Source organism: Eleginops maclovinus, chromosome 2 (assembly GCF_036324505.1).
Source record: "Eleginops maclovinus isolate JMC-PN-2008 ecotype Puerto Natales chromosome 2, JC_Emac_rtc_rv5, whole genome shotgun sequence".
NCBI lineage: Eukaryota > Metazoa > Chordata > Actinopteri > Perciformes > Eleginopidae > Eleginops > Eleginops maclovinus.
In genome coordinates, this window is record NC_086350.1 from 18,985,582 (window position 1) to 19,562,297 (window position 576,716).

A 576,716-nucleotide genomic window follows, 5' to 3' on the forward strand; every position below is an offset into this window, starting at 1 on the left:
GTAAACAGACCACAGAATATTTGTCAGTGCTATAGCAACCCTGTCTCCTTGAGTTACTGTTATGCATCGTGATGTATGTTCACTGGCTATTTTCAGTGCAAGTGCAGCTTTTTTTATGCAGGTTGCTTTCATTTGGCACTGCGGGCAAATCCAGTCTTATTTTTTATTTTTTTACCATGAAATCTACATGAAGTTTTGTTGTTGTAATTCTATCAACAATTGTGTCATTTGAAAAACAGTGCATTATGCAATTTATGAAGATGTTGGTACTTTGAATGTTCCATCTGACACACTGGAAGAAGTCTTCATTTGGACAGAACCGGTTTTCTAAAAGCATATGTGATTATGTTATAGTTAGCCTAAGTAAAAGTGGATAGAATTGGACAATCCCAGTGTTCTACTATTTCACTACTAAGTAGACGAAGAAGTGAGGTGTGACTCTTTGAAGAGAAAACTATAGAAATTGCACATATTATTTTATAAATATCAAACAGCATTCAGTTTGAATTTGTACGTTAGCTTAGTAGCACATGTTTCTCCTAGCTGCTTCACCCATTGGTCTGGAAAAACATCAAAAGGAAAGATTCTGAAGGGGTAAAATTGAAATAGCCCTTTCAGATATTAGCATGAAGCCTATAGACAAGCTTTCTCTCTTAACCAAGCTAGATATATCAAGCTAATATTAATCCCATTTAATGAAAAACCATAGCTGTTTCTTATGGTCATGTTTTGTTTCCCCCCCCACCAAACTGTGTTTATGTCGACAATCAGTCGATTAAGATTTGTGGGGGAATATCTTTGCACAAAGCGGCTGCTGATTTCAATAAGCAACTCAGCTGTGATTTATAGACTTAATCCCCCACAGACAGTGTGTGCAGCCAGCTCTAATGAAATACATTGGTTTGGATGTGATCTGAGGAGTCAAGATAGCTGCGCCATGTGGTAAAGAACATATGGATCATTGAGCTCCTCTCCAACATTCCTGAACAATCTGGACAGGACATTGAACGTTTTATCACCACCAAGGACTTAGCAGTTGCCCTACGGATGCATCCAGCTGCCTGTTCCCAGCGGGAGAAGCATCCTCTGGAAAAACAGGAAAAGACCTCTTGCACATTGCTACTGTGAGGTCACATTTTGTAACTTTATCTTAATTTTAGCTGGAGAGTCTTTCTCATAAAGTCTGCAGAGGATTATGCAATCTAATTTAAACTTTGGTGTTTTTTTTCTGCCAGAAAACACAACATTGTGACTGCACTGAATCTTATTGCCACTCTTTCATAACTCTGATGACAACTAATTCCTGCATTCCGGCAGAAAAAGGTCAGCATCACTTTTGTTTTCCGACTCGTGACTCACTTTGTCCATGAGCAAAAGGGGTCATTTGGAGCAGTAAAACAGTTTGAAGCTCACATGTTGTGAGATCATATGAGAATATGTCATCAGTTCCACTTGGAACCATTGGAGCCTGAATGGACCGACTTCAGTTAATAGACTGTATAAAAGTGGATGTCGTCACTGTGACGTCAACAGTTGCTTTGTGGACTAAAGTTTAAGCCTAGAGGTTGGCATTTTGCCTGTCGCCATTTTGGTATTTTGCAACATGAAGTCACACAAGCTTAATAAGGCATTTTTAGGCAATAACAAGGTAACAGTTACCATTCATGATGTTAAAACAAACCGTTTTGGGGTCGGAGTTCTTAAATACAACAACGCACAAAACCAGACAACACTAGTAATGTGCTGTCCAACACAAGGTTAACACACCCTTGAGCATATCCTTTTATATCATCTTTTTCACTATAAATGGGAGCGTGATTTTACTTAATAGTAAATCAGTTGAAAAGTATGACAATTTTCTTATAGACTTTTATATAATTGAACTTCTTTTTGCATTCTCTTTGGTAATTGTAAGCCCCATGATGATGGCATCAAGGCTTTAGGGCATCTCTTCATTGGCTTCACTTTTCAGACCCGGAGGTCGACACTTGCTTTAGTTTCACAGCATACTGCAGAGCTTAAGTGATTAGCTACCATTAGAACATGTTATAGGAGAGGAGAAGAGTGGAGAGGAGGGGAGATGAGAGAGGATTATGATGGCAGTTATGCCATGAGGCATTGCATTTCAGACAACATTCATCATGCTATCAGCTTCCTCAATGTTAGGACTCAGTGTGGGAGCATGTGGCATGCTGGCCAAACCGTACACTGTGGCCATGAGCTGTAAAAGCTTACCTCCCTTTTTCTATTTTTGGACCAACAAATGCCTCCCCCTCTTAGTGAAACAGGATATGTATTTTTATGTAAGGTTATCTGGGGCATGAGGAACATCCAGAACTGCAGGCAGGGCTTTGTGCCAGCTTTCTTTACATCCCAGGTGTCTAAGATACAAAAACAGTACAGGTGAATAGAGTTACAAAAAATATTAATAGATCACCCTGAAACCACTGAAATATGTGGTCATTTGCATACATTTCCAAAACAGAAATCTAAACATTGGATAGTCGGGTTCAAAATTCTTGTTTCATTTTGTTTATATATTAGAGTCAGATGTATTTACAGAATACATTTGGGATATTTGTATCACTACAAACATGTTTAAATAGTGAGTAGTAGTAAAACTTGTGTGTTAGAAGTTGTCTGAAATGTTATGTTTTAATATAGTAATGAGGCAGTATCTAAGAAGACTAACTTTTGTGACTTTATGAGAAATCTGCAGATGCAAATAAGCAGAAAAGTGTAGATAGCCCAAAATTGACCAATGCAACTTCAAATCTTTTAAATCCCTGTGTAAACCATCTTATTATTCCCCATTCAACACATGTGGTGAGGCTTCAATATTAATCTATCAAAACCATTATGCTTTGGCAAGATTGCCCATTTATTTTTTCTGCAGACTCCAGCAGGTGTCACTCTAACCTGTGATCTCCAATACAGACGTAGGAGCTGCAATCTCTCTCCAAATCTGACTGAGACTGTCTGAGGCCGCAAGGGGAGGGGTCAGTCAATCAGTCATTCAGTCATTGCTCTGCCTTCAACATGGCTGAGTTCACTCGAGGTTCAACCCTGCCCAGCAGAGCAGTGTGAAACCCAGTCTGCCTGCCACACTCTGGAACACACTCTGCTGAACCCACGGCACCAGGGGAAGGAAATGTTTTCTACTTGCTGTTAAAACACATGTCCTACCGCTTTCTGTTTGTGTGCTAAACTGCTTGAGCTCACAGTCAAGGCATTCAAAGATAGCGATCATTAACAATTCTGGGTGGCTTTTCCTTTAGATGGGGAGGGCATTCATCTTGGGGAAATAGAAGAGGAGAGACATGTTTAACGAGGGGGTCTTTTTTGATTTCCCAGGACATGTACGACTTATGCTTTTCAGCATGCCAGACATTAAAGAAATGGCCGTGCATAGGCCTACAGCACTTGAGCAACCACATATATGGCTGTGTTTCAAGGACACAACCTTAAGTTTATTTTGCTGAGGAGTGAAGTTGAAAGTGTGGGCGTAATTCTGAGATTGTCTCTGGACTTCAACTTTCCTTGAACCCTGTCATTTTTAGTGTTGGGGGCACAGCTGCAATGAACGCTTGTATCCACATCTTCAGTGTTCTATAGCATGTAAATCTTCATGTATATTGATAGCAGGTTACATAACATCCTCAGCAGCTGCTGCCTCACAAACACACAGGAATTTACATGTTCTGTACGCGGTTTCTCTTTTTCAATCTGTGCATGCATATGTGTGCCTGTGCATGCATTTTATGTGCCTATGTGGAATGGAAGACATTATGAAACTTCTTAATGAAAAGGAGACCTTTAGCAGTGGTGTAAGCTGCTTCAAAAGCATTCACACTAAAGGAAAGTGCTACGCCTTAAGTGGTTAATGTTTATCCCACAATAGAGGAGGTGAAACCTGGTGTGTCTCTTTAAGGTACACCATACATGGCAGGCCCTCTGCTTGTTGTAGCACAAAAAAGAGCTGCATTCAGTCTTTCCCTTTTTTCACTTGTGTGATCGATTGTGCCAGGCCGGTTACATGCTAATTCTGCCTGATATGTTTAGAAACCTATTTAACTTTGTAAAGACTTTATTTCAGATGCAGTGGTGTTGGCTTAGGTCAGTCTATACTGATTACCCCTCTGACTTAAAACCCTGTATTTTCCTTGAAACCCCCCGCCAGCACGCAGATTCAATTTCATTTTCGGTGGTCAAAACCAGATAGGTAAAAAAATGGTTAAACCCACACACATAATGTGCAGTGGAAGAGAAGCCAATGAGCCGAGCAGATGCCGATATGTGTTGTCTTCACTTTATGTTTCCCTTTGTTAAATGCGGTGGACAGAGGCTCTGATTTTGCTCTTCCATTAAGTCGATGGCTTGTATGAAACAGATTAGGGGAATAGTAGGATATGAGATACGTATGGTGTTACCTACAGTTGTAGGATATTCACCTCAAAAGCTTTGTTTTTAATGTTAAAATATGACTTAATAAATATTTATTTGACCTGAAAACAAACTAACTCTTTAAAATCATCAAACTGGCATAAGTACATAAATAACAACCAAAAGAGGTGTGGTTCTTCTTTTAGTTATCTCTTCAAAAAAAAAAAAAAGTCCAGAGGCTGAGATATCCTGATTTTAGAACGATCCTATGATTACCATAATGAAACATAAAATCTTACCTTAGGCCTTACCAGACTAGTTAATACCTTAACCTTTCAAATTCAGTCTCTCAGGTCCTATACTGACTCAACTGAATTTGGTGACCCTGATGATTCACAAAGCTCCAGAACCATAGAAAACACAAAAGGACTGTATACTCTGTCTGGGACTGCCAATAATATACGTAAACTCACCTTTATTAGTTAAATATACCCCTTTAAGTTTACCACACTAGTTTTTTACAATGTATCTGACAACTTTGCATTTTATCAGTGGACATTTACCCTCTAGCCACAGTCAGATGTTGTATAAGTTGTGACTTACAGTGGAATGTCTGTTAATACTTGTACTCTTTCCTCCTGTAGCCAAAAGAGTATCTGTTCATTTCCACTGTGATGCTTGTGTTTCGTCATTGAGTTGGAATTCCACTTGTGTCCAATACATCATTCATGTCGTCATGAAGTCACATCTGGTCATGAAGCTGCACCGTTTTGACAAGCTAACAATATTCTATCTGTTTTTGTCTGGCTTGACCTGCTTCAGCAAGGTGATTTAAACATCATCTGACCAGCAGTGCCCATTAAAATCTAACTCAGACCATGGAAAGAGTAGTAACCACCTTTAGCTGGTCTTTTTCTAAGCCATCTCAAGGTCGACCTTATTTATTTGGCGGTTTAAAGTGCCAGAAAGAGGAAGGAGAGTTTGATTGACGTGGACGGCCCACTGGCCCTGACATGGAATTACATTTAGAAATCAATTACAGGCTATATAATGGAGGAAACACCCCTGAGTGGCGCACAAGCAGCATTTGATTAAGGCAGAAGCAGAGAAAAATATTACTGTTAAAACACTGCTGCATACATGGGAATTATAATACATGTAACTGCAGATTGATGGCATCTGGATAGAAAAAACAAGAAAATCAGGGTGTAAATAAAATAAATAAGAAAAAACTAAAAGATCCTAATATTTGTCAACATGTTGAAGGATGGCTCTATAATGAATACATGATGACAGCTATTATGTTTGAAATGTATTAGTAATAACTAGGGATCATACCTCTTACTTGAGATGAACACATTTCTTCTACAGATTTTCTTTTGGACTACAACAATGCTTTGTCTCATGCAGATTAGTTGCTTGGTTTCCAAGGCAACTTGTCTATTATCTGTCACTACATATTGGCCTGAAAGAGCCCTTACCCTTTTCTTCACTGTGACCCCAGGAGGCCGTTTCCCTCCCACCCTCAGGAACACTGTGTCAATGATAAACCACCCAGGAACATCCACAGTGAGCAGCAGAACCAGTAATACACAAGCAGGCACGAGACAGGACGTTGCAACAGAGAAAAGATATTGCGAGAAACATACTGCTGAGAGATCAAAAATAATAAAACTAAAAGAGAAGCTATTCAGTGTGTTCTGTATTTTATAAGGCATGACAAACAGCTTGATGGTTGAAAACAGAAATGTATGCATGGGTGCGTGTGAAGCATACTGGGTAATCATTTACAGCTTTGGGTTGTAATTCATGCGGCTTGTTTGTTGTTAAAAAAGTAGCGTAGCTCAATCAAAAAGGTAGTCAATGCCAGAATCACTTTCAGAAGAATCCAAATTCAGTTTACTCTGCTGAGATGCCTGGTAAACCACCAATTCTCGCAGGCAGGAAAAACAGCACGCTCGTACAGACCAACAAAAACCACAAAACACTCATTTTGCACAAAAGAAAACACAGCTTTAAAGCAGGAGATTTGTCATTCATTTGACAACTCAGAATGCCTTCTTGTCTTGCAGTCGTAGTTCCTCTTTGTAAGCTTTATTTCCTCATCTATCAGGTCTTTTATACAGTATGCTGTAATGTATATTCTGGTATGTACTGAGTTCATCTTGAAGGTTGATGTGTTATTGAGAGGAAATTGATTAAATGAATAAAGTTTTGTGCCATAAGCTTATGAAATCAAATACAAAACAACTATCCAAACAACTGCGAACATGGATATATAAAAGGCTGACACAGATGGTGGTGGAAAGCAACTTAATCTACAATTTTGAGGTATTAGTTCTATTCTTTTTAATATTATTCAAATGTATACCTTCTACTCCACTACATCTCAAATGTTGAACTCTTTACTTCTAAAACAAATCTATGAGTATATAATATACAGTGCATTGCTATATAGTAAATTTAACCACCCAACAGTTTACAAAAAATAATAAAATCAACTTCCTTTCAGCCAACCACAACATTAAAAGCCTACATGCATCTTATATGTTGCTGTATCAATGATAATAATCTTATATTAAAGTGACCACATAGCCCATTTGGATGCTTGCTATGTTCTTTTGTAATTTAGTTACATTCACTTTTAAAGGGTCGCTATTAAACTAATTTTCAGGTTAATATTTGTATTTTGTGTCTCTACTGTGACATGTTCACATGCTTTGATGTTCAAAAAGCTCTTTATTTTTCTCATACTGCCTGTGTTGCAGCTCCTCTTTTCACCCTGTGTCTGAAACCAGAACCCAGTCTGCTCTGATTGGTTAGCTGGTCGGCTCTGCTGTGATTGGTCAACCGATAAAAGATGTCCTGCCTCTTTTATTACCTAATGTAATTATCTCTTAAAGTCTTTAGTTACTCATGCTAGTCAATTTTTGATGTCCCATATGAAAACAGATTGGTTGTGCCATGAACCAAACAGGGATGTTTTCTATCCAGGCCTCTTTTTTACCCTCTCAAACTAGATGGGAAAAAGTGATTTTCCCATGGAAATGTCAATTTAAGAGTCAATGATGTCATCCATGCCCGCTCAAGAAGAAACACCCCTGATTCTAACATGTATGAGGTAATAATTGGACCTGCGGGACTAAGTAGTGGAGTATCCTGCAGTAATAGTTAAGGATCTGAATCAGCACAGAGGCGATTTCAGCACTATACAAGAGGTCATAAGGTCAATAACAACTGAGCATGTTTTCCACCGACACAGGAGGGGGCAGAAGGAAAACACAAGATGTTTGCTTTCGTCGACTTCCCTTTAAGTGAGCTTTCAAAGGAGTACACATGCACCCTAAATGAGCATAATGAGAGATGGGAAGGTATTTATTTATAAAGGACCACCTACGTAACCCACTTTTGGATAAAAGATGGACCTAAACAATTACGAGGCAGAGGAGATAATGAAAGAGTGGTATAAGTAGTATAAGACGCACAAGTATAGGCAACTGCTGTGTGATAGTCATTCTTAAATATTTATTTTCATTTCATGCTTGAAAAGTTCAGGCATTTTCTTTTGTGTACCCTTGACGCAACCACACTCGAACCACACTTTACTCCTGTTTAAACTTAGAACGTGTGTGTCCTCTAACTCTGCAGGCTGTACTCCGTCCTGTGTCAACACAATCAGGAGCATCTACATCTAGTAGAAGTCAGTGGTGAGTAAATACACTCTGTAATTACAGTGGTTCAATACTATCTGCTGTGTATGTTTAATAAATTACAGTTTATAGTCACCCAGAGAATAAGGTATCACATAACAGAGACTGTAAACAAACAGGTGAACTGGGATGACATGTAAACCAAAAACATTCAGATACAGGTTCAGGTGTACACTCATTATGTTAGCCCTCTGGATTTGATATTTGATGCCGTAAAAAAAGTGTATATCCAGCCATATGTTCAATTGCTCAAAACTGTTATAATGTAAGTATAAAGTCAAATTTGCAACTATTTTTTGGTAACTGGCAAAACCATCAAGTCCAAACAAGTGGCGTAGGAAAGAGACATGTCTCAAAGTATGATGTGTACACTATGACTAAAGAACCAGTTAGTACTGGTGGTGGACCTATAGGCCCGGGGCCCTATTGTAATTGAACATCCTGTACTGTCGGGAGCATCATAACTGTGTTTTTATTCCTAAATATTATAGACCAGAATTACAGGATTGCAGTTTATGTGACCAAATGTTATCACTTCAATAATTTTAGACCTTTGCATGAAAATGTCATAATTAGCATATGAACTCTAGCATTATGGACAAAATGTGTTTTTTTGTGGTGACCTTTGACCACCAACATCTAATCAGTGTATCCTTTAGTCTAAGTGGATGTTGCGCGAGCATGAAGAAATTCCCTCTTTGCAAAATTCATTTACCAGAATGGACAGACTGACAGCACGTTTTCATAAGATGAATGAAAATGTGCAAATATAAGTACATTCTATTTACCTATAATTATTGGAAAATCTTAAAATATCCTTATCATTCTCTGTCTAGCTTTTCCTTTAAACCAGTTATCACTTAATTATTATTATTTCACCTTTTTCAATATTAAGTAGGATATATCCACATGCATCAACATGTGTGTTATTGTCACACTGGGATTTGTAGTCCTGGTCTGTGACTCACATTTGTCCTACACGATGAACTTGGGGGTAGGGAGATCCATTAATCCATCGTAATTACCCTTGCCCATCTGCCTGTATATCTGTCTGTCTGTTCAACATGTCATCATCTGTTGGTCTGTCACGCACAATGTTAAACACCCCTGACTGGGTGTAATGAAACTTCAGGCCATGATTGCTTTGTGCGGACGTTTTGAAAATGACACTGATTGTCCTAAATTGGATGTAAGCAATGGATTAATAAACGGTTGCATCTTGTTGACATAATCATAGATTTATTCCTCAAGTGAAACATTTTTGTTGAGATACAGGCAATTCATTTCATCATAGTAAATAAATTTGAATAAGAATGAAGGGTAAATAACCAAAAAAATCCTAGTTCTTTAAAACAACGGATGCTCAGATTATTTAGGGATACATGAGAATAGGGGAAGGAGACGCTTCATTTGCCTGTTTTATAATTGGACTTAAAAGCCAAAGGGAGGCACAATAGCTACAACATTTATTTGGTCATTTCTGTACACACATTAAATCAAACGTTTCTGATCAGATTAGCAGGAATCAGGAGAATAGTTTGTATCATTTCTCTATTTCAGGGTTTTCAAACTGGCTGTTTGTCCTGGGGGGGTCCCTTACATACTCCCTTGAACAAGAGACTGGCACCTGCATTTGCCCTGATGAAGAACCAGCAATTTAGAAGCAGAAGCATTTTTTCTTATCATCGCAATCCCCACTAAGGCGCTGCACAACTTGTTTGTTGGTTTATCCTTAGGCCTCAATGAAGCTACGAAAAATGTTTGGCAAATTTAACATGCTAAATTCATGAAAAAAAACAAAAACTTAGATGGAAATAAAGACAGATTTACACTTTAAGTAATAATTTAGGATCCAAACATATTGTTATGTATCAATACTGTATATTCAGAGTATTGTAAGTATTTAGTGGGCTGCTACTTTTTTCCAATATTATGTCTCATTCATTTTCCGCATTCTTTCAGTATTGAGCGTTTCACCACAGCATATACACAGCAAGACTCTTTAGGAACATAGTAGCTTTTGTTAAGTAAGTCACATGAATAAACAATGCACTGCTGATGGGAGACTTGCATTACTTGGGTGTTTTAATGCCAAACAAATACAAGTCTGCAGACCCTGTGGGCCTCTTAGACCTCCGTTTATGTCCTTTCCTGCATTTACATCACCACTTAGAAGTGCAGTGGTCAGCTGTGTGTATATATATATACTGTATATATGGTGCATGTGCAGGCTGTGTGTCACATACTTAAACCAAAGGAGTAATTGCATAACTCATTGCAAAGCTGCATGGCTTACAACATGCAGTATGTGCTGAAGATAGAGCATTACTGATTGTTTTTTCACAGAGAGAACATGTGACTTTGTGATAAAACATGTGATTATTTTATCCTACAAGGGTGACATCAGATCACTTCCATATAGCTTTCAAATTTGTTTTCAGCTTAGTGCACTTTAGTAGGCTATAGGATGAAATAGCTCTGCTGCTCTAATGCACTGCTATATTAACAGCCGCCCACATGTCTAAATCGACATGTTTAATTTAGAGGTTTGGTGCACATATTTGCTGTAAGTGCATTTTAGGGTCGCTGGTAAATGACAGATTATTCACAATTGTGTGAGCCTATGTAATCCGTTTCCGCTCCAGTTCATTCTGTGCAGACCTCATGTCGTCATACTGTAGCAGCCTACTGTGGGAGCGCTTCAGCCTCGCAGACATGAGCAAACAGCCGAAGAATCATCCAACAACGATGCACTTTGCACGGCTGGGAATAATGCCGACAGCTGTTAAATGTCCAAATAATAATTACAGCACGGAACATTAAGTAGCGTGATTATGCGATCCTGCTTTTTGATTTGAATGTTTTATCTAAATTGTTAAGATTATATGCTTTAATGTTAAAAGCTTTGTTTTGTATTTTATGCGTACATTATATTTTAATAAAGTGTAATTTTATTTATATTATTCTATAAATTGTTATGAATACATTTGTATTTTTTATATAAATTGCAGTAGTTATAGTTACAGTATTATTTGTATTGTTTTCATTCTGTGTACAAGTCCAACTAAAAAAATTAACAAAAATAAAACAAACTAACACACATTCCACATCCACAAAACAATAAAATACAATTAAGGAAAAACACAATTTTACTACTTAAGTAGTTTAGTTAGTAGAAGTTAGTAGTAGTTAAGTAATTTATAAATTTTGCAACAATACCACATTATAAATCCATTTATTTTGTATCTTTTTTTTTCATGTTGTGTATTATTGTTTTGTATATTTTGTTTTATTTAAATATATACGTTTTGCTTTCTGTTAATCACTCTGAACTGCCTCTATATTAAAACCTGTTAAAGTCAATCTTCTAAAGCTCCCTTTATTCGTAATGTTCTTCCTTTATTAAAGGCTACACATCGTAGCTCATTATTCCTATTTTTGTGATGCCATCTCTCTGTAAATAATGATTTTGATAATGATGGTTATCCTATTTGTTTTGTAGTCCAGACTGATGCGTCTGCTCGTTGCCTGTATCGACTCGCTCGACACTCGACTGCCTGACTGTACACCAAACTCGCTGCGCTCTGACCACTGCAACTTTTGCAGAGACTCCTCACTCCACAGACATGTCGCACAATAGCTGAAGTAAACCTGTCATCGTCTGCGGCTCATCATCTGAGCCTCCACAAACACAACGCAGCTGGCTCTCCATTGCACAGCCTGTCCTCTGTCGCTCCCCTCGCGTCGGACCGTACCTTTTGGAAACGCCTGGATATGAATTATGAGCATTTTCCTCACTAATGAACTGGGCCAGTAATGCAGGAGACCGCGGCGACTCTCTCATCACTGTTTCAAGATGGCAGATTTTCATTGAGTTTTGATCTGAAATCTCGCTTTATTTTTCTGCCATGAATAACAGAAATCCTTGCACCGATGGCCCCTGTATACGAAGGTAAGATGCTTTTGAAAATGTGCTGTTTTCCCCCCTGTGCGGAGCTCTGTCACTGAGCCTACTGTATCAATTGTGATACAATTGCGGCTGATACAGAGAGAGAGAGATGCAATGCACCCTGTCCCCTTTCAGTCAAAATGTTAAACCTCTATTTACATTATATTATCCAAACCTTCCCTAGGCTGTCATGTTCCCTGCTGGTCGGTGCATTACTGCTGATAATCTTAGTTAAAGAATATGAGTAAATACTCAGATTGAGCTGCCAGACCCGAGCTGTGTCCGTTAAAATAGCGTTGATAAAGCAGTAAAAGCTCCTAAATAAGGTAAAAAAAACAATCATGTTTGTAACATAAAGCTGTGTACATGTTGTAAATGTTGTTTTGTCCCTAATGTTTGTTCCTGTTTATATTATAGCTCTGCTTAAAGAAGGAATGAAAGAAGGTCGATCGTTGCGAGTCTCGCCTATGTCATTCCCTTATTTCCGATTAATCCACACCATTCCCACACAGCAGAGGACTCCGATACGGATCCGCTTTCAAGTCATCACATCCGCGTTACTGTCACATTCGTTTTGGTTCCGCTTGGCGGATCAGCGTCGCCACCGCGCGCCGCCGCACATTCTACTGTCAAAACGCGGATCATGACCGGATCCAAATCTGATTCACAAACACGGACGCGCCTCTACCAAAGTCCTTCTGCCTCTACTGTCAAAATGCGGCTCCGCGACACACCCGTATCGGATACGCAGACGCGGACGCGCCATCATTCCAACGGACGCACGGCCAGCACAGCATAATTTTGAGCTCGCAAAGTAAGTATTGATTTTTACATTTATTATATTGTTACATAAAAGTAGATCGTCCCTATATAATTTTCATTATATGGATATTGTCAAACTTGCTTATGACTTGGAATACAATTATAGGAAAACGGTGTAAGTTATGTAAAACAGATTTCCAGATTTCCCTGAATGGGTAGAACAGAACTGTTCGCAATGGTGCGGGTGAATTGCCACTATCATATGGCTAGATAGACTAGTCTGTATTACACAGATGGCCGATAAGTTATAGGGGCTAGATAGTTGTTACACAAATAATTCAAAGCTAGTGTTATAATACCGTTATACATCGGTGCTATACAAGAAGTGACCACCGTCTATCTTGTAGCCGCCTGTGTTTAGCAAGAATGCTAGCTAGCCATGAGCTAGCTAAACCCGCGAACCACTTTGAGTGATGAAATGCTATTACACATATCAGTTAGTAATACATTCTATGTTATCATACTTCAAATCCTGTATCCTGATATCTTATAACATAAAATCCGTGAACAATCATGTGATTGACCGTGACTGCTAAGACTTGCTTGTTGTCATGACCTGAGCTCCATGCTATTACTTTTTGGTGATTATTTTTTCTTTCTGCCTATATGTAGTATGCCTTTCAACCTCATCTCCTTCACCGCCACGAACGACATCGCTGTGGTGCCAGACAGCTGGTGTGACGATGGGGAGGTGTCCTGGCCAAGTTTCAAAAGCTCTGACCGAATTAAAAGAGCTGTGGCTAACTGTGAGGAGCCAGAGCCAAACTGGCTCCAATACGATATGCGGGTCATCAAAAGCTGTGGTAAAATCCATGTTCCTAAAAGATTTCATGTGATTTCTGAAACATTTTATACTGCTGTTATTGACGTTCACAATAATGAATTGCAGTATGTAAGTTTCAGGTCAATGGAGGGCTGTTTAATGCTCTTAGGATTACACTCAAGTGTTCTACTATGCATCTCTGTAGGAAAATACATTTTTTTACAATGAGCTTTTCCTGACATTTCAGAGGGGTGCTCTGTTGCATATTACTGTATATCAATCCTCTGTACAGCTGTATAATGTAAATATTTCCTTCTAGCCCACTATAAGGATGCTGAGGCGATGCTCGGGTCCTATGGGGAAGGCTGCAACACTTCCGAGCTGCAGACGGATGCAGAGCTGGAGACATGTCTGCCATCTAAGCGTCCTAGGAGGGCAGTGTAAGTGAGATTTGCCTTGTTCAAAAGTTCAAGGTTTCCTGCACAGCTTCTATGTGCAGGTAACAGCAGGAATAATATTGTCAAGAGACCAGGTATACTAATATAACAGTAATTATATGCTTACTTAACAGCCATCGTTTTGGAGATGACACCTCCAGCGATGAGGACATGGGGGCACCTGAAGGTAATGTAAACTCTCCAGGTGAAGACTGATGTCTGGCATAATATTGAACAATTATCCAAAGCGACAAACTTTTTTATACAAAGCAACTTACAGTACACAATCAGCAACATATAAAATGTGTGAAAACATATAGAGGTAATATTACAATGTTAGTGCTGATGAATATAGTTTTGTTATGAAGGAGGATATATCCTGGTCAATCTATACTAAATGAACAGAATACACCTGCGTTATGCAAGATTTCATGCAATTACATTTTCAAATATTAACATGTCAAATTTCTCTCCATTGCCATGGTGCAGGTGTGTCCCAGCTTCAAAGCTCCCCTATCATCCGAGGAACTGCTTCGAAGCAGAGGATGACTCATGGTAAGAACTGATTTCTGAATTATTAAATATGGAAGCACATTTGTTTTATCAGCCACGGTTAGCACAAGAAACACCATTTTAATGGCACTGTATTCTCTTCTTTTACACTGCCATTTTCACCAACGCTCAGGAACAGCACCAGCACCCGCACTCTCACCACCTCCTGAAGCGCCAAGATCCAGCGTAGCAAGGCATGGAGGAATAAACCATGATGCCCCCTGCTCTGGTGAGCAATACCTGATACATTAAAGGGTTACTAGGTCACTCAGGAATTGCAAACTGCAGGCCTATGAGCCAAATCTGGCCCAAGGTGTGTTTCAAATGTGTATTACAGTTGGTCCACATAGTAAGCAGTTTTACTGCATTACGTGGCCTCTTAGTGTAGATGTGCCTGCCAGTGGGCCTGTTCACACTTTGCTGGAAATGCTCAACTACATCATAACAACATTACTATGACATTGCAGGGTGCCTTAAGTAATAGAGTAAGACTTGGTCAATACAATTTTGTGGACAGTCAGGTTTTAGCACCCTACGCAAGGGGTTAAACAGTATGGGTATTCCATTATTTTAATGGTATGAGTATAGTAAATTCTCATTTCCTTTAGAATATATAACGCAAGAAAACGTCAGGCATTGGTCTTTATGGTGCAGGGGACATGTCCATAGCTTTTTTAATTTTCTTAAATAGGATCACTAATCACTAAACCATTTCCAAATATTAACATGTCAAATTTCTCTCCATTGCCATGGTGCAGGTGTGTCCCAGCTTCAAAGCTCCCCTATCATCCGAGGAACTGCTTCGAAGCAGAGGATGACTCATGGTAGGAACTGATTTCTGAATTATTAAATATGGAAGCACATTTGTTTTATCAGCCACGGTTAGCACAAGAACACCATTTTAATGGCACTGTATTCTCTTCTTTTACACTGCCATTTTCACCAACGCTCAGGAACAGCACCAGCACCCGCACTCTCACCACCTCCTGAAGCGCCAAGATCCAGCGTAGCAAGGCATGGAGGAATGAACCATGATGCCCCCTGCTCTGGTGAGCAATACCTGATACATTAAAGGGTTACTAGGTCACTCAGAAATTGCAAACTCAGGCCTATGAGCCAAATCTGGCCCATGGTGTGTTTTTTGGCTTGCAAGATTGATTTAATTATGTACTGCAGATGGCCCACATACACAATGAATGCAATAATAATAGTAATGACTTAAACAGTAAAACATGATATGGTATTATATACACTGCATTGAAATTACACCAATATTCCATTCAGTGTTTCGAAGAAGAGAATACAGTGCCATAACAGAAATGTTACATGTTTTTCAATAGCGTTTGAGGTCCAGAAATTGACGCTGCTCCAGAAAATCGTTCACCAGAACGAGCAGATTCTGGCTAAATTGGATTTCCTGGCAAGCCGCCAAAATTGCCCCACGCCAGAGATGACAGGACCTGAGATTTCCAACGTTCAATTTCCCCTGGAGGACCTACAGGCAGTAGATGCCTTTGAAGATCTACTTAAAGACCAGGCCAATGCCTCCACTCGACAGCAAATTGTGAGTTTTTTTTTTTTTTTGCATGGAGCCAATAAGTTCCTATAGATCGTCCATAAGAAAATGTGAATCGTAAGTGTCTACTCTATGCCTTTTAGATATCTTCTTTATCGATAATCGGAGGCCAGGACCTGAAGAGGATAACCTGGAACATCCTTGGTCGAATATTCGGGGTTGCTGTGGCCCACCAGATAAACTGGAAGGGGGTGAATTCAAAGAGGGCTTTCAGCCGGATGGCCATTAGGCCTCTTCTTTTCTGTAAGTAGTTGTTCAAACACAGCCACAAAGTACCTATCCACAATTCACAGCTTTTCTAATTAGTTTGTTTTCCATGCATTTATATCAGGGTTCCCACCCGTCCTGGAATATCAGTAGAGGTCCTGGAAATTCAATAGAGGTTTTTCCAGTCATGGAAAGTCATGGAATTTGAGCATTTTGCATGTGCAGTCAGGGTATATCATTGAATTTGAGCAGTATTGTGCTTTTGTTTTGTCTAGAATGCTGCCCACAACATTATAGAATACTGTAGCGCTGAGCGGTAGCCACTTCAAAAGGATGAAGGAGGCAGCAGACAAAATGAATCGTCTTCGTTTATTTCCTGCCATCTCACAGTCTGAAATGTGGGGGAAAAGGAGGTGTCCCCCAAGAAAATAATAAACACTGCTAATCACTAAACTAAATAAAGTTACACTCTAAAATTCAGCACGGCTTTCCCCTATTCAATCTGCTCAGCTCTGACTAAAAATAAATAACGTCTTGGAACCCTTATCGATAACCCCACCCTTTATCAATAACCGTCCTATCTAGTGGTGGATAGTCTGGCTTCAGAAGTATCAATCCAGCACCTGGCCTACTAGGCACCTGGCTTGTTCCAGCCATTTACTGGACACTGAACACTGTCCTCTACTGACCAAGATATTTAAAAATGTAAACATAGGCCTACTTTTTTCAAGGTCAAAGTTGGAGATTTCAAATTAATTTTCCATTGGGAGACATAGGAGATAGGTGAATAGGATAACATTTTAAACTGTGATCAACTATTCTATTTCTATTCTAACTGTGATTCTTTAACCTTGAAAAAAAACACAGGCCCTACTTTATATCAATCGGAATATTTGTAATATATCATGCATAGGTATTTAATAGTCAGTATGAACCTTTACTATTAGGCCTACATTTTTCTCTGTTTAGCCGTTTTTGCATTAGATTGATTGGACTATTTTCCCCTTGCGAACACGCATAAAAAGCGCTCGTTCTATATGAAGAGAACGTGTTCTATCGCAACAAGGTTTATTTATATTGACTATCCGGTTAAAATGACTGCTTGTTAACTAGGATAGTACTCATAGTTCTACTATCGAGTGGTCTCTGCATATTACTCTACACTGCTCGGAGACTTTCTAGGCTTGGATATATTTGTTATAGCCTATTGTTGTCGAACCCCACCTAGTCAGCCGTAAATATTTTGTTTGCTTGGGTTTTCCAGTGTCGCATCGTCATATAGGCCAATGTGCGATTGAAATGTTCCGTCACAAACATGAATTCTGTCTGATTACAGGTGCCGTGAGGAAAAACCCAATTGCCTGCAAGTCTGCAATGGACGAAGACATCAGCAAGCACGCCATACGTTGGTTTAATTTAGCTGGGGATCGGGCCACCAGGAAGGCGAAAGAGATCAACAAACATTAAATACAATACATTAAATACAACAGTTATCATTTGTCGGGTTATTTTTTTGTAGGCTATTAGCCTAAAATGTGGCTTTTGCAGTTCAAGACAAGTGTGTTTTCTGCCAAATTAGAATGTAATACAAAGCCTGTTTGAAACAAATGCTTAACTGGTTTAGTTTATTAGGATTACCCTTAATAAGAAAGTAAGTTCATTAACACGGATCCAAAACGGTCCCGGCCCGGAACATTTATGAGTCCGGAATGGGTCCGTAGCTGATACAAAATAGTGGGTCCGTGACGGATGCAGTACGCGGACACGAAATGAGTCCGTCTCGGATGTCGCGGGTCCGAACCGTGCCCGTTACGGAGGTGAGCTTTTGAGCGCGGATCCGTTACGGGTGATATACGGGTCCTTTTTGGGTCCGCGCAACGCCTCCGCGGCGGATGATACGCGGCGTGCAAGTGGACGCCGATACGGATCAGTTTGGCGGATCCGTTCCGGAGGACGACCTCCGGAGGATGAACTCCGGGGCGGATCCACCGCGGAGTATTTTTGCTGTGTGGGTTATTAACACCGACTGACTTTTAGATCGTTCATTGCATCTGTGATTTAAGATGTTTTTTTAATTGTTATTCCGGGAAACATGAGGCAAGCTTAAATCCAAGCGTGTATTCGATATCGCTGCAGCATTGTAGCTGTGACTAATCCAATTGAAAAAATGCTACCCTGCATGCTTCCCTAAATTGTTTGTTGTCATACAGGTTTTGTGTTTCTTCTATTTTAAGAGAGTGTAACACAAACAAACAATTTGTTTACTTTGCAATGCCGTTGCAAGGTTGGTTATACATGTTAAAAAATTGCCACTATAATCCGTGCATGATCTTCGGCACAGTGGATAGGATAAATGCTACTTCCCATTTGACACTAATATAATTAATTGTGGGATCAAAACTGACTATTAGTATATAACATTGCGTTATGTTGCTTTAATTCCGCTGTAGTAATGTTTCATTCAGAAATATACCTCCTGAAACCCGTAGTGATGCTTAACTGACGTACAATAAGACAGGTCCTCTGTAACAATATTTATAAAGATAGCAGAGGTTTACGTGCTGATCACAAGCTAATGCAAACTGAGGACTAATACAAAACAAATGATGACCCCTTATGTTTCTAATATTTATTTTAGAGCAACCCAATGTTTGATATTTTCTCGTCTACTCTGTAGTCCCTCTGCTGGTGTAAAAGGGAAGCCCTTTTCTTCTATTAAAACTACTACTGAGAATTAAGAACTATTGAAAAGTGATACTACTCATTTTAAAGTGGCATACACATATCCCACACAGAAGTATGCTCTAATATGAAAGTTGAGGTTATTAAATGTGCTGCTGTAGAGGATACATTATTTTGAGGTTACTACAGACTCCTCACTGAAGTCATGTCATGTCACGATAGGAACATTTTGGTGATTTTTCATCAGGGGTGTTGAAGCCTACAGGCATAGCTTGAGACGACAGGCATTTCAACATGAAAAGGAAAGTTGAAATGAGACTCCTATGCAAAAAGGTAATTAGTGTAAATTACATTCCCCGGCTTTCCCCCCTCGCCACGCAGAGGAGGAGAAGGGAAGAGAAAGAGGCGGCAGGGGGAATTAATTACCTTGCCTGTCCTCCTCAGTGTTGGAGAGGCCTGTTATGTAGAGCAGTCATGGAAATGACCAAAGTCTCCTATGGAAAATGGGTTCGGGGGGGCCCTGCATAAAGTAGAATTAGACGGGCTATTATGGTGATTACTCACCCTGGGCTACAGGGCAACTAATAACTTAAATCTATATGATGAACTGCTTCCTTTGATGGTTAACAGTTGAGATTGTTGAGGAAAAACACTTTACAGTAGACATATGTTTGCTTAACTTGATTTCACATTAGTAGGAATTATTTGTCTTAACAAGGTCGAGACTTTCAGGAATGTTTAGAAGCTGATAGTCACGGTTGTGTCCATGTTCGGTTTTTTTTTCTCTTTTTTTTTGGTGTTTGCCTTTGGTCCTCTCGGCCCAGACAGAAGGCCATCAGGAGGGCCTGCTGGCAAGCAGTGCGCGTTGTGATCACCCTGGGAGCCCGCTCTCATAACCCAAACTGACACCTTGATGGATGTCGGATGAACGGAGCAGGTCCAGCAGCCCCCAGCTGTGGAAAAGCTAATATTCACACACCGCCAAACCCTGCCTGTCCGCCCGCCTGCTCTCTTCCCTGGCTAGATATTGGTTGTGCAGTCTGCGTGCATGTGTGCATTTGTCTCTCTCTGCGTCCCCACACACGTGCTTTCTACCCATTTGTAGGGCAGGCCTGCAAGAGGATTAGACAGCTGCAGAGCTGGGCAACAGGCAGGGAGGTAACTTAATTTGCCTCTCGCAGGTCAACCGGTATATTCCAGAGAGGATTCATTCATTCACAGCTGGAAAAATGGACAGAGTATGACTCAGTGGCTGATGATGATGATAGTGTTGACAGACACTGCAGCATCACAGGCAGATTAATGTTTTATCTATCCACACAGCCATTATGTGTTAATGCAACTTTGAATTACCATGGTTTCCAGGTATGGGTAGTGTGCCCTGCCCATGTTTGAGAGGAAGTTCCTCCTCTGAGGACAGACTACTTTCTCGGAAACTGCCCTCTCTGTCTCCCTCCCGCTTCCCTCTCATGCTTGTTTGGACCCGCTTGATTGATATCTTCCTCACAGGCCACGACCCAGGCTTGGACTCCAAGGTTGCAGCTTTTTTAAACTTTGATTAGAATTGCAGGAAGAACCCTGGGGGCCTTTGGGGGGCCGCGCCCCATGGCAGAGTCAGGGGAACCGAGGAGGGTCTTTCTTTCTTAACGTTATGACAAGCAGGGTGGTGTGTTTAGCTCTTCACTGTCCACAACGGAGAGAGGGAAAGCCTGCAGAGGGAGGATAGTTAAACAGTTTGAGGGATGATAGTTAAACAGCTCACAGGAAAGAGCAGTCATCACTCAAATCCTTGTACCATTGTGAATGTATATCTCTTGTTTTTCACCGTCACTCAGCAGCCGTTTTGATCTGTTTGTTGACCCTATACATCACCTCATGACTTGTTGTTTTGAAGGTGGTTCCTCCGCAGGATTATGAAAATGGATAAGCTGTCTTTACAAGTATTGCTTTTGCATTATTCAAAGCTTCCTATCTGGAAAGGAAAGCGAAATCCAGTGTTCGGGGATACTTTGTGCTATTGATTTGTTGAAGCATTTAGTAGAAGAAGCTGAGGCTTTGGGGTGAGATAGAATGCAAGTTTTGTGCAAGATGAGGTGTGTGTGTGTAGCTCTCAGAAGAAGACGATGGGATATGTGAGCTCTCTGATGTGCTGAAATAGTTCACAGGTGGGATCTGAGGGTGTGGAAACAGATGAGGGGTGGGAAGGGGGGACGTCAGACTGAACTGAAATGACAGGTTAGTAGAGGCCAGTCTGACACAGGAGGCCCAGCCTTGAATATTAGCAGGATACTTCCCAGCTATTCCAACAGGCTCAACTTTTCATATTCTACTTTCAGCAAATTTCTCTGGAGTGAAACTGCCTCCAGTACTCCAGCACATCATTCTCTGACTTCTTTTTTCTTCTTTATTTTAGCTTGAAGGAAATTCAATTGAGATGCGAGGGGACTTTGCAATTCTCCTTTTCTCTTCATTCAGGAAGCCTCCTGTTTTAGTGCTTCTGCCATATGGTTCAGACCTCTCTCGGAAACGACTCTGAAAGCTGGGCTCTGAAGTCCTTGAAGCGGGATACCACATCAGTTGCTGACATTAGTTGTTTTTTATCGGAGGGTAAGGGGGAGGCTAGCTGAGATGGAGCCTCTACTCTGTAGACTGCTTACACAAGGCATTTCCGTGTTGGTTGTCATGCATGTGTGAAGGCCTTTTTTCCCCCTGCACTGTTGTTTCACACTGTGTTTGGTGTCAGCTTGTGTGGAACAGCTGCCTCTGGCTCTGACTAGCTGTATAACGACTCCAGGCTCTGTTAAGGGGAAACCAGTGTAGCAGGCGTCTTGTTGCTTTACTTTCTGGCCTGTAATATAAAGGTTTTTTTTTATGATTTGCAAATATTTAGGCCTGCAACTAACAATAACTTTTATTGCTTATATAATTAATCATTGGGTTCCTTTCAAGATCAATCTATACTAATCATAATCAATTTGTTTTATAAAATGTCAGAAAAATGTGCATCCCAATTTCTCAAAGTCCAAGGATGTCCTTAGAAGTATATTAAGGACATATTTTTTCAGTCCAAAACCAATAGAATACAATAAACAATAGAATACAAAACATAGCAAAGCTGGAAGACCTCATATTTGAGGGAAACAATACAGCATGTTCTACAATTTTCTCATTAAAAAGGCAAAACAATAATTCAAAATGCAGCTCTACATGTAAACCCATCATAGTGCCCTTGAGTCTGGAATGAACACCGTTAAAACCAGCAACCCCTGTGTTTTAGTCTTTGACTGTTAAATGTGTAATTTGTTCCCTAAATGGATTAGTAGCAATTTGGAAACAATTTTCCTTCTCTCAGCAGGTTGCCACATTAACTTAAAAAAATGTCCACCTTGTATTTTAAGGATCATCGTGGGAGAAATAAATGAGTGTCCCGCTTACATCTAGATAACCTCCTCTTGCTAAAAGTAGAGTAATAACGGCTCTACAGTGAGGATGAGAGCAGCATCTGTTGAAAAAGTGCTGAGAATCTCTGCTCCTTATGACACATCCAATGCTTTGATCTGCTATGAGAGCCACGGTTCAGACAAAGGTTCACATTTTACTGCTTTTCAACACAGCACAGGGTGAATGAGGCCTTTTGTTAACTGCGGCCTGCTAAGCAATTATTACACAGGGACTCCTTAAGCATAAAGGGCACTTTACATGCTCAAGGTTTCAAATAATTTTCTTATATACAGTATATTCAAGTGGATTATAATGCACTGCAGAATGAGCACAATCTGCATTTTATTCGCATGCCATAGATCGCATGCTCACTTTGCAATCATCACTCGCCAATGACCCATCCAATTCCCACCCCCGCGTTCCCAGCCCCACCCCCACATCTATCTCTTATCTGCCCTTCCATCCCGCTCTGTTTGTTGATAAGCCGAGAGGCCATTGGCCAGTGCACATGGTGCCCATGTGACACTTCGGCAACAGCCTGATGGCCAGATTGGAAGCCCCCATGTTTGTGTGTGTGTGGGAGAGGCCTACTGTAGCATTTTTGTTCTCCTTAATCATGACCCCCACCCAAAAAGCCCTCAGACTTTGCTTCCCGCCTCAGTCCCCCCTAGCTTGTTTTATTGCCATCACTAACCCCCCACACTTAACCACCAGCTTGTTTGTTGCATACGTTGTCCCTGTTCTTAATCCTATTGTTCCTGATAATCCAATCCCGCCCCCCCCCCCCCCCCGACATCGCACCCACTGGAAGAGAGCTGAAGCTGCTGGCTAACTTGGCCTTTCAACTTCACAAGTCCCATCGCACATGCACATGGTGAAGCTGGTCAAAGAAAGTTAAACAAAGCTCTGAATGTGGCGCAAAGATGACAAATGATGTAAGGTGCTACAGCTGGATGGTTAGGAAAACTCTGGCGCTGAAAACTACTTCATTTAAACAAAAGTCCCAAACCGTGTCCCTCCATATTACATGAGCGAGGAATGAAAAATGTTTTAGCAGGTTTTAATCAAGCCTCTCGTAACCCCCACACTTTCTTTTCTTCCGAGTGACGGAGACAGGGTGGGAGGGTGAGGATAGAGATTGAACAGATAATGAAATGAGCAGCTATGGATTGAGTTGAGCAGGAAGATTGGGGCACTGAGGTTGGCGTTATTAGGGTACATGCACTCATATTCATTAACAAAGACACAGCTATGGGCTCTGCCATGACTAGCCAATGTGGACTAAGTGCCACTGCCAGCCCCATCACCACTCCTGGCTCCGGACCCTCTCAGTCATGGAAGGGAAGCGGAGCGATGGGTGGCTGCTGGCGGCCCCTTCACAGATGGCTGCAGGTACAGCGCTACGCTTGGCTGGTAACCAAAGGACTCCAAAGCTCAGACGAACGCTGAAGTCCATTTCTGTCCAGATCCAGAAGGCAAAAGGCACCGAACAGAAAAAGGAGACGGCCATAAAGTAGGACCGGGGTAGTCAAAAGAGTCAACAGGCATGGAAATTAGGAGTTTTAGCCCCTTTCCTTGTGTTCTTTCTCACATAGTTATCCTATGTCATGTATATTTTTTTCTCTCTACATGCTGTGTTATTCCCATTTTTCTATTACTGAGAAATCCGTTTTAATGGCTAATCCCAGTTAGTTAGAAAAGAAACTAAAAAGTGACGGTCACTTCCCGCTCAGGTGATGTTGTTTTTTTTGGTTCCACCTGGGGTTTTGTTAAGGAAAACCGTATTCACTGTGATAAGTCCATTTCAATACAAAGTTGACCAACAAGTAACACATCTAAAGGAACGGGAAGTAGTAGTGACTACATGTGCTGATGGAAATCTCTCAGAGGTTTTAAAAATTAAAGTCATGAAATGTGGAGAAATGGTCATTGCTATTTAATATTAACATTTCGTGAGAAAAATTATTTCTTCATTACTTGCTGAATTTTGATTAGCTTTAAAGGGATAATGTAGAAAGAAATAGTGTGAGAGAGAGATGTTAAAAAATCATTGATTCAATTAAAACATTTTGTGGATCCTCTAATACTGCTTCAGTACTGACATGAGGAAGCACAGAATATGCCTAACTAAGAAATAACTCCTCACTGCAAGAAATATTGTTACATTCAATCGCAATACAAGTGAGTGATTATGTTTGTTAAATGGCAGTTCACAATTTTTTATTTAATAAAGGTTTTTGGAAATGGTTATGCTTTTGCATTCCTGTTGTTTATTCAACAAGTTTCAAAAAAGCTTTTTTTCCCAGCAGTTTTACTGTATTAGCTTTAGAGTACAAGCTTGCACTCCTTGGAAGCTTTGAAGAACTTTAATGCTCACAAAACAGAAACAATGGGGACATTTATTACTGAAAATGTTACTCATACACTCACTGTGTAAGTATGGCTTAGTTTAAGTATGCTAAACATAATTCATGAAGAGCAATACCTGATTATATTTCTGGGCCCAACTGTTTTGCAGTATACAAAAAGACTGCACACCTTTTAGAGCCACGCCTCACTTCAAAGCTTCAGTTACCATCATGACCAGCCAGCAGGGCTGCCTGTACTGACCCCCCTTTCAGCCTGAGAGACAGAGAGTGAGGGAGAATGGATGAGAGACAGGGATTAACAGACATTTAAAAAGTAAGGCCGAGAAAAATGGAGGAAGGGTGTCAGTGCAGCTTGGGTGGAGGGATGAATACCCCCTGGTCAGGGCTCATGGGCCTCAGGGGCACTGTCAGAGGTCAGGGGGGTTTGGCAGCTTGGTTAGGAGGTATGGGGGTCAGTGGTCTAAGAGGGATTTCCATGGTTGTGGCGGTATTGGGGGTCTTAGATCTCACCCCTCGTCTCCTTCTTACATCTGGGATCAGCACCGTCAGGATAGGCGCCCCGTCTCCTCCGCTCCCCTGACAGGGCCCAGCAGCTGCCAACACACACTCAAATATGCTCCCACCCCTCCATCACTTTAAGAGAGGCTGGCCCAGAGAAAGGCCAAACGTTGACCTTTAGCCATGTGAACCTGTTCTCTTTCATTCACTGAACCAAAGCAGTCCTGGCCAGGCACATTTTCTTTATTTGTGAGGAGTTCTGGATTCATAAGCATTCAACTCCAAAATATTTGGACATGTTCATGTTGCTGAGATGGATGACACTTACCGCTAAGTTAAGTCCCATCCATTTCAGTAACATGAACCTCTTTCAGTTCCCCTCAACGTTTCAATATCCTGGACAAAAAATACCCCAGCTAGGCTAACTCACTAATAGCATTCCCATCTTTTTTCACAGTAAAGCATCTTACTGTATGGTGAATCATTATTTACTAGCTTCCCACAGGTCATCTTTTCCATCTGTTGAAATTCCTCTCAGCTACTACTCAGACGGGTTCAGAACACAGGAACACCCAAACTGGCAAGTTATTACAGTAAATGGATCTTGTTTCATGTAATTTACTAAAGAAGTTGTTATTGTAAAACTTAACAAACCGACAACTGTTCTTGTCCTTGTGAAGGTGTTTTGCCATCTTATTCAAATGTGTGCTCCTCACATACTCTGTGTGTGGGTGTTAAACCGATGGTCAGAATAGCCAGTTCCTGCCTGGCTTTGGCTGCTATTTGCAACTACGAGGACACTGTAAATATAATCGGCTAAAGCCATGATTTTCAGACGCAGAGGCTATGTTGGCTAGCCATGTTTATTACCTCAGCTCTGTGGCCAAAAACACTGAAGACAGCCCTGTTTACGTCCCACTGTCAGATGGATTAAGGGCACATATGCTTTGCTAAATTGGTATGTGAGCATGTGTTTGTGTGTGCTGCTATAATCTTTTGAAAGCTGTTTGAATATATAGCATAGTGGGCCTCCTTACGCTGTCAAGGATAGAAAGCCACAGAAGGAGGGTTAAAAAGAACAACGATGAAAAAAGATTAGGAGATTAAAAACTGTTTATCAAGCATGTATATGGATGAGTCACCTGCAGTATGAAGCCAGGGTTGCATGTTGAGGCATTTAAAGAGAGAGAAAAAAAGCCTCAGTAGTCTAAATTAGTCTGATCTATGGCCTTAATAGGCACAAAGCAGCAGCTTCACACAGTCTGCTGAAATACCACACACTCTTGTCAGCTCGGGAGGCATGTGTACCATCTCCTGTTAGTATTTGATAGCATTGGGAGGTGGAGTATAGCTGGGAAGGCAGGGGAGCAGGAGGCCAACTGCTTATGGGGGTTATAAATGTGAAGAGAAGTTGCCTGTTCCTTCCTCAGTCTGTCTTATTTGGGGCAGTAAAACGTGGGCTTTCTTTCATAGGCATCAGCAGTAATAACTATCAATTGTACTGACGCGACTCCTGATACAACGGCTTGAGGATATCTTCCCAAAAAAGTAGTTCCTTGTTTTCAACTAACAGAGCTGACATTAACAGCCAGACATAGGTAGTTTCTCATGACCAGATGTGGATCAAACAAACAAGTATGACTGTGTTTTGGAAATACAGGAAGCAGCGCCGCTGGCTGAGTGTGATTGGTCCCCAGGTGCCTGGTCAGGTTGGACTGGTTACTCTGTTGTCAGGGTTCATCGCAGGGTTTCCAAGGGGTGGAGCGTCAGATAAATCCCTCTGTGTGTGAGTTGGGGTAGTCACTTGTGTGTTGTTATCACAGAAATAAGCTGGCTTTGATAGTTGAGTAAATCAGAAAAAAAAACCAGTTGGAGTCCCAGAAATGCAAGGATGCATGTCAGTGGGTACACGCCTGTACTGACACCTGCACCACACACACACACACACACACACACACACACACACACACACACACACACACACACACACACACACACACACACACACACACACACATTCTGCTCACATGCAGAGAGAGTCATTTGTGTAATATTGGGTGCATCCAACAAGCATGAAGGGCATTATTGCAGCTGTCTCTGTGGGATATCAAAGCAGAAGCAGACTTTGAACCCAAAGTTCAAGAACACACCCAAAACAAATTCTTAGTAGTCTGTTCCATGGGACAGGGCAGGGTTGCAGGGTGGGGGTGATGATGCAGTGTAGTAATACCAACAACCCCCATCTTCCTCTGGAACTTTCTACATCATTGCCTTCAGTTTTTACTCTGCAGCGGTTGGATTGTATTTTAATTTGCACTTCAAATCAATAGTTTACATACTGCAAACAGTGCTACAAAATTATAGTAAAGAGTAACGACTAACAACTAATCGAATTCTTCGGCTTTGATAATCATAGTTGGGTTAATACAAATTTTAACCTCACCTAGTGAATACCTGTTCGGAATACATTAGGCAGCCCATGCATAAATAATAAGGATCACCCGGTTATTTTTTTTCTGCAGTCACTTTTGTCTGGGAATATAATAGGGCTGAACGATTTTGGAAAATAATCTAATTGCGATTTTTTTCCTCAATATTGCAATTGCGATTTCATATGCGATTATTTCAAGGTCCTCTTCTTATGTATTTTTCAACAAACACAAGCAATAAATCAATCGTGATTACAATCGTGAACCTCGTGAGGTAGCAACAGTAGCGAGGCACGTTCTGCACAATACCTGACGTTGCGCAGCATCTTCCTTTTTAAAGCCAAAATAATTCCACACAACTGACGTGCCGCCCCTCTTTGGTACCAAACTTCCAGCCGTACACTCTTCTGACGAGCCTGAGGCCATTGTGCAACAGGTTCAAGCGCAGCGTTGACTTCTTTCCCTGCCTGCTCCGCTCCGCTCGGCTCGCTCGCAAGTCACGTGACCAGTCAAATCGCAGCCTTTGCGGTTGGAAAATCTCGTTTTGTCATATCGCGATATTATCGCAAATGCAATTAATCGTTCAGCCCTAGAATATAATAATATTTGTGTGTCCAGGAAGAGGTTAGACCATTTAGAAGTAAAATCAAGGCCTCTGTCTCTAAAGGTTTTTCCTTTACAAACCTAATTCTCCTCCTGTAGCCAACAGAAGCCCGGTTCCTTGTGTTTGTGTATGCATGCATGTGTGTCCCCTAGTGAACATCGGCCTCTTGTATTTTATTTTGTGTTTGCATATCACTGACTTTGGTCCTTCACTTACTGAATTGCCATCCTTTGAAAAATTTCAGGTTGCTTCACGTTGCAAGGGCAGCAAAACAAGGCTGCCGGTCACTGTAGATTACAGCGCAACACAGCTGACATGCTACAAAATCCATACCGCTCTGGCCCCTTCTCAAATCAATTTGCCGTTGTACAATTTTTCCTTCCCACATTATACTCATCAGTGTGTCCTCCCCCATTGTTGTCTGTGTTGGGTTAGTGTTTCTTGCCTGCACTTCTCATATGTTAATCTCATTATTGAACATTGTGTCCAGCTGTCATTGTTGATCCTAATGACATAAGAGGAAGTGCGGTGTAGTGGGGCGTTTCTAGCTGTGTGTACATGATAAGCATTCTGGAGAACTGCTGCTTATCAGGTGTGTGTTCCTGCGTGGCCCAGCACTGTGTTTGCAAGTGTAGTCAACACAGCACGGTGCAATGCATACAGTGGATGTCAATGGTAGTGCAGTGAAGCCGTGAGTTAACAGGTGCCATCGGTTTGTGGTTGCTCACATTTTCCTCTCATTGTTTGCTGCCACACAGGAGGCCTCGCCACACAGAACAAACTGTTTTTCTGTTCTACATTCAACGTTTTACTTCTGCTGCACAAGGGCCTTTTTCACAAGGCCTTCTTTCTTTCTCTCTTTCTTTCTTTTTCTTTCTTTCTTTCTCTCGCGCAGTGGGGAGGAAGTTGGTTGCTGTGCTTTGTACACTTGCTACACTCGTGATTTGATTAATAAGACATCTAGCTGAAGCAGAGCCTCTCGGCCACCCCAGTTCTCCTCCCCCCTTGCGCTCCTCTTCATCTCCCGCGCCTCTCCTCCACCCTGTGTCTTGGTTCAGTGCCTGGTTAGGCTGACCTGGCAGTATAAACAAGGCAAACAATTTTTTTTCTCACACCAGCCATTTTACAACCACACTAACAGCATTAATGGCACCCTCCTTATCTAGTGTCAGTTACCCAGAGGGGCCAGGTTTTGCAGCTTTACTTGAGGTTAGAAGTTTTGTTTTTCTTTACTTTAACTAGACAAGTTATTATTGCTTGGTTTATGAAAGAAAATGTATAACCGCTTGTTAGTATTAATTGGTTGGGTATTATCTGTACTTGCTTGTGTATCTATGCATGTGCATTTGCACTAGTGCTGACCCATCATGTTATCTTGCAGCTAACACAACATGTTGTATCTTTGGCTGTTTGCTTCCAGGAAAGGGAGAGTTGAGGGAGTGTCACATTTACAGCCGGCATGTTGCTGATTTACGAGCTGAGAAGTCCTGTCGCGTCTGTCAAACAACATTTACATTTTCCTCTTACACTGTCAATATGCTCGATGGATATTTGCCCTCTTTTGTGCATTTGCAAGAGAGCAACTACAGACATGGTGAGCCAATTCCAAATGGTCAAATACTGTGGGCAGTTGAGCATAAAGGCTGATGGAGCAGCAGCCTGCATGGCAGTATCTCCCCATGAGCTTGTCTGATGCATTATTCTATAAATAAGCAGAGATGAGAGAGCTAAAAAGGCAGACAGGGTGGTCAATAGTGGATGGGGGAAAGAGAGACAGAGAGATGTAGAGAGAGAGACCGTGCCGTGTCAAGCTCAAGCTCCCCTCCTAAGGGCAGAACTCCAGGATAGACTTCTCTGTGTGGCCAATATGTTCCTCTTCAGTGGTGCGTTCAATGTTTTGTTTTACCCCAAATTCAATGTCCCTGCTACAGGTTTTTAACAGTGGTTTTGTTGGATATTATGCACATGCCTATGTACATGTAAATGAGTATGGGTGATAAAAATGAAACAAACTTGTATGAACGTAGCAAATGCAAATGCTTCTATACTGAAACTGATAACTGAGTGATAGGAATTGGATTGCCACGAGTATCCTTGCCAAAATAGATTGTGATGAACGTATTGTATCACCAAAATATGCTTCAAAATCTTAACATGGCAAACAATTTAAAATACAATAATTATATATCATGAGGTCACCTTACTTAGATCAAAAACTAACAAAATGGCACCATTGAGAGTCTTTCCTTTTTGTTCCATGATAATTTATGTTTTTTTCTACTACCATGACAGAGATATTCATTACTATAACAATAAACATTATTTACAGTATTCTCCATGATATGAGTGCTTTTTAATAGTCTCATCCCTGGGAAAGTTTGGACTGACTGTCAGAGACTATCATTCCAAATAAAGGAATGTCTTTTGGAACAATAATGTTCCTCCAGAGGTTATCCTTGGATAATCTACAGTATAAGATGGGGAACTTGAGCTCTTCTGCTTATATTTTATTAAAAGACATTAAGTATTTTACTCTTCAGTGCGTCTCTGTCAGGAGTTTCAAAAAGGAATGGAGGTTGACATAGTAGTGCTCTGACATGTACATGCAAACTGTGGCAAAGGGTGTTATAATGCTTTGTCTAGACAGTCAGAAGTCATTTCATTAGCCTGTGATTCAACCCCCTCCCCACCCTTCAGTCCTGCAGACACTGGGATGTCCAGTAAAGAGACAGGGTCATCAGAGCGTCTCAGTCGCTGTCGGTAGCCATTAGGCCTCAGGAAAAAGTCCAAACATATCTAGACCGTGGAACATCGACCACACAGACTTAACTGATGTCTCTTAAAAGTATCCCAGATAATGGTTGAGGTATCTATTTAAACTTATACCCTTGACTTTTTTACAGCTGCACAAAAGGTAAATTGACAAAGAAAGGATCGACAACTACTTTGATGAGCAAATCGAGGTTTTTTTTTAATGTAGAATGGAAGAGAAACATTCATATTTCCTTTTTTTCCCCGTTTTATATAATTCGTTACGAAATAACCCTAAAGGTTTTGGACTGAAAAAAAATCACCATGGTTTTTTAAAACTTGGGTGTAAATTCTTCTGTATTTGCTGACATTTTATAGACCAAAGGATTAATCGAAAATAAATCAACAGGTTAACAGATAATGAATATAATTAATAGTTGCCCTGGATTTTAATACATTTCTTTTTATCTCAGCCTTAAATCATTTTAAATTATGATTTGTATAAAGCCCATAGCTTTGAGGAGAGGCATGGATGAGATGAACGATAAGCAGGTTTTATGTTAAATGAATATTTGTAATTACAAAGGACTACTTGGCAGGTTTTGGTGGCGTCTAAAGGCATCCTCATCAATACTCTCTGTCATGCTGTCAGTATAAATGGCGGGTTTAATAAAAGAGAGTAAACAGAAGCAGGTCACAGGCGAGAATGTGAGGGCCACTCGCGGCCCCGCTTCCCTTCCCTCCCTTTCAGTACATCTCTTGCCCTCACATGGCATGCAAAACGTCCCTGATCCTCCCAAAAAGAAGATTAACAAAGCCCTGACAGAGAAATAATCTCTCTGAAAACATTGACTCCTACCATTTCAACATGCTGCCTCTTAACAGTGGAAAATGCCTCTCTGGTATGCTTAATTGCAGTATGTGGGACACACAGTGTTCCTTTAGGTATGCTAAATGGAAAGCCTTGGCTACTAAAGGCATTCCAACATTGTAAATGCACAACAATGGACCTTAACAGTTTTGCGCTTGGCATTGGCTTCAGAAATTCAAATAAACTTCAAGAGGACATTTCCATGGGAAGGTCTGTGTTGTTTTTGACAACAGTATAGAGGGTTTGGCAGATTCTAGATCATAAATGTGTTCGAAATTTAGTGTGTATGAAGAATGATTAATGGAGACTGGAGCTGCTTTCCCAATGAAGTATAATTGGTCACATTGTTGCCTTTGTATGTTGTCATGAGATAACATTCCAGGCGTTTGACCTCTTACTTTTGGTCCATTTCATTACTTATCTGTGTTCCGCACAGGGCTTTAAACTGAGGTGCTGTTTGTACACATTTCAGTTTTGTGGCAAAAACCAGCTGTGCAGAATTTCAAGAATGTCCTCTTCATTTCTAAATATATAATAAATAAATGTGTGGCCTTCAGTTCATTGCACCATGTAGTCGATGTCAAGTGAACTCTTTGAACACAGTGTTAAAACTGACGGAGAGTCAATGAGTGACTAAGATCAGGGTTGAAGAGGAATTCATGTGAAGCTAATGCAAAGAGCAGCTAGCCTCGATCTGGCCTTGTAAAACCCAGAGCTATCCATAATAATGCTGGCAAATATGTAATGCTGGAATTTTCCATAAGAGGAACAAGCCAGCTCTGTGTCTGTTCATCCATCTCTGTGTCCATCAGTCTGTGATTATCCTGTCAGACTCTCACTCACACACTGCTGACGCTGCTCTGTGACGCCATCCCATCATTCAAATTATTTTTAGCGTAAAGTCCAGGCACAGGAATTGGTAATCCAAGGAGTGACATCTGGCCTCCAGGGCTTATGTGATTAGCAGAGAGCCTTGCCCCTAATAGCCTAGCGGACGATCTTCATTACCTCCCCGGACTACACAACTGGTCATGAATTGGCGTGGGCACTCAACACAAAACATTTCTTTTAATTAATTGTTCAGTTATCATAGTTGAGGCTTAAATATATTTGTCAGTAAGCATGAAGGATCTATGCTACATTAGCTTATGTACAACACTACCAAGCTAACAGTGAGCTCTCTTATGTGCACTGCAGCTTCAATCCTGCTGCATTAGGGTTAAGACCTAATGACCGCGCCAAGTAAGACCAAGTTAGGCTACAGAACGACTAAAAAAAAAAATCTTAAAAAAGGAAGAGGAAAAGAGGTTAAGAGAGATTAAATTGAACAAATGAGGCAAAGTAAAATGGAGGGCTGCCAACTTCCTACTGAATTAATCATCATCACTACTCAACGGGCTAATAATGACAAATTGACCATGCATGTCCCCTCCTCTTGCTTTCTGCCCGCAGTAGAGAGCCTACAATTTTGGAAGTCCTCCCATCTTGGAGGGGAATGCTCCTCTAATTATTTTTGAGCAGAACCAAACTTTCCAGTTTTCATGATGTCTATTAAACACACAAAAGCAGCAAACAAAGTTAAAAGGCTGTGTGCTTGCATGTATTTCATTAGCGTTTGTGTGCGACTGAAGCGTTCTTTGATTCCTGCATCAGTTGATCAACAGCGAGCTCTAATTGCATCGGCATAGGCTAAGCCAGGTGGAAGCTCTTAGTTTGTTAGCATTGAACTCATTTTGGGTTTACTGGAAACAGTTTAAACATAGCATTGCTAGAAGTCTCTTATAATCTTCCTTATGCTGTAATAATCATTTCAATGATACATACAAGCCTGTTTGCAAAGCAAGAGATAAAGAAAGGGACTATTTTTGGGCAGTTGTTTGCTTGGAGAAGCGTTTGCTTATTCTGAGGCAGCTTGTTCCCATGAGTTCAGGGCACAGCATTGCTACAGTTTTGCTTTTGTTTTGTTGTCTTCTGGATCCGTAGCTGAGAGGGAGTTCTGTGCCCCTCTCCTGTTCTCATAGTTCCTTTTAACCACATTTCTTACTCCACCTTTTCTAAAGTGACTAATTGTGTAGTAATAAATGCAACGGCTGGGTTGTGTAGTGGGAAAGGAAATTGCAATCATTCCTTTGGACTATTTTGTGGGACTGTTTTTGTGAAAGGTTTTGTGTTGCTCTGCCCTCTCTGGAGTGTCCCATGAAAGGGTATTCTTTTAGTATTCCCTCAGCCTGTTTACTCTCCTGCAGATGGGAACAGTCGAGAAATAGCATTTCATCAGCATGAACCAATGGTTTGTATAAGCACATCTAAACCAGCTTATCTTTCTGCTAAGCATTCTAGCTTTTATTAATGTTATACAACAACATAACAAAAAAAATGTCAGCGTATTTAGAAAAATCAATTTTAAAGTTTTGATGTCGCACTATCTGATAAGAAAAATGCTTCATAAAACATAAAATAGGGTAATGCCCAAGCAATGAATGCTTGGGGATCTTTTGGAGGTTATTTAATGCTTATTACTTTACTGTGATGTTAAAGAGCTCAAAAGGCTGACACATCAGCGTTTATGCTTGGTGTTTTAATGACCTGCTCTGACCCAAGCTGTCTTTATTTAAAGCTACTGGCTACCACTCGTGTTTCAGACACTCTCAATTTCTTAACCTCTCACTTTCATCCCCCCCTGTCCTCTCTACTCCCCCCCTCTGCCCCCCTGTTTTTACAGGTATGGCCTCGCAAGTGCAAGTGTTCTCCCCTCACACTCTCCAATCAAGTGCCTTCTTTAGCGTGAAGAAACTGAAGGTGGAGCAGAGTTGTAACTGGGATATGACAGGGTACGGCACACACAGCAAAGTCTACAGCCACAACAGCAGCAAGAACTTGTCGACCGCCAGTGGCCCCCTCAGCATCAACAGCTCCCTGCAGGTCGCCAGCTCCACCCTGCCCTACGAGCAGGCACTCATCTTCCCAGCCAGCGCGGGCCACATTGTGGTCGCTTCAGCCAGCAGCACTTCGGGGGCCTTGGGGTCTCTGTTGGGCAGCGGGGGTGGAGGCAGCAGCAGCAGCAGCAGTGGTGGTGGAGGTGGCGGGGGCGGCGGTGGCGTTGGTGGTGGGGTTGGTGTTCACAACCTGACACGCCGCAGCACGGTCAGTCTTCTTGACACCTACCAGCGATGCGGGCTTAAACGCAAAAGTGAGGAGCTTGACAACAACAGCAGTGTGCAGATCATTGAAGAGCACGGCCCATCGATGATCCAGAACGGAGCAGCAAGTGGAGCCACGGTGGCCACGGTGGCCACCGCCACCTCCACCGCAACGTCCAAGAATAGCGGCTCCAACAGCGAGGGGGACTACCAGCTGGTGCAGCATGAGGTTCTGTGCTCCATGACCAACACCTACGAAGTGCTGGAGTTCTTGGGGCGAGGAACCTTTGGACAGGTGGTAAAGTGCTGGAAGAGGGGCACCAACGAGATTGTCGCAATCAAGATCTTGAAAAATCACCCGTCGTATGCACGGCAGGGTCAGATCGAAGTTAGCATCCTGGCGCGTCTCAGCACAGAGAGTGCGGATGACTACAACTTTGTGAGGGCCTACGAGTGCTTCCAGCACAAGAACCACACGTGCCTGGTATTCGAGATGCTGGAGCAGAACCTGTACGACTTCCTCAAGCAGAACAAGTTCAGCCCTCTGCCGCTCAAATACATCAGACCCGTGCTACAGCAGGTGGCCACAGCACTAATGAAACTAAAGAGTCTGGGGCTGATCCACGCTGACCTGAAGCCAGAGAACATCATGCTCGTGGACCCGTCTCGACAGCCCTATCGGGTCAAAGTCATTGACTTTGGCTCCGCCAGCCATGTGTCAAAAGCAGTCTGCTCCACTTATCTACAGTCCAGATACTACAGGTAAGAGCTGCTTTGACATTTTAATTATTTTTGTTATTAAATGGATTTGAAAGACTTAAATTAGGCATTTACATAACCTTGCAGATGTAAAGAGGAAACGGCATTAAGAAAAAAAGACATGTCCTGTTGTTTGTTCCTGTTCCTGTCTGTTCTGTTTGGATGATTATTGTGCTTTCTGCATCTTGTTTGATTTATCCCAGCTTTAAGAGGAATGTTTTCCTAGCTGAGATGATTATTTGGCCAAACACCCATGTGATATTCTGCCAACCTTATGAGCTGCTGCTGAAGTTCTCTCTCGTTTCTCTCTGATTCTGCCTTTCCTGTTGGCCTGTTACTCTTGTTGTAAACTCCCCTTCCAGTGTGGGATAGCATAGTAAAACTCAGAGGCTTGCTGAGTAAACAGCTGCTTATTGCGTTTAATGTGATAAAACATGTTGTAATGTTACTTTAAAAACATTTTAAAGGCTTTAGTTCTTCAGAAACGTTGTGAAACTGGTCAAGACAAGACAGAGCGTAAGAAAAATTTGAACAATTAAATGTTTTAGCCTCTATGAGAGGTTCATGGGAAGAAAGTATTTTTCCCTTTTTTTGGAAGGTGTTTGAAAAGATTTCAGAGAAACTCCCTCATTGAAGAAGGGCACCAATCGTGGGGTGGCAGCGTGCCCACAGGCATCTATTCACCCCTCTGCTCCCCAGGCCCCCGTACCCTCAGCCCCCCATCACCAATGAGGGCTCCCATTTCCCCAGGGATAGAGATGAGGGGTCAGCCTGAGTTCTCCGGTAATATGTGCTTGTAATCCACACCAGCGGGCCCTGCATTAGAACCAGATGAGTCTTCCCGTGAAGGCCCTTTTCTTTCTTCTTCACAGTACTTCTTAAACAGTCTTTTTTTTGCCCATAGCAAACAGTGTGTTTAGGTTTCAGTGGACGCAGCATCAGGGGAACTGCAAGGAATCAAACAGTGTCCATGTCCGTACAGAGAGGTGCTTTGTTTGGGGCTCAGGCCCGGAGCTGGCAGAAGGGAAGAACAGGTGTGTGTGAGCTGTGGTACCACACACGTAAACACACATGCCAGGTGTTGGCTCTGCAACTGCGCACAGTAGATTCTCCTGAGAGAAGTTTGTGGTCTCAATTCAGTGGATTCAGAGTTTGTTATCTTTGTGGCCAGACTTTTATCACATCTGACAGGTGTATTACTTTATATGAGTTATAGTGTTTACTGAACTGGACTTTATAAACACTTCTCCCTGAGTGTCTCTTAAATCCACAGTATATTAGGATCCCTGTATGGGAATTTGATCGTCAACAGGGCACTGCTGTTATATCAGTTTAAGTAGCTCATCCTGAAGTAAACACCTCTAGTAGCCTGTTGTTGCTCCTGGGCTTTGGGTCAACAAGCAGGCCATAAAATGTTCCTGTTTGTTTTCTTGGGATGTGACGAGTGGAAGAGAGAGGAGAGATCATCCCTTAATTTCCTCTTGGCAGCAGAAGTGGGGAAAGAAGGCTGAGATTGTCCAGAAAATTACCCAGAAGCCACCAAAACTAGCAACTTGGTTACCCTAGTTTGAGGCAATAGGAGTGGTGTTTATGTGTCACATGGTATGTTATGTGTGTTTGCCTTACCAGGTCTCATTGTGAGGAATGAGGCAAGTCTTACATTTTAAAGAGTTAGCTCATAGGAGATGAGCACCACTGTGTCCCAGCATTGCATGCCGTTTGGGCAGCAAACAAACTTCAACTGCGGGTAAAGTTCATGGTGAGTTCAAAAGCTTAGAGGAGAACATCAAACCATCTTTGAAGATTTCAGAGGGGATGATTGCGTGATAGTTTCTCTTTCTGTTGTGCAGTCGTTACCTATACAGGGTAGAGATTACATACAGGTGGGATTTGCCAGCTCCAACTTGCCGGCTCTGTGTTACTCTATATCCTTTACAAAAGCAAAAAACATCCCCCTGTCGTCTTCTTTGATATACTGTTTTTTGTTGATGAGTAGGAAATAAGATAAGATATAAGGAGGAATCCTCAGAGAAATCTGTCCCAGTTTTTTCAAAATAGATGAGAATGAAAAGTCATTTCAAACGCATTTCACACATTATACAAACAAAGCCATTAACACTTTTGTTTGTCTCACACATGGCTGTTTGGGTTTTATATGCTGAAGAAAGGGTTGCATGTGCTGTAAGAGCCTTGTAAATGACTTATGGATTTTCCACAAGGTTGACTCATGCAAATAACGCTCGCGTTCAAGGTAAACAAGTGATATGCTATTTGCAAGAACAGCTCTCAGGGTGCTTAGAGTTTCAACTTTGTTCGCTTCAGTGATTAGTGAATACAGGCTCATGTATCTGAGCTCATCTATCATTGTCAAATAGGCCTGTCTGTAGCGGTTATACACTCAGCGCCACTGTATTCAATACAGTCTACTACGGTTAAAATATATTATAAGACTAAACTCTGTCTTCTTAGTTATTGTGTAGCATTTACGTCCTTATCTCATTCAATTGTGACCTTAACCCGGTCGGCCTGCATGTATCCTCCTTTCCTCTCCTATTACCCTTCCTCCCTCTAGCCTTTAGCTTCTGACGTAACAGGTAAGCCAGCTAGTCAAGCTTACCCTTTGCCAGATAAAGGGATTATTGTCTTGTCCCAATTTGGCGTGTTTGTCCTATTTATCTCATCATTGAAAGACAATGAGATGGGGGGAATGCAGCAATACTTTTTTTTTACTTTGTCTTGATTTTCCTGAGGCAATACAGCTGGCATCCGGCCTTGTGGTGGATGCTGGTGGAGAAAGGGAGGTGTAATGTGCATACAGAGGGAAGGATGATAAAAAGAAGATCATTTCTCCCCCCCTGAGTAATAGTTTGTTTGATTGTCCAAAGGCCTTGTCATTTAGGTATTTTGATTGTGGTGTTGCCAAATGGTACTCGGTTTTTATGCCCTTAAGGATATCCAATAGAGGTCTGCATGGATCTGAAGCAGGTTCATCACTGCTTTTTTTTAGGCGCAACTACCAACTGGGATTCCCCAATGTAAAACCCAAGCCAGTACACTCAATGAAAAAATTGAAACTTTTTTTTAGACAAACACTCAGCTTACACTTAAGGGTTCAGTAGTCCTCAACTTAACATGTAGAAATGTTGGGGTTTTACATCTGGTTTCTGTAACTTTAGAAAACCGTAAATCAGCCAGTCACACCCACTTCGCACAGCAACTGACGAAGGTAACAATTAATGCAGTGCTTCGTTCTCAAGCTCTCTTTTCATTCTTACTTTTTGTGCACACGAATAAGTGCAGAACTATGCACAGCTTTCTGGAGTGACTGTCTGAGAGCCTTTATCCCAGTATTTAAAAAAATGTAAATTGTTTGCGTATAGCTCGTCTCTTTGTTCCCCTCCTTTGAGCGTTCAAACGGCTGTAAACTGCTCTAGCCCCTATTTCCATGGTTCTTTTCTTGCCTTTCCTTTCTGTGTACATCAGGAAGGCTTTCCGGCCATGGCTTTTTAAAGAGGCTTGCTTAATTGCCACAAGACAGAGAGAAAAAGAAAAAGACAGAGCAATTTCCTCTGGTAATTAAACATCTTAATATTAACAACCCAGAAGCCTGAAGCTGTATTGCACATATTGCACACATGTCAACGCTTGCCAGCTTGTACCTGCACACATCACAGACTTCTGCTTGAGAAACCTTTATGTTACATGCAGTTGTAGAGCATGAAAATATATCCTATTAGACATTGTGGGTGAGAGGAAAATGAGTGTCTGAGAGGGAGGAAAAGGGCTTGTTGATGTCACCAATGATCTGAAGTGGCCAGTACTCGCCGTGCAAAAGGCCTCTGGCGGAACAGATCTTAATGCATCTGGATGGAAACTTCACAAAAGGCTCCCATTATGGAACTCTCTGCACTTTCTACTTTTAGTACCTTTTTACACATGTTAGCACCAAAGATGGGTGCAGCCAACAATACAGTAGGATTTCTAGCACTGCCGGCCTGTATGTCGAAAGCCTTGATAACTGATGAAATATGTATCTGCCTCCATCAGGGGTAGTGTAGTCACAGCTCGGGCTGAGTGTAAGACGAACCCCCCACCCCCGCCCCCCGCCCCAACTGTCTATCTCTCTCTCTATCTGTTGTTAGCGTTTCACATGCATACAGACGGGGCAGGCGTTCCAGCACATTTACCCTGCCTCCGTGCAAAACATCAAGGGGTGTTTTAATGAATGAGGTTGCTATTAGTTACTGTTCTGTGAAGCGTGTGTTAAAGAGTGAGTTTGTGCGTGCTACAGAGGAAAGGAAAGGTGGGTAAACGGCAGGATCAGGTTGCCACAGAGGAAAGATGGATTAGAACAGGACAGAAAGGCAGATTCACTTTGTGGCAGCGGCGGTGTTAATTGTGCAGGTGTTGTTTATGTGAAGATCCTCGAAAAAGTATCAAGAAAGGAAAGAGATTGGGAAGTAGGGTGAAGGTGGGTGGTGGTGAAGAAGGCCGTTGTTTTGCATTCCTAACCAGCACCTGGAACAGCGCTCTTTCTGCGCCAAGCCCTGACAGATTATTACTAATGCAGATGAGAATTCATTAGGTTCTACCTGACTGGGTGTGTGCTGTGACACAATGAGACTTTTTTTCGCTGGCTTTCTGGTTGCTTTCATTATTTATTTTCCAGCTTGTGACCACTCTTGTTGTTGACAGTAGATGCTATTATCAGGAACGGGTGTAGAGCGAGCCCCCTAAAATGATAATTACCGCTCCCTATATTCGCTACTGTGCTTTTTATGACAGTCATAACACCTTAGTATGCATGACAGGATCGTAATAACCTGTTTCTCATTTATAATTCGCCTCTAGGCAGCTTTTGCATGTGTCTCCGCAGAGCAGGAGACATGTTGCAGCTAAGCTAATTAACTACAGGTAGTCGAGCATATGCATCGTAACATATACAGGAGTCAACCGCTCTAAGTCATTTGGGCAAATAATGAGTGAGAATTATTTAACTCTTAAGGAAAATGTGAACTTGGCCACCTATCTGACGGATACACGTATCTATACACTCTGACAGGCTGCTCCTGGTGTGTGTGTGACACGTGAGTGCGTGTGTTTGTGCACCACTGATAGTGTTGGACTGTGTGCTGTACGATGAGACGGAGCTCTCTGAGTTACCCCACATACTTGTCTTTGTTCTCCCTTGCTGTCCAATTTCCATACATTTCCCAGGATATTAAGCTGACAGAAATTAAGCTGCCTTGATAAAACGCAGCGAGACGCCCACTTAAACTCACTGAGGCTGCAATCTGTCTGCTCTATATTGATTGGCTTATTTAAAACATAGGATTTTTCCCTCACCTAAGCTTTTGGGGTCGTTAGCAAATGTTGGCAGCACACAAGCAGAAACTTGTTCAGCCTTACAGGTGTTTGCTGCATAAGACCGCAGGCTAGCGGGGAAAATAATAAAGCGCAAGGTCATTAAAATGTCCAGACTGAACTGTAAGGGTTACGACCAAGAAACAATAGAGTTTTTTAGAGATCATTAACTGGACAGGTAAAGTTTGTCTCAGCAGTGGTCGCATATTAATTTTCCCGCTTGCCACAGATTGGTCTTTCTTTTCTGAGAGTCAAGCACATGTGGGTCGGCAGGGTGATGGCTGCCATCAGCGTCTGACTGGCACAGGTGCCCCCGGGTCTAAATAAATCATGAGGCCTCCTGCTGATCTCCCCCTTTCCACCATTCCTGTATGCCCGCCATCCCTCCGCAGGGAGCTCCAGAAAGGGGGGCAGCCCCCACCTCTGCGCACTGCCTCGGCTCTTTCCCGGCCACCTTCGCTTTCTCTTCTTTCTCACCTTCCCTTCAGCCCCCCTCACCTCTTCCATCCACTTGCATGAATATTTAAAAGCTAGCGCCAGGATGGAAAATATGCAGCAAGGGCAATGGAGCCTTGGGAAAGAGGAAAAAGAGAAATGTTCATTTCGGGACTCTTTTTAAGAGTATCGATGAGTAGCCTATTCCAATTACAGAGGTGGAGATTTATAAAGACAGATAGAAACTGAAATAACCAATGGACTGAGAGACAGACAGGACGGGAGAGACGCTGATCTAAGCTATGGCTGTCCTGCTGGGGCGAGGACCGGTGGGGATTGGGGAGGCCAGGCAGGGCCCTGCATTTGGCTCCATGCTGGCTGTGTGTGTGTGTGTTCGGACAGACGGCCACTTTAACAGAGGATGCCTGGTGTGCAGAGGCCCATGCAGGCTCCCATGAAGTTTTCAACAGAACAAAACAGATGCATTTGTTTTCTCAATTGGAGGAATTTGCTAATGTGCATATTCAAGGGTAAATACTTTGGCTAATTTGTGGCAGGCAAGTGGGCAGAGCTCTGCGCCGCTCATCCATCCAGCTGGGGCCCCCGTGTAGAGAGAGAAAGAGGCTTTGATGACCCCCCCTCCTCTCATCTCTCTCCTCATTTAGTATCATCCCTGGCTCAACACACTAACTTAATTTTCCCCTCACTGACATTTTAAACGGTTTTATCCGTGTGCTTTTATGTTCCTCACTGTTTTTGAAAAATGTGTTCATTGTGTTAGATAGAAGATGTTCGACAGCCCGGTTAAACATAGCTCATATTCATGGTGACAGTTGTCGCTCTATAAAATTGTTGCTATTTTTCATTGCAGATGGCAGAATTAAACAAGGCTCTGTTGTTTCTGTCTTACCACACAGGTTATTTTCAGCACTGCTCATAATGTTGTAAAGAGTCACCGCCATGTGACTTTTAGATCCCAATTATTAACGCCTCACTTTGTTCGCATTTATGGTAGTCAATTTCAGATAGGATCATGAATATTTTATTAAAGATATTTCACTTTATTTAAGAGGGGAATGTGACAAAAAAGGGAACCGAATGAAACTGAAGTGAATCAAAATAGCATCTCAAGTTTAAATGTATAATACAATCCTATTTAACAGATTTTTCTGCCCATTTAAGAAGTGTTTGGGTCAACAGAAAGAGTAGAGAAGTTAATGACACATAAAGGATCTGATGTGGCTATCCGTCATCATTGCGCAGTTGTCTGGGGGGAAGTCTTTCGTAGCATTCTTGTTCAAATGTCTTAAGGAAAAAGCTGTTTCCACAGATCCCACGTCAGCATTGTCATTCTATTATTGACCTTGTGTCTCACTGAACTCCTCACATATGAAAGTCTCCAGGGTTTTCTGAGAATGAGGCAGAGGAGCTTTTCACAGAAATTGCTTTTTTTTGGGATATAAAGGCCACTCAAGATTCTATTCAAGCAGCATGCTAGTCATAAAACAGTTCTGAAGCAAATCCTATTTCACCCAAGCTTGATAAATAATTTAAAATGACTAATAGCGCCTTGTGACAGAGAATGTATCGCTGTGGTATATCAGATTGCGGCGGTTTGGGCCTGAGGCGTAATTTGTTTGGAAAAATAATTACTCCTGTATTGGATCCTGGTTAAATATTTAAAGGGTTAGCATTAGGAATGGGGCAGGATCCAAGGGTGGTTTTAATCTACTTCTGTGCAAACCCGTTGCTGTAGACATCACTGCTGCAGACAAGCTGCCACAACGGGAGGAAAAACTGCTATATTTGTTTTAATATTCAAACCGCAACATTTCTAAATTTCACGGAGAAAGAGCAAGGCAAACTAATGAACTTCTCCTGTGTGCTTTACCACCGAGCTTTGAAGACTAATCCCAGTGTTTTATGAGCGTGGAGCGTCGGATTGTCTGTTGGGTTCAGCTGGTTATTGAGTGCACAAGCTGGGAGGCACCAAAGAGCATTAAGACGCTATATATCAGCCCACAGAGTAAACCAAAAAAAAAAAACAAGCTCCAGTGAGATTGCAGATAACAAAAGAAGAAAAAAGCTATAACGAAAAAAAAAAAGAGAAAAGGAAACAAAAGAACAATGGGCAAATTAATCACTCTAAATGTGAACAGTAGCTGCTCAACCGCGCCAGGCAATTTGAGGTGTGTGTGACTGTCTGATTAAACAAGAAGGTTATGTCCTGTCCTGCTACACACAACCTGTTCACATCCTCCCGCAAGATTGAGTCATTCACAGCATGTAAGATTTTTGTGCGCAGTAAACACAAGCACCAGGTTTTGCCCCGACCGTCTATCACTGAGCTGAGAGAACACGGCTTGTTATCAGCAAGATCTGGACATCGCTCACATCACCCCTTTAAACACAGCAGGGACGTCAGGGAGGCAGCATCACTGCCACACAGTCTTTCATATCATCCCAAATCTATATATCATCAAACAAGATGGTTTCTTTTCAAACAAGGACAGTATTGTTATCTGAAGGTGGAGCGTCTGCTCATCAGCTCAAGCTCACACCAATGCTTTTAAACAGGAGAACTGATGCAGGAAATAATGTTGATCTTATTAAAAGTTGTTATGGATCAGCAACATACAATTATTAATGTGAGGGCTGGGCAATAAATAGATATTGCATGGGTACTTTGTATAGGACTACATAACACTTCAATTTTGGATAGTTTAATATGGCATATGTCTTTTCCCGGTAATCCTGCTCTATAATACAGTGATGTAGTTTTTATTTTTTGCGCTTCTACTGTGACATTTCAATTTTCTTTATTTGTCTCATACTGCCTGTGCTGCAGCACCTCTTTTCACCCTCTGTCTGAAACCAGAGCCAAGTCTGCTCTGCTGGCCGGCTCTGTTGTGATTGGTCAACTGCTTAGAAATGTCCTTCTCCTTAGCCTATATTACGTATAATATGTTGGATCGCTTGCCAATAGAAGCGTGAATGGTACGTAGTGATCTAACTATGTCGTTGAAGTAATCAAAGGACTACGTTCAAGGTGTTTCAGGCAGGGTTGGGGTGTGTGTGTGTGGGGGGGGGGGTAGTGTGTGTAAAAGATAAAGCACCAACAGTCATCGCAATATTGTCACAATACTGTCATCGAGGTATCTAGTAAACAATATTGTGATATTTGATATATATCGTATCACAAAGCCATACTACATGTCTCGTGTTTCCCAGCCTGCAACAATGTTGTCTTTGTACCCAGCAGATATGAGTTATATGCCCCCCCCCCCCTGTGACTCTTTTCATGATAGCATTTACATATTCACACTAACTTTATGCACACTAGGTTTATCATGAACATACAGATCATCTTTGATGCAGGATTACACACCGGTTATTCACCATCACTACACTTTGACACTAATCAGAAGGCTCACATTGAAAGTGCATACAGTATGTTCCCTGTATGTATTCCATTGAAGTCTTGAATACCGTAAGCAGAAATCAAGGCTCAGTACAGACAAATCCATTTACACGCAGTGCCTGGATCCTGCTCAATCTGCTTTCAGCGTTTGAATAAACTGCAGCATAGTACTCTTTTTTTTTTTCTCTTAGCAGGAGATGCATTTAATGTCTATGACTCTTAAGTAAAACGTCCTTGCGCCTTTTAAAAGTGTGTACAAATCTACTCTTTGTGTTTGTGTCTGTATAAAAAAACAACTTTAACGTGCATCATTTCACGTGTGTTTTTTAAAAACAGTCTTTCTGTTGCGGCCGTCGCCATAGCAACCCAGGCTCTTGTTCCAAAATTGCCCATGTGCTTCTGAAGGTGCAACACCTGAATTAGACCGGGGCTGTTTTTGATGTGCCTGCCTGCCCCAACCAACAGCTGTGTACTTTAGTGACAGGCAGGGCCCTTGAGCCACACTCTCATCTCGCTGCTATTGTTTGCCCAGGTGGGCCAGGACGCCCGTCTTCCCCCGTATCCCCCCTCCCCTTTCTCTCCCCAGCTCTCCTTCGTGTTCTTTCACTATCTCATCCCCTCTCTCGCTCTCGAACTCTTCCTCTTTCTCCCTCGCTTCTCTCTGTCTTTGTTCCGCAGGGACCTGTGGTCCAACTGAAGCTCTCGGTTACACAAAGAAAACCAAATTGGCTTTTATCTGCAGCCTGTTACCAGCTGTGTGCATTGTGCATTTGTGCTCCCGCTCAGCGCAGAAAAAAAGTATAGATTTTACCCATGACAATGTTATTATTATTGGCTTTGAGTCGTAGCTCTCCTTACAGAAAGACTTTCTTCTCTCATAACTCCAGAGAAGATATCATTTCTTGTAAAAAAAAGTCTTTGCTGTGACTTTGCCGTTAGCAGTGCTGTTAAATATGCTCTCTGGTTGTGAAACAGGTTTTAAATGAACAGAAAGGAGGATGTTTGGATGCCCCCAGAAGCCCATCCTCCCCTTATATCCTAGTCAATGTTTCAGCCAAGTAGGGATTCGAAATTATTTGACAAAAATATTTGGCTTTGAGACTAGATATCATCTTAGATTTTGAATATGCCGTAATATGGTTGTCTTTTCCTGGTTTTAGAAGCTGCTTTCTTTGTATGAAATGAACACGAAGCCCCAGGTCTTTTGATGACCATGGTACCAATATGGCTAATGTCATTCAGGTTTTCAAGTGTGTTCATTCACCATTCCTCCTGCGTGTGTGTTTCAAAGTCAGGAGTAGAGATGGCTCTTTCAGCAGACCAAGAGTTTCTGGTTTTGAACGCAGCTCGCTCTGCTCAGGGCGCCCAGAAGTACAGCTGAGAAAACAGCGGGGAACTTTCATTAGTGATCCCTGCCCCTTGTCCCCCTTTCCCCTTATCACTCCTTTTTTTTACATATTTCCGTGCGTCGTTGTCATTCCTCTCCCTCTCCTTCCCTTTCCCCCCCGATATCCTCCTGTGTCTGTCCATCCCTCTCTTCCTCTCTCCATTTCCTTTATCCTGACCTCTGTTCCTCACGCAAATCTGCCTGGCATTTCAATCATCGCATCCAGAGGACATATAGGATCATAGAGGCTCATCCCTCTGAGCTGGCCATAAGGGCAGAGAGCTTTAAATGTATATGTGCCTGTAATGTAAGACTGACCCTATCTATTATTTTTAATTATTGATTACTCTGCCAATTTCACTAGATTAAGTTTTGGTTTTTCAGAAAATATTTAAAAAACACAAGTTTCTCAAAGTCCAAGGTATTTTTTTTTATTCAGTTCAGTTTAATATTATAGATAAAGGGAAAACCTATATAAAATGTTCAAATTTCAGTGGCTGAAAACAGCATTTTCTGATATTTTTGCATAAAAATGTACTACTTTCAAATTAGCGGGCAAATCTTTTCTGTCGATAGACTTATTGATTTTCTTCTTACAGTAAGTGGATTTCTGAGCTTGAGCTTTGCACAAGACTTTTTTTTAGAGCATTCAAAGGTGAGATATTTTGAATATACAGTACAGAAAAAGAAACAATCTAACCTTCCTATAGTCATGTTCAGTATATGTGCGTGTTATGTGGCACAGAGGAATTGCGGAAAGAGTGTAAATATGGGTTCTGCTCTTTCCTCTTAGCACTGTAAACAGGTGTTTAAGGGAAAAGGACGTCAGGTACTTCGCTTAAGTCCATGAGTGCTAACAGGTGTCCTACAGTGGAATATCTGTACCCACAAGCATCACAGACACCCTTGCTGTGACAGAGTTTACTCTGTCGCTCTTGAATCAGTTGAAGGCGAGCGTTGCCGCAGGAGCAGAGAGTTTAACAGACTCTTTGAACTCTTCGCTGTGCTGTCTTTCAGTGCGCACTGCAGCTCAAATCAATCATAACTACAGCGTCTGTTCTACAGAGATGACAGCATCAATTAAAAAAAGGCCTCTTGTTTGTTTATTTGTCCCATTTTCTTTTTTGTTTGCCTTTTCTTAATGGTAGCAGGGGAGGGGGGAAAGGAGAATGGATGACTAAGTGCAGTTAATCATAATAGAGAGGAGAGTGTCGGTGCAGTGGCTAGGCTTAGTGTGATACCACCCGCTACCTGTCACATTTCTGTCCCCACTTTGTTAAATAAAAATAACGTCTCCTTCTCAGGCTCTACCAAGTCTTGATTTATGAAAACAAGGCATTTTGTTGGGCTAATTGCATAAAGCTCGCTGCTGAAGCGTCTGAGGTCATAACGGCATTTTTAGATATACTGCAGACAGCTGAAGCAGGGCAGACTCCAGACCAGAGCAAATCATCGCTCCTGAATGTTGAGCCTACAACAGATGATGACCCGAAGTATGCTCTCACCACATGAGCCCAGTTTTTGAAAGGTTTATTATAAACACCGAATATAGGAGGATTTATAGTAACGCAACTGTTCTGGTAGAGACACCCTCCAAGTATGCTCCGACGCTCCTCCCGCCTCCTTTCCTTTTGTTAACCCAGGAATGAGGAGTGCTATTTGCATTACAAGGTTCCTGTGGAGTAGAATGAAACACAGACAGAGCTGTGAGCAAAACGAACGCTCTCAGGGTGGCCCAGCGCTAATTGCAACTGGGGTGCATTTACTGATTATAGTTAAGTGGTCCAGAATGGTCCCCTGCTCTCTGTTACATTGACCCGCTCCCTCCCCTGGTGGATGTGGTCAATAGCAGGCCTGGTGAGATGCCTTTCCTCTGAGGGAAGAAAACAGGGTCCAATCATGCCTGTCTCCTCGTTTCATCCTGAAGTGGAAGGAAAGTTGGAGGAAGGGACGGAGGGATTTCAAATCAGAGTTTGTAACAAGGTGAACAAGGAAGGGGGGACAGCAGGAAGCAGTTTGTCATATAAATATATTTCGTTCTTGAGCCTGCGTGTCTTTTTTTGTGTGCCTCTCATGACTATTCATGTTAGTAAAAACTTGCAAGTGTGGTCAAATGGAAATTAATGGAATGCAAAGTAGCATGTTAATGTTAAAGGGTGTGTGTGTGCGGGGGGGGGGGGGGGGGGGGATTTAATCCTTGCTAAATATCCTGGAAGGTTCCATGCATGGTTAGGACGAGGTCAATATTCCCTGTATTCCCTGTTGCCTGTGCCGTAACAGGAGGCCCCGCAGAGGGAGAGCAGGCCGGGGGTGATATAACCACCACTGGATCACACAGGCTTTGATCTCCCCTCTGGGTTCCTTAGCGTCTCCGTGATAGACTTTAGGCCTACTGATGAGGAGGTGGAGATCTCACACCCCCTCTAGTGCCGGCTCGCCAGCTGATCTCTTTTTCTTTTTTCATCACACAGAGTTTGATATACTTTCCAGGAAGTACTTGTGGATTTGCAATTGTCAAAAGTTCACTCCCTCTTTTTTTCCATGGATATGAACACAAAGAGGAACATTCTGGTAAAGCTATACAGTCACTCCGTCTCGCTTAAGGAGTTATTTCCTTCTAAATGTTTTTTTCTCATTTTTTTTTTGTGTTACAGCAGGTCCAGTGATTTACATAACCCTAACACAGTGATGTAATTTCTTCTCCCCTTGAATGCTGGTGTCAGAAACACTGTACTGTGTCCCTCTAGCCATTTAGTCTGCCCTTGTGTCATAATATTTCTCATGCCTGGCCTGCTCCAATTTATGTAATTAACTGATGTCACTGCTCTGGATTGCTTGCAAACAAAGTATCACTGCAGTCCCGATTTCCCGAAGTATTAAATCCTGAAGGGGCCTGTGGTCTATTAATGCTGTTTTTCACATAGCTTACAGTTATATGAGAAGGGATATTAAAAGGCAGAAAATAACAAGCCCCATTACATAAACATGGAGAAGTAATTGAGGAAGAAAAAAAAGTTTATTTTATTGTAAGAACTAGCGAAATGACTACATGCCAATTAAAGTGTTTTATGAGTTTGGCTTGCTGACGTAGAGGGATTTGTGTTTGCGTGTCTGTGTGGGAGGGTTAGCGTTGTGTGACTAATACAACACACAACATGAGCTTTTAGAGCACAAATACTAACAAGAGCACATAACAGCCAGGCTCTGCTTCACAAGAAAACCACCTATGACAGCTGGATGTGACTTCTTTTTTCGTGTACATGGCTTGCTGTTTGCACTCCTGTATGCACATCTGTGTGTACAAGCACAAACAAACATCCAACTGTGCTGGGTGATTAGATTTCCAGGGCATGGTCAGTGGCTCGTATGAGCTCATCTATACAGTCTGCGAGGGAAGGCAGACGTTCAGATCTGACCTACAAACAGTCAGACAGACAGATGCTACACAGGCAGATAGACACACAGACATACAGAGAGACAGGCTGGCAGTCTAGCAGATTGGTAAGACCCAGAGCTACAGACAGATAGAAGGCAGGGTCTGGCTGCGGGGAGAGAAGGGCCCTCTGAGTGAACATTTAGGTTAGACAGACTGGGTGAATGTGTCAGGCTCTGCTGTTGCCCTCAGACATAGATCAAACATAGAACCAGCCATCCAGGACGCATCGCAGCGCTCAAGGCCCAGTGTCGGCCTCCTCACTGGGGCAGGGACTCTGCCTCCCTCCCCTCGAGGGAAGGAGATCCAAGGACGTCTCCTGAAGTTTCCATGGTTGCATATCTCGGCCCGATCCAGCCTTGTTTGTTTCAACATGCTCTGCTGCACCGGCCCACATTAATGAAGTGCTCGCAGACTTAACCCTAGGCTGGCCGGCCAAAACTAGCACACACATTTGCACGGCACAGACGCGCCGTTTGTTCTCATTTCATCGCTGCCGTGACATTTAGGCTAGCATGTGATGGGAAATGAGCTCGGGTTTGTGTTTCCTGTATCCCATGCACCGTGTCTGATGATAATGAGGGGGTGGGGGGGGGTTTGGGGCCAGAGGAGAGGGGTGGGGTCAATATGCTAATAGTGGGTGTACATTTTGATGCCTCACTAGCAGCATGGAGTGCTATGGAGAGACAGGCTATCATTCTCAACCTCCTTTACCCTCATTATCCCCCCGCTTCTCTCTCCATCTCTGTCCTCCCCCATCCCCTGCTTTCTGCTCTCATCTCTCTCCATGCCCTTCACTATCTTCTTTCCTCCATTTCCCCACCACCCCGGCTCCATCTCCCTCCTGGTACTCCTCCCCACCCCAAACACTTCTATCCCAGAATATGAGATGCATTTGTTTTCCTCCGCCAGGCTACGAGAGTGGGACGCGTGGTGTGCAAAGTGCTGATGTGTTGGTTTCTGGGTAATTATAACATCCCTCGGTCTCCTAGAAAACTCTAAACTAATGTTTAATTTGCCTCTCCGCTCAAAGGAAGCCCTCCTTTGTTATTGCCGTGGCAATTAGCTGCAGCCAAGGCCCAGGCATTTCCTGTGATTGTTGTGATTTGCATAGAGAGCGAATCAGAGAGAGTATCAAGACCCTATATCTCTTCTTCTCTCGCTGCCATTACACCCGCCCTCTCCTCCTTTCCTACCTCTTTCACCTCCTTGTTTCCCCCTTTGATAGACTGAATCTTCATCAGTGGCCTAGCAACCGAAACTTCAACCCCTGTGTGTGATACCGCCGTACATTGTGGCAGATTGACAAGTGGGGAAATGACTAACTTGAGGGCACAACACAATGGATTATATATTTTTCTTCCAAGACAGAATTGTCAGAGGATCACGCGTGTCGTCCCTAATGGTCATTGTCTATTTTCGGTCGGCAGCTTCTCATTAACCGCCAGTTCGTGAACCTAGCTGCTGGCCCTCCACCGAGGACGCTGCTAATGGAAGTTGTTAATTGAAGGTATAGACATACTACGTTGAAATAAAGATGTCACGCCGGCTACTGGACACACACATGTATGCAGTGTTTTGAATGTGGCGCAGCAGCATGTGAAGTTAATGAGATCATCAGTCAAAAAAGTAACCAGCTAGATGTTGGTGTTTTGGATCCTGAGGGTCAACCGTTAACTAGCATTGCTGCATCACTGTGGCTATTGTGTGTTCTCTGCTCTTGTCGGATAAGAAATATATACCCACGGACTGTTTAATCTCAGGGTGAATGTTTTTATTACAGCATTGTAACCATGTGTCACCGTTTGAAATAACTCCCAATTTGCGTACTTTATTTTATTAACAGTCTTTTCATATTTGTTATCACTGAGTACTTTTGACTCTGTGGCTTTTAATGTGTCAAACCTCACCCTAATGAACTCCAGCACAGTCCACCTTTGCATATTTTCTACAATTTAGCTTCATTGGAATACCTGAATGAATTTGCATCGCCTTATCAGCACTGACTGTCTCTGTGTCTATGCTAACTATAATAGTACCACTGTGCGATATGATATCCACATTTGCTCCGCTGCTTCTCTCTCACACTCTCATCTGAATGCTCAAACTGGTATGTTCCCATTTGTGGGTTTTAGTGCTGAGAGCTGTAGCTTCAGGGATCCTGTTTGGTAGGGAGGGGGGGGGGGGTATATAAAGAGGTAGAAAGGAAAAGAGAAAAATGGGGTAGGCAGAGAGCTATAGGTGAGATAGGCGAGTAAGCTGTAGTGGCTAATCCATGAGACGGCACTCTGCGCTCGTCTACTCTGGACTGGTGTGGCATGGTTGGCGATTGTGGCACATCCAGGGCCCCAGCAGTCAGACACAGCCTCCTGATCTATATTTCAAAGCCAAGAGTAGAGACAAATTCAGTAATGAGCTCCCATCTTCCTTTTGGTGGAGGAAGACTCTCTTTGTGGAACTAATTGAAAGTGGCATGTGTAGCGCAGGGGAGCTCTTTGGGGGCCGCACTGCGTTTCAAGGGATGCGGAGAGATAAGCCTGCTTGCCGCTCTGGCTTTTGTGTCACAGGTCTGAAATGAACAGATCTCTTTGAGGGGAGTGGTGCACTTTATAATTGTTTGGAGGGAGGGGGGTGTGTTCTTTTTTGTTGTTTTTGTATACATCACACCTGTGTCCATGGCTGAATCACCCCCACACACGCATTCCCCATCTCTTCTTCTTTCCCTCCCCTTGATATATCTAGTTTTCTGTGTCAGCTAATCAGAGATGCACTGTGTGTGTGTGTGTGTGTGCGTGTGTGCGTGTGTGTGTGTGTGTGTGTGTGTGTGTGTGTGTGTGTGTGTGTGTGTGTGTGTGTGTGTGTATGTGTGTGTGTGTGTGCACGTGCACGTTTGCACAGACACGTGTCTGTTATTTGGGCTCTGTGAGCGCAGTGGAGGAGCGGCTCTGATGGGAGATGGGCTTTCTCTATTACAGATATGGAAATGGCCCGAGACGTATGCAGTTAGACTGATTTACTGCGTGGCATTTACTGAAATGATGAAACAGAGCCCGGCCCTTAACTATTTACAGACACACACACACACACACACACACACACACACACACACACACACACACACACACACACACACACACACACACACACACACACACACACACACACACACACACACACACACACACACACATCCATGAACATTGATACATGCATATTTGCACACCCACATTCCGAGACATGTAAATGTACTGTGCTATGATTATCAGGTGTGTGGATTCAGCGTTTTTTTCGTCCAATTGGCCTGGTGCATAGGATTTCTTTCCTCCTCTTGGAGTTGGTGAGAACCTCATGGTCAGGACACATGTCAGGCTTTTTCATGATTCTTCTTTTTCACATTCCTTTCTTTAAAGCCGTTGGAAGTGTTCTTCTTTTTGACCCGTACAACTTGAGCTTCAAGTTGCTGTGGAAACCTTTGGAGTATGACAGTATTTACTGATATGTGATCAGACCTGAATGTCAACACGTTTAATTGACAGTTTGGTTAATGATAGCACCCAACCACTGCTGAGCAGGTCTCAAAAAAGAGGAGGAACTGATAGAGAGAGAAGTCTCCTTTCTCACTAGGTTCCCGTTTCTGTGAGGCGTCGAATCTTGTCTCGTACCCTTATTTATTGCATTACGAGGTCAGTTTCACATATCGAGTGCTGTTCGTGGGCAACAAGATAGCCTCACAGTCAAAGATGAAGCTATTAGATTATGTAGTCTGTTTGCTGACATGTCTTTTTACCCCGTTAACATGACACACCTTAAAAAGAAGCCTCTGCTACAAGAGATTGAAACGATATTCAATCCCAGCAGGATTCCAAATACCTCGTTAATATTCCGGCTGCTCATTGCCAACCTCTGTTTTTGTGGCCTCAGACACTTTTGTCTCACCTCATCATGTAAACTTGGAATGAGCCGATGGGAATACGAGCAGGAAAATTTGAAACACTGATGTATGGTTGAAAGAGTGATCCATCTTTCTGTTTTAGGGTGAGTAAGATTCTGAGCAAAGGGGGGACAAGGGTGATCGTGATGGTGAAAGTCGAGCCAGGGAGGCAGGGAACATCCCAGCTCGGTGCCCAGCTGTGAAGCGGCCCCTAGGGCTTTTGTAGGCTGTGGAATGTGGCTGATGTGAGTCTGGGATTGGTCTGGAGATACTAAAGGCCCGAGGCATGCAGCTGTGAGCAGTAATGTTTGGGAGAAGGGCGTGTGCACATCCATACCTACGTGTTAAAGACGAAACACAGAGACAATTTATGGGTGCATTTATGTGCTGTTGACTCTACACAAGCTTATGGGCATGTTTGTATTCATAAGTGCGATGTTGTTTGCAACCCATTATTGGCCACAGCTGAGGCCCCCGTCTCAGGGAGAGGAACGACATTCACACTCATTTCCTGTTTGAAGGTTCAGGGCACGCTCTTTCGTCCTCGCTCAGCAGAGACGTCTGGAATGTGAGACAGAACCAGATTACAACAAGCTACCTCTCTAAAGGATTGGTCGGTTTGCCAGTCAGCTGAGTGCAGCTTTGTTCAGAGAGGGCCCGTCAGGCGGAGATGACAGCTAGCTTTTGTTCTGGAGATTTCCTGTCCTATCCTGGGCAATGGGTCGGGTAAAGTGCAGCGAGGAGAAGTAGCACCACTCCCTTGCTCCCCACTCTCTCCTCCCTTTTTTCCCGCCACTTGAATCCCCACCAGTCATATTTCCCACCCACCGACCAATTATAGTGCCCTCTGTGTCTGGGAGAAGTGATCTGATTGGCTGTGTCGGGGGTGTCTGAGGGGTCAGAGCTGTGTTCATTTCACACTGTGTCCTTTTGGACTCCCTCCAGCAGCACCCTTGGAGCGTTTGCACAGACAGCGGCAGAAGTAAAGTGGAGCGAGGGAAGGAAAAAGAGAAAAGAGGGAGACACTTAAACGAGAAAGAGATAATTCCTCTGTACACAGCCTTCAGTGCGATATGATTTCTTGCTCGAGAAATCGTAAATGTGTCATGTTCAGCACTGGTTAAAATTCACATAGACTCCAGCAGGCACCTTCAATGCTGCTACTCCATAGTCTTTGCTCACACCGAGAAACTGTCTTTTGCCAACGACTCGACAACAAAAAGAAATGTTCAGAGCCAGAATGCCTTTGTTGAGTGTGTGCTTGTATGTGTGTGTTTGTGTGTGTTTGTGTTCAGTGATAGGGGACAGTCTTCCCTCTGGGCAAGGTAAGCTAAGACAGGAAAACACCTGGTTAAGGAAGACAACCATCAGTTACAGAGCCGTCACAGGAGATGCATATCCGCATTGAATGTGTGCACGCAAACCACAATGAAAGCATATCTGTCATCCTTTCCACACTGGTATGTCTTGTAAAGGATAAATGTCTCTGTGTCTATGAAAGAGCCGAACAATCTTGTCTGTCATTAGTCCTCCAAGATCAACAGTCTCCAATCTCAGGTGGTGCTATCACTTCTCATTACACTTTATTGTTTGGCTCGTAAACATGACCTTTCCCCACGTCTGTATTCTTGTTTATAGGTTTTTAACTTGAGGGAAAAATAGAAGCAGAAGGCTGTCATGTTTAAGGGAAATTTGACTTTCCTAGCCTCTAGAAAAACACAAGGTGCTCTCCATTCATCATGTCTCACGTGTGGGATTTGTATTAACCGGCAACTATATGGTAACTACCTTTCAGTCACAAGGTAGGTAATCTAGAGTTTTCCCTTCTTCATCATCTTTTTTTTACCACCAACAAGACCATCATTTATAAAAACAATAACCAATACATTAGCAATTGAGACAAGAAAATGTTTACTTAGATAATAAATCAAGTGAGAAATAGGGTCATTTCCTCATAGATTTCTATACAATCTGACTTTGTTTTTCAACACCAGAAGAGTGGCCCCCTGGTGGCCATTAGACAGAATGCATATTTAGAGCTCTTAATAATTTAGTTCACTTTTCAGGCACTGAGGTTGTCCCTTGATTGTATTAGTCATGTTTTTATCTTGGAATATTATAAACTAAACAATTAATGATTTAACTTTAACAAATAATCAACACATTGGTATTCTAAATCAGTAGCCAGCTTCACCCAGGAGCAGCAAGAAACCGGATTTAACATTTATATCCACTGGCTTATTAACCCTCACCCTCTTCTTTACCATCGCACATTGATTTCCCCCTCTCAGTGGGTCCACCACATTGATTTTTACAAGGCAAAACCTAATTAAGACAATACATTTATGTCACTACCTTCCTTAATCAGACACCCTTCTGTGCCTACATGATGGTTATGGCAATGTGATAGCCTGAATAGAATCTGAGAAAATTACTTTCTGGATGGAATCAAAGCGGTGTGCTTTCTGCTTGAGTGAGGCCACGGCAGCAGAAATAACAATGTCACTTTGTCCATAACAATTGAATCTTCAAGTATGGCTACATGAAAAGGATAATGCCGTATTGATTGTCGCTGTACAGTAATTGTTTTCTCTCAATAAACAATGTATGGCATATTAAATGTACAGTAGAGCTTACCTTCGTTGTTTGTCATGGTGGACTGTATAGGGGATGGGAGAAAATTATGACTTTATATGACAGAGGGAAGGAAAAACAATACAGGGGTACTGTAATTGAGAGGTGATTAGGTGTGACTGAAATTACAAATGACTGCAGGCCACTGTTGCTTGGCTAAATTAATTACCTGTCATTGTGACTGATTGTTTTTGAAGACAAATCTTATTGTTATTGTCTGCTTTCGGTTCACACTGCAAATAACATTCACCTGTGTCTGAATCATATGTGGCTCACATAGAGAGGTATTTTCAGCCGTGTATTGCCTTTTTCTCAAAGAAAGTAAAGTATATTAAATAAACATAGGAAACCTCATATGACTCTTTATAAATCAATGCTTATCTATAAATAAAAGTAGAAACCTTAAGTTAGTAGAAGTTTCTGCGGTTCTGAAGCACAAACACAAAGAGGAACACGCCTTTATGCCCTCCTTGTTTGTCTTTGTCCTATAAAGCAGACTGTCTCCTGATGAGGCTATGAGGGAATGGCCTATTCGTCCAAATTCCTGCCTGAAGCTTTAATAATCCTGCTGTTATTTCTCTACGTGACGACATTTCTAATTCTTGTCAGGGAAGAATGCAGCGTGACAAACGGCGTTAAGAGTGTCTGAAGGCACAGCGGGCAGGCGGCATGCTTGGGCAGAGAGAGGGACACAAGTCCGAGGGGGGATCAGTAGAGGCTTCACCTCTGTGAAAGGACGCCCCGGAGGGTGTTTAGTGATCTTTGTATTTTCTTTATTTCATCGCTGTCAACAAAAGCATGTGAGGGTCGCTCATTATGATCTCACCACATCTGGGTGACAATCTGGATCCACCTCTGTCGGTCTGTCCTATCTGTCCTATCAACACTATAATTAACCATGAGGCTGCTGCTCTCCAGGGAATCACTGGGCAGTAATGTACATATAGACAGACAGAAGCAAGAAGAGAAACATGCATATAGAAAAGAGTACGGCATGCAGTAGTACTCTCCCAAAATAACATTTTAGACGAGGATGGGGATCTGCTCTATAGCACCTATGTGAGGTTTAGTTACTGCTCTCCACGGCCCTGTAGCTTGCTGTGAGGCAGCGCAGCCTTGGGCACCGAGAATTCATGTCACACACAGCAGAATTTGATTAGGCAGGAGATGGTATTACTGCCCGCCTGGGTGGGAGGAAGGAAGATGGTAGTCAAACAAGGGACAGTGATAGAAAGAGGGATGGGGGGATGGGTGGAGGTAGAGAAATGTAGCACATGTACCATGTACTGGGGTGGGGGCGAGGCAGAATTGTGCCCTGCAAATGTCTCCCCCATGTGCTCTTTCTGTTGCCCCAGAAATCAGGAACTAGTCAACCACAGCAGCATTTATGATTGAAACTGTGTATATGCATGTGTGTTCTGTGTGCATGTGTGTATCGAATGGCAGGGAGATGTATGTCATTACAACTGTATAGGACGGAGCCCCCATGGCTCCTAGCTATGTGTTCTTGGGTGCCCCATTTCAAATGGATTTTCGGCGTCTGTTGTTTTACCACATATCCAGTACGTACGGCTCCACCAGCCCGCCACATTGATTGTGCCCCCTCCCTGTCTCACCCCTATCACTTGATCTCTGTCTCAGTCACCGTAAATCAACAGAAGGGGACGTATCAATGCAGGGCCTTGCGATTTCTTGCCCTGGACTTTATTGGACTGAAGCAAACCGCTGGAGTACACTAGACAATAAAACGACAATAATGCCCATCAAACAGACAGCAGGAAATACAGACAAACTGCGAGAGACGGGGACAGACAGACAGTCAGTCAGGCAGGAAGATGAGATTGTGATTGGTTTGGCCAGCCGTATACATAACTGTCATGCTGGGCTTTTAGACTGGGAGGCTGCGGTGGAATATTACCATAGATATTCAGTCTGTTTTGCAGTTTAGGACTGGGCTCGGGGCCGCCATGCTGTGGGCTGCACTGTGCTGGACGGATTGGAGCCGAGCGAAAAAAGGTTTAAGTCTATCTCACAGAATCCCTCGCAGACTCTAATCTGCTGAAGTGATCAAGGCTTTTGGTTTAAGCATCCCTCTGCCACCACAGACACAATCTCATCTGCCTGACTGACCGCCTGCATTTGTCGCCAGCTATGATGCTCTCCTGTCTGTTTTGGTGAACGTCTCAGACGCGGTGGCGGGCTTGCCAGCTGGTTAAGCTGGTTGACTGAGCGTCTGCATGTTAGAAAGTGTTATCGTCTGTCTGCATTTGTGCCTTTAGTGTGGCTTCAGCTCTCTGTGTGACCCAAATATTTCCTCTGGGCTTGTTTACAGTGGGGAGAAGGAAAGAAGGTGCAATCGCATCATTCTGAAGGATCAGCACCAGAAATGTAAACACTTTCCAAGAATCATGTCCTTTGTTTCTTTTGTTATACAGTCTTGCAAGTGTGATGTTTTAAGTGTTATTTAGATATTCCACTTAAGTCAGATTTGTATGGAGCAGAGTTGCATGTGCCTGAGGGTTGGGTCAGTGACTGGTGGACTGGCCTAATACTGTCTGTCTTCCACCCTAATAGGGCTTGAGAGATTTGAGGCTCCCTCTTTGCGTCCCCGACATCTTTTCCCCGGGCTGCCTGCACAGAGAGCATCACTGTATGACAGATACCCATCAATTACCCATTGCAAATCCTTACCGGCACTCGCTTCAACAAGAGAGGCAGAAGGGATGGAAGATGTGTGTGTGTTGGTGTTGATCGAGAGGGCATCCATCTTCCATTGTTGTGCCTATGCCATCCCCTCCGTCTTTTCCTGCCTCATCTCCTTTTTCCCACTTCCTCCACCTCCACCCATTTACAGAGGTCTGTCAGTTTGACCCTCGCACAAGGCGATGGGGGGGGGGTTGGGGGTAAAGAGGGTGCAGGAGGGTGGCTGGCTGCAGGTGGAAAATGAGATGTATTACTTATAGGATCAGCCGCATGCAGGAGAATAATAATAACCACAGGAAAGAGGTAATTACCGTGCAGGAACGATGAAGCGCCGCACAGATGTCTATAGGAACAATTGAGCTGTGCTGTAGCTGGGCTCATTGTTTGGATTTTGTAGTTGTTAGCTTTGCTAATGGAAGCTTTATGCGAGCAGAGTGAGACGAAAGAAAGAGGGCAGGTGGAGAAGGGTCCTATAGTCCGTCTTTTAGAGAAATTCCCATGGATGCGAATGAATAGCAAGGCCAATAAAAAGTGTGTTTGATGTAACCTAACAGTAAATCTGATATGTTATCTAACGCTGCTATGAACACAGCCCCATTTGAAAAGCAGCTTATGTGTAACGACATAGGGCAATGCCAGGTGAGAGAATGGGGCATATCCCATGTGCTAATATTGACCGTGCCACGCTTCGATGACAGGGCGCCATGTGCCATGTGTGAAGCGGTGATAGGAGAGGCCCTTTGCTCACTGACAAGGGAGGAACTAAATGTGATATGGTGAGACTGGGAGAGGGATTAAGGACATCATTAAGTGCACAAATTCTATCTTTGTCAGATCTCAGTTACAGTTTTATTCCCTCTAAGGCTCCTGAGCTGAACTGTACTTCAGGTTGTGTTGAATCAGCACAAGCACACAAGTAGCTGTCCTCCACATTTGACATGATGCATTTGAGTTGCTGCAACCATCCTGTTGAGGATGAGTTGCTAATAATTAAAGTCTGCAAGTATCCCAGTGATTTTCTGCACTATTCCAACAGTCCCAGTGACCAATTATTTCTTCCTCTTCTTAAAAGATTCTCCCTCCATATGCTTTCACGTGCCTTGTTTTAATGCATTGCTGGAACCACAGGGAATGCTAATACTTTAATAGGTAAACCAGTGACAGCCCCGTCAGCGCTTTCACTTTGCCTTTTTTCGAGAACGGTTGAAAAAAAAGAGAGGGAGGCCTGTTTTCACGACCATGAACTCCAGGAATGTTGCCCCTAAGGGAGTGAGAGAACATTTCTCAAGGACTCTGTGAAAAAGTGTACCTTGCCCAGATATCTCCAGATAACCGCCCTGAACCACCTGGAACACCAAGTCTCTACATTTAAATGCAATATACAGCTTACGTAAATATGCATTTACATTAAAAATGCCTGGCTTGTGCGCTGTGCGTCAATTTCTGATATAACGAGAGCGGGTGGAGCTGTTGGAAAGGTATACTGTAGATGTATGTGTGTGTGAGTATGTTTTGGGCTGGGGCGGGCTCCTGAGAGCCACAGGTGCACGGTAGGGGATGTAGCTATGCACATTGATTTCACAGTCAGCGACCACCATGCAATATGTCTAGAAAAGTGTTTCTCTATGATGCCTCTTCAAAGAGACTGTGGAGGAACTTTTTAGGGCATGAATATGTAGATGACTTTCCTCGGGGAGGACAGGAGTCATGCACCAGCACCAGCCAGGGCCTTTTACATTAGGCAAGGGCAAAGCATGGTATGGAGAGAGGGGAAGAGGCAAAGAAAAGGGAGGATAAGAATGGAAGATGGAAGGAGATGGAGGGGAGAAAAAGTTAATGGTGGGCTGTTTTTCTCATGAAGTGCTTTTTCCTTTTAGCACTGGACAGTTATCTCTCCTCCAACCAACAGGCTGTCATATGGATTTTACTTACCTCCAGTATACACTCTGGTGATTTGTTTAGAGGCCTGCCTGCTTATTGAATAAAACATAGTTGCATATGGCTAATGATGAACTCTTTGAAACAGAGAAAGTGAGTCATTGCTATAGACTGGCGTGTGTGTGTGTATGTGTGTGTGTGTGTGTGTGTGTGTGTGTGTGTGTGTGTGTGTGTGTGTGTGTGTGTGTGTGTGTGTGTGTGTGTGTGTGTGTGTGTGTGTGTGTGTGTGTGTGTGTGTGTTGTGTATTTATATCTGTGTAAATGCTGCAGGGTTCCAGGGATCCATCAGTCTCCCTTCTGGAGCCAAGCTAAGGGAAGGTCAGCCTGATGGATACATCCTGACATGCACACAGCCTGTGTGTTGTGTGTGTGTGTGTGTGTGTGTGTGTGTGTGTGTGTGTGTGTGTGTGTGTGTGTGTGTGTGTGTGTGTGTGTGTGTGTGGGCTGGCAGAACAGCCAAGCGCAAGCACGGTTCAACAGAGCAAAGGGTGGACAGGCGAGCGGGGGGGGAGCGCTAGCCTGGACTCGGCGCCCCAGTTTGAAGGGTATGAAGGAGGTTTTACTGGCAGTGGGGGTGGATGGCGACGCTGGGTGAGGTGTTGGGGTTGGCCGTGCTGGCAGCGGGGGTGGGTGAAGGGGCTGAGGTGTTGGGGTGGGCTAGGGTGGCAGAAGAAAGCCTCCATTCATGAGTCGTGCCATCTCTGGCTCCCAAGGGGACTGGGGCTCATCAATGACCAGGCCAGCTGGGAGGATGTCAGCATGCAGACTCTCTCTCCCCATCTTACACTCCCTCTTTCTTTTGTCAAGGGCCAGTGCTGTCAGAGCCACTAGCCTGAACACTGAGGCCTCTCATGCAGTTGGGTCCCCATTGAGCCTCTGGCTAGCCGGTGGTTTGCACACCGTCTGTACTGTATTTGACATCGTTGGTCAGCAGCGAGAAGCTCACCACCACCCTCCGAGAGGCACTCATGTGGTAGCCATGCCAACTGGAGATGAGCTAGGTGGGGGGGTGCAGCTTAAAGGGTAATAAATTGGCAGTGTGAGCTGAATGCAGCACTCTCAGATGGTGTATCCATGCTCCTCAAATTGTAGATATTACCAGGTGGCAGAAAATTAGTTTAGAAGTGTGGATTGCTCATGATTTTTCCTCCAGCACCACCATGTGGTTCATATTTGTTCGTAACAATGGCTATTTGATTACCTGACACTGCCGGATAGTTTGTTACACCGAGCCATCTGAGAAGCTGCCATTGGAAACTTTTGGTTAAAGGGCAAGGACTTTCAAAAAATGGTTGGCAGGTGATTGGAAGAACCACTTGAACTATTGCCTAAACCATTCAGGGAAAAAGTGTAAAAAACACATTTTCCATCATTTTCAGTGCCACTTGCTCTTTACCCTGTGATATCAAAGGAATCTACCTGTGTGCTGTGTAAACAATCAGTTGGCATGAATTTGGTATGGACAATCATGTATTGAAAGTTAAAAGAACCTGTGCCAAAGCTACTGGCAAGATTCTTAGGCATGTTCAAAACACAATTTCCTATTGGCTTAGAGTAAGACTATATTTTTCTGGTCTCCTTTTTTGTTTTGAAATGCTTTATAAACACCCCAGAAATCTGTTAACCAAAAATCCAACCACTAAACACCTGACTGCTCAATTACAGTTCTTTACGTTTAATAGAAATGAACTGTTGCATCCAGTTTAGCAAAACAAATTTAGATGGTCCGATCTGCATAAATTGCCAATCTCATATCATCTGCTACTTTAGAAAGGAAAGGGGGCAGGAAAGGAGCGAGGTCTGTGAGCTGCACAGATGTGTGTGCTGTTTATCACTGCCAGTGAAAGGTCTGCATCAGCAGCAGCTGTGAGGTGCTTTGCATGCGATGGCAGCGGTGTGTTGGTAGGGTGAGATTTGCATTTGTGGTTTCATATCATGAGCACCACCTCTCTCTTCCTTCCTCCCTTATTTTGCTTTCTGCTTTTCACTCTTTCTCTGACTTTCGCTGAACTGGAGGAGCTTTCTGTGAAAGGCAAAGGAGCCATGAGAACTGCCTAAGTAGAGCACTGGAGCATAACCCAGGAAGGTTCTGGCTGAAACGGATCCAAGCATAACATCAACACTAGCAAATCTCTCCATCACACTCAAGGGCAAAGTGGCACAGAGCTATACACACATGAATAGAAATATGGCACAAAACTGAAGGCCGTGCACTAATTTGTCTCTAATGAAAGCACATTTTGTTGAAGTTGGCTGTTATGAAAGCCACCTTTCTTTGACATGAGGCACAGTTATTCATTTTCTTGGCTGTTGGTGAATTTGAATTACATACCATGATGGGGACTGGTTCTTTGAAGTGATTTAGTTCAGTGTCTTGGTAAAAGGAAAGAAAAAAGTGAAGGTCTTGGGGTCCCCATGTGTTGATTGGAGTGACAGTGATCTGGAGGACCATCTGATGAAAGGGTTTCCTGTGGCTTTCATCTCCACATTGTGTTTTGATGGGAAGAATTTCCTTGCAGCTCACTCAAAAATAAAAAACCTCATATTGTCGCTACACCCTTCGCTTTTTGCAACTTGCAATGCCTCATATATAATGTGCATTTCTCAAAGTCAAATGATATTTTTTGAGAACTCACACTCACAAATAAGGGGATATACTGTATATGTTAAGTGTTTTGTGTCGGAATGAATGCTATTTAGCTGACAAATGACCCACAGAACTGCTGTGCTGCCACACAATATTGGTTTCATTATACTTTAAAGGATTGCAGAGGTAGAAAACACAATATCTGTTACAGGGTGATTGAGTGCTGCCTGTTTCTATTATCAACTTAAGCACAGAGAGCGTGATATGCAAAGATTTGAAAGTACAAACACGGATATTTGAATATATAAATCCAACACAAACCTCTGTCTGTTGTTCAGTGGATATAATAGAGATTTTGTCATTATGATTTTTTCTTTTGTTGTGTGATTTTTACTTTGCTATGTAGTGATGTCACTTTGTTACATAAGTAAACAAACGACTACAACGAAGCATTTAAGGCAGGAGGGGAATGTGTGGGAGTGAAATCTCCCTCTGGAGGGATCTTTGGGATTTTAGCCTTTGAAGACCATTTACGTGCCAACATACCTATATAACAAAATACAGGAGGGGGAAAACCCAGAAAGCATAATAGGGCCTCTTTAAATGGACTTTTGGCTAAAAAGCACGCTGTATTACAGTAAGTTTATGTGTGTTAATTAACATGTGTGTTTGGATACCATAGACGGTAAAGTTAGACACACAAAGTTAAAAGGGATATAAAACCTTCCTGGAAGACAATTTCAACGTGAAATATTCCCAGTGTGCTTGCCTCACTGTGTCACTCACATGTGACATCTGCAGTGAAACTCCAGCCATTCTAACAGGCTGTTAGAGGGGGATCACGCTGACCTCAGTCTTGGTGTCCATCTCTTGTCTTTCCTACCTTCATCAGACCTCACTGTTCCCGCTGTTATCGCCTCCTAGCAGACTCCTTTATCCCTCTTTGGCAGGCTCTTGATAGACGTCTCGGCTCATTGTGTGTGAAGGTGTCTTTGTATCGGTGTGTAATGGTGCCCTACGATACTGTTGCTAGAGTGTTGTCTTGGTGTCTGTTCCCCTGCTGCCCTCGAGACCCCAATAACTACCCTCTGTGACAGGAGCTCTTCACTGAGCTCTGGAACTATCTTCCACTCGTTACGTTTTTTTTTTTTTTTCAAACAGTACGTCATGGTCCAGCTTTTTCTACTTTTCAATTTGAGACACATCTCAGTATACAGTGAATGTGCCCTCTTTTGCCTTTTTTCTTGTCAAGGAGCAGTGAATAGAGGGCAGGGAGCTACAGTTGGAAATTAGCTTTTAAGTATGCGAAGTATGTTCATTCATTCTCCTCCAAGCCCTCAGAGCACTCACCCATGGCCCCCCCTACAGGCATATAAAGTCCTATAGCGTCCCCTCATGCTGTTTTCCACATTCTCTGTTTCCCTGGTACCTACAGTTCCAGCAGGATCGAGGCCAGGCCCCCTCGTTTCTCTCTCTGTGGCCGAAACCCTGCCAGAGCCCGTCCAGGCTTAAGGGGGAGCGCTAGCCTTGTTACCATGGTCACGCCAATCATAGTGAACTCGGCCATGAATAAGAAACTTTCCCAAGATCAGCCTCAAGATCCTGTGTGTCATGCTCTAGGCGTATTATTAACAGAATGAGAAGGATTTCCGTTGCAGTGGTTAAATCTAGATTAAAGTTATATATAGAGGGCTGTTACCAGTTCTTTGCAGCTAGGTGACAACATTTCATAGATAGGTCATGTGTTGGACCAAATGAAGGCCAACCACATTGCGACAACAGCCAGAAAACCTCTTGGAAGTGCTCTGCATCGTTGGAGAGCAGAGTCACTGTGTTTTCCGTTATTTTCAGCCCCAGCTGAGATGTGAGTTCACAAGAAGCGTATTAGTCTTCATGACAGTATATAAAACAAGTTGAATGAGTGTCGGCAATTGTCTTGGACTGCAGTGCTGCTCAAATAACTGAAGCAATATTTTATCTTCTTTTTCTCAAATTATAGATATTTATGTCCTTTTCCATTAAAATGGTCTCTTCATGTCCCACTGTCCTGTATGTGTGTGCTTGACTGGAAAAAAGCCTGGGAATTAGTCAAAGATGTTATTAACTCAAAGGCAGTCTACTAAAAGCCAGGATGGAGCTCATTGCATGCTCTACCGAATATTTATGTTGGTTTTATTTTCATGGCTTAATTGCTCCCACATTTCTTTGTGGCCGTGGATCGTGAAACTCGATAAACATCCCCCTCTGCCTCTACACAGTCCCCTTGCTACCAGAGATGGGACTCACTGATTGGTGCTCCTGTGTGCTTATCAATCACTTATCTGCAGTGTGACACCTTGAAAACTGCCTGAACAAGTGATGTGAAAATGGAAGACCCCACAAGGCTACACTGAGTGATCAATGTTAAGATAACACAACAGCCTTCAGACATTGGAGATGAATGGATTGAGTGATTGTCTGTCTTGGAGTAAAACTAGAAAAAATGTTTGTGTAAAGAACAATGTGTACTTTTTATGTGTATGCTGTCTAAATAAATCCTTATGGGTTCAGGAATGTTGCTTAAAACTTGTGGACGGTTTCCAGCTCATTCCTACATATGAGATTATTTGGGCTTTTGATCTAATAGGAAGTATGAAAAAGAGCTCCAGGCCTTTGGAAGATTTTATGGCGGTTATAAAAGTATGTCTTTTTTGTATGTCTTTGTCAGTCACATCTGACCCACTAAACACAGATTATAACATACATTTTTTGAGGAATAAGTCTTTGTGCATAGAAGAAGTCTCCCATTTTTTAAATCAACTGGTAAAATGTGAGCAAAAAGAAGTGTTTCATTTTTGTTCAGTGTGTATTTTTTATATACAAAAGTGTCAAACTAATGTAGTGGAGTAAAACGTACAAAATTCCCCTCTAAAATGTAGAGGATAAGAAAGAACACATCAGAAAAAAACTACAAATACGTTGTGCAGAAGCTGAGTAAATGTACTTATTTACATTCCACCACCACATACATTTATGTCCAATATTTAACCATTCTCTGTTTTTTCTCTATCTTCAGGGCTCCAGAGATCATCCTGGGCCTGCCGTTCTGTGAGGCCATAGACATGTGGTCCCTGGGCTGTGTGATAGCCGAGCTCTTCCTGGGATGGCCCCTCTACCCCGGAGCTTCAGAGTACGATCAGGTAACATATGATTGCTGCTTGTTCCTCCAAACCGCTTCCTTCATGGTCACTTGTGTTCATGTGTGTGCACTTGTGTGTGTTTTCTCCTCGCAAGTGTGCGCTCACAAGTGTGTTTGGGAGGGTGGGATGCTTCTCTGAATCCCCCTGACAGGCCCTGATGATTCTTGCGCAGCCTCCCTGTTTATCTGAACAGATGCCACAGAGCCACTTGTCCAATTAGCGCAGCCCCTGTGCTCCAGAGCAAGACATCGCTGCGTTCCCCCTTCTCTATCAGTCAGATGAGGCTCAGTGGGAAAACCTTGAGCAAGTTGTGCTCCATCACTGAACAAGCTCGCCTGATTTTTTCCCAAAAACTACACAAAGTGTCTCATTTACAAGTCTCAAATCAATCTTAAACTCTTCAGCTGAGGTCATGTTTGGGTGCTGTGCATATTGCAGCCGGATAAGTCTGGAGTAGTTAATGTCAGCCTAGATTTTCAATCTGCCAGGAGAACATCCATCCTAAAGTTTTAGCCCGTTTTGTCATTGGGAAGAATAACCATGCTCCTTAATTTAATGCTCCTAATGGTTCAATCATGCATATGAGGGGAAAAGTCCCAAATTAAATTGACTTTGCTTCTGTTTTGCAGATCCGATACATCTCACAGACACAGGGTCTGCCTGCAGAGTATCTGTTGAGTGCGGGGACAAAGACCACCAGGTTTTTCAACAGAGACCCCGACTCCACCTATCCTCTCTGGAGACTTAAGGTACGGCTGGAATGATAAACACAAACATATTATTAAAGTCCAGGTAGCCTCAGCATTATACTTTAAAGAGACAGTGATTTTTTTCTAGCAATATTTGTCACTTATATGCTCCCAAAACATTACTATGTGAGGCAAAGTCAGAGTGTAATGAAGGAAAAATGGATCTGTGGGAGAGGATTTGGCAAATGGAAGCCCAGCCGGATGAATCCAGCTCCCAGGGTGTCTGCTTTGACTCTACCCAATATTCCTCCATGTAGGCCACTCGATAAACAGGTCCACTTTTTAACCATTTTTTACCCTCATTAACTTTAGTTTAACTTTTGTTACTCACTAAGATTTGGATTGAATGACACAAAAATACTAATCCAGCTTTGTTGAGTGCTGTTATATATCGTGTCTTGGAGAAAAGAGACGAGTGCCTTTGTTTTTTTTATGAATCTCTATGACATACCCAACTGACAACACTGATGATGATAGGCCCTTGAAATGCAGACATATACATACATAGAGTACATCGTTTACATGCCCTCGAGTCAGTTTCATATAGGCTTTTAGAAGTTGTCAGGTAAATGTTGTGAAAGCTTTGCATGCAAATGTAAAGCGACAGCTCACACCTAATCAGAAATACATTTTTTTGAACTGTCCCTTTAAGAATGTTTCTAGTAACAAGTATGAGCTTATGGATAAATAGTTCTTTTTTAAACACATTGTTCTTTAATAAGGGGGTTTCTGAGCTCCTGAAGATATGAGCTGACAGCAGGATTGACACAGGGGACAGATTATTAGCTCATACTTGACACCACTGCTGTAACGTCTCTCTCTTTGGTATGTGGAAAATTAAACATGAAGCCATCCTGACCACTCTTTTCCACTCTGAAGAGTGATTGCTCAGCTTTTATTCGACCTTGCCATGTGTTTCCACGTAACAGCAGCTGCATGTCTTTGCTGACTGTAATTAAAAAATATCATGTGTTCAGTCAGGAGGTTTCTATAGTCAACACAGATTAGTTTTGTGTACATTTAAAAATCCTTTGAAAAAGAGTGATCGCATGTGTTTATACTGGTCTGTGCACTTTCACACAGTTTACGTTAACGCGTGTCTAGGTGTTTGAAACACGCGTGTGGAGTGAAGTTTATATGTTGTATATTGTCTCAGTGATTTAGTGTGTGGCTCTGCATGCCGTCCCCCCTGGCTGCTAGATGAGTGTTTGTGTGCTACCCCAGGGTTGCTCAGAGGGCAAGCGCAGTCCTGCTGCATATCACCAACAAGAGGCTGTAATGAGCCAAATGTAAATAGTGCGTTTCCAGAGGGGAAGTGTGATGGGATTTGAGAGGAACATCTGCTTCTTGTCTCCCGCAGACTCAAGAGGACCACGAGGGTGAAACGGGGATCAAGTCCAAGGAGGCTCGCAAGTACATCTTCAACTGCTTGGATGACATGGCGCAGGTATGCTGATTCAGTACCACAAAGCATTTTCTTCCCCCCCTTATTTTACAATATTTGCTTCGTCTTTTGATTCAATCTAATACACCTGTCTGGCATTTCAAACTTCCACTGTTGGGTCTTCTCAGGGCTGGTTTGATCCATCACATCCCGAGAATTATCCATGAAATATTTGAAACCCTTTAAACTATTTATCCTGCCAAGGCCTGATCTCCAGATGCGTCGTAGCTCAGCTCCTATATGGAACTTTACAGGGTGAAATGAAAGCAGCTGTTCACTGAAGCTCCTCCTCAACTCTGCCTCTGGCTTCTTTTCATTTTGCTCGACTGCTGTCTAATAAGGTACAGGCAGACATTTGAGCTGAACATGTGGTGAGGGTGGTTAACGTTGATGTAAGGTTTGCTTTCTTTTACATGCTGGAGTGAGTGTTGTGTCTAGGTGTTCACTTTGTGTGTCAATAGTACATGTAGATGGCAACAGAAACTAAATGATTCAACCCCACCCTTTCTTAACACACAAACACACGTGCACATATCCCCATTTTCAGCTCCTTAGATTAGCTCAGTGGGACCAGCACCATATTGTGTCTTCATGACTCAGCTGTTTAGCTCCTCTCTCCCTGCAGCCCTGCATGTCACCTTTGGGAATCTGTTTGTTTAGAAGTGAGGTTTTTTAATTGCCAAAGGCCCCCTTACTCTTGTATAGTGTTATTTATGTGAAAGAACAACACAATAGAAATGTGAGAGAAAGATATTAGTATTAAAAATTATTATTATCTATCTCAACACAGAATATCCATAAAACAATGCTCTGCCATTAATTCACTACAAGTAACACTGCCTGAAAAAATATATATAATGGGTAAAACAAGAAAAAAGGGCTAATTTAAAATGTATTTAAGATTATAAACATGTCAAAAGAAATGTTTTAGGCTTAGTGCATACACAGGCTAAATTTAACACAGATTATCATCAAAGTATTTTAAATAATATACAATATGAAGGATAAGAATGTGATTTCTTTAGTATTTTAGACTCAACAATTCATAAAAAATGTTCTACAATGAAGCCTTTTATGAATTTTTGTGAAATATTTTCTTAGAGACCACCCCTGACCCCACTGTGAGATCCACTGAGAGTGCCCTATGTAGCCCACTTTTATATGGGAAACATTTCACAGAACACGGCTACTTATAATGGTGTTTTCCTCTATGAATCTGTTTGAATTCATCCCTCCACAACAGTGGGAAAGTTCACATGTAGCCATGACATTTTGATAGGACATGCCTGACAGGGGAGATGATAGCGGGTCTTGTTTGGTCCACCCTCACTTGGCCAAGTACTGGTCCTGCTGGCAGATATCGAGGCGGTGATGGAAAATTACAATTTTTTTTTTCCTAAGGCCTTTCGAAATCTGTGACAGTACTCTCTAGTCATCGCGCACCTCGATCATACCTCTGATAATGACGCGCCAAGAGATAAGAGCTATGCAGGTGAATAACTTCTTTTGGAATATGGTCATATGCAACCAGGCCTGTCCATGTGGATACACAGCGGAGAGAGTGACTTAAGTGATGGAGACAATTATGGTTGTCCAGTAGCGCCCAGGGCCGTTGTCAGGCCTGTCTGGAATAACATGCTGTCGGCTGGGACAAGATAGCATCGCTGCCTGAGCTTGTTGCGTTTACAGTTAGCACACACACACAGGCAGCACAGACTTTAATGAAACCAACCTGCACCGGTATAATATCCCCTGGGTCAACTCTGTCTCCTACGCTTCAAGCACCTAGTCCCATCTTCCTCCCGCTGCTGCAGCCAGACTCGGCTCCATAGGAAAGCACATAGCAGAGCTGCAAAAGCCTAATGTTGGAGAAAACTGCCTATTTTGCCCTATCTCACCATCCGACCGTATAAACAAGTCAGCATTGTGGACATCTGTCTCCGCGTGTATAATGGATGATGTAGCTGAAGGCCCTGAAAGACACAGAGGCTGAGTGCCAGGAAGAGATAATGAACCTCCTCTCAGTCGTGGGAAATGTGGGGAGGCTTTAGTCACAAGTACATCTAATTTGAGAAAATCAGAGACCAACTTAGTGCAAATGCAGGACCCCGCTGCAGGCCTGGTGTAGTCGGAAGGAAGGCCCGCTTGGAAAATAGATCCACTTTGATCTGCAATCCTTCAATATCTCTGTTGATAGGAGTGAAGGAGCAGCAGGAGGAGCAGCGCCTTATCTTTCTTTTATTGCATGCACTTAAAAATGTACTTTCCCTCTCTTCTACTTCTCTTTCCAGTGAAAAATCAAGTTTATTGCACACGTCATAATGTTGTGCAGGAGACAGGCCTGCATCCTACATGCCTAGCCCCTCATCTCCCGAGGCGTAGCCCGATCTGTCTCACTGCTCGACATCTGCCATGCCTGCCCTTACTCCAGAGTGGCATGTCAGCCCTCCCCACGGCACAGATGTGGCTCCATAAACAGCCGTTGACATGCGAGGCACGCAAGGCTGACCATGTTAGTCGGAGCCTCTTGTCTTAGTGACCGTTTTAATTTCCAGCCAAGATTAGAAAATGTCAAATGTTGCTGTTATTGAGAGAAAATGAAGCACGGAAATGCCTTTCCTATCTAGGATATTCACATATCTTAATTAAATGGATGATAGGAAAATTATTTTCCCCTCTTTGGGCTACTTCTTATTCAGCCCGGTTATTGTGGCATGCCTCCCAAATGCTATGCATGTGCCAACCAAACTGTGTACATTTCCCAAAGTCATCTCTTCCACTAGCAGAGGACAATGTGATTATTTCTCACCTCCCTCTGCACATTATTCCTTTATCACAGCCAGCGGAGGTGGCAAGCAGAGAGGAATGGCTACTGAGCCTGAATAACCTGCATAGAGAGAGAGAATTGAATCAGATTTGCGATGTTGACTGGCAGCACATCTGATAGCCCCTGGAGCAGGCCTACAGATAAGCGCTGCGTCTTTATTAAAAACAGGCATGCTCCCGCTGCATGGCAGTCACAATAAACAAGGCTGCCTTTCTGTTGCAACTGTCCCTGTCTCTGCCCTTGCACTGCCTGACAATCTGCTTGTTTGCTCAAACTCACACTAGCTATATCACGACCCTGTCCCACTCCCTTCATTTTTTACCCCACATAAAAGTAAAACCTGATCAAACAAAAAATCAACATTTTTGTAGCTTTTCATAAGAGAAATCTGCTGCGTTGCCCAGTATTTATCCACAGCCTTAGCCGCAATGTCTAATACAGATATGGTCCGAGGCAGCTTCCCAGAACCTCTTCAACATATATTGAGGTTGTCTCATGTCAGCTTTCTCTGAGGCTCTCTCAAAATGGTCCTTTGTGAACTTAACCAAGGGCAGCATTTATTGCGTTCATGTTTTTTGTTTGTTTTCGCATCTCAGGAATAGATAAAAATCTCAGCGAAGGCGCCAGGAGATATTTCAAGTGGCACTATAAATACCAGTGCAAATGTTTATAATGTCACTAAGGTGCAAGGTTATCACTGGGCCCTGTGACACTCACACTGGCACCCTAACTGATGAAGTATTAATAGGCCTCTGTATGGGAATGAACTGTGGGGGAATTTTTTCTCTGCATGAAAACATTAGAGACCTTGAATGGGTCATTATGCTAAGATGCTTGTTTCTGTTTTCAGGTGAACATGACGTCGGACCTTGAGGGGAGCGACATGCTGGCAGAGAAGGCCGACAGGAGGGAGTTCATCGACTTGTTAACCAAGATGCTGACCATCGACGCAGACAAGAGGATCACTCCTATTGAAACGCTCAACCACCCCTTTGTCACTATGTCGCACCTCCTGGATTTCCCACACAGCACACAGTATGTGCCCGTTGTTGTTTGTTTATTAATCATTTGAACAGTGAATTATGACACTGTCGCAGTACTCATTCTGTCTGCCTCCCTGTCTGTCCGTGTAGTGTGAAGTCGTGCTTCCAAAACATGGAGATCTGTAAGCGCCGCGTCAACATGTACGACACAGTCAACCAGAGCAAGACGCCCTTTATCACCCACGTTGCCCCCAGCACCTCCACCAACCTCACCATGACCTTCAACAACCAGCTGAACACTGTGCACAGCCAGGTAACGCCTCCTTCATCAGTATGCTGATCGAGAACTTTTATGCTGCGAGATGCTAATTAATTTAACTGTGGTTTACGGCGTTTCCTTTGGAAAAAAAAGACACGAGAAGTGGAATATTTATCGTGTATATGTATCACAATGGATAATTAAAGCGGAAAGCAACAATAGGAAAGATGTGTCTTGCTTACACGCCCAGTCAAATGCTGTCTTAACCAAATAATCGTATATTAAATGCCCAACTGTCAGTAGTTTACCAGCTCAGAGGCCCATGAGCGCCTGTTTGTGTCTTTTTCTTCACTGCACGTTTTTCATGTCTGTCTGCACGTTTCCATTCTTACTAGCCTCCCTTTCTGCCTTGGTGCATGGATATCTGTCGGCCTGCATTTCTGTCTGTGCCCCAGGTCCTTTGGGATTGTCACAAAGTGCTGATTACACACATGACAAGCCCCACTTCCTGCTTGCCTTGCGTTCTGGGGCTTTCAGGCCTTAAGAATCCCTTCTCCAGGCTTCCTCTCTTTTTCCCCTCCTCTCACTCCTGTCCTCCTCTGCCTTCTCCTCTTTCCTCCCGTTTCCTCGGGTTGAGCCTGTGGTGCTTTACCGTTTCTTTCCCGTATGGTCTTGTGAATCGAAACTGCTGACTGCTGGCTTACGCCGGAATCACCGAGCGTCGTGTTGCAAGGTTTTCCAGATTGTGCTTAGTTACAAATCCTGTTCTCTCCCCCCCCACCCCTCTTTTTCAGTAAACAGAGTTCTTTATCACCAACTATATCGAGCCGGCTCACACTGTGTAGCATGCGACAAAAACCCCTATCTTGCTGTGATTTAAATGGATTAACATTCCCTCGGCTTGTCTTTTTCTGCGCCCGGCTCTCAGGGCATATAGACAGACTTAAGTTAGTGATTTATTCAGCGCGATTCATTTGCAAGGCTGGAATGCATCTGTGCAGTGTGTTTTGCTGCTTCCGTGCTTGTTTATGATGAATGCCACAGTGGCATATTGATTATGTTCCCTCCCCTGGTGTTCATCGAACACGCTAAAGAGAGCAAATGAAAAATGAAAGCGCTGTCTCTTTGTCCCCCACCCCCCTGCCCCTGTGTACGCTTAATGAAAGGGCTAAAATTAGACAGCATCTTGTAGAGCAAATACTACTTATGAGCGGAGCAAACGGTGTCTCTCTTAAAAGCATTTGTTTGTATCCAGGATGTTCCCAGGCTGTCTAAGTATGTCTTATTACTGGTCAAGACATGCAGCAGTTACCTTACATAATTAGAGAGTGACAGTTGAGGGGGAATATAACTTCAGTCAGGCGTATTGATTTGGAGGCTTGATAGTGAAGCTGTGGCATGAAATGTCAAGTTTCGCTGCAGCTCATTATCTTGGTTCATTATGAATCCGTAGCATTTAAATGGTCTTATAATATGATCTCTTTATGACTCTACACACTGTTTATGCTGCTGTGTGGTTGGTTGAATTGTGCGCGTTTGAGTAATACTCAGTACAGTGTCATCATTACAGTCTAAATAAGAAGTTTGTTTGCCAGTAAACACTGATAAATGATACAAGACGATCAGAATCTCAGTCTAAATGTGCTCCGTTGGCATTTCGCTCATTGACGGTTGATTATTCTAAGCATTGATTGCATCTCTCCTCACATTCTCACCCTCCCTCTAATCAATCAAATCAACAGTCTGCATATTTTAAGACGCTTTCAAATCAGTAGTCCAATTTCCTTATTCCTCCATCAGCTCCCATTAATGATGGATGCCCCTTCACCCATCTTACCTCGATCCGAGGCTTGTTCTGCATCTTTTTATGTGTGTTGTTTAATTTTCTTTTGTATAATATTATTTTAACTGAATGACTGTGGGTTTGAATAATGGTTGTCATCAAATAATATTGCATCCCCACTCGTACATATATTATATACAAAGCAAAAACCCACCCACCCACATACCTTTATTTGTGAATTATTTTCTGAGAATACTGTTATCTTTCTGTTTTTGTTTATGCCTGCTGTCCAACGCCCCCCTCGGCGAACCTCCACTTCCCTGTTATTTCCCATCAGTACCTCCACTCTCATGACTTTTATTTTGATCCCATCATTCCTTTAGGCCTCCAACCTGGTTCCCTCCTCCAACAACAATGCCACCCTTTCCTTTGCAAGTCCTGATGTCTCCATACTAAACTACCAATCTGCACTCTACCAGCCCTCCGCTGCCTCAATGGCAGCCGTGGCCCAGAGGAGCATGCCCCTGCAGCCGGGGGCTCCTCAGCTCTGCACCGCCCGGCCTGACCCCTTCCAGCAGGCGCTCATCGTCTGCCCACCTGGCTTCCAAGGTAAGGCGATCTGGCGTGTCATTACGCATTAGTGTGAAGAGATAGAGAGGGATTAATGGTCATCTGTGCAAAAAAATAAGACACCAGCAATGTGCGTTGCAGTAGAACAGACCACGATAAGAGATGGAACCCACCTATTCAGCATTTTTTTATAATAATGTACCATATTTACATTGCTGGAGTCTTTTGAAATTCTCCGTGCACAGACAGTTCTCCTTTCTTTCCTTTTTTGTCGTTTTGTTTTGCATCTTTAGCCCACAGGTAGTCAATCGCAGCATACAAACAATGATTCAATGATAAGTTGATGAGGCAATTAATCATTTGAAAGGAAATGTAATATCTTTGTGCAAGGCTTACCAACCACGCTTTTGTCTCCTCTGTGTTTGCACTGGGAGGGCGGGAAAGCTCCGAGGCATTATTCAGTTTGTTTATTCATTCTTTTTGTGGAATGGGTTTTTAAAAAATCCATTATTAGAACTGTTGTTATACTATTGCTATGACTACTGTTTTTTTGTTTTTCCCAAGTACTGTTGCTATATCCGAACACAGTTTTCAGATACAGTGATGTTCTTTATCAGTGCTGCACTTAATTGTTGACATCCTCTGTACATGTGCTTTATTTGCGCACAGGGCTACAGGCGTCCCCTTCCAAGCACACCAGTTACTCTGTGCGGATGGAGAATGCTGTTCCCATAGTGACGCAGGCCCCTGGTGCCCAGCCTCTGCAGATCCAACCTGGCCTGCTAACACAGGTAGGAAAAGTATCACAGTGGAGGAATTAATAGAGTTTTTTAGGCTCTGAACAATAACAGTGCCTGTCCGATTTGGAGCTGACCACATTCAAACAAAGCTCCCTGCATCCTTGTTTTTGTTTTTTTCATAAGCCTCCCTAAGAATAGTTATATCGATGGAGGCTAGAAATCACTCAGTGTTTGTGACCCTGCCCTTGCTGGCAGCTGAGTTTTTTTCCTGAGCTCATTCAGGCCAAACTCTCCTGTGCATCGCTCCCTGCCTCTCTCTCTCTCTCCCTCCCTCTCTCTCTCTCTCTCTCTGCTGTCCTGCTCTCCTGGAGGCTGAGGCTGCCACGGTCTGATGCACACAAAGGCAGGAGCGTTTCACACAGAGAAGGCCTTCACTGGAGCCTGCACATTAGGGCCCGAGCTTTAGCTGCTAATGTACAGTTGTTGGAAGTAACAGAGAGTGACTGTGCATCACTCTCCCTGCACACACACACACACACACACACACACACACACTGAAGACCACTTCCATCACCACAGCACCTCTCTCCCTATGGAAATTTCCATGAAGGCTTTAAATATCCCTGTGAATCTAGGGAGTTTCAAGCGCTCCCTTATCTCCAGTTAATCATGCAGTATGCAGGCAGACAGGCAGCAAAGATCTGTGTGTGTGTGTGTGTGTGTGTGTGTGTGTGTGTGTGTGTGTGTGTGTGTGTGTGTGTGTGTGTGTGTGTGTGTGTGTGTGTGTGTGTGTGTGTGTGTGTGTGTGTGTGTGTGTGTGTGTGTGTGTGTGTGTGTGTGTGTGTGTGTGTGTGTGTGTGTGTGTGTGTGTTGTACGCCTGTGTTTCTATGGTGGGTTAATCTGTCAGATACCAAATGGTGATTAGCTCCAGGGCTGCTTCCAAGTCAGGCGCTCCAAATTACAGGCCTCAGAGGATTCTGGGAGGTCAGGATGACACTCTGCATGACCAGAGAATTAACAACACCACCAGATCCATGGGTGTTATGGATCCATCAGATCACACGTTGCTGCTATACTCTGCAGGATTTCACCTCAGTACAAAGGCAGGCAATAGTTAACAAAAGCAGATGGTTTATATGGGCCAACGAGCAGCACACCTAATAACAGCATGTGTGGTTTTTTTCCGTTCACTGTGGGAGGTCTGGAACATCGTCTTGGGTTTATTCTCCTCACCGGCTGCTGCCCATACACCCTTAGTTCATCTCGGACCCATGCATGGTTAGCCCCTGAGCTCCCTGTATGTGCAGAGAGGGAGCAGAGTGAAGCATGGAGGCAGGGACACCAGCAGGACCTTTATCTGAGCAGGAATGCAGAAAATGTGGAAACAATTGGGGAGTGAGAGCTTGGGCTTTCAAAAAGGGTTTTCACCCGGACTGAGGTGACAAAGGGTTTTCACCCGGGACTGTAGGTCGAGGTGGGGGGTGGTGGGCTGGCTGATAGTGATGGTGTACTCTGAGAAGAAAGAAAACGGCCTCTTAACTGGGTTACCATTTCAGGGCAGACAGGCTGGTTACACAACGCAGACGCCCAGCGAGAGAGGCATGTAGAGTGCCGGGAATGGAGATAGAGCGGGCGGGAGGAGGAGACGCGGGAGATGGATGGATGTATTACAGTCTCTTAATGGCATGTTGATAAAAGGCCTTGGATGTGGTCTTAGATGTAAAGAACATCTCCAGCTCCAGAATGTTCCATTAGAGATGTCAGTCATCAGCCCAAAGACAAGGCAGGGCTGCTGGCCTGCAGATGCCCCCTGAAGCATTTTAACCACAGGATGGTTGTTTTGGGCTCTGCAACCTGCCTCACGCAGACACAAAAACAATGCAACTTCCACAAGCCGGCAGCCAGAATACAGAACAGAGCAGCTACCTTGTGTCTGAATATAATAAAAAAAGACAGCACAAAGCAAATATGTGAATACAAAGATGAAGGTTAAGATAAAGTAAAAAGATAGAGGTAGAAATAAAGCTGCCGTAGCATATGCACAGATTTTCCCTCCCTCATTTAAACGTGTGTGCCGCAGTACATACTGATGCCGTTGTTAATAGATGTGCAAATGGTATTAAAGGAACAATTCATTAGCCCTGACATTAAAGTGCTAATCAATAGAACTGCATTAAACTATTAGGGTTACACACACATTGACGCACCAACATGCTTGGGCATGCATGCACACACACTCGTGTTGGCACATCTCTGGCCATATTATGCCTCTCCCGTTCTGCATCAGAAATACAAAGTAGCTTTTTTCACAGCAGCTTGAATGGGCCCAGGAATTTAATTAGAACAAAGACTGATTTGACTCAAGTCAAACACATAATCAGGCTAACACACACACATACACTCACTCATATGCATGCAGACAATGAAAGGAGCTGCTGTACATCTTTATTAAGTCCTGGTCTTATCTCTTTTGTCAATGGATGTCTCCTTGAAGCCCGCTGAGTTCATTTTGTATGCCGAGTAGCCGGTTAGGACCAGCTGTTATGCACTTTGTTAAAAGATACTGTAATGTAACACAACACCGTCAAACTAATCTGCAAAGACTTCCCTTTGTTCATCCATTTTTAATGCTTAACTTTGCATTGCAATGACAGACTTCGTAAAATAAATTCATATTTTGGATGCTTTGTTTTATAGCAGTTCACTGTTTTTTATTCTCTCTCTGACTTTAATTCTCATTTTCTTCTCCCCCCTCTTTATTTATGTCCTCCTCCTTCAGCAGGCCTGGCCCAGCGGCACCCAGCAGATCCTCCTGCCTCCAGCCTGGCAGCAGCTCACCCACACCTCAGTCCAGCATGCCACTGTCATCCCCGACTCCATGGGCAGCACACAGCCTCTCGCCAACTGGAGGTAAACAACACTGCTCTCTTTTTACTTCTTTCTTTCTTTCTTTCTTTCTTTCTTTCTTTCTTTCTTTCTTTCTTTCTTTCTTTCTTTCTTTCTTTCTTTCTTTCAACTGCTCCCAGCCAGCCTCTATTGATGTCTGAATATTGTGGCCTACAGTTTCCAAATCCACCTTTCCTCTTGAACTGGATAAATAAATCTAATAGGTTGACATGTATCACTCTAAAGCTTCAAAATGAAAGCACTTTGCCAAATCAAGTTTATACACATAACATCAGGGGCAAGTCTGTAGGTCAGTTCAGATAAATGGATTTCAAAGGCCAGCAGTGGTTTTATGGCTTTTATAGGCAAGATGTGCTATAGGAAGATGGTACTGCGTAAGACTGATTGACCGAGGAGCCTGTAACTCCCTGACAGCTCGTCCTTTATCTTCTATGAATCACATTCCATTTCGCGTATACTGGCGATTTCATAAGAGCAGATTTACCTCAGGGAGATGGGATATATGTACACGTAGAGACATCATGTCTAGGAGAGCCTGTCACTGCGATGACTCGATAAATGGATGGATAGATGGCGACCTGCCGGGAGATAAGGTGGCTGCAGGTATATAATGTGTATGCGGAGGACAGCTGGGGCCATGTATGCACAGATTCATTCGGGAGCTGTCCATCTGTGACCAGACACCCACCTCCCCGTTTCCAACTCCCTCCTCCCTGTCCAGTGGCTGCTCTGTTGTCCTCAGAGAGACGATCGGGAAAGTGTCGCACTTCCTCTGCAGAGCTATCGCTCCACAGCTGCTGGTGTCAGCTCCTCTGCCCTCCCTCCCTCCCTCTCTCTCCCTCACTCTCTCTCCCTCACTTTTTCCCTCTCCTCCTTTGAGTCCCTCTTAGAAGAGTTAGATGCTGCCACCTGCTGGCTACTCTGGGAAATACTTCCCCTGGGTTCTTTTCTACCTCACCAATGTTGGGTTTGGCTATCCTTTATAGATTGATGTGTTTTGCAGCATCTCACCCAGTGTTGCTTCACTTGCAGGTCCTACTCTTGTGGTAACATTAAACTGTTTTATGTTACAGGAATTCCCATCCTCACGGCAGCCATTATAATCCCATCATGCAGCAGCCAGCATTGTTGGCTGGCCACGTCACGCTCCCATCCAACCAGACGCTAAATGTAGGAGTGGCACACGTTATGAGGCAGCCCTCAACCAATAACAACTCCTCTTCCAAAAAGAACAAACAGCACCAGATGTCTGCCAGGTACTCTTATATTCTGATGACTTAAAGTAAATCAACATTCTCAGGTTAGATTATGAGACAATGGGCCTCTGGGCACAGATAAACAGAAGGCCCCTCCACCTTTAGTACTGCACATAAGAGCAGGACACACACATTTGATAGCTGTTTAGTCTCTTATTGTGGTCATTTTGTGTCCTTGTCATTATTAATTTTTTTCTTTGCAGTTATTTTTAGTGTCTTTATCATTGCTCTGTCTATTGTCATTGTAGTCTTTTTGTAGTTATTTTGAAACTCTGTTGTTGCATTTTGTCTCTTTGAAGTGATTCTCTTTATCTTTGAAGGGGCATTGGGTGTTTTTGTAGAATTTTTAGTGTCTTTATAGTTGCTTTGAACTAATTTGTAGTTATTTTGAGTCTCTTTGTAGTTGCATGGGGTCTTTCCTGTTTTTTGTGTTGTCCCTTTTATCCCTTTTCAAGGCTATTGTTCATTCCAGCCTTTTTGCATCTGTTTTAAGTTGTTTGGGTCATTTTGCCGTTATGTTATGTTTCTTTATGGCTTCCTGGTTGTTTTTTGTCTCTTCAAGAAGCATTTTGTAGGTGAAGGCCCCTGACAGTTTGGGCCCTGTACCCTGTAGGCCCAGCTATTTATCTCTCCATTAACATACAACACATCACAATCTGTGACATCTTCTGATTTTTGACACTTATCCTCTTTTCTGTCTTTTTTCAGAAACATGTCAGCCTATGAGGTGTCGTCCTCTCAGGCAGTGCTGTCCCCGCAGCGCTCCAAGCGGGTGAAGGAGAATACGCCTCCACGTTGCGCTGTGCTACAGAACGGCTCGGCCTCCAACTGCCCGCCCCCGCAGGGCTGTGGGTGGGGGTCTAACGAAGCAGAACAGGCTTCCAGCACCACCCGCGACCATCAGCACCAGCACCATGTCCCCAGACAGACCATCATCATCCCTGACACGCCCAGCCCTGCAGTCAGCATCATCACCATCAGCAGCGACACCGATGAGGAAGATGACCACAAACAAAAGAAAAGGTCAGTTTTGGGTTTCTGCTGATTGGAAAATACTAAATGTATACCATTGGGAATACCAATGCTGGTTACTGTGAATTACCATTGAGCAGGTTTGCCAGCCAAGAAATAAAAAAACGTGACTTGGTAAAATATATCTGCTTTGACTTAGCAGGATGCAAACATGCTTTCACAATTAGCAGTGAAACTGAGAAGCCAACTGTCCTCTTTTTTTGTATGGTTTCTGTGGTTATATAGTGTATATGGTTTCTAAGGCTGTGTATGATATAAGACATTTTCAATGACACATCTCTGGGTTCTAGTATCAGACCACTGTGCGCCTATAAAAGTAATTTAATCTGAAGTCATAAAATGCTAACAGGGCCATCCAAGGCCAGTTGTAATTTCTGAGGCAGTGGTAATTTGCGACCGATGGTCAAATCAATTTTATGACCATCCAGTCATCTGACAACAGGAAAGAAAAGATGTGCAAAAGACAACTCCTTTATGCCGTATTACGCTGCAAGGAAAAACACAAAATAAGAACCAAGAGTGGGGAAGTACAAGAAAACCAGCTAGCAATGGGGAGATAAAAAGTATGTTTTGACAGAAATTGTGTCGTTCTGGGTATGTACTTGGCTGTAGCGCGCAGTATGCAGAGGGGATGTAAAATCTGATCCTGACATATGATACCATATTATTGATATCCCTTGAGTTCATCTGATTCCCTGACAGTAATTTATTTTTCTTTTTTTTAAAAAGATTTTTTTGGGCAACCAGTGCCTTTAATACAGTGACAGTACAGGTCAGAAATGGGGACACAGAGGGGAAGACGCGCGGCAAAGGGACTCAGGCCGGATTCAAACCTGGATCCACCGCATGGGGATCCAACCCCAGTATATGGTGGCCTGCTCTACTCACTGAGCTATACGACGGCCCCCTTAAATGAATTTCTTAATAACTTTCGCCTTCTCTTTCCTCCAGTTCATCTACAAAGCAGCGAAAGAATGTCATCAGTTGCGTGACGGTCCACGATTCGCCCGACTCTGACTGTTCCAGCAACAGCCCTTACACTGTGGAGTCCAGACACCCCAACAACAACAGCTACGACACAAAGACAACCATCCTGGACAACTACAATAACGGGAACCCCCGCACCATCATCATTCCTCCCCTCAAAACCCAGAACAGTGAGGTCCCCATTGAGTGTGAGCGCCTAATGCCAGGTAAAGGACTGTGACAGGTTCTTTACCTAATTAAATTTGCTTAATACATTAAACTATTACATTGTTACTTCTTTCCAAATAACCATATCCTCTCCCTTGCAGATGCAATGAACCATCAGAATACAGCTTATAAATTCAAATCCTCCAGTGGAGTGCTGTCTGGCAATCATCACCTACCAGGGGGCATACCTGGGGGCGTGGCCTATCGGCAGCAACGCTCAGGGCCACACCCCCTCCAGCAGCAGCCTCTCAATCTCAGTCAGGTATGGTGACACATGTCATATCACTGTCTGTGTTTTGATATGTGTGTACAAAACTTTAAATATTTTAGAAGAATAACATTTATTGTTCATATATGTAGCTTATTTTGTGATTTCACGTTCTATTAGATGAAAAGAACAATACCAACCTTATGTCTGTACGGGAGGCTAACATAAACTGAAAGATAGCTTAGATTAGCATTAAGATTGGAAACCTGTGCAAGAAGCTAGCCTGTCCCTGTCCATGGATAACGAAAAAAGAGATGAGATTGATAATTGATCCTCACCAGAAAGCAAATGTGCACATTTTTCAAAATGTCAAAATATACCTTAAGGTTCCTAAGTCATTTGTGACCTCATCCAATAGCTTTTGAAGGGAAAGTTCGAATGTTATGATATGGGGTTGTCTTTTACTCCTAACAGGGGGTGTACTTCATACAACCCATCTTTAAAACATCCCAACTATTCCTTTAAGCAATCACATTTGGACTATGAGAAAAAAATAATTTCAGGAGCAATAAAACTGACATTCGTCCTTTCTATGACCCCACTTACAGGCGCAGCAGCATATGGTAGCCGAACGAAACGGCCATCGGCGCCAGCAGGCCTACATCACCCCCACCATCACCACCCAGGGCCCGTACTCCTTCCATCACAATAGCCCCTCTCACACAGCCAATGTCCACCCGCACCTGGCTGCCACCCACCTACCCAGCCAGCCCCACCTCTACACCTACACGACCCCCGCCGCTCTGGGCTCCACCGGCACTGTGGCCCACCTGGTGGCGTCGCAGGGCTCGGCGCGCCACGCAGTCCAGCACGGAAGCTACCCGCCCAGCATCGTCCACCAGGTCCCGGTCAGCATGGGCCACCGTGTGCTGCCCTCGCCCACCCTGCACCACAGCCAGTACCAGGCCCAGTTCACCCACCAGGCTTACATCAGCGCTTCGCCCGCCTCTGCTGTCTACACTGGATACCCGCTGAGCCCCACCAAGGTCAACCAGTACCCTTACCTCTAGAGAACACACTGATCGACACTGGAGAGCCTGACCCAGCGCTGCTGCTGCCCCCTCCGAAACCCACCCGCCCTGAGCCCCGTCAAAATCCTCTCCTCGACCTCAGACATAAAACAGAGATAGAGGAACATGCAATCCTCATGAAACTGTCACGTATAACTTGAAGATATAATGACAGAGAGAAAAAGAAACAAAAGATTCACAGCCTCTCTAGAAGGGAAAGATGGGGTTGACTTTCAGAGGGGTACATTTCAAGTTATTTTCTTTCATTCATTCATTTTTTTTCCCCCTGAAAGGGCCAGTTTTCGCATTCATTTGTCAATTCTTGATTTTTTACTTTACTAGTAAAGTAATGTCTCTTTAGTTTTACAGGGAAGTTAGAATCCGGCCTTTTGGGACTGTGGAGACTTTCTGTTTTTTTCTTTTTGTTAACCCCCTCTCAAATTCGGGAAGTGACTGTTGAACAGGGGTTATTGACTGGAAGTTCGGAATCCCAAGAATATTTGGGAGAAGGTGAAATACGGAAACCTGCTGCTCTTTAAAGAAAAAAATATTGATGGCCTTGAACTGTCTTAATATTTCCAAATCATTCATGGTGTGGGGAGAAAAGAGAGGCATCCACCTTCTCCACCTGAGGAGGCTTCTGGAAATATAACCAACAGAAGACAACAAACTTTTTAGTGTATTTATAGATATTTCTTTCCTTTATGTTTCACCTTTATGACGATACTCCAGTTTTTTGCTAGGTGTCTTAGCTGGGCCCCGTTCTTAGAATGTAGCAGTCTGCACCAGTTGATTATCTTTTCCAGATACCAATAGATTTATTTGTTCCTCTTTTTTCAATGTGATTGCACAAAGTGGTTATAATAACATAGGCATGTACAACGTGATTGTCTGTGTGTGCTACTGTCAGCCATGCGTGTGTATCCACCTCCTTAAAACTCTCTTTAGTCTTTAGGTCTTTGACCATTGTTCCCTCGTAGTGCCTTACAGATATAACGACACAGTTTACTTGGCTTGGATCCTGAAAGCCACAAGAGACTCTAGCTATACTTAAAACGACATGTTTCCCTGGTTTCACATGCTAGTCGGGGCAGTTGTAGCTCTCTTCCAGGTGTAGGCTCAGCCCTTGCTGTTTCTCCTCCTAAAATGACAGCATACTGTTAGATGATGAAGATTAACGCCAGATATCACGCTGAGCTTTTTTATTATGTGTGCATGAGATAACTTGCCTGGGGTACTTACCAAAGTCATATAGAAATTCTTGTTACATTGTGCTCTGGATATTAGTGTAAATATGAAAATGTACAGTATAGCTGTAGCTGTGAACCTCTATCACCCAAAATGTGGCTTTAGTTTGGAATATATTTGTTTTGTTTTAATTCAAGGGAATTCATGCAGCGTGAGTTATTAGCTCAGTTTTCAAGAACAGGGAATAAGTTACAGTACAATGTTTGAGACACAGTAGAGGTGGCTTTTTAAAGGATAAAAGCTAGTCAGAGAGAAGGGCCTGACAGGAAGTGATTGTTGCCATGAGGGTGGGTTCTGTGAGGCTGTATGGATAGCCAGGTCTGCAGAGAAGAGGCAGAGTATCGAGGGTTGTTCGAGAGAGATACTGTGTAGGCATGAGTGAGAGGGCTGTTTGAAAGCATAGGGTCAGTTTAGGTAGGGACTGTGGAGGACAGGGCGAAACTCTCTATCTTAAATGGGACTATAATGGTAGCAAGTTGGCACTGAGCAGGTTGATAGTAACACTGAGTCCGGGTAGTCGGTAGGAGCCCAAATGGAGGGCACTACCTTACCTGAATGCACACTTTCTGACGTGAATCCTTCAAAGATAATTGGAAGTTATTTGTTGCGCTTGAGGTTTGGGTAGCATCTAAAAGAACAGCAGGAACAGAACAGAAGGGAAATGCCACAGCATACACCTGGAAGGGCACTTTGTGGACAATTTTGTTGCCACTGTCCATTTGTCTTCGAACCAGGTACACCGCAGACATCACCACGCCAGCCGAAACGGGATACCGGATCACTTAGAGAACCAATAGGGCTTTCGCTTTGTGTGTTCGCTGCTTCATCAAATTGTTTTCCCCATGTAGCCAATGATACAAATATCTCCTGTGTTCATTTGTCCTCGTATAGGCACATCAGTATCGCTGGTGGGTTAGTGAAATCCTTCCCCTCCCCTTCTTCCATGGTATGCCATAGTACTTGCATTTGAAGTGATTTTTTTGTTGTTGTTTTTAACTTAACATTATCTTGAATTTTTTTTTGACATGGCTGTAGTACATGTTGTGTTTATTTTTTAGAGATTGTTGCAATAATTCTTGTGAATGTTTTATCAAGAGTGTGTGTGTTTTTATTATATGTTATTTCTATTTTGTAACCTGGGGGTTGATGTACAGTGAAATGTAGTATTACGTCGAGGTGGGTGCACCTGTGTTAAAGTGTTGCAACACTGCTGGTGATAGTAAGTGTGGAGTTGATTATAATCCAATGGGGCCCTTAAAGATTGCTTAAGGGTACCACAACAAGGTTTGAAATACTTAAATCTCTTTTAAAAAAAATCTTTTTGCGGGCCCCAGAGTGTCATCCTGGTACTTTTTACCCCCACACTCCCCTTCACTTCCGAGTTGTCAAAGATGTGATTTAAGTAAGTTGCTGGTTACATCATTCTTTTCTCTTCTATTAATGTCTTTTTATTTTGATTTGATCTACTTTATTTCCTCAAGCTTATAGGGGTTTAAGCACACACGCATAAGGGAGATGATTTTCCATTGAAATATTTTCTGTTATTATGAAACAGACTACTGAAACATTCCACGTTTGAGGGAATTTGGCGTTACTCATGCTACACTGCTGTGTCCTGTGCCCTCTCCTGTCAGCAGGGGGATAGCATTGTCATTCTAGGACTTGTTTTTTATTTTTCGCTCCTCCCACCAAAGAATTCTACAGATCGATCGTGTACAGCACAGTAGAGTACAAGCAATCCTCCACAGCGTTGCTAGAGCAGACAGGCAATAACTCCTGATCTCATTTTATTTACAAGTGATTTTGATGACATGTTGTTTTACCCCCAACAAATGCATGTGTGCATATGAATACACAAGGAGGATTTAACATCTTAATACAGCACAGTGAATTTCTTTACAATCTACGTTCATTTATCCTCGCACTTGGCCCTGTCAATAATTATCTAACCTAAATCCAAAATGTAAAGCCAGTTTTTGTTCTTCTGCATTGTTAATGTTGTAGCTTTATTGGTGTTGTATGAAAATGAATTTGTATTCTAAAAGGTTTGTTTTTAAATTAGCGTGCCATGGAATAGAATGACCTGTAAAAAAAAAAAAAGAATTAATCAAAAATGTACCAACTATACCTTTAAAACCATGGTCACCCGCACAAAATGAATGTAATAAGTGACCTGCGGCATCTGAAATGGCTTTAGATCTTTGTCAGTGGGTGGCCATTCATTTCGTTTCTACACCGTTTGTGGCCATGCATGATGCAATAATTATACATCCAGCAAAATTCCATGTGAGAGAAATAATGTAAAATTACCACTATCCTGATGATTGGGGGGATATCAAATGATCGCTATTTTCTCAAATGAAACCCAATTTAGAGGAGCTCTATATGCGCGACGTTGTGGAAAAATGACTTGATGTGTATGATATGTTTGTCTATTACTCTGTTTCACATAACCAATGTTTTGTGTTTTATAAAAAAGGGGAATCAGAAATGTGAGCATTAACGTAGATCGAGTGACCTTACAATTACCAAAATGTGCTTAAGTATAGTGTGAAAAACGTTTTTTTTGTGTTGTTGAGGTGAACATAGCCTTCCCAGCTAGCGACTTTACTATTAGAGTACTGCCTTCCAAATAACCAATAATACCTCCAAAGGTGACAATACAATTAGAAATAAGGCAGTGTCTCACTCTGGATGAAGTCTGGCATTCTCCAACAAATTACACTCAAACTTCCAGCTTTGCTCACGGTATTACTGTGAAACATTCCTGAGAGCATGATGGCGCAGAGTGCTACAATAGTCTTCACACAAACTCTTCTAAGGTGACAAGAGGTGAACACACAACACTCTCGATCTAAACCGTTGGCATAGTTGCAGCTGCCTCCCAAAGTACAAAAGGGTGAGGATCAGGTGGATTAACCATGATCTGATTTTCTTTCTGTCACAAGAAAATTCATAATCTAGCCACACAAGCATTCTTAAAGACCTTTCGGATGAGAGTGTATATTGTTTTCCTCTTATTTCTGGAGATCTGCTCCTTTTGCTGGCTATTCCTTTGGGGGAATTCAGGGTGAGGTGGTCAGAGTTTGATGCCATCACTGATAGAGGGAGTCAGGCAAATTTAAGAACCAAAACTGATTAAAAAGCGATTGTTTTCCAACTCATTATTCTAGTTTGTGTAAAGCCCCACTTTAAATCCACAAAATACTGCCCTATAAGATCTTTGGTATTTCTTTTAATAACTGAAAAATGTAACTTTTCACATCTGACTTTAAGAGCGATTTCTAGCTGAAGACAGTTATTTTGTGGTGTTAATAAATGGGATCTAGAAGCAGTAGACCAAAGCTACATTCAAAGCCAGATTTGCCTGTTTACACTACAAAACTATTATTCTGAAGCTAGCCTGTCTTGTCAAAGTCACAATCCCCTTTGTTACATTCTTAAAACTCTAAATTAGATTAGCTCAATTTTTCATATACTGATTATTTACATTTTCTAAAGACCTAAGAGTGCATCAAACCCTGACCCCCTTTTGTGTCCATTGCTGTATGGTTTCTCAATTATGTAAAATCTCATTATTTGTCGATAAAGCTAACGTGTGCTGCAGTATTTCCTAGTATACTTCTCTATTAATTGTCTTTGCTTATTTACTTTTGTTTATCGGGGTGTGATGTCTCATTATTTCAATCTGTTGATGTAGCGTTCTATGTATACCCTGTTCCTTAGCCTAATATTATTAAGTATGTTATGAGAATGGATATTTTACTGGCTTTATAGAATGTTTAAATAAATATAACAATGACAATAAGAAGAAGGATTAATTAAACCTCCTAACAAGTTCAGTACTTGCTACTAAGCGCTTGTGTTACCATTATGATGTTGTGTGCTTCTCTTAATCATTTTCGTTGTAGAAAAATGGAGTGAATTTATATTAGGCTTCGAAAAAACTAATGATAGCATTGTACATTTTACAGGAGGATTTTAACAGACAAACCGCTTCGTCAAATAGAAGAATATAGTTATTTTAATTGTCCTCTTTACTAACTGTAGGGTGAGAAGGGGCTCGCCTTGTGGTGAACTATGTTATAGCTTGTTATTCACTGTTACTTTTGATCATTTTTTCGGTCTCCGAGGTGAATCGAGTTATTAATGAGAATTTGTATGCTCACATATGCATATTGTATATGTGTAGAAATGTAATCACACTTTGTCTTGGATTTACATTAAACTGTTAAGTCACGGCACCAGTCTCCTGTTTTCTACTGTGATGTGTATATGTGTGTGTGTCAGTGCTTGAGGTTTGTTGTGAGGTCCTGAACGTGACAACTCTTTTAATACATCAGAAAAACACATACAATTATATAATAATAATCATAATAATAAGCAAGCATAATATACAATATAACTCCAAAATGTAAAACAATTAATTGGAAAATCATTCTAAACATTTTGAAATAAAATTTGGTTAAAGAGGATGATCATGTTCACTTGTTGAGAAAAATAGTAGTGTCAAACTTAAAAGTAGCCCAAATTATACAGATATAAGGTCATTGTGAGTGCTGTATCATATAGTACATGATAGGATTTTGAATACCTGTATATTATTGTGAGAATAATTACAAAAGGTTTGCTTTAGCTTGTCATACTGTGTGTTTTGTTTGTAAAAACCTGAATCTGGAAAGTAATTGTAACCACAGCTATCAAAATGATTGTAGTGGGGTAAAAAAGACAGTGTGTTATCTTCCTCTGGAATACATAGGAGTAGGAAAAAGGAGCATTAATTTTATATTTCTCAAGTATAAGTACCTCAAACTTAACCTAAATACAGTGGTTGGATAACTTTGGCTACAATCACCAGGTCATATTTTGAAATTTGATATTTAGGAAGAATTTTCTTTGATACTGATTTCAGCTAAATGTTCCCAAAGGGGGGTAGTATGATGTCATAGAAAGCCAAACTGATCAGAACAAAATGTTCATAGATTCCACCACTAGGTGGCGGTGTGCATCAACATGTTGACGTCTATAAAGGGCACTGACGTGATAAGGTTATGCTGATTATCTCCCTTTTCTTTCCACCAAAAGAAACCATTTCTAAACCAGAGGATGTATCCTTCACACATATTACGTGGTGAGAACTGTTTTGAACTTGGGAATTCAACTTTCTCTTCTGAAATCATGCATAACAATAGAAACAAAGTGTGCATTTTATTTGTTTCTGGAGAGATAGCATTGTAAACACTGCGCTTAAAAAGGCTAATCAATTGGAAATCAGCATGCACATCAGTGCAACAACCAGTAGGCTACACCAAAAATGTATAATTGAAGAAACATAATGTGAGATTATTGATCTAGTCATGCTTTCTTTTTTTGCATGAGTTGGTTAACTTTAATCAGCCAATAATAAAAAGGCTGGCTAGATACATCCATTCATGGCTATACCTCGTTAAGTGCATCATCGCATGAGGCAACGTTGCCGTGGAAGCTGCCGACGCCAGTACACAAGACCTACCTAATTTTTAAACCCCACTTTGACAGAAATGAGCTGCAGCCAATGACAGCAAGGTTTGATAAATTATAAGCTAATCAGATCAGCCAGGGGGCGGGACTAACCCGATCCTCAGGACGAGAGAAGGTAACTGTTACTAAAAGAGTGTCAGATATGAGCCACCAGCCCGTGCAGAGTATGTCTACACTGAAATAACTTCAAACGCAGGCAGGTGGTTTCATGAAGGTTAACGACGGTGCCTTTCACAGCATTTTGTTTCCTGCAGGAATATTTCTCGGAACCCAGACAAAGGAACTGATAGAGTTGGAGCTCCTTTTTGTTGGTAAGTCTGAATGCGCAGCTATGAGCAGGCTGACAGGAATGGCTGAGGGAAAAGAGGAAAAAAAATCGTGTTATCTTTGCACTCAAAGCTAGCTTTTGGGAATATGGCCAAACTATGTTAGCTAAGCTGGTTGGAGCATCATGCTGTGACAGTCAAAGGAAAGATGTATCATGCTTTGTCTAGCCTTACGGAAAGCCACATGACCGTAAACTTGCGAGTAACGGGACGGGATGTAGGACAAGAGACTGTACTGTGTCATGATGAGACCGGCTGAAGCTAGCCATACAGCGGGGATGAAGTCTGTGTGCAGCCGCTTTATTCACACTGTTAAACGCCTATGTAGAGTTAGCTAGGTCGTTTAGTTCATCTTGAAAAAGATTATAGTTAATCATTTGTGGTTGTTTGACCAATGCTATATATGTTACCTGATTATGTATGACCTGTTTAGCCATGTGCATGAAATGTGTCAGGTTAACTTATAAAAAAGCCTTTTTTTTTCTTCTAAATCTAAAATATGTATTTATGTTTTGTATATCTTTTTTGAAAACCATGACAAAAATAGGTTTGAGTCCTAATTAATCGTACCCTTTAACGTTATTATTTATAAAAGACCACGTGCATACATTTATCACAGATTGGTAATTAACTCAACTAAATATAATAATGCCTGATTTCCTTTGAAAAATGCATTATTAATTTCTAGAATAATTATTGTATTCCAACTAATACATCGGCCCTTTTAATGACATGTGTGTTGTTTAAGTTTAGCAGCAGTTTCTTCCACCTAAAGGCTGATTAAAGGAGTTATTATTAAGTATTAACAGAAAATGCTGCTGCTTTGTTTTGAGTGTCACACTGTTGCTCCTTTGTTTTCAACAGCCATTCTTCCTTGCAGCACATGTTATGGAAAGAGGAGCCTTGAACTGAAGGAGACCAAACCAGGCATCTGGATTTAACCCAAACCTTGACTATCTTTTTTTGGAGTGAATCTTTCTCTTCTCATCTTGTTGAAATGCCTTGACCGAGCTCCTGCTGTACCATGGCAGGTTCAGTCTCCTCTGTGGGTCTGGTGCTGATGCTCAAGGCTCTCATGCATGCCCATGGCCAGTGTGCAGTGCTGCTGGGGGTGATGGTGTTGGTAACAGTAATCGCAGCTGACTCACCTGTGGCAGGTAAGAGAACACCTTTCGCTGACTCGCACAACACCATCCACTAATTTGTACCTTGTGTGTCTTGTTCGACAATGAGTTAGCTTGGAAGCATTGACGGGTAGTAATAGTCACCAGGTTCAGTTCAAGTTTCACTGGTAAGGTGATGAATGTATATGAACAAATACCTATTGAATAATAGTGATTTGGTATTTGTGCAACAATTAGGGCCTCATAAAGCACCGCACCAAATATGTCTACGGTATACAACTAAATCTCACTGAAAAGCGTAATGTATTGCACTAGAAAGTAATATATTTGTTAAATGGGGCCCTATTATGCTTTTTGGGGTTTTCTCTTTTCCTGTGGTGTGTTTTCGTGCACGTTAATGGCCTGTAGAGGCTTAAATTCCCCTGCCTTAAATGCCTTTATTGGACTCATTTGTTTACTTCAGTAACATAGGACATCACTTTGCAACACTTGTTCTTCTATTGGCTAGCGCTCCAACACATTGTATGTGATAGGCTAAGGGGTGGGGCATCTGTAAACGGTTGACCAACCACAAAAGAGCCGGCCAGCTAACCATTCATCGCAAACTGGGCTCTGGTTTCAGACAGAGGGTGAAAAGTGGTGCTGCAGCACAGGCAGTATGAGAAAAATAAATCATGTTGATCATTAAAGCATGGAGACATAACTACACAAATACAACTGTGAACTGGGAATTAGCTAATAAGGCCCCTTTAACCTGTGTGTTTGTAGTCGATTGTTTTAATGGCATCACGATCTTCAATCAGAAGTTTAAAGCCATCTATTGATTCTTAAACCAGCATGCAGGGGGTCAACAGCATCACCTAAACAAATTAACTTTCCTATATATTTTTTTACTCAACCTTTATTTACTTAGGGTAGGTTTCCTTAGCGTGAATGCTTATTTTCAGCAACATTGGACATAGCCACATCTAGGAGAAGCTTCGTACAACCGCAGTCTTGTTTGTCTGCCACTGAGGAGCTTCACTGGAGCAGTTGGGTTTATAATGTGCTTTGTACAAGGCCAACCTTACCAGCGACCTTCCAGTAATAAGTTCACCATCTTAACCTTTACAAACTCTTTAACTTAAAGTAGGTCTACCTCTAAGAAGAAATGCCCTGTAGCCCTGAACATGCAGCCGTTGGTTTTGCTATTGGTTTAGTAGTGCACTGAAACAGCAATGTCCATGTTTGGGAGTTCACTTCAGCATAAACTGACTTTATTTTCATTCACTAAAGTCAGGGCTACAGCGTGACCTTGAAGATTTGATGAGATTCTCACGTTTGATTCTGGATTTTCACAACATGTTAAGTGGCTCTGTCCCTGCAGTACACAAATTGTAACTGAGTTAAACCCCTTTTCAGTAATTAGGGAAGAGAAAGGGTCTAAATCTATCCACTTGGTGGGTGTTTTCCCCAGGCTGACTTTTATAGATAGTGACATGATCCCAGCAACACCCCTCCCCCGACACATTGCCCAGTGAAAAGAAAACGTTTTAAGAGAAGCCAAAAAACTCAGGATATTGTGTTGTAATAGGATTATACAGTGAAAGCCTTGTGCAGGAAACCAGGAATTACTCAATATTAAAACTCTCCGTCCATTAACAACTTTCTGAATTGAATGACCATTAATGTGGTTTACCAAATGTCTTCAGTTTATGCATTAATGAGACAACCCAAGACATGGTTCGCTCTGTGCACTTTTTAAAGTATTTCCATGTTTGGTCTTGACAGTATGTGTTGGAGGCGCTTGTAAAAAACAAAACTTGCACTAAATATTTTTCTTTTTCATATCCCCAACAGGAGATGTAGGATTTCCCTGGTTTCTTTTCATTTGGTTAGCTTCTAAGAAATTGCCTGGTGTCACATACTATATACTCTGTAAATGATTTTCTTTTTCACTTATCAAGTTTCCCAATTAATAGAATGGTTAGTTAAAACACATTTTGCTGCCCTTACTGATTTGCATTTACGTAGGAGTACTCGACAGGGATAAATCAAAGTTGTTTCATCATCTCTTATGGAAAGTATATCTTCTGGCAAAGCAGAGGCGTGTTTTATTTATATTTCTATGTGGTTTTGATGATCGCTGTGAGCGGGTTGCAACACTTTGAGGAGCTTGTCATAGACAGTTTCTCTGTGGCCGACTGCAAACCAAGAGCCAACATTTATCAGCCATGGATTGAACAGTTTTAAGAGAGCTGCATGCTGTTCTCAATTAGCCTGTTTTAAGCTCTTTAAATTATTGCTGCTTACTGGGAACATGATGGGATAGGTCCTAAAAAACATAATACTTTATATTATGAGTTCGATGTTTGTAAAATTTCACCTGTTTCCAGTTAAGGCTATTAATGTGGGAAACAATAGTATGAATTTCTACAGTATATTTAAATATACAAAGACAAAATGAAGAAAAACAGCATAAAGGGAGCAGGATTCTTCACAAGCACTGTTATCGCCCATTTGTGCAGCTTTTTAAACATCCTTTAAATGTACAAATGTGTACTCATGCTAAGCTCACTTTCGAAAGAAACGAAAAGGACAATGAATTTGAATGGTATTCAATATCTCACAAAGTTAAGTGAAACCATGACAATAATTTCTGTTGAATCAGTTTTATATATACAGAGCTAAGTTAATTAGGCTGTGTCTAAACACTGTGTCATTTGGGACGTGATTGCCCCTTTAAAATCTAGCTTAAACTGATACCCATACATCAAAGCTAAAGATCTTATAAGAACATATAAAACCCTTAACATTTTTGGAAATGTCTTCCCCTAAAAATGCCTTAGAAGTAGCGTTTGTTATATCGTATGACAGGAGGTGCTCATTATCTTCACCAATTGCTCCGTGGCTCACTTTAATTCATGCACTGGATGGCAGATCACTGAGAATCCGTGCTTATATTCAGCAGCGAAAGCACGAGTCACACAGCTTTCCTCGCACAGATTCAGAAAAGCGCACGTTATAGTTTCTAGGTCAAATGGAGCGTGGTGACCTACGTATAATTGTTCCTCCAGATCCGACATCATACAGTTATTTCCCTCTTTCTTATTTCTTACTTCCCAGCTTCTCTGCTCAACTTTCAGTTCAAGAAATAGTTCCACACGCTAGATCTTACATCCAAGATCTTTACAAAGGTTTAGGATGTAATCATAAACTTTATATGTGAAAACATAAATGTGATTTTGCTCCATTTGCACTGCAGTGGCTGGCAAGTGGAACCCAGCTCACTGCAGGCCAGCAGAGTCCTGGCTGATCACCAGTGCAGTCAGTCGCCGTGTGAAATGTGATCTGTGTGGGATGACAATATGGCCATTCATTATGCATGAGGGCTGGGAGCCAGTTGCAGATCAATGGGAAGAACCTATCAAAAGTCAAACAGTGGCTCTCACCAGGCCCGCAGCTTGACCAGAAACCCAGGGCCGACCTCTTCCCTTTACCCGCTGACTTCTCCGAGGTTAACCTGGCAGTGTGGAAGCTGCTCCGCTGGTCAAGGATTGGTTAAATATAGCAAGTAGACATTGTAAAACCAGCTTTTTTTTAAGGTTACTAGTTTTGTATTAAATCGTTATGCCTTCTTCAGAAGGTGGCACAGACATACAGATACAAGTTATATAAATGTAAATAAGGAAAAAGAAAACCTTGCAATTGCATTGTGGGCAATGAGTCCTCTCCTGATCCTCTTTCCATATATCAAAGTGTGCATATATCTGCAATCTGCCTTTACAAGAAGGTCATAACCAAATCAGCAACTCTTTTCAAAGCTTCTAATGCGTCTCCATTGTTTACAGATGAGGTTGACAGTTCTGAGATTAATACAGGCTTTTTATTTTTATTGATTTTTTACATTTTCTAGAATGCAAACAGAAAAGCAAACAAAGCACAGACAAGCATAAAGCAATCAAAAAAGAACAGCTCAATGAGTCACTTTGTTACTGTTTGTATAGTTAAAGGGAAGGAGTCCTGCCAGATCAGTTTGTGTCAATATAAATGTAAGCGTTAGTTCCTCTTGTGTGAACATACAGTGAGCATTGGGAGGGCAATTCAATTAAAAGTCCACAACGGAAGTACAATGTCCAGTTTGTTGGTATCCTCAATGTTTGTTGGAGGGGGCTGTTGTTCTCCATAAACATACACAAGGGTTATGAACCTTTGTTCTTAAATGCACAGACAGATACTGTACATTTTTACTTAGACACATACACACATGCGCATACATATACATCCTCATCTTCGTACACATGTGAAGGATTCATTGTATCAAACTGAGTCGTCCATTTCCTCCAAATACTTGTAGATTTGTGGTTGAGGGAGAAAGTTAATTTTCCATGTTATATATTTCTTTTACGAGTCCGAACCATTCCCCTGTAATTGGGAGTTCTTTGGTTAGCCACCTTCTCATTATGGCTTTCTTACTGGCTGCCAACAATACATTAATCAAATACTTATCACCAAAATGAATTGTAGACATGATGTTCCCAAGATCTATTATACAGATACCTGTTGATTTAATAAAAAAAATCAGCTTTTATGGCATTCTTCCTCATGATAACCAGTTTCCATAATCCTCATTTTAGATTAGCTACAAGTTATTTTATCGTCAGTTGTTCAAAGGATGGCTGCAGAGTCATTTGCCTAATTTTTTCCAGTTGTCCCTTTTTAGCGGCAGCATACTGGTAGCTTGTGATGTGAAGGTACCATGGGGGGGGGGGAGCGGGAATGCACATCTGTTAGTGATTTTGTGTACCCTTTTTTTTTTGAGGCAATTTTCCACTGCAGTTCCAGCATCATACAAGTGTCCAAACATAGCATGGATATTGTGTCGAGCAACAATCCTATTTTAATTAACGCCTGGTCATTCAGATTGGTTTGTTTTTCCAGATAATATTTGCATTTTTGAATCACGATCTTTGCGCATAATTATGATTAGTAGAAACAGAATGATAAGATGCTCGTCAATTTGGTTTAGTAGCTATAATATTTCTTTACATTATGGGATGCAATATGTTCTCTGGTTCAATAGACAGTCGCATTAGCTAATACGATACTTAATTTATTTAGGACTTGGGGGGAAATAACCCAAAACAAGTTGTAAAACATTATTTAAACAATTAAAGAGAAAGAAATCGTACTACTGAGAACTCAGATATTGCTCAGACTGTGATCATAACCCCTCTGTAAACTTTATTAATTACAATTTACATTTCCGGACTGTGCTTAGAGTTTCTAACTAATGGCCTGTCAGTGTTTGGAGCAACATTTGAGGCCATATTGTACTGCACCCAAACTCAAAAGTGCTCCAATGAACTGCAGCTGATTTATATATTTGTCAGAGCAGATGGTGCGATTCTGCCCGGCCTCTTTTTTTTGCTACTTCGGCCTGAAAAATCTTTTTGTTTTACAACATCACAGCAAAAACCTGACAGTCAGTATGTCGCTTAACTCTGCTCAGATATTCCGCTGTTTTTCTGCTCACATATCACACAGAATAAACCTGCCCAGCAGACAGTGTTTGTTCTCCCAGGACACGAGGCCTTAGAGTGGCCTGTGCTGAGAGGAAAAGTAGAGGAGGGTGCCGAGTGACACGGTCCTCTGGGCCTCTCTGGTTACAAGTCTTTGCCTTCCTGTCTTTCCAAGAAATCATGACTGCAGAAAGTGAAGGAGTGTACCCAAACTGTGCGTGTGTTTGTGTGCATTTTCTGGAGAACTGGCATTGCATCACAATCTTTTAAATTGGTTGTGAATGTTGGCTTAAAGTGATTTTGCTTTCATAAACTTAAGTCCTTAAATCTGTTAATCTGTTATACAGTAGCTCGACAAAAAATAAACCCAGAAGACTCGCTGAAAATGTTTCATAAAGTACATTTTCCTTGTTGCTAAATGTACCTTAAACTCTTCTTCTCTCCCTCTTTCCCCCTTATATCCTGCTCCCCCTCTTTTTTGCGCTACCCTTATTCTCTTATCTAAAAAATTAGACCCTCAGGAAAACAAAACAAGGGTCACATGAATATTTGATGAAGTGCAGACATGACCTCAGTCAGGTCTCCATTCTCAGGCCCAGTTTTAGCCGATTCACCTCGAAATTAATTCACGGTAAAACGTCATGTGCCCGAATTTAGGATTTGGATTAGCATTTAAACTTGGTTTCTATTTATAAGATCTGTTTTTTATCTGTCTCTGTTTTGATGTAGGCTACATTCTACCATTCCGGAAGCAACCGGTTCAAGTTTATAATAAACTCGCGCCTTTATGAAGTTTTTTTTTTTCTGTGGGGGGGCTCCTTGATCTTTGGCTCGGAGTTTGGTTTAATTGAACTGCACTGATAAAAAGCAATGGAATCTTTCCCATCTTAAAAGCTTCCCCGATAAACCAAATGTCAACAGAGCCATATCTTGATTGTTCGACTGCACTCAGCGTACGCAGCTCCTGCCAACTGAAAAGAGCCAGTCACGCAAGGGGCTCAGCGGAAAACAGAACCATGTGTGGGGTTGTAGTTAGCTAGCATTAATACCAAAAAATACGCTTTCTTCTCTTTTCCAAATTACACAACCATTAAATCACTTTTTTTTCCTCAGCAATAAGCAGTCTGGAAAACATAGGAAATGATATCATTAGAGGGCTCTGTAATTTGTGTCTCAGGTTTTTCGCCATACATGGATGTGTGTGTGCATTACTACTGTGTGGTGGGTGCACACGTCTGTGTTTCACAGCTGCTTGGCTCATACTTATTGTTTGCCTGCTATGGAAACCGTATTCCCAAATCAAAGGTAGGCTGGTTCTTGTAAAACCCCCAAATATCAGTGTTTAACAACTCAATATGACCTCATGTTGTGGTTTGTTTCTCTGTTTATGTGCAATTTGTTTGTGCTAAGATCTATACAGCTCACCTTTTTGTCTCGTCTATTCACCAAGCAAATAATGTTTGGGCTTCAATCATTAAGGGACACAAAACATTAAAGTCCCTTTCTGTCCCTCAGCTTTCACATAATGTGGTAAAGGACACTGATTCAGAATAGGCCACTGCCTTGTTTTCTACTTCTATTTCACTGAGGGCAGGGTCTGGTCGAGTAGAAAATGAAGATATTATTCTTTCATTTGATTCCAGACATCAGAAAAGTGCCGGTTGCAGACAAGCATTTTGAGGTAACTCTTTTTCAGCCTTAGATCAGTGGTCTTGAAAGAGCAGCACAGACAAAATCACATTGTGTCTAACTTGGAGGATTTATATATGTTTGTGTTCATTTTTACTGGCTTTGTTTGAGACGCTTTTATCTTAACCTTTTTCTTTATCTTTTTAAAACAAAGCTTTTTGTTCCCCCTCATAGCATTGCGAAGCACCTTGAGATGACTTGAGGTGTTTTTAAAGTGCTGTAGAAATATAATATATTATTCAGCATTCTTTGTTTTTATTCAGTTTTGGTTTTCAATATGTTTAAAGTTTACTTTGAGATTTGACATAAAGCACAGGACCATTTTTTTTAAACTTAGTGAAAAATATTTGGGAACAAAAATCATAACTTTTCAAAACATAAAGATCCATACATTGATACGTTGTCATTTTTGTAGCTCCAAATTGATATGTTCTGGACAATGACTAAAAATACAAAGAAGAAGGATGCGCACTGCGAACAAAGCATCTCAATATTTTGACTTGTATCTAAACATATTGTTACTCATTTGAGGAAGCTAAACAAGAAACATACGGTTTGCATTCTGCAAAGGTTAAATTCAACAAAAACAGCAAGAGAAACAAAAATGTGCCACTGATAGATCACAAGAAATCTATTATATTACCAATCTTTAATTCTTCGTCTTACACTTAAAGCTTAGTTAGGTTACTCTGGGGTAGCCTGAAATGGTAAACTGGATTTTAAAATTAATCCAGTAGAAAAAATAAATCCAATGTTGACAGCTCCTTTCTTATTAAAGCAGATAGAAGTAGAAGCTTGAAAAGTTTCGATATCTAGTTGGCAAAACCGACAGTCTGGTTCTCCTGGCCTCCCTTTGAAAAAATAAACATGGCTGGTGATAACGTGTAATACACATACAGCTGTCAAGATAGCAGCTTGTAGGATACTTTTTTCCAGAGCATTTCATTTCTTTGATTGTTATTCGGATGTTTGGATTGGATTTCACAGAATATAACTCAACAGATTTCTTGAATACATCACCCACCTTAGCTTTAATGTGCTACAAGCGATTTGTTCACACACACTGGGCCTCCGTAAGAGATTTCCTCAACACTCAACACATATTAAGGTTAGTGGAGAAATGTGAAGATCTATAATATGATCTCTTAAGAGTTTTCCAATATCCATCCCGGGTAAATAGGTTAGTGCTATTTCAGATGCGTGAACTTGTGTCTGCCTTCAGGCGCGGTGTCTCCTCCGTCTCCCACTCAGTTCTGTCTCTTTCTTTTTCTTATCGTGGTCATTCTGTAAAAGAACATCAGATGAGCCAGCAGCAGTAATAATCCCTCTCTTGTCAGGATCCTTTTTACATGATTGCTGGCAGCGATCCAAGTCTACGATTACAAGATTTATAAACGGCGGCAGAATAAACCGACCAAGCTACAAGAAAGGCATTTTCTTGTGTCACCATCTGCTCAAACATACACAGTTTGGTTTTTACTGAATCAGCTGATATGGATAGAAATGTATCAATAAATTGCAAAAAGATACTCTACAGCAACTTGTAGAGAACAGCAAATACCACTGCTTTCACATACATGCCAGTCACTGCCTATTCTCCAAGATTTAATTACACAATAACAAAACTAGCTGTTTATAAACACCACATGGTAGAAAGACCAGGAGTAAATATACTACAACCTTGTAGTATTCGCTAACTTGTTAATTTGGACAAATGCAAATTTAGTTCAGAGCGTGTACAAGGCAGCTATTCATTAGAGTTTAGTCGAGGCTCAAAGACACATCAAGGCCTGATGAATGGAAGAGGAATCTCATTAGCCTGGGACTTTTCATGTAATGAATAAATGAAAATCTCACCGCATTCATTTTTCAGTATTAAGATGGAGTATTGTAACATGAAGAGGGATAATATTTTCGGTTGAAGCCTCTTGTTGGAATCTTTAAAAACTAGAAATATAGTCAATTCCTCACTTTTCATGATTCCTATAGCAGCCTGACCCCGTTTCTGTAATGACTGTTTTGGGCGGTGAAATGAGGATCTTTTCAGCAAATGATTCACATATTCCAGAAACAGAAAAAGTTGCTCGACTGGAAGAGCAAGAAAGCGAGAAGAAAGAACAAAGTTGGACTCTGTCAGGCACTCTACATCGATGCTCTCTTAACCTGGGGTCTCACAGCTCAGTCTCACGGACAGGCCCAACAATGAGCGGCCGTCCAAGTGTGACACACTCGTGTTTCGAGGGACAGGTGGCAGCGCTGCTTAGTCATAAAGGCCTTCCTCAATTTCTACTTGTAACGTCAGCTCGGTCTCACTTGCTCTGTGCCTGTCTGTCACTGTCATCATCGAGGATTAGCTCTCAGGTATTGAGACCATGCCTGCTTAATTATTCAGAATAAACACACATACTATTACATAATACTATATATTTAACCTCAGGAAGCTGAAATTAAACTAGCGCAAGGATTCTAAACATCGTGCTTCTTTATCCTTAGCATCATATTCATCCTCAGCATCATCAGAATTGTCATTTTCAGAACAGTTAGCGGTGCTATCAGTAATCACCTTTCAATCATAGTATTTGTCTCCGTTAGCTACAGGTTTTGCCACCCATTCATGCATGTTTAATTGTCCTAAATGTGACAATAAATGAATTTGTTTGTCGCTGTACGGATGTGCTGAGATTAGGTGACATTTTGGGGTCATATCCCACAGTATGATCTCGAACATCAGCATGTTTTTCACACAAACATGGTCTCCTGCAAAGCTAGTCTGTATGGTATGTGCTCTTGTTTTATCTCTGCAGCACTTCAAATCCATGTTCAGTTTTGGAAATGGAAGTCAAATGCTGACTTTAGTAGTGTAATGTTTATGTTTTGGTGAAAATAAAGAACCAGCACATTCAAATAGCCCACACACTGTTCGGTCTATACTGCACTTGGACTGACAGCTGGGATTATGATTGCAGTTCATAAAGTATTTTTTTACATTCCACAATTAGCTGTGTAAAACTTGACAGAGCAAGACAAACATGCACTGCTCTTGTGATTATCCTTCCTCACATAACTGAGCCATTAGGCCTTAACTAAATAGAACAGGCAACTAGATCCTCTTATTTATGATTAAGAACATGATTTGGTCTGCTCAGAGTGAGCTAAGAGTGTGTGTGTGCATCTATCCAGCTATGCAGGGGTTCAAACACTTGGCACAGCAGACAAAGAGCTGTGTGGCTGCTTGGAAACGTGCAGCACACACTAGACTTCAGGGGGAAAAAGTCTTGCCTTTTTCCTTTCCAACTCTTTTCCAAAGGGCTCTGTTATATTACCATGCCGACTCAATTAAGGTACTAGTGTAGGTTATAATTAAGTTGGGAGTTTACTACTGGGCCAAGCCAGAGGCCGTCTTGCTGTACAAAGCCAAGCAGTAAATTGAAGATGACTCTCAAGAAATTCTTTTTTTTATGTTGATGCTTTTTATAAGAGATCTGTTCTGTGCTCCCGGCGTTAAAAATAGTCTTCTCCCTCAGCTGATTCTGCAACTATTGTCAAGATTGTATGACTCTGCAGAGCCTCTGTGCGCTACAAAGAGCAGCTGCTGAGTCACTACATCGAGGCTGTTGGTAGCACGCTTAAGGCAACGGCATAATAAAGTCTAGCTCTGTTTAACACAAATTCAAAACATGCAGTCTGGGCTGAGCTTATTAAAAGTGGTTTTCGTTGTCTATTCATGCTTGTAAGCACTCTGTGCACACATTATGCTTCTTTTTGATTACCTATAACCCCAATAACATTAAGATAGTATCTACTTTGTTATACGGTAAAGGTTCCTTTCAGTATAATGTTTTGTTATTCATTTATTTAACTGGGATGGTGCACATCAACATTTCTGTAAATGTGCTAGAGTTAGCAAAGAGGCTACTTTTCATCTGTAGTCCCTGGAGAGATTTTTTTCGTCACCCTAAAGACAAATTTCATTTTAAACAAATAAATAACAGTCAATAAAAACATGCAACATACAGTACTGGAAATTTTATTAAAAACAAAACAGAAAAACAATCACATAAAACGAATCAAAAAGGAAATCCTAAAACTTTCAACACATTTAAGCATATAAAAGATGCTAACTCATTCAGCTTCATGGAACTGTTAAGAAGTCTATTACTATGAATTATTTAATAACTATTCTGTTTCTTCACCTCGTGTTGCCTTCCTTGACTATCTTGCAGAGATATCGAGCCACTTCCCAAATTAAATCATGCATGATACAGCATGTTACGCAACGTGGAGAGGAAACCATTTGGCACTCAAATTAAGTCCGAAATGTATTGCGATTGCCATTCCTACGTTTTGGCAGGACTAATGTCCCCCTTAAGGATTTTAATGTTGTGCGTAAGAGGTAGAGTTTCCTCCTGACGAGCTGAAAACTGCCCCATCCATCACTCCAAGGTCAGGTACTGTAAAAAAAGGATAGGAGACGATCTCCCTGAAGTACAGTGCTAAAAAGCTCAGGTCATCGAGGTACGGAGCCAGAACAACCACTCGTTCGTTTTGCAGCATATGGTCAGTGCATGGCAACCATGTCAGCATGAATTATTATAATTATTGGCAAATTATTCATTAGTTCGACTAGTAAATAGAGGCCTTGATCATTGTTTAACAAGCACAAAGTAAAGCAGTAAGTGTCCTTTACACATTGCAGCCTGATGCTGTCATATACAGTAAGATGAGCCGGTTATATAATTTATGTGTTCTGGTAATCCGACCTTACTACTTCATATGTAAATCTCAAATTCACTTGTTTCAATAGTTGTTGTTGTTTATAAACCATCCGTCAATATAGTATTGATAATTTTTCTATTAATCTAGGCTAAGGTTGTATACAGCTCCGGAAAAAGTTAAGAGACCACTCGAAATGTTTCTTAAATCTTTATGTCTACATGTATGGCAGCCATTCCAGTATCTGTTGAATTCCAACACCGTGAAATACTGTCAGTAGTTTATAGAATACAATAATAATCATTTAAAAAAGTCATTTAACTGAATGACATACCTATATATAATAAAACAAGAGAACATGATAATGCTGAAGCTGTATATAACTTTCTAAACCTACCACAAGTTCTGCCTACAGATTTGATGCAGTGTCTATTTATAGTTTTAGTATGACTGTGACCTCTGCTGCAGAGGTGAACAGTTACTCAGTTGATCAGGAAGTGCAAATCCTATGAGAAGTCGTTTTGAGCAAATCCAATTGATTGTGTTATTTCCTCACAAATCAATAATTATTTTTGACTTTCAAGGAACCATTTTTTTTCTAACTAAAGCTCTCCTATTGATGTAATGGCATTATTGTTTGTGTCTTGTTATGTATAGAACATCACGCACAGTAGATTGATTGCCTGTATGCTATGCAAAGTCATGTATGCCATCCTATCTCAGTTTAACTATTTGACACCATTACAATATAAAAGCTGCTATTCTTAGTAATTTACACCCAAAAGATATATTGAAATTAGATATTCAAACTGACTTTCAGTAATACTCAAGTTGTGGCCCCTACATTGTTAATTCAACTAAATCATATTTAGTGTGTGAATGATAACATTTCAGAGAATCAGCTCAATTGTGTTCAGTCTTGCCCTTATCTTGAAATATACTTAGTTTGTAGGTTATTTTCTTTCATTCAATACTTAACTAAAGCATTATATTTGTTCCTCTGCAGATGAGTCTCTCTTGGACTCCACACAACACCCTATGGGATTTCTTGGACATGTTCCAAGTTCAACAGGGTTCCACCCATCACCCTTACCAGCCCCACATCACACTGCCTTAGAGAGCCCAGACTCACCTGGTACCCTGCCATCCATTCCTGAACCAAAGCATGGTGTGAGGACTGGTGGCATCACACATTTTCAGTGGGGACGGGTTGCTCCTGAGAAATCCTTCACGGCAAGTGACCTCATTGCAGAAGAACCACACCCTCTTTCCACTCCCTCATTAAAACCCTTGTTGGGGTCTCAATTTGAATCACCAGCTAAACTCTCTACGGACTGGAAGCTGGCCAGCACAAAGTCTGTCAAACAATCCTCCTCTCTCGCTCAGCCTCAGACAAATATATCCACGGCGTCATTAAGCCCCTCTGCTTTCACAAGGTCAACACCACCTCAGCTGGGTCTTAATTCTAAGCAGAAAGAAACCTTCAGCAAGCAGCAGGATGCTCCATCAGAGCAAACACTGGAAATCATGACCTCATTTCCTGCTCAGTCTCTCAAGCCCCCTAAACCGGCCTTCCCTGACTTTGTGGCAGATGATATTAAAGTACTGGATGTTAACCAGCTGAGCCCCAACAGTTCCCCCTTAGAGGAGAGCGGACCGACACCTGACATTAACATGCTACCCAACCCAGATGAGGTTCTGGCCCCTGGTTACAACGTGCCTTTCATCGCCCCCTACCCTACGTCACCTTCATCTGAACCCACTGAGATCTCCCCGGAGGACTTCTACCCCACCAACACCATGGACTTCGACTGGGGATCTGGGGACTACTTGGAGACGATGTCATACCTAAACGCAGACGGGGAGGACTACTCCCTGGTCACCAAGGTGCCCTCTGACTCGTATGATCTGGAAGACTACACAGAGAGCTATGACACATCGTTCCCTTCGAGAGTCGGCATATCTCCTTCGTCCATGAATCCTCTTCACGTCTCGCCTTCTCCCAGCTTCACGACGGCGTACCATACGGTTGTCCCATTTAAATCCATACATCCTTCTTCTTTGTCCTCTACAATTCAGTACACACTGGACCCCACCCCTCCCGCTAACATCGATATACCCGACGCATCGGACGTAGACTGGGGCGATGCTTTTACAATTCAACCGACAGACGTCCTGTTGCCGGACATGAACAGCTTGGAGTATTACACCACTCAGTTGACCAAGGACAACAGTTCAGACACGGGAGCTGAACACAGAGGGAACGTTACTGTGGTTTCCATCAGCGCTACAGAACTCACACCCACAAGCAGCATCACCAATGATACCAAATTAACTGAGGATGATTCTTCTGGGGATCTGTCAGGATTCGAGCCTCAAAATGAGTCAACCCCAGGAGCAACCACAGAGCCTCAGTTGGTCAATGCCTCTGAGCCTTTTCTAGATCCTTCCATAACCCCAAGCCACTACTTGGATCCCTCTTCTTCTGTCTGGGGTTCCGAGTACACCACCGTTTGGTCTCCAACTGTTGACCTCACAGAGTCGATGTTACCCAGTGCAACGCCCTTGCTGCCGGATGATGTAATGTCTCCCTCCTCTCTGACTGATGTTCATTGGTTTATTACAGAGCCGTTCCCATCAAGCACCATTACCACCAGTTTTGGCCTAACTGCAACTACACCCTTCCCCCCTGTTCCCACTGACCCTGCTGCCAACACTACAGCGGGTACAACAGAATTACCTCCCCAAGACTCTCCTTTTACAACCAAACACACTCTCAACATCACGTTAGAGTCAACTGAACCCACATCCAATGTCACTTCGCTCTCTCCAGTTGTGTTGGGGGATCAGGGGGTAACTGAAAACGGAGTTGACACCGCAGCCACAATGACCTTGATCCCAACTAGCAGTGAAGCTAATACAGTCTCTGCTGCACCCTCAACCCCAACTGCCACCATTACTTCCCATCAAGCCACGACTGGAGCTCCTGCAACTACAGAGGCCTCAACCAGTGTCAACGTCCTCTCCGTCACCACAGGGGCCACAACACCAACATCTCGACAGTACCTCTGCAACCTCGAGAGGCCTGCTTATTTAGTTAAAATTGGTACGTTGGACTTTTAATTATGCTTTCTGTTATATTACAAAATGTTCTTCATGTTATCCAAATGCATGATGAGTCCAAATTGCGACTGAAATCTGTTATTTGGATTTGAAATGTACATTTACATTTTAATGGGATTCTACCATGCTTTCTTCTAAAGGTTTCCCTTTCGGGGCCACAGTTGGATATGCCAAATCTCAAGTGAGAGACATATTGAAAGGGGAATTCAACAAGTCTGTCGAGCTGCAGGTAAATCCATCCTTCAAGAAAAAAGAAGAAACGAAAATTGAATGTAATACCATGCAATATGTTAGACTTTGTTTGTCAATGTAATAAGACATGAAACAGCATCATAAGATCGTATTAGAACATAAAATGCTTCTGGATTGACTGTGAAGTAAAAGACCCTAACGTGTGTAAGTATATGTGTGTGTACATTACAGCGGTGCAGTTGAACCACTAACGCCAGACCACTTCCTGAGTATTTTATCAGTGGTTCTTTGGTAAACAAACCACAACAGTAGTCGCATTAAGATCCACAAGCACACGCTGACTGCTCAAAACATCAGCTGCTTATGTAACACATGTTAACTCTGAAGGAATGACTGTGTAATTTGTCTATGTCGTTTGTTCCTGCTTTGTCTGTGAAGGTTGTGGACCCCCCACCAAAGTTTCTGTTCCGGGTGGTGTCTGGTCCAGTTGTGTACACAGCCATATCTGTCGTCAACGCTCTGCGGAGGTCTGGGCGCCGCTTCCTGTCTGTGTCTCCCAACTGGGCAACCCCAGACAGTAAATACCAAGTCCACACAGGTAGACGACCTTTCAACGAGCTGTCTTCATCAAAAACCCTTTGTTTTTAAGCTTGATCTAAACTCTCCTTTGCCCAACTCTGTGCAGTGCTGCAGTTTGTTCCCGCTCACATAGATGTGCGCTACTGCAACTTCAGTGAAAGCATTGAGAAAGGTTTGACCATGGCCTTTGCTGAAGTGCGTCGCCGCTCAAAGGAGTCAACCAATTTCACAGTGCATGTGAGTGAATATGCACCTCCATTAACCAGTGACAATTATTTATTTATATTTATTTATTTATATGTATATCTATTCATTAAAGAAGATGTCACCACTCTAGCACAAACACATATTGAATAGTAATAAAAGCAGGTTTAAAAAGATTTAAAGCATACTCCTATTCGGTCCCAGCACTTTGTGCTGGTGCATGTCTTGGCCAGGTCACTCTTAAAGAAAGACAAAGCTAGTATATTACAATCTGAATTGCTTCTTTTGGTTGGACTAAATCTGATTAATGCACAACATATCCATCCATACCAACATGGTAAGAATAGTGGCCCAATTACCATTCCCCCCATTGTATTTGCTGGTCCTCTATTGGTTCTTATCCCGATAACATGCCTATAGCGCCATGTGGAATCGTTCCAGCACAAAAGAAAGGCTTTTCCATTCTCAGACACCCCACATAGGACACTCACTTTTTCCAGCTGTATCCACAACCTCAGTTTTTGGTCGCTACGCAGATGTAATGACCACAGGCTAGGGTTCAGGCACCTTCCAAACTCAGCTCTTTCTCTACTTTGGATTTTCCACACCAGTGATTCCCCATCTTAGTATCACTCGTGAACAAAACCCCTGGATACTTCACTTGGATACTCATACTTCATGCTCTAGTTGTTGAGTATTAAAGACGCTTACTGTTTGCTAATATAGAGCTTATTTGGTTAGCTGCTTTCAGTAGAGTTCTGTAATCCTATTCCACTGAGGCCTGTGTTAACGTCTTTTATTTGGAATAAATGTAAGGATTAAATCGAGCTTTATTTGCAGGAGCATGGAAATGTTTAATAAAAATCTAGCAAACTGAACCCCTAAGACGCACTGCTCAATTTTCTGTTCAACTTTCAAATCATGGTAGCCAATAATTCCTAGATTGGGAACTTCATTGAAACTTTTTTAAGAGACGAATAAACTTCCAAGAGACTTCCTCGAGCAGAATGGAACATGTTTTGTTCTTTCCGTTCAGTAAATGTTCGTCTGCTGAACAGTACATCTCTGTCTCATTGTGTTTCAGATCATAAACATCACCATGGCAGCTCCGAAATATCAGGAACAAAGGCTAATGAGGCAGCCGGTGGACATAACGTTCACTGTGCGCGTCTCCAGTGGTTACCTGATGGGGTCAGAGGTCAGCAATGCCCTGATGAAGCTCACAATGGTGGAATTCAGCTATTACATGGGCTTTCCTGTACTGCAGATTGCTGAGCGTGAGTACCACAGTGCTGTCTTTCAATATTCAAGCTCCTCCCTGACTGTAATAAATCTTACGTCTTTTTTTTCTAACAGCTTTCCATTACCCAGAGTTGAACACCAGCCACCTGCTTCGCTCCTCCTGGGTCAGAACAGGTATCACAGTTTCACTTCCTGCTCTAATTAAAGTTACCTCAGCTACTTTAATTTAAAGACCCCTTGTGCTGCCACTCTGAATGATCTCTGTACATAGTGCTCATGGGTGTTCTGGACCAGAAAGTGAGCGAGAGGACCTTCCAAGCCAACATGGAGCGCCGGGTGGCGATGCTCCTCGGAGAGGCAACCGGATTAATCACACGCGTTAAGAGAGCCACCCTTACAGGCAACAGCAGTGTCCAGGTACGCTTACATTTATTCAATACTGTACTCAATGGTTATATTCACTGCTGCTTTGAATTTAAAGATGATATAAAGCTAAATATATCAAGCATCATCAGAAAGGTAATTACTATTTAGCCATTTAATGTCACTTTTTTTTTTGTAAAGGCAACCAGGGGAAATTATTTCAGTTGAATAAAATATAACAAAATTAAATGTTAGTGACATTAAAGAGGCTTTTCACTTTCTTGGAGGTTTTTTGTGCATGGAAATAGTCTTCAAAGGCTAAAATCCCTAAGTTCCCTTCCATTGGAATCCTTTATTTTTTTCCATAATATAGTGGCATCACTACGTAACACTTGCGCTTCTATTTAAAAAGCGCTTGCAGTTACATTGTATGGGATGGGACACCTCTAGATGGTTGGCCAACCACAACAGAGCCGGCCAGCTCATCAATCAGAGCAGACTGGGCTCTGGTTTTGGACAGAGGGTGAAAGAGATGCTTCACCACAGACAGGACGAGAACAATAAATACCTTTTTTGAACATTAAAGCATGAGACCATGTCAAAGTTGAAGACAAGTTCACTATTTTAAAATATTGTCTGAACTATAAAATCTCAAATCAAAGGAAACTAAGTGAAACATAAGTACATAAGTCCACTCTCACAGGCAGGCTCAACACTAAACCCTAAAGGATTGTTGAGACAGTCATGGTAGTGTCTTTTCTTTGGAAACAATACAATAGAAATTCCTGGTTTATTTCTCTGCTCATTACACAACACTTTTGAAACTCTCTTGCAGGAAGTTTGTTAATGGATTACTCGCTAAACCTTCAAAAAGCTCCCTTCCTTGTGCCATTTATATCATCCTTATTCCCTGATGCAAGCGCTCTCTGACCAGCCTCCCCAAGAACTGAGGGCTCATTATGTGAGCGCTGCAGCGTTTGAAACCGCAGAGAGCCCTCCTGCTTTACTAATCAGTCACTAGCTTTTGTGGGTTTCGTTCCGCACCTGCTCGCCTCCTCTCTGAGGGGGACAGGATAGGGCTCTGTCTCCATAGCAACAGCATCCCATTCATCCCAGAGGCGAACCACTCAAAAGACCACAACCTCTCGAGCCCCTTGTTCCTTTCTCCTCTTCCTCATTTCTCCGGTCCTGTTACTTGAGCTGCTAAGAGCAGATCAATTATTTATTGTTTTCTCTTTCTCCGTCTGCCGTCGTGATGATTGAGAGTTGTTGTTGTCAGGGTAGATATTATGGGGGGGGATACAAAGTCAAATATTTAGAAATAAGAGGAGCCCGGAAAGCCACACTGAGATAGAGGAGACTAAGTCTCAAAACAAACAAAATAAACATGTGCACTACAGATCTATGTCGCTGCATGATTATTTTGGGTGTCTCTTCATATGAGGACACTTGTCTCAATTGGCATTGTGTGGTTGTATGTGTTTTCTACTTAGCAGACCTTAACATTAAAACTAGCATTAAAATTAGCATTAAACCTATTGTTTTATCGGTACCGCGCACCAGCTGTACATTTTTCCCGTCAGTATAACTACAAAGGAAACCGCATACAAAACGGATTTCAATTATTCCAAAAATGAAAACTGTACTCACCCAAAACTGACAGGAATGTGGCCTTGCAAACTGGCACTTTGTTGGGGTGCTCATCACACAGCAGGCTGTATTTTACGGTGACATTCCTCTCCTTCTGTCGGTTTTCGTCGTTCTGACGGTGTCGTTTTGCCTCAGATACTGACATCAGGTGAAGAAGTGCCCCGTCCTGTTCCACTTTATTAGGTTTGTCATGAAACTTCTCAAAATTCATGACAAGGTCATCGGGTGTCAATCTATCTGCTTGGCAAAAGCATTTAGCTGAGGTGTGTGTACATCCAATGGTGGGAATTCGTCCTCCACCAGAGTAGCGCATTTTCTTAGTTCGTTGGCGTTCATGACTGTCTATGTTTAAACGCCGTCGTCTTCCACCAGGTGTGGGCTTAACGGCTACTTCGGAACCATCAAAAGTGTTAACCACATTCAAAACATCCATTTGTCCAATGTATTTGTTTTACACCAACAAGATTTACCTCAAGCCTCAGTGCGCCGCCATGATACTTGACAGGGACGCTCACTGAACTCTACTGTTGCTATGGTTTCTCTCTGCTCACCGAACACTCTGATTGGCCGAGAGGATATGTCGCACTGTGACTCGAAACTAGTGTAGCGCCTATCGCGTTTTGAAATGAAATGACACCTTTCGGTACAGTTTAAACAGGGATATGTAGCGATTTGGTTAGAAACATTTATGTAGCAGTGAGTAGGCTCGGTATACAGCAGAATGACGTGACAAAGTCGTTTTTTTTAAATTTGGCGTTTATCGCGTTTTGGAAAAGAGCTCTTCACTTGTTTTGGGAGGCATGGATGTTGAGGGTGGTCTTTTAACAGGGGGGCTGTCAGAGTGATGAGGGTCAACTGTAGCTGAGTAGCTGCCTCACTCTTCCTGCCCTCTCTGTCTCCTTCATCGTTGTCTCCACAAAACAACTGATCTGTTTATGAAAAAGAGAGGATTTCTGATACTTTTTGAAACTTTAAAAAAACTGTATTAGTTATTTTCTCACAGTCCCCTTTACATCCAGTAACACTCCAATTTAGATGAACGATTTCTTTGACAAGGGGTCACAACATGTATAGGGTCTCAAATCCCCAACATTCAACCTGAGAATATGAAAAGCAAAATGTATAGAAATCAAATCAATAATTAACACTGAGAACATAATAGCAGGTATAACAAAAAATAAAAATATAGCAGAAAGATGGGTTATATATAAGGTCATCCTACATATTACAAAAATACAGTCCAATATACTCAGGAACACTATCCAAAGAGAGGATTTCTATTGGCAGTGAAACTTTATGGTGTCTTTGTGCTAATATTAGATTGCTAATTCTAAGCTTTGGCATCCTTTTAAAATCATATATTTCCCAGTGACAAATATGAATATGTGTCAGAGTTTGTTTTCTTTCCATCCTTTTTTACATTTCAAAGACACTCATCTTTTAAGTGTCTGTTGCATATAATGAGAGTTTTGGTGGACTGACCATGTGAAGAATCCTTTGTCTCACTCTCTTGCACGCACACACACACACACACACACACACACACACACACACACACACACACACACACACACACACACACACACACACACACACACTCACTCACAGACACATATCTCAAACAGATGCTCCAGAAAGAATCTGACAGTATCAGTGTGCTGTTGTCACCTGTGAGAATACCTTATGAGTCTGCAGGGGCAGATAAAGAGAGGAGCTTGGATCGGGGGTGTGCTATAACACACACATCCACGCTGCCATCTTTCCACTCTAATAACCATGCATGGGCGGGATTAGCCCCTGGATGAGAGAGCCTGCCCGACCGTTTTTTGTGTAGCAGCCCAGGCATGACCCCGGCTTTACTCTTTCCAGTAAAGCAGACAGGAGACATTGCTGCGCCTCAGGGCACCCAGAGGGAGACTGCACACACACACACACACACACACACACACACACACACACACACACACACACACACACACACACACACATACACATACCGATTAGACAACACGTCTGAATATTTTAACATGAATACTAGAACGGGGATAATTAAGAGAACAAAGGCTGAGAATCATGCTTTAATATAATTATTTATGTTTGTTTATCAGGGCATGCAGATGTTTTTTGTATAAGCAAATAAGAAAAACACATCATGCAAAAGGGTACAAACAAATACATATGATATAATTAATACATATGACTTATTTTGTCTGTACCTGAAGCCAAGAAGTAAATATAAATGGGAACTGCTTATTCAAAGTAATTGTGTTTTTCAATGGGAGACTTTATTTTGTTTAATATAAGCTAAATTATTACAATAAACCACATCAGAGAACTGTCTTGTCTAGTTTATTATAGGTTTCAACACAGGTAAGGTGGCCAAAAAGTGAATTGTGGTTTCTGCCGCCGCAGAAACCCCCAAAGTATTAACTTTAAAGTGTGCCCTCGCAAATGAGCCACCACACTCTTCATTAAAAATATATATTTTTTATTGCAATAAGGACACTTGGGGCCTTGATTAGATATTCCATTATTACTGATGAGGGTGCAGCGCCTCATCTTTCATGGACCCTAGGTTCCTTTCTGGAAGCTCTTGTCCAGTTGCTCGCTTGCAGCGTCAATTAATTGTTAATGCTGCTGAGGGAAAATATTTACAGTTCATTAAACAAATGAGAATTTTAAAATTAAAACAAGTTGCACACGTAATGTTAATACTGATAGATCTGGACTGAAGCTCAACTAGTCTGCACCTTGTTGTGAATGAATTTAAAAACTTAGAAACAAAGAATAGATGATCAACAGACACATAAAGACCTAAAGTAATAAGATGTATTATTTATATTATTATTATTATTATTATTATTATTTATACATCTGGATATGTTTTCGTTTGGAAAAAGACATAAGATCCCATAATGTCTGCCAACCGTTTTAAAGAGTGGTGGAGTCACTAGTAGTCAGTAACCCTGATAATTGCTCTGTTTAATTGTCTGTTATACAGTATAGCGCCCAGGCATCCTTTACCACTCACATGGCGAGGATTTTCTCCCACAAGAATCCGCAATATACAATGGACTTAAAGAAACTGGGAAAAGTGAATCACTATCATCACTCACAGAAATATTTACACTCCAATATCTTAATACAAACAAATCAGGAGCTGGATAAAAGTATTTAGAGATGGATTGAAGATTCAAGGGCTACAGTATAGTTTTTCGCAATAAAATCCCAAGATCCTCCAACAATGCAGCATACTATACTTAAGACAGAAAGAAGAAAAAAAATCAAAAATGAATTATCATATGGTAATCAGCAGAAGAGGTAAGTAACTGTACTTAAGTACAGTTTTGAGATACTTGTACTTTACTTGAGTATTTCAATGATATGCTACTTTGTACTTCTATTCCACTATAATAGAGTTAAATGATGTACTTTTACTCCAGGACATTTATTTAATACCTTCAGTTACTTTTACAGATTTGGATTAATGATGAGGAATATAATCAACCCTTAAATCAGACTTTAGTTAAACCCGAGTAAATTTAAAAGCTACCCTGCAGTAAAGTCATTAAAACTAGCTGCACTTTTACCAGCTTTATAACACTTTAATGATTAATAATTATAATCCAAACATATCATATATATTATTCTGAAATGGGCTAATCTGCAGAATGACTACTTTTACTGTCGCTACTTTAAGTATAATTTGATGCTAATACTTTTATACTTTTACTTGAGGAACATTTTGAATGCAGGACTTTTACTGTAACAGAGTATTCCTACACTCTGGTACTTTTACTTTTACCCAAGTAGAAGATCTAAGTACTTCTTCCACGTCTGATAAACAGTATATAAAATAGATAACTGTACAGTATAATAAATACTGTATAATTGGCCTTACATCTTGTTTGGTGTTAGACGTTTAAAAAAAACAGATATTTGAATCTGTAATAGATTTAAAGGGATATGTACATCTTACAAGAAAAAAAAGGTAATTACACAAATGATACTACTGTTTTTCTGCCCTTTTCCTTTCCCAGGTTGTTAGTGCAAGCCGGCTGGTGGGTGTGGACCATCCCTTGGAGATAGTGTATTTTGTGGAGGGTCCCAGTGGTCAGAGGGTGCCTGCAGATCAAACAGCGGCACTACTGAACAGCCTGGACGTTCAAAGGGCCGCCATCGTCTTGGGATATCGCGTCCAGGGCATTTTGGCACAGCGTGAGTATTTCTTGCGTAGTAGATAAAGGCAGCAGGGCGTGGTAGTGATTAACAAGATGCCCCTTGACATGGACAAAGTAAATTCACGTCTGCAAGCATCTTACTGACACTTTCCTCTATGCTGGTATGGAGTTAAATAGTGTTTGTCTAAAATTGTTTTTGCTCTTTTTTTATTATTTTCAAGGTCTTAAGAGGAGTTTAAACAAAGAGATGCACATGACGGGACATATTTTTCACAAGCTTCTTATAAGTTATAATACATGCTGCTGGCTCCATGTGTTCCTCTGTGTGTTTATACTACCTTTTGAGCTAATTACCTCCCCCTGTAGACGCTGTACCAAAAGCCTTTCTTTCCTCATTAAGAATCTAAACAAGGGATGAAGGGCTAATGAGAGCCCCTCAAGGGAGTCCTGTGCCTGCGCCGACTCTGTTCTTCTCTCCCAGGGGATGAAATGAGTGTTAATTAAAACTAATGAAGGTTAAGATTAATGCAGCACACCATACTGCATGTTTAGCTTATATTGTTTAGCTTAGCATTACCTAGGTCGTTTGTCTACAGGCTTAAAGGCAACAAAAGGTTATGCCTAAAAAAATATTGAACCAATTAAAATGACTCAATACGTTGTATATTTTGGTCTGAACGCTGAACTTAAAACCTCTCCGTCACTTCCTCCCTCTTTCCATCTGTAGCCGTGGAGAAAATGGCGTCCTCCCCCTCCGACGCTGAGAACACCAACACGTGGATCGTCATTGGTGTGGTGATTCCCCTCCTCGTGGTCATCGTCATCATTTCCATCCTCTACTGGAAACTGTGTCGCACAGACAAGCTGGAGTTCCAGCCAGACGCCATGACCTCCATCCAGCAGAGGCAGAAGGTAGAGTCCCATCAGAGTCCGACCTCAGGCCTGACTTCATCCTGTCAATGCCTCGAAACGTTTATTAGATCTACAGGTCGTTCAGGAAATATGAAATCTGACAGTAATTGGCACTGTAGTCATGGATAACATCATCAGGGTTGCACTTTAAACTGCTGATGACTGTATTTAAAGTCTTGCGTAAGGTTATGTTATGCCAACGGACAAAACAGTCTCCCAAACATTACTGTATTAAAAGGAGTTTCAAGGCAGCAGACGAAAAAAAGCCAAGAAGAGGGAACCATTTTGAAATTCCCATGAACTGCTTATTAATGAGGTGTATCTGTCATTGCCATTAATGTGCTGTAGGACTGCGCACAATCTGGACCTCATCATTTCTACTTGTTGATAGGATTACTAAAATATGAATGAGAAGGAGACTTATTAGAGGACATTTGAAGTCATGATGCTCGTGCATGTAATGGGTCTTGGCTGCTCTTTTGTTTTATTTCAAACGTTCTCGATGCTTTCTCACATACTGATTTTGCTCAAAGCACCAACAACCCTGCCCTTCAGTTCCCCTTAGTCCTGATTTATTGTGAGTTTGTGACAACAGAAAACTGAACTTGAGATAGAATTGAAACCATTTGGCTGAGCAGGCGCTGTTTCCTGTCTTAGTATTTCCTCTCTCGTACTTTAAAAAACACGTCTCTTATGCAGTGAAGTTATCTAACACAAGAGAAACTCCTATTCTTTGAGCTCCCTCATACTGAACCAAATGTTTCTATACAATAATCAAATGACGACCTATATCCTTTTTGCTAAGAGTTAACTTTATGAGAAACAGGGTGAAGTTTAGAACAGAATGGAATGCCTTTATTTGTTATTTTTTACAAAATTTCCCAAGCAGACCTTACAGCACTACATTTAACTCTCCACAGATTCATGTAGGCTCAAACACAACACATCACACACACACACACACACACACACACACACACACACACACACACACACACACACACACACACACAGTAATCAAAAGAAATACAGTTTATTTAATAAGTTAAAGAAGTAGCATATGAATTAATAAATACATATTTAAAGGTCCCATAGAATGTAAAACTGTATTTACCTTGGCATAGTTGAATAAGGAGAGTTCGGTACATTGAACTGACATACCGTGAACATCAAACACCATTGTTTCCTCCTTCACGTGCAAATCATGAATATGCATATCACAGCAGTAAAACGGGTGAATTACAACAATCCCTGTGTGTGACGTAACACACGGTAGTCCAGCCCCAACATTTGCATAATCCAGCTGCTGGAAACACTAACGCTAAAACGTACCCCTCCAGTAACGTTGCTCTCCAATCTCCGACCAGCTGACGTTTCTTCAAATTCATCGTTTCCTCCTCGTTAAAGGCTCAAACATGTAAGGTTGGATGCCAATAGCCTGCATGGTTCATCTCTCACAGTTTCACGAACTTCACCTGCTTCTGTGGGCTCTGAGGCAGCCATGGGTTGCTCCTTGTAAACCAGCCAATCAGAGCAGAGCTCGTCATAATTATTTATGAGCCCCAAATAAGGCAATTCAGCTTGTTTCATTCTAGGACCAAATCATAGGGTTATAAATGGGCCTGTAAAACCACATCTGGACGTTTTTTGGATCAACCTAAGTTATATACCTTCTTTGTAGACATCAGAGAACAATTCAAAATACCAGATAGATGCATTCTATGGCACCTTTAGATAAATAATTGTGAAAATTAATAGAAAAACATAATAAAGCCCTTACTTCTGTTTTAAATATATGATTGCATCTATACAGTTAGTGCAGATTCCCTTTTAAAATATGCATAACTGGTTTTGTGAAACAATATTATATTTAATATACTAAAAAAGCAACCCCCGAACATCTAAAAAAGGGTTATTATGTGACACTGAAATACGCTCTGTTGTTTAAATTCTGTTATAATTTATAATTTGAATTCCAAGGAATAGCAATGCTCAAAGTTTTAAAAGCCCAGATTTCATGCAGAGATATTTTTCTATGTAATACAAACGTTTTTTGCAAATTCCTCATGCATGATGCATTTTAAAAGTGATTTTTTTGATGGAAACATTTTTATCAAGGAGGTAAAATGCATAAGTGTGTGACATCTCTGCTGTGATGCACTGACCTCCAACAATACCAGAGGGCCTGTGCTCTGCCTCATGCTGCAGTAACAGGAAACCATCCTGAGTAGCAAACACCTGCATAGCTTTTTCTCAGCTGAAAAACATTTATGGCATATGTTAAGTTATAACCACCCTACTTTTGAGGTTTTTGTGTGTTACTTTGACTTCCTGACTCCTTCCTGGTTCATCGTTCTGTCTGTGTCTGGCTCTCATTTCCCTCCACTTAATGTTGGGCTGAGCTTTGAACTCCTCTCTCTACATTAATGAGATGAATCTAATGTGCAGATCTAACTATCATTTAACACAATCATCTTTCACTGAACACTGCTCCCCTTCCCTCAGTCTACTGCCTCATTCGGAGAATCAAAGACCCCGCTTCACCACACTCTCCCTCCGAATAAAAAGGATATAGAGCTTAGTGAGGAGGAGGAGGAGGAGGAGTGGGAGTATGAGGAGGAAGAAGAGGAGTATGAAGAAGAAGAGGAGGAGGAGGATGATAAAAGAGGGAAGGTACATAGCAGTGTCTGGTGCTTTAGAGATGTAGAAGAGACCTAGTTCATGTGTTTGCTGTCTGAGCAGCAGTAGTTCAAATGTTGTGCAGTTATATAATGAACGCTAGCTTTTAGTTTACAAAGTCTTTAGATATGTTTAAAATATAGACAAGCATCATCACTGGAAATATTTATGCTATCCACCATTGCTTCTGCTTAGACTCCAGTAGCTCTTCCTAGACACAAACTGACTATGAGCAGTAAGGAAGAAAAAGAAGAAGAACAAGAAGAAGAAGAAGAAGAAGAAGAAGAAGAAGAAGAAGAGTGGGAGGAAGAAGAAGATGAAGAAGAGGAAGAGGACAACGAGGGGGAGGAAGAAGAAGAAGAGGAAGATGATGAAAAAAAGCTGCAATTTAAAACGAAACCAGCTGATCAAAGAAGACAAGACAGCAAAGCAGTGCTCATGAAAACAGCCGAGACAAAGAATAAAGAGGACAAAGGGAAAGTGTTAACTCAAGGGAGGAGAGCCGAGGACGAGGTATATTGTTCAGCAGCGATAGATGCTAGTGCTTGTGTGTGTTGATAGACAATAGCATCCTGCTCTACCCGGTTATGATGTCGAGAGACAGAATATCCAGTTTTACCCTGTGGGTTCAGAACTGGTGTGTTTATAGAATGTAGATCCTGACAGATCACTGTGTTGTGGAGTAGTAATACTAGACATAATATTGCATCTATATACTGTTTGTTTGTTCCATAATTTACCATGAGACCCGACCAAGCTGAGTACTGATTAGTGAATGTGTGTTTTGCTGTTATTCTGCCAGAGTGGTAATTATAATTTGAAGAGGCCCTTTTGTCTTGTTGGGTGTTCCCTCTCATGTAGGTTCAAGGGTTTGTATTGTCATATCATATGCACAGCAGCTACAGTGTAGTTATGGTAATGAAAATCTTACGTCTTAGGTCCCTCCAACAATGCAACGTAATTTATAAACAGGACATACGACAAAATAGTAGTGTGTTATAAAGGAGCTTGAAACGACTCGATTGGACTACTTTGTTTACATTCATAACATAGTGAAATCACTGGATAGTGCTCTAACAGGTTGTACGTGATAGGCTTAGGGGCATTTCTCAGCGTTTAACTAATCACAACAGAGCCGGCAAGGAAACCAATCAGAGCAGACTGGGCTCTGGTTTCAGGCAGAGGGTGAAAAGGCAGTATGAGAGAAATAAAGACCTTTGTGAAAATACAAGAATGTAAACATGTGACAGTAGAAACTGAAAATTAGCATAACAGCTTCTCTCTAACAGCTCCTCCTGCAGTGTTTCCAGTGCTTTACTTGAGATTGGCCTTGTTTATATGCCCTAGAGAGCACAAACATATACACATTCACACACTCTCTGTCTCTCTGCCAGGATTAGCAGTTTCATAATGGCAGGCATCAACCCTAGATTAGCAGTTCTATACCAACAAGTCTCTACTAAGCCAGACATTTTGCATCGATAAACTCAGCGAGTTTTAGTCTAACTAAGAGCATTAACGGGAACACTTCACGTCACTCTTCTCTTCTCCTGTATCCACATCTCAGTGTCACAAACTGCAAGCAGACATACCGGGATCTGACATCCTCTGTTTACTCTGTGGCTGTTGGAGAGTCCCGAGAGCTTTCCACTCTGATAGTCTCACTGATTCCATCGTCAGCCTTAATCCCCCCACCACCACCTCCATGGAGAGGAAGCAGCTCAGTGTTTCTCATTCCCTGTTTCTCAGTTGGTTTTTTTCACTATCATTAGTGTCTTGTCCTTTCTGAGTAATCAAGTCTAATTGTGTACTCAAAACTTCATCTGAACCTGTATTTGCTTCATATTTGCTACAATATTGGCTTATTTGTAAATTAATATACACTAAAATACAGAGACTTCAGTTTTTGAATTCTGCCACAAGACGATGGACACAACGTTACTGAATATGTTCCTGTCTACTAGTAAATCTAAGTATTTGACACACCCTTTCTGACGTCTGTAGCTTCTGTCTGTACGGCTTCCACCCTTTATATTTCCATTCCCTAATATTTCCTCTCCCTCTCTCTCTCCTCAGCTGCAGGCTCCCAGTGTGAAAGGCTTCGACTTTGCTAAGCTGCACCTCGGCCAACAGAGTAAAGATGATGTCATGGTGATCCAGGAGGCGGTCCAGCCAGGGCCTGGCCCCGGACCCCTCCCCTTATCCCTTAAAGATGGCCTCAGTCTGTCTGAAAATGGGGAGATCCCCACACCTTTATCCAAAGCCTCCACCAAGGCGTCACGCAGCAGCAGAAGGCGAGATAGGTCAGTAGTTTCGAGGGACTCAAAAATGTTCAGAGTGGGTCAAAATAAATATGTTGAAATGAGAACATTAGATAACAAAACAAGGGCCAAAAATAGTCCATAAATCGGCATAACCTGCCTTTTATTGTGTGCTGCTTTTCTCTTGTTTTAATCATAGAAATGTGTTTTGGGTTTAACTCTCCACCCTATAAATATATTTATTTTGACATTTAACAGCTTATTTTCTTACCCCATCACTCTGGTTTTCTACCTTCCTCAGTCGGGACAGTCAGTCAAGCAGACAAAAAGCTTTTGACAGATCCTCGGATCAATTATTAAAGCACCAGACATTGAGGGACCTTCATTTATTCCTGCAGACTGTCTCTATCCTTTTCGATATATTTAATAAAGATACGTTTTTTTGTGTTGTCTGTATTTTTTTCCGGCTTATTTTTAAATATTTTCAACTGATTTACACATAGATACCGCGATTTTACGTTTTTTAAATTTAAGTTATAACACGGATTGCATCGCTTACACTATATGACACCAACTGAGTAGCACGGAAGGAATTGTTTAATGAAATTTACTAAATTAAGTTGCTATTATAGTCCATGAGAGCAGTGTGTTTTATAGTGGAATTTAATAATGGTTGCTCCTCTTCTCTTGATAGCCAACCGGGAGGAATTTAATAATTCTGTCAGTGAAAATACTCTCTAGCATGCGGCACTACAAACTTAAAACCAGATTAGCATTTCCTACGAGTCTCTTCTTCCTGTATCTTTCTGAAAGAGCACTATTTCCAATTACGCATGTGTATTTCAGCATGTTAGTGTGTTCCCGGGCTTGTATTATTCATGTTTCTATGTGTGTTTGTAGGATCTCGCCGTCTGACGGGGATTCGGTGGTAAGTGACCATTCTAGCGAGCGTGAATCACCAGAGGAGAACCTGAGAGCCCACGCCACGCCCAGCGACAGCAAGCAGACGCGTAAGGTCCCCATCAATGTTTTAAATGGCAAGTAGTAGCCGTAGCAACTCTCACATCACTCCTTCAAACACAGAGAGCACACACAAGGGGGAAGGGATGGGACTGGTGCAGACAAAACGAGAACAACTCAAGCTGGCCTGATTTGATTGACATGCGGGGCAAATAGAGGGCAGGGGAGACTCTCTAAAGAGATGAAGAAAAAAAAAACACAGAGGAACACTGAGGAGAAAGTGCAGAGACAAGCCAAGCAATGACATCAAAATTACAGAGGGGAACAGTGGGGGTAAGAGAAACACTTGGTGGGAACTCTATTTGGTGGTCAAAAGAAGTCCAAAGGGAGGCGGGAGAAAGGGATAGGCGGGGATAAAAACCAGCTGAAGTTACTGCTTGTGACAGCTTGTTGATAGATTCAAGCCCGCGATGCCAGGCAGGGACTACGTGCTGGAGCCGCAGGCAGTCAGGCACACAGACTGCAGCCTGACTCACACACAGAGGAATGGTCTCTGTTTTGTTATTGATAAATCTCCGCCCGGCGCTGTAAACGGTCTGCCACAGTGTTTATAAGGAGACTGCGCGTGAGACACACTCAGTGTTATGTAATGTCTCTTCCTGTCAGAGGATCCTTGTGTCTTCTGATCATCCGAAGCAGCTCTTTCCCTTCCTTTCTGATTAATGAACTTCACAAGACCAGAAGCTTTTATTAGCCACAGAAATTCATCCTCTTGGATGACTCATTTGCCCATCCCTCTTTAAACGATCTCCTCTTTATTCTCTTCATGTCTAAAAGCTGAAACTCATGGTGGGCAGACCTCAATTCATAAGGCTTCTTTTTATTGCTATTGCTACAAACCACTTCTATCTCAGCTGCTTTTATTTGATCTCCTTCTCCTCAATAAAACTCTTTTTTTCCCCTCTCTGTTGCGGTTTGCAGGCAAGAATAGAATTGGTAAGAGTTTGTCCTCTCTGTCCGTGTCTCTGTAGACCTCAGGCTTGACCTCCAGCAGCTGTGTCTGTGCTGTGTGTTTGTTTCTGTGCTAGATCCGTGCCCTTACCATCCATCACTGTCTGCTCAGCTGTCAGTCACAGTGTAGAGCTCCACTTCACAAACAAAGGCAAAGTCCTTGTTTGGAATGAGTTGTAGCTTTCCGAAATACAGATCAGTCTTCATTTCATTTCAACACCAGAAACATTTAACTCCACACTCCAATATATTCATTTCAATTAGATTCAAAGGTTTCATTCCAATCCTCTCGCAGTAGTTGTCTGTGGTTAGTCCCCTGGCTGAGGGCCACATTCGGACTGAACGTGTTTCCAGAGTTTTGACCTTTTACTTTCTTGCTTCCTTCCTCAGGTCCTCCTCCTATGAATGGCACAAATGAGCAGCTGTCCTCGGCCGCCATCTTCGAACATGTTGATCGGATGTCTCGCGCCGCAGATGCAAGCAGGAGACTCCCCAACAAAATCCAGCTCATCGCCATGCAGCCCATGCCCGTCCCCCCGCTGCACAGCCCCCCCATCAATGGCAAACTGTCCGACCCGAACCAAATCAACAAGGAGGTTTGCGCATCCTTTTTGGCATAAAATTATCTTGATGAAAAAATCCCAAAGTACAAACATTAACATTACTATCGATGGTGCTGGAGACACAAACAAATCAGTGCAACCATATTGGGGAAACAATACAAAAATCAATTAACCCCTGAAAAGTATGCACCACTATCATGTGCTCCTTCCTTTTTATTACATAGGCCTACAAATGCATAAGATACGTACAGATGCTGTAAATTTAGCGTGTAGGCTCAGCCAGAAGCACATTATTTAAATACAAGGAAAAGCAATAATTGCAACAAAACAAAATAAAACATTGCGTGCTGGCTTAGCTAAAAAAAAAATGTTTTAAAAAATCTTAATAAGAAATGTTTCCACACAAATCATAATGTTTTGCTAATTATTTGGCGGCCCATTTGCAATGCCTCCCCACAGGTTGGGAACCGCTTCTTTAGAGTATATAATTCCCTAATTTACTGGTTAAAATGGACTTAATATTATTCATCCTCTGATGCTGCTGTAGTTCTTGAGATTCTGTGTAATGTATGCATGAACAATTGTATAACTGCTTGTTAAAGTCGTAACTCATCCACTATCAGTCTTCTTTTTAAGAATTCAGTCTAAAGAGGTAACTGTGTCCTCAGATCCAGGTGGCACTGAGGCACAAGTCCGAGATTGAGCACCATCGTAACAAGATCCGTCTGCGTGCCAAGAGGAAGGGCCACTACGACTTCCCTACCATGGATGAATCCACCAATGGCCTCGGAGATGCGAAGGACCAGGATCGCATCTATCAGAAAGCACAGACACAGATCGATAAGATCCTGGACCCGGATGCCCATATGCCTTCAATCTTCATGGAGTCAAAGAAAAGGTTTGGGTCATTAATTTGCTTCTATGGTTTCACATCTGGCCTGGCTTTCATTAAATGGAATACATATTTTATAAATTTGTCCATTTATTTGTCAGTGGTCGAGGGAGGCGCTCGCCCAAACAGAGGATGAAGGACCAGCTGATCGGCGGCATGATGGAGGCGGACAAAGACCACCTCATCTCTGAAGACAACGATGCTGTTTACAGGAAGTGTCCTGGAGTCAACAATGTGGCCTACGTAGTGAGTAGAACAGGAGGACATCAGATAATAGAGATAAAATAAATTGTAATGGGAAATAAGTTGGACTAAAATGACACAGCTGGTGGTTTTGGCTATTCTAGATTGACTGCAATATTCCAGTATAGCCTGAGGAGCAAGAAAGGAGAATTGAAGGACTAAATTAAAAACTAGCTGAAAAATGTTTTGAATTATCGTAAAATAAAAATATGAAGGATAAAAATGACTTAAATGTGACGTTAGAATTCTGTCTAAAAATGTATTACTTAGACAAAATACAAAATAGCTGCCAAAATTGACACTGGAATCATGGTATGTGTACAATCCACCCTATACCCTCTAACTCTCCGTCAATGTGTTTATTGAAGTCGGACCCTGACCAAGGCGCAGGCTCCCCTCACAGCAGCCCCTCCCCCACCGATGACGTCTTCCTCGGCCCTGCCTGCTCTCCGCTCGGCCATGCCCCTCCCCCGCCCCCCTACATGCCTCCACAGCCCTCCATCGAGGAGGCGCGGCAGCAGATGCACTCCCTGCTGGACGACGCCTTTGCCCTGGTGTCGCCCACCTCTCAGGGCAGCACTGCAGGCATCACTCTCCCCGGAGTCAACAGCAACCCACCCCTCTCCAGCCCTCCAGGCAGGGGCCCTAGACCATGGGGTCCGTCATACCAAGCTCTTGGCCCCTTCCCTGGTGTAAGTTGGCCTTCCTGAGTCTTACATCTACAGGATACTACTATTAACCATCGAGTCAGCATCAAATTATTCCTGTAGCACTGAACCAGATGATGTGTAAGCACTAAAGACTTAGCTTCTTTTAGCTAAATCAAGTATTTATGAACAGTTTTGTCACTTCTAGGAACAGACTTGGAGAAATAACCTCCCTGTTTAAACTTCTTATATAAAAATAGTAATAAGAGACACATTAAAAATCCTCTGTATTCACTCTCCTTCCTTTCCCAAGGTTTGCCCAGCTCAGCATGAAGCCTATAGCTTCAACTTTAATCGTGTCCTCTTAGCAAACTAATCAGTTAAGTATTCCTCCCATCTGTCACCGCCATGAAGCTGCGACCTTACAACCCCCGTCAGCTTTCTACAACTCCTAAGTCTCTTCAGGAATATACCATGCATACGCTCGCTCTGCATTAGCCCCCGCCGCTGTAGGCTGATTTCAAAGAGCGTACAGTCGCATAAAGCACCCTGAAGGCTGCTGGAATAATACGCTCAGTGTTTTTACTTGTTTTTGTACTTTAACTGTCGTAATTATTGAAGATAGCAGATCAGCTCAACACAAAGACGGGTTCATGCAGCGCTGCGGTTTGTTAGCACACTAAGCCTGGAGTCCATAATGCTGAACGAGAGCCACACACCGTTAATAGTGTTTAATGTTACGGGTGGAGCTGCCGAGACACAGCGTAGAACATCTATAGCATTTCCCCTGCTTTGAAATGTAAGCTAAGGAGTAGCTTTAAACTGAGCTTAAATTAAAATAGGATGTCAGTGCACTCAGGCATTAAATACTGAAGGTAAAAAGTTATTAGGTTCCATTTAAAGATGGTAGAGTATTATATTAGCGTTACATAAGGGTTTATGTCCACTACATCACTGAAATTAGAGCAGAAATACGTTTGCAAAAACAGAAGTTGTCGAATGTAATGAGGTACATTTATTTAATACAATTGTGAGGTACATCTACTTTTCATTTTATGCTAATTTATACTTCTAATCTGAATTTGGAAAGCCAATATTGTACTTTTAACTCATTCACTTATCTGACAGCTCTAGTTCCTTTACAGATTCAGATCACAAGCTAATACAAAATATAAATACACCGATGAAGTACAGTAAACACTGGCCTATCATTAAAGATAACATAACGCAGTATTATATAAAGTCATTAAAAATAGCTGTGATAGAGACATTAACGCACCAATAGTCATAGTCTTGTTATTTAATAAATATTACTTTTAGTATTTTATGTATATTTTGATGTCAATACTTTTGTACTTTTACTTCACTTACTTTACGAATAGAGGACTTTTACCTATAACAGAGTGCTATTTTTAATCAAGTTTAAAGTCTTAGTACTTCTCCCACCACTGAAAAAGAAGTGAAGTGTTTAATGAAGTTTAATGGTTATATAGCAAAACATTTTCCTAAACAGCAATACCTTATCAATCACTATGGTTGTTAAGCGCCTCATTTGAATTATTAAAATCTACTGTAATGCATTTTACAGCTTCAGACATACTGTACATTAATCACTGCTCTGCCTCTTATAGTCCACCGGTGTTCATCCCCAGGTGACAGATATAGTGAGAGACTTAACAGTGAGCAGTGGAGCCGTAAAAAGCCATTTGCTGGTTCTGCTTTTGCAGGTTCACTGCTTTAATATGCTATAAAAGGTCAGCTGAAGAAAAAAAGAAGGATTTGCAACAAAAGCATGCTTAGTAACGACAATGTTTACTACAGTGTGTGGAAAGAGTCACCGCTGTCCAAATAAACTGTAAGAAGTCACAGCACTGCTCTGCATTTATAAGATGAGACGACAAGCTCTCTATGCAGTAACTGCAATATTGGATCAGCTTTATCTGGATACAGAATGCATCCTTTGCTATTTTATGAGTTGATTGTATTTGAGCGCCACAAATGCATCACATTTTTCAGTTTTTGCCATTACTATTGTTCCTCCCTTTCTCCTAAGCACTGTGTTTCCTCCCTTGTTTTTCCCAGAGGTTCACTGATCTGTCCCCTCCTCCCGTCCAAGGCCTGATATCCAGGTTAGTAGAGTGGTGGATGGAAATTGAGTATTCATGTATATATTAATAAATAATATGCTTATTTGACGTTAAGTTCCTCTTACAGCAGAGGGATTCCTTATTGATCAGAACAGACTGATTTGAAGCACTTTAGCAGTGGCAATGTTTCCCTCTCAGCAGAACCGACTGAGTTGGGCCTCATGAATAGTGAAAGAGGAGTCATCTTTACTTTATAGGATTAATGGATCAGGAACAAGCAGTGGTCTCTGAACTGACTCTTAAAGGGCCGAGGCCCCATGTGGTCAAACAAATTATCACCACCGGAAATGTGAGCACAGTGGAGCTGAAGGGTCGTCAGCTGTCATCCGCTGGTGGTTATAAATTGTGGAACAGTTAAGACTCTATCAGAGTCAAAGTTCAGTTTATTGCCAGTTAGGTATTTAAATACAGGGATTCTGCTTTGTATATACTTACATAAACACGTAAAGGGGAAATAAGTCAAAAGCAAATATAGAAATGTTTGTCAAAAATTATTGTGAAATCAGAAAAAATGTGTAGAAGAAATGTGAATATGCAGTACAAACTATAACATAACTATATCAAACACCTGCATTTCCCTATATGGATTAATAAAGGTTTATCTTATCTTATATAACATATTACTGTCAAATATTTACAATACATTTGAACTAAAAGTGGAAGAGCTTTGCAGGTTTAAAGTTTTCTAAGGAGATAGATGAGCTAAGTGCAATGTTAAGTGATATTTTGTAATAGATACGCTCAAAAACTTGTTATCATGATGAGTGTCGAGCCTGTTAGCATGGTCACAGATATGCATTGTTAACTATCAGATAGGCCTGTCCTCTCTCTTTGGGACACATTTTTTGTGCAATAACAACTTGTGTAAGAAGGCTTACAAATAACTGTTCCTTCCTCTGGACAGGCTTTATTCATTAGGCAGTATGTGCTCACATGTTGAGCATTGTTTTTGATTGGTTATCAAATAAATACATTTCTCAGAGTCTGACATGACATGGCTGGTTCCATGTTGTCGGACAAAAAACATCTTTTAGGCCTGGAAATGTGATAATATTTCCCTTCTCAAATAAGAAAATGCACTGACATTACCGTACGTAACGCAAAGCTTGTTTACCGGCGATGATATATGCTGTAAAATTTGAAATGATTGAAGTCAAACACTTCACAAGGAAGCATTGAGCTTTATCGCGCAGTTTAAAACATGTGCTGCAAATATTCATTATCTATAATAGATTGCATTATTTTAAAGATTACTGAAATATTTACTGCAAACAGTAAACAACAGACATGTAACTGAAGTGAAGTTTCCGCATTGCCTTTACTTTTGTTGAGTTAGACACAGCCATTCCTTATCGTGAAGTATGATGTATGAAATGTGTATCATGACTGCAGCTGAGCAGGATTCCAATAAATCTGTCACAACATATTTTTCATTAAATCAGAAAAATACGTTCCTTGTGTTTCAGGCAGGGCCTTGGCTCCAGCTACCTGCCACCAGGAGAGACAGCAGGGCAGGGTGAGCCACTCCCGCCCAACAGCCTGTACTCCAGCAGGGGCCTCTACACCGACGAGCTGCCCTCATCTGCCAGACCCCGACCAGTGGGGGGAACCACAGGTACAGGTGGAAACAGACGCATACAAACTGCTTTAAACCTATTTGCATGCCTGCAAAAACAACTGTAATCAGATGTAAACAAAGCCCCAGGTGTACATCTGCCTCATCCTCAAAGAAGGAATCACCGCTTTAATGCTGAGAAATGTATAAAGTGTTTTATTTCATCACTTCTGGATGTGGGCCAAGCATACCTCCAGCCCATAAACCTGTCAAACAGCCTTGTCTCTGTCTTAAATTATTAAAGGAGCAGGCGTGATGCTGCTGCCATCATGTGACTTGCACGAATAGAAATGGATTCTGGCGTTGAGCATAGAGAGTGCAGCAGAGTGCTCTCAGACTGTAGTGATTGAATCAAAGTAAATGAAAGGGGCTGCTGAGGATGGGGTGTCGGGTTCTGCTGCTCTGACATTGTGTGTGTCTGTGTGTAGGAGCCCAGCTCCATCATCTCACACAGGTGGGATTGTCCAGTCGGATGAACGGTTACCCAGCGGGGGTCAGACCCACTCCCGGGCAGAATGGAGGCCTCGCCTGGAACCACTACCATGGCGACAATTTCTCCAGGGCAGAGCCTGAGAAAGATTCAGTGAGTACATCACAGATTTACTTCTGTTAATACCAAAGTCTTGTCTTCCATCCATATCATACTGAAATAAAATGTATGTTTCATGTCAACAAGTCTCAGAAAAAGCTGAAAAATCAACAATGAACTGTTCCTAAGAACTATTGTTGTCTATGTACACAATGTCTGTGTGTGGCTTATTCCTCTGAGCCGTAAACATCATGTTTGTTTAGAGATATTACAAACACAGCGAGCCACACTGTTTCACTGTGGGACACGTTTTAAAATAACATGAATATAGCTAGTGAAGTCTATTTGGAGTCAATCCCACATGCATTGCTAATACATCACAAAATGTGTATCACTCCATTAAAGAAAGTAGTCCCGAACAAATCCTCAATTTCATCAGTTTCAAGCAGTGTTTTCTCTAAACTGTAAAGCCCATTAGTTTAAGCAAATAATGAAGCGTTTATGAACATTTTAATAAACATTTTTGACCATATAAAAAAAAAAAAAAGAAGTGGAACAAAGTTTGAAGTTTCTGTTTTTTTAAAGTCTACTCTTCTAGTTCTCTCTTCTTTAACACGCTCTAGTTCTGTCTTTTGATATCTTCTTCTTCTTCTTCTTCTTCTTCTTCTTCTTCTTCTTCTTCTTCTTCTTCTTCTTCTTCTTCTTCTTCTTCTTCTTACATTTCCCTTCCTCTTCCTTCCTCTCTTTTTCTTCTCTCCATCCTTCCTTCTCACCTTCAGTTCCTGGACTGTCCTGACTACACGTCCTGCTCTATCTTCCAGACGCCCAGAAGTGTTATCAGGGAGCCTTCGGCGCCCCCGGTCCACCTAGACACCTCTGGGATGGGCTACCTGTCAGCGTCGCCGCCCCTGGATACATCTCCTCCTAACCACTCCTCCGCCTCCCTGATCAAGGCCATCAGGGAGGAGCTGCTGCGTCTCTCGCAGAAGCAGGCAGCCGTACCCAGCTACCACAGCTGAAGCCTCCAGTCTGTAGCTCACCCAGTCACGCCACTGACCCCCCCCCCTCCCTCCTCACCCGCCTGCTCCGCCTAATCTGACAATACTTCCCATGGAAGTTCCTGAGGGTGTACAGCAGAGAGATACTCCTGCTAAACTGAAGTAGGGATTTCTCACTGAATGACAGGATTGTTGTTGCAGCTCCTAAAGAAATAAGACTTCAGTCAAATCACAGACAGTGTTAGGAAGAGAACAATATGCTGGCGTCAAATGAAATGACGTGTGTTTCCTGCTCTTCGTTGTGGATCAGGGATCATGGCGAGTCCTGGCCACCATGAATCCACATCCTGGACTTTTTCTGACGTATTCTGTGTCACCGTTTCCTTCTCATGCTGCCTTCACTATACAGGACAACCCTTAAGACAGTTCCTCACCTCTTTCCTTTATACCCCTTTTCTATCATCGAGTATTCTGACGACTCCTGACTATGTGACAGTATGTTGGATAGTTCATGTTATAATAATCACGCATAACAATTACAGTGTGGAACAATTGTAATATAGTTAAAAGTGAATGCAATATCTGCAGGAAGTGAGTGTTAAACAAGCTTATTGGATGGATTTTAAGCAGATTATTGTCTGTGAAAATTGCCTCGGAGATAAGTTTTCCTGCTGGATTTAGGAACCTTTAATACAATCCACTGTATTATGTTTTTTTTTAATCATGCATACTCGGTTAGTCTCCCTTTTTCTGACAAATTCAGTATTTTCTTAGTCCTTGGTTGTTTTAACCGTGTAGTTTATTAATTAATTACGAGGCTGTTTAGCAGAGGAAGAGGAAAGGCACAATTTGAGTTATTTGTGTCACAGAAATGAATGAATCACTGAGCTACAGGCCAACTGTAGTTATATTCAACATCGCTTTGTTCAGCTTTGGTGACCCATAGTGGCAAACCCATGCCCGAAGACACAGTGTCATTTGAAGGATTTTTTTATTACATTTCTTAACCTACCATACAGGTATTTTGTTGTTTACCAAATGGAGGTCTTTAACCTCTTTATCACCATCGTGTACTACTTCCTGTTTTCTGCCACAATGAGCCGTTCTATGCCTTGACACTGTGATATAGTTCAATCTACTGTATGACCTACAGTAGGGTCAAAGATCACAGCCGGTTCAGACAGTACGGGCGCTGATAGAGACTAATTAACACTATGTCATTTTTTACATACGTACTACAGTAGCACGATAGCGGTAGAGCTAGTCTGAGTTGGTATTTTTAACTTACAGTACATAGCTAGTTTGTTGTGAACAGCTCTCAATCATGTTGCTTGCTTTTATTTATACTTAACAGCTGCACAAACATGGGAAGAAATGGCCTTGAGCTACAGGCACACGTTACACATCATGAATAAAGACTTTCAGTATACTGACTGTTAGGGTGTAATAATGTTTTTGGTTGTAGTTCGATGCACTGTATGCAGACTACTTGGTACAGCTCAGGTCGTTCAAAATGAGATTTGCTTGCGGACAAATCAGCGACGAGACAGTTTGAAGAGTCACGTGGGAGAACTGTTAATGAGGGACAAGTGTTGTGTTTCAACATGAACCTGTAGTCACTATTTAATGAACCACATCTCTGTTTCATGCAGTATTTGCTTTGCCTTTTTGTTTTGGAAGCAGACAAGAAAGTGTACTGTATTTGTTGTCATGTATTGTTTACTTCAACCAGTCCTGTTTATGTGCTTTTCAAATGTATCTTTGTTTTGTTTTTTACCTTGCCTCATGTCATTTTGCTCTACTCAAATGTCTCTTAGTCATCATACTGGTTGGAAATAATTATCTTTTCTTTTTTTTACCGAACCCTCCCCTGACATTTTGTGATGTTTAGGGCCTGAAGTGATATTTTATTTAAATAAAATGATGGAAAATGATGGATTTTAAAAGCAACTTTAGCTATTTTTGCTTAGAAGTGTTTTGTGGTTGAATACAATTCTTCTGGCGTGACTTGAAATAACCTACAACTGGTTCTTCCAAATGTATTTTTTGTTTGAAAGGTGATGTGCTTTTTGGACATCAAGTACATCATGCATTTTCCCACATACTTTGCCAAGGTCTTGTTGTTATTATTTTAAAACATGAAGGCTTTTGATCCAGATACATATGATCCAGGTAATGCTTTATTTGCATGAATGGAGTTTCCTCTGGGAGATAGACTGTTTTTCATTTCACCTGCTATGTTTTTTTTACACCAACCTCACACTGTATGCCTCCACCTTCTCGTTCGGTACTGTAACAACAGCTCATTCATATGTTCATCTTCAGTTCTCTTTTTATAATTATTATTTTTGTGGGTGTTGTTGTTTTCCATCTATTTCTGCATTGTATATATTGTGAGTGGTATCTGTTGGCTGGCCCAACTTCATGTCTGATTGATGTTGCATGTTTAATTATTGTATTGTTTTGGTTTGATTTGCCGCATGCTGTTCCAACATTTATTGAAATACAAAAGAAACTTGTCACCTGACATGTCCTCTGATTTTAAGTTCATAACCACAAGTCGATTTGATGTTGATTTCTATTTTTTATTAATTTGTTCTTACAAATTATCACCATTACATTAGTAGACCTACCAGTGGCTCCAGAATATTTTATAATTAAAATATGGATTTGATTCCTTATAGTTAAAAGACATCATGCAAACACATCATTACATGTCCTTCATTCTGTATCAAAGCACTTTTACAGATGTTGTACTTACCACCAACACCCAGCAGGTGTCAGTACAACACAACACAAGCAAATGCACTTTCATCACAACAAAGCCTGCTCCTTCGAAAGCAGATGATGTAATGTTCCCGTCTCCCGAGCATCTCTGTAAGTATCTGAAAATATATTATTATATGAACTCTTTCTCACTATTACAGGAACTGTGATCATTTCACACAATTATGTTTAAAGTAGTATTTGGGGTGAATGATGCATCTGGGTATAATGGTGTGTTTTTTTTTTAGGAGAAATAGTCAGAAAATGCAAAAATAGGAACAGTTGGATCGCAGTAACATTGATAATAAATGTAAATAAGCATGTTCACTAGTAAAATGTGCACTGTTACTCAGAGGTGAAACGTAACTTAATTACTGTACTTAAGTACAATGTTATGCTACTTTGTACTTCTACTCCACTACAATTCAGAGGTAAATCGTGTACTTTTACTCCACTACATTAATTAAATACCTTTAGTTACTTCACAGATTTGGATTAATGATGTGAAATATAATCAACCCATAAATCAGACTCCAGTTCCACTTGGAGTAAATTCAGTAGCTACCCTACAGTATACAAAGTCATTCAAACTAGCTGCACATTCACCAGCTTTCATAACACTTTAATGATCAATAATTATAAAACATACCATATATATTATTCTGAAATGGACCAATGTGCAAAATGAGTACTTTTACTTTTGTTACTTAAAGTATAATTTGATGCTAATATTTTTACCTTAGTAACATTTTGAATGCAGGACTTTTACTGTTACAGAGTTATTCCTACACTCTGGTACTTCTGCTTTTACTCAAGTACAAGATCTGAGTACTTTTCCCACCTGCTGTTATTGAACAAAAGGCAGCACTTCCTGCAAACTAAGACACTTTGTTGTCAATCAATGTGATTAGAAGTCCTGTTGTGAGTTTATGCTTCCCCTACTGCTGAAGGACTACTTCCTGTTTCTCTATATTGAGTACTATCTCATCCCATCAGACACTTCTCAGCTCTAATCCCATCACAGGATCCAAAGCCACTGAATGAAGCAGCTAAATGGTCAGCAAAGCTCCTACACTCACTCGGCAGGGGGTGGCCTGCACAACAAACAGCAATGACAGCGCACTGCTTTTCACTTCCTGATTGTGTTTATATTGCTTTAAGTCAGAGAGCTTAATCTGGTGTGTGTTTAAACGGCGAGAATGGTCAGTCTTAAACTAGTTAACTCTGTTTTTTTGTGAGAATCTTTGGGTGCTAAAGATGCAATTTACCTTGTTTTGACATGTTCTACTCTATGGCAGATGAGTCTAATTCCATAATGAGCATCTTTGATACCAGGCTTTATCATTCATAATAGAGATTCTGCTACTTTAATCAACATATCATTGATTTATCACGCTCTGCATATCATAAATGTTTCTTAAATTTGACGGTATGTTTCTGTGCTTCTAAATGCATTCCTGCTGTAAGCTCAGTCTCTTTTCCTCATTCTGTCTTTTCCTTGTCTCCTGCAGGGCTTAAGAGTGTGCCATCCTGCCTGTCTTCCTGCCCCTGGCCCTCCTTGTGGGGTCTAACATCCCCTCCCACACACACACACACACACACACACACACATACACACACACACAGTAACCCTGTCTGTGTGTTGTCCCGGCCCAGCCCACCGTAGCACAACAAGAGCACACCCAGGAGTTAATCTGGATCATGAAGGTAATTACTGCCCGGGTGTTCAGCCTCAGAAGGATGCAAGGGGTGGAGGGGGGGGGGCACTTGTCCACTGAGGGAGGAGTCAAGAAGGCAGTTCTAACCACTGACCTTGGAGGAAACTCTGAGGGAGGGAGGGAGGGAGAAGAGAAACAGAGTGGGAGGTAGAGCAGATCCAGGCATTAGCATACTGACAGAGTTCCAGCACTGCAGATCTCTCCCTCTCTTTCCCTCTCTCTCTCTCTCTCTCTCTCTCTCTCTCTCTCTCTCTCTCTCTCTCTCTGTCTTCAGCCACTCTTGTTTTTTAGTCTGCCGCTGAGAGACAGGAAGAAAAAGGGGGAGCAGGGAGGAGGACAAGTGTGAAACAAAATCTTTTGACAGATGAGAAAGGAGTGATATCTGCCTGTTCACTGATCCGAGCGCAGAATTCAGAAGTGAGTAGACTGCTATCCGATTTCTGTGTGTGTGTGTGTGTGTGTGTGTGTGTGTGTGTGTGTGTGTGTGTGTGTGTGTGTGTGTGTGTGTGTGTGTGTGTGTCACATATCAGGGTTTTATCGATGCAAAAGGAAGAGTTTCTCAACCGGATCAGGCAGGGTTATCTTTCCACACTGTTTGTTATTGTAACCAAGGTAAATCCATGAGCTTGATGCAGTCTAGTTGCAGGTGTGTGTGTGTGTGTGTGTGTGTGTGTGTGTGTGTGTGTGTGTGTGTGTGTGTGTGTGTGTGTGTGTGTGTGTGTGTGTGTGTGTGTGTGTGTGTGTGTGTGTGTGTACACTTGGCAACCACAGCACATGTTGTACCTTCAGCTGACTGTCAGAAAAAAACATTCCTGTGGGTTTGTGATGAATGAATGTGCAAGTATTCCAGCGACATGCGTCGGCGATTACAGCTGTAAAACTTTGGTTGCAGTGGCAGGATGTGGTCCTCCTTGTTTACCAGCATGGCTTTTTTATTATGCAACGATGTGCATGTCGCACCATTGCACAGCATCAGAGTTGCTGCTTGTGAATCAATGTTAGCAGGATTGGTTGGCTCAAAGGAACACTGCAGCAGCTGAGCATCCTCTGCTGCATCCAGCTATGTGCCAACTGGCACCGTCTCAGGGGAATGGAGGGGTGGCAGTTTAAACAACACATTTCTCAACTCATTTCTGCTGTTTCTATCATCCTTTCCTTTTTTATGACCACTTGTCCACTGGTGATGACATCACTGCATCTCATTTTACTGACCCCCCCCACACTCCATCTCCTCTCTCCGATTACCACCTCCTTTGCTCCCTCTCTCAGTGCAGTACACTGTAATTGGGTCATTTTCTAATTTCTCCATCTGATGTTTGGCGTCAAGGAACATAGCGAGAGGGGGGATGCAGGGTTGTGAGAGCTCGATTTCCGAGTAACAAAAGGTTGTTAGGTACATTTGGCCCACATGTGTATGCCATACGCAAACACATCTGACGTAACAGAGAGGACGAGTGGACCCCCAGCGCCGTCTGTTTTCATAACAGATGAGCAGCTGCAGGAGGCAGCAGTGAAGGTTGGAGAAGGCTAAAGAAAGAATATGATGGGGTGTTTTTTTTTTGCCAGTGGCTCGTGCTGCCCTACTTGCTGCTGCATGACACAGAACTATGTTTTCCCTTAGGTGAGAAGAACCAAAAATGGCTGCTTTCATTGCCAAATTGAGGTTATATTTTGAAAGTATATATTTTGTTTTAAAAGTAAGGACATTTATTTTAGAAGGAGTTTTTATAGATTTATCCAAAATCAAGTCATTTTAAAATTGAGGTTATTTTTGACTAGTTCTAAAGGTTAGGGGTTTTATTTTTTGCCCAGATATTTTTGTGTTTTTAAATAGCAGAGTTGTGAAAAGTTTTGAAAATACTTTTCTAAGATGAATCAAGCTAGCTTGCTTACACAACTCTCTCTCTCCTGTCGCCAGCGGTGATCTCTGTCCTCAAGGTTGCAGTGCGGTTTATCTCCCTCTCCACCAGGCTCTACTGTATCTGAAGACACAGTGTGATATTGTGCTGCATTGACTGAGAAGGAGGCAGCTCTCATGTGATGTGCAAGGGGAGGTGAATAGCTGTCATTCATAAGAGGCTGCCCGTTTGCTTGGCAGCTGACCGCCGCTCTGACTTCAGACACTTATCCTGGCAGTCAGCTGCTGCCGGCCTCCTGCCACAGCTGTCCCCCTAGTCACAGGGTCGGGAACATCAAACATGTTTTATGTGCTGCGATAAGAGGTGTGGAGGATTAGGGTTGAATCTAATTGAAGGAATAACATATCTAAGTATAAATGATAACCAATGAGCTCGTTCATGTTGTTTTGGTCCTTTATCAAACATTTCTAGAAATGTTGTTGGTGTCTGATAGAGACATGCTATCAGAAGAAAGCAGAGATATATGACAAAATCTTCGCCTAGTGTGAGCCTGTGGGGAAATAAAGCGTTTGGTCATGTGCATGTTTTCTTGTATTTCACATTCTACTAGAACCATCGGCCTATTCTTTTGTGTTCTTTTAAATAATTGTGTGCTCACGGACCCCTCATGGTTGCGGTGATTCTACATTTAGTTTTACTACTTACTCCTCAGCCCTTTTTAACAGCCAGTAGGGGCCACATGTTTTTAAAAACTGCTTTAGTAGCAATAGGCATTGCCAGGAATAAGCTAGGACATTTACGTTCTGCATTTGACCCATCGTAGTGTTATGAGCAGTGGGCTGCCATATGTACGGCGCCCGGGGAGCAGCGTAGGGAATGGTGCCTTGCTCAGGGACACCTCGTAGCACTTGGTCTTTCGGGGACTTGAACCGGTGACCTTTGTGTTCCCAAGTCCCTACAGACACCGCCCCAGTAGTAGCTCAACAACGGACATACAATAGAAAAGTAACGTCTCATTTTTAACTTGAGCATCTGCATGTTAAGTCCAAAGCCAGTATGGTGTGATCCAGGGAAGATAGGCATGAAACAAGATAAATAAATCTCTGTTGTAGTTTATTTTGACTGTAAGGGATCCAGGAGGGACACTTTAGTGAGATTCAGTCCGTAGACACCTCTGCATTTTTCATTTAGTAGAATTGACTAATAAAAAAGTTGTAAAAAATGGTAATGATTTGTACAAAAGGCTCAATTTAAGCCAAAGACTGCCCTTTATGTAGCTCAGTGGCAGGTATTTCGTGAAACTCTATAAAGCTGCCCGGTATGCCCCCGCTGATCCTCTGACAGCGCTAATCCCTGTTGGCAGACACTGGATCTCTCTGCGCTGCTGTCCTCACACTGCAGCCTCTGGATGTTTTCAGAGCAGTCAGCAACAGCAGACTGCAGCACAGGCAGGAACAGGCAGGCAGGTGCTGCTGAGAGAGCGTGCATGTGAGAGGAGACTTCTGCAGGAGGAAGTGAAACTATTTCCCCAAGGGGATTTTAACTGCTGTTAACCAGAACTGTCCCACTTTTAATTGATTGCTTTTGAAGCAACAGCAGTTCAGATATAGTTTTTCAAACCAATATCATGGAGTGGATGAAGAATGAATGGAAAGGCATCATAAAATGTGACCTTGCACCTCCTACATATTTTCAAGAGCTGCAGATCTGGTGTTTTTCTGTTTTTGCGAGCAGTCCGCTCCATAATCAGCAGATAATCCTGTTAAGCTATTATTTCTCTAATGGCTTTGTTTTGGTCAGCAGATGGACCCTGCAGGGGTGTATTGTGTCCGGTCTGATTGTTCAACTGTAGGTCAGTGTTGATCACACAACTAACCGGCACAATATTGTTATCCCCACCATTGGAGTTGTGATTCGATTGCAGCAAGATTAAGGAGAACAAACTGGCCCAATTTTCATGCACATTGTTGGAAGGGTCCATCATGGGCAACGGAAGAATCTATTACCTTTTGCAGGGTCTTACATCCCATTGCAGGATAGGGAATTTAATTTTGGCGGAGGTCTGCCCTGTCCCTTGTGGAAGCAGATTTTTTAGTATTGTATTCATAATGTATCATTACTGTGACGCCTGTAAGCCCCAATGTGGACAGGCTGTGATTAAACATTGCTCTATAAATAATCTCAGAACTTTTGTCTGTATCTATCGACATCTATGGTACAACCACGGCATCCAAACCTTTTGAGCAACACTTGGAGTCCACTCTAAACCAAAGTTAGAAACATCTTATTGAAATCGTTATTCTTCATTTCATCATGGAACCCACTAGCCGTCATAAACAACTGCTCCAGCCACAATTGGAATACAACGTTGAGCATTTTAACCTCATCTGAAGCAGATTTTAGCTGACCTCATCAGCAGACATCAGCAAAAATGCAGAAACATGTAATGAAGGACTATTTATGACAATAGAAACATAGCTTTGTTTTCTGTGCCTATATGCACTGTCTGCAGACCATATTCAACACTTCTTCGGCTCATTTGTAATTTGTTTCTTCTGGATTTTCCTCTGGTTTTCTCCTGTTTTTTGTGTATAAACATCACTGTGTGGGGTTGATTTTGCATGTGAAGACATTTTGCAAAAGAACATTGTCGGCGGCCAAAACTGTAGTCAGGAAGATCATTTATCAGGTTAATGGATTTAAGAACCACAAAACCTTATCGCTAACCCTCTATAAATAGCTCTCCCAAGGCTTATAAAAAAGAATTGAACAGATTCAACGGGAAATAAATGCATTGATTAAATACATCAAGTTAATTTCTTTGCTTGTAGTTAACCAAGTACAGATTTACTCACTGTAACAGTTGAAATGTTCATGAGCTCAGTCAGTCATTGTTGTATTCAAGCCCTCCCCCCACTAAGTTAGTCGGATGTTTATTTGACACTACTGTACATTGAGTTAGGAGTTCCACTTTCGTGCTTAAGCTTGGATGAAGGTTGTTAGTCTTTAGGGAATTGACACGAGATATGGACATGAGGAATGAGAACAAGACCTTTACATGAAAATAAGGGGAACTGTATATACTGGAGACATTTAAGGTTTTTGTTTTGTTTTACAGGACTTGACAGTTTTTTATGTCTCAAAAGTAACAGCTTGCCATTAAAATAAAATGGTGGCTGGATATTTAATTATGAGCTGTAGTGAGAGGACTACACTGGAAACATATGGGCACCATATGGGATTATGCTTCTGACTTCTGTATCAGATTAACTTTAAAATTCATGTGCAGCTCCCACAGTTGCAATGTTGATATGACAAATATTTGTTGATCAATGACACACGCAACCAGAAACCATTAGCCATGACTATTCAATGCCCTCATGTGAGAGTAATTGTCAGTAAACAAAAACATTTTTAAAAAAAACATGCTAAGCCGGTTAGAGTTTTTCTCTCAGAGGCTGTTGCGTTTCTAATAAACAGAGACACATCTGTTGACGTTTAGATCACAGTCTGTTGGGGATAAACAGTGCCAATATCTCCTACTTGTCAGAAGTCTTGTCTGTTGCCTGCATGTCTTTTGTATACTTAACTCTAACCATCTTCAGATGCGGGTGACCAATGGCACGAAAAAGGTCACTGCTATATGGCTTGAGGAATGTGATAGGTTTGGGCACACTAAACTTTTATTTAGTAAAGAAAACATTGACAAAGTAATAGATCATTTCATCTGACCTCCACGCTAACTCTATCACATGAAGTAGTTTTGGAGTGTAAATTGGGAACAATCAGCCCAAAGCTATTGTCACCCTAAATCAGAAAGACGAGTGGTTACATTTCCCAAGGTAACCAAAACTGCTCAGGTCAAAAGCCACTTAAAGCCTCCACACCTGGCTGCCAGACTTTGGCAAGACTCCAAGACTCTCCTTAGTTTAGCAAAAGCCAAACCTTAGCCAAAACCCCAATCAGTTTTCTTCTGTAATACTTACCTGAAACCTAAACTTACACTAACCCCAATCAATTGTGGATTTGACCCTTAACCATAACCCTACCAAAAAAGGGCAGCACTACAGGAAATACATGGAGAAGCATAAAGACTTCAACTCGTAGAACACAGAAGCTTACGTTGGTTTATATTCATTTTAGTTAAACATAATTGAGTTCTGTATTGAACACAGACTCTGTGACTTGTATTTAGGAAGTACATTTGATTGCCAATGTTGAAATTGTTCATGGAATTGAATCAGTGTGAGATGAATACCACTAAAATAGACTATAATTAGTTATTGACACTATATGTGGCTCATTGCAACAAATTAACCGAGAATTTTCAACCAGCACAGCAGTTTCAAGGAGCATTTTAATGTCATTCAGCTCATGTTTTGGTTTTACAGCCATTGACCGTTTTAGTTGCAGAAAGCATCATTTTCCTTTTTGAGTAATTATTATGTTATTTTTGGTAACAATTCATTCTGATGTTACCTGCCAAGCATCAACAAGACTGATCATTTCAACTCTGGTGAACAAAGTGTAGCATTTAGCAGCTAATGACCTGTATATATATCTCAGGAGATGGAAACCAAAAACAGAGGGTCAAGAAGAAATACTTTTCTGCTTGAATCCTCCAGAAACACAACTCCAAATAATTTCTATTTGCTTAGTGTCTTCTGTATGTGTCAAGAGGAACTGGCTTGCAAGTATGTTAACCATACGAACATAATGAAACCATATTATATCAGTGTTGTGTTTATAAGCTATAAACACAACACTGGTAAAATATGTCCCCAATGGCCAAACATTTCTCCAAAACTATTCTGGTTTATTTACCTACAGCTATTTGTGTGTTGCATCATTATGAACTTTATGAGTACAGGTGATTATGTCTGAAGTCGGTAAGCAGGGAGTAAAAATCAGAGGCTTACAGGGCAGAGAGGCAGAAAAGAGGATATGGCAGCCCTGAACTCTGAGAAGGGCGACAAGGAGCGGGTTACACGCCTCAACACATACACAGACCGGGGGTGTTGGCATGAGGTCAGACATGGGTCAGAAGTTCATAAATAGATGCTACACACATTTGGAAATATGATTCTTGTTCATACAACAGAGAGTAAAGCGAGTCCCAACTGGACTTGAGTTTTCACTGCAGCTGTCCCTGGTTTTTTTCACAATCCCACCAGGATCAACTTTCAGACAGGCGGTGTCTGTCACAGAAGGCCAGAGTCACCAAGTTATGAAACAAGCTCAGAGAGCTGTGAACGTAATGATGTATCCACACATTTACGGATTGTGAATGTTAGAAATGATTATCCCTAAAGTTGCCTTCAATTGCAATAAGTGAGCTGTGTTGGAAATTTGATACAACAATTTGAGATGGGAGTTTTCTTCTTGTTTTTCGGAAATACTAAACTATTATATCATACTTTTGCATTTTGATTTCAGTTAAATCACTTCCTTTACCCCTCACATAAAGAAAGCAATTCAACCAAAGATTTGATCGAAACAAATAATGGTCGGCTGTCCTTATATGCAAAGTCCAGTAAATCTTAAATTTTTCAAAAGCAACCAAAGTGTTTCAAGAAAGAAGACATTTTAGATCATTTTCTATTGAAATATTTTTCTCTAAGTGTCTTCTATCTAAGTAATGACTCTATTTGCCCTTTCGGCTTACTTTTGTTAGCTTTTCTGGCACAGGAGTTGTATTTTCTCATCTTAAACTGGCATTCTTCATCACAACAGCACTAAACAAACTCTCATGTAACCTAGTAACCATCCAAAATGACACAACTGACTTGTGGAATCGTGCAAAAGCTTGGCAGGGGACACAGCTTTTGTGAAAATGACTATAGTGATAGAGGAGTCCCAATTGAAAACTGGATTAAAGAAAGCCTGTCTGACAGGGTGGGGATTCCAGCTGGGCATTCATGCAAGTTCAACACGAGGGACAAGCAGAGGGCTGAGCTTGAGCAGGAGAACAGCAGGGATATGGTAAAAAAAATCATTTTTATCCCATTTTCATAATCCAGATCTCTGTAGTTCCTTGAACCGTTTGAGCTCAGGCCAAACTGCCACATGGATTGTGGGAATCTTCTTTTCCCCAGATGTATTCTGTGTAAAGTCCTATTGAATGTGGTTTGATGCCCTGGGTGTGGTTGGGTTCAGTTTTATTCTTGGCTTCAGTGGATTTTTCCTAAGGAAGGGGACAATGGGTTCAGTTCAGGCTACAGCACTTAGCTGTATGAACGACTACAACCTGCTTCTGCCTGTCCTATAATTGGCCTTTAAAGGGATAGTTCTGATAATTGGGTGGTATGGGGTACTTATCCAAAGTCAGTTTATTACCTTCAGAAAAATATCTTTAACATTTTATGTTTAGCCTATATTTAAAACATTGAACTGCTTTACCTTACTCTCAGACTGCTCTTTCTGACTTGGGAGTGAACTGTTGCAAAGCCACCAGACTACATTGATGGTAATTTAACCTGCAGAACACAGAATTTGCCAGTCTCCCATTACCTATCAGTTATTATTGTGTGTTATAATATGGCTGTGTCCATCTATCCCACCATTGTCTGTTTCTCCAAACTGGGGGCATACCATCCACATTCTACAGTAAGCTCTAAAATTCAAAATGAGTAAGTAAAAAAACAAAACAACTATCCCTCTAAGTTACAACATGGTGTCAAGATACCTCACTGAGGCTCTTAGGCTACTGCTTGTGTAAAAAACCACCACATGGAGACGAGCTGCTGACAGGGCCTCTGTCAGAGAGTGCAAGGTTACCACAGTAAACCCTTAACTCACACCACAGTAGGGCTGACTACAGGATTTGGGTAAACCCAATGTGCTGCTCTACACCCTCACTAGCAGTCTGAGACTATTGTTACTCTTTTGGCAACCATCATTTTGTTATACATTCAAACTAATGCTAGTGCAACTTCTGTTTGTATAACTACAACTAAAAGGAATGCTGTTGCTTATTTGTAATTTAGATTTCTCCCTGGATTGAAATTCTCTGTGAATACCTCACTTTTTATGTTCAGGTGTAATTCAATAATTTTGGTGGTTCTTTGGAAGGGGATTGGAGGGAGAATAAAATGAACACACAAGGTCACAGATCAGAGCTAATGTCAGGTCTAGAGCTGCAAGCCAAATGTGATTCACACACAGTTATAAGCAGATCTTCAGGGGCTTACAAAAGCTTAGCTTTTAGTTGACCAGAAGTTTACAGCCAAGGGTACTGGCGAGGCTTTTTGTTCATACAAAGCCAAAATGCAATGCTACTTAGGCGAGCTTGTAAATTCATTGGCATCTGAACATAATGGAATAAATAAAACCACAATCATACTTAACTGAGCTCCTTACCACAGAGTTAGCAAACTTGCTAAAGCAGTCTAAAGGTAGCTGATAAAATAGCTACAGCTAGCCATAGCTAAAGCTAATATGAAGTGCATTTCAAAATTGTCCTTAGCTTTGGTTTGTAATTAAATGTTCTTCATTTAGGACCTTAACATAATGACGTGGTGGTAAAACTATGATGTTGAGAACAACTTCCAGCTAAGCTACTGCTAAAGCTAACATAATTTGCATAGAAACACTTTTGACTATTTCAAAAACTTAATTTAAACGCTAAAATGAAACAACCTCCAAAGACCATTTCAAGATGACTCATAACTGTAATTATGACTCACTCATTATTTGCACTTAAGATGAATCACCTTTCTTTCTCTGTAATTTGTACATGGTCTGAAGATGTTTTCTTATTCCTTGAACTCTTGGTTGAAACACAGATTTACAGGAGGATGCTTCAATATAACTTGAAGACTATTGAAAGTTGATGGCAGTACCAAATGTTTGCGCTCATGTGAAGATTATGAATATTATTGTTTTACTGAGAGTGAAAAGAAAAATATTGTTAAATGCATATTTATTATGTCTGTGGGCCTTTTCCCACCAGCAACATTGTTTTATAGCTTTACTGAGATTTATTAATGTATCCAGGCACATTGAAGGAATCAAGATGTGCCAGAGGCGCCACAGATCAAAGTATTATTTCATACCTTCGTGCCTCATGAGGAGCCAAGTCTGTAGAGCCTCATCAGGCCAAGATGAATAGCGGACATGACATACACCATACAAGGCCGCTTCAGTGAGGTCATGCCTCAACTCTGGGATTATCAGATAGCTGGACTCTGACGTGATTCTCTCCTCTCTTTTGTAATTGAAAAGCTGCATTCTCTCCCAGTCTGTTTTTCATTTCACGACCAGATACAATTGGCTGCCATGGTGTGTGCATTTTGGGTATGTAACACTTTGGGTGCAAAAATCTTTGTTTTAAGTTTATAGGATCTCTTAACTCCCAACAAAGCTTTTAATAGTGTAATCTTGCTTATTAATGTTTCCAGCCATAGATTAGGGAATGGCATTTATCTTAATTTGGAACATGTGTTTTTTTTTTTTATAATGGAGAATGTGATGCTGGTATTTAAGCCCTTCAAAGGCCTCAAGCTGTCAATTTCACACACATTGTTCTCCATGAACTAATTTAAATTGAGAGCATTCCTCTTTCATTCTTGAATGACCCTATGGAAACTAGGATGTAAAGTATTTTTTGAAGGGGCATTTCTCCCTTAAATACCTACAGTATTTTCTTCTTCCTCCCTGACGTGCTATTTATTAAAAGAGTGTTGAACATATCGGCTGTGGAGATTTTTGCCTTGTCTAGTAAATAATGGAAATGTCCATTTGCATCAAGAGTTTTCATAACTCAAATTCTGACCTAATCTATTTAAAGGTTTAATCTATGGCTGACCAGCCTCAAATCAACCTTATTTCATTGGTGACATATCTTGCCTTCAGTGGTGAGTTAAATGCTTGTATCATTTAGCCTCAGATAATCCCCTTCAGATTTCATTGGTAGTATTAGTTGTAGGTGTTGAGAGGAAGGACTTTTTAAATGTCAGGAAAGCTTAGAGACTAAGACTTTGTTCATTTGATCCCTATGTATGGTTGCGATAGAGGCTACCAAGTGCACAAAACACAAGTGTTGGGAGTGGGATGAATGAATGGCTCTGCACATCTTTTCAAGGAGTGACAAAGCAAGGCAAACAACAGAACAAAAGCAATTTTGTTCTTTCATAAGATAAGGAATTCAATTATTCTGCTGGCCTTTGATAAGAATTCTGTTTGAAAAAACCACCGCTCAATGTCATGTTTATTCAACACATGTTTATGTAGATAATGCTTCACAGAGTTTTCCTGATTGCCACGTTTCTTTTGCATGATTGTATGCAGGTAGTGTCGGATCTAACGGATGCTTAGTATGTGAGGAGTTTCTGCATGTGTGGCTATTCCTCAAAGTCAATGCAGTTTAGCAGAATGCACAATAAATACGTTGCTGTGTGTGTGTTTTTGTAGAAAGGTGGGGACAGGCCTCAGAGATGAGCTCCCAGCTCTCCCAGTCTTTGTGCCCCAGTCGCTCACTACAAGCTCTCTTTGTGCCAGCATAGAGATCACATGTCATAATATTTGAACAGCTGCACACGATAGTTGTGTGTTTGCTCTTTTCGCCAACACAGAGGGCAAAGCTCTGGTTTGATAAGATGGAGTGTGAGAATTTAGAGAGCAATGCAGTAAAAAAAGAGAACAAGACAACATGGTTTGGGACTGATGGCTGTATTCTCTACAAAATAAGTTTAATTGTCTAGAAGGTCATTGTAATATCATCATAATCCGTATACTGTACGATCAAATATGAAATGAATGTGCTAACAATATTAAACCATAAGAAAGGGTTATATCTTAGAATGTGCCCCAGAATAAACTCTAATTGAAGCAAGATTAATTTGTTGCTATGAGACACCAGTAAAAGATTGTGTTAGAAAGCCTGTTAGTCATTGACAGCTCCTTTCATGCTGTCACTTCTCACTTACCCCATTAACCTAAAGATGTCAATATTAGATCTGGGAACATGATATCTGCACTTCTACTTAATTTTCGCAATGTGAAGGGTGTATAGCAAATGCTTTACTAGTAAACGTACTAATAACAAACTGTGGAAATACTTCACAACAACGAAAATAAAGCATTTTTAGAAAATATACCTAAAATATCAAGTAAATTTGATGTTTGATGTTTTTGGATTATTCTTACTTCTGCAATAATGTGCTGGGTAATCTTTACTGCTGTAAATTCTTACGGTGGTTTTATTTTAGCAAAGTTATGTACTGTTGGGTATTTTAAACCACATAGCAAGGCATTTTCAGCTGATCCAAAAAGTAAACAAGACGTAGGAGATTTCGCGAAGCCCATTTAGGAACACTTGATCTTTGAGTTTATCAAAAATATTCAAATTCTAATCACCAAATATATGTTTTTCATTGAAAAGGGAAGTGAAAAAGATGTTTAATATGAAAAGTAAATTAAGCTGTCCGCTCAAATTACAATATTTTCCATGTAGATGGTGTCGAGTATGAAGTTGCATATACATAAAAATAGTCAACTTGTGTACAAGTACCATAAATCAATTCTTGATTAAATCTTACTTTCCAACACTGGTTGGGTGTACAGTGCATCAGTAAAAACACTTCAATGTGGCAAAGACAGCATCAGTGTGGTGGAAGTCACATAATATTCTGTGCAAGTATATACATATATAAGTATTAGTATATTATCCACCCATAGGCAGAAATACATTTCCAGTTTTTGACTTCACGTGTATTTTATCTTTTAAATAACTTGAACCCTTCAGCCATTTCCCTCTTGTCCTGTTGTGTTATTAACTCCCAGATTGTGACTCAGAGCCTGAGGGCTGACAGCAGGAGACTGCTTTGTAGACATGCAACACAGAGGGATCTGAGAAAGAAAATCATCATCACAGGAACTAGCGCTGGCATAATCCCAGTGCATCTGAACGATTTACGAAGCAATGGGCTTGTTTTTAATGTAGGTCACGGATAAAAAGAACCGTCTATCTTCTGTCTATCTCTTGAAAGCTTGTGATAGTCAATTTCCTGCAACAACAATGATCATTGATAATAGTGGTCAACAAGTATGGGAATGTGTCTGTGTGTTTTAGTGCCTCCAGCACACTGAAGTGTTGGTTGCATATGTGTGTGTTTGTCTACGGTCTCAACCTAAAGACAAAGGGGTGCTTGGTTACTGTCCTTGGGCTGTGTTTGCGCTCAGACTCATTGTATAAGCTGCAGAACGTGACCCATCATGGCCACTTTGTATCAAGTTCAAAACTCGACTGAAACCATGACCTCAGCCTGTTGTGGAGTTACTGAGTCAACATCTGCTCAGATGACTTGCAATTAAAATACAAAATGGGGGCTGAAAAGCCAAAAAACTTAATGTTGGATAAACAGTACAGGCTGGGTCTGTTTTCACATTATAACTCAAGGTCATGGTGGGGGTCAAGAACGTTTCAGCTTTGATGCATAATGAGAAAAGAGCACTTCAGCGCAGCTTATGTTGTCATATGTGACAAGCTCAAGTTTTTTGATTACGGGTAGAGACAATCCTCCTGCAGGCCTCTGTCTGTGCTGTATATGTGAAGTGATTTGTTCTGAACCTTGAGGTCATTGTGTAAACCTCAGCTGAGCTCTGCATTGTCTCCGGCTGTAATGAGAACCCTTTGCTCAGGACTGTGTTTACTGACTACTGATTACAGTTAGTCTGCACAGGCTGGTAAGTACACAGCAGCTTCAGAGTTGCTGTGGGAAGAGAGGGGAGGGAAGGAGAGCAGAGGGGAAAGGAAAGAGACAGAAAGAGAGGAAACATTGGCAGTGCATGGCTGTACAATTAAAATGCTGGTCTTGTCACAAGGACACTCTGTTAGGAATCAGTATTTGTTATGATAAGAAGACTGATTAACTACACTTTGTTTGCTATGCTCTGCAGGTAACACTGACGGCATTTGACTTTGTGACGTTCAGAATTCACATTACTGGGGGAATAGGGAAATGTTGCAAAAGCAAAATTGAGACCAATTCTCCAGTCTCTATGGATGTCAGTTTTAGATCCATGGCAAAGGTCAAATGTGTCCTGTGGCAGACTAGATAAGGCCTGCTTTTAGCCTAGCCAATTGACAAAAATGTATTTGTAAGCGATCAAATGTGAGTAAACAATGAAACGTGAGCATAAAGTCATTAAAAAGCTCAAAAAATGTTTTTACTAAAGGGTTCGGTATTATACAAGATTAGAGAGACGAACAGATATACACATCCACAACTGAACACATTTACTTCATGAAAGAGTTGGAGATTGAACCAGTGTTGGTCAATATAGCAACTACGCAATACTAGAGTAACATTATTCAGTACACATTGATTGTTTTGACCAAAATGGACCCATTATTGTGTTGGTGCTATTGACACACACTGGTTCAATTTTCAGTGATGACACTACGTCAAATGGAAAATACATCATATTTGCTAGGTTTGCACATATCATCAGAGAACACAGCTAGCATAAATTATGAAAACGTTTATGTATTTATCCAGTATATTGGATTTTCAGAGGTGTCATTAGATAGCTGCTTTTTCTCCGGGCTTGACTGCCTGTGAGAATCTGATCTTTAAAGATTTTTCACCGAACACTGACTTTATTTCAAGACAGAATACTCTTAATATTTGATGTGTTTATATTCAAGCAGGAGAGAGTCTTATAGTTTTAGCCGGACAAATTCAGAAAATATAATTTATGTAATATGATGGTTTCCCTTAAGGAGGGCATGTGAGTTGAGTTCGGAATCGGCTGAGTGTTGCTATTACATAACTGGATCCGTGGCGTGTCTGGGACAAACCTTTTATCATAACTAATGAAGTTTTGTAATGAGGTTAACATGCAGCATATGCTTCATGTACCTGGCTTCTCTGTTGCACTGCGTTTTGATGTTCTCACAGCCATCATTTGACTTTATTGCTCTGCAGATGAAGGAAATTAACTGAACCATCAAGAAAATCCATGCCTGGGTAGTACAACCTATTGGTACAATGTAATTTAACTTATTAAACCGTCTAATTCCTCGGATTTAGATGCAATTACCCATTTCCATGCTCTGTTGTGTCTGGTATGTTTTTACTTTGCCAGCGTATTAACATCAGTAGGGCAGGCTTGATAGGTGATCCTATTAAATAAAGATTAAGTTATATTAAGATTATGGTCTGTAAAAGGGGAAAACATGATGAGTGAAATAAGAATCCAACATACTTTACCAGCCATTAGGGTGAATTGAACAGCATGTCATTTTTAATAAGGGCCTAAATTCATTAACTGCTTCTTCCTGTGCATGTGGGAAGACATTACGCACTATAGGGTGCAGGGCTTTATGCCCCGTTGACTCAGAAAATGTGTTTGCGGTCTGTGCTTATTTAGGTGTATATCTTAACACAAAACTGAACTGGAAAATTGAGATGTGTTTTTTTTTCGAAACAGACACTGTAAGGTCAAACTTAATTTGTATGTTTTACAGAATAAGTTTTCTCACAAAGCTGTGTTGTTCTTCCAACTAAAAATGAAACACACTTGGCAATATCTCAGCTACCAGCTAAGCTTTGAAATCTCTTATTGGCCAGGACAGGAAGAAAGTCTTGTTGTCATGGTAACTGATCATGTTTGAAGCCTTGTTTGTGCCAGCCCAAGGGTAAGTGCAGTGATCTGAGGCAGACTGCCAGTCATGAACTGGATAGTTTGATGCTGTAGTCATGAAAAGTGGCTTAAAGGTCGCAGACACAAACCAAACTACTGACAGGCATGCTTCGCTTTAATTGATTAAATGTGGAAATGGATGTAATATGTTACACATTGAGTGGTATTTAATTGCTGTTTGGTATTCTTCTACTGCCTACTGAGAGAAATCCTCAGAGCCAAGACCACTCAAGGCTGTCCTGCTCTTACCGTGCTCACTGTGAGACGGAGATTTGCTAAGTGAATTAGTGTCTGTACATCCTGTTTGTCTTCCAGCTGGACTATGGAAAGACTCATTCTTCTGATGAGTACTCTGTCATGACTGTCAACATGTCTGTGTTCTCTGGGAGTGAAATGCAGTTTTTAGGCGAGTCCTGCTGCTAAAATTCTTCCTATTCAAACTGAATTAAATCATCTATTATACAATATATTCATATATATTGGTGGTATAATTGATTGGTCAGTTAAAAAAATAAACCATTTTATTTACCCCATACTGGTATATTGCTATGGCAGTAGTGGAAGAAGAACTCAGATCATTAACTTAAGTGAAATAACTACTGAGAAGTAAGGTAAAAGTCCTGAAATAAAAAAATGTATACTGAAGTAGAAGTTCAGAAGAATAATCAGCTAAATCAACATATATTTAATATGAAAAGTACGAGGTATAAGGTACACATTTACCCTCTGAAATGAAGTGGAGTACACATATAAACCAGCATGGATGGAAGAAAGAAAAGAACCCTGACATTGTACTTAAGTACAGTATTAAATGTTCCTAAAAATGATACTACTGTGCTATGCAGGCTTTTACCTACAAATTAAATCCCTCCAATGGTTAAGATATTTTAGTCTTGAGCAAAGTGGCTTTCTTGCTGCTTAGTCATTATTGTAGGAAACAGGATTAGTGGATGATGCAAGGTGATCATCTCCCACTGTGTATACTGGCACACACTCAAACACACACAAGCAGACAGTAGCCCCAACTGAAGTTAAAAAATGCTCACAAATGTATAAATAATATAACTGTGACATTTAAAAAAAGGAGCTTCCCAGAATCACATCAGTATTTTAGGTAACGTGAATCCAGCCAGTGTAACCTTAACATTTAATTTTTCTCTGGAGCGATGAGCGCTAACATGACGTAAATCAGCTCCAGTCGGCGGCCCCCTTTGCATGATGGGTAGGTAGGTGGTAGATGAGAAGAAAGAGAGATGGGTGGTGATCAGGGGTCCAACATTGGAGACAAAAGCTACAGAGTCAAAATAAAAGGCAGATGAGAGAAAAAAGAGCAGACAATGAGGCCAGGTTTCAGGAGGTCTGGCTGAGCCTGTGGTTAGTCTGAGCCAGTCTAAATTTAACGGTGTGTGTTTAGGAGACCTCAAACCAGGGCCGTGTGAGGACTGAAGCAGCAGTGGTGAGGGTGCGTCCACACTGTTCCCATTTCTCACACTGGTCTCTGTTAAATGTGTCTGTGAACTGCTGGCATGGTAAGCTATAAATTCAACCTTCCCTCGAAGAAGAAAGGGTCAAAAGTGAAGGCTGTGACCCTATGTCCCCGACCCCTTCGTGATCCTTGGCACCACAGACGCTACTGACCTAAGTATGGCTGTGACTGTAATGACTGTGGGTGTTTAAGGGTTAAAGGTAAACTGCTAGAGATGTCTGAATTGGATTGGCTTTGAGTGGTTCCCATGCTGAGCAATGAAAGGGTCCAAATAAAATATTCCTTCTTCTTTTAACACAGTAGCCTACACCATTTCCTATTTAGAGTGAAGATGCTGTTTTCTTTGGAGACAGAAATATCCATGCAGACCATTTTTTTGCATTTTGCATATCTGTGAATTTTGTTCTTCTTACACACAAATACCATATGGGTGAATTACATGGACTTACACCTCCCTATTTATCATCATTAAATACTGCCCGCATATCTAGCAGGCTCCCACGACCCCAAAATGCCAGTCTCCTTTACATCCCCAGAATTTTCAAATCATCAGTAGGTGGCTGAGCCTTTTACTGAGCACCTGTCCTTTGGAATCGTCTTCCCATTCCGATCCAAGAAGCTACTTCCATTCTTCGCATCTGTCTTCCATGTCACCTAGTTTCCATCTTCATCAGCATCACTTCTGTCTGGTTTTGAATACACATGCTTTTATCACATGGCACTAAATGTAGCACTAAATCAGGACGAATATTTGCTATTATTTACAGAATCTTATATTTTTACCAATTCACAAAATATCTTTACTTAAATATAAGCTCAATGTTAGATTGTTGTTATGTTTATATGCTTTAAAAACAATGACGTAACATCTAATGAGACCTTTTTTTAGGATAAATTATATTCACAGTATCAGATGCCCTAAAACTGCCCTGCATTAACTCTGTTCCTTGATCTCTCCTCCTCCTACCACTGCTCACTGATCCGTAACATGTCCCTGATGGTGGGCCATAAACATGATCACAACCCCTATTATCATCACTGCTCATATCATCCCCTACACCATAATGCTTGCACTGAGGAAGCAGAGAGAATATGTACATGAGACTTGATGGGATATTGGGGAAAAGCCAGTGACATCCTGAATGGGATAATAACTGACACACTATTCACTATATCTTGACCTCATTAACTTATGTCAGAGGACTTGCTTTAACACGCTTGAATTTACAGCCTGTTATAAGTCAACACAGCATGCACAAGCATATAAACCCTATTCTGTTCCACCAATCCCTACTGAAGAATTAACTGCATGGAAAATGCATTTCTAAAACTGTATAAGATCATATATATTTTTGTTGTTGTTGTTTGTGTTTCAGTGTAATACAACCTAGGATGGGTTTACATAATTGGCCGTGATGAATCTGTAATTTCATTTGTATTACTTTTTTTGTTTTGCAAATATTGGTCCCTTTGTTATAAACTGAGCAAAAAACAAAGCAGCCTGTTCTATCTATAGCAAAATATATTGCAAATGGAAAGGGCATAAGAATTTGGAAATGCAAAGTGTGACCTTAGATCATTCTTACATTTTATTCCACATTTGTTTTTTTAACATTGACATACACCTTTCTGTGTGTTTACCGGGTGTAGAGGAACAGATGGCTTGGAGGCAGCGTTGCATGTTTTATTAATGAAGTTCTTTGCCCAGTTATAGCATTAGAGGAGAAATGGCTGCATAATACATAGCTCTGGTTTTCTTTGGAGTGTGTTGTTTGAGCTTAATTTCTGATTGATTCGGACAGCTTGTGTAAGAGTGAATGCTGGATATTTTTCAGACAGCAAAACAGTTGGATCCAAGGTGGAAAGAGGCGTTTAATCCTACTTTAACATTAAAATAAAATCAAACATATTTTACTTGGGAGGGAGGGATACTTTTGGTGGGTATTTTCCATTTAAATCCCATATAATATTTACTTTTATCTTATTAAAAAAACATTTGGGATGAAAAGAAGACACAGGCCAGAGGAAGTGTCTTTCTTAAATGGTGCTTGGTAATGAGTGTAACTTTGACACGCTAAAGGCTCGCTGGTTTCTGGATTTCTGTCCATGACAAACTGAGAAAAGTGTCCAATGGTCAGTATATATTTTTCTCCATTTGGAAATAAAGCTTTATTTGCATTGTAAAACAAAGAAAGAAGGAAAAAAGAAACAACCCCAGACGGCCCCCAACACTGAGCAGTGAGTCTGTCTACTTGGGATTAGTGAGACATATTTCTGAGTTGCTCAATACCTTGCAAAGGCAATACATTACCTCAGCTCAGAAAAAAACAACATCCAATCCTCTCTGAACAGATCGTTCCTCATCTTTGGCAGAACATGGCCAATCCCAGGCCATTATATAACAGTCTGGACAACAAGCCTGTACCATGATTACTCATGTCAACGTTGGGAATGAGTGTGAAATTGAAAGAAGCCCACTCTCTCCTAAATGGGATGTAAAACACTCTCTTTCTGAAATCTTTTACTGTATAACCTCGATGAACATGCAAAGGTTTGGTTTACTCTTTCACTCAAGAGCTAAACATTGCTGAAAGTTTTCCCTCAGATTTAAAGTCTTTAAAACGCTTGTAAAAAGTATGACAGCGACGGCTTGTCATTATTCAATTATGGCACAGGCTGTTCTGCACATTCCCTTCTTAGTTTCTGTGTTTCTCACTTTTGATGATACAAAAAATATCTATTGTATTTAGTAACAGTTGCTCTATTTCAAAATAGACAACGATAGAATAATACATAATAATAATAATAGAGAAATACAATTAAATAAATATAATAGGTAAAATTATGTATAAAAACGAGAGAAGTTAAGGTAAAGATGTGCGCATTGCATTGCAATATAGCAAGAATAAATATGTAAACTATATTACAATATAAACAATGCTGAATCAACAATTAACAATTATATATATTATTTTCAATATTATTGAGGAAAACCTGATGATTGCTCGAAATGAACCCTGTATACAGTAGTCATGCAGAAGTGATGTTATGTTTGCACAGTGGAATGAATGCCTGGATTGTGTTGCCAAGTATAGTCTGTATTTCACACTTTATGACATTTCTTTAAGTGTTATCAGCGGGAACAGTCTGCCTCTGTATTGAATATTTCCGTTATGAAGGGTCCGTTGTTTTTTGTGTAAAAGTTGCCTTTGCATGCTGTATGAATGTTAGCAGCAGTTATGCATCCCTCTGGTTTCTGCAGTGCTATAAATAACTCCCTGCAGCCCTTGTTTGAGAGGTTGAAGTGCGTTGGGCCAGCAGGTCAAGCTGCCACATATAAGTGCTCTCGTATGTCTTGCAACACTTGTGTGTTATTTCTGCTTTCCGGCCCCTGGCAGTTTGGGGGACATAGCAGCAATCGCAGGATAGCCAACAGTGTGGGCACAGCTAAGCAATAGCCAAACACAGATCAGCCAGTCTTATAATTCAGTCAAGGGGGATCATCCTTGACCATGTAATATCTGCACTTCAGCTCCACCCGCCTCGAGACGCCCATTGTGTCTGAGGATCCCTCACATTAGTTAACCGGTGGGTGTATGACATCACCCCTTCCCATCCCTCCCGCCCTCACTTTCTTCCTTTTAATGCGTCACACCAATCAGCACCCAGGGAGACGCGGTCACGTGAGAATCCCCCCCGGTCTTGGTTGCCATGACAACGAGCACTGGTCCAGGCAGCATCTTGCTGTGGTGAGAAGCAAGGGGGGAGAAGGCAGGAGGAGAGGCGGGGAAAGGGAGGGAGGAAAATAGAGAAAGAGAACAAACCCCAGCCAAAGGAATACCTTGTGCCTGTCTTCCCTGTGTACCGTAAGTACTCTGCCTTTGTTTTCCTCAGCTTTATTATAGGTGAATGAATGGAGATCTGATGCAGTCTATTGACATCTGTCATTGACAATGTGATATGGCACATGCCTTTGAAGATTTCTGGGTTGACATAATGTGTAATTCCTTTGTTATGATGGGAATATGTGCAGCATGCCTCACCTTAGGTAGACAGCCCTTTGTCTGCATGCTGGAGCCACCGATCCTCAATGAATGGCTGATGTCAAACCTCTGTTGGGGGACAGAGGTGTGGTGGGAACTAAGGTGCTCAGTGCAATTAGAGGCGGTTTCGTAATGTGGCGAAACTCTCTATGATGTATTGTGCGCCAGCAGCGAGCCATCCTGTTCCTGATCCCAGTTAGTGTTTTTCAAACCCTTCCAAGTCTGTCTCCCATTGCCTCTCTCTTTTTCACACATGCAGACCTTATTTGACATCCTGCATTCCCCTTGCGGTTTGTTTAATTAGTAAATCCGTGCAAATCCAACTAAGACAGCTTGTTCTGATTGAAGAACTCATACTGTATGTGGAACGTACTTTTAGTGGTGGACAGTAAGGCCTTTTTGGCTGCAAGTCTCACAGTCAAAGTGATTTTGTTTTTAATCAGCAAGGGTTTGAATCACATAAGAGGTATCGCAGAAAGAGATGTGACTCAATACAAGTTTTTTCAGTTACATAAGAAAGAGTGACTTCTTATTATGCCCATAACATTAACTGTGGATTTATTTTCCATCTTTTAATTGATTTTATCTAATTTATTTAATGATAAGCTTGGGGCATCTTTGTTTTGAGTTCCACAAAATTACAGCTATTATGCACCTAAGGTATGCAAAACTACACAGCACAGTTCATATGCTACACAAGGAAGTGAGAAGATTTATGTGTTTTATTCCCCTAAAAGAATGCATGAAATAACCTTCATAATAAGCAAGTCTGGAGCTACACATGATTATTTCATTCACAAGACAGCCATACCTGCGAACTAGACAGATTACGGAAGACGCTCAAGACACAAGAGGGGCAAGATAAGATAAAATATGGTCAAAAAGAGATGCTAAACAACTGCAAAAATATGCAAAAGAAAACCAAAAAGAGACGCAACAAGGCCACAAAGAGAGGCTAAACTTCTACATAGAAATAGAATGTCAAAAAAGAGACAAAAAGACCAGGTCTTGTTTTAGGAAACATTGGGGCCCTTAACATGTCTGGGCCAGGGACTGTCCCATAATCCATGTTTCACTGCTAAACCATTCCTTTATGTCAAATGAAAGTTTGAACAACATCTTTGTGAAGGAGTTCATCTGCCATGTGTCTCCGTGGGCTCTCAAAAAGGAGCCACACTTGCCTATCTGTCCAGTGACAGGGGGCGACAGGGAGGTGTCTGCCTTGCTGGATGCTCGAGAGGGAGCGACCTTCTCTGTAATGTGCAGAGAGCTGATAGAAGCAGAGGGGTTCCTCCTTCGGCTTAGAAGATGATGAATGTTGTCATAAGTTATCATATTTTGAGATTTCTTTTTGTTTTGTTCGCCTGTGATCTAGTTGCTGGATGAGGAACATTGGAATCAGCAGTGACTTTGATAGTTGAGAGGGTTTTACGAAGGGCCTGCATGCCATTGACCTTTCATTTTAATCAGCCAAGACACTTAGGATAATCATTACAGCTTTTAATACATTCTTTGGGTATGCAGTCTCGGTTGCTCTGATGTGTACAATATGTTTCTGTAACATGAGTATAATCTTGGATTGTGTCGTGATCAGGACAGAACAAAACAGTGTATGAGTGATGCATATTTCTGTCTGTGGGAAGCCGCCAGAGACCCACTAAACTGCTTTTTCATGTGATATCTTGGCATTTGAAAGCAATTGTTTGAAACTTGTAATTTTCTAAACTTGTAATCTTAAGTGGTTTTCCACCAAACCAAACTTAAGCAATTCTAAAACCCACTGCCCTATCCATTTCTATTCTTTTTTGGAAAAACAAGCAAAAGGGGCGGTTTTGGAATTTAATGGGAATGCTGTTTTTCAAGATTCCATACAGTGAAAAAGACACATGCAGACAGACACACAAACTCAATTGTAGCTGAGAAATGACATCCATGACTTTTAGTCACGCAAACAATTAACTGACTCTTCTTTTCTTTTTTTTTCTTTTAATGCTGCCTATACTTATTTTACATTGGCCATGAAAAATCGATGGATGCCCCAAACAACGTGCTCATTGAATTACTCTGATAACTCAATAAACAAACCAGCCACTATGTAGTCAGTCCATGCATTGGTTTTTAATATAAATCCTAGAAAGACTACAGATATTTTTTTCACAGAATATGAGTGTTAAAATATACTTGACTGTAATCACTGATTGTCTCTGTGCAATCATTATTTTAATAATCACTCATCATTAAGCACTCTTAAGGATAATCGGTTGTTGACAATTATCTGTCTTACCGTCTCGTGTCAGGTTAAGTCAGTATTTATTTAGGGTGCACAACAACACACATGATATCAAAGAATAATTAACAGTAAATGAGAATTGTTGTAAAAACTCTGCAATTCAGCTACATGTAAATACCCGACCGCCTTCTCCTGTTGTGTAAACCAGTTCTAATGTTTCTGACACCATGTGAAGGCAGCAGCACTGCTGCGTCAACGTTGGAAGAGACCAATCGGATTAAACCGAGTTAAAACATGCAGGCTGAGTCCAACCTCTAGTGGGGGTTGCATTACCTAACTATTCACATATATCCATATTTATGCACACATTGCAAAGTGTTGTCCCAAAAAACCCACCTATAGTGGGGGTAGTATCGTTTTACAACGATTGTCGGTTAAATGAATAAGCTAGCAATGTTTTCTCAACATGTTGTTAGATGTATACTTGTTTGCTCCCCCCTCCTTGCCGTTGTTATGGTATCGACCGATCCCCCTGTGTCAGTTTCAAGTTGCGCCTTCTCCTCTGCTGTGTGGCTCCTTGCTCTGTCCTTAACGAACGTTAGTCACTTAAATAATAGACAACAACAGTTGATTCAACGAGGGGAATCGGGATATATACATGGACATGGATTTATTCACGCCACATTATACGAGTGGATTATAAACACACAGGATTCAGAGGTAAGAAGAAATGTTCCCCCTGAATCGCTTTACAAACACGATGCATTTTGAAACGTTACCCATGGACCCGTAGACTGCACCTCTGCACGTTTGGGAATGTCACGGTCTGCTTGTTTTAATAGAGCAACTAACGATTTAACTACGCAGTACTGTAATATATCTGACATTTGTATCTACATCGTAACATGCACATCACTGTAATGGTGCATCAGTGGCCAGCCCCGTTTTTAATTCAGTTTAGCCATCAAGCTGTTGTGTATGTTGGAAGGGATAGCCTGTGGAATGTGGTGAATGGTGGCAATATTTACTCCCAATCACTCATTGAAATATCATAATCTTGGAAACAATTTTTAAAAGCCTTTAACCTCTGGAAGTTTTTCCTTATTCTATTGACAAATTAAATGGGCACAATACGGATATGCCTCATTCAAACAGCTTGACATCTATGTCATAGCTGCAAAACACTGTTTGTTATATGAACTTGTGTTAACTCTTAGGAGGGAATAACATTGGTTGTTACTTAATATTTGTATGCATCCTTATTCATCACTTCTAATTAGCACAGCCATATTTCATAATTGTATGCAACAACTTACCTACTTCCAATGTTTTGTTAGAATCCACTGATGTTTAACTCTATTAAAGGCAGTGTAAAAGTTTCTGGTTGAAGGCAAACAGTGTGACCTTGACATTTTCTTCTTTCAGTCTTCTCTTTCTGGTGTGTTCAATGAAGTGGACAAATTGTTTGAGTTTTTTAATTGAGAAGCATGTTTCATACAATTCTCAAACTAAATAATGCATTATACTCAAGGCAAAGAAGTACACCATCTGTGTTGATACTTTTGGTATGTAAGGGGATGTTGTTTTGATGCACCTGACTTATTCCCAGAGGTCTTTTGTCTGGTACTGTAGATGTTTGGCACCATATTATGAGTCAAAGGTCACGCTGTGTCTGTTTTTAGTCTTGTTGAGTGACTGCCTTCAACAACAGTAACAATACCATATTATTCAAGCTGACCCAGATTCAACCATACATCATAGCAACAAGACTCGGAGTGTGGCTTAGTGTAGCAGTAAGATCCTGACCTGACAGGGCAAAGACTCTTATCCTTGTCTCAGTAGAGTGATGGGGCATTGTTGTATTGATCATTTATATTGACCTTTGTTGCTTTGCATGTACCTCCTTATTTAGTCAGAAACTGCTTCAATGACTTTGGACATCCTCTCTGAGGTCACAGGGTGTTTCTGTGAGGCAGACGTTGATTGGGATGTGCGGCATGTGTTATCATATCTCACAGTGTCTCTGTTAAGAGATCAGGATGCGGTGGGAAGAAGGAGGATGTTTGCATGGTGGCTGACTCTGCACAAGACAGAACTTGTGGGCTGCTTGTTTACTTGGATGTAAGCACAGATTTGTGTCAGTCTGCATTGAATCCTATTATTGTTAACAAAATATGTTTGCATATTTGGAGTTTGGAAGATAGTATTACATTTAAATATGACAATCATTGCATGACAATACTGGATTCACAGCACTCCTACTGTATGTCAATGTGATGACGTATGAGAGGTATTTAATGTAATGGCCAAAAACAGCTATTCCCATCACACTTGGAATTGAATGTTCATTATATGTACTTTATCAAAAATATATATTGATCTTGTGATGCACAATTTAGATCTGTCCAATTATTTGCTCCAATTTTGATTTTTCCATTTTTTAATCAGACATGGATGCATTGCAATTTGTCAGGTCTTATTCCCTATTAGTCTATGTACAGTTAACCTTATGTACGTTTCATCCTGTTTGGAGACAGAACAACATTTAGTGCCCTTGTGACAAAACAGACTAATGCACCATCCTAATTACCATGGAACCATTTACAAATATGAATGAAACTTTATCTCATCGATGCCTTTCACTGCTTCCAAAGGAAGTTAGCATGGTTTTATAGAGGGAAAAGTGAAGCTGAGTCACTCTGACCCCTCGCTAACTTCCCTCTCAGACGGAGAAGTGAATTTCCCTGACCCCCCAGGACCCTACAAAGTACCGCAGACTTAGAAGCACATTGCTAGATGAAAGGAAGGAAGGAAGGAAGGAAGGAAGGAAGGAAGGAAGTAAGTAAGTAAGTAAGTAAGTCCTCATCAGAAGGCAGCTCCTGCTGTGTCATGAGTGGCTGGATGTACCCCAACTGTCAAGTTTAGCCTAGCAGTCTGTTGCTGGGGTTGACTCATCAAAAGCCTGCTTATGTCTAACCGACATGCATATTGCAGTCTGCTTCAGTAAGTCCTTATAAGGAGTCTGTAACTAGATGCTAATGGCATGTTTTTAACTGTTTGAGTAGTGGGATCTGCAGCAAGCACTTCATGTAAGAACATCACAGTGTTGGAAGACAAGCACCATTTTTTCCTCTTCAACTGTGTCCTATTATTCAATGATGTCATGTGAAGATTAGTGTATTCCTGAAAGATGAGTCGGACGGACATTGTAAAACCTAACACCCTGGTAGAAGCCATTAAGATACCATCAAGATTAGGGAATGGGACATTTTCAGATGTATTTTATTCTGAAAACAGTAACCTACAAAAGTTTAGTAGTCCTGTAAAAGAGAAGGTAAATTAATTGATTTGACCTTCCTCACTACCAGTACCTTTTTTAACTTGGTATTATGCAGATCCGATTTGGAGGACTAACGGTAAAGCCGAGGTTGATGTTGTATGTATGACTTACAAATATGGTCCAAGTCCATGTGCTTTTGTGATTTCTTTTAGCTCGGATTAAAGACTTAGTTGTTGGCTGTTTCTTGTACCTTGCAGGTCAGACAAAGGCCAGAGTGGCAAATGCATTCCTGAGGCAAATGAGATTGTTTAAATTTTTCCGGTCAGCTGACCCTTGAACACTACAACAGATTTGTGCGATCTTTCGTGTAAAGTATGATGGGACTAAAGATATTCAAGAGGTCTGCTACGATGTTGTTTTTAAGTTCTAACAGTTTTTCTAGTGAAGCTGTAATAAAACCATGTACTAGAATAACACAGCTCATTGGTGACTCATGAATTGCAATCTGTACCTGATGATCTGTCATGTCGCAAATTATATCCACCTAAGTTCCAGTGAACTCCAAATGATTGCAGGTTAAGTGTCTTATTAAATAGAACTTGCCCGTAATGTGAACAACTTTACACTACCTGACCAGTTACCTGTAGCTACCTGATACTTGGGAATTATCTTAACAACTAGCTTACATAAATAAAACACATTTGAACTCTTTTGCTTTGGTGTGACGGTTTACCCTGGCAGCTCCTCCCCTGCCCCCGATCGTCTGCACTTTAGCTTGTTGTCAACATTCAATTTTTAAGAACGTTTGTTTTTTATTATACTTAAAGTCCAATGTGTAAGATTTCCTGACATAGGGGTATAATACAGCCAGTAACATAATCAATCGTGTTAATTGTCTTATGTAACTTCACTGAGTTTTATGCTGGGTTGAGGACCTTCTGCTTTGCTGCTTGTTGTCCTCTGTCCTTCCCTTTTCTGTCAATTTTTGTTTCTGTCCATTAGCCTAAATGGCAAGTCCACTAAAAGAAAATACTGGATAATGGTGTCAGTATGCCTCTGATTGCTTTGCTAGTTTTTCAGAAGTTGGTAGACACCATTAACCAACACCTCACACGTTAAAGTCTGAGCAATGGGATCCTTAGGAAAAGTTTACCCTTTCTGTGTACACTATAGACGACATGGAGCACTAAAGCCCACAGGTGTTACTAAGCATCAGGCAGGTGTAGCCAGAGAACTCTTATTCTGACACCGCTTTATATTCCGAGATCTACAAAACAGCTTGTCCCTTTCAGCTACCATGCTCCAGGAAAGCATCTAACGGCTGCTCAGCCTAAAGCCATGACCGTACCTCTCATGTTGGGCCCTTTCACTCCGGTAAACCGTACATCCCTCTAGAGACCACATCATATTTCACATTCACTCTCCATTTGTGTCTGGAGGAGCACCCAAGCCATGTTATCTGCTTATCTGGACAAGAGATGAATTCTTCTTTGGCAGGCCTGATGGAGAAACAAGCACACTAAATGTTCTTTCCCAGAAGAGAGTAAACAAACCTACACAGCGCTTGTCTCTTCTGGTCTTTTTTTGTTTTGGATCTGTGTGTGGATGCTAGCATCGAGCATAGCTAGCCCTTTGACTGTAACAACCTTTGAATCTGAGTCTTATCAGTTAATTTGAGAGCTTGTGTTGTGCCCCCATAAGGCTATACCTGCTTAGCTTACACCTGCTTTATACAGCAGCTGTCTGAACTGCATCCCTAAATAATGAGAAGGGATGACAAGAGTTTGGGTAACATCGTATTTGAAGGTTGTACTTAAAGTTAATATAGCCTTAATTTAATCAATTTGCCTTATGTTTGTATCTCTCTTGGTTGTAGAACAGCTAAAAGGATTTCCTGCGGGCATTTGTTGGGCTAAAATTTGTTAGTGTGACTTCCCATATTGGAATTCATTCATTTCGGCTCTGTTTCTATCTACTCCACCTTTTATCTAATGCATCCCTCATTCTGTTTATTTAATAGAACATAACTCATGGCCAAACACATTTCAACTTTTGTTTGACTTTCATCTGTGATGCAAATTTGACGACCGCCTGCCTCTTGTAATATGTGATCTGGGAGGAATGTGTTTCAATGCTTTCTTCTGTAAAGCTATAGTGGCCCCATCATGCTTCTTGGCTGTGTGGGTGTTCTGTTACCTTCCTACTGGATCAGCCTTCTGCACAGTTTGCACATGAAGGCTGACTTTCCTCTGGTCCTGTGTGTACTGAACTATTTAGTGGAACAGGCACGAGAAAGATGAAATGATTGACTACTGTGAAGGTGGGAAGAATGCCGTTCTTGCGCTACTTTCACAATACTGTCTGTTTGATGTGCATATGGGTGCAATCCAGATTATATCTGAACACTGTGTTTCTGGGGAAATTTACAACTCTTGATAGGGTTGACCTGCAGATGGTAAAATACATTTTTGGGTAATTTTCTACAGTTATCTCAGCTGAAGGTACTGTGTGATTTATTTGTTTTGCCCTCTAAAAGACATTCTTTACTTTTTAATATTTGTTTCATTAAAAGTAATTGTAGCAGCAATTTAAAAGTGCACTCACTTCCTTAACCTCATAACAACGGCGACAGCTGATATTTGTATACTAGCTTTCTACACTCCTCAGTTTACACTCAACCAAGGTATTAGGTATCCTTCACTGTAGTAATGGATTCAGTTAGAATATAACCTAGTTCTCAACTGCAACTGGAGCCTTTAGGATTGCCAGCCCCCTGCAGCTGCTTTACTGCACTCTGACAGGCTGTCTCAAGTCCAATTCTGAGGATTGTTGAGTCCTGAAGAAATGGTAAATTCATTGTGGATGCAGAGAGCACTGCCAGTAGCTAAATTCAGCTTATTCCTTCATTTTATCAATCCACACATCCTGCAGCTTGTTTACCATTTGAACCGCTCTCTGCCACGCCCACGCACTGAGATTAGAGAAAGCAAGTGTGGATATGACAGGATTATTGCTGCTGTCTGTGTCACTGTTTCATGTCCCCTTAAGGCATTGCATGGTGGCCTTTGGGTTTTGTGATCAGTTGCACAATGACAAATGATTCAGTGATGTTGGTAAATCTGGACAGAATTAATGTCAATCTGTTGTATAATGAAGGACCGATGCCACATGGTATACTACGCCTTTTGTTGTGACATTAGTTTTTTTCGAATGTGGTCTTCCATTGCTTTTTTTTTATTACTGATTTAACATCACAGCATTTTCTACTGTTTCTATCTAAGCTGCATATTGCCAATGGGTCTAGCACGTTGTGTGTGTGGGTATAAACCACACCTGTAGATACAATTGAAAATTAAAAAGGAAATGTATGCTGCGCTTGCTGACATCCGCTGCTTTTCTTATCATGTTATTTCTCCTCTGACAAATGTCCTCAATATTTCAAATGTTGTCCTTCCAACAAATGTCAGAGAACAAATCTCCCTACAGCGATTTTAAGTATCATAACACAGTTCCACCCTCTCAGTTCAGTCAACCCTGGCAAGAAAAGCACACATAGTCAGCAGTGGGAGTATCCGTCCATTTGTCGTTCTTTCTTTGCTAATTTCCAGTCTGCCTGGTTGTAAGATTCAGCCGCTAACCATTCTGGAAATCTGTCAGTTTGCTCAGCCTCTTCGATGTTCAACTATTAGCTTTGTAATGAATACTGGGAAGAGAGGAGAGATCTGGAGTTGTACTGAAGTTTCCCATGGCCTGTCTGAATTAGAAACATACCATGTGTTAGCCTTGGTGTATTGAATGTGTGATCTAGTTATGAGGCCTTTCGAAGGTTAGTTATTCTGTCTCGGCCCAACTGTTTATATTCCTGTCCATCATCATTCACGCCTGAACACACAGAGAAACAAAGGTATTTAGTTGAAATGTATTTTTTTGTAAGGAAAAATAGATCCACTCATATTGATGTCTTGGTTGTTTGTAGATATAAGCCTCATACCCTCCCAGGATTTGGTTGGAATTTCCGTTTTCATTTAATTCCTGCTTAATTTCTTTAACAGTTCCTGTATCCATTCTGAGGCATCCTCTCCTTCTCCTCTGAATGCCTCCATTCCACCACGGTCATGACTAAGCCTTGGATACTAGTCTGTGTTGACTGTGTTTGCCTAACAGTCTCACATTACACTTCCTAGTTTACAGGGAAGCATGGATCTGGGTGTATGAATACCCGGATACATGCCCTCATCCCGCTCTTCACTGTGAAATATGCGAAGCAACAACAGAGATACCCAAATGTTAAAATCCATGGAGGTTATTTTCTTTACAAGCAGTGCTATGGGAAGCTATGCTTTATAGTGCTTTTGCATTCTTCCCTCTGTCCTCACCCTCTATTGTGGTTCACAGTGTTTATGGCTGCATATCTGTGGTGCCTGCTTAACTCTTGTTATGAAAGGCACGAAGGTGGGAGAAGTGGCATTTGAGTTGGGATTTGAGCGGTTTCCTAAATCAAATAGCTGCGGCAAGTGCTGGCAGGCAACTCTAATCGGCCATGTTTGACACCCAGAGCACGCAGTCTAGGCACAAGCTCAGACTCCTCCAAAGCCGGCTGTAAATGTTTCCATGATTATTCTCAGGCAAAGATTTGGTGTTAATTTTCGCAGTTTGGAACCATTCTATTAGAAATATCCTGTCATAGTTGGATTGGGTCTAATATGCTGCCGAAATGGAATCGGGGTTAGATTCTGTTATTTTGACTAAATTCTGTGGGTAGAATTAGAGATTGCCCTGGCAGCGGAGCATTCTGGGACCAGTATTAATTTGAGGTACTTCATCTGACCTACAATTACTTTATCCTTGGTTTGATTGTAAGTGCAGCTGGTTATTGCTTCTTAGATAGATCTTTTCAGTTTAGCTTTAGAGAGAAGAAAGGCAGTAAAACTGCTTTTACTACAATTAAAGTAATGCACAATAAAACATACTATCCAGATTTAATATGTATATTTTCACAGATACCTTGACAGTTCTCCGTTTGAAGGTTGGTACACTCGGTTGATTAAACAGCTTCAACTGAAAGCTACTACAATGGAACTTTCAGAACTTCCTTCAAGGTTTTTGAAAAATGATGCGTGTGCTCTCCCTGTGTTTTTGATCTGCTCAAAAGTTAAATAGGTTCCTCCTTGGCACTGGCTACATCCTCCACAACTTTTTGTGAAAATTGGGCTTGTAGTTTTTCCGTAATCCTTCAGACAAACAGACAAAAGAAAATAATTCACCTTGGTAACCTTACCACAGATAGGTAATAAAAAGTGATCCTTCGGAGAGGAAGCAGACATTGGATTGACAGGAAAGAGAGAATATGATGCGTGGTACCAGTGCTGAGGCCAGCACAAACGGGAGGATGCTGGGTGCACATGTTGTCCTTTTAAGTCTGGGTTCACTGAACCCCAGGAGGACATCACAGACGTGATGAATTTGACCGAGAACATGATGTTTTTCCAGTGTGCTGGGTATGAACGTGTCAGGCTGTTTAAGAGACGTTAATGTGGAATTCATATGTTTATCTGCTCGGGGGCTGATCTGTTTGCTGGAGTTGGTGAATATCGGCAAAGGCTGTGGGATCTAAAAATGAATAGCTTTGTGCTGTCGGAAGCAGAAGTGATTCAAAAGCCAGATGGTTTGGAGACAGCCTCTGCCAGAAGCACGTTGAGTTTCAGTCAACAAATGTTTGTGTGCTCCAAGTCTTAGTCTGCTGATGTGAACAGCTACACAACTGTCTACTCTTGTGTAGGCTCTGTGTGGAAAGCAGAACTGAACTAAGTGGTTTACAAAGGGGCATAATGAAAATATCTGGACAATATCAAAGAGTGTAACACAGCTACTCATCTACCTTGTTGACTTCAGCTTCATGCGTAGTATATTTTGCAGTGATTCTTATCATAATTATGTACGTTTTTGATCTTCTGCTTTAAACAAACACACTGTGTACACTGATGTTTATAGATCTGAACCTGGTTAATGCTCTGACTCGGCATGCAGCATTTGACCTGAGGTGCTGAATTCCCCTATTTTGTTTACAACATTGATGACTGACCAAGCATCACTCTTAAAATACAATATCATACTTACTTATAAGTTGTTTGAAAATGACCCAATTTTGAGGCTTGTTTTCCTGCTTCTTGCTCTCACCTTAGTTGTTATACAGCTGTGCACAGGGGCTGACACACTTTCTGAAACTCCTTTGATGTGCAAAATGTAGTTGGCATTACTGTACGCCTACCTAAATCAGATCGGGACTTTTGAAAACTGTATATGGTTCCGACTTCATGACCCTCACAATTGTGTTGATGGATTTAGTTCCTGCTGCTGGATGCATCCCCCTATTTTGGAAAAGCATCTATGGTAGTAAACCGCGACAGGCAACAGCTATCTTTTTGATACCCTTTAAATTCTGCCATTTATACACATATATTTGTAATTTACAGTTTAAAAAATCCAAATCAAGTACATTTGTTGTATGTTTGTCTAGCTAGCATTAGCAGGTTAACCATATATGATATTGTTATTTTACCCTAATTTATTGCCAAGATAGGATGTATCATGTTGGATTTTTTAATTCCATGTGAAGCTGCTTGAGTAGAAGATTCACAAGTTTGACTATCTATTAGTTTTTTGGGGTAAATATATTCTTTCCCCCGACACAAAAATATATGTAATATTGACAACATTTCAAACAACCCAATAGACGTGATAAAAGGTATTCACTTCAAAATTGGAGCTATTCAATAATCAGACACCTAGTAAAGAACACACACTTACATTTCCAGTATGACATGTGAACAGCCTGCTGGCAGCCCCTGAATAGACCTCTCCTGCTGCTGCATTTCTCTATAATTAGCATTGTAGTCCTACTGTAATGCAGGCATCTCCAGTGACTTCTGTGTTGCTCTTGTTACGTCTTATGTCTGCTGTCCTATTTACAGAAAACCCCAAATTATTGTAGAGTTTCTGTGATTCAGTATAAAAACGTCATATTTATCCAGACTTTAAAATCCATTATAGTCTGTTATTTATTACTGCTGGTAGTGACAGCGTTCACATTGCAACAGCAGTACTGTCCAACGTGTAGCCTAGTGGCCTAATCTCTGAAGCTATTTTCAGATTAGAGGATGATGTAATACAACGAGTAAAAGCTAAAGGCATGCTGTTTGTTTTTGTCTGTGTGTGTGTTTGTGTCTGTGTGTGCATAGGAAGGAGAAATGACGTGTGCACCTAAGGCTTTGCATGCATGTGTGTAAATTCTTGAGTGAGTTTTGTGAATGTGTGAAATCCTGCAGCTCATCCAGTTGTCAGAAGGTTTTGGTTGCCTGCTAAGCCAAAGCTGCTTTGATTGGTTCTTCTTCATTTTATTATCCACTTTAAGTGATTGTGTTTAAATGTTACGATTAAAGGAAACACAGACACTTCCCTTCCCTCAGTTGATGCTATTAATATCATGTTGCTAGTGATGTGAATGTGATAATCCATCACCATTCTACGCCAAACAGAAAACACATGATGCAACATTTACTGTTGACTGAGCATATGGGTCTTTGCAGGAGGCTATTATTATTGAAATTATAGGTCAGGGTTATTGTTGGCATTGAGTTGGTAGAGCTGCCTGAGCTGCATCTTTTGACATAACCCACAGCATGCCAGTCAGTAGTTGCTTATTCCTTCAAAGTGTGTTAGATGTTTACTGCCAGCTTTCTCTGATGTGTGTCATAAAGGTTAGAGTATCATCTCCCCTGCTTGGCTTTTGATGCATTGCCATAAACGTTGTGCCCTTACAGTAAAGCAAACCGCAGAGGGAAATAATTTAGCCCCCCATAGGGAGAGTAGCTAGTTAATTTCACCATGAAGTGAATTATTTCCCCCCTGAGACCATCCTCCGAAGTTCCTGTTCTGTTTGATGCATTTTGTTCTTTTTTTTTACCTCGGCTTCATGAAGCTTTAGACGAGGAGTTTGAGAATAACTGCTTTCTTTATCTCTGCCTGATGAAACGTTCCCTAAGCTGATTCATTGTGATCTATATTCTTGCCTTCATTCATAAAATTAATAAACCTTATCTAGGTCAAAAAGAAGGGGGAAGAAAAGAACAATCTGATGATTTAACTTGCTATGGTTAAAGATGCTTCTGGTGTGCTTTTTGGAGTTGTCAAGATTGCAATTTACAGTGAGAATCTGATTGATACAGTGGCCTATTTTTGAATACAAAATTACCTTGAAACTGTCATTCATCTCTGCTTATTTGCAGTGTACTGCTATCACACACCCCCCTCCAGCACACTAAAGAAACTGCAAGGTTGACTGAATCTCAGTTCTGCTGCAGAATATTGTATCCTTGTGAAGATAAACAGGAAAGGCCTTCAGATGCCTGATAACTGGTTGAATGACATTTATGTATTTGCCCTGCCTATTTTCACACAGTCATTATTATTGAATAGCAAATAAGGGCCATCGATTTAGTCATTTGTAATGTAACTGTTTTGATGGCACCAAATCAATATTATGCTTGTTTGATCAGTGATGATGATGTCTGATTTGGACTCAAACACCAGTGGGACCACCGATAGAAAGTATAGGCTATGCTATAATGATTCTATGAACAGTACAGCCCTCAACTGCTGAAGGTGCAGATGGACCTTTTTATAGGTTGTTTTATGGAGGAAATGATGTAGCAAGTTATGAAAATGCTTGTGTTGGAAGAGGCCCTTTCCGTCTGTGTGCTGGCACTGCATCCGTCAGCCCTGATCCTGGCTGGCTGAAGGCAGAGCCAAACCCACAGACTGGTGTTTCCACTGCAGTGAGTAGTTGGCAGTGTGTGAATAAGAGGCCAGCTGACCTCTGTACCTGCCTCCCTTTCATCATGTGTTGACGATGGGACTGGGACTACATTGCTCTTTATGAACTAGCTCAACTTCCTGGACAGTTGGGTACAAGGCTCAAGCTTTCTCAGAAAAAATGATTGCTGACAGTGGAAAAATGTATGGTTGTTCATCTGGAGTCCTGGCTTCACCCTGATTGGTGACCTAAATCAGTCTTTGGCATTTATCTAATAGTATTTTTGCTTATACCCAGGGTGCGATTTGTAGGGGGGGATGGTGAGGATTTCCCCCCCTCTGTTTTTTTGTCAAATCGCACCCTGCTTATACCCCTACAATATACTTTAGATCAATAGATTTTTTTTTTCATATTTTTTATATCTGAGTATGAGGTTGATATTCCCAATGCCTTATCTTTTTCAGCTATCATTCTGCCTTTGCATTACCAGCTCAGTGGCTCTAAACGCTAATTGTTCCAGTGACGTCGTTGCCTAGCAGCTGTATTCTCATGACTAGACCACCAAGCCTACCGAATGAACAACTTCCAATGTGGTATTCATGAGCTTGCATGATCCATTTGAAGGTAGAACCAGTGTGTTCCCTAACATGTTTAACGATTCATTAAATGTTTTGTTTATTTCGTAATTTTCTTAAATTGAATTATTGTTGAATGGCAGAAGGCGCACATCCTTTTAGCTCAACCATTGTGAACCTCCAACAAACAAAGCAAGTTTCTGCACCCTTACCATTGGGCACTATTGCAAACCAGATTCACTGCTCGGCTGGTAATGTATCATTTAGCAATTAGATGTTTTCTTTCTCCAATCGATGTCTTTCATCCTCTGTTTTTAAGTCTTGCATATAAGCTCTGACCTTTTTAAAAGGCTGCTCTTGCTGCTAAATACAGGCACCGATTTACACAAAGGGCCCATCAAGACATTCCAGGAAGGACAGCTGAACTACAGCTGCCAGACAACATGAAATATCTCGCCCCCCTTAGGGTGAAAACTCAGAACACATAAAGTTGCTTTAATTCATAGCAGGTAAACAGACAAAAGTCAACTCTCACGCAGTACCTAGGCAACCAGTGGGCCTGCACAGTGCATAAAACTATCTGGCTTCTAAAGACAGGAGTCGGATTGTGTTTTGTTTCATAGTATTTTGGGATGAAATGGCTATTTCCTGTGTCTAGTCTGTCTGGATTGATCTGTGCCACAGACATGTACACTTGTTCTCAGAGTGTTTCCTGTTTTTCTTTTGAGGGCTCAGTGTCCTTTCTATGTCTGGCAGCATCATTCCTAGGCAGATAAGAGGTTGTTTTGGGTCATGCCACTAGCAGAGGAATGACTCGCGGCATGACCTTAAATTACCTGCTCTTTATCCTCAACTGCTGCTTTGATGTTTGTCCGACCAGCCGTCATACGTTTTCCTGACTAGTAAGAGAAGATCGGGGTCTATTTTATTATGAAGGCACCAAAAGAGACAAGCAGATATATGGCAATCACTACTTCAATAAGTCTGATTTCTGTTGTGTTGGATAGTGTTGATATCACTTAAACATGTGTTGTAGTCTTGTGAGTTAGCTCATTTGAATGATCTTCTTTGATTAACTTAGTTGTATTTCTCTCTCTTTAGTGGACAGAATGAAGATGCCTGAGGCTCGGAGGTAGAGCCCTCCACCAGAGAGAGCTTGTTCCAGGGCTGGGGCTGGACCCAGAGACCCCTGTCTGGGGGTTGCAGGTCCCTTACAGCCCTGTGTGAGTCTGGACTATGGGGGATGGAGGAGCCGGTGCAACTGGAGGAGATGGGGTGAACAAGTCCCATGTCCTCTTTGACAAGTTTGTCCAGGGGACCACGTTCAAGGGCACGCTCAAGGCCTTCCAGGAGCTGTGTGACCATCTGGAAGTCAAGCCTGGCGAGTACAGAATCTTCTATCACAAGCTCAAGTCCAAACTCAACTACTGGAAGGCCAAGGCACTCTGGGCAAAGTTAGATAAGCGGGCTTTTCAAAAAGAGTACAAGAAAGGCCGTGTCTGTGCCAACTCTAAGGTAAGCCCAGATCATCACAAACTGCATGCCTTATTTGAAAGTGACTTTGCTTCTTGGTGGTTTCATTTCAGTGAGAACTAAAATGTTGTGCTTGTTGTTGAGGAATCATGTAACATGACGCTAATGGTTGCTCATTGTTGCTATTTCAAAGGTGTTTGATTGTGTTTTTTCAATTCTGTTGAGGAGAGAGTTGACATCAGGTGATTTGTCACTTTCTCCGGTTTAAAGTGTATCTGACCGCCAATCAGCGGCTGTATTTCTTTTTGTGAAAAGGTTGAATTGAAAGACTAGCACATCTTTGAACTGTGGTCTAAAAAATAAAGTTTATTTAAGTCAACCAACTACCGGTAATACAATTTCCTTTAAGGATGAATACAGTTTGTAACTTACATAAGCTTATCACATGCTATCTTAGTTTAGCTAGGCTTATGCTATCTTCGCTCATGTTAGCTAATTAGCTAGTATGTTGTTATGTTGTGTTAAGTAGTCTAGTTTTTGCCTACATAAGTCAAGCTTATTCGTTAAGCTATTTTTTATCATATTTTATCACAGTTGGAAGGGTGGGCCCTCGACCATTTTCCAATTCACACTGAAAATACAGTAATTTGCAATGGAGTTTCTTTCTTAAATTAAAGTAAGGTACATGTAAAGCATCAGCATAGGCTAATAGAGCTAGCTTATTTTGTTAATAGCATGTTAATAACTAAAGCAAAATGTTACTATCGTAGATTCTTATTCTCTTTGTGCGTTGCAAAACAGGTAATGCTTTTTTGTTTTTCAGCATGTTGTGAAAGATTGACAGTGGATCTACTGTCCTGACTTGGTTTTCCATGTCAATGGTTGATATCTTTCTCAGAGCTTGTCTATAACATGCGCTTCTCTCTGTATGTAGTGTATAATCATCGGTGCCGGGCCATGCGGCTTACGTACAGCCATCGAGCTCGCCTTCCTGGGGGCCAAAGTGGTGCTGCTAGAGAAGAGAGATGCCTTCTCTCGGAACAATGTGTTGCACCTCTGGCCCTTTACCATCCAGGACCTCAGGGGCCTCGGGGCCAAAAAGTTCTATGGAAAGTTCTGTGCTGGTGCTATTGATCATATCAGTGAGTGTTGTGTTGCTATCCTTTTCTAACACTACCTATATATGATTAATTTGCTTGAAGAAAAATAATTGATGTATTTGGAAGATGCATTTTTGGATTTGTACATCAATTGTTTCTTTCCTTCTCTGTACTGTATAATAGGTATTCGTCAGCTTCAGTTGATTCTGCTCAAAGTTGCTCTGCTGCTGGGCATTGAGATCCATGTCAACGTGGAATTCAAGGGTCTTATTGAGCCCCCAGAAGATCAAGAGACTGAAAGTAAGTGAGTCCTTAGATGAGAGACAAGAACAAGAAAAATGAATGGAAACAGAGCATGTGTTTCATCAGGGAGCTATCTGTCAGAGACTTTAAGCTGGCTCTGTTGATGCATTTCTGCCTGATTACACATCTCGTGTGTTTTCTCAGGGATAGGCTGGAGGGCCGAGGTCCACCCCAGGACACACCCTGTCAACGAGCTCGAGTTTGATGTCATCATTGGAGCAGATGGAAGGAGAAACACGCTACCAGGCAAGTCTGCATGTACTGACTAAACCAGGCAAAGCACAAACAGCACTGTTTGTTGTTTCTAAGCTGACTTGGTTGTCAGTCAGAACGATTATGATCTCACTTGTGTACAGCTGGGGTCCGGTGCATGACCTCACTCCGATCCTCACGTATGAATGAACATTTGTGCACATTTGTGTATGCGTGTGTTTGTTTGTGTCTGGCTGCTACTTCCAAAGAGAATTTCTGACAGCTCTCCCTACAGAGGATAATAGGAATTGTTGAATTGGCTGTCTGTTTCCTCTATGAGTGATGGGGCCTCATGCACAGCACACTGGCAACAGGAACCCCTGTGGAGTAGGGTACCATGATCCCTCTCCGTACTACTGACTGCTGCATCAATGAAGGGAAGCTGCAGGCTCCCTCTGGGATAACCATGAACTGCAATCACATGGCTTGAAAAACAACTAAAAGATAGAAATCTTTCCCACTTCGTTTTTATGCTACTTTAGTTCCTTTTGGTTTGCGCCTGGCCGACGCGCTCACACATCACACAGAGATATTGCTCGTTTTTACTGGTACATTTATTTCCATTTCATCCATCGCATTTCTTTTTCTTCACTTTTCTTCTTCAAACATAAATGAAAGTGTCTTACGAGACGGCGATGAAGACAATAACCCTAAATAAAATACAAACTTAAACTCACACTTGGCTCAAAAAAACGTATGGCTTCACAAGCAAAAATGAAATCAGTGGCAATCAACTGTTTTGCCTAAACACATGCGCAGATCATAATTATTGATGTTAATTAACACCCATTCCACGCTGTAATCAAAATTCTATATTTTACACACAATTAAACGATTAAATAATACAATAATAAATCCATAATTTTGGCTCCTTTACCAACAAAAACAGTTTTTGTTGTCGTGACACAGAACATCTGCTTGCATTTACAGTGTGCATTTACAGTGTGCATTTGCAGCGCTTAATTTGTCCTAAAAGCAAACATAATCACAGTGGTCGGGCACTCATTTGTTGTTTAATATTTGTCTGATTCCTTACCTCTTGAATCCATTTCCTCCAGGGTTTCGGCGTAAGGAGTTCCGGGGCAAGCTTGCCATTGCCATCACTGCAAATTTCATCAACCGACACACCACAGCGGAGGCAAAGGTTGAGGAGATAAGCGGGGTGGCCTTTATCTTCAACCAGAAGTTCTTTCAAGACCTCAGAGAATCCACAGGTTTGTCACTTCGAGAAAATGTCAAGATACAAAAAAGGGGGACTTGGTGTGCAAAGGCCTTACAGCAGGGGTGACCAATCTGTTTTCACCGAGGGCCACATACAGAAAAACATACTATATGCTGGGCCACTTATAGAGGTGAATATTATCTCAAAAGTTAAGTTATAAGTTAGCAAAACAAATCAAATGTAGGTGAATTATGTGCGATACTTGAAAACGCGTTCAGAAAAAAACAGCCTACATCTTCTTTAGGGTTTCATTTATTGTGTTGGCAGCTCATTCCTTAAAACAGAAGCCTCAGATTGCTGATAATAAGAGTAAATATGAAGGTTCAATTTCAAACTTGTTATAGGAATAAGTTATTGTTTTTTTTTTATCAACTAAGAGTTGTTAGAAAATGTTTAAAATTCTAAATAACTGAATTTATTTGAAAATTGAGGTCATTAACATATTTTAAAATATATATTTGAGAAGTACAATATAAGACAAGCAAAAGTTTAATTTGTGGGCCATATTCTATTATACTTTTAGAATTTGCTGAGGGCTGTTTCAAAATGGCCTTCGGGCCGCATCTGGCCCCCGGGCTGTAGTTTGGACACCCCTGCCTTACAGCAAGCAGTGAGCAATCATTTTTTAAATGATGCAACCCAAAACCCATCCAGTGTTGCCAACTCTTTTCCATTGAAAGAAACAGCACTAGCTTTAAAAGCCCTAAATCTTAACAAAATCTTCAAATGCCACTCGCCCAAAATTACCCTTATTCACTTAAACATATCATAATATGGCAAAACAACAAACAGGGCTTTTGTTAATACTCATAGCTATCATTCAGCATTTTTTTTGGAGGACTTTGGTAATGATGGTATGTGCAGGTATGCACACACATATGAGGTTGCGAACGATATGATTATATATTTTAACAATTATACGAAAAATGCTTCTGGAATGCATTTCCCACCCCTGCTTTAAAATGTGAAATCATAGAAATGGATACAGCAATACCAAAAAAGTGGGAGCTGCTGGAAACACTGGAGAAGCAGAAAAAAAAGGCAAACGGAGGACATAATCTGTCCTTGGACCACCTTTCTGAATTTGTCAGTTTATCCAATTAAAATGCTTAACATTAGGTTTGATGCCAAGCCTGCCAGGGTTTATTGCTGACATGACAATGTCTCCGGGGGCTTTGTGCTCCGAGTCGTCTAATTGCTCCTCTAATGACGACACGACAGTCAGCTATGGCAATAAGGAAAGCAATTGTTCTGGTGTAACAATAAATCTTTCTCTTGGTCTTTTTAGGTGTTGACCTGGAAAACATTGTCTACTACAAGGATGACACGCACTACTTTGTGATGACTGCCAAAAAACTGAGCCTGCTGGAGAAAGGAGTCATTCTGCATGTGAGTTATCAAAGCCAAGCTCTGTGTGTGTCTGTGTCTGATGGCGTGTGTCTGTATGTCTTAGTGACAATAATTGGATCTCATTATATCCCCAGCAGTATACATAACGGCTATATGCCCGTGAAGGCTGTCTAAATCAGATGTCTGTCCCTCTATTGCCTTTTTGTCCTCACTCTCTTTCATTTTTCCAATCTTTTATTCTCTTTCTGCTTCTGCCCAGTATAGGCTTAATGGTCCAACCAAGCCAAAACAGTTTAGGAAACAAATCAAGCACACGTACTAAGTGTTCCTGTCCTCACTATACACAGTAGTTTCCTTTCTCTGGCCATTTTCCACAGGAAACAGGAAATAACTTTTACATCTCTGCCTTTGTGTACAACATGCGAAGGTGTGCTTTGTTTGGGTTGTTTCTCTTTAAGACTCTTACATTGACATTTTTGCAAACCACATCATCTGTCCTCGGATACTTTTAGATGAACATGCAAGTCTGTGTGCATTTTCATGGTAAGCTGATGACATTCATGATGTTTAGGTATACTCTGTAGTCTGAAGCCTGAGGGGATTTGCAGGACGCAGGCATGTGTTAATGAAAAGCAATAATTTACTGGGGAAGCAGCTTCTGGAAAGTCCCCTTTTAATACTAAGTAAAAGGCAGATCCTTTATATAGCAATGCAATTGACTCATTCCTGCCCCTGGGAGAGGGATAGAGGAAGGGTGGAGGGGGGCGACTGAGGGGCAGTGTTACCACACAGTTCAAGGATTTCAACTGCAAATCAGAAATCCACCCTCAATCATTTCTTCCACTACCCTGCCCTTCCTCTCACCCACCATCACCACAGTCTGCCTGGCATTGGACAAACCAGCGAGCTAGAAGGTGGAAGAATGTGCCTCTCACCGCCCTCTGTGAAAACATGTCACTTAGAAAGCATGCCTTGATTTGATGTTACATGTTGGAGAGACTTGTGAACTGCACGGTTCATTCCATTTCAAGTGCTCTTTTTAGCGCAGTGTGTTAAAGGGGCTGTCAAGTTTAAATGAATCTTTAGTTTACACAATGTCAGTACTGCTAAATGTCCTTTATCCCTGTCACAACAAATATGACACTGCCCTTTTAAATGTCGTTTAATTGTCAGTTTGTAGTTCCCGTTCCACATACCTTACTTGGTCTGAAAACTTCAAATCTTTGAGCTTTAATTTAATATTGTGTTAGATGTGTCAGATATTTAATAAAACTCTACAGACCTAGCCATACTTTGAATGAACTACAATCACTCTTTGTGGCTATATAGAAAAGTGCAATAACACACAATACCAGACTTGGCATTGTCACAAGACTTTGTATGTAGCTGCCAACAAAGTATTTGTATATGCTTATTAGTAAGTCATTATTAGTTTGAAGACTCTTGCTACTTCCTCAAACTGCTGATTGTGTAAGTTGTAACTCATCACAGTTCTCGTGACATCTCGGTTTTATTAGTTTTCATCTAGCTTCTAAACTCATCTGGTTCTCTTGCAGGATTATGCAGACACAGAGATGCTACTGTCCAGAGCCAACGTGGATCAGGCTGCCCTGCTGTCTTACGCCCGTGAGGCCGCCGATTTCTCAACCAACCACCAGTTGCCCACACTGGACTTTGCCATCAATCACTACGGCCAGCCCGACGTAGCCATGTTTGACTTTACCTGCATGTACGCTTCAGAGAACGCCGCCATGGTCCGCCAACGCAACGGCCACAAGCTGCTGACGGGGCTCGTGGGCGACAGCCTGTTGGAGGTTAGAAAGACCGCAGAGAACCTGGGATTCTTATGCTGTTCTTTAAAGGTCCCATAGTTAGACGTTAATGTCTAGGTGCTATATCACAAGTATCACAACACTAAATCAAAACAGAAATGCACGTACCCTGTTTCCAGGAAATTGTTTTTTAAGAAGTTGTCAGGACTTCTAGAAAAGTTGTGATGTCACGACTATATTAAATATAAGTAGAAAGTGCCGTTACAGTCGTTATTCCTGCTGCAATGGCGGTGCATAGACACCAAGAGCGCAATATGGAAGACCTGGAAGCACTGACAAATCAGAGCCGACCTGGCTCTTTCAAGAGGTGAGACTTAGAGAGACAGTAGCTAAAACTGAGCATATCAGACAGTGGGGAAATACAGTTTATTCACAAGGAAAGTATGTGAAAAATGACATGTTTTTTAAACATTAAAGCATGTAGACATGTTCTATTAGGAATCCTAAATACAAGTATGAAGCTAAAATCTAGCATAATAGGTCCCCTTTCAATCTTTAAATCTTGCTTCCCAGGCAGAGCTCTACCTCTTTTTGTTATTATCATAGCCGTACTTCTTCTGTGGCCATATTTGGTTGTTGAATGTGGTGTTGATGTTTCTCCAGCCCTTCTGGCCCATGGGCACTGGCATCGCCCGAGGATTCCTGGCAGCCATGGACTCAGGCTGGATGGTGAAGAGCTGGGCTCAGGGAAAAACTCCTCTTGAAGTTCTAGCTGAGAGGTAAGGGTGTTGAAACAATGAAACACAGACGATATTCTTGTACTTTACACATGCATACACAGCCACACACGCATAATATCGCTCCTCAAACACACCCATTTATCTCTAAGTGCTTTACTAGGAAATGTGCTTGTACTGTATGTGATATAAAGCACCAGGCCCACTGCTGCTAGTACTAATGGGATAAGAGGCTCTCGTAAGAACTGAATGGAATGTGACTCCTCTGTTCTGCAGTGTGCCTTTTTGACAACAATGTTACAATGTGTTTCTACACCCTTTGTTTCTCTCTGTATTTCCTGAAAATCACACTACACTTATTCTATTGTTTTTCTTTTTTGCTTTAGGGAGAGCATATACCGTCTCCTGCCCCAAACCACGACAGAAAACATCAGTAAGAACTTCAGTCATTACAGCGTGGATCCAACCACACGTTACCCCAACATTAGCCTTAACTTCCTCAAGCCAAGCCAGGTTAGTGCCAACACATTTCAGCTGCCATATTTAAAGGCAATACAAAAAACACATGTTTTCTCCATGGCATTCAATATATTGGAAACTCAGATATGTAATATAATGGATTTTTTTTGCAGGTGAGGCACCTCTGCGACACAGGGGAGGCAAGAGAAATGCACATTGAAATGGAGAATGTGATCAACTCGTCGACACCAAAGTTGGCCAGGAATGGTTCGTATCTTTTACATGCTTAAAAAAAAAGACTGTAAAATGCTTTAGTAGTTCATAATTGTTTAATGTGCTGACTGATCAGTGTAGGATTTTGCTGCAATCACTGTTGCTGAAATGTAACAATGAACTATTTCCACTCTAGACAATTGTCTGCTTGACAAGCAGCTGCAAGGTAACACAAAGTCCAAAATGCATGGTGTTGCTTTTCAGGGATTCCTAATAACTTTAACAGTTTGAAAGTCTACCGGCTGAGTATTCATGAATTAATCATGTTAAAATGAGTTGAGGAATGATGGAACTTGTGGATGGACTGATGCAGCCGCTGAGATTTTCTGTGTGTACTAACTGGGTCCTTGACATTTCCATTTAACCTCCTTTTTGATTCTAAAGGTTTTATTTATTGTTCATTTAAGCAGATTTTTTATTATTTTCTGTAAGTTTTGCATCCTATCCTAACCTCTCATTTGCATCCCTCTATTTCTCATGGTTGATAAAACTTCCTCATTGGCTGGTTTAAACTGGTACTAACATGGATGATGACGCCATGGATGACAACACTTTATGATCCTTTGCTCAGCCTTGCCTGACCAAGGCCATGAGATTGGCCAGCAATAAATATGCAGTGCTGCCTAGAAACAGTTTATATTTCTTTCCACGTTCAACCTGCTGCTTTATCATTTAGCCTTACAATTTTTCTTTCTGCCAAACCAGAATCCATAGCTAGATCCAGTAAGCTGCTGAACTGGTGCCAGAGACAAACGGAGGGATACAGGAATGTTAATGTAACGGACCTTACGATGTCTTGGAAGAGCGGTTTGGCTCTGTGCGCCCTCATTGACAGATACAGACCGGACCTCATGTGAGTATCTGAAAGAAATATGTACAAAACATGGACAATCTGAACTTATTCTCTGTCATATCTGTTTGCAAGACAACAAGCAAACAGACTTTTGTCTGGATCACTCATGGCTATGCTATCATTATAGCAGCTCAATGAATACTCACACTAAAGTCTTCATAATAAGGCATAAATATGGCTGTCAAATTATTGTTCTTACAGATATATTCACATCCATTGTAAATATATAAACTCACTGGCATTTAAGGTGTTTATAATTGATGACAGGAGCCCACACAATAACTGTTCCCCCTATTTCTGATCCAGCAACATCAGGATGTTAGGATTATCTGAAACGCTGATAGGCTTTTGCAGCAAAGTGTGACGAATTTCTTTCTCATATTTGCTTTATTAGGTGCGATTTTGCCTCGCATGACTTCATATGAAACTCAGCATTCGCAAACCACACCATAAAGAGCACAGGTTGATACAGATGGCAAATTAGTTTTGCAACAAAACATCTGGAAGCCTCTGCCAAGAATATACCTCAATGGAAAGAATCAAAGGGTTAAAACTGCTGGAGTGCCTGGAATGACCGCCCTGCTCTGTTTAAGTGTGTTTATTGGTTACAAATAATGTTTATTGTATGTTTGGGACCTTGGTTTTGAGTTGTGCATCACTGTAAATGAGGTGACAGCTAAGAGTCATTATGGCCTCTTGGGTCACTTAAGACCTCATGTCCCGACTTTCCCTCCCACACACAGAAACACTAACAACACACACAACAAACAACACAGTCTCCATCCGCATTGCCTAATGTAGTTTATTACCCTGTAGAGGTTATGTGGCTATTAACATTAGAAGCTATTAGTGTCTGTGTCCTGCTTGACCTTTACCAAGTAGTACAGCAGTTGTGCTCTGCTGCCTTTGATAGGCCAGAGGATGGGAGGAGGAGAGGAGGTGGGGGGGTGATGATGTGTGGAGCTACCTTGGGGAAAATGCATTCACGTGTACACATGTAGAAGATGGACGGTAAAGAGGGATTTAGTGGAGTTATTTCTGTGCCTGCTGTGAGGTTTTAATGCTTTTAAATGGACTCTACTCTATGTGCAGTGCAGATGTATTGATGACTCAGCTTAATGGTATTTTGAACTGCAGTATAATGACATTTACAGTAATGCTTTCCACAACATGGACAGTATCCTGTTGTCAGAAATGCTTCCTGATTAGTTTGTAATGCGGGCTCAGTGTCAGTTAATTTAAATTTAAAGCTGCTTTGGAGGAAAATATGGATTTGCTGCCTCATCCCTAGCTTTGCTGCTTCATCACTAACTGAGACACACATTTGATACTTTCGTTTATTGCTTTGGTGTGCAAGATGATCATGAATCGTAAGCTATTTTAAAGAAATTGTAAGCAAACTTTCATTTCCAACTAAAAAAACAACAATCAAGATCTTTCGGATATATTAAAAAAATAAAAAGCTGCAATTATATTTATTTGTATTTATAATGTATCAAATGTGTGCAATGTATAATGGGGAGCTCACAGTGGCTTACCACAGGATTTCTGCAATTTTTCTCAACTCTATGGAGCTCAAAAGTCAGCTCAGTGTTGTTGTATTCCAAATAGCTGCTTTGTTTGAGTCTCACGCGCATAGCATTGTTTCTTTCCATCCACACCAGGCAGATGTTTACAGAAACAACCAACCATAACCTCTCAGGCATAGTTAGCGATAAGCAGAGTGGAGCATTTAGCAGCCAAAAATCCAGATAGATCTCTCAGGAGGTGCTATCCGCAATGCAGGGCTCAATGATGAGGGAATATTGCACTTACATAGTCAAATAAATAATTAATGATAATTTGCCTTTATGTTTGTTGGATTTGTAAATATGGTGTTAACACATTTGTCCTGACACAATGGTAATGTTCTGCTAACAGCTTGTTGCTGCTTCCCTCAATGGGAGAAAAGAATCACACTATAGTTTGCCAAAAGTAAACATTAATTGCTCTTTTTTCACGTTATAAAAATATTCTAAGACATTATATATTGTCCAAATATATTCAGCTTTTCAAGCACAATATAAGTATTGTAGGTCAGGTTTTAGTATGGCAGTCAATGGAGAATTCTAAAGCAAATATCTAGAGCTGCAGTTAAAAAATCTTGAGTCATTTTACAATTCATTAATTGTTGATTTATGTTTTGTCAAGACAGGACTGTTTTAAGTCTCTCAAATATGGAGATGCCCTTGTTTTATCTATTTCATATCATATTTAACTATATATATTTTGGATTTGGATGGACAAGATCAGATATTCACCATTTTGGACTTAAAATGGGATGGACTTTTTTTTCAATTAGAAAAAGTGCGAGTTACAGCCATGAAAATATCACATATTTCCATTCTCTGTTATCTCTTGCACAGAACTAAAACTAAATATAAATGTAATGTTCTTGAGATGGCACCACAAATCCTATTCCGCTGTGATTAATGAAGCTTGTTTGTGTTACATTTACAGAGATTTAACACTTATTTAAAAACTAATACTTATTGGTTTATGACTAGCTTTTCTTAATGCATGTATGCATGATTGCGTTCGCTTTCCCATACCTTCTAATTTTCAATTTTTGTCTCTTCTTCCTATCCTCAGTGACTTTGATTCCCTGGACGAGCGGGACCAGGAAAAGAACAACCAGTTGGGTTTCGACGTGGCGGAGAGGGAATTCGGCATCTCGCCCTGCATGACTGGCAAAGAGATGTCCTCTGTGGTGGAGCCAGACAAACTCTCCATGGTCATGTATCTCAGCCAGTTCTATGAGATGTTTAAGGACACAGTGCCACCCGGAGGTGAGAGCAGGCAATACAGTGCAGTGACTGCTTCTGTATTCTGGGTCTGGGACGTGTCTGTTATTACATATGTTTCATCTTCTGACAGGCTTTGAACATGTAATTACACATAGTACTGACAGGATTTGAAGCTCTTAATGTTTTTTCGTTGTGGATTTCTGTTCAGATAACCACAACTTGAGTCCTGAGGAGAAGGCTTCACTGATATCCAGCACCAAGTCCCCCATCTCCTTCCTTAGCAAACTTGGTCAGAGCATAGCCATATCCAGAAAACGAAATCCCAAGGTCAGTTTCTGAGAACAACCTTCATCCAAATGATGTTCCCATGCAACTTAACTGCAATCTAAATTATGTTTTGAGATAAATGTATTTATTCCCAGATTACATTCACAGTTTTGAAAAAACAGTACATTTAAGAACAAGCAAGCAAGCAACAAAACCCCTTAAAATATGTCAAAATGTTGCTTACATTTTTATCTTTATGACATTATTTCAATAATTGATGAAAAAAATGTTGAGTTTCACACTGCATACAAACTAGGGTCCTGGGACCTCCACACCTGCAATCGAAGAGAATATACATTTCTCTTAGGCCATTTTTGATAATGCGGTTATGTTGTATGTGATTAATGAAGACATGCCTGTAAGCAACCCTTGATTTGACCTTTAAAAATCAAAAACTCATCATTTTATTGTTGTAGTATGGAGTAAAAAATAACTCATGACGTGTCATCAACAGGACAAAAAGGAGAAGGATGTGGATGTTTTGGGGAAGAGAAGGAAAACCAGCCAGTCTGAAGACGTAAGTGCTTCTGACAACAACGCATCTCAGAGATTGTGATTTTTGTTGGAGCAGACCATCTGACCAAAAACATTATAGTTAATCCCACTAGACGGTCAGCAAAAAGCTTTTCTACTTTCTCACAGGAGGAAGTATCCAGGTCCGGTCGCGACGACAGGCCATCAGTCCCAGCTGTCTTGACGGAGAGAAAAATGGACTCCTGCGCTACAGGGAACCACAACAAAGTCAAAGTCATGGCCACCCAGCTGCTTGCCAAGTTTGAGGAGAACGCACCACAGCCTTCAGGACTCAAACGACAGGTATGGGCGAAATCACGTGGCTCATTTTGTGATGTTACAGCTGGCAACAACAAATATGCACTCACACTTTTCTATATCATTGTGGGTGTTTTTCCCCTACAATGACATTTTTCATGAACATGTAGACTTCTCGCTGTGTGACAGGGCCTCTGGTCTCATGATTCAAGAGCTGTAGGCCACTGTATTAATGAGAGGAGCTCCAGAATGGTCAGGCTTGGTATTGTTCCTGGGTCATGTAGGCGGCCTCGAAATGCTGACTGGGCCGGGATAGCTCGGGTGAATCGGTTTACAGAGCTTTGGTTGGCTTGCCACTGAGAGTGGGAGGGAGGAGTGGGCTAAAGGGAACACTAGAGAGTATTGTTGATGGAGAGAAAGAAACTCTCCACTGTTGAGAAAATGTCTTGTTAATGTATGTATTGAAATAGCTTGGATTTGATGTTTTGTTTTAAATATAAAAGCTTTTTTGTGTATTGCTTTGGTTAGAGGAAGTTAAATTCATCAATGAAATACCTATGATTACATTTGTACCAAACTTAAACTCCGTAAAGGTCATCTACTTCAACAAAATGCCAGAGTTTGGTGGCATCGTAGAGTAGATGCCACATTAAACATCTACATTTAGACAGCTTGTAGGGAATGTGTTGCCACTATATAGGCAAATAAAAGATCTTATCAGTTTACTTGATTAAAATTAAGGATTTCTTTAGGTGGGAAATCTGGAAAGACTCTAAGAGACAACTCCAAATACATATGACATTCCTTGTCATTTTTAACATTTTAATGCAAAATGTTTCATATACCTTTTTCAAAGTATCAAATATTGAAGCTCAGTGGGTAAGACTTCACATATTTGTAAAGGCTGAATACTGGAGCAGTTGCTGTTTATTCACAAATCTGTGTATTTCCTCTTTTTCATCTATTTTGATGTACATTCTGCATGGTATTTACTGTGTACAGTGTTATAAATACCCCCTTACTCTCTCAGCATGATCTTCTCATGACTCTGTCATTTCCTCATTGGTTGTGAACACTTTTTTCTCTCCAACTTCTGTGACTCCATCTGCCCATGATTCACATCCTTCTTTCTGTTTTTCTCTCTCCTGGTTTCCTCCTCCCGTCATGGACCCTTTCATGATGCCTTGCATGGTTATTCTGGGCCTCTCACTGGTCCCACTCGCTGTCACTCATCATTATCTGACCTCAAAGGGGGACTCTCTGCCCAATCTGGACCAACTTCTGCCCCCTAGCCCACCCCAATCCCCCGTGAATGAGCCAGTGCGCCTGGCGCCTGTCCCAGCATGGAGAAAGGTAGAGTAGAAACGCCCCCTCTCGATACCATAGAGACTAACCACTAGACTGACCTTCTAACCATATGTCCCTGTGGTGTGTCATAGTGGGACAAGCTGCTTTGTGCTGGCCTGTTAGTCCGAGCTTCCCTTTCTCCGTAGATAGTGTGCAGATTTGAGATTTGTAGGGATAACCTCTGTAGCTCTTTTACGTGTGGTTTAGTGTTTTTAACCATTCAATAGCTGTATATGTGTGTTTTTGTGCGTGAGAGATACACAAAAGTGAGCAAAGTTTGTGAGCTTCATGGTTTTATCGTTGCTTCTCATGTCCTGGTTCAGAAACGCACTCAGCAGCAGGAGCAGCTGAGCATTCGCTACAAAGAAATGATCAAGGGTCCGCCCAACAGAGGGGAGCAGGTACGGTTAGCTTAGCTTAGCTACCCTGGTAGTCCTCCAACTCCTTCCACATCCCATTAGGTCTAAGTAAATCCCCTTTTAAATGAAAAAGGATTGGCCTTCCTATCCAGAAGCAAATGGAAGTAGATAGAATTAAGTTTGTTTTTTTGTTACACACCAACCCAACTGGTTGGTATAAATGTTGTTTACTGAGAAATACGATCCACTGTATATCCACTCCTCCACCCTCAGTAGAAGGCCGTAGCCAGCAGGCCTGTCTGGTTGTCATCCTGCTTTACTGCTCTCTCATGCGATTACTCAGAGTCAGCACAGTAGACTGCCAGCACCACTTTTCTCCTGCTGATGCTGAGAAAGTTGTATTTTTTGGTCTCGTCACTAGATTATGCATTCACCTCACAGACAGTGATTTGAAGCTTCAAACTCTCCTCTTTAAAGGGATTTTAATTCACTGCTGTTCTTAAATATCTTCTCATTGCATGGTAATTCTCTAGCTGCAGAGTAAATTAGCTCTGAGTCAATTGTAAAGACTGGAATAATCTTCTTAATCCTTAAACACTTAAACACTAGACTATAAACTTTAAATTATTCACCTGTGCTGTGAATAATTCCCCCTTGTCGAAAGTTCTTACTGACATCCATTGGACTATGTTTATTCTGCTAAGTACAATGTGTGGGTGGTCTGTTTTAATTTATGTGTGTCCAGCATTATTAAAGCTACCTTGGGTGTAAGTGAACCTAAGTGGGACCCCTTACTAATTCTATTAACCAAATGGATTGCTAAATTTGTGCTGACGCAAATATCTTATCATGTAATTTTACCTCTGAGTTTTACAAGCTTTTAAAAGCAATACGATTTATGAGCCTACTGTGACCTAGAACAATAAGAAGTGTGAAGCATATTTAGTTTTGGCGGTATCACTCTCATCCTCATTCTCATCATGTTCTGCTGAATCTGCTGTTCCTGTCCCTCATTTCTCAAGGCCAGAAGTGGTGCAGACCAAGTGTCCAGCTCGGGCTCTCGGAGCTGCCCAAAGAAAACCATTCTGCTTCCTTCTTCCTCCTCCACTTCTTCGCTCTCTCTTCACTCAGAGGTGACAAACAGCCTGCTGTGTCTGTCTGTCTATTTCTGCCTCAAATCCACTGCAAAACCATTTACCATAACCCCAAATCCCCTGATTTGATCTCTAGTGTTTAGCATTAATAAAACTAAAAGCTGCGTTTCCTCAAATGCACTTCCTAGAGAGGTTTCAGTCTTATTATCTCCCCTGTGAGTAGGTGGTGGTGTCAGCGGAGCTGCTTGTTTTCATGCCGAAGGGCATGTTGTTTGGATGTGGAAGCTAGTAAATAATTGTCGACTCAGGGGACCTTGGGTAGTTTTAACTTATTGTCAGACACTGTCAATAATTCCGCACAGCAAGCTTTTCTCAACTTTAAGTAAATCTCTGTTTAAGCCCGATGAAAACCCAAGTGTTGATACAGTATCTGCTCATTTCTGCCTTCAAGCATTTGCGTAAAAGCCCGGAAGAAGAGACGCTCGAATACTACGAGATGCCTCTGAATTATGGGGTAGAGTAAACGAGTGATTGCATGGATTTGTGTTCAGCTTTTTTTAAATTTCTTTTATTTATTGATTCCAAATCAAGGTTTTCTTTTTTTAACAAAATGTGTTTTAAAAATATCAGACCCTTAGCTACACCCCAAATCACTATCAAGTCTCACTAGAGCTATCTTGACAGGAAGGGAAGCTGCCGCACCTGACTGAGCCAAAGCCCATTCACATACCTGGTATACAGGAGAGGGCTGACCGCCTAATCTCCAGGTTTAAGGGCAAATCTGACAGGCCTCCAAAGGTGAACACTGTGCATGGCTTTCAAAGTGCCATCATGTTTTTTGGGAACCTTTCTGTATGTAAAGGGTGTACGTGTGCACATCTTCCTAAGTCTAATTCCATCAACCATTCCTTTTTCCCCCGGGAGCCTAAGAAAAAGCCGTCCCGTTTCTTTATAGAGCAGTGGCACTTGTCCGGCGGCCTGACTGACAGTCCTGGTTCACCACTTTCCTCCCCTGAATCTTCCAGAAAGGTTAGGTTTTGGTGATGTGGACTCACTAACAAACATCAGTATGGAGGGTTTTTTCTTTCGAGAAAAATACCTAACCCAAACTCCTTTAATTTTCTTCAGTCCATGTTTATACTTTTTCTTATTTAGATTTTTTGCTAGGAATTGCTGCTAGGTATCTTCACTAACTGCAGGGCATTGCTTTCATCGTTTATGCACACAGCTTACATTTCTGCTTCAATTAAAGAGCGACTGCTGGAAATATGAAAACAATGGCTTACAAACCATCAGTGACTTTCCTCTCAATAACAAGCTGTTTTGTAAAGGAGGTTGTTTTTGAAAACTACTAAAAAGGCAAAGAATAACTGAAGTGTTCCTCACTATAATCCCTTTTTTGATTGAACTATCTGTTTTTCTGCAGGAGCAAGCAAGGCCTCTGCAAACAGATGATGAAATGCCCTTATATGTGCTTAGTATTCAGGAGAGGGCTGAGCGACTTGCCTCTCAGTTTGAGGGCAAGCCAGCCCAACCAAAGGTGACAATTTACCACAGAAAGCTGAGTATTAATATTTATATGTTACATATTTTGGGAGGCCTGCCCTGCTGGTCAACTTAACCTTTTAAGAGTAGACACTATAATTATCTATGTTTTCCAAATAGGTTGTCACAGTTTAGCAGGTCAGTTCAAATCAGTAGTCTAAACTAGTGAATACTATAGTGTAGCATTCAAATAAGAACTTATGAAAGCAAAAAAACTCAAATTAGAGTGAAAATAAATGTGTTTATTAGGGATAACATTGATCGTAAACAAAAAGAGTATCTGTTTATGTAGTAAATAGACACTGGGAGACTTGCGGGACTAACCTTGACCACAGAAACATCTACAAACCTTTTCCTGAAAGATATGGCTGTTCAACTTTTAACAGCTGAAGGTTTATTATTGATGTTTCTTTGCTAGGGGCCTACACCTACTCAGCAATTCATGCTCACACGTTAGCGTAGAACACTAGGGAATGACTTGACGGCTAACGGAAAATACAAAACTCATTTTAATTTTTCAGTCAAGTTCAAGTGAGGTTGTTTTTTCTATTTTCACAGCCAGATAAATATTGTTATCGAAACAAGATGAAAAGTTAAGGAGTAATGTAAGAAAATGGAAGTTACAAAGGATAGAAAACAGCTAAACTCATCATTGTGTTAGCATAAAGGAATAAAGCATACCAACAAGCTGCTCTCCAAACTCATTTTGATTAATAAAGCATATTGACATTTTTGTTTCAGAAACCATGATAAACATTAGTTCATATAATATATATAATTGTTCAATAAAAATAAAAACTCAAAATTAAACACTTTCCTCTCTGCCTCCTTTTTGTGGAGCCTAAGAAAAAGCCCTCCCGTTTTGTAATGGAACAATGGCACCTGGCTCGATCACAGTCTCCCCCTGGTTCTCCCCCCTCCACCTCTGACACTCTGAGAGAGGTAGTGGTTTCACGCCTGCGAGGAATGGTGTGTGGCAACGCTAACGGCACTGCACCTGTTTTTCATGAATATGTATTATGTCACCTAGTTACAAAAGTTGCTTAACACAACGTAAGCTCATCTGAGACTTACTGCGAATAGCTTGCTGCTTGTTGTGGTATTAAGGAACTCATTTGCAACTTGATAATTGTTTTCTGTGGTTGTTGTGATAAGTATGCAGTGACTAATCAGTCCTTTTAATGACTGTGTCTATCTGGACAGATATCAAAATATATTTATCTGACGAGTGTTTGAACTTAATTATAATTTCCTCTGCTAGTTATTTTGCCACGGGACTCCCTATTAGTTGTTTTAGATTAAAAGAGCAGCTTGGCAGCAAAAACTTCTCATCGTGTTTAATTCCCATGTAGACAAGAACAGTTCCAAATGTGGCGGGGTACACATTTTTGCAATGCAGTAGGACTGCAAAGCTAGTCAAATCTTATCCTCTAACAGTTTGCAGGGCTTAGTTTTGCCTCATAGTACATGCTGACCTCAATTCTTCCCCTGTATAGGATGAAATGTCTTTTGTTGAGTTTTAATGGATGTAAACCTAATCCTTATGTTGATTAATTTAGGATTTAAACAAATAATGGATAAAAACAAACCACTTTGAATGGTCTTTTGCAGCATTTTCTTTTATTTGTATTTATTGTTCGATGAATTATGCAACAGTACAGCGTGAGGGCCTCTCTGTGTGTGCATGTGAATAAAACATGCATGACTGCTTTTTTGTGGGTGTGTGAGAGCGTATGCTGTAATAGTGTTAATGATCAGTGATGGTCCACTTCTGTTGTAAAAATACTGGGATTTTGGATCTTTTTCTGATATATTAAATCCAATAATGGTCTTTGTCTGGAAACTAAATCTACAGTGAAACTGTTTATAGCTATTTGAGCTATATCTGGTTTTGCAGTTAGGTGGAGCTACTGTCACATCTAAGCTCCTGATCAAGCATGGAAGCATTGCCTTGTCATGTCTAAAATGTCCTTTCACACCCAATGCTTGTGAACACTTTCTGTGATTAAGATCCCTCATCCCACTTCCTCCATTTGTTTTTCATATTATGTGTTTTTCTATTCATCTATCATTTTCTAATGTTTTTCCACCTGTGTGTCTTTTTTCCTCCCTTAATGATGTTGATAGCGCTATGTAAGGATGTACACAGGCGGAGTTAGCTCATTGGCTGATCAGATAGCCAATCAGCTTCAGTCTCAGGAAGATCCTAAGCTTCTACCTGAAAAAAAGGATTTGGTAAGCACGCTGCAAGGGGTGTAGAAGGCATGTGGCTGCACAGATGAAAGCCTTGTTGCCAGAGAGTGTTGTTCATATGTTAGTTTTCCTGTCACAATGTAACTCCATCTCCCTTTAGCTGTGTGTTTGCTCTACAATTAAAGTACTTTTCGGGATACTGTTGTGTTTGTACATTTGCACAATGATCAGAGATCCCCATTCCTACTGACATATAACCGTTGACTTGCACTGTTGTGTGTTGTTGTCCTTCGGGTAGGATGTAGCACTTTAACCAGCATATATCGACAGTGGCCTGGTGTGTGATGTCGCCTAAATCTTTGATGTATTTAAGCCTCCTCTCCTCCTCTCCTCCTCTCCTCCTCTCCTCTTCTCCTCTTCTCTCCTCTCCTCAAAAACCTAATCAATCTTCAACCTATCCTTCCACAGGGCTCTTTGAGAAAAGAATTCCCCGTCAACATCGGTGGCAGCGATGTGTGCTTCTTCTGTAGAAAGCGTGTGTACGTGATGGAGAGGCTGAGTGCAGAGGGGAAGTTCTTCCATCGGAGCTGCTTCAAGTGCGAATACTGCAACACAACACTACGACTGTCTTCCTACGCATTTGATGTGGAGGATGGTAAGACTCAATCCTACACATTGCAAGACCAGAAATAAAACTAAATCTCAATCCAACCCGAACTATCTTATGATACAACAGATTCCACATTGCTTTTAACTTGCAAGTCTTATCTTTAGAGACATGTAACTTATCTTACATTACCTTACATTGACCCCACAGCCGTGCAGTCTCATAATTACATATTTTTCCTCTCTGTGAGGTGTCTGTTATGCTCACAGTCAGCAGATTGTTTGTTGCGAGACAGTAACTGTTTTTCAGAGTAAACCGTGGGACTAAAACCCACGCACGTCAGAGCTCAGACAGTAAGGAAGATCTTTTTATTCAAACAAACAAACAGTCTATTTCTGCAGAAGAAACACATCCGATGGACTCTTTGAGGTGAAAAATAGAGAATATGCTGCTTATTTATATGTATTTATTTAATGAATTTATTTGTTTTTGTGCTGTCTGTCTCCTGTTATCCTGCAGGGAAATTTTACTGCAAGCCCCACTTCTGTTACCGTCTGTCTGGCTATGCTCAGAGAAAGAGGCCTGCCCCCCCGCCTACTCCAATCACTGCTAAGGTACCTGTTTCTGTGTACTGGTTACAATACTGGTGGGAATCAGGAATGGCATGATAATGAATACATGAATTGTTTATGTTCAAAATGCACTGCCTGGTAGGGGAACATGTGTATGGCAGGGAAGTGTTAGAAAGGGAAAAGCTGTTGTGATTGACTTTCTTCTGCATAACCTTTTATTAAACATCATTGTTGCTTACTTTTTTATGACAATAACAGACCATATTTAATTGTTTAAATTAAGTATGTCTTTCTCCTGGCTGATAGTCATTATCACTATTAAGTTATTGTCTATTCCTCCACTGCATCATTCTCCTATTGTTTAACACATTTTAAGTTAGGTCTAAAAAGATAAATGACCAATTGTTATTTTTATAAAGATAGTCATTTCAGACACAGAAATGCTCATTTATGACCGAAAATAATATATAAAAAAAGAGATATAAATTCAATAAACAACAAAATAGTGCAGGGTGTGAAGGATTTATTTTGTGTCGAGCCCAGTGACCTGTGATTAGGCTTTGCACATGCAACAAGTAAGGGATGTCGTTTAATGGCGACTCTCGAATAAACAAGGACCACTTATTTCCCAAATAAGGATTTTTCTGCCCTAACATCTCTCCCTCCCTTTTTAAAAGGGCTGAGCTTAGGGAAGAGGAAAAGACTCAAGTGAGAGAAGAGAGGATGCAAAAAAAGGAAATAGGATGAAGTACTAATGAGATGGCTAAAGTAAACTAGGAGCCAAAAGATCATGCATATTAGATAAAAAAAGAAGACTACACAATAACCCAACCCACCCAACTAACTTCTTATAGTTGCATTAGATTGCCCTCTGTGTGATCTCTGAGTAGGGGGCATATCTGTGGTTAACGTCATCTGTCTTTGCAGGAGAACCAGGCGCCCCAAACTCCTACAGCGACTGTGGATGCCCCAGGGAGGGCGATGGCAGCAGCATCCCCCTCGGCCGATCTCCAGCCCTCAGGTACCCCCCTTCCTTTTCTTGCTGCGGTGGCTGCGCCTTACCGTCTGGTCAAGGGCGTGGGAGTCTCGCTGTGTAACCTCCGCCGCACGCTCTCCTGGACCTGCCACCAGGTGGCACGCAACCCCCTAGACTCTCCCTTCCTGTGTACCTACTGCATCTACCTCTTCTGCTGTTTCTCCATCAATGTTCTGCTCAACCTCCTCTAGCATGACTCTCCTCTTTCTCCCTTTTCCTTTGCCAACTAATGTCAGTGGGACTGTGTAGATTTAGCTGACTATATTGAATCACTGACGGAGTGTTCGTGTAAATCTTGTGATTCTTCGTCTCCGATTGATTTTCCTGAAGATGCAGCATTCTTTCTGTCTCCGTTAGCTACCATTTTATGACTTGCGATTGGTCGAGGCAGTAAAGCAGCCTCTCTGGCAGCATAATCTCAGAAGTGAATGGTGCAGCTTCAATTTATTTATTTTTACTTGGCTTGATAATTAAAATAAGAGTTGTGGTCAGCTCTCAAGGCAGCAATACATGTAACGAAATTGATAGCCCTCTTCCTGTTCTGATTTTATCATTGCAGTACGAGCTTTACTACTCAACATTAGTTGTACAATTTAAATGTGGCATATAGCAATTAGGGCTGGGTGAGATATATCAATACTGTATTGTTATTGTGATATAAGACTACATATTGTCTTACATTTTTGGTATTGTAATATCTGATAGAGTTGCCTTATCAGGTTTTAAAGGTTGCATTACTCTAAGGTGATGTTATAGCTGTCTGATTATTGTCTTGCCACAATGATCCACATAACTAATGATCATATATCAAAACCAGGTCTTGTGTAAATATTTTGTTAGAGTAGTCAACCCAAATAGTCAAATATTTACCTCATATCACCCAACCCTAATAACAATTACATTCGTACAGTGTAAGGTTATTACATCACCCTGATTTTTGCCTGCCTGTGTTTTAATGAAAAGTCAAGCTTAATTCTGTTGTGATTGTAACTTCAAGTGGCCTGTGACTGCTTTCTTTTACCTCCTCCTCTGTGATGTGTTCCTCTTAGAGCCTGCTTTGTGATGTGTTCCTTTCTCTCTGTAAGCTGTTTTGCACCTACAGTATCCCTCTTACTGAAACTCAGCATACTGTGATGAAGTGCCTGTATCAGTGCTTTGTGAGCTTTACCTTTCCCAATCCTATCAGAGCACCTTAAAACTGAGAGCTCTACTAGTGCTTGGATTAGTGTCTGTGATTGGCTTTCTTTTTGATTTTCACTTCCCTCTCCTCCTGCATCCCTAACCCTCTCACCCCATCTCCCCGACAGATTGCTGCTTAGACACACTTGTGTTTGCTTAATATAGTGCATCTTTGCTACATTAATTGCATCTTATTGTTAATTATATTCAAAAAGACCAGAGAGAACTAAACAGAACATGCTGGTAAGATAAAAAATTATAATAAATGGAACCTAAGGAACTGAGTGTAGGCCTGCTGCATTGTGCAGCAAGTATAGTATTATAATATGAAACACATAATTCTCATTATTTAACTAATTCTCATTATTTAAGATAAACGGTATTGTGTCGCTTTAATATCAGGTTGGTTTGATGGAAAAGGTGAACCATAACATTGAAACTAATCAGGGAGTTTACAAAGTATTTCGAAGATTTATTAGCACATTGCCTTGTTTTGAGGACAAAAAGGGAAAAAATACAGCTTTTTCTCCATTTTCCTCCTCTTCAAAGAATAACATGCTAGAGTATGACACATTAATTGTCACACCTATTATTTTTTAATTGGGATTTACCTAAGGCCTGATTGAAATGTCATCCTTATTGGAGAGCAATTTCATCTCTTTTTAAGAAAGTAAGAAGCGTAGTGAAAGTCTGAATACTTATTTGGATCCATTCCATTCATAATAATAAGTAATCAAGTGTATTTGAAAGACACATTTTGAAGAAGAAAAACAACAGTTTTGAAATTTGCTTCTCAGGATGGGAAAAAGGCAAGGCACCACCAGGTACTTATAACTGTAGAACTATTTTATAGTGTTAAACCTTGCTTGTGTTTGTTGATAATATTTTCTGTAGGATTATAATTAATGCAATAAATTCAGTTATAGACCTTAAATTGGTGTGTCCTTGTCAGTTTGTCCTGAAAGTACAAAGTTGCTTCGGCATAGAGGCGGTAAATTGGGAGTGGGAATGCACTAGTTTCTTTTTGGATGAGGGTGGTTTTATTGCTGTTTGGCTCATAAGATCACACACAAACATAGTCATAATGTTTTACATAGTATTCACAAAGTGTTAAACAGAGGATTTGTTTTGGTCCCAGTTGAAGTTAAACACCCTTCTTATCAGCCCTGCATGGCTCCTCACTGCAGAGGGTTACGTTCTGCTCCTCTCTTCTCTATTATTGCACCTGTCTGACTCTTGGTTGCATTTTTTGTGCTCTTCTTCCCTCTGTCCTCTCACCTTTCAACCTGCTGCCCACCTCAATGTCACCATTTCACCTGCCATTTCCACCATCGACATCCCCAGCACCGGAGGTCAACGGCCTGCAGGAGCCCAGCCTAGCGAAACGTCTACGGGGAACTCCAGAGCGCATCGAGCTGGAGAACTACCGGCTCTCCCTGCAGAGGGAGGAGGAGCTGGAGGAGGTGCCTGAAGAGACACTGGCAGAACACAACCTCAGCAGCGTGCTGGACAAGGGCACAGACGCTGACGACTTGGGCTCCAGGTAAGAGCATGACAGTAAAGACATATGCACTTATAACGGTGCTGTTGTTAAATGTCTTACTCCTGCCAGGATGAATGTTACTGCAAAGTAACAAAACCAAGTCTCATTACTCCTGTGTGCATTTCTACCGTTTGAGTGAAATCTAACATTCACATGATAATAAAACTAATTGAAAATTAAAAAACTAAAAAGATTCTCTCACTTTTAGTCCTGATCCATTTCTATAAATTGATTACGGAAAATTAGCTTATCAGATTTTGGCCACTTTGTGATGTCAAGATGTTTTTTTGGGTTGTGCAACCATTAGCCAACCACCTATAACCAACCACCTTATCACCCTAACCTTTAGAGCACCATTGTGTTTTATTAAACCAAACACTCTGAGAACACAGGACTGAGACAGTGGGGTGTATGGCATGCTACAATGCATGATCTGTTTGTTATTCTGATCCAAACACTTCAGAGACATGTTTTGTATATATCTGAGACCTATAATATACTGTTGAAAAAGAGTATAATAGGGGACCTTTAAGTATGGTGATAATATTGTAAATATAATGTAAATCATTATAATCTTAGATCCATTTTCTCATCAGATATGTTTAGGACTCTATTTAATTTGATTAGTTAATTTCACTTTTGGCTGTCTGAGATGTTAAAGACTACTGATTTCAGAAATGTAACTCATTAGGATTTGAATGAAAAAACTAAAATTCTATTAATAATGAAACATTTTTGGGGAAACTAAACATTCTTACAGTATTACAGAAAATGGAAAGCTGCACATTACGAAATAAGATGTCTCTTTCTGCCTCCCACCTGTTCTAACACATCACTGTGACTCCTCTTTTTTCCAACAGTAGCTCAGAGTCAGACATGGAGGAGGAGGATGAGCAGGAGGAGCAGGATGCGGAGGAGGGGGAGCAGCAGCCTCTCAGCCCCTCAGACCTCGGCGGTGTTCCCTGGAAGGAGGCGGTGGAGCTCCACGCAAAACTGAGGGGCGAAGAGGGAGACGACGTGGGCGAGGTCCTCGATGATGCTGTCAGCAGAGACGGGGAGATAGATGAAGACGAGGAAGACGAAGAAGAGGAGGAGGATGATGAAGATGAAGATGAGGAGGAGTCGAGCGATGGTAAATTTTTCAGCAGGGTTCCTGTAAATACTTAGTTTCCTTTGGTTTATTTTAACATCTTGTCCAGAGTCCATTTGTCTTGTGCAGAACTCCAACTATTTCGAAAATCTGTTTTTTGTGAAGTGTCATCATCTCAAAGTGTGTTATCTTCATCCTCTCTGCTTCCTTCCTCCCATTCCCTTCCCTCCCTTTCATTACACCCCCCTGTGTCTACTGTGTGCTTGCTTTTGTGTGTTTTTGTGTGTATATCTGTTGGGTCTCTGTCTCCCCCTGCTGGCAGAGGGTGATTACTGCCCCTGGGATAGAGAGCTCCAGTCTGGCCTTTGGCTGGAGAAGCACCTCACAGAGGAAGACGATGTTGGTACATTTAAAGGTAGCAGCAGAACTGCCTGTGGATGCGTTTGAAGTTACTTTGAGCGTGATTTTTAATCCTGGCTGGTTTGGGTTTCATTTTCAAGGATTTCTTCTACAAGTGTGTGGCTTTTTCTGTTGTGTTTGTTTTTGATCTGTGTTGTTGTTTGTGTTTTTGGAAGATTTTGTGTTCAAGTATGCTTTTTTTTAACCCTTTGAACCCCACAAACCGCCGGCAGGCTTAAAAAGCATGTTTTAAAATTGTTAAATTGTTTATCATAAACAGAAAGAGTAATAACTCAAATATGAACATATATCGAAAGTAAGGGTTACTTTCAACCACTCCAAATCTGAGCTTAAAATTTTTGTATTTCATCAAAATAATTGTAGTCTGCTCTGATTGGTTAACTGGTCGGCTCTGTTGTGAGTAGAAGTGATGTCACTATGTCAGGGAAGTAAAGAAGGACTACAATTGAGGTGTTTCAGACAGGCTGGGGGGAATGTGTTGTAGAAATCTCCATCTGGAGAGAACTTTAGGATATATGCTTTGCAGACCATTTACATGCACTAAAACCTAACACATGACAGGAAAGGGAATACCCCAAAAAACATGAAAGGGCCTCTTTAAATTCTTTGAACCCTTGAATGCTTTGGCATTGATCAACAGTCAGGTAACAACAATGTTCTAAAGAGGACAGGATAAGAGAGAGGATACGAAACTATTATTACCATCAATGACATTTTTAGGCATGATTTTTTCCATAGACGTGAAAGCCTTATAAAGTGCATTAAAAATAAGCCCACATTGAGTGAAATGTGACAGGATGCAACAGGATGCCCTAAAACTGCAAGGGGTTCAAAGGGTTAAGGACTTACTGTGAGTTGTATCCCAATTCTAACCTGCCATTAACCTGCCGTGTTTGTGTACGGCTATAATAAACTAATCTGATAAATGCCAGAGATTTTTGTGATTTCCCCCCAGGCGCTGCAGCTATGTTTGGTATTCAGCGGCAGAATCGTTGTGTTTAAAAATGGTTTCTTTCTTTAACTTCATATCTTTGCAGCTCACTTTTTGCACTTTTTGCAGTGTGTGCATGCAGCTTTCCTCTACCTGGCCTCTCTGATGATTTCATTTTATTATTTTTTTTAAATGCCAGTGTATTCTAATTTTTCTCTGCCTTCTCTCTTTCCTTTTTGTTCTCTCTCTTCCCTCCTCTTTTCTCCTTCCACTGTTACCTTTCCTGCACATATGCTTTCATCTCTCTCGATCCGTCTCTGATCTATTGGTGCACACACACTTCACATCAACACCAAAAACACAACTCCGACTCGCTATTATAGCCAGGAATATACAGATCCAACAAGTCCTGCAGCCTGTGGATCCCACGGCCATACCGGGCCTAGTGAGAACACACCTGGACTCTGAGGGAGACCAGGAGGCACAGCTGACCTCCGCCTCCCAACTTTCCCACCCCTCTGAGCTCACGCAACCCTCCTCCACAGGTAACCCTCCCCCTCAGAGGAGCACGGGAAGGCTCACAGGGATAAGGATCAGGGTGTCTCATCTCACGAGCGTGGCTGCTGCTGTCCTGTATGTTTGTACCTCCCAACTAACCCACCTTTTTGTTTTAATCATCTTTGATTTTGTCTCAGTTTTGTCTTGGAATGTCTAATTTTTGTTTTAATTTTTTTTTTGAAGTGTGTCATTCAGAGTCACTGTGGTGAACATAACGTCCCCTGTCAATTTTTGTTCTTTTGTGTTCTGCTTTATTCCTTCTCATGTGTCTAATTACTTTACTTGTTATTTCCCCGCCATCTATCCTTCGTTGTTCCCTATCGTCTGGTTTGAACGTAGCCCCCGCCCACACATCCGCCCGACGTGAGGCAGTGAGAGTCTGGTTGGAGTCCTTGTCTGGAGGTAGCACAGACTAATATTAAAAAAAACAAACAGGGGGATCATTGGAATCCTGTCTTAGACTCGTTCTCTATCTCTATCGGCTGGCCTTTTCCTGGAGCATGCAGAAACACACTCGGAGTCCAGCACACTCACAAGCATGCACGCTGCAGGGCTGTTGCTCCCAGGAGTTCAGCTTTCTTGGTGTCAAACTTCTCTTCACTTCACTTCCCAACCTCTCAAACCTACCCTTCCAACTTCTTTGACTCACAATACCATATTGTACTGCATTGTAATGTATTCCAGAGACAGACGAGCCATCAAGATGCGAAATCACTTAACACCACATTGGTTCTTGCACTCAGTGACGTATTTAACCGGGAATCCGCCATTGTTATAACCCATTCATGCACTTTCAAAAATCTGATATTAAGACTTCTAAGGTATTTGTGACAAATTTTATGGACTTCAGCAAAATAAACGAGAGTCCTATGTATTTGTATTCATAGGCAGGACTTGACTTTTGAGTTAAAAGCTTAGTAAAGTCCGGCTAGATTTAAATATTCTCTCAGTATCTGCCTGTGTTCCCACATGGATAAAGGTCAATCCATTGCATTCGGCAGAAAAGATGGTTAATGTTGTATTATTATTCAAAAAATGAAGGAATTAACTGTGTGCAACACCTCTTCCTTTTGGTTTCTCCCACCAGATTTGTTTAAATGATGGACTACTGTTCTTCACTTAACCAATGTCATTAACATTTTGGTTGTGCTTATTGCTTGGTTTAAGTGTCCTCCATTTGCTCATTTAAAAAATGGATCTGCATGTGTCTATTCACTAATGCTACTCTGTGGCTAACCTTTGTTCATATTTATCGACTGACTTATTTCATTTGTATGCCTAACTTATGTAAGATTTTCTTGCTGGAGAGCTTTTTCCATTAAAGCTTTCCACTGAGAAAAAAAAAAAAAAGGATTCTGGTTTTGAATCTTTTTCATCCTTTTTCAAAATGTATTTTCTTTCTTCTTCACTGCTGCACTCTTCTTTTAAAAGTGGTTTTGATATATTTTTTTCATTAACTCATCTTTGAACTCTGATGCTCTTTTATTTTATCCTTTAACATTCAGCCTGAGGCGAGTATTTTAAAAGAAAGTTCAGTTCATGTTAGGAAGTTGAAAAATGTTCTGTCTTGGTTGCCTTAAGAGAGAGGTTTTCAAACAGTTTGCTCACTTGGCTTCACGCTTGTCATACCAGAGTGCTGTGAGGATGAAGATCTGGAGGCAGAAGCAGACAGTCCAGATATGGAGCCGGGGACAGAGATGGATCAGGGTGAGCTATCAAAATAATACAAATATGGAGCCATCAATTATTTCAATTCTTTTTGGGGAGAACTCTGCTTTGCTACAATACCCAATAAAAAAAATGACATATGAAGCTATGAAACAACTTAAAGTGTCATATTATTTTTCTTGAATTCAAGATGACATCCCTTCAGATGCAGAAGCGGAGGCTCGCTTGCATCAGTCTGAGCACGCTGAAGTGTTTCCTGAGGAAGACAAGAGATCAGAAAGTCCGAGAATGCCCTCCACTTTCGGTACCCAAATAATTCATCTGAATTGATCCCTCAGTAATGTTTTAACATGAATAAAAACAATTACTATTTATTTATCTATTTTATTTATGCATTCAGAAGCTTCCAGTGCCAGCCCCACACAGAGAAAAGATGTCATTCTTTCTCCGCTCAAACCATCTCCAGAGCTTGAATCAAAGGTGAGATCATTTTACATGTATTCAAAAAGGGCGGGCTATATGGCTATTATAATATTTTCATGTTTGTAGGCTCTGCAAGGATATCTGACACATAGCTTGATATTTTCATAGTTCCCTAACTAAAATAACAGTTTTTTTAAACCAGTGTGATACTCTTAGGTTGATCATTGAAAACATATTCTCTAATATTAATTATTATTCACGAAGTCAATACAAACAAAATGTTTGCAGGCGTTCATTTTCTTCAAATTCAAGTCTTTTTTTTTTAATTGGTTTAATTTTTGAAATCTTTATTTATTTATTTATTTGTCGTTGACTGACTAAAAAGAATGTGAAATTGTCTATAATGTTTACCAGATAGTTGCTTTTACTTTGAAGGAACTTCTAATTTCCTTTTACCAAAATACTAAGTATAAACCCAGACCTCAAAACAACACGAGGTCTGATTTGAATGTTTTTTTTGGGGGAGGCTGTCATCTTCCATTTCTGACCTTAATGCTTATAAACTTGATTTGGAGTTCCACTTCTTGTGCCATCTAGGCTCTTTCCCTTTGTGTGCTTTCAGTTTAGACTAAATCCTGATCTTGTCTGTTTCCTTTCCAGTTAAGTCTTTTGAAGTCTCCTGGCAGCCGCTTTTTCCCCGAACCTTTCATATCTGAAGAAAGGGAACCTGAAAGGACGACACCATCTTTCTCTCCCACTGCAAAGAGCCCCCTGTGCCCTTCAACTGCTCCAGTCCAGGATCCTTCCTCTGTCCCTTCCCCAACTGCTGCTGCTTCCCCTGTCGGTGTCCCGGCCTCATCCCCCCTAGTTTCACTCATCAAATCACCCATCAGCTCTCCGGTCAAGCCAACCATGGAGTCCCCCATCACAACCTCTGTTAAGTCACCTGTTGTGTCCGCAATCTGCTCTCAGCCCACCCCCCTTCCAGAGACTTGCACACCTAAATCTCCTGTCTACCCTCACCGCTCAATTTGCCCTCTTACGGGAAACCCCCTCTCCCCAATCTGCGCTCAGCCTTTGCCCTGCCAGGAGCCCTCGTCACCCCTCATATCAGACTCTCCCGTCAGATCCCAGCCCATCCCTGGAGTCACTTCAACACCCATGAACAAAACAGACAAGGTCATGCCTGATCCCTCAAAGTGCGTAGACTCCTCCACAGAGGAAACGCCATCCAAAAAAACAGACATCATTGAGGAATTTTGGCAAAAGAGTGCTGAGATCAGGAAGAGCCTTGGTTTGACTCCTTTGGACCGCAGTAGTAAAATTTTTGAGAAAAGTGTTGTGATATCTCCAGCACTTGACTCCACCCCTGTCAAGACTCTCGATTTGCCCGAGGAACAGAAGCCTGCCTTTACCGGCCGCGCTGTCATTCGGAGGCTGAACATCACTCTGGAGGGCCAAGTCATTACCCCCTATTTCCCCTGCAGAGCCCAAGAGTAATGGCTCGATAAGAGGGACCTGAGCAGCAGTTCAGGCTTAGGCTTGAATGGGAGCATGGCCATGAGCCAGACAGCAAACAGTGACAGCTACAACACATCCGACTCCACCATGCTCACCCCGCCCTCGAGCCCGCCACCACCTGTGCCTAGTAATCAGTCTCCAGCCATACTCAGGCTGCAGAAGCACCAGGTGTCTTGGTGCAATGGGACGGATAAACATCCATCAGAGCATGCCAAAGAGCCGCCCAAAATCAAGAGTCCCATTCCCGCGCCGAGGACACAGTTAAGCCCCGTGCCCGTTCCCAAACCAGCACCCAGGAAAGTAATCTCGCCTCAGGCTGATCTAGAAATACCTCCGGTGGTCGTCATGAGGGAGAAGAAGAAGAAGCCACGGCCGCAGGAGGTGAGGAAGTCGTTTGTGGAGACGGTGGAGGAGATTCCGTTTGCCGACGACGTGGAGGAGTCCTATGATGAGCGGACACCGGACACAAGCATGAACAGGTACTACACCCCACCCACCAGCAAGCAAACAGAGACAGGCCTCCCCTGCATCTTGCTCTAGCAATGGAAAACGGTAAACCGAACATCCCTGGAAATGAAGCCTTTAAGTCACAGAGGGCAACTCAATTCTCCCCAGAGGCCAAGGAGATCGCCGAAGAGAGAATGAAAGCCAGAGAAAAGTCGGTGAAGAGCCAGGCACTAAAAGAAGCCATGACCAAGCAGCTAAACAAGATGAAAGAATCTGACATAGACAAGGGGGCGGCACCTAAAGTGGCCTGGGGCGTAACCTCTGAGGGTAAGGGTAAAAAGTCAGCCGGATCTCCGAAGACATCAGCCGTGAAAGCTCTGGAGTCAAAGAAGGCAGAGACTTTACCCGAGCGTTTCTTCAGCAGCAACAAGAGTCTGGACAGCTCGGTGGCCTCGTCAGACGGCTCAAGCTCGAGCAAGAGCAAGAAGAGAAGTTCCCTCTTCTCGCCGCGCAAAAACAAGAAGGAGAAAAAGGCTAAGAACGACAGCAGCAGACTCTCCGGCACAGACGAGACACCGCCCAAACACAAGTCGCTGTGGAAGGCCGTCTTCTCAGGGTACAAGAAGGACAAAAAGAAGAAGGATGACAAATCGTGTCCGAGCACACCGTCCTCAAGTTCCACCACTCAGGACTCTGGGAAGAAGAAAACCTCACCTACTGGGAGATCATCAGGTAAAAAAGCTAATTGTGTGTCATTGGTATTTATTTGTTTCATTGGAAAGGAAGTTTACTGTTTTGAATCAACTATATCTTATTAACCAATATTTATGTTAGCGTTTTTTAAAATTTAGTATGCACTTTTTAATCTTCTTATTTTTATTTTTTTATTTTCATTTAATTGTATTAAATGTTCATATTATTATTATTATTATTATTATTATTATTATTATTATTATTATTATAATTATTATTATTATATTATTATTATTATTATTATTATTATTATTATTATTATAATTATTATTATTATATTATTATTATTATTATTATTATTATTATTATTATTATTATTATATTATTAGTATTATTACTATTTTCTTATCTATTTATTTTCACTATGCTCTGAAACTTTTGAATAATATTAAATATAATTATAATTTCTTTATTAAAAAAAATAAATTCTATTTAATTATAATTAAATATAATTATAATTATATTTAATAAAAGGTCATCCAGTGCAGTTTTTTAATGTGGATAGTTTTTTCTAACATTTCTAGAAATTAAATAAATCTGACCCTGCTCTATTTGTTGCAGATTTGAAATCCCGCAGAAACTTGAGCTTCTCTGAAGACTCTGACCTTTCCTGCGATGATGTTTTGGAGCGGTCCTCGCAGAAATCAAAGGCAGATGTGAGTAACAATAGGAGAAATAAAACATGTTGCTTCTTTACCATGAGGAATTTAGATTGCATTAGCTTTTAAAAGCCAGCATGAGCTCATTTTAGCTTAGACATTTCATTCTGCAAAACATATGCTGACAATCAGGGGAAGCCAACTGCTCAGAACCGGACCAGGCAGCAGACTCCGGGAGCGTTTTGAATGACGTGACTCACCACCTCATATCATATCATGCTTCATTTTCTTCTTGAATTTTTGTGGAAAATTTGGGCCAAATCAAACATGGCTCCCTCATTTTTATTAGGAGGTAAATACCAAAAGCTTTCAAGCAGGTGCTGTTTTCATCCAGTACGGTGTAAAGCACAACAACACAAGCATATTTCTTCCATCTTTGTATGCCTGTTTAGTTTTTCAAGACCCGAGGGAACAAAACCACATTTGGGGACAGGACGTTCGCAGGCTAGATGTGAAATTCCTTACACAATTTTTCTATTTTAAAAACCCACTTTCCTTTTAAATAATTTCTCCCACTGCCAGCCGCACATGGACATCTTTGACCTAGTATCAGGCATGCAAAAGGATGCGGTTAAGGAGGAAAAACTGGAGAAGGAGAGAAGGAGGGAGTTAAAGGAAAGGAAGAGGTTGAAAGAGAGGCAGAAAGAAAAAGAGCGGGAAAAAGAGGTTGATCGGGAAAAGGAGAAAGACGACAAGGAGGTATTGCGCAGAGAGGGGGGTTAAATTACTTTGAATTTCACCTGAACATGATTTTGTAACATAAAACAAATAGAATTCTAGTTCACAAAGATTGGATCAAACTTTTAGACTGACCTCTAATTAATATGTTATACTTTATTTATACTTCTTTTATAGTATTGGAATAAATAGTGCTTACATTTTTGTCCTCAAATGACCTCAAGGCCATTTTTCAAGAGCTTCAGCACAACAATATTACATGCTTAACCTTATGATGATATCCATTAGCTAAATAAGTACAATCTTTAGTAGGCTGGATACATAAAGTATGCAGGTGGCATAATAGGACGATGCAGCAACTCTGCACACAATGCCCACATTTGTATCGTTGAGTTATTTTGATTTGAATCCATTTGCATTTATTTATGTCGGGCTGAAATTCAAAGTGTTTGTCTCCACTGCTGCTATGTCTGTGTTTGTGTTTTCAGTTGGTTTAGATAGATACAGTCGGGTTCAGGACCAGAGGCATGAATTCATTACCCCTAGTAAACATATTTTTTAAAGTCAAACGCGATCAAATTTAGTTTTCTTCACTTTGAAGACATATGAAGAATTGACATTTTAGTTATTCTTCAGTGATATTGATTTGAATTGGGAATGAATGCAGCTCCAGTCACAGGAGGTTAAAGCTGTATCATGCCTCCCGGGCCGTGCGTAATTCGATAAAAGCTCATAGGAATAGGAAAGTGGACTAGTCTCTTGTGACTGCTGTGGTGTTTATAGTTTTCCAGATCTGTGAGTTTAATAGATACAGTATATTCCTGTAGAGATTATTATTGAAAGAAACGAACTGTTTTACTGCTATATGGTAAGTTCCCCCCCAGTCTTAGAATCTGTTTTCCTAGGCTAGGATTTGTTTGTATTATTTCTGATTAACAACGATGTATACAAAGTCGCTGCACCTTGCCATTTGTGTGTTGGTGTGGGGTATTAACATTGCCTGTTTTTGATTGTACCAGCTAAATTAATTCTTGTTTTATTTTTTAATTTAACATAATCATTAACCCATTCAATCATATCATCTGTATCATGTTTGTTTCCTCCCCTTTTTTTTGCTTTGTCTTCCCAAAGTCTTTATATGTCCCTCACGCACTGGCGTTCAAGAGATCGTACGCCACAAAGGTAGTATTACATATGTTCCCATTGATAACTTTAACTACAGCCACCCCCACCCGCTCAGCGCATGCGCCAGTTTCCTGTCATAACACTTCATGTGCACCCGGCCTAAAACTAACTGTCCTTTCTGGAAGCATGAGACAGTCGGAGCGCAGCGCCCACTCACTCACTGCTGGATGTCTACTCTGTTCAAACATGACTTTTCCTGGTCACAATGATCATTGACCTCTTGCATCTATAATATCAGGGGCTCTTCCTCTCTGACTGGTATGACATTAACCTGCCTAGCTGTCACTGTGGCCTATGTTTTTACTCCAGTGTGGTTACTGGAATAACTTTTGACGTTTTCCTTCAGTGCTATTCTCTCTTTCTCCTGATTCCTGCCAGCTTTTTATGTCCTTACAAGTCAGACATTAGGGGAACTGCCCCTCACCCTACTGCATTGTAAATTACACAGCCCATGTAATGGGTGTAATCCAACAAAAACCTCAAACCTTCTCCAATATGTGTACATTTAAAAAAAAAAAACACGGATATTCTAAGAGATTAAATTGGTACATTTTCAAGAAAATAAATATAATAGATATTTTCTTTGAAAGTCTTAACATGAAATGATAACAATCGTCATGCTTTGATTTTCTTTTTTGCTACTTCTGACTTTTATATCACAGAATTTCATCTCATTTATGACTTTATAATCTCAGACAATTTGAAGGCTATTTTCTCTAGTTTAATCTTAAAATTCAATTTTAGTTTTTAAAGAATATTACCGTCCTCCCTTGGCTCAACATTTATTTATTTATTTGCCAATATTACACTGCCATATCGATTATATCTGCCTTATTGTGATCTAACTGATTTTACGTTACCATGTTTTGAAATTGCAACCCATAGAAAAGCCTTTTTAAGGTGTGTGCTGTGTAGATACTGCGTAGTGAAGGTAAATATCCCAAGATAGATTACATTGTGTCAATGTTGTCCCTCACCTTCTGCAAGATCTAAACTGAATTTCCCCCCCTCCTCTTATGTTCAGTTTTTCTGAAGGGCCAGGGCCCCATGGAGTCAACTCCACACATTAGCAGCATGTGAGTGACACTTATCTGACCCATGTGTTTGTTGTTACACCAGAAAACCTACACAGAGGAAGAGCTGAATGCCAAGCTGACCCGAAAGGTCCAGAAAGCTGCACGACGGCAAGCCAAGCAGGAAGAACTGAAGAGGCTGCACAGAGCTCAGGTAACTGACCTTTGGACCTCCTGTGACCTTTGCTCCATCACCACTGTAAGGTGGTCTTCTGTGGTTTTGAGTGAAAAGTCTTTGAAATGGTTAACATTCAGGCCCTCCTCAGGATGACAAGTTTGGTGACCTCCCTGACTGAAATCATTAACTACAAAATGTCAGTTTGTCCAAAACTTTAGTTTTATGACAAAATGCTGGTGATCTCCATCAGCATTAAATGTACTTATTGTTCTATTGTAGCCATCAGACTAGTTCACTAAACTAAGACGGTAAACATTCTACCTCTTTGTTATCATTTTAAATTCAAACTGTTAGCATGCTAATATAGCCTTTATTTTCAAGCTTATATTGTACTGCTACTGTATATGGCTGTGGCTTCGTTTGGTGTTTGTGTGCTGAATAGCTCTTTTAAACCGTAAGATAAAACCATTATTCATGTCATGCATGACTAACAATTTAAAAATAAAGTTTGTATGTGTATGTCTGTAGGGTAAGTGACGGACCTGATAAGGCTACATGAGTAGTGCTGTCACCATAGCTCAGTGTTGTTCTTTACAAACCATATGGTCACTCTAATGTGACTCAACCCTCTTGGACTGAATCCAAATCTGTCCTTTCCTCTGTGATTGATGTTGTAACTCGGCAGTCAGACTTCCAGTCCACTGACTCAGCAATAAGCCACAGCTACAGTCTCTACTCCCGGAGCTGCTGTTAGGTTGCCTACATTTTTCTTTCTTTTAGTTGCTATTTGGAGAACCAAAACCACACTCCTCTTGCTCAATGCCTGTGTTAACGTTCGGCACTGGCAGAGGAAGATAGAGTCTGAGGGAGAAATCCTTTTAGCTGTTTCTGTTTTTTGTTTTTTTTACATCTCTCATTTTACCCCTTACTTACCATATTTGTGCCATCATTTGCCAAAGATAATTTAAAGGGCCCCTATCATTCTAATTTTCATCGTAATATTTCTATTTTGTTCCTCAATTGTGACATGTGTCCATGCTTTAATGTTCAAAAAGTTCTTTGTTTTTCCTTAGCCTATCATGTTCAAAGTGTTGGAGCACTACCCAAAAGAAGCGCCAGTGTTATATAGTGATGTCATTATTATCATGTCACAGATGCAAACAAAAAAGTCCAATTAAGGCGTTTCAGACAGGGGTGCAGTGTGTGGCAGAGAGTGGCGTGTACTTTGGGATTTTAGCCTTTGCAGACCATTTACTTGCAAAAAAAACCTAAACAACACACTACAGGACAGGGAACTCATCCAAAAGTATAATAGGCCCCATTTTAAAGACATGCAAAATACATTTACACTACTTGAATTGTTATTGTTTTTACATGGGTCACTCAGTAATTGACCACCACCATATCTTGCAGTTAAAAGCCAATAGTACCTGCTGCCAGAATGAATGAGAATTACTGCGATAAATAAGCATAACTTAAGTATCTTGCATTGTTCACAAAGGTGAAACCTAATTTGTTTGTCTAATGCGTGTTTCGGATGTGCTACAGATTTGAATTTTTTCTCCCCTTATCTATGCTACTCCATTTCATCAAATGAAACAAAAATGTGGCTTTTTTTTTCATAATACCGCTTACTGACAAAAAACAAACCGAGAGCAGAGCTGAAAACATAAACTCCTTGCTAGAGCTGAATAAAGATATTCATTAACACGTTCTCCCCCCATTTTTAAGACTTGCCACTGATCCAGGGATTAAAATTGGGTACTCCGCACCGGGAAGTGATTTTAAATCAAATGCTGGTGTTAAAAGGCCCGACACTTTGGCTTCCCCAAGCTGCATCCCCTCACAACTGCTAATGGGAAGTAAGGCTGTGGTGTGTGGGCCAAAGAGGGGAGAACTATAAAATATTAATTGTTTTTGGTGAAATTCATTACAGAAAATTCACCTATCGGAACAAGCTTCTCTACCCGTAGACATCAATAGAGTTCTCATTAGCAGTGCTCCCGCTGTGCCTTGAGAAATTAGTTTTTTAACGAGAGTAAACTATTGCATTAGGGGTAAACTCTGCAGCCACCTCCCTGAGAAACGTGAGGCATAAATCAGCTGTAATTAGTGGTAGATGTTATTATTTTGTGTGAGATAACTCAAGTTGTCAGTAATGCGCTGTGCTGACTCCCTTACTCTCTTTGCCATTTAGATCATCCAGAGACAGTTGGAGCAGGTGGAGGAGAAGCAGAGGCAGCTGGAGGAGAGGGGAGTAGCTGTGGAGAAAGCTTTGAGAGGAGAAGCAGGTAACACTTTGTCTCTCATATCTTCAAACTTTTTTTTCCTGGCCATCCCACCTAGACTTTCTGCTACCATTCAGTGAACTACAGGGTGTAGCAACATAAAACATTGAACCCTTTTATTATTAAACATTTTGAAATTGATTTACTGCATGGTTGACGATTAAATCTCATTTATGTGCCAGTGCCGGCTCTGCAAAACCATGTTTTATATTTATATAATATGAGTTCAGTAGGTTCTAATGCTCTGAAGGGAAAAATTATAATATCCATCCAATATCCATATCAGAGAAACGGCCTTACATCTGAAAAGCTGTCCCTCTGCCATCATTTAGACTGCGCTGAAATCACACTCAGCATTCCTAAGTCAGTCATTCAGTCGTACTGAAGTCTATTCCTGCTAGATGTGTGCCAGAAATAATTATTTGTTTCTCCAAAGTAATAATCCCAAAATTGTTGTTGGCAAGGGACTATCACAGACCATATATTTCCAAGATGCAGGCATGCGGGCAACACAGTTTGCTATTTGCTGATACTTTTATAAGGATGTGAAGCATGAGTAGAGCTCAGCAGCAATAACACATTATTTATGTGATGAGATTTGTATGCGAGTAAGGTACTGAAGTTGTTCTTTATAGAGCTGACAGAGTACCTAACACAAATTGACCTAATGATATAATGGTGACAGAGGCTTCTTTATGCAAATGCATGCATTAAACATCTCTTTTGAATTCGGCCACCAAGCGAATATCTATTTATTTTTCCCATCAGCTGTGTCTCCAGCCAAATGTCTGAGTATGTTTTAACTTGTTTACTACTCTACTCTCTTAAAGGATTGTATAAAGGTACTTATACATTACCCAAACAGCACAAAAGAAGATCAGGTATTAGATTTACTCTAGTTTACTTTTATTTATTTATTTTTTGACACTGTTATGTAGGCTCCATCGTCTGTGGTGACACACTGCAACATTTCTCCATCTCTGAACATGTCGATCATTGTCCATCATTAAACATGTCCGCCATCGTCAGTCCGAGCTGCATGCGATCAGGAGAATGTGTGTCCCGACATAGATTTGTGTGTTTTCTCATTCTGGATGTGGTTTTGTCTCCGTCACTTGCCTCTCAATGAGGAGAGTCTCTGTACTCTGATCAAGACTCAGATCACGCAATCAGAAGGAAAGAAATCATATTTTAAATTGGTTTACAGGACATCTTTATTGAAATACGTTCTGCAAATGTGGCTGAGTAACTTGATACAGATGTTTGTTAGGATCTATTATATATTTTTTATTGTGATGAGTAACAGCTATCCAGCGTTGTTTGCTGTGTCTGCTGTACTCAAAAGATCTCAATTAATTATCAGCTCTGCCTTCTGTCCAAAATGATTAAGTAATAAATCTGGTGCACATGGGTTGAATAGAACATAACTTAAGAAAATAAAAGCTTTTTTGCCGTCCAATTAAATCTGCACAGCGTGAAAAAAGGAATGTCCTTGACACACAATACATCCCGAGAGGCTTTGTGTGACATTCAGCAGACTGAGACATCAAACAGCAAATCTATGTTGCATCCTCTTATTATTTTGGGAAATGCGATTGTAATATTGCTCAACCTGACTGCACTGTGTTGAGTACGGATGGACTCTCTTTGTTCTGAGTGTGGCTGCAGTGTGTGTACGTGTGTTTGCAAGAACATGCATGACTTTTTGAGAACTGTGTGTGTTTGTGTGCCCAGTTTGGGGCCGTGTAAAATAACTGCTATCTCTAATATATCCCTGTCATTGTAGACTATTGGGGAGATTCTAATTACAGTGAAATCCTGGACTTGCATCTGGGCGGTATGTATTTCAAATCTGTCGCTTTAAACTAACCTAATGGCTAACCCTATCTGTCCTACCCACCCTTTTTTTTTACTACTTGAGCTTTGTACCCCCTCATATCTACCTTGATTGGCTGCCTGCCTGACTGAATGGCTGGCGGGCTCTTCACCTTATTGCAATACTTTCTGCTTCTATAACTCCCCCCTCTTCCCCCCCTTCCCACTCTGTCCGCCCCCCTCACTGGGTTTTCTAGTTCAGACACTCTTTACATCAAACAGAGATCATACACTTGGCCTCATGCGGTCCTCTTAAGATCATCTTTGATCTCCGTAAACTCATGAATGATGAATGAGTAAATGAATAAGTAACATTTATTTGTCACTCCTCTGCACGCAGACTTTACAATACAAAACTGCAGTGAGAGAAAAACTGTGACATATTGCAGAGGGAGAGAATTAATATTCCTGCATTTAGATAACCTGAGGTCCACTCCAGCAGAGACAATTAAATAAAGACAAATATATGCGTTGGCAGTGTGGATTTTATACTGCATACAGAACAGGTCCTTTAAATATTGCCTTCCTTTGCATGTTCATTAAACATCATTTGTTAACCAAAATTGGTTGCATCGTGTAGCTTGGATTCTAATTCATAGTTTTAAACTGGTGGTATTAACTGCCAGAGTAACTCCCATAAAAAATACCAACAGTATTAATAAGAAATGTTTAATTTGATTAAGATATTTCTAATAATTTCTATTCAATTTTTTCAAGAAAATCATGAGAAAAGCATTTACCCAGGACTGAATTATATCTAACTCGGAGTACATTTGTATTGATCCTAATAGTAACTACCTGTCTGAGCACATTTAAGCCTGTTTATTCCTCAGGGCTATAGAGCTCCATCATTTTCTAGAGGTTACTAAAAATCAAATGAAAGGGCCACACTGTTGCACAAGGTGAACACTGACCTAATTATTAGATTAGATTAGATTCAACTTTATTGTCATTGCACAAGTAATAAGATACGATAATACAGTTAGCATCTAACCATAAATGCAAAATAAGCAGTAAAGTGCAGAGTCATGTCTGTATTAATATACATAATAACATCTGACAGATAAAAACAAACTGAATTATTTACACCATGAAGAGTTTAGTGCTATAAACATTATAAACAACAGTAAAGCAATCAAATACACTATAGAGCAGGTATACATAAAGACGGTAATTGGTTTTAAACCAATCACACACACTCTGAAAATAGTCCCTTACAAATACTGTGCTGACTATTTTTGTACTTCTCCCTAAAAACCACAGTGCCCAGCCGTGAACCAAAGATAAAAAATCACATGAACAAACCCCCCCCAACACACAAAACCACTCACCCTGGTAATCTGTCCTTGCTTATTGTATAACCTTCTATAGACTGTCTCATAACAAACTGCTGGCATGGCTCTTTTGCCCCCCTCCCCCCGCTCTGTGCTGCTGAACCTGGCTACCTTCTGACCTTCTCATACCTGCTCAGTTGCATAACTCCCTGAGTGTGTAGTGTGTGCTGTAACCCGTAGACGCTACTGTCAATCTAAACCATGATTGGCCAGCAGTAACAGTGTCCACTGTGTCTGGGCAAGACTTCTCGTGGTATCTGTTATCTTGTAGATTGTGGCCTTGTTTGAACATGATCTAAAATGCATCTTTTTTTTTCTCTTTGCATTTCCCACATATTTGAGCAAGGCCTGTGTGCTTTTTTGTCAGTTTTGTCCTATTGGTTGTTCTCATCAGACAGGAGATCGCGTGGAGTTTTGAAGCAAAGATGATGATAATGTAGAGACGTTGCAACAGGGGGTTCTTACTGGGGACGTGGCGATTCATCAGCTGAAATCTTAGTTGTTGGCTATGCATTGACAGTGATTACTAAAAACAATAGTTTTGCGTCTCACTTTGAGTCTTTACAACTGGAGCGGTGTGTTTGTGTTGTTCTGAATGTGCTGCTGAGGATAATATGTCTTCGTTTCATTTGCCATGTTTGAGGTCACATGAGGGGGAATCTAAGCATCGACTGAATACAAGTCTCTGCAGGGGACACCAAAACTAAAGCCCGCATCGCCATGTCTGTTTTCCTTGCCAATGATAACTTCAATGATTACACAATTAAGGATTTATTGAACGATAAGTTCCAACAATTTATTCCAAAACTGTATTCCCTGGTATTTGGGCAGTTTAGTTCTGATTCTGGGAGCCATAAACATTTTTATGAGTCCCCAACGGGTCCAAAATAGATTTTCTAAACTGCATCTCTCCCGACACATTTGTATTTTTACTCTGTGATAGTCCCTTGTAGCAATGAATTGGCATTTCACCCTGAGCTCCTTTACCCAGCAGCCTTAGAACACTGTTTCTGCCTCCTATTTGTGTCATGTAATGGATCAATCTTTTATACATATGTGTGTCACTATCAATCATCCTCCTCTCATTTTCCCAAAAACTTTTCTCACTTCACACTTATTTTATAAGTCTTGTTTTGGGGGGTTAATAAGGTTGGATCCTCTATCTGTGATGATACTTTTGCGAGGAAATCTGTCTAGTGGGAGCATATTAGAAAAAGTCCTCATTTGCACTTCAATAGTAGCTCCACTTCAAAAGTCACAAACTGAGCCGGGTGGTCTTAACATGTTCAAGTAATTTTTACAAGGAGAGGCAAAAAATTGTAAAAGTAGATGCAATTATCTGTGCCTGGGAAGGAGATGGGCCGCCTTGTGATCAGTAATGGCTTTAGTAATGGGATTAAATTGCTTTGTGACAAACACTGGCCATATGCGTATGCCTTTCCCATTCCATAACAGGAAAAGATTATCTGAAGACCCACAGATGAAAGATCAAAAAGGGGGGATTATTTTCCCTCTCTGTGCTCCAAATTTTCTGTCTATCTGTTTCCTATGTTTACCCCTCTTTTCATCCCTCACTCCACCCAGCTGATCTCCCCCACCTCCTCTCTTTAGGTGTTTTGTCCTCTCACTATGACAGTGCTTCTGCCCTCTTTTGATTTTCTCCTCAATTTTCTTTCCTCCCTCCACCAACTCTCTGTGTCCTCTACTCTCTTCCCGCATTACTTCCACCACTCTTTCTCTCCCACCCACCCTGGCACCCGCCTATGTCACTTCCTCACTCTCTTACCCCCTTTGTCTTATGGAAGTTGAGCCCTTTGTGGGGATGCCACGCCGAAGACCTCTCTCCTTGTGCCCCTGCTGGTCCCCTGAAGGTAACGTAACCTCGCCGCCTCCGTGGACGGTTGTGGCGGGTTACCGTGGAAACTGTAGGGATCTCCAGAACCGGGCTAAACCCTCAGGCACTTCCCCATCATCTTCCTAACCGGTCTTCCTCTTCCTCACTGTTTGTGTGTGTTCAGGCTCAGTAGATTTCCCCAGAATGTCTCAAAAACTAAGTATTGCAGTATTTATTACAAGGAAATTGATTTTAAATGTTGAAAAAAAAGCTCCAAATATATATTTTAACACACATTTGTGCTGTTGTGCGGTTTTGGTCAGTTAGCCTTCATTGCTATTTTATGTAGCTTTCATTTTCAAATAAATCAAGGTTAACTTTATTTTTCCAAAATGTGATATTCAGGAGGTCTAGTGTAGAAATAAATAGCAGGACAGTAATACGTTTTTTTTTAGGGTTGGGTCACCTGCAACCCAACAAAAAACTGGTTGTTAGTTACCAATAGTTTTGTTAGTAAGCTTATTATCCAGGCATGCTGCTACTGTTCTTATCTTTTAAAATCTAAATACGTTTCTATCACAACTCTAAAAGAATAGCACCGCTCTTTCTAAAGCTTAAATGACACTGTTTCATCTTGGGAGAGGAGAAATCCTATGTTTAGTGTTTCCACACTTCTTTCTATGAATCATTTTGATCTAATTAGGCAGCCAGAAATGACAAGCAATGACTGAAAACTGACAGCCCTCAAAATCAATGTCGTTTTAGTTTGTTCCAACTTAAATCCCACACACGGACAAATACAAGCTTATTTTATTAATTATTATTCTCCATAGCTCAAGGATCAAAGCTGCACATATAATGTAATGTCTGATGTAACATTATCCAAAAGTATTTAGAAAAAAATAATTACTTTTATGATGAGTTTAAAGCTCTAGGCTTTGATTTGGGTACTTTTCGTTCCGTCAATTCAATCTTTGATTAGGGGCAGGGTTCAGGGAACGGTTCTAGCACCCTATGACATCCCTCCAGTGTGAGCAATAGAAACCATAATAACGGATTGAAAATTAGGTTGTAAATCATTTAATCTCATCACACAGGAAGTGCAGAAAATAGATTTGCCTTATCATGCCTAAAAGGCTGCATTCACTCAAAGGGGAAACTACTCTGCCGCAGTGTGTCTCTAAACAACTGCATGTGTTCCGTTTTCTGTTTGGCTAAAATGAAGCATAAAGCTCCCTAGTCCGTTTTTGCACTCTTTATTCCTTGAACAAAAGTTAGCAGTGTCATGTAATCATAAAATGATAATAAAAACGTGTATGGCGAACACCGGAGATGTACTCAGCTCGCGGGCAAGTTTGCGATTCAAGGAGGTAGAAACCTGCATGGTGTGATGGTTTGTTATGAATTGTGAAATGAAGTCCTTAAAAATGAATGTATCATCTGCTTTGTTTCCGTACGTATCACCTCTCAGTGGAAATGTTGCCTGAGCGTCTAAAGAAACAGGCTTTTGTGTTTTTTGTGCAATCTGATGTTTTGTTCCATTGTTGCTGTTTTTGCCTTGTACCGCTCAACTCTCCTTTGTGTTGTGGGCCTTGGGCTGAAGGGTGGTGATGGTGGAACAAGTCGAAATAGTTTAAGATACAAAGAACATTTCTAGGATCGGTTTCGGAAAACCAGCCTTGCTTTTTGTGTCGCCACATGTTGTATTCCTCGCCAGTGTGAGCAGCTCTCCTCCAGCTTTTCCTCTCTCTCTGTCCCTTGTCTGTTAATTAGCGAGAGCCAGCCCCCGAGACAACAACCACACGATTTATGTGTGTACACTGTTTTTCCTTTTTGTTTTGCAAGAGCCTCCTCTTCCCGAGCTAAGTTTGTCACGCTGCATCTAGCGTTTGCCTTCTGGTGTTCCATTGAAACTGCTTGGCTCCACCTGCTTCAGTCAGATAATGAAAAAGGCATTGCCCCCAGCAGCTGAGTTTTCTAAGCATATGCCACATGCAAACAGTGGGACTGCAGTGTGCAGTCTCTGACTGATCGCGGCAATTACAAAACGGCAATGCAAGGTGCCAATAGCGCTGAATATGCTTTTCCCTGGACCAGACTTAATAGATTGGTCTTAACTTCACTATCGGTCTCAATGATAATCATCCCATGAACATTTAACCTTATAATTGAATATGTAGAGACAGCGGAATAATTCATGCATTTTTTTTATTCCAACCTCAAACTGCTCAGCGTGAATGGGATGTTAAAGGATTTCTGCTGATGGGTCAATATGTGGGCAAGCGAAGGGTGAAGAAATTTCATCGAGTCCTCGGGTTTAATTCTCCCTATTTCTAATGATTGGTGTGTTTCTTCTTTTACTAAACAAAATGAAAAATGTACACAAGGAGGTAGTTGCTCCCAAATAGCAGCTACATCTGAGTCCAAACTGGGTAACACAAACGCTCAACCTTGTAAATACTGGTATCGTCTCTTTGTGTGTGTGGGTTGTGTGTGTGTGTGTTTGTGCTTTTACCAAAGTTGAAACCTGTAGCTCCACGCCATCTTCTGTGCACCATCATTAAGTATGGTGCGGCCAACCACTTTGGTGTCGAGTCCATTCCACCACCTCACCAGCGCCCAGCAAGGACATCCTGGCTTGGCTGTCACTACATTGCCTGTGTCAGTCCTCGTCTGTGTGACGTCTTCATCTTCGTCCTGGCCATCTGGCATCTTACTCTGTACTTCTTCCTTCCTCTCCAGGCATGGGCAAGAAGGACGACCCCAAGCTAATGCAGGAGTGGTTCAAGCTGGTGCAGGAGAAAAACGCCCTGGTCCGCTATGAGTCAGAACTTATGATATTGTAAGTACTTTCCCTGACTGTTGAGACGGATAAGCTAACTGATGAAGTGATTAGTCAGAAGGGCTTTTAAATTCAAAGCTGAGGGTCATTGGTTGCGATGCCAACTCTTGTAGTAAGCAAGCAGCTAGTGGGAAATGTGGAGTTTTTTATAAATGAGAATATAAAAATGACATACACACAAACAGCAGAAAAACAACATAATTATTTAGTTTTTAGTTTGGTTTTCAACTTATACAACTCAAAATGTATTACTTTTGAAATAGTGTTAAACAAAAGCAAGTTTATAATGAATAAACAATTTTAGGCTGAGCCGTTCAAGGCTGAAGGCTAAAAATGTTTATAAAAAAGGGTAGGTGTAATAGGCTAAAAAAATGTAATGAATAATGTTGTAAAATTCTCAATGAATGTATGTTTGAATTCCCAACGGTCAATATAATAATTATTTTTTCACTAAAGGTCAGCTATAAACAACTTTAGTCACACTATGACGTAAAAGTAATCACAATCAGAATACCTGTATTCGTCCCACAGAAAGAAAAGTGGCCCTATTACGCTCTTTTGGGTTTTTCCCTTTCCTGTAGTGTGTTTTTTATATACGTTTTTGTGCATGTAAATGGTCTGCAAAGGCTTACATTTCAAGATTCACGCCAGAGGGCCCCCCCCCCCACAGGCCATTTGTTGAGACGTTTCATTCTCAACCAAACGAAGATTGTCATGATATGAAATGCAACCTGAGCAAGGGGAAAAAAAACTAAACACAGTACACCGAAAATAAAATACTGACTTATTACCTCCGTACAACATGAGTTTAAAAAGATTGTCAGCCCGTACAAAGTCATCATCATTTCTCAACATATTGATATGATATGTGATCACATTTGCAATCCATTAAGAGAAACGACTTTATTACACTCCGACGAGTCATTAAGTTATCTAGCATTATCTTATGATTAGCTACTAAAAGCTTTTAGATTAACTGTTCATTTCCTTTGGAACAACTATTTATTAAAAGTATCCTTGGATAAATGAAGATGCAGCCAAACAACATAAATGATGAAAGCAATGATTCATCCATGCAGCAAACTTAACTCGTCCATCTTTTATCTTCTGTACCCAAAGTGCTAGAGAGTTGGAGCTGGAGGACCGACAGAGCCGACTGCAGCAGGAACTGAGGGAGCGCATGGCTGTGGAAGGTAAATGCAGGAGAGAAAAAAACAGCCCAGTCACTAAATGTTAAGTGAAGCATTAATGTGCAGCAAACATGATTGTTATTGCCATTTATTTTTAAATTAATGTTGTGATTCATTTTGCAATAATAACCAGCTCACTGCACATTGTCCCTCAAATCAATAACTTACACAAAATGTTGGTTTTAAATATTATTTCATTTAATTTGTTATGTTAATGTATTGCTTCCGTTAAGAAAGATGGTCCGTTTCACTGCGTAGCCACAGCTGGAATTGCAATGATAGCCCAGAACTCAAAAGGACAGCAGCATTTGTCAAGGTTTCTTCATTGTAACTGTTCAAGTCTGTTCACATTTTCTTTAAACACAACCATAGTCTTTTTTGTTTACTTCCTGTCACTCATCTACTGTCGTCCAGATTTCTGTGTCTTTTAACCTCTCCTGACCTTTGTCGTGTTGTTTTTTGTTCTCTTTTTTTTTTCTTCCCCTTGTGATGTTCACCTATCTTGAATCATGAAGTGTTGTGCTCTCCACAAACTGTTTATAAAAATAGAAGCATATAAAATATTCCATTGTATTTTCTCATAAAGGAAGGAAAAGAAAAGTAATGTGTTTTTGGGCCAAATCTGACACAAAATGTACCATACTTCTTTCAGCAGACAATATGACAAATGATATTATATCTAATGATCAGAGCTTCCATAGCAGCATACAGAATTAATTTACCGAAGAATGTCCAAACTGACCAATCAGAATAGGGCATTTAACTAAGCTGTGCTGTAAATCTGCATAATCTTCTCCCCCTCTTTTAACTCCTTTAACAACCTTTGACTGTCTTGCAGACCACCTAAAGACAGACAAGGAGCTCAATCAAGAGAAGCAGATCTTAAATGAGATGCTGGAGGTGGTGGAACAGCGAGACGCCCTCGTGGCGCTCTTGGATGAGCAGAGGCTGCGGGAGAAGGAGGAGGACAAGGACTTGGAGTCTGTTATGCTCTCCAAAGGCTTCAATCTCAACTGGGCTTAAGAGGAGAGAAATAATAGCTCATCAAGTCCCGGGAAATTGGCTGAGGCAGTGTCTGCCTCTCATGGTCATCTTTGATCAGAATAGTCTGCTGAACACCTGCAGCAGTGAATGTGTAAAGACTCCCCCGACACACGCAAAAACACTATGGCTGCCTCTGACATTGAAGTGGTCCGCGACGTTTACATATCCTATGCCCAAAGGCAGTTCCAAGTTAATCACTTTGCAGTTTTGCTTGCTCTCGCTCTCTGAGGGGGGAGCGGGGAGTACATTCACAGCTTTATCATCCCAGCCTTCAAGTGGATCCTCTCAAAAAAAGGGAGGCCTTTGGGAGAATGTTTGAAAGACTTGTTTCATTCTCGATTATCTAAAGGGAAGAATGCAGTTTGGTCCTGCTGATGTAAAGGAATTGTAAAGAATTTTTTTGTGTATAGTTGTGTAGAACAAGTCACATAATCGGCAGATAAGGGTGCTTTCTTTTTTCGTAAAAAGGACTGCTACAGAGGAGTGTTTAAGTGCTGGAGGGGAGTCTCCAGGGTCAATCTTCTCTTCAGTCCATCTGTAGGATGGACATCCTCTGCTGAAGCTGCCTTTCTATCCAGTGACAAACTGGCTCCTGCATCCTTATGAACCACAAGACACCATGAAATGTTATCCCTCCCCCTCACAGTGTTCTTGTGAGTCAACACTAACATAACATTAAATATGTCCATGGGTTTTATGTATTTATTATCTTTGTTTGCTTTTAACACATAAACATTTTTGTTTTGCATTCACAGGAGAGTGCCCAGAATCTCATTATCTAGCACTTGTGCATGACTCAGACGCTCCCATAAGCCATTGCATGTCAGGAATGAAGGCTGCAGGCACATAGAAGAACTATTTGTTAAGCTAGAATACAGACTTACAGTATATATAAACACTTAAGCATTTCAAATGAGTCAACAATGATGGGCCTCTCCTTGACATGCCATTCAGTGCATATCACGCTGACGGTTTACAAATACTTGTCCATATTTGAGATGGAGTTTTAGGTTTTCTCGCTATTGTAAACAGCAGTGAGGTAAAACAACTGTTGAAATAATTCATCTTTCAAGGAGCAATCTCTTCAATTTCAGATGTGTTTCCTACCTTGTGTGTTATCATAAATGAAGCCGATTTCACAGTTCTTAATGGGAGATCTGCGTAGCTCACATTACTAATTTTGTGCCACAGGACTGTCTCTGTTGGTGGATATGCTGCAATATCTGAAGAGTACATCACAAGGACTTACACACCACTCACAACCGTAAACAGCAGTGTTACTTTACTCTTGAACAAGATGCCTTTTTCATTTTTATCTTAAGTTATATTTTGTTTTTCAGAGTCAACGTTTTTGAGGTAGTCACATATGTGTATCCCACTGGAACTTGAGACTTTTTCTTTCTCAATTACTATCATACAGCAGGTCCACAAACATACAAACCGATTTTAAACAGTGGGCGATGTAGAAGTGTGACGTGGTTAATGAGCAACTTGCATTAAACAGAACCGTTATGGTTTATCTCGTGGGCAGTCAAATTTAATAGCCTTTTTGACAACTGTAAAAAATCCAGATGGTCACTGTTTTACAGCACAGAAACACTAGAGGCTATATTTATGACTTGGTATGAGCTGTGAATAAAAAACAAGTGAGATAAGTTTAAGGGTTGTTATTTTAGATGGCGTGTGATAAGTTTGACATGATTGTATTGATATTTATTAACAAGTGTGCAAACTGTATTATATGTAAAGAAAAATGAATCCTAATTTTTAAACTGTTCTGTTGACACATGACTTGTAATGTAAATGCTTCATGTAGCTAAAATGCATAGAGGTGTTGGATGTATGCTGAAACGGCAATAAAACAATGCAGTTGTTCTTTTAAATGTCTCACTTTTTAATGATGGGTAAGTCTAACCTCACCATTATGGAGTCCTATTACAACTGAACATACAGTATGTAAACCAAAGACATGATAATTGATTTGAAAAGAAATCCCTGCATACATGAAGTCTTATCCATCAAGAGTCAGAAAGTGTCGTTTGTGCAATCATACAAATATCTCAATATCAACATTAACCATAACTTGTCTTAAACTCTATAGTCTCCCTCGAGAAATGTAAAGTAACCCCTTTAGCCTACTTTAAATATATGTCTTACACGGTCTTTTCATGCTCTTATTTTGAAAGTAGGTCAACAAAGTTCTCTTCCGGTCAGATTTCTTCTACTATTGGCGTTGTGGCTCCAGTTTGGTGTTAGAAGTTTGGAGAGATCAGAGCTGCATTTCCAAAATGATTGCTTCAAGCTTCAGGGACTGCAAGGTTAGTATGTGGGCTTCAGAAAGTAGTACAAAAGTAAGATAAAACATTTCGGCAATGTATGACACGACATTCGCTTTTTATGTGGTTTGAAGGAACGGCTTGTCGTTTAGCAAAACTTGTTACACGACAAGGCGACAGCAAATTTGAAAGGGGATATCAAACTGGTTGTTTTCCTAATTTCACAGTGAATGCATATTAACTGCAATGTCTGAATACTAAACTAAACATAACGTCTGACATATGAACTTTTTATATCAGTGCATGCAGTTATTTATATCAAACCATTAAAGAACACGTTTATTTAGCGTGCTCAATCAATGCAAAACCTTTATTTTGAAGTTTGGCGATGATACAGTATTTATATCTTGTGTCCCTTACAGGCATGGAGTGCAGAGAATCTCCCGATGTCCACAAGCAGTAATGAGGCTTGTAAATTGTATGATGCCATTCTTACTCAGGTAAACTACTTATTCTTCCACACATTACACATGTTGCTTGTATTCAAAGTAAAATTGTGTTATTCATTGTTTTTATAGTGAGAACAATTTGTATGTATTTCTATAATATCTTGCATTTTTACGGAATTTTCATTCAAAGCTATATTTTTTTTTTTCAACCCACCATGTCAATAGTTAAAATTGACTAACATGTTTGAAGATTTCTGTCACCAAAATTATGGTTTGGTATATTTCATTATATTTTTCTATTCTAAAATTTGAATTAACAACATCTCAATTTGGTTCCATTTCTAGTTTGTTAAATGGAAGAATGATGAAACATTGGGAGGATTTGAAGGATGCTTTACTGCCATCCAGGCGGCAGACCCTAACTTTGGTAAATAGACGTGTTAAAACAAAATGTATTATTTTTTTACTGAAACAGCAGCTGCAGCGAGAAAACAGACAAATCAGTGTTACAAGTTCAGAGTAAGAAAACAGGCAAGAGAAAAAACTTGTATCCACTGCTAAAAAAGCCTAATTGATAAAATACTTTGACCTTCTATACTTATTAAGTAATCATTGACAAAGTCCTACATCTAGTCAGAGAAAGAACAACAACATTTATCGTACTTTGGGGTCATTAAACAATGTAAAATCTGGTCAAGCTTACTGAGAAACCATATTTAGAAAAAAAGCATGAAGACCTGTAAAAGGCGAAGACCCCCTCAGCTTTACAGACACTTTCAAAACAGACATGTTCATATGTTTTGTACTGTGTGCACACATAAAGCACAGGTGTATCTAATAACATTGCTAACGACTGCAATGCATCCAGTGGAATGACTTACCAGGATAACAAATGGAAGTACGGCATTGTTAGTGTTATTAGTTAGACCTGCGCTTGTCTGCTTTCTGATATGATGTAGCCTCGGATATTTAGTAATGAGACATATGCTGTCATGTAATTAGCAAAAGCGTTAACTTCTTGACCTTTAAGAAGCAGCGATTTATCAGTTCCTGTCTGTCATATGAATAAAAGTGTGACTTCGATGTAGTAGATGCTGCTGTTTATCTCCATCAAGTGTTTTAGGTGTTTATGTTTAAATGCAAATGAGTCAAGCTGTTGTTGTGCAGGTTCAACAATAATTGACGTTCTTGAGAACTTGCTGCTTTTGACAATAGCTGAAAAAAAAGGATCCTTCAAATGTGGTTTACACAACAAACAAATTGAGGCCAATAGGTTTAAGATGAATTTTACAGAAAGTTTACAGATCTGAATATATACAGAATACAGTTGTCTTTAGATAAAACATTTAAAAAAACACTTGATAGGCCTGCAACAAACAAGCTTATTTTAATAATGAAAACATCTGCCAATTAATTTTAGGATGCATTGTTTTGCCCAAAGACTCTCAGGAAATAGTGAAAAATGTCCATCCCAGTTTTCCAAAATCCCAGGTGATCCAAAGTTAAACATTTTCTCAGACCGAAACCAAAAGATATTCAGTTTATTATCAAATGAAACAGAGGCAGAGAAATGCCATAGTTGCGAAGCTGAACACTGATATTCTGAATGCTTTTCAATAAAAGAATAGATAAAGTATTGCTATAAGGGGTGTAACGGTTCACAAACATTTCGGTTCGGTACGTACCTCAGTTTTTAGATCACGGTTCGGTATGTTTTCAGTTCACTAACCCTAACCCTTTCAGTACAGCAGAAAAAATGATCACAAAACATCAAATATTTCTGGGGGTTTTTAATTATTATTAAACTGTGAATATTCTCTAATAAATACAAAATATAATAAAATAAACATGAAGGTGCAGTATTTTGAAATTGAACTGTAGCAGCATGATTTTCAAAAACATTTTCAGAAAAGTTAACTTGTCCACATTGCTAGCAGAAAGGGCAGATATCTGTTGTGACTGGAATTGTGTTTCCTGGCCTGTCCAACTTCCATTCTGACACTACCTCCCAGGTCCTGCGATATTCTTGGCCCGGGAGCAACATCGCGCGTGAGTTGACAGGTGTTTGTCATCTTCCCTTTAAAAGCTTCAAAAATATATTTATCGTGTCAGTTTGGCAATAAAAGTTTTATATTCTGAAAGCCAATACTTTGTTTATTTAAAATCAGACAAAATACCTGAACCCTGAGCCGTTGCAACTTCCAACTGATTTCGGTAGAGCGGGTCACACTTCGGTACACACGTGTACCGAACCGAAGGGCCCATACCGAATATTTTCGGTACGAATATATATACCATTAGTACCCTAATTGCTATATTGATTTTTTTCCCTGATGATTTCAACTATTAATTGCAACACGGTTTGGCAAACAACATTTGGAATGGAATTTCAACTATCAACTTTGTATCCACATAAATGTTTGCTGTAGTCATTGTTGCATAATTTAGAAAGAATGCCAAAGTTCCATCGAGAGGGAGTTTCACTCCCACACAATCCCCCTCTACAAGAAACCCTGATTCGACTCCTTTGTTCACCTCCCTAATAATGACACTATTATGTAACACTCTCGCTCCTATTGGCTCAATCTCCAACACATTGTAGGTGATAGGCTAAAGGGTGGGAAATGTCTAAGCAATTGACCAATCACAACAGAGCCTGCCAGCTAACCAATCAAAAGAGGTGCTGCAGTACAGGCAGTATGAGAAAAAAAGAAGCACTGTAGGCACACAATACACATATGAACCTTAAAAATGAGCATAATAGGTTCCCTTTAAAGGTTTCCCTTTACATATCTTGCTTTGTATCAAAAGGATAATCTTTACAGGTGTAGGTTTTTTCTTCAGAAAACCAAACCTAAATTTCTCTGAGAAAGTCAAAAGAAAAGACCAGTGTTATCTCTATTCCCTGTAGTCATGGGCCATGTGATCAGTACTGGGTTGAATCTGGTTTCAACATCGAGCTCCACCCGCCTGGATGAGCGCCTGGCCAGCGCTGTGAGGCGAACAGTGGAGCTGGCCAACAGCCAGGATATCTCTCCCAGAGAGAGACTCCATGTCAAGGCCATGGAGCTCTTTTCACATGGGTAAGATCCAGAGCCAGCTTGCTTACAGGAAATGCAATCAAAACCGAGAAGGATAAGAATTTCATCAAACTAGTGGTTACAGAAGAGGTTCTGAAGACCATGAGTGCTCTTTGAAGTGTAATAGGGGATCCCAACATGCATTGCTGTCTGTCACATAAATTCAGCGTTTTAAGAAGTAGTCTGTGGAATAATAAGGTAGCAAAACTGTGATTGGTGTATCCTATAAGAATTAATAAATAAATAAATGACCACAAATTAAAACAATACATTCCTAAATAATAAAAAAAGTTTCAAGCAAGGTTATTCTTATAAAACAATCTGAGCTATTGGGTTGGATTTTCATCCCTTTTGTCAAACAAATGGCAATTTAAAAATCTGACCAGAAGAGAGACATTTTCCCTGATTTAATGTAACATGTTTTGAAGTAACGGCTACAATGCAGTCAGTTAATATTAAGTCCAAATAAAGAAGAGATCAATTTTCTTTATCATCACGAAGGAGGAAATGGGTTGCCATTGAAGGAATGAAGTCCCTTTAGACATCAGAGGACCATAAGAATGTTTTATTTTTTCAGCCATTATTCATGCATCCCCAGATTCCTTTTTTTCTGTCCCCCTGTGATGCAGTCGCTTGTTTCAGATGCACAGGATTCATCTCCAATATTATGTGCCAAAAAGATCCTTCTGTACATTTCCGTCGCAGTATATCTAACAAGTATTCTTTCTTAAGTGCTCTATTTCCCAATGGTATGGCATGATGTATTGCAAGGTTGAGAGAAAAATCCTGTTTCTCAATATTGTCATACAGGGTCTTTGTGTTTTTCAATCGCCTCTAATTCGCTCCGTTCGGCAAAAAGCATATTGACGTCTTCATGATTCTCTTGGTACACACATTCTGTTGTCCACCATTGTTCAGTTTTCTTTAACAGTGACTCGTGTTTTTTGTAGTAACTATCCGAAGGCCTGCGAAATATGGGAAGACATTCTGGTTGAACATCCCACCGACTTACTGGCTCTCAAGTTTGCTCAGGATGCTTACTTCTACATGGGAGCCCAACTCCAGCTCAGGGACTCTGTGGCCCGGGTGCTGCCCTACTGGAAACCAGATATGCCTTTGTACAGGTACAGAAAACAACAAACATTAAGAGAAGCATTTAGGATGACTTTTTATTCATATGAAGCTCATGAACCAAATCATATTGGTTTGGATCTGTAATGGGAGTGAAGGGGGACTTCAAACACAGGGTAAATGATATGCAATCAATAACACTGCTAGTCAATGAGTAAGACTTGCATGGTGTCAGTGTGCAATAAAGAACAGTTTACAATCTGATCAGAGGTTATGCTGTACACAGGTGCTTACTTGTATTACAAATAAAAGTGGGGTCAATAGGCCCCCATAGTCTTTAAGGCACTTTATTACTCGTGTGTCTAATATAATCTGACCAGCTGCACACAAGCTTACTATGATAGTGTGCAATGTGTTATACTTACCGTCTTGAAATGAGTGTAGTTTATATAACATTCAACTAATGTATGCGTAAATATAATGAATGTCTTTGGGATTATTTGTTGAATCTTTAATGTGGCATACAGAAATCTAAATACAGACAGACTTCTGCAATAAGTCCTAATAAGTCTTCTCATTCAGCTTTATCCTTCTATGTTGGATAAAATAATGCATATTCTACGAAAACACTGAAAAATGTCACATTGTCTGTCTGTGAACCTGATATTTCTCACAACGGTCTAAATGCGACTAGATTATGAAATGTTTAAGACATAATAATAATTTGCATTTAAAAAAAAGGAAGGAACAATACTAAACTGATTGGACATTTAAGTATGCAGTTTTAACAATGATCATCAGACACTTATGTACCTGTTTGGAGCGGTGGGGTGGCAGGTTTGCTGGCAGTGCTTATCAGGGAGAAAATAGAGTGTTTTAAGGAGAGTCTGTTGCACCCTGCAATAATGCATGTCCTTTATGGGTGACCACTTCAGGCGAGTAAATTATTGTTTACTTCCACACCGTTTCTTCAAAGTAAATAGTTGAGTCATACCAAGCTAAATCCAATTTATATTTTCTGATTTGATGGTGACATTCATGCCTCACAAAAATGATATTTTCCAAATGATCCAATCCTAATAGAAATAAACAATATTACCAGAATGAAAAAAAAGGCCTTACTCCTGCATGGCAATGTCGTTAGGCCAGTTATGTGCGTGATTACAATTTGGTTTTTCACAATCAAAAGTTGGAGCCCATGTTATCATTGCATTCATTTGTTTAACAGCAGTTTCAAGTACATTTTAGTTGTTTATTGTTGTGCATGCAACACAACAAATAACATGAATTTAAAAAAAATAATGAATCACATACACAAAGTTTAATTCAAAAGGAGCAAACAAACAACAATGTTTATAATGGTCACCAAATTAAGGAACCCTAACTGTGGATTCTCTATAAACTGTTGCTGTGAGCTGACACTGACAGTATAGGTGTCAGACAAAGACACGTTTCTTAACCAGCGCTGTTTGTTTGAACATGCTCCAGCTGTTCCTATGTATCTCCCTCTGCTCGTTCTGACATAATTCAAAACACTGTTATGCTCTGTTGGAGCTACGTTCTTATGCCTTATCTAATAATAAAATGTATTCAACGACTGTAAAAACCATCGCTTCATAACAAAGGCGGATATTTGGGGTTGCTGAACATAATTTATTGTAGCAGTAGCTGTATTTGAGACGTTAAGAGAACATTGGTATGTACAATAGTATAGGGATCAATAATTCAGGGAAGGCTTAGCGTTCTTTAGCCTTCATTACCCACCACCCCTGCCTGTAGGGGTCTTTGTTATTGCTCAAGGGTTGGTTACAAAAACAGACTCTGCTTTTCATCATCCTACCTAAGGAGTAAAAGGTGTGTGTGTGTGTGTGTGTGTGTGTGTGTGTGTGTGTGTGTGTGTGTGTGTGTGTGTGTGTGTGTGTGTGTGTGTGTGTGTGTGTGTGTGTGTGTGTGTGTGTGTGTGTGTGTGTGTGTGTGTGTGTGTGTGTGTGTGTGTGTGTGTGTGTGTGTGTGTGTGTGTGTGTGTGTGTGTGTGTGTGTGTGTGTGTGTGTGTGTGTCCTCAGCTATCTGAAAGGAATGTATTCGTTCGGTCTCCTGGAAAGTCGCCTCTATGACCAAGCAGAGAAAGTTGCCATGGAGGTGAGATTTCCTTCCCCATATTAGTTCTTTTATACGTGCTGTTGTCATTGCAGCTGGGTGGTGCAGGCTCTCTGCTTCTGCACTGGCCGTGTCTGTTCAATTCGGCAAATAATTTGCTGTTGAACACCAATCATAAGCAGCTTATCCAGCCCACAGTCGCCCCACTCCACGCATACAAATTAGTTGTGACATGAAGGTCACTTAAAAAACACATTAAGGGACATCATAAACCAAAGTGAGATAGTAATGGAAACTTGAGCATGTCATTATTTTTGCTGAGGTCAAAAACAATACCACATTTTCCTCCGCATCTGTACTGCTTATCCTTCACTTACTGATATTCTCTGTTGTGCAGGTCCTGGCTGTGGTGCCAGATGATGCCTGGTCGGTTCACTCTGTAGCCCACGTTTACGAGATGACAGCAAAGGTGGACAAAGGCTTGAAGTTCATGAAGAGCACAGAGAAAGACTGGCAGGTACAACTTTTGGCTTTTCCTTAGCAGTGTGTTTTCCTGATTCATTTGATCACTGACATACTGTACAAGGTTGCTGAGTCTACACATGCAAATAGCCCTTGGAAAAATATTTTAATTTTGTATTCCAGGTATCTGACGTGCTGGCCAGTCATAACTACTGGCACTGGGCTCTATACTTCATCGAGAAGGTAAAGAGGATAATGAGTTTTCTCAGTCAAGCAAATAGTTGTCAGGAGTGTTTGTGGAACTTGTATTTATGATATCCCTTCCCCTGGGTAATTTGAAGTCTGGAGTTGATTATATTGCAAGATTAATTTGTGTTTGCATGTGTGCAACACAATCTATCAACACTGCCTATCTCTTCAGTCTGGAGTTATTGCAATTGTTCTTCCTCACCTCTTCTTCTTCCACAGGGGGACTACGAAGCCGCTCTGCAAATATTCGATTCTCAGGTTGGTCTGTGTTAAGAGTTTTCATCAGAACCTTGATAGTATGTCTGAGTACATACACACTTAGCCTTTCAACAGCCATGCATGTACCAACACACAGGGGATGCAGACTAAAAGCAATATGTTGTTGTGTTGTTGTGTGTCAAGAAGGCAAGTGTGTGCAAATTGAAGTCAAATCCATGTGAAGAGGCACTTGAGCGTCAACTGTCAAAGCTGATTATTTTTTTATTAACTCTAAAAATAGGAAAGCCTAAGTAATAAGTAAAGCCTGTTACTGTCCTGTCCTGTACCTTTTACAATAACATTCTTAATGTTACTTACTACTGCCATAAGTTTGAACACATCTGACCTTGCATCATTTGCTGAATTAAATAAATGTTTAACCACAGGTATCAGGGGAATCCAGCAAGTTCTGAACATGTTTGTTTAAAAATGTGTTCATTGTGTGGAGGCAGTTCTATGTTACATCTTTCAGTGTTCAAGCTATGCTGCCTAGTGAACATTTCTCATGTATTAGGTATTCAGACGTTGTAAAGCCACAGGATCCATGTTGGACACTGTAGATGCCTCTTCCATGCTCTACAGACTGGAAATGGAGGGTAAGATACGGGCTGATATGGGGATGTACAAGGTATCACTGGCAATGTAATCACTGTCTGCAATAAGGGAGGTTTAATCTTGTATTCATCTATCACTCTTGGACAGCACATATATTGTAGATGCCTTTCATTTCTGCAAGATAACAACCATTAGTCTTTTGAGTGTGATGCAACATTTAAAATGTGTTGCTAATTGGCCTAAGGGCGACTGAAACGTCTAATTAGAGATAATTTAAGAGAGTGTGGTCTTAAGTGAAACTGCTAATGAGGTGAGATTATCTCACTTATCATACCTCATTAATGTGAAACTAAAGGCACTGTGTTGGAATCAGTTGTAATTAGCCAAACCTCTGACTATATCCCTCATTTGTTTTCATTTATTTTAAAATATAGACTAAATGACCTGCTGACATTTTAAAAACATTTATTTTATTGTGACCTTTGTGCAGCTTTCAAGCTATATTTGTCTGTTTGTGTTGGTGCATGGGTCAGGTGTGTGTGTGAAGGATCGCTGGCGAGAGCTGCTCCAGGTAACGCAGCCTCACACCGATGATCACGTGACCCTGTTTAATGACGTCCACTTCTTAATGGCGTCGCTGGGAGCTAAAGAGAGCCGGATTTCTCAGCGCATGCTGGAGGGCCTCCAGGAATTGGCTAAGTAAGTTCCGCACCAATTCTCTTCTTCACTGCACAACTCAGCACTCTAACCGCCTTACATAAGAGCCACACAGACCTTATGTAAAGAGGAGAGAGAAATGAGGCTAGGCGAAGGATGGCAAGATAGCGAGCTGATGCAGTGAGAGAGAACTCAGAGCTGCACTCCTCTCAGAGACCGGGGTCTTCCTTCTGCAGCAGTTGGACCAGCTGCTGCAGACTCTGGAGCTTTGTGGTCACAATGTTGCCTGGCGTCCCAACCACAGACATCGTGTGCTCTCCATTTGGCTGTGTGTACAACCCACAGAGGAGCTGTCACTTAAATCCAGTTCTTTTAAATTGTCATGTTTTTCAGTGTTATGTAATATAATGCAAGTCACAAGAGTCTGGGAATGACGCACCTTCAGGGGGAAAGCAGCTCTTAAAAGTGAATTTCAAAGTAAGAAACGGAAAATGTTCTCCTCACCCCCGCTCAGCTGTGAATAATCAGGCAAGCCGTGAAGACATGTTTAAGTTTGCATTTATTTAATTCCATCACTCTTCTATAAACCGTGTCACTCTTATTACTTTGGTTTGGAAGGATTGCACAGCTTTACATAATCCATATTTTGCCATTGCAAACTTCCTCTAACAGTCAAAGGCAGTGAGTAAGCATTAGCTCATCCAAGAAAGCCCAACAGCAGTGTGGGATGTTCTGCCTTACAGTGAAGTCCTTCTCAGACGTTCACAGTTTTTCAGTTCATTAGATTAATACTCTATAGCAGTGTGTTTTCTGTAGTTTTCGTTGATGTTAGTGCACTACATTATAAACCATCCGGCTATAGTATGAAATATATTTTCTCTAGTTATAATCCTCTCTTTTCCTTCACAGAGAGCCAGGGGTCAATCTGCAACATCAGATGGGAGGGACAATCGGTGTACCGATGTTTCAGGCCATGATGGAGTATGACCAGGGCAACTACAATCATGCCGTGGACCTACTTATGCCTATACGCTACCGCCTGGTCAATATGGGTGGCAGTGATGCACAGGTAAGGTCCCACAGAAAAGGGTAGATATAGTAAGCTAAAGGCAAACAAAAAGAAACCAAAAAAATGTTTGAAGTGTACAGCCTTGAGACTTTGTTTGTCTTTTCTTGGGATTTTATCGATCATACTCCATTGTGTTTTTTCAGTTAATCCCTGTTATTGTGCAATAGGCCAGAAGTGAAGAACGCTCTGCAAAAGTGCCTTTCAGTCCATGAAAGCACCACACGGTGTGAGGATGTTCTGCACTGTATGAATAATGAATCTGTGATGGATGCTGATGGACTTTGTGGATTTTATGTTCTTTGTGTTCAGAAAAACAATCCCCTAGGTGCAACAATGTACATATAGTATAGCACAAAAGGGTTGAAAGACTTTATGTACAGTGCAGAAGCAGGGTGGTGTTTACTAATGGGTTTGTCAACTGTTGTTCACAGAGGGACGTCTTCAATCAACTGCTTATTCATGCAGCCATGAAATCGGAGGATAAGCACCATCAGAAACTGGGAAGGTAATGCACAACAGGGATTTGATGCTTTCATACGAAGGTCTGCTGAGAGAATATAGGAGACATAAGAAAGAACTTTTGATGCATTGGATTTCAACATGATACAGTATAGTCTCTGTAGGGGCCGCCGTCCACTCCAGTTTTCTTTAGTTGTTTACGGCAGTTGTTCTTTCCATGCAAGCCGTATGCTCTCTTTATGTAACCTTCATCCGCTGTCTGTACACCATGTTATACTTTCATTATTGATCACGTCGGATGCAAGCTTGTCTCTGTAAATCTTTGTTTATGTCTTTGCGCTGTTGTGTTTCTGCAGATGTCTTCTGGTGGAGCGCGAAGCCATGAGGCCAAATTCCCCTCTGACGGATCGTCTGATGCAGAAAGCTCTGGCCCTTCACATCTAGACGGATCGCAAGGATGCGTACGGCAGTTCCCGCCATGCAAAAAACATAAAGCAACACGAATGAATCTGATCTCCACTGCTCGGTTTAAGGAAACTCATTTAACAGTAGAAACTTGGCAATGTAGTCAACACATCTGCAACTCATCACATCAGTGTTTTTAAATGAAATATTTTGAGACTGTTTTTTTGGATTGAAGACATGTTTAAGCTTTATAACACATTTCTCAAGATTACGAGCATTTATTAAACGCATTTGCTAAATTGCATGATCAATAGCCTTATAGCCTCTGAGTTTATTCTTTTCTCTCTCTAATCAATACTGATCAGTGTAACTTTCCTTGTTTTATATCTTATAATCAAACACCACATTTAAAAGTGAAATACTACTCAGAATTATAATCCTCATGTCAAGAGCAATATAAAAAAAAGTATTCAAAACCAATAGATATACACTCCTTCGCACTCTGCTTGTGATGACTACTTGTGCACCACACTCTTAGGCAGCAGCATGGTTAGAATGTTTAATGTGCTCAAATGTTGCAGTGATACAATAGCCATAAGACAAGATGTCCTTGCACGTCTCAGGCGAATTGAGTAGAGAAATGTACGTTCTCTTCTTCCCTCTTCTTCCCCTGCGCCGGCCCGCTCTCACAACACTGAGGTAATCTCATCTTGGATCTGAGAGATCAGGATCTGGGACAGCACGATGCCTGCAATCTGGAGGACAGTAGCAGCCGCTTTACATTACACATCAGATTCTCTGAAACTGTACAGCCTGTGCCGAGCATCTCAAGGTCCCTGGCACTCATTTGTCAGTGTTTACTCGTATGTGGAGTTCATAACCCTTTTATGTCATATAGAGGCTGATTCCATAGTGTTTCTGACAGCGAGAATCAGTGGCTAACTGCTTTTAACAGAGCTTTCCAATTATTAACAGTTGTATTTAAATGTGGGTTGTTATGCAGACAAATCAAGAAATGGTGTTTAGTTAGCATGACAGAAATAAAAGAAGGCTTCATCATCAGATTCCCTTCACGTCAAAGCAAACTGAAATACTAGTGCAATTGTTTTGACAGGACTCATGGGTAATTCACATGCTTCCCTCTTAGCAGAATCTTTGGGGACCCAATCAGCAGATAGCAGAGACACAGATCAGGCTTAAGATCCAGTGGCAAAGCTGCATGCTGTGGAGGAATCCAATGTGAAACACTGGTTGAATCATTTCGATAAGTAAGTGAACTAATTATTTAGAAGCAGCTTTTTGATAGGTGCTAATTACATTTCATGGCCAATCTAACATATTGACTTGATTTATCAAGAGCACTTAATGCGTTGGGGTTTGAGGTGTGTTGTGCAGCAGTGCTTGGTGAGAGGAGGGAATCCTCAGTGTGCTTCTTTTCTTAGTCACATAATCTTACATTATCACCCGCAGACCTCTACCTCGGTCGCACATTAACCTGAGCTTTCGGCCTAGAACAGTGCAATAAATGAGTAACGTGCAGTTAAAAATTAATCGTTCCATTGTGCCTAGTTATTGCTGTCTAGGTATAACCCTCCATTTTAAATCAGATCCGTCCCAGTGGCTTCACATTAAGCTTGGTTTCTTTTAGAATCAGATTTTTATTAGTTTTTTTCCCCTTTCTGTACAAGGACTGGGTTCTCATGTGAGGCAATTTGTGCAGGGCAGTTTTTCTACGATAGACGTTTGTACGTGTGTTACTTCAGGAGAGGTGCAGGGTCCTGATTGATGGACTGCTGCTTGGACTACATAGCTGCCCGAAAAGTCCGACTCCGAGGGTGCAGATCCCTTCAATATGTTGATTGCTACACACTCAATCCTGTGAGCCTCCAGTTGATGCCTATATCGACGTGTGTGTGTGTGTGTGTGTGTGTGTGTGTTTGTAAGCTTATTTAAAAACAAGACCAACGCCATTCCAACCTAGAATCGTCTGAGGTTACTAATGGCAATTCATTGTTACCAATAAGTGGCAAAAAATAGTGTGTGGTTACCTGAGGCAAGGCCAGACCAAGGGCAAGAGCCCCCACAAGCAACAGATGAGACTCGATCCACAACACCGCTTTGTCGGCACAGCCCACCGGGAAGATTATCTTGTTTGCATCCAGGTATTTCTGGGTTTGAACCCCAAACCCGCACATAGTGTTGATCACTGTCTGTACAGAACATGAACAAAGTAGAAGGCAGAGGGACAGAAAACGTGAAACTTTTAGAGATGAGTCTTACTTTTTTTGTCAATTAAACAATGTAAATAGTAATCACAAGATGCTTTCACATGTTTCACATCTCTTGTGGTATTTTGAATACACAAATATATTAACTATTGTTACAGCCTAGGGAGAGTTTTGTTAATTGTAGAGACATGGAATAAAACGGGAAGAAGACGGCAAGCGAGCAATACAACTTCATTAATCTGATGACAAAAAGTCCCTGAAGCAGTCATGCAGTTACATGCGAGGACCAGCAGGTTGCAGCACTGCATCAGCTCCTCTATTGTTTAATTAATTATATCTTCACCCTCGTAGAAAAAAGGTCACTGTGATCTGTTTTCCGTGTAGTATGATGTATAATCAATATTACTGTATCTACATGCACTCTTTAGTGTTCTGTGCTAACACACACCAGGAGGAATTGGTGGCTTTTACCAGGCGCTGCTGTGTGTCTGCACAGAGGTTAGGCAAGCATTCAGTATGCGTCCTTTGTGCAAGTGCAAATCGGTGTATTCATGCATGCAGGAGAAGTGTATTTACATATATACTGCTTGTTGTGTGCCAGCATGCATCCTTATCTGCACATTTAATTTCTTATGCATGGGCAGGCGGCTGCATGTTGATTTTGTGTAGACAAAATGCCATAAAACCTTCATGAAATAGGGCTTCAATTTTGAAATAGGTTAATCACTGCTGCCAACTCTGCTAGAAAGGTTGCTCATAATTGTAGGCAGCCTATTTGACAGCACTCTATATGTTGGAAATTAGCATTTTATTCCAGTTGTTTAACCTAAGCTTATACCTTTAGTTGTTTTTTGTTGATGCAGTTTTCCCAGCTTGATATTAGGGGACTTCCTCTTGATTATCATATAACTTTGACCTTTTGTTCTGTTTCAAATCACCTCATGAACCTTGCTGTTGGCTCACAAAGACACAAATCAACCTTTCATGCATGCTGCGAGGAAGAAACTTGTTGGTCATTATCAGATCAGTTCCACACACCGAAAGAAAAGGACAGTATTACCAGCAGGAGTTTGTACTTGCGGAAGTAGTCATGGTGATGTCACCTCAAGGCATAGAAATAAATAGCTTCTTCTGTTGCGACACACATACAATGCCAAGCTAATGTAAATGTCGTTTTTTAATTGTAGACTCTGAGCTACATTTGAGTTACTCTTAAGGTGTTTTTTTGGAATCTAAGGCTTTCAAGATTGTTTTAGGTATATCTTTTATTTCATTTTAGTCAACCAGTGTGTGTATAGAAAGGAGTTGTAACACTACTGTAGGGATACTCATTAAGCCTGACAATCGTGAAATTGGCTTTGCCATTTCATCGCACTTTATTCCTTCAGCCTGACATAGAGTTTCTGTTAGTCCTCTTGAAGGGAGATATGATGTGTTCCCCTAACATGGTAGTTGGGAATAACACATCTCAAGAAATAAGTTTAACTTTTTTTTCCTACACATTAACCAAAAAATATGATGCTCTAAGAGTAGTTATCTCTGTAAATTGATTTACAAAATCTCTTTCATAACCTGCTGTTTTATACTTTTCTGCCTGTAAGTGTTAAAAGTTGAACTTTAAAAGCTGGTTCAGAGTCTGATACTTTTACACACAGCGTGTCCCTGGTGACAGATACCTCTGTCACCAGTCTTTACACTTAGCTCCTTGGGACTCATTAGTAGCTTCACATTCATCTGAAAACTTTCGTTTTTAGAGTTAACACATTATTCTACACTAACTGGCATTCAACATCAAGTTTCCTTTAAAGCAGTGCTTTTAAATCACTTTAGAGTTAGCACTTTTCCATAAGGCTTTGTCCACGCTGTGTATCTCATGCGACTACAGAGAAGAGCACGCACCTCTCCAGGAACAGGAGTGCAGCAGGAGTAAGGCACAGCACAGCGCTCTGTGCTTGGGTTCTCATGAGTACAATTAAAGTACAGGTTCCAAGACCAGTCTGTGTAGTTGTTCCACCCACAGCACTTGAACTGAGAGAAAAACAGAGACAGCACAGCAAAGGTTTAAATTTAGACTTGTGGTCCTGCTCTAATCTGTACATCCTGCCAGTCTGGGCTTCTCCCATGGGAAAACCCAGGCTCGCAAAGTGTGCCAGTGTGTGCAGATGGAGGAGGAATATCACATGAGGAGCCCCGCAGAGCACAGGAACTGTATGTTACATGTAGCCTCTCATGTGGAAATCCCTCACCAAGGCCAAAATAGCAAGCATGCAGCTCTGTGGTTTCTTCTTTTTGTGTCCTGGTTTTGCACTTTACTAAACCACTGACTGATCAGTTTGAAGATGTGTGTGATGTGGATGGCTACAGACACAAGTAAAGACACTCTAGCTAAGTGGCATTGGCCAGAGCACCTCTTTCTGGATGTAATCCATCAGATTCTGCAGATCCAGGTCATCCCTGTAATGCACGATGGCTTTCTTCACAAACTTTCCCAAAGCATCTTGGGTCTAAGAGAGGGGAACATGCGAGACAGAGAATTATAGCGTTCATTTTAACATGTACTAAAGAAGTGAAATGGTTTTAATAACTTCATTAAAATTGCCAGGGGTGAACTTATCTTCTAATGTGTCTATAACCAGGCTCCTGAGGAACTCAGTGAGTAACCTCTTGAGGTTTTCTGGCTCCTTTAATTACTTGGGCAGATTGTGAAGTGTCTTTCTGTGAACGTTCCTTTAGACACATGCTGCTGAAATCCTCACACAATTAAAAATGGATCATATCTAGGATAATTCATATCCAAGGTAAACCGATTCTCAAGAGTGATCAGGCATGTATTTAATGTTAATCTAGGGGCTCTTCTTCAGATTTGATATACAGACAATTTAAATGGCAAATACAATATTTATGTTGCTTTGCACTGCAAATGTATTATAAAATGCCATCAAGGGACATACGCTACAAATGAGCTGTTAGGCTATAACCGCTATGCTATGCAACATTAGTCTCATCATTGAATATTCTATGCTTGCATATCTCTGCCTGTGAAAATAAATATAAATAATAATAATAATAATGTCTGAGGGGGACACATAACATCCTCTTGTTTGCGTTGTGTGAGCATCCTGTGGAATGTTTCTCGACAAGGTGGCAGCAGAGCAGGAACTGCTGCAATGCAAGAACAGAATAACGAGCATAATAAAAATCATGTGTGCCTTTGAGATCAATGTACACGGTGCATACCAACTAGAGCTGGTTCTGGCTGTTTCAGCTACTGAACATAATTGCTTGAAGTTGCCCATTTGATATTATAATGTGGTAATTTTTCATCAGCTCCACTTGAGCTGAAGAAACAAAACCCAGATGAAATATAAATGACTAGCATTGATTTGTTTCAATGATTAAGATTTCAAACGAGATGAGATTGATTGAGACATTACAATTGTGAACTCCTTTTCCTTTTCTAGCCTTCATTGTCCATTATATCCATGTTTAATGATTTAGTTTGCATGTTAGAACATTTAGTTTCCCTCCAACCTTAAGAAAAAAACAAGGCCATGGTTGTACAGAGTTCAGATGTAATATATGCTAATAGGAATACTGTATGCTAATGGCCGCTGAACTTTAAAATTTCATTAAGCTTGAAATTAACTTCTGAGCGCAGTTTGCTGAAGGCCCTCTGAATTGTTCTTATTATTAAACCCGGCGTCTGAACAGGTTACATTGATAAATACCGCAAGCTGTATCAAAATAGCCCAAAATCTGAATCCCGAAGTTGTTTTACTAAATTGTGTTTATCAAGCGTTCTCACCCACCCCCTCACCCTGCCTTCCTCTCTCTTGTCTTTGCACGTAGTGTAGTACGATCGTGAGCCTCTGAGCTCAGTCACACCTCCTCATGTCATTAGTGGCAAAGTCTCCTTCAAGGGATCTGTTGAAATGGAACATTTCGTTCCACTTTGAAGTGCAGAAGCATTTGAATCATTTAGCAAGGAAGGGTGCTGGGAGGCTTGTTAAACTGTTCTGTTTAGCAGCAGGCAGTCCGAGCGCTGACAGAGAACACAAGGGTATCATCAGGCACCAGGCACCCCGGCACACTGATGTCACGGAGCGTCCCCACCACTGGCTGTTGTGTTTTTATTCCCAGAAGAGCCCTAATGGGATGTTACTGTAGGAGATAAGTGGATGCTAGAGTGGAAATCCTTTGCTTCCCTTATGCCTCCAAATCAATCCCTGTGGTCCTGTAGGGGTATATGAATTCCAGTGGCGGGCCGTGCATTTCACACCTAGGCCTTCAGTGATGTCCTACACAGTCCTACCTGAATTATTCCACCTCTTAATGCCATCATTATGACGCCATGGCTCTAGAAACTATACATTTAGACAGAAACGCAGTATAACCGGGCGTTGCATCACCTTAACATAGTCAAGTACAACAGAGTTATATTAATATTTCCGAAGCATTTATAATCAATACATCAGCATTTACAGTTAACTTAATGAATCAGATTATCTGACAAACCGCTCCTTGACACCTGTGTCCGTCACATAACGCAGGACAAGTGCCAGCTGTGCTACATTACCCACATCTGACGTCTCGTCCACCATAACAGCGACAAAGGGTGCTTTTTTAATCTTCATTTTGATCTCTTCTCCCATCACTTCAGCAATAGCATAAATCAGGGTCGTTTTGTATTTTGCCTGACGTCCCAGTAAACATGTTGTTTGTGTACAGGTGGTAATGCAAATCTGTGTTGTTCTCAGCAAGAAAAGAAAGAAGCTCCACGTAGTTTCCTCTGTTTCTGGACTCGGCGCTTTCATCGTGTCCCCTAAATCAGGGGTCTTCAACGTTTTTCAGGCCAGGGACCCCCAAACTGATGGAGAGTTGGAGCAGGGACCCCCTACTATTAATATGGCATACAATTGTGTTTTATATTAAACGGGGCCTAGTGCAGTGTGTAAACATAGATACTGTTATTGTACATTCAATACTAAGCTATTCAAATAATACACAGGTTAATATTTTCATGTTTTTATTTTAAAACAAGTGCAAGGTACAGTGTGGCCGTACCACTGCCATTTATGAACATATATCTTGCACACAACACAGGGCTATTAAAATAAATCACAATAAAAGTTTGAACTTTAAACAAGTGCAAGGTGCAGAGTGGCTGTGCCACTGTCATTTATAAACAAACACTGAGCTATGAGATTTTAACACTAAACATGCATGTAGATGGGACAATGAATCCTCAAACCATCTGTGGATGGCACACGTACTCTCACATCAGTGAGATGTCTGACCCTGATGAGCAGCACACAGCTGATCCAGCCTTGGACGGATGGAGGTTGTCAGGCAGAGGGTCATATCAGCCTCAGGCTGCAGCCTTGACCTGTATTTGTTTTTCAAGTAAGTCAGTGAGGAAAATCCACTTTCGCAAAGATAGGTTGTGGCAAAGGGCAAAAGGCTCATCATGGCTTTTCCTGCCAATTGCGGAAAGTCTTTCTGGCAAGAGATCCAGAACTGGGTGAGTGGTTTTGTGTCATATATGTGTCTGAACGTACTGTCAGTGGATAGTTCGATTAGCTGATCCTCCTCCGTCACTGTCAGGTGTGTGCCGTCTGCTGCGTTGTCTGTGAATGGAAACAGTATCCATGTCTTGTCCCTGCGCCAGGAGTCAGCCTCAGAAAAGTAGTGCCCAAATTGTCCCTCGAGCGCCTCCAAATGCGCAAGAATTGCGCGTGTAATGGGGGGCGAGAGCACAGCAGAATCTCCCAGCTCATCCACTGATGGAAACATGGAAAATATTTCCTCCCCGATGCGCTCCCTCCACCTTTTGATTTTTTTTAGAAAGCCTTCCATTTTGTCATACAGTTGAATGGCATGGGTATTGCGGCCTTGCATTGAACTGTTCAGTTTGTTCAGCTCAGCGAAAACATCAGCAAGATAGGCAAGTTTGGTGACCCAAACATTGTCACTGAAAAGTGCAGCCAGCTCTGTGCGCTTTTGGAGAAGTAAAAACTCCCGAATAGACTTGCGCAATTCCAGCACACGTGACAACACTGTTCCACGTGAAAGCCACCGAACCTCGGAATGGTAGAGTAGCGCAGTGTGTTCTTCTCCCTCAGCAGCACAGAGATTCGAGAAGAGACGTGTTTGCAATGCGCTCTTCTTGACTAGGTTGACTACTTTCACTACCGAGTCCATGACATCTGCCAATTCAGCGCTCATATCTTTGGCAACAAGTGACTCCCTGTGTAGCATGCAGTGCGTCCAAATCACTTGCGGAGACACATCCCTTACAAGCGCGATTAGTCCACTTTTTAAACCAGCCATGGCTCTTGCACCGTCAGTGCACAGCGCAATACATTTTGTCCACGGAATGTCATTCTCTCTGAAAAAAACATCGATCACTTTGAAGATTTCAGAACTAGTTGTGCGTTGAGGGAGGCACTTACAAAACAAAAATTCCTCCTGCATTTCCTTATCATCGACAAAGCGCACAAACGCCAGAAGCTGGGCGTCCTTCGACACATCTGTTGACTCGTCTAATTGTAACGCAAATGCATCTGCCAACCTCAGCTTCTCTATCAGTTGCATCCTCACATCAGATGCCATCTCGTCTATACGGCGAGCTATGGTTGTGTCCGACACTGGAATGGTTTTCAGTTTATTAATGTCAATATCATTTCCATACATGGTTTTACACATATCGGTTGCTGAAGGCAATATTAAATCCTCTGCAAGTGTGTATGGCTGTTTCTTCTGGGCAATCCGAAGAGCAATTTGACAAGAGCATTTCAAAGCTAGCTCCCCAACTTTGGCTGATTTTCTGATCAATGTCTGTTGACCTTGGAGGGATTTGAGGCTAGCTTGGAAGTATTCAACAGGTTTGTCTTTTAAGTGGCTGTGTGTTGTCTCCAAGTGACGCTGCAGCTTTGATGGCTTCATAGATTCATTTGAAAGAACAGTAGAGCAAATGACACACATTGGAAACTCAATGCCATCTGTCTCCTTAAAGGTAAACCCGAACTTCAGATAATGATCTGAATATTTTCGTGTCTTCTCCCTTTTGCGCTTACCCTTATTAGCTGCAACATCTGCAGGCGCAGCAGGTTCTGCCTCGTCACTTGCATGTTCACTGGTGGATGGTATCTCGCTTGTGCTTGTTGATTTTTTCGCTCGAGTTACAAAACGATCCATTTTATATGTATGGTCTTCTCAATAATGTCGCTGCGTGCATCCCTGTGTCTGGGTCTTCAGTAAACTGGGGCCTGAATAGGCTCTCGTCCAATCACGGGGAACCTGACAGAGCCAGCGCATAGACATAATATTATGTCTATGAGCCAGCGTGTGTCACACGGCCTCGTGATTGGCACATCTGCCTCCATTTTTCCGTTCGCTATAATATTTTGGATTTGTGTTGTGCATTTAAAGACATTGCAATTTGTGGGAAAAAACGGTTTGTAAAAAAAAAAATATATATATAAAAAATTGTCTAATCAACCAAAGATTTCGCGACCCCCCTGCAGTACCTCCGCGGACCCCCTGGGGGTCGCGACCCCCCTGTTGAAGACCTCTGCCCTAAATGAAAGTTCCTGTTTACCCAAAAACAGGACACAATCAATCAGTCTTTCAATATTTCCCTATTTTTGTTCACCCTTTCGTTGTGGAGCTCCGTTTCCCTGCGCACTTGTTCGTTGAGCTGTAGATCCACTCGGGTGTCCCCAAAGGTTTTCAAAAGCACCAGTGCTTCCAAGTGCCCAGCTGTGCTTTGGTGTCTCGTTGCTGCCTTGGTTAGACAACTCAAGTTTGCAAATTTAGTGTGGCTCCAAACACCAAATCGATCAGTTGCAAATACCAGGCATTCCCGGCAGTACAATTTGCAGTGCCTCTCGGAGGCTGTGAGCCAGGTCTACCGCTCGTAGTTTCCCTGCTGTGCTAGGCTCGCTAGCGTTGGAGTTGGTCGTTACCTTTTCAAGATGTGTAGCTTTAATTGAAAAGTTCGTTTTGAAAATGGCGTTGTAATTATATCTTCGACCAAATTGATCTCTTCTCCTCCTTCAGCCATTGTGGGTTGAAAAAAATAGCTTGTAGAAATCTACACAAATTAGCTCGCTCAAGTTCTAGCTCTGTTTGCTAGCTTTGCCCCTAGACTGTATGGCTCTGCCTACTGCCTAGCTCTGCCTCTCAATAGTGCGTATCCAATCAGAAGATGTGCACGTGCTAACGTTAGCGTACGCCTGCTAGCTGGCCCGTTGTCGCCACCTCGAAATCTGATTGGTTAACGCCACAGTTTTGTTTGCGTTCACTTTAAGCTACAGCCGCCCGCACTGTTGATTCTGAAGGCCTAAGGGCAGATTTCTTTGACCCTAGCAACACATTATGGCTGAAATATGATTGGATAAAAGCTCTAACATAAAGGCCAGCCCTCCAAATCTCGTTCTGAGGCTGGAAGCAGCGCAGCCAAGACGAACGCTATAAAATGAAGAGAATAGACTATGGGGAATAATTTAATACGTATTTGTGGAAAAAATATATCAAAATTTAATTTATATTCTGATGATGTTTAGGCCAGCAGAGAAGGCCTTGCTGGCCCTGACGGCCCACAACTGATGAATTCACACGAATGAACATACTGTAGCATTCACGATTCCGCCGCACGGCTGGCTAGCTAGTTGAATGAGGAGGACACGGAGGATCCAGGTGAACCAGAGAACCGGGTTTTATTACCCTCACCACAGACTTAACCCCGGGGTTGGGAGACTGCCCAAAACAACAAAAAATAGGCTAGACTATCTAGGCGGCGCACGTTCACCTCCCCAATTTAGGTCTTTCTCTCTTCTTCTTCGCTTTCCTCAATCTCCGCAGCTCCACACTCTTCTTCTACTCTCTTAATTCCCACCCCCTCTTTCTACCTGCCCTGTCCAGCTAACTAGGGCAACATCTTCCCCCCATAAATCCCCCCCCCCCCCTTTTGAGTCTCTCCCCGTCAGCGCTGCTGGGTCGCTACAATACTATACATTCATCCATTCATCGAGTGGATAACTTAATTCTCATACAGACATGGGTATTTTAATAAACTGAACCACCAACAGGGGCTACAAAATCATTATTGTTTCCTAAAAAGATAGGAAAATCCATTCTCCACACAAAATTATTATTTTTTTCTTTACTATCTCTAAATTAGTTTATTTTCTTGTTAAAAACTGTGCATTTGTTCCTCTTGAGGCTTATAAAACTCATTCAGATGAAGGAATTGGAATGCAATATCGCACTTTGCACTGTTTTTGCAATTAGTGTACACATAATGAACACATTTGGTAGGGACTCAGGATGGAAAATGGAAGGTTGCACCGATCATATCCAGAGTTGAAGGAGGACAGAGTGTGGACTGGTACCTGGAGAGGTGCCAGTGTGACTCCTTGGCATTGCTGAGGTGTCCTTGAGCATGGCAACAAGCCCCTTACTGCCTAACCCTAGGTGCCCCCTTGCTATGACACACCTGAGTAAATTGGACCTCAAGGATTTATTCATTGTTTCCTCTTCCTCTTATTGTTTAATGCTAACCTACTGTTTGTCAATCAACACATTGCATTGTGTACAACAAAGTTAAGAATTTGATTTGACTTTATATTTCATTAGCTGACTCTCCAACATCCACCATTTCTTTTGTGTGGAAACAAACAGTTGTAGAGATTAAAGTGAATACACCCAAAAGTGTAATAATTTCAAATATCAGAGAAAAAAAAAGACCATTAATAGCTACAAACAGTATAGTGGGTCAAACATGTGAATGAAGTTAGATAATAAAAAGTATAGATAGTGAATGTACCATTTACCTTAATTTTCTTCCAAAAATAAGTCAGGCTAAACTGAAGCTCTGATCGTCTTTGAGTTCACTGTTCACTGAACCAGAATGGCACTTAGAGAGCCCTGACGGTACCTCTTTCCTTAATTTCCCTCCTGCAGTTATAAACTCTCTGACCAAGAGTACATGACTGGCCCACACAACAGGGTTCATCATTAAAAACGTTCTTTATATTTTCTCGCCTGTCAGTAACATTTCAGTGTGGGAGATGTACTGCAGCACGGGGGACGGTTTGTGGGTTAAAATGATTATAAATTCAGATCAAATTCTGTGGGAAGTTGATAAGAGAAAAGTTGCTAAAATCAAATACAGAGACCAGCTCAAAGCGGGATTGTGTAGTCGGCAAGCAATTCATGATCTGCTCTAATCTCCTTTCCAATTTGTTTTCTTTTTATAAAATTCATATTACACGTAGCCTACAAGAAACAAAAGGGGTGAAAAAGAACACCAAAACCAATTCACCCGTTCTCAATAATAAATGGCCAAGAGCATTTACCGAACATACTGTTGGTGGATTAGACATGCATATGTATGATGCAACAACATTTCCAAAAGTATGTTCAGGCGCCAGAGGAATCCAAGAAAAGTAAGTAAGAGGGACCAAAAATAAACGAAGAGAGAAACATGGAGTCAGTTAGCTGTAGATAGTGTGGGGTACTTAGTTTTTCTCAGGGCTAACGCTTGCATAAGTCCCGAAAGGTTCCCCAAATATTGGCATACCTGTACAGTTAGAAAATGTTATCTCGAGCAAGTCATGTCATTGAGCCCTTTTTTATAATAAGGAGGGAAGGAAGTTTTCAATTCCCCCCCCCCAAAAGAAGCTATTTTCCACTACCATGCCAAACATGAGAGCCATTTGAGTCTAATATGATATCATCTTTTCTACTTGATTGCTAAAGCCGCTCCCACCTGCGGCAAAGTTAAAACTGCACTAAAATGTAATAGGTTCTTTCTTTGCCCATACTACACCACAAATTGGGTGCTTTTCTCTCTTCTCTGGCAGACACAAACACTGACTTCCACTGTTGTACTGCTGTATATGTGTTTTTTTCTCATTTTGTACGCTGTGTGGCTCAGACATTTCCCCTGCAGGTTCAGATGCTATGCCTTGTTAAGTTTTATTCACTGTAGTTTACAAATGCACAGAATGTCCAAAAGCTGGGAAAGAATACTCAAAATCAATGGAGCTTAGGTGTATTCATGGGCGATGGTGTCACTGTGGAAAACAACTGGGGACCGAATGTGACCTTTATAGTGACTCCATACTATACTATACTTTACTATAGAAGAACTAGGCTCATGCACATCATTCCAGGAAGGACACGATTACCTGTTCAGAATAGAAGAAGCCCATGATGGCTATGGCTAGCTGGGTGAGGAAGACAAACGTCAGGCTGAAAGAGAACTAGAAAAAAAAACATACAAATATGAAAAATGGCCTGACTCAGACGGAATTATTACTGTCAGATTTGTTGTCACACATGAGATGTACGACTTGGATTTGGATGAGTTAGTGTCTGTTATGTCTATTACTGTCTTGAGGAGGCGAATGTTCTCTCGCAGGGCTCCGATGCAACCGCAGAAAGTGATGAAGAACATGACCACCCCCACCACGATAAGGATCACAGCCGGGTCGATCAGGAACGTGTCCCGCACCGTGTCTGGCAGAAAGACAGCTTCTGTTAAGATATCTGACTATTTTCCTACCATCACTTAGTTCCTTCCCTGTTCCTTTTTCTCATTTCTCTGTTTTCTCACATTTATTCAACTTAATTCTCTCCCTCCCACACCATTATTTTTGTTTTCTCAGGCACCTTTCCTACACTGGCTGACTTTTAAAATATAAATGATCTGTCGCGGATTATTCATGGTGCAGCTGTGTAATCAGTGTGATGAGGCCAGGTTAATCTGTTTTGTTGTCCATCTGCATATTACAAGGTGAAAAATGATGACACATGGTAAAATAAGGATAAAGATAAATACTTGCTGACCCACTATATGTGAAAAATGATTGCTTTGTGTTGGGGTGGCTCCACAGGTGTGCCCTTGAAGGAGGCCACCATCTCCCACTAGCACTGCTCAAGAGACAGTAATGTTCGAGGAGGAACAGTTTACCTCTGCAGATAAATGGGCATAACTAAAAATGTAACATGAGTAATCACTTTCAATAGTTGAAACACATGATATTAAGCAATTCATGTGTGGAAAAGTGCATTTGTATGTATGCAGAATGTGTGGAAATGGTCATGTACATACCAGTAGCTTTCTGGACTTTAGCATACACCCCGATGGCAACAATTAACAGTGAGAAAACCTGGAAAAGGAGGAAAAATAACTTTACTTTACTTTTTGATTAAACAAATCAATGTGTTTTCAGGTTTGTTTGGCTGTCAAATGCAGCAGTCACCTACTGTAGGTAATGGCTAAGATTTGACCTGGTTGGATAAGAAATTAAACACATTTTCCTTGATAGCTGAGAAGGTAGATCCACTCCATTTCCTGTCATCTTAAGTTACCAAGAAAGATGCAGGAAACAGCTGGACAGGTTTTGTCTAAAATGTATATAAAATGGCATTGTAACTCCTCTAAAACTCTTTAAACAACACTTTTGTCTTTCCCTGAGAAACGTTATGCAAATTCTCCATTCCTCCTTTTAAAAAATGTAGATAATGCAGCAGTTATTCATGAATCATTCTTCCGGCCTGTTGTTTATTTTCCCGTTTGAAACCTTTTGAGAAAAAGATATTGCTTCTAGTGAGCTGTTTTTGTTTTGAACAGATTTTATTTGCACTGTCGAACCAGAACAGGTGTGCTCAGATTAGCAATGCTGAGCCTTTCCTCTGGTGCTGAGTAGGCAGAGCACCTGAAGCGGTATCAACAGCGCCAGTTTATGTGTAAATGGTAAAAAAAAAAAACAGATGGATGTCAGTGGGAAAGAAATAACAAAACATATGGAGCTTGGCTTTAATCATTTGAATTTGAAGGCTTTTGTTGTGGGACACTGAAAGACAAGGATTAGTTTGTTTGGCCTTGAGAATTGTAAACTCCTTTCTTCAGTATTTGACATTAAAACTTCTGTCTGAATCTACCTGAAGTGGTTCTTGACCTTAGTTAGAAAGCAATGGCTACTATCAACTGAAGCTTTAATGAGCAGTGAATGTGAAAAACAGATGATATTTTTTTGCTGAACTGTATTAAACTGCAACAGCAGAAACCCATGGACAGAAAGGTCAAAATCAGAGTGAAGGTGAAAGAGGGCGAGAAAGCAAGAGATGGCATGTGCACGAGGAGTTCAAGGTGTCAAGCCGTGGGAGACATTCTCTGTGCTTTCTAAAAAGATAGAAAAAACATTACAGTGGCAAAAAAAGCTCCTACTGTATGAAATATTAAACACAAAAGAGACGTCGGCAGCCCAAAGCATGCATGCATTGGAGGAAGGGGAGCATACCTTCTTTTAATGAGGTCTCAAAGCAGTGACAGTCCCCAGGCGCAACGTGTGTTTGCTGTATCATGGTGTTGCTGTAGAATTTGTTGTAAAGCTGCAGAGGACGTGAATGCAATCTGACAGATGCTACACAATGAAACAGCAAACAGGGTGGAAAGTAGGTGGAATTAGAACTTCCTGCTGATTGCATTGTCAGGACTAATTTTCCTCCTATTTGTGATTGTTTTTCTCACTTTAAATAACAATATGCATGGCTTGGCTTCAAGTTTTAGCCTCCAGATTCACAGACAATGGCTCCTGATTACTAATTATGTATGTATGCTTGTGTGCATAAAAAATGCCTTTCGTTAAGCCTGTATACATAAAGCTTTTTTTTATTTCTGTGTTGAAAGTCTGACATCTCTGGGTGTAGTGAGAGTCTGTTGTATATGTAATTATCTAACTTGGGAGACAATAGCAGAACAAAACATCGATGACGCACCTTTACTTGAGAACTGAAGTGTTTTTTGAAAGCACAGTTTGTCTGTTTCTTAAAAGATATTCTCTGTTTTGTAGGAGTGTGTGCACCTGCAGCTCCATGTGCCAGTTTGCATTTGTGTGTATTTATGTGAATACGGATGGCAGCATGCATTTGCTACAGAAGAGACACACACATGCACACAGTGATTGTATTCCAGCTCTGCTTTCAGGCTTTTCAAAGGGATGAATCAGGCTTCTCCCACTGGATTGTGTGTGGAGGTGAAAGCCAGCTGAACTGAGCCGTGGGGACGGGGGGACAAAGACCTGATGGATTAGGGCTGCAGTGTTCACTTCTGGGCCCGTGTCTGATAAACAAAGTCAACACGGGCTGGGCTGTGCGGCTGCTTAGGGCTGCAGTTAACTGCAGATTGGCTCTAAACACAGCGAGAGAGCGGTACAGTGTTTGCAACCCTTGCTGTGTTTGTGTGGGAATGGATAAACAGGGATATGATGGAGGTGTAGGGACTCTGCAGAGCTACAGATGTGATCCTTGTGCTCAAAGTAGTAATGCAGTAGGATGAGAGAGAGTCTCGTGTGTGTGTGTGTGTGTGTGTGTGTGTGTGTGTGTGTGTGTGTGTGTGTGTGTGTGTGTGTGTGTGTGTGTGTGTGTGTGTGTGTGTGTGTGTGTGTGTGTGTAAAAGCAACTTCTGATGATGGTCAAAGGGCCCTATGGATGGTTTAATAGCTGCAGTGATGTGTTTCCTATACATTCCCCTTCCTCGAGCAGTCCTGGTCGTCTCCAGGCTCCTCAGTCACACTAACAACCAGCAGTGGAGAAATGTGTACAAATGATACTTTGTACCTTTTGTGTATCTGATTTACCATTGAAGTCGGTCACGAATTCCAAATGCTTGCTTTTGATAAGATTGTTAAATCAGAGGTTGTTAAACACTTTTATTTATATAAAGGTGTATGTTGTGGATGCAGTAATACAAATTGAAATGTGACCGTCCATGTTTAGGCGAGTTGGTCACATTTGTACTGCTAGCACTTCCAAAATATATCCATTATTTTTATCTGTCTCTTATTATAAGCTATACATTCTTACTGTAAAGTAATTTGTATATTATATTGTTTTATCCATTACCTTTTTTTTTTTTGCCGTTGTGTGTTTGTGTTGTTACCTAAAAGTAATAGATAAACATTTTACATTATAATGTTTTATCAATATATACTAGGACTTTTCTCCACATGCTATATGATGAATTCTTCTGACATACTGTACTACGAAATGTTCAATAATGTAACAATACTTTTTTTTGACTTACAATAGTTTGAATATTTTGGAGATACTTTAGTTTTACTTTTTTCATAATATTATTGACATATACTATGATTCATTTTTTTATACGTTGACTGACATCCTATACTGGGATTTTATTTATGACACTACCATCACATGATATAATGGATCTTTTTTTAAAAAAGTTTTTATGACATACAATACAATGACAATTTACAATGACAATTTTATTTATCTATTATGCTATCATTTTTTAATGATGTTTTTATGACATATTACTATGACTATATATACCAAACTATACTGAGACTTCTTGGACCTTATTATGACACAATATACAATTACTTCTGGGGACTTTATTACATACTGGTCTTAAATCAATTCTCATATCATACATATACAGTAGCTAGAAGTACTCAAACAATGAATGTGGTCTGATGTTTTTGTTTGCAAGAGTATGAAATGTATCCTTGTTAATAATTACTATTTTTGTTGAAATTAGGTTAGTCATTCCACCATCCCTACATATTCCCTTGGTAACTTCAACAAGTACCCCAAGCGTAGACTATATGCATGTCTGAATATAATATGAACAACCTAACTGTGCAGACATGATGTGAAACAATGCAGACTACAGTACATTCAATAACCCCCTAAAAGTAACAGTATGAGAAAAAACACATGTAGAAACATTCAGATGCAGACTAGTAGGAGGCCCACACAGAGACCAGTCATTGTGTTGTTCAGCATGAGTCAGTTCTCATCTGATCTGATAAGAATGCACAACTCACCATATGCTACATTGATATATGAGCAATCTCTGAGTCCATATATAACTGTAGTAAACTTAAAATAGGTATCAGCAGGGTGGCAGGGTGCTCCTGCTGTTTGCAGCTACGGATACTTTCTGATTTATATTTGTTCATTTATTATTTACAAGCTTTTTCCTTTTTTACTGTCCTCTTTTTTCTTGCAGATCTTACTGTTTTGGAAAGCTACAATTCCATAAACGCTGGTAATATGTATAAGCAGAATATTAAGAGAATATGGTGTGTGGGACACGATAACCTCTGTGTTTTTCTTAGTAGTAATCTTTCAACAGCAGAACTGTACTTACCCAGAATAGAAAGCTGAAGAAGAAGAGAAAATATCTGATCCAGGGGTTGATGAAGGAGAAGGTCTCATTGCGGTTCAGATTCTGTTTCCTGTCCATTGTTTGTTGGTGTTTTTACAGTCATGTAGAGCTAAAGTTTTGCTTCAAAACAGTCCGAGCCCCACCCCGCATACACTCAACCCCCAATCTGTGAGGAGGGGGTGAGGTTTGCTGGCTGTGGTGGTGTCATGCTGGCTAAAAAAGGGGTTATGGGACTGTGATGCTGCCCCTCCATGCTGGTAGGGCCCAGAACTGTGTAGGCAGACGAGTCAGATTACACAAACTAAATATCTCTGGCTGACTGCAGCTGAATGGCTTCCAAGCAGGGGAGTATTGTCAGCCTGTTGTTGGATGTAAAACGTTCTTCCCTAGATGCTGAAACATTTGGGTAATGTAAAAACATATTACCCACATGTTTCAATATTAATGTTTATTGCTTTCGAAAGGCGTTGTGTTCTAGTTTGCAAATGACAGCCTAAAAGTCAAGATGCTTTCCTGCAAATACTAGAGCAAAATTATTGTTGACAAAGGCTGGACAATGGCATCTTTTAGATGGAAAACAACAAATGTAATTAAATAAATTCAGTTCTGTTCTGACATTCCGCTGTTCTGTGTTTGTTTGTGCTTAGGAACAAATCTGCTGAATTTCAGCAACATGTAACTCAAATAAATCAAAGCGCAAATATGTCAGGCCACCTATTCTGTAATGAGATATAGAGACTTAACACGATTGGGGTAAATTGATCATCTCTCAGACTGACAACAGAGATCATCTGAGGATAGAGAAGAGAAATAAAAATGTATCACACTATAAACTTAATTTGGATGTATGAAGAATTCACTACTGGCTCTCTTCTAACTCAACATCATAATTCAGAAATGTACTCTGAACTGTCCTTGGAAAAAGGATCACTCTGTGAATACTAAATCAAAAGTAGTTTTTTTTAAAATAATAAGTTCAAGTGTATCCCGTGGAAGGACAGAAGGACATAGTATCCCTCTGGTACCTCACTACTGTGCCAGAACAAAATGAAGACCCAATGAGATTGATATCCTTTTTTTTTAACGTGACACATCTCTGTTTTAAGTCCCACAGACACTTCATTGCGTAGAATCTTTACCTTTGGAATGTTTAATGTGATGGTTCAATTTGAACAGATAATAATTTCAGTCAGACAACTCATGTGTTTCATTAATATGTTTATAAGAAGCAGTATATAGTTTGATTTTGGCGTCTAGGCTCGGGCCTCATCACTCCACCGATTTACATTAAAAATTGAGTGATGATTAGATAACTAACCCCCGAGCCTACAGGTGGAAGCTGGGGTGGTGGTGGGGCAGGCGAGCGTTGGCAACGTGAAAGCAGCAGCAGTGAGGTGAATGCATTTAGCAGCGTGGAAGCAGCAGCAGCAGCAGCAGCAGCATTAGCAAGACAGAGGCAAAGCAGGTAGATCTGGCAGCCTAAATGGAGCGCCAGATAGGGGAGACTGTGTTTGGTTGGTTGCAACAGTGGCGAGGGGCGAGGGACGTTACATGCGAATGTATCATTAGTACTCAAGTTGACTGCCTGAACTAGCTTGCAGGCTTTGCCCCATTTGTTTTACTGATCTTTAACACAATGAAAGTTGTGCAGCAATTATAATAAAAAAGAAACATATATCTAGATAAGGGTCCTCCCCTTATATAACATTTTGACTTTTTATAAAAGGTCCCCTCCTTATTTCTTGGATAAGGATCCCCCATTATGTCCGGAACTTGTTTTTTAACTAAGGCTACCCCATCCTATATAAAATGTAACTTTTTAGATAATGGTCCCCCCTTATCTGCGGAACTTACTTTTAACATAAGGGTCCCCTTTTATATAAAAATGTAACTTTTTCGAAAGAAAGCAATTGCAAGATCTCCTCAAACATTTTCAGCTTGATGCACATTATCCTGCAGACTCTTCTCTTGACCTGTATAAAAAGAGAATGGATCTACTGTCTGAATTCAACCTATCAAAAACGTTATTAAAATTGCGGAACGCTTGGCTCTTGCCTTTCCGTGGTTTATTTTATGAAAATGGACCAGAACATTTGATTATAGACTGAAGCAGCTTATCAGCGGATGACTTTTAGAAATGGGTCAAACCATCTTGTAGGATGTAAACAAGCTCTCTTAGACCTTATATATCACCCTCTGACACAAGCTCCCATCTTTGAATCCAGTGTTAGCCAGTAAGCTGGAAAGGCCTTTGCAAATGTATAGAGGCTATTATTTCCATACTTTTCTATCTTCAATTTCTTTTGTCTGTCTAAGCCAGGCTTTTTACATATCTGGACATCAAGATAACCCGCATTATATCTTCTAATTTTTAGTAAAACTTCGCCAAAATTAGTTTTAGTTCCTCAGCTCTCCCCCTAAAGCCTGAAAGACTCTGAAGAATTTGACCTCAATTATATTTCTCAAAACATTGTCAAACTAATATCTGGTGTTCTTCAGACAGGACATTCAATAAGATCTTCAGCTAACTAAGTTTTAAAAAAGAACAAACAGTATGATGCTGCAGTAAGCCTGCAGCCGCATTAGTCATGCTTCTTCTCCATTTGAAGTTATGTCAAAACAGAATGACAATGACTGAAAAGCCTTGCTGCCTTGCAGTTAAAAAGATAGTGGGTTCACTCCGGGCAACACGACAGATTGAGAACAGATAACAGATAACAACCTGCAAAGATCAGCTGCACTGCAGGTTAACCAGCTGAATAATGCTGAGTGGGGACAAACTAAATGGTCTTATCAAAATTAAAGCTTTTCTAATTCAGGTTAATGTAATGATTTCCGCTTAGGATGAGGGGATAAAAAAGAAAAGTGAAATGCTGTTATCACAATTAGAAAAAAAAAGTATCCACGGTTGATTCTGTTTACTTTATTTCAGTACATGTTACTCATACAAAATAATCTGTACAAAGGCTAAAATAGGTCATATTTTTGCATAGAAGGAACAGTGATGCAAAACAAAAAGCCAGGATGAAATGGCACAATAAACTCAACTCACTATCACACATGGGTCTGAAAACAATTAGGTAAAAAAAGGGATAAAGCTTCATAGAAAAATACTCTGCAGCTCTCTCTGTGCTGTAGAAACAAATTGGAGATGGTTCGTACTTTCATCATCTTCCTTTGTACTTTGAAAAAACTAACTCTGCTCCACTGGCTGACTACCATTAGCTCATCTCAGCGTCTTTAGGACAACAGTCCCATCAGGTTTTGTTATTGTATAAAAAGAGGCCGTTTTAAGGCCACAATGCTACTATTTCTTTTAATACACCATGGAATCTGATGTGACACTGTTTCACATTGCTCTTCATACCAAGTCCTGTCTTTAAATCGCCCCAAAATACAGTCTCAAACACTTTTGAAATGCTGCCTGAATAATTGACAGCGACATAAAAAAGGGAACACATTAGGAGCATCGAGTCATTAAACATGAAAGGCAAATGAGCGTACTGTTTCGCGAGATTTTGTGACACTCTTTCCTTTATTTAAAAAATAGTTGATTTAGAGAATAAAGAGAAGGTAGTGCACCACCTAGTATAGATATTTCAGAGTGCTTTCACATGTAGCAGAAAACTCCACAGGACAAGCTGGCAGGTATCAGATAGTGCCACCCAGCAGAACACAACATCAAACACACCATTTCCACAGCATACATTTCCACTACTCAGATATTCAGCTCTAGCACGGGGAGGAAGGATTAGGAGGAGATTACAGAAATAATATGTCGAAGTGGCAAAACAATAAATAAAACTGTTTCTATGTTTCAAAATTCTTCACAGCAGACAAAACCCAATTACTGCTTGTGCATTCTTCCTTTACCAGCTCTGTGGCTTACTGGGAGTGCTTCCATGGATAAGAGGGAATACTTTATACTCCATCCAAAAAAAGGAAAACAGACAGAAAACTGTCTTACATAAAATATGAAAACCATACCGTACACAAATTGACATCAAATTGACATTGCTCCTGCACTTCAGAGGCAGAAATGATATGAAACATGAAATTGATAACATATGAGTGGAAAATATGTCTGTTGATGAGCAAAAAAGAGCATGGGTTGTTAGGCAATTCACAATGGCAATTTAACTGTCAATGTAAATGTGATTACAAGTGTCAGAGTTAAAGTATAACAGTAAATTACATCAGTTGTAAAATTAGCATATTTACATCCAGGGCTAAAATACAGAGCTGATATACCGTAGTGACATGGGCTCTGTGTTGTACAGTGTCATCTAATATATCATGCTCTAGAAATACAAAATAGGTCTTACACTGGCAGTTTAAAGACATACTGCAGATTATACCAGCACGTCTAAATTTAATTAAACTAGGTCTTATTACAGAAAAGCCCTGCGACAAGCGTGCAGTACATCTTTTGTGGTCTTCAAACCCAATGCTAAATGCCAAATTTCCCCTCTTCATCAATTCTCACTTAATTGCTCTAACTGCCTGTAGCGATGTTAAGACAGAAAGGGTTTTTTTTTGCACCTTGTAGAGGAACATCGCACAGACTAATCCTCTACGAAACAAATGCTTAATGGTGTCATGTTCTTACAATGAGCGACGACGAACCTCTGTCATGAATGAACAAAAATAATAATAATAATAATAAAAGCCATTTAAAATGGCCAGCAACAGAAAAAGTCAACAGTATATTTGTATAAAAACAGACATTTAAACAGTGACAACCAATGTACAAAAAATTACATCATTAAACAGCTTCTGTTAAAACGGCATTCATCCCTGTACTCTAAAAACATGAAGGAACATTTTCTTTGACAAAAACGATGACATGTAGTCGACAGCGGCAGAGCTGTAAGGGAGTTTAGTTCACACGGAGGAGAAAATGTCAGAATGTCAGCGTAGTCAGATCAGTCAGGGGGTTGGGGGGTTGGGGGGTTGGGCAAGAGTTACCGGCTGGCTCTCTGAAGTATGACGTCATATTTGGAGACAGACACTGTATTTGTTTTATCTCCTATCTTCTCTAAAACCGTTTTTTGGACACTTTTCCCACCCGATGTGTTTCTTTTGAACTTCTTGGCTGCAGTTAGGCTAGGGTTACAATGCACTCTGATTTACACAACTTGATATAGCTATTTTATCCTATACCCCCTGCAGGGTGTAGGATGCAGCTGCCTCCAGGAGTCTAAAGCGCACAGCTGTATTTCCACAGTGTCAATACAGCCAGTTACTGTATATGTAGTGTCTGCAGAGCTAGGCAGTAAATAAGGGATGTGCAGAGAGTTTGTGGAGGCAGCCAAGCAGAGGAGATGTGACCACTCGTGCCTGCGCTGTACATCAGCAGCTGTCATGTTCCCCCGTGGACACAACAAGAAGAGCTGAAGCATATGGGGGATGGCAGTGAATCACAGCCAGCAGGGTCGCTGCACATGGCGGCCCAAATATGTTGCCTTCTGATGCACAAACCTTCTACCGAAACTATGTCTTTCAGATTAAGTCATTATCAAAACAATAAAGAAGGACCTGTTCAGAAGGACTTCAGGTGATGCGCTTGGGGCATACAGGCTGCTCAACTAGAATAACCGTTGGTTGGTAATGCTGTGTCACCTGTTAGCTCATGTAGCAGCGATGCATGGTTTCGAGGTTTCGAGGCTTTATCCAAAGCAACAACAGTTACAATTGATACTGCAGTCACATGTGGTCCCAATGATTCCCCTACTCAATTTCAAACAGCAGCAAACAAATGATCACTCTTATTTTCGGATATTTCCAGTTTTAACAATTCGGTCTTATTTTTGTAGAACTGCTTGTGTAGAGACCTGGGAAGTGTGATGGGATAAAAACAAAATAAAACGTAGTCTGGTTCTAGGCCTCTTGAATGGCTGCCAACATCTAAGACTTTACAACATTTTGGGTTGTTTGTGGAAGAGAGGTCTTCCTGTGCAAGAGCCTAAAAAGGCTGTGTCCGAACAGAACACTCCCTGCTGGATATATTGTGCATATTTTAATAATCAGTATCTGATTCCCAGTATGAAATATATGCCCCACAAAGTGCCCTCCAAAATTATTACACTGGGTTTAATCTAATTAGCCAACCCCAACATCTGCTCCCAAAAGTGTTTATGAGAATATGACAATGTCACATTAGCTAGACAAGTCACTCTTGAGTGAAGGCAACAAAACACCCCCTCCCATACAGGGAATGTCTAATATGAGTATATCCTGAACCTCGAGTCGTATCTGGGTCCATAGAGTGTGCGCACTAGCGTTTTTCTTAAGCCCCGCCTCTGATGCGAGCGTAATGGCACAATTTCGGTTTAGTGAAATGAATGGAGAGAGAAAATAGCTCTGGATTTGGCTTTGAGTGCATTTTACTAATTCAGGTTAATGTAATGAGGGCTGTAAAAGGGTTTACTTATTTTATTTTAAATATCCGCTGATTTACAGACATCTCTTTCCCAATGAAAGTCATTTGGAAAATGTATGTTTGGGCCCAATGACCCATGGACAGAAGTTCTAGTAACACCGTTTGGCCACAAAAAATATTTGCTTCCCATCCCCAACTCCTAAATTATCCAGATTTATTTTAAACGTAAAAACAAAAGTAAAATGATGACTTGAACTGTTGGTTCAACTTGCTGTACAAGGATGTAGTTTAGCGCTCAATTGCTGATTTTTGAATAAATTGGTAGCTAACTAACTAAAATGTTTAAATCCTGACTGCTTCTTGCCACATTGTTGAAATGGTTTTATAACTGATGGCAACCATTCATAACCAAATGAAGCCTAAAAACCTAAAATGATCCGTTAACAATTAAGTCTTTAACACCACCGCTTCTCTCATGCTCACAAAATGTTTGACGCCTAAAGCAGATGGAAGGGCCTTTTTTCTAAGTCACCGCAGGAGATCAAATATTTTCAGTCTTTAAGAAGCCAGCTGATGTTCAGGCCTCCTGCAGCGAATTAGCGGTAAACAGCCACATAGAGCATGTTGCAACACCTATCTTTCTTAGCTTTGATCCTCCTACACTCCCGCCATCCCCAACAGTGGCTGCAGGAAACAGAAGCTAACGTAAAATCAGGGAGGTTTTGAACCAAAGTATCTGCATGATGAGTTGGAATGTCAGCAGAGAAATTGTGTGTGTACGTATGGAGCATAGAGTTCATTGCATGTGGGGAGAAAAATGGAGGCAGTGGGGAATTTGACAGCCAAAGAGAAAGGGAGAGTGAGGAGGGCAGAGGAAATGGATGAAAACGCAAAAAATATAGAAGAGAAGGTCTCTAGCCGCCTGCTCTAACACAATTGATGGTAGCAGGGAGACAACATGTCTGCTCCACTTCTGCCCCTCGTGCCCTTGATTTGCTAGGTGTTTCTATGTGCCATTTTTTTTCTCCTCTGCAGCTTGGACAATGTAATAAAACTCATTCCTTGCCTCACACACACACATTTCTATGTGTGTATTCTCCAAGGGGAAACTAAATCACCCAGATCTATACACTTGACAGTCCCGGAGGAGCCCTAATAAACAGTCATTTTACACCATTTGTATCGTCTCATAGGAAACGTGAATACTTTCTGTGTGGCAGTGTAAAATGTGTGTGTTCGCAGTAAAATGTGTGCATTACAATGTATTATTCAGGGCATACTGTAGAAGTTGGTGCATAAGTAACCCCCTGATGATTTCACACGCTTACACAACTTTCATCAATCAAGCTCCATTTACCCAAACTCTCTATAACCGAAGGAAAAAAATATGAATCTTGGGTAACATTAAACATCGTCCACACATGTCTATGCCCCTCCACAGCAGCGTCACGTCAAACCAAACCCCACACTCATACATCAGAGAACTCATTGCACTGATCTTTTCCACACTTACATTCCACAGGAGCATCCATGACGTACAACAAAAAAAAAAAGGAACGAAAACGGGAGACATTTTGACATTTCGACAACTAAGTTAAATCAGTAAAGTAGAAAACTAGCATGCCATGTTGGAACTTTTTTCTAATTTACAAGTGAAAACGGGGCTTGACTTTTATCAACATGAGGAAACTCCACAAAGGACGAGGGTATCAACAGTTTCATATGTTGTCTTTGCCACGGAGTGGGGCGTTCGGGCATTAGTAAAGTCTTCATTGTCTCAAAGTCTGTCCTTCCTTCCAGCAAATTGTTAGTCCAAGCAAAAAAAACAACAACAATAAAATATGAAAAGTACTCAAGAGGAGTGACAACCAATGGGATTCTCTTCCTTGCCAAACATAGGTGTCCTTTCTCCTCCAGTTGTGTTTCTCTTTGGCAAAATGGATGGTGAGGAGAACGGAGAGGGGACACAGCTGGAATCTGTACAGAAGGTCTCGTAAGGAGGGGGGCAAAGAATGCTCTAAAGAGGTTGTAAAGTGAGGGGGGGCAGGGGTGTTTAATTCAGAGTCTTATCCCATCAGGCAGTGGGGCTCTTCTCCATTGGGTGCCTTCCCCGAAGGCTAAGCATCGTACTTCTTCCCTGTTCTGTGGATGTGGTGGAAGAGCGTCATGGAGAACGCCATGCCCAGGAGCTGTGGATGAGAGGAGAAGAAGATATTGAATTTGTGTCTGCATGTACATATATGTGTGTGTACGTGTATATATATGTCTCTGTGTGCTCTTTTTGATGTTGTTGCCTTTGGCCGCATTGAGTTTAGATGCACTATAAATCCTGTGGTGGAGTACAGGCACATGTTTCGTTCACTCTCTTCTCCCCCCTTCAAACGAGAGCTCTGGAATCTTTGTGATGGAGAAAATGTAAAGCATGCACAAGCATTAAGTCAATGAAGTAAATTGAGATGCCACTGAATCAAAGTACCCAGCTATCTCTTTGAAGTTTCCATTACCCCTGATACTTCTACATCAAACACAGTCACAAGGCTGATCCCAAAACCATTATCTGGCAAAGTTGAGATGGCAGGGAAACGGCAGGAGTACTGTTTGGTGCATAGTCTCTGCTAAAAAGGCAACGTCGACCTTCTGCAAACAGAATCCATTGGGGATTCCTACGGCATGTGATTAGCTAACGACTAAACTAAAGGAAGAGAATCAGCAGCTTTCCCAGAAAGCTGCTGATTCTCCTCCTTTAGTTTCAGTCAAAGCCTAAATTGAAGGGCTGCTTCATAGGAAATGCTACCTTAAGCCGCTGCCAATCAAAACCGTATGAAGTAAACATCCAGCTTACAGGGAGTTTGGACCAATGGAAAACAAACCCAATTATTTACATGTGGCTCATCTGTGCAGCTCCAACATCCACTGAGGAGTTTTTGCAGTCTGCTTCACTCAGTCTGAGTGAGACAGCATGACATTCGCTCCTGCAGGACTCTTCAAAAGCTCCATCACCCGCCCCTGCTAAATATTTAGCTACAGTACGGGGCAGATTTCTAAAACCATTGTGGATGAAGATATACAGTACATATAGGCTTTTACCAAACTCTGTCATATAGGCTGCTGGGCTTAATCATTCATGAGCCAGGTACCTTGCCTCTGGCTATTATGTAACATTGCAGACATGGGCATTAGCTTTTCATGATGTTCATCTCCATGATGTCCTCCAACTTGTGTTCGGGGCTGCAAATCTGACAGCTAAAGGTTTGCTCTTGAGCTCTCCCACGTCTCACCGGTCTCAGTATGAGGAGAGTGAGAGAGTGTGTGTGTGTGTATGTGTGTGTGTGTGTGTATGTGTGTGTGTGTGTGTGTGTGTGTATGTGTGTGTTCGTACAGAGAGGATGAGGCATCATTCAAATGAGTGTTAACCTAATCGTAGTTGTGGGATTAAATTCTGTGTGAAGACCAGAGCCAATATTTGTCTGCATGTGCTTAATGTATGTGCAAATTGGTGTGTGTGTCTGCTGGAGAATTAATAGACATAGAAGAGAAAGTGTCAGAAAGAAAGAAGAAAGTCTGTGAGTGTGTGAGCAGGAAAAAGGAGTGTGAACTTCCCATGAAGGCAGAGAGGTCTGAAGTTTGCTGATAGACTGTGTATAATGTTACATTTTGTGGGTATGTTCTTAAACAGAAGCTCAAGAACGTAATTAAGGAATAATTGTGAAGATTTTCACAAAACAGAACACAGATTTTACATCGAAGACGCCTTGCTCTGAATGAATGATCCATTCAAAGATTAGACAACTCAAGTGTCAGGGCAGGGAAAATAAACAGGAGGACATCTTGAAAGCATGACAATGAAAAAGGAAAGGCAAAGTGCAGGGGATGATGCATTGCAAAAGCATGAATTTAAAGTTCAGTCCACAATTTTCAGTCTGTGCACACACTTTAAAATATTCAACCCTACTTTTTGGAGAAAGATTTATGAAGTTGGCTGAAACGGTAATTCTGAAATGCTGCAAGGACAAATGGAAGCAGACTTCACAAATAAATCATGTGTACACAAAGCATGAGACTTAAGCGTCACTCAAGCAGACAAAAACATGTGTGCATAAAACTACTTAGATTACAGTTGCCTTTCAAAATTGATCTAAGGACGCCTTGGAGATCAACTCCTTATGGTGACATTACTAAACTTTTCCGACGTTTTTGCCTATTGCTCCACATTTCATTTTCATTTTCTATCCAATTTTGTTTTGTTTTGTTTCTGCTGTCATATTGTTTAAGCTAGCACCAGTGACATAATGCTGTCAAGTTAGAATAAAGGATGAACTGTAGTGAGTGAATTTGAGCCATGGTAAGAGAAGTGCACATGTGCTGTATAATGACAATAACTACAGTGAAAGCCTGAGGCTACACACTTAGGCAAGGACACAACATGAGAGGCAACCCCTGAGCTAAGGGGAATATTAACTTACTTGATTGTTATCACGTTGTGCATTCATCTTTTGCAATAGTTAAAAGGCAGTGCAGATTTTCTGGAAATTTGGTAAAAGCTTTGAATGAACGTTTGAGAATTGAGCATTAAATTACATTTGGGAATATTGCTTTAAATGTTACAAGGACAACAGGTAAAAGTCCAACAAACAAGAGAGAGTTTGTATTTCTATTTGTATGATATAGAGATAGAACTGAATGTGTGAAATATAAAAATTGCAAGGCAAAATATAGCCAATAATGTAATGTAGATGGGAGAAAAGTTTACATGCACCTGGGGAATAAATGTAGAACCGATTACTTCTGTTAAAAAGGATGTATAAAGTGTGAAATCATTGACTTAAGGCAGCGCAAACTGAAGAAAAGACCTGTACGCCATCAATGCATCTATCCATCTTTGGGTTAGAGGCCATCCCAGTTTACATTACCCTGCTAGTCATATAGACGGACAGCTTCCAGGTGGCTGTTTGTGGATCCGAACCCAAGACAAGATGTTTCAACTACAACTCAAACTTCACACTTCTCCCACAGCTTTATTTCTCCATTTCATAAAATAGCAGTGACTAAAGAAAAGAAGGTGACAGACTGGAGGAAGATTACAGAAACTAGAGTTCCTTATGTTTTCTGAAATCAGTCAGAGTCTAAGTTGTCACACAAACTGTCGCACAGACACTTTCTTTACACACAGTGTTGTCGCATTTGATAGCGAGCTAATGTCTGTACAGTTACTTTTGCAGTCTGAACCAAATAAGCACAAAATATACAACATTCCAGGAGTCACATTTTTTGCATACACAGGGGGAAAGTAAACTTTGCTTTGTTCACTTAGCAGACACTTTTAGGACAAAACCTCTAAGTAAGTGGAGAATGTGCTGCAAAGGCAGTGAAAAGCTCACCCTACAAGTAGAGATGTATACTGGATAAAACAGATTTTAGGACAATAAAAGAAATGATATCTTAGAAGGAATATTTATCACTCTTCCCTACTATACCTTTAATCTGTGACTCTATACCTGCTCCTCCATATTCAGTATCTATGTCCTATCCTCTAATGGCTCCTCATACCAGTCTCCAGCCGGGCATGGCACAAAGCCAGGTAGCTTTGATTCTCTCAGACAAGACCAGAATGCAGAAGACAGGGACTTAAATAGTTCAAGATGTATGGGTGCATAGAATTCCCCCTGAGCAAAGACCTCATAACTCTCAGTAGAAGATGGTGGCACAAAGGCCACTGGATGAACAATTTTCTCTTTTTTTTTTCAAACATGAGGTTACCATACAGACAGAGACAAACAAATGCAACCAGATGCAAAGAAGAAAATAGGGAGAGAATAAATGGAAGTGAAGCTAAACCAAACAGAAGAGAAAATAACTACCTGCACGACCAAGATGACCATGCCTATGGTTCCCAGCAGGTGCTTGTTATCATCCAGCCATTCTTCCACTTTCTCGAAACAGCCCTGAAATGGAATAAAGCTTGTTAAAAATACCACTCAAGAAATATGCATTTCCAGCGTGGCAGAGGAATCATGTCACCTCAATTTCCCTCGGGATAAATAAAGCTTCTTGAATCTTGAATCTTGAATGCAGCCTGTTGGGTAACCTAGAAAAACCCGACCACCCAAATACATTTCTGTCACATAAAATGTATCTCTTACATATGAGATACACCCTCGGATGAATGAACTACCAGGTGAGGTGTTAAAACTGGTGAATTACCCATGAGGGATGACTTTTATATGCAGACTTATTACTACTTAAAAATACACCAACCCGGGTTCATTCGCAGTTCACTATAACAAGGAGGTGGGGTGAAGGACTTAATGTTAGGTTCAGCTGCAAAGTGGTGCCCTTTCTCGAGTGTGGGTGCTGAGGCAGCATGTACGTCTTAACTGTATAGTGTGTGGCCATCTCCTCTGGGCAGGATTACACACAAGCTCTTAGTTCTGTGCTTTCCGAATGGGGCAGCTCAATGTCTGCCTGCTCTCACTTTGGCAATTATATTACACTTTTTAATCCCCTAATTTGGACCTGCTAACAAACCAAATGCCAAACCAATGGGAGATTAGACTTGTAATGGGGGGAGATTGGTGAACAATGTGCAAGAAGCTGTTTAGAAGAAAAAAAAGGGCCTGTTCTCTCATGCATAATGGAAACAAATCCAATGAGAGAAGAATAAAGCAGAAAGACAAGAAGTATTCTACTTTAGATACACAGAGGGTTGTAAAAAGATTTATGAGTTTCATGTTCTCTGTCAAATGGATGCGGCTGATGATTCCCGGTTGTGACATTAATGGACAGATTATGACTCAATGGGCCCCCGGACGCAAACATGTACAAGGTTTCCAGACCAATTGGGCACAAAACCACTATTAATATTAGGTTGGTTTATTTCTCTTTGTGGATCATTTGTGTGTCCTTATGGTTTTTTCAAATCCCTTTGTGGTTGTTTCAAGGGTCTTTGATGTTGCTTTGTGTCTTTGAGTAGTCATGAAGCATCACGTTGTAGTCATTTTGTTTCTCTTTGTAGTCCTTTTAAATCTTTTTGCAGTTAGTGTGAGTCTCTGTGTAGTTGTTTAATTGACTTTACGACAAGAAATGTTTACAGTCATATCAAACAGAAGCTCTGCCTCAGGGGCCCCAAAACCAGTTGGGCCCATCTGCCCAAGAAGGCCAGTTCACCAATAGTACCATAGTTTTATCCAGAGAATTAATCTGTGGATTTTTCAAACATTATACAGAGTAGGTACTTCAGCAGAATCTCTTAATTGTTAGAGGTGAATTCTGTATGTTCAGTATCATGCGGTATAGATATCACAAAAAAACCTTTAGGCAATATTGTAAATCAGAGCATATGGTAACTCACCCTGTTCCAGAACATGTTTGTGGAGTTTTGCCCACAGTTCTGGTAATGCTCCTGGCAGCAGCGGTCAGGAACCACCTTCTCCTTCAGGGCCTCGTGCCAGTCGCTGTATGCTATCACACCGCAGCACTTCCACTGTGAACGCCACACACGAAAATGAGTTAATGCTGCCAGACCGTGGGGACCTCAAACTAACTTTAATGCCAAACATTTTGTAATTATTCGCTCTGCTTAAGAGGACTGCAATAATAGAGCAAAGCATACTTCAACAGCTAGTTTAGTCTTTTAGTGCTGCATTAAAACCAAAACCAAGCCAGGAAATACATTAGCTTGAATATTTGCATTTAGGTATTACCCTTAGTGTTACGACTGAACCTTCATGCTAATGTTTCTAATATGTAATGCACGGTAATGTGAGGTCTGCTTACCTCTGCCTGGATGATGTTCCAGGCATTTCGCAGGCCTATGTTGTTCTCTGAGTTGTAGAGAGCCAGACCATCCTTCAGATCTTGCTTTGCGTTCTCACTCACCTGGGGAAGAAAAACAGCAAAACCTCAGTTAGAGACCTTGGTTTGAAAGGTTTGTTTGAAGAAGTGTTAAACAAACTATGGCATTTATTATAGAATTGGATGAAGCAGCTAGCGTGTTTGTTTTTGGGGGCCTTCGTGTTAAATGTCTTTCTCACAGATGTATACAATAGTGATGGCAGCAAAGTGCTTCTAAGTGTTTTTCAAGTCATTATGGTGGATTCGTTCTTCATGAACACAATGACAAAAGTACAAAAGCAGGGTTTGACAGTTTCTAGAATGTGAAGAAAGAAAATAGCAGTGGATACCAACAAACCATTGGAAAACGACAGCAGCTCTGTGACAGGTAACCTTTTTCTTGCATCTAAAAATAACCCTGCTAGTGGGACTCGGACTTGTACTCGAGGACTTCCAGCTGAAACGTCATGTGTTGCTTCGCTAAACATACTTTGTTTCAACATGCCCTTCAGCAGCAAATCATTTTCCTCTTGACTGAACAGCAACAATATGCTAAGGGTTGTGTCATGTCTGATGGAGATTAATATCTCATTGGAAGTGTTAATGAGATACAAAATCAGAGCTTTAGTTCCCCTGCAGTTCGCTTTGCCTGTGGGGATTTGCTAACTGCCAGGACAGATTGAGAGGCTCTTCAGATACTTGGTAAATAGTACCGGAAAAATGACATGCATTGCCAAAACCTTTCTGTACATCTTCAGAAGTTATATTGCAATAACAAAAACTAATTTTGCTTTAATAGTTAAACCTTGAGGCCTCAGACTGGTTAAAAATCTGGTATAATAAGAGAAGCTGCATCACGGCTGTCACCGCCTGACACAACAAGCTGCTTTTAGCTTTTCTTTCATTTTCTTTACTCAGAGAGGGAGGACTGGTGTTCAGCTAGACATTGCTTAGATGCTGCTCAGTATATCCTGTGATTTAAGATAATCACAGAAGCAGCCTGGTATATGTCAGCCTATGTTTGACAACATATAAATGTTCTACAGCTATAATGTCACTTGACTAATTACCTGTTTATTTCTGCACTCTGTACACTAGACTGTAAATGAGAGACTTCCCAAACCTTTTGATCCAACAGGAAAATGATTAAGCTTCAAGTTAAGTGATTCAGCAACTTAAATGCTGGAAGATAAAAACCCTCAAACCCCTGTTTTCTCAGCTGAAAGGCACAAGAAAAGTAATTCTGAATTAAACATAAAACTCAAACAGATTTTAGATGAGTAATTAAAGTTTCCCTGGCATTAAAATGCTTAAGTAATCATCGATCATGCAAACCCATTTCAAATGTCTAAAAACTTTAAAATAAGATAAGTATCATTTAAAATCACATTCTTCTTTCTCGCTCGGTAACTTGTTGATGAAGAGGAGCATGATCTGCGTATTTCACCTCAGGCTGAAGGCCCTTCCACATCTGTTCTAGAGGAGGAAAATGAGATGAAGAGCAGCATCATAAATCTCTGCCTCATACTGTGTTTCTATTCTCTATTTTCTCCTCTCCACCCAAGCTATATGTGTTGCTCGCTCATTACTGGATCCTCACACTAACACAGTCACTAGAGAGCAAAGGAGGGCCCCCTCTACAATAAAAATCATCTTCCTAGTCGCCAATAAATCTTTGAATATCTTCTTTTTCATGTGTGGAAGTCTTTGTTACATTCTGAAATGAAACTTAATGATCTAGATTTACCGCTAACGAGAGGCAGACAAATGACTGCAGAGCAAAGAGGGATTTGATCATGCAACACTCTGACCCATTTTCTCCTTGCAAAAGGAACACATACAAACACACACATTCTTTGTTGTATTAGCCTATTTTCTCTGATGAGGAAAACTAACTTCTTGACTTAAGCTTAGGTTGCTGCTACTGGAAATACTTCACAAATAACCGTCTAACATCTAACTCCTGATAACTTTTCTATGAAAGTGGCCGCGGGGCATGAGTTCAATTCCTTTCAGTATGGCATATTGACCAAAACTTGAGACATGGCTCCTATTTCTCATTACATAGATAAGCTTGTGCGTTCCTCTGGGCAAACCAAGTTCCCGCTCAGCAATACAGGGCAGCACATTCATCACATACAGCTTAAGTGTTCAGCTCAGGAAGCCCGGTGAACGCAGAAAAGTCAAAAAAGGCAGAAAAACAGCCCACATGTACAGGTTGACAGGGCGGAGGATTGAATGGGCCTTCTATCCAAATTGGTCTTTTTTTCCTGTAATTTTGCACAAAAGCTGAGAACAGAGAGTGGGTGGTGGATTGTCTGATAAACACCTGCCTGCCTGTCACTTAGGACTCGTTAATCATTCAAAACCGCTAGCCAGAAATTACCAAATGGCAAGGTATTAAAGCTGTTCTTCATCTCAGTTTCTTTTTTCTTTTATAATTTAAGCAATACAATGATTTTAATTTTACCAACATCTCAAATGCATATTTTTGGGTTTTATCTCAGAGGCACAGACACATTAATAAATCCAGTGCAAAGACTCCCTGCTGTCACATTCGGGCCCAGATCCAGTGACATGTGAACACTCCAGGGAGCAGGTACACTGGGACTTGTCAGTGTGCAGACATGGATACTCCTTACACATTACTGGAGTGCACAGCCATTACTGGGCTGAATGCTTCCATTTAAAAAAAATGAAGGATCTGATGTTTTTGTTGGTGTTTAAATGTTGAATTTACACCTTCTATCCAATTTTCCTGTTGGTTTTTCTGTCAGTAAAGGTCACGTCTGTGTAGGTGACTAATTCTGCCATGGAGTTACAAGTGAAGAGGCATGTTATTCTATCCTGGAGTTTATTCTTTTGTATTTCTTTCTCATTAGTTTTGCCTCCAAGGATGACTTGCTAACAACTGGTGTCTCAGAAGGCAGTTTGAATTTCTCACAAAACACCAGGAAGCAATGCTTGTTTGCAGTAGGTGTTGTAATGTGTGTATGGAAGAGCAATTAGAGCATCATGAGAGTTTTATTCACTTTTACCCAACTGCTATTCATCACTTTGAGCAATTACAATCTGCAAATAATTTAACAGTGTTTAATTCAAAATGGAGCAAAGTCTCTGCAATACAATTTCACAAAATAAAAATAATACCAAAAGACTATCCAGGAGGTGTAGTAAACATATTACCACTCAGAGTAAAGAAGACTTAATGAAACTTGTGTGAAATGAGACAAATGGTACGTTTAGTATAACAAAAATGTAGCGAGATTCGTTTTAGTAGTCTGCCACTATTTTGCACGCTGAATGGAGCCAGCCATACAAAACTGAGGGAGAACCAAGGCATACTGTATATAGAAAATCATGACTAATAATACAAATAACACTGAAAAATGTCGTAATATTTAATCCTACAGTATCAGTTTGTTTGTTGGGGTCATTAGAGACACAGCAGACATTGCTGAAGTAATAGTAACAAAGGTTTTTAGATTTTTTACAAATCCAGCAGATACAAAAGAGTTGTATGATTTATTTTCTGTCGTGTGGCCGGCTATTTGGTGCATAAGTTTAGGATTAACCCTCCTGTGAGCTCTATATTATCCACTGTGTTCACCGGCTAGTTGCTTACTTATTTCAGGATGTAGTTTAGCTTAAAAATGTGCATTTCCATAAAAGCAACTAAGCTTTACAATCATGCCAATGGTACAGCTAGAAATAGGCATCAATCTTGTGAGTAAAGTTAAACAGAGAATTCCAGTCATTCAAATCTCCACTTTGCAAGACTACTCTTTTGCCGATTTTTATTCCCTATTTTTCTCACCTTTTCTCCTTGCTTTAATCTCACATTCAGTCTTTGAACATGAATCACTTTATGAAGTTGTGAAACGCTACATGTTTCGAAAAAAATTGTCACTTGTCACAATTCTGAGACCAGAGGGACTCTGTTTTGCTTATTTTCAGTGAGCTAAACAACAGTATTAAAAAAGTGTTACACTCCTAACCACATACTGAACTTCTAGTCCCAACCTTTGTTACATTCTTATCTTTTGAAGGATAAGCTTGTGTGAAACCACACCAACCTTCTTTTTTACACCAAATGTGTTACATTGAATTTAACGGTTCCTCTTTCCAAGATGTTCATTGCAATTAAACTCTATTTCGCAATAACTTTTGGGTTACATGTATATTGTCGGGACAAACTGGCTCTAATGATCACATCCTTCGACTCTCGAGGACCCTGAGATCAGAATCTAACAATATTTTACTTGCTCTCATTGCTCAACTGGACAAGTGCGTTAGCTAACTGCCCGGAAAGTGTAATAAATGATGTGGAGAGAAACAGCATAACAGCCAGAGGTCCCCAACACCACATCATTAAAAAGGATACTTAATTCCCTCAGTTGCTCTGCAAGCCTGTGCTGGGGAGCCTGAGGCCAGGGCACTCGACATAGCGAGGGGAAGACCTCACTGCTTCACTGTAATTGGTCTGGAAATAAATAAAGCTGGGCTAGGGAGTGAACACAATTTGTCCTGTAAATGAATGAAACAAATGACAAGACATGGGTGCTGCTTTGTTGGGTTGTTATTAAGAGAACTATGCCCCTTTCACACTAGCGATAAGATTCTGAAATCATCTTAACCTTACCTTAGGAGCTATTTGTGAGAATGCAAATTTCAGAATAATTTAGAACAGCCATAAAACAGATCCTGACAGCTCCTTTGTAGTAAGTGTAATGATAGAGCCAATGTGTGAATTGCGCCGGTGATTGTCCGGAGAGGTAGTAAGCAAATGGGCCTGTTCATGACAACGCCCTTGTTGTGAAACCGGAAGAAAACAAAAGGTGAAGAGGAAGGGTTATCTACTAAGACGCCAAGAACAATGTCTGACTAAAGCCACAACAAGATTTTGGAGCCTCTTTCTGTAAAGGCAGACCCTTAATGTATCCCAATGTAACCCTTCCTGCATTCTCTACAATATACCTAAACCAAATGCAGTATTTCCAATAAGTGACCTGATTCTCTGGATATTGCTAGAAATGTTTGACTCTCTTTAGCGTCCTGTGATTAACCTTAATCCCTGCTCCATGACTTTCTCTTGAATTTCTGGAGAAAATACAGGGACACCTCACCTCAGTTTTACCCCATTTGTTCTCCCTTTAGACAATAATGATATGTTCTTCCTCTCTAACACCTTCCGTCCCTAACACATTTATGTTCCTTTCCTTCCATGCCATAGATATCTCCCCTCCATTTGTCTCTCACCTGTATCAACCTCCACCTTTGCATTTTCCCCTTCTCCCTATAGCCCCATGCACGCGGTGCTTCCCATTTCTGTTTGCCGCTTTCTGCTTTCTAATTCTGAGCTAGAAAACCTTCACTGGTGTTCAGCTCGGCGTGTTTGGCTGGCAGAGGCAGTAACAATGAGGTCACTGCATTTAAGACGGATGGCTATAATCTGGTTTGTGGCCCAGCCATCTGCTGTAGTCAGCTGCTTGCTAACTGCAGGGCCTGTCTTTATTATACCACGGCCTCTACATGGCATTTAATCAGAGAGCTTAACACTACTGGGCTTTAGAGGCAAAGAGGGGGTACCTACACATACCTGGAGGAAAGACTGCCGGGGTGAAGGAGAAGAGAGCGAAATACTCCATTAAGAAGAAAGAGCAGAAGCTCTTAAATCGGATTAAACTGGTGGAAATGCAGAAATACGGAGGGGAAGAGGGTGTGAATAAATGAAAGATGTGAAAAAATGTGTTCCACAGGCAAACCCAGATACTATATGTTCCTTTCTTTCCCACATCTTGTCGACAGCTTGTCACCCGGAAGGATCAAAGTTTGCAGAGGCGTCACTCATCATTTAAAGATGACCTATTTGAAAGACTAAAATATCTGTTTTACGTGCCAAAACACATTCAAAAGCTGCCAACTACTTTGTGTCTTCCAGACTTGTTAATAAATGCCTTGTGATTAGAAGATCAAACAAGAGTGAATTAGTGATTCCTCTGATCACAGCCTGTAGCATAGGATGAGGAGAGCCTCACACAGCATACTATATCTCACCCGGGAGATGCGAGTCAAGAGGAGGGGGGAAAAAAAACAAGGTAATGTCTGAAGGCCATGTGTGACGGACACAGACTGTCCTTCAACCAATCTTGACATTCCTGAAATATAATGCAGTCTGAAAAATACTGACACACAATTTCCTGAAATTTGCAGGAAGTCTTATTCGGAGACAGTGTCAAAAAGCAGTCTCCCAATAACATACACAGTAATTTGCTTCAACTACTTTTTTTTTCAATGACATTTGAAGACCAATAAAGGGAAATATATTGGGATTGAGATGGTGGTTTCACATCCCATTAAATCTAAGCCAGGATAAACACTGTCATTTGGCAACATGGGGGAAACATAAAATATGGTTGCAATTCACTAGTGTGAATGAGGCAGTTCTACCCGACTAATGCCCTTTCCCGTACTAATGTAGACTCATTTGATTTGACATACTTGGCTATCTTTTCCCAACTTCACAGGCAATTGAAAACCGCTGCAGTGAAGTCAAGGGTGTCTCTATTTAAATTCCACATCAGGGTCTGGAGTTTATTTTTCATTTGTTTCAAAGTTAAGCCCGTAATATTTTGGAGATAAGGCAACAGACATATTTACTCCTGACATGATTTGCCTCTGAGACCTGATCTAAATCTGAGAATGGATTGGCTGCTAAATGTATTCCTTTATCTGACTGAGAGAGTAAGTTTGAGCAATAACCTCAGAGCAAATGAGCGGGAATTAGCTCGCACCCCACGGGCCGGGCGGCATCAAGATAATGTAAATAGACGGATCTATCTACGACGTGTCCTTGAAAACAGAAAGAGTACTTGAGTGCTATCCCCGCACAAGACCCTTGTCATGTTACGATTTAAACATTTGTCTGTTTGACGACATATGGAGAAGAATTTGTTTGTTCAAAGTCTCTACAGCTTCACATGTCGTCATCTGTTTTAACCACACAGGCACACACCTGACTCAAGCCCATGTTGGGGTCATGGGAAATGTGCTTGGGGCCAATTACAGGGAGCCAACTGGTAGGGATTTGGCTGCATTTTATGGCCTAACCTTTGACTGCAGGGTTAATGGCTGAGTGAAGATATTCAGACTCCTGCATGAGAAACAACCACAGAAAACAGAGTGAACCGAGATACCCGGAAGCAACTGGAGAAAGATGTGTTTATCACACTAACACCTTACATTACTTTGTGTAGTTGTGTGTGTGTTCGCTTGAAGACATGACTGTACCCCTGACAGCTGAGACATTGCATGTACATGTAGCGATATGCTGGTATGTATAAAGAATATGCTACAGAGTGACGAGCAACCATAACATACACTAGCTTTAACATCCAGAACATGGTAAACCAAATGAACTTACCTTATCTGAGTACACAAAGAACAGGATGAGCAATATCAGCTCTGCCAGGAGGATTATCAGCAGGACAATGAAGAACTGTCAGAGAGAGAGAGGGGGGCTTGATTAAAAAAATGCTTTGGCAGTAGTGTTGATCAACCTGGTAATACTGATTAAAACATGTTGAATATATATATCCGATATAGGCTCTGTGAGACAGGATTTGAAGTTCACACGCATTTTTCGATAGTCTCTGCTTGTGTGATAGATTGCGCTTTTTATTGATACTCTAGCTTCAAATGAAGTCAATTCAGGGTAAAGGCAGTTCTAAAAAATGCATAATGCTCTCTCAAGAGTGAGAAAAACACTCATGTATGGTTAACATGACACTATGTTAGCGTAGTTTAGCTAGCTAGTTTGACTTAGTCCACGTTAAAAATGATGGGCCTATCAGAACAGCTAAGTTTCACTAATTAACACTATATATCTTGTCTGCTAAATATATGCAGAGTGTAATAAAGAGACGTAATTTTGAGGATTAATTTGCTAGACTTGAGTCTCTGTTGGTTGCGTGATAATCTAACTGACAATAAAACTCCAGGTTATCTTCACCCTGCCAACAAATAGCCTTCCACTTAAACAAACAAGATGCAATGTTTTAATAAGTGAGCCCCTGGGGTGCTCCAGCTCTGGTGTTTGTGGTCAACTAATCTAACTGACTGGCAGCGGCAAGAAAGAAAATGAGCATGTTTTCAATATGTCAAACTATTTCTTTAAGGGTACAGCAAGTTTTCAGCTAGTGTGCAGGGAATGTGTGATCTTAAAACAAAGCATTTAAAACAAGATAATGAAAGACAGAAAATAGAGATTAAGAAAGAGGTGGGAGGAAAAAAGAGAATCTACTGTAAATGCTGGAGGAAATGTGAACGTGTGAGACGAGGGAAAGAAGGTTTAATAAACCCCCTGATGATTTTTTCCCCAACACAGCCTTGCATCTCATCTATTGTCCCTACTTGACTCCACTTCAGCTCAATATTTACAAAGCTCTTCTACACAGCATGCGATGAGGCTGTGCACAAACTCAGATTCTGGAACACCCAACTTATTCCAAACCCATTTAGAAAGAAGCGCGTAGACTATTATTTGTGTCGAGGCCCAAATGAACAACAGTTTGTTGTTAGTCGACTATCTGGGTTGCCAGTTCAGCGAATTGCTTCCTGTTGTCCCTTCACAGTTGGTCTGTCACATTTTACTGGCGCTGAAAGTTACAGGGACAGCTTTTGTTCACTAAATTGATGGTGCTTTGATGGCATCAAGTGAGAATGTGTGTGTATTTATTCACAGCTTTGTGTTAGTGTATGTTCAAATTTGCTACCATTCACACTTTTGAGGTTTTAGAGAGCTTCAGCCGGATATATCAGTGTTCTCTCTCCTACTTTTTTTATCGTTCAAATTTGTATCAGTAAACAGTTTTTGGCAGCGAAAAAGAGAGACTTAAAATGTACCGCAAAGGATGTCTAGCCTTTGAATATTGCTAATCCAGAGAGAGTTGTCTGCAGAGTATCTTCAGAGATAATGTGTCAAGGTAAATGCTCAGATGTGTTTGCTGCGGGAGATCTAAACCGACTCTGATGTTTCTGCATCCTGCACTCCCCCAACACACAAACCCAAGGGTGTTCTGAGCGGGACAGATGGACTGGGGGGGAAAAAAACAACAATGACTTGCAAACACCTTTGCATTAAGGAGTTATCGATGGTAAATGTGAAAAGCTGCCACACAGATGTGGAAAGAGACTTAATGAGAAACATTTCTTTTGTAATCTTTACTTCACGTCGCCCCCCCCCCCCGTACTCCGCTCTCTTCCTCTCGCTGCTTCACACCTGTTAGGCAGGTGGAGAAGCCATGTCGAACACTCAGGATTTGGTGGAGCTTTTGACTGATGCCGGAGCTTCAAGGGATTGAGCCGTTGTGATGTTAAGTACCCAGAGCCCCAACTCCACTTCTCATAAAAGTTTCCTTTTTGCTCTTTTTCGCAGTGCTAACTTCATTCTATTGGTTGAACTTTTGTAATTAACTTGCTCCAGATAAACACCAGTACAACTTGTGACAAAAGTGCAACGTTGAGACAGAGGAGTTTTTGTAAGGAATAATAGAACATCCCCAATATTGAGCACACACATATCAAGACCTTTCAGCGCGCTTTGTACATTTGGTAATTCAACCTTTTTGGTGACACAAAAGGCCTCTTGAGTGACATCTCTTTCTCTGGTATGTGTCCAGAGTCATTGGAATGACACAAATGCGTTGGTGTTCATTTGCAGAAAGGGGGATTTGCACTGCTCAGTTTTTCTGCTTTAATTTTCCTTTGAGAGCCCCTGAGGTTTGACACAATGCAGACTGAACCCGTCCTGTCAGTCGCCTACCTACGCCGGAAGACAAACACAGATACACCGCCAAGTTCTCGCTGGCCTGTGACCAGTGTGTGTGGGTGTGTAGACACATATGTGAGAGGCTGTCTCCACAAGACATTTCCGTCAATATTTGCATAGGGGAATGTGAAAATATTCAAAGGAGGAGAGAAACAGTGAGAGAGGAGTTGCAGAGTGTGAATTTATTTATGCGAAGACTGCTGTCTGTGTGTGTCTCACTTATAATGGGACATTGCGTCGGTATGTAAATTGAACTCACGCTCAGAAGCAGGCACTTGTTCTCCTTGATGGCACCCAGGCAACCGAGGAAGCCCGTTACCATGACGATGGCGCCGATGGCGATGACCATATTGGCAGCGGACAGTGAGGGGAATGAGGGCGAGAAGGTGGCGAAGCTGCCCTGCGACACAGAGAGCCAGATGCCCACGCCGAGCAGCCCACAGCCGCATAACTGCAAGGCAAGAGATAACACAGATAACAACGTTAGGACACCAACAGCAGATTTTCAGGGTAAGCTTCAGGAGCGAATTACAAACAAGTTCATTTTAAATCTTGCCCCTGCAAGATTTTCTTATAATGACAGACCTTATAGAAAACTGACAGAAGGTTAGGGAAGTTTAGCTCTATTGCCCACACAGTCATCCATCACCAGGGTTTACACCAATTAAGACTATGATAAGCAAATAACAGCCCTGCAGAAGATCAAAATTTGGACTCGGGCCATGCTTATTCTGCATGTGGGGGCTGATAACGCTGAATCCAGAACAAACACAGGTGTAATTACTGCCACATGCCAATTTGAGCTTCATCTAGAGGGAGCAATTCCCTAATCCGCCTCTGTCGCCCTGTCAGGCCCCGACTGATGTGTGTGCGGACTGCAATGTGAGGCTATTATTACAAGAAAATGTATATTGAAAGTTTTTGATTGGAAAGTGTCAAATTATTTTCACTTTGCGAAATACACGCCAGAACCTAAATCTTGGTCATTTTTACCTGGACATAAGAGAATGAAATACCCATGAAATTTTGCCTTGAAGAAAAAAGAAGGAATCTGAAATGAGGTAAAATATGGCATAGCACCATGGTTAATCATCACACCGTCACCCTTCCTACCCTTCTATTCTCACTGCTTCCCACTTCCTTTCTCATCTTCGCACCACTGCTCCAGAACACTTTCCTGTCAGCAATATATGCAAAATCTGCCATGCATGCAAATAAACACACCAAAGCACACATTTACACACACACACACACACACACACACACACACACACACACACACACACACACACACACACACACACACACACACACACACACACACACACACACACACACACACACACACACACACACACACACACACACACAAACATTGGGGTTTTAAATGCAGGCCTGACTAGCTGCTGAGAGATGCATCAGGTCTAATGAGTCCTTTAGGATCTGTAGGTACATAAACTGAGTTGAGAGCAACCCCAGCTCCAGTGTCAGGAGAGTGCAGTGATATTCTAAATAACCTGTGACCTTGGTGTAGGCTGACCTCCATCAGGGACATTGTTTCAATAGTTGTTCCTCAGGGATTATGTTCTCCCTCAAATTAAAATTGTTAACATTTTTTTTTTTTTTTAAGTATAAATTCCGCTACAGTCAAAACACGTTTCAAGCACTGCACAAGGAGAAATATGCATTAACCTAAAGGTAGCCAGCTTGACCACTTTGGTGTATTATGAGGCAAAGAATGCCAGTTATGTTAATCAACTTTAGAATTAACATAATATCAACTTTGACTTAGCATTGAACTTAGCTGCAAGGAGTTTGAAATGCCAAGTCCATTGGCTGTGATTCGCCCGCTGAGAACATCTTCATGATATTCAACACTTACTCATTTAATAAACAAACAAAACGAAATTCATGAAATGTGTCTTTCTTTTAATTTAATATTTACATTTTCTGGTAGGTCTTAGTTTGCATTATTCATAGGTTATTGTTAAGCTGCTGAGTTTTGCATCCCTGCCCACATGCACACAGAGAACCAAACGTACACATTTCTATAGTGATACTTATATTCTTTAAGTATACCACCCTAGAACATTCCTATTTTTTTCTATCAAACCTTACCTATACAGCAGCATACTCAGGCAAATGATTGATACACATGCTCTCCTGAAGGCAATGCGATAACAAGATGCAATTAAAAGTGAGGGGACAGAGGGAAAAATAATCAAGGCTGCATGTGCATAGATGACTCAGGGTAGATAAAAGCCCCTATTGAGGGTGCTCAAACTCTAGCATTCATAGACTATGCTGCGGGTGTGAGCTTGTGAAAGATTGAAGCTGTGTCACATTGCAGGCAAACTAAGTGACTTAATGGCACATTACAAGTCCACCAACCCCAAAAGTGTTTCTCAGAGATGTCAGGGGAGAATGTGGAAGGGAAACATTGGGGTTTTAAATGCAGGCCTGACTAGCTGCTGAGAGATGCATCAGGTCTAATGAGTCCTTTAGGATCTGTAGGTACATAAACTGAGATGAGAGCAACCCCAGCTCCAGTGTCAGGAGAGTGCAGTGATATTCTAAATAACCTGTGACCTTGGTGTAGGCTGACCTCCATCAGGGACATTGTTTCAATAGTTGTTCCTCAGGGATTATGTTCTCCCTCAAATTAAAATTGTTAACATTTTTTTTTTTTTTTAAGTATAAATTCCGCTACAGTCAAAACACGTTTCAAGCACTGCACAAGGAGAAATATGCATTAACCTAAAGGTAGCCAGCTTGACCACTTTGGTGTATTATGAGGCAAAGAATGCCAGTTATGTTAATCAACTTTAGAATTAACATAATATCAACTTTGACTTAGCATTGAACTTAGCTGCAAGGAGTTTGAAATGCCAAGTCCATTGGCTGTGATTTGCCCGCTGAGAACATCTTCATGATATTCAACACTTACTCATTTAATAAACAAACAAAACGAAATTCATGAAATGTGTCTTTCTTTTAATTTAATATTTACATTTTCTGGTAGGTCTTAGTTTGCATTATTCGTAGGTTATTGTTAAGCTGCTGAGTTTTGCATCCCTGCCCACATGCACACAGAGAACCAAACGTACACATTTCTATAGTGATACTTATATTCTTTAAGTATACCACCCTAGACATTCCTATTTTTTTCTATCAAACCTTACCTATACAGCAGCATACTCAGGCAAATGATTGATACACATGCTCTCCTGAAGGCAATGCGATGACAAGATGCAATTAAAAGTGAGGGGACAGAGGGAAAAATAATCAAGGCTGCATGTGCATAGATGACTCAGGGTATATAAAAGCCCCTATTTGAGGGTGCTCAAACTCTAGCATTCATAGACTATGCTGCGGGTGTGAGCTTGTGAAAGATTGAAGTAGGCGGCCCTGACAAACAAAGTCTGAGTGCTGCTGTCAAGGTCGTTGGCGAGGTGGGCAGCAAATAAGCCCGCCCTGAAGACCCTGAGAGAAGGGTTGTTGAGTCGCATATATATGACAGTAAAGGCACAGTGGATTGCTCACCCACAATGTAAGAGTGGTCTGACCACTCGTGAGAGAGGGAGAGAAAGAGAGGACCAATAGAGTTGTACGACATTCAATCATCTATAGTCTAAATAATTCAGAGGCAACTGTATTCGCTGGGAGGCACCCGACGGCCCTTTTGTGCAACCCTAATTAAAAAAAGGAGAGTGAATATGTCAATTGAAAAAGCTGGTAAAGGTCATGTCCCTAAAGTGCAGCTAATATACAGAAGGCCAGATTATGTAGAGTGTGAGGAATGGTTTCTAGGAAGCAGGGGAGGACTATAGCAATAGTTTAAGAGGCCAGATAGGGTAGGACTTAATGCTCGCGAGGGGAACACAAGGAGGTTTAAGAGTCCAGGTGGGGAGGCATACAGCCCTTTCGGTTAATTGTGTTTAATGCCCAGTAAAGGGAGCTTGTCCAAGTGTGTCGTTCTCTTAAGTGACCTTGAAACCCCACAGCCCCCATTCAATCTGTCTGATCTGAGGTGACGAGCAGTAATCTCTGCCCTGCTTCTACTATCACTACAACAACAACAACAACAACATCAGACCTTTGTGATGGGACCACAGAAAATACCTCCAGTATAAGCTCTTATCTCTTTCATTGTCTGACCTTGGATCGTGCGACTTGAGCTTGACCCCTAGCTTTTACGCTGAGCTTCTTATCTACTTTTAATTGTGGGGCCGCCATGTTTTGATATCCCATCTGCGGGGGAAGGATCAAGGAATCCCCAAATAGCAGCGAGGCTTGTAAACAGTCACGGAGAAGGCTTACTATTAAAACAGTCATTGCTAATACATCAATCACACATGTAAGGTACATGCTGCAGGGGTGTGATTAACTGAGTGGGCGGAAAGAGTGTGGCCTATGACTAAATTTTAAAGGGACATGGATATACAAAAATTACAGTTTATGCAATCATGTTTCAATTCACTGGTGGGGTGAACAATGTGACGCAAGGCAATGCACAAACTGATGCAATTACTTTTCTGATCCGACACCAGCGCTCATACTCAGTAGAAGATCTGCTAGTCACTCCCATCCCCAAGTCCTACTAACCTTGCTGCTACTTACATAACATTATTTGTTGTCAATGCAACTTGACCCAGTGTAATTCTACACGGCAATTAAAAATAAATCTGTGCAGCTTGCACGGTTGCTCTGGGCTATTACTCAGCTTTTAAAATCCATGTACAGTATGCAACTTTGCAGAGCAGAGACCTATCATTAAACAACTGAGGTTGACACATGACAGGTAGCAAGGTTCATTTCAATCCCAATTTCAAACAGGCTTTCAGTGAGGGTACATTTTCTGCTTTAGAATTTCAAATATGTATTCTTGGAAAAAGCTGGCTGTTTTATCTGGTTGAATTCCCCATGCATTCATGAGGCGCAGAGATGTTTGAGGATGATAGGAACATATCTTTCAGCCGTGATAATGAAACACTATTTGCAGTGTGGAACACAGAACTTGCCGACTAAACTCTGAATTGAGTTTAAAAAGTGTACAGCACCTCAGACAGAAGGGAGGTAAGATAGGTCTGTGCAAATCTGTTTGAAACAGCTTTGCATTTTCAATGAAAATAAATAAGAAAAAACTGCGAGACTGTCTGACCTTCTCGTGGGCGTTAAAATATTTTGAGAGCACGTCCAGCACAGGACAAATTGAGTCCAGTTTTCTGAATGTGAACTGTGGAGAAAGCGACTAAAGGAGACAGAATGTAAGGAAGATAGAAAAGCAACATTGACCTTCTGGTGAAGGAAATTGAAAGACATGAGGTGAGACTCTATTCCCTGCTGTTTGTGGCCCTTTAAGAAGCTCAGGGTGAAAATAATTGGAATAATACAGGAAAAAGGTGAATTGGGTCAAACCATGAGACGTTCCAAAGAGGGATAGAAAGTATGAAGACCAGAAAGATTGGATGCACATGTGAGACGTGTGCAGGAGAAAGAGGGTTTGGGTTAAGAGGGGGAGATGAAGGCTGAAATCGAGGCTGACCCTTTATCCGAATGGCTGGCTCCGAGAATTATCAGTTGCTGCGGTAACTGGCTCAGTGACACGGAGCCTCTCGACATGGGACCCCTCTTCAATCTCCCCCAGAGGAAGGGGGCCTGAGAGCGGGGTGTGCAGTGTGTGTGTGTGTATGTGGGACTTGATGATATTGACCTTCACACCCTGAACACTCGGAGAGGTCACAGTCCTGTCATGAAGAATGACAGCTTTTGTCAAATTACTGCTGCGGCTGCTCTCATCCCAAGAGCTCAATGGTCCTGTGAATGAGTTTGTAAAGTTTGATAGAGTGAGTGACTGATGTGTGTTAGGCAGGGAGAGCAGTGGGAGCCCATGTGTGTTGTAGTCTCTTTCTTCAGTTAATTGAACAACCTGGTGGCGGGTGCATTTTAAAAGCATGTTTTCTTTCAAATGTACACCATTTATCCTAGCCACAAAATGTAAAACAGGAAATGACTGTTACAACACCTATGGTCCTTGAAACAAACATTTGTGACCACTGATTTGGTCATGAAAGCAACAAATTCTAAGCATAAAATAATGATAATTGATCCAAATCATTCAACATTTTGCAAAAAATTAATGATTTGCACAAAGTACATCCTGCAAAAAACATAAAGTTCTGCTCTCATCGACGCATGAATCACTCGGAAACGTTGACTGAAATGCCAGCTGTAACATAGATCAGAGAGGAGATGAATAAAAGTTGTAAGTAGAATGTAAGAGCCAATTAAGCACACAGTCATATTTGGGGAAAATGTTTATGTTGGCTTGACATATTACATGGTGCTAAATTTCATTTATACTATTATTTTTGTATAGTTTCGTATATAGTGATATAGGTGGATTATGCTAAGGTTATGTTTCTGTTTACTACTTTTTGATGTAAAATGCTAGGTTTCCTATTTCCAACATGGTACTAGGGCCTTGAACGCAGCTTTCAGGACATATGGGAAAAAAGAGTTTTAGGGGCTATGCTAGGCTAGTTGGATGCTGGAAGTCTGCAAGATAGGATCACAACAAGTTTTTGAGCGTGTTTACTGTTACGTGTTTACTGTTACGTGTTTACTGTTACGTGTTTACTGTTACGTGTTATATCAAACTTCAAGTCGGTATTGGACTGAACAAGATGTATTTGTGGATGAAAATCACCTGCGGTGACGCTGTATTTTATTTTGAATAAACCCTCGTTCCAAGTTTACCTGCCTCCCGTGACTACATTGGGTCTTCACAAAAGGTTTGGAATTAATTGGAACACGAGTCAGAACCAAGATACATTGCAGACTAAGTGGCCTAGGAACTTTGGACAATATTAAAACGGCCACTACATAGAGGTTGTAAAATGTTTATTACTTCAACATGTCTGGCATGTGGACCCCCCTGTTTCCCAATATTGGAAACACTTGTGTATTAAATAACATGTTTTCACATTTTTGTTGAATACATAATCAAAGAAACTCTTTTTTCAGTATTTGTTCAAATGATTTATGTAATGACAACTGTGTTATACTGCATGAGAATAACAAGGCCAAAGAAAATAATATGAAACACGAGAGATCCACACCCTGAAACTGGCTGGGTTTTAAAGGGTTGAAGCTGAGAGTAAATGATAAGGTGACACAGAAGCTTTCTTTACACAGACATAATATCTTCTATATAAATCTGCTGTGCCATACTGGAAACTAACCTTTTGTTAAAGTAATTAGAAAGCACTTCTACTATTACGGCACAAAAGACCATATATTGGGGAAAATGCCAAACATACTGCAGTACTTTAGGTTGGAGCCACTTTATCACTTTACGATACCCTCTGCCCTTTCCTGTTTCCGGGTCTTTTCTCTTTTTCTTTATTGGTAAAATCTTTTTATCTGTTGCACCACAGAGCATCTCCTGCTTTAGCCAGCATTGATTTTGCAGTCAAATGAAAACAGAGGACATCCACCTCCTCTGACAAAGAACATATTTTTTAATTTCTCACCAGGTGATCCCATGAAACTGTGATTCATGTGGCCATATAGCACTAAATAGCCCGCCCACTATGAGATGGAAACGGAATAACAGAACAACAAACATATAAAGCTACCATAAACGTCAAAAATAAGGTGTAAAAAAGCCTGGAAGTGAAGCCAGGCTTTTTGTATTATATACCCAGCACGTGGAAACGATTTTCTTAAAGGCATGCTGAGAAACTAAAAAGCAGTAATTTTATGTATACTCTCAAGAGACTGTTTAAATGTGCCTATCAGAAAGAACTTTTTTTATGTTTTCCCCTGATAAAGTACTTTGACTGTATTTACTGTTCAAGTTGGTCTCATGAGAGCAAACAAAACAAATCCCGTTTTTGCATAAAAAAAATATATTCTATGATTATTTGAAACATTATCTTGATTTATACTTTGACTCACCTTGTCTTTAAGAAAACGTTTGGTGTTTGATATAGGGTTTGCTAAATAAAGGACTAGGTTGATTCATGCCCTTTTCTTTTCAAAAATACTCGGTCTCGCTACAGAGTAGATGTGTCCAACCAAACAGAATACATGAAAATCAATTACTCAAAGTACATTTTTAAAGTAAATTTGAGTTGAGCTAAATTTTCTTTTTGGGATTCAAGTACAAAAATAATGATCAAATATTTGTATTTCAACAATCCACTTGAGAGCTGGTAAAGTGTGATAAAAATGTTCTCAGAAAAAGATAAAACTTTAATTTTACCCTGCAGCTTGTAACAAACTTTCATCCAGATGGACAACAGAAGAGTGCTGTATTGTGCGGTGGTTGTGGTCAAAGTTTATATGGGTATTTTTGATTGAGTCTTTATTGAGTCTCAAGTCACACAACTTTCAGAACAACTTTTTGAGCCTAAGAGGTAAAAAAAATTCTAACAACAATGTTTTCAAAATAGTATTTCTATTGGCTATCACTGAATTCTTGAAACATACCAACAACTACAAAGGCACTTTGAGACCACAGACATCAGCCAGGGTCAATTTGCTGGGAAGTTTGAATGGCTCCTTCCTTGGACCATGGGTTAGCCTTCCACAAACTTTCATGAAAGTTTTATGAAAGGTCTGTATTCTGTCCCTTGCTGCATCCAAAACAAAACTTTTCTTATGTCCAGATGGATAAGACCCTTGGTGCAACTAAAGCTCCTTCATAAACTATATTTATGAATTAAAACAGTTAAGATTTCTCAGTGAAGCGTGGGTATTTACAGTGAAGCTAACCCCTAACCACCACTCCATGAGGAAGCCCAAGTGTTACATTACATCCCTTTACACAACGATCGGCATAAAGTCTTGACGACAGCATAGGCATTATACAGCTTCCGAGTAAAACTTGCCATCTCTTTATCCACTAAGCTTTCCGCGGGCATCCCAATCATTCCCCCATGACTACGGTACAGCCGATGTCAGTTGTATAACAAGTAAATAATTCACAGGTTCTGCGATGGTGGCTAAGGAAGTGCTTTCAGTCTCAAAATAAACACTGTACGAATGTGAGGCGTGACATTAAAAACTCTTCCTGGCCATAGATCATTGACCCAGAGGAGTCCTGGCTGGTTTACACAATGTGAGACAAATCCACATGACTGATAACCACTTTCTATGAGTATTTTATTTTGGGACAATTGAGCATTTATGGTTTAAGTACCTATTATTTACACATTTCAAATGACATTCAGCATCTGTCCTGGTACAAATATGATGCTAATATGTTTCCATATAAAAGTTGCCACTATCCATCACATGCCTATTCAAGTATCCAGAATGGTGCAACTCTGTAGTGGTTCTGGTTGGAAGCCTAAGCTGGGCACTTTCAAGAGCGAGCCTAGATTACCGTGCTCTTCAGTGATGCAGCCATCAATGATGCAGGGTTTGCCATCTCTCCCTCCCTCTTTCTATCTCCGGAGAAGAGCTGAAAGGCCAATTCACCGCAAAGGGACTCTAAATCAATTGCGCCAGGAAGGATTAAAGACAGACAAGCCATTCTCTGGCTGTCCGAGCCATCCCTGCTGTCGCATCCACACTCTCTTTCACATCGCCTCTACCCTTTGAGGACAAGACGGGGGAAAGTAAGAAAAAAAAAGCCTGGACAACGGCAGAAGAAACGCCATTAGACATCCCTGACTAATTTTGCTGTTAGATCTTTAACATTCCAACAACACTCTTCAATCAGCCTAAGAAAGCCACAGCACTTTAATTATGCAGTGAGGACAAGAAGGAGAGCATGAGGAAGAGGAAAGTCATCCACAGATTGGGGCTAGAGACTCTGAGACATGAAAATGGAAAATGGGCACCCAGCAAGCCAAGCACCAAGGTACTTAGTACAGTGCCAAAGCTCTGTTCCAAATAAAAACAAACACCAGAACAAGAGAGAAAAGCTTGAGGATGCGGGGCATTTTTTTCTTACCGCTTTCTCTACCTAGTGCACTCAAACCGATGCTTAGAAACCCTGCGTGTGCAGTCCTTTAAGGAGATGAAGAATCATAAAAATCGCAGTGACGTTCTAATGAAGACAACGAGATATAAATACATAAACTGAGCTGATTACAGAGGGAGACGTTCCTCCACAAGACGCTAATTAAATGTGAATATTGCCGCTTGCTGTTGACATCAACTGTGCTTATGGAGATGTCTTACCAGGCATTTACATACAATAAAAAAGCAGAAAGAAAAATAAATATCTATTTATGTGGTCGGCAGTGCTTTTTTTTTTACAACTGCCTGTTTTCCTCAACATATATTGTCATGCCCCTTAGAGGCATACAAACATTTGGCCCGTATAAATATCTCACTCGGCTTGGTCTGCAAGTGCAGCCATGCCGAAAATCCTCTGAGGCAGGCAGACGGTTGGACGGTCTCCCATTGAGTTTCACTAGTTGAAGGGCTTAATGAGCATGCTGGCTCAGCAGAGGTAGAGCATGGCCAGAGAGTTGTGTATTAGGCAGGTTGGACACTCCACCTGTTTCCCGTGTAGCACCTGGAGCAGAGGACCAAAGGGCTTAAAGGAAATGGGAAATCCCTAATGCACTGTCTGGCAGCTTCAGTGTGCTGTAAGTAAAGGAGAAAGCCAGAGAGTTGCACATTTCTCTGACTACTTCCCGCAGTATCACAATGAGCCCAAGACACAATGTCACCATGGAGGGCAATAGCTAAATAGACTTGTATAGGGACATCTGTTACGGAGAGTTTCCCAACTGAGATGTCTGTATGCTTTATACCCTCCCTTCTCTCCATTTGAGTCCCTACCGCAGCAAACTACAAACAAAATAATAACCTCCAAGACCAACAACTGCAGCATACAGTAATTTATTTTCCTAATAGGCGTAGGGATTTTGTGGGATGAACTGAGGTGACTTTGGCTGACTATGTATGAGAATGCCAGAGGAGCAAAACATGTCGGTACAAATTCATATTGAGTGTTTGACAATTGCCAGGCCTAAAATTAGGTGAAAAGCAGCCCTTGGATTTCTCCCTGGAAATGAGAATGCACTTGTGCAACAGTGGAGCGTGTAAGGCTATTATCTACAGGGTCGGTCTGTCTGACCTTGTACAAAAACAGACCGCTGTTGGGTTCACTGTGAGCGGCTAGGGGAGAAATGTGATACCAAGCGTGTATTGTGTTAGTGTGCATATGTGTTTGTGGAAGCAGACATGTGTGTAGCAGATTTTTATCATCTCATTTCCTAAGCACGGTGTGGCCTTGCTGTAGGGATGGTCTGCACAGCCCACCAACATATGAACTAATGCTGCTGCTGCTGCTGCTGCTCTGCTGCTGCTGGAACAGGACATCCATTAGACGCACTGGCACAAGCACATGGCCACATTTTGGCAAAACGTGATGAATGCAAACCCACACTCTTCATGAACGGGAAGGATTTCATCCACCAACGAGTGAAGTGACTGGAACCCAAAACAAATATAAGGGGGTGAAGTGGAGCATGTGCAAAAACATGCCATGCCTATTCAGTAGGTTGTGCCTTTAGATGCTTTGCAGGGGGGGTTGGAACACATTTTTTAGCAAATACATAATAGAAATGTGTGAACATCTAAGCATATGTTTATTCCTGGAGAAGCGGTGCTTTGAATGGAAACACTCCTGTTATACAATACAAGGCATTATGCATCCCTGGAGGGAAAGGGGAGATGAAGACGCAAAATATGCACATCATCTTAAGTGAAAAACCAAAGCTCAGAGCGGAAGCCTGGCGAGAAAAAGAGCATATTCAAATTGAACGACATATAATCAATAGTCACTCTGCATGTCATGCCAGAGGGCAAATGACTGTTTCCATGCACTTACTGAGTTTTTTAATACCCTTTTCTCTTCACGTAGTAAATTATTCATCACACTTATAAAAGCAGAGGGAAGATACTGTGGTGGGAGTGGTTTTCTAATGTTATTACAGCCTCTCAAATGAAGAGATTAAGTAGCCTGACGGTGTACAACTTAGACTTTTATCATTGGCCCTGTTCCCTATCCTTTTGTGCCCCCCTGTTGCTTCTTTTGATGCTGCAGGGGACAGTTTGTTTCCTTTTTCATCTTCCCCCAAGAATGCTGCAGTGCTTTCTATAATCCTAGCCATAATTCATGCTTTATTACGTAAAAAAGGAAAAGAAAAAGAGCTTTGGGAATATTTGCAGACCAAACAGAGCACCTCCCTCTCTTATAGTTGGTGGAAAATTGACCTTAGTCCCTGAATGTGTGCAAAACTGACTTCATTTAAGTTACTTCATTTTGTAGATAACATACTTTAAGGGTGAGAGGAACCGGATTAAAAACAAGACCTTACATTAACCAATACAGTAAATCTGTATTCATAAGAGGTGCAGTGTGTCTGGGCAGCTTTTGAATGCTGATGACGCTTCGTCTGCATCTGCTCCTCCTCCGGAGGGGGTCCAGGGAGAGGAGTGATTCTATTTCACCTTTGGCATGGCACACATACTGACTGAGCCTTGTCTAAAGGCCCAACTCATCCATCACTATGAAAAACTATTCTTGATTTAGACTGTGGGGGGAGGGGTGGAAAAAAGAAAGAAGAAAAACTGTACACGTGAGATAAAACCCTTGACAGCTGTAGTATTAACAAAAAAAATTCTTTAAAAAGTGAGAGAGTTTTTCCAATGACATTGTACTGCCATATGGTGAAGCCGTTATCAGTTTTCCCTGTGGTGGTTGCTGGCGTTATCTCCCTTTAAACCTCCTCTTCCTCAGAAGCTTTTTATTTATTCAGAAACAGCTCAAGTGGGATGACTGGGCGAGGATAAAGAGTGTGCATTTCGAGCTCTTTGGGGATATGCAACTTTTCACTGAGGGCTCCCTAAAGACATAACCTTCAGTCAGTACTGGAGAGTAGTAAAATCCTTTTCTCACAAGACACACTCGCTTTGTACTTGTGCCACGAAGATACCGGTCTGAAAGAGACGTGACAACCCCCTGCCAACAAACATGCTGTTAAAAGACCATTTGACCGGTGTGAAGGTCCAGATTTAGTGGCCGTTTGACAGGACAGAAAAGCTTCCTTGACTCGCTCAGCCCCTTTTCCTCTCCTCTCCTAAGCGGCTCAGTGGAGGTGGCTTTACAGTCTACATGCTAATTAGCGCAAAAAGGAAATGGACTGTGTAACTCTTCTTTTCTAGTCAGCCAACCCCTGAATCCCCATTAAACCCTCATCTCAACGCACTGGACTGCACAAAGACACACATCACTAAATAATAGTAGGGGCATCAATCCCTTTATTAATGTTGTGGGATAATTACAGCTGTAATATTCACTGTAACCCACCTTGGGCTCAAAGAGAAGGACACGAGGGGAGAAAGGAAGGGGGGGAGGGATGTGATGTTGCATGTAATAAGACTCCATCAGTCATCAACCCACATCAACTCCCACAACTCCATGTCCTAACCTGAATAAAGCTGGGTCAGTATTCAGAAGATATGAGGTTGTAAGCTTCAATGAAATATAGGCTAAGCAGCCACTTAGGAAACAAACAGTATCCTTTGTTTTCAGGGGATATGGTAACAAGCTTGGATTAAAAAAAGAACACATGGATCAATGCCTGCTCAGAAACAGTATTTAAATAAATCAATACTCATTAGAGCTGTTTTAAAGTCTCTGACAAAACAAATTCTCCGTACTCAAGCACTCGCCTCAAGCGTGACATACTAACCCTTTCAGCACTATATATGTTACTCCCCAATGAGCGTGTGAAAGATAAGGAGCGTGTTTCATGCCGGAGAAATCCGAGAACTCTCGGTCAGCTGGCAGAGAGTAGGGTGGGGTTTTTAGTTGTTTCAGTTGGTGCCTCAACCTAGGGCCCCCTTGAGTATGTGCAACTGCAGTAAAGTCACACTCAGTCACCTCCCCTCTCACCACAAGTGTGCATTTTTTATCACACTTGCCTAGGGATGGCTCCAAAATGCTCTGTTGGGACAGTTAATACGTGCTTAAAAAATACCGAGTCATTCATTTTCAGGACATCGTCCATCATCTTTGGTTTCAGTCTGAGTTATCATTTCTTATTTTAACAGTTCATTTCTGGCATTTCATTGAAACTATTTTTGTTTGAGATTCTCTATGCATCTGCTACTTGTGATGGATAAAAAAAGAAAGAATATTTTCTCTGGCTCATCGTCTCACCACTGTATTAAATAATACGTTTATATTCAACAAAGACACAGTTCACTTACACGGTCACACTTTGAATTAAGTGTTTTAATCAGTAACTAAAGTATGGGCTGCATTTGTTAAGTGTAGCTGATGAAAAATGTGGGACATTGAGAGAGTTCAATGAACAACTGCCATTTTATATCTGACCTCCATATGGCAAATTACTGAGGTCAGCAAGCCTTTCATTCACCTATTGAAGATCCCAGGCTCAATCACTGTGCAGCGTATGCAGAGCACAATGTTAAAATCAAGGTTCATCTATAAATCTATACTGTGGTCTGAATAAGACATTAGCTATATGTGCACAGGGCCACATGTGCCTATGTGCTGATTGCATGTATTTCACTTGCCAGTTGCCACTAGTGACCTCCAGTCAGAAATTGAATTATTTTAGCACCTGCAGTGGAGGCCGGACTGTCATCAGACACGAGTTCAAAGACAAACTAAGAGGGGGATTAGTTTCAGCAGAATATTGTGTGTAATTTCTGTACGTGATCGCCACACCACCACACTGACTGCTGGCTTGGTCTCTCGCCAAAGCATGAGTCACAGTGGAGAGTGTTAAATTTTGTCAATGACCCACAGATACGAAGATCCTTTTTCAGCCAGTGGAACTGTGCGCAAGCTTTGTAACCTTGCTTAAAATGATTCACATGATCACAACTATTTAGAATAAAGCCAGCCAAATTGTTAAAGCAGGGACGCAAAAAAAGCCAGAAGTTGGACCAAGGCTTTTTTAAACATCAAATAGGTATTACATTCAAAACCCCAGAATCAGATTTATGAGTGAAATTCACTGTTCTGTATAAACTACAAAGCAGGAGGAATTCACTTTAATTTACTAGTGGAAGGTTGATGATTCAATCCAAGGGGATTTTTCTATACAAGATAAGATTGGATTATATAAAATGAGATTTTGTTTACTCAGCCTCAAGATGTTGTGATGATGTATTTGAGAGGATGGTTGATCGGCTCTCATGTGGGTAAACGCTTCATGGCAAACAAGAGATTCAACATGGCGTTCAAACCTCTACTGCAGTCCAAAAAACATGATAACAAAGTGACACGATGGGATACAAATCCTTCACAAATGCACATTGCTACTACTGTATATCTTCAGTTCCGTGCCTGTGCATGAGGAAGAAACAGTTCAACAGCAACAGAAAATGTAACCAAGTTTTTGGTGTGGCGCGTCTTGTCTTTGGATGATCGATGTAAGCTTTGCACGAACAGAACCAGTGCCAATAACTGTTGTATTTCTCATGAACCCTCCACCTCTATGCACCTCACACTCTTGTGTCAAGCCTTCAATGTTGCATGGGGTGAGGGTTCACATAAGGGATTTGCAGGAAAGGTCAAATTTAACACTGACCTCACATGTAGTAGCATGGCAGCTAATCTTTGGATTCATTTACAGACTTTTTCTACTCTTTGTAAATGTGTGTGTCTGGGTGTTAAGAAATCCCTTTGGGCCCTTCCTGCTTCCTTGAATAGTGATGTGTATCAGCATGCATTTCATGCCTCTCCGATTGCTTTTGTTAACAGTGTCCTCGTGGGAATATGGTGGCCCCTGGCTGATTAAGAGACCTGTCAAGTAACGCCTGTGGTCTAGGTCAGTGTCACAGGGCCAAGCTAGCTCAGGTCACTGGAGGCAAAATGACACAAGTAAGCAAAAACCTTTAGTGTTATTTGCCGGTGCACAAAGTTATTTTTTTGCAGTGACACAAAGTAATTTAAATGCAGAGTAAATAGGGAGGAGGAGAAGTGGCAGGCTCCAAGTTTCATGTGGGAGTTGACAGCTAAAGGGTTCATCATTTGTTGAGAATCCCCTCAGACTAGCAGTTATAAATACATAACACAGAGTACTAATTGTGACTTTGAAAGATCTTCCTTCTTTTTAACAGACAAATAGTACACCAAGTTATAAGACAAGGTGAAATAAGTTATCATACCATGTCAGGCAAAGAGCTGAGGTAGATTGCAGTGTTCATGAGAGGTGTCTCAGGGACAGGTTAACCCTTGTTTTTTTTACACCTTGAATTTCAAAGGGGTTATATATTAACCCTCACATAAAACCTTCCTCAGCCAACACGGCCATGTATCAACGCCATGACAGTTAACAAGGCAAACAATAAATGATAAAAGGAACAGTGTTTTATTTGCCTGTTTGTTGGGCTGCTGAAGCTTTTCGTAAAATTTTAAAACCTATAAAATTGTGTTAATTTTATACAAACTTGCCTAGACTTTATAGAACAACAAAGCAGATCTTTCCAGATATCTACTTGCCAACTACCTTGGAATTTTTTTTATATTATTGAGCTCAACATTAATTAAAAAGGTTAAAACGGATGCACTTCATGAAAGCTTGATGTAGAGGAAAATTAGATTTGCTGTACTTTTTGAAGAATGGCTTTGAGCTGTGTGCTCTTCATTATTTGATATCTCATAAGCCAGATCTTCTGGCGACAGAGTTACTGGAAGACTTTTGTCAGAGGACAGACGTTTGAAACAAAGTCAGGCCACAGGATTCAACCCTGCACATGGTACATTCTGGTGGGATGGTCTGAATTTACTTTGCACAGGATAAGGTACTTGTATTTTTAAATTTACAATGCCATTCAAGGCCTGTTACCCAAGGACATATGCTCTTAGTTTGTTTTTGTAAAAAAACATACAATCTTAGAGCCAATAATTGGCTATGCTTTAAAATGCTGGATGTGCAGACGGGGACTGAAAGAAGGCCCTTTGTCTGATAGTGGACTGCAGGACAGACTCAAACTAGATTCCCTAATCTCTCTGGACAATTTCAAATGAAGGTTGGCCGAAGTTTTATCTCAATTGGTTTTAACTGTTTAAATAAAGAAAGTCACATACACAGTATACACAAATGGTGATACAGTACATGAAAAACTTATATTAACTGAACCCCTAATGTGTGGTTATTATATTTACCAATCATATTGATCATGATTCAGATTTTGGAAGAAGGTTTGCTCACTGAAGTACATTTAGTTTTTCTAATTCATCATAGACCTTTAAAATCACAGTGACAAGGTACTTTGTCATAATTAAATGCGAGTGAAATAATATATATATATATTCTCATTTACCAACCAGAATTTTACAACGTTTTCAAGGATAGTTTTCTTATGTCATTAACTGAGTATACATGCTAGAAACAGTGCTGAATGGTGGACAGCATAGACTCAATAGTCTCCATTTGTCATGCGACCCACATTAACTAAGTTTCTAGATTGCCTCAGTCATGATTTTTGAGGGTCGGTAAAACGATGAGTATCTAATAATGCAATGAAGTCAGCTGGAGTCCAACCATCCGCCAACAGAGGTGGTTATATATAGATAGCACTGGCAAGCTAACTAGTACAGGGGACCGCGTTGGGGCTTCAGTCACAAGGCCTGCTGTGATTTAGTGCATGATCTTTAATCTAAAATCAGCCAATGGCGTAATGGAGCCAGAATGTTTTCCATGACACAAACGAGAACAATATTTCCCCCATGGGTTTGGGAGATGAAGTGAATCAATTCAATATAAATTGAGGATGACGAGACATTAATTGTGGGTGCAGTAGAGGATGGCAGTGGAGAGTTTAAGTGGCAAAACTCAAAATCAGGAGGAGGCCTAGCAAGCCCTTTTCCTGCCTCCGGGATTCAGGGTACATGATCTGAATACCCCGGTATTTTGGAAGATGTTAATGTGAGTAGGGTTATGCAGTGTATGTGAGCACAGGGTTCGCTGTGTGAGCATCTTTTCAATCGCTCACATCATGCCCCAAAGTGACATTCTGGGTTTGCACATGTTTCTATTCTTTGCCAAGACAGATCACATTTAAAAGTTAATGAAGAACAATGAACAACTGTTCCCATCTGACAGTCTTGGCAAATGCTAAAACACAGTGAAAAAAGTAAAAGTTCAAACTAAAGTTGGTGAACTCACAATAATGTCAGTTACACAGCTATACATAATTAAAGTTTGCTCACATTAGCCAAAGTCATTTAAAGGTCATACAAGACTTTTGGAGGCTGTAGCAACAAAATCCCTGAGTGAGTTGAAGCAAGTGTATATTTGATTATTTATGTATTAAACGTGTCGACTGTAACTGTGTTCATACAGGACACAAGGGAAGAAGTGGCAGGAATGTGGAGCAGTTTGATGCGTAGGTGCTGCAGATTCAAAAAGCTGAGTAAAAATCCCAGCTTTACATATAAATATGAGAGGACAAAGGAGAGGGACTTTCTTTCAATCTCATTCACTTGAATCTAATGCTAAATGACTTCAAAAGAAGAAATGACACAGTCTTCTTCTGCATAGAACAGCCAGATATGCAACATTAGAAAAATGTGTTCAAGGTGCAAAATCAAGCAGTGTGTGTAGAAGAAGATATCTTTTATGAAGGCAAATGAGCCTTAAGTAGGATATAAGAAAAAGAGCAATGCGTCCTTTTTGACACATATAGTATAAGTAGTGCAATTATTTTGAATTTTATTTAAATAGGAATATAGTTTTGTGCAAAATTGAAATTGCACGAGGCACAGTTTTTTGTTAAAGGCTTAATATATGTGTAAGAATATCATTCTAATTTAATTTTTTGGTGCTGCTGAGATTTATGTCCTACAAGTTTTAATCCACACCCTTTCAAAAATGAACAGTCTTATTTGAACACATTATTCAAAGATAAAGACCTTATGATAAGAATATGAACATGATCATTCCCTCCAATGTCGTGAATTATATTGCCATTGCAATATCAGTCAAAATAATACATATATTTTTAAATATAAAATCCTACAGTTGTAATTACTCTTGATTTATTTTTTAAATATAGGCTTAAGTAAGTGCTGGGTATATTTTTTTGACTGCACTCAAGTCTGATCACTTTTCTTGGCACCTTGCATTACAAGGATTTTCTTTGATTGATGAGCTTCCTCATAATAAAAATGGAAAGACATTCATTAAGCTTGATCTTCAACCACCGGACACACTCATCACTCTTGAGTGAGTGCACGAAGGAAATTCCATCCATGCATGACCTATAGATGAAAATGAGAGTAGAACCAGAGGGAAACAGTGGTGCATAACCAATGAAGACTGAAGATAAGCACAAAAAAATGGTCGGCCATCCAAATAAAGCAAAGTCAGTTGAGGGTGAAAGGACACCATCCCGTTAGTCTTTTACATTGAATATTAATTTCAAGATGGGCATACAAATACACATAAACTAATAATTTACTATATAATTTACGGCTAAATAAATAATATAATGCATGTAGGTGAGTAGTTATGTATACAGTACAGTATTGAAGAACTGGCAGAGCAGCATTGGAGGTGCATCAGAGAGGTGCATCTCTCTAAATGTCAGAGCTGATTAATTAACTTAAGCTACATCTGTCATCCACGCTGCTCATAGTTAGCAGACTTTAACATCGATAATCCCCCCTAGATAGGAGGGATTGAGGAAATGAAGACCTTACAGGCAGCAAGCCAAAAGACTAAATCCGACTTGGGAGTTACAGAGAGACAGACTTCAGTGCACTGAACGATAATGATTGCCACTTAATAAAATCTAAAACAAGTTTACTTTACTAAATGGTTATTTCTGATTTTGATTAAAAATAACTAAGTAGGAATCATGTAGAAAAGGAATTGCAAAGTTAAAAGAAAGACCTTCTTATCCCTTTTGGCAGACTAGTGTACTTTGTGTCAGAGTTCACGCGCTCCTCGAATAAGCTCGAAGTGCTTGACTGGAGGGCGAAGTGGACACAGATGAAAACCAAACAGGGAGGTCATTAAGTGGATAAAAATGAGACAGAAAGTCAAGTTTCATTAAAAAGGAGGGAAAATCAATGGATGTTAAAGATTTCTTCTATTTTTCTTTAGAGCAGAGAGGATTTTTTATGGCTTTCCTTTTTTTTTTCTCGTGAGCACAAAATGTACATTTCTTGATGTCCAGACATCTATGTTGTCATTAAAACTTGCATCAACACCTCCTTTTCTCATGATCAAAAGAAGGCATTTCTACTGTTGCTTACGTGCAAATGTCACAGATAAAGATATTGGTAGGCAGCATGGTGTGATGAAAGGCTTTCTAGCTTATCTTTCGACTACTGAAGCTGCGATGCTCTTTCCATGGAAACAAACTTTTGGAGTTAAAGACCAAAAACCAACACAACAAGTTTGAGCCACAAACCAAACATGCTGCACATATGCCACAATGAGAATGCTACATTTGCACAGGTAAAGAAAAACAGTTTTTGATGCTGAACTGAACTTACAGTCATCAGTAAGAAATATTAAGACTGGAGTTTTAAGACACGGGGAAAAGGATCATTTGACCTTTTTGGTAAATTATGTAGAAATAATGCTCAATTAGGTTTAGAATTATTTTCCCCAGCAGTCTCATCCCGCTATCCAAAGTCGCAGAATCACTCCTCTAAAAGCAATAATCACTTCATTTTGCAGCGCTCTCCATTATGATCCTCCTTGAAAGGTTAAGCTGCATCCCCTGTGTCAACTCACAAGAGAGCTACTATAATGATGGCGCAGGCCTTTCAAATTATCTGATCGTGCTCCGTACTCTTCATGCGGCCAATCCCATGTAATCTAGCATGAAGTTAATACTCGCCGAAGGGATTTTAAATAGTGCTGTGATCAGTCCCCTGCTGAGCCAGAGTGACAAAGAGAAAAGGAGCCAGAGACAACAGAAGACCCTGAGGAAGTGTGATGAAATAAAAGTGTAAGAATATCAGATGGTGATTAGTGAAGCATTCCTACCTCCACAAGCCCCGCAGGTCGAGAATGATGTCAGAGAGGATTCTCATTAAATCAAATCAATACGGGTTTGTTTCTCCACCAAGAACACAAGGCAGACAATGCAATGCAAATTCTGCAATGTAAGGTTTTTCACTGCCAGAAAATTCTATTGTCTCTAACTAGTAGGGTGTTAATATCACCCCATGTCATCAGCACTGGACAAGGTAAAGTCACTTAAAGAACAATTTGTTTTATATCCATCAAACCACGAGCAGCCACTTGGGCTTCTGCTAATACAATTACTGTAATAACATGTTTAAAAGAAACAGCAAACGCTCAGCATCTGCAATATGACAGATGTTACTGAATAATTCAAAGCACACAAACGTCATTTTTAACAAGGCTGCCGCTGACTTTTAAGCGCTTTCGTTTAATTCCTTCAAAGTGAGCAAAGCTGTGATATGAATTACGCCAGTGTTTGTTGTTTTTTGGCAACATGACACATTTATCACTCGGGAACTTAATGCTGCACAGTGCAACAACAGTTTGAGGGAAATAAAGAGCAGATCTAACGCTCAGAACACATACGCTTTGGTTTATTCCCGCTGTGCTGCTGAATGAGAGGACGCTGAGATGTTTTGTAAGTGCGAGCTGACTTTAACCCCTCTCGCGCATGCTCTCATTAAAACAACGATTTCCTAAAGCGTTATAACTGAGTTTGCCTGGCAAAGGAGTCTTAACCCCTTAAGCTTTTCGGGCAAAGACAGGGGACGCAGAGGAAGGCGAATAAAGAGTGCTGGAAAATGGTTCCTTATCATCTCCATTTCTGGAGACTACTGATAGAGTACAAGTAAGAGAAACTAAATTGCAAAAATGTGCATATTCCCCAAAAGAAACTAGCTTCTTCTGTGTAAAAAAAAAAAGGAATAAAAAAAAAAAAATCTCCCAAGCAAGAAAGAGGATTCAAAATTGGATTTGTGTGGTGCATGTGCTGAGGGCAGAGGACAGAGATTACACAGGGAGAAGTACAATTACTGTGGAACCTGAGCAAGTTTGTGGCATTTCGGTGTGTGTGCGTTGGTGTGGATGATGAAGCTTAATGCAGGGGCTCGGGCAAACCAGGCGGCAAGTCACTGCTTATGTACTAAACACAAATTCCTGCTCAGAGGCGATAATTTTGTGTGTATAACAGCATGTCGTTGAGGTATTTGGAGAGCCCTCGAGGGCAGGGACTCTGCCCGAGCTGTCAGTTGGTGAGCTCCTCTGGGTCTCGTCTTGTTTGACATTGCCAGTCAATAATAGGCCATTCTATAAAAGTACCACTGGAAACTGTAAACAACATCAAGCTTCGGAAAGGCTTTGAACTTCTAAAGCTGTTTGGAAGCTGAAATTTCTTTGTGGTTTTGAAGGTTTGTTAGCTGCCAAAAGATTTTTAAAAATACTCAGGAAAGAAATGTCAAAATAAGCTAACTGCCCCCTAGCATGAAACTGAATTAAGGTTTCAGGGGATCAACTTAAATTATTTGGTGTAGAAGTGGAGGATTAATTCTGTTGGACCTCGGGTGAGCCGTGATATTTGCTTTGAAAGCTTGAATTAGCACCATTGTCTCATGCTGAGCGGCGTAGCGCTCATTGGGCGGATGCAGACGATAGGACAGCTGATCTGAATTAAGAAACAAACCCTCATTGCCCTTTGGACATGGGTTAATAGCTATGGCCTTTGCTATAATGTCAAATGCTATTGCAAGGGGAGCCATATTCTGCGGCTGATAACTATGCAACCCAAGCCTGACAGAAATAGGCCTTTGAGAAGTTTTCAGTGTGTGTTCAAATATGCATATGACCTTAAGGCAAAGTAGTCAAAATACTGATCATGTGTCAGATGTAGTTGTTTTTGGAGGTGGGATCCATGCTCTGAAGTCAGAGAGACGGCCTCTTACTGTTGCAGGTTAAATGTTTTTATGCCCTGTGCTGGACATCGGGGGGATATATGCGATGGAGGGAAGGTTCTCCCAATGTGAGGTCTGATCTATTAGAGGAAACCAGAGCCCTCGTGATTGACGAGCTGCTTCACTCCATCCATCAGGCCTGGCACATGGAGGCCTGACACTGCCATATCCTTCCCATGTGGCCCAGAGCGCTACAACGTTGAGCTATATTTGCTGGGTGACATTAATGCCTTGCTCTTCACCCACTATCTAAGCTCCGCTCTCTGTCTCTGTTCTTCCATGACGCTGCAAATATATGGCTACCTTATCCTGTGCTACTTCATACGGCGGCCTTCAAATTACAGCATCTGATGACTTCACATATTCTACGAAGCAAGATCAATTTAATGCAAAAACAGCTATGGTTCCTCACACTTATAGCTTGCAGGCATACCACACATCATGCACATGGAGCACATATGCAAAGTGTTATATCACACCAAACCATAAATAATACATGTTTTATCCAATTACTTCTGAGGTGCAGCATAATTTGACTTCCTGCCATAATCAAGTTCATACACACCAATTTCTTTTTAAATGAATCATATTCCCCCCAAAATATGATTAACTTAAACTAGTGTGGTGTTTCTTTTTCAAATTCATAATCTAAGTTTTATTGTACACTAGTGTTATTTATTCTTGGAATGGCAACTCATACTAATGGTCTTGAGGGCATGATTCTTAACAGGAAATTGATAAACTGTCCATTTCGAGTAGGGAATGATGCGTTACCCCAAGAGAAGGAGTTCAAGTATCTCAGGTGAAAGAATGAAGATAAAGCACATAAAATGTGATCTCAAGGAAGAGATAGACACATTCCCAGGGGAAAGATGCCCATAATGTTGGAGGCATAGATGTTGTTTTATGGGAGCCATTATTTGTCTGCTGAGAATTGTCTGGCCTACTTACTTTCCCGTCCCGTCGGTTTCTTCATCAAAGTGAACTTGGCTGTTGATCCATGCTGTATTTTTAATTAAAACCCATAACTAAGCAAGGCTGAGAGCAGCTCGGCTGTTGAAGGACTCCCCACACTTGTTTTTTTGTTTTGTTTATAAAACTGGGGGCCCTAAAGAAGCAGAAAAAAACAGCATTTTCACAGTTGGGGGTCATGAATAACAAGGGGAAAAACAACAACCTAATGCTGCTCTACTTTCAGGTCAGGACTGAAAAAAAAACTGCAGTGCTAGCAGCTCACCTTGAGCCTGCAATTAAATAATCATGAAGCCTTAGGCTGCTGGTCGGAGAATCTCAGATCATCAGTCAAATAGTCAGTAAAAAGATTACATAATTATATGACCCAAGTTTATATATACTAAATTAATCCTTACATGGGCATTCAATATTTTGGAAATGTAATTGAGTCATATTTTTTACAATTCACAGATATTAAACCAACCCATTTTAAACAGTTATACTGTTATACCATAGTTGTACCCATATTACAACCTTATAATACCCGTATTACATCCAAGTTACAGTACACTGTTATTTGACCCATTACACAACAGCAATATTACACTGTTATTACACAGTTATTACACCCATATTACACCAATGTTACACCATGTTCCATTATAACTAAACCTACATTACACTGTAATTATCACCATATTGTACTGTCATAACACTTTAATTGCACCCATTTTACAAATGAACACAGCCTGTCAGATAAATGTATCTCCAAGGTACTGAAACAATTTAAGGGTTACTTAAATACATCTCAGTACACAATATCTATGGGCTTAAAAAAACAAACAACATTTCATAAACCGTGACTTCAAACATAGAGGCCATAGAGTAAGCAATGGTATAAACTTGACTGGGCAAAAAGCTGCTAGGCCTTAAGTGATGTTTTATAGATTGCACAAAGAATCACACAGCTGTAAAAGCCATTTTAGGCATGCTCATACTCTCCATATTTAGTGAAAGCTCCTGCTAAGTGCAACTTGAGGGGAATTCAGCAAAGCAACAGGAAGAAGGTCCGCTCCTGGGACTGTTGCATAATTCTATTGCATAATTTCCCTGTTAAAATAACCCTGCTTCATCTTAATGTAGTGTAATTAATAAGGACAACCTTGCCCTGGTTAATTGAATATCTGCAGAGTCAATCTCCCAATGGAAAGGAATAACGAAGAGTGAGTAAGGCAAGGGGAAAAAGAGATAGAGCTTTTAACTTGTCTCTATCCTCAAAAGCACTCGGCTAAAAAGCCCCTGCAGTATATATGGAGAGCTCCCTCTGTATTCGTCACCACCTGGACAATATATTCTCTGAGGGTTTTTCCAAATCCAATTTGAGATGGCATCTCTTGCCTCGGGCTGTGTGTTTGGGTCGTAGCTCAAACACTTACTGCTTAAAGAAAAGGAGGAGCAATTATGGTTCTGCGAGGGAAGATGAAAGGATGGATAAAAAATAAAGACTGTCAGTTTATAGGCACCGCATGGGATGAATTAAATCTGGTGACTTATGTCAGGAAAACTCCTTAGATGGTAATGTCACTCGGGTGATGAATAATGAATGGTTGTCAATACTGATAGTGAGACAGGTGAAACAAGTAGGCTTTGAAAAATCTCTTTGAATACAGCTAAATTACTTATCGTTCCACTCAATTTGTAAACACTTAACGTGCTGCAAAATTTGGCTAACAATGTCGCCAACGCACTCTCAAACTGATAATGCATTTGTCCATTTCATTTATTTCCACTTCACAACCTTCTGCTTATGAGACATGTGCCCAAACTGAAGTGTTTTTGGTTTGTATATATTATGAGAAGAATTCTAAATAATGCATTAAAAAAAGTCAAATAATGAATTCAGACAACGGGCATGCCTGAGCAATCAATCTGAGCCTGAAAATTTAGAAATATGCAATGAAGCAAAATCTACTACAGGGTCATGAGAATATTAAAATTCACTGCGACTATCACGCTGCCCATTAGTCGCATGGCCCATCATTTCATCTAGACTTATATAGTCATTACAGGAGTGAAACACTCCATTTGGCATTGTTGTTCACACTTAATTTTCCTCTTGATTGAGCCTGCCTATTAGTGCCTTCCAACCTCAGTATGGCACACCAGGGAACAAGGCTTGCTGGAGAAAATGCAAAAAAGAATACGATCGCACAACGAAGCCAGCCAGACCTCTGGGGCCCGGGCGAACACTTCAGCTCAAAGTTAATTAACAGGTTTCGGGTCGTATTTTTGCTCTCTTTGTGGGAAATAAACTTTAAGGATATGTGTGGAAAAGCAGTATTATGATTATATGCAGAGTGGGGCTGCAGGAGGCATTTCGTTTCTGCTTCTGTGCTGCAAATGCATGCACATTAGGACACTGCTGGATAAGTACGGATTCATAAACTCGTCTGGCTGTATGCCAAATGCTGAGCAGACAGTGTGGCCTCGATGAAGAATCACCTGCTGTTACCCAACAGTCCCTCCAAACCCTGGATCCATCACATTCAGCTGTTAGATACTGGTGCATGATAAGGCATTGGAGGCAATAACCACTTTCTGCTACATCTCCTCTCTCAGCTGGACACCGAGACAAAATTACATCTAAATTGGCATCTTTGGGCTGTTTTCTGACGCCTAGCCTTGCAATGTTCTCCCGCCTCTCGTATCTCTTTATCATGCTGGGCTGAGATGTGGAGTGATTTAGATCCCCTGAAAAAGGCTCAGCGTAACAGAGCTGATCTGTGAGTCGGTCAGCTGGACTGAGGCGGAACATGATGCAGGCGGATGTTGCAGATAGAAGGCTAGAAATAACCGGAAGAATAGAAGAAATTGTCTCAACATACAGTACAATTAATTAGTTTGATGTTCAGGGTCTGGGTGGCAGCTCTCCTCATCATTACTGTGGAGATTTGTCTTTCATTATAATGAGATCCCCTGTAAACAGTAACACAGCAAGCTCCTCTGGGATACAACAATGAGAATTAAATTGTTGGACAGCCATGGACGATGAAAATGAAAATGAAAGCTGATGAATCAACAGGCGGCCAGAACCCCCATAGTGCAATTGTTAGATCTGATTCAAATTAAACACCCCCTGAGTCTATTTATCTGAACATCTGACCCAGCAGCCCTGCTTGGCCCTGTACAACGCCATTACTGTCAGGTAGAGACTTGTATAAGCAGACAATTTTGCAGAAGAAATAAATAAAGAATCTGTGTCAACATGTCAGTTCCTTTTCAGTGGCATCCTGATCACAGCTGCACAGTGTGGATAATTGGGTTGTAATTAGATTTGAACACACTACAGGAGGTCATGTGTAGTGTTGAAGTTGGCGTAACGCCGCTGGAAATGGGCTGTGAGAAAAAGCGCTACACTGTAGCCGTTCTGCATGACTGCCTTTCCAGGATAGTTGTATGGTACAAACTAGAAACATACACACAGATGTATGCACACATGCACACACGCACACACAAACAGATCCTTCTGTCAGAGGAACACGCTTTGACAAATCACTGCATTTGCGATTTCACATTCTTCCCTAAGGGACATGGCGCCATGCCAAGCTGCTCTCCTCTGAAATATTAAGGCTAGAGCCCATTGTGTGTTGCTAATTCGAGAAGAGAGACAAGAAGGGAAGGTAAGAATTATGTTCCACATATTTTTCCCACTCCCCCCATTCCATCTGTGCACAGAAATGATAATACATCATTACTGTGATTAGATAAAATAAACTTCCCTATCACATCCAAAACTCTGATTACCCTGCCCAACAGCATTACAAAAAAAAAAAGATGAAGAGTTTGCCTCAGTAAACATGACTGCACTCACATTTGCATATTCACAGATGCATGGAGTTATAAGTGTCAACGATTGGCCAGAGATTGTAAACAAACTTTGAGCCAAAGTGTAGGCTGTATATCTCAGGCTCTTTCATTTAAATGATGGGATACATCGAAGCCCTGCAGGCAAGTTACACTGGCGGCCTGATCGCTACATAATCTGGAATGTCTGAATTATTAACATTGCCGTGTTGTTCTGCTAGATCAGCCTCATCTAGAAACACAAATGGCACTTGGACAGCTCAGACCTCTCGCCAAAGGCCAATGGTGCATTCACGTGCTCCTTGGATGGTCTCATTTCCTGAGTTGGGAGTCGTTCTTCTCTGTCCAGTGTGTTCATGAGCTTTAAGAAGTTGTAAATGGAATCAACATTACATGTATTTTTTTGCTCCGAGCGTTTTGACTTTAGGGGGAATACACGAAAATTCACAGGAATTCATTTATACGATTATTCAAATGCACAGTCTCGCAGTGTTAACATCAAGAGAAAGTACAACATAATTCATGCATCAACCTTGTGATTCACAGCTGTTCCAAAATTAAATGGGTTATTCCTTGGCCCATGCTACAACCTTCCATTCAGTTTCATTACAATTGGCCCTGTTATTGTTTTTGGGGTTTTCCCTTTCCTGTAGTGTGTTATAAATGTTTTTGTAAAGGTCAGCAAAGGCTAACATCCAAAAGATCCATCCAAAGCTAGTTTTTCTCCCCCCACCCCCTGCCTAATACTCCTCCATTGGACTCTTTTGTTTGCTTGTGTGACATAGTGACATCACTATGTAACCCTCATGCGCTATTGGCTATCGTTCCAACACATTGTACCTGATAGGCTAAGGGGCGGAACCATCACAATACAGCCGGCCAGTTCACAGATCAGAGCTGACTGGGCTCTTCTTTCAGATGGATGGTGAGAAGGGTTTTTCGAACACTAAAACATGTAAACATGCAACGTTAGAGACACAAAATATAAATATGAAACCTGAAAATGAGCTTAACAGGGCCCATTTAAAATTGGGCCAGTAGGTCTTCTTTAATCCTGCTATCAGACCAACAGACAAATAAACTGAGCTGTAAACTCTACCTCCTAGGCTGCAGTAATGAAAAGGTCAATTTTAATAATCCCAGAATGCACCTGGAAAAAGAGGCCAAGCTATAAAATTGGATCTGAAAAGGTGTGAAAAATGTCCATTTAAAAGCACTTTTCATGCAGATCTCTCCTGCACAGACAGTACTCACATCTTTACTATCTGACTGCATTGGTATCAATATTTAATGACCATGCAACCTCCCCCTGCCTAGTTATATTGCACTGCATGATAACTATCACAATACACACAATGCTGCATTTCTGCTCAACGCCTCTTAAAATATTTCATTACACTTGTTCTCACTGGAGTGATGAGGCCTGCAGGAAAAAGAGAAGCAGTCACCTGGTAACTAATATTTCACAGTTTTGTTTATTCCAAAGAATTGGGCGTATGAAAGGTGATTTATTTTTCTGGACAATGATAAGGTAAAGCCTCTTAGCAGCCCCTTCTCTCGCTGAGAGATAACCAGAGGCTGAATGTGAAGAGCAGTGCAAAAATGCTGGCTGCCTAGGAAACTCAGTGATCTGTGAAGCTAGAAGAATGATCAATACACTCCCATCTTACTATTTTCTCTCTCAAGCTCAAAAGAAATCACTATCCGCTGCACCGACACAGAGGAGGTGTGAAGCGAAGGCGGAAAGCAGTGGGCGGCGAGGCTGGTCAATTCAATTATCGTACTGTCGGAGCACATTTTCTATTTTAGACAGCCTGCAAAATCCCTTGGAAAACGAAATTCCAAATGCGTTGGATGGATTTTAATATTTTGAAGTCTCAGTTACATCAAAGGTCATTTTCATGTCAGTTTAAACTATAACTATTTAGATACATTTTTAATTTAAAGGGTGTCAAAATATTGCACTGTTAAAGGTAGACAATGCTGATTTGTCCGGAAGGTTAATAGAATTCTTGGAGGGAGATATCATCTTTTGAATATAGGCATCCACTTAAATCTCTTTCTTGTCTGAGTCCCTGAAGACATGGAGGGCTGTGCTGTGTGATAAGAGCGAATACTTTGTGTGAAGCAGGGAGGGGAAGTTATGTCTGCTAACACTGCGTGATGACTGAGTCATGGAGAAATAAGTTTGGGTCAGGGACACGGCCCAAACTTGGTGTCTCTGTTAGGAAATGTCAGGGGTACAGGAAATCCTAGACATTGGCCAACAGTAGAGGTTGATTATACAGTATGAAATAAGACCTTATCTGTTTCTAAAACAAAAATGTGGCAGAACTTCAAAGGCTCAAAGTGAATGTTGAGAGGGCTATACAAGAGCCTGTGCAACTATAACTGCTCATGATCTGGTAGAGACCGGTGCTTAATGGCATCCTAGGAAACAAGGAAAAATCTTTTCTCATGCATTATTTATTAACATCAATATGTGAGCATCCTGTAAGTTATTACGTAATAGAGAGCTGTAATTAACTTTCCTGGTACAAAATGTTTTCCTCAGCCTTACTTGTCTTTTACTTGGACAATTTAGTTATTTTGCAGAATGCCCTTTCTGAGTTATGCGCATAAACCTCATTCCTGTTAGATGTTAAGTTTACACACTGCAGGAGGATTCAAATTTTAAAAAGCTGCTGAAATTTAAATGAACACAATGTTCCCATATATAAACTACAGGATGTGAATTATTATTTAGCTTTTTACAAATATATACAGCCAGACATTTATATAAGCCAAGCAGCAAAATGTTTATCAGGATAATCATTTCCATCTGGGTTTTACTTTAGGGTGAAGAGAGTTAAAGAAGTAGGGTTAAAGTGATATCTCAGCATTTTGGGAAATATACCAAATCACTTTCTTGCTGAGAGTTTCATAGGAAGACCGATACCACTCTAATACAGACTTGAAATAAGGGGAAACGGTAAGGGGTCATAAGAAGGGTTGTATTTAATTAGTTTGAGGTTTAATTTTATTCTAAATCAACAAAGGGAGTAGTGTGTCCACCACATGTTCAAACATTGTACTTCTGCCTGGATTAGGATTAAGTTGAAATAAGTAATGCTAGTATTGTTTGCATCATAGCTAACTATGTAATCATTTTTTCTGATATGAGTGTAGTTTTAATTATTCAAAAATAGTGAACTTTTTCTTCAATGTTCTCATTAGTCGATGCTAGTGATAGACGTGAAATAACTATGGCAGCCTTGTTGTGTGTTTTTATTTTTTAAGATTTGAAAGGCAACCACTGCCTTGATTGAGTAGAGATTTATGGAGAGAGAGATGAAACAGGGAGACAGAGGGGAGGACATCGCTCTACCAATTGAGCTATACGGCCGCCATGGCAGTCTTTTTGAGGATGTGAAATAAATCTGTATCTACCATCAAAAGCTGATTTAACTGTTGTTATATATCTCTAAAATATTATATAATAACTACTATTATATATATATCTTTTTGTTAGCTGTTGCCAAATTTGACTGGCTCAATATTTAGAATACGCAACATATGCCACCAAAAGGAGAAAATGAAAGCAGACATGCAATGCACAACAGAACAAAGATGTTTAAATGGTTCAGGATGAATCGTTCTTTAATATCTAGTTGAAAAATGTTCTCATAGGAATAACACATAAGGGAGTGTTTGTTGAAAAAAAGAGGCTCAAATCAACATCAAAGAGGAACACATGGTATCGCAAGCCGGCCAACACACAACCGTGGAGGGTTGTGTCCCAAATGAATGCTTTTTTTCCATTATGTGCAATCCCTCAGCTCAAATCTGACTAACAAAAGGGGATGGAAAAAGTCACATGGAGGTAATGATAATAATAATTATAACAACTATGATTCAGTTGTTTGTGGATTTTCGACAGACAGTAATAAAGTCCAGGTTTTTCTGTTCTCCATCACTGCCAGGTAAGCATTGTTAACCCAATAATGTGTTGCACATCAGAGAGGAATTCACAAATATACAAAGCAGAGGCATGGCTGGTCATTTTTGACGGAGAAGGAGGCTGCTGTAAACACTATTTCCCAATGTCTGCATGCTTCCCCTCCACATTTATATTGTAAACAACTGTCTGGTCTGCTCATTTCTCCCCCCACCCTCTCCATCTGGGGCAGGCTGCTCAACGCTACTACAGTAGCTATCAGTTCTGGCATCACTTCATATTGCATTCAGACACAGAGTAAACTCAGCCTCAGTGTGACCTGCCCGGGTAAGCAACATCTGACATTTTGGCTCGATATACAATCAAATGCAGACGGATGATCAAAGCAAGGGGACTTTTTTAAAACATAAACAATGCTGAACTTTCATTTAATATGCTGCAATGTTTCTGGATGGTTAAACTTACAGCAACGGTTGCATCAGGTGGTTATTTTAATTTAGGAAAAACTGGATGATTATCTTTCCAATTAATGATGAACACATTTGTGGTCAGTCTTTCTAATTTGTATTAGAAAATAGTGAAAACGTGCCCTATTAAACTAAATTATTAACAACCAGAATTAATAATTTACCACTAAATAAAATCACTGTCACCAAGTTTTTTCAAAAGTTAACTTTCAAAATAGTTTTTTACATAATGCAAAATATTCTCCTGCAAGTGTTATATATTATATATAATATATGGAGGGTTTTAACTGTGAAGGGAAGAACATACAATTGAAAATGTCTGAAAATCTACTTAAATTGCATGCTGACATTTGTACAGTACACTAGTGGTATGTCCTTAGTTTAGTCATTAATGCTAAATGTGCCAAATGCAACCTGAAGGTGGCTCTGGAAGAAACATCTGGGGATTAAAATGATCCTTATGAGGACATACATTTGAACTTAATTTCAAAAAACTACATTTAAAAGTAGTTGAGATATTTAAAGTTGCTGATTGCAATATTAACCCTCTCATGGGTTATTACAAAATCCATCAAATCTGAATTGTTTTGCTTGATTAAATATGCAACTTTAATTTTGTGATTTCTGAGATGATAAATGAAGTTGGTGTAAAAAAAGTATACATATATAGTTGACAAAAAATGCATGTATAAAATTAGCATTTAGATAGATATTTCAACTAGTTCATCTCTTTAGCATACCATCGCTATTATAATATTGCATTTCTACAGAACATGTTCAGCTTCATAAAAAACAGAGAAAAAATAAAGTGTATTTTCTCCTTCTCTAAGCCTGTAGGCTATACACCACTTGCATTTGGTAGTGTAAACTGTATATATTTGTGAGTGTCCACATCTGTCTCCTTGTTAGAGGATGTTCAGTTTAGCGAGGAAGTGGTGATCAAGAGACTGCAGAGCTAAAAACAAAGAAAGGAAGGAATAAAAACGCAGCATAGGTCACAGAAGGAATATCCAAACAAATAATTAGGGTTCCTTAATCATTGGTCTTATAACACAACCCTACTGAGCAGATAATGTAAAGTCAAAAGTCCAAGAAGAAATCAGAGGTTTCCTGATAGTTCTTGAACTTGCCGATCACTGCAGTCGGGGAACACAAAGATCCCATCTGCAGCTGCAGGCAGCAGTTAATTGATGAAACAAACCTCTAGCAAACCATTGTTTGCTACACATAATGAAATTCTCAAACTAAAATTGTTTATTTGACTGCCATGACCTCTCTCACTCTTCATTTCCAGTGTAAAGGAACAGCCTGGGGTGAGGAGATGCGGATATTATCTGACGATTCACCACTACTGCCGAGTCTGGTCCTGCTACAGCGCTCAGTCACTGGAGCCGATAACCTAGGCTGCTGCACGCAGAGCGGTGCAGAAAATATCAGTTTGCTCTTCGTGCTATTAATACTCAACCAAACTGCACTCCAGTTGAATTTGACATATTAAGAAACAGTCTTCTTTGAGTCTCAGCTACAAAGTGGATTTTGAAAGCTTTAAAGTCTACACCAAAGGTTAACCTTTACAAGCTATTTTAGTGTAAAATGGTGTTTAGTACAGAAGTTCTCATCACTACATAACATTGGAAGTTTGACCTGTTGAGGTCTTTATTTTTGCAAGACAAAGGAAAATGCAAAGTAAAACGGATGTGTCTGTGTGAAAATATATACAAATGTTAAGAAATGATTGGACATTTTCTGACACACTGAAGGTGCACACTAATTCCTAATTATACCTGGAGTTTTAAATATACATTTTTTGCATGCACTGCCAGTGAATGTGAAAGAGGAAATAAGCAAAAAGTACTTTGGAAGGTGATGAAAAACATTAAAATCTCAGGAGGAGCGTTTAGAGATTAAGCCAGACTGCTTTCCTTCATAAATCAAACCACATCACAGACATCATCCCGCCACTGTTGCAACAGGTGTCTCGCTCCTCCCTTATTGCTCCTCCTCTTCCTCAGCTTTAGCATGCAATTAACACTTCTCAGTGTGGGCCTGTTTACCATGGAATGTCTCTAGATTACACACAATTTAAACTAGAGCTGGGTAAGGCGTCTCTCAAGTAGGCCACCTCAGATGGTTCCTAATACAATGAGCATTTAGAGAGCACTCCTCGCTGAAAGGCAGATGCGATAAACATTCTGCTCCCTCATATGTACCTCCCCTGAGATTGGAAAAGTGGCAGTGACATTTTCAAGAGGAAGACTGTGTGCCCGTCCACCTGTCGAACCTCGGTAACTACACAAGAGGTGTCGGCTCAGTTAATTCGCTCAGCGGCTCCCTGTTGTCTTGACATGATTCTAGCATGCCAATTTCCTGTCTTCTTTGTCCTCTAATTGTCGTCCACAACCTGGGAGTTCGGGCAGGATAGTGGTAAGGAAAAATGTCTGCTCTACTCCAAGCACACGGCACAGGTGATGCTTTGAAAGAGACTGTCGCATTGTCGCTGCGGGAAGGCTGCCAGCAGATAGAAGGCCTATCTGGTTTAGACAGGAACAAATGAGGCGGAAGATGGAGCTAAAGCTGATCCATGCCATACTGACATATCTCTGTGTCCAGAGGCCATTTCAAACAGACGTCTTCTGATTACACAAGCTGCTTCTGAGGCAATATTTGTGCCTCGTGTGCATGATGAAATGTTTACTTTTCCAATATATAAAAAATAAAACGTTTCCTGAACGCATTGTCTAATGAATATATCAGTTTAGACTCAGGTTTCTTTCTATTTCTGTGATTTGATTTTAGAAAACTCGAGGAGGGGGTATTATTAGTACAGCTGCTGATGGGGGCCATTTGTTCCTCTGGAGCTTCTTGAGTTACCCCCTGTGAGCTGCACTGCAAGATACGTGTGTGAATGGGTATCTGCTGTAGAATGAGCTGGTGCTTATGACATGGAAAAAGCTGGCTCAGGACGAGTGTGGTTGTCAATGCCAAAACCCAGCCACTGTATTGTGTAAACTGAGAGTGGAAGCAATCAGGATTATCAACACGACAAGGAGGACAGAATAAGACGAGGGAAAGCAGGTTGATAATGGTCACAATGGTAAAGAGATGTAGGAAAAGGCCTTGCATGTAAAAATCTGAGGTCTGATTTGAATCTAAATCCGCTTCAACAATTACATCATGTCGCTTTCTACCTTATCTTACCTTTCCTCATATTCCCAAAGCCTTGCCAGTCAACTGGAAGACGACAAGAAAATTAAAATTTAACAATCACTTAGCAACTTAATTGCGGATGCCTTTACTTGAGAAGTTTAGACCTAATAGCACGTTGTAAAAAATTGAGAACCCAATCGAAAGTCAGACCTTAACTATGAAATGTTATTGTCCATTTAAATAGGCATTATCATGGGATATCAGCCTTATTGTTATAATTCAGAAATGGCCTGCTACACAAACATAGTCATTTTTATAATCTAGTGACACAGAATGAACTTAGCAAGAACTTCCACCATTTAAAACCAAAACAATTATTTTTGTTGGCCAAAACCAAAGGAAGTTGTTTGGTTTATGTTCAAAATGTTACATTTCATATTAACCATTTTGACTCCTACCAGTACTAGGTGAAGTTGGTGCGTCTTATGTGTATGAGTCATAGCAATAACCACTTTTAACTGGAAATGGGCGCATCGATTCATTTCCTAGAATTCAGGTCCATTTCTCTATGCCATTGAGCTTTGGTCTCTTCATGTTTCCCTGTGGCTATTAAGCATAGGACACTTTACAGTGGAGGTTGAGACAACATGAAGGTGCCAATTAGAGGCAACCTCATTTCTCACACTCTTCCCATCGCACGTCCTCTCTCAAAGAAGCTTTTGTTTGCTGTGATGCACTGACAATCATGCACTAGAAAGAAACAATGGGAGATGAGCATACCAGCTGAGATGTATTATAGGATTGACAATAATTGATGGTTAGATGCAAAGTCAGCTAGGAGAGATCTTTCAGTGACTGACAGCACTAAAGCAATGCCATTAAGGAACTTGTGCACACATTGGCAAGTCTAAAAGGCACATGCAGGATTAAAATGAACATGAATTCAAAGTTGTATATAGAATATATATGCACAACTACCTGGCCTTGACTGCCTTCACAGTACTGCGAAAGTCAAGAGGAAATGCGCATGAATGTTGACAGCAAACTGCAGGCAGCTCTGTGCATATTCTCTCTTTCAATGCATCCAAGATCACTATCTTTGCGGGCAAACACACTGTGGATCTCTGCAGACACAACGGACTGCATCTGAGATGGACTTTGGCATAATGAAGATCTGGATCCCTGCAGCTGCAATCACTATCTCGCTGTAAGCAGCGCTGATGCAGAGTGAAACCGTTTCAAAAGCATATTGATGTTTTGTTTTTCCTTCTTGCCAAAGCACATCCTCTCTGCAAAATAAATGTCTCTTTGAATGAAGACATACTTGTCTCACCATGAAAATGGAAACTGCTGATCACGAACGAATCGTACGGGCGATAAAGCTGACCGCCCACCGCAGTTAATATGAAAAACAGCCAGATCTTCAGCCAGAGCGGCTTCTGAGGCGATATTGGATCAGCAACTTAATAACGCCACTCTGATGTAGGCCAGCGTGAAATGTGATTGCTTTTGTGGAATATTTCTCACTATAATGATGGACAAGGTCTTGAGCGACTCACCCATACTAAACAATTTTAACTTAACATTTTAAAAGATGGGGTGACTCATCTGAAAAAAAAAGGTCCATTTTTCCTCAAGGTAAAAATGACTTTCTGTTAGTTAATGTTTTCTTTTGTCACAGGTTTCCTTTATGATCCATTAGAAAAGACTCCCGATAAAAAAAAAACAGACTACAGAGAGTTCTCCCACAGACTGTGAACGAATTAAAGACAGAGTGAGAACATGCTGCAGGACAATATTTTGCCCTCACATCTCTTTTGCAAGGTAAGCACTTCAATGAGAAATGAACCATAGGGTGGGGAGGGGGGGGGTTCTTTTGAAGATGGAAGAACGCGTTTCAACTAAAGTAAACAGAGGAGTGTATTAATGTGGAAATTACCAGGCTCTCAATTATATTGACAGATGCCAGCAAACATACAGGTCATATAATATGAGGGCCACAGTCTTTTAAAACATACCTACCTCATAATCTGTTTTAGACTCCTACTGCAGGTCTGAAATTGGTTGACTGTAAAATGCAGGTTTGCTACATCATGCACAACCATAAATTATGATACAGCTACAGTATGTCTCTGGAGGCTGTATATAGACTGCAGAATATTTAGAGGCCCACTGGCTGTACATGAATTTGCTATGTATACATTGGTCCACAGACACAGCTTGATTTATTGAACAAACAAATTACTAAGTAAAGTAGGTCTGTTGTTTCCATTGTGAGCAGGTATTAAGTCTCTTAGAGCCCAGCACAGCATTATACAATTTAAAAGACTGTGCGTTATAGATGAATAATGCAGAAAATGAACTGCATGTTCTAAGCACAGCTAATCAGGATGGGGATTTCAGAGTCATAAAGAAAGAAGCAACTTAATGAAAATTGTATTCTTCTGTCTGACTTCCTCTCTCTAGGCACACCTGCTTTCAGTTTTCATCTGCTCAAGTAAGTCCTAACTATTGCCTTTTTAAAAAACAACAACTACAGTACATAATATGGCCACTGAGCATTTCACTAATACCAATTACTCCAGAACTGCTGTAAAGACTTACTACACACTGAAAGGTTGGTTTGTGTGTCCTTCAACCGTAGTAGAATTGTTTTTACACACAGAGTAAGAAGTAAAACCTTACCTTAAAGTTGTATACCAATCTAGAATCTTCGTTTGAATTGTTCTCAAATGTAATTTAATCATACCATTGGGTCAGTTTTTTGTTCTGGCTCGGTAATGTCTGCTTTGATGTATCTCATATGTTGCAATAGATATTCAATGTCCACTTGGAAGCAGGAAGAGAGACGGATAAAAGCCAGTGTGTGGCACCAGCCTGTAGAGATAGCAGTCAGTAATGGAAGAAATGAAAAAAGAGAATCCCCAATGATTCGGAGAAGGGCAATGCACTGTGTTAATATTTGGACCCCATTTTGCCAACACATAAACCACCAACCTTCTTTTACATCTCCTGCACTTTAAGCGCATCGCAGTTATGCCCTTTTTCAAGTTTAGCTCGGAAATGTATTGTAAGAAAAAAATAATATATATAACCTCTCAGGTCGTGTTGAAGTCTCAAATTTGTCAGTACCAGATGGGTTCAGTTGGGTGGGGTCTGGAAAGTTAGTGTACAAGCACTGTCGGCCTCTCCATTTAAGGCCTGTGCAAAGCCACAAGTACCAAGTACAGAATTTGCATTGGCTACAAGAACAACACCACATGTAATCACGCCCAAACTGTGATCCTGCAGAGATGCAACTGATCCGTAGAGGTGAGTTCAACATTGCTCGTAAAAGATTTATTGTGGAGTTGCTCTTTAATCATGTGCAAGCATTCACCTGATGAAAACACAATTAATGGTGTGCAGCAAATTATGGGCTAATCGTGCAATTCATCACAAACATGTCACCTAACTGAACAAAGTCAACAAAACACATTCATGGATACTTTGTTGTTCTCCGGAAACAGTTCAGTCACTATTTCCACAGTTTAAACTTCACTTAAATGCGTTCTTTCCTGAAATAGACCAAAGGATTTACAAGGTTGTCCCCAGGAGGAAATCATGATGTGAATACCCAGAGAAAAGGAGAGAAGAGAGAGAAAGTAAGATCCAAGAGTGACGTTGACTTGCCTCCTGAGGAGCTGTCATCAAATATCAATGTGTGGAGACGTCCCCTCCCTCTCTACCATCATGCTTCGCTTCCTTTACCCAGGGTAAGTATAGCATTTTGGATCTGACAATCTGTCCTTTCAGAAGGAGACTGGGGAGACAAATCTGGCCAACCCCATCTGTCCAAGCTCACTTGTGAACTGTGCTCAAAGAAAGCTTGGAATGATATCAGCTCATTAAACAGCTGTTATCAATCGTTAGCTGCGTTATAGATATGGGTTGAAAGCTCAACCTACACGTAGGTTCAGAACCACTTTGTCATCTATTCAAATGCTGACCGCTAGGAATACAAAAAGGCAGTGGCTTTAGAAGTCAGAGTAACAATGGCTTGACCAAATACTAGTGACCTAGTTCGATGGGGCTAACAAACAGGACCTTCACTCAGGAAACCGGAGTTTGTGTCAATTGTTAAACCGAAATTCAATTCAAATTTACATAAAAGGGCCCTACTATACTCATTTTCAGGTTCATATTTGTATTTTGTGTCTCTACTGTGACCAGTTCACATTCTTTAATGTACAAAAAGGGCTTTTTTTTGTCATACTACCTGAGCTGCAGCAACTCTTTTCACCCTCTTACTGAAAGCACAGCCCAGTCTGCTCTGATTGGATGGCTGGCCGGCTCTATTGTGATTAGTCAACTGCTTAAAAATGTCCTGCCCCTAAGCCTATCACATACAATGTGTTGGAGCTGTAACTGTTAGGTAGTGATGTCAATATGTTGAGGAATTAAACAAAGGAGTCCAATCAAGGGTTTTAAGCCAGGGGGGAGGTTTGTGGGAGTGAAAGTTCCCTCTTGAGAGAATTTATGGATTATAGTCTTTGCAGAACAAATAAATATACAAAACCTTTACAGGAACACACTAAAGGAAAGGGGAAAAACTCCAAAAGCATTGTAGGGCCCAATAAAGTATTTCATTAACTTAATGTCATGTAACAAATGTTGGCATACTTATTTTACCCCCAAACCATGAGCCTGATACTAAACTTAACCATGCAGTTTTTGAATGCAAACCTACTGCAATCAAGCCAACTTCTAACCAACTGGTGGGTGTAGTTTGCACCATCTGAAGCATTAGAGCATTAGTGAAAACAACTGATAATGGCCATTTAATGGCTTGATCAAGAAAAGCCTATGAAACTAGTGTGAACCACCTCAAAAAGGTGTCATGATGGACACCAAAAATGATCCTGAAATAGTTTAAATGTGTACCAAATGGAAGAGGGCATTAATGGGCTGACCCTGAACAAGCAGCTGTGGCAGAAATGATCACAATGATGGATTTGTCTCACAGCACTGCACTGATGAGTGTATACACAGGCAAAAGGTCTATGTTAATAATTACTCACGGCTCACTATGGATGAATGAGATCATTTACTGAGGATGGCAATGAACCCATAGTCGACCTCTAAAATTAGACTTCCTTCCCTAACCTTGTTCTGTCCACACCAAGCTTTCACTCCTTTGTATTCAACCGCTATCCTTAGTCTCCCATTACTGAAGCCTGGGTGGCTTAATAAGAGAAATGAGAGACATCTGTGCAGAAATAATGACTACTGACAGGGAAGGCAAATGACACATGGCCAGTGAGGGGGGTCTCTACACCAATATTTCACTGTATCTTATCTTTAATTAAGGTTCCCTATAATAGCAAATCGACATAATTGTGCTTATATGCAGCCTAAAGAAAAAGCTACTTATACATTAATTTATATGAAGTATATATTCTATTCAATTTCGGTAAAAGGTTAATGAACATGAGCTCAAGGCTAATGGATGCATTCTTTGGATGCTGCATTATTTAAAAGACTCAATTTTTGGGAAGGAGGAATTTACAACCCTGACATGAACACCCTAAAACTGATCATTCATCATTCCAGGTGAATTTCTGCAATTACTGACAGCTTCATCATATGGCTGTTGCATTGCTCCCATGCAATAAAACTGTCAAATCCTCTTTAAAAAATAAGATCTGAGACATCCCTCTAGTATGCCCCAGACAGAATACCAAAGTGATGGAACGAGGCCGGTTTTGTATGCTTCCTTTGCATCCTGCGGGCAACCAGTCTGCCTCAGATTTACAACTTTCAGGACACTTAAAACCCTGATATCTTCTGAAACAGAACAGATACACAAAGCAAATGCTCCTTTATGTCTGCCAATATGACTGGTAATTGCAAATTTGTGTAAACTAAACAACCATTTCCTTCAGTTGTGTGATAAGACTCGGGCGATCAAGGGGACTGTTTAAAACCTCGGCTGTGATAAGGAAGAGGATGGATCTGCATGCAGGGAGAGCAGCAATAATTCCTATTAGGTTTAAACAGTGACAGTCATCTTGCTACTGTAGCAGTGAACGATCTAGACTAGTTACTGCATTTTCCTCCTCAGGGAGAATCTCAGAGCCGGGCTGGGAGCACACCTCGTGCACATCAAATATGAGTCAACCTCAAATTGGATCAGACATAACGAGAGCACTGCAACAACCTGCTCTGATGAAGATCTAGGATTCGCTCTAGAAACAACAAGACAGTGCCTCCATTTCAAAATCACAACAAACATAGTAATACATCTGCTGATGGTCTGAAATGTACAGCATATTGCAGAAAGTATGTCAAATTGGCCCATTAAAAAAATAGCTATAAAAGATGTAAGGCAGTCAGGCGATCATCTACTCGGCGTATGCGCTGATGTGTTTCTATCTAGAAAGCCACAATATTATGTTGCATTTTATGGCTGAGTTTTAAAGTGGCAGTAATCTGAGGCGGTTCAGCTAAATAAATCAATATATGCTTCGATGTTAAAGGCATAAATCTGGCTCTCATTTGTCATGGCGAAGAACGCAGAGTGCACTTCACTGCGTGTTGGAGCCCTGCTGGGGAAGTGTCCTGGGCTCATTACCATTCAAGCAGCGGATGCCAGAGTCCCTGACCCAAATTCAAAATAACAATTTGTAAAATACACACATTCAAAGTCAATCTGCTGCTCATATTTTCTGTGTTTTGTTGTGTTGTTTCCCATCGTGTCCTGGGTCTGTAAATGTGGTTCCGAAAGGAGGGGTGGTATCGAGCTCTAGCTATGTGGGATGTTTGAGTGGATTTATGGTGGGAATAGAATTGAATGAATTGAGGTGGTGGCCTTGGGGAAATAGGCCTAAAGGCAGTCATTGATGCATACCGTACTCTCGCCTACAGCTGATAACCTCTGGAGAATATAGGGAGCTGGACCCCAAGACAGTCCTCTGATGGACTTAACAGCAGCTTGAGAAGACATCTAGTATTTCCAGGGAATCCGCCTTTCCTTGTAAACATTTTAAACCTGTGCTAAAATAATGATTACAATCCGACAGCTTGTGGATCTGCAATTAGTTCATAAACATACCATATACTGTTAATTAAACATGAGCAGGGTAATCTAAAAGGAATTTATTCACTCTCAGAAGACCAAGAAAATGATATTCTGTAAGCCTCCCCAGCCGAGCCGGAGGTGGGTACTGACTGGGAAACATTGATTTTACTGCAATTTGCCTTTGGGTGTCAGAATAAAATGCTGAGTAGCTGAACCAGCAAGATGTTCCAACATTCTACATCAATTCACTGCTTAGGTGCAGATTAGCATTGATTGGTCTTCCTGGCATAAAGAGAGAAAGTGAGGAAGAGATACCAGTTTGTATTCGCTCCTGCATCACAAGGACAGGAGCAGCCTTACAATACATTTTTCATCGGGACGTGAGGGAGCTCCGACATGTTTTTCTGCGCCGATTTTGAATAAAACATTTTGTGGATGACAAACTGAAATAAAGTGTGAATGTTTCCGCGCCAATGAAAGAAAACAGAGCAGTATGAAGGTAACGCATACTCAAAGAGATATTTGTCACAGAAAGAGACTAGAGCACTTTGAAAGTTAGAGCTGACCAATTCAGAGCGTAGTGTGTCTCTTTTATTGGCTCATAGCTACACTGAATCTCTACCAGTCTGCAGGCGCTACAACGAGTCACTACATGATGTGTGGAACGTTCAAAGGCAGATGAAAAGCAATCACTCTTTTTCCAACACTGATTTAGCCAGACTGCTGTAATTGTGTGAAACAGTTTACTTTAGAAGTCCTATCAATTTGAATTCCATTATAACATGTAAAATTTCCCTCAGCTATGTGAGGCAGCACAGACTTTTTTTACTCCCAACATAGCCTTGGAGTGGGTGCCCTACTTGGGTTGATTTGACAAAAATGACAACAAGAAAAAGGAAGACCTTTTTCAATCAATAACCCAAATGCATGACGTACAAGAGAATGTTGTTCTTCCGTTCAGCAATATAAACAAATTATTGACCACGCTGGACTGATGCTGTGTACTCTATTGGCTGAGGTGCACAATTTGGCACATAGTCATTACAAAAGACCCTGCTTATGTATGCACAACTAATGACACTCTTCTCCCCCATATCTGCCGTTCTTCCTTTCTCTCTACTCTGAATTCCTCTGGACTATATTTAGAAAAAGCTAGATCTCTTTGTTTCATGCACTGGAGCAAAGAAAACATGTACTGTAAAGTCACTCCTGAGGAAATTTTAACAACTACGAGGGCAACTAATTTGGCTACTATGAATGTGTGTTTCCTCTAAAGGAGACTTTGAGGAATGACAATACTGTAGACAGGCTTCCCTGAGGTACACCTGTGTGTAATGAGATACAGGAGGGAACAAAGAATGAATGGCATACCATCCAGTGACGTTTCTATGAACTGTAATTCTTGCACCGAGCAGCTACTGTTATTTCACCTGTTCTCATGTTGTCACTGCAAGTCAGTGCCGCACAGCTGACACAATAGCAACTGGACCAAATCTTCACCTGCAGCCCTGTTGTATCAAACTTTACGTCAAAAATCTCTAAAGGGATTTATATGACAAGTAATAACTCCACACTTGCACTGTATGCTGTTTTCAGCTTCTCATGTGTGTCATAATTCATGAAGCAAAAGCAACAACTCATCAAGTCTGAAGCCCGGCTCATTCAAAGGGTGAGTGATGGGGTGGGAGACTTAATTCCCCTGTAGAAGCACCACCTACGTACTGCACACCTCAATTCTCATGCTCTATTACCCCAACCCCTTAGAGTGAAGCACAGCAGCTCCCTATCCCAGTTGATCTGCAACATGAGCTAATGAGCTCGGCGGCGGCACACAACACGGCTGGGAAATCGAATGAGCCGGAGAAACGTGTAAATTAGAATCATCTCCCCAGACGAACCATCGGACAAAAGCAAACATATGGGGGTATTTACCAAGCAGGTCAGCCCATCTAAATCAAGGCTCAGTTGTCTTTTGGTGATGCTAATTACAAGATTTTATAAGATTGCGTATATAATAATGTTCTTAATGTAAATGTTGCAGAAAGATGAGAACAGTCACTGTCAGGCTAGATTGTGGCAACTGTACAGCATAGCTAAAGAAATGTGAGCATATTGTATAGAATACAGGTTTGATATGGATCATTCTAAGCCTGAGGATGTCTGTGTGTGCTTCTAGTGATTATTGATCAAATCCGCCGACAGCCTATTCTTGTATAATTGAAGGTGTACAATTTTGGTGGACAGACTTGCTGAGGTTTTTGCTTCATTCTGCCAGTTCAAACTCAATGTCATTTGAAAAGCTTGCTTTCACGGCAGATTGATGGAATTAAATGCAGTTGACAGCACAGCGTATGCGGCTTGTTTCATCATTTCGCCGAGCGTACTCAATCCTCATCTATTTTCCTGGGGCCCAATCCTTGTTTCACCTGGCAGTGACTGATGGAGTTCAGCTGTGCCTCTTGTAAAAAAAAAAAGTAGACAAAAGAAAAAAAAAGTTTTAACAATACGCACTCTCTTCTCTCTCGAGCCATAAAAGATGACTGAACCTTTTATGCACCGGTATTGAAAATTAAAAACAGGCAAATTGCTTCAGCACCTCGGATCTAAAATCCCAGGGGGACAGAGACAGCTTGTGTGAAACGCTTTTAGGAATTGCACTCAAACTCCAGACACATACCCACACATACACTTCTTACAGGCCACCTTTAGCTCGTCGATAGCTCCACTCTTTGTAGCATCAGAGTGCGGGTACATTTGAAACATTAAACGTCAAATACAGTGATTAAATCGATACGGAAACTAATCTTCTGTTGCCTCGCACCAAATGGTTTATAAATCCCCGCAGCAATCCCCTCAAGTTAGCACAGAAACTCATGAATGCTAAAACCCAGTTGGTGTACTCTGCTCTAACAAAGGAGCAGCTTTGATACTACCACTCCTCATCTACTTGTAGGACAAGACTGCTGAGCAGACACTTTTCTTTTAAATATGAATATCAAATGAGGCCTTTGATATGGCATCATAATGGCAATGCTGGGCCAATTGAGGTCCTCTAACTTAAAAAGGAAACGAGGGTTGTGGGTTGTTGCTTTTAGTGATTGGCAGAATAATTTCTTCTGTAGTGTCATTTTTATCTTTTTTACTTTTCAAAAGGTGTTCAGTATGACTGGAAGATAAATAAGTGCAGCAGTGGACAGTAAATTGAATGTTGAATGGAAGAGATTACAGAGGAGGCTGCGGGCACAGAGAACATACTGCAGAGTAAGAGGCTGAACAATCCTTGCTCCAAGCATAACACCAACACTAATATGCTCACAAGGTTGACACCAATAGGACTTAACATCAATCCCTCTTCCCCGCTGGTTAAACAGTCATTGCATGTGTGTGAGAGTACAACAATTCACCCCCCCCCTCCTCCATTAGCCTCCTGACTAAACAACACATTGTCACACAGCACAAATGACATTTGCTTTGATGATTGTTGGCTTTAGCGTAGAGCCGTCCTAAGGAGACGTGCTCTCAATCCTAACAGCACCACCAAATACTGCTCTAATCTGCCCGAAACTCCCCCTACATCTCAGACCCTCCTAATCCCTCATAAGAAAGAGTAGCCAGATGGTCACGAACAACTGCTGGGGGGCTTCAGTATGAGCGCATGTATGGAGATGCCTGGAGTGCCTGCCGCTGTTTACCTTGTGCTTCGAGTTACCAATGTAAGCTCCATGGAGCGGGTGGTGAGAAATACTATCAAGAATGCATGTGTATGTACAGTGTGTGCGCTCGTGCATGTGCGCACAGTCAGAAAGCAGGAGACCCCTGCTGTACCTGTATGTCTGGTTACCGCAGAGCGTCATTCCCCGCTTCAGTCCTGAGATGAGGTGTCAGAGCTTCAGAGGCAAACCTCCCCACCAGCTGCAGTAACCTTGTGATTCCTGGAGTGTCAGAGGTAGAGCAGCGCAGTCCCAGGGGTGTCAAGATACAGCATGCCTCTCACCCTCCCTCCCTCGTATCCCATGGTGCTCAAGCACCCCGTACCGACCCCACAGTGGCGAGCATGACCCTTCATTCCCAGGTCTGCTAACCTTAAAGTACACCTCCTGCTGCACCCAGAATCCACCAGCCGCCAATGAGCCTCATGCTATCACATTTTGATGGATAGACCACATGCTGCCTCTTTAACCCCTTCATGACCCCACTATCTTCCCCTGAGACACTGATTAAACTGTCATTAAAATGATCTACTGGTGGGGGCGAAAGAAATAGTATCAATCCGTGAGAATAGAAGGATATATGCATGGTGGGCGCTCATTAAGTCAACATTACCAGAGTAAGAAATTCAATTATTTCACAGCATGGGATGCGCTGTGCTGAGGAGAGTCCATAGCCACTTAAGGTCCCTTTGCCAACATAAGCCCACGCAACATGATTACAGAGAGAGTCTTCAAACGTCACACTAAAGAGAAGAGCTTTAGCACACTCTCAGGACGGATTTCTATGGAGGCCAACAAGCTAGGCTCCAAATGAATTGGAGGCCACCAGCCTTGAAATCCAAAGCCTCTTTTCCACCTCCCTATTAGTGGTGTGCAGCAGCCGCTTATTAGTGGCGGGTTTTGACACTGAAAAGGGTTAGCCACAAAATGAGCCTGGAAGGAACCTAGGAAGTAAAAGCCCTCTGAAAAATCCCCTGTGACTGACCCTCAAGGAGGATAATAATGACCTTATGACCTCTGAGAAAGGTTGACCTATAACTATGCATTGATGTCACTTCTGGGCTATTAAACACGCCAGAACTGACATGCACATTACTGATGGTATCCCCTGCTAATGTAGAGTCTAAAAGGGTCTTGATGTATCATATTTCAGACGTAGCTCAAAGAAAGAATAATTATAAGCAGTGGTTATTCCTCAATGGGTGTTAAAATCACCCTTCAGAATTTGATGGCTCAAGAGCGTATAAATGTACGTATTGAAGCTGAAGGGACATCTATTGTACAAAACAGGAAGTAGGGTTAGGAATGTGCAGGTGTGTTTCGACAGTGGGCTTGAGCAACCGTGATAAGAACATGTGACTCCACAGCACATGTGGTATACTATTTGACAGAAAGGATTGGAAGATGTGTTGCTTACACTGATGGAGTGTTGGATCTGACTTCCCTGAAATACTAGCAAGCACATTTCCCGCTACAGCTCATCGTCAAGGTGTCCCATTTTAGGAATTTGTCTGGTTTTAGTCCTTTTACTGAAAACAAAAAATGGCTTTAGGTGTAGTGTGTGTTTAGACATATTTAATCTGTATCCTCCTGGACAAATTATGTTTTATCATTTGAATTGTGTTGTAGTTTAAAAGGAGCTGATGCAGGAATTAATATGGCATCATTTATTTTATCTTATTAAGTAATGCTTTTAAGAGTTTACTCATGCTTATAACCTTATGATTCAGATATGTTATTAACTGCTTTAAAGTAAATTTGTTCAAATAAAGCTTCTAGTGAGAGAAAACACGCACTTTGCAACAATTATTAACCGTCAATCCATTTATGGTGCAATCAATTTAGGAAATTACTTAAAGTGTCCTTAAAAACATAAGCAATATCAAGTCAAGGCCTGAGCAATATAGTCCCACTTAATGAGTTCAAAGAGGGTGCTTACATCAAGGTATGTCAATGTCTGCATTAATGAATGCTACATCAGCTAATCTTCTCTGACCCTTTCATTCACTTAAACAAACATTACATCAAGGCGAGGCTAGCTGAAGAGCCCCTGAGCTATTTGTAAGTCTTTGCCAATTGCTCTCGCTCTTACCTCTATGGCCTGGGTAATGATAGCAGAATGATATGGAGATGCTGCCCTGAAGCAGTAGAGGCGTCCACAGCTTCAGGGCAACAGAGCCTGGCCACGAGCAATGCTCATATATGGAGCCACCGTTGGGATGGATCTGGGTTTGTATGTTTCCAATGCAGGCCTGATCACAGCTGGGTTCAGGCTAATGCCCGCTCTTGATGCCATCTAACATGCCCCAGTTAGCAGGGCTCACAACCCACTGACATGGTGGGCCGGGTTGGTAGAGTCCCCAGTGTTGGGGTGTTTTTACGCTTCACTGCATCCACACAAAAGACTTGGCCCCATAACCTATAAGCTCTTTAATCCATTCTGTAAACATTCAAGGGATGCCCACTTATACAACAAATGCCCATGCATGGGTACACAGCAGAGCCTGCCACACACTGGCCACGCTCCTCTGGGTGAAATGTATTTGTGAGTAAATTTGGCACACAGGGCACTATCACATTATGACTCTTTGTTTTTCGTATTATTACTGGGTTTTACTACAAATCATAATTAAGACAATATTACATGACACAGATTAAACCAAATACGCAGATGCAGCTTTTCTGTCGGGCTGTCCTGCCTGAATAGAAAATTAACAATAAGTTACAATAGATTTTTATGGGTTAATCTATTAGCTGATTTAATCCACGGGTATATTAGGAATCCCAGCAAGGAGTCAGGCAAAACCATAAAATCACATGTTTGGAAATTAGTCAGTGAACATGAAACAATCATCAAATCAACTAGTCCACTAATGAAATCTAGTAGACTGTGACCACAACCACCAATTAGTTGATTTATAGACTAATAAAGGGCAACCCTAAAATGTTGTATCTATAATTATTTATCACAGTTTTACAATAGAGCAGAACAATCTAATATAGTAAGAGATCATCTTCTCCAAAATCAACCCAAACTATTGCCGACACGCTCAACTTTGCCTCGGTGCATGTTGCGTTACTTGTCAATGTGACTGTGGAAGCATATACTCTTTCACTTGCATGCCTAAAGCAGCATCTCAACCCCCATGTTCAGTGCAAATCATAAATCCATCTCAACGAGTGACCCTGATGAACCCACCACAATTCAAAAACTGCAACCTACATACAAAAGAAGACCTGGTGCATTGCCACTGAAGATGTCATATCCAGGAATAGAAACATTCACACGCAGGAACAGGCACAAACAGCCTGATGTAATAATTAGAAATGCATCATTGCACCGACAACCATCAAATTGCCATAATGTTTTCTGATTAACATTAATAACAAAGTTATCACAGAGCCCTCACATTTGCTGGAGCAGATATGGAGAATGATTAAGTTACAGCCAGATCGGCTCTGTCAGCATCATTATATAAGCCATATCTGCAACTTATTATCATTAACATCAACTAGATCAATATGAACAAGTGTTATGACAAAAAGCATCAAGAAAATGATGAGCCACTTACCCAGAAGATGAGGTTGAAGATGAACATCATATACTTCAAGCAGCAGAGGCAGCCTCTTGCCATGTTGCACTTCTTGAATTCTAAAAGGAACACAAAGGATAGATCCAGGTAAAACACCACGTATTTGCTGCCTTTGGGCGAGGTGTACTTGTTGTTGGTCTTGTCTCCTGCGCTGTTGTCAGCTGCCGCTCCAGCCTGTGCCTGCTGTGCGTCTTTGCGCGGCCCCGTGGAGCCGTAGAATGCGCCGGCAGTGAAGCCGCGGCCGCCAAAGGGGCGGCCAGACGTGGAGGCTTGAGCAAAATCAGAGTCACGGCTATCTACGGAGGGGCTACGGTGAATGGCTGACTCCTCACTGCTGGACTTCTCCATGCTCTAGGGCTGCAGCTGCTGATGAAGAGCTCCCTGACGCACAGTCTACCATAGTCTCAGGGATAACAGGACAGAACACCTCCAAGTCTCACACTCTGATGCAAAAAAATGATGAAAACACTGAGAAGGCACAACTACATCCACCTCAAGTCACACAGTTGGGTAAGAAAGTCTTCAGTGAAGAAGTGAGTGGAACTGCACATATCCAGCACCTTTGCCAGGCTTAAGTGCTTCCTGCTGCTGTCTTGGTGTGATAGTAGCTGTGCAGAAGAGTCCTGTAATGAGCATAACCCTCGCCTAATCACAGGTCTGTCTTTCCGTGAAGAAGTTTCAATACTCCCCCAATCCCCTCTAGTAATATCACTCCCCTCCTGAGAAAGAGACACCTCGGTGAGTCTCAGCTGCTCCACTTCAATGTTCTCTTGCTGAATCTGGCAACTTTCTTCCTATCCTCTCTCCAATGCTCTTCTCCTCCTCTGTCCTCCTCTTCTCTGATGCGCTCTGCTCTTCCTGCTCTTCCTTTATGCTGTCTCTCTGTGTCTGAGTGTGCCTGTCTTCTCTAGTGTGCAATTCTGTGCTCAGCGGCTCAGTCCTCTGCACTGCCTGCGCTCTGCTCTCCCAATAGCAGCACTCCAGCTGATGTGCTATTATCGGCAGACGCAACCAACGGGCATTCCCTATCCCCACGACAAGAGTACTGCCCTCCTTCCCCATCTCTCTCTCTCCCTCTCTCTCCCCTCCCCACTGCTGAGCGGACAGCCAATGCAGCAGCTGCAACCAGACCTGAGCTCCTCCCCCCGCAACCCCCCCCCCCTGTCTTTAATAAGCCCATCACTGTATATGCTTTGACTATACATGTTCAGCAATTTCATCTTTGCTGTCTGGGGAATTAAGAGGTTGGATGTGTATATAATATCAAACAAACAAGCAAAAAAAGTGTCAAGGTAATTGTAAATGAGTATGGATTGTGTGTGAAGTAGCAGGGTTGGAATTGTGTGTGTGTGTGTGTGTGTGTGTGTGTGTGTGTGTGTGTGTGTGTGTGTGTGTGTGTGTGTGTGTGTGTGTGTGTGTGTGTGTGTGTGTGTGTGTGTGTGTGTGTGAAATGGAAATTTCTGGCAGGCACGTTTGCATGCAGAGTTCTCACTGTGAGTCCACTGATAAAACTGGCAATTTGCGATTTGACACATACTAGAACAGCTTCTCACACTGTTTTAATTGTATTATTCGTAATTTCATTTATTACTATTGTTAGAAATAAGCCAAAGCGAAATCTGACAGCAGGTGATATATCAGAGATTTCTGAAAACCAGCATTAAAACTTCAGGCGACTGTCACTGGTGTGATTACTGCATGTGATGTGGGTGGTGGCGACAGCACTGAGCTGCAGTTTGGTCACGCTGTTGCTCTGTGTTATTCATCACTGCACTGCCCACATCCATGTAAGGGAGACCAATTTAACTGGCAGTGTCCAGGCATTGGAATTATGGCACCATCTGAGGCACGGAAAGGGGATAGTGGTTTTAAGATGCTGAACACTCTCTGAGGCAAAGCCAGGGTCAAACACTGAGCACCCCTGCTGATTCACACGCCAAGCTGAGTAGATAACAGAGATATATTGCTTCAGATTTACCTAGCTCTCCAAATATCTAACTGTCAATATCATCAGAGAACAAAGGCTAACTGGTGAAGGATCTTTGGGATACCTGTCGAATAAAATAGAAAAAAGGATAATTATAGTTTGTTGTGTATGTGTGAGCCCACAAGAGCTTAATTGCAACCTCAGGTGAAAGAAACAATTGGAATAACAATTTAAATGCCCCTATTGACTGCCTGTATCTACTTTTTTTTCCTTCAGTGACTGTCAAGCTAAATCAGGTCTACCTCTAGAATGCACATTGTTCGGCTTTGGTAATGGTCTTCTGTCAGCTGAATGCCGGTGAAGGCTCAGCTGCCAGACAGATGGAGAGAGAGTTTCAACTGAATGGTCTTAAAGGTAAATCCAGTAATACCCAATCGACATAGACAAGCTAATCCATCATGTTTCACCATCGCAGAGTAATAAACAGCCTTGAGGAAGTGCATGAAAGGTGCTTTCAATTCACATAAATGATGTAGAATCAGATTTATGCTATTTGTTTGTGTCATCATTTAACAGCTATTTTCAAATTATGATAATTTATGAAATCACAAAATATCAAAATATGTTAATTAAATAACATTTAGAGCTCGGTCCTGAAGAATCAATTTAAAGCAAGAGTTGATAGCTTTCTCAAGTCTTAACGCTTAGTATAAGATTATAACCAGTAGTGGGTTAGCTTAGTTTAGCAGCAAGACTAGAAGAAGCAGAAAACAGCAAGCTTGGATCTGCTTCTTGGTAGAAAAAATTAATAAATATTAAGCTACCTACCTAAACTGCAATATCCAGTCCAACCCGAGATACTCCATCAGTTAACTCCCGCAAATTGACTACTTTTTTGTTTCTTTTTGATTTTGGTAGGGATTTGCTAGCTAGGTCCCCATACTTCCAGTCTTAATGCTAAACTAAGCTAACCATCTGCTGCCAAAGTCTTTACTGTACACACATGTAAATGCTTTACATGTCATCATACTCTCCTCATGTTATATTGCTTTGTAGTGTACCATCCTTGTTGAATAGAAACATCACTTGTCCAAATCGTTTCACATTGTTGTTAAGAAGTGTTTCGAACCGCCATATTTTGGTCTTCAAAAATAAATGCAAATAGTTTAATACAAAACTCTCAAGGACTCTCACAGTTATTCAATATTAGCGGCTGTCAGGAGAAAGTCACATACTTCCACATTTTCAGAAACTAACACAGGTGGTACGTCATTTTTTTCTGATTTCTATGAAGCTTTAAAATAAGAAGCTTTTTTTTGTTAAGATTACAGAATGGTTACATAGATGCTGGGAGACTTTAATCAGACACCGGCATTTTAACAGATCATTTTCTTTAGCCTCCACATGGACTTTCATAAACGGCATGTTTGCAGTTCCAGAGACAGATCTTTTATCTGTAAGACGTAGCATCTCGAAATCATCAAGGCAAATCAGTTATAACGCTGCCAAAGGTTGACGTCCCATGATGAAAATAGCTGTTCACAAGCTACGAGCGACAAGGTTTCCCATCAGCCCTTTTGAACAAATGTGAAAAGCTGGAAGGACTGTCAGAATCCAGGCACTTTCCATCTAGTGATTTTCGGGCCCTTAACTCCAAATTCAATACAATTTACGTCAGTGCGGCTCCCTCTGAGAGTTCCACACATTTACCAAAGCTCAGAGGGCTCATAGTGTGCATGTTACTGATTCCGCAAGAAGCTAGAAAGACACACCAGAGTCGGTTTCCTGCATACACAGATCAACTCCGAGCAACGGGACAATTCTGCATTTGGTTGTGGGGTTACAGCAAGACAGAAAGACTTGAGGGAACAGGGACACAAAGAGAGGCTTGGAGGGAAGATGAAGAACATGCAGACATAGCAGAGAAGACCAGTGCAGGGATTCCGGGCTAGGAGCGATGGTGTCAGTGGGACATAAGATTGTTTTCAAATGTTCTCTATGATGCCGGTTAAATCTGGCAGATCCTTTGAAAGATGCATGGTGGAAAGACAGACAGGGTTAAAAAGATTAAAGCTCACAGAGAACCAACAGGGACTTTCTCAGAGCTCTTCAGACACAGCTTTTACAACACTTGATAGTCCCAGTGCCACTACGAACAATAGTGACACAACAGTGGTGTCATTTAGTCTTTGAGGAGGAGTTTAAGATAAGTTATATAATAAAATATAAGTAGAACAAATACAGTTCACGGATTTGATTCTTTATCTCTGTTTTGTGGGTAGAATTATGCAAAAACAGCATAGTATGTGGTCTAGTTTACAAAAATGTCCAGCCTACAAACGGGGGGGTAAAGTGATATTTACTGAAAGTTTGTTGCTGTCTTATTAAATTATAAAGTGCAATAACATTCTTCATTAGGGACATAAACTGAAGTGAATCACTCAGATATCTTCTTAAACAGAAGGTAAAAGTATCTTATGCATCTTTAGATGATCTCCATATAGACAAACTTAGTCCATTTTAATTTGCCAAAGCATCTTTAATTCATCAGGATTAAATGGAATATACAGTTTTACCCACCATCAGTGTTTCAGCTATTTGCAACATACACAAGGAAAAAAAAGAAGAGGTTTTAAAAAAAGGTTTTACTGTTTTGCATTTTCAGTTTTTGACAAGCATTATGGTGGAAAATGTGAAAAACAAATTGAGTGAAATAAATAAAACATTTGTTTTCTCACGCAGAGCACTGCGTTACGATCATTACACTTTCGAGCTGTCTTAAAGCATCCCTATACTTTAGAAAGCATCTGGCTGGGCTTACTGACTGGGTTTAGAGTCATTTTATGTTTATTATTCATTCCTTTAAATAAGTAACTAACTTAACTTTTCCTCGTATTCTTAACTCAAGTCTTTATCCAATATATGTTTATGTCTCTATCTTCACAAATCATGCAGTTCTCCCCATAAAAAAAGAAGAGATGTTTTCAACACATGGCTGTTACTGGTGGCTACAATTCACAAAGTTTGGTACTTGCAGTACAAAGATTAAAAACTAGAATTCCCGCATCAGTTTTTTTTTTATTGCTCAGTCAACCAGACATGTTGCAGTTACCATCCATTACGTTCCATTATGTTGTCAACTCATATTTCCTCTCATTAAACATTTGGATGCAATTCTCTCAATTAGCATATGATTTATTCAGTTATGGCCATAATCTTGTTTTGTAAGGTCACAGTGAACTTTGATCTTTGACCACCAAAATCAAATCCCAAGTTGGCATTGTTGCATAAATTGGAAGAAGTGTCCTCAAGGCGTTCCTGAGATATTGTTTGATGACAATGGGATGGAAAAACATGGATATAACAAACAACCGGAAAGCACTATGCCTCAGGCCAGAGCTGCTGCTGTCGGCAAGGAGGCAAATAATACAATGGAATGTAAATGAATAAAGAAGCATCAAAGGTCAATATTTTTAATGTCTAATAAATAGAGAAAAACTATAGCAGTCCAGAGTGCCCTGTCTGATTCATCAGGTGCCGGTGGTGAATAGGGAAAATTCCATTCTGTACGATGACACCCGCCCTCTCCTTTAGAAGTTGAAATTCCTGCCCGATAGCACCCATAGAAAACAATACCAACAATCATTCATCTCTATAGCCATTACCCCGCCAAATAAAGGTAAAGGAGAATTCCACATGTATTGATGTTGATTACAATGCTCGTCATATTTTTATAGGTGGATGACAAGAAATTCATCAGGTATTGTTGTTATTGTTTGTTCCGATCATCATGCTTGTTCACCGATGCAGTGCTGCTGAGTCTTTGTTACTCTTAGTGTTATTACCACCAAGGAAGTTATGTCTTTTGCTTGGTTTGACTGTCAGCATGATTACTGACCTACAGGCTCAATTTCCATAAAACTCGACCGAAGGGTATAGCAAGAGCCAAGGAACCTATTACAGCTTAGAGCGGAATATAAGGCCTGATACGAAACTGATTTTACACTTAGGTGACATATACCATATAACATGCCCGATCTGGGTCACGATTCACTGCACACAGCTTTCACCTCTGTTGACAATAGCAAACATGGAAGTGGCTGAGCCGAATCAATGCTAATGGTGCTAAGACCGATTACTGTGCTTACCTGAGGGACTGGAGAGTTGGCGATGTTCCCATTTATGCTGCCAAAATAAACATTCTTTGTGTAATCTGTCCCAGTAGGGGAATAAAGTTGAATACTAGGTGAAGCTCCAAAAACACTAGGTCATACATTTCCCACAATGCAACTCAATTGCAGGCTTTCATTAGACCCTTACTGACCAGTAAACAACCACATTATTCAAACTCCACACCTTTACAGAGTAATGCTGAGACATAAGGCTTATTTTCCTTCTGAAAAGTCATTGTACAACTATCATGAGAGTGGCCCTTGAATGAAAACCTATATCAGAAACACACTCAGCATCCATTACGTCGGCAGAGCCTGGAATCAACAGGACATTTAGTTAGAGCTTGTTCCCTGTGGGATTTTATTGGCCAATTATACGAGTAACCACTGTCAAACCAGAGGCCACAGCTGGAGTTCTTCATCACCATCCGCTGAAGTTTGACACCCAGTATGTTAACCAAAACCATTTTCATTTTGGTAAATCTCAAAATCCAAGCACATTCTGCACACCATCAGTTACAGCCAGAGAGGAAGCTTCAGTTTCTATAAACAACAGAAGAAAATAAATAGACAATATACTTCTTGTATTAAGAACATAAATCTGCTTTTGATAAAGTGCGTTTTCCGTGCTATTTATCTGTGATGACTGAAGAAAAAAAAATGGCAGAGCAGTTTGTTTGTGTGAAGGCTGAGTTTGCTTGAGAGTAAGTATTTTGATATTCCCAAAATTATGTATGAGAGTGTCTGTTGAGACTGCAAGTGTGTCTGTGTGTATTACTCATGTTGGTGTTTCTGAAGGCTTTTGGTTCTTACTTCAAAGGCTAGTTGTATCAGATATCATTCCTTTAGTGATGATTCCTTTTCTAAGATTTTATGATAAGATTGATTTTTGTTTTGCGCTTGCAACAACCCAATGGTAATCTGTAATTATGTCTTGTCATTATTTTTGACATTTAATTGACTGCATGACTAATTCAACTATTACTCAAGGATTAATTGATGGATTTATCTATTTTAAAATCATTAAATGCTGCCCAACTCCTCTGTGAAACTCATTTCCCCACACATTTCACTGGATGAAAGGTCATGCATGCCCTCAACATAGCTGAGATAAATACCCATATAAGACGAGGGCGTCCTCTACTCATGGGAAAAAGTCAAGCTTAAAGGATGGGTTGATCTTAAGTAAATTACACTTTTTCATGTTGGTTAATATGATAAAATAGTCTTAATATTTACCTCCATCTTGATTAAATCTGTCTCAAAACCTTTGGTGTCTTTTGCAAAAGAAACATTCAAGCAATTTGTGATAGTAAATTCTTTCATTTGATCCACTTCCAAAAAGCCTAGGAATTATAAAACAATTTAGACCACTATTTTTGGACAGATTAATGAACATAATTGTGTCTTTCATGGGGGAAATGTCAGCCTTTCTTTTGATGTCTTTCATATCCTGCCAATGAATGTCACTGATTAACTGACTGCAATTCAATCATGACAATCACAGTCACAAGGTCAACTAACACATGACAGTCCATTAAAAAAACAAACTGAAAAAAAAACACAGGCTCTATTTAAAGGCAATCGAATAATTATATTTGGCAGTATGAGGGTGTAACTATGGAGGGTTGCAACTGAGGCGATCTGCGGTAACAAAATATCAGTATTCAAAACGGCGCACTGCTGCCTTTTCATAATTCAGGAAAACAAAATGGCTTGTAGATAATTACTAGCTTTGCTCATATTACAGAAGGAATTAGTGCTGCATAGCTTCGACCACTCATTCTGAAACCATATCAGACGCACGGACAGTATATGACACGCAACAGCATATGATCCTGGTGTGAATGCGTGATCAAGGCCCCGGCATAAGGAGAGGATTATAACTACAAAGGCTATCCTCCCACACACAATATGTCAATGCCACTGCCTCTTAGATCCTCTAACGTTTGGCCATGTCTGTTGCTGTGGATGCAAACAGACAGTTCTGACTACACAACATCAGGGATAGTTTAGGTTCCTCTAAGAATGTATTCCCATTGTATTTTTAATTACCTGTTAAAAAATATATACAGTACTTAATCCCAGTATTACACTGCAAGTAGCAAAAATAATTTCTTTAAATACGTTTGGACCACCAAATATGCAAATAAAGATGTGAAAATGCATATAAATATACTATTAGAATATACATTATATATATCATTTTAATTATTTATTGCACGGCATGGTGTTTGCCCCCGGATAGTACCTGTGAGTGAGTGAGATAAACAGTAGAGGTTGGTGAAGAAGAACTCTTATTCTTCTATCATTGGAAACATAACACATGTACTACACACTTTAGAGGTAGAATAAACTGTATGTTGGGTTGTTTTATTTAGCTGGAACAAGTTGTCTCAGGCTGCAAATTGTTCCAGTTAAACATGAGCGTTTAGGGTTTGGGAGATTTATAGGAAGTGATTTTAGAACAATGGAAGCATTGGCCACAGCTAGTTTATCCATCATCCATTTCTTTTAATGGGGCCCTATTATGCTTTTTCGAGTTGTCTCTTCCCTGTCGTGTTTTATATACCTTTTGGGCCTGTCTGCAAAGGCTAATATCCAAAAGTTCGCATCAGAGGGAGTTGCCTGGAACATCGCCATTGGACACCTTCGTTTACTACTGCAATATAGTGACATCACTTTATAACACTTACGCTTCTGAAGGCCAGTCCTCCAACACATTCAACGAGACAGATGTGGGGCAGGACATCTCTAAGCGTTTGACCAATCACAACAAAGCCAGCCAGCTAACCAATCAGAACAGACTGGGCTCTGGTTTCAGACAGAGGGTGAAAAGAGTTGTTGCAGCACACGCAGTAAGAGATTAGTAAAGAGCTTTTAGAACATTGAAGTATGTAAACAAGTGAAAATGAGCTTTAGAGGGCCCCTTTAATTAAGCTTTAAAGTGGTGTTGTGAAAAATAGTTTGTCAATTTATGGACTTCTCAAGACTGTTAAGATCCTGGAAGGTTATGAAGTCTTGCTTGGCCTTGAAGAATGTAGCCCCAAACCCACAATTGTAGATAACATGTTATGGTGTAGTCAAGGTAACGTGATATTTTGTCACAAAGTTCCCATTTTTTTCCTCCCCATACCTGCAAGACATTTCCTATGTGAACGATATACTACAATAAACTGAAAATAACAAAATAACCAAAAGAAGAGAGGCCATATTTACTGACTTGTGGTCAATATATATGTGCAGCGCAGCAGAGATATGCTAACAAGCTTTCATTATGACGGCTGCCTCATCTCACAAATCAAATTAAAATCAGTTGTCAGTCTCCCGTGATATTAATGATTCATTCTTGCCCTTTTATGATGCTCTGCATATTGCCCTCTGAGATGAAACTGGCCAGACAGTGCCGTCTTTCTTCAGTCATTCTTTGGTGATTTAGAACCAAAAAGTCAATAAAGGTGTCTGGAAAGACTGTTAATTAGGAATTTACGATATCACGCTCCCCTGAAGATCCAATTGTGATAGGACTCTGGATAATGGCACTAAAGCTGGAGAGGATCAAGCTCTGTTTCTTAAAGTGAAACGCTCAAAAGACTGACCACATGTGGGAGTATCAAATCGGTGTTGACTGGCCATTTACAAAGCTTGAAACTGTTCCATCAGACACATTTCACACTCTTACGTAAACAGCTTCGTGTTTGTTTATCCTGCTTCTCGTGTGGGAAAAACCCCTGACGGTCACATTGTGAAAGGTGAACCGACAGCTGAGAATCAGAGACACGTGTTTGTGTCAGGATTTGAGCAAAAAAGCAGCGGTTATGACATATCCATAAACCTAATACAGACAGACACAGGTGCACACACGCATATAAAATTAAATACACGTGAAGCCCAAAAGCCCTGAGCAGCCAGTCCTGCAGCCAAGCCCCAATCTACACCTAATGCCTGCAGACACGTCCATCAGAGCTGTGGAAGATAAGGATGGGCACGAGAGACAGGCAGGGGTTTACAAGTTAAGTAAGTATACTCTGACTACAGGTTACTACATTAGCATTTAGATCAGAAAGCGTCTCGCCATTGAAATGCATCATGGTATCACAGTGCAGTAAAGTCCAGTTCAATAAGGGCCGTTGCAGTGAGGTCAAATGCCTGTGATGTCTAAAGCACTACGATACATGAATCCCAGAATAGCCCTGCAGATAAATGTGGAGTGACACTGTGTTCTGATAATGTTGATCAAAGGAGTGCAGTAGTTCAGCCCATCAGTGTTCTGAGCTTTATTTAATATTTAACTGTGTGATGAAGATGGAATGTCAGAATTATGAATCCTAGTCAGTTCACTGGGAATGTTTGGAGTGAGGCCACTGAATTCAAGGCTGGGTTATTGATCTACTGACTCCGAGGTAATTAAACTTGAATGGGGGGGGGGTCTTTAAAAAGTCTGCTGAATATCTTCACTGCTCGATTTGAGATGGCACGTTTATGGTTTTTCAAATACTGTAGAATAGTAGCAGTTGTTCTGAATGTATTAAATAAAATACGGACACAAATGATAATAAATTCACAGAGATAAAAAGCTATAGCTAGATAATCTCAAGTTCATATTTGTGCTGAAAGAACTTGTATTTTTAACATTTAAAGCATGTCGATAATCACATGGTGATGATATGAACGGTTTATTCCACTCAACAACCTAGATATAGCTTCTGAAGTTCAGTAAGTCCACATATTGTCAATCAATATTGTGTGATTTATAAAAATATCACACAGAATACCATGTTATTTCATGTTACATTAATTATTGAAACTGAAAGATTTTGAATGAAAAAAAGCCAGCCAATATATTTTGATAAAACATTTATTTTCCTATAACTTGAAGTTGTGTTTACCGATAATAACTGAGAAAAGACAAATCAGTTGATACAACCTTTTCAAATATAAAAACTTCACATCTCACATGTATGGAGAAATCATTTTGAATCCAATCATGATCGGGATTGAATCGTGAAATACCGAAAGATTAACATAACAGTACTTACTGTCCGCTGTTGTTTCATTCAATAATTTTGTGCAAGTTTGAACGTATTTGTTTTATTTTTAAATATATCAACATGGAGGAAAAGGAACGTAGAGTTATGGGATTCAATGTCGTCTTGCACATTCACAGCTTTTGGCTTTCTGTCAAGGTACAACACGTTTAATGTGCAAGAGAGCTTGTGCTTGGATGTAAGGTGACATCGCACATTAACAAATCCATAAACTGTTAAAAACATGTTATAAGTGAAGAAATTTAAGAAAGATTCCTGCTATTGCTACTTATTGTGTGAGGTTAATGACAACAACAAGAGCCGGGGGCAAAAAGGAAGCAAGCTTTAAAGTAATGTAAGAAATGAATGGGATGAATAGGATTGAAACATCAGTCTGAGTCAAAATATGTAAAACATGGCAACTGAAAACTGGCAAGTTCTCATAACCTACAGAAGCTGCTGGCGCAACATAAAAAACTATTTACGTCTGAGGAGGAAAAATAATATATGGTGGTCTGAACTTCCTTTGCTGTAGAACCCCAAAGCCCTCTGGGTGAGATGTGTTCGTGCTGAGCCTCATAAGCAATCAAAGTTTCAAACACGTTCTCAAATCCCTCCCGGTGCTTTTTAGGGAAACAGGTTATAGGGCATGCAGGACATCTTAAAGACAAGAATCTCCACTGGGTACTAAAGGGGCTGGACAGGGTGAGATGAGATGCACACAAAGGAAGAAGTAGGAGGGGAGAAGGATACGAACCATTAAGAGACAGTCAATCCTGCAGCAGGTTCTGAACAGTCCCTTTACCCCCTATAAAGACGGCCTTTCTGGCCATGTGTTGTCAACATGGCTTTATGTGGCCTTCTGCAAATCACCTGCTCAAATCAGAGTATGATCCCAGTCTATCTATGTACGGGGGATTAGAGGGTCGCTCTTAGCAGCGGGTGAGGTCAACATTGCAGTCTCTAACTCACCAGAGGCTGGGAAACATCTGGTCCAAGTACACAGCACATGTCTACATCATGTGAAGTCTTTTCAACATGAGCAGTAGTAAATAACAGACGAGCACGATGCCTCTCTGAAGGAACATTTAAGATGCTGCTGACACAGCGATGTGGGGTCAGATGAGGTTCATCAATATTTTATTTGGCTGTTGCTGAAATACAAACAAAAGAGGGGCATACTGCGCTGCTGTGCTGAGGCGGAGAGAGCCGGACAAGAGGGAGTGTTACACAAAAATGGAAGACGAAGCATCCCTCTGCTGTATCAACATCAAGGTTCCTGGCTGAGGATTTAAAGGCTGGATTAAACGCACAACATAACGCCTGAGGAGCTTTCCCATTGTGTGCACCACAACCCCATCTCCTTCAGACTGTTGACGGTGTGATCTTGCGCAGCCTATGGCATATAGCATCCTTTCGTTAACATAATCTCATCATAAAACCATATTTGTACACCCACATATGAGGAGATAAAGACAGAAAGAGATATAGAGAGGTGGGCGGGGGGAAAAAAAGATCCAAGTATGATGGAAACCTGCAGAGGATGGGCCGCAAGAGTTCAGATCCAATCCCTCCAGCTGGGTTGCACCTCCCCACAATATGGCGAGCCCAGACTAGTTTGTGTTTGTGTGTTTGTGAGTGTGTATGTGTGTGTGTATGTGTTTGATCTAGAGACATGGGGTCTGGCCCCTTGCACTGAACTGTCAATATGGCTGTGGTCACTCATGAGCAGCCAATCTGTCACTGCTATCCAAAAGGGAGATGAGAGAAGAGGAGAAGAGAGAAGAAGAGAGAAGAGAGGATAAGCAGACTGTGGCAACATGCCCTGGATCCCTTCATTCTCACAGGATCTGCCCTTCCGTGGATTAATGCCCTCCTCTATGGAAGCAGCTGCCATGTCGTTGTGCTTGTGGAGCCCATTCAATATATAAACCATCAACTGCTGATGAAGCAATATATAAAGCCAAAAGGTATATACACTAAGACCAATGACTGTAAAAAAAAAAAAAAAATCCCAATTGAATCTGATTTAATTCAATTGAAAGTAGGGCTGGGTTATTTGGAATATCAAAAAACACAATATTTTCTGATTAATGTCCTCAATATTATTGGGTTAATTAACGGGGCTTTCATAAAATAATTTACACAATACATTTCTGATGAATAAACATAAGTAATGTTGATATAATGAGGGGAAAACAAATGATAGAGAAGCTAGCCCGGTATGGTTGGTTCATTATATGACACCAAATCAGAACAATTAAATGTAATGTAATGTAATTCAAAACCGGAAAGGTTACTCGTGCAATATTATGCTATTCAAAATATGTGTAAATACATGCATAAATATGAAAGAATGAAGAAGATTAAGAAGATTGAATTAATGATAAATATACAGTAATACAATTGCATTTCAACAATTGATATCACACTATGTGTGTGTGTGTGTGTGTGTGTGTGTGTGTGTGTGTGTGTGTGTGTGTGTGTGTGTGTGTGTGTGTGTGTGTGTGTGTGTGTGTGTGTGTGTGTGTGTGTGTGTGTGTGTGTGTGTGTCTTGCCGCAATATAAAAGACGAAGAGCGGCTTTGTGATAGCTTGTGTCTGCGCACAATGAATAGATACAGCAAGCCGGAAAGACCAAACTAGAGCTGATGGATGTTTTATGTAAACAACACAAAGGTAAGCATATATCCTCCTCACCTCCATGGCGGGGGGAATGAAAACAGCAGATGTCTTTACAAAGCTGCATTAATGGTGTGAAACAAGGCAAGAAGAGTCTCTTTCACAATCTGCTAAGTACTGGAACACATTGTCTGATCATCTTAAAAACACTTGCCAAAAACATCATCCATCTGTATGTTTATGAATAAGCACAGCCAACAGACAAATTATTTAGTGAATGAATACAAAGTAGCCAAAATATCTCCCACAGAGAATACAAAAAAGGTACAGACATTGTTTTTGTACAAAAAGAGACACACACACCAGGCATAATATAAACACACATGGCACAGTAAAGCCCATTCCCTGGGAAATCCCATATGGGGTTATAGGTTCTCAAGCAGAACATGGAATTTGCGTCCCACCAGCTAGAGGATGTGACAGCATTAATAAAACAATTTAATTTCACTGTTTACCAAATGATAAATTCGTCGATAACTCTGAGTATCTGCAACCCACCAACACATCTGTTACACACATAGAAGCAGAGCATTTGCTTGGCTGCCAAACATTCTTAATTAAAGTCTGCAGACAGTGCAGTCTCAACGGGGTCCAAACTGAAATTGGCTCTGGCTACTTTTCTCATTTCACCTACTTACACATTTTGTGCTGATGGCTCCTAATTCTGTGCATTCCCTTTGAGGACAGATGATTATAAAGTAACTCAATGTTCTTGAATCCATGTCTTGCTTTTGGCAGCATGATACTGTAACATAGATGATTTAAATGAAAATCATAATTTTTTGTTTCGCCACAAATCCCAAAACATAATGAAGAAAGCAAAAGCAATTTATGCAGAGCAATAATGAGTTGAACATTATTCATTGTCTGCTTAAACATATAAAAATACACTATGTAAATAAGCAGCCTAAATGGATGTATTTTCTCTGAGGAAATGATTGAATATGAATTCTAACAAGATTAGCCATGACATGCTCCAAAAACTTCAGAGGCAGAGAGGCCACTGGGAAGGAAATGTGAGCCTCTGCCACTCAGTCATCAATTTTATATCACTTTCAAGAGCAGAAGGTCTCCCTTGAAATGATTTAAGGCCAGAAAATAGCTTTCCTCTGACCTATCACCCGGGGCAAAGGAACATAATATCTGCTTCTTCTGAGTGTTGAAATGGTAATCAGAACACAGGGAACAGTAGCGTCATGTAAAGGGAGGATTTGCAACAGATTGCTGAAGGCGACTGTTTATGCCATTGCAGGGGGGCAGAGGTCTTATTATAGGCTTGACAATGATTTACACAAAAGAGATGTTCGATTAAATATTTTTTGCCCAGTTGAGATTCTGACAGCTGAACTTGCGTATTTAACAATACCAAAACGTGATTCATCACCAGTGCGTTATAGACGGAAAAACTACATTTTTTGAAACAGCTACTGTATATAGTAATCCTGCATGGACATACTGTAGTGCTCAACTTCCACTGGCACCTGCCTATTCGAAACTGTGCGCACTTAAAGGTCACCTATTATGCAAAATACACTTTTTGCTGTCTTTTATACATAAATATGTGTCCCCGGTGTGTAAGTAGAATCACAGTGTCAGAAAAAACAACCCTCTCTCTTTTCCTCCAAACCCACATCTCTAAAAACGGGGGTACAAACGAGCGGATCCAGATTTGCTTTGGTTAGGATGTCATACCAGAAATGTGGGCTGGCTTTACATTGAACTCCTGGCAACGTCCTGCCCACGTGACACGTCTCAACCTATCGTCCCCCATATACAGTCGCAAGCTGAATCCCCTCCGCAGCACCTCTGTGTGTCTTTGTGTTCAGCAGCATGTCTGCAGGAGGGACTTAGAGTTGTTGTTTATATAATACATATAATGTCTCTGTTCTAGTGGTAAACACTGAGAAGTGTTTCAGAAATACTGCTTGATGTGGTTTGGAACATAATCTGGGGTTTAATCACGGCAGCGTTTAGCTAAGTTTCTCTGTTAGAAACTTCTCTCTTCACAGAGCGTTGCATGATGCTGCAACGGGGCGTGGCCAGCTTCAGCTCAGCTGAGATTTAAAGCGACAGTCACAGAATCAGCACTTCAGCAACAGGGCTGAAATAGAAGGGTATGAGGAATGCTACAATGGGGGATCTGTTTGGTATTTTGAGCAAAACACATGTTTTGTATAGATATGGCCCAACAATATGTTGTTCCAATATAGCATAATAGGAGACCTTTAACTCCCAAAATGAAGAAAAATAAAGACATTTTGAGCAGGAAAGCATGTGAACATGTCATGGTAGAGGCATACAGAACCTGAAAGATAGCATTATACTGTATGTCCTAGCTTTTTAAACAAACCTGAGTTTTGCTTGATCTTACAATGCACCTTAAAACAATCTCTTGCAGACTCTGCCAGGTCAAAAACAATATTCCACAGCTGTTGCAGAGGAGTGACACTGGACCTCAAATAAAGACTCTGTCACTCCGAAAGCACAGCTCTACTGTTACCCACACAGCATGGCGGGAACAGAGGACATCTTTAACTCTATGTCCCCTGCATAGGAAAGTAGACATGGGGCTTAGGCACAGCCCGTCTGCCTGCAGTGTTACATGTAATGCAGTGTCTCTCCTCCCTCTCTCTTCGGTACACATACACACTACAGTATACTTTATGCAGTCATCTCTTCCTCTCTCGCCCACACTCACACATGATCTCTCCCCTGTCGTTACACTATTCATACACTGACCTTCAGCTTAGTGAGAAAATAGCCTCATAACTTCTTTTCTCATCTGATTCTCATTCACACATGAATAATAATTCTATAGTGTCCTTCCAGGGACAAAACGCTGTGTTCACTCATTAATACTACAGTTATAGCTCAATGGTATAATGCAAAGCTTCTGGATTATGAGAAATAATGGTCAAGGTCCCTTAAGCCAAGGAGAGCAATCAAAATTCAACAATTCTCTAAATGACAGCCAAGATGTCTGAGTGCCTGGTCAAATGTTACCATTACAAAACTGTGACCTTCGTATCAGCCAGTCAAAGTGCAATGTATTCAACTCTGTCTGTGCCTGTGTGTGGCCTTGTTGTTGCAGGCAGGTTTTTAGGTCAGTCTGTGAGTCGGCTAGGGTCAGCCGTTCCTAATTCAGTCGGTCAGGAGTTTTATTTCCTGTTCGGAGTGTGCTCGGCTCCAGTCTGTCTCCACTGTGGTATTCCTGCCACATCACAGGTGGAGGCAAAGAGCAACTGCACACTGCACAGAATGTTAAAGCAGAAGAAAGCATTAGGGGGAAGGGGACTGTCCTTCTTTCTTTCTTTTAACACAACAGAAAAGTATCATTTGTTTTAACAAACAAGCCTCACATAATAACAAGTAACCTGCATTCTGTGACAGCATATGCAAAATGTAAAGGCAATCCGAGTGAATAGAGGAGGGAGACACTTTTGGATTGTCCAGAGTTGTCTGATAATGCGCCACAGGCATAGGAATATGGTATTTCTCATAATATCACAGGGAGAGGGATACAGCTTGTCCACACACACACACACAGACTGTAAGGAAGCAACATTATGAGTCATGCCAGGAGGCAGTACAACAAATAGGACTGGAGTTAAAGGTCTCACTGCCCTTTATCTAAACTACTTTTTCGGTAGCAGGGACAGCACATATGTGACTTTCAGGATCAACTTTTCCTCTCTCTGGCTACTGTGCTGCATCAACATTAATATTCATAATCAGCTCAAATTTCATACCCCAATTATTACAGTCAGGAATTGTGTTACTCAAGGTGAATGCATGCAGGGAAGGGGAAATGTATATTTGAGGATAGGAAAACAAACTCGACCATTTTAACCTTCTGCTAATATGTAGGGCTCAATGAAATATAATCTGCCTTTAATAGCAGTATATGAAATATCAAGGCAGGGAATGACTTCACAGCTACACTTGGTATAATATTATTACCATGCATTGTAATTTGATTGTCTATCATTAGTGGCCTCATTAAAAGATGCTATTTTTGCCTTCAATCAGCATTGTTTTTTTGTAGTAACGGTTTCTGCTTTTCTCCCCAAGAAATCATAAAAAAGGCAGCCTCTGTGAGCTGTGATTGTCTCCACAAATCACAGCCAAGCTGACGCACTCAGCCTGGGAGCTTTAGTGGATACGTGATACAGGCTATTAAACGAGCCTCAGGGATCACATCCACAAAGCTTCTATATAGCAAAATGATCTGGGATCACTGTCAGGGTCACGTGAATATGTTATCTGCACAGTAAGATATTTAATGCATTCCTGATATGTGTCTAGAATTAGGTGAGTCCTAAGCTCCAGGCGGGACAGACTGACATTGAGGGTTTCAATGTCGGCCCACACAATGACAAGCTGAATCTGTGGGGTGTCAACATCTGTGACAGCTTGGAAATCAGGGTCAGAGGTGTTTCCCATCTGCCTGCAGCTTTACATCCCAAGCCTCCATTTTTTTAATATCCCGACATGCCTCCGACCCCAAACACCACCCCTATTTTTGCTTATTGTTGCACATTTTCAAGCAGCTTCGGAGGAAATTGAATTAGCTTTAAACTGTGCTGACAAGGAATTTCAGACAGAGTTCTCCATCTGCAGTGGGTTTGACGCACCGATCACATCAGATAACATCTATAGAGCATGAAGGAGACACACAAACAGACATGAGACTGGAGATAAATGGGCGCTGCTATGTTAGAAGCATCTGTGATAATGAAGTTGCACAGAGTTGACAGCTAGTCTGGATAATGAAATCGTTTTTTTTTTCAGAATTAGCTATGGAGTAACAAAGCGCACTGCGGAAGCCCAGAGTCATCTCCTGTTTGTTTGCATTGATAATTGGTATTATTAAAAATACTTTATACACTTTTCTTTCTTCCTACTCTTAGATTTGTTCCTATACTGTGCCTCCATGGGGGAAAACATAGCTACAGGGAATAGTTATTTTGCTTAGTAAAACAAATGAGAAATATATTCAATCTGACACTGATTTAATACAGCACATTCTCACAAATGAAACCTGTTAGGTATTAAAATGAGCTGCAATGTAAAAAATAAAGGTTGTTATTGACCAACAAATTGTAGCAGTGAATTTGAAATGGAGAATCAATTGGGGATTTCACTCAAATAACTAAATACTGTAAACATGTCCTTATGCAAACCTATATTTACATGCTAACACAGGCACCTACAGTACAAAGCAAGCTGAACTTTATTCAGTGCTCTGTGGCTGGTTAACCACAGCACACATCCAGGGCATTTGGTGAACCAAGGAAATATTTAAACACCTGTTAGAAAAGACAACTGCTCTTAAGTAGCAACAGTAAACTGAAGGAGAGAGCCTTTTGATGTGGGTTGACACTTGAGGCAATAAATACTTAAAGAACTGAGCCAAATAGAAACAAGCTTTTACTTGATGCTGATGATAGGTGATAATTCATCTAATTGGTAATAATTATGGACATCATTTTTGACGGCCCCAGAGCCTTGTTGCTTTTGTCAGATGATTGCTACTTTGTCGTGTTGCCTTCATGTGTTTTACACTGGCGGCTGAGCCTCGCATATATATATAGCAATATTAACCTAGTACTTGTGTTTGTCAGTGGGGTTTTGATGGGTGTATCCAAAGGAGTTTCATAATGCCACAAAGAGATGAGCAATACATTCTCAAAGTGCAGTTGGTGGCACTCTAGCAGGCCCTTCTTTTGCTGTAAATGCTGAAATTGAGCTGTTTCAATAAAGAGTGATGTTCTGGAGGTAAATTTGCACCCTGATAAAAATAGTAAAAAATCCAATACTCCAACACATGTTTTAATACTCTGATAAGATGACACATCATGTCAATCATGGATCAGTCACTTAATATAAATGCTGTCACGTTGAGTCCAAATGCAATTTCAAATAAAATTACCCTCCCTTCAAAGGTAGTATTACCTGATTCAAAGTGAAATGTAAGCATTTGAACTGAGATAAGCTGAAAAGGATCAGAGCAAACACAGAGGGGTCACACAGCGTCATCTCTGTAGATTGATCCCTAGTCCACATGACAGGATTAATGCATAGGTTTGAACAGAACATCCTCTCAACAATGCTTTGCCCTGATAAGAGAATCGGAGCTCAGCATGCAGATACAGATAGACTGATTACAGTGTAGATGAGACCTCTCTGCCAGGACCTTCATTAAGCTGGCCCACCCCATCCATGGATCCATGTTTAACGCAGCCTTGAGTGCAGGCCTGGCTCAAGGGAGACTCATTACAAGGCTGGCACGGGGAATACCAGGCCCCGCCAAGACCCACATATCAACAACTTCAGCAGGTCAAATGCAAAATGACAGGATAATATACTTCCACTTTGGTGCCATAACACTGCAGTGCAGTTTTTCTATAAAGTTCTCTGGTATTTCACCCTCCAACAATAAACCAACCAACCACACTCATAACTAGTATAAAATCATCTAGTTGTTGTCATAGCATAGAAAAAAACACGACTGAACATTGCGAATGATCTTGAATTAAAGACAGTTGTTTAATGCGTTGCAGCTCACAGCATGGCAAAAAAAACCAACAATACAGATACATACAAAAAAATGTAATCCTCTATTCATGGTCCCAAATATGAACATTTTAGGATGTCACTGTAAATATTAAATGACTAAGGATTAACATAATCTTTTCCTTCAGTCACAGCCTACAAAACAGAAAGGATTGTAGAGCATGTGAAGAAGGTATATTGCCCTGAGGTGACTTTATTCCCTTCACAATTTGTATCTTAAATACTTGTTTGATGGTTTTAGGCCAATACTGGATGATATAAGGTAGTGAGAACAAACGAGGGGACATTTAAAGGAATATATAAACGATTGGCATAAATCGGTTTCTTTTTTGGTCATTTTATTGTGTTAATTGTGCCTCTGAAGAACAATAGAGATGAAGAACATACTCTTAGATGATATTATAATATATTTAACAGATGAAAATGGGATATTCTACACGAGGGCGTTCATGAATTCAGAAGAATGAGAATGTCACTCAAGTTTCGTTGACGTCAGCTTTATGGCAAAGGTTAAAAGAGCTTAACGCAAAACTACTTTTCACATCAAAATTCATCTACTGACAAGACAAGAGCATCTCTTAAATAGCCTAGTGCAAACGGCTTGTCGGAGTGGCCTAATAGTTCAAATCCAGCCGCTCCGCTCTGTCACTTAGCCTCTCAATCTACTCCCGTCCTCCCAATAGCCTTACCTACCCTCTCGATAGAGCATCATTCTGCTGGTTAAAATAGACAACTCAGCTTCAACACAGGTCCTAGAAGGACACAACCATTTTTATGACTTTCCTCCGTTGCACCCAAGGGTTTTCGAAGAGCTTCCACTCTCACTTGCCTTGCCATCTGCCGGTGGCTTTGGTGATAGGAGGTTATTTCAGGTAGCTCTTTACAGAGGAACAAATGACACGGGCTCCATACATTTATGATGGCTTGGGTTGGAAATGGAAAATAAGGAAATAGAATTTGCAATGGCTTGATCATCACTTTAAAGAAAGGCAGAGGAGATGCTCTGATGGCATCTGTTGACATTTACAGCCAAAACAACAGCAGCACTGGAAGCAGTGCCTCCTTTAAAACAGCAAACTACAAAGGAAAGACAGTGGCACTATTTTGGAACTAGCCAGTAAATTCACAGTTGATAGTGATAAGCAGACAGGCAAAAGCATTATTCTCACAGTAATGGACCCCTAAAATGCATAAAACAAGCTTACAGGCTGAAATGATAGTAGACTACACGAATGAAAAATGTTAATGTTGCCATTCTGGAAAACTTGTGGAATGCTGGGACTCAATAAAATCAAACCCTTTTTTTGTTACAGCTATGACATCAGCATATTTATTTGTTTGTTTAATGCTAGTAACCTTCCATTCAACACTCTCATGCTCGGCACTCAGGGATAAATCAAACAATGGTATGACTTCGGGGTCAGTCATTCTGCACATTTTTGCCAGTGAAGAAAATTGTGCCAAGTGTGGAAAAGGTGTACAGTGCTCCTGCTGATGAGTTTTTTTGGCCACTCAAAGGACTGTGTGGTTGCGACCCTGCTCTGTGATTCAGGTCACTGAGCTAAGTGGATAGCTGTCGGACATGCTCAGTGAGGCCAGTTCAACAGCCGCCATCGCTGGCATTGGGTTTACAGCAAGCTTAACAATTCAACGCTCTCTAAATCATAACCCTAATCTGTGTCCATGTCCTCTTCTGCTGATTTCTTCTTCTATTTTCTCCTTTGTGCTTACCAATCCTTCCAACCCTCTTTCGTCTTTTTTTTGTATACTGTAAAATTGCTAATACTAGCCGAGGTTTTTATTTGCTTAAGTCACTAACAATCGTCCCGCTTCATCTATGGCATAGGCCCTTTAATTCCTTTTTCGTTCTTGAGAGAAATACAATATGTTTTTATGTTTCAACCAGTATGAACATTACTTGTAAAACAATTAGGTTATTGAATAATATATAAACTACAAATAACTCATTTGATCTTGCTCCGACAGTAAACAAAGCTGGTTTTTACGTCGCCCAGCAAACCAATACAACTCCTTTTCTTATACACTGTATATATATATATATAAAGTGAATGTATTGAAACCTGATTGTAGTCTTTGCAATGACCTTAAAAGGTACATCTAATCTAATCCAAAAAATGCCAAAAGTAATTTTTTTGGAATAACAAACATTATTTATTTGGATTGATGGACCCTCAGGTACAAAAGAAGTATACATAATTACCAAATCTGGAGCCACCACTTAAGAGTGGGATGTCAATTTGGCAATTTATGCTGCGAATATGCGTTTTTTTTTTAATGAAAATGTAGTCACAACGGGGGATTAAAAGCCACTCTCATTTATCCTCTTCCCTGTATTTTAATTTCAATTTTTATAGTTACCCATTTTGTCCCAAAATATATCATCCTTATCTAACCGTATCTCTTTAAAAGTGCTTTTAGCATCCCAATGTCTCTTTCTTTCCCCTTCAGCTCTGTTGGTGTCTTTTTTTTTTGTGTCGTTTTGGAGATGAAAAATGGCGGTCCTGCTGTCTGATGGCTTATAAGAGGCTAATGTGAAAAGTGAGTGCACAAAACTGCGATATGTAAGTCACTCACGCTTAGGCTTAATGACTAATTTCTCTGTGTTGCCATAACTGCACTTGTTTTAATTATCCCTTTGTGAATTGCTTTCTAAACAAACAGAATGTCATGCTGTGTGTTTCAATGAGACTGCATGTGGCAGAGGAAGAGGACCATGGGCCTGCTTGTGTACACTCTTTTCCTCCACACTTTTTGTCGAGCTACTGTGTGCTGTATGGATTTGCATGTGCATCCATGTGGATTGGCCTTTTTTGTCTGTCTGTGCCTAGAAGATCCCTTACCGTCACATTTTGCAAGGCTCACTTTGCTTGCTTCCTGTGTACTCTCTACACAAAAAAAATAAACTCTTGCCTTTCCCTGCACCACAGCAAGTCGCGCATGTTTTCTGCCATCTCTGCAGACAGAGAATAACAATTACAGTGCATCTGCAGCCAGAGGAGATGGAAGGTAAATAAAATAAGAAAACACTTGGCACATCGTAGGACTCAGACACCTACACATGATTCCCTTGGAACAATGAAGCCCTTTGGGTTAGAGGACAGGAAGATGAGGGGGAAGCAGACTCCCCCTCATCCCTGCTGTGATTTCCAGCTATATTAGCTTTAAGGTGTTCCTGGCCCTGTTTGCTCTGCATCCGAGGTCTGCAGTATCAACATGTCTTGCAGACACATTGTTGATATTTAATTTGTATAATATCTTTCTGAGATGTCAACCATGTCAAGGGGAAATGTCTAAGAGTGATACATGGTTTAATCATAATTACTTAATTGTCAGTGGAATCTTGTTTTAAAAGCATTTCATGGTTACATCCTTGTATTAAAATGGTGCTGCTTTAACTTGAGCTACACTCATGATCGAACACCCTGGTTTACTCGCATCAAAGACCGTGACCTGCCTTAGGTTTTATTTAACACTGAAACATTTCAACACTCAGGAGTTCCTGTAGAGGAGTTATTTGTCAAAGAGACATCAGATTGATGAATGAAGTGACAAAATACAGAACTCCGAAAATGTGTGCAAACCAGACCCATATCACATTTTCAACAAAACCTGTTTGAGCCGCGTATAGATTAACATTAAGATTAAGAGATACTTTATTTATCCCAATGGGAGAACATTTTCATTACGCTGGTGTTATAAATTAACACATGCATACACACACAAACAGGACCTATACATGCATAGAGGATGCCAATAGAGTGGTGCAGTGTGTACGTATTTTTGTAGGCAGTTAGCATCGCAACACACTTTTATGATACTTTCCATGCTTTGTTCGGCAGTGATAATCTCCACATATTAACAACACTTTGCACTTTTGAACCGTAAATGGCTGCGCATAACCACATCTCGTGTTGATGTTAATTAGTTTATTTAGATACTTTTTAGCAAACATTGTTGAGTATTTATGGATGTAAATGTTGAAAATCTTGTAAACTTGTATTACCACAGACCTTAATTCAGGCTTTAGACCACACCAAAAAAAAAAACGGAAATTGTAAATGCTACGTATTTTCCTGTTGTTAGGACTTTATACTACACCAATCTACTGTTCAGGTCCATGGAACAGTTGGGGGTTTTGTGCCTTTCTCAACCACATACTGGCACCTTTCTGGCTTCGTACTCTCTGCACTCTGTCTAATCAGGAATTGAAATGGCGACCTTTTGGCCAAGCCAAGTCCCTACTGACTATGATACTGCCACTCCCAGTGTTTAATACCAGGAGTACACATCACAACTTCTCTGTGTTTGTGAAGGAATATAATGACGGGAAACTATAGCTAAAGTTAAAGGCTGAAACCAGCACATATGATTCGTACTGCTTCAGAAATAAATAAGTCTCTAAGTCCATCAAAGGGCATCAAATTTCTTGCAGCTAGCAACATTTAAGCAGTATGCAAATGTTGTGTTATGTTAATTCCACATAGATTAATATAAATGGCGTTATTTTACCTTTATACATATTAATAGCACCAACTGATACACTAAGGCAGTCAGGTTGGGTTAGTTGGGTTATGCATATTTTTCCTTGTTGTATTTATTGTAGCTTAAAATAAAACCAATGTAGTTTGCTTGTAGCTAAAGTTATACTGTACTTTAAAACAAGTAAATTTCCTGTGATTACCCATTGCCTACCTTGCATTAACACAAAAAATGTCTGTTCATGCTTTCAGCCTCTCTCACATCACTTGAGGCGGTGCAGAGCATACAGAAATCCACATTAGCCTCTTCTCATGCACAGGCATGAACACAGTGGCTCACTTCTTTGTCATTTTCCCCCATTTGCATACTGATATCCTCATTCAACCTTGACCATTATTGGGTAAGAACTAAGTTCACTTGTCAAGGGATCTACTAGGTTGGTGAATTTGATACAGTGAAAGGGTTTATGGCGCCTTTTTCCCCCTCTGATGCACTCACTACTAGATTGTAATGTATTCCTCCTCCACTTACCTAGTGTCTTCATTACAAATGCAGTAATAAAATGCAATACCGAAAAGCTAAGACACATGCCAGTGTGTGTGTGTGTGTGTGTGTGTGTGTGTGTGTGTGTGTGTGTGTGTGTGTGTGTGTGTGTGTGTGTGTGTGTGTGTGTGTGTGTGTGTGTGTGTGTGTGGCAATGATAGGGGTTCACTGAAGGCTGAACTCTTCTATATGAGACTGCAGTAAGCGTTCACACAGACACCGGCATACAAAACACATCACTGCTAAACCAAAGAATTGCACAGAAATACCCTATATTAGCGTCAAATAAATAACGTTTCTCTAAGCAGTCTGCACGATAGCTCGCCCACTCTCTCTTGCTCTCTCCGTCTCCTTCCAAATCTTTTTTTAGAGGAGTCTGAAATTAAATGTTCTAAAGACCACAACATTAAATTAAAAATTACATCCCCAATAGAAGCACATGCTGTTTACCAAAACAGAGTTCAACTCACATTGTGGAAAAGGGTTGCAAAACCACATGGGATGTTCGGACCACTGTTGGGGTTTTCCTAACATTAGACACATATTGCAATACCATACCAGCTGTTTAAAAAGGAATCACCCTGTTACCTTACATTTTGAGAATTTTTTTTTTTTTTCTCAAATGGCTCCAAGTTAAAAGAGGAATCTAAAACATATAACAACAAAACTATTTTTGTAACTCTCACAGAACTTGTGCAAAGGTCTTATTTATCATGTTCCCATTCTCACTACTTCCAAATACATGCATTTCCCTATAATCTTTCAATTTATAACATTTTCACATTTCTTTTGTTTTCATAACAGGTATTGGAGTAAATGCAAGTGAGAGATGTGTTCTGTAATAATTGTAGGTACTTTGAGGTGAGGAATTTCTATATAGATGATCATAATGGGAATTAAGTTTTCCTTTAAGTCCTGATGAAAGCTAAAAATAAGACACTTGCTTATTACATGATGGACATTTTGTAGGATTTGGGCTTCAGCTCAAGAGTGGGTAGTAAATAGAGCAAGAGAGGTCAATGTGGAGAATAATCAAGTTCGTATTTAGGTGGTGACAAACGAGTAGCCTTCAGGGCCGGTGTTGACACACCAGGACATAGAGTTAAAGAAACAGGATATGCTGCGGCATGTCTTCCTCAAAGCGTATCAACTTGAAAGGTTACCCAAGTCCACGTTCATTTACAGACTTGCAAAGAGACAAGCACATACACACATTCAAATATGCACGTGTGGTTGTGTGTTGATGTGTTAGTGTCAGCTCGACAGGGACTTAGGTTTTTCCACAAGGTAAAAGAGCAGGGACATTTACTCTCCCCAATGGCAGAATGGTTTTACGTAACATAAAGTCTGATAGCTTGTGACATAGGGGGCCGCGTATTTGTGACACTTTGTATCTATGACTTGGGAAGGCCTGGTGGCACTGGTGCTAAAATATCCTCTGTGGTCATCTCAGGGCAGGGGCTGATCCACTTTATAGAGCTGGCACAGTCCCTGGGTAGGAAATAGAGTAAAGCAACATGGGATAGAGCTTTTAGATAACAGAAATCTGCATTACTTACTTTAACACATTCCTCCCTCTGCACATTGCTTTATGCTTCGCAGGGGTATGGGCATCCAGAGGGATGGATTCACAGTTCTGTCCAAATGCCAAATCTCATCTAAGGACCCATTACTCTGAATCATGTGAGCTGCAATGAAAAATAATCCCTGCAATCAGCAAGGGTAACCGAGGCTAAAAGAGAGCCCACATGTTCTGCAATTGCTATCATATTAGGGGGTTGAATCAGCAATTTATGAAACTGTCTGGAACAAAAGGCACATGGAAGTATAGATCTGTGCTTTTCATGAAATAAAAAAAGAAAATATTCAATATTCTCTCAAAGAAAGGAGTCATAGCAGGGAAGAGTGTTACCAGGAGTCTATGAATTATTGAGCTTTAAACTTAAGAATGAAATACGGTTGGCTATAGAAGAGAGGAGCGCTACATCAAAAAATGACAGCCCCGCCCACTTTCTGGCAAAAACAAAGCATTGGCTTCATGCCAGTTTTATCATGCCTAAAAGATACAGTGTCGTGTATTGAATGCCAAACAACAAATTGATCCAAAGTTCAGATTTCTTTACTTTTACCTAAAAAAAGGACAATTAAAGAAAATATCTGTGTCTTCAGGCCATCAACAGAGTGGACGGAGATCATCATCAATAGTGTGGGAAACTCTTCATCATAGCTAAATTATGATGTCAAAGAGTTTTCCGTTAATTGTCAAAGTAAAGTTGTAGTCTAAATGTTTGTAAGCCAAATTAGTGACTGTAGATGCTGCATTAAAATACAGGTGTTAGGCTTCTGCCTCCAATCGTCCACCAGCAGACAGCTAGGACATCAATCCTCTAAAGCTTTTAATCATCTATGAAAAAATGTATTTGTTTGTTTGACTGACCATCATTATTGGGCTCCTTGTATTAAAAACAAAAAAATGCACTGTTTCATTTTTGACTGTGATTAGCAAAAAACACAGAGCCTGAATTCACAACAAGTAATACTACACCCAAAAAGGGGGCGACCATGTTGTAGAGGGAAAGCATGCTAATGGGTTAAGTTCATCCATACCTCTGAGCGATATGAATTCAAGGAGGGACACTGCTGAAAAGGACCAACATCTTCCATGCTTTAGTCCGGGTTCAGGCTTCAAAGGGACCTCATGGAAGACATCGATTCCACCAAAAAGTTAGATTGCAATCTTTGCAAGTAAGTTGTCACGTAGATAGAGTAATTGCTGGACATTTTGTCAATCTTTTTCAATTGAAAAGAAGGAGGCAAATTCTCTTTTGGTTTCTGTTTAATCAATCTCTGTTTCTAATAAAACCTAGTTGATAAGATGAAGCCAACATCTGATAAAGTTGAAGAATTTAGTGGCAAATATTTCTCTCTTTTTCTGTGTCTCCCTCCATTCTTTATGTTTATGTAGTGTATTGTTAGACTAATGTTTCTCACTGAAAAGGTGTGCAGACCTTGTTTAATTATATGCAATTGTTTGATGTTCTGCCACCCACATAATAACGACAAAATTGTTATCAACAATTCATATCTTTCATATCTTCTCACTTAAATAATATCTGTTCTGGTCGGATGAAAGTATGAATCTTGGACTCCAAGGTCGTGATAAGATATGTATTGAATTGGAGAGATGAACAACTTACTCTCTTTCAGATGTTATCCTTTGAGCCATGTGATAAATAACATTAATCAGACTCTAAAAATGATTTCCCTCCAGAACAGACAGTAATAGTTTAGACAAAACATAATAATATACTCACATTATACAATCAGGAATCAAGCATTTACATGTTCATAGGGTGTCAAGATAATGGCAAAAAAACAAACCGGAGTGCTGTGGGTTTGCAGACAGCACCTGATTAACAATTTAGAGACAAAAGGAGAATAAAAAAGGAGCCTAAATATCAAGTGGGATTGGGTGCTGCCAAACCACAAGCTTGTAAGTGTCTCTCATAGCTGAGAAACATGATTGCCCTTCACTTCGCTAACTAACTAGCTAGAAAATATTCTTCCTCTCATGCACTCTCAGAGCAAACTTTTGTCATACATAAATTAAGATCCATTGTTTATTGAAGCCCATATGTAGCAATAATTCATAGTTTGAATGAATTAGCAGTTTACTTGGATGGGACCCCATCTGCCTCCGCACTGGGTGTTTGTTTTCAGTGTTTACAAGTGGGTGTATATCTTTTTACTAATTAAAATCATGCTTTGTCACACATAACTTATCCTCCTCAGAAGGTTAATGTTTAAATCTATTGTTTATGCTTTTGAGTGAGTCGAGTTATTTACAACTATTGGATGGATGACCATAAATGTGGTACATACCGACAGTTGTTCTTTTACGCTTTTGTATAGTGAATGCCCTTTTTAGTCCTTTCAAAAAAGTATTCCAAGGGCGAAAGTAACACAAATGTTACATTCAGGCCAGTAGACACATAAAGGTAAACACAAAACAGAGGATTGAATATCTTTGCTAAGGGACTAGAGCAATTGTTTTTTTTTCTTTCTCGCCAAAACTAAAGGGTATGTGGAAGAATGCCGTGAAAAGGTCAGTGGGTTTAGGCCTCTGGTGGGCACTTGATTATGTGTTTACCGAATCAAAATCTAGTATCAAATATTTGGTCAGATTGTTAGACTAAACTATGTAATCTTTGAATAAATGTGCCAAATTTAATTTACACGTTCTTAAGATGCATTAAGGCGTGAGACTACAGGTGACAAGGGTAATTTTTTAAACTTAAAGATATCAGCATAACATTTCTCCAGTTATTACCTACATTAATACATTTTTTTTTTTGTAATACCAGTTTTCTGAAATAACATGTTTAAATATGGAAATGTCCATTATCTAATTAAATATGCACTGTATGTTAATACATTGCAGGAACACAATTTTGAACATTGGATAGTCAGGTTCAAAATTCTTGTTTCATTTTGTAGTCATATTTGAATCTAAATGTTTTACATGAGGGATTTTGGATATCTCTTTTTATCACTCGATAAATCAGAAAATACTGTAAACAGTCGTAATATATCCATTTTCGCGATGCTTTTAGTTATAAAATGCTATATAGTTCAGGCTATGAATGATATATGAACAAACCCCTCTGTAAAAAACGTTCAGAATATTGATAGGAATAAAACTGGAAGGTTTGGTGTATGTAAGTGCAACTGAAGTTGACATTTTTTGCATATGAGAAAAAACTCATTTTGAGAAAACGACCTTTAAAGATATGTATTGTCAAATTCCATTATTCTTTTATAGGAAGACACTATTTACAGACACAACATCTAATCTACTCCTTGACAACAACAATATAGAGCATTGTTAGAAATAATCAATATATTGGAGCGGAACTTTAAAAGATAATTCACTGTTTCTGGGCGGATCATATTTTTCCACTTCCGGTAGTATTACCGGATGTTGTTTTTAGCCTCAGATAGCATAAAGCTAATATTACCGCTACCAACCAATGAGAGCACGAGAGTGGAGCGCGTCTTATTTTGAAGTTGTTTATTGTAGGGTCGGAAAGGGGTGGTTCTATAAAACATGTTTGTATTGTAGAATCGGGCCCTCTTTTGTTCCGGACCGCCAGACAGTAACTACTGATGAGCTCCACTCAGTCAGTGGCCTGTGGATGCATGTCCCGGGCTATTGAGCCACAGCTGTGAAACTTTTGTAAAACCTACTACTGCATCTATTATTAAACACTCCTTTTATAACTTTTAAGGGAGGTTTGCTTTCTTTCTTTTAAACCGACTCCTGGGCTTCGAATAAACGAACATTTCTTACAATTTGGTGACCCCGGACGTGATTTGAAGTGCCAGGACGAGACGGGGATTTCGTGGAGTTTCGGCATAACCCCCAGACACTCAGATTGGATCCCATTTAAAAAGGTAAGCAGAGCCTGTTGATTTCTAAATCTGCATAGCATATATAGCATTTTGATATGTGAGTGTCTGGAGGTGAGTCGTTAATCATGAACTGTCTATTTAAAGTTAAGAAGTGAATATATTGAAATTAACCGGGGTGCGGTCCTGGGTTTTGCAAAGTTTTTTTTTTGTTCGTTTGTTTTGTTTTGCTTGTCTTTGTTTGTCCTTTTTACGCCGGAATTAGAAAGAGATTTAGGAAAATTAATACGTAAATACCGATTAAAGTTCGGTAACGTAGTGCTAATTAAATTTGGCAGCGTAGATCCAGATTAAGGTTCTGGAGCGTATTTCTTCATTGATAGTATAATTTGATGAGAAAGTAAGTTAAAAAAGTCCTAACAGAATTACGTTGATAAATAGTGGTAAATCATAGTTGGTAAATAGTGTTAATATTAAAAGGAAGACCGCTCGGCCAAAGAGGCGTGGTACTCGGGGTTTGAGTCCCTGAGACTACTGTTTGTTGAACGGAGGCGATCAACTGAGAATGCACCGGTTAGAGTCCTGTCGTCAAGTTATAGGGATTTTAACTTTTTGAAAAAGCATTGGAATGTTTTTATTGTAGAAGAAAAGAGAATGCCAGAAAACAGAGGCCGTACAAAGATAATGTGTGGGAATATGGTTTCTGGATGTGAATATTTAAATTATGGGAGAAAATAGTTCCCTAAAGGAGTTAAGTCAAATGCATTTGAGAGATGTTATTATTAGACATTAATTTAGTTGATTACAGTAGATGGCATTTAATACACAAGACAGAATACATGTTTAGTTGAAAAATTGAAAATTAAGTGGATTTATTTAACCAGTGTGTTGAGATTCATAGGTTAAAATGAGCTGCAACCGGGACTGCAGCCTCTGCAATCTGGTGACAGACCCATATCCTCCTGAAATAATGCGAAAGACCACCCCCCCCGGAGATTTCCTAACTATTCAACAGAAAAGGAAGGCAAAAGCAGGGCTATGTCTCGAACTGCATCCGTCTGCATCTCCACCTGGGTCAGCTACAAACATGCGTCATGCTGACTTACAGAGATCTACTCATCACCAGTCCCTCTGATAAGAGCACAGAGGTCCAGAGCAACAAGGGTTGATTCAGAGCACAGATTCTGATGGACAATGAGACACATGAAAACGGGGTTCCGTCCCCCATGAAAGACATCCAGAGACGGTGATCGAGCAGACCCATGCTGAAATGAAAATCCGCACAAGGAGAGAAGCTTGATGTGGAATGCAGGTTCAAAAAGTAAAAGACTGTCGATAACCAGACACAGGAAGGGGCGAAAAGGTCAATAGGCAGAATCTAAGGAGGTCGGGGTCATCAAGCCAGAGAGCAGAGGTGGCAGGAAGGGGAGTTCAAATGGTTGAGTTCGTGTAAACACATTCACTCACGTAAACACATAAGTGGAACACATTAAAGAATTTGAATTGCCTTTTTAAATTTAAGATCAAATATCGAATGTTTTATTACATAAGATTTTATAGATTGGTAAATGATAATTGAGAAAAGAAAGTGTGGCAGCCGGGGCCGGTGACCAACCCCGCCCGGCCGCCGCAGATTGCCCTCCAGAAGATGTCAGCCGACGACGACCCAGAGGCATATCTGGACATATTTGAGGGCACTGCGGCGGCGTGCGGGTGGCCGGAGGAGGAGTGGGCTGTGCTTCTTCCCCTGCTGGCCGGGGGAGCGCACCTAGCCGCCCACAGCCTGCCAGCGTCCGATCGACATGAGTACAAGCAGCTGCGGAGGGCCATCCTGGACCGGCTCGGCAACACGCCAGAGGGACACCGCCGCCGGTTTGAGGACGCTGGCCGCCCCTTCTCCTACGCGAAGCAGCTCCTCGATGCGGCGAGGCGCTGGCTTCAGCCGGGGATGCGCTCCACCGAGGACGTCATGGAGCAGGTGGCACTGGAGCAGTTTGTCGCCGGGCTGCCATCGTCAACGGCGAATTGGGTCCAGTGTCACCGCCCTGCCAGCCTGGAGGCAGCCGTCGTCCTCGCGGAGGACCACCTTTCGCTTCCCCTGCGGAGCATGAAGGAGGAGCCCCGTCAACCTGTCGTCCCCGCGGGCCGACCCGTTCCAGCCCCGAGGAGGAGGTTCCCGACAGCAACCGCTGCACCGCCTTCCCCTCAACCCACAACCCAAGCCCTACCTCATCTCTCTCTCTCTCTCTCTCTCTCCCCAGGATCCAGCCTCCGCCTCTGGTCGTCCGGCACCACGGGGGGCTCCTCAGGCGCCAGGGCAGGAGTGCTGGCGGTGCGGGCAGCCCGGCCACTTCCGGCGGGAGTGTCCTATGATGGAGGTCGGACAGTTGGTCCGGGTTGCGGGACCGCCAGTTGCCTCCCCCGGTTTAGAAGGGACGTACCGTATACCGGTATGTATACAGGGGGGTACCCACCAGGCTCTGATGGACACGGGCTGTAATCAGACGATGATCCATCAGCGCTTGGTTCGGCCGGGGGCATTGGTTGAAGCATCGTGGGTGAAGGTGAGGTGTGTGCATGGGGATATTCACCAGTACCCGGAGGTGACTCTGGAAATATCTTTTAGGGGTAAAAAGCATAGAGTCAGGGCTGGAGTTAGTACTCGCCTCACGCACCCTCTGATCTTGGAACAAATTGGCCGGAGTTTGCTAAGCTAGCGGGGGCTATGGGGGTGCGTTCACGGGAGTCAGGGAAATGTGGGTTGTGTGCTGTGTTTAGTGGCGAATCGGAAGCGGCTGACGGCGATGAAGGGGGAACAGACACGGAGGGGGCCGGGGAGGTCCCTCTACCACCGGAGGGTGCCAGGGAGTCCCCTCTGCCCCCGCCAGTGTTCCCGGTTGAGGATTTCCCCCTCGAACAGTCTAGGGACGGGACCCTTCAGCACGCTTTCGATCAGGTGGTGAGTATTGATGGCTCCCAGCTACACCCAAACACAGCACTCACACACCCACACTTTGTTGTTATTAGGGACAGGCTGTATCGTGTGAGCCATGACACACAGACAGGAGAGATCAATACCCAGTTGTTGGTACCACAAAGCCGTCGGGAAATGATTTTCCAGGCGGCTCATCACAACCCCATGTCAGGTCACCTAGGGTAAGATAAGACACTACACCGGATCATGGCCCGATTTTATTGGCCGGGCATTCGTGCGGATGTGAAGCAGTGGTGTGCATCCTGCAATGAATGTCAGCTGGTTAATCCGCCGGCCACCCCAAAAGCGCCTCTGCGCCCACTCCCATTAATTGAGGTGCCTTTTGAGAGAGTTGGTATGGACCTCATCGGGCCATTAGACCGGAGTGCATGGGGATATCGCTTTGTACTCGTCCTAGTGGATTATGCAACACGATATCCCGAGGCAACGCTCTTTGCAGAGATATTGCGCAACGGCACTGTTTCATATAATCTCCCGAGTCGGGATCCCGAAAGAGATCCTGACTGACCAGGGCACGTCATTTATGTCACGCACACTACGCGAGCTGTATGGACTGGTGGGCGTCCGCTCGATCCGGTCTAGCGTTTACCATCCACAGACCGATGGCCTGGTGGAGCGGTTTAACAAAACGCTAAAGAACATGGTTCGTAAGTTCGTTCACGAGGATAGCCGCAATTGGGATAAATGGTTAGACCCTCTGTAGTTTGCAGTGCGGGAGGTGCCTCAGTCCTCCACGGGATTTTCTCCCTTTGAACTGCTGTTTGGCAGGAAGCCACGGGGTGTTTTGGACCTATTTAAAGAAAACTGGGAGGAGGGTCCGAGCACAAGTAAAAACGAAATTCAGTACGTTATGGACCTGCGAGCAAAACTCCATTCACTGGGGCAGTTATCACGGGAGAATTTGCTGCAGGCTCAGGAACGTCAGCAGCGCCTGTACAACAGAGGGTCGAAACTGAGACAATTTTCACCGGGAGATAAAGTACTTGTATACTCCCGACTTCTAGCTCCAAATTACTCGCCAAGTGGCAAGGGCCCTTCGTGGTCACACGACGAGTGGGGGACGTAGATTATGAGCTGGTGCGTTCTGACAGGGGGGGAGCAACACAGATCTACCACTTAAACCTCCTTAAAACATGGAGGGAAGTGGCGTCTGCTTCTCTGGCCACCACGGTGATAGAGAGAGATGAGTTGGGACCGGAGGTCATTATCAACACCGAATTAGCCCCGGTCTGTTGCGGCGACCATCTCTCACCCGGTCAGAGGGCAGACGTTGCCGCGTTGCAAGGGCGGTTTGCCTGATGTGTTCTCCCCGCTGCTAGGGCGCACCTCTCTCATAAACCACCGCATAGAAACGCCCCCGGGCGTGGCCATTCGTTCACAGCCCTATCGGCTGCCTGAACACAAGAGGAAAATTGTTCAGGCGGAGCTTCAGGCTATGCTAGAGATGGGAGTAATAGAAGAGTCCACCAGTGACTGGTGTTGCCCTGTCGTGCTGGTACACAAGCCTGACGGGTCAATCCGGTTCTGTGTGGACTACCGCAGGGTTAACGAGGTGTCCAAATTCGATGCTTATCCAATGCCCGGGTCGACGAACTCCTGGATCGGCTAGGCACTGCTCGTTTTTATACGACACTGGATTTAACCAAGGGCTATTGTCAGATTCCCCTTTCTCCAGAGTCGAAGGAAAAAAACGGCCTTCTCCACTCCGTACGGTTTGTACCAATTTGTCACACTTCCTTTCGGGTTGTTCGGGGCTCCAGCCACCTTCCAACGGCTCATGGACCGAGTGCTGCGTCCCCACTCTGCGTATGCTGCTGCTTACTTGGATGATGTCATCATCCACAGTGAGACATGGGAGCAGCATATGCAGCAGGTGGGGGCAGTGCTCGAGTCCCTGAGGCAGGCGGGGCTCACGGCCAACCCGAAGAAGTGTGTGGTTGGGCGGAGGGAGGTACGGTATCTGGGGTACCACTTGGGTGGCGGGCAGGTGCGGCCACAGATAGAGAAAACTGCCGCCATTTCTGCCTGTCCGGTGCCCAAGACGAAAAAATAGGTCAGGAGGTTCGTGGGGCTGGCCGGTTACTACAGGCGGTTCATCCCCGCCTTTTCGGAGCTGACCAGCCCTCTGACCGACCTGACCCGAAAGGGTGCTTCAGATCCGGTCCAGTGGACGGAGCAATGTCAGCTGGCGTTTGAGAGGGTTAAGAAAGCCCTCTGTGGAAAGCCGCTTCTGTTCACCCCTAACTTTTCTCTACCTTTTGTTTTGCAGACCGACGCCTCGAACAGTGGGGTGGGGGCCGTTTGGTCCCAGCAGGTAGAGGGGGTCGACCGCCCCGTACTGTACATTAGCCGTAAGCTGGCTCAGAGGGAGGTGAACTACAGTACGGTGGAAAAGGAGTGTCTCGCCATACGGTGGGCGGTCGGCGCCCTGCGTTACTACCTCCTGGGGCGCCCTTTCACCCTCTATTCGGACCATGCCCCGCTCCAGTGGCTCCACCGCATGAAGGATGCCAACGCCCGGATCACTCATTGGTATCTGGCGTTACAGCCGTTTAACTTCAAGGGGATCCACAGGCCGGGTAACCGGATGGTCGTGGCTGATTTCCTCTCCCGCTCGGCGGAGGGGGGGGGAGTCAGCTTTCGGCCGGCGGGATCCCGGCCTGAGTCGGGCGGTGGGGGTATGTGGCAGTCGGGTGTGGTTAGAGCGCCGGCTGCTGGGGTGAGGGGAGTGGCTCGGCCGGAGACCAGACAGCTGATCGGAATCAGGTAATCAGTCAGTTAATATTGTTAACTTGTCATAGTGATAACTCCAACATTAAATTACAGACCATGTCAAATATAATTAACCACGTGAATGAAAACCATTATTAAAGTCAATCCTACTTTAAGGATTGAAGTTGTAGTTATAACATGTCAAAGCTCTCATAGTTCCACACATTATTTTCCTGATTAAAGACTTGAAATATTTTTCAAGAAGACTGAAATTGATATTAAATAATGGAGGATATTAAGAGAATCAAGCAGAGTCATACAGATCCTAATAATGTTTTGATTTAAGATAGTGAGTATGTGAAGAGTATTGGAAATAAGATCTATTAGAGATTTTTTTATGAATTCGGTGGTGATAAAGATCCAGTAGTTTAAAAAGGAAGTGATGGCTTAACGATTACTTAACTTAACATGAGGGAAGCAGTCTTTGTTAAAGTAATCTAAGTAAAGTATCTTGAAGTAAGCAGGGACTGAGATTCTTTAGAAGGTTTCACACAAGGTGCAACACCAGATGTGTGCAATATCTCAACAGTTTTGACATTATATATTATGGGAATAAAGCTGTCGCTTTAGGAGGTCAAAAGGCAGTGGCCTACACATCTGGCATATGTTCATTGGACAGGTTAATATAAGTAGATTGAAATGTGCATACGTCCGGGACGTCTCTCTACATAACCACGACACTGTCCTAATAGAATGATAAGACATATTTTAAAAACAGTACTAAATAAAAGGAAACTTATAAGTCTTTTTGTAAATGAAGAGTATGACGGAATAATTAAAGACTCTGCAGAGCATGACGTGACCAGAAGACTGAGACCGAATGACCTTTGCCCGGGGCTGACAGTGTTGTTTTACAACAGCACTGTTGATGACTGACTCTGGGTTGAACCTGACCAGACCCGACTGTGTGAGTGAGAATGAATGTTTGCATCTGATCAATGCAATTGCATGTGTTTAGAGAGGAACAGAGACTAACTGAGCATGTTCTGAACTAACACAAGCTAAATCCAGAGATTTTGTTTCTTCCAGGACTGATGGATGGAGAGAGACACTCTTTAACGTGAGAGTTTGATGTTTAAACAATAATGATTTGAAGTGTCTGAATAATGAGTGATGTGTTTTTGAATTTTTGCTTAACTGAAGTTCTTTTTCTCGACCAGGTTTTTGTTACACCTCTTTGTTAAGATGTGTAAAAAGGAGGAGTGGCAACATGTTTGCTCAACATGATTGTTTAAATTAAAATTCCATGATTAACAATTACATTTTTTATAAATGATGATATTGTTTCCATTTCTTTACATTTTTTACAGGAAAAGCAGAATCAGTTGCAGAGAGGCTGCTGACAGATACAATTCCAGAGTGGAACATATGAAAGAAGTTCACCTGTGATAAAGATATTGAATTTGTAAATGTTTTTTTTTTTAACAGATATGATACCTGGGGTTAGAAAATGTGGAGATAACAAGAATATTTAAAGTTAAGCTAAACATATCATGTGATGAAATGGGAACTAAGTTAGTCAGCGCCCTTTCTCTAGTAGAGATTGAGAAGTATCATAGGTTCAGAGGTTTTGTTTGTAATATGCACAGCAGATACAGCATATATGTTGACAATTTAAATCTTATATCCCAGGCTCCTCCAACTACTCGATATACATGGTCCAGGTAAGATGAATAAAATAGTGGAACAAAGGGTAAGGCTCAACTACAGACAGGTTGAGATTATGAGTATAAGAAGGGTGATAAACACAACAATAATTTCACAGAAGTAATCTAAGTTCCTAGGAAAAATGTGATGACATTATGTTGGAATTCTGAATTCATGTCCCAGCTCTCTAACTTCTAAACACTAACAGGTAGAAGCAGTCTGTCTGGTGCCTAAGGAGGGATTTCTGCACACGATTCAGGCAGAGATCGACATGGAGTTTGGCACAGGAGAAAGCTGATACATCTAAAGAGGTTATGTGATTGGCAGGAAGGGAAGCCTTGGGTAATTGATTCTGATACAGAAGTATATTTCATCCGCACCTTTTCAGGCACAACAGCCAGGAAATTCATTCATTCTGGCTGCATCATGGTTTTACTGGGTCCTATTCTATCTACACAGTCAGCAGTGTTGTGCCAGTTCACAGCTTTTCTGAACTAGTTCAAGTTCAGTTCATACATGCTCAAAGTGAACAGTTCACGTTCAAAGTTCACAATTTTAATTCTGAACTAGTTCAAAGTTCAGTTCATTTCACTTTTTTCGTGAGATATTCAAATAAATACTTTTTTTCACACTACGAGCTAGAAATCACTATACGTTCTTTGAAACTGTTCATTGTAGACATTTGCTCATAACACTGCTATTGTGGGTTTCTTAACAGGTGCTGAAACTTGTAGCAATACAGACAAGATAGACCAGTTCTATACTTAGTGCAATGAAATCTACTAGCATTCAATTAAATAAAGAATATATAATATGAAATATGAATATATTATTTGATATATATGATATTATATATACCTATGTGTGTGTATGAAATGAGCAAAACTCTTGAATTGCATTCACACTGGATGGATGTTTTAATTCAATGTGCCGTTTCAAATTCGAGAAGGACGTTGTCGATGTCCTAACTTGTTTTTGCTGCGCAGGTGGACACATCTTACACAGGAAGGAAAGAGTTTTGCCGTCGGGGTCTTGGTTTGCAAGAGTGTAAAATTGTTTTAAATGTTCGTGAGGAGAATCGGAGTCCGTCTCCGTGCCATCACTTCCACTAGCCATCTTGTTTTGGTTTTTTTTAAATCGCAGCGCTTTCTCTCACTCTCGTCATTGGTCTCTGTATCTCTCTATCTCTCTCTCTCGAGCCTCCAGCCCTCCGCGCTCTCGGCGTTGCTATGCCTAAGCCGCTCTGCTGCAATTCATCATGGGTAACGTTGTGCGGAAGCCAGTACGTTTCAACTATTCAACTCAACTATTCTCAGCCGGACACTACGTTGCCCGCAATGCATTGCGCATACAGTGCCAAAACTATCTCTGCGTTGATACATGATTTAAGCGGCACCTACAGGAGGGAGGAACTTTCTCTCTCGTTGCGTTTCAAAAGAGAAAACAGATGTCACTCAGTTTTCAATGGAAAACAAATGCCAACGTTCATTTATAGTGATGTCTGCCGTTCATGACACATAATGTGAACTAATTCACGTTCAAGTTCTTTATTGAAAAATGTGTTGCGTTCAGTTCAACGTTCACGAAAAAATGAGCGTGTTCAATGAACGCGTTCTTTTGAACTCGTTCATGCACAACACTGACAGTCAGTGTTTCCTTCTCCAGAAATGAGAGGAGTTGTTGACATATTGCATTTTGACTTGAAATGGGAATTTTAAAATGTAGGGATAATTTGGATATTCATTGGAAATTCAAAGCTAATTGCAATATGTAACATAATTTACCGAAGGAAGTTGGGTGTTTCATTTTGTTTGTAATTATGGCACAAGCCAATAACGTTTTGAAGTCACGTTAGACCATAAAGAATTTTCAATGACAGGAACAAATGTTGCATAACAGATAATACAAGATGGGAGTTGGAAAAGATGAGCATAACTTACATAATTTACTTATTTAGTGTTTTGAAACAGATAAGAAACATACAGGTTGTTTCAACGATCTACAGCAGTGGTACTCAACCTTGTCCTAATCAGGAGCCACATTGACGAAAAAATATTTTTGCAAGAGCCACAATCCAAAAACGCTCCTTTCCTCCCTGAAAGCATTATGCATTTGAGAATATGGATCATAGTAATATGTTACTAAGGAATGAAAAGCATAATGTACAGTGCAATAACTGTGATTTATTATTTTCACTGCAACCACAAAACACACATTGCTGATCATCACTGCCCATAACAACAGATAACAGACAGCATGTTTACTGATCATCACAGTTCATATAACAGCAGATTATAGACAGCAGGGGTTGTCAGAAGAGTAATGTTGTACTTACTTCACACTCAATGTGATTTCTGACACTCCTTCTGCCGCACAAGTGATTTGAAGTCGGGCTCTGTGCTGGAAACGGCGATCCGAAGGGCCTCTGTTGTGTGCTGCAGACTCAATCTGTTTCGGTTGGGACATTTTATTTTTGAGAGCGCAGAGAATGCTGCTTCACACCGGTATGTGGACGGAAACATTGAGATGATGCGTCTTGCCAGTCTGGAGATATTTGGTAGATGCCCCACCAGTTTCCAAAAGTCCACGACATCTGTAATCCGAAACTGAAGCTGAAGTTCATCTGAGCTCTTTAACTCCACAAACTCCATTTGAAGCTGCACAAGTCTGAGCTGGTCGCTTATTTGCTTCATTTCATTGACCTCAATCAGGAATGGGTTTTTCACAAGTAAAAAAATATTGCTATGGTCCTTGAAGTCGTGGAATCTTGATGTGTAGTTTTGCTTGAGCTCAGTTAGCACGTCACAGAATTGTGATTGACAGGGCAGGAGAGCGTCTGCATGCATCGCCATCACTTTCTGCACGGTGGGGAAGAAACGGTAATCAGAACCACGGACACTTCGTTCAAGTACATCCAGTTTGTCAGAGAATACTCTGACAGCCGTGTAGAGCTCATACACGGTCTTGTTTCTTCCCTGCATCTTGAGATTAAGTTCGTTCAAGTGCTGCGTAATGTCACACAGGAATGCAACAGACAGCACCCACTCTTCATCATCCAAAAAGGAAAATCGGGAAGTCTCCCCTTGGCCGACAATGAAGGATTTCAGGGGTTCAAGCAGGTCCATGAAATGTGCAAGCATACGTCCTTTAGACAGCCATCTGATCTCGGTGTGTAACACCAAATCTCCATAGTGAGTGTTAAACTCCTCACACAGCAGTTTAAAATGTAGGTGGTTTCTTGCACGGGCCCTGATATAATTAACCACTTCGATTACATTTGCCATCACTTCATTCAGACATTTGAACTTAGCAAACAAGGCTTGTTGATGCACAATACAATGGTATGAGAAAATACCCTCAGCAGCAACCCCGCCGTTTTTCAGCGTTTCTTTCAACAAAGCCACGGCTCCGTTCCTCTTACCAAGCATCGCCGGTGCGCCATCTGTTGTGAATGCTGTGATTTTTTCTGGTCCAATGTTCAACTTTTCTAATGTTTCCAGCACAGCGTTTTTTATTTCAATGCCCGTTGTTCCATTTTCCAGTGAAACCATGTCAAGCAGTTCTTCTGTAATGTCAAACTTACTGTTGATGGCTCGGATAAAGATGAGTAATTGTGGCGTGTCATTGATATCCAAGCTTTCGTCCATTGCAAGGCTGACAAACTCAGCGGATGACAGTTTGTCCTTAAGAGTATGTGCAATGTTCTCTGAAATGTTTGATGCCCTCCTAGCTACAGTAGAATCTGACAGTGAATTTTTTTTGCCTCTCGTTCCAGGTCTTTTTTCTCAGGAAACAACGTTGAACAAGCCAGCAGTATGCAATCCTTCACCATTTCTCCATCAGTATATGGCTTCATCTGTTTCATCAGTTCATGTGTGATTTTGTAGGATGCCTCTGTCGCTCTTTCACTCGTATTAGTGTGGAATAAGTTTTTTTGAGCAGTTCGGTTCTGTTTGAGTCTCGCCAGCTTTTCCGCCCTCAGCTCTCCACCTTTCGGAAAGTCGGTGCTGAACTTCGGGTGTTTTGTGTCGTGATGGCGCTGCAAATTGGACCTTTTAAATTGTGAAATGACGTTGTCACAAAGCAGGCAGATGCATTTTCCCGAACCGGTGGAGACGAAGAAAAACTCGAGTTCCCAGTCCTCTTTAAATGTTCGATATTCCTCTTCATATTTTCTTTTCCTATATTCCTTTGCCATTTTTGCGTAGTGCTGTATGCTAGTTTTCCCAGTGTGACGGAGCATTTATCTCGCGCACCTGCAATCAGAGCGGAAACCTGAAATCATTTGTGATTGGTTGTTCAGAGGGAGGGGGGAGGGGCGGCTTAATACACGTGACTTGTGAGTGATAATGAAATGTTGATGAATTCTGCTGACAATGTTTTTGTTTTTCGTTTTTTAAAGATTTTTTGAGATTTTTATTTTTTTTAAGTGGGACTTAAAAGAGCCGCAACTAGTCTTAAAGGAGCCGCATGCGGCTCGCGAGCCGCGGGTTGAGTATCGCTGATCTACAGGATGGTTTGAATGAGTGGTCGAATTATGTTGATTATGTGACTGGTTGGGATAAAAATAACAGAAAGCTTGCAGTTACAAAGTTGGGTAAAATGAAGTGTTATCCCCTGAGAGACATGAAATAGGAGGAAAGGTAAATGACAGAGTGTGTGTTTGGTACGGTGAAAGCATGAAATGGTATTGGATGATCTATTCAAAGCAAGGGGAGAAACAACTTCATTTCATTTACTATTAGGGGTTGAGGTTCCTGGAAAAGTTCCTATGGGCTCGGTTTTGATAGAAATAGCCGAACCCCAAGCGGAGGTAGTCCCTGATTTTTACCCCCGAAGAAACGGCAGATTCGAAGTCTTCCCTGAATGCAGTCCCTAATATAGGAACAGCGCAGGCTTATTTACTGTATAATAATAAACTGGTGACATATTTGAGTACATAGACTGTGCAGAGGGTTATAGCGGTGGAAATATGGTATGAAGGCACTAATGCATGGATAGATAGGGTTGTGTATGCGGTAGAACAAAGCAGGCTCTACTGATATTGCATTGATGTACCCCATCATAAAAGAAAACGACATTCCACCTGTTTTCACTTCCTAGGCAATAAAGGCAATATGGGAACGTTACGATGGTGAAATTCCACAACAGCAGTAACCAGCCAGGACCTTCCTTCAGGAATTGCTGTGGCTAACATGCAATACCCTAGGGCAGATGTTTGGTGGTACAGTGGTACTAAAATGTTGTGTCCAGTCATTCCACATGAGTGGCCTGGAACATTTGCACTGGTGTAGTTGGTGATGCTTTTCTATGCAGTACCAATGACAGCCAGGCTGCTAATAAAGCTTGCACAGCACCCCAAGACCAGCAGAATGAAAAGGTCAATTCCAGGAGGGAGTTTTATTTATACAGTTTATTTTAACCATATTGGGGTGCTCCGGGGAGATCGAGTTTAAAGCAAGAATTCAGATAACCGCAGGGTTCAAATTGATATTTCTCTGGTCTACAATCAAGAAGAATGTTGAATGGATTATGACCAGCAGAGATTCATAAATTACACCCATGATGCAGTAAGAGGACTGCACGCACAGTTGGACGGAACCAGTCTGATGGCCTGGCGAAAAGGGTGGCCTTAGATGGGTTTTTGTCTAATAAAGGGGGTGTTTGCAGACTATTTGGAATCTTGTGCTGTGTTTTCATCCCAAATAACCTTTCCCCAGATGGATCAGTAACCAGAGCGTTAGAAGGACTTACCGCCCTGATCATCGAGCTAGCAGACAATAGTGGAGTAGAGGACCCCTTTGTAGGAGTGTTTGAAAGAATGTTCGGTAAATATAAGATTCTGATAATGAGTGCAATGTTATTCAATGCAGGAATGGATACAATCTTGGTACTATATGGATGTTGTTACATTCCATGTATTCGCACTTTAGCGGACCGATTGATCACCACGGTCCTCTCTAGTGAGCAAAAATAAAGGTCAATTTCTCTTGAGAAAATGGTTACATTTGTTAATTGAACCTTTTAATAATTTAATTTAATTTTTTTTTTCTATAACAATAATTGTCCTCTCTATAAAAGTTTGCTGTTCTTTTGCCATTTTGAGATTGAAATGTCTCACGGAAAGCTAAACCAGGAAGTGTCATAGCACACCAGGTGACACATCTGAACGAATCATGTCAAAAATTGACAATAGTCAATAAGATCTCGTTTTTTGGTCTAAAGCCCCCTTTGTACTTTCAAGATTGGTTGCTGATACAAAGGAAATGACAATATTTGGATTTCATGACATTGTGCAGGGTAGACGGAGCTTTACAACCATACCTGTGATTACATTGTGCAAACAACGGTCGCAGTACTACATGTATATGCTGCGTTAGAATGCTAACTTTTGGTGAATTTAGGAGAAATCTACAGACGCAAATAGACAAACTATAGTAAAATAAACACCTAAATGTGTATTTTGTACGTTTTCCTTCCAAAAGCCTGAAAGAAAACATGTTATGGAATCAAAATAGCACAAAATCTCAAAATTGACCATTGAATGAAAAACAATGTTTTAGACTGCCGTGTCTTGCCTTAAGTATGTGGCACCTTTGTTGGGTGACAACATTGAAAAATAGGAATAACACATGTTATATTCCCTCAGTTTAGGGGTCGAAAAAGGTCTGGTTCAAGTATCCGACCAAAACGATGGTAGATTATTGGACCCCTTTATGATGCACAACATCTTCTTTCCCATGGAGTTGCTTTGTTACATTGTTCAATGCCTCACATTCTGGAAAAAGAGACAGTCCATGAGTATACTTTGATGTACTGCCTTTACCTAGCAAGGTACTGGATGGTGGCAGGGTCTCCCTGCTTGGCTGTCCAGTAGTGGGACGTCATCCAAGTTGAATACACTCCCCAGCAGTGCGTAAACAGAGGCTGTGGACCAGCTCTCTGGTCACTTTGGCACCACTACAATCCTAACATTATGCCTCACTGCGAAGTCCTTTAGTTTGTCCTGCAGTTACTCAGACAGATTGGCAGGCAGTTTAACCTTGTGCTCTAAAGGTAACTACCACACAAAAACTAGATTTGCTTCATTGCCTCAAGAGTGCCACTCAAGGTGAACCACTTTGAAGTTTCTGTATTTAAATACCTCTCCAGGTAAGCTCTGGCAACATTAAAACCTCTAATACACCCATTGTCATTTTGCTCTGGAAATTTGCCGTGACCTGGTTCAGAAAAAGTCAACAAGGCAAGTCCTTTGGTGCAGATGAATAATTTGCCCTTATTAGCCATGAGTTGAGAAAAAGATTGACATTAGATTTTCTGTTTGGTTCACACTAACTTGGAGCTTGTGATGGAGCTGGGGAAACAGACTTGGGAGCTCAGAATCTCTGTCCTTGGGTCTAATGTAATCCATTGTGTGATGAAGATTAGGGTCAAGCAGTGAAACAAGTGTTGCTTAATATTTAAATGCCTACATGCACAGAATTTGTTTCTAGCAAGCATCATAATGATATTTTATAGACCTGAATTTAACCAAACTAGCTCTGTACCAGCAGTTCAAGCAAGCCAATCATAGGAAAGACATCCAAAACTGTCTTGCATTCCGCAAGAACTCTATTTATGATTCAATTTTGCAGTAGATGAAGAAGAAGTATCATTAGAGAGAGTTTACAATATTACAATAACATACAGTGTAGTGTTGCCTTTTTTTTGTTGAAAGTGCTACTTGAGGAAGTTTGGTAACTAATGAGCTGGAACTGTTGAGTTAAGATTGGATCACTGCCAGCTCAAGTTAGTCTGACAAGGGAATTTTGGTTCCAGTTGGCACTGTGACTGCATCATCAACATATCTGGAAGTTGCATGTACCTCCTTACCAGTAAAGGCTATTTGAATCCATTAAAGAATAGTGGGTATGCTCCTGGTTCGGCCTTTTTTTGTTTTAAAAGGTGAAGTTCAGTCACACAAGTACACAAATCCATATATCCCGGCGGCAGTATTCTAGCAACTTCTGTGTTGTTCTGTGTTTTTTAGTGTTTTGTCAATGGAGTCTTATGTCTTTGAAGAGCGCATCTATAACAACTTAAGTTCCCTGTTGGACAGGGCTGTCTCACAGCTTGGTAAAGCAGTACAAATATTGTAAAAAACAACATTCACTTAAACCAATATTGATTGCTTTAAGTTGGCATTTTATAGGAGGATAAGACATATTTAGCTTCTGCCCCGGTCCACTGCTGTGTTGATACTCCTGTCTTTTCCTCTAAACTGGGGGCTCGCTGACCACCATACTAAAAACATACTATACCTTTAACATTTTTACAGCATGAAAAGCAACAGGTACATTTCACAGACTGTAACCCTAAATATGTAGCTTTAATTTCGAATTGTCAAAGTAATCAAGAAGGAATAGAGTGGTCTCACATCAGTGCTTTCCTTACATTGCACTCTGCATGCTGTCAGTCACCTGACACCCAAAGGGGAATGTGAGTCTCTACCTCAGAAACATAACACTTACAGCCTTATTGTGTTGTGCATGTCATTGTATTGTTGTATTACTTGGAAAGATGTTAGTCCCAGTAAAGTCTATATTATAAATACAGAACGTGATCTGGTATAGTCCTTTTAAACACAAAGATGTTTTACTAGAACTACTATTTCACAAATAAATGTTTTGCTCTTCCTCATTCTGAGGTTATCTCTTATTTATTCAGGGTAAAAGGATGGTTGTGCATTTCCTGTGATATCCTGTGATTGTTCAGCAAACAGACTCTCCTAAGAGCTATTACAGATTACTCTACAAGTGACTAACAAGCAGAATCCTTTTATTTTTGCAGTGCTTCTACAAATCAAGCAAGTCACAGAGCGTGACATAGGGTTATAAGTCTCCCTGATTTACAGGCAAAATTATGTATAGCAGTAATGCAGACAAGGTGTTATACATCAATGTATATTACAGCTGCAATGTGTAAGGGTAGTGAGACATTTTTCATTGTGTTGCTGATGAAAAATTGATTATGGGGACATGCTGACCTCTAATTTTTGGTTGAAATAAAGTGAACACATTATGAACTACATTGAGGTGTTGTGACAAATATGGCAAGTCAAGAACATTTCACTTTTTGGACATAAATCTGCTCCTTGGCTGCTTACTCTGAATGTTAACAGTGTCGTGCTGCGTTGTCATACAGTATAGGGGACTTATATTAATAAAAATGGAATTACAACAACCTCAAACACTTTATCTTCGTAGTTGTAGTTTCATTATTTATGCAATATGCAAGGGTAAAGTCAACACAATGAAAACATATGGCTGTCCTAACACTTTCTGACTGCACTCTTTGTAAATGCACTGGACGTGTCAAGATAAAATATGCTTCTCTTTTCTGTAGCATTTACAATTAAGCAAAAACAAACAAATGTTAATCTAATCATGTGTAAGCCTGGTGACAACTTCTAATGCTCATTACTCTAATGATCATTAGAGGTGTGTATGAAAAGGTAAATTAAAGCCCCTGACCACAATCTAACATGCTCGCTTCATGAAACAAACAAAAACACTCCAGCTCCTGAAAGAGCAGAGGAAAGCAGGCTTGGTACCTATTACTTATTTATCACTCTGTGCTTTTGCAGATGCACTCATGTTAGGTTTAAGAGGGTCAAAAAACGAATTACTATGCAAATAGAATGCAAAGCTTCCTCCCTTAATTTATGTACTTTATCTGGGTGTTTATGTAACTGTACCATATCCAGTTTGAAAGCTCTCCTGTGTATCAATTACTCTTGACAATAACTAGCCTAAAAAAACTCAGTTCACCATTCGTGGCACAGCAAGAAAAAATAGAAGGCAAGTTAATGTGTGGAATCAGTTGAAGAAAGAGAAGAGTCAATTCCAAAGCTAAGCCTTAAAGACGCTATTTTGCTCATTTTCAGGTTTGATAATGGTATGTTTACATGCGTCTATGTTCAAAAAGTGCTTCCTTTTTTCTAATACTGCCTTTGCTGAGGCAATTCTTTTCACCCTCTGTCTAAAACCAGAGCCCAGTCTGCTCTGATTGGTTAGCTGGCTGGCTCTGATATGATTTGTCAACTGATTAGAAATGTCCTGCCCCTTAGCGTATCACAGACAATATGTTGGAGATACAGTAGCTAAAAGAACCATGAGTGGTACATAGTGATGTTACTATGTTGCAGTAGTTAACAAAAGTTTCAGGCAGGGTAGGGAGTGTGTGGGAGTGAAATTCCCTCTGGCATGAACTTTGATATTTAGGCCTATTGCATTTAAATTAAAAACCTAAATAACAAACTATAGGAAGGGAAAACCCCATAAAGCATAATAAGGCCCCTTTAAAATGTGAAACTGTTATGAGAGAAACAGGAAAGAATGCTGATATAATGACTTAAAATGTTTGGAACATTTCTCTCAGACATGAAAATACACCTACACAGATGAGGAACACAAGACAAATCTGCACTGCATCACTAGTCAGCCAGATAACGAAGACAGAGAAGCAAGTGATGAAAAATCTCAGAGTGCCGCTGCAGCTTGGGAAAAAATAAGACGAGCTAGCAACATCACAAAATTATCTATTGAGACATCTTATCAATTTGCTTCAGCACCATCAACCCCAGAGGAGGCAACAGCGTGTGAAAAGGAAAACATGGGCCGAGGGAAAAGAGGTCAGAGATTCAATAAAAAATCCATGGGCATCAACATTAGAGACATAAAGAGAGGCTAAAATTCCTTCAGTTGTTGATGCTTTTCAAACTGGTTGAATGTCCATATCTCCGGAGACAGCTTGCACCTACAGAACCGTCACTGTAGAAAACTGAAGTCGGCTTTATTCAGCGTAAAAGTTATTTATTTTCAGGGCCTGAAATCTGAACCTGATTTCATGTCAGTCCTGAGCCACTTTTTAGAATAAAGCAATTCAGACGATTGTGTTTTCTCCTTGGAGTAAGCCCTATGAGAAATACTGTCGGCCAATTGTGGATTCCTTCCTTGCCACGGCTGCAGCAATGGGTTAGCATGAATGAGAAAACGTGAAAAAAGGAAACACACACACAGGCAGGAGTAGTGGCATACAGAATGCAAGCGAGCACGAAAGAGCACGGAGGCACCAGAAAAAGCAATTCCTTGCCACATTTGGCATGCACAGTATTTGTGGGAGAAAAGCAATAACTGTGTTTGAATGAGAAGAAAAGAGTGAGGCAAAAAAAAAGGGAGCCTGAGTGACAAAATCTCAAACAGGACAATAATTTGATTTCCAATATTTGGTACACTGGGAGATCCCCTTGTGTGAAAAGGTAACTGATGATGCAGACTGAACTGATTCTGCTAATCCGATTTAGAAAGAAAGGTCGCCTTCAGCCAAAAACGTCTTTAACCCGGTGAAGCATTACACTAACGACAAGCACTGCCCTGAATATGTGATGTCTTATTCTGCAACAAAACAATTGAAAACAGCTCTTCCAAAACGTTGCCGCAAGCCTGGCTCTCTCATTTTCAGTCAGACAATGAGGGGAGCACGGTCTGATCTCAACTACAGAGCAGTGGCTGATTGGCTGACTGCTGAGGAGACTGGCAGCAGGCCTGCTGAGAGCACTGACAGCAGAGCAGGTGTGTGTATTGGGTGTGTGAGTTCAGAGCCCGTTTGGTGCTGGTAGGTGGTCGAGATGAAGAAAACACTGTGTAGAATCATATCAGTTTGGGCTGAAAACAAGGTTTGGTGTTTGCTGTGGACAGAGAAGTACTGTAACAGATACTTATGAAAGGGAAATACACACATGGGCACATGAACGAACTGTTCTTTAGTTGCATACACCAGAGATGTAAGAGAACTCGTCACCATTGTACTCACATTTTTCTCACATGATTTTCTGTAAGGTTCAACGAATGAGGGAAAATTGAAAGCTGTAATGCTTAAAAGAGGTACTCAGTCACTAACCCTAACCCTTTCTTAAGTTGAGTAACGTAACGAAACTGCCTTACCCCTAAAAAAAAATATGTTGTATAACATATAGGATCCAGCATTAACACCAGGGACAACAAATCTGAATATCTTAGGCTCATGGTCATCTCATGCCTCATGAAAAAAAATTGGTCGGTTGGATGCTAGGTCTGTCAATTGAGACCAAATTGATATGTTTAAAAAACTGTTAGAGTGGTTGGCCATTCAAAATGTGAATGCATGGTCTAGACTTTAGAGAGCAAGAGTTTGGCGATCCCTAAACCTGACAATAAGTGGAACAAACTTCAATGTCACATCCCCCTTCACCATAAACTGCAATAACTTTAATGACCTTTTCCAATGATTCTGTTTAAAGCTTGATAAGAAATGTTCAGGTGCCAGCATGAGTAAACTCGGTATGTTAACCAAAGCAGATGTATTGATTTCTAACAATATGTAAATAGAATAAAAAATACAACACAAATTGCATCCAAAATAGATTTAGCTAAGACAGTAAACTAAGATGGTGAACATGTAATAAACATTTCATCTGCTAAACATAGGCATGGTGTTATCCCTATCTTTATAATCCTTTTAGCTCATAGCAACACCAATGTTGGCCTTATGGAGCCGCTAGCTAGCCAGCTAGCATGGCTACAGACTGTTAAAGATGACATACTATTAATGAATTTGAAGAAGTGAAGAAAGTAATACATTTAGAATACATAACCAACACAAAGTGACTCTCCATGATTGTGGTTTGCCAAAATATTTTGTTGTTATGATGGGAATCAACCTGCCACCTTCTACAGCTTAAAATGTGCTACAAAACTTTTCGCCAACAGCTGCCTCTGGGTCTTCGTGAAATTCGCTGCAGGTGATCATCCTCTGTTGCAACCGACAGTGTAACATCACCTCCTGAATAATATTCTCTCATTCATCTCCATGAAGGTCACACCTTCTTAAACACTTTCTATCTGAGTCACAGGCCCTTTGGCTGAGGGTGTTTTGGCATCTTGCTTCAGTCTCGGCAGCTGCATTTATTTATACATTTTGAATGTTTCAGGTCCCATACGAAATGACACTTGTAAAGTTTCATCTGCTTATTTCAAATAGCACAACTCTGACATGTTTACTACAGTAACAATCTTGGCAATGAACTACACAAGGGGATTATAACGATCCAAAAACATAAGATCAGCAGAATTATTTCAAACCAGCAATTACTGAAATCATTAAAAAACAGTACCCAAACAGCCCCTGTTAACTTGTTTTAATATGAAGGCCCTTTTAAAGAGAATGAATCTGCCTTCTGTCTAATGGGGGTTTACTGAACAATCACCAAGTATGCAGCCAATGGACCCGTGTTAATGAAAAGCTATTAGCAGCATTCTCCATTTAAACAGCACAGGCTGAATCAATTTAGAGCTTTTTATTCCAAACGCCTGTAATGCCTGTAGGCTGCCAAATGGGCACATTTTATTTTTTTTAATAAATAAAGGCACTCAGGTGCTTCTTTTGTATTATCATATATTCATATACATTTTGTGCGAGTAAAGAAAGACTCAATAAGCAGCTAAATTAATAGATATTAGCTACTGTACTTTTTGCATTTAGTTTAAATATTGCAGGAATGATCTTTCTAGGGGCCCTATTATGTTTCTGGGGTTTTACCGTTTTTTTCAGTAGAGGCACAACTTCAAACATGAACTCTGAAAAGGGGAATAATAGGGCCCCTTTAAGCTTTTACACCTGTTTACATTTTCCAAGCAGGGCTGGCTCCCAGATTTGAGCATGACATAATGCTGTCTTCCTGCAGAGACCACATGTCAGATGTCACACATATAATCTTGTTAGTTTAGCTAGCCGAAAATTCACTCACCGAAATGCAACAGGAGAAAGAAACTCAAAAAACAAAAGTCCCTGAATCACCTCGGTAACCAACCTTGTTTCAGCTACACATTTGAAAAAACAAATTGGCAGATGACTTAAACTACTTTTATCCTTAAGAATAAAATAAATAAATACTGAAAATAAATTAATATGATGATCAAATTAAGGGTTGCCTGGCTCTGATGGCTGATACCATGAGTTCTATTTGGCAGTTCATGTAAAAGCCCCAAAGTCCCCATGTAGGAAATATGTCTTAAATTAAATGATGCAAACAACCATGAAAAACCATTCCACTTCAACTTCAGGCTAAAATAATATTATAAATGTATCGACTTGCGTTGTGTGCGGTTATACTCTATATGCTATATATATATATAAGCTATATAAGTATACATTAATAAAATAAATCCACCCGAAGACTGAGTGCCTTGGGTTTTCTATGGTTGTCAGCACCATTTAATATTAAGCAAAATGTCCTGGATCCTGTTAAAAAAGTAAAATTATGTAACATTTGATCTACCTTAGGCTTTATATTTAATCCACTGCCCAAGCTGCTGCAACCTGTACTTGTTGCAGGTTTTCAGCTACTTTCAGGATATTCAGCAGGCTCACAACAGCCACAGGAGTGCTGTGGAGGTTATTCTGTAATACCGGTCGAGAGAAAACTCCCGTCAGGCATAAAAAGAACATGAGAAGGTGAGAATAGTCTAGGACTCATTGCTTTATAAATGGTATAAAAAAGACTCCATTCTCCCTGGGAGGTGAAGGACTTAAATTCATAAAACATTGGATTCTGATTTTTGGAGATATCTCAATGGTTTCTGGAGACTAGAGTAGACGAGAACAAAGTGCTCTCGGAAGTGCAGCAGACGCAAAGCTGGTGCATATGTGGAAACCAGCTGGACACATCTGAGCCTCACCACCACTGATCTCGAGCTGCTAAGTCAATCTAAAAGTCAAACACACTCACTCCACACTCTTAAATACTAATAGAGCAGATGCCCTGTTCTTCAACTATTCCCCACACTGCATCCACAATGTGTTTTGCACGCGTCTGTGCACGTGCCTAGTCTGTTTAAATAAAACACAAATCACTGCGTGCACAGGTGTGGCCGTCACTGCCTGTTAATGTGTGCTTGTTTCTAAAAAGGCCTGGTAGAACGCTGTAGCAGAGGAGACATGACTGTCATCAAGATGTCTGGCAGTGCTGCGCAGGGACCACACCAAGCCTGGACCAAAGCCACCAAGCAGGAAGAAGCTATAAATCACTGTCCAGTCAGGTCGGGGACAGATGTAGACATATACAGTCCCCGTCTGCTGTCACAGAACTCCCCTCATAACTGCCTACAGCTTTACATGGAAAATGTACACACACGTGAGGTTCATTCACACACGTATTGGAGGCTGCGGTCAACAAGGACCGTCCGTCCACTGGGTCTGAATACAAAAAAGTGGTTTATGGGCCTGATGCAGACGTCAAGGGCATTGTATTTTTGATTTACGGAGGCCCTGTGGCCCGATTGTGATGTACTGCAGAGGCGCGGCTTTTTACATTGTGATGAATACTGTTGGATGCGGGACCAGATAAATTCTGAAGACAAGACGGACACTTTAGGGGATGCTGTATGCCAGGCGTTAAGCCTTGAAGGTTTCCAAGGAAAAGCCCAATCATTATTTTTTTTAAATATCATTTTTTATAATTTATTGTTTTGCTAGCCACCCGCCAAACAATCACACATCTTTAAAAAAAGGCGGGGAAGGAGGACGCCTTTTTTATTTTTTTTACATCGTGGTGTGATACAAAGGAAGAAAATAATAAGTCCACCTGGCGGACAGGAAGACATTTGATTTGAAAAGGGTTGGAGACAAAAAAAAATGTCTCACTGGATTTCTAAAGGCCAGCTGGGGTTTCAATTCCAGTGCATGTGGCAGCTCATGGCAATATGAAACAGGCACACTATATATAAAAAATATAATAAGTCTGCAACTTGACAATTGATCGTCAGTCTTTCTGCCTCCATTTCACCTCTCCTGCCACTTTTGTTTCCACACTCCCCCTTTCATCTCTCCCCTTTTCTCTCCTTTTCAATCAGCTCTACAAAAGTGTTGGTATGCATGATGTTTTGAATGGGCACAGGAGGCGATGGAAGAACCTTGATGTGTTATGCGCCTCAGAGATAGAACAGTGAATGCACATCATAAATCCAAATAACCAAACAGTCCTATTTGAGAAGGTACACGTGCAGAAAGAATGTTAAACGCATGACTGGCACTGATTGTGCAGCACTGAAATGTGTATCATAAATCAAACATCACAGCTTTAAGTGAGGCTAGAGCAAACTGGAAGCACCCACTTCCTCTGATATATTTGCTTTGTAATGAATAGCTGCTTACAGTCCGCTTATGTGTCAGAAGGCTTGCCGTCTGAAGGAGATGATAACCGTGCTTACAGTTTACCATCATAACATGAGGTAATCCTCTTAAGGCCAGATGATCTGCAGACAAAGGGAGACTTGCAAGGGACAAGTAAAGCCACCGTACCTTATCCTCATCATTCCCCCCCATGATTGGGAGAACTGCTCCCTCAGCACAGAAATAAGAAGACATACAAAAAATTAAGACACATGTACTGTAAGCATCTCCACATACTGTAGCAGGTAATGTGCAGCAATTTCAGACACCAGCCGACCTTAACCCCAAACATAATCTCCCTATTCATATACAGACTGTGTAAATCCCCATGGGGGCTTGGTAGAGAGTCTGTAGACCTACATCTGGCCTCATAGGATTGAACCAGGAAGCTCTCAGGCAAAAGGGTGTCATATTACATGCATCATGATCGCAAACTGAAGGGCAGTGTACTGCAAGGGTCATTGTCCCTGTGGAAGTTCTTAAATATTTGAAGATGGTGCAACTTGCAATTGAATCCTTTCAACTAATACGCCTTCATCGACTGAAAGCTGGAATTTGGAGGGTACTGCAGCAGACCAGAATGCAAATATTACCTACACAAACTCGGACACCAATGTTCTGGGGGGTCCCGTGTAACCACATAAATATTTATAGTTATTTACTGTTTACTTTGGACTTTGAGATGCGAGAAATGAGTTGGACTTAAGAGACATGGCTACAGCCTATCTTTATGCCTGGTGCCAGAGCTTTGAATACCGATATGGAGATTGTTGAATAAGCCACTCATCCCCTCAGCAAAAAACATCTGCAAAGGTATGCATACTTTTTAGTATTTAATTGTAATTAAAAAGACATAGTGACCTAGCACACAAAGAACCAGGTCAGCATCCTTTTGTCAAAGACCGCGAGGTGAAAGGTCCCCTCTGATCCCTTTTCATCCTTGGTATTAGTAGCACTATTCAACAGCATATTTAAAGACAACCCATCTGTCTGTCTACATGGTCCTCAACAGCCCCCATCTCTGCTCCAACAGACACACACACACATACGCACACATTTCCAGCCTAGATTAAAGCTTCCACAGACCTATATCACTACATAATCCTTTGTTTGAAATAATTTTAGCATCTCACACCACAACACTCAACATCCTCTGTAGTAGGGCATTTTATACAATAAGATTATATCAGTTTTATTCAACAGAGAACATTTCATTGAGATGTACAATGGTAAGCGTGTGGCGGACTTAAGATAAAATATATGAATGTGGTCTTTATTGTCAGAAAATTAGCTCGGAGGCGAGTGTACATTCATAGTGACATTAAGAGGAACATGAAGAACAGCATTTGACTCAAATGGGCCAACAGCTACATAACAGACATGAATCAGAGGAAGGCATGAACAAGCTGAATGGATGAAGGAAGCCTGGAATTATCACATACTCATACACCAGGAGGCACACACGCACACTCCATTAGGGTTTGACAGAGGGCACCGCTACAAAAAAAATACCCTGGAAATCTCACATTAATCCTGACTCACCCTTCTAGCCCTGCACATTAAGGACCACTCTGCTGCACGCACACACACACACAACAGCACACAGCGACTCTATAGCGGATGCCCTATCACCTCACCATGGCGACACATGGATTTGATTGGACACCACTGGGAATCATAACACCCCTACCTCACCTCTTCTCACACACCAAAACCTGAAATTATGAAGACATCACCCTGAGAAGGCAAATGGTCGAATCAGTTACACTGGACAAAAAGTAGCTTTACTTGATCAGTTTTCTAGCACAGTAAGTCAATGTGTAATATCCAACTGAGCCAAGCTGTGTGTTGAAAAGCTCATAGTTCAGGGTTGTGTTCAAATTGTCTGTTTAGCTTAGGAAGGTTCCTAACAGAGTGAAATGACCCGGAAGTTCCTCAGTGGCAGCCATGATAAGAGCTGTTCAAATTCTCTAGATGACAGGAAAAGAGCTCTGAAACTTCTGTTTATAACCTCCTTTAGCTTTGGAAACACTGGACCATCCTTTATGAAAGGAAAGGAGAAAATGCTGTCCAAACAATGACTTGCAGCAGCAACATTTTCCATGACACAACATTCGGCTGTTCACGGAAACAACCGACTGTTGTGAGAAATAAGTATCATGTAAGTTATGGTGCTTATTCAGCATTTTACAAGTATCTTCTTACTTTACAAATTCTCTTGAAGCCCGGTCATCGTTTCCTAAGTCCTTTTGAATTTTCTTAACCACTATTACCCCCGTTATGTTTCACACAGAGGTCAAGGAATAGCGGCCAGGAAAAGACGATAGGAGCTGATTTTTTTGACAATTCGAATACAACCCAGTGCATTCACTGCGAGCAAGTTTGCATGACCTTTCTTGCAGGAAACTAGAAAAAAAATAAAACTGAGGGTAAAGAATTATGGTAATTTATCAAAATACGGCAACAAAAATGCATTACTGGAGCGATAAAGATGCAGGGACTCTTTTTGGGAAAGGCAGCCATCGAAATTGTCTGGCAAACTCAACGAACAGTGAGAGACTTGGTTGTTTATTACCATTAATCACCTATAAGTATTTTCAAAAAGTTATGACACGTCTTGCATGAAAGAACTCCTGTTGGGTACTACATGTGAGTAAGGGAAACACCTGAGACTGTTCAGACCTGATTCTTTGAAGATTGTACCCCAAAAAATGCTCCAAAACTGCACTGCATTTTGCTAAATCTATAATCCAATCACAGTCTGAAGATACCAATCCGGAAATGACAGCTCTATCACACTTAAGAGGACTGAGGTGTGCTTTTTCCAGCGCAGGTCTTATTTTGATGATGCTGATGGTTTGAAATAGACATATTTGTTCAAGTTAGATTCCACTTACAGTCCAAACGCTCAGTCTCCAGGCTCTTAAAACACAGCATTTATTGGGTTTTGACATGTTCTTTTCACAAAAGAAGTTGGGAATGGCTAATAACGTTGAGGTGAAAGAACTTCATTCTCAATTCAATCCTCAGCTTTACTTTCTTTCTAGCGAGTACTTTATATTGTCATCTCTCTCAATACTAATAGACTCGAGTTATTTATTCTGTCTAAAGACATTACTGACATTGCTTCTGAAATTCCTGAAAAAAATGAAGCTGCATGTGAGACATTGATCTCCATTTTTATTCCCATCATAACAAACTGTTTAACTAACTAACACTTTTAAAGGAGCCCTATTATGCTCATGTTCAGGTTGTATAATTATATTTTGTGCTTTATTGTGAGATATTTAAAGGCTTTAATGTTCAAAAAGTGTTTTATTTTTCCTCACACCGCGTCTGCTGTAGCACCTCTTTTCATTTTAGCCTTTGCAAGCCATTTACATGCACGGAAACCGATACAACACATTACAGGAAAAGGGGAAAACCCTAAAGCATAATAGATTCCCTATAAACCGAAACACACTGAAGGTTTAAAGGGTTATATCAATATTATATTCCAAACTACTAGATTATATCGAAGTTGGTGTCAATTTCAAGGGGGTAAGCTTTAAAACTCATCATGTTATCATTTACATTGTGTTCTTTCATCAATGTTTATTTATTTCTGAGTCAAACAACATTTTCCGAGCCACTACATCGGTTATCGAAGCTCTTACAAAAGGCTCCTGCTCATCACAGGCGTGTCGATACCTCCCTGTGAGAGACGGTTTTAAAATTAGTTACCTTGTGTAAAATATGTAACCTTTCAATATCATTTTTTGCTAAACCCCATGCTGTGTTCAAAGCAGGTACATATATCACATTTTTCATTTTATTACAAAACAGCGGGTGAGTGTGAATTAGAAGACGCCACCACATGGGAAGAGATGACATGTAAATTGGAAAAAATAAATATTGTAAAATACAACCTGTAAGGCATGCAGACACATGTACATACAGCAATCACATGACGTGTTATTAGGGGGGACATACAGTATACAGCGGGGAGTTGTTTGAGTTACAGTATACCGCTACATCTATTACTGTGGATTTACTGCATACTGTATATTATTTACATAGGAAATTAAAATAAACGGACTTTATGCAGCAAGTGATATACTGTATACAAATATATTTCCTCTGATTCTGTTTGTGCCCATGCTTTTTTCTTATTTTTTTCATTGACTTCTGTGATTCAACAGTGTCTTATTTTCGCCCTTGTCTTATAACAGTACATTTTACGAGCGGTTCGAAAGCACTCTTAGCTGGATCTGCTGGAGTTATTTTCCCATAACAGTAAATTCAAGCATGTTGAAGTCCAATGACACATAAACACTTTCTTTTTTTCTAAATCGATTATTTAGTTCTACATTTATTCATACCATAACAAAAAACCCATAATGCTTTAAAGCGTCATCTCTGTGGTGGTACAGACGGAGAGAACACTATTTCAGCAACTTTGAATGGAGTCAGCAGATCAAATTTAAGGATTTGTATCCACTGAAAGAGGATGAAATTGGACAAGGCACCAATGGAGAACTTTCTAAATATTGTAAAATTGGTTTCATAGAAATAACTTTCATTTTGCCAATTGAACACTTTGAGCTGTTGTATAAGTCATTTTCTCTTAGCCCTGTTTTAGAAGAAATAACATGTGGTTTTTAAATAAATCAGGCACAAAAGGAACATGTACGAAACCAAGTTATTTATCTACAAGCAGGGATAAAATAGCAGATGAAAACAAATACAAATTGGCCTTTGTCTTTCCATTATCTGCACTCCTACTTTGCGAGTCTCAGCGGCTCCAACGCTCAGAGGTTAGTGTCATGAAACGCTAACACTGAAGCTGCGCAGAGACCCATCAGAGTGTTAAATGTGGGGTGGGAACAGATTTAGAAGATTTAGGGTAATGGAATAATCACTGTGAAGGAGCGCGGTGGAGCGGAGTCATGCGAGAATAGTTGTGGCGACCTTGAATTTCGTCAATACAACCAACTGACTCTGTCTCTCACAAAACAACACAGGGCTTGTTGCCTTTCACGCAACTTAAAATCAAACCCAAACCCTGTTTTGATTGCAATGCATAGATTTCATACCAGACAGCGGTGAATAAAGAGAATAACAGTGACGGAGCGTGAAATAATTTAGACAAAGATCAAAAGAACAGAGTGACTTCACGTTTCATGAAGGAAGAAAAAAATACATAAAGCGTTGAAATCGGCTCAATGTCACAGCCGTTATCTTCGTGAGAGATATTTTAACCTTTGAAGTCATTTTACACTCATTATGAGCAGAACTGAGATATGTTCCACTCGTAATTAGCTGATATTATTTAGCCCTAGGGCTATTTGCATAGTGTGTACATACGCGGCTGTTTTTGCCATGTAATTTCGAAGATGTGTATCTGTGTTGGAAGTTGTCTGAGTGCTATGTAATTGTGTTGTCACTGAGGAGTCGATAGAGATGCTAGGAGCGACAGAGACACAGAGGAGTGTGTGTGTGTGTGTGTGTTTATGTGTGTGTGGGGGGGGACAAAAGCGTGTGGGTGGTCATGGAGGGGAAAAGGTCAGAACGGTGTTGTCCTCACCCACTGCTCCTAATAGAGTATCTGTTTTTCTCAATCAACAGGGATTGTGTAGGAGTCCCTGGAGGGCAGCTTTACCACTCAAAGAGGCAGAAGAACTTCACACACACATGCAAACAACTTAAATGTCTTGCAAGCATCATGTTTCCTTGTTTCTTGTTTTTCACCTCTCTGATTCCCCCGCCTCTCCTACTCTCTACCTCTGTGAGTAGGATGTGTGGTCTAAGATCAGTGTGGCAGTAATGCCCTTCTCAGTAGACTGACAGATGATACCTGCCCTTTGGGCTCCAGTTGGAATGGCTACAGATCAATACCCAAGCTGGTTGCCTGTCAGCATTCACACAAACATGTATGCTCCCTTACAGAACGCACTCACACAAGGTGTCCAAGTGCAAAAGCTAGCATCAAGGCTCATCTGAGCCGGCTGGCATTTGCCGGTACAGGACCTGGATGTGTGCAACACAGCATGAGTGAACATTTCTGGGATAGTTCCCAGACTGGAGGGGCAACGGGATTGGAGGGTGACGTGGCTAAAGGAATTCTGCGCATAGATTACTCTGGCTCCGCCGGCTAGTTAAATTAAGCACTTTTGGTGGACAGACTGGCTGACTAGACAGAAAAAGCAACAGGTTGAAGAAACAATCAAAAGGTTGAAGTGTCTGTGAGGTGTGTGTGTAGCCACCTAACCCCTTTAGGAAAATGTGTGTGTGGTCATATGTGAGTGACGCCTTATTGTGCTCTGGTGCTAATTGTGGTTTTGATGAGGCTTCATTAGTATTTAACATAACTATGTATTTGGCCCATTTCCTTTTTTTTCTTTAATAAAGCAAATAATATTAAGTAATATGAAAATAGAAAATATGTAATTTTTTTGAAAAAACAAGACTAATAACGCTGGGATATTCATTGATTACTAGTGTAAATTAACTTCTTGCCTTTTTACATAATACAATGTGGTTATTTAACACCTAGACTGAATAAAAGCGTGGGATGGATTATTTTTTTCCAATACACTTCTGATGAGTTCCTTAACATCAGACTCCACTCAGGCACACGGGCGAAGTAATTACTTTCCTAGGCGGAGGAATTACAAATCTCTCTCACTCCCAAACATCATTCTCCAGCGCTTTATTAGAAAACGCCAATGACATGCAAATATTGTGAACATATTAGATGCAACCTTAAGAGACCGTTGCTCATATTTATGGTTTTATTCTTCATTTATATTCTTTCAGAAGAGCAGCTCATCATATTGCATTGTTATGAAACAACCAATCCATACACCCCTATATGCAAGCACACATGCAAACATATACATACAAAATGCTACAATGTTTACAATAAAATGCTTTGTAGAGGAATCAATTTCATGTCAAATGGAGGCTCTTTGGGACCCAAACTGAATTCATCCGTTCTAAATATCCAGTGCCTCTCTCCGCACGCTCACATAATCTCTTCAAACAGTACCAAATATGCATTGACCTATGTAAATAAACTGTCTCCAAGATGGGGCCCGTATTGCCATCATTCCGTTGTGTATTGCATCACTGATCACTCCCCCATAACTAAAAATGAGAGATGCAACACACATATACAACCACATATTTGACACTCAGAATTACAATGACAGCCCCCACACTCAACTTGTCTGCCACCTCCTTCTCTCACCAAGCAGGCGGTAGTTTATTGCCCCCCCCCCACCGCCATAGCAGAGTCAATCAATAGCCAATTAAAGACAGACACATAAGTTCTCAAGTGGCCACCAGTGCTGCTTGGCCAAGGAAATGAATATGTAAATGGTTCTCTGGCGGAAAAGCATCAGTCAGTATCTTTCAGCGAGCACAACAGGAGGGATATCAATAACCCCCCCCCCCCACACACACACACACACCCCCTCACTTCCAAGTAGTCTGCAAGGCCACTAATGGTCAGAGAGGCCCTAAGGATCTGTTACCCGAGGCTGAAAGGTTGTGAGACCAACAAGTGCGTGTCCTTGTCTGTCAATATAACTGAATGATATTCCAGATGAAGGGCAGCAAGACGATAAATATTGATGTAAAGAAAAGGCACACTTTAATAAACCCATTTTTTTTACTCATTTGCTATGTTTACACAATACACAGATGCACAAACATATGCACATATATGCACATGTATTTATTTAGAGATGTCAGACTGCCTACGCAAAGGCGCGTGGAGCTGTTGGGTTTTCAGTGCCTTGCTGAAGGCAGTGCCCCAGTGGCTAACAGAAAACAATCCAGATACCACTCCTCCCCCCTGAACCGACAGAGGTCCTGTTCCTAAGCCAAGACCCCACTAACTGAGCTACTGTCGCCCATTGAGCAACATATACACTGCTAAACAGCCAGGTTGCCAAATGCTCTGTTGTTGTTTCTTTGCCCTAATTGCACATTTAATCACACTGAGCACTAACCTCACAGGCGTCATGGTCCCACTCTTTCTCAATCAGTCTTTTTCTGCCTCACAGAAACTCTGTTAAACCTTCCAAGGTGAGAAAGAATACCATCGGGAAACAACTGGTTCCAGAGATGTCGATATACATACAACGACTGACAGGAAAGAGATATGAAAATAGCCACAGTATGGAGATATCAAAGTCAGAGCCAAAACAGACAACCAAAAACACCAAAGCTTCTCTACAGACAGCTGTGCAAACATGCAAAACAATGCGGCTATTTTGAATTATCTCGTGTTGCTACGTCAGTAATACATACACTTTGATATGCAAATTCAGGCAATTCAATTAAATACAAATGATGATAAACATAATAAGTTGTTAATCATGTATTTAAAATAGAAATCTTAATTAAAGCTTAGGATAAAATGATGTATACAATCTTGCACATTTATTTAAAAAAATGTTTTCAGATACAATAGGGATGTCTGCTGTGTGCTGCCAACACTATGATTAATGCAGGAAATCATAACAAAGATGGCCCAATTAACAGTATATTGATTCTTCAAGGGGAAAATCAATTTGTTTTCAAAAAGGACTAATTAAATTAGGCTACTTAAAACCATTAAAGTGTTAGTGGAGGGCAGATGCACTGAGAAAGCACTGTACTGAAGTACCATTTTATGTGCTTTCATCCCATCCCACTAACACAAAACGTTCATTATGTATTGTCAGCCCTTTTACTTGGGATATAGACCAACACTTCTGTACTTTTTTTTCTTAATCAAGTACACTTATGAAAGCAGAGCACATTGTATCTTTATTGTGTGCTATTTTATGACTTCCAAACAGAGGCACTTGTAACCCAGATGGCACCTGGTAGTAAGCTTACAGGGTACAATTGCTGAGTAAAATAACAACTTTATACACATTTGGAATGAATTAAAAGCAGGAGTTGAAATAATGAGTGAAAATGATCAGACAAATGGTTAGCTAAAAAGTAATCGTTGAAATAGCATTGTTAGCTAAAACATAAAAAGGTGCACATTTGAAATAATTATCTGATATAATTAAATGGTTGAAATTGCCCATCCTAAAAGTAATAAATACACTGTTCATACAGCTAGCTCATAGTGTACAAACAGCTTAAATGGTTTCCTGACATTAAAGGATAAGCAGCTCAAATAGTTAGCTGAAGTAATTAAATGTTTGAAATAGCCCAGTTAGCTGAAAGTAATACATACTGTTGATATATATATATATATATATATATATATATAACTAATAGTAGTGTATAAACAGTTTAAATAGTTACCTGATATTAAAGGATAACCGTTTAAAACGTTGGCCTAAATTGAGGGATCAACAGCTAAATAGTTGGCTCAATGTAATTGATAAACAGCTTAAAGGGTCAGCTTAAAGTAATGGATATAACGTCTAGCTTCTGCCACTATTAATACAAATGCATATTCGACGCTGTAAAATTAAACATAAAAAAAAGACGTGTGGTCTCCCATGTTTTATCCTGCCTTGACGTAACTTGTGACATATATCCAGTTATTATTTTCAAAGGATATCCTTTGTTAATCAAAGCAAATCATTTAAAATATAGAATATAAGTAATTATTTCTCCACTTAGACCTAAAAAGAAGATCTTACAAATCTAGAGACAAGTTTCCTTCACTTGTGAATAGGAGGTACTTGAGGTGAAGCTAAATTTAGTTTTATGAACTAATGAACTCTTGTAATGGAAACTCCTTGAGATACATTGAAAACACAGGGCCTTGTAAAGCGTTGCAGGATTTTAAGTAAGAGATGCAGTGTGGACGTGGTTGCATGATGTGTAACACACAAAACCTTGACCCTTTCAATCCTAACCCCCCTGTGAATAATCTCCTTCCGTGGAACTTTACACCTCGATACGGGGCCTCTTGAACACTCATCCCCCTGCATGAATAGCATTGCAGCCTCTCTCGCTCTCTCCCCATCTCTGTCCCTCTCGCTCCACACATTCCTCTTTCTACTGCCTCTGCCACCACAGGCGCCGTCGAAGAGCCTGACAGTTCAGCCCCGCTTTGATCTCAAGGCACAGGTTATCTATTGCCTCGCTAATTTTAGTTAGCCCCTTTAAGCTTCTCTTCTCTTTGAAGAGCATGGTACCATGCAGCAGGAAGTCCTGGGTGGTTATCAGAGTGGCCCCTTACACTTCCAGGCCCCTTACACTTCCAGGGGAAAAGGATTCACCCTCACATCTACAAGGGTCTACTGTAATCTGGACAAGATTATCCACCTTCCTACATCTTAATCAAGTCCCCGAGCATAGCCATCCGAGATGCAACAGTGTGAGCTAAAGTGTTTTTCCATCAGATGGGATTGCTTGATGAATAAATATATAAACACACACAGAAATAAACATGAAGATGTGGAGGAAGACTGTGTGGAATCCTGTTGGGTAATTAAAAGGCACGCAATTTCATTTTGCTTTGATTTTAACAGATTGATGTAGCAGATGGAGGACGGGTGTGGCAGGTAAAAGCGAAAATCTTACCTTTCTGAGGAAGATGAGAAATAAGACTCTCTGCACCTCAAGCTTGGGAGATCAAGAGTCTGCAAAAACAAACGGTCACTTTGTAAGACATTTGTGTTTAAAATATTCATATTTTCAACAGGAATTTAAAACATTTTATCCAAACTTGAAAAACATCCACAGCATAAACTCATTTTTGCTTACAGCAGGTACATGTATTTCTCGGCCAGCTGTTCTGAGTCTCCCTCAAGACAATGAAGCCCTTCGACTGTAACCTTGTTTGCTCAAACAGAAGGCCACGTTACAACACGAGCAAGAGGCAACCTGTTAGAGGTGAAAGGGCGCAGGTCACACCTATGAGGCAGTCACATGTGTTATTCCCTTTCTTTATCTTCCAATGCTTTTTTTGTTCAGCACACTTCTGAGATCAAACACGTGCAGGATTACAAAAAAAAACACACAGGTCACAAAGTTGCACAAAGCCGATGAAAGCTACACAAAGACTATCTGAGCGCAGTTCCTGCTCTCCAGCATGAATGATGGTTCTCCAGGACCACCTTCAGATGAGAGGACCAGGAGGTTTCTGCAGGCTGATTTAGCACCTCAATCTCGTTCAAGAAGGGTCACTTTTCTCCCTGCAGGATGACTTACGAGGGCACAGTAGCTGCTTTCATTTCCATTTTATTGTGAGGAATGGGGGCTAACGTTTTCCTCTATCTGTTGCATGAGCTACAAGAGGCCAATACTGGTGCCAAAGGGGTATTTCTGTGTGTCAATGTCATGTTCTCTGCAAGGATGGCAGTTTTACTTCTATCTGTTTCCAATTTCTTTCACAATTTATTGAAGGTTAATCTTTCTGAGATTTGAAAAGATTTGAAATGTTCATATCTACGCAGGAAGGAGTAGCGGCTCTTGGGGACAATGCAAAGTCAATTCAAGCCTAACATCCGAGGCTTCTGAGTTTGATGGATAGGAAGTAATAAGCACACACTGTACCCTACTAGTCAGGTGTGAACTTCTCGACGATAGCCGTGTAGTCAGTTGTCTTATTTTGATTTTGTCCTCATCTTTTCAGAACCTCTTTCTATTACACACACATTTATTGTATGAAGGCGATGACACGACTGAATGAATTGGCTTCAGGGTTTTCAATTTCAATCAAAAGATGTAACGTCAAAAGACCTAAGGTCATTGAAGAGAGTGAAAAGCACTGCGAGGCTGGTTGGGCAGGCACAACGGGAGACAGGAACAAAAAGAAGGTGAAGCAGTGAGGGGAGGATGAGAATAGTGAATGTGTGGCAGGAGGTGAGCATTGATAGATAATAAAGGGGACAGACAGATAGCAAGAGGAAGAGAGGGAAAAACAGAGGGATCAATAGAGCGAGACCACTCCAACCGTTATACAGAACTAACTAGAGAGTGACACAGCAGGCGACAACAAGACAGTTGGATCCTCCCATTAGCAGGCAGAATTAATTAGGACTCCACTGTGTAGCAAGACAAATATAATTACATTACATCATCAGTCCTCATTATTACAAACTCGCTTACATCCTGTTACCCTGGGGACTGAGGACCGCCAACTGGACAGCCAACTCTAAACAGTCACCGCGGAAAGAAAAAAAAACAAGATGGCTGTCAGCATTCATTTAGCATAACGCTGTGAGGAGAGCATTTCCACAGTAAGTCACGCTCTGGAGATAGATGTTGAATTCTGGTTGTCAGGCATCACACAGCGGAGTTAGTAATGTTCCTATAGCTATAAACAGAGTGTAATTTGGCTTGAGATGTGATCGCTCACTCCCTATGAGCTATATTTACCATCTGTGGCCTTTTACCCTGTTTGTGTGTGTGAATACAGCATGTGGAGCATGTGTGTACAAGTGAATTTGTGGCTCCATGAGGTTCAGCAGCAACCCACGATGATAGCGAGTTATCTGGGGAGGCATACGTGAGATTCTGCTTTACACAGTGGACACAGTTTTGTGGGTGTTTGCATGGTAGCATTCTCAAGATCCAACGGGAGAAAAAAGGATGACCTTGGCATTCTAACACACACACGGTCCTCTGTTGAGACGAATCAAGAATGTAAAGAAATCGAGTTTTACACTCTGAGGAACACTTAGGAACCCCCCCCCCCCCCCCGCAATACAACAAATACGTGACCTTGCAACGAAAAGAAATGATAACCTTGTTTTAGTAAGAAAGCGAGCAGAGAGGCGTTGAAAAGCTGATCCTGTGCTGTGTGTGGTAATGGGGTATCATTTGTCTCATGGGAGCGAGCAGAGCCCGGCAGCTGTGGCGCGCAGAGAGCTCATACAGCTGTGAATGAGGCGGTGCCGGCCAGCGCTGGCACACATCGGCAAGTCAGCTGACAACGACTGGCTCTCCTCTCACTGAGGCAGACAAGTGTTTAACACAGTGCTGCCGGCCGGATAAGGGTGGAGAACTTATCGTGCAGAATAGAGTTTTGCAGTATTTCTGTAAGCTGAGCAGGTAGCAGTGATAGGAACTAGTTCAATCGACAAAAAGCAAATGTGTTTTTCCATTGGATTTTGGGAAATTGTGGAAGATGAATGGCAAATGAGTTATAAACCCTTAACAACCCTTTATAATCTCCTTCTTCATTACAACTTCTGTTTTTTTTTTTTAAAGCGTTAATGCAATCATGCATTATGGTGGCATGGCAACATAGTAAAGACAGCTGAAATGCTAACTCATTTCCAGGTTTAAGGACTTATTCCTGCACCACACTATGTCTCTGGATAAAAATAATGATCAGAATGAATCTTAACCAAATTATAACACTAACCCTTTACATTCTGTACGACATACAACAACCTCTGTACTTAGACCTTTGCAGCAGAGAGGAACATTATACACAGGGGTTTTTCTATAAAAATATAGTATGAGGGCGCTAACGTCACTTACGGCCCGTCCACTTTGCGGCGAAAATAATGCATGAGAGCGAGGTATAATAGTTTCTTCTTGTTTTAAAGCTTAAAGTCATATATTGCACCTTAAACAACAAATAAATCACAGGTTACGGTTTCTTTACTTCCTATACAGAAAAAATACAGTAAAATAAACAATCTAATTCAGAAATCACAGTTTCAGTGCGAGCCTGCGGCCTGCCACTCGACCACCGGCAGACCCGACCAGACATCCATCCTCTATTTATTCAGATCGCCGTGAAAACAAAGCTTTCTCTGCTGTCTGATGGTCTATTTCACACGATTTTTATGTATTTGGAGTAATTATACAGTTTTTGAAGAACAGAAATATTATTTTCTGGCATCACTTTAAAATTTGATATGGAAATGTGCCTTTTGGTATGAGGGCGAATGCCGAAAGTAAGAAGATGCAGCGCCCCTGTTAGAAAAAAACCCTAATATACAGTATATGTATATTAAAAAAAGAAAGATCCAGGAGGATTTCAAGCAGCTTCCAGATGTTGCCAACAAAAACAATCACTATAAAATATGTCTAATAAAAAGAGAGCAACAATAACAATTAAACAGTCATAAAAATAGACAATTGTCTGACAATAGCACTTCAGGGCATGTTGCAAACTCGCCTCATTAGATAAATTTCATTCATTCTTTACGTAGCGATGCCAAAAGTCTAGTTGCAAAGCATTTACTGTAATGAGTGTGCATCAGGCTGTTTAGGTTTTTTTTTGCTTTGCTGTGCCTCAATGAATCATGCCATCCTCGGTTTAACACCCTGTAAGGATTATTTTCTGCTAAAAGTATGCCATCCTTTCCACACCCAATCTGCTTTTCCTGCACATATGCATAAACGGGGACATAAGGTTTAATCTGTGTTCTGTGTGCAGTTTGGTATGTGACAGCGGTATTGAAGTGACAAAACATTGAATGGCTCGCATTCAGGTAAAATGAGTGTATCACTCCTCATGTAGCTGGCAGGCTATTAAATGTTCTTTGCTAAGCCTTGAGGTTCTAACCATTGCCTCACAGCCCTGCATGGATGAAGGTGGGAATACGAAATCTACCATGCTGCAGTTGCCATACTGCTGACTCTGCTGAGTTAACACAACCCTTAGGGTAAACCAGAAGCCCATCATCATTAAAAATGACTCATGCCTTTCCCCCTCTTCCCCCTTCTCTCTATTCCTCCATAGGAAGTTTGCACCTAACAGCTGTCCCTCCATATCAATCTCTTTCCATCATCCCTCTACCCTCTCTTTTGCCCCTGAAAAGGTTTCTCAAGCCAAACTGCTTCCCCACACTGAATGTTGTCCTGACTTAATCCCGCTGTAAAAAGCTGAAGGGGGAGAAAACTTCAATTTCCAAATCCACGACAGCTGCACCGGTAAGACCAGGACTCTCGGTCCCTCGTCTCTTCGCATTGTCGTCGTGCCTCGGTCTCGCCTCTTCACGCCATCCCTCATACAGTGGGATGGGAGCATGTAGGGCATGACGCCTCGGCCCAGGAATGCTGGAAAGGAGCCAAATCAGATCCCCTTCCATGGAGTGGACAAGCAGCGTGGATGCAACAACCACACACTAAAACACACATTGTGAGTCTGGCACGAGGGGGATGTGGAAATGAAAAACGGAAAACACAGGAATCTTGGGCTGAAGCAGACAGTTTACTTTGGCTGTACTTAACAATACAGCACTTCCAAACCCATTGAAGCCACACGACTTCCATCGGATATCTGCAGATGCTATGGCACAGGGACATAGAGTGAATTCCTGTGTAATTTGAGAAAGTGGGCAGCTAGGCCCAGCTCTGATTGCAGGCTGATGTGAATGGGAGTCTAGTTGGGCGGGGGCTACTGTAGGCTCTGGCAGCGAGCCAAAGTGTGTGGCATTGCTGAGTGATGAGACACAAGCTTTGAGGTTTCCGCAGAAGCTGAATCATAGGAAGCAGGACAGATTTCATTGGACAGCTTTACCGTGCAATTACTTCCTACATGGAGAGTGAAAAAAGCTGTCAGCATAGCTACAGTTCAGACAACATACTCAATTTCAACAGGAACAGAGAGGAAATAGAGTATGGGCTGTCAAAGGGCTTGGATTGTAATAATTGACTTGTTTCTGTTTAGTTTGATGGTCCATATTTACATTTCCAATTTCCGTCTTCACACATGAATAAAGCAATCATCGGCTTCAACTGTTCATTACATTACGTTGAGTCACAATTTGTCATATCTTCCTTAATAAACAATTTTCTACGACAATAACTGCTTCTACTCTTAAATGACTTGTGTTTTGTTGCCTATAATGCATCCCTTCTGAGGCACATGCACGCATATGTAGCGGGTGTTAAAAAGAGTATGGGGGTCAGCAGTGGGCCAAGGTTCATGGTGTGCTGGTGAAGTAGAGTTATGACATCTCTGCTCTATCTCATCAGCCGGGCTGTCAGCTCACACAACATCATTTATCTTTGAAAAGTCTCGTCGTTGAACACGCAACAGCATGGGTGGGCAAATCATCACTATGGTTGCACTACTATAGCACTTACCCTTCAAAGAGACGAGTATAGAATGGGCCACAAATTGAGCTTACACGAAGTATGGGCCACGGGCAACGTTGTAATGGCTGGTCGGAGTAAACCATGCAAACCACAGAGGGTTTGAAAGGCATGTTATTTATTTAATTTTTTAAGTTATTTTTTGGGGGCTTTTTGCCTTTAATCGGATAGGACAGTGGAGAGTGACAGGAAAGGGGGAGAGAGAGTCGGGGTGGGATCCGGAAAGGACCACAGGTCGGGAATCGATCCCGGGTCGCTGGCGTACGGTGCAGGTGCCCCAGCCAGTTGCGCCACGGCCGGGGCCATGTTATTTATTTTTTAATTGCTAAAATACATTTATAATAGCCAGTAACTTTTGCAACAGAAATTATGAATTATATTTTCCAATTAACATTAGTACTTGAAAAATATCATGTGTTCCAAACACTTCATTCAGGAAAGATTAACAACTTTTAGTTTCAAATACTAATTTGTCCACAAAATGTATTGTTTGCACTTACTAAATCCTGGAAGAAACATTAAATAATGTGCTCCTGAACGCAACAAGGAAGCCATGATCCTTGAGTGAGAAAATCTGTGAATCTGCAATGAACTTTTTTCCTAATATTGATTACACGTATAGGCAGTTGAACACATGTTGTATATACTTAATTTCCCAAAATCGTTTGTGTTAGATTTCGTAAAATACATTTCCTTCTTTCTGGTGCACTGTCTTTACAGGTGCAGCTTATATTATTCTGTAAAGGCCACACGGATGATAGGAGCAAAAAAGACCCTGAAACTGTTATGGGTTCAGAGTATCCTTTTTAAGGTCGTTTTTTTTCTAGATGTGTGGTGTGTGGGCAAAACTATTTGAAGTAAGCCAATTAAAAAATGGATATTTTCACAGAAAATAAAAAAACATAACACAAACAAGGAGAGTAAATTACACTTAAACAGAGATATTTATGGTAAGCTGGCTTGACAAATTGGTTGAAACCATTTAACGGGAAGCAAACAATCACTTTTTTGTTTATAAGAGAAAGCTTGGCCTTCAAAACTGCCTTTAAGGGTTTGCTTCCAGCAGGATATCTAGTGCCCGTTGAACAGATGGCTATCTCATTTGGGAAACATGTGGCGCGGAGCGAAGAGCATTAGAAGAAGAGGCAGATACTGTATGAGGAGCCCTTGGGCAGGCTTGTTGTTGTTATCGACGATTGGCCTTTCATTGGGCAAAGAAAGCAAAACTAATCTCCGAACATGAACACTGGCCTGTACACCCTGCAGCAAGGTTCTGCTTTGTCATCAAGACAGTAAGAACTGCTTAAGAGCTAAATGCTTTCCATTCTCCCTTTTTTGACACTTAGGTTAAGCAATCTAATGTTACTGCCCTGCAACAATACTGTCTTCTGAAGCTTACGGTTGTATAACTGTGATTAAGATAATGGCAAAGATGATGTTGATGCATTGTACGTATGCTTGTTTGAGAGAGGAGTCAAATATTAAGTAATCCCTGAAGATAACCGTTCTTTAAAGGTTAGAAAATATGGAGAAAATAAAATATTGTAACATTTTTAAAACCAAATTAGCCCTATGTCGATATTGCGAGGGTATTTACACAATGACATTTTCGATAAGTAATCGTCAGTTTTGTGGATATAAGTGGTTTAAGGCAAATAATAAAACAGTATGGTATGTTCAGAATTACATCTCTCTTCTATTCAATAGAAAGTGAAAGACAACATTCATGCCATGTTAGAGTAGAATAAATAATAGTAAATACTTTATTTCAAATAGAACCTTTCAAACAGAGTTATGAAGTGCTTTAAAAACATAATACATCGAAATACTTAGAGAGAATGAAATGAAAAGAGCCCCTTTCAGGTTGTTCAGGAGTCTGATATAATACCAATATATTGCCAAGCCCTTCCCTCTATATTTCCGAGTCTGTGTTTTGTAATTTAAACTTTGAAAACTGCATAGGGTATATAGGTATTGAGTTATGTTGACATATTTTTTGTTTTCAGGCAGTTTCCATCCTCCTCTTTCTTCATTTCTATGTCTCAGAGTCCGAGATGAGTTTGAGTGTGGGAGATAAATAAACAGATGGACTGAGGTTGGATGCAGAATGCAAAATAAAATCACAGTGAAGCACAAAAAAGATTCAGTTTTGAAAAGTTAAATAGAGCAAATCCACAGAAATGTACTGTTTAACAAGAAGATGTCCAAATATATAAATCCCATTTCCTGGAGTCATTTGCTTGGAACCCATGCGTGGTGTACATGGCAGATATATATATGCCATGGTCATTCCAATTGCATCTGGATTCAACAGTCAAGTGCTATCGGATGAATCAAACAAGAATAAATCATCATTGCAGACCTGTGCTTTCACATGGGGGGGACTGGAGGTTGTTGCAAGCCTGTAGACTGCCAATAAAGGACAGTAACCATTCATCCGTGTTAGCTGTCTGAAGCTGGGGAATCCAAACCCTCTGTTTTCTTACCGACAGCCAACTGCCAGGTTTTCAGTGTCAAATGCCAGATTATCCTACGCAACGTTAGCTGGCAGGGCTGATCCTTTGCTTTTATTTGCACATATTAAATGCCAACTGTGAAGCACAAAACATCTAGTGCTGTGATAGACTCGGCATCTTTTCCCCATCCAAGCAATCGAATCACTGGCTGTTAGTTCCACACTCCCCTGCAGCTAAACCTTTGCAATTTATAGAAGAAAGATGCCAAGCAGATTCTTATTCACATCCTGTTGATTCTCCACTGCATATAGAAGTTGAAGCCTGCTCATCTCCTGTATGCTGGACATATCCCAAGGTACCTTCCCCTGAGGACCTGCTTCAACAAATATCTCTCACTTTTCCGCTTTGCACAGCCCCACAGATCCCCCGTGGCCTAGGCCAACCGTGACTTTAATGCTCAAGAGAAGGTTTAGAGTCCCAGGGGAGTCATGAGAGCATTTTATCACCCCTGCCAGTAGATAAACAGAGGCCATCATGTACAATCATCACAAGGGGTTTTGGATTGGATCCAGGTCTGAGTTTGTGAGTGCCTACGTGCCTAGGTTGTCCACATGGACACGGTTTGCCAAGTCGGCTACACAGGCTGTGGCTGTTGATCCTCTGTTCTCGTCCTAGAAGAATTTCCTTCCTGATTCAGCGTGCAATCAGAGGCATCTGCAGTGTCCACTTTGCCAGAATTTTTGCTTCTCCCCCATGTGCACACAGACATACTACAGCATCTGTTCGTTTGCATGCATGCCAGGGAGAGCTGCAGCTGCGCACCCATCAACCCAGACACACATTTTTTGGGAACACATTCATTGGAGTTCACTGCGCACAGGGGACAGGGAAGTGAGCAAGTGTTTGAAAACTACTGGGGTGAGCTTTCACCACCCATGACCTAACAAAATCCACCTCATCATAGACAAGAGGATATCATCACCAGCTGGCAAAGCCTGCTGAGCTTAAGACTTCAAACGCAGCCTGAGATATCCAAGGTATGGTTGTTTCAATGTGCCTCAGACAGGACAATTCCCACTTTTGAATGAGTCTATTCACTTACTGATTTTGACAAAGCATAGATGTTTTAATGTGAAACTAAAAGATGAGAAAAATCACACTGTTTCTTCTCTGCTGAACATGCAAAGCCTAAACCCCCTGTGCCCTCTTTTTCCTGACAGGGCGACTGAGTAAGTGGAAAATAGATGAACAGATTCCGGACGAATCACAGGGAACACATTGGTCCGACACGCGATGTGGTATTAGTCGCTCATATTCTTCATGCTAATTTACAGAGTCAGTCGGTCTAAAGTAATGCCACCCTGGCTTTATAGCTGATAAAACCTTTATTATTTCATTTGCTCCCAGAGTTTTAAATGAAGGTAATAGACAAGCTGGTGGTACAGTCTTAGAGAATTAAAGCCGGGGCCGAGTGAACATGGAGGAGGGGGATATGATAAGTGCGGACAGGGAACAGTGAGCAGCAGATGAAATATGTGCTTGGAAAACATGATTAGCAAAAATGGCTCTCATACACTCCTATCCCTCTGCAGTGCAGAGAACAAAACTGTCAAACTCAGATTAGACTAAAGAAATCCGATAATTTTCTTCATCTTAATGCGCTTCTTTATGTCTTGAGAGAGGATTATGTTCACAAAGAAGCTATAGAAAGACCTATCATACCGTTTTGCGGCAGCACGACATGCCATGGACACAGAAAAGGAGACGGCTCACAGTGACCCCATGGCTTTAGTGTTACTTCTGTCATTGTGAAGATGAAATCCTCTTGGATCCAGAAAAACTCCAAAGCTGCTGTTATTTAAAACCTTCCCGCAATGGCTGCTTTGGGCCCATTTACGCCTCATTTCACATACTTCTATTTAATGCTTAACAACTTCCCTTGTAAACATCACAGAACCATGGTTAATGGCTTTAATTAAAGATGACAGGAAGAATGGTAGTGTAGTATGTCTAAGCATAAACAACTTTGTTTATACATCAATGTTAAAATATAGGACATAGAATAAACAAAACAAAAAATAATTAATAAAACTCCAGTTAATTTAATCTGGCTTCGACCAAACCTATTATATAAATAATTGTACAACTATTTTTCTTCAATCCACAGTTATACCCAATGCAGGGTTGTAAAAATAGACAGGGCATTTGGTAAGCACCTAGAGGTGACTTCTGTTAACCTGCATGTTTCCCACATTTTGTTTTCTCTCAGCTTCCTCTTCCCTCCTCTGAATAAATGGAACTTTTTTTCTTTATTAAAAGTATTTACCATCCATCCACTCAGCCGTTTCTTTATGGTTATTGCTTCATTTCCCAAAGCTCACTAAATGAGTTTGGTTATAATCTATTCTACCACTCAACCATAGTGTGGTATGTGTATTAAAATACCCAAATCATATGTTATTTTCTGTCCTACTTCCTGAAACTTGCTTATCTCCAGCCCTATTTTGGGCTGTAAGTTGTGAGTTGTAATTCACGACTTCAGCTTACACATCCACTACAACATACTCCTTCTCACTTCCTCCACTTAAAAGAAATCCCCTTTAGAAAAAAACAATCTTTTATCTTTCCCATCTTCACTAACATTACAACTAAAAAGTGAATTTAGGATAATTCTTCAAACACAAACCGACAAAGTGTATTGAAATGAACATGTAAAGATGCATTTCGGTGTGTACACTGGGAATTACACCCCTGTCAATGTCAGACCTGTCATACTACTTTAGGTCCTCTTTCAATCACTTTCTCCACCTTCTCCCTTTGCACTCAAGTAATACACCCTATTAGCTAGTTTCCACCTCCCAAAAACGTTCTTTATATCACTCAAATGACTTCAGTTAGCTTAAGCAAGCAACTTTCTTTTCTCCCTTGGATCATAAGAGGACATTAAGCAATCCTGCCTTCAGGTCCTTCCATCTCTTATTTCTTCATTTTACTTGCATTGTTTCACTCTGTTGTACTGTTGGCGGGGTCTGAAACTTAAAATGTTCTTTGCCAACACTATATGTATTGTACATGGGAATACGACTTTAGACTTTTTGAAACTCTTGACCTCCAGTTCCACATATTCAGCTGGACAACTTTGGCCTTCAAATAAGGGGAGGATGATGAGACATGTATTCCATATTGTACCTGGGTCCTGTTCAGCAGAGAAGCACTGTTTATTGTCACACAAAGGTCTCTCCGGAGTAAACACTATAATATGTATAATAAAACAATAAAAGTACATTTTGATTGGCCTGTATTCAGGGTATTGAAAGAGACCACTTGGTGCTCATGGTTGTAACAAAACACAAGCATTTCAACTAATATCACATACTTATAGCTCATAAACTACTATTTTTGAAACCCGTATTAGGTTGATAAAGATAGTCTGGGTTAATGGGTCATTTGTTTAACAAGGCATCCGCACACCAGGTCAAGAGAGGTGTAACAACAACACCTTCCCACTGACAGCAGGTTGTGGCAGGCAGGCTTCATACACAGCATGTACATGTTTTTTTTCCATCATGGAGGTCCTTCCTGTGCGTGAATGTGTATGATCATCTTGGCGATGCTCTCGGGCTCCACTGCAGGTGTTTACATCTCCACAAATCCCCACTGGTCTTTCCCAGCTGAGACAGGCAGCATGACGCCCGCCCTCGCCTTCCCTTTTCCTCTCTCCTTTCACCCTCCCAACATGCTAGACAGGAAAGCGAACACTGCCAACCCCAGGTGTCGGGCATCCGCTTGGCACTGAGTCAGCAGACAAGCGAGAATGTGAGAGCAAAGATGGACTGCATGTGGGCAGGGTGTGAGAGAGAGGGAAAAGTGAGAGGTTGAGGTTAAAACAGCTCAAACGAGGAAGTAAAGTGAGAAATTAGTCTCAAAGAGACATTTGATAATGAGAGGAAATTGAGGGCAGGATAGAACAAGAAAGCGTATCTGCAGACTAAAAGGAGGAAACCAATATGTGACCTTTAACATGATGCAGGGTTACACTATGCATCAAAGCAAGCTCAAGAAAGTTTTTCGAACCGTCTGGTCAGAACTGTTAAGTCTTCCCTCTCAAAACAAACAAAGACGCATCCGCTGCACCCTCCACAGGGATTACCACAGGTCTGAAAGTCTTCCCGAACAAATGGATGACTGGACTTCATATAAATTCACAAAGCACCAGGAGGCTGCACTAAATAAGAGAATCTGGAGTCAGATTGCATTGCAGAGACACATGGGAACAAGCTGTTCGGGCATTGTTATTTGTAGCTGTGTGTTTCTTTAGATCAAAAGGGAAGAGTTATGTGTGATAAATTGCAGCTCCACATGACAAATCAGCTTTCCGTCAATTGTTTTGTCTCCCTCAAGACTCTCAAAAGATTCCGGCATTATTGAGGCTTGCATTGATAGGGGCTGAAATGAGATATAGCTTGAGTAGAAATATCTTGGCGGGGACATTAATATCGGAGCTCTCTGCAGGTTGGAAACATGAGCGGTCTGATGGTACACTTCAAAATTGGAAATTGAAAAGATATATTTGTACACACTGGGATTCATTGCAAAGGATGGAGGGAACAGATACAAGAGGATAAGAGTGGAACTGGCTGCAGTAAGCTTGCTAGATAACAGCAAATTGGAGAGGCCTGTGTGCACAAGGTCGGTCATGAGAGCTACATCAGTAGACGATGAGTGTTGAGTAGGCAGCCAGAGAGCAGGAGATACAATTCATCCTGTTCAGCAGCAGCCTTGTGACTGAGGGGAATCCAGTTCGCAGGCATGTTCACACGTCATCACAAACCTGCCCTTTGTCTTATTTCCTCCCTCTGCCTTCATCTTTTTACTATCCATTCACAGCAGGACTAACAGGATAAGGCAATCGCACTGAAACAAAACATTTCAAGACCCTTTTTTCAAAGCCCCTATCTCTGTGCTTCTTATTTATCAGCACCCTGACCGAGATGATGAAGACGTATGGATCTGCTCCTCTTATGACTAAATCATGTTGCGAATGGGACAGGTCATGTCCGGGGGCTTTGATCAGCCCTCGAGAAATCGACAGAGTGAGTGATGGGTCCAAGTCACTCCTGCTGCATATCCATCTCCCTGCAAGACGTGGACATGAGAGACAGAAAGAAAGCAGGTGCAAAAAACCCGATTGCAGTGATGCAATGATAAAGCCACAGCTAGGCTCTTACGGTTTTTAGCATGTGGGAGTCTGGGAAGACTGAGGTGGCTTGCGGCCGTGGATTTTTAATGACACGCTCCATGGCTCCAATTTTAATGTGCCCCGCTAATTATGATATTGCCATGTTAGCCTTTTCTGGGCAATTTCATGTAATGAGAACGAGAAATGGGGAGATAGAGGAGGAGAGACGATATACGGCCCTCTAAACTCCCTTTCCCACTGAACAAAAGAAACCCACAAACACCCACTGACATCTGGCTTTTGTCCTCATTGGCAAAGGTTAGGATTGGCATCTGTTCCCGGGATAAATCACTCTGCAATACCGGCTGAGAGTGTTAATGTTGCCCCTTATGCCAGTAAGATGTTGAGAAACATGCATTAAAGTGAATATAAAGAAAAACTAAATCGGTAATTAATAAGTAATGACTGTATTCCGACAAAAGTTATAATTTTTAAACAAATAAAACGTGTAAATAATATGATTTCCTCAAAGCCATCAGTTTAAGAAGGCCGTATTTTACCTCAATGTGAAGCGCAAAACTTAATTCCAACTTCAAAGAATTTTTTTTAGTTTTCCCACCATTAAAACATAACAAATTGGTTTGAGAAACTCCATCACATTTTCACTCTTCAAAAAACACTTCTCTGAGACATACTCTTCTACAGACTATCAGCTATTTTTAAGGGCTTTTCCCGTTGTTAAAAAAATCTTTAAGAAGAGGAGTACATGTGTGAGTCTCAATCCTGTCTGTCACTTGCTGAAGGGTAGTGATGTATGAGGTGCCTTGCTGTCTCTCTGGCACCTGGCCATTGTTTCTCCTTTGGATGTCCGGGTGACCAAAATGTCCCCCTGCTCCACAGGGGCTCTAAAGGGGGACATTGACACTCTCTGCAGTGCAGTCTGTGACTTGTGGGTGGCTATTCTTTCTCCAGATGTGCATGTTTGTGTACATTTGCCAAGTCAATTTTATTTATATAATCTATATCACGGATCACAAATTTGCCTCTAGAGGTTTTACAACCAATAAAACACACAACACCCTCCCTCCACAGTGTGAGGCTGTTTTTCACATTGAAAACATTCAGTCATAAGTGTCACCTTCATCATTCTGTCTTGTATCCTGCACCTTCTCCGGGGTGACAGTAAAAGAATGGCTCAAGCGAAAATACCTGTTGGAGCTATTAAAAAAAGGAACTGAATGAATGCAAGATGACTTATGGAGAGGAAAAATCTTCTCAGAGGTAAAGACTTTGGCAAGAACAACCTATTAGAAGATCTTCTGAATGGCTATTCAATGCAGAACTTAGAGCATAAATCACATTGTTCCAAAGTTGTCTATTAAAATGCCACACCATAGTGGCCCCAGATGGTAGGAAATTATATTGAATACACACATAATGCAGACGATGTGTTTGATGGAGGAACGCTTTGTGTTTGTTGTGGATGACGGAGTTGCGGCCTTCTGTGCGCGACTGAGATAAAAGAAGTGGCGGCCGCATCGTGACAGAAGGTACATACTGAATAAAGGCTGACTGGAAGTGTCAGGATCGGGCCCATCCCTCATCACTCACAGCCCACTTTCTCAATGCTGCCTTTTGCAAAATGCCAGGTCTCTTCCTCCACACCTGAGAGCTGAGCTTTAATGCATATTAATTCACTGGCACCACAGGCAGAGATTGAGAGGCAAACTGTTTAAAATGAGAGGGGGGGTTTTGCATGAAAAGCCTGTGTAAAACAGGATTACACCTTAGCAGAAAAAACACATTTAATGCTGGCTGTGTTACTTTTAGTTACAGCATATTTTGATGCAAGTTGATGAGTTTCTATGGAGCCCTGTGATTTTTTAAAAGCTAATGGAAGTTACAACACAATTTCATTTGTTTGGTAAAGAATAGTGTTGGGTCACGTTACAAAAGTAACGGAGTTACAGTAATGTATTACTTTTTGCTGTAACGCAGTAATATAACGCATTACTTCTGAAATTTGGGCAATATAATACCCGTTACAATTCTCAGTAACGCAGTTACAACACATTTTAACCCGAAATGATGTGGTGTTTAGTTTTTAATAAATCACAAACATCGCGAGACATTCCGACACCAGAGAAATAATTGTGCAGATATTATAATAGTATTACTATTGGTTAAGAGGGCTGCAGGAACAGATTTGCAATGCAGAGCTGCAGGCTCGGAGAAAGCGCAGGCCAAAGCAACAGAAGGTAATTTTCTCTCGGTCTGCTGCTTGAACCCAGAGAAGTTCAGAGACTCGTGGCGGAGTGTTGCAGCCTCTGTCCTCTGTGGAATCGCCGGCTTTTAGAAAGCTTGTCAGCCAAATCCCCGTTAACACACCAATGACAAGGTGAGCTAAGGTTGCCATACAGACTCGTTCATATACAGCAGGTTACAGGGCGGTGCAGAGGCTCCACTAACATGTTATTAATAACAAACAGAGACGTAATTTTACCGGTATCACATATTATTCAGCCCACTTAAACGGAGCATGAGTTAATTTATAGCTCTTTTCCTTATTTTCAGCATGTACTGCCAGATAGATACATAGGTTTAATTCATGAGCTGCAATAAACTACATTTTAGCATTTAAAGCCTTATACTTTAGCGGTTATTTTGGTGAAAGTAACTCAAAGTAACGCAAAAGTAGTGAAACGCATTACAGTTCAGAGACAGTAATAATGTAATGTAACTTATTTTAAAAAGACAGTGTGAGTAATGAAGTAGCTTTCGTGATGTGGTGTTGCAAACTGCGCATGATAGTGGTGGGCATTTGGGGATTAAAAAAAAACCTATGACCGTGTCCTACGCTATTTTTTTTTGGCCTCGGTTAAAGCGCGATGTGGCCAGTTATGTTAAATCATGCCACATATGCCAGTTCACTAACCAAGTCAGGTGGTTAAGCCTGCTCCCCTCAGTCCCATTCCGGCTGTTGGCCAACCCTTTGAGCATTTAATCATAGATTGTGTGGGGCCGTTGCCTCCATCTCAGTCCGGTTGTGCGTACATGCTAACTATAACGTGCCAGACTACAAGGTATCCTGCAGCGTTTCCCTTGCGCTCCATTTCAGTGAAGCCAGTAGTTAGGGCTCTCACCCAGTTCATCTCCACATTTGGGATCCCACGTGTGATTCAAAGCGACCAGGGTACTAACTTTACTTCCCATATGTTCAAGCAGATCCTGCACCAGTTGGGGGTGAGGCATAACAGTGTGGTCCGTCAGCTGTTCTCCAGGATGGGTTGGTTGAGAGGGACAACCAAAGAACTTAGTGGACTATGTACAGTGCTTTCGTCATCGCCTGTATGCAGCGGTGGAAATGGCAAGGAAAAATGTTGCTGGTGCTCAGGCTAATATGAAGAGGATCTATGATCGTAAGGCAGAGTATCGTGAGTTCAGCCCAGGGGATCAGATGTTAGCTCTAATTCCACTGCAGGTCTCACCATTCCAAGCTAAGTTTGCCGGCCCTTACACCGTTGAACGTGAAGTGTCAGATCAAAACTACTTGATCGCTACTCCAAATCAGAGGTAGTCTTAACTTTGTCATGTCAATTTGCTTAAACCATACTATGCTCGTGATACCGTTGGGGATAGCGCCATGGCTCAAAATGTGATTGTTGACCCCATAATGATGTTTGTTTCTGTGCTTTCAGGTCCAGAGGGGGGGTTGGCAGATGGGCGTCATGTTAAGGCACCAGATGAATCTGTCATGTGTGGTAGGCTGAAGAATTCGGAGTCGTCATGCCAGTTGGACTTCTTGTTGAGTCATTTACCTGCATCACAGAGAGCTGAGTTGTCGGCTCTAATCGAGAAGTTTTTGGTACTGTTCGGCGATACGCCATCACGCACGACTCTCGCGGAGCATGATATCGACGTGGGGGATAGTACCCCAATCAAGCAGCAATTTTATCGTTGCCCTGCAGATAAGCGTAGGGTACTGGAGGCTGAGGTCCAGTACATGTTGGACAATCAGATTGCAGTACGGTCTCCGCGGTTTTGTAATGACTACCGTAAGGTTAATAAGGTGACAAAAGCAGATTCCTCCCCGTTACCACGGATGGAGGATTGTATTGACTTGGTGGGCTCTGCTACATTTGTCAGTAAATTCGACTTGTTAAAGGGGTATTGGCAAGTTCCTTTGACGGAGCGTGCGCAAGAAATTTCAGCATTCGATACACCTTTCGGTCTGTATGAATACACAGTGATGAGTTTTGGGTTTTGTAATGCGCCAGCGACGTTTCAGCATCTCATGAGCCTGGTGGTAGCAAGTCTTGAGGGTGTTGCTGTTTATCTTGATGACGTTTTTGTTTTAGTGACACATGGGATGACCACATTCAACGCATTGGTGCTCTCTTCCGTCGTTTGGCTGAGGCGCATCTAACTATCAACCTGGCCAAGTGTGAGTTTGCCAGAGCAACAGTGATGTACCTTGGCCGGTTGGTCGGACAGGGACAAGTTTGTGAACTCATGCGGTTCCTAGGTCTGGTCGGCTACTATCGCGCCTTTTGTAAGAACTTCTCAACAGTGGTTGCTCGCCTGACTGAGTTGCTGAAGGGTACGGTCAAGTTTGTTTGGGCTGACCAGTGTCAGGTGGCATTTGAGAATGTGAGGACCCTTTTGTGTTGTGCTCCGGTTCTCGCTGCACCGCGTCTGGATGAGCCGTTCAAACTGGAGGTTGACGCTAGTCATGTTGGGCGGGTGCAGTTTTACTGCAGGAGTTGGAGGGGGTCAAAAGGTGTGTTTGTTATTTCTCAAAGAAGTTTAATTCGTACCAACTCAACTATTCGACGATCGAAAAGGAGACATTGGCCTTAATCTGGGCCTCCAGCACTTTGAGGTGTATGTGGGTTTTGGTAGTAGCCCAGTGGTAGTTTATACCGACCATAACCCCCTTACCTTTCTCTATTCACTAAATTGTCCGAACCGGCGGTTGATGAGGTGCGCCCTGTTTCTGCAGTTGGACATTGAGCACATTAAGGGCAAGGATAACGTGGTGGCGGATGCTCTCTCTCGTGCCCCGGTGGGGTAGTAAGTCTCCTGGTTCTGGCGCACTACGGGGCTGTCAGATTTATACTTACATTGATGTTTTTGTACTTTTTGATGTGGGTTTTTCGGGATCCCTTTGGGGCCCCCGTGTTAAGGGGGGGGGGGATTGCAGTTACTCAGGGCATAGCTACTTAAAATCTCCCAGCCACACTAATTCTCGCCTGTGCTCCTTCCTGCAGGCACCCGGTTTTGGGTTTAGTATGCGGTTACATTAGTTGTTCTAATTTGTACATCTCAACACCCTCACACATACACGTCCATGCAACCCTCACCCTGCATTTACACTACTGATACCACTGACGTCCACACCTCATCCTTTACTCATTTGTGCATTTCTTTAATTTGGTTAATGTGACTTACTTAAATAAACATCTTTTGTTACCATTGATATGGTGTGTCTCCCTTTTGTTGTGGCCTTTTGAGCCAGGTCATAACATACAGTAATGAGTAATATGTACTGTATTACATTTTGGAAGTAACTTGCCCATCACAGGTAAAGAATAACGCTTGCTATCAGTCTTCAACTGTATACTTTTGAGGCATTTTGGACTTATCTTTCTCACACATATGTGATTGCTTGTTGAGCGAAAGTGTTTATTCGGACACAAAAATATATATATGTTCATTTAATTTAAGTCCTTTTTTGTTTTAACAGCTTGTTTTAACAGAACTATTTACCTGTACATAACTTGTATTTTATTTTAATTTAATCTTATTTAATTATCCTGTTTGAAACCGTACTGTCCTGTTTTTCTACCCTTATTCTGTTGCTGCTTTAACTCCTGAATTTCCACACGGGGACAAATAAAGGTACATCTTATCTTATCTTATCTTGTCCATCAAACTTCATAGATTTCTCAGCTTGAAAACAAAGACCGGTTTATTTGGATCTTTGTGGTTGTTCATTACATTTGAATACATGTGGATTAATCACATGCTGGCGTTCTAAAAGTAACTTTCATTGATAAAAAATCACACATCTAAAGGACCTTCCCCATAACTTGGATGCTGATCATTAACCACTGCAGTCTGATGACCATCGCTGACCACCCAGGCAGTGACCAGTTGGGTTTAATGGCAAGGCAATGGACAGGGTTGGAGACGTCTAAAAAAAGATCCTCTCACACCTGTGGATTACAGGCCAGAATCAACCATCGTCTGGATGACTCAGTCTAGACAATGAGTTATGAAAGGAATTGGCCTGTCTTATTCCTCATTAGGTGAGGGCAGGAACAAAAGCAGAAGCAGGGCAGCTGATAATGAGCCATGATTCACAGCTTCTTCTTCAACAGGCTTGAAGACAACCCCACCCCCGTGCCAGTAGAATCACTCAGATTTACATGGAAGCAACTGAACCTGCCTGTGTGGTCATGTGCCGAGATACAATAATGAAATTATTTTCCCGACTATGTTCACTCGGATGTTACCATCTGAGGAAAATTAGGATTATGTTCTTGTTCTCGAACTAAACACATGCTGAAATGATAGGCATGTCATGCAGCCCACAGAGTAAATCTAACACATCAAAGCCATGAGGAACATACAGGGCTACATTCATGGTAAGAGCTAGGTCTGTTAATCCAAGCCTTATGCATAAATGATTTTAAATGTCGATTAATGTCGATAATCATAAGGAAAAAGAGCTTAAAGCCTGATTCTGCTTAACATTTCTTTACTTTTCTTATGAATATAGGGCTTAATTTGATCTGCAAGATACTTAAATCCACACGCTATGACACAACTGCATCATCTGTTCATCATAGAGCAGGATTACATCACAGCACAGGATGCTTGCAGAATGTATTACTAACAAATGCAAACAGAACCGACGTTTACTTTGTACTTTTTATCTCCACCATTATTTCTTTAAACTAAATCCTACTTGCTTGATTCCAAACAGAATTTGCCGATATTCATATGATCATGACATTGCCAGCAGCCAAGCTCAGCTATTGTTCGGGGCTTTGAGAAAGATTTAAAATCCAGATTCAGGCCAAGGAGCCAAACTTCCACCACTGCCAACGACAAGTAAGAACCAAAGCAGAGAAATAAAATAGGCCGTATACGCTACTCACGCAACACACGCATTGTGTTTCATTCAAACCTCAGGTTTTATAAAGTCTGTATCCTCAGCTTGTGGGGTAAGCTGAATTATTCTTTATTGCGCAAGTACTATCCGTGTTGAACGGCTAAATCATTTGTGCCATAGTTTATGACAAACTGCACAGATGGGCAGTATTTGTTATGCAGGACTGCAGCCCTCATCTGAGATAATATGGAGATACCAGAAACCAACAATTATAAACAACAGTCTGCCGATGGTTATTGAAAAACAATACCATGTGGATGATAGTCCGCAAATGGGAAAAGACTGATTATAGTGTGAACTCTAAGTAATTGGCGCAGAGGATTTGATAAAACCACCGTCAGGTGTTTTATGGATTAAATAGCCAGAAATGATAAATGTTTGATTGTTTAAATGCTGGCTTGATGTGATGAGAACTATCAAAGAGGGAAATATTATTGCCTCCCATGCTATTTGTTCCTCTGCAAAGTAATTAGAGATAAATCGCTAAAGATAAATGATCAGGAAGAAAAATAGAAACAGGTGAGGAGCAAAAGTCTCTGAGCTAATTATATTTTTTTGTTTTGTTAACTGCCTCTGTAAGGTACATGCTTTGACTCCTTACAAAGTCACCTGAAATATGTTTTTTAACTTGGCTTTGACATGTTAGGTTTACAAGCATATCTTAAGGAGGCCCTATTGTAATATGTGCCTCTACTGTGACATATTTACATCAAGCCCCCAGGAAGTGTGCTGAACTCTGAGGAAAATATTCCTACTATGCAAAAAGCAATACTTCAACTTCCCTATCAGTCCGTGATCACCATGCCCAGAAATACTTTTTCTCATTGACTTACATTGGGGAAGAGACGTCTGTAAATCAGGGGATACTTTTTTTTTAACTAAATAAACTACCCAGTATGAACACTTAAAATCATTAGGTCCTTAAAGTTGTAAACTGCACTAAAGATTTTGCACCCCTTAGCCTTTCACATACAATGTGGTGAAGCGATAGCCAATAAAAGTGTGGTGACGTCACTATGTTAAGGAAGTAAACAAAGGAGTCAAAACGAGGGGGAGTGTGTGGGTGAGAAACTTTGGAATTTTGTCCTTTGCAAATCATTGATGTTTGTCATATTTGTTTCCTTTTTACATTGGTAATACAAAAAACATGCTTTATCAGTGAGTCAGTGTGATGGCCTCCTTACTGACAAACTGCCGAAAAGAACTGTCAGTCCATCGGATGGTTCTGTAAAGAAGAGAGGTAATCATTAAATTGCAGAGCGAAGGATTTGCATAGACTTGAACACAAAGTACAAAGTCACAATGGCTTCTTTTGATCTTCAACTGATATTGCTTAAGGGGGTATTATTGAAGAGACAGGATGTTGGAGTGAGGGGGGGATGCATTTAAGGACAAAACCACTGACATTGAGAGACGACGCCACATCACGCTGTGCGTTTGGCAGCTAGGCATAGCTTTATTGTAGCTTAGCTGACTAACATCAGAGAAACATCTGTATACCAATCATGAAAAGTGTATTATATCCATCATGGAGCATCAGTTTATGGTATGCCTTATTGCTTTTGAAATCTAATAGCTGCACAAGCCAACAGATGCTCCCCAAACAGAGCCTGGAAACAAAGTGTGGCTGACTTATCTCCCCCACGGCCCCCGCTGACATCATATTGCAACTCGATACCTCTCACCATTTGGCCATTAAGCCCGCTAAGGTATGGAAAGGAGGTGATTCGTATTGTGATTGCAGCACTGTCCTCCAGGAATCTTCCAGAAGGGTATAGAGAGGAGCAGAGAGGGGTAGCCAGAGGAGGCCCCAGAGAAGCAAACATCCCCCCTGCCTGCCCGCAGCTAAATTTATTCCCCCCTCCCCAAGCATCCCGGGCACATTGGGATTCTATTACTCTCATGCGTCGCAGCATACAGAGAGTCATGTGAAAGCCGGCCACAGGCCTCCGCGGCTGGCAGTGCCCTTCCTGCCCCAGCATTCAGCACTCAGGCCAGTTAATGCTATTTCATCTCCACCCAGCTGCCCAATCGCTCTCTCGCACTGTCTGCGTATCTCTTATCTTCCTCCCTCATTCTCACCTTCTATGGCTCGACTCTCACCCACCCACACCCTCTCAGCCTCGTTCCCCTCTAATTACGGCTCCTCTCATCCTGAAAGCAGGGGTCAGCAGTGGACTAGCCCGTGGCTGAGAGACTGATGGTGGGTAACGGAGAGGGGAGAATTAACCCGGGCCAAATGGGGATCAATAAGGAGACGGGGTTGAAGGATGCCTCCTGTTAAGGGCAGAGACGGAGTGGAGGCTCGGCGGGGGGGTGAAGAAATGCTGGCACATCAGGTCAGATCACATGTTTCATATCCCGCTACGTCTCCTCAATCGGTGAAGTGCTGTCAGCGGCGTGACACAAGGCAGGAATATATACTTTGGTGATGGTTCACGGCCTGAGAATAAAATGCCCTGCCCCATGATTCTCCTGACTAACCAAGTGGTAGACTGACGTCTCTGGGTCGATCCAGCACACAGATCATCAGTTCTTACTTGGCCATGTATGCGAGTGTGAGTCGTTGAGCCTGAAATAGACTGACATGCGTCAATGAGGGCATTGGAGTCATTAGCTATTCCCTTTGAACAGCGAGCTCACTCTGACTGAGCAATACACAGGGGTTAGCGCAGATCTGGGAAGCCAGCTTATGCCAATTGTGTGAACAGGTTGAACATAGCCCAGGTTGACATGCAAAAGGAGGAATAGATCAAGAAACAGAGCAAAGAAATGAGAAGGAGGTTTAATTTGGAAGGAGAGAAACAGGCAAAGCTTTGCAGCATGCAGTCATTCTGCAGACATGACCATAAAGCATGCTCCCCTCCTACCCCTCCACAGGACATCTTCACTCCTGAAATGCGCACACCTCAGGGGCACACTGACCTCTAGTGGAGTCAAAAGGAACACAGGGGCCACGACAGAGATAATTTGTTCTTGAGGTAATTTTATCAGAAAATTGATTTTAAGTCAGCAACATTGGTCTAGTACCTCTCGGGTGATCCGGATAAATGGCCGCTGGGAACAGCTTGATTCGACACTGTCTGAACTGAGGTCTCAACCTCCCTGCTTTCCAATTATCCACTAGTGAAAAATCCTCTCTTTCTCTCTCCTTCTCCCTTACTTCTCCATCCCTCTGAGCGTCTCTCTTTATTCTCTCCCTCTTCATCTCTCCCTGCTTCTCTCTGAAAAAGATAGCTTTGGAAAATTTCGATTTGAACACTATTGATTCCGTGGGTTACACCTACCGCAGAACCCTGACAGGACTTAAAACCATTCTATTCAGCGCGATCAAAGCATGACCTTTCCTTCGAGTTGTTTAATGAAGTTAGATGTTGGATGCTGAGTGCATTAGTAGATATTTTTAAACAACAACTTCAGAGCCTCAAGGGTTAGATAACAGCCGAAATCTAATTTCTGCAGAGACACAGTTCGTGACATTAGAGTTTTGTTTATTTTCTCAGACTTCAAGCCATTTCACCTCCTGTAGCCTCTTGCAGTACTGCTTATCTAATCAGATGTCTCGAATGTGCATACAAAAATCCCTTGGAATATTAGTATTGCTAATTTGTTCTTCTAAAAAGGTATGTTGTATTGCTTTAAATTCACTAGAGGGCGCACACTGCAAGGAAACAAGTTAGTCCATGCTGTTGTCTCTTTAGCATTCTCTGTATATGGAATATTTAAGTTATAAATTATCATTAAATCAACAATGCCATGGATTCATTGTCAGCTAATAGAGAGTGAACAACACAATACAGAGCGTGGAGACTTTGTGGTTATCATGGTTCTCCGTTTGAAGGGCCGTCTCCTCGACTCAGTTCGCAGAGCCATTACTATCAAAGATGCCACAAAAATGAGGGTATAATTATGTTAGAATGGCAGAGCTGATCTGAGGCATGGTAATAGTGATTTGTCAGATGATTCGAAGCAGTAATGGCTTATGTAAGAGCCGGCATGACATTGCATGTTCATGGTTGAAGGGACTTACTTCTTCAGCATACATATCATTTAAGATGACGTTTTTTTTGTATGGCACTTTCCCTATATGCCTCCTAGCAACAAAGGACTTTGATTATGTGTTAACCTCTCTACAACATGGCCCCACATGACATTTTCAGTATCAACCAATCAGCAGATTGTTTTCTAAATTAAACATTTGGTCTATAAAATGTCAGAAAATGTCCATTCAAGTTTCTCAAAGACCAAGGTGAAGTCATTATATGTCTTTTTTTATCAGTCCAACACCGGAAATACTTCAGTTTTTAGGTTAAAATTAGGAGAATTCAGCAAATATCCAGATTTCCAAGGCTGAAATTTCCTCCATTTCTGCATGAAAAAATAACCATTGATTATGAAAATGGTCGGTAATTATTCTATTGATTTATTAACCGATTTGTTACATCTCTACTCTTCAATGTCAGCTTATTACAAAGGAAACATCAATCTATACCTCTTATGCTGCCTAACCCATGACATTATGTTGCACATTTGACAGGTATGTAGTGGTTTTAACACAAATCAATGTCTTCTCGAGTCGAGACACACACAGTGCTAGACAGAGAAGACATTAGGTCATGGAAAGCAGTGACAGGCAGTGTGCAGTAGGCTCTGTGACACAGCCGGCATGCATATTAATCCACTCTCCAAAAACCACAGTGAGACAGAAAGACAGAGCGGGAGAGAAATGAACGCAGGCATGGTTAAAAACTCTCTGCACTCGCCACTAAAACGTCACTCCAAAGTGACTCTGGGGGCTTTATATGCCATCCAGGTCCTCTCAGGAGACCGACCCAAATGCTAAACAGCCACAACTGGCACACAAACAGTGAGAGAAAGTTTGAATAAGGTTTCACTTTCAGCTCGGGCTAATTTAACAGAGAATGATTGAACCCAAGTCATTACAATGTGGGACAGCTGGTCAATTCAACATTACATTTTTTTTACGTTTTTACTGTAATACACTAATATATGAGTTTTATTTTTATTTGAATGCACCCCATCTATCATTTTTAGATTATGTATTGTATTGCTCCTGCTCTAGGTCTTTAATCTTTACCCGTAAATGTATTTTTTAAAGCTTTATAACCACAAACATTTACTCCACATGGTGTCAAAACAGCAGAGGGCACTTCAAGGGCAAAGTCTTTCTGCTGCAGAGGAAGGGAAAGATAATCTGCCGTTTGATGAGACCAAATTCAGCCCGAGCAGTTGGAGATTAATACCTGCTCATCTGTTTCCACTCCGAGAGTTCATTAGAGGAGCCTGAAGATATTATAGGAGAATTGCATACATTATGTATGTAAGTGTGTTGAGCTGTGGAGAGAAATTGTTGATATGTCAAAGGAAACAAAGAATGTGTGGAGAAGGGTTTTACAAGGAGAAATAGGATATCTTCAAACGTGTGAATCTATCTTGTTTTGACCCAGTTTGACGTTTTCATGTCGTTAAAACTAACCCAGTCGAGTAAAGGAAGTGGAATTATATGTAAACATCAATTTGGTAGAATTCCATTTAACAAGTTAGCTATACAAAGCAGGACACAAACTCAATGTTACTTTTTGAAGACTGCCAAGATATCTGTTATTCTGCAAGAGATACATATGAATATGCCACATTTATCAAAATGAAAGAGCAAGAAATAATAAAGATGCAGCCTTCCATCCAACGTTTGCTTCAACAGGCTACACATACTCATCCTTGTATTCAACAGACCTTAAACAACTACCTTTGACAAGCAATTCAAACCACAGTGCAACCTTTGACTTTGAAACATGACACATCTAAACATGCACCGCTATCTCCGAGGACTTTCAAAGATCAAGCTAACATATCACAAACAGCCTTGGTGAAATAAAGATAATTGTTTTTTTTATGAAAAAGCAAGACAGCATTCAGCCATCTCCCTTAAAGTTTGATTAAAGGCCAGGATCTTCTTTGAACCGGTTTGACCCTGCTAAAGCGAGGCTGTTGTAACGCAGCCATCAAACACAGAGAGGCTGGGTAGCTGTGCTGCGAAATGCACTGAAGCACAGCCTTGATGTTTTTACAGAAAGAACATAACTGGGGCTGTGAAATACAGAGGTCTTTTCCCCTTTCCTTCAACCTCCGCTGCTCCTTCAACCTCCCCTTCACCCACTCCCCCTTCCCTTTCCCAGGGTTTACTGTGTACCGACTGGTTTTGTCTGGAGTCGCCTCAACACTTTTCATTTCAGCTGAGCGTGTTATTCTTCATACTGAAAGCTAAAAAACATCCTCACAAATCTCACAGGCTTTAAGATCTACAATCAGCTCATGTTGCAATAAAAGGAAAGAAAATAAATGGAAGCCAGTAAATGTGTCACAGGAAGATCTGTCTTTCTAAGCACTATAGTTTATCAAATGTATCAATAATGTTTTCAAAAATAACTGAAACGCAGAGGTCAGGGGGGGGCTTTTGATTTATGATGATCCTATTTAACCAGTCAAAACAACTGATAAAGCAGTTCTGCAGACAACCACAACACTGGCGTATGTACAAAGGGGATACATTGCCATTATAGGCAAAAAAGTAAAACGGATTGTTACCGAGTGAAAATATAGATTTGCTGGAAAGATAATATGAGGATATAAGTCAACAAAATATATATAGTTTACTTTTGTTTAGACATTTTAAAGCATTACAAGTCAGAATGGTTGATCAAAATAGTGGGAGATACTTTTTTTAAGTCCACTAACATTACAGCTTTAGCTTCAATTTCACCAAATCCATCCCATTTTTTAATTTTCATCCAGCCCATATAACCAGTTCTCAATACTTGAACAACATTCTGCTAGCTAACTGGCAGCAATACCTTGACTAACCTTTACACCATTAAAGATGTATAATTCAGATCCAGCACCCAGAAATAGTTTTTAAAACACAATGCTTGGCCGAATGAGGTAAAAAGGATTGCTCTTATTAGATCAATAGATAGTACGGTAATTTACGCAGCAGGGGAAGGAATTCAGCCTGAATGTAAAGACTATTAACCCTTGTCCTTATTTGACCCCTCTACAGGATGAAATGGGTAGCAGAATTTCAAAGGAAGAGTGAATAATCATGACAAAAAAAGCTTTTCCTGAAGCCGAGCATCAACCCTGCCACACAGGGATTCATAGAAACAACGTGTGTCATTAATTTCCCCTTTTCCCTGCAGAAAAAAGTCCTGTACAGATCAGCTTGTCTCCATGGACGACCTCCTTTATTACTCAGAGCTAACTGAGGGTCCAGATGTTGATGAATTTAAATAGAAAAAGAGAAACAATCTACATTTGCAGCTGTCTATGAAGCTTTTAGTCTGCATTGTGGACTGTTGATAAGAGCCATCTTTTTGCCTTTTTTTTTTTTTACAAATAAAAAACACAGCTGCAACAATTTAGTTTTTAAAATACATCTGGACATTAGCAGATGTCCTGCTTCTGTCTGCAGAACCCTCAGTGCCTGCCAGAGGTCGCTGCTACACCGCAGTCCACTAATACCACTGACAGAATAAAGCCAGAGCCGCTGAGGCTGATCATGATCAAAGTGTTTGACCTGAGCTAAGAGATTTCTAGAAAGTTTTTAGGAGCAAAAGACCCTTGGAGGTTTCACTGCTGCTACTGGCTGACGGGGTACTTCATCCTGAACAGCGTGACCCAGAATGAAAAGCAGCAGGCAGCTTTTACACTTTGCAGGCTAGGCTAGTCGTGCCTGTTCTACATGGATAGTCATGATCCAGAGTGCTGCCTTATTCATGTTAGCACACCTCACAGCCTCAGGATCGTAGCATGACAGAGATTGGCAGCAAATGTAATTTCCCTTCTTTAGATTTCATACTTTAGCGGTGAATATGCTCCGGGTTATCAGAAAATAGGGTCACTTGTTCATTGTAATGCTATGCTATACACCAGTCTTGCACCTAAAGGGATAGATCGGATTCTTTGAAGTGGGGTTGTATGAGGTACTTGTCCACTACAGTGGATGGCACGCCACTGTTTAGAGAAACAGGAGTAAGAGCAACAAAGCTAAGCATTCGACTACCATGGATTGAGTCAGAGGCAAAGGATATAGAAGCAAGGCCCACCCAAAGAAAATCCATATCATTTCAAGTTTAGACCACATAGATTATCCTCACTATTTTACATCGGAAAAAGCCCATTCCAAGAGGCAACTGAATCAGTAAAAGCTGTGCTCTCGTCAAAGCCAGCAGAATCCATTGGAAAAAACTGTTATTTTACCTCAAAGGACACTGGGATTACTGATACTGTTCCTCCCCTGGTGGATTTTGTTCGTGTTTTTGTGCTACTTTTACTTTTAGTTAGTTGGTATTCACTTAAGTCACACAATCTCATGATCAAAGTAACCAATGGAGGCAGCAGTAGACCAGAAACTTTCGTGTGCTAGGAGGTCAAATTAGTTATTATACTTATTTTCAATGGAGTCTGGTGGCTTTGAAGAGAGCATATAACAGCTTTTGTGTCCTGTGGGAAAGTACTAGCTCACGGCCAAGTTTAGCTGAAAATATTCTAAACATGCTCCTGTGTGCTGTGATTGGCGATTTGTTTTTATGTCGATTAAGGCTTATTCTACTGGTCTATTGCTGTTTCTAATACTGATGCCCAATGTTGAGCGTACATGGTATTTTCCTTTTGTACACAAATTATGAATGGCCTCTTTGATATTATTTATGGAGTCAAATAATTGTAAGATACATATCTCACAGCTCCGGAAGTTAGGACACGAGCCAGTCAGTGGCCGCTGCTGATCCGTAACAGTTTTTTTTAACCAGAGGCCGTCTTAGCTCGAGTTCAAGGCCAGATCAATGTGAAGGTAACACAGAAAATGACTGCTGCTGGGCTAAATCAAAACATTTTCTCCCCTGCAGTTTTCTATCTTTATTGCTGATGTGTGCTTTCAAAAATACTCAAGCATGTGTCTCTGCAACCCCGATATAGCTTGAAGCTGAACTGCAGTGCACAAACAGCAATTGCCAGTCAGCTAAATATGTCAAGACTGCACCGCATAACAAAATAGTGGGAGACTAGAAGTTCAACAGCAGTCCATGTGTTACTCAAAACAGTTTGAAAATGTAGAGATAGTAGAAGGTAAACTATATGCATAAGAATAAATATATGAGCATAACAGCATACAAGTGTGTACTTAGGAACCATACATTTTCATCATTAATAACAGGTGTGTTTAAAAACACATTTTTTGGCATTTCTTCAACAAAGATATGAAAATAAACTGGCTCTGCAGAATACTTGAAATAAGGAGACAAATGAAGGTTGAATATATATCAAATCCGGCTGCTTTCCCATGTGTGTGCATCCCTTATGGTAATGAAATAATTTATGCCTCAAACCAATTACTGGTACAGGCAAACGCTGGAGGTCATGAAGGTTACATCCCTAAGATTTAAGGCATGGGGCTTGTGTGAGCATGTGTGTGTATGCGTATTTCCTGCAGTCACCCACCCGGAGGTAGCTCTACCAGGAAGCATACCCATACCAGAGCAACAAGTCAGCCCTGAACAATTTGAAATGTAGTCCCAGGAGCGTGTTTCCTGGAACAGCTATTGTCTACAACACCCTGGAGCAAACTGGGAAATACCAACTATAAAGTACCAAGCCTCTGCGACTTGGCTCATTCCATCTCATTCGTTAATCCATCTTCATTTTCTGACTTCAACCTGAAGACAACCTCTTTCAAACAAACAGTCACTTAGCAGTGACTGCAGTTCAATGGGTTAAAGACAGAATTAGGCCGTCCTGAGGCTGGGATGGTGGCACATGGCGTCAGCTCTTACCGGTTTTGATGTGGTCTGAAACAGAGGCAGTGGGCTCTCGGGCTCGCCTGTGACAGCCTGTCAAACAGAGGAAGAAAAACAGGGAGTGAGATGGACTCCTCAGATTAAAGCAACTGCTAATTGGAAAACATTCACAGAACGATAATGGGCTGTTGAAAGAAAAATGGTTGAATAATTACAGAGTTTGACAGTAATGTGAGTTACTTATGCAGAAATGGAACAAGGGATGCTTTTTAACTGCCATCAACCATTATCAAAGAAGTGGGCGTAGCCAACAACACATCACCAATTGGATGAGGACAACCGTTTTAAAGTTTGGAATTTTGGCTACTTTGTTTTCTGTGAGCCAGAAGTGACCATATAAGAGTGTGTGCAATTTACTCAAAATTCAACCCTAATTTACACAATTAAGCATTTTTAGGAAACTTAAAAAAAGGGGACACATAACTTTATTGGCAGAGATCAGCTAGAAATCACACAAAGACAGATGACCATTCACAGCCTCCTTCCTCATGAGGCAGGGCCATCACTACTTCCCACAAATATTGGAAGTAGCTCTTAACTGTCAGGGAAATTATAGACCAGGCCACAGCACCTGACAAGCATGCCTATGAGGCTATTTCTGACCAATATGAAAATAGCAATATCAAATACTCCAACTGCCGGATAATTATAGACACAGGCAACTTTTTTAGGCATGCTAAGATGAGTAAATCACAGTGTGTTTCATACATTAGGTTCCCTATAATGGGCAAAGCAGTATGCTGCGTTCCTGAATGAGTATATGTGGAAAATTGAGGTTGAGAGGTTGCAGACGAAACCAGAATCTATCCTATGAGCTCACAGTAAACCACAGACCATGGGCCACTGTGTGATGTTCACCAGAGAGCCACTCCATCTGCTTTCTTGTGGAGCTTTCTTCCACACAATCTCAGCTAGTCCAAAACCAAAGCCAGTGGCCTTTGACGATGAAGAGCGTGTCTACAACCTGACGGCTTTCCACTTGCACTACTTATTGAATTTCTGGTCAGGCAGGCATGCCACAACAAAGTCAGGGTGGGATGGACACTTAACATTTTGCCGTCTAGTTCTGCTATATGACAGATGCCTGGAAAGAATAACGGAAGGTCAAAATATAGATTAAAGAGAAAGAAGAGGGATGCTTATTATGAAAGAGGTAAGATAAACACGTATAAGAGCAAGGGGAGGGAAAGAATGAAACAAGGAGCACATTTAGCTGGAGACTGAATGTTTTTTATCTTTCAGATGCAAACTTGGTGGAATGGTGTAGCATGGGCAAAGAAAAAAAAAACATTGAACACTTGCCAAATTTGAAATCAAAGAGTGTACTGTATGTATGGATCATGTTTCACTTTTGTTAACATTAAGAGGCTGGGATATGTGCAGCATTCAAGTGCTGTCAGAATAATTGAAGTATATGAATTCACAACATAAACTTGGAAAATGTGTTCAAACACTTTCATTAATATTAAACAACACATTCTTTATTATGTGCATGTTATCAGAATCAGGATCCCTTTATTCGTCCCACAGAGGGGACATTTTCATTATCACATTTTTCTTTCATTTTCACATCATGAACAAAGCTCTTTAACAAACAAAAAAAGGAAGAACAACTCCCAACTGAGGAAATGGGACTATCCAACGAGCACTTGAATGCAGCATTTACTTTTGAGGGGGCCTTCCCTCTTCGGGTATAATCGTACTTTAGTCAGATTTCCAGTCACTTTTGCCAAACAGAGAGTCAATAAATCATTAGTTTAACATTTCTGTTGTGGTTTCCAAAGTCTTATCTTGTGGCGTACAAGTTATAAGGCCAGGAACTGACATTTCCCTTCCTCGTGTTAAAAAAAAAGAACAATGAGGGAATTAAATCTGATTGCTTTTTTGTTTTTGGAGCCAGTGCTTACTGTAGCAGACCGCTGAGAACAACATCTAATCTAAAATCTATGATCTGATTCTTTAGGGGCCGCGGGGAAACATTGATCTGAATAATATAAACGTGACTTAACAGCACCGTGCTATTATTTTCTCTTCTCAAGTCATCCTTGTTGAATATTATATTTGAATTGAGGTGTCAAAAGGAAACACATCTGAAGTCAAACACTTCAGATAGAGGAAGAAAAGAAGAAAAACCTGCCCTGTGGCAGAGCACCGTAAAATGTTCCTTTGATGTCAGTCACATTGAAATGTCTGATGTGTTAAGAAAGTCCCTGACAGTTTCTCTGCAATTCAACTCAAGGTTCATTGGAAATCATGTGAAACTTTGCTAGATTCATACATCTGAAGAGCCGCAGACACCTGGATATCAACGCCAGAGTTTTAGCTGCACCTTTGCTATTAAACTTAGCGCTTGACATGGGGATGCTTGAAATGTTGAAAGTAAAATAGGACTATCAGCACTCGATGAAATTTGGATCTGCTAGTTCTCAGTAGAAATGGGTACAGTAGGCAGGTCTTTGGGATATCCCCTTGATCTTTCAGCCGTTCATGATAAAGGCAGGAGCGTGAGAAGCTCCTCCAGTGTATTCTTAGCACTGCCCTTTCTTTATTCCATTCTCTAGATCCCAAGGGCCTGCCTCGTTGTTAGGCTTTGTCCATAATCTTTTCATTTTTTTTCCAAACACAACACCAAAGAGATGTAAGAATATCAAATATAGATACCTTTGAGGTTTGGGGTACGGTCGAATTGTCAAAAATTCAGCTCCTATCGTCTATTCATATCTGCTATTCCTTGACCTTTGCATGAAACGTCACAGGGTTAAGGAATAGTGGATAGGAGCATTCAAAAGGACTTAGGAAAAGAGACTGCGGTGCTTTGAGAATCCGACTGCACTTAAACTATCCCACGTATTTATGATGCGCCAGCGGACGTTACTAATGTGCGTCTGCTGTGGGAAACTACAGTTTTCTATAAAGCGGACTACTGAAAGCGCATCTGCTTTGCACCGTGCTCTCTGATGGTGTTGTTTTATGCTTTATGAACGTGGACAACAGTGAGACATATATTCTTCATTACCAAGGTTGGAATTGTATTAAAAAAGGAAAGTGAAACTTATGCTTGTCTCACTATTTTTCTTACATTTCATAGATAAAAGAAATCTGAAATATTTAGCAGATTAATTTATATGGAAAATAATGGTTGCTGCCAGCCCTTACACACACTGTTTATTGATCAAAATAAATGGTAAATAGTTATGTACACCGTTAAACAATGGATGTAGTGGTAATATTTTTTAAACATTATTTCCGTTCCCCCTTTAACTGACTACAGGTTCATCCCATTTAAAATCTGGACATGGATACTATGACATGTGCCAGGAATTATTTCCCCAGCTTAGCAACTGCTCTTATTGTTTTTCCCCATGCACCAAACGCTCTGCCCACCTGCATGTCTGAGGTTGTTAGGACAGACATTTCACCCAGAGAAAGTGCTGCAGTGCAGCCAGCTGAGCCAGACAGCTCTTTAGCCTAGGGGAGTAGTCCAGGTTCCAAACAGGAAGACTGAATCAGGCGAGATAAAGCTCTATTTATATTTTCCCAGGCAGGCATCCTGATCAGATCATCACATAAAACCACACGGAGAGCTACTGTAGGAGGGGAAGTGACGTCATGCATAACAGCCTTAAATGTAATACTTAAAATAGTTGTAGGATGACTAAACTGCTAGATTTGTCTTTTGAGAGGGCATTCTCCTTGAGAATATAAATCACAGAGTGTGTTTGCCTCCATATCAGATGGAGAACTATAAAGGGAAACCCCATATATTGATTTACAATCAAGCAGCAGTTAGGGCTTTTTTTTACCCAAGTAGCCACTAGGCATTCCATTTTCATGACAGACAGTCAACGCAAAAAGAAGAGGCTTGGATCAACACACACACACACACACACACACACACACACTTGAATGAACAGCGCAAATGTGGTGGTGATCAATCATGGAAAGTATTTGTGAACTTTACGTCTCACAAGACCATTATACAACCTACATCAATTACTGGGAACTTTCTCTATAAATAATTCATCATGATGCTGTGAGTGCAACCACAGAAATACGATTGATAACTTTAGCTACTGCATCAAGGAACATATGGCCTGTAGGCTTTACTTACATGCTCAGCTTTTCTATCACAGCCGTCGGTACGTGGGGGAGGGGGTGGGGGGGGGAAATCACACGATGGGGTTACAGCAGGTCAGGTTGTTGAACAGGAAATACCTAATAGATGCCCAAATGACCTCTGGAAGAAACAACAGACCTGTAAGTCTCAGGGGAGTCTGATGCCTCCAGCTGAACTCCTCTCTATGGAAACCCTTTGTCATCATCTCAAAATGATTGGTCTGCTGTGACACGCTAATGTGTTTTGGGAAGAATTCAGGAGTTTGTTTGTGCAACAAGGGAGCAAAGAACAGGAGAATTTTCACACAGCTGTTACTGATCAACACACCTCCTGAGCTTACTAGCTTTAGCATACAATCATTGCATCATGGATGGGTGGGTATGGGGGGCGATCCTGTTCCCTGATTCTTATCTACCTACTTCCCAAATAGGACCAAACCCATTTTGGAACTCATATTTGATCTTAACAACACATCGGTAAAGTTTCATTTTGCAGTTTTGCGACACTAGGCATGTTGTGAATAAATCAAAACCATGCAGTTCTGTGGGAATTCAGGCCAATCCCACCATAAATCTTGGCATGTTGCCAAGATGGCTGTCTATGCCGGTGCGGAGACGCAAAATGCTACAAACAATTTCGGAGTTTGGGAATAATTCTGAAATTTAGATTGCAACAAAGGAACTTTTCAAATCGATTTACTTAAAGCCGTTTTAGGCAGAAAAAATAAATAAAAATGTCAACACGGTGGAGCCAGAAAGAGAAACAGAAACAGGGAGAACTCTGTGCAAACAATCCACCTGTGGAAAATCAATCTGAGGGGGTGGATGGTGTATTGGGAGTCGACTCTCCGAAATATTAAAATAAATCAGAGAATTCCGTATGGAAACGGCAGGGAACTTTGGGTCCTTGAAAAAGGAAATAAAAAAATTACGAGAAGGCATCGGAGAACTGAAGACAAAGATGGATGTAACAGAATTAAGAATTGCCCATAAACCCGTGTCCACAGGTCTGCCCAGTTATTTCATTAACGACAATAATAAGGAAATAAAAAACAAGAATGAGGTGGCAAATGAATTCAATTCTTTTTTTGTAAATGTTGGGCCTAACCTCGCAAATTCTATAATAAAAACATGAGGATAAGCAAATAGAGAGTGGCTGGAATGTGAGAAATAAAGTGTTGCTGTCCATGTTGCTCGGAGAAGTGAGTGAAATTAAAATTAGATCAATTGTAGCAAAATCCTAAAATAAGATATCATCTGATAGTGATGGGATCGACATGATTATAGTGAAACAGACTATTGACTGTATGACCAAACCACTAAGCTATATTTTCAATCTTTCTTTTAATACAGGTACTTTTCCAGACAGAATGAAAATAGCGAAGGTTATTCCAATTTTTAAAATGGGAGATAAACACAGCTTTACTCACTACAGACCTGTGTCTCTGCTTTCACAATTTTCCAAAGTGCTTGAAAAACTGTTTGTACAAAAATTTGATACATTTATTGAAAGGAATAATTTGTTGAATGAGAGTCGGTATGGCTTTCGAGCAAATCGACCTACAGCTTTAGCATTAATGGAAATAACAGAAGAAATTACAACAGCAATAGAAAGTCAGAAATACACAATAGGCGTATTTATTGATTTTAAAAAAGCAGTTCTAAACTGGTTAAGTAGCTATTTAGATAACAGACAACAATACGTAGAGTTTGCTGGTGATACATCTCAGAGTATGAACGTTGAATGTGGAGTTCCACAGGGCTCGGTCTTGGGGCCTAAACTTTTTCTTTTGTATATCAATGACATATGTGAGACATCAAAGATACTGCAGTTTGTGTTGTTTGCAGATGACACCAATTTCTTTAGTTCAGGAGACGGTTTAAAGGTTTTAGCAGAAAGCATTGTTAATGAAATGGCCAAACTTAAAATATGGTTTGATGAAAAGAAGTTATCTTTAAATTTGAACAAAACCAAGTTTATGGTTTTTGCTTAAAAAACAAAGGGTGAAAAAGTGTCACTGTCAATAGGTGGAGTTTGTATTGAAAGAGTGTCTACATTTAGGTTCTTGTGTGTGACGATGGATGACAAATTGACATGGAAATCACATATAGCACATTTTAAAGAAAAAGGTGTCAAAGAATATCTCTGTTTTGAATAAAGCAAAGTATGTCTTAGATTACAAGGCAATGAGAATGATGTACTGCTCACTGGTTTTGACATATTTTAGCTATTGTGTGGAAGTGTGGGGCAACACCTACATGAGTAATATAAATCCATTGTTTATGTTACAGAAAAGAGCAGTAAGAATTATTCATAAAGTGGACTTCAGAGAACACACAAATAGTCTGTTTATCAAGTCAGGACTTTTGAAACGTAAAGATTTAGTTGAGTTCCAGACACTAGTAGTTATATTCAGGGCAAAAAGCAAAGTATTACCAGAACATGTACAAAAAATGTTTGTTTTTAGTTCAGAGGATGAGGACCGAAGAAGGAAATTCATTTTAAGCATCAGTTTGCACGGACCACTTTAAAGCCGATGTACTTCAGTAGTTGGAGTCAAACTGTGGAATGTTGTAGAAAATGATTTAAAGGGTTGTATTAAAAAAAATCAGTTCAAGAAAATGTATAAAGAAAGAGTAACTAAACCTTATGAAGTGGCAGGTAATCTGTTTCCTTAGTTGATTGTGAATTAGTGTGTATGTCGCGTGTTTCTTTTCTCACGTTACTGTAAGTATTTCTTGTAAGTAACTTTAACTGACAGACCATCTACTTTGATTGTTTATATATATTTTGAGTAAGGGGCAGGCAAAATAAGATTTATTCTTCTCCCTGCTCCTTTTCGCTCATGGAGTGTGTAAATAGAGTTGTGTTTTGAATGTGAATTAATTTTCTTTCCTTTTTGTTCTTATGTGGTGCACCATCATGAGCGGAACAAATAAAATGAAATGAAATTAATGTGTGTGATCTTAAATATTATTCGGTCTGACCATGCTGCTAAAAATCTTTGTTAATTATGTGCTTTGTATTAGCTGCTGCCTTACTTTTATGCACAACATATGAACAACAACTTCTGAACAACGACTTCTGAAATGTTGCCAACATTTGTCGCACTCAATGATCAAAGATTCTTGTGGCTAATGATGACTGATGCCAAAGTGACATTTTAAGGGGCACATCTAGAAGCAAATCAAAACTGATCTTGGAAATGTCCTCTCATTGCAATCTTTTACAGTCAACTAAAATGCCATAGTTATTACTGGATAACCTCAATAACAAGTGGAATAATCTATTTGTTATTGGTAATTAGGATAGAAAGAAGATTTTAAACCTCATTAAAGATCACTAACACTAAGAAAGTGGATCACATCACTCCAGTTCTGAAGTCTTTACACACTCCTGTCTGTCAAAGAATTGATTTCAAAGTTCTGCTATTGGTTTATAAAGCATTGAATGGTTTAGGGCCAACACGCATTTCTGATCTGCTGCTACATTATGAACCATCCAGAACTCTCAGGTCTTCTGGGACGGGTCAGCTTTCTGTCCAAAGAGTCAGAAAATAAAATGGAGAAGCAGCATTTAGTTATTATGCTCCCAATATCTGGAACAAACTCCCAGAACCCTGAAAGTCTTACTACTTTTAAATCCAGGCTGACAACTTTTCTTTTTGCCGCTGCTTTTAATTGAAATATTCATATCTAACATTGCACTGTAACTTGTATGAAAGTATCTTATACCGGTTTTATTCTATATTAGCTTGTTTTAACCTATTTTGTTCTTTTTGCTTTTTAATGACTGTTTTCAAATGCTATTTTCAAATGTGTTTCTGCTGCACTATTTTAATGTTTGGATTTGTGTAAACTTGCCTTGTGTTGAAAGGTGCTATATAAACAAACTGGTCTTGCCTTGCCTAAATACTATAGTATAGAACAATGGTCAGCTGGTAAATACTCACTCTCAACAATATCCATCCATCCATCTTCTCCTGCTTATCCGTCAGGGTTGCAGAGGTAACCCCAAACTTCTCTTTCCCTGGCCACATCAACCAGCTCTGACTGGGGAACATAATCCCTCCACCTGGTCCTAGGTCTACCCCTCGGTCTCTTCCCAGCTGGACGTGCCTCATTAGGTGCTCGAACCAACTCAACTGGCTCCTTTCAACCCGAAGGAGCAGCGGTTCTACTCCGAGTCCCTCCCGGAGGACTGAACGTCTCACCTTATCCCTAAGGGAGATGCCAGCCAGAGAACAAGACCCCGAGAGAACAAGACCCCGAGATACTTCAACTCCTTCACTTGGGGTAAGGCTTCATTCCTTACCTGGAGTGGACAATCCATCGGTTTCCTGCTGAGAACCATGGCCTCAGATTTGGAGGTGCTGTTCCTCATCCCCGCCACTTCACACCCTGCCGCAAGCAGTGGTGCAATCCTTAGCCCACCGAACTGCAGTCCCCCTCCCCCACGACTACGCCTCGAAATCTTGCTTTTCCTGGAGGCCAACCCTCACCGGAAATTGGTCCTACGTACTACCGAGGACCCGGACACAGCTCTCGCTTTGGGAGTACAGAGATTGGATGGCCCTGAGTAGAGACCCCCTCACCCCATACTCCCGCAGCACCTCCCACAGTATCTCCCTGGGAACCCGGTCATACGCCTTCTCCAAATCCACAAAGCACATGTAGACCGGATGAGCGTACTCCCAGGCCCCCTCCAGGATCCTTGCGAGAGTGAAAAGCTGGTCCGTCGTTCCACGACCAGGACGAAATCCGCATTGTTCCTCCTCAATCTGAGGTTCGACAATTGGCCGGACCCTCCTTTCCAGCACCTTAAAGTAAACTTTCCCGGGGATGCTGAGTAATGTGATGCCTCTGTAATTGGCACACACCCTCTAATCCTCCTATTTAAAAAGGGGAACCACCACCTTGGTCTGCCACTCCTTCGGTACTGTCTCAACAATATCATAAAACCAAAGCTCCTGTAAACACGATGCAATTATCCTGTATAAAATGTTGTTGTATTCTGCATTTTATTTTTCATTATGAAATCAGAAGTCTTGATGAATTTCCTATTCGACCAATTTAGGATATTCTTTGGGTGATTCCCAGTATTATCCTTTTCTTTAATAATCAGGTTTGAAAAGTAAATGAGCTCTAATGAAAACAAGAATATGTAAACGTCCCACTGAGGGATAGTTTACATTTTGGGCTGCCACTATGGGAGCAGTGTAGGGAACGGTCCCTTGCTCAGGGATACCAGGGTAGCACTTTCGCCAACTTCAACCGGTGATCTTCTGGTTCCCAAGCCGATCCCTAGGACTTCACCACCACCGCCAGTGAACATGTTTGGTAAGTTGATAGAAAAAAAAACAACAAACATACTAAAGTTATTTTTGAAAAAACAGTTAATAACATGCAACTGCAGTTTTGGGCTGATATACATACTGTATAGGAAGATCATCACCGATGTGCTTTAAAAAAATCCAGATACAGTATGTTTTCTTTTTTCTTTCCTCTGATTTCCTCTGATTTAGGATTCTCATGGACATACTTTCCCTCTAAACTGATTTTAAAGGCTTAATAGTGTCATTTCCAGTGACCGACCTACAAATCACATAACTATGAATATACTGAGCATTGTGAAGCAGTGTAGGCTAATGAGCCTAGGTAGTAAATGGACACATATCTGCCCACAGTGAGGAGAACTGCTATTGGTTTTGAAGGATATTAACAGTTACCACACACCAAACAGTCAACAGAGTCAGGAGCAGCCAAGTCTTGAGTTAAGATCTCTCTTAAGGGATTACCAAGGTGAATTGATGACCCTGTCAGGATGGGGAGGTTGTTGAAAAAGCTCACATTAAAAACACTTTGTCTCAGTATTACGCGTCAACCACCTGCTTTAGTGAGGCTGACACTTGGGCTGTGATGGTAAAAGCAGGCTGACTCTACCACAAACCCAATCTTCAGAATAAACCGGCAGTGGAAACTAGCTTTGACAGGGGAACTATTGTGCCAAACCTGGATGTGATTCAGCACAACGCTGCATAATTCATGACACCAGTAATGTCCTTCAATAGTTTATAGGAGTTATCAACATTTAGTTGGAAATAGAGATTAGGAAAAAAAACATCATACATTCAAGAATCTGAATAATAAGTGAATTTGTCATGAGAAATATTGCTACGATTAAACCACACAAATTGCCCTGCCAGAGCTGGATTTCCCCAAAGGCACCAGAAATAAACAGTTGTTCGTATGAACTTGGGAATGATCAATGTGTGCTCAGAATATGATTAGTATGGAAAGCGTGAGTCATGGAGAGAAATATCAAAGAGGATATTATAATGTGTGACAGTTGAGCTGTTAAAAAAACAAATTACTGCACACACTCCTGTAATTGTTATCACATCTCAGCCTTCATGGTCATAATGGAAATCAAAGATCAGTGATTTACAATTAGACAGGCCAGCATGCCACCGAGCCAATTTCATGCTTAATGGCAGCTCCCAAAAACCCAAACACAGACGGCAGCAGTCAGTCAGGATTTTTCAAAGTGCTATATCATGCCGTTCATACAGATGCATATGCATGGTAAGATACCTCAAGATATAATATGATTATTTCCACAATAAAATGTTGAAAAACTGTTAGGCCTACAGTATGTTATATTTATTTTTGAGATATGTACACATTATAGGAAATGCTTTGAAGCATTTTCAAACCTAGATAAATCAATAATTGTAATTATTAGTATTGAGTATTAAGTATTGATACACTTTCAATCCACATTTGTATAATACCATTTTTAGATCATGCTCGTTTTGAATTATATATTGAAACTGGACAAAAGGATTTTAGTCATTGGACATCTGGATCTTAAGTTATGGGATGAACTTAAGTTATCCGAGAAACAAGATGAGAATTATTTCGTGGCTTTGCTCGCAGCCCCTCGATGATGTATTTTTAAGAGAGCAACACTGATTGTTAACGTGAAACAGCTTTTTTAAGTGCTTTCTCCAATTTTATTTACAAGGATTTTTTGTTTCAAAGAGAAGGTAAATGCAGCAAATATATCCTGACTCAAGAACAATAAAAAAGAGCATAACTGAGATCAGCTGGCTGCAATATTGGTGAAGACCAAAAATCCTATGAAACCACGCTAGTTTGCAACATCGGCAAACCAAATCGAGAGAACTCTTGCAAAGATATAATATTGTACATTTAAGAAAGCCTTTTCAATAAGTATTTTAAAAAAAGGTACTCATATTTCCTCTATTTGAATCATTCACTTACAAGACCTCATCCAAGCTTTGTTTTGGTCAGAATTCTGGCCATAAGCCCTCCCACAGCTAAGCCCTTCGGTCAGTGAGTTTAGTCAGTGTGGTCAGTCAGAAACATCAGTCCCCGCCACAGTTTCGAAATGTACTCGTAATAGGTTTGTGAAAAGCTCCGTCCAGAACTTTCACACAGTTCAGGCAGAAACCCTTTGTGTGACCTGACACTACTTTGTCCTCATATGATAACGTGGACCTCACAATCCCACCTACAAGGCAAGGGTCTCGATGTACATTCAAACTGTTTGCTTGTATCCCATTTCAGCCCCAATCGGGAACCTGAAACCTGCTTTCTGAGTGAGTGGAATGGGTACATTTGATTGGCATGTTAAACAGGATCTCTCAAAGTATGTGAATGCATGTGTCAAGCAGGCTCAGCACAAGGGCAGAGAGGTTCCCTTCTAATGCCTGCAGTGGTGTTTCAGAGAAGGCAAAGAGAGAAGGAGGGATGAGGTTCACGGGTCAAGCAGACTGTGCCTTTTCAACAAATGCCAAGCAGCTAGTTGTGGGCCAGGATTGGAAGAACAAGAACCTCCTGTGCTTCACACGTAACACCAGCGCCCTAAGCATGTATAACTCTGGTCTCTTATCATGAAAAGGAATTTATCATGGATTCGTACAGTATGTGTTCAACCCAATTACCATGACATAATAACATGCTTAAACCTGGAAATTGTGCCTGATTCAGAAACTGTCCATCAAAGCATTTTGTGCTAAACCGTTGCTTAGTGCAGCTTTCAAACATAACATCTTTTTTTCTTCAAGTTAAACTGTTTAGTGAGCCAACCGTTCATAACCATCCTGGGTAACTGAGTACAGCCTGAAGATGTTTTAAATACACTTAGCAAAAAGAGAAAAAAGGCTCAGGCAGATCTAAAAAGGTTTGATTTCCTTTCCCCTAAACACACCACAGTGAAAGCTTGTCTGTCTGGCAGCATTAAAAGTGCAATTTGCTGTAGTGTTGTATGTGTTATCCTTGCATGCTTGGCTGAAGAAACTCATTTTGTACCAACAATGTGCAGAAAGTGCCAGTTATTCAACACAATACTGTGGTTCATTGCCCTCAATCAAAAGCGCTGGCACTTCTCAAAATAGCACTCATTCTTAGATTCCAAGGCATTTACCACGAATAAAAGAACCTTGAGATATCCATTCCTACATTTGGAACACACAGAAATCAACAAGAAAAACCATAACATTTGAAAAGGCTGCAATATATATGTAGAAATATGTGACTATTGTAGCTTCTCAAAAACATTTCAGAATTAGGTTGGAGAAGAAACCACTAAGGAATGTTAGGTGTCCATGCCTGAGGGTTTAGACTTATTTCTGGATGTTAAGTAGTTCATCCACGAGCGCAAAGATGTGTCTTTAGCCAGGGTATGCGTACATTAACCAAGAGGTAGCTGGAGGAAGTTTAAAATAATCTACTTGACAATCAATTAATTGGAATGAGCTTTATGTTTTTACAGTCACACAGCTCAAACTTTAACAAAAACAACAATGAATGGCTCCACTTACCAGCATATTTATACTGTAGATCAATCAAAAATCTGTCAGGAGATATGGTAAGCTGCAGGGTTGAAGTATATTCCTGCACTTTGATTAGATTGTTTCCTGAGCATTTGAAGGCTAAGACCTAGAAAATCCACAATATGTTTGCTGTATTATGCAGTTAGTGGAATACAGCAAAAAAAAAAAAAAACATCTTCTTATATAAACTTTGCTTTTGGGTTAATAAAAACAAAACAGCAGGAAATTAGAAAACCATTGTAACTGTCTTGACATAACAGGATGTTAGATATAAACTGATTCTAATCTTAGGGAAATGTATTCACCATCTTATACTTCTTTTCAAAATGCAAACACATGTCAAATGTAACGATGAGATGAAAATATCACACCAGTCAAACATCAACACCAAGCCCCTATTTTCTGACACTAAAAGGTTAAACTGTCACCTTGTCTTTGGAGCATCATTCTTTAGACTGTGCCTCCTGTCTCAGAGGTTAGAGGCCAAAAGACGTGTGAGCTAGGGAAAAGCTTTGCAGGAGGATCTCCTTTCAGCCCTCTATTGGGTAAATAAACACACATCGCTCACATCCTCTCAGTTTCCATTACTTAAACGGTTTGTTGGTCTCAGACTCTCTTGTCCCTTTGACAATAAATACATGTATGAAAATAAAGACTGTTCTCAACATGTTATTCTTAGAAAGAAACCTTTAAAGAACAAGTCCTACAAATAACCTATCATCTATTTTTCGGGGTCATACGAGGACATCCATTTTCAGTGAGAGAAAAACTATCCATGCATCTGCCTCAGTGAGGCTTTTACTGACAATAGCCCATCTGAATAAACCGGAGAACCGGCTTGGCAAACCTACGGGTTCGGATCACCGTTTTATTTGGCCAGTCATGCCTGGTTTGGAACTATAACGGCAGGTCGCATATTTATTAGAATTATGTGTAATACCCGAGTGTATCCGAAGAATATGGAAATGCTGAGTGTGTGTGTGTGTATATAAATAAATTACTCAATGAATTACTTAGTATGCTTCCAAATTAATTAATATCCTTTTCATAAATTAGGAATTCAATAATTGATCAAATTTGATTAACATGTTTTAATCATTCTATACCATAAATATTTATTTGTAATTAATGAATGTATCCCTTACCTTAGTATACATTTCCATTTTATGTTTTAATTGTTTACTTATTTCAGCAAATTTCATCTTGCATGCTTTTTCTACAAAGGTAACAGAGATCCGATCCATGGTGTTGTTTTGATGTCTTGTAAATGAATTGTATTTGGTGGATAGCAATCTGCTTTGAAGACACTGCTTATTAAAAGGTGTGAAACTTTCAGGGCCAGCTGGGTTTTTGTCCAACATTTTTCATATTTGCTTGAATTGGGGTCCCAGCTTTCCACTGATAAATGGGTTTTGGGCTGTACATGTTGGGTCTTCTATAGTTTAGGTACACATTTCTGGACTTGTGAAGACTCAACTTTGAGCTCAATGCTATTGTTGACAAAGCTCACAGTAATAATACTAACATGCACAATTTGATCAGGTAAAATGTTTACCCCCTTCACCATCTTCATTGAACAGTTTAGCAAATTTCAGCTGAAACCTCCTTTCAAAATCTGACCAGATGTGAAGCTAATGTAGATGAACGGTCAGAGGACCAACAGTTCACAACAAGTGATCACCTTGGCAATTACTGTAAGACATATGTACCAAATGTCATGGTAATCCATTCAGTAATTGTCAAGGTAGTTCAAGTCAACATATGTTCGCAAAAGACAAAAAGGCATCGGATCATCAAAGGGGGTAAGATTCATCCTCTGGGGACAAAGAGTGTCCTGTACCAAGTTTCAAGGCAATCCAACACGCAGCGTTACAGAGCATTTCCTAAAAACCTTCCACTAGCATGTCTAAAGACATACTTATAGTAAGACTTAAATGTCCTCCATCAAATCCGAAGAGCCTCAATGAGTGGATGATGGCACCGTTCCAACATCTTGTCAGAGGCAGTCAACCGGCAAAAAGTTGCACATATGATCAGTGCTCAGTGATGTGTTGCTCCAGATGCTCTGAAATACATCTACACTACTGCATCTAATATATTTTACGTCCATCTGGGACCTATCAAATATTTCATTTAAACAGAACATTTGGCAGCACAGGCAAATGTTTTCCTCAGTGTGTTGGCAGGTTAATACATGGGATGGCAGTGACAAATGTTTTTGCCACAAACACTTGAATTTAAACCAATTATTTACTGAAGAAATTCCCATCAGTGGTTATGTAATATTTGATGCTTTTTGAGGCGGCTTAGCATACCTGAAGGTTGCACATGCATGATCTTTAATTGCTTTTTGGAAATTGTGGCATTCTTAATTTTAAAAAACCAAATATGTCCAATTTAGGGCGGTGTACATATTTCAAGATGTTATGCATAGTAACCCACATTCTACTGTGAAAACTTTTATGATTCAGACTAATTAGAATCATTTAAACTCTAAAACATTCTGAAGTCATCTCCAGCACTTCTTGATGGATGGATGCTGGAGAGAACTGATACCTTTTATCAACTTTAACCAAATCACCGCATGTGGGACAAGAAGGGGCAATATTCTTGCAATCAAGCTGTAGAAAAGGAACGAGTTCCAGACGTATCACTTATTGTTGACCCCTCTCTGATTAATGATTCATCACCAATGAAAGGAAGAGCTGGGTTTCAAAACACAAAGATTGGCCATTGAGTATCACAAGATGGCAGATCATGTTTAAAGAGTTCAATGCCCATGGTGAGGACCAAATCCAAGAAGAAGCAGGTTCTGAAGATATTCACAAAGGTGCTTTTGATTAGAGCATTGGCATGCAGCAGGAGGAGAGCTGGTTCGGCCTCGCCAAATGAGGCTCCCATGTGTAAATTTAATCACAGCAGGTTTTAAGTGGGTAACAAATGACTGTTTTGAGGATTGGTTTTATTGAACAAACATTTAGGAAAGCAGACAAGAACGGACAGGAGTGGCCGACCCCTAAAAAGTGTCAGGATAGGAAAAGTGTCATTGTTTGGTTTTTTTTTTCTTTCTTTCATGTATTAACTAAAAAGAACTACGCTGTTGCAAACAAGTGCTTTTCCAAATGAAATCCAAATAAGTTTGACAGTCAAAGAAATTCACAAAGATGATTTTGCTGCCAGAAAAGCTAATTTGTTTATCTGTATAACATTGTGGTGTCTTGCATCTTTAGTGACTTCACCATGCTGTTGCAGGAATTAATGTGATGAATGTGTGGTTGCTTAGTGAATTTTCGGATAACTAGAAACCCTAACCCTAGCCCAGAGGTGAAATCGAGTCAAGCCATTTTGTCATTTCTTTGAATTCTTCCACTAAATGCTGTGATCTTTTTTTATCTAGAGCATCTACTCCAGAATCTCAATGCTGGTTTGTTACTATTCTCTCTCCCATATGGTTATTACTCTCACTGTCAGAGGGGGGAGACAAAATGTTCCACACATCAGCCATAAGAAAGATACATATAAAGTTGTTGGTAATAGTGGTTGGCATTATTGATAGAAATTCTATGTATTTTTTTTCTTCTCTAATGGTACACTGTTGATGGCAGAAAACTGGCACTTAAACTCTTATAGCTTTTGGTGACAAACCAGAGTGACTAGACTTAAGTGGGGGGAAAGGTACAGAAAAAAATGTTTGGTAGTAATTTTGGTGTCATGGATTACTATAGAAATCTCATTGGCTGTTCATGGGTGGCCAAACATGTAGGTCTTTCCTCTGCACACTTTAATTTCACCGGGAATGTTTACGTTGTTATTTTAATTTACAGTGTGTAAACCTTTCTTACACTAATGTCTAAGATTCAGAAAACCAAATGTCTGTGATTTTGTGTCCCACACAGCACGATGCAAAACAGCCACATTGCTATTCATCAGGCTACAGGAGCAGAGCACCGGGGGAACAAGCAACCGCTCAAGTGGCACTTCCCAGAGCCCTGAGAAAGATCTGCAAAATATGGCATTTCTTTTTATACTGCATCACAATAAGTCCTTAAAGTTCATATTCACACATGCAAGGCCTTCTACACAAATGTCAACTCAACGTAAAAAAGGAGTTCTGTGAGAAGCCAGTCTCAAATGCCTATTACTAAACAGGAGAGCATTGCCTTGAAACTGGATAAGAAAAGTGAATATGAACAGCTACACTATGTTTGATACCAGCTTCTGTCACATCATAGTGTATTCCTTCCATAACTAACCTCACGTTCAAGCGGTGTGAATGGTTCTGGTCACAAATGAAACATTTAAAACAAAATACTTTAAAATCCAGTTCTTACAGTACGTCCCTACTCCTGAGTCTAAAAAATATATTAGGACAGAACAAAGGTACCTTTTTGTATAGGCTTTCATCTTATTCTTTCTATTTGATAATTGAGGGTAAAAGTGGTTAAATGTCACAGGCAAAGAAACTTTACTAGAAATTTAAAAAACAATAACTTTATTTCTTTCTATTCCTCTGATGCCATAACAGTGAACAAAGGACACAAAACCTGAAAGGACTTCTTGAGGTATTGAAGATAATATGGGCTATATTTGACAACTGTTAAGCATAAGTGTTTCAAATAGTAGGGTTCTAGCAAAACATGCATGTGTACTGTATGGTAAAGACAGCAATAATACCTGGATTAGCATGCACAAGTTGTATGAGAGTTTGTAAAATCTTTTTTTTAATCTAAAACTTTGTCTATCTATTGGCTAGTGCAATGCGGTGGAGACTGGTGGACATGTATAACTGCAGACACTAATTTGTATCTTTTGCATGTTTGTTTCCTCTTGTGCGCTTGTGATGACAAATTCTGGAGATATCTCCAAAAGCAACAGAGTTTGATCCAATCTTATATATTCTGAATGCCAAAATCATCGGGATCCTTAACATCTTGGACGGTTGTTTGTCCTCTTTGTCCCTTTTCCCAGACACGAGGTTACTTCTATATTACAATGTCACATTTTATACGGTGCAGTCATTCAGAAATAGTACTAAAAGCTGATACCATATAAAAACAGTATTACTCAGATATAGGATCAAAGTCCTGTTTATAGTTACTGGAGTCATCCTTTACACAAAATGGTAAAAATGGTCTGGGGCAGGATAATGAGATTCCCCCCCATTCCTGGACCGGCTACAATCGTAGACATTAAGAGGTGTTTTTTTAACAGGCAACATGAGTTCAATTCAGGATATGGACAGTCAAATGAAATAGAAATCCCTTCCAAATTTAAACTAAAACTAAACTAATGACAAATAAAATCAACACCGTTCCATCAAATATAATATATGGCTACGGTAATGTGACACATTCTGTTTGAAAGGAAACTCTACACTGCAGCCCTGGGCTCAGCTGTGACACTCACAATATGACCCACACTGGTTTGACTGAAATGATTTAAGGGAATAGACATAGGCCATTTTTTACACAAATGTGTGATTTTTAAACGAGACACAAATGTCATTAATTACAACCAGGTTCTCGCTTTCTTCTTTTGCTTCAATAAAGCCGTTAATCCTTACCAATGGAAAATCTAAACATATGATAGAAAAGTTAAAAGTATTGGGTTGCAATTACAGTTACGCAATATTTGTATAAATATGTTAGTTGCGAAGAAAAATGTGAGGCCTCCCGGGGCCACATTCTTAAACTGAAAACACAAATAAACCATTAGACAGAGAGCAAAGGCTCGCCACAAGGGGAGTTTCATGATTTGTCATTAAAACTTAAAAGACAAAATAAGACCAACACAAGCTTTCCTACATGCATGTGCAAATATTATCATATGTCAACCTTCTCATTATGCGGTCGAATCAACCCATTTACGCTTTTCATTATTTTTGAGTCTTGCCAAAACACAGACCCTAAAAAAAGATCTCAAAAATACTCAGACTAAACAAAAATGTTTCTACAAACACAGTAGGCAAATACGTGGAAGCTTATTCTAAGATGTTAGCTGTTCATTTTATACTTGTGCAATATATCAAATGATTAATTGTACACCATTTACATTTTATTTATGGATGGCAGTGATGGTCGGTCCAGAATGAAATATCTTTGGATTACATTAAAATGTTGTAAGACATTTATGGTTCCCAGAAAATAACTATCATCACATGGTCATTTTTGCTTTTTGTCAAATGTCTGTCTACTAAATGATTTTCATGGAAATGTAGTAGCCTACACATATTCTTTACCTATATGATGACTTAAAACTAATTATAATCCTCCATTACATTTTATATAAGGACAGTGGGAATATCACCATTGGATTTCGGTTTATACAGCATAAATAAGCTTTGTGGCCAACAAACGTTTACAACACTTTATGATTTTTGAAGCATAAATGCAATAGGCAGGAACATCAAGCTAACGTAATGCGATAAACAAACTGTATCACAGTAGAATGGCTAAGCTAAAGGCGTACTCGTGTCAGTGTGATGGCGTTTGGTATTCTCATTTAGCCACTCGTTAGCATCCTCTGTTTATGTCACACTGAAGCTTCAGACATTCACTAGTTGAGTATTTACCGATGTGTGTACCGGGTTTTAGGACTCATAACTGCACCAAGTCGATCAATAACATACTTGATGTATTGATTGTAAGTTATAAATTGCAGTATTATGGTGTATTTTGTGCCATTTACATCTTTATGTGTTGCTATGCTATACTACTTCCTATGATGGAACTATATGGTTCCACATCATGTAAAGCTCCTAATGTCTTTACCATTGTTGGCTCCGGATCCATATATCCAATTTAGAAAACCACAACACATGCATTTGCCAAAACAGACAAAGGCCACGGACACAGGCTAAAGCCACACAGGCGGTCAGGAGAGGAAGCCCCCCTGGCTAAAGTCAACAAGGCTGACATTACAAATCCCGCTCTGCTCTGAAACAAAACTGCGTGGTACAGCTTGAAAGCAGAGCACACAGCAGCAGCCTCACTTCCACGAGCGGCAGAAATGACACGTATGGGTGGCATGTACTAAAACATGTAAACACCGCCTCTATGGTAGGCTACAATATAACAGGTTCAAACTAAGAAGAGATTCTACTGCACAAAATAGACTTGACTGTAAATAAGCGCCTGCCTTTCACATAGCAAGGTAAAATTATAGGCAGAGAATGTGCTGCTGGCAGTGGATATATACGGCTGAGAGTTATCCCACCTGCATCTCATGAATGCACAGCTTGAGTAGGACACATATCAAAATGGGCAGACTTGCCCAACAGCCTGAAATAAGGGCTATAGCACGGGATTCTCTGGTGCAAAGTCATGGCAGCCACTCAGTCAGTAGCACAGAACCAGCGATGTCTCACACAGACACAGATGCACAGCCTTGCTCTTCCTGTTGCTGATTGGCCCAGAGGGAAGAAGTGATTAAAGTAGCAGGGGGAAAAAAAGAATAAATGTTGATATAGCAGCACAGCTCATCCATTGTGTGGCCTGGTGCAATGAGATCGGTCCTGCCCCCCCTCGTCACAAAGAATAGGAACTTTCACGATGGGACATAACAAGAGAGGCGAGCTGTGGTGACAGAGAGAGCTGAGGAAGTAAACAAAGTCAGAGGCTAACATTGCTGCTTTTGTTTACCGCTGCAGAGAATCAGCCAGTGGGTCCTAGAGGAAAAAACCTCTTAACAAAGGTTACGATTGTTACTGGTTCAAAACAGTCCTCTGGAAAGTTAGCAGCCTCTGATGTCAGAGTTGGTTTCATTTTAAAAATCCAAGACCTTGCTCGGAACGTAACACAATGAGACGCCGCTGATTACCCAAACCACTAACTTTTTTTATTCTTTGACAGAAAAATGGCAAGTAGATGATTGGTTAAATTATCCAACAGTTATATATTTAAGCTACTGCAAGTCCCTGATTGGAGTGATATTGCATATATTCTTTAGAGTATTTTTTCTATACAACACTATCATTTTACTTTGAATATATTTAACACATTTTAAAAGGTTATCTTTCACATGTTTTATTGTAATGTTGCAAATAAATGCTCTTTTATTCCAATTCAAACATATTTTGAAATATCTTTAGGATATCTTTGACATGTTTGATTGGATTTGTTTTCATAACAGCTGTTTCAGTTTAATACAAAAATATATTTCATATATCCATATATCTATCTACAGTATCTATCTATCAATTGATCTATCTATCTATAGGTTTGCTTTTACACAATGTACTGTATTTTCTTGTTCTAACAGCTCTTTAATTTTAATTCAGATATATTCGACCTATTTTATGATATTTTTCTTATATTGTAATGTTCCTCTATTTTAGACTTATGTTCTTGTTTTATTCATACTCGTTTTTACATGGGAACCTACTTGTGAACCTGATTCGGATTTAGATGATTTGTAAATTTAGAGAGCAGCCAAAGAGTAAAGTATCCCTCCAAAAGTTGGTGGAGAGAATAAACCACAAGAGTGAAATTCAATAGAAGATGTAGGCCTACATATTTCTTCTCAACTGTGAGCTGGAACCGAGGTAGGGGGGCTCTGACCCCATACCATGGGAGAAGCAGGAATGTGGGGTCAGACAGTGGGAAACCTCTCTCTCTCCACTCCCATTCACCAGAATAGACATGATCTTCAGCCTACCACCATGGCACAAGAGGTAAAAAAAGGAGCTGCTGTTTGGATATGGTCCCATTTGACCTTTGTGGCTGGTCTCTGAGGTATATCTCTTTCTTCATAATATTCTCTTAGACTTAAATGCTTCCCATGAGAGAGTGTGAGATGTCCAATCTTAATTAAAGCATGTAATACATATTTTATCCTGAAGACATCAATTATTAATCAAATATGACAAGAACGAACACCCACAGTGCTCAACAAGCGGTGGCAAACAAGTAAAGTGCTGAAATGCATGCAGAATAATCTCCTCATCAGGTAGATCCACCATTGAATGGAGATGATGAAATGATGTGTCGCGTTGAAATGCATATTTCCTGCCACGTTAAGCGATGCTCTGTCATAACCAAACACAAGCACAGTGATTAGGTTGTTCAACCCTGAACAGAAAGGGACAATCAGTGAGGAGGAACTCCAGTGATGAGACTATTGTTGGTGTTGCATCTCATTCAGCGGTAGCCTCTGAAAGGACTCACAATCTAATACTTGACGGTGACATTCCTACATTTTTATGTGAAATCAGGTGAAAAATAACCTAAATTACTTTTTTTTACATTCATGTGGATGCAACCGGCGTTTGTAGGGAACTACATGTCAATGAATCAGTTTAACTGCATTCAGTTTGCTGGTTGTACAGTTTTATGTGTATAGAGATAGTAATCTACTCATTAATTTACCTCTTTTGCATATTACTTATGTAGTTTAATACACGTAACTACGAACAATTTTGGCCTGTAAAAGTAAAGGATATGTTTCTGGTCTATTGCTTCTCCACTGTAGTAGACCAAACCCCCTTTTTAATTATAATATAAAAAGTGTTGCATTTTATTTTTTAAGGGTCATTTATGACCTATAAACAACTGGGCACTTTTGGAAATAAATAAACTTAATTAAGTAGACTTTTTTTGATGGCAGGTAGTTGTTATTTGATGTCAATTAACAATTTAATTTTAGTTTTTTTAAATGAGGTTGAAGGACTTTTTTTTTTTTTTTTTACTAGTACCTAGGCCGATTTATTTGGCTTTGCTTTGTGTGACCTTCTCTTAATGTTAATTAGCTTGCAAAACTATGCTTTAAAATAGCTTCCCAAACACTGGATGGAACATGTTTAGCTGGGACAGCTCACTGCGAGTTTCTATCGCTGGATTCAACACAACGAAAAGTTAGACGCCACACCAGACTACAATGTCACTAGGCTACGTGACGCTGAATGTTACATTACAAAAAAACAACAACACTGCTGTCAAAACACAAACTTAAAGGCAACACTCTCTTACCTTGAGCTGTGAAGTGGCAGCAACCTGTCACACGGCTGGGAAAGCAGAGCAAACAGGCACAGGGAAATCACTGCCCACGCGACTTCAGACCAAACTTTCCAGTCGGAACTATTTAATGTATTATTCCGCTTCTGTCCTGCCAAAACCTATAAGGATAACTGCGCCCTTTCACCAAAAAAAAAAGTCCAACCCCTCTTCCTGACAACTTTCGGTACCCGCTATGTGTCTCTGTCTGATGATGATTTGGGAACAGAGTTTTCTGGTTGGTTAAGGAGGAACTGAAGTTTGAGGAAGAAGAAAGGGGGCTGTTAGTGACTCCTACAGGCGTGTCACAGCTCTGAGCTTTATGAGAAGTACAGAGGCTAGGGAGCTCATAAAAACCTGAAAGCAGTTTGATTTATTGAGATTAGTCTCAGAGGTAGATCTATATTATATTAATTTGGCAGTTGTGAAAAAAGTGTGGACAGCTGTCCGGAGAAACTTCACAAGTTATGTGCAATGTGTAGTTTCCCTAAATAGCCTACCATTTTAAAATTAGGAATACTATATATTAAAATAATTTACAATGCAATACATATGTTTGTAAGCTACCAATAACTTCACTCCGGGAGAAGTCTAACTAATGCTAAGTTACTCCACATTTAGTTTTGGTTAACTAAAGTTACATAAAGAAAGCACACAAATGATTGTTTATAAAGATATTGACAACTGCTTTATAGAAAAAAACATCAACAACAACATGTAATAACTCCTCTAGAAAGGTCTTCTACTTGCACCTTTTTAGACGTCATGAACATCTCAAACACTGGTCTAAACAAAAGGCATATTTTTTGTACTTTCATATAATAATCAAAGTTGTTCTTTCACAGTAGGGAGACAATTTTTTTATATATATACTTAATTCTTTCAGTAGTTTACTACACCAAAATGTAAAAGTTATAGTTATTAAACTTTTTTAATCATTATGCCATTATGAATTACTGCAGGCTACTGCAAAATGTATCCAAACCACTAGTTTCATGTCGCTTGCTATGCAACACCACACATTTTATTCGGCTAAAAACTGTGAATGTTTAATTAAATCCATCTTTAAAAGAAAAAAACCTTATGAGCTGTAAATCCATCATTTGGGCTTGTTTCACTCAGAGTCTAATTGAATTGCTTCATGAATCAACACAACATAATCCAGGGAATGAGACCATACAGTGTTCATATGACCAAATCACAAACATGCATGGTGTTTTCCCAGCCATCGGGCTCCCCATTCTGCCGTGGGTGTAATAAACAGATAACATTTAATAAATAAGAATGAAATAAAAAGAAAATTAAAGCTGCAAGCAGCGATGAGCGGGTCTGAGACGCTGGCAGGATGTTGTCACAACGTCGACATGTGTCGCGCAGGTGTTTTCCAGAGTCACTCGTTAGAAAAGGCGGGAAGTTTCAGGCCGATCGGACGACATTCATGGGAGTTACAGCATTAACACAAACATGATCTGTCGCCATGGCAACGGCATATGATGACATCCCATAATTAACATAGAGCTGTTCAGGGCCGGACCAGTAACCATTATCAGCAGTCTGGTGCCGTTTAGACGATTCGCGAACGACCAATTTCAATAGGGTCTTCGACGGCCTCTGGTCTCAGACCCTAATTAAAAAGCATCACAGCCAACAACTGCTTTAAACTGTTTCTTTAGGAAGAACAACTGCTGGAGGGAAGAAACTGCACAAAAACACACTGTGCAACATATTATATAGGAAAAAGCAACAATGTTTGCCCAACAACAAAAGCAATTTTACTGGAATTCTTGCAAATGATTTTAAAATTGCAACCATGAAAATCCATACTCCTCCTCACAAAGCTACAGGATGGATAGTGATCTTGGCATGCATCTTTGTGTGTCTATTGACACAGTCCATGAGTTGTTGTTATAATCAGAAGAACAGAAGCAGGAAGAAAGTGCTTCTGCCTTCAGGCGCTCGACAACTATTAATCATTTGATTTTTGTAATCAAGTAGATTTTTCTCACTTGTTGAAAGATGTATGGGTGAGAACTATTTGAAGTCATCATGAGTTTGTTGATTCCCCCTGCTGTCATGTTTACACTTTTATTAACAGAGTGTTACTGAGACAAATTTAAAAGACATAATCATTAAAGTGCACATGCTGGTCTCCTGATGGATTGGATTATTTGGAGCAGAAAGCAGACCTTGTGTGTTTAATCCATATGTAATGATGCACTTAAAAGCTCTTATCTTTCCCATCTGTGTTCAGTTGTAAAAATATAATGTTAGAGCAATAGTGCATTTAATGCTTATTCAAAACAGCTAAGTGGAATGTTTAATATTGAAGAGACATATGTCAGAGTGGAATTGTTTCATGTTAATCTAAGAAAGAAACTGAATACGTGGACATCACAAAATGTCAAAACTATTCCTTTCCTGTTTTGTTCTAAATTTACTTTTATCACAGTATGCAATATAGATTAACTGCTATACAGTACATATATATATGGCATTCAGTAAAACAAGACTGTTTCCCCTGTCAGTATTTTTATTGCATTGTTTTGCTTGTGTCTCCTGCACCAAAAATGATAATTGTAACAGGTTTAATTCCTTATTTGTTTTTAATCTTTAATGATTAGGAATAATTGCAGCCTACAAACATTCCTAGCCGGGGTTTGGTCAGGAATCCATCTTAGTCAGGAATGACAATACTGTACTCACTTCCTATAGTGAGTGGGGGGCTGTTCTATGAAGGTCACATGTGTCTCACACGGCTATCAAAGGAAAAATAACAACTTCCCAAGCTGTACATCTTTATACAACCACCAATTTGCATCACAGCAGGGGCCATAATATGACTCTAATTTGTCCTCTCCTCTCAGCAGCAGTAATGTGTATGTGAGAGCAGACCAGGTGCAGCATGCTGGGTTAATGACCTGATAGCCAGCATGGAAAGCTTCTGGAAGAGAGCCAAACCTGCACTAACCACAGTACCTGCGTGATTTTGATAATCATTGAAGTCTGTCATGCATTTCGCTATTTTAACGTATCATTTACTGTAAGAGTCTGGCAAGTGACATTCATCAGATTATAAAATCATAGTGTAATTTGTAGCCTAGAGCTATTAAACGTTAGGTGTGGATTATTAATCAGGTGGAGAAATACTTTGAACAGCAGTTAAAACAGTTGTAAGATATTATTATGATTTTATCATTATGATTTAATGCATGGTTAATGTGCTTGGGCAGTGATTTCCCAATTAAGAGAGCAATTATCTCTAAAACGACTTGTTGTAGCAAGACTGTGTGCAGAATCCTCATCGGAATCAATGGCCAACATACTAAGATGTTAAAGGTAAGGGTTACATTTAACTAAGTATATTCACCAAAATGCATTTACTAATATAATCTGGGCTACACAAATCCCCCTATTTCTTATCAGAATCAGGTTTATGCCAAGTAGGTTTACACATACAAGGAATTTGCTTTGTTTTAAAAACACATTTAAAGACCCTCTTGGGAATGCATGGAAATGCTATTTGACAAAGCTGAAAATATTGTTTAATTTTTAAGATCATATGAAGAGATGGAGTTTAATAGATTTGTGGTTTATTAGCAACCCTATGCAGTAGCTTAAATAAGCATAGACCTTACACTTACCCTTACATCTACAGTAGTACAATGCAACTAGCGTATTAATGAAGCAGTAATATTAATACGGAAACCTAACCTCTAATTGTCAAACACTGAAAGAGACCATTGGCCATTACCATTTTGATATTTAGAATACATTTCGGTGATAACGCTTACATAGTTTTAATAAATAATTTGATTAGCAGTGAAGTGGCTTCACAGTGTGGTGTTATTACTTTTTTAACTGAATTATATGGTTACTTTTTCAATGAAACTATACATTATCAAGCTGCATTTCCACAAAATCTTGCACCAATTATACTGTATTTTTGTTGTATGAGAACATACAATTGACCATACACATTACTACAAGTTATGTCTTGCAGGTATGAGATGTGTTTTGCAAAGTTGTCCACGTTCGTTCCTTTGTCTTCATCCTGATTCTTACTGTAGGTCTCTGATATGTTAGTGGCCTACAGATACAGTAACAGTTTATCTTCAGCTGACCAAAGACACAGTGACTCATTTTCACAAAGACATTTTAATGATCTTAATCAGACCCAATTAGGCTCAGCTCATTAATTTAAAGTGCAATCAGGGTGTGTTTGTTGTTGTAGCTGATGGTCCCACTGTGCGGACTGCTGGCACAGGTGTAAGTTGTCTCCCCCCCCCCCCGCTTTGTCAAAGCATAGACAACCTTGAACAAACTGAACCTAGACACACTATTCTTTAATCAAGCTTTACTTACATAATAATGCCAGACTATTAGTCTCTTGTCTGTTTAAGGAACAGTGGGCTGCATTCTAATATGCTTAAGAAGGAATTGTGAATCATAGCTGTGAAGGTAGTAGATTAATGTGTGTGCATGAGGTACTAAATATCTAGATCCCTTGATTGTTTTTTTTAAAGGTCAGATAAGACATTTGTCATGATTCCAGAATAGCGAGCAGTACAGTAAAGGCAGTGGTGGAAGAATGATCAGAACTTAAGTAAAAGCGTAACATGCAGCTAGGTATCAACCTCGGATCCAAATCAAACTGTGATTTCTTGAAAGGCCAATTTAGGCTGGTCTAAAAGGGAGCAATTGAAATGGACCCCAATGTTATAAAAACCCAAATGTTTGCAGCCTGCTACAACAGTATTTTTGGTCTCTTAGGCTTTTTTTCCACAGCCACTGAGCGATATATCAAGTAATTTGTTGCTATCTGTATGATCTTCTATGTCATCTGGGCCAAACTTAGCTCAACCGACTTTCCGACGACAGCCCGCCGGCTGTCCAACGACCGTCCAAGAACCGTCCAAGAACCGTCCAACGACCGTCCAAGAACCGGCAACTTCTTTTTTTCTTTTTGCATAAGGCTGAATTTGAGAACACTTCCAACTTGTATTAAGTCTAGAAGCAGAAAGAGAGATGTTGTTTTTGTTATTGCACAAATTCTTTTTCCTTTCCAAAACAGTAACATATTACCATTTTGTGAACAATCAAGTGCTAGTAGCTTCTAATGTAGCCTTGAGCTGCAAGCTTCAAACAGAGACTAGAAGTGGGCTACAGTCTTTACGATACCAAAATTGTAGTCTTTATGATATTCTCTTGATGAACACTCGAGGACATTTCTAAGACATTGAACTTGATTTGGAGCCACAAATTGAACAAATGCATCCGTAATCACGAAGACCTAAAACTTGATTTGTAAAATTAGCAAACCTTAGAGCAAAATTGTATTTTCCATCCTCAGTAAACATCAAACAATTTCCAAGTTATTTGACAGGACAGTGTGAGACTGTAGAAAGGATCAAAGTTGTCGTGAAACCATTATTATTAATTATTCCCCAAGCCTTGTGTTACTGTTGCACCTCAACTGTCTAAACCAATGCCCTTCAAACAACACTTGTGTATTAGCAGCTCAGTATCATGTCCCTCATACAGCAGAGCTGAACATCCAAAGAGCCGCCAGCTCTCACAAGCCACACAGGGTGCTGTGCAAATCAATGAGTCAATGGCCAATCACCTCCTTCAGTGCTGAAGATTTCCAGCAGTGACCAATAGGACATGGACACAGACACACAGCTGGGGTCAGGACATATTTAGTTTCCAACGCAGTTTGTGTTAACAAGCATCCCAGCTGTGTCACTGTCTGAGGCATGAACTCTGGAGCAAATAATACCAGATAGAACTGGCTGAGCAGATCTCACACTGAGAAGGATAAAATGTATTTTCATAGAAATAGTAGACATGGGTTTTCTTTCATTCTTTTTTATCCTGCAAAATGCTTGGTTTCCTCTGTGTCCATATGTCAAAGCGTTCGCCTCTCTGGGAGTGTCCAGGGCTTTCCCCTCAGTAGTTAAACCTTCACACTGACTCTTGATTGCAGGGTGGAAAAGGGCTTTAGTTTTATGACTCAAGATCTCAACAGGGAACTTGCCATGGCAGCTCATATAATATCCTAAATAGCTTTTGTCATATTAGATTACATGCTGCATTTTGCTGGATTTCACATGCGGCAGTTAGGGAACAACTAGGCTCTATATGCTTGTAGTTGACAATCCCCGTGTGTAATGTACATTTTAAAAGCTATTACTGTATAATACACATCATTCATCATGGTCACAAATGAACCCTGAAGTAAGTGACAACTGTGACTCTTTATTAGTCTCTGGGCCTCAAAATATTTGTAGTTGACATCCAGCAAACCAATGATTTTAATAGGCCTATGTCACATCACAGTTGAAAGCAGGAAGTACCTGTCAAAAATCGCTGAATCAGTGTCTCCTAACTTCCGGTTAATGCATTCAACATGGTTATCGCTGGACAACATCGCTGCATAATCTTCTGAAAGTCGGTCAAGACTACGTGGTTCAACTAGTGAATGAACACTCTACAGTGAAGAAGTCTAAACTGGAAAAAGGATACAAGTTCTTTTATGAGAAGTTCATCTTCAATTATAGAGGTAAGTGCTTAAATTCTGTTGACCAGTCACTGCTAGCTTGTAACGTTAAGGTTTAATGAAAATAAGCAGTGTGTCAGATAAGTTCAACTACAGACAGAGAATGGTTTCCTGTTTGAATTATTCGAAAAATGTGACAAACTATTAAGGCGAGGAATTCATTTTAGTTTTCAATATGGTGTATAAGTGGTTCATAAACCTTTACCTGATGAGATCCAAGAGCTATGGATGTCAACATAGCTACAAGTCCTGCCTACGTTTCTGAAAGTAACCTTACTAACTAGCTAGTGTTCTGAAATGCTGTTGCAGCAGTTTAAGAACCACAGGCTAAGGTTAAGTTATATGTGGGTAAACCAAAAAGTCTCTTGTCAGACATTTTGCTTGTCGCTAGCACAAGCCTGAAGCTCCTCACTTACTCCAAGGCATGCATTAATGCGATCAAACACTGACTGGCGAAGAGTCCGATTCTCCCTCAGCTTTTCCAGGGAAACCGGCTTGGTGTAGCACCGGTTTTAGCCTCTTCTGCCCACTTTCCGAGACGTATATGTTCTCCTAGTCAAAATGTTAACTGCAGACAAACGTGCTACCCCTGAGAGTATTAAACGAGGGACCTTCATCCATCCTTATCAGCCTCACCCAAAACTCATGGGGGAATCATGGAAACTGAGGTACGGCTGTCTTTGTTTTGACGTTGACCAGCTCAGTACACTACAATAACAGCGACGAGAGGAGGCAGCCATAGTTTGTCACGTAACTAGTGTAACTATGGTCACTACCGGAAGTACGTGTACACTGCTCGGCGATTTTGAACGTTCCGGAAGCAGGAAGTGTGACATAGGCCTATACAGGCAGTACAATCAAGTAAATCAGTATGTTTCCACAACTAACAGTCTGCGCAAACTATGACACCAGTCACAATCAGTAGACTTCCTTTATTTTTCAACAGTAATGGGCAGCCATGTAGTCCAGCTGAGAGGTCAAAGACTGCATGGGACACACTGCTGATACTTTTTTTTTTTACCAGCTGAATGATTAAACAAAAAGGTTTTCTGCAGCTGCTGCCTCTGCTAGTGACCACTTGTATCCGCCGATCCTCATCGCACCAGCCACCTGCTCTGATCCTGCATTAGTCTGCCAATTTGGAGCCTGACAGACTGAAGACATACTCCTTTCAACATAATATTTTCCTTATCCTTACTGAGTAGTTTTAAATAAAGTAAAGCCTTGGGTTAACCACCACATAACAAATCCCGCCAAGGGGTCCTGACAAAGCGACTGCATTGAACGCACTGCAGTTCTCAAGCTATGTTATACACCTTAATAACATTTCACAGATTCATGTTAGTCTGAAAAAAAGTAAGTAATTAGCATATGAAATGGGTTAAACTGACACTGTGGGATAATATAAATTAACTTACTGTCATTTTTAAGTTATTATTATTATTATTATTACAGTTTGTCTTGATGCATTGGTTTGACATATCAGAAAGCTTGTTTAATTGATGTCTGTGTTTGGAGCATGTTACTTAATGTAAAATGTGTTTAAGAAAAATAAGTTGTGAGTAAATTAACACATTATGGTTATCCATAAATGCTCTTTCGGGTATGCAGCCGAAGAAACATAATTTGTGTGCTTTGGACAGCTACTAATCTCCTCCACTTTAAACCCTCTAAACTGAAAAACCTGAACAGTACTTTTCTAAAAAATAAGTGCACAATCAATTTAAAGCTGAATGAAGGTCATATTCACAGGTTTTATAAGGGATAATAGGCTTTTCCCTTAAGAGAAGGAGCCACATAGCCACCATCAAACACCTGCAAATGTGAGGTAGAGCGCTTACTTTGTATTACATTAATCCTTTGCATGCTATCATAGAGTAGAAAGACACCACCCTGCACACTGCAGTAACAGAGTTCATACCTTCGTGACTGCCTTTTTTGAAATATTCTGACCTTCTGAGGGGGTCACAGAACAGTCATGGCTTTTCTTTCTGCTTATTACTGAGGTGATACCACAGCAGCATGTGTTTCATGGGTTGTTGGCACACCAAAACCCAGCAGAGGGAAACTGATTGGCTGTGATTGAGACAAGAGAGAGGGAAAGACAGCATCTGAAGACATTTCTCAACAATAGCACAGTAAATGAAGTGCAAAAGAAAGAATCTACCGTTAATGTAAACACACTTTAGACATTGAGCAAGTTTCTTGGATGACTCCTGCTGTGAATATCAATATCAGTACAGCTCCACATTCCAATTTCTGAAAAATGACAATCCCAGATTCTTGTTTTAGCATTTAGTAGCTGTTAGTATAAAACAGCTGGTACAAGTTGTTATCCTTTAGATTTTCATGAAATCAACCCCATTTTTGAAGCTATATGGTTGAGGTTTTTTATTTATTTATTTCATTATTTAGAATTTGAGTTATATGGTACTACAGAGATATAAACACAGGTTGATTGAAAACAAATAAACACATCACAGTCCACCAACGGCCAGCCCGCAAACATCCACTCTGACCTCATTGTACGGGTAGAGCTGAAGTAGCGATCATGTGAAGATGCACTGAGAAGCATTACACAGCGTCATCCACATCATCGTCACACTGTTTCTGTTGTACAACTGAGGCCATGGCAAGTTGGATCAGTGTGACCCCCTGAGGATGTTACATTTACATGGTTTCTGTATCCTTGGGGATACAGCGATTTGACGGACTGTGTCCATGTGTAAAATGGCTGTAACAACAGTGCAATAACAGTATAGTCAGGCTATAGTAACACTGTAAAATGGGTATGATAACGAAGTAATATGGGTGTAATATTGAGTGATTATAGTGTAATAGGGGTGCATAATGTGTGATTTGGGTGTAATAACAGAGTAACATGGGTGTAATACGGATACAATATGGGTGTATGGATGTGTTACAGGTCTGTTAAGGGGTGTTTTAATGTGTAATATGGGTGTAATAACAATGCATTATGGGTGTAATGTAGAAAATGTATTACATAATATTGGCGATTGCACCTTTAAGTGTTAACTAAGCCGATCATCTGTCTGATAGATCACAGAGAATCAATTGAATGTTAATTTTCCAAAGGATTGAGATAAGTGAGATCTTAATCCTGCGCTTCTTCCACTTTTAAAAATGGGGAAAAAGGGGACAAAGTGAAAGGTTGACGAGTTTTTGAATCTGCTGGATCGTATGGTTCCGTAAGCCCGGCAGGTTTCTCTATCCCCCTCTAAAATATTTCCATGTATTTTCTGAAGAACACGCCAGGAATAACATGTAAAATTGGACCTCTGTCACAGTACAGTGAAAGCCGGTGTTCTTTGTAAAATGAGGTGGGTGTGTGTCTGGGGAGACTTTTTATGGTGTGAAAGCTTGCACATTACAGTTACTATGGGAACTGGGACTTTGTGATTATTCCAGTGGAGTCGTAATTAGTTGTAAAGAAAGAGAAACTAGAGGGAAAAGAAACAGCAGTGAGCACATGCACAGGAGAAGTGAGCAGGGTGGTGCATGTGTTCATGTGTTAGAGCAATTATGGCGCAAGGTCAGTTTGAAGGGTAAAACTGCCTTTCCCACCGGGAGGCTAATTAGGAGTCATGACGGATTGTTGCGGGGCACACTGCACTGTTCATTTGTAGCGTTCTCATGACTCCCCTGGTCATCTCAGCTCTGTCTCCTTTCTTAAATGCGTGCAAACAGGCTAATCTACCCTCAGGGAGAACTGAGAATGACAGGAGAGCTTAGGCCCATCATGCATCTGAATTCAACATCTGTCCATTGCTGTAATGAGGGAAATTATATATTTTACTCATGGAGCGATTGTAAAAATATACTCTAAAATGCTGCAATGCTGGCAAATTAGACTTAAAAACATTAACCAGACACTTCAGCTGAGATCATAATTATAATACCATATTCAAGAAAAGCTCTGGGCAGAATTTTTACTGTCCAGGTAGTCATTATCACCAAACCGGCCTCTCTTTGAGGCTGCAAACCAACAAATAATGAAAATACTAAAGTCTGGAGAGCTTTAGCAAGGGTTCCTTGCGGCTGATATCATCAGTGTGTCCCTCTGCCTGTCTGTTCACGAGGCCCCCTATGACGCATGTCTGAGTGTGCATGATAAGTAGCATCTGAAATCCGGCCATCTGGAAAATACGGGTGTACCTTGGCAGCCTCACTCCACTAATCACCCTCTGTAAACATACAGTAGTGTATATGTAAGCTGTGATGAGCCTTTTGCTACAGCCCGAGGATGGCAGTGTACATTCTCCTTGTCTTTTGATACAGATGGCATGGCTAGATAATAAGTTGTCACAGCTGCCCCGAGGGCCTCGGCTGTTTAGATTGAGGTCTCAGAAACCCATTGTACCACAGCCATAAAGCTCCACAGTGCAAAATCAGTGATGTCCTGAGACCTTTTTAGGGAAGAATTGCATAATTTGTGACAACAAATCATCCGCTCTGAACTTCTGCATTCACTTTTTCATACTGCTGAACCCCTGGTGCACAGACAGCCTCCTAATAGCATTATAATGGTGGAGATACATTACATAGTGACTGGCATAATACACTGCAACGACCTGAAGAGATATTGATTTAGTGTAAACTATAAGAAAAGTGGCCTGCTAAACCCAAAATCTTATTAAGCTTAATGAGAAATAACAGAGTCATTTTTTAGCTTTACGTCAAGGGATTGAGAGAGCTGCAGGTCATGAGTCTGATCTCATTGACAAACTGAGGCAATGTGATCACAGTTACTAAGCAGCCGTCTGGGTGGTATGGGCGGACATGTTGTGCACTCTTTAGAGCAGGCAAAATGTATTCTGATGCAGAAGTCAGCACTGAAGCCACTAACATGAGGTCCTTCGTAGTCTCCAGTTGAGAAAATGATGTTAAATAAGGACTATTCCTATTTCAGGGTGTTTGCCAAAAGGGATACATGATTTTGAAATAGTAGTTTGGGTCTAAACAACGTGTAATTGTGATTTTGGGCTTTTTTTGTTTGTTCTGTGCAAGCCTTGCAGCAATGGAGGAAAACTACAACCTCTCAGAATTCATGCAAATAGGGCTGCCAGATTTATTTAGAAAACACATGGGGCAGAGGGTGGGGGTGCTTCTAGTTTCACTACAAAGCAGGTGTGAAACATTTTACATAATAGTCCCAACCCTGCTTTATGAAAACTAACAGATGTATGCAGTTAAGAACAACTTCATAGTATATTTCCATCTCATAAATCCTACATATTTAAGTCCACAAATCAATCAGTTTTGTCATTTTGAAATTGGTTCTTGGTCACATAGGTGCAGGGCTCGTGATGAGCTGCTGTTGATGGTGTTATCCACTAATACTGCGGCTGGGCCAGAATTACACCATTATACCATTTAATTCAATAAAAACGTGTTAAATAAGAACAATCATATTTCCCAAGCTCACAAGCGTGTGGTCATTAAGCAAGGACGATTTCAAAATCAACTCAAATTCCAACACTATTTAAAAGATGTGTTTGAACCGTCGACCCGGTCTCAACAGTCTGCATTGCGTTGCTCTTCTGTGGAACAGTTCAACAGAAGAAGGCCACTGCTTAAATACTTGAAATCAAAGCTGACTGCAGAAGAGAGGAGAACAATTTGAAAGTATGACTGCAGCAAGATGATTGGCTGCTGGAGATAGGAACAATGTAATTGGTTAAAAGTGGAAATCCATGAAGCTGATTATAACCAGCTGAGGAGTGAATGAATGTATAGCCAGTCTTCCTGACTAAATTTGCGCTTTAGCTTCATTTAATGATCTGATAGAAGAGGTTAACCTCAAGTGGATGGTGCAAAACAACTTCGTCATCACATTGATTGGCCACCTTGACCTCACGTACTTCACCCTCGAGGATTTCATTGGGATGAATTGAATTTGCTGCAAGATGTTGCTGGTTTACATGCTTGTGTGAGCAAGATGTTAGAACGTTTTGACACAAACTGGGAGAGTTTATTTATAAGTTCACAAAGTATGAGCCCTTTAATGTGCCTGAAGTCATTTAAAACAAAAATACCCCTACAGACCGGCCTCTTCATTAGCAGGCTTTGCAGCGCCAAGACGAAAAAAAACATGAATACTTAGGAATAACCAAGAACAATGTCAAAGTTCCTTTAATTCCTTGGGCTATCTCCTCTATAATAACAAGAGCATTCAAAGATGTTTAATTCTTACTGACTGCCTCTTTATCTAGGGCAGAGGTGAAATTATTAATAGAAAACAGTTTTTTTTTAAAAACTGGGCAAAAGCACAATCACAGGTGAAAGTGCATTGCTTCTGCTGCATTTCTGAACCATCAGGAAATGGGACTGGAGCGGTTTGAATACAGTTAGCAGGAGCAGCACGCTTTCAATACGTGAGGTCAAGGTGGCCAATCCAATCTTTTCCTCACACCCAGTCTAAAAATAGTCCTGCTGCACATGATAACAAACTGACAGTTTTGTAATGGGTTGTCAGCAGACTGCAGAAGAAATTTGACAAGCGTGGATGATGTCTCTTTGAAGTTAAATAACTGTTTAGGCTGCGATGAAATCCCTGTCACCATGTTTCCTTGGTAATACGTAAAGATTTTTTTTTGTGCAGTTACACCATAAATACAATTACAGTACTTGTAGCACACTGAAATGTGTTTCCATTCTTTTTGTCTGAGCCTTTTGCATAATAATCTCCAGTAATCCTGTTTTTTAATTATCCAGAGAGACGACGTGTTTGCTGCTTTCGTGGAATTCTGACAAAGGCTGTATGCTCTGGTTGTTTTAAAAAAGTTAACTTGAAAGTGCATAACATTTAAAAAGGATCTGAAATTGAGCAAAGGTGGTCTACGAAAATGTCGTAATTGCCTTAAAACTCCTTCATCCTATATTTGAATATCCTATATTGTTGCTAATGTGAATGCTATATCACATGCACATATCTTCTAGACTCCTTTGCCCACTGTCATCTGTAATGTACACACTAAGGGATTCACTGATTAAACACATAATTAACAATTACTTAGATTTACCAACCATGTGTCAACACATTATCTGCACCTGCAGCGTAAACAGTTTGAATCAGACACTAGCGTAAGACATTTTAGTCACATCTAACTGTCAAATCTGATGGCTGTTCATACAGTACAAGATATACAGTATTTGCGGCAAGGAAAAATAGTTACAAACAGTATTCTGGTATCTGTTAACCTTTGCTCGATGCTAATCAGTGTAGAAAGTGAGCAATAACATTTGTACAAGCAGGACACTGCGGCTAATTTACACAGAAGTGCAGTTTTCACCCCAGGACACAACAGATGTCTGCTGGATTTAAACCAAAACCACTCTGGCATGCAAGCAAGGACTGCTGAGCACACCTGGATTAATGCTGGCATTATTCTGAATCAAAAGTATTGACTTTACAAAAGATGCTATTCATCACAGTATGTCTTTTTAAACAAGCTGGCATTATGAGATATAAAAATGGACATTGTTTTCAGATTTAAATATGGACTTTCACAGTAATTGAGCAACGCACTATGCCAAATTCACATTTAAAAATGCTTTGGTATTGCATTCAGTGTCCTATCTTTATTTTAAAAAAGATCAGTTCAGCTATGTTGAATTGTAGTAATCTTTTAATTGCATAGATTATTATTTATTTAAAAATAATTTATTTATATTTTTTGTAAGAAAATTGCATTATTACAGTATATTATCTCAGAATTATGTTGTTGATGACGTGTCAATAATAAATGCGTAAATCTGCATATATGGAGAAGAAGTCTTATTTTGGAAATACATACCAAAGTTAACTTACATAATCTTCTACATTCCACCAAGGACTCGATATAAATTACAGTTTTGATATGGGAATGTTATTTTTAGGAGACATGGTTGCTTGAGCAATTCTTCAGTGTGTAAACATGAGTAATAAGTGAAGAGGAGCAAAATGACAGGCATGTGAGTCCGTATTCTTCACTGTCTAACTGAGGTCTGGTTATATGTCTTCTCAAGTTACAACACCATCAATCACTGGTATGAGTAAATGGATCTCATTCATCAAACAGTGATGAATGCAAGCAAAAAATATCAGAAATACACTATAACAAATCCAAGTGTGATTTGTTTGTCAGCACCCAGACGCACACTTGGTAGATATTTATATTATTGTCAACTTTGTATCCACTTGCTTCATTTCGCACATAACATATAACCTCTGTCCTCCAATTGTATACTTGTTTTCTTTGCTGCTGTTTTTGTTCAAGGTATGTTCCAGTTAATAGTGTTATAGGGAGAGTAGCTGTGGTATTTCCAAAATGCAGAATTGAGGTCTCTCGAGGTCTGATGCCAATACAGCGGTGGATGTAGCCGGCTGACACATAGAGCACAAAAAGATTTTGTTTGCCTGCAGGGAGGAAGTTTAATGAGGTTTTGGTGTTTTCTGGCTGCCTATTAACTTTGCTATTAATTTAATTAGTTGTATTTGACCCGTTGCAAATCCTCCTTTTTTTTTCCTTTTCACTATTATGGAAGATTACAATTCCCTGGCTGGTAGAAAGGAGTGCAATGCCATATTATGAGCCTCTAATCAAGTGAATGCATTCACCAACGACAATAAGCACTTCAATAGATCAAATTAAATCCTGTTTAATCTCATTAATGCCCTTTTAGTTAGTGGAACATTACAGTTTTAATAGCAATAAAGGACAACACACAAAGAAATGCTCTCATGCTCCACTGGTAAAGAGGAACTGTTCTTCAGGCCACAGTCTCTGCTTGGTTTCACTGTGTGTGTAAGATGTACATGAACTGCAGGATACCAAACGTGGCAGTTTACTTATTAAAGTCTTTAAACTCCAATTACCATGTATAATTATCTGATCCTTCTGGAGTAGGATTAATGAAGCTGCTCAGCCCCCATCTGTTGGTGACACTGAGGCTGTGTGTGTGTAGGTGTACTGTATCCAGGTTTGTGTGATAACGGTTTCTATTGGAAAGACAGAGCTAACTACGAAAGACGGAAATATCAGGCTTCCCTTCCCCCCACCGATCCAGCCACCCTGAAGATGGGTCTTACATGTGGAAACCATCAACAGAAAAACATACTCACTTTAACGTCTGTTTTTGTTTTGAACCCTAATAAATGATCTGTTTGCATAGTTCTGATAGGGCAATATGTAAAGTGTCTTGGAGTACCGTAAAAAGAGCTGTATAAATGTGATTTGTTATTATTATTATTATTATTACTTTAACGATAAAAATACATCTTAGCTTTGTCAGCAAAGCCTACAAGAAGCAACAAGACCTTGAACCACATTGAGGACACACCGTAACAATTAATAAATCTGTGCCTTTTCTTTCTCGCTGCCATCGACTGTTGGCCCCTCTGGTAGGAATAGGATCTGATTGACAAGCTGTTTCATATCCAGAGAGTTGCCTGTTAAAAATTTAAATAGAGCATAAAGCTCTGCAGGGAAAAAGAGTGGCCTTTAAATGGATCCATGTGGGCTAACGTTTTGATAGCAAACCACAGGGACGCTAGCCAGAGCGCACACTATCTACATCAACCTGATTAATCAGTGTGGATGGAGACATATGGAAATGATTCTCTATTCAGGATAGATTTTTATTTACACATCTTCAGCCAAAAAAAAAAGCCCACCTAGGTGGAATAAAAACATGGAGTTGTCTACCAGAAGTTAAAAAATAGGTATGATTCAGCGGTTCTAAGGTTTGTTAAAGAAGAAGTTTGACATTTCGGGGAAACACGCTTATTCTCCTTTTACCCCAAAGCTAAAGGTATCAACACCAAGAACGAAGGCCATTTTACTAACTTTTTTAATGTATTTAACATAATGGTTTACCTCAGTAATGAACAATATCTTTAGGATTAGATAGACAAACAAAATCCAGTTAAATGTACAGGGGGTCCCATTCAACATGACAAATGATACAGTCGAGCCTCTTTAAAATCAATAATCACTAAGTAATCTTGGTCTGGTTATCCATATATTGCAAGGTCGAGGCTTAAGGCTACTCTTTTTGAACTTTTTGCTCTAAGACAGTAGGTACAACATTTAAAAGGCAATCTTATTAATAAGAGTATGAAAAATAACAAATCAGGTTAAAGTATCCATGATATCTTCAAGCACTCTGAAAGTGAGGAGAAAAAAGAACGCTGTTGATTACAATAAGAACACTTTATAATTAATTAAAGCAAGTAGATGTCCAAAGAGCATTTTATTAATCCACCCCATGTGGAACAAAATTGCACCTTTTTTATTCGTGGGTGCTAAAGTTAAAAATAACCATAATTAGAATAAGAAAAATCCTCGCCTCGATACTTTGACTCCTCATCTCAGCCTGTAGGAAGGCTGCAATTCCTTTTTTATATATCTCCATCATTAAGTCCTCCAGAACCAATTTCTGGTTAGGAAATGATTGAAGAGTCATGGTTACTTTTATTATAGTTAGATTTACTATGATTTGTAAAACTTCCACAGACTCAATGACATTGTCAGAGGTGAGAGGGACGTACCCCAGTCAACGTCACTCAGCAGGTCCTGCAGCATAGCCTCTGATGGGGGCAGTTCAAAGCCTGACCTCATCCCTAACCTTAACTTCCTGTACCAAAATGAAGCTGGAGTCACAGATTGCCTGGATCTGTTCAAAGGTAAAAAAAAATAAGAAAAATCAGCACCTAGAAAGCAAACAAACCCAGTAACCTCATGCAGCATATCTGTTTTAATCTGTCAACCTGTGCTAAGTCTATATGCTAAGCTAAAATAAATGCCACACCACACATGCATTTGTATTATCCTCCTGCATAATACTAATACTTAATAAATTATTGCATTTAAAACTTGTGTTACAGCTGTATGTATTCCCTGTTTCTTTTCCTTCTAGTTCCTCTACCCAGGTGTGCTGCGTTGCTGCAACGAGGTTCAGACGAGGTGCTGCTGGAGAAGGGAGAGGTTAAAAGCTGCAGCTCAGCAGCAGAAGAGGGAGACTTCTGGCATGGGGACTTCTTTGGTTCTGCCTCTTATCCTAGGATGGATATTTATAAGTTCCCATGTTTAATCATAATAAATCCTGTGGATTTGATTATATTAAATATCTTTTTGTGTTGTATCTGAGTCAGTGGTGGAATTTTGTTAGCCCCATAGGGCATAACACTTGTGATTAATCCTGATTAATCAGAATGACAATTGTTGAACGCAACTGTTTTTTTTAATCCATTGAAGACACTTATCTTCATGATTACCGTACGAAGATGAGGATGGTATTTATCTATTCACTCTATGCCAGAAGGTTAAACTGCTTCTTTAAAACCATGACTCAGAATATGTTTAACCACAATTTAAAAGACTTCAAAAAGAAACTTCACACAAACTGGGATGCCTCTCTTTGCTGACCCCCAGAGGTTTCAATTTTCTCCTTGCTGCAGTCATGTTCAGGACCAGGGTGGGTGTGGCTACATATTTCAAAGGGCACACATCATACAACATCCAAGCAAAACACAGCTTTCTTAGACGGACATAAGTGAGTAACAACTTATTTACAAAGGCAATACATTTAATATAAATTGACCGCCAATTGACTAAAGGATTACATTGATTGAAATAGTAACCAAGTAGAGATTCAACAGTTCCACCGTTTTCTCTTTAGAAATGATTTATCTGATCTTTTTAGGAGATCCGACACAGAAAAAAAAGTCCTTTTAATCATGATGTGCTCTGTGACTGATTGGACCCTCCTGTGTTGTGTGGAATAGAACAGAGATGTCTCTGTTTAGAAAGAGAGGCAGCACTGTAATGTTTCCTTGTTTGCTTCAAGTGACAATTAACATCAAGAATGCTGTCAGCTGCCCTGCCGGCGATCTTTCTTAACTTTGTTAGCAGTATGTGTGCTGTTTAAGTTGATGTGAATGATCATATAACGTCTACACCTTGGATGAACTACTGTTTCTTCAGAAGTAAACACTCATTTATTTTAGGGGGCAAAAAGACAACAGTGGAGGTGTATCTAAGTCAACAGATTGATTTAAAGAACAGAACTCCATAATGTACAGCAAACAAAGTGGTTTTGGAGGGCCTCTGTGACTTTGGCTTTAGAGTAAAGTCGGTAAGTCCAGATTTCTTTAAACTTGTGGCGTGTAACTTGATATTTTTCCCTCAGCAGAGCTTGTAGCCCTATCAAGGGAGGAAAACAGCTAGAGTGCGTATACCTTACCTTGTGAAATGTGGGCTGGAATAGGGTCAACGGGCCAAACCATTGAAATGGGAATCAAAACACATAAGTCAGCCCTAGTTTGTTTAGTTTGACTAATTGGCCAAAGGCTGTATTCAAGTTAAACAGGCAACAGACCTCCAAAGTAGTATTTCAAGCTTTATTTTTATTTTTTGTCATGACAAGGAACCAAAAGCAAAACTGAAATAATTAAAACACCAAGCATGAAAATGGCCTTTTAACAACAGCAATATAAAACATATAACACATAATGATTCAGCATATGGTGGCAGTTAAGTGAGAAAAAAATTAAATGCCATGTCTGGATGCAGATATTCCCTAATAAAAAGTACTTTATGGCTAGCTATTTTCTTCCCCCTGTCTGTTGGATAATAAGTTTAATCATGTAAGTACAGTAGTGGCATTGTAAAACTTTATGGGAAAGAGCATCTGACCACAGCCAGAGTTTAAGACCCTGACTAAGAGAACATCTGCATGATTTGACTGAGCTGTAAATAATGCAGCCAGAATGAGAAAAGGTTCACTACACTGCATGCTGTCACTTCTTTCTTTTTAAAGACTTCCAACACTGACTAATGACACTGTTTGCATGCAGAAGACATTTTGGCAAAACGAGCTACACTGATGCTAACCAGCCTGTGGGAACTGTCCTTGACAGAGGGTGAGCGGAGGAGAAAGTCCATTATCGCTATTTTCACAGAAATCATTATTAATATGGTGGCTAGATAATAATAATAGCCCACATAGGAAATCCACAAATTCCTTTCAACATAACCCCTGTGTTGTTTTAACACTTTAAATGTAATGGATAAAAGTACAAGAAATAACTTGTGAATTGGTGTGCCTTAGTAACACTGATTTATAGATTTTGGTACCTTGAGAAAAAAACCTTCTTCCAGCATTGAAAGCCTCAATGTATGTGTGTTTCATGCACACTGTCTTGCAAACGTCTGTGTTCACATAAAATAACTTTATGTTTAGGCAAAAATACTAAATGATTAGGAAAAGGAAAAGATGTTTTGGTTGAAATATGTATGTTGGTTCTGAACAGTGTTTAAGTATGTTAAGTAACAAGTAGGAGCTGTGTAACGCCTTTACTTAGCTAACATAGCCTATGTTATATGAGTCCAAGATTCATTTTGGTTTAAACATGACACGAACATCTGTTTCCAGGCTATCCTGTTCTCAAGCAGACTTTGGTTATGCTTATACATGATACCCAACTTCCTCTTTTACTCTCACCATAATGGACACATATAGCATCATAGAATGAGGCATAGGGACCCTGATTATCTACCTTAGAAGTGAAAAGATGTCAACATGTCTTCCTGTTGGCTAGTTTTCCAGTGTAAGTGCTAAGCTAAGCTAACAGGTTACTGACCATCACTTTATTTTAAATGTCCAGATAGAAATGCATCTTGTCTGCTGTGATAAGAGCAAACACGTCTATTTCCCAAAATGTTGAACTATTGCTTAAGGTGATTTGGGATTGTATAAAACTCAAGTTATGCAAAAAAGGGATATTTTTTTCTCATTATCAGCAACAGTTCTTCAGTGTATACATTTGAAATGTGTACTGACTGTTTAGTTATAATTTCCTTAAGAAAAACCTCAAAAGAAGCCTTTCAATTATTCACAGTGGCTTTCCGAATGCTGTCATGAACCGGAGTAGGTAGAGAGCAGACGAGCTCAGTATTTCCTCATTAATGACTTCTGTGATCAAAGAGATAGCACTTGCCTTTAAATGTGTAACACATGGCATATAAAGGGTAGGAATGTTCCTTTATGAGAAAACCTATTCTAACTGCCTGACCTTATGTGTCCGGCTGTGCATGTGTGTGAGTGTCAGTAAAATCAGACTGGGATGAGGACCACCACCCCTGTGTGGGCTGTAAATTCTGGTGGGCCAGCAGGTTGGACAGCCTGTGCTGACAGAACTACATCTCTATGAGTCTCTCGTAACAAAGACCCGCAAAGACGTTTCTCTCTTTGACTGCTCTCTGGGACTATGTTTTGTTTACTCTCTCTGACTCTGACAGCTTTCCAACACCATCCAGCCCTTCAATGCCTGCCCTGATTATCAATCGCTCTCTCTTTCTTCAGTCTGCAGCCTTTATTTCTCTCTCGCCTTTTTTATTTCTTTCAACATTTATAGTTACCTTACACAGTACCAGCCAGAGGGAGAAATCTGCTCTCTCAGTCATAATGCTGCAAGACAGCCCTGGTATTTTAATTTCCTGACATGAATGCTGATGACTGCTGTGGGAAGAAACATACCGGGCTGCAGGAAAACAAAAATCACATCACTGTCTATTGTCTTCAGGTCCTGAAAATTGTGGCTGGCAGGCGAAATATCTTTGCCAGGGAGAAAGGTCGAGGTTAACTCTCCTTAATTTCAAGCAGTCTGACTCATATCACCTGGGTAATAATGCAGGCTTTGAAGCAAAACGGCAGTTCTTTCTGTTTCTTTTTTTTAGGCATGCATATTTCATGTTTCAATCTGACTTAAGATCAAACTGTACTAGAAAATGATTGAACATACAATGATTCTGTCAGACGTTATTAATAACATTAAAACAGCTCACATAGAAACATCACAGAAGCCATAAGAAAATATCTGTCTTTTTTCTCCACTTTTTAACTGTACCTCTGCTTCACATCAATTTTAGGGAACAGCGCCAGCTATAATGAGGGAAACCTCTAAGTGCAGAAATAGAGCACTTGAATTGCAAAAGTAACCGTACCTAGTTTAAGTGAGATATTTCCTGCCAAAACATTAAAAGTACTACAAGGAAAAGGCCCTTTGAGCACCTAATAAGGGCTGAACAGAAGTTCAGGTCAGGTCTTATCTAAGAGGAACAAACAGCCAGTCAGGAGTCTCCTGAGGCGAGTTGAAGCTGTGTGGCTGATTAGCAACAACAGCAGTAATACCACATTTGTGTTTGCGTGTATAATGCATGAATATGTGACTCCCTGTATGCTTACATGCACTGCAAGGTTCTCATTTCGTGTTTGGTGGTTAACTGTAAATGTGCAACCTTTTCCACAATAACATATAATGACTACATAGAGGCCCAAAAATACCAAAACATCCAAAATCAAACAACAAAGACACTCATGACTACAAAAGAGGCAAAACAACTAAACAGAGGCCCACCATGACCAGAAAGAGGCAAAACACAAACAATAAGAAACTGGCATATTTCACAATGTCATAATCAGCACTGTGGAGTGGACAACAATACTGCAATGCTCATCAACAGACCCACATTAATGTACATAGCCTACAGTGATGGGCTGCAGTCACAATGTTTTTCTAATAATATAAAATACAAGAACAAGAAAAGTCATGCTAGCTGCTTAGTGAGGTAATCCTACCACATCAGTTTGCTAACATGTTCTGAAAAGTCTGAAAAGTGCTATATAAATAAAGCTTGATTGTTATTATTATTATTAGCTTGGTCAAAAAGCAGATAGTTGAAGCTGAAATCATTTTGAATGCTAAGGCAACGTTGATAATAGGAGACAATGAGACTGACGTGCTACTTGCATATCAGGTTGATCTTTGCAGGCACGAACAGGTGAAGTTGAGATGAATAACTCGCCAGTGACGGCTGGTGGACAGGTGTGGAACGACAGGTCTGAAAAAACAAGATGTTGTGTCCGTCAGTTTATCAGGGAAACTAAAGGCAGAGTGGAAAGGATGGAGAAACTGTGATGCAAGTAATTTTAGGCGGGGAATGCGCACTTCGATTCCCTGTCTGTTTACAGATATTAAGAGTTATACCCAAAAAAGACAAGTGTGCAATCCAGAGGAAGATTTTTAAACCTTTCATTGTTGAGATTAGTAAGTAATGTACTGACAATAACCTTAAATGAACTATTTCACTTTGTCACAAGGTTCAATAACCTGAAATAACTATGTCTTTATCATTAATTACTCTGTAAATATACGGTCTATGTAAAGAGATAGGGGTGTAACGCGTGTTTTTGCTGCAAATCCAATCGCACACCTCCACTTCCCATAACCCAGCTAGTGTCTGAAAGAGGGTGTGGGCTTCTGAAGGTGTTTAAAAAGATATCAAACAAATGCCTCCCAAGGCCTTAAATGTACTTTAACATGATCATTATTAATAACTGTAACCATTATAGTTTGTTAAAGGAGTGAGTCAATATTTGAAGAGAACATACTGCACTACCAATATTTGAGGAAAGATATTGTCTAAGCTACAATTACTTGTGTTGTGATGTTGGCAGATGGAAACACTGAAATGGAAGAGCTATCAGATTTCTCATGTGCAAACATTGTTAAGTTTTACCAGCGTGCATCGCGTGCATTTCAGACTTGCAAAAGTTTAGGCGGCAATTTGTTTTTTTTCCTCCGAACAGGAAGCTCTTTGTCATGGTGTGGATCCCCTTTGTTTTAGGACAGCGTTGCTCTGTTTGTTGACAGTCAGATGAAGTGCAAATGTGGCAAAGTGACATTTGTGTAGACACTTTCACTTTTACTTAAAATAAATATGAACATTTCCACCATCAATTGATGCCTGAAGTCAGAAATTGTTGAACAAAAAATCACCACAAGGTAGGAAGTTAAGAGTTTGATGTTCAACATTTGACTTGGGGTTATTGACTGAGACCACTGCAGCATTATCAGTTTCTCTAGTTTTACTATTTGTAGGTATGTGTTTGATTAAAATGTTATTTCATTTCATTCTATAAAATACTGACAGCATATCCGTGTTGGAATTCAACAGACACTGGCATTGAATGAAGTTCTGAACACACTCAGGCATGCATGCACAGAGATGGGACATAGGAGAAGTTTGCATGGGTTGTCAAAGCGCCAGGATTTAAGAAGTTTGCAAGAAAAATAGGTTTTATAAGAGGCAAGAGGAACAATTTAGAGTTTAGTGCAGGGGTAGATGTATCGAGGCAAAGCGAAAAATGTGATAAGTAATGGGAAGGCAGAATTGCTTTTAATCTGTGTTTTTCTAAGAAGTCTTCTTGTATCTATGGTAAAGAATAGGAATAATTAAGAAAAACATTTAAATAAATGAAAGCTCAAAATGTTTGAAACTAGAAAACACAATGTTAAAGTCAGAGATCAAGGATGAAAGCTTAATTTGTCTTCAAAAAAGTATGAGTTTCTGTTGTCCATTTGGATATATTTTTATCACATTTAATTTGTAGTTTAACATGTTTTTTTAATGCCTGCCAACATAACACTTGTACCGTGTAGTGTCAAGTCTATACTTTATTCAAACAACACTTGACACTTACTTGAGCAAAAGGGAGTGCCCTCTGACATACAAAAACAAATAATATTTGTTCAACGTTTTCATTCAAGCAAATGTCAATATTGTCTTGTCATGTTCTCTACAAGAGCATAAAAGGATTCAGACAGGAGCTGGATTCACAGAGCTTCCAGGTAAGTATCGCTGATTAACTTTAATAGTGTTTCTATTTTCCATTGCATTCAATCTTGACAAAATAATAATCTTGAAAGTGTTACAAATATTACAGAAATATATGTTTAATTATCTGAATGTGCAATCCGAGCTGAAGCAAAGTGCTATGTGAGATTTTGTGGGATGGTATTTGATTTGAAGAAATAACATTCAAGAAGATTTTGCTACTTTAAGAGAGGAAAAACGCACTTTATTTCAACTGTTAAAATAATAATGCATGAATACAATGTGGCAAAAATATACTGATAATCAAGTTATAGTAATATTTATGTTCATGTAACCAAAGCTTTCTGTGTCTGTGTGGATGTTGTATTCAAATTTGTGACCTTGTTTAGTTCAGAACAGGGATGTTATAATGGTAGATCTTAATATATGTTCATTTCATTGTTCTAAATGTTCTGGAGTTGATATAACTGACTGCTACAACAAGCAAACGTGAAGAAAACAGCATTTATTTTCAGCAGACAGAAAGAGAGTAATATTTATACTCTTCATCATATTGTCAAGTGTTCCGTCTTTTTTGGCTGTGCTTAACCCCCACTTGATAGGGAGGCACCAATTCTGAATGTTTTAACTGGGTTTCACTCAATGACCAGGCTTCTTGTATCTTTATCCGATTTATTCCTTTTGTAGCCCAGACAGTACAGGTGAAAAACCTTAAAAACCAGAGAACACCAACCATTTACAAATTTGCACATCTCTTATAAAAATAGGCACAGGAATCAACAATGATCAATTATCAAAATGTTTGACCTGACACACACATGTATAAATAACCACATATATATATAAATAAATAACCACATGTATATAAATAAACACATTTGTTAAGTTAATCATTTTAGCTTGAATCCATCACAGATATTAAATTAGCCTACATTTTCCAATACGAGAACCACAATGAGTGACTGATCAACCACATGGATCACTAAACAGTTAAATTGTTAGCAGCATGTTTAGCACACCATTTTTTCCCATATAAATATTTACAAATATTTACAATACATATTCACTCCCACCAAGTTACAATGTGCAATTTCAGCAATTCATTTTAGACAAACTTCATATGATCTAGGACTATGCACGTTTTAAACCATGGCTTTATGCCAATCCATCACAGCAGTATTCCATATCAAAGAGCTAAATCACTGAATTAAGCAAACTGCAATAAAACTGACTAACCAACGTTTCCACAATACATTCTGCACTACCCGTGAATATTTACAACACAAAAGCAGATACTACCGTGCACAAACACAAATGACTTTCCCGCGGCAGCATTCAAATGCGTCGTCGGCGTCCATCAAACAATCAACAAGTGGCACTCGCAACAAAGTCTTAACGTAGCGATCTTACCGGCTGTCTGTTCAGTCTTTGAATAATTGGTACCAGATTCAGCACAACTTCGGAAGAGCTCGATGAGAATGCCGCCTCTTACTCTCCTCGTGCTTTACTGACGTTTGTCTTTTTAAACAGATATTAAGCCGGACTGCGTGCGTCTTCTTTTCCTGCTCGAGTGTTCACATGCGAGTGATAATTAGTTCCGCTTGACTGCCGACGACGAAAAAGGGGCGTTCACCGTGACACCTCCCACTCAACCTTTTTGTCCTTGGACAGATAGGTTGCAAACTTTAAGGTGAACCTAAACAGTGAGGATTCTGCTCTTCTACAGGGAGAAGGACTACCAGCCGTCTGACATCTCTTCGCAATACCACCCCATTTGACTTCTCTGACCTCTCTGAGGACTTGGTCGCTGGCCTTTGATGCTGAACGGAGGCACAGTTGCTTGGTGTGACAAGAATCTCAACATCTCTCACGATGTCCTTTGAGTCGGGAGCTACAGTGACGACTCTGCCGAGCCTAAAATGACCCCGTAGAGCGTTTTGATCGCAAAGCCACACAACATCCCCAACGCTGACATTTCTTTCTGTGGTGTGCCATTTGGTTCTAATGAAGAGACTTGGGCCAGCAAGCTGGCTCCACCCTTTCCAAAACTCATTCACCTGGGTTTGAACTTCACGAAGGCGCTTGTAGGGGTAGTTGTTAAAGCTGAAGGACTTCACGTCACCACTGGGAGATGCTCGTCCTAAGAGAAGCGAGTTTGGTGTTACATACTCAATGCGGTCCTCTCGACTCTGGATTCTTGCGTCAATGGGCCGCTCATTAGCCAGGTTAGCTGCCAACTGGAGGGCTGTCAGGAACTCATTGAAAGTAAGGCTTGCCGTCTTGCTCAAACTTTGAAGTGCTCTCTTGGCAATCCTTACGGCAGCTTCAGCAGCTCCGTTTCGATGTGGTGAATCAGCGGGGAGCACTTTCCATGTCCAGCTTGTCCCATTTTTTACAGCATACTCCTCCAGGCTTGCTGTGTCTTGGCTTTGCAGAAAGGTGTACAAGTCCTCCAGCAAAGATCTTGCACCAACAAAATTGGTCCCAGGGTCTGACCAAACCTTGAGGGGGTGGCCCCTGATGGCAGCGAATCTCTGATAGGCCATTAGAAAGCTCTCTGTGGACAGACTACTGGCAAGATCTATGTGCAGAGCCCGGCTCGCCATGCAGCAAAAGACGACCCCCCATACTTTCATAGATACTCTTCTTTTGATGTCATCTCTCACCAGGTATGGTCCAAACAAGTCAACAGATATAAACTGGAATGGCGCAGCAGGTCTTGACCTTTCTACTGGCAGATCACCCATCACTTGTTGGCATACTTGAGCTCTTGCCTTCCTGCAGTGGATGCACTGGTTGACAACTTTCTGGGCCAGCCTTCTACCTTGGATGACCCAAGCCTTTTGCCGCATCCTTAACAGAGTCCCGGCAACCCCTTCATGACCTTCCTGATGACTTTGGCGTGCCAGTAGAGTTCCTAGCCAGGTGTCGAAAGGAACCAGTGGAACAGCCAAGCAGTCTTCTTTGAAATACTGTATTCGGCCTCCACACAGTAACAGCCCACTAGCTCCATCCTTGTACACAACCAGCCGGTCTGTTGTGGTGCTGGGGAAGGTAACTCCTTCTTGTGCTGCTAAACACAGATCTCGGAATGAGTCCTCCCTCTCGGCCGCAGTGATGATGCCAACCAATGGGACTGCCTCCCACTTTGGTCTTCCCCTGGCTCTGCAATGAAGAAACTTCTTTGCCGCCCTCCAGACCAGCGCTAGTGACTTCATTAGTCGTGTTAGGCTACTGAACCGCTTGATATCCAACAGGCTTGAAGCTGCAACCTCGGCTGGTGGCCTATGCAGATCCGCGGAGGTCGAAGTTGGATCCTGCTTGGGCTCCTGCCTTGACTCCTGCTTGGGCTCCTGCTTTGCTCCAGCCCGGGTAAGGGCAGCAACAAAAGCCTTCTTTTGGATGCGTGTGAGGTTCTCTCTCGCTTCGGCAGCAACATCCTTGGCGGACTTCACTGGCCACTCACTCTCTGGGAGACTTAAGAACTTAGGACCCAGCTGCCACTCTGTGCCTTCATCCAACTCTCTGGGGCTTGCCCCTCTGGAAATAATATCCGCTATGTTGAGTGGGCCAGGAATCCACCACCAGTCTTGGACGTTCGTGCTGCCTTGAATTTCCCCAATTCTATTTGCGAAGAACGTCTGGTAGCCGTAGCTTTCGCGTTGGATAGCCCCCAGGACTGTCTGGCTATCAACCAGGTGGTACCACCTCTCCACACGAATTCTGCAGTGCTTCTGGAAATACTTCTTCAGACGGGCAGCGTAGACAGCTCCACAAACTTCAGCCTTGACAGCGTCCCCCTTATGGTCTAACGGCGTCAGCCTGGCTTTGGATTCAACTAGCCGTATGGTCACGTCTTGTGGCAATTTCCACCGCAGGTACAACACAGCGCCGTACGAGCGCTCACTACCATCGGAGAATGTGATACCGCAGGGATCAGCGGATGGGTCAGGAGGTGTCAAGGCTCTGACGAAACTCACCCGACCGAGCTCAGCATAGTCCTCAAAGAGGCAGACGGCATCTTCCCGGAGGCCCTCAGACAAAGGTACGTCCCATGTATTTTCTGATGGACTATATTTGCCCTTTGCTTCTTGGAAAGCTCTCCTCACCAAGATGGCTCCCTTCTGCTTGACAGGCGTCACAAGACCAAGGGGATCGTACAGTCCAGAGACTTGACTTAGGAGCTCTCTACGAGTGAGTGGATTTGGCACCCGTGCCCTTACTTCATCTTGCAACAGGTTTTCTCCCAATCTCATTTTCTTTTTCTTTTTAGAGAAGTTCACAGCCACCATCATGCGAAGTTTGTCACTCTCTGGGTCATACCCAAGACCCAGAGCTTTATTGTTCTCTTCGGAGAGTTGGTTTGGAAGGACCATCACTGAGGGTTCTTTCCTCTCCAGGTCTCTGTGTCCTGGCCTCCCACTTTGGCCAGAGTAGACCCACGGCTTCATGTAGAATCCGCCGGCTTCCAGGATCTTTTTGACATTAGCTGTTATTTGCTTGAGCTGACTCGGGTCGTTGTGCGAAGTCAGGACATCATCGACATAGGCGTCTTGTTCCAGCACACGGCGCTCTTCTGCAAGGTGGTTGAACATTGGCAGATTCGCCGTCTCACGCATGGCGACTTGTGCGATGCAGCCTGCCGGCTTATCTCCGATGTTGACCCTCGTAATCGCCTTTTCAGTCCTCATGAATGTTGCTTCGACAGCCCTCCTATTGTTGGGCAATGTTACTGGATCCTCTATCCAGGGATATTTCGCATGCCAATGTGGCTTCTCACTGTGACGATCTCCGGTTACATACGTCAACCCACTCTTTATTTGCTCCAGCTCCCGCTCCTCAGAAATGGTCATCTCTTTCCCCCCAGGTTGACAATGTCCACATCTACAGCCGCCGCACCTGGGCTCACAGGCAGCCCCAATGCTGTCCCACCTCCACCAGTCCAGGAAGTCTTTGCTGGCCGCACACGTAGTGGCTTGGGTGAGTGGAGGCTGTTCAAGTGAGCCTTTACAGATGATTTCCTTATACTCTGCAGCTGCTGTCCGCATGGAGCGTGCAAAATGAGTTCTGGAGCCATGGGCCGTGATTGTAACATCTTCCAAAAGGTCTGGATGAGAACCACCCACTGTCGTCCCAAGGGGACCATCCCACAAGACAAGGTCACCAACGGAGCGCACCTTCTGAGGGACGAGCTGGCCTTCTTTATGGCTGATGAGGAGCTTGATTTTAGTGGGACGGACCAGTTTATGGAGGGGAACGTCAGGAAATATTTTTTGCAGTCTCTTGGGTGGCACGTGCCGATTTACTTCTGCGATGCTATTCAGCCCATAACACACAAGCTGGTGGGATTTCAAAGTTCCCTTTGAAGTTGTGACCCGGATTTTCAGTAGATACCGCTTGGACTCAACTGTTACTTGCATCCCGCCAACTCCATGGACTATGAGCGTGACATCCTCACTCCGCAAGTTCAGCTCACCTGCAGCCTCGTGAGTGATGTAATTGGTGTCGGATGCCAAGTCTATCAGGGTCCCAAGCTTCTGCCCAGCATTTGCAGTGACTTCGAGGATCATCATTATGACTGGGAACTCATCAATACCATTCTCCGCCATGACTGAACTGGATGTTTTTGAGACAGAATTACAGAACACATTTCGACACCGCTGAGCCAAGTCGGGGGCCAGGCTTGTCAGGAACTCTTCCTGGGTCTCTGTGTACTTTTTCAATTCGCCTCTTGCAGGGCTCGGCCTCAACTTCCTCAGCCCATCTCTTTCTCTTCCAGCCTTGGAACAGAGGTAATAGTGATGACGTGGGCCTTGAGTGTCCTTACACCCCTCGCTTTTACACAAAAAGGTGGTCTTGCACTCTGCATCATTGCCGTGAACCTTGAGACACCTCCCACAAGCACCAAGTTCCTTAACTGCTTCTTTCTTTTCTGCCACTCTGAGCTCTTTGAACTTCTTGCAGTAATACAGCTTCCTCCCGTGGCCTCTATCTCCACAGACAACACAAGATGCTTGGGAGCTTGAGGAGTTGGTGGACTTTGTTCGGGCGTGCTTTTGTGGGATTCTTGCCTCTCTCTTGCTGGGATCATCCCTTAATTGATCCAATTGCTCATAAATCTTCTCCTGACTTTTCAGAAAACCAAGGAGCATGTCGAACCTGTCTTCAGGTGATACGTCTTCCTTCCCTTTTGATACATAGACTAGCCACTCCTTCTTTAAGCTTTCAGGCAGCTTGCTCTCCAGGGACTTTGTGACGAGAGGATTTTTCAAGGCGCCCGTGTTTCCCAACGCGCTGAGGTCATACAAGGCTTTTTCAACAACCTGGATCAAGTCCACGATCTGCCTGGGTTGGTAGCTTTTCACCGGTGGCAGTGACTGCAACTCTTCAACAATTTCCAGGGCAATTGCTGTTTTATTTCCAAACCGGTTTTCAAGGACGCGAAAGATTTCATCCGCCGTTCCATATGTTGACAGGCGAAGGTCCCTCGCTACCTTTTCCTCAAGGCTATCCAACAGCTGGAATTTCCTTACCTCCCGGGAGCCGGTAGGTTCCCCTTGCTTTTGGAGCGCCTCCCATTCCTTCTTCCAGAGGTAGAAGTTTCGCTTATTTCCATCAAACTGCGGGAGTACTGTTGGCTTCAATTTGATAGCAGGTGTCCGACGTCGCTCTTTTCCTGGGGACCCATCATTCTCCAGCTTCGCCTGTAATAGGGTGGCTTTCTCTGAAATCAAGTCAAGCAGCCAACCTTCCACACGCCTCATGCGCTGCTGGAAGTCAGGCCGCTCTTCATCTGGGACCCAGCGAGTCCATTTGCAGATGGCTTCTTTTCCTGCTCTCACCAGCCCCTCAAGGTTACTAAGCATCAATTCATATACCTCCAATTTCAGGCCAGATTCCTTTTTCTGCATCCGCTCACACTCCCTTTCAGCTGCCCCCAGTGCCAGGGACAGTTCAGGGTTGCCAAAACTTCCCCATAGAACCCTCTGGACAGCCTGCTCCACCTCCTCAAGTTTTTCTTCACATTCATCTGATGTCTTCTTAATGTCTGCACTTACGTCCTCTTTGGCCTGCGCTTCTTCCTCAGTCCAGGAAATTTCCACCTCCTCATTTGCCTCCATCACCCGGTCAGCCTCGAGTGCGACCTTGCTGAAGGCTTCCACCAGTTCTTCCGCCGACATTTTCTTGCAAGACTTCAGTAGTGAGTTTGCCAGTCGGGAAAACCGCTGTTTGGCAGTCGTTCTCTCCTTCTTTAACTGCTGCAGAGACTTTGACCCCATTTTGGGCTTTGGAAACGAACTTGGAAAGCTGTGGGCGTGGACTCAGTTGCAGGTGGGCGTGGACTCAGTTGCAGGTGGGCGTAGACTCCGCTGACTTAGTTGCAGGTGGGCGTAGACTCCGCTGACTTAGTTGCAGGTGGGCGTAGACTCCGCTGACTTAGTTGCACGTGTGTGCCCAACTGCAGAAGCTGTAGCCTGGCTTGCTAGGAGCCTCTTCAACCAGCTCGAGTCGGTTTTTCACTGTCAAGTGTTCCGTCTTTTTTGGCTGTGCTTAACCCCCACTTGATAGGGAGGCACCAATTCTGAATGTTTTAACTGGGTTTCACTCAATGACCAGGCTTCTTGTATCTTTATCCGATTTATTCCTTTTGTAGCCCAGACAGTACAGGTGAAAAACCTTAAAAACCAGAGAACACCAACCATTTACAAATTTGCACATCTCTTATAAAAATAGGCACAGGAATCAACAATGATCAATTATCAAAATGTTTGACCTGACACACACATGTATAAATAACCACATATATATATAAATAAATAACCACATGTATATAAATAAACACATTTGTTAAGTTAATCATTTTAGCTTGAATCCATCACAGATATTAAATTAGCCTACATTTTCCAATACGAGAACCACAATGAGTGACTGATCAACCACATGGATCACTAAACAGTTAAATTGTTAGCAGCATGTTTAGCACACCATTTTTTCCCATATAAATATTTACAAATATTTACAATACATATTCACTCCCACCAAGTTACAATGTGCAATTTCAGCAATTCATTTTAGACAAACTTCATATGATCTAGGACTATGCACGTTTTAAACCATGGCTTTATGCCAATCCATCACAGCAGTATTCCATATCAAAGAGCTAAATCACTGAATTAAGCAAACTGCAATAAAACTGACTAACCAACGTTTCCACAATACATTCTGCACTACCCGTGAATATTTACAACACAAAAGCAGATACTACCGTGCACAAACACAAATGACTTTCCCGCGGCAGCATTCAAATGCGTCGTCGGCGTCCATCAAACAATCAACAAGTGGCACTCGCAACAAAGTCTTAACGTAGCGATCTTACCGGCTGTCTGTTCAGTCTTTGAATAATTGGTACCAGATTCAGCACAACTTCGGAAGAGCTCGATGAGAATGCCGCCTCTTACTCTCCTCGTGCTTTACTGACGTTTGTCTTTTTAAACAGATATTAAGCCGGACTGCGTGCGTCTTCTTTTCCTGCTCGAGTGTTCACATGCGAGTGATAATTAGTTCCGCTTGACTGCCGACGACGAAAAAGGGGCGTTCACCGTGACACATATATTGATCCCACACCTATGCATATTTTAATGTGGATTGTGGCCCCAACCACTAACTTGCATATTGACAAGTAGGTACTTTGATTATTAAATATTGACAATTTAGAATGAAGGTGGTTGGCATAATGTTGTGGTTCTTGGTTTTGACTAAACGTCATGAAAACAGACACATTTGTTTAAAGAAAAAAAAACAGTTGTTACAATAAGGACAAAAGTTCCTGCTTTCAAAACGACAATAAGAATACAATATATACCCAACATCATTCCAGATAATATCAACCTGAAATTGATTCATCTACAATTTTAACAGATTTATATGACACTACGTTGCCAACATGGCTCACTAACAAAATCGCTCAAAATGTGATGAAATTATAAGGAAATTCAAAAAACACAGTAATGGGTTCCAATGAGGACAATGTTGCGCTCCAAAAAGAGCTTGTGTGTACGTGGGCGACTGTGGCTGCAAGGGAGTGCGGTCGCCTTTGATCCAGAAGGTTGTAAGTTTGATCCCAGCCAGTGCAGTGAACATGTTGAAATGTCCTTGGGCAAGATACTCGCCCCTGAGTTTCTCCCGATGGCATGGCCAATAATGTATAAATAGGTATGAATGTAAGCTTCCCTACATTGGAATTGATCTGTATTAAATTTCATTTGGCTGTCACTTTTATCCAAAGCGACTTACAAAAAAGTGCAAATAACATAGAGAATAAAACTCCAAATAACAACAAAAGTGCAGATCTACTCACTGCAAGCAACTCATACCATTGAAAGTGCTGTTGAATTTGTTACAAGGCCTAACCTTCTTTTTTTTTTGCAAGAATTTAATTGCAAAGATACAATTAAAACAGATGCATTTTCAGTTTGTGCTGGTGTGAGTGAGGTGTGAATGACTCGTATGTAAAGCGCTTTGAGGGATCGAAAATACTTGATTTATATAATTACAGTATATTAACCATATGTATCTTTTTCTAAAAATCTATAACAAAGTCTTTAAAAAAAGGTTTAATCAGATTATCCAAGTATGAATTTGCTCAACAGGATGATGACTTCAGCTGGGGTCATTGTGTTGTTGGCCTTTCTCGGACAGTCAACTGGTAAGATCATTATTTTAATTAGTTCAATCAAGTTATTAATAATTCCTTAATAACTTTCCAGAAACTGTTTGCTTTAATTTAATAATTAATTCAAGAAAAAGTTACATTATAAATTAAATTAAATATACCAGCCACCTGTTGTTGTTGTTGACTTTAATCAGTTTAGACATGTGAAACTTCCGTGCTTTATCAAACGATGTTTAACAACACATTATGTTACATTGTCCAGCTACTAATATTGCTAAAGGTGGAAGAGTGAGTCAGTCCTCCTTGGCGGTGGGTGGTGTCCCTCAAAGGGCCGTTGATGGAAATCGTGCCAGCATATGGGGACAAAACTCCTGCACCCACACAAAAACAGAAACACAACCATGGTGGAGACTGGACCTCCTAAAGACTTACAGAATCAACACTGTCACTATCACCAACAGAAGAGATTGTTGCCATGAAAGGATCAACGGTGCTGAGATCCGCATTGGAAATTCCCTCAATGACTACGGAAATGCTAATCCCAGGTAACAGATTGTTCTGTTTTATATTACATTTGAACATTTTACATCGGTTGAGGAAGTTACAAAAAAGTAGTTGAATAAAATCCATAATAATTCCGTCAGAGACCCAATTTTCTTTAACACTGTAGAATCATTATCATTCAAACTACCAGTGAGATGTATAGACTTCCTCTTTAAACACAGTTTTGCTTATATATCTGTTTCCTTTCTTTCTCATCAGATGTGCTATTATCTCATCTATCCCAGCTGGAACTAGTGCAACTTTTGAGTGCAATGGAATGGAAGGCCAGTATGTTAACATTGTGATTCCTGGAAAAAATGGAATCCTGACGCTGTGCGAGGTAGAAGTCAATGGTCAGCCTTCAGGTAATGGTGCTCTAACTGGTCATTTGTATCATAGAAAGAAGTGTAATTTCATAGCTTTGGTAAGATAAACATGTGAAAAACTTCCGTGCTTTATCAAACGATGTTTAACAACACATTATGTTACATTGTCCAGCTACTAATATTGCTAAAGGTGGAAGAGTGAGTCAGTCCTCCTTGGCGGTGGGTGGTGTCCCTCAAAGGGCCGTTGATGGAAATCGTGCCAGCATATGGGGACAAAACTCCTGCACCCACACAAAAACAGAAACACAACCATGGTGGAGACTGGACCTCCTAAAGACTTACAGAATCAACACTGTCACTATCACCAACAGAAGAGATTGTTGCCATGAAAGGATCAACGGTGCTGAGATCCGCATTGGAAATTCCCTCAATGACTACGGAAATGCTAATCCCAGGTAACAGATTGTTCTGTTTTATATTACATTTGAACATTTTACATCGGTTGAGGAAGTTACAAAAAAGTAGTTGAATAAAATCCATAATAATTCCGTCAGAGACCCAATTTTCTTTAACACTGTAGAATCATTATCATTCAAACTACCAGTGAGATGTATAGACTTCCTCTTTAAACACAGTTTTGCTTATATGTCTGTTTCCTTTCTTTCTCATCAGATGTGCTATTATCTCATCTATCCCAGCTGGAACTAGTGCAACTTTTGAGTGCAATGGAATGGAAGGCCAGTATGTTAACATTGTGATTCCTGGAAAAAATGGAATCCTGACGCTGTGCGAGGTAGAAGTCAATGGTCAGCCTTCAGGTAATGGTGCTCTAACTGGTCATTTGTATCATAGAAAGAAGTGTAATTTCATAGCTTTGGTAAGATAAACATGTGAAAAACTTCCGTGCTTTATCAAACGATGTTTAACAACACATTATGTTACATTGTCCAGCTACTAATATTGCTAAAGGTGGAAGAGTGAGTCAGTCCTCCTTGGCGGTGGGTGGTGTCCCTCAAAGGGCCGTTGATGGAAATCGTGCCAGCATATGGGGACAAAACTCCTGCACCCACACAAAAACAGAAACACAACCATGGTGGAGACTGGACCTCCTAAAGACTTACAGAATCAACACTGTCACTATCACCAACAGAAGAGATTGTTGCCATGAAAGGATCAACGGTGCTGAGATCCGCATTGGAAATTCCCTCAATGACTACGGAAATGCTAATCCCAGGTAACAGATTGTTCTGTTTTATATTACATTTGAACATTTTACATCGGTTGAGGAAGTTACAAAAAAGTAGTTGAATAAAATCCATAATAATTCCGTCAGAGACCCAATTTTCTTTAACACTGTAGAATCATTATCATTCAAACTACCAGTGAGATGTATAGACTTCCTCTTTAAACACAGTTTTGCTTATATGTCTGTTTCCTTTCTTTCTCATCAGATGTGCTATTATCTCATCTATCCCAGCTGGAACTAGTGCAACTTTTGAGTGCAATGGAATGGAAGGCCAGTATGTTAACATTGTGATTCCTGGAAAAAATGGAATCCTGACGCTGTGCGAGGTAGAAGTCAATGGTCAGCCTTCAGGTAATGGTGCTCTAACTGGTCATTTGTATCATAGAAAGAAGTGTAATTTCATAGCTTTGGTAAGATAAACATGTGAAAAACTTCCGTGCTTTATCAAACGATGTTTAACAACACATTATGTTACATTGTCCAGCTACTAATATTGCTAAAGGTGGAAGAGTGAGTCAGTCCTCCTTGGCGGTGGGTGGTGTCCCTCAAAGGGCCGTTGATGGAAATCGTGCCAGCATATGGGGACAAAACTCCTGCACCCACACAAAAACAGAAACACAACCATGGTGGAGACTGGACCTCCTAAAGACTTACAGAATCAACACTGTCACTATCACCAACAGAAGAGATTGTTGCCATGAAAGGATCAACGGTGCTGAGATCCGCATTGGAAATTCCCTCAATGACTACGGAAATGCTAATCCCAGGTAACAGATTGTTCTGTTTTATATTACATTTGAACATTTTACATCGGTTGAGGAAGTTACAAAAAAGTAGTTGAATAAAATCCATAATAATTCCGTCAGAGACCCAATTTTCTTTAACACTGTAGAATCATTATCATTCAAACTACCAGTGAGATGTATAGACTTCCTCTTTAAACACAGTTTTGCTTATATGTCTGTTTCCTTTCTTTCTCATCAGATGTGCTATTATCTCATCTATCCCAGCTGGAACTAGTGCAACTTTTGAGTGCAATGGAATGGAAGGCCAGTATGTTAACATTGTGATTCCTGGAAAAAATGGAATCCTGACGCTGTGCGAGGTAGAAGTCAATGGTCAGCCTTCAGGTAATGGTGCTCTAACTGGTCATTTGTATCATAGAAAGAAGTGTAATTTCATAGCTTTGGTAAGATAAACATGTGAAAAACTTCCGTGCTTTATCAAACGATGTTTAACAACACATTATGTTACATTGTCCAGCTACTAATATTGCTAAAGGTGGAAGAGTGAGTCAGTCCTCCTTGGCGGTGGGTGGTGTCCCTCAAAGGGCCGTTGATGGAAATCGTGCCAGCATATGGGGACAAAACTCCTGCACCCACACAAAAACAGAAACACAACCATGGTGGAGACTGGACCTCCTAAAGACTTACAGAATCAACACTGTCACTATCACCAACAGAAGAGATTGTTGCCATGAAAGGATCAACGGTGCTGAGATCCGCATTGGAAATTCCCTCAATGACTACGGAAATGCTAATCCCAGGTAACAGATTGTTCTGTTTTATATTACATTTGAACATTTTACATCGGTTGAGGAAGTTACAAAAAAGTAGTTGAATAAAATCCATAATAATTCCGTCAGAGACCCAATTTTCTTTAACACTGTAGAATCATTATCATTCAAACTACCAGTGAGATGTATAGACTTCCTCTTTAAACACAGTTTTGCTTATATGTCTGTTTCCTTTCTTTCTCATCAGATGTGCTATTATCTCATCTATCCCAGCTGGAACTAGTGCAACTTTTGAGTGCAATGGAATGGAAGGCCAGTATGTTAACATTGTGATTCCTGGAAAAAATGGAATCCTGACGCTGTGCGAGGTAGAAGTCAATGGTCAGCCTTCAGGTAATGGTGCTCTAACTGGTCATTTGTATCATAGAAAGAAGTGTAATTTCATAGCTTTGGTAAGATAAACATGTGAAAAACTTCCGTGCTTTATCAAACGATGTTTAACAACACATTATGTTACATTGTCCAGCTACTAATATTGCTAAAGGTGGAAGAGTGAGTCAGTCCTCCTTGGCGGTGGGTGGTGTCCCTCAAAGGGCCGTTGATGGAAATCGTGCCAGCATATGGGGACAAAACTCCTGCACCCACACAAAAACAGAAACACAACCATGGTGGAGACTGGACCTCCTAAAGACTTACAGAATCAACACTGTCACTATCACCAACAGAAGAGATTGTTGCCATGAAAGGATCAACGGTGCTGAGATCCGCATTGGAAATTCCCTCAATGACTACGGAAATGCTAATCCCAGGTAACAGATTGTTCTGTTTTATATTACATTTGAACATTTTACATCGGTTGAGGAAGTTACAAAAAAGTAGTTGAATAAAATCCATAATAATTCCGTCAGAGACCCAATTTTCTTTAACACTGTAGAATCATTATCATTCAAACTACCAGTGAGATGTATAGACTTCCTCTTTAAACACAGTTTTGCTTATATGTCTGTTTCCTTTCTTTCTCATCAGATGTGCTATTATCTCATCTATCCCAGCTGGAACTAGTGCAACTTTTGAGTGCAATGGAATGGAAGGCCAGTATGTTAACATTGTGATTCCTGGAAAAAATGGAATCCTGACGCTGTGCGAGGTAGAAGTCAATGGTCAGCCTTCAGGTAATGGTGCTCTAACTGGTCATTTGTATCATAGAAAGAAGTGTAATTTCATAGCTTTGGTAAGATAAACATGTGAAAAACTTCCGTGCTTTATCAAACGATGTTTAACAACACATTATGTTACATTGTCCAGCTACTAATATTGCTAAAGGTGGAAGAGTGAGTCAGTCCTCCTTGGCGGTGGGTGGTGTCCCTCAAAGGGCCGTTGATGGAAATCGTGCCAGCATATGGGGACAAAACTCCTGCACCCACACAAAAACAGAAACACAACCATGGTGGAGACTGGACCTCCTAAAGACTTACAGAATCAACACTGTCACTATCACCAACAGAAGAGATTGTTGCCATGAAAGGATCAACGGTGCTGAGATCCGCATTGGAAATTCCCTCAATGACTACGGAAATGCTAATCCCAGGTAACAGATTGTTCTGTTTTATATTACATTTGAACATTTTACATCGGTTGAGGAAGTTACAAAAAAGTAGTTGAATAAAATCCATAATAATTCCGTCAGAGACCCAATTTTCTTTAACACTGTAGAATCATTATCATTCAAACTACCAGTGAGATGTATAGACTTCCTCTTTAAACACAGTTTTGCTTATATGTCTGTTTCCTTTCTTTCTCATCAGATGTGCTATTATCTCATCTATCCCAGCTGGAACTAGTGCAACTTTTGAGTGCAATGGAATGGAAGGCCAGTATGTTAACATTGTGATTCCTGGAAAAAATGGAATCCTGACGCTGTGCGAGGTAGAAGTCAATGGTCAGCCTTCAGGTAATGGTGCTCTAACTGGTCATTTGTATCATAGAAAGAAGTGTAATTTCATAGCTTTGGTAAGATAAACATGTGAAAAACTTCCGTGCTTTATCAAACGATGTTTAACAACACATTATGTTACATTGTCCAGCTACTAATATTGCTAAAGGTGGAAGAGTGAGTCAGTCCTCCTTGGCGGTGGGTGGTGTCCCTCAAAGGGCCGTTGATGGAAATCGTGCCAGCATATGGGGACAAAACTCCTGCACCCACACAAAAACAGAAACACAACCATGGTGGAGACTGGACCTCCTAAAGACTTACAGAATCAACACTGTCACTATCACCAACAGAAGAGATTGTTGCCATGAAAGGATCAACGGTGCTGAGATCCGCATTGGAAATTCCCTCAATGACTACGGAAATGCTAATCCCAGGTAACAGATTGTTCTGTTTTATATTACATTTGAACATTTTACATCGGTTGAGGAAGTTACAAAAAAGTAGTTGAATAAAATCCATAATAATTACGTCAGAGACCCAATTTTCTTTAACACTGTAGAATCATTATCATTCAAACTACCAGTGAGATGTATAGACTTCCTCTTTAAACACAGTTTTGCTTATATGTCTGTTTCCTTTCTTTCTCATCAGATGTGCTATTATCTCATCTATCCCAGCTGGAACTAGTGCAACTTTTGAGTGCAATGGAATGGAAGGCCAGTATGTTAACATTGTGATTCCTGGAAAAAATGGAATCCTGACGCTGTGCGAGGTAGAAGTCAATGGTCAGCCTTCAGGTAATGGTGCTCTAACTGGTCATTTGTATCATAGAAAGAAGTGTAATTTCATAGCTTTGGTAAGATAAACATGTGAAAAACTTCCGTGCTTTATCAAACGATGTTTAACAACACATTATGTTACATTGTCCAGCTACTAATATTGCTAAAGGTGGAAGAGTGAGTCAGTCCTCCTTGGCGGTGGGTGGTGTCCCTCAAAGGGCCGTTGATGGAAATCGTGCCAGCATATGGGGACAAAACTCCTGCACCCACACAAAAACAGAAACACAACCATGGTGGAGACTGGACCTCCTAAAGACTTACAGAATCAACACTGTCACTATCACCAACAGAAGAGATTGTTGCCATGAAAGGATCAACGGTGCTGAGATCCGCATTGGAAATTCCCTCAATGACTACGGAAATGCTAATCCCAGGTAACAGATTGTTCTGTTTTATATTACATTTGAACATTTTACATCGGTTGAGGAAGTTACAAAAAAGTAGTTGAATAAAATCCATAATAATTCCGTCAGAGACCCAATTTTCTTTAACACTGTAGAATCATTATCATTCAAACTACCAGTGAGATGTATAGACTTCCTCTTTAAACACAGTTTTGCTTATATGTCTGTTTCCTTTCTTTCTCATCAGATGTGCTATTATCTCATCTATCCCAGCTGGAACTAGTGCAACTTTTGAGTGCAATGGAATGGAAGGCCAGTATGTTAACATTGTGATTCCTGGAAAAATTGGAATCCTGACGCTGTGCGAGGTAGAAGTCAATGGTCAGCCTTCAGGTAATGGTGCTCTAACTGGTCATTTGTATCATAGAAAGAAGTGTAATTTCATAGCTTTGGTAAGATAAACATGTGAAAAACTTCCGTGCTTTATCAAACGATGTTTAACAACACATTATGTTACATTGTCCAGCTACTAATATTGCTAAAGGTGGAAGAGTGAGTCAGTCCTCCTTGGCGGTGGGTGGTGTCCCTCAAAGGGCCGTTGATGGAAATCGTGCCAGCATATGGGGACAAAACTCCTGCACCCACACAAAAACAGAAACACAACCATGGTGGAGACTGGACCTCCTAAAGACTTACAGAATCAACACTGTCACTATCACCAACAGAAGAGATTGTTGCCATGAAAGGATCAACGGTGCTGAGATCCGCATTGGAAATTCCCTCAATGACTACGGAAATGCTAATCCCAGGTAACAGATTGTTCTGTTTTATATTACATTTGAACATTTTACATCGGTTGAGGAAGTTACAAAAAAGTAGTTGAATAAAATCCATAATAATTCCGTCAGAGACCCAATTTTCTTTAACACTGTAGAATCATTATCATTCAAACTACCAGTGAGATGTATAGACTTCCTCTTTAAACACAGTTTTGCTTATATGTCTGTTTCCTTTCTTTCTCATCAGATGTGCTATTATCTCATCTATCCCAGCTGGAACTAGTGCAACTTTTGAGTGCAATGGAATGGAAGGCCAGTATGTTAACATTGTGATTCCTGGAAAAAATGGAATCCTGACGCTGTGCGAGGTAGAAGTCAATGGTCAGCCTTCAGGTAATGGTGCTCTAACTGGTCATTTGTATCATAGAAAGAAGTGTAATTTCATAGCTTTGGTAAGATAAACATGTGAAAAACTTCCGTGCTTTATCAAACGATGTTTAACAACACATTATGTTACATTGTCCAGCTACTAATATTGCTAAAGGTGGAAGAGTGAGTCAGTCCTCCTTGGCGGTGGGTGGTGTCCCTCAAAGGGCCGTTGATGGAAATCGTGCCAGCATATGGGGACAAAACTCCTGCACCCACACAAAAACAGAAACACAACCATGGTGGAGACTGGACCTCCTAAAGACTTACAGAATCAACACTGTCACTATCACCAACAGAAGAGATTGTTGCCATGAAAGGATCAACGGTGCTGAGATCCGCATTGGAAATTCCCTCAATGACTACGGAAATGCTAATCCCAGGTAACAGATTGTTCTGTTTTATATTACATTTGAACATTTTACATCGGTTGAGGAAGTTACAAAAAAGTAGTTGAATAAAATCCATAATAATTCCGTCAGAGACCCAATTTTCTTTAACACTGTAGAATCATTATCATTCAAACTACCAGTGAGATGTATAGACTTCCTCTTTAAACACAGTTTTGCTTATATGTCTGTTTCCTTTCTTTCTCATCAGATGTGCTATTATCTCATCTATCCCAGCTGGAACTAGTGCAACTTTTGAGTGCAATGGAATGGAAGGCCAGTATGTTAACATTGTGATTCCTGGAAAAAATGGAATCCTGACGCTGTGCGAGGTAGAAGTCAATGGTCAGCCTTCAGGTAATGGTGCTCTAACTGGTCATTTGTATCATAGAAAGAAGTGTAATTTCATAGCTTTGGTAAGATAAACATGTGAAAAACTTCCGTGCTTTATCAAACGATGTTTAACAACACATTATGTTACATTGTCCAGCTACTAATATTGCTAAAGGTGGAAGAGTGAGTCAGTCCTCCTTGGCGGTGGGTGGTGTCCCTCAAAGGGCCGTTGATGGAAATCGTGCCAGCATATGGGGACAAAACTCCTGCACCCACACAAAAACAGAAACACAACCATGGTGGAGACTGGACCTCCTAAAGACTTACAGAATCAACACTGTCACTATCACCAACAGAAGAGATTGTTGCCATGAAAGGATCAACGGTGCTGAGATCCGCATTGGAAATTCCCTCAATGACTACGGAAATGCTAATCCCAGGTAACAGATTGTTCTGTTTTTTTTTATTTGAATATTTTACATTTGTTGTGAAAGTTACATAAAATGAGTCAACTTAATAAATTCCTACAGAAACCCACATTTCTTGAACACAGTAGAATGATCAGTATTTCCATAGAACAACTAGTTAGATATAGACTTCCCCTTGTAACACAGTTTTTCTTTTAATTCTGTTTTCTATTTTAGATGTGCTGTTATCTCGTCTATTGCGGCTGGGACCTCCGAAACTCTTTCATGCAATGGAATGGAAGGCCAGTATGTTAACATTGTGATTCCTGGAAAATGGGAAATCCTGACGCTGTGCGAAGTGGAAGTCACTGGGATTCCCCTTGAAAATGACTGGTCATCTAACTGCAGTTAACAAGGCATATGATTTGTGTTGATATTAACGAGCTTACATGGGGTTGTCATCCTGTGTTCTCCAGTAAAATCAACAAAAACACTTTTGGCTGTAAATGTCTGGCTTTGTGTGTTTGGTCATCATTTTTCCTTAACTTGTTTTATCATTTTATCCACTATCTACTTCACTTGCAAAACAGCAATACAACTTTTCTTCAAGCATCATTCAGATATTTCTTAATTGTGTGTTTGTGACATTGGCTCTTTCTTGAAATGGGTATCACTCAATGGAATTTAAAGCGAATACAGACAAACATTGTATGCTGTCAAAAAATATGTGAATAATAACAACTGACAATTAGATGGGTGGCAAACAATAAAGTTCCAGATTGAATCCCAGGAACTATACCGTACAAACCATCGCCTAAACAAAGGAACTTGACTCTGCAGTGGTCAACATCACCCCAACCACCTAACCCTAGAATTTACCAAATGGCACTTGACTAGGTGTGGTTGTTGAATTGAGTCCCTTCTTGTCAGACAATGAGTGGCTAAAAATGTAACTGATAGAGGATTTATTTCTGTTCACTTTGGAAATCTGTGTGTGTGTGTGTGTGTGTGTGTGTGTGTGTGTGTGTGTGTGTGTGTGTGTGTGTGTGTGTGTGTGTGTGTGTGTGTGTGTGTGTGTGTGTGTGTGTGTGTGTGTGTGTGTGTGTGTGTGTGTGTGTGTGTCTTGGCAAAATGGGTACTGTTCCAGGTGATTATCCTTCCACATCAGACAAATCTGAACAGCGACAGCGTTGCAATGGTACTATACAGCCACAAAACGCTACAGAACTGTACTTAAGATCAAAATAAAGGTAGAGTTTGAAGACTGATTGGGTCCAGGGAAAAGGGACTATAGGGCCATGCCCTCCTTACCACTTTATGCCCCTAGCCCATTTGGCGCTGTAGCGTCTAGCTCTTCTTGTTCTTCCTTTTTTGTCATAAATTATTAAAGTATTGAATAGAGTTGCTCTTAAAGTCCATACATTGTTTGTACATTTAAAAGACACACTGAATTATAGTTCATGGTAAATGGACTGTATTTATGTAGCACTTTTTCAGGCCTTTACGACCCCTCAAAGCTCTTTACCCAAGTCATTCACCCATTCACACCTCATTCATGCATAGCAGTACACCTTAGCTCTAGGATAGCTAACTTTCATACCCACACACCATTGGCCAAGCCATCAGAACAAACTCAGTGTAAAGTATTTTGCCCATTGACATGTTGACTGCACGGGCTGGGTTCAAAACCACATCCTTCGGGTTGAAAGAAGATCACACTCCCTCGCAGCCACAGTCGCTGATTAGACCATTTCTCAGGATTGTGAGTTTCATGTGTGCCAAATATGTGATGGCCCACAAATGTACACAAAAGGGAGAATTGGAAGCAATGATTTAAAGGTCCGCTTTCATGCAAAATGCACTTTTTGCTGTCTTTTATACATAAATATGTGTCCCCAGTGTGTAAGGACTCTCACAAAGTGTCAGAAAATACAACCCTCTCTCTTTTTATTCTAGCCCACATCTCTAAAAACGGGGGTACAAATGAGCTGATCCAGACTTACTGCCGATATGACATTATCGGAAATGTGGCCTGGCTTTACATTGAACTCCCGGCAACGTCCCACACACATGAGACATCTCAACCAATCGTGAGCAATATACAGTCGCGAGCTGAATCCCCTCTGCAGCACCTCTGTGTCTCCCTGCAGAATGTCTGGAGGAGGGACTTAGAATTGTTGTTTATATAATACATATAATGTCTCTGTTCTAGTGGTAAACACTGAGAAGTGTTTCAGAAATAATGCTTGTGCTTTCGAACATAATATGGCGTTTAATCACGGCAGTGTTTAGCTCTTATCTCCATTAGAAACGTCTCTCTTCAGACAGACTGGATAGCGGACATGCTATAATGCATCTATTTGGAATTTTGACCAAAACACGTCAGATATGTTTTTTTTTTCATACTCTTTAACAGAAGTGCTCTCCCTACAGGGTAGTTAGAAAATCTGTGGAATACTATCAAGCATCATAGCACTAAAGATCAAGGCACCACTTTGAGCTACAGAGATGTCTACATCACCGTGCAGCAGTGTTAATTTCGTCAACGAAAACTATGACGAAAAATGTTCGTCAACGACCTTTTTTAACATGACTAAGACGAGATGATGACAGCAAAAAATAGGTTTTTGATAATAAAAACTATGACAAAATCTATATTTTGTTTTCGTTAACGAGACGAGACGGGACTAAAGTGTAAATGGTGGACTATCAGACATTCAAAATGCAGGATATTTTATTTTCCCCTTCCGGCTTCGGGTTCAATACCCCATTTTTTTCCAAATAAGTGGACAGGCAATCTATTCTTTTGGAGGCCGTTGTATTTATTAAAACCTGTTAGACATATGCTTTTGCTGTTGCTGTTCCGCTCACTTCTCCAGACACATGATACACGCTCGCTCACTCTCGCTCGCTCTGCCATGCACACACACACATGCAGCGCCACGCCCCTCTCTCTCTCTCGCATAAAAGGATAGGCGCTCTGCCTCTGCCTGACCCTTCTGAATTCTTTCTTTCAGGCATATGAATTGACCTTCATCATTCAATTTGTTCTCCATTTAAAATCACATGTTCTTTCTTCAAGTCTTAAACACCTACCTGTTGTGCAATAATGTTTAATCCCCAATGAATATTAGGAAGTATTCCCTTAAGTTGCTATACTATTAATGAAAGAAAAAGTATTAATCATGATACATGCATTTCTGGAGTTAAATAATACACATTTCCTCAAAACTGAGTTCAATAAGTATCAAATGACCATAAATGCCAACAATATGGCAGATTCACTACACTATTTGCCCACAAAGTGCCAGAGGGAAATGAGAGAGGGGATGGTAATATGGAGAGGCAGGGGTTAGACAGCGATGGGTCATAGAGGAGGGAAATAAGGAGGCAAGTGGAGACAGTATTAGACCAAAAGATGCAGGGGGAGACAATGAGGGACTAGGGGAGACAGGGAGAGGCAGGGTGAAGCTCGAGGAAATGTTTGGCATTGCAGCCTCTTGTCTGCAGTTGCCCTTGCAGAGACCCATTGAAGCTGCGACTGCTATATTTATAACACAGTTCTATAATGTTGAATGGACAGAAAACTAAGCAGGACCAGTCCAACTGGGTGACAAACTAGAAGGAGACACATTTCTCAATTGTACCTCATAAGAGTAGCTGCATAACTTGCAGGGAAACTCTGCCAGGAAACATTATTTTAAGTAAGAGACACTCCCTGTATTTGAAAGCTATCTATAACATGTTTGTAGTGTGCTTTTTCCAGGGGGAACTAAGGCTGTGTTTAGCATGTAGAATATATTACAATTAATTTTAATACTGGTTTAAAGTGGAAACAAATCAATACATAGTTTAAAACCCTGCTATTGCTGTATTTCCACTGAAAGTATGGCTCTGCTCAACACAAATCACCTTTAGTATAAGGTCGTTTCCTCTATTTTATTTTCAATCAGCTGATCGCGTCCTGTCACCATGTAAAACTACTGTGACAGGTCAGATAGTATACAATGTAGTTTAGTTTGCTGCACTTTTCTTCAAATCTAAATTTAAATATCAACTATTTGATAGTTTGCAATGACATTTGTTAAAAACAATTATGGGGAACAAAGGATGAATTATTTGGCTATTTGTGATTTACAGTGAAATTTTGCAACTATTAGATGAATTGCAATCAAATGGGGTATCTATATTCATGTCCCTATTAAGAGGTTATTCCAGCTATTACAGATGATTTTACTTACAGTACATCTTAACATTTTATTTATTTTCAAACATACAAAGTCCACTTTATTGTCAAAGTTTCCACATGTGTTATACATACAGAAAATTGAAATACCGTTTTCTGGCAGTCCCACAGTGCAAATATAAACAAGAACATAACATAAAAAGATAAGAGCGTAGAAAAAAAGGGGGGGGGGTCAAAAGGGGTATACAAAACAAAAACTAAGTAATATATACATATGTTAGACAAAATCAACACAGTTTGACGGTAGTGCAAGTAGTGCTTTAGTGCAAAAAATACTTTGTGCAAAGTACATTTTCAGTAGCAGCGGAGAATAGAAAGTGACTGGTGCTGGATGAGGGACGGGTGTGTGAGGGAGGGGGATTAATGTCCTGGTACATTTCCATTTCCATTGGCTCGCTTGAGCTTCCTGATTAAGTAGAGGCGTAGCTGGGCCTTCTTTGCCAGTGCAGTGGTGTTGTTGTTCCAGGTGAGGTCATCTGTGATGGTCACACCCAGGAATTTGGTGCTGCTCACCTGCTCCACAGCAGCACCATTGATGTTCAGAGGGAGGGGGGGTTGGGAGTGGGTTCTCCTGAAGTCAACAACAATCTCCTTTGTTTTTCCCACATTGAGGAAGAGATTGTTATTCTGGCACCAACGGGCCAGCTGGTTCACTTCCTTCCTGTAGTTAGTCTCATCATTGTGGCTGATGAGACCCACCACGGTAGTGTCGGCAGCGAACTTCACGATGTGGATGGAGCTGTAGCTGGGTTTGCAGTCATGGGTCAGCAGGGTGAAGAGAAGGGGGCTGAGCACACAGCCTTGGGGGGGCCCCCGTGCTCGGTGTTAGTGTGTTCGACGTGTTGATGTTGACCCGGACAGCTTGTGGTCTCTCTGTGAGGAAGTCCAGCAACCAGTTGCAGAGAGAGGGGCTGAGGCACAGGTCTGTAAGTTTACGCACAAGCTGCTGGGGGATGATGGTGTTGAATGCTGAGCTGAAGTCTATGAATGTAGGAGTTCTTAGTGTCCAGGTGTGTGAGGGCTGGGTGTAGAGCAGAGGTGATTGCATCCTCTGTGCAGTCCCTCAGCACTCGACCAGGAATGTTGTCTGGTCCCACAGCAGTTTGCTCTTCACACTGGCTGGGGACAGACTCAGAGCCTGGTTGTCGGCGGGGGGGGGTGGTTTTCTGCGCAGTTGTGTTGTTCTGTGCTTCGAAGCGTGCAAAGAAGCCATTGAGGTTGTTGAGCAGGGAGGTGTGACTGTCACACGTCTGCGGTGGTAGTTTGTTGTCCGTTATGGTCCTAATACCCTGCCACAGGCTCCGTGAGTCCCTGCTGTCTTTGACATGTCCTGTGATTTTCCTGGTGTACAGACGTTTAGCTTTCCTGATGCCACGGCACAGGTCAGCCCTGGCTGCTCTCAGCCCAGCTGGGTCTCCAGCTCTGAAGGCGGTGTCGCGGGCCTTGAGCAGCGTGCAGACCTCCCCTGTCAGCCATGGGTTCTGGTTGGCTCGGATGGTGATGGCTCTGGTGGTGGTTACATCATCAATGCACTTGGTGATGTAGCCTGTGACTAGCTATAAATAATACAGCTATTACTCTGTAGAAGCCATCATAAAATGGTCATTTCTAATGTGGTTGTGCTGCCCAGCTCTGGATTAAACCTCTTATCAGTGTTTTGAATCCCTCTTGCACTGATAGCACTGACACATTAATGCAGTTGCAGTTGCATACCATATTGTAGATAAGAGTAGATACCAAAAATAAATGGCAGTATCTGCAGACATAACCAGCTTTCCACAATTCAATGATTTTGTTTTATGTGATTCAGGCCCGAACTTCCTATGGGGCATCTAAAGTTTAAATTGCTCTGCTGGATTTGCTTTATCACTGTATTATTTTACCTTTGGAACTTTGGAAATATCTCCCTGTAGTCTGCAGTGGAAATGCTTTGTGTATGGATTATTTTGTGAATTGGCAGCAGACTTGCATTTGCAATAAACTGTGAAACAAAGTTGCAAATGCATGTTTCAAGAGCCATCTGGAGATGAAAAGCACATGGTGTTGCTTTCCACTGTTTGTTGTTTATACAATTTCCAACACCACTTTTGTTTTCATCCTGACAATTACACAACCCGTCAGATAACCTTTGAGAAAACCACAGAGCGGCAGCCAGCCAGCACACAGGAAATGAAAATAGCCAAAAAAGCAGGAGGCTGACATCATTTGTCCTCCTGCTCATTACAAATGTGTGGAATGACACAGACAAGCTAAACAAAAGACACAATTTATCCAATATATTATCAGTCAGGTTTGGCCAGAAATCAGTATATGAATGCAGGTATAATCGTATGTGTGTATCAGGTGGAAACTAATTTTTAAACACTATAACAAATACATTTTCCATTCAGTTTTCCGTCATTGGAATTTAACATCTTGCTTCTCTGTTTTCTGTTCAGCCATTCTGAGTGACACACAGCACTGTCCTTTACAAACCAAGGATCAAGGATCCAGATTACAATGTCCCACAGTGTACCAGACAGAGGAAAGAAAAGCAAAGAAGAAGAGAGAATCCGAAAGAGCAGGAGAAGGGAGTGGAAATGAATGTGAAAACAGAAAGTATGAAGGACAGATTTAATTACAAAGTGTTTCCGCTCGGCTACAAGGTGGTGCCAAAGCGATGAGGATTGGTTGAGTGTGGAAGCAGCTGTGAGGAAAATAGATATTATGTTATACCATCGAGGTCGCAATTTATTGTCTGTTTCTGATTCAAGATTTATTTTTTGAAGGTATTCCCTCCTGTCCTAGTTCATCAGGATTGGGTGACCAATAATATGTTTATTTGATCTCAGTTGAGTTTCTGTCACACCAAATCATAAAAAGTATTTGATGCTTAGGGCTGGCTTTCACTTTCATCTCAGAACACATTGACGCTCAACTGTTGCTTTTCTACATGTTCTAAGGCAAATGATTGTAAATATGCCTTTTCATTTGGCGGATTTAGACTGTGGTTACCCACTCTTCAGCTGGCAGTCTATAAATTGGCCCTACACCCGGCTTAACCGATATTCCAGCATGCATCCAGACCATTCCATTGAACCACCTCTTTCCAGTGCTCTGTGTGTGTGTGTCCGTTAATCATTCACAGTTTAATTGAAACCCATTCTGACCAGTTCCATCTGCACCAACCTCTGATGCGTAGTGCTGGTATGAATCCAACAGCATCATTTCCAGTCATCACAAAATACACTTCCATATTTAACTTTGGGCATATAGTAAATGGATGAACACGCAAGGGAGCAGACGATATAAAGACAGAAGAGGAGACTTATTTACCCCAAAGCAGAAGAACATCTGGTGAGATAAACAAACAGCTCCTTACTTGAAAACAGCTAAAGGAGCCCCTGCTTTGCCAAGATCCTGCATTTCTTTTAATTATTTTCTAAACAAAAATGTCACCCAGTCAATGCGCATAGCCTAATTTAAAATAATTTTCCATCCCTTATTTCCTTTTTTAAGCTAATCTTTACACTTCCCGTCTTTAAAGAACCACATTTAAGATGTCGGTTAATTCTGGGCAAAATAAATCTGATTCCATAGATAGAGCAAACCGAGATAAACACAATATCAAGAGCCAGTGTAATGTGACACATGCAACCACAATATCCACACATGAATAAAGAAATGATTGGTAAAGGAGGAAAATTAAACTAGGTGTTAACATATGATCTTCCAAACACTGTCTGTAATCAGAAATGTTTATAATAATTGTTGATAAATTGAGCGAGTTGAATATCATAGTAATGGCAGTAAAGTTGTTTAAATATTATATTTATTATTCTTATGTTTACCTTTTGAAGGAATAACTGACACTGTCCTAAATTAGAATATTACAATGCATATGTTATGTAACTTTGTTTAATGGGTTTAACAGAAACACAAATGGGACGAAGCCTGTGAGCTCAAGCACTAATGATACATTCGCACATAACGGCCCTTGCCAGTCTTACAACCAACCAAACACAGTCTCGTAAATCTGGCGCTCCATTTAAGCTGCCAGATCTGCCTCTGCCTCGCTGCTGCTGCTGCTGCTGCTGCTGCTGCTGCTGCTTCCATGCTGCTAATGCTCGCCTGCCCCACCACCACCCCAGCTTCCACACCAGCAGCCAGCTGTAGGCTCGAGGGGATAGTTATCAAATCATCACTCAATATTCTATGTAAATATATGGAGTGATGAGGCCCGAGCCTAAACGCCAAACTCTAAGGTTTCAAGGTTTCAAGGTTTCAAGGTTTTATTTGTCATATGCACAGCAGATACAGCGTATATGTTGGCAATGAAAATCTTATGTCGCGTGCTCCTCCAACAACTCAACATGCATGGTGCAAAAGATAAATAAAGTAGTGCAAAAAGAGAGAAGAATATTTACAATATTAACAATAAAGATTTGAGGATGTGAAATATATACATATGTGGAATACATTGAAAGTATTTAAACACTTTACACTGTTGATTGAGGAGGTATGGACAGATGCATATATTGTGTATAGCAGATGTATATGGCAGATATGTACAATATATAGATATGTGTACTATAAACAGATATGTATGGCAGATGTGTATAATATGTATGGCAGATGTGTATAATATATATGTATGTGTGTACTATAAACTACTGTATATAATGCTTCTAATAAACATATCTATGAAACATGTGAGTTGTCTGACTGAAGTGATATTAACTTGTATTTTGGGAATTTCACTCTGTATTAAAGATAATATTATTGGGTAATGGTAAAGGAAATGTTATTTACAATAACTCTGAATATAAAACATAGCTAGGGTTGTTATGTGCCTAAATTGTGGTAGGAAAAATATAACATCAGTATTCATATCCTGGCCACTTGATATGAGCTCAAAAAACTGAAAGCACAACATTGTTATGAAGTTGATATATTAATAGCTTGCAACCAGCAGACATACAGCATGCTTAGCATTCATTTGGAGTCAGTGTCTGACGGACAAATGAAACATCAATTTTCCCTCTTTTAGCTTTGTGTTGGTTTCTACCATGCTTCAGGGAAGTATCTGGCTATTTAGCTAAACGTTCTACTTTGTTTTCTGTTTACGAGCAAATAGCTTTTCATTAGAATTGTGTTTTTTCTTAATGTAATGTAATGCTCATTACAGCTTAAAGATAGCTCTCAAATAACGTCAAGATGAAATTAAAGTAGCAATAAAGAAATATGAATTGTGCTTGTTTCCATCAACTGGTTTAAAACAAATACACTTGGCTACATCGTAGTTTTGTCAGAAGTTAGCACTAAAGGCTTGCATGTCTGTAATCCATCAAGAAAACAGTGGAAAGAGCGGAGGTTACCAACTGGAAACATTGTCCTACATACTAGTCTTTGACCATATTATTTTTCTTGTGCTTTAAATTTAACCTTTATGTCTCCTATAGAGATGACAGAGAAGCTTGGAGAAAAATGTATTTCCTTCAATTCAACTGGATTGTGTTTTCTGGGCAGCCGACCACATCATTGTGAGCTCTGATTGGAAACGAGAACATCTAAAGTAAACAACGTTTTCTTCCCATTTCTCTCCACCACAGCCCACTGCCTTTTTGTTTACAGCTCAACACCATGCTGTGGTCAAACAATAGCAATGGAAGAAAGTCTTTCAAAAACATGTGATCCAAGTAAAGCCTCAGATTTGTGGCCAAGGTGACAAAACGGGCAATAATGTGATTCTCTGAAATCCCTTTCTTTGACAAACAAAATTGTGAGACCTATAACTGTGATGAAGTGTAGCAGGGAGGAGAATGGATTTTATCAACAGATTGAAGCTCTCTCTTCTCATCAGTATTCACCAACAGGGCTTTATCTGAGCTGTATTGTAAAAGCCTGCATGATAAATGTTAAGGAAGCATTAAAGTCCACTTGATACTAGCATAAGTTTCTCCCAACCCATCCCCATTTAAAAAAGAATCCCTTTAAAAGGATTGTTTCAGCCTTGTCACTTGAATCCTACACGAGGAAGCCTCCACTATTAAGACCCACTGGAGCTCCAGGATGAAGAGCATGTTGGGTTATTTACGGCTAATGTGTCTGCAGTGCTGGGCTGCCAGGAAATCTAAGTCCACATAGGCCAGAGAGAGCCAAAATGGCTGACCTGGGCCTCCTTCTTCTTAATGGTCTAGCAGCAGCCTAGGAAAAATACAAACTAGATTTGCTTGGATGAGAACAATAAGTCTGCTTGAGCCAAAGGTATCCAACATTTTCTCCAAACACTGTATGTGGTGTCTTATCTACAGATTACAGTGTCCTGGTTTAGCTACCGCTGAATAGTGTCTGATTCCAGACTTCTGGCCATCTGCCATTCAAAGATGCTCCACTGTCTTTCAGTGAAGTAAATTAGCTAACAAAGCTTTGTCGACACAACAATCTCCCAATCTTCCTGTTTGTGAAAGAATTTTCTTTCAATGTAAAATGCTTTCGTGGCCAAATCAGACATGGGAATGAGAAGTGGCGGAAAAAAGGGAACCTAACACTTCAAGAGACATTGTAGAGTATGCCTCCCGTAATTACCTTTCAAGATAACAGACCCTTCTTTCCTCAGATCTATTTACCAGACTTCAGACATGCATCAACAGCAGCACAATGTTGGACACAATTAGAATAGCGCTTTAATAAGAGAGGGAAAATAACAGATGCAGTCATTTTGTAGCAGCAGGGAGAATTAGTTCTAGAAATGATTCTCAGGAAACATGGTGTTTTCTCTTAACAAGAGCAGGGTTGTCTGTTTTAATGGTTATTTTGTTCCCCTTTCATTCATTTTTCTTCTTATTTCTAACATTGTGCTTCAAGCTCCTTCTTTCCATCCTTTATGCTGCTCCTTACCTTTTGCATCCTTTTATCCTCCACTCAATCCCTGTCTTCGACCTGTCACCCTCCTTAACCCTCCTCAGACCCTCTCAAACTAATGGAGCACATTACAGGCTTACTAAAAATAGCCCTGCTGCAAAGTCAATTCATTTTTTCCCCTTCTGTCTCCTTCTCTCTCTCTCCCTTTCTAATGCTTTCTATTTTTCCTCTCTTCCGTGGCTCCCCGTGAAAGGAAATGAGTAACAGGGAGAAGTCTTGTCAGCTCATTTATCAGCTGGAAGCCCATGTGCAACTCTCTGTGCTATCAGGGCTGAGCGGCTGAGGCTGGGGGCCTTGGACAAGGCTCCCTGGCTGTCTGTATGTCATGGTTTTGCTATACGGCCATGGACATTTGGGGGACAAGGTACGAGATAAATGGATGGTCAGTGTTTACGGGGAGCTGTAGGCACCATGGACATTACCTATACAGGTCAGGCCAGGGGTGTTAAATCTACGGGCCAAGCTGGTGGCAGACACTGTGCTAAGACAATCTATCACAGGGTGAGAATAGATGAGATGCAGTGGAGGATAAAAAACCTTTGGCTGATGCATGAGTGAGGAAAGATAACATAAAACTCATCCTATACTCGGTGTAAAAGAATGTATGGTAAGATAATTCTGGTTTATCACAACTTAGGTCCTAATTTTCATCGATTTACCAATCTTACACTTTTGGAAGCACTTTTATGAATGTATGTGCTATCACACAAAACTATCACATTAATTATTCATATGGAACAAGTTGGCGAAAAGTTCAGTCAGCTTCTTTTGTTTGGAATCTTTATCAGCTTGTAATGGTTATGTTTAAGCACATTATGTAAGCTAAATATGTTTGTCTTGGTTAAATACAGAAAACATATTTAAATGATGCCTTGAATCATAACATAGGACTGTCTTATTTTTTCAAAACTTAACCATTTGAAACATTTACCAACATGTGAATGTAGCCTGACCCAAGTTAATGTTGACCCTGTTGCGTGGTATAAAACTAATAATTACATTTTATTTAAAAAAAATATCCCCAATAGCATTTTTACTCAACGTTTAGTCAATTCATACTGGTTCCTGAGTATTGCCAAAATAAACATCCATATTCATTATTGAGTGGCAGAAAAATAAGAAGAAAAAGAAAAATGGGAATGCAAATAAATATGGAAACCATCCCTTCTTTCCAATGCAAAACTGTCATGGCTGAAATAACAGAAGCCTGGAGAAGCGACAGCAGAAGTTAATGAAGCTTGTCTGTGAGTGGCGCCTGACTCATTACAACTGTCATCCCAGTGTCTCTAATGATGCTGGGAGTATTTTACACCCAACATATTCACAGAGTGTAAAAATGGATACAAACACATACACACTGCCAATACCAAAAGTTTCTGGTGCAGCAAAAACTTCAGTGGGGTCCAGCAAGTTGACTTTGGTCTTGGGTCAATGGGATAAAGAGTTTCTGTTTTATTGCATACACCACCAGTGGCTGTGACCACAGTGCGAACAAATGGCTCAAGAAAGCAGAGCAAAAACAAACAAATCCATTAAGTTACAATGGGAGCATGTAGCAGCTCCTGGCAATAAGACATAGTTGAATTAATCTGTTCAGGTTAGAAGTGAAATGCCACACACAAATTCTATTTTTGCATTGCAATACATTCAGATTAATTAAAGGAGGAAAGGCTTGAGAACTCCTAAAAATAACTTTATGCACAAGATGAAAATTGGATTTCTTCCTCCTCTCCTTTATTTAAAAAGCATTACCTCGTAAGATAAGTTTTGAACATTATTGTCAGTAATGTGACAAATGCTCAGTCATTGAAAAAACACATTTAAAGTATGGTTGTTAAACCAGACAGCCCCAGTTACAGTCCATCACTGAGGTGTAGTTACAAAATGATTTATGTAAGATGGCCTTTTTATAGAAAACATTGGAAACATAATGCTTTTATAATCATTAAACCAACTGGATGTTGTCCAAACTTTCTTGTAAAAAGTATTTAAATTGCACATTCTAAGAAATACAACCTTCTGAAACCTAAGAGCAGGTTGTTTTCAGGATAATTCCCTCATTAGTCCACAAAAATGTTTAGTTTTGATAGAAATTGAAATTCCAAGCTCATTTAGGCATGACATGACTCCAAATACACAGCATCCACTATTAATAGGGTAACAATGGAGGAGCTACTTCAGGGCTGTATCAAAGTAACGACTGTATTAAGTCTTATATTGTTATATTTCGTTGAGCCAAATGGATACTTCTTAAAGCACTGTGGGGCAAAGCATTCTCCATTATCCATCCGTAGAGCAAGGAGCTCTTCAGTCAAAAACAAATATGAATCACTATTCATTGTGTTTATTACAATTGTTGTTATTTGTAACAGGGCTGTACGGAAATAAATAGTGGAGAACTCCCAGTCAACCGGTAAACATCAAACATGGAATAAAATATGGAGACCATTTAGTTGCATCATTTTCCATTGATTATTGGTTATGATAATAATTTTGCTTATGAAATTAGGAATATATATATATATATATATATATATATATATACACACACATACTGTACTTACTCACAGGTTAACTCACGGGATAAGATTTTGTGTCTTCTTGCTAATGCTAGGGCTTAAATATCTCCTTAAAAATAAAAATTCTGTTCTGTGTGATCTGTAAAGTTATTGTAAATGTTAACCATTTTTTATTTGAGGATTTAACTGAATCCCATGTCTTCATTTATATTCAGTTGTTCATTGTATTGTCGGCTGTTCTCTCAGATGTTATCCTAAATAAATTGACTGCATCACCGACTGTCTCCTGTTGACTTTATGGTGAAGTCAACCCGTGATGGTGCCACTCTGGCAAACAGACATGACTGTCGCAGCAAATAAGCTGCTGTCCTTTCTTTACTTACTTCTGATGGATTTGTTCAACTTAGCAAGAGTAATCAGAACAGCAGCCATGGAAGCTGTGGGAAATCTGGGAGTGTGATTGTTTGCGTGTGTGAGCATCTGCAGTACCTTAAGCACATAGTCCTCTGGACAGGCGGCAGACGCGTCCTGTGAAACGATGCATCATCATAGAGATGGCACAACGGGCAATAAGTTTACCACCAGGCATTCAGAGCCACCTGCCTCCCTTCTTACCCTGCGGCACCTGGCAGATGCTACAGCGGCGGAAATGCTGCAGAGCAAGTATCACAACTAGCAGATGAAATAAAAAGAATTTAAAGATATTCATGGGCTCAACCTGCAGACTTCTTAAATTACATTATGTGAGGGAATAGTTCAACATAATGAGTATTCTTGCTAAGAATAGGGCAAAAAATGTAATACCACTGCATATAGCTAAATATAAAGATGCTTTTAGCAGGCAGTTAGGTTAGCCTAGCATAAAGACCGTGTGTTAAAAGCTAGTAAGGCTGTGTCCAAGGATGACATTTTTTTTTTTATATCCACCATTAAATATCACTTCGTAGAAATTGTTTGATTAGAAAAAGAGAATACAATCAACAAATTTCAGTTAAAAAGGGGTGGGCTAAGCCAAGCGAGCTGTTATCTGCTTCGTGTTGTACTTATAGCCTATATTCTTTAAACTTTGTATTTATTGAATTTGTTTGTCCATACATACTTAATATATACTCAAATCACTCATTTTTGATTTAGTAAGCAACTACACACCTTTAGCAAACACTGCCACTACTTCTAGCTACACTTAGTAGCAAGCACTTTGAAACATAATTGGCCTTTTAGACGCAGGTCACGTACTGTTTTACTCACTAAGAATTATTGCTTATCCCTGCCAGGAAATATGTTCACCACCAATTCGCTCTCATACTTTGGTGAGTGTATTACTGTCAAACAGGTATTCAATTGCATTTAAATGAATATATTGAAGATCTTTAAACCTTGTTCACATTGTACTGACAGATTATCAGTGCTGTAAAGTCTGTAATTACATTTTCAACAAGAAAGCAAGTAAGCATATTTTAACTCAATGTTTAACCATTTCTATTTCATTCCAAAAAATCAGATTGTCTTGCAGCATATGAAATGATAAGAAGATGTGTAATGAAAGCAGTGAAACACATGCATATTCTCTGCACTTTATAGTTTGAAAAACATAATCTCCTGAGTCTAATGGATGCCTTACATCTTGGGGAGTGGACAATATTGGCTTAAGTGAGCAATGAGCTCAAACACTGTTGCCAATTTGTGAAATATTCAATACCCATTTTACCGAACACAAAAGGTCCACGCCTCACCTGGTGCAAGTTAGGATCCATTTCCTCCAACCACAGGATGAATCTGGATGCTGCTTCAAAGCTTGCCCCTGAGCTTTAATCAAGTTACAAACCACCAGGGGAAGTGGAAGCACTCAGTCTGAGCGCTTTTACGGAAAAAAATCACAAGCTCCACCTGCTACGCCTCTTTCCCCCTCACAGTCAGATGGAGTTAAACCTGATTAAAGAAGATTGGTAAGATTGGTTAGGAGCCACTGATGGAGAAATAACCCTCAGAGCTCTTCTCTTACCGTCAGCACTTATTTTCAATTAACTTGCAAGGACCTGTGTTTGTGCGAGTCTATGTGTATGTATGTGTGTGTGTATGTGTATGTATGTGTGTGTGTGTGTGTATGTGTATGTGTATGTGTATGTATGTGTGTGTGTATGTGTATGTGTATGTGTATGTGTATGTGTGTGTGTGTGTGTGTGTGTAAAACCGGCATGGATTTTAGCCTGACTATTCTGTTTCGACTAAGTGAACTGTCCTACGTAGAAAGGTAAATTACAAGTGGGGTGTGATCCGTTTGTGTTTGCATAGTCATGTCTAACATAAGCAATATTCTTGATGGTCTGTTTTGGATCTATCTTGTCTGCCTGTCAATAATCCAGTCGTCAACAGGCTCCCTTCTGATGGTAAAGCATGTTGAAGACTGAGGGTGTATTAATGCATTGCCTTAGAAAAACATACATCAGTGAGTTTAGTGAAGGACTGATTCAAGGAACAGGATGATCAGTCCCTTTCATGCTTTTACTTTCTCATCACCATCTAATACCTGCTATACAGCCGTCACATGAAAGTCTGGGATTAAAGAACTCAACACTCAACCTGGCTTTTATGTAAACAGAGAGGAAAGTATGATTGCTCTTAAAAAAAAAGAAGATGCCATGAAATAAAACAAGCATTCATCAGACCAAGCCATTTTACAGTTTTGCTATGAAAGCCTTTTTTTACAGAATCAATAGAGGTTTTTTTTAGCAGGTTGTATTTGTAGAGGAACATATGATATGTCAAATCAACTTTTACCAAATGAGAAGCTGCTGTTCTCTACCTTTAAATGCTTCAGAAAGCTAGCTTATTAGCACTAACTTACTTAATGAACAAATACACTTTCTGTCTTTTCCTTTTCTGCAAGAACAATGACAAACTGCTAGTAAATGCAACAGAGGAAATGTGGTGATGATTTGGTAAATCAGGGACACAGAATTAACTTCATCACTTTATTATTTTAACCTCCAAATTCCCTGCCAAACACGTCTAGCCATGACGGACCAAGAAACAGCAGAAGTAATATAGACTTATTTTTAGTCAGGTTGAGGTCAGATGTCCTTGAAGTTACAACCACTTTTATGAGAACACTTATCTTGGAGGCTTGTGGCCCCTTATCATTGAAGCTCACAATCCCAGGATCAGATTGAAGAGCCATGGAGTGGCATCGTGATGCATTGAGATGAATGATCAGCTCTTATAAAACATTTTATATGTCTGAGAGCCTGGGCTGTCCAACAGAACAAAAATCTAAATGTTGGTGTTATTCAGAACAGAGCTATTAAATATCTGCTTAATATGTTCAAACAATGATGAAAGAAAAAAATCACAATACTCAAAATAGATTAACTTTGAATGTTTGAAAGTGATTCCTCATTTTTAATCAGCAACTGAATCAATAGGCTTTGTCTTCCAGGGCCTTTATCAGTGAAATCTGAATCAACGCAACCTTAACAATAAGCAAAACCCCCCCGAGCCTTGTTACACAAACGTAGGACGCCAGCAGATAGTCAGGACCGCAGACGGTCTTTGTCAATGCCCTCTGAGGCCCTGCGTCTGTACTTCTTGTCCTCCTAATCTGAATGTCAAATCCAAAATAAGGTTTGCTGCCCATCATGCTCTGTCATCTGTAGTCATCAAAGTCAGGAAGATAGCAGTCAGGTAGCTCTTATCACAGACAGCCACGAGCTTCACTGCTTTCCTCCACAAGCAGACAGAGGCCCACCAAAACACACATTATCAGTGCTGTCAAAACATGGTTTCAAAGTTTGGGAGAAATAAGAAAGTTTTAGCCAAATCATAAATTACCGCATGAACTCTGGTCGGGATTTATTCCACTGACATACAGAAGAATGATAGGTCAAAGAGCTATCATTCTTCCAATGCTCGTATGCAGTCCTATAATAAATGAATTATTTGCTTTTCCTTTTGACAGTGTTGAACTGATGAAGTATAGGCGTCTGTGTGCTCTTTGTTTTTAACTTTAAAATTCATCAATGTTTCATTTGTTTCCATTGTCTGGACCAAATGAAACAAACTATAGATGTGAAACACCCTTTAATGACCTAAACCCAAAAGGAAGACCAAAGCAGACCTAAGCAGGGCTGACCGGGCAGTTGAGTGGAAGAGACCCCTGGTATTAGCAATGACAGAAAGCTAGGTGAGCTCACCTGTGGCAGGTAAGGCCTGAATTGTTTTGTTGAGATACAACCAGGGATTTTGGATATGATTTGGTTTGTGAATAGTAACTACTACAGCCATGAGGCTTAGCTCAGAGACAGCTTGAGAGACAACTTTAAAAGTATAAATACCGTGGGTTGTCTCAACTGGCAACTAAAGCCAATGTCTTTTGTGAACACTAACTATCACTTGAGATAATTATAATACTTAATAAAATAGCAATGTCTCCACAATGCACGATAGATATTTGATTTAAATATTTACATGGCCCATAGCTTCATGGTCCTCTTTTAATGATGGCCTACATTTTTACATGGGTGTATTGTAAATTCTGTATTTACCTCAATGTGTTTCCGAAAGTTTGAATGAATAATTGCCGAACACATCTGCCCACACCACTTTACAAGTTATCCGTATTGGATATAAAAGGAATCAGCCAGAGCTTTAAGTTTAATTCTCCTACGTAATTATACAAATAAGTTATATTACTACATTTTTATTTCACAGGAAATTATTTTACTTTTGACTCTGCTTATTTGACAGCTCTAGAAAGTTATAATAGATATGGGAACTACTTTTTAAAAACAGGTTGTAGGACTTTTTTTATTGATAAGTTATTCATACAATATGTTGCAGTTCTGTACAACAGCCGTGCAGGTTTTCTTGACTCTGTAGAGTTTTATTTTTATTTTATTGCATGTTTACTACCGAGGGCAAACAGTAGTTAAAACTGGTAATGAATTGCACTGCATTATGTTGAGAGGTGTTTCTTTTTGTTTATCCATCCAACATGAGGGGAGAAGAAAGAATGTTAGCACCTCTCAGTATAATGCAACACAGCACACCAAGACCTGCGTGCAAAAACATACAATTGAATTACCACTTTTATGACTGTGTCAAAAAAAAGAGCCATGAGCATAAAATGGGTCATAAAAGTCCAGCGGAACAGGTGTGTTGGATTGCATTGTAAAGCACAGGTGAAACTTATAAAGTCGTTGTGGCTTACTGTACTTCAAATTAATTCCAGAAACAGCATCAAAAGCTACGCTTCAGACTTAATAGTCTAAAACTGTACGATTGTATTATAATGATAGAGATAGATACATACTTTCTCATATCAGTAATTTAATCTAAATAACATTTGATTGCATTCTGTGCTTTTACATTAAGTGACATTTGACTTTAATAATAGTATAATATTGCTGTATTGCTAATTTAAAGAGATCCAAACACTTTAACCATCCCTGCCTTTTAGAACTTTATTTTTCCTTCGATGACAAAAGTCTTGTACTTTTACCCTTTTTGAGAGGGACCAACTTTCCCTGATGCTCAACCTCTTATTTCTTGTCCTTGTCTTCACCCACGTCCTCTCCAGTTAGCACCTTGCTCCTTGCATAGGAATGCCTTATTGCTGACAGAGAAATGGCTAACAAAGAAATAGTTTGGCTCTGCATTTTCAGGCAGTTTCACTCAATCTGTCATGTTCTGCAGATGTGAGAAGGTAATGAGTATGAATTGGTGCTCCAGAATGAATGAGTTTTTCAGCATTTATATTGGCAGAATGCCCTCAGGAGGATGTCACCTGCAATGAGTCGTTTTATAGCCCTCCTTGCTAATGCATACCAAGCAGGGCCAATTGGCTGTTAGAGCCTGATGGATGTGTGCATACATTGTTGGAGTTTTATGCCATATTGAGAGGGTGATAATCACAGTCTTAATTAATGATGATTAACTAAGCTGTCAAGGAACCCAACATTATAACTCAAAAGTAACTACAGTAATATAGGAAGTCATGGCCTAAATACTGCCCCCATTTTCAACGCTTTACCTCATGGATCTTGGTAAAATTGGGTGGCTATTTAAAGTGCATCCAATAAGCATTTCCCATGGACCAAATTATAATTGACACAACACCAGGAGGAAGTTTAACACACATCGTTGGCCAGATGTCATAAAGATTTGAATGTGCTCGCCCACCAAGACTCATATGTAATCTTTACTCCTCTAATAGCATAACTACGTCAGCAACTAGTCAGTGGTAATAGCCACTGACTGTCTGAAAGTATGTCTACTCTGTCAATGTGACAACAGCATCTGCATTTACAAAACTTCATGAGACTGAAATTTGAAGTTATTTTCTATCTCACTAAGGCAACGAGGAAAAACAGCTAAACAGTTATTTCCACAACCCCTTTCCAATAAAAGGTGAATCGATGTGCTGTAGCAAAAATCAAATTCTCAACCACTTTAATGCTAGAATGCCATGTTATTGGTGTAACGTAATTGATTTGGCATTTTTGTCAGATACAGAACAGCTTCAGATGCATACTGTATGCATAGATTGTCACAATTGTAATTGTGTAATGGGAATTTATTTTTAAAAAACATGGGAAAAAGACAAATAGAGGTTGTTCAAAATAAAAAATGCCCTGATACCAAAGGTAGAACCCATGGTAATTTTGCAAAAGTTCCCAATGGAGGATGACTATCCCTGAAATATTTTATACACACATCATCAATTTTACTTCAGTCTGTCTCAGTTACTCTTCCTGAGGTTTGCTCAGTTTTTGGGGGACATTTTTCATAATTCCAAGTGAGGGTCAAAGGCGAAGAACAGAGGGCGTTGTATGCTTTACAGATTGTAAATTCTTTTTCCTTTTTTTGGGGATTTGGGATGTTGGGCTCTATAAATATAACTGACTTGACATGTCAACTCCTTCTGGACTAGAGAAGGGGGGGGCTGATCGGTGATTTGCATGCACCTGGGAAAGCAAAGACGGATTGTAACCAGATTTGCACTCTGGCCAAGATAATTGCTATTTAGAATATATGTAAATGAAAGAGCCTTAAATCTCAATGCCATGACAAGTGTAAGAGGGGTGGCTGACTTAAAGGTGGTTGTAATAACTTCTGCTTTTCAAAAGTTTAGGCTGCATTTAATCTTAAACAGATATTTTGGGCCTGAAGCCGCACCGGTGACTTTTAAATCACTGCAAGCAAATCTCAATGACTCCACTGGGAGTCATAACCAAAATGCTGAACGCCAACACCTCCGTCATGCCCTAATGAACACATAAAATAAGCTGCCTAACCCTGGCTGTGGGGTTTAGGGAAAACTATGAAATTATGCAGAGTTTCTCAGAGATACATAAAACACATCACATCAAATCCAAAGCCTAAAGCCCAACATGCAATGAGTCACTTTGCAGTAGGCTGGTGGAATGTGAACACAGATCAAGTTACTCTGTTATTCATTACTCTCGCAGCCCATTACGTACTTATTTTCGTACCCTCTACACATTGTTTGCATACATGTTAAACATTTCACAATTGTGGCCAAGATATTTTTCACATGCTATTTTCACAGAATGGAAGTGCTTTATTAAAGGTGCCCTATTATTATTTCAGGTTTCAGAATTGTATTATGTGCCTCTACTGGGACATGTTTCCATGCTTTAATGTTCGAAAATGAGAGCCAAGTCTGCTCTGATTGGTTAGCTCTGCCCCTAAGTCTATCACAAAAATGTGTCAGAGCACTAGCCAATAGAAGCATGAGTGTTGTCATAGTGTGTGGGAGAGAAACTCCCTCTGACAAAAACTTTGGGATTTTAGCCTTTGCAGACAATTTACATGCACAAAAACCTATACTACAGGAATAGAAAGACCAAAATAGCACCATAAGGCCCATTTAATTATTTTGCAATGTCATTAAGTTTAAATATTTACCTAGAGAAAGCTTAACCTTTTGTTTTTTAACTTTAGTGCATGTAGCATTTGCCTCGAAGTGGGATGTGATCCACCACACTATTTTCTATAGAGATGAGCTGAGTAATAGCACATTGTACATGAATCAGCTTCAGTCTCTTCATAATGACATAAGGATCATTAATGGAAGATCCAACAAAGCAAACAGCTGTGTAAAGCTGTAAACACATACACACGCCCACACACACACATACACTCCAACAGCTCTACTGAAGCGAGTGAGCGATAAGAGCTTCATTATGAAGAATCACGATAAATATGTGCAGAAAGACAGCCATTCTTCCTAAATAGATAAATGTCTCAATCTTCTATTACTGATAAGAAGCCTGACAAACAATCAGTCTTCTGCATAACCAATCTCAGACAATTGAGAAATAATTGTCTTCATGACAAAGTCTGGTTGATTGACTAAAGCTTAAGTTACTTTTTTTTCTCAGCTTTTCAGCATTCTCAGTCAATGATTTTTGGAAAAGTTTAGCAAGCCCCCTGCAATGGTTGTCCCTTAGGGAAATGGGTATATTTTCACTAACTGTTGGCATCTTCCTGAAATATCTGTGAAGCATTAAAAATGAACTGTTGCTAGGTTATGAAGTGACCCATTTCCATGCAGCCACCGCTTGGTCATTAAATATAGATCTCCTCCCTAGAGAGACGCATTGCACGACTTCAGGAACTTTTGGGGAAAGTAAAAAAGGAATAAGGAAAAAAGGGAACAAGAGCTGAATGCTAGAAAACTGCAACAAGGCACACAATCTAACCCTTTGTTGTTCCTTTGAGGCAACATTGATACCAACTGTATACTCTATTCTCTCGATGATGATCTGTATTTCCAATGAACTCTGCTTTGTGTTTTTTTTTATCTACTGCCTAATATGTATAAAACAACTTGCCTAATCAGGAAAAACCGTAAGATTCCCGCTTGGCTCGGCTGGTTGTTGGGCCAAAAACAGTGTTGGTCAACAAAAAATACATAGATCACGTAAGCTGTCATGTTTGGTTCTGTTAAAACAATCGGCTATATTCAGTTTAAATGCTAACACAATCAATACAAATCTGAGTCATTGTCAGGCAATGGCCATGAGGTTCTAAGATTGCATTTATGCTAGTGGTTTCTACTTTCAATGCTTGGACTATAAACAGAAAGCAGGATGCTCCTGATATAATGTACCTGATATTTTAAGATGCTCCTTCAAAATCCCCCCAAAGCTGTTGGATTTTAGGACAAAGATGTAGGTCATGCCCCTAATGCCCTCCTACGCAACTGTAACATCACTCTCCTCATCGCTCAGCATGACCTCAATTTCTCAGTGTAGCTTTGCGGAACACAGAAACAGTAACTGCTGCAGTTTTGAGACTCAACCTTTAGAGCTCCTATTTTGGGTTGGTTTATTTTTTTCTTGTGTTGATGTAATAAAAATAAAAAATAAACATCACAGTACACATACTAAATCTCATAATGCAATGTCTCATGCACCCATAGGAAATGTCTCGCCCTGACACCACGTGGTACGGACACACAAGCTGCAATTATTGTAACTGTGGCACATGACTGGATAAATACAGTATGTTCTAATAATATAATCATAAAGAACTGCGAGGGCAGGGTGTCTTTGTAGACTGTTTGGTAAAACAAGAGCCACTGCACTGACATTGCATTTTGAATGCCCTAGCAATATAAATCTGTAGCAATACCAAATTCACTTTTACTTTGGAAATAATTCTTTCTTTACTATTTTTAAGTAAATTAAGCCAGATTAAATTCCAAGTGATGGTACTCCATTTGAAACCTCTTGTCAATACCTCCAAATGTATGGAGGTTTTGAAGTACCTTTAGTGGAGCTGTCTCGAGGAACACAAGTAATGCAGTGAGACAGATTAGTATTTGACAATAACTGCAGCAGCAGAGTTAGAACTTCCAGTGTTTGACTGATTCCTAGGAGTCATTGTAGGTGTTCAATATCTAAAATAATAGCATGAAGCAACATTTCTCTATACATTTACCATAAATACAATATGATTTTGTGTCCCCCTCTGTCTGCTCTACCTGTAGCCTTCATCTTTACTTTTAAGTCAACAATTAAAGCATCAAAAGAGACACAATAATATATAAAGGGAAACCATGAAGTACAATATTCGTTATCAAATGACATTTGTTTTACAGTCTCTGCAACTATCATATTCTCACATATTGTCTGACAGCAGCAGCAGCAGCAGCAGCAGGTTTGTTTGTTTATTCTGTCAGAACTGCATGGAACAAAAACCCTGTCGATTTGCTATATATCTTCCAGTCTTATCAAACAGGCAATAACAAAGGATTTGAAAGAATACTGGAACGACAACAGGCATTTGTGTGTATGTGACGAGAATGGGGAGCATGTGTTCTGGCGCGTAAACATGGAGGACTCTACGTGGCCAACTTTCCTGTGGCTCCCATGTGAATCTACGCAAACTACCACCTCGCCTCATCAAAGTCAAAACATAAGCGACAGTCAATTATTTAAGCAGGGCCCCATTTGATCTATCTCCAAGTTAGAGACCTAGCTCGGTGGAGCGGCTGATAACGAGTTGGAAAACAGAAGGTTTTGTCTTTGAACACAACACTGTTAATGTGAGCAAAAGCTTGTGAAACTATCAAACATGTGATTTGCCAAATTGTCTCTCTCTAGTTTATGAAATATGTACCAGCATGCATTGTAATACTCCCAATGTTTCCAGCACTGATGAATCACTTCTCTGTAATTTGTGTGGTTATGACTATTAGGTTTCCTGACACTGATTTCATCCCTGACTTGTGTAGGTGTGTGAATCTAGAGGTTGCACTGCAGAATTCCAATTCACTACACCAACATGGACCGTTTTTACCGTTAAAATGCCAATGTAAACACAATTTATCAACAGAAGCCAATCCCCGAGCCGAGCCGTGACCGCAGGGTACCCAGCTAAAAACAAGCTCGCAATAATCAGGCAACATTTCACCACAACACACACAAAAAGATTAATAAGGTTCCCAGTCAACCTTTGATGTGTCACTCATTTCATCATGTGAGCTGGGTTCCAGCAGGCCTGAATGACAGCTTCATCCTTAGCCTCATTTCACAACACAGAGGTTTTAATCAACACAGAACAAATAAGAGCCGAATGACACAGCCGCCGTGATAAAAACAGCAACAGCATTTCACTGTAGAGTGTGTGAGCATTTTGTATCTTGCAGGCTCAGCACTGTTGTGTGTAAATGTTTTTTGTTCTTACGCTGCACCGATCAGTCTTAAAAAGGAAGCACATTTTCAAAAGGAAGTTTGACTGTTCCTTTGTGTGTTATCAGCGTGTTTGATGGGAAAGCCTGGGGGAATAAATAAAGCTGGTCTTGCAAACTGTAAGGAACAGATTGAATTGAGAAAGCAGCAACAAAGTCGATCAGCTTTCAGACCTCATGGTAGAAAACAAGAAATCTGATGAGTAACAGTAACGAGGTCCCAGGTGTAGCAGCCTCATCAAGGCCCATGATCCACCTGGGTACTTGCAAGTCTTCACTGTGAGTCCCCAAGCCCAAGGTCACACTTTGACAGGATACGAAGACCATGGCTACATACACAAAGACAAAAGCACTGTATGTATGATTTCTTTTTTGTTTTGTCCCACTTCAAAATCACTACAAGGTACCTTCAGTGCTGTAATTATCAGTCCTTTCCCTTTGCCACAAGCCCTGCAGTGTGTTTAATCTGTCCAAAAATGTGGAAAAAGACAAATAGCTGTTTTAAGTGGAAGTAATGTGCTGTCTATTTCTTGGCAAAGAGAACAACATCCTAGTGGAGTGGCTCATGGGACGGGCTGCTCTTATTGGGGTCAGCCCTACAGTATGTTCCCCTCAATCCTATGTTCCCTTGGCACATGAAGACTGGTGATAAATGTGTTGAATGTGAGAAATGTCTGACATAATTTATGATGGGATTTTGAACAGTTTTTCTTCGGCCCATTGTTACATTCTATCTATAACGTTTTGATAAGTGGAGCAAACTTTATTTAATAATACACAGACAGGCATAAGAAAAAACAACAAACAAAAAAGAGAGACTTGGGTGAAAATGGAAACCGTTAGCATTTTACTTTAATCTTAAACATTCCTAATTGTTACCAAGGAGGGCAGGGTAGCTGGACGGGTCAAACTAACAGACTATCAACCATGATAACAATATTTAATATGCATATGATATATGTCAAAGCTAACTTGTTTTTACTTACTTTTGTTATATAACTTATGGACTTATCATAACTTTGCATTTTGGAGTGTAGGTTAATCACCCAATGATTCAAAGTAAGGTTTGAGTAGAGTTAGACCAGGAAAGAAAAGTGCTATTCAAATGTAACTTTACAAGATATACATCCATAGATTTTTTTCAATTAAAGCTTTCTGTTTTAAACCCACATTGAAACGGTAACACAAAATAAAGGTAGTGCTCTTTACTAATAAAATAAAAGACAATTGAAATAAACATTCAAAATCCAAATATGACAATCAAGTCCCTCCAATCATTTAATTAAAATAAGACTCCAGATCAATATTAATATTTTAGTGAAAGAGATGTGAGTGTGTTGGTTAATGGGGGAATTTGTTCAAAATCCAAATAACTTGTCCGTGTGTTTGAGGGGGTAAGGTGAATAAAAAAGGAGAAGTGTGGCATTTCAGTAAAGGAGACTTACCTTAATGTCCACAGAAAGGCAATGAAGTAGACAATTGCATCCTAACTGGTCCAGAGTGAACAACATTAAATTCCTCCCACCTGCTCCAGGGATAAGCAAACTTCCAGCAGTGCCTTGTTTTCCAGAAAAGTTTGCCAAATCCAGACAGTTCTTGGATCACTTGCTCCTTACTTATTTTTTTAAATGCAACAATGTCAATTAACATAATGTAACTTCATAATTAAGCCACTGTCACTCTTGTCTCTGCTCTCCTCCATGCTGCTCGTGTAGGTTTTGTTTACCCCTCCCCCAGCCTACAGGTGTGTCATTTATCTCCTTCCCCACCTTCATTTCCTGTTAGGCTGTAAAAAGGCTATTCTGTACTCTTTATTTCTCGTTCCACTTTCTGCTTGAATAACTTAACACTTTGTCCTTATGTTAACCAAAACACTCATCTTTTAAGTACTATTTCTTCCTGTTGTCCTTTTTTATGCAAAGATAACATAAGCACCTTTTAGCTGTAGCTTCATATTTAGCAGAGAGACATACAGTAAGAGTGTCAATCTTCTCATCTAACTGCCAGTGTTCTCCCAACAATGTCAACCTATTTCTTTAAAGATAAGGAAGGCTATTTTTGTGCTTTAAAAAGAATATATATATATATATATATATATATATATGTTCCTATGGTGGACATTATACATTTTGAAGGTAAATATTCAGTGAACGTGTTGTGCATCTTGATTCAAAACAAAATCAAATATGTATAAGGATGGAATAAAGCTAAGACGTGAACCAAATTGATTGGCATGTGCGGTATTACCATACAGTATGACTCCGAGTCCTGGCTTATAATGGACAATTGGAAAATGTTTTTTTTTTTTTTTTTTTTAAACGAACAGATGAGATTCAACCAATAACAACAGAGAGATGTCTTTGTTTTATTTGAGTCATGTAAGGCTTGTAAGTTACAATGTAAGTAGATAAGTACTTAAGTATAAGTATGTACTGCTGTGACATGCTGTAGGTGGAAATGTAAGACCCAATTTATTTTGTCAGCATTGAAGATACACACTTGACACTACATACATGAGCAGCAGTCACTTCATGAGGATCCAATAAAGGTGTTGCTATACTATTTGATGTTGCCATTACTAAATCAGGTGAGTCAAAAATGTGTCAGTGAACCAGTAACATAAAAACAAAAAACTGTATGTCATTGACAATTAAACTGGCATTAGTACAAGATCAAACTCAAAGATGGTGAAATCAACTAGTTTCTAATCAAAACCCTCACATATGTCAAATCTTGGTTTTCAAAATGATTCAAACCAGCAGGGAATAATCCCCCAGAATAAACTATGAAAGAGGCAGTGGTTTCAGTATGTTTGATAGCCATGGTTTTCCTTATCAAAGAAAAGGAAAAGGCTGACCCAAATGATATTGTGGGCAGCAAGAGAGCACTATGTCTCCCTTGTTTTATGGTAGAGAGATAAATGTGTAAGGCTCTTTAGATAAAATGATTTTGCTGAGAACAACCCTACACTGTGCTGCATTTATGCATTATAGAATCGGTGGTGGGAAAGATTTCCAGGCCCATATCATCAGACAACTGAAGACATACAGTATGTTCAATTACAGAGTTGGTGCTGTAAAGTTTCCATGCTTGTTTAGGAAAGTTGAATATTTCAAGATACAATATTGCTTAGCAGTACTGACAACACTTTGGGGGAGATATGAATAAGTAACCTTTACATTTATTTTAGCATGAGCAATTGCAAAGAGCCACATCCTTAAGTGAATTTGCGTCTCACTGTTTTGTTTAAAATATAATTTTGTCTTTCAACAAAAAGCTACATTTTGCTTAGTGGAAATGTCTGCTTTGCTCACACATTGTAAGGACAACCTTGTGCTTTGTCAAATTGAGTCAGAGGAATAGGATTACAGCTAGGAAAGAGGAAGTGTTTGGTTTGAATGTGAAATCCTGAAAAGATAGGCAAACGCTATTCTTGTTACATTAGAAATATTAGAATTTACAGAAAATCTGCTTTCTGTAGAATCAATACCACAGATTATGTTTGAAAAGTCATATTTGCTCATATATAACCGCTGGTACAGTCCCTTCACAAAGCAGCCGAGGAAGAACCCACAGTGAACTCTGAATAAACACACAGAAGAAGCAAACGCTAAGCGAAAAACCTAACAAGGGCACAGGAGAGAGGGGGTGTGTGGAGAAAATGAAATACAGCAATCAGATTGATCTCTTTGAACTGGATGAATATTTGCAGTAAAGAAGCAAATATATTAGTGCTAGTCATTGTACAGCTGACCAAGCTGAAAAATAAACTGTCAGCACATACAGTATTTATCTGACTGTGGTTCCTTTAGCTCTCACTGTACTGTATTAGAGCTACTAACGTCCAAGCAATTTGCTGCTTATGTTACTTTTGTGATTTTGTAAGTGTATAACTTCAATTCAGAAAGTTCATGTTGAAACAAAAGAGGCAGCAGAGCCTAATTAAGCTTCAGAGACTGCGGTGTCCTCTCTTTATAATCACTAGCTCCTTATGTGGACACACGCACACATACCGACAAAACGCATCCCGTCATTACCTCAGAAAGGACTAGACTATTACCATTGATTCTAACATCACAAAAAAAGCGTTGTAGTTTTGCCGGCATTCAGTTGTGCAATGATAAAAGACCAGTATATACACATCAGAGGGATCCAAATAAGGTAATTGAAGCGATTTCAGTGCATCTGATCCTCTCAGTGTGTGTCAGACTGACTAGGAACAATGACCCAGTGAGAAGTCATCAGCTGCCATTGTCAGAAATAATATCACACATTATGGGAGAGTAATTGGACTGAGATCAAAGAACTCCTTATCGGTAATCTGTTTGACTGCATGATGTATTGCCTGTAAAGTAGTGATCCTTATGTTCTGGCACAACCTTGAATTTCTGATCTGTTCGGGTGTTTAAGCATGGCTATAAGGAAGGTTATCCACCACTGTGGTTCAAACAGAAAAGTCTCAATGGCTGCAGTATTTGTTTTTCATTCATGGTCCCCTGAGGATTGATCCTTTAGACTTTGCCGATCCCATGATCCCTCTAGCTCTGAGATGTTTCAACAAAATGATGAAACTTAGTGGCTTCCACAGTTCCCCTTTCCTCCCATCAGCTGGTTACCATGTTTGGTTGTTGTTTAAATATATTATATTATAAGATAGATTTCCGTCAAAAGAACCGACCCCAGAGGACTAATTGACATTTTGATTGATTGATTACATTACATTTACTGTCAAAAATATTAGTGTGCCCATTATTTAGGTTTATGACCATATGAGCCACCTGAAAAAGGAATTTCCTATCAGTCTAGGTTTTGCTCTGTTTTTAGTGTAATCACTCCTGTTGGTTATGAAAAAGAAAAAACACAGGAAAAGTTACCTCTGGGAAGCTTGAATGGTAGATTAAACACAATAAAGTGGCCTCAAGGGGTGTCCTTCCATTAGATACAAAGTGGTGAAGGGTCCTCCAGTTGGCCTCTGATTTAAGAAAACATGAGGCATGCCATACACTTGAGGCGGCTGCCCTGCATGCTAAAACTCTCTATGCAGTGGTGCCCTTTTTATTGTTTCCACCCCTGCCCGTCAGACAGCTTGTGTCCACGGCTGTATCAACATTGTTATTATGAGCAAGATACTATGCTAAGGTTTTCATGTAGCTTAGGTACAGACTCTAAGAATAACCCTACAGAGACATTATGGCTGTATAAACGTGTGCATGCAATGTACATGTCTAACTGCTTAGCTGTCATTGTGATTGACCCAAATACACTGTATAATCGTATCCATGTGTGACAGGTGTATTAATGGGTTCAATGGCACTAAAATAGCATCTGATCCGGGCAGGTTCCTGTCCTGGTGCCTGCTTCCTGCCAGGAGACTGTCTGCCTACTCTCTGCTGAATAATGTAACAAGTGGTGAGTGGTGTGGGTGGCAGAGAGGGATGGCCTCTTCTGAAAATAGACTCCAGCGCAATGGCAGAAGGCTTCAAAGAGAAGATAGCCTACTCACACATTGTGTAATAAAACAGATCTGACAGCAATGTCAATCTGCATTTATTTATAAAAGCACTAGAGTTTGGGCAGAATTATAGGTTTGTAATATCTCCAAAGACCAGTAATGGTCCACAAAAAGAAGTATGACAGGGGCATTGGCTTTGAACAGCTGAAAGCGGAATGTGGCATCAAGGAAATGGGTGTGAATGTGTGTGTGTGTGTGTGTGTGTGTGTGTGTGTGTGTGTGTGTGTGTGTGTGTGTGTGTGTGTGTGTGTGTGTGTTTGTGTGTGGTTGTGTGTGTGTGTGTGTGTGTGTGTGTGTGTGTGTGTGTGTGTGTGTGTGTGTGTGTGTGTGTGTGTGTGTGTGTGTGTGTGTGTGCTAAGGTGCTCAGGGTTCATACCTGGAGCAGGTGAAGCACACAGCAGGAACTGCAGCCAGCTGTGAGCAACCTGAGCCCAGAGCATCCTTGCTTTTTCAACAGGGGAGTCATCCAAACTCCAACTTTCTCTGGGCAGCCAGCGTTTAGCACTTTGAGAAGATGGAGAGCAGGATAAATGGAGCAGAAAAGCTGGATTCCTGAGTAGGATCCAATAAAAATGAAGAGCAGGATGGGGGAGGGGGGGGGGGGGGGGCGCTGCTGACCATTAAGGGTGGCATGTGGTAGCTGATAAGAAATTCGTGGGCACGTGTTAAGAGTCGCCAGATTTCTGTGCATGCACTCAGCGGCAAGCCATTCTGCTCTGGGAGGCAGCAGCGGACGGGGTACTATTTTTAGAAACAATGTTGCAGAGGAGGAATCAATCAAACTGGGGCCAAAACAGTGTTTTCAAGACAATCTGCTGTTTAGTGCTGCATTCTGAGACTCCTATCCGCGCTGGTTAGGTCATGGAGAAAGGGCATACATACCAATCCATTTCGCGCTGATGCCAAGGATGCCTTTTCCTCTTATGCTCTCCAGGAAAGCACCCCAGTGGACTGCAAACTTTTGCGTGATGGAATCAACTCTTAATCGCAACAGTGGCTGCAATACTTTTGGGACCTCGTTTAGTTTTGTGTCTTTTCCCAGTCTTAGAATTTCTAAAGAACACTGCAGTGTGGGATGTGAATGATAGTTATTATTAATTAATAAAGAAGATATTTATTGAGGCGAACTCTCTCTGCTCATCCTCTTTACTTTTATCTCGTGAACATTTTTTGTGCCGGCTATATGGGAATTAAGCACTCGTCCCGCTGTATGCTCCTCAGGAGAAAAATGGCGGAGTCTGAGAGCATTGAGGTAAGTGTGAGATACACCTTTGATTTTCAGAACGTGATTGCTCGTTCAAAGCCCTAAACGTGCCATGCATTATGTTAAGCCATTAAGTAGAAGTTGCACCGCGGACAAAATGCAGATACTGCTGGTGAGATAGCAGTCTGAGTGATGGGACAGGTTACACCCCTGCATGGATTTAATATTCATTTTGTGCATTGAGTGTATCCAGCATCGAGCACATTTGGTTTCACTTTAATTTGTATACAGTACAGCGATCAAATTGATCTAACAAATATCTTATTTGACATCATTCACAGTTGCCCAATCAGATAGTGTTCAGCGTCGTAAAACATCTTAATATTGTGTGGTCTATTTGCGTAAAAATGCCCCGTATTACTTAGGAATACGCTGTGAGCATGGGGATGTTTAACGGGACAGAGTGTGCCGCTGCTGCTTCAGATAACTTGCGCTGTCCAAGGTACTGCAGCACCTTGCAGAGGAACCGATGTGAGGAGGAGTTTGTGGAGAAAAGTACTGTGAGCTAAATACGTATTGGGTCATGAAACTACAAGTCCACATCATTGGTTCCACGTAAGACTCCTTAAGGGATCTAAACGGGGACAGTTCGGTACATATAGAAATAAATAGACTCGAACTGGACGAATCGATAACTCAAAAAGAAAACCATCCTAAAAAAAACCACAAACGATGTCTCTTGAAGACCGTAGTAAGGTTGTAACAAACTAAAACCCAATTTATATCTAAATAAATCAATTTGCACCGTCCTCTGAGCTGGGCCAGTAATATTGTCCTCAACCTGCATGCGCAGGAAAGAAGTGTAGTCAATCCCTCACGCCACTGCCACTGAGAATCAGTTCATTACAATTTCAAAACGTGTGCTTTTACGTCATGGGACAACAATCAGCTCTATGGTATGTGGCTCACTAAATTGGGAACTGAAGAATCGTGAAGACTGGGGATGGATTAAAAACAATTGCAGTCATTGAATCATCCATTAGCAGCATCTTACCAGCTATAAATATCATGTTTGCAAGCTCACTATCCACTAGTCACAGGCAGGGTCGAACTCGGGTCAGTAGGGAGTATTTGTTGCTTTATTTATTTAGCATGTGATTTGCCTTTAAATGTGTTTACTCACTCACCTGTGCTGAAAGGCAGGTGGTTCTGCACTTCTCAGCGATTTGAGAGAAAATATTATAGCAAAGCAAACATAATGCTAAAGACATTTGTTGGAACATTATTGTTGTTGTGTCCACATAATACAAAAGTAATTCAAATTCAAATTCAAAGCTCCCCGAATTGGTCCTCTGACCAAAAATGGAGTTGGGCCTCCCCTTTGTGACATGATCTTGAAGCATTACACTGAATAACTGTAGTATTCAATATTTTACACAAGGACAAATTAGCAAAACCTTTTGAAAGGCACATTTCTTCACAGCAAGTGTTTCACCATAACCATATCTGGCAATTAATGTGTGAAGTGATGTTGGTATATGTATGACAGCGAGGTTATACAAACATGTTGTAGTTTTGTCTTTTTACACTTTGGAGATGGTCCCTGAGCACTTGTCTTTCCTCCAGCAGCAGGTTGGGACCAATGTTAGCTGTCCAGCTCAGAGTATATTGACTTGTTTTGACAAAACTGAGGTTGTATCCCGTTGTCTATATTACTACATTTGCTAAAGGATGTGGTTTGTGTTTTAACAACAAGTTTAGGAGATATTGATTTGTCAATTTCAAATCCGAAAATTTCTAATTTTACCAATCTAATAGAGATTCCTAAGATGCTGCAAATAGTTAAAGTTTATCAATTGCACCCCCTTCCAAGTTTAAGTGTGAAATATGAATCTACTGCAGATTTTTAAAAATGTATTAATTCAGAGCAGCACAACATGAGCCCAATATTTTATTGAGTGCAGTTCCACATCGGTATTCACAATGCAACTAAGCAGCGCTGATAAGTAATGCATTCATTTCGACCCTCTGAAGGCTTATATTGCAAAATTGATCATCAAAAGGAAAAGTTACCTTAAAGAAAGTTTGTTCATCGCAGAAGCAAACGTCAATCTCTCATTTTATTGATGCGCTCATTTCTGAAGACAGCAGGAACCTCATTCATCTTGCTCTTCTGTGTTGTTTTGGAACGTTTGTTTTTCCAGAGGCACATAAGTGCCATAATGGCAAAAGACCAAAGTGATTCTCTTTCCTAATGATACAAATGTCCCTCAACCTTATGGCAGGAAAAAGCTTTCCCAAAAACAGGCCATTAAAGCCATACATTCCTGCATCTGATACCTTCTTCCTGATATGAATTTAAACACTTATTTTCTATTTATTTTACTGCATATCCTCCTACTGAGATTATCATAGAGGTGTAACACTAACGTACAAAAGTGCCTGTGCCCCTACATATCACAAGTCCAAATTCAGTACTTCTCTTGTATCAATCCTCTCCTCTGTGAAAGGACGAGGGCCCAGTCTGAAATACAACCCCATATGTGTTTATCTGTCTTGGGGCGTGGGTTCAGAGGCAAGGTCATATGGCACACTCTCCTTCCTCTGTAAGGGGGCATCTCAGTTACACTCACTGCAGCTGCTCCATCCTGACCACACTGCACCCCATGTCAACTTTAATCTCTGAGCTAAATGAAGATTTTCCTGATTTGCTTCTTTGAAAAGGATCCCACAATTCTGTATTAAACTTGGCAGCTTTAATCGCTGCCTGTGTGGCCCTGTCTTGTAATTATTGACTCTTTGAGTGAGGGCTTGGAGCCAGCTGTTCATCAAATCCTTATTTTTCTGCTGTTGCTAGTGTAATTTATTTTTAAAGGATGCCAAGATTTCATCTGCAGTGTTAGGCGTGTAAGAAGGTGAATATATAGATAAAGTATAATGTACGGTTGCCGACAGGTGCCAAAGCGTTACAACAGCCCAAAAACATTTCCATTAGGAGAAGCAGGCTGAAGTTGAACAAAACTTGATGAAACATTCACAGCATTAACGAAAAGTGATGCATGGACAAAACTCAGCAAGAAGCTAAAAAACACATTTTTGCCATAAAGGGCGAAATGAAAATCATTGTTTTAGGGATGGAGGGGGGAGTCATGGAAAATACTTTGTTCCTAAAGTATATTAAAAAGAGAAAGAACTATTTCAGGCACAACTTTATTTGCTATCCAGAGATTAAACATTAAATATGGTGTTGTATAACTAAAGCATCACTCTCAACACCACCTATTTTCATCCACGGTGCAATTTGTTATCATTTATTATCAGAAAGCTGAGAGTTGGAATGAGAACAAACAAAACAATCGGCTCATTGGCACATAACAGAGAAACTGGGAGTCTGTTTCTCCACCTCCCTCACATTGTGTCTTACTCCCAAACTAACACACACACACACACACACACACACACACACACACACACACACACACACACACCCCCCGTGGCTTGACCTTCCCAGCTGGTCTGAGAGGTGATAATCAGCGCATTATGGCTGGACAGTCTGTGCAGAGCAGAGCTTTCTTGCCATCCCTACTGCCTTCTGTTCACAGACTTCATGTCAGTATCAAAGTATTCTCCGGACTCAGTGAACTCTCTGAACTCTCTGAACTCTGTGAAATCACCAGACAGATTCTTGTAACAGTAGACTGACAGTTGAGCTAAGAGGGAAATAGCATATGAAATGGATAAAGATTAGGCCATGAATGCCACCCGCACAGTGATGCCTAGTCGTTTTCACATCCTCATTTTGTGTCTTACTTGTAAAGTGATTTGAATAACAAGACCCTGAAGCTTTTGGCCTCAATGAAGTATTCTATCTCTCTTTCTAGCAGCCGCCGCCGCAGCCACGGCCGATCCGCATAATTCAGTCCCAGTCGGCACAGCCCACCTCATTGCCCAAGCCGGTGCCTTCAATCCACCATGCCTCACGGCCTCCTCTACCACCACACACACCGCATGTGGCCAGCCTTCCCAACTGTCCAGGGCGGGGGAAGATGTCCAAGCTCCTTAGCCCAGAGGAGATGACCTCACGAGACTACTACTTTGACTCTTACGCCCACTTTGGTATACATGAGGTTTGTCATATTGTATCGTAATTTGCGATGTCATTTTGACTAAAAAGAGCTCCAACTTTAAAAGGTCAGACTAAAGCCTTGAATAAACTCCATGGTAGAGGCCAAAAATGAGATCATGGCTATGCAGGAACTATGAATTGGTCTTTGATTCCCGCTGTAGTTGGTCTCCATGTTATTATTTTTCTTTCCCCTTTTTCTCTTTTATACCTAATTATTTCAGACTCCTCTATTATTAGTTAGAAAAGCACCATTATAATGATCTTGTGTGACACTTTTGTGAACTCCCAACTTTGTTCCTGCTGTAGACTACACAGACAACCTATAATAGCTCAAATGTATGTCGTAGATAGTTAGAACCATGGGTGGGGTTATGGTCAACCAATCCTATCAAAGGACATGAGATCTAACATAGACGTTGCTTTATTGCCCCTTTTCCACCAAATCGGATCCGGTTCAAGATCCGATCTTTTGCTTTTCTGGTTCTAGCCTGTAGCACCCCTTGTGTTACCACCACTCAGAGGCCGAGTGGAGTTCAAGTGGAGTTGTGTCATTGCGTCATCGTTTGCGTCATGACCTAACCGTTTACGTGTCCTCTTATGACTGATTCATATTCACTGTCTGACTGTCACACAAGCAGCTGATGCATACCCCTCCCCATAAGCGAATGTGTTTCAATCTGAACTGATGCTGTTTGGCATCACAGCGCTGTTATGAACGTTTCTCTGGCATTAGACAGGTGATGTTAGCATAGCAAGCGAGGCTACTCTGACTATCTTGACTACTCTCCTATCCTATTGTGGCATAAGCCGTTTTCTACAGGCATATTTTACCGGTGTAGTTTTCGTTATGATTTTACTTCTGATGGCAACCTGTGTAGCCCATGTATTAATTCCATCCGATAGCTGCAATAATACAAAACAACAGGAGAACGTCTGCCTGCTATTCCCAATGATCAATAACAGTGAACGGATGGTGATTAAAGTAAGGTAAAAATAAACAGCATCACACTGAGCCTGGTTAGTGTTGCCTGACTTTATAAAGTGTGTTTTTTATAAGTGTGTGGTCGCGTTCTGGTCACTTTGCTTAGCGATACTTCTTGTTACAACTTGTACTCGCTGTACTCGCCATTAACTGTTATTGCTCAGGTTAATCTCCCCCCTCCGAAGTAAGTGCGATGTATTGGTTCGTATTGGATTTTGGATATTGCCGGGTAGCCGAGTGGGGCCAGAAAGATCTGGTTTTTCGGCGCTTCAAGCCAGCACCATCTCCAGCTCTGGCTCCAGGTTGGTGGAAAAGCGGCATATGACCTGTGAGATTAATCTTTTATTTTTTTGGGTAGGACAGGTTTAATGTTATTTTGTCCTTTCCTCATATTCACACATTCATGCACTCATGATGCATTCAGGCAAAGAATGAATGCTCATTGGGTTTATTGGAAAACCAACTCTGGATTTGAATATAGAAGAGCTGAGAAGAGTTTGATTAGGTGTGTTATTTGCCACCGCTATTCTGCAGATATCCCGCTAAATCCAGACCCCTGTTGTCAAGCTAATGTTGTTAATTCACAAAACAAATTGTCCCTCTCCTCAGGGGTTAGCTGTGTCAACATCTTCCTGAAATTATTTTTCGTATGCTAAATCAGGAGATGCTGAAGGACGAAGTGAGGACGCTCACCTACAGGAACTCCATGTACCACAACAAGCACGCCTTCAAGGACAAAATTGTGCTGGATGTTGGAAGCGGGACTGGGATCCTGTCCATGTTCGCGGCGAAAGCGGGGGCAAAGCACGTGTATGGGGTAAGACACGTTTCCTTTCATTGGAGTGTTATCATGCTGGGCCTGACAAGCTGCTGCCACTGTGTGCACTTACTGTATCTGTATGACAGATTCTCAGTACATACATGTTACTGCTTTTACGTCAGGCTCCCTTTAATCTTCGGGGGAGATTCCATGTGACAGGCAGGTGATAAAGCTGTGTTGCCTCTCCAGAAGGCTGACATGTTGAGCAATTTAAAAGCTCTTTCTGTGTATCGATTAATGTAGCAGAAGTAATTGCTAGTCAGGGCATGTCTGAGGGTAGATGCAGGATACACTCTACCAGTTTGGGATAACAATGTAGAACTTAATTTATTTCTTCCGGACAACAGTGTATTTGCTTTCAGGGGAGGAATGGTTGACTTGGAAATGCCAAGAGACATCATGTGTTATGTGTGATTTTGCCTCTCGTCTCAAATTTGATGTGCGTAAGAGAGACTATTCTGATCATACGTTTTACTTCGCCCATGGTTATGTCCTCAAATGTAGTTGACAACTACAGAATTCTGGTATTAATTATACAAAAATATTTTCAGAAGTAGGTCCCTGGAGAAAAACTTTTCAAATGGGGATCTGTGACCTAATGTGTATCAAATGAAGGATCCGTGAAACAAAACATGTGGAGAAGCGGCCTCTCTTTGCAGTTAAACCTAAAAAAAAACATTTCCGTTGGTGCTTAATCTCACATTTGCGCTGCTTCTGTCCATCTGGAAAGGATATTTCTACATAAATGGGGCTATTATTTCTTGGTTTTATTTGACCTTCGGCTTAGATGCTCTTGGTTTGAGGTCTGCACCGATGCCCGATACCTTTATCAGACCTTAAGCTCATAAAGCTCCATGTGAAAGATGGGCTTCTGAGGTGGAGGGACTGGGCTGTGGGCCAATGATAACATCATCCTGCCATATGGGCCTTGGTTCAATAAAAATGAAAAGTAATAACCTCTCTGACTCCATATACTGTAGGACATGAAAGACAATTTTGTGCTGAGGTCCATATGTATCGTAGAGCTATATAGTCATAATACACTAGTCCCAAATGCATTCAAGTGTATTGTAATACACATCAAATAAACAGCTGTTTACCTTTTGTTGGTTCATTTATTTTTGCTTGAATTTTATTTTCCCTGATAACATTTTTAAAACATACAAAAATATGTCTCTCTCTGGCTCCATCTGCATTTAGATTTTATTCCGATTAAGTGTTGGCCTTCAGGGCTTTTTTCAAGATCAACAACTATTTCGATCATGAAAAAGATTGTATTCCTTTTCGAGATGATTGATTTTGAAGAAGACCAGAGGGCTTTGAATAAATAAGCAATTCAGATGGAGATGGAGTGTTCAACCCTTTTCTCCTACTTTTATGTGTACTAACATCTCTTTATTACAGCCCTTGGTGAGCATTACTTTCCTAGTATTTTATTACTTTATAGAAAATTAGGGATAACTTTGACTAGCTATATTCAATCGGGGCTCAACTCATTTCTGACATATTGTGACTCACAGCTCAGACAAGTGCGTGACCTCTGGGCAGATAAGAAACTTATACCTGCTGTGTCTTCAGACTCAAGGACTAGCTGAAGTCCACAGTGATGACCCAAGTGACATTGACTCTTCATGATACTGGTGAGAGGTGCAAGAGGCCCTGCTTGAGTGTGTCTTGACTCTAAATGCGACCTCGAGGCTCCCACTGGAGCTTGATGGACAGAGGGCTAATGGCTGTCTGTTCTCGCAGAGTTCACTGAGAGAGATGAGGAATCATGGCCAATCGCAGGGCTGGCACTTGTATGTCTGTGATGACTTACATAAACCTGGCACAACATTAGGCAATGTTGACACAGCCTGGTGTTAATGGGCAGGTGACAGAAAAGGCTTTGGGCGCCCCAAGCAGCCCCTGACCGCTGCTCCACTAATAGGCAGCAGAGAATAGGGCTGCTCCAGGGAGGCTGTGCTAATGTCAAGTCCCTGCACTCTGCTCAGCAGGGAAGCTGAGGACCTCAGCTAGGATGCAGATGCCAGAATTTCATGTTAGTGTGTATGGCAAACTCCAAAAACATTTATGGTACTGTCATTATTGGGATATTCTTTGATGTTACAATACATTTAGCTGACACAGTTATTCAAAGCAGTATACATTTAGTGCAACAAACCATGAAGAGACAAACTCAAGAAACAGCGGGAAACTGAGACATATTAGCCAGACAAGCGTCATCTCTGCTATCAGATCAAGGAAAAGACAGCAAATAGAATCAGTTGTGTACACAATGCATTACCTGAGGTAGTAGAAGCCATGATAGCAAATAACAGAGTGGAGTGAATTGGTGTACAGAGAAGAAAGGGGAGGGGACCCAGGAATGACCCCTGTGGATGAGTTGACAAGGGTTTAACACAGACTTTAAACATTTTAAAATAAAGCCTGGTTTTATATACACAGGAATGATTCATGTTTTGTTATAATAGTACGATTGTTATTCACTAAAATAATTTGATAAAAGTATTTTCCAACAAATGTTTGGCTAAGTGAATCAAGTATGTTTCCATTTTAAGAATCAATAGTGTAGTTTGGTGATGATAATCGAAAATGGTCATTTTTGTGGATAGGATAATCCTGACATTACCTTTTCATATTGTCCCATGATTAGCACTTCTTGACCAAATACTTCCATGATAGTCCGAGGCAACAACTGGCTGCTTCCATGATTCAGCGTTTTTCCACAAGGGTCCCATCGGGCTTTGCCTCTTTTTGTTTTTCAATCCACAGCCCCTAGAGTTCATTCAAGAGTCCCCTGTTTGATTACGACCAGATGGATCTCTAGCAGCATGAAAAAGTCAGCACAACTCTGACAAACTGAGTACCCAGGGCAGGTAGAAAAGAGTACACACTGAGGGGAAAATCAATGCTCTCACACTCCCTAATGCTGTAAGAGGTCCGTATTGACAATGCCTCCTCCTGAATTATGCTCTCATTTTGTTTCGGAGCTGCCTGCAAGAAGTGTCCCAGAGTTTATTCTGATGAATGAGGGACCTTTATTGTCTTATAACTATGTTATCTCTGACACCTCAATAAATCAGCCATTATCACCACAGAGGTGGTCAGAATAGGGAGTTTAGGACTTGGTAAAAAGAGGACAGAAAATAAATGATGAAACACGGAGCCTGACTGGAGGAAAATGTGATAGGGAACTGGGAATTTCAATCAATGGGTATATGTAAAAAATAGTAGGGTGAGGATCATTCAAAATACATTTAAAATGAAAAACAAGCTAGAAGTAAAAGGGCAAAATGGCTGTTTGCAGTCATGCTTGGACTAATCTTCCCTTTAATTACTTAATTACTAAGATCCTCTGGCAGCATTTCAAGGCCTGACACAGAGGCTGGTTACCCTGTAAATGCCTCATATTTACTTTCAATATTTTCGTCATATCCTTCTCCTTATGCGGAATTAGTCACTCTGTATTCTTTGTCAGAAGACCTTAGAGGCAGTCCGGAATATACACAAATTTGGTTTAGCAGCTATCTTCTCCTCCTGCACCCACTTAGAAATTAGGTTTATATAGTCTATATGGACAATTTGTGCTGATAGAGCTTTTATCCAAGGCATTCCAGTCAACATCCGTACAGCAGTAACATTTAAAGTGCATGCATTTGCAAGTGATGCCAGTCCATTAAATATAGTCCCCATAAAGCAATTGTCCATCTATGGTTATTTAATGAATTCTTTTTCTTTTTCCCTGCCAGATTGAATGTTCCAGCATATCAGAGTACTCAGAGAGGATCATCAAGTCCAACCACCTCGACAGCGGTAAGATCTGCAGCTATTCACCCTCTCTATGATCTGATGAGACTGCACTGTGCATGCAGTGAAGGGAGCAACAAACTAGCTTTTAGTCGTTACATACAAAGTGGAAGAGGAAGAGGAAGAGGAAGAAGACTTTTGACTTTTACAAAAACACTTTATTACAGGTTTAGCAAATGTACATTTGCATCAAATACAATAAAAATCAATTTACCTAGAATAAATAAATAAAAAAGCTAAGCCTTAAAAACTTGTGTAAAGTGCAAATCCTCATTAACCACAGAACATACAATGTCTTTATAGCACCAACGTTGTTTAAAAGCTTCCAAGTCCCCGATGTGTTTATAAAAACGATGCTCTAGCCAGAGTCTGGCTCTGATATTGCACAGCCAGATCGCTTTTGCTTCTTGTCCCTTTCTGTTTTCCATAGCCATTTTAGCTTCACCAGAGAGGTAGTTTAGGAGCTGCCACTTTTCTTTGCTCGTCTTTCTGTATGGAGCCCCCATGATAAACACGCTCTCGGTAAAAGCTATACGAAAAAGACTAACAACCGATGTTAAAAGAGAGAAGAAACCCGTGAGTCTCTGGCACTCTGTAAAAACATGGAAAACAGTCTCTCTAAACCCACAAAATGGACAGTTGTTACTAACAGCAGGATTAATGACGGAAATAAAAGAATTGGAGGCGATAGCGCCGTGTAAAATTCTCCACTGGAGGTCGGCAGTACGTTTTTTTAAGGGAGGTTTGTACAGAATCCTGTACTTCAGTCCAATTTTGTTTATGGTTTTTACAATGTTCATGTATATTGTCTTTTTGTCCGCTTTGTGCATGGTCATTTTCTCTGGGTTTGCAACCTTGAGCAGGGGGCCCGTCAGCTCTCCGAGCCCTGGGCTCAGGTATATCTCCGGGAGAGGGCCTGTTGGGTCTGGTTTGGCTCTGCCCTGTCCGTAGCTCCTTAACAGTCTCTGTTCCTCAGCGCAGAGGCTCCGGCTCCAGAGTTGCAGGATCCTCTGGGCCACCCGGACAGAGTGTAGACCCAGCAGAGAGCCCAAGGCCCGGGCATCGCTCAGCTCCGGCCCCACTGCATCCACCACCTGCTGAAGGCTCAGGGTCCCAGATCTGCACAGCGCCACCGCCAGTCCTGGTGTCTCGCTGCAGCTAACATCCAGCCTGGCTCCATGAATCAGAGGCTCTTTTAACAACCAGTGCAGAGAGTCAGTCTTTGGACACCTTTTATGGTTAAAAAGGGCCCAAGACTTAAAAACACCTTGATAAAAGGGAGGTAACCCACTCAACTTTAAAATGGTTGAATCAGTTAAAAACAGAGCAGCATCCAGCCCCAGGTTACTCACGCGTCTTAGAATGCAGCTGCTCACATCTCTCCACACCAAATCGGCCGGGCCGGTAAGATACCTTTGCAGAAACTGCATTCTAAAAGTGGCTGTTCGGCTGGCCAGGTGGACAAGGCCCTGTCCCCCCTCCTCTCTAGATAAAAACAGCACCCCCTGTGGCACCCAGTGTAGCCCATCCCAAAAGAAATCTACCAATCTCTTTTGTATTTGGGCCAGTAGGCCTGAGGGAGGGTCTACACAGGTAAGGCGGTGCCACAGTTGGGATGCCACAAGGTTGTTTAAAACCAAAACTCTACCTTTAAAAGACATCTGCGGGAGCAGCCACTTCCATTTGGACAGTTTTTCCTCAATCTTCTCTGTGACGTTCTCCCAGTTCTTCTGGACTATATTTGTGTTCCCTACGAACACCCCCAGGTACTTTATGCCATCTCTTTTCCATGTCATTCCCTGGGGAAGAACTGGGAGACCGCCACGCCACTCACCGACAGCGAGGGCCTCACTCTTCTTCCAATTGACCCTCGCTGCCAATGCTGAACTAAAATCTGTCACAATATTGCTTAAAATGTCTGCATCCCTCTGGTCACTAATAAAAACAACGATCTCGTCCGCATACGCAGATAAAACCGTGTTTCTATTAAAACCAGGTAAAAACAGCCCTTGCAATTTAGAGCATATTTTGCAGAGGAGGGGTTCTAGGGAGAGTGCATAGAGCATCCCAGACAGAGCACAGCCCTGCCGGACCCCTCTACACACTCTAAAAAAGAGCACACAGCCCACCATTGAACTTCAGCACACTCTCAATCTTATTGTACAACACTTTGATCTTAGCTATGAAACCAGTGCTGAACCCAAACTTCTCCATTACTTTCCAGAGGAAGCTGTGCTCAACGCGGTCAAAAGCCTTTTCCTGATCTAGAGAAATCCGACCAGTATCAATGCCCAATGAGCTGGAGACCTCCAAAACATCTCGAATCAGGTGAACATTGTCCACCATGGACCTGCCGGGCACACAGTAGGTCTGGTCCCGATGGATGACCTGCTCAATAGCTCTCCCCAACCTGGTGGCCAAAGCCTTGGACAGAAGCTTGTAATCCACACACAGCAAAGACACAGGGCGCCAGTTTTTGATGTCCTGCAAGTTCCCTTTTTTTGGCAGCAGCGTGATCACCGCTCTGCTGCAGGACATTGGCATAGAGCCAGAGGCCAGACTCTCATTAAAAACGTCTAACAGGTCATGAGACAAGATGTCCCAATACGCTTTAAAAATTTCAACCAAGAGGCCATCGATACCAGGAGCCCGCCGTCCCTGCATGCCTTGCAGTGCGGCGTGCAACTCCTGCGTTGTCAACGGCCCTGCGAGCTGTGAGTTGGCCTCCTCAGAGACCTGATGTAGTTCTGCACAAAACTCCTCTGAGAGCGTTTCGTCCTTGTTATATTCACTCGTGTAGAGGGTGGAATAAAAACTCACAGCTCGCCTCCTGATCTGGCTTGGCTCTGTTAATTCCTGCCCTGTGTCTGACAGCAGTGAGTGGATTACCCGCCTCTGTCCATTCTTTTTCTCCAGGCCGAAGAAGAAACTAGTGGGAGCATCCATCTCACTTATGTTTAAAAACCGGGACCTGACCAGTGCACCCTGAACTTTAACGTCCAGCAGGCTGGCTAGAGCCATCTTTTTCTCTTTGAGGATTTCAACATATCCTCGATCTCCTGTGGACTCGCTTATTGCTTCTAGTTCCACTATATCACTCTACAGGTCTTTCATAGATCTGATGTTGTCCTGTGTGACATTGAGGGTGTGCTGTTGACAGAGCATTCTTATCTCAGTCTTACCATGGTCCCACCACTGCCTAAGACTGCTAAACTCTCCCTTCCTCTGTCTATAAACACTCTAGAAATAAGTAAGGGCCTCTTTAAAATGTTTATCAAATGTTAAAACCGAATTAAAATGCCAGTAAGCACTTCTCGGTAAAACATTTCTAATAAAAACATTACATAGAAGCAAAGAGTGATCTGTAAAACCAGCAGGGAGTATACTGCACATTTGAAAAGTATTAAACTGATGCTTAAAGCAATAAATGCGATCTAGTCTGGCTGATGAAATCCTATTCTCTCGGATGTGGGACCAGGTGTACTGCCTATCGTCTGTGTGTATCCTTCTCCATACATCCACCAGGCCGTGGGAGTGGACCAGCTGCCTCAGAGCATGCTGGGATGCTGGATGCGGCTCTGCATGGTTGCCATCTAAAGATGCATTTTCCGTACAATTAAAATCCCCACCCAAGAATAAAAAATCCTCCGTGGCACAGCCGTTTAAAACATCATTCACTTTTTGTAAAAACAGCTTCCTCTCTGCACCGTTTGTTGGAGCATACACATTCATAAAAACAGCCGTAAAAAGGTCAAACCTTGCTTTTATTAAAAGCAACCTCCCCTTGATAAACTGCTCGACCTCCAGTGAGACAGGATTAAAAGACTTGGAGAGAAGGAAGCCCACCCCTCCACTGAGAGAGGTGCTGTGGCTTAAAATGACTTCGCCCTCCCACTCTTTTTTCCAGTCATTCTCGTTACCAACGTCGCTGTGCGTCTCCTGTAAAAAAAAGCACGTCGACATGTTTTATTCTTGCTGTTTGATAAAATAAAGCCCTCTTTCTTAGCTCTCTGGCTCCATTGACATTCAGGCTTCCCACTCTAAAAGTGTCCATTGTGAGTGAGGTGGTGCATACAATAATAAAAACAAATAAGTTAATTAAAACACACATAAGGGGTTTTAACTTCATTGCTGCTTATTTGTTTTCGTACTCTATACACAAGTTTTTTTAGTCTCCAAAGTTCTTGTTCTGTGAAGACAGACTCCTCTTTTCGACTAAGATGGAATTTGGCCGAAGAACAAAAAACGACCAAGTCAGGGAAATACTCTTCTACAACTACCCCATGCTGGTTCTTTGTCTGGAGTAGATAGTTTTTAATCATTTCCGCTACATTTTTTCCTTTTGACTGTCACTGAACCCTATCACGTCACTGCCGTCCGACACACACTCATCCCCACTCTCATCTGTCTGCCATTGCTCTCTTCCTCTCTTTCCCTCGCTCCCTCCTTTGCTGCTCTTTATAACAGTAGGTGCGTTGTTCCTTGTGCTTCTGCGTTTATTAGCGGTCTTTTTTTTTGTTGCTATTGCTGTTGCCACCTCTTCATCCTCCATCTCAGCAATCTCCACCTGCTCCCCCATGTTTTCCTCTCCTCTCCTGTTTTCACCATATGCGCTTCGTTTCCCATATTTTCCTCCTGTGTTTGGCAGACTTCACCCGTCTCTACCATTTTTTCGATTATCTCAGTTTTTTCTTGTGTTTTTTTCACCATTTTTATTATTATTTTTTATTTTTCTCTCCCCACCTGACTGGACAAGTCCAAAAGTGCAGAATGAGATGCTAAATATTATGGGCAACTCTGTTGTGCGAAAAATATCAAAGGAAATACATGAGGTGTCCACACTCATGTACTCCATCATAATTGATGGAGTAGCTACAAGATTTGTCTGGGAATGAACAAGAGGCCATATGCCTACGCTAGTGATGCGCGGGTTAAGGATTTTTAACCCCCGCACCAACCCAACCCATCGTGACAGCCAATCCGCACCGCCCGACCCGCAAAATTACGCTCTGATTTTTTAACCCAACCCGACCCAACCCGCGAAAATGGGAGAAAAAAAAAAAAAAGATACCAGTGAGTTTACGTCGTGATTTGCCAAACGGTAGGCCTATTAACGAGGGGTTTTGCTCACAATTATGAGGAGATGCACGGCAGGCTATTATTTTCGCTAAACAAATGATTGACAGGAGGCATAGCTCGCAGCTTGCAGCTGCCCTTTGCTGCCTGTGTGCGGTGCATGAGACGGAGCGGGAAGAGAGGGAGAAAACCCCATTTTATCCTTACACAAAAGACAAGCATATGAACGGATACATATAACTATAATAGCTGGAATAATTGCGATTTTTACCCGACCCGCCCGCTACCCGCATTTTCCACGGAAAAAACAACCCGGCCCGCCCGACCCGCGGGCTAGCCCGCGGGACCCACGGGTTTTGGGCCAGCCCGCGCATCACTAGCCTACGCTATGTAGATAGTGATTTGCTACCTCATGAGGACTTTGTAGGCCTCTATCAAGTCTCCTCAACAACAGGGAAAGAGTTGGCTCGGATGGCAACTGATGTCCTCCTTCGATTGAACCGGCCCTTATCCTGCCTTCGCGGGCAGAGCTATGATGGGGCAGCCAATATGGCAGGTGGAGCTAAAGGCGTTCAGGCAGTCATAAAGGAAACACAGCCTCTTGCTCTCTACATTCATTGTGGTCCTCATTGCAATAATCTGGTGACTCAGACAGCCTGTAGCACAAGCACTATTGTGTCTGATGTGCTGGATTTAGTCCACAAACTTGGCAACCTGTACCATCTATCTGGGAAATATAAGACAATATTTAAGGAGGTTGCCCAGTCAGAAGAAGGGAGTTTCAGAACTCTGAGGCCCCTCTGCCCCACACGATGGCTCATGAGGGTGGTAGCTATCCAGGCAGTTGTAGATCAATATGAAAAGATTTTGGTCAGTCTTGAGGAAATGGCATCTGGTTCCTCTGACACTTGCATAACTGCAAGGGGGCTTCTGGAGAGGTTTCAGAAGGGGCACATTTTGCTCAGCCTGATTATGGCCCTTGAAGTTCTAAAAGAACTTGAATGTCTCAACCGCTCCCTTCAGAGCAAGACAGTGAGTGTCTCAGGGATGCTGGCTGCGGTATATATACCCAAGCCTGTGATAGGATCCAGGAGTTGGACATTGAGGCTATCCAGACTCCTCATATCCGGAGACCCCCAAAGCGCTTCACAGGAAATGCACCTGCATTTAGACCTACTTCCCCTGAGGAGTTCTACAGAATAGAATTCTTTAAAATGTTGGATGTAGTTGAGGTCCAGTTGACAAAGCGCTTTGACCAGAGCAGCTTCCAAACACTCAACATACTGGAAAGGCTGTTAATAACTGGAAAGGTGGAGGATGTGGATGTGGTCAGTTCTTACCCAGAACTACACCAGCATTCTTTGGAGGTACAGCTGGCAATGTTCAAACTTCAGTATCCCTGCAGCACGGTCAGTGAAGTGGTGGATACCCTGAGAGCTATGCTGCCAGAGGTTCGAGGTTTGTTCACTCAAGTAGAAGTGTTGGCCAGGCTTCTTCTTGTTGTGCCATGCTCCTCAGCAGAAGCTGAGAGAAGTTTTAGTGCCTTGAGAAGGCTTAAGACGTGGCTGCGCTCTTCAATGTCTCAAAAGCGCTTGAACAATGTGGCTGTTTGCCACATCCGCCAGGAGCATCTTGACAAACTTGACTTAGGGGAGATTTGCCAGTCATTTGTGTCTGCAAATGACAAAAGAGGTCACACTTTTGGAGCCGTTGTATGATCTCTTACTTTTGTTCTAACTGAAAAAATCCTGCTGTAGGCATGATACAGATAATAGGGGAGAAATGTGATTATAGGAGAAGATATAGAACATTTAATGAAAGGACAAAAAAAAGGGAAATCAACAATTTTGGGGAAAGGATGGAGATAGTAAAGCAAGTCTTTAACAGGTTGTAAGGTTGTATTGAGTTATAGTTTTATGTTCTGCAGGGCACTGAAGAGGGCTAAGTTTGATGGTAATAGGCTCTGAGTAGCCTAGGTACGCATTTTATGTTTCCTCATAACTTTTTTTTCAAGAGATTTTTTGTTGCATGACATTAAAATAGGGCTATATGTTGCCTCAAATTTACCTCATTATTTTCTAATTCACTCTTTGATTTTTTAAATCCTCATATTTTGCTCTCATTAAAAGAAAATAAAGTGAAAAAAAAGTTGTCAGTGTCAGTCCTCTGTGTATTACACCAAAACATAATAGTAATCAGTAATTGCTGACCATGCCGGCTCCAAGGAAAAACAATGAAAGAGGGAGATCATTTTGAATGTAAAATGCACCAGAATGCGGGAAATTGAATCTACTTCTTTCAAAATGTTATGGGGGAGGACCCCCAGACCCCCCGCAAAAATGTGTCCCCCCCACATTCAAAAAACTGCTGACGCCCTTGAAGTATCATATAGACCTGTCTGCGATGAGACACCACGTGCTTCAGAGACTTACACCCAGACAGCATCTTCTTCACCGGAGAAACAAGTTTCCCGTGTCTGGATAGCTCTCTACTGAGAACTCATCAGTTATGAAGGGAGGGACGTTGGACAGAAGCACTTTGGTTGCAGGGAGCGTCAGCGGCTGCACCCGCACAAACATTTCACTCACCGTGATGCCCGTCTCGATAACGCGGTTCACTTTCTCCACCTGGTCCAGAAAGATCACGACTGCACTGTTCATCCGCGCCAGGGACTTAATGCTGCTGTGTCCGACCTTCTCCCCCACAGCCAGCCCGATATCCTCCACCGTGCATGGGAAGCCGGCCGATATTTAAATGCCGTGCTTCCGCGTGAGTTTGGCAAAGTCTCCATTTACCATGGCGTCAGACGCCGGCCGGCGAGACACCGGCAGGAGAAGCCCGCAAAACACCCCAAAACCACCACCAAAAGACCCAAAAGTTAAGCAAAGTAAACTATCACCGATAAACTATATGAAACTAACACCCATAAACAAGCACAAACGGAAAAATGTTACGTATAAAGCGTCGCTCTTTTCTTCCGCTCACACTCCAAAATCTCCCAGCATGCACCAGAAGAAGAAGAAGAAGAAGAGTTGAGTATCATAAAGATCAAGATTTTGAAGGAAGATGTCTCCTTACCTGTGTTCATTCCATACTGCATTGGACCATCTCATCGGTATTCATTTGCAAATTGAAACTTCAAAGCGTATCTTTAAATCATAACATCTCTGTAACTTTGAAAAACTGATTTACTCCCAAGCTTCTGGCTGTGCATCTACCAAATGATAGCTCCATAAACCACCCTGTCAGCCAAAGTCTACCTATGAATATAAAGTATGCACAAATAATTGTAAGGCGATGTAACACTATGTTCACCCTGAGCTTCAGACAGTGCATACCAGAGAGATTTGTCAAATACTTATGTTCAAGGCTGACCAAACAAGCTTATCTCAGAAAGGGATATATACGTAAAGCCCAACAGGGTGATTTCCATAAGAACACTATGGCTGCCATACTGTATGAACTGATGATTCTTTCTTTGAGACTTAAATCTGCTTTCTATGAGTCCCGTGAACTTGTGTATACCCTTTCAGGCATTATCATAACTTCAAACAAACGCCATAATAGGATTTTGAATTTAACGATGTGTTGTGTGTTGCAGTGATCACCATATTCAAAGGCAAGGTGGAGGAGGTGGAGCTTCCTGTTGAGAAAGTTGACATCATAATATCTGAGTGGATGGGCTACTGCCTCTTCTATGAGTCCATGCTCAACACCGTCATATTTGCCAGGGACAAGTGGCTGGTAGGATGGGTGAAGTGTGCGTGAATGTGTGTTTATGTGTGTATAGGTATGCTAGTTTATCCTGCACTAACTTTAGTATGAAATATTCCAGGGACAAAATAAAGCAATTGCTTTTTTTATTCAGAAAATAAACCATATAAGCAACATTATTGGCAAATACTAATTATCCTGGCAACATAGCAGTGAAGTAAATTATCAAGGCTGATATGTTTAGTAAAAAGAAAAGTATAATCTAATAAACAAAGCACTGTCTACTTGCAACCGCTAACTGTATGAGTGGTTTCAGAGGCTTAAAACTTAAACATTATTGAATTATTAATCAGTAGACCAAATTTGAAAAGATGCATATATTGTGTGGCATGAATAGGATGCTTTCCACCTAGCATTCTAACCAGTATGGTTCAGGTTTATGAAACAGGTTGAAATATATTATTCAGAAAGGTTCCTTAAATCAAGAAAAAAAGGGGGTTTGTCTTGGCATGATTGAGATTCCATCTCATATATCTCGTAAAATCTTAACATAAAACATAGTCAAATTAACTATGAGAAAACAGCTAAAACTAAATATAACAATATAAATATATAAAATGCTTTTCAATGCAATAACCATAATACACTGCCAGGCCAAAAAAAAGCTCACACACTCTAATATTCGTTGGACCGCCTTTAGCTTTGATTACAGCACACATTCGCTGTGGGATCGTTTCCACAAGCTTCTGCAACGTCACAACGTTTATTTCTGTATTCATTAATTTTTCGCCAAGATCTTGTATTGATGACGGGAGATTCAAACCACTGCGCAAAGTCTTCTCCAGCACATCCCAAAGATTCTCAATCGGGTTCAGGTCTGGACTCTGTGGTGGCCAATCAATGTGTGAAAATGATGTCTCATGCTCCCTGAACCACTCTTTCACAATTTGAGCCCGAAGGACCCTGGCATTGTCATCTTGGAACATGCCCGTGCCATCAGGGAAGAAAAAATCCATTGATGGAATAACCTGGTCATTCAGTATATTCAGGTAGTCAGCTGACCTCATTCTTTGGGCACATCACGTTGCTGAACCTAGACCAGACCCACTGCAGCAACCCCAGATCATAGCACTGCCCCCACAGGCTTGTGACCTTTTTTTTGGCTGGGCAGTGTATATAACAGGAAATAATCATTGTAGGAAAGCATTAAAATAAGAAATATATATTGTTAGCCGGCAGGTTACATTATTAAATAGTTCTCATTGCTTTTATAACTCCGCTAAGGGGTTCGTTATTTTTGGTTTGATCTTTGTTTATCTTTCTGTTCTGATGTTCATCAAACCTTGTAGAAGGGTGTTGCATGGGCCAAGGAAAACCCATTACATTTTGGAGGGTATCCGAATAACAGGGCGGATACCAGCATTACTTTTTACTTGAGGAAACGACCTTGGCAGAGGTCTGCGCCTTCCAAGTTCCCTTTTTATGATCTTGTAATTGGAAAACAATTGTTAAAGTGTTATAGTCGTGCATCACGTACAGCTCTGCTGTGCCAGTCTGCGCACAGAGTGAGGTATTACCTCAATAATTTAAACTTGTACTTGGCTGAGGAATAAAATATCACCGATGTTGTAATGTAGCCCTTTTATAATGTCTTCAAGACTAAATCCTTGTCTCGTTTGTCAAACAGAAACCCGGTGGATTAATGTTTCCTGACCGTGCCTCTCTGTACGTGGTGGCCATAGAGGACAGGCAGTACAAAGACTTCAAAATACATTGTAAGTTCAATATGTGGGGCTGATCATATGGTTACCTGAAGCTGTACTGTGGAATGACACATGCATGCACTTTATTTTATATACTCTGCATAAATTGTTGGCGACAGTAACCAGGATTATATCTCTACATTGTGAGTGACTTATGGTTGTAGAACACCTTCCACATCTCTACATTGTACTCACAAAAGGATGGGCGTGCTAATACAAAGCAATCCCATCTCTGCAAAGGATTTTGAACTTTACCTCAGGCATAACACGAGCACTGGTAATTGATATTTTAAGTCAACAAGCCTCTCTATCTCTGTATCATCCTACTCTAAAACTGCCAGGAGGACCGTGGGCGTTGTTCTGCTGCGAGACTCAGTGTTAAGCCAGTGCACAACCTAGCTGGTAACAGGCATGCAAACAGAACAATAGCCAAAAGGCCTCCTAATCACACTCCCCCATACATCTGGGAAATTATACAACCACACTGCACCATGGGAAATATATATCATGTTGGCTCACTGCATTGCAAAGATTTCCAAAGATGTATGGATACCATTATTCTGGATTTTATCAGGCTGTAACGAGTGTTGAGCACATATTGACGTCAAACTTCTTTCTCTATGGGGCAGTGTGACTTTCCTAAGTGTCCTTCTGAAGCGCTGCAGTATTCAGAGCGCATCCTGTGGTCATTAGTGCTCCTCATGGCCACACACTACCGTAGTTAAGTGGGCAGCATGAAATGCAAAGAAAAAACATTACATTACCCTGGGGCTTAGTGACCTGTTCATTATCACCAGCGCTCCAACGCGCTCGAGCAGTTCTCTCCTTTTAGGTCAAGATAAAGATGTTTGCTCACACTCTATTTTAAGGAGCTTTATGAATAATGTATGGGATGATTTAGTCAAAGCTGCGACGATATTCAAGGCGAGAGCAGAGGCTGCGTTCAAGGCTGAAAGCTCATGTTTAAAAAATGATCCCCAAACACAATGTCACTTTCATATGTCAACATGGAAACGGTTCCACACTGACTGGAAGTCTGACTCTGAGGTTGCATCAGAAGACTGTGGTAGTAAGCCCCACACTAGTATTACTTTACAGTTACAGCCGAACAGTTTGAACTCCTGTGACTTTTTTCCCTCTTAAATAACATGAATCAAAACTTAAAAGGAAACTTTGTCCTATGTTTGCGATTTACAAATATGAACTGAAAAAATAATGGAAAAGTAACTCGATGCTGTATTTACCAGGGTGGGAGAATGTGTATGGGTTCGACATGACCTGTATCCGTAATGTGGCCATGATGGAGCCACTGGTGGACGTAGTGGACCCCAAACAGATGGTGACCAATGCCTGCCTCGTCAAGGTCAGTCAAATGTTGACAATATTTTGGCTAAAAGCAGATGATTTATTTAACATAATGGCAATGTCAAGACAGTTATCCTCTTATTCTGCGGACTCAAGACTGACATATTACAACAACCGTTCGATGGATTGTCATGTCATTTGGTAGAGATGTCCATAATGCCCAGAGGATAAATCCTAAAGACTTAAGTGATCCTCATACTTTTCCTTTAGCGCCAGCAGCATTTGTGGATTTCACTGAAATGTCTCAACAACTTTTGGATTGATTGCCAGGTACACACCACCATGTCCCTCTAAAGATGAACTTTTTAAAGACTTTGGTAATCCCTTAACTTTTTTCTTGTCTATTATTTCATCTCAATTTTAAGCCTCAGCTTTACTACGTGGTTAGTGCTAATCAACAAAAGGGAGCAGGCTAAAACTGTTAGCTTGCTAATGATAACACCTGCTTAGTATTAGAATATTAGCAGTCATTGTGGGAATGTTGGCATGCTCAATTTAGTATTCAGCTTAAAGCCCCACTATGCCCAAGTACTGCTTAGGTCATTCGTTGAAGTTCAGATTCCCATTTCTTCGGAGCACTTTATTATATTTTAGGATGTCTTGAAGTGGGGTTGTTTAAGGGACTCATCCATATTTAATAGATTGTACTTGGCCAAAGCAGACAGGAGTCACACAAAATATCAATGCAATAAAATGCTGCGGACAGGCCAACATAATTAATGACAATCTTGATGATAAAACGAACTATTATATTTGAAGTGTACACTATATTTATATTATTTCTTTAGGATTATAATAATTCATCTTTTGTTTCTCAAAACTGGGGTCATACTGATTCCTCATTAATACACTGATTATGGATGAATACCACATGCAAATCCAGATTTAAATCCTCCAAAGCTTACATTTGCATCATCAAATTCAATGGGGCAAACTACATCTACTTATGAGGATCATGTGAAATAATCAAAAGCTGGAAAACTTAACCTAATGGACCTTTTTGTGAGATTGTTTTTTCTCAACCTATACATTACTAGTTCTTGGTATTCATGGTACAACGAAGTGTTTACTAATGCTGGTTTAGTGTAGCAGAACTAAATGAGCATCCCATATAGTCCCATATGTAATAGAGAGATAGATCATTTAAATGAAAAGTAATTTGGCTTTCATACATTAAACTAGATTGCAGAGATATAGGAAAATGACAGTGGTTCATATAGAAAAACGATAACTACTCAGTGGTATCGATTGATTGGTAAACATATTGTATAACATTCTGTTGCTGGTATGAACATGACCATGGTGTGCAGCTGTTGCCCTGTCTGTGCCTCTCACTGTGGCAATTACACTGATCAGGCTGCTTTGCCATGCATGCCAATTGCAGCCTGTCTAGTCCTCCTGATTGTGCTCCTTGTCATAGTGACCTTGTTATCTCTCGCATTGATTGGAAGTCTCTGCCCTGTCTCGCCTCTGTCCTGGTGAGAACTGCTGTGGGATCATACCTCCAGTGTCGGTTATCGATGATGCTGATTATGAAGCACATGGTTTTTATTTCTCTTGATCTCAAACAACCTTTCATTTAAAATGCAATAAGATATAACATACAACCAGCAAAGAGATCTGTCATGAGAGTTTAATAAAAATCTCTATGAAGCTGATGGGAAGGTTTTTGGACCGTGTAGAAAAAAGAAGCCTCACAATAATGATGCCCCTGCTGACAAGCTTCATTGTTTTTAAATGGATTACTGACCGGCCTCATTAAAGTTGAATAGCTGAGGAAATGTGCACATAGGACCTAATATTATTAAAGTGCTGCTTGAACCTTTGGTAGCAATACTCTGCAAGGATTATAACCGAGTATAATTCTGCTGAAAATAATAAATTTACATTTACAACCTGCATGATAGGGCTCTTTAAACTTTATTTTGCCTTCAGAGTAATTGCATGGGTGTAGACATTGCAGAGCCTTATATTGTAGTCTTAAACTTTGAAATGTGACTTTGAGAAGTTTATACCGCATGACCAGTGTTAATGTCTTGTAATGTGTTTATGGGAGTGATTATTTCCTGAAAACAGCAGGGGGAATTTGACATTAATATTTCATTGTTTTTATTGCCAGCAAACATAAGGCTCATTCTTCCACAGCTAATGTGACATCTGGTGATAAAGCCAGCTAGCAAGCAGTGAATATGTAATATTGGTGATGGTACATGAAATACGATTATCACACCTGCCTACGTGTTTATCCTGCAGGGTACTTTGTTATTTCAGTAGAGCTGCTTCTCCTCTGTTATTCAGTGATGATATGCTGGCGCAGGGCTGTTCACTCGACAGTAAACCAGGATCTGGAACAACATGTTCTTCTATGAACAAGGTCTAGTGGGACAATGGGTTATCAGATACCCCATTAAACGTACTGGAATCTGGGGACACATACAGATTTGGGGATACCCCATGCACGAATAACACCTGGAGCTCACCAAAGATAGAGCTCCCAGATGACCCCAGTCCCTGTATCCCAGTCCTACATGCACCAGCACAAGGGTAACATAACCCTGGTGATATTTACCAGGCACAGTACCACTGGTGTGTAATGGCCACCCTATATATTTCTGCTATTAAAAGCTGTTATTTCTTGACATGTGTTTTTTTCTTTCTTCAATGTAACATGTTAACATTAGGCTATAAGTCAAATTCTGGATTTGTTTCTTAAGCACTTTTAGATTATGTTAGGATTTTGCTCTTTTGCCAAGAGAGTAATAAGTCACTTCGGGTAAAACACAGATAACTTATAATCTAAGTAACAATGTCAAAAGAACAATACAACTCCAAGTCCCAATAAAATGGCTAATGCCAGCAGCTGGTTTAGCAAAGATGAATTGGCTACCAGCTAGCTTGGCTCTGTCCAAGTAGCTAACATTGACTTACTGGCATACTGAAAGCTCACTAATTCAATTGTTATATGTTTGTCTAAACCACAAAATATCGTTCATCACTTGAGTTTGCGTTTTAACTTATGATGTTAAGGTTATGATTGTGACTGTTTTAAGTTGTCGGTAACTGTGCTGCTGCCTATCTTGGGCCTTTCTCTATTGGAAAATGAGACCATTCCTTGTAAAATAAAGGTTAATTAAAAAAAATTTTTTAGCTAGAAAGCAAATATACATACTTACCAAAAGATCAACATATTCCTTTGCTTATAAGCTCCAGATTTCTGATAAGAGTCGTTCTCTTTTCTCCCATAGGAGGTGGACATCTACACAGTGAAAATTGAGGACCTGTCATTCACCTCAGCGTTCTGCCTACAGATCCAAAGGAACGACTACATCCATGCACTGGTTACCTACTTCAACATCGAGTTCACCAAGTGTCACAAGAAGACTGGTTTCTCCACTGGTAAGATGCCTTACATGTTGTCTCATTTGTATTATATTACCATTATCAGGTAGTTTATCATGTTAACGATAAACAAAACATAACATTCCCTTTTTGATTTCCTGCCTTAACAGCAATAAAACAGCACCACCCTGGCTCCAGGTTTAGTATTTCCCTTAAGGCTACTGACAGCAAACAGAGTGCTACTTTACTGAAGAGCTGCTTTTGGTTTCTCATTAATATATTTTCTTCCCTTGATGGCTTCAGTGAGCCCTGTAGTGTAGTAAGGAAATGTGCAATGCAAAAGAAGAGGGCCCTTCTGATTCACAGCAAGGAACAAGGGAAAGGTTATGGCCTGTACTAAAAACCAACAGCCCTTACAACTAAAAACAAATAGATCTCAACTTGGAAGAATGGAAGCAGGGATCTCTGAACAAGTGAACATAAAAGGGCTCAACAGAATAGTTTATTGTAATGTGCTCATAAGTTTTGGGTTTGCGTGTTACCCTCAGACCGATCCAGGCTAGTTGTTCCTTCTTCTATTTACCTATTGTATGCAGCAAATAAGTTCAATATCCACAAACTTTGATATTATCATACGAATACAAGACTCTCCCCAAGATCGCCTTTAACTAGTCTGTAGTGCCGCAGTTGAGTGATTGGCATATAGTAAGTTAGTAGCTTAGTAACCCGTTCCCTGTTCAAAAGCTGATGCAAAGAGCCTAAAACGACGACACGGTGTGGGCAAAAAACACAAAGGAAACTGTTGCATGTACAAAAGATACTCGGTAGATTGAACTATAAAAACGATATGGTTAAAGAACAAAAGAAAAACCTTTGAGGACATCATTTCCAAAGTAAATATGTAAGTGTTGTCATGTAGGCTACTAATGACTACCACATTATTGAAACCAAATACAAAATTGCACTTTTTATTTCAATGTTTGATTGGTTCCCTGTCTGTCTTTTTTCATTGTTTTGGTGTCGGATATCCAAAATGTCCAATTCCTAATTTTTTACTTTATAGTTATATCCATTTAAAGGTATTGTTTGCTTGTTTGGGCTTGTAGAGCATCTGACATTAGTTTGAACTGAATCGTTGGGTATAGTTTATGGTAGCAAGCACTTACACTATTGTAAACGGAAGAAAAAGAAGGGAGGATATTCTGGTGCTTGTTTCATACAAACTGGAAACGCATTTCACATCATTAGGCAGATAGAAAACATCCACAAGAAAATATTTTATGTGAAACAGAATGCTCGCTAGAACCTGAAATCAAGACCATCAGCTGGACAGCTTCACAAGGCAGTTGCTTTATGAATGTAGCTGAAGTCAAACGGGAGTTTCTAATGTAGTCTTTGTTGTGACTTTAAAGACACAATAGTAAATGTCATTGTCCCTTTACATTAGAACAGCATACATCAGGCTGATTGAGACAAGCCAAACAATGCTGGATTACAGTGAGCGCGGGATGTTGTGTCAGAGTCTGTGTGGGACTGACCTCTAGTGGTAGCCCTTAATATAGCACAATACAATTATGTGAAGCAGAAGGTACCACTGTAAAGCCTTGCAAGAACAATAGATATTTTTGCCTAAGGGTACTAATAATCTTTTATGTATCAGATGATGTAATCACAAGGGTATTGTAAACATAAAATAGTGTGCTAACCTCAAGCTTTCTCTGCCCTACCCCCTAAATTGATTCGCTGAGTTTTCTGTTATGGAAGTTTTCCTATGTCCAAAGTCTTTCCATTTAAACAACATGTAAGGATACAGATCTAAACTTTAGCCACACACACACACACACACACACACACACACACACACACACACACACACACACACACACACACACACACACACACACACACACACACACACACACACACACACACACACACACACACACACACACACACACACACACACACACACACACACACACAGGAGGAAGGCAAATATGGGTCAAAGATTGCAATTCATGCCGTCGGCTGAAGAAATGCCATCTCATCTACTGAATTAGCATAAGAAACGCAGCTAGCCTGTCAGTGTCTTTTTGAACTCTGCCCAAAAATGTAAGAGACGAGGCAAGTGCTGCAGGCACAGTGATTGGCAAGTCCTTTTATGTGTGCTATCACAAAGAGCTCGTTCTTAAAAGCAGAGCTACCAAGCTGGAAGAAATTCGATTTAAGAGCTACTGACCTTTCGAGTCTCAGTAAAGCGATCAGTCACAGCATTGGGTGATACTCACACTTATTTTAGGGCTGGGGTTTCAGATTTTACCTGTTTGTGTTCCTGTACGCGCACACAAACGCCTAGACACAGATAAGTGCACAAAAGGTGGCAAAATATAAAAAGCAGTGAAGAGGTCAAGAATACAGTCATGCATTTCCTGCCTTGTCCTTCAGCGCTGTCATCTTGAAATCAAGTAGAGCTTCCTGCTCTTACTGCAACATCGCTTCACTTCAAAAAAGACACAGACTAGGCTCCATGCCTCTGCTCTTACTCTGTACAGTTGGTTTGTTTGCATTTTGACATTCTCGTCAGCTAGAAAGAATATTGCATTTCTGGGTAGAGAAATAGTGTGTTTTTTGACAAGAGGAGGACATACTTAGACATGCAGGTGGCATGTTGCCAAAAGCTTGGTTGGTAGAACTACCAGTAATCTTTTATAAAGGATTCAATTGTGGCTGATGGATTTCGTTATGATTTATAAATAATAAACCCATGCCTTACACCGATATCTGTGATCAGGGAAACATTTAGGTTGCCAGATCATTAATAGTGAGGAGTTTCTGACCAGCTAACAACAACGGCTCTAACACACTGCAGACCAGCATCAAGTGAAATTTGAATATCCATCCTTCAGATTCAAAATGTTATAAATTCCCTTAGCCTGTATACACTGACTGCCAGTCATTTTTACTGCAATTGTGCTGACAAACAAACAAACTTATCCGAAAACATAGCTTGCTTATCTGAACACTGAAGAATTGTTTTGTATTTCATTATGCATTTAAATAAGTTGTTAGCAACTAAGATCTGGTCTAGATTCTTTGTAGTCCTTTCCCCAAAAGACATCTAACATTCTTTGTGGAAGGAACACAAGTCAAAGGGTTCCTTTTTACGACCTGGCAACAAGCAACACTTCCTCTTACTGATCTGAATCTGTGTTTCTGTTTGTGTGTGTATGTGTTTCAGCACCAGATGCTCAATACACACACTGGAAGCAGACGGTGTTTTACCTGGAGGACTATTTGACAGTGCGGAGAGGAGAGGAGATTGTCGGCAGTATTGATATGAAGCCCAATGAGAAAAACAATGTAAGTCTTGTACAGTCTGATGTTCTTATTTTGTATAATAGCTTATGAGTTAAAAAAGTCAAAAGTATTTGTCTCTATTTTTTTTTACCTTTTCTAAAGTCATAAACACTGGAAAGTCAAGTCAGGAAAAGGACATCCTTTTTATATCCTGACCTGCCCGGGGTTTGCTCCTCTGTTTTGGATAGCGTTCAAGAAGGCAGCAGCCCTGCAGAGACTTCCAGACAAACAACAACAGATTCTATTGTTGACCTTTTCCGTGTTCTCTCCTCCCCCTTCAGTATGAAGCTGGCTTCCTCCTGTTGTCTAAAAAAAAACTAAAAACAGTCTGTGCTTACTTAACATCGTGTTCTGCTGTCAGGATGAAATGGAAAATCTCAGGGCTCCCCCGTCGTTTTTCAGTTTCAAATACGTGTTTGCGTAATCATTACTTCCTCTTTCAAAAGCCCAGGGGGCCAAGGGGCAAACACTAAATGTTTTCTATCCTGTGCTTTGGACTTGGGACATTTTTCAAAGTTCTTTATGTCTGTGATGCCGGTGGATAAAAATAGGGTTTTTTTTCTTTAAAAATATGTGAAGAAATGTGCAACTACCCTATGTTATGAATGAGACTTACTTATTATATATAATGCTCTTGGTGGTTCCCTATTGTGGAAATTAGAAGTACAACAACAAACATTTTTTTAAATGATCCTAAAAAAATGATAAATCAAGTTCAACCACAACCAGACTTAGAAAATAATTCACCTTAATCTTTCTTTTTCACTTGTAGGGCTTCTGTACCCTCTCACCCTTATTTCTTTTCTCTCTTAACCTGCAGCGTGACTTGGACTTTACCTTCGAGCTGGATTTCAAAGGGCAGCTGTGTGAAGCGGCAATATCGCACGACTACAAGATGCGATAAGATGGACTGGGGGACAGTGGTGCCCCGCTGAGTACAACCACTGAGCACCAGAGGGAGACAGAGGCACTCCCATGACCACAGATAGACACATTGTGTGAAGATAGAGCAGCAGAGAATCAGAAAAAAAGACCAGGCCAAAGACCAAGTAGAGGTGGGCCCAATGACGATGTAACTATCGCCACTACAGTGTGTAATGAAAGCAGGAGGTTAGTCATGCTGACTGTTAAACAGACCTGAATGTAACACAACAAAAAGAGGTCAGGAATATCTCCTAGTCTGAATGTTACTGATGTGCGTATATGTGAGATGGATTGATGTAAATGTGTGTTCTTCTCAGTATGTTTTTTATTTTCACTGGACCTTTGGGATAGTTTTAAAATGACAGCAGAGCTCATGTATTCAACTGCAGTGTTCTCCACATTCTGGTATAGATACATTAAAGGGTCTATGTTTATTATGTAATGTAGGGAATGATTGTTAGAGGCTAACTTTTATTTTTAGTTGTGTCAGTTTAGCAATGCAGGAAGACAAACCGCAATTGAAAGCCACAGCCAAGGACTTTATAAGTGTAATGTGAATGATAACACGTGTTTGCATAGTCAGTGTAATATAGCTTTCTGTGAGTGTGTATTAAGAGGTGTCACACAGCCCTGTGTTATCAGTGTGAGCAAAATGTTGACATGCTAATAACAGACCTCGCCCATCCTCAATGCCTTGATGAAGTGCCGAAGTGTTTTCTTTTTTCCCCCCTTACTGCTGCACCTAGTTTATTTTATAGTGTCATGTATAAACGCTCTTTTTTATTTTGGTTTATAAATATTAGATATAAACACGCTCAAGCAAGAAGTTGCTTTAGTCCTCATCTGGGCACAATCCATGTCAAGCAATACAACTATAAACCTATGTTGGCTAGGGCCAGACAAATGTTCACGATAGGCTAAGGGGCGGGACACCTCTAAGTGGTTGACCAATCAGAAAAGAGCTGAAAGGCCAGCCAACCAATCAAAGCAGACTCAGTTGCTGTTTCAGACAGAAATGGGGCTGCATGAGAAAAATACAGACCTTTTTGAAAATGAGTATGTAAACATGTCACAGTAAAGGCACAACATACAAAACGAACCTGAAATTCTTCATTAAGCGGCATAGAGGCCTGCGATAAAAATAAATAAAGTTCAAAACAATTTTGTGGGAGTATTCCTTTAAGTCTTAGCCCCTACCGGACCTGCCATATCAATATCTTGGTTTGCATTACATGAGATAAGGAATCATTTTGCTTGTAACATGCATACAAGAACACACTGAAGGTTTCATTCACTCAACAAGTGGACCAGGGCAAAGATGACCTCACATTAATAATCCTATTTAAGCCTCAAACTATCAACTAGGGAAACCATTCAGTATCGCATTATCTTTCCCAGATCATAATTATGTGTATATGATATTATTGTGTCCAGAGAGAGCCAGGAAGCAGCCTCTGATCCCATATCTAACTGAAGGAGCCCTATTCATGTTTTTGCGGCTGAAATCAAAATGTAAGGTATAATTAATGGAGGGGACATTTATAAAGCATGCACTTTATGCTAGTAACTGAGAATATAGTAATTAACTGAGTACTGTTTCCTCACAGCAGGCACTTTCTTTCATCCTGACTATTTTACCGGGTGCTGGCAGCTACAAATGAGCAATGCTTTGAGTCAGTAATGCTAGCAGCAGACTATAAGTAATCATGTTTGTTTATAATGATCCCTGCTGTGGAGATGGAGATGCACCTTTGAATGTGTTCTCAAAGTCCGCTGTTCAAATTAAACCCAAATTAAGTTTTCCATAAAGTCATATAAATGCTACTGAATTGGCATGCTAATTCCACCAAATATTATAGATAATATTTCTCATATTGTCATGTCAACTTGAATAAACAGCAATGTCCAAACTCATCCACTGTGTGGCGCTGTTTGACTTATTTTCATGGAATTCAAACAGGAAGAGAAAGTCCTTTACACTTGATATTAACATTAACATTTCTTTATTTTGTATGTATTGACATGTTTATATTTACATTAAAGTGAAGTGCAATACACTGGCAGTAGTGGAGCACTATAAGTGACCATAGTGCAATACCAAGGAGCAAAGTCTGAACTTCTTTTACTAAAACCCTTCAGAATTGAAGTTATAGTGACACCATTTTCATAAAATAGTTGGCACGGTGGCATATCAAAGTGAAATGAAATAAGATATATATGTTCTAAGGGGAAAACACAGTACTGAGCCAATATCCCAACTAACTAAAATATTCAGAATTGTGCAGCAAAACGGACAACTAAATATCAATATTAATGAAAAGGCTATAAATTAACTCAAAAGACGGTCAAAAGGGGCAAAAATTACAACATTTGAGTTGTTTTCTAGTTTAAACTATAAATTGTTTTTTATTTATTGAGGACATTTCTGCCGTGCTGCATGAAAGTGGTTTGTTATTACTTTATACAGACAGACAAAATCTAAAAACCCCCGTGCCATATCCTGCAGTGGCAAATGGCACAACTAAACCTGGCCCTAATAATTAAATCAACACCTCACTGTCACACACTGTAAACCTAAAACCATCACTAAGGTAGTGTTCACTGCGAGTTTGTGTCACAATGCATTTAACTGTTGTTGACTTCTGTCTTTATACAAAGGTGAACAGCTCAAAAAATACACATAACACTGGATGAAAACATTAATATATAAAGAAACACAGGTGATGTATAAAGTGTCCTCGGAAGCTAAATAAATATTTGAGATTCGCAGTCCGAATATCGTACATTAAAAAAGTATTCGACTCAGAAAGGTCTCAGTACAACTTACATTTGTTCAGTTGTTCATATAAACATATATGTTTTTTAATTTTCTTACATTGTTCTGACTAATATTATTATTGAGTATATCTTCCTGCAATTTGAGGTTATTTTCACACAACCTGGCTAAACACGGACGGTTTAAAAAGTGCAATAACGTACAGACAGTATTAATTCTGGTGTTGTGTTTACCCGGAGCGGCACACGGTGGAAGACAGTGAGGAGTTGTGCTGACTTTCACCATGATGTGTCCTCAGTGGTCACTCTGTCCCTGTGTATCTGAGTAAAGGGTAGTGCTTCTGTGTGTGTGTTAGCAGTGTTTACTGTTAGCAGCAGGATCTCTTCTTCTCTGAGGGCCCGCCGTCGACCAGCTGCACCGTTTTCTCCTTCTCTCGGTCCTCCTGCTCCTTCAGGATCCTGAGAGTCGAGAGAGGTATAAACAAATGAAGAGGGGGACGTTTTGCAGCTGCGACTGCTCCTGCATATACTTCAGTTGTACTTTGTCTTTATAACCCTGCAGGGTCTTCATTTCTCACTGGGGATAAGCTGCCACTATCCCTGAGTATGAATCATGCATATGTGCATTATGTTGTTTTGACACAGCATGGAGTAACGTTGACAGTAGAATTATGAAGTAAAGCAGTAATTGAGAATAAAGGAAGCATGTCGAATATTATCATTTATTTGATTTATAGAAAAACACTGACAATCTAACACAAAGACAGAATTTGAAGGGTCCCTACAGCTTAAAATAAATAGCATTTAGGATTTTAAACACATTTTAAAATACACTAGGAAAGAAAATATATTGAGACCAACTTAAAAATTACCAAATTGAAAAAAATAAACATCAATTGCATGTTGAGGTCCAATCAATTACTGCGGAAAAACCATTGTGTCTTGAAAACAAAGCTTCAGTCTTGCTGTGAAATCTGTGTTTTAAAGCCAACTTTTATTGAAAATGCAGATACCTATTATTGTACCAGCTGAAAGCATACAGCCCCAACAGAATATGAGTCGTTGACTCCAATATCCTGATCTGCGTGACACGAATCAAAAGGCCTTGGTAAATTAATTAAATATATATATATATGGAGATTTGAAATTGCATTTCCGACCAAAAGAGAGATTCATTAATTCCTACTTCCTACCTCCTATAGTGCATTGTGCACCTCAGACTATTAAGAATCGGAATCAGCATTGTTTTAATTACCAAGTAGGTTTACACATACAAGGAATTTGCTTTGGTTTGTGGTGTATACGAAGACACAGAAAGAACAATACGTGGCAAAACAAAATTAAATAAAAATAGGACTGGAATGACAGTGATTAAAACTATTATTTTAAGACTGATATCAAAATCAACAATAGTATAATAAAACCGCTGAAACACATTAATAGCGACTCCTTTATCGTGTGATCCTGGAACCAGCTGATAAGAAAAAGTGTATTTTGCCTCGGACACAGAACAATTTCAATATTTGTCTCTCTACAGTATGAAATGCCTTACTTCAATACACACACACAAAGGTCATACATTTTGCTCACCTGGCTAAATGAATCATGGACTCCACCACATTGTGTCCGCTGCACGCACTGCACTCATAGAAGGTCATTTGGCAGTCCTATAAAAGAGGCAGACCGTGAGCACAGTGATCAAGTTTAAAGTCATTTTTGTTCTAATAGTGGCAAAAGTTCACAGAAAAAAAACCATCATTCCTCATGTAACATTTTAGTCTTGCATAGTTCTTTACAGTCACCATAGAAACTAGACTACACACCAGGAGTCGAAAGCTTAGTGGATAAAATCAACAAACTGACCTTGGCTAATCTTTCGCCCACTCCTTTTTGAACTTGTCTCTTGATTTCTTTGTCCGTTTTGTTTGCCAAGAGCATGATGGGGATGTCTTCACCTGTGCCCTCCTGTGAGAGAAGGTAATCAAAGAGAACCGACTCAAAGAAACTGATATTAAAAGAATCTTTTGCAGCTTAATTTTTTTTAAATCTTTTGCAGCTTAAAGACAAGGCCATCAACTTCCCTGTCGCTATTATAGCTATTATATTATATATGTCCTCCCCAATGGGAAACCACAAGCATTGCTGAGAACATTCAGCGACCGACCTTCAATTTTTATATTTCTTATACTATGAAATAGTTTCTCAACATTGACACACTATGTTTTTTTTAACTCTGCTTAACCTTCCTGTTGTCCTTGGGTAAAATCTGACCCGTTCATAAATGTGTTTATGTCCGGATAAAGGTTTATGTTATGTTAGTGCCAGGAGATAACATATATTATGAGGTATTATCAGGTTTTGGGTTTCATTCAAATTTATAGCATCTGTGGTGAATTTAGTAAAATCCTTACAATTTTTCTCAGAAATTAGGTTTGATTTTAGGTGATTATTTATACTGTTTGCTTCTTAAAGAATCAAACCGGGAGGACAAAAGTTGATAGGAATACAACACAAGGGTTAAGTCAGTAATCGGAATTAAAAAAAGTAAAACCCAGCCGTTGGTCCAGCTTGTTGTATTTGAATGTGTGCAGCTCATCGTGACTGGCAACATCTTACCTTTACATTTGTCAGCCACTGTCTGACCGCTGTGAAGCTCTGCACGGCTGTGATGTCATACATCACAACCACACCGTCAGCCTTGCGAAAGAACTGTTTGGTGATGCTGCGATACCTGCAGGACGGAAATACACGGGAAGTGTTGAGTTTCCATTTCAAATGTACGACTCGCAAAAACACAGGAATATTGTCTTCACATATGAACTGACTGAGGTGGATTATGTCACAAATGCAAACCTCAACTCTTAAAAAAAGGAAAATATTTGATTCAACAGGAATTCAGAACATTTAAACACACTGTTGTAAAAGAAAGTAGTGGCGCAGATGGACTGTGTCACAGTGCCACAACTAAGGCAAAATTAGTGGTCCACTGAGCCCTCTAAAAGACCCACTGAATTCAGTCATTTGATTGGTCTAGTGAAATAATCCTTCTATCTGGCCTATTGAATTGAGCCGTTTGATAGAATTACTTGTTTCAATGAGCCTAATCCAGCTCTATGATTGGTCCATTAAGCCCTCTGAAAGGACCGTTTTGGTGAGCTTGAAAATTGGTGATATAAAGAGAAAATTAGGCTCCAATGATCCCAATGGGTCTATAGAAACTCTTTGATGATATTGCATGCATTTAGCTTAGCTCTTAGTTGCGTTTTGATTTTCCTACACCAATACTAGCACTATTGAAAATTGGTGGCTTCTCTCCAATTCTTGTCATGTGCCAGAGTATTTACACACAGCAGAACCTGCAATTAATTGTCTAATAGTTGAATCATTAAACTCCCCTGAGTTATAGCTGATTGGGATGATTAAGAGCATTTGTTTTATCCGAATTTCACTTCAAAAGTAGGATTCTGTTGCTACATGAGACCCAATGTCCCAATGTTCTCATTGTGTTGATGCCTCACCTCTCCTGTCCTGCTGTATCCCATAACTGCAGTGCCACCTGGCTGTTGTCCACAATAATTGTCTTTACACTGTAATCTATACCTGCGCACGCACACGCACACGCACACGCACACACACACACACACACACACACACACACACACACACACACACACACACACACACACACACACGTTAGTCAGCACATTTAATTTGAATATAGTTTACTATGAACTGTTATTACAACACTGAACAAACCTTATTTATTAGTACCAATATACTAATATATACCTTGACAGCAAGTCCTCTGATTGTTGCATAATTTCAAAGTCACATATTATAAGGGTTAAGTTTGTGTTGAAGACAAAAAGTTGAGATTAATGGAAGAAAGGAAGAAATTGAAACTAGACCTTTTTTGTTGAAAGTCCAGAGCACAATTGAATTTAAGAGTTAATCTCAAAGGATTAACTAAACATTTTGTAAGCAGTGTTTTAAAGCTTTTTATTTTATCTTTTTATTATTATTTTTTTATCAAAATGTAATCTTCAGAAGGCTCCAAAGAATTAAGTTGAAAGATTTATTCTCTACACAGGTGTTGCCTTTGCTCCATAAACAAGTGATTGTGTGCTGTATTCTGTACGTACCGACAGTGGCACAAGTGCCTGGGTGGAAGCTATCGTCACAAAATCTCCGTAGGAGGGACGTCTTTCCCACACTGGAGTTCCCGACCAGGACAATCTTGAAGAGGCGGTCTGGCGGCGAAGGACCGCCTTCCTCCTGTAGAACAGGAGGCATGGTAACAGAGATTAAACACATTTTATGGGATTAATATAAAAAGGAGTTAAATTGCTGACACCTATATTTGTAAAGAGGGCTATAACAGGAGCAAACATAATGAGGGATTTAACGGGTCTCCTCCCCGTAGACTGACTCCTGAAAATGAATATGTCCACATTCTTACAGTTATGCTGGTTTCTTTGCCAACAGGCTGACCCCTTGGAGATGTGGGGGTTTCCCTTTCCTCCACATGTGCCTTCGTCTTTTGTAGCAGGGCAGAAGACGCTCCCGGGTAAATATCGCTCATCACCAAGTCTATATTCTCCTCATTGTCAGAGGCCTCCTCTTCTTCACTGCACTCCTGAAGAGGAGTTTGGAATGGACAGTCATTCTGGAGTAAGCTAGGGAGGGGGTCTTCCTCGATGGAGATGATCCTCTGGAGGTGTCCTCTTGTGTCCGCTATGCCGTAGGACTGGCTTGACCCGTTGGCTAGGTTGTGCTTCGCAGAGCTGGTGGTCATCTCCTCCTCATCCTCACTGCAGATAGGGAGTAACATTATAGCTAATTGAAAGAACACAGATCCAATACTTGGGAGAAAAACAGAGGATGTACTGTAAAAAAATGTGTTCCATTCGACACAATTGAGACAAAGGCTTATCACATTTAAATGTCATTTATAACTTAGTGACTGTTTACCTTTTGAAGTAGTTTGTATGTTTCAGAACACTCATTGAAGGCCTCAGACTTGGTGTTTTCCTATAATTCTTTGGATTCTGCAGAAATGAAAAACACGATGTAGGTTGAATCCTAAATTTGTTATTCTGGGCTCTGGTTAAGAAGACATCTGTTGTCTATTTATTACCATGTTCAAATGAAAACACCAAAACTGCATTTAGGAAGGTATATTATTTCCACAAACAACAACTAGCTCATACCTGAAAGCATATGTCCTTTTCATCCCGTAAATGTTTGTTCATTTCCCTGGAAACATCAAAGAAAGAAACATTTGACATTTTTAATTGGATGTAAACATTTTTTATTTACAACCAATTCTGAATATTGTGTTACTGGCCAAAGTCAATTTAATTTAAATGCTATAGCTAATTGACTGTTAAGCTTAATATTTTCTGAAAAGAAGCCAAGTATTCCTTGTACATTTGTTTGGAAATCTTGCCTTGTACTGTCTACTAAACAGAGTTGAATTACTAAGATGTTACTATTTTTGGTTGAGTGATACTGTTTTGTCATATTTCCAACTAAGAACACGTAACGTCTGAACAGCAGTGATTAACTCTTTTTAAAATGAAACAACAAGTGGGGTAAAATAAAAAAAAATAAAAAAACAATTTGTTTCACTTTGAGTACGGAGTCAATAGATGACAAGGTTATCCTAAAAGAGTGAATTTTGCTAAATAATATCCAATAATTAGGCTTTATGATATGAAACCACATGATGAATATAAATGTCTCTTTTTTTTTTTGGTGCCAGTAGAGCTGCCACTCTGGATCCTTACCTCAAAAGGTCCAGTTGTTTGAGGAGGCTTGTTCGCTCTCTCTGCAGCCCCTCAGTCAGTCTGTATACTTCACTGTATTAAACAAAAACCCATCCTCTATTACAAAGACATATATTTATAGAATGTGTTGTGGTAACAATTTGTTAGACAAACCCACCCACAGCACAGAAAGAGATACCGAGAAACATTAAAAAAAAGATTCATTGTGGATAGCAACTCGACTTGCCAAGTTTTGCTGCCTCCCAAGTACTACTGCAAGAATGAGTCAGCATTTTTACTTCACTTTCCTCAAGTACATTTCTGAATGTATTTTGGGGTTAGAAGCCTGAACTACGTTTCTGTGGTCTGGGGTTAACACAAACGTAAGATATTTTAATATTCAGTTATTTGGAAAAAAATATGTCAGTAAAGCCTTACTCATGTACCCGCTATGGGACGAATAAAGGATTTCTGATACTCGATCATTTTACAATCATTATATATCTTTAAAATATTGTTGCTAAGAAGTCACTGAATGAGACTATTCCACTTTTTTATCTTTGGCTATTGCATTTTTTTTCACCTACTAAATTCTGAGGATTATCTTGATATATGAAATAAAATAAAAGTATCATACTGTAAACTTTTATTTGCCTCAGAGCTAATTACCTGATATAATCTCAAATGTAAATGAAAAAAGCGAATTGGTTTTTCATCCAGTGCGATGCTAACGTTTGGGTTGGCCTGATGCAGCACTCTATTTATTGTTGCAAAAACAAGTGATGGTAACCTGACCAATGAGCAAAAAAACAATCAATTGAGAGGCCAAATAATCAGGGCAGGAGTTATGAAGGAGCCTGAGTGAGTAAGCATAGATATAACTCACATCTCCTTCTCCTCATGAAGCCGTGTGGACTGCTCCTGCAGCAGACTCAGCTGATCCTGAGCCAGCATCAGTTCCTGGCTGGTGTGCTCCAGCTCCCGGGCTAACTCGTCATTCGTGTGCTTCAGCTTCACGTTCTCCACCTTGGTGTCATGTTGTTCAGAGTGAAGATCCTGGCACTGATGCTCCAACTGGTGAAAAAATGGAACCAAGGTAAGTACAAATATTTGGGGATTTATTTGGTTTAGATTCAATTCTTGTTAACGAGCAAACCAGAAAAATTGGGTACTTTAAATGAGGCAGTAGTGACTTTTAATTAGATATTAGAAGAGTCTGGTTTATCATTCACTAATTTAGCAATTGTTATTCACATGTTATATTATGTTAGAAGTCCCTCTCATCACACCATATTGTAAATTCAACCTGAAACACTTTATGTGGGGAAAATGTCAGACTTTAGTGCATCCTAGTGGTACACATTCACACTTTGTTATTCAACCAGCATATAGATTCACTTGACTAATTGTATGTGTTGCGGCTATAGGCAGTCCAATTAAAAACGACCGTGAGGAAGCTTAAAACGGGAAGATAAACACTTTGACACGCTCAAAAAAATTGCTCCACTCCTTCGTGCTTCGTTTGAGCATTTATTGTTGGAAAAACAGGTGAAATTACATTATATCCATATGCTTTAATCATGATGGTTTAGAATATACAGTGGACAGATGTTGCAGGATTTCTGTATAAATTGCAGTCAATAGAAAGTTTAGCCTCCTGACTCACCCCCTCTCTTTCCATACAAAACCACACTGAGCAGGTGAGTGCAGCCAGGTTAAACAACAACTGACACCGCCCCAAACTCCAGTGCATGCCCAACACTAATACAAAAAATACCACACAATAAATAGAAACACATTAACACCAAATCTGGCTCCTACAGTATGGAGGTGATGAGACAGCCTTATGTGAAGAAAAAAATACCTTTCAACAGCCGACAGTCTCAACTACCAGATCCGTACTAAATGCTTTTAAACTGTGAGCCTCTTTGCTAATGTATTGAGCGCTTCACAAACACTGGGGAAACATCTGACTTTATTAATTAGAGGTGATAAGGGGCTGTAAAAAAAAAGAAACGTCCTTGTTTGCGTGACCAGATTTAATTTAGTTTACTAATTAGCCTTAAAAGCCTGAGAGCAAGTCTTTAAACGAAGGTGTGACAGAACCTATTAACATCCGGCAGCAGGCGATCAACACACACTGATGAAGTGTAAGCTCAGCAGAGAAGCATCGATTAGACTGCATTCGATAAAACTGACAAAATAACAACTCTATTTAAAGGAGCGTTAAAGGGAGGGCGAGGCTTAAATGCAAGTGGACTCTTTCACAACAGTTGGATAGTGGTAATGACTTTGTTTAGTTGGTTTCCTTTCTGTTTCCACCCATCAAGTAGAGGCGGCTCTACACATCCAGCAGAGTCAGTGTAACATTGCACCTTCAACTTTCACTTAAAAACGGAAGGCTATCAATAAAGTCTTGTAATAACAAAAAACAGGTAAGACTTTTGAGTGACTTTCTATTATTTTGAGAAACTACATCATTATTTTGGGATACTTTTTTTTTTTTTTTACAGTTTGAAGATAAAGACAGTTATAAAGTTATAATTTTCAGATAAGTAGGTATCTTTTTGAAAAGGTTTTCCATAATTGTGGGCACCCGGTCATTATTAAGTAATAAATGTCAGAAATGAAGTCATTATTTGGAGAGAACGTTTATTTTGCTTTAATAATTCTATAGGAGCCATTTATGTGTATTGTGTCAATTTCATTTGTTTATATTTATCTTGCCATATTATTTTGAACACTTGGTGGCGGGGGTTAGCCGTACAGGGTGTATAAATAGGGTCGTGGGTGACTGGAACGGAACAGGACACAGGAGGAGGGAGAGCATACTGTTCTAACCAGACCCGGCAGATGCTCACAGCTACAACACTCATTGGAACATTCAACCTTAGTATTATAAACTCTGAAATAACATCATACTAAACTACATTCGTCGACCGGAAAGCATCTGTTATGTGTCTGCGTCTGGACCACTCTAAACCTCACCTCTGAAGGAATGGCAAACAGCATTAAGGACATTTGTACATCAAAATTGCGATTACAAATTCCTTACTTTGCATATATGTGCAAAATGAAGCTTCAATATAAAATGTTTGGTACTCGAATAATCCTTAAATGGTTGAGAACATATATTTCTAGTGCACTGGGCACCCAGATCTTTCATTTTGTCATATGATGACAAATTTAAAAAAGGAGTTGATGCTGCACAGGTACGAAATCACTTCATTTGTTTATTTACAGCACTCTGTTTTCTGTCCTCTTTATGTGTATCTGTAATGCTGCTCATAGACTGTGAACTGCAGCGCACTGTTTGTGAAATCATACACCTCTGTCTCACTCACCTTTCTCTGCTTCTGAAAGAGCTGTTCTAGCTCCTTCTCCTTACTGGACAGCTGCAGCTCCAGGTCCTGACTGCGACTCAGGAAGCGCTCATAGTCCTTAATGTGTAGGAATAAAAAAAGGACACAGGGCAAGGGTGGTGAGGAAGAAGATGTGCAGTGATTTATAACAACACAAGAACAACTGTTTGAAACAGTACCTGCAGCACAATCCTGTCTTTTTCACTTTTTATTTGCTGCTCCATTTCCTCATAAAGGCGCTGGATCTCATTATCGTGTGTTGCTGATTTCCTGTACGGATAAAAGTCAGACAAAACGAGTGCGTAGAAGTGAACAACTGCCTTGATGAAGTCACTTCAATTCCTACTGTAAAGTTTTGAATGACCCTGTTGATATGAACAAAGATGTGACCCACCCCCCCTGACCTTTTGAGAGCGTTCTCCATCTCACTCTTCTCCTGGGTTGCCTCTATGATCTTAGATGTCACTCTGGACAGGAAGTCCTCAAAATTGGATAAAAGGTGAGGTTCGTCTCTGCGCAGCGTGGCCCACAGACTGCGCACCTCGGCAGGACTAAGGGGACAGAATGTAGAAGCAGAGGTAACCAAGTGCAGCATCAAACTCACTTTCTTATATTTGCAGTCTTTGTCAGGAGGTTCTTTGAGAAATGTACTTTCCTTTTAATAGAAGGAAAATCAAGGATATGGGTGGAAAATCTACCACAGCAACACATACTAATATATAGAGGCAGCAGCTCGAGTACAAGATGAGTTCATGTGTTTTTAAGGACATGATGTTCGTTGCCTTGAGAAATCAATTGATATATGGAGTAAAAATCTTAAACTTCTGTCATAATAATAATAATAATAATTGTACAAAATCTTTATTTGTAGAGCACTTCTCAAATACTAGGTGCAGCTGAAAGTCCTTTAACAACATGGCACACATCACACATTTAATCAGAGAACAAGAACATTGAATAAAGGTCCTTTTTGCAGCATAAAAAAACATAATATAATAACTGAAGGAACACAACGAGGTAAAAATAATATGACAATAATCAAGTAATAATGATCCTAAAGTTCACAACGGATGACCCGTCTTAGAAAAGAAAAGAAGACATAATTCAAAATGAATAAATGCAATAAAATATTTTTTAAATATAAAAGAAATACAAAAAAAAAAAAACAATAGCAACAAATATACTGTAATAATAATGATTAAAGGGGAATATAATACACAGCTAAACCTGATGTTGCATCTCTAAAATGTCCTGGTAGGGTGTTCCAAAGTTTGGGAGCAGAGGGAATAAAAGCTCTTTCACCCAATTTATTTATTTTCAAAAAAGCCTGCTGAAGAGGAACTTAGGGCTCGTCCAGGGACATACAAGGACAGAGAATCAGTGATATATGAGAGTGGCAAATCATTAAGAGCTGTATAAAGGAGTAGAATTATTTCAATCAGAACAATTATTTGCTGTTGTGTGTTCCAGGGGTAACAACACTGAAACACTGGGAATAAACAATAATACAAATACTTAAATAAGCATTTAAATCCAACTATAAAAACTGGGTGATGACAGAAATATAATACCATGTAATTATCTTTCCACAGGAAACGATGTAATGTGCCTGTAAGCTAATATAAGGAAGGAAAAGTCAAACAATTCCCTGAAATCATTTTCAACAGTTACACGTCCTTCAAATCTGGCCGACATCAATATCAGTTAGTCCTGCACGAACTCATCCGATATGAAATGTCAACTGGAGCTAACCAGGTAGGCGGAAGTATGTTGAAATTTGTCATCCACCTCCACCAGCGTTTACTTTTATTGAGTTGTTTGTTAAAGGTGAGTCTAGTCATGCTCTTCATAAGATCCTTTTTTAGGCAAACAGACTTCAACAAGAGCTACAAACGTCCATTTGATATTGAATTGAATGCATTGAATGAATGTAAAAATGATTCACATACGTTTTGTGAAGTGGGACTTAAGTGTGAAGCTTTTTTTCACTGATCCCAATGTTTAATGCTGCATTTCTATGCTTCAAACACCATACTATTAGTAACAGACTGGAATATTGAAGCAGTCACATTACTTAAAGGGGCCCTATGTTGCGTCTCTACTGAGACACGTTACATGCTTTAATGTTCAAAAAGGTCTTTATGTTTCTCATTCTGCCTGTGCTGCAGCTCCTCTTTTCACCCTCTGTCTGAAACCAGAGTCCAGTCTGCTCTGATTGGTTAGCTGGCCGGTTCTGTAACTATTTGTCAACCGCTTAGAGATGTCCTGCCCCTGCAGCCTATCAGGTAGAAATTGTTGGACTGCTATCCAATAGAAGTGCAGGTGTTACAGTGATGTCCTTATGTTATTAAAGGTTGTTATTTGTTATTAGAGCAGTGGTGGCAAAGTCCATAGGGACTTGGCTTGGGAACTGGAAGGAAGTCCCGGAAAGACCGAGTGCTACCTAGAGGCGTCCCTGAGCTAGGCACCGTTCCCTACACTGCTCCCCGGGCGCCGTACATAATGGCAGCCCACTGCTCCTGACAGTAGGATGGGTCAAATGCAGAGACTTATACATTTCCCCTCTGTGCGACCGATAATAATAAAGGTATTCTGAAGTAAACAAAGGAGTCCAATCGAAGCGTTTCAGGCAGGGGGCGGAGTGTGTGCGACTCCCTCCGGAGGGATCTTTGGGATTTCAGACATTTACATGGACAAAAACCTATATAACAAACTACAGGAAAGGGGAAAAGTGCCCAAAGCAAAACAGGGCCCCTTTAAATAAAGACAGGCAAGGCAGAGATTGCTCACAGGAACGGTTATGCTTGAGAGTGGAAAATTCCAACTCTTGTCTAGTTTGCTCAGCTGATTACAGTCTCAGGGTATGTCGCTTAAAATGTAGTGTAGACTTAAAGCTCACATTAACAAAGTGTGAACTGATATGACGTTGCCTATCACCACAAGGGGTAAACACATGGAACACACGCCCATTCAGCACTCACTCTTCAAAGACGCTGTTTGCCCCGAGGCTCTCCATGAGCATGCCGAAGTGTTTCTCCTCTTCATCCTCGTCTGGTCTCGCCAGGCTCTCCTCCCACTGGGTCTGGTACAGGACCTCTGTCGGGCTTTTACAGGCGTTCTTCTCCCCCATGCCTTCGTCTACAGAAATCTTCTGACCTGATAAAAACGTACCTAGAAAAAAAAGACAGAGTTTAAGTCCACAATCAGACTACTTTCCTGTGTTTTTTTGTTTGTAGAAACAGAAAGAAAACGTACTAAAGCCGGAGGAGAACTCGTCGAGGGTGAGGAATCCATTGCCGTCAGAATCGAGGGTATCAAATACGTTCTCCAACTCCTCCGCACTGAGAGGGAGCTCAGCGTTGAGCCTCTATTTAAAAAGACACAAAGCACAGCTGCTACTGAGAGGAACACTAACCCGACTGTAGCTATAACAACGGCTACGTGAGCCCTAAAAGCACAGTCATTAGTGCAGTAGTTCATCAAGTGAAAAGGAAAAAAATGGTGGTTATTTTTAAAGCTCAGAATTAGACAAAAGTGGCCTCATTTTTCCAAATAGCTTCTATCCTATTCTTATAAGCAATCAACACATTGCTTGACACTCATTAGAGCCACTCACAGCTGGAATCTGTCCAAGCAGCTACAGTTTTTTAGTGATTGACCGCTGGCTGTCCTTCAACACAATATGTTTAGCCCATTATATCAAAAGGGACATGTTTGGCTTTTAATTATTCAATGATTCTAGCTACGTTGTATGCATATGGCATACATGTATGCCAGGTTGTGATATTTTTCTCTCAATTTCTCAAAGTTGAACTTCAGCTCCTATACTATAAATGATAATAATAATCTAAATACACAACTGAATTTAAAAAGAATGGCCCTATTCAAAGACATGAACAATCCCAGCAATGAGTCTACATCATATGAACATGCACTCCGACATATCAGAGTTTTAAATCTATAGCCCTGGCTACAAACTAAACTTTTTTTTTTTACCAGAATGACCCATTTTATAATAATTATCCTACAGGAAAAACATGTGCTGTTTCCTTTTTTCTATAGGGACTATGTTGATGATTGATGGAGCACTTTAATGTTTAGAATTTAAAAAAAGATCAAACTCAGTGTGGTTGCTTAACTGTCCAGTGGGAACTAAGTATTTTGTAAGTTTTTGTGTCTCTCTTATTTTCCTACGATACTGTAATGTTCAGCTGTGAATAAGAAAATATGAAGGACAGATCATCTATTTCTATTTTTATTTTGAGAAAGGGGCAAGTAATACTCCATACTCCTTTTTCGGGTATGGTGTGTTTACAGGGACATGTTTTGTAAATAATTGTTATACATTGAGTTTGTGCATAGCATGAACGGAACATATAAAAATGAAATAAAATGAAATAATCTATATATTCCAGACTGTGAAAAATCTTCCCTCTAACATTATAATATAGAATTGAATTCATAAAAAACAGAGCATTATATAAACAAACAAAAATGTTAAGAATTGTAACCCTTTAAATGCCAATTTGCTTGTTATGATCAGGACTGAATGGTCAAGCAAAAAAACAATCTGTGAAAGTGGAAAACAATATGATTATACAACCGTTTTTGACACAGATAGCAGAGCAACTTGTATTAAGAGAGGACCAGGGTTAAGATAAGTGAGATAATATTTGAGAGACCGCTCCTCCCAAACCAAAGTGACATGACAGAACAGGAACCTCCCGAATAACCATCTGACCAAGACACTAAACTGTTGGATTATTTAGACACAGCCACACCTCTGTTAGCAGCTAGGTTTAATGCTGTGTTTACACTGCTGCAAAATGTTGACCGAGGGACCAGGAAAGGGTAGCATCTGTGTGAGACTATCAGCTGTTCTTGTAAAGTGTGTTATCTGGGCACAACATATCCCTAATGTCAGCAAACAGTAGAATTGTAAAGCTAGTGCATTGGTGGTAGGATTGTGAGTGTGTGGAAATATTGGGACTGCACATAAATGTTAGCAGTGCTTCTCACTGAGCTTCTACAAGCTCTAACGGACGCGAGGAAAGTGTAAAACAGATATAACTAACCGTAACAAGCACTGCTTTTGAGTACTGCATTTACTCTTCAATAACAAATGGTCACATGAATAGATTTTCCTGCTCGCCATCTAATTTCCAAGCCATTATCATAAACACCAGATCAAAAGCTCCCCCTCTGGGTATTTATTCTCCTCGAAGTGAGTCCTACAAGTGCTTCTTCAAAGGATTGGCCGCGCCAGGGATGAATATCCGAGCGAATGTGAATCTGCACAATAATGTGAGTGGAGTAGCTGCATGACAAAGCTTCCGGTGGTCTCTGAGTCTCTTTCATGCCGCTTTGAATAAGGTGCACATGTCCTATCGGTGTCCTGTTAGGCAGCATTAATGAGGGTGCAGACTGTCCCTGAGTTTTATGCTCATTCTGGATGAATAAGCAAGAAAATAATTATGAAAATATGAAAATGATGCCCTGTTCACTGTGGATGCTTAAAACTGGTCCCAACAGCGCTCCGGATTTGTTGTTTAAGTGTCCAGACAAGTGATTAAGCAATGTGTTTCTATTGTTTCCTATGGTAAATAAGCTTCTAACTGTAATCTAAAAGTGAATTATTTAAGTTTTTTTATATTACTTTGATTTAAGATATTTTACACTTCTTTGTAACATTTGTGCAGTTATGGCAGTCCCCTTGCATCAGTACCCTCACCTGCATGTCCCGTCGGTTGATGAAGCCCTTGTTCTCGATGTCGCACATCTGGAAGAACTCGTGGGTTTTCTCCAAAATAGTGTTCTGTCCAACGTCCCCATTCTCGCATTTACCCGCCTCGTCGCCGCTCCCTTGCCTTTGCCATGAAGCTCGGGCCACCGGGCCGTTGGCGGTGGCACGAGGAGCAGGAAAAGTTGCCATGGTATTTGAGAGTTCGTTGATACGAGGCGCTTTTTCCCCTTGTCTGTCACATGAGCAGGGTACACACAGACACAGCTTCGGAGGAAAGAGATCCTGGAGAAGTGGAGCTTCAGGCTTCTCTACATCAGAGGCTCTCACCAATGTCACAGATTGTCATCTCTTAGCAACCGCCTCTTTAATTAGTCGATGAAACCTAGGAGAGAGATGGGAGGAGAGTCTTCAGTTTGAATAAGTACAGCTCCTCGCTCAATAAATGGGTTATAAATATAAAAAGGAGTGTAATGCATTGAAAACCTGATATTATACAAAATATAAGGTCTAGAAAAGGAAGCACCTTTGAACTCAATAAATCAGAAAAAAGATACAGTATATAAATGTTTCCTCTGGCGTGCATTTAAAGGAACAGACTTTATATTTGATGAGTTCTATCTATGCCAAAAAAAAGCACTTTTCAATAAATGATGACACAATTTGGGAAAAATATGTTCGATATTATTCTTTCTTGCTCTTTCCGCCATTCATAACACACATTTTCAGTCCGATTTACATTAATTTGTGCAATGTCACACCCTGCGAGCAATACATCTGAGTCCACTGCTGCTCTTCTCCTTTGCTTCAGTTCTGCTGAGACTAATGCCTTTTGACAAGTTGAACCAAAACTCAAAAGAAAGTTGAGGTATGACGAGGAGGGTCTTGTCTGCCTGGAAATATTGACTGATATAACTCACTTAGTGGTGGGTTTCATGGGGACTACAGTTCTACGGGGCAGTGGTGTGGAACACTGCCTTCAGGAGGCCATTGTGCACCGTGAGTCAGCTCAGTCGATTCATGAACAGAAGCATCAGACAGTATGTGAGTGTGTTTATCCAAGCAAATGTAGACTAGTGGGACTGGTATAAGTCAAACAGAAGAAAAAAGACAAGCATGTAGGAGGTGGAAAGAAAGTGGAGAATGCAAGGTGAAAGACATAATACTCACACACACTATAACTCTACACAAATATAATATATGTTTTGCTCATGAAGCTCAGTGAAGCTTTTTTAGTTGATATATTTGATCTGAAATTGATTGAGTGTGTAAGTATCTAGCACTTATATGGAAGTATACTGGAAATAATATATTTATTTATCAAATAATTGTTCTTTAAAAGTCCCTGAATCATTTTGTTCGTCTCAACATTTCTTTATATGTCATGCTTGAAGGTTTGAGACAAAACATTGTGAAACATATTGCAGGCATGACACACATCCCGAGGAAAGTCACAAACCCACAGTGAGCATGAGACAACAGTAAAGCATGAGCGAGGAAATGAGAAAGGGGACTAAGGTGAAGCAGTGAAAGATTGATGTAGTGTTTCTTTTTTCGTCAAGCATACAATTGTAAAATGTACATCTTTTACAGACTCTTCTTTCACAAGTCAGAAGCCATAAAAAGGTTTATGGCTCCTTTGTTTTGTTAAATAATGGTGACAGACAGGTGGCCAGTGACTTCGGACTAGATTAGAAATATATCAGACAATAAAAAAACACTTTTAATACACAGATACTTGTGATGCAACATAAAGACATGATTTAATACTACATTATGTCGGTCTAACGTAACTAAATTGCAATCAAGCATTTGTTAAATGTCATCATTTTCCTTTAGAGCCAACTTTGAAATGCTTTGAAGTACTGCTTTGCATGCAGTTACCTTATCTGTGTCAGGCTATGACATGGAACAGCTGTTACAGCTACAGCACTCACTATTGGCTTAGCAAAACAAGTTCAAACTGAAACTAAAAACAAGCAACAAAATGATGCCAACAAAAAATGGACATAAAATAATTGATAAGGAAGAAAGATAAATAGTCACTTTAATAAAATATGTTGTTCAACAGACATGTTTCTTGTGTTTTAAAAGTTCCCACAGTGCTCATTCACATTGTGGTCAGGCCTACAGAGAGACATATTTAGTTTGTGGTCTATTTGAGGTTTCTGCAAAAACACGTCTTTTCTTTGCACTAAAACAATGGCACTCTTATGTATGTCACTTTCAACAATGGTAAGATTCTGAAAAGCCACACTTAACATCAACCTGTGCCTTCTGCAGTTGAATAAAAAGTTGGTTATATTAATGCTGACAAGAATTTAAAAAAAGGTATAAAGTTAAAAGTAGCAGTAGATTCTCACTAAACCTTATTGCATGATTGAGTTCCAAAAAGATACATTGTGTTGCACAGGTGAAATTAAAGTAGTTGATCATTTTGGGATGTTGCTCGTATAGTGTACGAGTACCCATATAAAATTGGTGTTACACGCTGAAGGTATTTCAGGTATAACAAGTTACTTTAAGTTGTCAAATTAAAAGATACACCACTTCCTGAAGGGAGGTCACAACCATTTCCAACTTTAACAACACTCATCAGCCATCTGTGGTCCTGGAGGAACTGCAATATGTCTTTTAGACCTGTCAAGTAGCCTAATTGTTACATAAGCAATGTCCATATAAAACTAAAAGCTTGCAATATGTAAAAATAAAGCCAGTGGAGAGGCTTGTGATAAGCTATACAATAGTTAGCCAAGGGCAGACAACGGTTTCCAGTTTAACATGCACGTGTAACAAGTTAAAGCGTTCACTTCCTTCCCTGTTATAACTGTATGCTGTTGTGAAACTTCCTGTGCAGCCTGACTGACAATGTAGAGTTAAATAAACCTAAAATAAGATAACGTTAGCTAAGCTATGAAGAACAAGTAGATAGTAGCTGACATTAGGCTACAGCAACAGCAGGAGCACACATGTTTATTAAGCTAAAGTGCTCAACTAAAGTGTTACTTAGTTAAGTTGGGGAACAAAGGTAAACGTTACGTACCGGTCAATGAAAGGTGAAATTAAAGTTGGAGGAATTCATTGCCGTGGTTGGTGTCAGCCGTGTCCGCTTAAGTTGACCTCAGTGTTTACAAGTGAACTGGCGTGAGTGCAGGAATTTCAGTGAGCAGTGACGGAGCAAAGCAAACCTGAGGGAGGGGCTTCAACAAGTCATCGTTGGTAACCATAGCAATGCTACTTATGGAAAGCCATCAGTGCCATAAAACCCCACGGTTTGTATAGGTCTTTCAGTAAACTTAATTGCTTTTGCAAATGTTTAACTTTTTAAAATGCGGCTTTTTACAATGCTTTAAATATTATAAGAAAAGGCAATCTTTTAATTTTTTTAAAATTTCGTAAAACACTTGATTTTATTTTTCAAAACAAGACCAAATTTGTGGTGTAAAAAAAGATCTGCTGTTTAAATTACATTGTGACAATTTGATGTTGGCAGGCATTGTATGAGAACATACAACAAGTCCTAAAAGAGTGAGCATTTCATGAGCTCCCATTCTGCCGTTGTAATTCCAATGACCATCAGATGATGGCAGTAAAAGACCTCTTACGAATTCATTCTCAAAGCATTTCATCCCAAGTTTTATTCACAATAAACTAGTAGACTCATGTTTAATCAGCCGCTTTTTGAAAACGTTATTCCAACATACTGGAGCAGAATTTATACTGTCCATCTGGACAGACAAAGTGTTGTAAATGGCACAGATTAGCCAGTTTATAAAAAAGTGGTTCGAATCTACAGGGGGAACGATTTTATGATGAACCATAAAAATGTGTCTGCTCCATTGCACAGCAGCCAAGCAGGTGTAAAAACTCTCCCAGGCCACGTCTCTTCCAGCATCCCACTTCATGGACTAAAACTACATGTATGTTCCACATGTGTGGCGCCGCGATGATGAGGACCCTTGAGCTTTCACTGTCTCCTCGTCAAGAGACTGATTTGCAGCAAACAGATGCATGCAGGGGCGATTCTCCACAGTTGAGATTTTGGATCCAGATGTAATTACACTTTGGGACACTTACTAATGGTCTTTGGGGTAGCATTTGTTTCTTACATGACTGAAAGCAAACAAAAGTGAGAGAATTGGTGAGAGAATTTTGTATATAATTTACTGGTTTCAAATTCTACAGTCAGTGTTTGGGGTATTTTTTCACAAAGTATTTCTTACAATTGGCTATATGTTTTTTCATTGTCCTATACAATTGTATGCATTTTTTCCAACCCCATCATCCCTACTGCTCACATGTGGATAGGAAACTACAGCCACACTTGCAGAAAACATCCACTACTACAGGTCCTGTGGGAGCTATTTTTCCAGTGAGAAGAACTAGAGCAGGGCGGTAAGGAGGCAAGGAGGGAGGACAGACATGCTGTAGCGAGAGTATGCAACCAGTGTCACCACAGTGCTCTGGTTTAAGGCCTTGGAAGGACTGACATCACACTTGGAGAGTTTCATTCTGCTCTGCATTTCAATGTATGGGAGGGTGTGTGGTTAGGGGCCTGGAGTCATCTGTGGCACTGCTTTAGAGGTCTCTTGGTGCCTTTGGGATCACGCTATGTGGTTCTGATCAGAGATATGCCAATGCCTCGGGATGTGGACAGTTCTTCCATTCAGAACCGTGGCTTTTGCTGTATCATTGTGTAGCTTCCTGGCTTCGAGTGGTTTCGGTTGTCTGTACATGCTCTTTTGTGCTTTTGGTCTCGGATTTTGTGCCAGGGAAAATTGAAGAACTCATTCACATTTTTGTGCTGCATAAAAAAACGCTTTGTGCTTTTTGTCATTGCATTGCTGCAGTCTGGGTAAACAATTGAACACTTTCATTTAGGTCAGACCTACTTCAAAAAGTTAGTAGTTTTCACCTACAAGGTCTAAAGGTTCAGGTCATTTGTGACAGATATGATGCAGTGTGTTTGCTTTACTTTTAACCTAACCTTTTCGCAACTGGCTGTTGGGCTTCATTTACTTAAGTGCCTGTGGCAGTTTTTCTGTTGCAGCCTTATGACGACTTTAGCCTTATTGTCTTCACAATTGGTATTTTCATATAACCTTATTTGGCTAATGGATCAGATCATTTTTTTTAAAGTTGTTGTCTTTTTGATCTCTAATTTACTTGGTCTGGGGTTTTCATTGGGGTTTCATCTTCTCACTAGAACCTCTAGGTGGCACTCTGAGGGTGGTTAAGGTTGTGAGAGTCCAGCTCAGGACCTGTGGACTTCATTTGCAGCAGCAGCGCTCCAACTAATGAGTTTTGGATTGGAGATAGTGTGTCATGGTTAATTTATTGCTGCTTAAGTGGTTGAAATTATTTTTCTCAATGGAAAATCAATTTTTTTCCGTTTCATTATCTGCACATTTCTGCGATAGAAGCAAAAATACTCCAATGCACTGTTCATTCATGCTTCCTTGTATGAGAAGGAATTATATTTGACATTCAGGCGATCGATTACTGCATTGATTTTCTAGGAGAGAATATAAGGTGGAAAATGCTGATTTTGGTTCAAGCAGATTTTTTAAAATTTGCTTTTACAGCAAAATACCACAAGTGGCAAAGAAATGTCACAAACAACTCCATCTTCAATGTTTTTCTTCTGTTTTCTGCTGTTTTTATGTCTTTTAACATTACAGAGATGACAGACCTGACCAATTCAACTTATTTTTGCAAGTATGTGGTGATAGTTGGAACACACTCATGTGGCAACCTGGCTCCTGACTGACTGTTGGAAGCAATTATGGCATGCAAAGCTAGCATATTGCTGCTATCACTTCTTATCACACAAAGTCTTATTGTGCAAGACAAGCTATTAAACGCTTCATTTCCAGGATGGTTTCTTATTCACTGTGAGACAATATTTAGACTGATGTAGACAATAATGGAAAGCTTCCGATGTTGCATCACACATCCCTCCTATAGGATTATTTGATGAACTATGATTGATTATAGAAGCTGTTATGGTCATGGTGTTGAATATCTACGCTCAACCTTACTGTACATTTTATCAGGGATCTCTATTCCCTTTCGAAACTGGATTCATGCCATTGACATAATTGCATGTAAGTACCACTTGCCATAGTCCCTTCCCAAAGGACTATGGGAACATGTGTTTCCCATTGTTTCATGATTTCTTCATGTGTTCACACTGACCACACTGGCTTTCCCATTATCTCACCATGCTTGTGTAACTCGACGGACTCTTTTATCGATTTGCAGATTGCTTTTTGATTATATCAACTGAAGCAACTACACACAAGAGGAAATAAGCATGAAAGCAACTGTATGGCTACAGTGGTAGGCTTATTTAAAAGGACAGTTCATCCCCAAATCACTTGCATAGCTAACTGCTAGCATACTTTATAGCTAACATTACAGCACTCCCTTCTGTGCATTTATGCCTTCAGTTCATTTAGTTTGGTAGAAAGAAAATAGTTCCAACTAGAAACTGCTAACAACAATGTTTGTATATTATCTCTAATAATCAGGTCATGATTTCTGGAAATACATATTGCTTTTGAGATACCTGTTTAGTTTTACAAATGTATTTTTTTAGAACTTTGAGCAAAAGTGCATTGCTATATAGTTACATTTCGTCCAAGAGAAGGCAAACATCTCTATGGCCAATATCCCCAACAGAGATCTAGATTAATAAATAGTAATAGCAAAGACGACAACTATGGGCTTTTGATTTTTAGATGAATTATCCTTTAATCCCCTCTAAAGATATAAAGAAAACATTATTTGTCTTGTGAATACACTTAAAGAGTTATATGTGTGTATCATGAAGACTGAAAAGGACTGGGACAGCTACTTTGGTGTTTGAACAGATTAAAAACAAGATACACAGCAGCATGTCAATTAGTCACGTTAAGCAGTGTTTGCAAGATAGGTCCATTTATTAAACATTAACTTAACGGTTTTGCTCTGTTTCTAGTCTTTATTCAAAGCTAAGCTAACCGCCTGCTAGCACAAGCTTATAAATGCACACATACGAAAGTGTCTGTCATTTATCTCTGTGCAAATGTCCAAATATTCCTTATATTCCCATATTCAAACTATTTGTTTAACCCCCAAATAACTAAATGTTGTAGCCATTAGCTGATAACAACCTGAACCAAATCTGATTCAAGTCTGATAAACGGAAATCTCAAATTGACTTTTGGACCTACACCAACTTTGCATTTCATAAAAGAACGCATGACCCTTGCAGAACTTTTTTCCCATCCAAAATATGGTGTATGAAAAATATGTCCCAGCTGCTGTATTTTTAGCCACTTACACAACCTGTGTGAAAACATTATCTTTTTATCTTTTATTTGGCTCAGGCTTTTCACAAGTCCCATTTTACAACCCACAGGAGTCAAATTCTGTTCTCAGAGGAATAAAAAGGCAAATGTTCTGGCCTAAACTGCTTCAAGATAAATGCTGCTTGCAGAAAGGAGTTGCGGCTGTTTTTTCAATCATGCCATTGCCTTGTTTGAGTATGATTTCTGTCTCATTTTTTTGTCAAACCACAAAAGAGACAAGAATAAAACTACTTTGCTATTCTTATTGCAGTGTAAGGCCAAAGTTCACACTCAACCGAGAAACAACCTTCCTGAGAAATGGTGAAGTGGATGTTTACTGTTGTTGGTAATGCTTTTTGATTAAGTATGTTTCCAATCACTTTCCCCTCATTTCTGGTTCACTTCCTAGTCCTGTGCAGAAATCTGACAGGTCCACCCACATGTGTCTATTAGTCCAGGTGACTGACAAAATAAAACAGGCAGTAGATGAATAAGCAAAACAAAACATGCGCTGGCCAAACTAGCTGGCAAGGCATTACATTTTATGACTTAATTTGAATACAAAGTTGTTATAAAGCAATTAACCACCAACTTTACAAGTATGACAACAGTTACATTTACGTGTATCCTGTAATAAAACTAAATGATATGTCTTGCACAATTTTAACACCCACTTACATCTTATCAACCTTTAACCTCTTTGAAAAGCGGCCCTCCCAAGAGTCTCTTAAACTTTTCACATCGGCCTTTATCACTGTTGTATACGTAAAGTGGTATACAGTATATTGTGTAAAAAGAAATGTTCCTACTCCAACATTATATTATTTTACAGGCCTGGCCATAAAAATATGATTGATTTATGAATCTGGTAGCCAGCCAAGTACATTTCTTTTGTCTTTTATTCAGTCTATAATGCTTTAGTTTAATTTCTTTGTTGTCTAAACAGACTTGGTTGTCGGTATCTCTTACTTGATTTTATAAGGATCTTAGGATCTATCACAAACAAACTTTCATAGGGTCTTGCTGATGACAGGATCAAAATCACATTGTTGAAAGACATAGTATAAGTCAGAAGGGAAACATTTAAAGAGGTGAAAAGGATGATTTCAAGGGAATGTCGATATAGCATGCAGAGTATACCTCAGACTGCAACACATCTTGAAATGGTTGGGATTTCCCCAATAGTCAGCAGTGTATAAGATATGTCTGTGTGAAGCAGCACCTTTTTTGTTAAAAAACAACCCAACATGTGACAGCCCTCCTCTGTAAAATAGGGTGTTTTTCAGTACAATGTTAACAATCTGTCAAAAGGAAAGATATTGAAGTCCTGTTGCTGATGTGAATAGGTTGGCAACTTTCAGCTACTATAAATAGTTTATCAGCTGCTTCATCGATAAAACAACAAACTGAGCCAGCACGTATTATCTTAATGTTGCTGCATTAACACATGTTCAGGAATACGTTATGACAAACAGGTTAGAACAATATTTGATGTGGTGGTGGCTGTGGCTCAGGGGATTGAGGAGTGGTCCACCAATCAAAAAGTAGTGGTGTCGTGCCCAGCCTCTGTTTTTAAAATGTGGAATATATTTATTTTGCATGATGTGTGTTAATGGATGAATGCTGACTTTTGTTGTAGTGTTTGATAAGGATAATAAAGCAAACCATGATAACCTTTTTTAAATTGTTGACTTGACTTGGTAACCATTTTATTCAAATAAATGACTAAAAATAACACAAATTTCAAGCATTAAAGCAGCTTTAATCAATATGTGTATATTAAAAAATGACAATATGCAAACGTCGCGTTAACAGCTTGTTTTCGCTGCTCCCAAGTGGCCAAGAAAAAAGCATTTATCGCATGTTCAATTTTCATAAAATTCATAAAATAAAAGTGCAAAACGTTGTATTATATCTGTCCACATTACATAGATCCTATCTGCTTCTATCAGAATAGTAAAGAAGTTAGATTGCTAAATTACAAATATGTCATTTCATATTATATACTTCTCAAAGGGAATTTCCTTTCATCGAGTTGCTAAGAAACATCACATTTTCTTTCCTGTGTGAGAAATGCCATTATGTAACTGGTTTCAAAGCTCTTTCAATAAGTTTAATATCACCCTGAAGCTCCCCAGAACTTTATCCTCCTCAAGGGATCAGGGGGCTTCAGTTGAGATCTACAGCTTCTTTTCCACAGCCAGGCTCCTACTTATACTTTCCACCCTGGTCCTTCATTAGCGTTCCAGCCAAAACACAATCTCTTTGACATAGCTAGAGACTCTAAACTTGAGAGAACAGCACTAAGCAGCCTCAGAGACTTTCAGCTCTGACTTCTCTGTGGTGAGGGATAGGTTTTAGGGTAAATTATTGAATTGTATAGGTCATGTATTATGGTTACACCTTAGGACGCTATGCCACATGCATTTTTAACATTGAGTCATAAGGAATTATATCCTAAGACACTGTCGGATAAGACATGCAATGAATGAGACACTGGACCTCCCACTGGTAATCACTGTGCACAATGGCTGTTGCCTCCCTACTGGGTGGCAAGTCTTGTAAACGTCTGCTCCACCCAGAAGGCAAATACCACAGAAGTATCCGCCACGTGTTTGACCAAGCCCTCTAAAGGCCATGGCATCAGACAAACTGAGGGGCAGGCCAGAGAAAAAAGGCTTACACAACCTGATGTGCAGCAGGTTTTTATTTTAACCACCCTATGGGAGGGTTAAATACTTGGGCTTCATGGTGATGGATGACTGGTCTGTCAGATGTGAATTAACACAAAAATCACCCTATAATTTTTCAAAAGTTGATGAAATGGTCTCTTTCAAACTGAAATAAATGTATGTGATTTTAGTAGAAAAAGAGCAGGTTTTCATCGACGTCATCCATTATGTCCCATTTCTGCACAATATTTGAGAGGTATTCTATGAAGTCAGTATATTTTCCAGAAAGCTCCTTTTTTCACGCAAGAAACATTTGGCTATTTGTGCAAGTCATGATTTAGGATAGTGTCCTTTGGCCCAACAGAGAACCTTAAGGATAATTTAAAACAATTGGATATATTAACTTTGGGCTTCGGGTGATAACTGTAAATATCAACCGGTAAGCCATAAGTCAGTGCTCTGGATGAGCTTAGCAGTAGTGGTATGTGCAGTATTTTATAGATGAGAGAGCTATGCTATTAATCCTGGTTAATGTCTACTTTTTTTTTAAAGCAATCCAAAGCCCTGGAGTTGTGTTTTTATTGTCCTGATGAATTTTAAGCATGTCATTCTTCTGCCAACAACACAGAATATTGCAGTGGCATACTTTTCATACTCGGAAGGTGGGATACTGATTTCCTTTAATAGGGGTCAGAGTATGAATATACTGTATTTAAGTTATCGGAATTTCAATTTTAACTTCATATTTCCCATGACAATTAGTGGGAAAGTAAGTAGTAAAGGACTCAGATTAGTAAATGACAAAGTAAAAACTAAAGGTAGGAAAGTAATAAGTTAAACAAGTATAATACCTGATATGATGTACACTCTATTCCATCTCAACAAACCTTTGTGTAGGGTGATTCCTAGCAATTAAAGTCAAGGAAAGCAGAACCGTGAAACTTGACACAAGTGTCACGAGTGTCACAGTTATGGTAACAGGACCCAAATTCAGTGAAACAAGGGGAAGCAGGTATTGGGGTTTAATGAAAAGTGAGCTTTATGCAAGCAGGCACGATCATCGAACGTGATAAAAGTGGCAAATAAAACTAAATAAACCAGAAAGATAGGAGGGCAGCCGAGGAGAATCCAGACAGGCAGACAGAACCGGGAAACAAACAGAACTGGACCATGAGACAAACATGGGAATGACGACGCCACGACA

The 576,716-nt window shown here is 40.6% G+C and overlaps 10 protein-coding genes and 1 long non-coding RNA gene across 21 annotated transcripts; 8 read left to right on the plus strand and 3 right to left on the minus strand.

Annotated features, from left to right (window-relative positions):
- Positions 1–235: 235 nt before the first annotated feature.
- LOC134874514 (uncharacterized) lies at positions 236–11,425 on the plus strand. Its single transcript, XR_010167081.1, has 4 exons — positions 236–1,124; positions 1,236–1,323; positions 2,938–8,090; positions 9,654–11,425. It is a non-coding gene; the product is annotated as an uncharacterized LOC134874514 (long non-coding RNA).
- Positions 11,426–11,671: 246 nt separating this feature from the next.
- hipk2 (homeodomain interacting protein kinase 2) lies at positions 11,672–89,470 on the plus strand. Of its 3 annotated transcripts, none has more exons than XM_063901402.1 (15): positions 11,672–12,045; positions 34,767–35,946; positions 66,832–66,955; positions 67,585–67,704; positions 69,065–69,151; positions 72,826–73,010; positions 73,109–73,271; positions 75,384–75,609; positions 76,240–76,361; positions 79,091–79,221; positions 80,292–80,474; positions 81,183–81,497; positions 82,458–82,699; positions 82,802–82,962; positions 83,517–89,470. In XM_063901402.1, exons 1-15 carry the CDS (start codon positions 12,027–12,029, stop codon positions 83,976–83,978), a joined length of 3,720 nt encoding a protein of 1,239 aa, XP_063757472.1. In that variant the 5' UTR covers positions 11,672–12,026; the 3' UTR covers positions 83,979–89,470. The 3 variants fall into 3 exon arrangements, with proteins under 3 accessions (XP_063757472.1, XP_063757490.1, XP_063757482.1); XM_063901420.1 differs by having other exon boundaries at positions 82,458–82,681; XM_063901412.1 differs by having other exon boundaries at positions 79,094–79,221.
- LOC134876483 (uncharacterized) lies at positions 12,690–18,424 on the plus strand. Its single transcript, XM_063901432.1, has 11 exons — positions 12,690–12,856; positions 13,477–13,667; positions 13,947–14,067; positions 14,199–14,251; positions 14,554–14,619; positions 14,750–14,845; positions 15,375–15,440; positions 15,570–15,665; positions 15,957–16,180; positions 16,276–16,435; positions 17,736–18,424. The coding sequence occupies exons 2-11, from the start codon at positions 13,478–13,480 to the stop codon at positions 17,864–17,866; spliced, it is 1,203 nt and encodes a 400-aa protein (XP_063757502.1). The 5' UTR covers positions 12,690–12,856; position 13,477; the 3' UTR covers positions 17,867–18,424.
- Positions 89,471–90,867: 1,397 nt separating the features above from the next.
- Positions 90,868–133,617, plus strand: si:ch211-1e14.1 (UPF0606 protein KIAA1549). 2 transcript variants are annotated; one of them, XM_063877346.1, is made up of 23 exons: positions 90,868–91,057; positions 91,937–92,229; positions 105,106–107,205; positions 107,363–107,451; positions 107,853–108,012; positions 108,100–108,230; positions 109,282–109,474; positions 109,554–109,613; positions 109,711–109,856; positions 115,493–115,670; positions 116,361–116,545; positions 119,051–119,218; positions 119,420–119,737; positions 121,301–121,527; positions 122,386–122,522; positions 123,847–124,052; positions 124,688–124,917; positions 125,013–125,157; positions 125,523–125,846; positions 127,884–127,930; positions 129,415–129,563; positions 129,992–130,146; positions 130,914–133,617. In XM_063877346.1, the coding sequence occupies exons 2-23, from the start codon at positions 92,097–92,099 to the stop codon at positions 131,109–131,111; spliced, it is 5,679 nt and encodes a 1,892-aa protein (XP_063733416.1). In that variant the 5' UTR covers positions 90,868–91,057; positions 91,937–92,096; the 3' UTR covers positions 131,112–133,617. The 2 variants fall into 2 exon arrangements, with proteins under 2 accessions (XP_063733416.1, XP_063733415.1); XM_063877345.1 differs by lacking the exons at positions 119,051–119,218; positions 119,420–119,737.
- Positions 133,618–159,392: 25,775 nt separating this feature from the next.
- mical3a (microtubule associated monooxygenase, calponin and LIM domain containing 3a) lies at positions 159,393–222,473 on the plus strand. Its single transcript, XM_063909190.1, is given in 52 exon segments — positions 159,393–159,559; positions 172,608–173,021; positions 173,914–174,121; positions 174,263–174,379; positions 174,527–174,628; positions 175,693–175,848; positions 177,145–177,245; positions 178,763–179,020; positions 179,642–179,757; positions 180,102–180,228; positions 180,348–180,441; positions 180,584–180,613; positions 181,153–181,300; positions 183,932–184,128; positions 184,295–184,413; positions 184,868–184,930; positions 185,056–185,229; positions 186,436–186,537; positions 186,855–186,932; positions 187,913–188,023; positions 188,436–188,498; positions 188,669–188,782; positions 188,909–189,013; positions 189,411–189,524; positions 190,370–190,471; positions 191,657–191,764; positions 192,191–192,377; positions 192,849–192,943; positions 193,829–193,922; positions 196,461–196,659; positions 197,520–197,791; positions 198,072–198,164; positions 199,484–199,645; positions 199,998–200,060; positions 201,291–201,365; positions 201,517–201,630; positions 201,727–201,806; positions 202,410–203,245; positions 203,315–203,774; positions 203,777–204,449; positions 205,032–205,126; positions 205,652–205,828; positions 206,939–206,989; positions 208,112–208,219; positions 210,381–210,474; positions 211,302–211,352; positions 212,258–212,308; positions 215,486–215,551; positions 217,288–217,329; positions 218,257–218,356; positions 219,476–219,549; positions 220,385–222,473. Coding segments are annotated over 51 exon segments (7,683 nt in total). The 5' UTR covers positions 159,393–159,559; positions 172,608–172,742; the 3' UTR covers positions 220,570–222,473.
- A 294-nt stretch (positions 222,474–222,767) lies between these two features.
- Positions 222,768–233,991, plus strand: ttc38 (tetratricopeptide repeat domain 38). Its single transcript, XM_063909168.1, has 14 exons — positions 222,768–222,908; positions 223,289–223,366; positions 223,661–223,742; positions 226,227–226,398; positions 227,346–227,519; positions 229,531–229,606; positions 229,962–230,081; positions 230,210–230,269; positions 230,495–230,533; positions 231,048–231,129; positions 231,622–231,787; positions 232,655–232,814; positions 233,246–233,319; positions 233,630–233,991. Exons 1-14 carry the CDS (start codon positions 222,879–222,881, stop codon positions 233,715–233,717), a joined length of 1,401 nt encoding a protein of 466 aa, XP_063765238.1. The 5' UTR covers positions 222,768–222,878; the 3' UTR covers positions 233,718–233,991.
- Positions 232,287–252,387, minus strand: tspan33b (tetraspanin 33b). Its single transcript, XM_063909178.1, has 8 exons — positions 252,096–252,387; positions 248,028–248,085; positions 247,305–247,432; positions 247,102–247,176; positions 238,315–238,410; positions 237,806–237,934; positions 235,727–235,888; positions 232,287–234,433 (listed from the first exon to the last, which is right to left on the minus strand). The coding sequence occupies exons 1-8, from the start codon at positions 252,189–252,191 to the stop codon at positions 234,365–234,367; spliced, it is 813 nt and encodes a 270-aa protein (XP_063765248.1). The 5' UTR covers positions 252,192–252,387; the 3' UTR covers positions 232,287–234,364.
- A 2,634-nt stretch (positions 252,388–255,021) lies between these two features.
- Positions 255,022–444,188, minus strand: tspan9a (tetraspanin 9a). Of its 4 annotated transcripts, XM_063912437.1 has the most exons (10): positions 443,966–444,188; positions 421,000–421,056; positions 390,856–390,914; positions 325,811–325,890; positions 276,414–276,605; positions 273,749–273,823; positions 266,269–266,370; positions 265,844–265,975; positions 264,354–264,437; positions 255,022–260,684 (listed from the first exon to the last, which is right to left on the minus strand). In XM_063912437.1, the coding sequence occupies exons 4-10, from the start codon at positions 325,871–325,873 to the stop codon at positions 260,613–260,615; spliced, it is 720 nt and encodes a 239-aa protein (XP_063768507.1). In that variant the 5' UTR covers positions 325,874–325,890; positions 390,856–390,914; positions 421,000–421,056; positions 443,966–444,188; the 3' UTR covers positions 255,022–260,612. The 4 variants fall into 4 exon arrangements, with proteins under 4 accessions (XP_063768507.1, XP_063768513.1, XP_063768523.1 ...); XM_063912443.1 differs by lacking the exon at positions 390,856–390,914; XM_063912453.1 differs by lacking the exons at positions 421,000–421,056; positions 443,966–444,188 and adding an exon at positions 391,039–391,119.
- A 33,659-nt stretch (positions 444,189–477,847) lies between these two features.
- LOC134875783 (uncharacterized) lies at positions 477,848–487,476 on the plus strand. The gene is made up of 25 exons (XM_063900428.1): positions 477,848–477,935; positions 478,165–478,447; positions 478,665–478,810; positions 478,944–479,226; positions 479,444–479,589; positions 479,723–480,005; positions 480,223–480,368; positions 480,502–480,784; positions 481,002–481,147; positions 481,281–481,563; positions 481,781–481,926; positions 482,060–482,342; positions 482,560–482,705; positions 482,839–483,121; positions 483,339–483,484; positions 483,618–483,900; positions 484,118–484,263; positions 484,397–484,679; positions 484,897–485,042; positions 485,176–485,458; positions 485,676–485,821; positions 485,955–486,237; positions 486,455–486,600; positions 486,734–487,016; positions 487,221–487,476. Exons 1-25 carry the CDS (start codon positions 477,863–477,865, stop codon positions 487,393–487,395), a joined length of 5,250 nt encoding a protein of 1,749 aa, XP_063756498.1. The 5' UTR covers positions 477,848–477,862; the 3' UTR covers positions 487,396–487,476.
- Positions 487,477–518,178: 30,702 nt separating this feature from the next.
- LOC134879010 (protein arginine N-methyltransferase 8-B) lies at positions 518,179–549,775 on the plus strand. 5 transcript variants are annotated; one of them, XM_063905229.1, is made up of 10 exons: positions 518,179–518,633; positions 522,467–522,712; positions 524,355–524,510; positions 528,266–528,329; positions 537,001–537,143; positions 538,801–538,888; positions 540,124–540,239; positions 543,487–543,637; positions 546,819–546,940; positions 547,710–549,775. In XM_063905229.1, the coding sequence occupies exons 1-10, from the start codon at positions 518,565–518,567 to the stop codon at positions 547,839–547,841; spliced, it is 1,287 nt and encodes a 428-aa protein (XP_063761299.1). In that variant the 5' UTR covers positions 518,179–518,564; the 3' UTR covers positions 547,842–549,775. The 5 variants fall into 5 exon arrangements, with proteins under 5 accessions (XP_063761299.1, XP_063761307.1, XP_063761335.1 ...); XM_063905237.1 differs by having other exon boundaries at positions 522,470–522,712; XM_063905246.1 differs by having other exon boundaries at positions 518,308–518,633; positions 547,758–549,775.
- A 72-nt stretch (positions 549,776–549,847) lies between these two features.
- cracr2aa (calcium release activated channel regulator 2Aa) lies at positions 549,848–568,675 on the minus strand. The gene is made up of 18 exons (XM_063905216.1): positions 568,550–568,675; positions 565,498–565,891; positions 563,022–563,133; positions 562,748–562,937; positions 560,171–560,317; positions 559,946–560,036; positions 559,749–559,844; positions 557,291–557,478; positions 556,426–556,497; positions 555,847–555,892; positions 555,608–555,684; positions 555,096–555,447; positions 554,779–554,911; positions 554,155–554,236; positions 553,253–553,367; positions 552,500–552,601; positions 552,227–552,303; positions 549,848–551,095 (listed from the first exon to the last, which is right to left on the minus strand). The coding sequence occupies exons 2-18, from the start codon at positions 565,696–565,698 to the stop codon at positions 551,005–551,007; spliced, it is 2,172 nt and encodes a 723-aa protein (XP_063761286.1). The 5' UTR covers positions 565,699–565,891; positions 568,550–568,675; the 3' UTR covers positions 549,848–551,004.
- Positions 568,676–576,716: the final 8,041 nt, after the last annotated feature.

What these genes read in the sequence shown, in the direction of transcription:
- LOC134875783 (XM_063900428.1), top strand. Translation starts at nt 477,863, where the DNA reads ATGAATTTGCTCAACAGGATGATGACTTCAGCTGGGGTCATTGTGTTG. An exon ending in TACGGAAATGCTAATCCCAG is followed by an intron (nt 483,901 to 484,117) that starts GTAACAGATTGT and finishes CTTTCTCATCAG; the next exon opens with ATGTGCTATTATCTCATCTA. An exon ending in AGTCAATGGTCAGCCTTCAG is followed by an intron (nt 486,601 to 486,733) that starts GTAATGGTGCTC and finishes TACATTGTCCAG; the next exon opens with CTACTAATATTGCTAAAGGT.
- si:ch211-1e14.1 (XM_063877346.1), top strand. Translation starts at nt 92,097, where the DNA reads ATGGCAGGTTCAGTCTCCTCTGTGGGTCTGGTGCTGATGCTCAAGGCT. An exon ending in CCATCCAGCAGAGGCAGAAG is followed by an intron (nt 116,546 to 119,050) that starts GTAGAGTCCCAT and finishes CCCTTCCCTCAG; the next exon opens with TCTACTGCCTCATTCGGAGA. An exon ending in ACCAGTGGGGGGAACCACAG is followed by an intron (nt 129,564 to 129,991) that starts GTACAGGTGGAA and finishes GTCTGTGTGTAG; the next exon opens with GAGCCCAGCTCCATCATCTC.
- LOC134879010 (XM_063905229.1), top strand. Translation starts at nt 518,565, where the DNA reads ATGGGAATTAAGCACTCGTCCCGCTGTATGCTCCTCAGGAGAAAAATG. An exon ending in TTGCCAGGGACAAGTGGCTG is followed by an intron (nt 537,144 to 538,800) that starts GTAGGATGGGTG and finishes TTTGTCAAACAG; the next exon opens with AAACCCGGTGGATTAATGTT. An exon ending in CCAATGCCTGCCTCGTCAAG is followed by an intron (nt 540,240 to 543,486) that starts GTCAGTCAAATG and finishes TTTCTCCCATAG; the next exon opens with GAGGTGGACATCTACACAGT.
- LOC134876483 (XM_063901432.1), top strand. Translation starts at nt 13,478, where the DNA reads ATGCCTTTCAACCTCATCTCCTTCACCGCCACGAACGACATCGCTGTG. An exon ending in GGACATGGGGGCACCTGAAG is followed by an intron (nt 14,252 to 14,553) that starts GTAATGTAAACT and finishes GCCATGGTGCAG; the next exon opens with GTGTGTCCCAGCTTCAAAGC. An exon ending in GAAGCAGAGGATGACTCATG is followed by an intron (nt 14,620 to 14,749) that starts GTAAGAACTGAT and finishes ACCAACGCTCAG; the next exon opens with GAACAGCACCAGCACCCGCA.
- cracr2aa (XM_063905216.1), bottom strand. Translation starts at nt 565,698, where the DNA reads ATGGCAACTTTTCCTGCTCCTCGTGCCACCGCCAACGGCCCGGTGGCC. An exon ending in TCAACCGACGGGACATGCAG is followed by an intron (nt 563,134 to 565,497) that starts GTGAGGGTACTG and finishes CTTTTTAAATAG; the next exon opens with AGGCTCAACGCTGAGCTCCC. An exon ending in TGGGCGAAAGATTAGCCAAG is followed by an intron (nt 552,304 to 552,499) that starts GTCAGTTTGTTG and finishes CCTCTTTTATAG; the next exon opens with GACTGCCAAATGACCTTCTA.
- tspan33b (XM_063909178.1), bottom strand. Translation starts at nt 252,191, where the DNA reads ATGGACAGGAAACAGAATCTGAACCGCAATGAGACCTTCTCCTTCATC. An exon ending in TAAAGTCCAGAAAGCTACTG is followed by an intron (nt 247,433 to 248,027) that starts GTATGTACATGA and finishes TCTTTCTGCCAG; the next exon opens with ACACGGTGCGGGACACGTTC. An exon ending in GCTTCTTCTATTCTGAACAG is followed by an intron (nt 238,411 to 247,101) that starts GTAATCGTGTCC and finishes CCCCTCTCTTAG; the next exon opens with ACCCAAGATGCTTTGGGAAA.
- ttc38 (XM_063909168.1), top strand. Translation starts at nt 222,879, where the DNA reads ATGATTGCTTCAAGCTTCAGGGACTGCAAG. An exon ending in GGCGGCAGACCCTAACTTTG is followed by an intron (nt 223,743 to 226,226) that starts GTAAATAGACGT and finishes TATTCCCTGTAG; the next exon opens with TCATGGGCCATGTGATCAGT. An exon ending in CCAGATATGCCTTTGTACAG is followed by an intron (nt 227,520 to 229,530) that starts GTACAGAAAACA and finishes GTGTGTCCTCAG; the next exon opens with CTATCTGAAAGGAATGTATT.
- tspan9a (XM_063912428.1), bottom strand. Translation starts at nt 326,179, where the DNA reads ATGGAGAAGTCCAGCAGTGAGGAGTCAGCCATTCACCGTAGCCCCTCC. An exon ending in TCTTCAACCTCATCTTCTGG is followed by an intron (nt 276,606 to 325,810) that starts GTAAGTGGCTCA and finishes CTTGCCTTGCAG; the next exon opens with TTATGCGGCTGTGGGCTGCT. An exon ending in ACAAGTGCCTGCTTCTGAGC is followed by an intron (nt 273,824 to 276,413) that starts GTGAGTTCAATT and finishes TCTCTCTGACAG; the next exon opens with TTCTTCATTGTCCTGCTGAT.
- hipk2 (XM_063901402.1), top strand. An exon ending in GATTTCCCACACAGCACACA is followed by an intron (nt 73,011 to 73,108) that starts GTATGTGCCCGT and finishes CTGTCCGTGTAG; the next exon opens with TGTGAAGTCGTGCTTCCAAA. An exon ending in CAGCCTCTCGCCAACTGGAG is followed by an intron (nt 79,222 to 80,291) that starts GTAAACAACACT and finishes TTTATGTTACAG; the next exon opens with GAATTCCCATCCTCACGGCA.